At 44.5% G+C, this 465858-nt stretch overlaps 3 protein-coding genes across 3 annotated transcripts; 1 reads left to right on the forward strand and 2 right to left on the reverse strand.

Annotated features, from left to right (window-relative positions):
- Positions 1-40532: 40532 nt before the first annotated feature.
- LAMB4 (laminin subunit beta 4) lies at positions 40533-379641 on the forward strand. Its single transcript, XM_073573188.1, has 41 exons — positions 40533-40602; positions 48167-48324; positions 51112-51247; positions 69373-69446; positions 70449-70637; positions 73652-73715; positions 74591-74805; positions 80117-80237; positions 83128-83316; positions 84570-84749; positions 84852-84961; positions 87285-87364; positions 108026-108176; positions 123206-123337; positions 123429-123614; positions 123737-123858; positions 124624-124744; positions 130338-130515; positions 132206-132349; positions 132538-132769; positions 145497-145654; positions 145988-146146; positions 156242-156389; positions 186769-186926; positions 198599-198757; positions 201540-201687; positions 209063-209220; positions 209776-209997; positions 210737-210963; positions 212014-212110; positions 218732-219104; positions 219470-219633; positions 230814-231028; positions 238339-238542; positions 242930-243074; positions 255108-255167; positions 256957-257155; positions 272399-272537; positions 281008-281184; positions 310535-310688; positions 379412-379641. The coding sequence occupies exons 1-41, from the start codon at positions 40533-40535 to the stop codon at positions 379549-379551; spliced, it is 6456 nt and encodes a 2151-aa protein (XP_073429289.1). The 3' UTR covers positions 379552-379641.
- LOC141087753 (uncharacterized) lies at positions 172066-174435 on the reverse strand. Its single transcript, XM_073573545.1, has 2 exons — positions 174171-174435; positions 172066-173728 (listed from the first exon to the last, which is right to left on the reverse strand). Exon 2 carries the CDS (start codon positions 173221-173223, stop codon positions 172105-172107), a length of 1119 nt encoding a protein of 372 aa, XP_073429646.1. The 5' UTR covers positions 173224-173728; positions 174171-174435; the 3' UTR covers positions 172066-172104.
- LOC141087810 (uncharacterized) lies at positions 178525-179457 on the reverse strand. Its single transcript, XM_073573654.1, has 3 exons — positions 179071-179457; positions 178598-178968; positions 178525-178541 (listed from the first exon to the last, which is right to left on the reverse strand). The coding sequence occupies exons 1-3, from the start codon at positions 179295-179297 to the stop codon at positions 178525-178527; spliced, it is 615 nt and encodes a 204-aa protein (XP_073429755.1). The 5' UTR covers positions 179298-179457.
- Positions 379642-465858: the final 86217 nt, after the last annotated feature.

Raw genomic sequence — 465858 nt, forward strand, 5'->3', positions numbered from 1 at the left:
GGAGTCAAAATGACTCCTTTCAGTAGTTCTAGGCGGGGTCACGAGTCCAGTAGTGCTAGTGTTAATAATATGCAAGATATTGCTGGAACTTATTAATGTACCTGTGATGCAGATATTATAAAATGTCACATTTGCATTCTTGCTAAGCCACACAAAATCTGAATAGATCACCTTTCCAAAGTCTAGGTTTTGCTGGGTGCCCGAGGGGAAACTTTCTTCATTTTACAGCTAGATTCTCTGCTATGTCTTTACTTGCTATATAGACTTCAGCCAGCTAGCTTCTCAGAAAACGTATTCTATAGCGGCACAGGTGAGTGCATAGTGGTGTTTTTCCTTTTATACAAAGTTCTTTCCATGCATCATGGTATTTTCAACCTATATTATTATGTTTAATGCAGATCTAGTGTTAAAGTAAAAATGCAGAGAATCTATTTGTAGCAAAGCATGCTGTAAATGTTTCCTTTCCTATAACACAGGAAAAATAAAAATCCAGAATTAGCAGCACACTATCCCCATATAGTTACTTTGATTGTAGCAGCACCAGTAGAACTAGTATTATTTCAGGAGGGACTTTTGTTGAAGACATTTACCGGTATTTTAAATTGTTATCATAGTACAATAACACTTAACATTTTTACAGCTACCTGCACAAATATGACATTTAATTTTTCATTTGTGATATTGGAACTGCTTATTGTTTTTACTATTATTTTTATTATTACTACTATTTTACACTTTTTTTTTTGCTTAACCCCTTAAGGACCAGGGGTATTTCCATTTTTTCGTCTCCGTTTTTTGCTCCCCTTCTTCCCAGAGCCATAACTTTTTTATTTTTTGGTCAATATTCCCATGTGAGGGCTTGTTTTTTGAGGGACAAGCTGTATTTTTTAATAATATGATTGGTTTTACCTAATAGTGTACTGGAAAATGGGAAAAAATTCAAAGTGCCGTGAAATTGGAAAAAAAAAGTGCAATTCTACAATTGTTTTTTTTTTTTAACCATGTTCACTAAATGCTAAAACTGACATGCCATTATTATTCTCCAGGTCATTATGAGCGCGCAGATATCAAACATGTCTAGGTTATTTTTTTTTTTAAGTGGTGAAAAAAAATTCCAAAGTTTGTAAGAAAAAGTTACCATCTCCATTTTTCGTGATCTGGGGCTGATGGAGGGCTTATTTCTTGTGCACCGAGCTGACATTTTTATTGATAGCATTTTGGTGTAGATACAACCTTTTTATTGCATTTTAATGCAATGTTCCAACGACCAAAAAAAACGCAATTCTAGAGTTTTGATTTTTTTTTGCGTTACGCCGTTTACCAATCTGATTAATTCTTTTCATTTATTGATACATCAGGCGATTCTGAACGCAGTGATACCAAATATGTGTATTTTTTATTTTTTTATATTTTGAAAAACATATTTCAATTTTACTAGCTTCTGATCACCTGTGCCGCAGCTCTGCTCTGTGTAGCAGAAATGCTCACTTGCTATGAGTGCTGACCACTGGACGGTGCTCATAGCAATCCGGCTATGACAAGCACAGGGGTCTGCTGCAGACCCCGGGTTATTATGCTAACCCATCGGCGACCAGCGGGTAAGTGACACGGGCGCCGATGGGTGTGCGTTGCGATGCTCTTCAGGTGCGTGCATGTTAAATGGCGCTGTTAGAGATTGACAACAGCATTTAATATTTTAACAGCCGTAGGTGAATGGCGATTCCAACCTCTGCTGTTAGGGGCACATGACAGCTGATCAGATCAGCTGTCATGTGCCAGAAAAAAGTGCGGGCTCATCGCCGGAGCCTGCCCCAAACAGGGGGAGGCACCCAATGACAGACACAGCAAGTCACTGGGTGTTAAGGGGTTAACTATGAATCATTTGGATAATTATATAAATGGCCCTGTTCACACAGTATTTATGCTGTGGATTTGAGGGTTCAACTGACTTAGACACCATACCCAGCAGAGGCATAAACTACAAGAACACAAATGGAGTTCAAGTGTATTTCATTTGCCCTTTATTTCAGATGCACATAGGGATGTAGTGCCCATTTGAGAAGAAGGACATCTCTGCAAGTAAAGTACAAATGGACTCAATTTGAACTCAGTTTGTGTTCTTGTAGCTACTGACTCCTTTTGGGGCTTTGTTCTTCAAAGGTTCAGATAGTCCTAGACACACTATATAAGCTCGGTGTGAAGTGCTCACCTGTGTTTTAAGAATGCTTTATACTTTTAATAGTAAGCGCAATGACTGAATTGTCACAGAATGATCTATGATGTTTCCTTTCCTAATATGAAGTGGAAAGTATTGCTCAAAACTTGTTAAATGTTCTACTGATGTAATTCCATTAGCTGATAGGCTCCATTGCCAGCTACTACTGGGCTTACAACTGTAAGAGTATGTGCACACGTTGAGGATTTACAGTACAATGTTATTCAATAAAAAAAAAAATGCCGTGCACATGCTGCGGAAAAATCTACGCGGAAACACAGCGTTTTTTTTTCCGCAGCATGTCAATTCTTTGTGCGGATTCTGCAGCGTTTTTACACCCATTCCATTTTAGGAATCCACAGGTGTAAAATCTCAGGCCAAATCCACACAAAATCCGCAATAAATCCTCAGGAAATACGCATAAAAAATGCACAGATTTTGAACTGCTGATTTAGCCAAAAGAAGCAGATTCCGCGTGGAAAATTCCACACAACAATCTGCAACGTGTGCACATACCCTAAGGATGTGAAATTGGAATGTCTGTCTGCAGCGGTGTAGCCATTAGGGTTGAAAAGTAGAAGTCACATCCTGGGTCTGGCTTTTGCATTGCTGCACAGTATGTTTAGGTCACAACTCTAGCCTGCAGTGTCTCACTGGGTTTATGAACCCAACAGAGAAAATGATTTGGAGCGATTTTTGGGAGGGATTTTCATGATTTGGCTAAATACATGGTGACTTTGCCTCTCTATGACATAACAAGAATTGAGGTTTAAAACTACCCGATTACTGTAAAGACAGAGTAGACTAAGGCTACAGCTGTGGGAATTTTACCATCCATGAAAATACGGACCACCATTTTTTTTTAGATGCCATCTTAGTTGCATCATCTGTTTTTTTCACTAAGAGATGTATGTTCTTAAGTCAATAAAACGACAGCATGGAAGATTTTTTTTAATTCAAATTATATTGAATATAATCACTAATTAATAGCTACATGAGAGCAGAAAACAAAACAGGGGCACATTCAGATTTGCATCCGTGTGTCATGGATACCTATTTACTTCTATGGTCAAGTCTGATTTGCAGACACATCAAAACAAGATATGCTCTGAGTCTCATGAATCTCTCACTTGGACCTGTGATTTTCATTGAAATGGTTATAGATCGATGAAAGTCTTTGGTCTGTGTGCTTTCCTGGAAAAAATTAGACAGCACATGGATTTTCCCAAAGTGAACATGGCCTTAATGAGTAGAAAAAAATGGGATTGAAGATAGTACAAAAATATTTGTCTACATACCCTTGTGCCGTGAGATTGGCTCAAAAGTCTCCTTTATATGTGTACTGTCTATGTCTAGACCTTTGGAGCTGCTTATTATGTTAGAGCCTTGGCCACTGGACTTTGGTAAGCTTGTGGACCAGTGAAGGAGGGTAAGCAAACTAAACACTTTAAATAAAAATTGAATTTTTTTATATTTAAAGAATATGTAATAACAAAATTTAAAAACAAAAGCAGTGGTGCCTAACAATGTGAGGGAAGACCTGAAAAAAATGTCCACAGAGGCCAGCACAATTATGATAACAAGTATAGATTGCAAGGTAAATGTAACAATTGTTATACATAGTCTCAGTGAAAACTCACAGCATGAAAGTAGGCGAAATGCCAGTTGAAAGAGATGGTGTAGCTGTAAGCAATATAAGTCCCTGAATAGAATACAGGCATTGGCAAAAAAATAAAAAAAAATTAATAGTAATAAAGTGCAACAGTGCATAAAAGTAGCCAGAATATAAATCTAAATATAGTGACAATGCATGCAAAAGAGATAAAACACTTAGAAAACAATTACGGATAATATTACACTACCTTTAGTGTAAAGTCAAAGGCAAAAGTCAAGGGTTAATCAGGGGTTCCCTGGGACCGGCGCCCATTATGATAGCACTTTCTTCCTGAGGAAGTGCCCCACATTGTGAGGCTCCGCTGCTTTTGTTTTTAATCTTTGTTATTACATATTCTTTAAATTAAAATTGATTTTTTTTATAAAGTGTTTTTACTGAGTCTGCGCTCTGCTTCCATTCATTCTACAATAGTTTACAGTCGGGAGCGGCTGTGTTATCAGTGCTCCCGGGTTGTAAACTGATTAACCCCCGAGATGGATTACGCCGTGGGACGTGACTGAGCACCGGATAGGTAATGTATATTGCTGCTTTATTATTTTCACCTTTTTTACAGGAGATTGATGACGTCGCAATGGAATTAGCAGTGAAATAAAGATTTTAAAACTGTGTGTAGTGTATTCTTTCATTAAAATACTTTAATGTCTTATTGACACCTCTCCATTACTAATCCGGGCTTAATGTCACCTTACAATAGAAAGATGGCATTAACCCCTTATTACTAGTGTTGAGCGATACCTTCCGATATCGGGAAATATCAGATTGGATCGGAGCGATACCCCAAAAATATCGGGTATCGCCGATTCCGATACCGGAAACCCATGCATTTCAATGGGGCACAAATATCGGAATAAAAATAAACCCTTTCTTTCCTTGCACATCCAGTTCGGGAGGGGAGAAGAGTGTGGGCGGTGCGTGGGCGGACAATTTGCGTGTCTGTGTGAGCCTGCCGGGGGTCTGTGCGGGCCTGCCGGGGGTCTGTACGGGCCTGCCGGGGATCTGTGCGGGCCTTCCGGGGGTGGTGTGTGTGCAGGCATCGTCCGATGGGACTAAAAGTCCCATCGGGTTATGCCTGCTACAATGACAGTAATTGACACATTAGCCAATGATGGGACAGTAGTAGTCCCATCATCCGGCTAATGTGTTGAATGTAAAAAAAACAAAACAAAACAAAAAAACATACATACTACATACATACTACATATATACAACATTCATACAACATACATACATACTTCATATATACTACATTCATACAACATACATACTACATTCATACAACATACATACAACATATATACTACATTCATACAACATACATACATATATACTACATTCATACAACATACATACATACTACATATATACTACAGTCATACCACATACATACATACTACATACATACTACATTCATACAACATGCATACATACATACATACTACATACATACTACATATATACTACATTCATACAACATACATACTACATATATATTACATTCATACAACATACATACATACATAGTTCATAGTACATACATACTACAGACATACAACATACATACTACATACAATACATTCATACAATACATACATATAGACATACAGTACATATAACATAGAGTACATACTCACCATCACTTGTCACTTTGATCCCCGAAGCCAGTGTCATCTGTAAAAAATATTAACATAACAAACAACCGATATACTCCCTGATCCGCAGAAATCCTTGAGTGTCCCACGATGATCTCCCGTGGAGAACAGCAGCATCAGCTGATGCGACTGCTCTCTAGGGGCCACAGGAATACAATGACGGGAGGTAGGTATCCTTCCGCACTGTATTCCTCTGCCACTGTGAAAAAATAGTCCCTAGTTTCACTTTTGGCATTGCTGTGTGAGAAAGTTCTCACGCAGGTTTTGCCATAAAGTGAGACCAGTGAACTATAGTAACCTCTCAGTAATGCACTGCAGGAGATCGTCGTGGGACACTCGTGGATTTCTGCGGATCAGGGAGTATATCGGTTGTTTGTTATTTTAATATTTTTTACAGATGACACTGGCTTCGGGGATCAAAGTGACAAGTGATGGTGAGTATGTACTCTATGTTATATGTACTGTATGTCTATATGTATGTATTATATGAATGTATTGTATGTAGTATGTATGTTGTATGTATGTAGCATGTTGTGTGAATGTTGTATGTATGTAGTAAGTATGTAGTATGTATGTATGTTGTATGAATGTAGTATGTATGTTGTATGAATGTAGTATATATGTAGTATGTATGTTGTATGAATGTAGTATATATGTAGTATGTATGTTGTATGAATGTAGTATATATGTAGTATGTATGTATGTTGTATGAATGTAGTATATATGTAGTATGTATGTATATTGTATGAGTGTAGTATATATGTAGTATGTATGTATGTTGTATGAATGTAGTATATATGTAGTATGTATGTTGTATGAATGTAGTATATATGTAGTATGTATGTATGTTGTATGAATGTAGCATATATGTAGTATGTATGAATGTAGTATATACGTAGTATGTAGGTTGTATGAATGTAGTATGTATGTATGTAGTATGTAGTATGTATGAATGTAGTATGTATGTAGTATGCATGTATTATGTAGTATGTATGTTTTATGAATGTAGTATATATGTAGTATGTATGTAGTATGTATGAATGTAGTATGTATGTATGTTGTATGAATGTAGTATATATGTAGTATGTATGTATGTATATATGTTGTATGAATGTAGTATGTATGTTGTATGAATGTAGCATATATGAAGTATGTATGTAGTATGTATGCTGTATGAATGTTGTATATATGTAGTATGTATGTAGTATGTATGTTTTTTTTTTTATATTCAACACATTAGCCGGATGATGGGACTACTACTGTCCCATCACTGGCTAATGTGTCAATCACTGTCATTGTAGCAGGCATAGCCTGATGGGACTTGTAGTCCCATCGGACGATGCTTGCACACACACGACCCCCGGCAGGCCCGCACAGACCGCGCATCATGATGACATCATTTCAGCAGCCAATCACAGCCATGCTATTAGTTAACATGGCTAACACAACTGGCTCATTGCATTATGGGAACTTCCGATTCCGTATTCGATATTGTAAAAATATCGGTACTCGGTATCGGAAATCCGATACAGCGAATATCGGCCGATACCCGATATTTTCAGTATTGGAATGCTCAACACTACTTGTTACCCCACTTGCCACTACCACAAGGCAAGTGGGAAGAACCGGGCAAAACTCTAGAATAGGCGCACCTAATAGATGTGCCTTTTCTGGGCAGCTGGGGGCTGCTGTTTTTAGGCTGGGGGCCAAGATCAATGGCCCCTTATCATCCTGAGAATATCAGCTCTCAGCTGTCAGCTTTAGTCAGGCTGGTTGTCAAAAATAGGGGGGGACCCCATGCCTTTTTTTTAATTACTTATTTAAATAATTTAAAAACAGCGTGGGGACCCCTCTATTCTTGAGAACCAACCTTGATGAAGCTGACAGCTGAGGGCTGCAGCCCCCAGCTGTTTCATCTGGTTGGTTCACAAACTGAGGGGGACCCCACGTCGGCTTTTCATTCATTCTTTCTGGCCCCTTATCATCCTGAGAATATCAGCTCTCAGCTGTCAGCTTTAGTCAGGCTGGTTGTCAAAAATAGGGGGGGACCCCATGCCTTTTTTTTTAATTACTCATTTAAATAATTTAAAAACAGCGTGTGGACCCCTCTATTCTTGAGAACCAACCTTGATGAAGCTGACAGCTGAGGGCTGCAGCCCCCAGCTGTTTCATCTGGTTGGTTCACAAACTGAGGGGGACTCCACGTCGGCTTTTCATTCATTCTTTCTCTCCTGCTCGCTGTTGCCAGGAAAAGCAGGAGAGAATGACAGCAGAATTCAGCACAGAGCCACCGGGAACAGCGCTTACTGTAGCGCTTCGTCCCTGCAGCCATCTGTGTGGTCCTGATGCGGCACATGGTTTCCGCTTGTGTGCCACTCGGAGGTACCACGTATCCACACGGACACACAGACACAGATAGCTCCGTTACCATGTTTACCAGTACCGAAAATATCTGGACGTGTGAAACTGGCCTAAAACTGGCTGTGTGCTGATTCTACTGTCGACCAATATCAAAGGAGAAAAAAAGCTGCTGAAATGTTGCCGTCAGCCTAATTATGTAAGCAACCATGGGTGTCAAGATACCCACTCTGGAATACTGTTTAAAAGACCAAATTGCAGTATGGGTTTTTGAAATATTACTCTATAACATTAAGAATGTTTTTTATTAAGAATCACTAATAAATGTATACTTAAGGCATTTGTGTCAAAATGGTTGTTATGGACCACATTTATATTTGTATCACTTGAAAAGAAGGCATGACCTAGGGTCGAGCAGCACAGTTTGGCAACTAGGGGCATGGCTTAAATTCTTTGTTGAAAATTATAGCCTCCAAGACAACTAGTATTGGTGTAGGATTATACACAAGTATCATGCTCCCACGTGTCACACATGTGTTTCGTGGACCCACTGTGTCACAAACTGGGCTTGCCTAGGATGGACGTCGCTAAGTGGCTACTTGGTGTTCACTGGAGCTCCTGAAGGTGGAGTCAGGCTTGAGCTGCAGGTAGCCGCCAGGTACCACTCCTAGGTATTCCCCGGTACTGCAGTTGCTGATCTCAAGGCTCAGGTTCATAGGATGGGGATATGGGACCAAAGTCACTGCCAGGCAGGATTCAGACAATGTGGACTTCAGAGACTGGCATTTCTTCAGACACACAGGTTTCAGGAAATGGATCAGGCACCACTGACACTGTTTTAGGGTTCAGATACTGGAGAAGTGGCTTCAGGGTCACTACATACTAAACATGACTAAAGGGGTGACACTGGATAAGGGAATAACTATCATAGGCTAAGGATGGGGGACCTGTTAACATACAATTGCATGCACAATCTACCACTATGTAACTATAGGGGTTGCTGAGGCACCTCCCCATTGACTTCTGCGTCATCTACACTCTAAACAAGACTAAAGGGGTGACATTGGATAAGTGAATAACTATAATAGCTTAAGACCGGAGGACCTTGCAACAAACAATTGCACACACAAACTATCACTATGTAACTGTAGGGGTTGCTCAGGCACCTCCCTATTGAGATGGTGTCTGTTATACAAGATGCCTCCCGGCTATTGGCTGAGGGCATCTTTGCAGGTGTGCGTGCTGCCCTTTAAAAGCAGAGGAGCCCACGATTTAGGTGCACTCATGGACATGGAAGCCTGTGCTGCATGCACATGGGAAGGAGGGACCAGAGTGGTGAGTATGTGGGTGTCTCCGCATGGAGAGAGCAGTAGAACCATACAGGGGCTTCGGCAATGAACATTACAGTACCTTCTATGCACCTTTATGCCCCCTCTTCTTCAAGCCCTGCAGAGAATATAGAGTGTGAGGCAGTGACCCCTGTTACAGTTAGGGAGCACTGTATGTGCTCCTCAGGATACGCATGGAGGCGTAACGGTGACAGTGACCGGTGTCATTGTGAATGGCCAGTATGTCACAGAGGAGATCCTCTGTGCTGTAAGACAGTAATGTTGCTCCGAGACTTGTATTTCCACAACTTTTTTGTTTACTTTACCAGGGGGGCTTACAGGGTTACGCCCCGTTACACGTAACAATGTCCCAGCAATCCCACCAACGATCCGACATGATGGGATCGCTGGGACATCGTTAGGCTGATCACTGGTGAGCTGTCACAAGACAGCCCCTCCAGCGATCAGGACCAGCGACGCTGGTTTCTAATGTAAACATCGGGTATCCAGGAGCCGCGGCTCTTGGATACACGCTATTTACCTTGGAAACCGGAGTACACGCTGGTTTCCAAGGTAAACATCGGGTATCTAAGAGCCACGCGACTCCTGGATACTTGCTGTTTACCTTGGAAACCAGCGTGTACGCCGGTTTCCAAGGTAAACAGCGGGTTTCCAAGAGCTGTGGCTCCTGGATACCTGATGTTTACATTAGAAACCAGCGTCCAGCGTCGCTGATCGCTGGTCTCTCGCTGCCACACGCAGCGATGCGTGCTGGTCAGCGGGAGACCAGCGATCGAAAAATGGCCTAGGCCGATCGAGCACGATCAGCGATACCCGGCAGGTGGGGCCACTTGCTGATCCCCGTCACACACAGCAATCTCTCTGGCGAGATCGCTGTGGCGTCACAAAAACAGTGATCTCGCTAGCAAAATCACTGTGTGTGACGGGGCCTTTAGTCGGAGAGCTGGGCGAGACTGACTTACCACACATACACCACCCACCTATGGGGGTGGTTACAGCTACATAATGTTACCAGGGTTTGGGTCACATGGTCAGATTGTATGGACCTGAATGGTCTGTGTTCTAAGGTCCTGTGAGACAGGACAGGCCTGTGTGTTGGAAGGTCCAAGGAGTGGACTTCCTGAAGAGCACATGGAGAGGCCGTATGTGCAGAGTTTGTGACAACACTGCATCGGGAAAGTACCATTCTTCTGAGGGTCTGGACTGTCGGGAGTACCCTGGTCACAAGGACGGTGATCCCAGTAAGACAGCTTCCCCAGGAGAGAGGACTGACAGGAGTCAGCATGTGGAGCAGGAGCTCCAGGAAGGTAAATCCAGAAAGGGGGTTATAATAATGGCAGAGAAGTATCTGCCATTGGAACAGACTGTCGGTGGTTATTATGTTCTGTTGATGTATATAATGAACTGTTCAGCGTGCGGTCAACCACTGTAACAAGACGAAGTGAGAAGTCCGGTGTGTTTAGTGACTTTATTGACTATGTGTTAGGTCTGTGATGTGCACCATGGCTTACGGTGTGGTTTATGATGTCTGAATACACCGGATAGACTGTGTGAGAAAACCGGTCCTGTGTACTTTAATCCCGTTGCCAAGCGAATTTCCCCAACACATGCAGTAAGCACTGTCTTACAAGAGCCAGATTCTTCCTCTTCAACTCCCACAAACTCTCATCATGACCACATTTTCTCCAGTTTACTGGAAGAAAGGTTACATTTCCCACTTTCTTCTTGGTAAGGATTTTTATTACTGACTGCACATTCTTGGAGCCGAACGGAGTGGGTTTGGAAATGGAAACCTTGAATTGCTTAGTCTCTGTTAGCCCGGCAAGACTAGCTATTCCATTGGAAGAAACAAAGGTGGACCTGGATTCTTCTGCCTGATTAGTATATAAAAAACAATAAAAAACAAATCTGAACTGAGAAAAGTAAGTTAATGTGTATGCACAATGTAAGTGCATCTTAACACATGACCATTAACCAGAGAAAACAAAAAACAGAAATATCCTGAACTAAAAAGTAAAAAATATACTGCAAATAATGCATAAAGGTAATAATAATAATAATAAGGGTATTTAGTAAACATAATTTTGATCAAAATAATGTACAAGCCATCCCGCCACGTCACGGCAACCCTTGTGGGACAGAACACAAGGGTTGCCGTGACGTGGCGGGATTGCTTGTACATTATTTTGATCAAAATTATGTTTACTAAATACCCTTATTATTATTATTATTATTACCTTTATGCATTATTTGCAGTATATTTTTTACTTTTTAGTTCAGGATATTTGTGTTTTTTGTTTTCTCTGATTAGTATATAGTAGAGACTCGGATGATGCCTCCGCTTTGACGTTTTCATCTTGTGACCTCCTGGAACCAGAAGATACCTTTTCTGAGTCAGTTTTCAAATTGGTCCAACTGAAGATAAGTCCTTGAGGTGGAGGGGGTTCATGGCAAAGGAGATGGCAACACTGGTAACCGAGCTGAAAGTATAGCTACTAGCCACCTCTTGTGAAACGACTGTTCCCAACCAAGCACTTCACTTGACTTACAGTCTAGAAGGGGCTCATGAGTTCTCTGCCACGGAAAAAGAGAAGTGTATAAAATATATCAGATAGAATTTTAGAAGGCAATCTTCTCCATATGCAATGCTCCTATCTGGATCTCTACTTGTTCAGTGATGACTTGAATAACTTTGGATAGATCCTTTCCTTCGACAGATGATACTCGGAGTGTGGATTCTGGGGGCGTCGGATGGGAATCTGATACCGATCCACCACAGCTTGCTGCCGGAAATTTCCCGCCGAACCAGAGTTAAGATAGGCTGTCTCAATGAACCAGATACCTCCACAGGAGACAAACATGTTCAAAGTTAGTGGCAAAGTATTTCCATTCTCGCCTAGGGAAGCTTCATCTACTGGCCATAGGTTTTGAAGTTTTTCAGACCTCTTCTGACAGCAGTGAAGGAAATGCACTACTGAAGTCGTAGCATACTCCTTTGGCACAACCACATTCGGGCTGCTGCACTGATAGCCTTACACTATCGATCTGCATACGTTCAGAGTAGATAGCAGTCTCCAGAAACTGGGGAAAAATTGGTCTCTGGAAAGATGGAGCCAAACCTCAGGTCAATCCAGATTGCCAGGGAAATCAATTTGTCTACAGTGGCAAGAATTTCAGGACCATCCATTTCATTCTTGATCCTTCTGAATAATCCTTCCCATAAGGTGGCTGCAAACCTTCACTATGCCAACATTGTTTAGAAGACAGAGTGCAGTTCCAGGCGGTGTACTGGTTTACTGACAGATCGCCCTAACACAGTCTGAGAAGGGCAGATGCAGTGAAGACTACACGATCAAGTTTATCGAAGACCATTTTCAAGGCCACCAGGAAGGCCAGTTCATCCGTGTTTACAGGGTCCCCTCTCTCCCACAAGGGGTTCAGTTATGCTAGGGCCCCTCCTGCAAGGTGGGACATCAGGAATCCCACTTTAGACCTATCAAATGGAAACTGATCTGCGAATAGTTCATAGTGCAAGGTGCATTGGTTCAGGAGTGCACAGCACTGCTTATGGTCTCTGCTGAAATGTAAAGGAGCAGATAACTCCAGGAGCATAAGTTGCAGGCTGAATAGACCCATCCGTGGGTGCTTTAAATTGGACTGAAGCATATAAAGCAGCGGTAGTAAGGGTATCCAATTTTTTTCTTGCTGATCCCAATGACGAAAAAACTCTTGGATCAGCTCCAATGCCTGGGGGGTCTAAGGATCAGCGGAATAAATGGCTTGAGAATACTGTTGCATGTGGTGCACATGGGTTTTGGACCCACTGTGCCACACTGCCGGGCTTGCCTAGGAGGGATGTAACTAAGTGACAACCTGGTTTTCACTGGAGCTCCTGAACTTGGAGTCAGGCTTGAGCTTCAGGTAGCTGCCGGGTACCACTCCTAGTGTAACGCCGCTGTGTTTGGACCTTGATTCACGGCGTTACTCTGCATCTCTGCTTTAACCCTTCGCTCTTTTTCCCTCTAATGTGCTGGAATGCTGTTGTCAGTTATCTGTGTGGATGCTGCCCAGTGTCCGGCAACGCCGCATAGCCGTGCATGCGTGTGTGGTTCCTCTGCGCTGCATGACCACCCGTGTGTGCGGTCCCTGGCAGCCACCCGTGGGTTAATAGGTCTGCTACACATTGCGTGTCTTACCACGTGTGTTCAGGCTTCAACTTCTGCCAGGTGTCCTTTGCATTGCTGATTATGTTCTGTCTTGCTTAGGGCACGCGCGGCCACACCGCCCTTCCTTTTATCAGGAAAGGGTGTGTGCTATAATTGCTGCTCCAGCCTATGGCTGTGTGGCAGTTCCTATATAAAGGTCCCTCCCCCTTTGGGGCATTGCCAGGGCTTCGCATTGAGTTCCTGAACCTTGCCATGTGAGTCTGTGTTCTGCTCCTGCTCTGATTCTGTTCAGTTCTCTGGGAGCTGTGTCTTGTATCTTGGCCTGCTCTGGGGGCATAATACCCAGATCGCCTTTCCTGGAGGCTGCATATCCAGGCCTGTCTGAATTGTGTCTTGTTTCTCCACCTGCTCTGGGGGCAGTAATACCCAGATCGACCCTCCTGGAGGCTGCATTTCCAGGCCCCGTGTAAATTATGTGCTGTTTCCTGGATCCTGGATCTGCTCCTTTACCTGACCCTGTCTGAACTGTGCTCACTGTGTGATGTTCCGGAGGTCCTTCCATGCATTGAACCCTGTGCCCAGTGACAGAGACTCTTTGTTACCTGACTTTCCGTGATCTAACCTGGTTTCCTCTAGGAAGTAGGAGTCCAGTGTGTCCGCTGAGTTTCTGCTACTCAGTACTCAGCTGGGGATTCGGTGCAATTCCCTGCCGGCTCCTGTCCAACCCGGCAAGGTTTGCACCAGACTGCTTGGGTTCCTTTCTAGGTCACTTCCAGATGTCCGGAGCCTGATGACCGTGGTCTCTCATCCGGAGCCTGTCGTCCACAGCCTGGTGTCTGGTGTTTGATGACCCCTTCCAGATGTCCACCTGATGTTCTGATGTCCACCTGGCGACCTGATGTCCTGATGTCTACCTGATGTCCACCAGATGTCCAGATGTCCACCAGATGTCCTGATGTCTGATGTCTTCCTGATGTCCACCTGGTGCCCCGATGTCCGACCCGGTGTCCTGATGTCCACCTGGCGTCCAGTTGTCCTGATGTCCACCCGGCATCCAGATGTCCTGATGTCCACCAGATGTCCTGATGTCCACCAGATGTCCTGATGTCCACCAGATGTCCACCAGATGTCCACCAGATGTCTGATGTCTTCCTGATGTCCACCTGGTGCTCCGATGTCCGACCCGGTGCCCTGATGTCCGCTCCGTGATCCTGATGTCCGCTCCGTGATCCTGATGTCCGCTCCGTGTTCCTGATGTCCTCTCCGTGTTTCTGATGTCCGCTCTGTGTTCCTGATGTCCGCTCTGTGTTCCTGATGTCCGCTCTGTGTTCCTGATGTCCGCTCTGTGTTCCTGATGTTCCCTCTGTGCTCTTGATGTCTGCTGTGTGCTCCTGATGTCTGCTGTGTGCTCCTGATGTCCGCTCTGTGCTCCTGATGTCTGCTCTGTGCTCCTGATGTCCACTCTGTGCTCCTGATGTCCGCTCTGTGTTCCTGATGTCCGCTCTGTGTTCCTGATGTCCAACCTGAGTCCGGATGTCTCTCTGAGTTCTGATATCCAGTCCTTGGTTCTGGTGGTCCAAGTTGTGCTCTTAAGCCGGTCCCGTTCTCCTTCCTGGATGGAATCCTCCTCCATGGTTTCTCGGAGTTTCCAGCTCTGCTCCCTGGTGACGGTCCCTCCGGTGAGTCCTGGATCCGACCAGCCTATGCCCGATGCTGTAGTGCCACCACTCCTGGACCTGTGCTATCCGAGTCCTGTTCTGTTGTCCTGCCGGTTCCCTGGGGTCTTACCCGTGATGACCACTGCCATCATTCGAAGTTCGCCTGTGGTCGGCGTCTGATGTTCTCCTGCTGTGCCTGTGCTATGCTCGTTGCCGTACATACGTGCGTGGATCTGCTGCGCTGCATGACCACCCGCACGTGCGGTCCCCCTGGTAAGCCCGTGCCAGACAACCCTGGACCGCGTCAACCCATGATGACCTTCTGCTTCGCCTGTCAACCTGAGATGGGTTTCCTTCAATATGTGCATTTTCCGGAAACTGGTGTTTCTATATTTTTGCCTTATTTCAGTAAACTTTACTTTTTCTTCATACCTGAAGTTGTGCGGTGTTTTTTAGTCCTGCTTATGCCCATCTTGTCTACAAGCTCAGCTGCCACAGACCCCGGTCGCTACCCTTCCCTAGTCCGGGTAGGTCAGGGTCCCCCCTGTGGTCCAGTGGGTCCACATTCCACGACCGCCTGGGACGCATACCCCGTCGTCGTTATAGCTCGACGATACGGGAGCGTTGGCTGTAAGCCAAACTGTGTCCTCGATCGTAACACCTAGGTAGTCACCAGTACCATAGCTGCTGACCCCAAGGGTTAGGTTTGCTGCATTGGGATACAGGATTGGAGTCACTGACAAGCAGGATTCAGACAATGTATACTTTGAGAATTGGTTCTTGTTCAGAGACAAAGGTCTGGGAAAATGAATCATTCACCACCGATGCAGCTTAAGGGTTCAGGTACCATCAGAGCTACTTCAGGGTCACATACACACTAAACAAGACTAAAGGGGTGACAGTTTATAAGGGAATAGCTGTAACAGACTAAGACCGGAGGACCTGGCAACAGAGAATTGCACATACAAACTACCGCTATGTATCAATAAGGGTTACTCAGGCACCTATCTATTGGGCATGGTGTCTTTTATACAGGATGCATCCCAGCTATTGGCTGAGGGCATCTTTGCAGGTATGCATGCTGTCCCTTTAAGAGAAGGGAATCGGCGCACTAGCAGCTCCACTGGATGCCTGTGCTGCAGGCACAAGGGAAGGAGGGAAAGGAGGAGAGGATGCTTGCTGTGACTGGGGCAGCATCCTCTCCTTCTTTCCTTTTTTCCCCTGTGCATTACTGGTTGAGTATGTTGGCTTCTCTGCATGGAGAAAGCAGGAGAACCATGCAGGGGTGCCTGCAAGGGATGTTACAAAAAGGGGTTAAAAATGCAACAAACTAATCAACAGAATGAACTGCTGTGATAAATTTAGCACATTTTAAGATGGTCTAGATTAAGTTAAAATTTAGTCACAAAACTCAAGATAAAAAGCGGACGGCACCGCTGTTACCGTGTGACTTCAAATGATGTGCGGCATACAGAAGCCCAGCAGCTGGGAATCTCGGGTGCCAGACCTGGAAACAGTGAATCCTGGGAATCCATGCAAAGAGAAAAGGTCGCACTCATCGAGATAGAAGTTTCACTGATTTATTGACATCTCATAAACATGTCAAGTCGGGGGAGTGACATAAGGAGTGCAAGAAAGGCTGACAACGGACCCGTTGAAGCGCTCGAGCAGCGCGAAACGGCCGTTGTCAGCCTTTCTTGCACTCCTTATGTCACTCCCCCGACTTGACATGTTTATGATATGTCAATAAATCAGTGAAACTTAAAATTTAGTCAGTTTTAGTACATCTTTTCCACAATGTGTAGCATTTCAATGACCTAGGCTGGGTTTGCACTGGACAAAAGTGGCTGTTATACTATGGCTGTTTAGAAAGGCTAATCACATTCCCATGTGCACAGAATGATTGGTAAAACATTCTGTGCACATAGGCAGTCATTGTTCGAGGCTGGACAATGTGGTGCCAGTAACGCTTATCTTTAATCTAGCTTAAAAATAATTTAACTTGATAAATTAACAATTTGCTCTTTCGTCAGGTGATTGGCAGTGTTTTTACACTGGTATTAGGAAACAGACATCCCTATGATTGCTCATTTTCTAATCAGCCAGTGTAAATGCATAAGCAATCATTGAAGTTGTATGTCCAGGTTTCATTTTATTTCACTACTGTACAGATGGCATTAATCACAAGTTTCCAGGATTGTGCTGACAATGCAAAAGCTGAAAAAATAATTTTTGGACCAGACTTAAAGATTTGTTTTGATTTTTTTTGCTGTTTATATGGTTTTTTTTTGTCTAGGCAGCCCTGTGAGAAGGGTGGCCAGTGGGCCACATCCAACCCGCTGGCTTTTTGGCTGTTTTTGTCCAGCCCATGGACTGAGACAGCTGAAGGGCTGAACTAGTTGCCCTCAGGCGGCACCATGTCATCCCTTGCTCAACCACCCCCCCTGCTGCCGTCATCTCCGTCACTGATATTTGCATCCTCAGGATGCAGACAGCAGTGCATACATTGGTGAAGGAGGGGCCGCTGACCCCTTCTTCCACCAATAAGTGTGTGAGACAGCTGACGTGATGACTTCATTTTATTGCGTCAGCTGTGCACTGTTGAAAGTCAGTGCACTGGAGCTCCTGAAGGTGGAGACAGGTTGGGCTGCAGGTAGCCGCCAGGGACCACTTCTCGGCAGTCGCCGGTAAAGCATCTACTGACTTCAGGAGTCAGGTTCACTGATACGGCCTCAGGCTACATTCAGACTGATCTGTTTCAGAGACCAGCAGTCCAGATACACAGATAATTCGGAGGCACACATATAGATGCACGGGTTGCACAAGGTCCGAGGGAATGAAGTTCAGAGACTGGCCAAGCTAGGATCATAAACCACATATTCAGGACTGGCCGCACTAGGACCAAGGGTTCGGGTTGAGAACTGGCCATGCTAGGACCAGGGGTTCAGGTTCAGAACATTGGCCATGCAAGGACCAGAGGTTCGGATTCAAGAGACAGAATAAGAGAATAACTAACAGACTAAGGACGGGGGACCTGGCAACATACAGTTGCACACACCACACCACGAGCAAACTAACTATAGGGGTTACTCAGGCACCTCCCTATTGGGGAGGGTGCTTTTTATACAGATGCCTCCCAGTTATTGGCTGTGAACCATCTTGCAGGTGAACTCTTATACTAAATGCCTCCCAGCTGTTGGCTGGGTGCATTTTACTATATGCACGCTGCCCCTTTAAGAGCAGGGCAGCGCACACACACACACTAGGTGCACCGCCGGGAATCAGTGCACCGCCGGAAATCAGTGCAGCATGCACTGGGGAAGGAGAGAAAGAAGTGCAGGGATGTTGCCATGGCTGGAGTGGCACGTTGGCATCCCAGCTTGGAGGGAGCAGAGAGACCAGGAGGAGGCACCGGCATAGGTTGTCATAATATGGGAGGCTATGTGGGGGCTTATACTGTATATTGGAGGCTATGTGGATGCTCATACATTATATAGGAGGGCTTTGAGTGGGCTCATACAGTATATAAGGGGTTGTAAGCATACTTAATTTTGCTCAATATTAAGTGATTCAATTCATATAAAACAATTACTGTTTCTATTGAGACCACTTTGGAGCAGATACAATGTTGTGGAGTAAAAAAAATAAATAATTCTGGGATTTAGATTTTTTTCATTACGTTGTTTACCTATCAGATTAATTTATTTTATATTTTAATAGATCAGACTTTCTGAACGCAAATATACCAATTTTATTTATTTTTATTTTTTTTAATTTAAGTGGGGAAAAGGGACATGATTTGAACTTTTGTGTGTTGTTATTTTTTTCAGATTTTTTTTAAATTTTTTTTTTACTTTATTTATTATTAGTCCCATTAGAGAACTTGAAGCTGAGATCTCTTGATCACTTGTGCTATACACAGCAGCACATCAGCAGTGCTATGTGTAGCAGAAATAACGGTATCCTACAAACAGAAAGATCATAATGACTGGCATGGGGGTCATCAGCAGATCCCCAGCTGTCATGACAACCCATCAGCATCCTGTGATCCCAGGAAAGGGGCGCTGATGAGTGGGATGAATGACATTCTTCCGGACGGCATGTGTTAAACCTGCTGTCAGTGATTGACAGTGGGATTTAACTAGATAACAGGCACATGATTATTAATTAAATCAGACATTGTGCGCGGACAAAGATGAGGGCTTGGCGTGTCAGCCTGCATCGCAGTCGGGGACAAGACATATGACGTAAATGCATGTCATTTGTTGTGAAGGGGTTAAGTATTCACACTGACACCAATACCCAGATGAAATATAATCTGTGGGCCTCTTTTCTCACAGCACAATAAAGCTTTCTTTTCTCTTACGAAATCCTGCAGTGTAGCCATTTGATCTTTTTAAAAATGAAAAAATTATATATCTTTTGGTTGGTCCCAATGGCCCATGGGCATGTCGAGCGCATGCAATCATGGTCACAACCAGACTGTAGTGCTCATGGCAGTGCAGTGTAATGAGGTAGGAGGCAGCATGATATCACCAGCCTGACACTACTGTGCTATTGCTCTGCTGTGATGAATATATACTGTATGTAGACGTATTATTATAGTGCAGACGAAAAAAAGTTATTACTAGCTGTGATAGAATTTCAGGATAGTATAGGAGTCAGAACACATTGAATCTGGAGAAGAATAACCTCATGACCCAATATCAACATGGGTTTACAAGGGACCGTTTCTGTCAGACTAATCTGATAAGCTTTTATGAAGAGGTAAGTTCCAGACTGGATCAAGGAAATGCAGTGGACGTGGTGTACATGGACTTTTCAAAAGCTTCTGATACAGTGCCACACAAAAGGTTGATACATAAAATGAGAACAATGGGGATAGGGGAAAATATGTGTAAGTGGGTTAAGAGCTGGCTCAGGGATAGGAAACAAAGGCTGGTTATTAATGGAGTACACTCGGACTGGGTCACAGTTAGCAGTGGGGTACCACAGGGGTCAGTATTGGGCCCGCTTCTTTTTAACATATTTATTAATGACCTTGTAGGGGGCACAGAGAATAGAATTTCAATATTTGCAGATGACACTAAACTCTGCAGGTTAATCAATACAGAGGAGGACAATTTTATATTACAGGATGATTTATGTAAACTCAAAGCTTGGGCTGATAAATGGCAAATGACTTTAATGGGGATAAATGTAAGGTCATGCACTTGGGTTGAACGAACAAGATGTATAATTATGTGCTTAATTGTAAAACACTGGGCAAAACAGTCACTGAAAAAGACCTGGGTGTATGGGTGGACGACAAACTCACATTTAGTGGCCAGTGTCAGGCAGCTGCTGCAAAGGCAAATAAAATAATGGGATGCATTAAAAGAGACATAGATGCTCATGAGGAGAACATAACTTTACCTCTATATAAGTCACTAGTGCGACCACACTTAGAATACTGTGTACAGTTCTGGTCTCCGGTGTATAAGAAAGACATAGCTGAACTGGAGCGGGTGCAGAGAAGAGCGACCAAGGTTATTAGGGAACTGGAGGGTCTGCAATACCAAGACAGGTTATTACACTTGGGGTTATTTAGTTTGGAAAATCGAAGGCTTAGGGGTGATCTTATTACAGTGTATAAATATATGCGGGGACAATACCAAGAGCTTTCTAATGATCTTTTTACTCTTAGACCTGTGACGGGGACAAGGGGGCATCCTCTATGTCTGGAGGAAAGAAGGTTTAAGCATACTCACAGACACGGATTCTTTACTGTAAGGCCGGTTTCACACTAGCGCATTTTCAGCGCGCGCACGGCCGGGGGTAGCTCCGCCCCCGATCCGGCTCTCTGCCCGGCGTGCCCGCCCCTTCCTTGTAGCGCCGCCTCCTAGCGGACAGCGGCGCCTGCGATCGGCGCACCCTATCTTTAGCATAGGGTGCGCCGATCGTGCGCAGGCCGTGCGCTAGTTGCGCTTTGACCTGCGCTGCGCACTTTTGACGGTGCGCCGTGCGCGCCAAAATCCGAAAAGTTTGATTTTGGCGCGCACGGCGCACCATCAAAAGTGCGCAGCGCAGGTCAAAGCGCAACTAGCGCACGGCCTGCGCACGATCGGCGCACCCTATGCTAAAGATAGGGTGCGCCGATCGCAGGCGCCGCTGTCCGCTAGGAGGCGGCGCTACAAGGAAGGGGCGGGCACGCCGGGCAGAGAGCCGGATCGGGGGCGGAGCTACCCCCGGCCGTGCGCGCGCTGAAAATGCGCTAGTGTGAAACCGGCCTAAGAGCAGTGAGACTATAGAACTCTGCCATATGATGTTGTAATGAGCGATTCCCTACTAAAATTTAAGAAGGGACTGGATTCCTTTTTTGAAAAGTATATTACAGGGTATATACATTAGTTTCCTTAATATTGCGCTGATCCGGGGAGCTAGTCTGATTGCCGTATGTGGAGTCGGGAAGGAATTTTTTTCCCCAATGTAAAGCTTACTGTTTGCCACATGGGGTTTTTTTGCCTTCCTCTGGATCAACCTGTTAGGGCAAGTTAGAATAGGATATGGGTTGAACTAGATGGACTTAAAGTCTTCCTTCAACCTTAATAACTATGTTACTATGTTGTTGCATAGCTGCAGAGCAGTCTGAGTATCTGTGCTGAAGCCTGTCCAATGTAGTCACTATGGAACAGTAGAAAAATGCCGCTATCATGTGGTCAGGTGGGTGCGTGTGCATTACTTACCTGGGGAAAAATGACATCAATGTGTGCTATAGGAAGAAGGCAAGCTAATGAAAGTCACGTTCTGCTCATAAACCTTGGGTCCTGGCATTCATTTGGATGTTACTTTGATACGTGCCATCTACCTAAACATTGTTTCAGACCAAGTACACAAGTTTATTATTTACTATTGGCAATAACCTCATTTAGTGATGGATGGTTTGAGGGCCGTGACAAAGGTATGTTTTTTGCTTAAAATATATTAAAGGCTAAGTCTTATATAATTCACAATTAAACAGCACTGTGAATAACAATTATATTATTATTCAAGGCATCCTACTGGCAACTGAAATTGTTAAAGCACCAGTCCAGCGTTTTGTTTGTTTTTTTTCAGCACTGGAGTGGTGCTTTAAATGTAACCCCCCTGCCCCCGGTCATATATTCACCCTCTGGCTTCACTATTTTTTGGCACCGCTCCTGTTCCGAGGTGCCATGTTGTGAGCACAGCTTCAGACTGGCCAAAAGTCAGAAGCTACATCACAAGCTCTCAAGGCAAGTTTATGAGAGGAACAACGAGGCCCTCATGGACTTGTATTGAAAAGTGATCTCCACATCGCTCCATGAAACCCTGAAGCTGCCAACGGGTCACTTTTGGGAGTGGCGCTGGAAAATAATGAAGGCATCAGCAGGTGAGTATGAGACGGGGCAGGGGAATTACATTTAAAGGGGATAAGAGAAAGACTAGGGATGTGAAAGGTGATTATAAATGAGTTGTGCTTCAAAGTGAGTCATTTATCAATAAGGTATAGGCAATTTATATATACCTTCCATTTAATATACAGAATTTCTGAAAAATATATACCAATTACATTCTAGGTCTAACATTCAATCATTTCTCACTCATTCTCTAATATGCAATATTTCTACTCTATTTTTGGTACAGATAATGATTGTACTGGAATTGATCATTTGCATAGTAGGTAAGTACTAGTTATGCTTATTTATCCAATGTATATTGTGGCCACTGCTTGTTGTATGATTTAAATGTCATGAAAACATTTGTGTTACTTGTGTGGCAGGGCTAAGGGTCGTGTAATTGATGGGAGATATGTGCCTCATAAATGGCTTGTCTCTATAATGTAAGGCATAAGTAAAGCGTACCAGATATTATTATTGTGGTTGTTTGAAGGACCTGTGGTGAGGTCACAGTCAGGTGACCAGTCAGCTGCTGAGTTTGTGGGTGTGGCTACAGCCTTATAATGTGGCCTGCTCCTGAACCAGGGAGTTGTGTGTGGGGAGGACTAAGCCTCCCATGTGTGCTGAGACTCCTGCTCTGAGTCTACAACTACGGACATTTTGTGTTATTTTGCCTGAGCTAAAAGGCTATTTGTTTGGTGTTACATTGCCTTGTGCGTTTATGCCGTGAATAAACCGCAAGCACTGTTGAAGAACCTGTCTCATATTTGACTCCCGCTGCACCTAAGCGAGCCACATCCCCACAATTGGTGGTACACGTGCGGGCAGCGGTCCCAGCAGAGACTTGAGACAGTTGCTGCATGTCCTGGGTGAAGTTTGCAGCGGGGCAACAAGTACTGCCGGGAATCATGGAGGACCTGCTGAAACACCTGGTCCAGTCCCAGGCACTGCAGCAGGAAACCAACAAGCTGTTGTTACAGCAGATCCAGCAAGGCCAGCAGGAGCAGCGGCAGCAGTTCCAGCAGAGCCAGCAGGAACAACGGCAGCAGATGCAGCTTCTGGCAACCGCCATCCAGGAGGGCAGGACGAGCGCCACAACCCCAGGTCGGACTGATGCCACCGACGTCGAGAAGGCGGTAAGACGCGCATTACAGAAAATGACCCCTGAGGATGATGTTGAGGCCTTCCTGACGGTGTTCGAAAGGGTGGCTGAGAGGGAAAAACTTCAGCCAGAGCGGTGGGCGGAGGTACTGGCCCCATACCTAACGGAGGAGCCCCAGAAGGCGTACTTTGACCTGACGGTACAAGATGCCAGAGAGTATCCCAAATTAAAAGTGGAAATTCTCGCCCGCTTGGGGGTGACAATGACTACCAGGGCACAGAGAGTGCATCGTTGGGCCTATCACCGGGACAAACCCCCGCGCTCCCAAATGTTTGACCTGTTGCACCTGGTCCAGAAATGGCTGCAGCCAGAGTCGGCTTCCCCGGCACAGATGGTAGAGCGAGTTGTGATGGATTGGTTTGTGCATTCTCTGCCGAGACCTCTACAGACGGGTTGCCCAGGGTGATCCCCAAAATGCTGATGAACTGGTTGGGCTGGTCGAGAGATACCAGGGGATGGAAGGTTCCCTGGGGAAGCAGCCCATTCCGTATTGGGGGTCCCAGCAGGGGGCGGAGTCACAAAAAGGCGTGGTGCGTCCAAGGTCAAAAGGGGTGGGGGAGGCGGTGCCCAAGGTCCTCTCGGGTGTTATTTGCTGGAAATGTCATGAGCCAGGACATATAGCGGCCCGTTGTCCCCAGACCACCGAGCAGATGGACTGCAGCATGGGACGCCGTAGTTCATACTACGCATATCCAGCTTGCAGTGTGAACTCGCTACCTAACAAGGGGCCACAAGCGTGTCCCTTGAAGGTGAACGGTCGAGCAGCAATGGCGCTTCTGGACTCCGGGAGCTTGGTGACCCTTGTGAGGGCCAGTTTTCCTCTAAACATACTCCCGGGTAAAAAGATTGGTGTTCGGTGCATACATGGCGATGCAAAGGACTACCCTATGGCTAGGGTGAAGATTGAAATGGCGCATGGCACCGAGTCGCATGAAGTTGGTGTTGTTCGAGACTTGTTGCATCCCATAATTATTGGCCGGGATTTCTGTCTGTTTTGGGATCTGTGGGGGAGGGGTTCTGAGTGTGCTAGCAAGAGCAGGGAACCAATCCAACCCACTGAGGTATCGCCACCACCAGAGGCAGACAACTTTCCTTTATGTGTCCTTGTTGGGGATGAAGAGGAAGGGTCCCCTGTACCTGACATCCCGGAGTTAGGGGTGGCCGGGGAGAATTTTGGGACTGCCCAACATAGGGACCCCACACTAAGGGAAGCCTTTAACAATGTCACCGTCATTAATGGGGTTGCACAAGAGCCAGGAGCAGACACAAGGTTTCCCCATTTTATGTTGAGTGGGGAATTGTTGTACCGGGTCACGAAAATAAGGGAGGAGGTGGCAGAGCAGTTAATAGTACCAGGCCCCTATAGACGAAAAGTGTTGGACATGGCCCATTCACACATCTTGGGGGGACACCTGGGGGTGGAAAAAACCCAGGAACGGGTTGTACAGAGGTTCTATTGGCCTGGGTGTCACCGGGAAATAGTAAACTATTGCAGGTCCTGCCCGACATGTCAGTTAACTGCCCCCACATCTCATTTTCGGAACCCTCTTGTGCCACTGCCCATTATTGAGGTGCCATTTGAGAGAATTGCCATGGACTTGGTCGGTCCCTTAGTTAAATCAGCTCGGGGGCATCAGTATATATTAGTCATCCTGGACTATGCCACACGCTATCCTGAGGCCATTCCCCTGAGAAACTCCTCCGCGAAGAGTATAGCCCGTGAGCTGGTCCATGTGTTTTCCCGGACGGGTTTGCCGAAGGAGATCCTGACCGACCAGGGGACACCTTTTATGAGCAAAGTGATGAGAGAATTGTGCAGAGTCTTGCAAATTTCCCAGTTAAGGACTTCAGTGTACCATCCGCAGTCAGATGGCCTTGTTGAGAGGTTAACAAGACACTGAAGAGCATGCTGAGAAAAGTCATAGAGGAAGATGGTAGAGACTGGGATTGTCTTCTACCGTATTTACTGTTTTCTATCCGTGAAGTTCCCCAGGCCTCCACGGGGTTCTCCCCCTTCGAGCTTCTGTACGGCCGGCATCCACGAGGTCTCCTAGATATAGCCAAGGAAACCTGGGAAGCCGAAGTCACGCCCCACAGAAGCGTCATTGAGCATGTGGCACTGATGCAGCAGAGGGTTGCGAAGGTGATGCCCATTGTTAAAGAACATCTCCGCCAGGCACAAGAGGCTCAGGCCAGGGTCTACAACCGGTCAGCCAGAGTGAGGCAGTTCAATCCGGGAGACCGAGTTCTCGTGCTAATCCCGACGGTGGAAAGTAAGTTCTTGGCCAAGTGGCAAGGGCCATATGAGGTGGTGGAGAAGCTGGGAGACGTAAACTACAAGATCCACCAACCTGGAAGACGGAAGCCATACCAGGTTTACCATATTAACCTTATCAAGCCATGGCAAGATAGAGAGCCAGGGGTAACTCCGTGCTTGCTGGGCAACCTAGAAGGGGAGGTTGGAGCCGTTACCATAGCGGAGACTCTGTCGAAGGCCCAGAAACAGCAGTGCCGGGAGTTACTCCAGAAAAACCGCGACCTGTTCTCAGAGTTGCCGGGGAGCACGAAGGTGGTGGAGCACGAAATTCTGACCGAGCCACATGTGCGGGTGAACGTGAAACCCTATCGTATTGCTGAGGCCCGGCGAGAGGTAATCTCCAAGGAGGTGCAGCGTATGTTGAAGCTCGGGGTCATTGAGGAATCCAAGAGCGGCTGGTCGAGCCCGATTGTCCTGGTCCCAAAACCTGATGGTGAATGGAGGTTCTGCAACGATTACCGAAAGCTGAATGAGGTCTCCAAGTTCGACGCTTATCCCATGCCACGCGTTGATGAGCTCATCGAGAGACTTGGACCGGCCAGATACATAACCACTTTGGATCTGACAAAGGGATATTGGCAGATTCCCATGGCACAGGAAGCCAAGGAGAAGACGGCATTCTCCACACCAGACGGGTGCTTCCAGTATGTCCGGATGCCGTTTGGCCTACAGGGAGCTCCAGCAACCTTCCAGAGGGCGATGGATAGAATCCTTGCGCCTCATAAGCTATATGCTGCCGCATATCTAGATGATATCGTCATCTTTACCCCGGACTGGGAGACTCACCTGGAGAAGGTCCAAGCAGTGTTTGATGCTCTAAGAGAGGCGGGGTTTACAATAAACCCGAAGAAGTGTGCCTTGGGGAGAGAAGAAGCCAAGTACCTCGGATATGTAGTGGGGCGTGGCAAGATCAAACCCCAAATCAATAAAGTGGAAGCAATTCAGACATGGCCGAGACCTCTGTCAAAGAAGCAAGTTAAAGCTTTCCTGGGGATTGTGGGATATTACAGGAGGTTCATCCCAAACTTCGCCACAATGGCTGCACCTCTAACTGATCTGCTTAAGGGGACGAAGTCAGTGATGGTCAGCTGGTCCGAAGAAGCAGAGTCAGCCTTCCAAGAAATGAAGGGAGCTCTTTGCAAGCAACCCGTTTTGGTGGCCCCAGACTTTAAACGTGAATTTGTCCTCCAGACAGATGCCTCAGATGTCGGGATAGGAGCAGTCCTCTCCCAAGAGATACGTGGGGAGGAGCATCCTGTTCTCTACTTGAGTAGGAAGTTGACTCCTTGTGAGAGAAATTACTCAGTTGTAGAGAAGGAGTGTTTGGCCATAAAATGGGCAGTGGACACATTACGGTACTACCTGGTGGGACGGAAGTTTAGATTAATATCCGACCATGCCCCACTCAGGTGGATGAGGGAAACAAAGGGCAAGAATGCTAGGGTCACCCGCTGGTTCTTAGCCCTACAAGACTTCAGCTTCCATGTAGAGCATAGGGCCGGGAAGCTACATGTGAATGCCGATGCCCTCTCCAGAATCCTTTGCCTGGTAGGTGAAAGTGCCAAGCCCCATGGCTTTAGGCAGAGGGGGGAGGTATGTGGCAGGGCTAAGGGTCGTGTAATTGATGGGAGATATGTGCCTCATAAATGGCTTGTCTCTATAATGTAAGGCATAAGTAAAGCGTACCAGATATTATTATTGTGGTTGTTTGAAGGACCTGTGGTGAGGTCACAGTCAGGTGACCAGTCAGCTGCTGAGTTTGTGGGTGTGGCTACAGCCTTATAATGTGGCCTGCTCCTGAACCAGGGAGTTGTGTGTGGGGAGGACTAAGCCTCCCATGTGTGCTGAGACTCCTGCTCTGAGTCTACAACTACGGACATTTTGTGTTATTTTGCCTGAGCTAAAAGGCTATTTGTTTGGTGTTACGTTGCCTTGTGCGTTTATGTCGTGAATAAACCGCAAGCACTGTTGAAGAACCTGTCTCATATTTGTCTCCCGCTGCACCTAAGCGAGCCACATCCCCACACTTGTTATTCATTCTTTTCAGTTTAATACAATTTTTTTATCCATCATCTGTTTTCAAACCTAAAATGGAATGTTACATTTTTACGTGCTGTTTTTATCAAGTCAACGGGTTCTAGCAAATCACTGATAGCCAGTTTGTGATAGGAATGCTTTGATCAAAACATGAATGCAAGACAGGCTCACAAAGAGTAGTTGTGTTTCATCTGTCATGTATACTTTTTTTTACTGTTGCTTCCTATTGTACAATTCCTACTGTCAGGAATTTTTTAATTTTTTTTTTAACTATTAACAATTCCTAATAGTTGATAATAAAATAGTTAAATGGGATGTACTATTTTTATATATATCACTCTATAAGCTCGGAGAATGATAACAAACTGAGGCTTTACTAATTCTCATCAGGTCCATCGATGACTCTCAACTGCTGCTCAGGTCTTTATTGATCAGCTGGATTGGTGTTGTCACATTGACAGCGCTGCTACCAATCACTGGGATCAGTGGCTTATGCCATTGAAATTGGCAGGGCCACTGCACCCAGTGATTGGCTCCAGAGATTACAAGAGTTGTAGACATAACACCACTGCTGCAGCCAATCCAGAACTTTTAAAGCACTGGGGAATAGGCAATGGGGAGTAAAAGCTCAGTTTATTATATTTGTCAGCCTCTGAGCCTATGAACCAATAAAAGGTAAAACAAGACAACCCCTTTAAAATTATTTAATTAAAATTAAATATTAATTAATATTAATATTATTTGACATTAATATCAAACAAACCATTATTATGGTACAAATCATATCTTTGCTGGTGGTTTACATTTGTTTTTGTTGTTATACATGAGTGTGTAATAGCAATGTGAATAAAATGGAATGAAATCTTTTTCTGGATTGTTAAGAGATTAATATAAACAGTCAAAATTTCATGAATTTAATATGGGTCAATAATAGCAGCCCATTTGGAATCCACTGATATTTTAGCAATATATTATAAAATACTTCACTATGTAATAATTAGAACAAGTTCTGCCAAGTACAGTCTGAAATGTTATGTCAGGTCTCCAGGGCTTTAATTTAGAGCAACCATTCAAGACTTGACCTGTTTTAGAGACTAATCCCTGGAGGGAAGGTGAAAAAAGAAGTTGAAAGTATTTGACTCCAGGTGTAAAGTGGTCCTTAGCTTTTTACTGCATTGTATTGGTATGTCAGTTCAATAAATCTCATGTTTCACAAAGTGAAATTTTAACACTAGCACGTTACTTGTACACATTTGTATAACTAACTACTAGAGTTGAGCGAAACATATCTGCCAGATTCATAAGACGCTGACTTATGGCAAAGTCGAGTTTCGCCGACCGGAACCCGACCACAGCGTGAAGTCGGCCATGCGGTCGGCAAAACGAGCGCCCAAGTCCGATTTCTCAGAATGCTTGCACGTGACTTTTTTCAGCCACTGAGCAAGGACGTACAGTGTGGGCAACGAGATGACATGTGCAGTGTCCGGGGGGAGAGAGAGAATTAGGTTTCTTGTTTCAGTCGGACCTTCGACTTTTCACGATAGTCGGCCGATTTCGTTCGACTCTACTTTTGAGAAAGTCGGGTTTCGTGAAACCCAACTCGACCCTAAAAAAGGCAAAGTCGCTCATCTCTACTAACTACCCATACAAGTAACACAAGCCAATCATTTATGTAGAGATTTATTTTATACTTCCCTTCTTTGTAGAGGTATTTGATTAGCAACGTCACCATTACTGAGCTGTGACTACACCCCAAATGTAAGAACTAATATCAGACATTGTATTGGAAATGTATATAGAGTGTAACGAATGGCAGCTGAGGCAGAGATGGTGAAGTTCACATTCGTTTTTATTTTTTAAGTGGGGGGGCGTGACTAGTGAGCCCCGGGTACCCGTAGTAAAGCCCCTCAGGCAGGGCCAGAATGGAATACCCGGAGGATACAGGTGCTACCTCCAGTTAGACCCCGAACACGTGGCAGCTGTGTTAGCGGGACCAAAAGGGATAACAAAAGTTACAGCAGAGTCCGTAATGCGCTGGGTCCTGGATCCAGTTAGTTGGTAAGGAGTCGGTTTCAGTAGCCTTCACACAGTCCTTGGACTCAGATGGCTGTAGGCTCAACGGGATGGCTTAGGCCCAGATGGTTACTGATATAACCAGGTAACACAGGATACTGATATGCTGTGGAAACAGAGAGCATTAGACAATGCACAGAGACTGCAGATGCAGCGCAGACAGGTTAGCATGAGAACTGGATGTAGTAATGATAGATACTCGTTGCTCCAGTGCTCTCCCTATGGAGGAGAGGGCAGAAATAGCAGCCAGTGTGCTGCCATTGGTTGATTGCATTTTTTTAATAATGCTCGCCGCCCCTTTAAGAAGGCAAGAGAGCGGGCGGGCGGGCCCTAATAGCCTTAGTTACAGCTCCTCACAGGACGCCAGGAGGAGGAGGCAGGAGGGAGGACAGAATGCTGAGCAGCAGCATGAGAGGCTCGAGGTGAGTGCCCAGAACGGAGAGCAGCGGCAGGCCTTGACGCAGCACCAGGACGGGGGCCAGGTGTAATAGCGGCAGACCTGGGCGCAGCGCCAGGATGGGGACCGGGTGTAACAGTATCCCCCTCTTTACACCCCCTCTTCTTCTAGCCTGCGTAGAACTGTTTAAGGAGAAGAGGAGCCTGGATGTTCTCCCTAGGCTCCCAAGATCTCTCCTCAGGACCAAAACCCTTCCTGTCCACCAGGTAGTAGGTCTTACCCCTTACTTTTTTTATGGCCATGATATGTTTTATCTCAAAAACATCATCCTCCGAGACAGGGTCAGGAGTGGTACCCGGATCCTTAAAGAAGGGACTCAAAACTACTGGTTTGAGGAGAGAAACATGAAAGGAGTTAGGCACACGTAGGGAAGTGGGTAACTTCAGCTTGTATGAGACTGGATTGATCTGTCTCAAGATCTCAAATGGTCCGATGAACCGGGGACCCAATGTGTAGGATTGCATCTTTAACCGGATGTACTTAGAAGAGAGCCATACCTTGTCTCCAGGACGAAAGATAGGCGCATCCAAACATCTCTTGTCCGCATGCCTTTTCACGCGCTGGGAGGCTTTCTCCAGAGCAGTTTTGGTATCCCTCCAGACCTTAGAAAAATCTTCGGAGAAAGTAACGGCAACTGGAACGTCAGATGATCCGGAGATGGGAAGAGGTATTCCGGGTTGCAATCCGAAGACAATCTGAAAGGGAGACTTTCCAGAAGATTCACTTACTTGATTGTTGTAAGAAAATTCGGCCCAGGACAGTAAGTCTACCCAGTCGTCATGATGGGCATTGACAAAGTGAAGCAGGAATTCAGCCAGGATTTGATTTGTCCTCTCCACTTGTCCATTGGACTGGGGGTGGTACGCTGAGGAAAAATCCAGTTCAATTCTTACCAGTTTACCAACTGCTCTTCAGAATCTTGAGGTGAACTGGACTCCTCTGTCGGACACGATGTGGAGAGGGAAAACATGGAGACGGAAGATGTGCTGAATGAACAGGTCCGCCAACTCATGAGCAGTTGGAAGACCGGGTAGTGGAACGAAGTGAGCCATTTTAGAGAAGCAATCCAACACTACCCACACCACAGAACAGCCAGATGAGATCGGGAGATCTGTGATGAAGTCCATCGCGATATGCTGCCAGGGGGCAGACGGAATTGGAAGAGGCTGAAGCCTACCTGCGGGTAGATGCTTGGCCATCTTGTTACGAGCACAGGAAAGACAGACTGTGACGTACTCCAGAATGTCCTTAGCCATGGCAGGCAACCAGTAGTACCGGGAGATGAGTTGCAGAGTCTTTCTCTGGGTGACGTGACCAGCAAACTTGGACGAGTGACCCCACCGAAGGACACACGTACGCTCAGAAGCTGACACGAAAGTCTTCCCGGGAGGCAGCCGGGCAAGATCAGTAGAAGCGGCCGCGACTAACCTTGAGGGTTCAATGATGTGCTGCGGTTCTTCTTCTTGATCAGGAGGTAGAAAGGCTCTAGGAAGTGCATCTGCTTTGACATTTTTGTCTGCTGGGTGAAAATGAAGAACAAAGTTAAAACGAGCAAAAAACAAAGCCCAGCGGGCTTGACGAGGATTCAGCCTTTGTGCAGTTTGGAGGTAAGCAACGTTTTTGTGATCGGTGTATACGACTACCCGATGAAGAGCTCCTTCTAGAAGATGCCTCCACTCCTTCAGAGCCAATTTGATAGCCAACAATTCCCGATCTCCAACAGAATAATTCCTCTCTGTGGAAGTAAAAACCTTGGAAAAAACCCACAGGAATGCATTCTCCCGGAGGACGATTTCTGGGTTAGTACAGCTCCCGCACCTACTGAAGAGGCATCGACCTCAAGAAAAAATTGTTCATTGGAGTTAGGATGATGAAGAACAGGTGCGACAGCAAAGGCCTCTTTGAGAGAAACAAAGGCCTCCTCAGCCTCAGGAGGCCAATCCTTCGGATTTGTACCTTTCCGGGTTAGAGCTGAGATGGGCGCCACTCGGGTGGAGAAGTTAGGAATGAATTGCCTGTAGTAGTTGGTGAAGCCCAGGAATCGCTGTATGGCCTTCAACCCAGATGGACGAGGCCACTTGAGTACAGCCGATAACTTCTCTGGATCCATTTTTAATCCTGTGGAGGAAACAATGTAACTGAGGAAAGGCAAAGAGGATTGTTCAAAGAGGCACTTTTCAAACTTGGCGTATAGTCTGTTCTCCCTGAGCCTCTGTAAGACCAGGCGCACTTGTCTGCGATGCGAGACCAAGTCAGTAGAAAAAATCAGAATGTCGTCAAGGTAGACAACAACACAGGTGTAAAGCAGATCCCTGAAAATGTCATTGACGAACTCTTGGAAAACAGCGGGAGCATTGCTTAGACCAAACGGCATTACCAGGTACTCGTAATGGCCATCACGAGTGTTGAAGGCTGTTTTCCATTCGTCTCCATCTCTGATTTGGATCAAATTGTAAGTCCCTCTGAGATCCAGCTTGGTGAAGATCCTGGCCCCTCGGAGACGGTCAAACAGTTCTGAAATTAAAGGCAAAGGGTACCTGTTTTTTACCGTGATCTGGTTCAGTCCTCGGTAGTCGATACAGGGCCGCAGGGATCCGTCCTTTTTCTTCACGAAGAAGAAGCCTGCTCCTGCGGGTGACGATGATTTTCGGATAAACCCTCTGGCCAAGTTCTCATGGATTTAGTCCGACATAGCCTGAGTCTCTGCCTGGGAATGAGGGTAAGCTCTCCCACGGGGAGGAGATGTTCCAGGAAGAAGGTCTATTGGACAGTCATACGACCTGTGGGGAGGAAGTTTTTCAGCCTCCTTTTTCCCGAAGACATCCGAGAAGGACCAGTAAGCGGATGGTAATCCAGGCAGGGTAGCAGGTTGGACCGGGGGTGAAGCTGGTTCAATCTGGGTCAAACAACGGTCCGAGCAGGAATCTCCCCAACGTAGAATTTCGTCTGTTCTCCAATTAAGGACTGGTTCATGTTTCTGAAACCAAGGCAAACCTAGAAGCAAGGGGTGAGACAAACCAGGGTACACATAAAAACGGATTCTTTCAGAATGCATAAGACCTACCCGGAGTTCCACTGGCTCAGTAGGGAACTGGACAGGTTCAGTCAGAGGCTGGCCATCGACAGCGGTTACCCGCAACGGGTTGGGAAGAGCCTGAACTGGTAAGTGGTAGCGATCCACAAGAGTCTGCTGGATAAAGCTTCAGGCGGCTCTGGAGTCCAACAGATAGAGTCCAGAAAATGTTATTGCTCCGCTGGTCACGGAGACTGAGATCTGTAACGAAGGAGAGGAACGTTCTCTATCTAGGGTGGCCTCTCCTACTGAGCCTAGGCACAGGAGTTTTCCGACTTCTTTGGACAGGAGTGGATCGGGTGTTCGGAACTACCACAGTACAGACAGCTTCCGTTTTTGCGACGCGCCTCCTGGAGGCGGCTGGCCAGACTTACTCGATCTACCTCCATAGCTTTGGGAGAAGAGGATGAGGTAGACGTCTTGGAAGAATTAGAGTCCAGGTGGTAGGACCTCCTGTCATGGAACGCTCCTGAAAACGCAGGTCAATCCAGGTCGCCAAGGAAATCAGGTCATCCAAGATGGTAGGCCTGTCCCGTCCCGCCAGCTCATTCTTAATTTTTCCAGATAGGCCCCTCCAGAAGGTAGCCAGCAAGGCCTCATTGTTCCAAGATAACTCAGACGAGAGGGTGCGGAACTGAACAGCATACTGAGCTACCGTGAGAGTTCCTTGGCGTAAGCGAAGCAGGGCAGAAGCGGTTGACGTGACCCGGCCAGGTTCATCAAAGGTCCAGCGAAAAGTTTCTAGGAAAGATTGAAGATCATTAACCAGCGGGTCTCCTCTCTCCCATAACGGATTCAGCCAGGCGATAGCCTTTCCTGCTAGATGTGACATAATGAAGCCCACTTTGGCACGGTCAGAAGCAAACATATGCCCCAATATTTCGAAGTGTAGGGTACACTGATTGAGAAAACCCCGACACTGAGTGGGATCACCATGGAAGCGGGTAGGAGCCGCCAGGCGGGGGCCCTTGCTTGTCATGACAGCAGGTACCTGGGTGTTGCTAGGTGAATCAGGAGCAGCCGGGTTCTGCAGAGAATCCATGCGGGTGGACAGGTTACGTAGATACGCCGTGATCTTATCTTGTTGATCTCTTAAACAGGTCACCTCTTGGCACAACTCCAACGTCGGAGGCCTCTGGGGTCCAGCGGATTCCATGGCCGGAGCAATCTGTAACGAATGGAAGCTGAGATGGTGAAGTTCACATTCGTTTTTATATTTTAAGTGGGTCCACGGTCAGGGGGGCTCCGAAGGGGGTGTGACTAGTGAGCACCGGGTACCCGTAGTAAAGCCCCTCAGGCAGGGCCAGAATGGAATACCGGGAGGACACAGGTGCTACCTCCAGTTAGACCCCGAACACGTGGCAGCTGTCCCAGCGGGACCAAAAGGATAACAAAAGTTACAGCAGAGTCCGTAATGCGCTGGGTCCTGGATCCGGTTAGTTGGTAAGGAGTCGTTCCAGTGACCTTCACACGGTCCTTGGACTCGGATGGCTGTAGGCTCAACGGGATGGTTTAGGCCCAGATGGTTGCTGATATAACCAGGTAACACAGGATACTGATATGCTGTGGAAACAGAGAGCATTAGACAATACACAGAGACTGCAGATGCAGTGCAGACAGGTTAGCATGAGAACCGGATGTAGCAATGATAGCTACTCATTGCTCTGGCGCTCCCCCTATGGAGGAGAGGCCAGAAATAGCAGCCAGTGCGCTGCCATTGGTTGATTGCATTTTTTGAATAATGCACGCCGCCCCTTTAAGAAGGCAAGAGAGCGGGCGGGCGGGCCCTAATAGCCTTAGTTACAGATCTCCTCACAGGACGCCAGGAGGAGGAGGCAGGAGGGAGGACAGAATGCTGAGCAGCAGCATGAGAGGCTCGAGGTGAGTGCCCAGAACGGAGAGCAGCGGCAGGCCTAGACGCAGCGCCAGGACGAGGGCCAGGTGTAACAGCGGCAGACCTGGGCACAGCGCCAGGACGGGGACCGGGTGTAACATAGAGTATTATTCAGCATTCAAAACATGTTTAAACTCATTAATATGTAGTGCGGTGAATAATTCCAGGGTTGATTTATTACAGTGGTTTATAGACTGTTACATAGATTTTGTAGCCAGCTGAGAGTCTTTCAATTCTTGTTTGAGGGATTTTCATTCATTCTTCCTTGGAAAATTCTTCCAGTTCTGTGAGATTTCTGGATCTTCTTGTATGCACTGCTATTTTGAGGTCTAGTCAAAGAGTTTCAATGATGTTCAGATCAGGGAATGGTGGGGGCCATTGTAAAACCTTCAGCTTGTGTATTTTGAGGTAGTCTATTGGGCATTTTGACGTGTTTAGGAACATTATCCATTTGCATCCACAATCCAGCCTCTTTTCAAATTCTTCTTTTTCATAGATGGTGTTATGTTTGCATCAAGAAATTGTTGAAATTTAATTAAATCCATTTTCCCACTACATGTGAAATGTTCCCCGTACCATTAAATCATGATTGATATACCCCCATGCTTGATGGTTAGTGAGGTGATCTTTTCCTGAAATTATGTTCCCTTTTTTGCCACACATACCTTTATTCATTGTGGCCAAAGAGTTCTATTTTAACCTCACCTGTCCACGGGACTTGTTTCCAAAATGCATCAGGCTTGTTTAGATGATGTTTTGCATACTTCTGACCCAGCGTTTTATGCTTAGGATGCAGGAGATGTTTTCTTTTGATGACTCTTCCATGAAGGCCATATTAGATTATGCCCCCATATGCTGCCCCATAAGATGCTCCATAGATTATGCCCCCATATCCTGCCCCCAAATGTTGCCCCATAAGATGCTCCATAGATTATGCCCCCATATGCTGCCCCATAAGATGCTCCATAGATTATGCCCCCATATGCTGCCCCATAAAATGCTTCATAGATTATGCTCCCATATGCTGCCCCCATAAGATGCTCCATAGATTATGCCCCCAAATGCTGCTGCTGCAAATAAAAAAAAGTTACCTACTCACCTCTCCATCGCTGGGGGCCAGGTGCCGGGGCCCTGAGCAGGTGGGGAGAGGTGCGGGTGTCACCGCTGGCTCAGGGCCCTGGCACCTACGATGTTCACCTGTCCCCACTCCATCGCTGTGTGCTGCTCTCTCTCTTCCGGGTCTTCTGTCAGTGACTGTTCAGGCAGAGGGCATGGCGCGCACTAACTACGTCACCGCGCCCTCTGACCTGAACATCACAGCCAGAGGACGTGGAGGACAGAGTGATGGACCGGGGACAGGTGAATATTGCATATACTTACCCCATCCTGGCGCGGTCTCTGCAGCCCTGCTTCTCCGGTCTCAGGCTCCTTCCTTCAGCGGTCACGTGGTACTGCTCATTAAAGTCATGAATATGTGCATATTCATGACTTTAATGAGCGGTACCATGTGACCGCTGAAGGAAGGAGCCTTAGACCGGGAGAAGTGGGGGGGCTGCAGAGACATGCCAGGGGGGTAAGTATGATCTGACACCCCCGCTCCCCCTCTCCCGCCAACCCCCTGGCGTATATGACTGGTGTATAAGCCGAGAGGGGGACTTTCTGCCCCCAAAAATGAGCTGAAAATCTCAGCTTATACTCGAGTATATACGGTAATTTAGCTTTAACAAGGCAACCAAGTCTTAAAGGGAATATGTCAGCATGTTTTTGCTATGTAATCTGAAGGCAGCCTGAGGCAGATTTCATCAATACTTCTCTTATCAAGCGCCGAACAATTGCAACGATTGTTTTAGCACCAGTAGCTTATCTATGACACAAGCACATGGCTAAGTCCAGCAGACAATGCAGCATACAAATGCGACAGGATGGAAAAGGGAAGAAGAAGGCCTAAAGGTAAGGAGTAAAGGATTAGACACCTCCTGACTAGTGATGAGCGAACGTGCTCGTTACTCAAGATTTCTAAGCATGCTCGGGTGTCCTCCAAGTATTTTGGGAGTGCTCAAAAATTATGTTTGAGTCCTCGTAGCTGCATGATTTGCAGCTGCTAGACAGCATGAATACATGCAGGGATTTCCTGTTTGTTAGTGAATCTCCACATGTATTCAGGCTGTCTAGCAGCCACAAATCATGCAGCTACGGGGACTCAGACATAATTTTTGAGCACGCTCAAAATAATCGGAGAACACCCGAACATGCTCGGAAATCCTGAGTAACGAGCAAATTCACTCATCACTACTCCTGACACCAACCTGTTCCTGTCCCTAAACTTCCCTAATGTCCTATGCGGGTCCTTCCCACCGCCGCTGTCATAAGCCTAGTCCTTGATCATCTCCTCATTGTACCCTGGCTAGTCCACTGGCCAGCAAAGACGCTAGCATCACACTGTAGATGGTAAAACACAGGGGACAGACAAAGAATAAAGGAAAAAATAATCAGCTTCAGGCTCTGCTGCCAAGCTCCACAGCATCATATAAAGCGGCACTAGAAATTTGAACTCCCACAGCTGCAGAAAAACTACTAACACAGGAGAGCTCCTCACTAGAGATGAGCGACTTTGCCTTTTTAGGGTCGAGTCGGGTTTCATGAAACCCGACTTTCCCAAATGTCGAGTTGAACGAAATCGGCCGACTATCGTGAAAAGTCGAATGTCCGTCTGAAACACGAAACCTAATGCAAGTCAAAGGGGAAGCAAAGACGGCAGGGAGTGGAGGACAGTAAACACACCTACATGCCGGACAGCTTTTTTAAAGTGCGCGAAGTCTCTCTCTCTTTCTCCCCCTGGACACTGCACATGTCATCTCGTTGCCCACACTGTACATCCTTGCTCAGTGGCTGAAAAAAGTCACGTGCAAGCATTCTGAGAAATCCGACTTGGGCGCTCGTTTTGCCGACCGCATGGCCGACTTCACGCTGTGGTCAGGTTTCGGTCGGCGAAACCCGACTTTGCCATAAGTCGGTGACTTATGAATCTGGCTGACCTGTTTCGCTCAACTCTACTCCTTACTCCAAACTGGTCTGCATAGAATAAGCTGATGGCTCATGTGACTATTTAAAGGAAGGTGGGAGTGGTTACCAACCAAAATCAGCTGACCATTGTAAAAGAATTATGACAGTACTCCCCTTTCCACGAGGGGCCTCTGAACCCTTAAGATGGGACTTCATCAGAAATGACATATGGCAAGGAGCCCACTAGTTTATATAGTACCTCCATAGTCACCTGATCCTCAAGGAAAGCGCAGCCCGATTGTGCTGGTAATAACGTAGGCTCCGGAGGTGCAATAAATCTCCAGAGCGACGACCTGTGGAACACGTTATGTATATGCATCATTGGGGGTAACTCCAACTGGAAGGTCCAAGGACTGAGAATGTCCACCACCCCATATGGCCTATATGAACGTTTATTATCATGCGTACGTTTGTCACAAGATGGAATTTTCTTTGAGGGACAGACAGCAGAGGCGTCCCCCTATGTCACCAAACTCACACCCTCAGGATACTTAGAGGGAACCACCACCCTCTTCTGACCACTCTTCCCTGGAGGACACCGAGACTCAGACTTTACCTGAGGTATAGGTAGAGTCTTGCCCCTATTCACTGGTAGCAGCTTAGCTGCCTTCACTGAAGAAAAAGGGGTAGATTTAAGAAGGACGGCAAAGATTGTATCTCCCAGGCACCAATTTTTACAAAACTTGCCTCAACTGACTTTTTCTCTGGACTGCCAATCAATGACCGAATTGTGTTTTTTCAGTCAGAGAAGGCCTAAGATGAAGGGAGTAGGCATATCCTCCAAGGCCTAGAATGACATGAACTCTTCATGAAGAGATTCTATGTACAAGTCCACATTATGTACGACTTTGGTCAAACTCTTCTAGCTGAGAGGAACAGAATCAATCGCACGAATGCACAAATAGGAATGGGTCTTGCCAGCGTCGTACTGATCATACAAAGGGTCTGAGCAAAGCGATAATCTACCAAACTGACTCCAGCTCCACTATCCACAAAAACTGGAATATTCTCAGTTTTCCCATCAACCATTATTTCAACCAAAATAGTAAGCTGAGAGGCAAAAGTGGAGGAAATGTACACACCCTGGTCGTCTCCCTCCCAACATCCAGGGGAATTTGGCTTTTGTGATGGAGTACCAAAGAACCAATTTTGACACCAGATGGACAGACTTTAATATAATGATCAGTAAGATCAAAGTAAAAACATGCCTCCATTCCATGGTGAACCACAGGCAACCTAGTGTGAGAGGAGACTCCCCTCAACTGCATGAATATGTATTTCAGCACCTGTTTCCCCCTCCCTAGGAAAAACAACAGGGGGCAGAGTCAGTGTATGTCTCTCCATGAGGTGTCTATCAACCCTGATAGCAAGGGCCATGTCAGCCTCCAACGACCTAGGTAGTATATTGCACCAAAGAATCCTGAAGCCTAGGTGACAGACCATGGCAAAAATGACTCCTAAGGGCAGGGTCATTCCACTGAGTATCAGTGGTTCATCTCCAGAACTCCGAGCAGTACTCCTCAGCTAGCCGGCCCCCCTGCATGATCTTACAGAGCTTGGACTCTTCCAGGGAGACACCATCAGGAGCCCCATACACTAGCGCCAAAGCCGCAAAAAACATCCACTGACAGCAAAGATGGTGAGTTGGTCAGCAGGGAGAAGGCTTAGGACTGTGGATCACCCTTAAGAAGGGAGACTACAATCCCCACTTATTGTTTCTCACCCCCTGAGGAAGAGGGCTGAGCCTGAAATACAATTTACAGGCTTCCTTAAAAATCATAAATTTATCTCTCTCCAGAGAACCTGTTGGGGAGAGAAATCTTAGGTTCAGTTGAGCCTGGGCTTGAGCCGAGACCAAGAACCCAGACACAAGCTGAAGCTGCTGTACCACCTGAGATCGCAACTCCATAACATCATCTGTCATGGTCTGGATCAGGTGTGCTAAAGCCTCCGCTTGAGCCATAGGCTCTCCGGTAAATGGTACTAATAATGTCAAGCTCGGATATGTGTAAGTCCGGCGGACAACATGGTATGCAAATTCGACAGGATGGCCCTAAAGGTAGGGAGCAAGAGATTGGACACCTCCTGACACCAACCTGTGCCTGTCCCTAAACTCCCTATTGTCCTATTCAGGTGCTTCTCACCACTTCTGGCACGTGCCTAGTCCCTGATTGTCTCCTTAATGTAGCCTGGCTAGTGCACTGGTGCGAAGGGCGCCAACCTCACCACTGCAGATGGTGAAACACAGGGGAAGAGGCAAACATTGTATATACAAAGAAAAAGGGACAAAATACTCAGGTTCAGACTCCTCTGTCAAGCTCCACAGCATTTAAAACAGCACCAGGAATCTGAACTCCCACAGCTGCAGCAAAACCACCAACACAAGAGAGCTCCTTGCTCCAACTGGTCTGCAAAGAATAACTATTACCAACGATCATCTGATGGGTCATGTGACTGTTTAAAGAAAGATGGGCGTGGCTTCCAACCAACATAAGCTGAACATCCTAAAAGAAGCTACCACAAAGAGACTGACATTAACACTTCATGGAAAAAACATTTACATTTCAGCAGAACCAGAGGAGCCACAAATTCCATGTTAAATCATGACATTATCATTGCTGGGACAAAGCAGCTTGTGCCTCCTGGTCCGACACACCCCCTCCTGTGATAGGCAGCTTACTGTCTATGGACATTGTATATACAGAGCTTGAGGTGGGTACTTAAGGTTTCTCAGCTCTGCTTTATGCTAAATCTAAAAACTCTGATTGTGTGAGAACTGCTGCACCCTGTAATCTAAGTGATACATCGGAATCAGTTTCTTTTTGTCTACATCATGCTACTCTCATATGAGGTGGTAAAAACCTGCTGACAAAATTCCTTAAATATACATGAGTTGCAAAGCTGAAGGACAGGAGTGGCAATTAGGCTGGGGTCACACTTTCCGACGAGAAATACGGTCTGTACTATCCATGCGTAATACGGAGAAATGTCCACTAAATAGTGATCCGTATGTCATCCATAATTAACGTGTGGTCGCATATTTTGCGCATGTAAGCATCCGTGTGGCATCCGTATGCCATCCGTATGCCGACATTTTCTCGCAGGCTTGCAAAATGGACATATAATAGATCCCTATGACAGGTTAAAACTCAAAAGAAAGAATAGATATATACACATAGAATACATATATATACATATATACACATGTCATTGAGACACATAAATAGATTGTAGGGATTTCACTCGCTTAGGTGCAACGGGTGGCAATCAGGAGGCACGTTCCATGTAAAGTTCATAGGATTTATTGCTTCATAAACCAAAACAGCAGATCACCCTTTGCGGAGGAGTTTCTCAGGAGAATTGCCTCAGGATAGCGTGTCGCATAGTCCAGGATGACTAATATATACTGATGGCCCCGGGCTGATTTAACTAAGGGACCGACCAAGTCCATGGCAATTCTCTCAAATGGCACCTCAGTAATGGGCAATGGCACAAAGGGGTTCTGGAAGTGAGATGTGGGGGCAGTTAACTGACATGTTGGGCAGGACCTGCAATAGTTTCTTATCTCCCGGTGACATCCAGGCCAATAGAACCTCTGCACAACCCGTTCCTGCGTTTCTTCCACCCCCAAGTGTCCTCCCAAGATGTGTGAATGGGCCAAGTCCAACACTTTCTCTCTATAGGGGCCTGGTACTAAGAACTGTTCTACCAACTCCTCCCTTATTTTCGTGACCTGGTATAACAACTCCCCACTCATCATAAAATAGGGAAACCTTCTGTCCGCTCCCGGCTCTTGTGCAACCCCATTAATGACGGTGACATTGTTGAAAGCTTCTCTCAGTGTTGGGTCCCTATGTTGGGCAGTCCCAAAATTTTCACTGGCCACCCCTAACTCCGGAATGTCAGATACAGGAGACCCTTCCTCCTCATCCCCCACAAGGACACATAAAGGAAACCCGTCTACCTCTGATGGTGGCGATACCTTATTAGGCTTCATTGGTTACCTGCTCTTGCTAGCAATCTCAGAACCCTTACCCTACAGATCCCAAAACAGACAGAAATCCCGGCCTATAATTATAGGATGCAACAAGTCCCGAACGACGCCAACTTCATGGGACTCGGTGCCATGCGCCATTTCAATGTTCACCCTGGCCATAGGGTAGTCTTTTGCATCGCCATGTATGCACTGAATGCCAACCTTTTTTCCCGAGAGTAGGTTGAGAGGAAAACTGGCCCATACAAGGGTCACCAAGCTCCCAAAGTCTAGCAGCGCCATTATTGCTCGACCGTTCACCTTCATGGGACACGCTTGTGGCCCCTCGTTAGGTGGCGAGTTCACACTGCAAGCTGGATATGCATAGTATGAACTACGGCGTCCCATGCTGCAGTCCCTCTGCTCGGTGGTCTGGGAACAACGGGCAGCTATATGTCCTGGCCCGTGGCACTTCCAGAAAATAATATCACCCTTGGGGACCTTGGACACTGCCTCCCCCGCCCCTTTTTGACCTTGGATGCCCCACCCCTTTTTGGGACTCCACCCCCTGTTGGGACCCCCAATACGGAATGGGCTGCTTCCCCAAGGAGCCTTCCATCCCCTGGTATCTCTCGACCAGTCCGACCAGTTCATCCGCATTCTGGGGATCACCCTGGGCAACCCAAGTCTGTAGGGGTCTCGGCAGAGAATGCACCAACCGATCCATCACCACTCGCTCTACCATCTGTGCAGGGGAAGACAACTCTGGCTGCAGCCATTTCTGGACCAGGTGCAACAGTTCGAACACTTGGGAGTGCGGCGGTTTGTCCTGGTGATAGGCCCAGCGGTGAACTCACTGTGCCCTGATAGTCATTGTCACCCCCAAACATGCGAGAATTTCTGCTTTTGGTTTGGGATACTCCTTGGTGTCTTGTACAGTCAAGTCATAGTACGCCTTCTGGGGCTCCCCCTTCATGTATGGGGCCAGTACCTCTGCCCACTGCTCTGGCTGAAGTTTTTCCCTCTCAGCCACCCTCTCAAATACTGTCAGGAATGCCTCAACATCATCCTCAGGGGTCATTTTTTGTAATGCGCGTCTTACCGCCTTCCAGACGTGGGTCGCATCAGCCAGACCTGGGGTTGGGGCGCTCGTCCAGCCCTCCTGGAGGGTGGTTGCCAGAAGCTGCGTCTGCTGCCGTTGCTCCTGCTGGCTCTGCTGCCGTTGCTCCTGCTGGCTCTGCTGGATCTGCTGTAACAACAGCCTGTTAGTCTCCGGTTGCTATGCCTGGGACTGGACCAGGTGTTTCAGCAGGTCCTCCATTATTCCAGGTAGTGCTTGCTGCCTCGCTGAAAACTTTACCCAGGACATGCAGCAACTGTCTCAAGTCTCTGCTGGGAACACTGCCCACACGTCTAGCACCAATTGTAGGGATTTCACTCGCTTAGGTGCAACGGGTGGCAATTAGGAGGCACATTCCATGTAAAGTTCATAGGGTTTATTGCTTCATAAACCAAAACAGCAGATCACCAAAAGAAACATCCTTCAGCTCAAGAGGAAAAAAAAACATAAATGTCCATTCCTTCAGGCTCAGTCCTGGAGCCTCAGCACACACAGGAGGATTGTCCCTCCTCACATACAGCCCTCTGTTTCAGGAGTAGTCTATGTTATATGGGTATAGCCACACCCACGAACCCAGCAGCCATCAATATTAACCCATTAGCCACCACTACAGGGCAATGGGAATAGAGACAATAAGTGCCAGAAAAGCCGCATCTTATAGATGTGCCTTTTCTGGGGTGTCTGGGGGGCAGATTTTTGTAGCTGGGGGGGCAAAAACAATGGTCTCTCTCAAGGCTATTAAAATCTGCCCTCACTCACCTGCTTTACCTCTCTGGTTGTGATTTTGCCGCAGGAGCCCACATATTTTTTCCCCACAAATTAACCCCTTAATTTAACACCTAGACGTCCCAAATTTTACACACAAACCCTAATCTATTTATTAGTCAGGGACATATAAAAAAATACATGATTAAAATGGTTTACTGTATGTAAACCGTGTGTCATTTCATGTCGGGTTTTGGAATGATTTTACAGAAGCCAGCATTTGATTTTGCGGCTATTCTACTATGTAGAACTCTATGAAATATAAACATATATATATGTGTGTCTCAATGACATGTGTATATATATATGTATTCTATGTGTATATATCTATTCTTTCGTTTATTTATTAAACCTGTCAGTGTGATTTTACTGTATCGCGCACTGAATTGCCGGCTTTTCTATAGGACACTGGGTGCGCATTTCTCGCAAGTCACACATCTGGTCTGTGTGTAATGCATTTTTTTGCGCACCCATAGACTTGCATTGGCGTATTTCGGCCGGAATATGCTGACAATCCCAGCATGCTGCGATTGGCACGGACCGTAAAATACGCGCAAGAAATATATGACTGATGGGAGCTACCCCATAGAGAATCATTGGTCCATGTGCAATGCGTGGTTTTTACGCCTCTCACTTGTCCATATCTCTCTAGTGTGACCCCGGCCTTAGCTCATAAAACTGACCTGCATAAAAGCCTTCCTTTACTTGTGTATAAAGGGAATCTATCACCAGGTTTTTGCTACCCCAACAGAGAGCAGCATGATATAGGGGAAGAGACCCTGATTGCAGCAATGTATCACTAACTGGGCTGCTTGCTGTAGTTTTGATAAAATTACTGTTTTCTCTTCTGCAGATCTACCAGTTGTCCGGATGTTGCGCCCTGTATAACCTAACCCTCATCACTGATTGTCAGTCTAATGTGTACACTGTGCTTAGGCAAGAAGCTGTCCATCAATGGTGGGAGAGGGGTTACATAGAGCTCATGAATTAAGACTACATGTTTTCAAGCATGTTTTCTAGTCTTCTAATGATAATCTGACAGGAAGAAATAGGGATATAGGCCACTCTGTTGTACTAATAAGTGCTTAGATAGGACACCACTCCATAAGTAAAGCACAAAGTAAGGGATCTGGCACTACAAGCATGCAATGCAAAGAGTGTAGCTTTATTAGAACCTCAATCCAAACAAGTCACTGTTTTGGTCAGACAAAAAGACCTTCCTCAGACAGATAGCAGATAAATAAGTGAGATAAGCAGTAGTGCCAGATCCCTTAGGGTCCCGTTTCACATAGCGATGCACCAGCGATCCCGACAGGGATACGACCTGGTAAGGATCGCTGGTGCGTCGCTACATGGTCGCTAGTAAGCTGTCAAACACACAGATCTCTTCAGCGACGCAGCAACGATCCGGCGATCCGTATAACGACCTCGGCATTCGTTGGTACCTTGTCACACAGTAGCTTTTCTGATGACTCCCGCCTGCGTCCCTGAGTTCTGCGTCGCCAACGAGGTCGCTCATCGGCGTCAAACACAGCGATGCATGCTGGCTAGCGGGACACCAGCAATGAAAAAATGTCCCAGGACATTCGAGCACGATCAGCGATATCCAGCGGGGGGGTGGGGCCGGTCGCCGCTATGTATCACATGTAGCGAGATCGCTGGCGAGGTCGCTGTTGCATCACAAAATCGGTGACGCTTCAGTGATCTCGCTAGCGATCTCGCTATGTGTGACAGGGGCTTTACTTTGTGCTCCTGATAAGAAGGCTACATTCACTTGAGTGTATAAAAAATCATCTGAATCTCATCTAGAACAAATGGATGATTATTCTTCTGTATAATCATCCGAGCGCCATCCATTTTTATAATTCTTCAAATGTTATAATTTACAAGACCAAATGCAATTTCCTATATTAAAGAATTGCAATGTATCTGAAAAAAAAGTTGAACAGTAGTCTCCAAAATACAGACCAGTGCATGCTGAAAATTTTTTCACGTGGATACTAAGTCTGAGTGAAAAAAAATCTGCCTTACTGAATAACATAGGTCGCGTGCTGTCAAGTTTTTCATGTGACGGCACTTGGACTGAAAATACGGTTGTGAAACAAAGCCAAAAATGGTTATTTTATCAAAACTGCAGCAAGCAGCCCAGTGACACTCAAGTCTATACAATACACATCTTTCAGATTAGGTTGAAAAACCTGGTGACAGGTTCCCTTTTAGAAATAAGAGATGTATAAAGACAAATTAGTTATTTGTCCAAGCATGAGCAATAGGAAGGAATTGAAGGAGATAGTGTGCAAAGAGCAATTATTGAGTGAAGTTTACTTGTATTTCATAATATCCCGTGACGCACAGAGTAACTATTTGAAGAATGTGCTACATTTACTTTAGTGTCTTCATGTGCAATGTTTTTCCAACTGCAGCACCTCGTGTCTTTGCCTTTAGAGTGGTGTTTTATTATTTAACTATGTTTTGATAAAAATCAGGGAGGGAAATCTGCATGTAAAATATTATCATGGTTTTCAAAAACATTCATAAAAAATAACCACAAATGTGATAGTATCATTATTTTTTATATGTGGTAATGGGGCAGCTCTCTGCAGATCACTAGTGAGGCATGTACATTAGTAGGATAATATGAAGAGCATCCTGTAACAGCAGCCAGATGCATCCTGTACGTGCGGATAACTGCTACATGAATGTAGATAAATGTTCCCTGTGTTAGGCTGGGTTCACATACAGGTATATGCATTGCAGCAGACTCAACTTTTGGAGTCTGATGCAACTCAACATATCAGAACTGATTGGAAAACTGCATCGGTTGCCAAGAAGACTTCCATTTAGACCCCTGCACATGAGTGTATAAAAATCATCTGATTTCCATCTAGAAAACTCAGATGATTTTCATCTGATTCTAATCTGTGTTCCATCCTTGTGTCTGTTTTTACAGCTATATGACATCCATGTGACGCTCGGGTGCGATCCATTATTTCATACATCTACATTATAAAATAGACGATAATACAAGATAAAATTCAGTTTGCTAGCTTAAAGCAAATGTATCTGTAACAATTGGATACCACTCTAATGTTCCATGAGGGATCTGTTTTTGCTTACGCACCCATAGACTTGAATGGGCAAGTCTCATCCAAAGCTCGAAACAAAATACTTGATTTCTCTCTCAGACAAGCCAAGAGGAAAATTGATAATCTAAACAGCCCTATTCAATAACTTGGCTCAGTGTGATGAGTGATCAAAAATTAAACAGCACACGTCAGATTTATTCACTCTGAATGAACCTTTACTCCCAAGTGCTGACTTGATACTTGATCCCACAGTTACATGAAACATTGTGAGCATGCCACCAGTCCTGCACCTTTCACAAGAAAGGTGGGAATGATCCCACGGCAAACAATGGGACAAGTTCCTCCATCAGGACCAGCAATATGGGAACCCAGCCTAAGGAAAAAAGACACTTAGCATGAGAATGAAGACCCAAGGTGGCAGTAGACAATAATGGAACCAAATTGGTAACCAAAATCATTGCTATTATTATTATTTGTCTCACTGTCATGTTAATAACACTTTCACTTCACTTAATGTCTCTTTAGAAAGCCTAAATCTGATCTAGCCTCATTTATTAATACTATTGTTTTATGATGACATGGTGACAAAGACAATAAGAGTATTTTGTATTGTACTGAAATAAATAAAATCTTTCACGCAGACATCAGTTATGTTTCCTTTTCTCTTTTTTTTAATGAGAGCTTCTAAGTCTTGTCAATGGACAGCAGAGCTGTGACGATGGTTCGTGTTATCCAACGATTGGAGACCTTCTAGTAGGACGCAGCAAGCAGCTCTCAGCATCTTCAACATGTGGGCAGGAAGAGCCAGAGAGATACTGCATCATCAGCTACTTAGAGGTAACATTTGAGAAACAGTATCAATGTGGTACTATGGGAATATCTTAAAAGTATAGAACAATTTCTCACAGTAACCTGTCCTGAGCATGTTATAACAGTGTATAGTTTTTTCCACTGCTTTCTTCTCTTTATTCTTCTTGCCAGTTTTTTTTCGCTCCTTTTCTTTCTCATCTTTGTTTTTTCCTTATTATCATATCACGCTCAACTTTTTCTAAATTCTCCCTGATGCAAGACATTGCTAGTACTTGATATAACCATACAGTCATGGCCAAAAGTATTGACACCCCTGCAATTCTGTCAGATAATACTCAGTTTCTTCCTGAAAATGATTGCAAACACAAATTCTTTGGTATTATTATCTTCATTTAATTTGTCTTAAATGAAAAAACACAAAAAGAATTGTCCTAAAGCCAAATTGGATATAATTCCACACGAAACATAACAAAGAGGGTGGACAAAAGTATTGGCACTGTTCGAAAAATCATGTGATGCTTCTCTAATTTTTGTAATTAACAGCACCTGTAACTTACCTGTGGCACCTAACAGGTGTTGGCAATAACTAAATCACACTTGCAGCCAGTTGACATGGATTAAAGTTGACTCAACCTCTGTCCTGTGTCCTTGTGTGTACCACATTGAGCATGGAGAAAAGAAAGAAGACCAAAGAACTGTCTGAGGACTTGAGAAACCAAATTGTGAGGAAGCATGAGCAATCTCAAGGCTACAAGTCCATCTCCAAAGACCTGAATGTTCCTGTGTCTACCGTGCGCAGTGTCATCAAGAAGTTTAAAGCCCATGGCACTGTGGCTAACCTCCCTAGATGTGGCCGGAAAAGAAAAATTGACAAGCGATTTCAACGCAAGATTGTGCGGATGTTGGATAAAGAACCTCCACTAACATCCAAACAAGTTCAAGCTGCCCTGCAGTCCGAGGGTACAACGGTGTCAACCCGTTCTATCCGTCGGCATCTGAATGAAAAGGGACTGTATGGTAGGAGACCCAGGAAGACTCCACTTCTTACCCCGAGACATAAAAAAGCCAGGCTGGAGTTTGCCAAAACTTACCTGAAAAAGCCTAAAACATTTTGGAAGAATGTTCTTTGGTCAGATGAGACAAAAGTAGAGCTTTTAGGGCAAAAGCATCAACATAGAGTTTACAGGAGAAAAAAGAGGCATTCAAAGAAAAGTACTCGGTCCCTACAGTCAAACATGGCGGAGGTTCCCTGATGTTTTGGGGTTGCTTTGCTGCCTCTGGTACTGGACTGCTTGACCGTGTGCATGGCATTATGAAGTCAGAAGACTACCAACAAATTTTGCAGCATAATTTAGGGCCCAGTGTGAGAAAGCTGGGTCTACCTCAGAGGTCATGGGTCTTCCAGCAGGACAATAACCCAAAACATACTTCAAAAAGCACTAGAAAATGGTTTGAGAGAAAGCACTGGAGACTTCTAAGGTGGCCAGCAATGAGTCCAGACCTGAATCCCATAGAACACCTGTGGAGAGATCTAAAAATGGCAGTTTGGAGAAGGCACCCTTCAAATATCAGGGACCTGGAGTAGTTTGCCAAAGAAGAATGGTCTAAAATTCCAGCAGAGCATTGTAAGAAACTCATTGATGGTTACTGGAAGCGGTTGGTCGCAGTTATTTTGGCTAAAGGTTGTGCAACCAAGTATTAGGCTGAGGGAGCCAATACTTTTGTCCGGCCCATTTTTGGAGTTTTGTGTGAAATGATCAATGTTTTGCTTTTTGCTTCATTCTCTTTTGTGTTTTTTCATTTAAGACAAATTAAATGAAGATAATAATACCAAAGAATTTGTGATTGCAATCATTTTCAGGAAGAAACTGAATATTATCTGACAGAATTGCAGGGGTGTCAATACTTTTGGCCATGACTGTAATTCTATGTAATGCTGTATAATAGTAGCTACATTTGTCTACCACATGTAATCTACTTAAATTAACTGATATGGATTCTTATAGTTAAAGGGATTGTTCATGGATTTACCATTGATAGCCTATCCTTAGGATAGGTCATCACTCATTGGGGGTGTACACCCCCGTCGATCGGCTACTCCCTGTGACTTTGGCTGTATCTGCTCAGCACAGTTCTGTCTACTGTATGGTGGCCACGGACAAGTACTGCACACCCACTATTCAAATCAATAGGGGGTGGATGTGCAGTATCCGGCTGCGGCCACTATTCCATCGACGAAACTGTGCTGTGCAGTAATGGATGCCACCAACTCTGGGAACAGCTGATCAGTGAAAGTGTCAAATGTCGTACCCCCACGATCAGATATTAATAATCTATCCTAAGGATAGGCCACCAATGTTAAAGTCCTGGACAACCCCTTTAAAATCTGTAGTTAAATCTTGGTCTCTTATGTAAGTTTGCAATTTCTTTTTTTGTACTGGATGAATTACCTTTGGCTTAAATTCCTGAAGTCTAGCTATCTTTTAAACGCCATGTTCTAAAAATCGAAAAACTTCCAGTTTGCACATGGTTTTCAAGTAAGTCTGTAGTGTGTGTATCTGTATCTCCTCAGCTCTGCTTTAATTATTCTGCAGTTTTTACTTAACTACTATAACTTTGTTTTATTTTTCAGAAAAAATCTTCTTCACATTGTGATGAAAATCCTAATAGGATATCTAATAGAACAGATTGCATTGTTAATTTGAGATTATTTTGCAGTTAGTAGTTACATTGTTGATTTTTTGTCTCCTACAATATGCTTATCACAATAATAAGAAAATATTTTAATATCTATATATGTCATTTTTTACACAGGATGATCAGAAATGTTTCATCTGTGACTCTAGGAATCCTTATAATCAATATTATCATACCAATAGTCATCAGATTGAAAATGTAATTTCAACGTTTGATCCAGACTGGAAAAAGAAGTGGTGGCAGTCTGAAAATGGTAAGACCATGATATAGCTAAAATAGACTAATGCTAAAAATAAAGCAATAAAATACTATACATAATAAATACATATAACCAAGGATAAAAACAAAATGAGCATATACCCTACAGTAAGTAGATAGTAAAAGTACATGTAAATACCAAAGGGTACTTAGTTGTCACTATTTTGATCAAAAAGCATAAAAGTTATCCCATCACGATACGGTGTAACCAATCATGATGGTCCAAACTCTATTATTCAGTTCAGTTTATTAAAAACTTTTATGTACAAGATATGTAAATATTACCGGTAATTGTAATTTTGGAAATTTAGAAAATTCTTTTAAAAAATTGACTATTCCTCAACAGATGCTGTTATGAGAGATAACAGTTTGAATTATAATAGTCCATAAAAGGTGAAAGTGATAAGCACCGCCGTAACAATTCAGACACTAATAGGAATCCAATAACACCCAGATAGATGGAGGCAAAATAAGACTCTCGGGTGCTCACCTCAAGAAAAAAGTGCTAACAATCCATGTAAAGCAATAAAGAAAAAAAGTGGCAGTCTTTCCACTCCTCTTTCCACTCCTCTTTCCTCTTTCCACTGTCCTGCCGTGCATGTTTTAACGGACTGAAATAAACGTTTTGACTTTTATGGACGGACCGTTGAGTGCCACCTATTTTTCTTTATTGCTTTACATGGGTTGAATTATAATGCCTGACCATTTTGTTCTTCAGGAGATATGATACTGTCATAGCAATTTGGCAGCAACTTTCTCTACTCTCCCCTATAGCTGAAACTCAGATGAGTGCTCGGTTGTCACACATTGAGGAAACTTGTGTGTATCGGTAACTTTGTGGAACACACATGTCACATAGTTATAATGAACACTATGGTTATGGCCATTTTAGTATGTGAAGAGCTGCTACATACTCCAATTAATATTTCTCTCTCACCCATGACAGCACCACGGAGAGAGGGGATCTGCCCTTCAGGGACAGGAACCTACAGATAAAAAGGGCAGTACCTCTCCTCCACCTCCAGTTGAGTTCCTGTCCCTGACGGGGGACCCACAGTACGATACCTTTCGTTTGTCCAGGATCCGGGGCCTGCCTGACCGGTGATGGCAGCGGGGAGGCCCCTTCCTCGGGAAGGTGCGGTGCCCGAAGCCGCCACTGCTGGGGCCAATGCAGGCTGCCGGGTGAGCAGGCGGGAGAGACGCCGGAGCCGCCGCTCCAGAGAGGAAGTCAGGGCTCACGGGGACCAGACAAACATTCGGACGGCGCCGGGGTACAGAGGTGTACCAAGATGGCGTCTGCCCCGGAAGTAGAAGTCGGCTTCCGAGTCCCGAGAACCGGCGCATGCGCAGGAGCGCTCTACCGGGGACCGCGGTGCAGGATGGGAGTGGTGACATCAGCCGGGAAATTTAAAATGGTGGCTGCACAAGCGCTCCTGGCTGGAAGTGATCTTGAACATCGGGGATAGCGACCAGCAACAGGAGCAGCAAGCCAGGCAGCAGCTTAAGCAGCACCACCACCACCATCATCGTCAAAAGGAACGCGGTACGGATTGTTGTTCCAGAACTCACTCCACGCAGCATAGCACGTCAGCTGCAAGGAGCAAATCGCCACCAGGAGAGCAGCTTATTCAGGACCTGACTCCATCTCCCGAATCGGTACCTGCAGCCGCATACTTTTGGGTGAGTGATCTACGTGAATGTTCACCATTGTATTAAAAATCCTTTTCCCTTACTAGGGAAAGAAGAAGGGGAAAAAGAACAGGGAGTGCCCCACTTGTACTAGACTCCTACCTATTTCTTGGGAGAAAAAACTCTGTGAGTCATGTACAAAAGAAATCCTCTGTCAGGAAACTCCAGATTTCGCCTCTGACCTAAGAGCCGCAATAAAATCAGAGGTTCAGGGTGCCCTTACATCCCTTAAGCATAGGGACAAATCAAAAAAGAAAGACACAATAGTGACTTCCCAGTCGGATTCCTCGACGTCGGGAGAAATCATGTAAAAAACCTCAGATTCCGGTTCCTCATCCTCAGACAAGGAAACAGAGGGGTGTCACTGCTTCCCCTTAGACGAGATAGACAAACTAGTGAAAGCGGTAAGGTCTACCATGGGGGTGCTGGACCCTAGGGCCGATAAAACAGTCCAGGACATAATGTTCGGGGGACTGGGCCAGAAAAAGCGGAGAGTGTTCCCGCTAAATGGAAATGTGCAGGGTCTAATAAAAAAAGAATGGGATAAACCGGACAGAAAAAACACCACAGTCCCTTCCCTTAAATGGAAATATCCCTTTGAGGAAGAGGCATCTACATCTTGGGATAAAGCCCCGAAGCTCGATGTAGCTGTAGCAAATGCCTCAAAGAAATTCGCCCTCCCCTTTGAGGACATGGGCACCCTCAGGGATCCCCTAGATAAAAAGGCAGATACCTTTCTTAAAGGGGCATGTGAATCAGCTGGAGGTAACCTCAGCGGCAACATGTACTTCTTGAGCCCTAATGGTTTGAGTGGACCAACTAGAAAAGCAACTAAGAGAAGCGACGCCAAGGGATAAAATCCTAGACTCTATCCCAGTAATAAGGGGAGCGGCTGCCTTCTTAGCGGACTCATCGGCAGATTCAGTTCGGTTATCGTCCAAAGCAGCAGCACGTAGAACACTATGGCTTAAAAGCTGGCCGGGGGACCTACAGACCAGGATGAAACTGTGTTCAATCCCCTGTGAAGGAAAATTCCTTTTTGGGGAGACGTTAGATGACATCCTCCAGACAGCGAGGCAAGAAGAAAGGGTTCCCAAATTTAGGGCCTGCAGCATTTAAGAGGCCCTTTCGGAGTAGAAAGTTTCTTCAGCGGAGACCACCGAGAGAGAAAAAGTGGGATAAGAGAAGAGATAGAGGGTTCCTCTTCGGCAACTCGTCCTGAGACAAAAAGCCCTCTAGGTGACAGTTTGCTCAGGGTAGGGGGAAGGTTAAACCTTTTTCTCCCAGCCTGGGAAAGAATCTCAAACAACCCATGGATAGTAAACCTAATCCAGGAGGTCCTAAGGATAGACTTTCTCTCCCTCCCGCCTAAAAAGTATGTAATGACTCTGCTAAGATCCAGTATGCAAGAGCAGGAAGCCCTGGAAAACAAAGTCCTAAGCTTGGTAGAAAAAGGAGTCCTCCAGGAGGTTCCCCTGCAGGAAAGGGGCAGGGGGTTTTACTCCCCTCTTTTCCTGGTGACCAAGCCAGACGGCACATTTCGGACGATTATAAAATTTAAAAAAGTAAACAAATACGTCAGAAATCAAAGCTTCAAAATGGAGTCAATCAGGTCCACCACCAAAATCCTGTTCCCGAACTGCTTCATGACGGTGTTAGATCTCAGTGACGCCTATTATCACGTCCCCATTCACAAAAACTCCAGTAAATATCTCAGGCTAGCCGCCTCGATAAAGGGCGAGATAAGAAAACTCCAGTACAGAGCCTTGCCATTCGGAATATCTGTAGCTCCACGCGTATTTACCAAAATAGTGGCAGAGATGATGGCCCATATAAGGGAGAAAGACATAATAATAATCCCGTATCTGGACTATTTTTTTAATAGCAAGCAGCTTGGCTCAAAAATGCTGGGAACAGAGGGACAGGGTGATGGACACTCTGTGGGGCCTGGGCTGGCTCCTAAATCTAAAAAAATCAAGATTGTAGCCCAGCAGAGTACAGGAATTCTTGGGTCTAACATTGGACTCAAACATTCAAGAGTGCCGCCTCCCAGACCGCTAGAAGGAGAAAATCGCTCAAATTGTAACAAGAGCCATCCAAAATCCCTCCATGACATTAAGAAAAGCGATGTAAAGTATAGCGTGGCACTACTACAAGGTGCACAAGTAGGTTACCCAGACCCAAGTGAATAATAAAGTAACTTGGCACTCAACTGAATGATCTTTTTTGAAAATAAGTTTTTATTGTGGCAGTCACAAAGGACGTTTCGGCCTACAATTGGCCTTCGTCAGTCTGCTGTAATTATAACAATAATATAAAACAACATACAGAAGACAAAATAAAAATTATATCCTCAAATTGGTACCATAGAGTAACGTATGTGTTTACAATTCATATATACAGACTTAAAAAATAGTGAAACACAATAACCTGTGGAGGCATACACAGAAAACCAGGTGGGGGGAGAAAGAAAAAATAGAAAATGGCGGCCTACCCGACTGCTGCAGATGATGAAGTTAAAAGTGGAGAATTATATAAGATCCTATAGTGAAAGAAAGTGCTTTGAGATTGTGTAATTGAGTGAGCAATAGAGTGCAGTACTGGAGAAGTCATACCTATTACAAGGCAGTGATTTTGGAGGTTACTGCAATGACCAACTGTCTATAACACGTGTAGTGCTCTATCAAATATAAAGAGATGAGTGAATAATTAGTAGTAGCTCATTATGAAAGAGAGAAAGATAAAGAGATAAAAAAAATAAAAAAAGTTTTTTGAATATACACCTGGTGAATCCGGAAGAAATTGGAACAGGCAATGGAGCTTAAGTCTCTAGGGGCTTTATGCCTGTAAGAGTTTATGCCTAAAAAATGGAAATGCACCGATATAAAGTATAAGTATTAAAAGAAAAAAAAAAAAAAAAAATATATATATATATATATATACACTCACTGGCCACTTTATTAGGTACACCTGTCCAACTGTGTGTTAAGACTTAATTTCTAATCAGCCAATCACATGGCGGCAACTCAGTGCATTTAGGCATGTAGACATGGTCAAGACAATCTCCTGCAGTTCAAACCGAGCATCAGTATGGGGAAGAAAGGTGATTTGAGTGCCTTTGAACGTGGCATGATTGTTGGTGCCAGAAGGGCTGGTCTGAGTATTTCAGAAACTGCTGATCTACTGGGATTTTCACGCACAACCATCTCTAGGGTTTACAGAGAATGGTCCGAAAAAGAAAAAAAATCCAGTGAGCGGCAGTTCTGTGGCCGGAAATGCCATGTTGATGCCAGAGGTCAGAGGAGAATGGGCAGACTGGTTCGAGCTGATAGAAAGGCAACAGTGACTCAAATTGCCACCCGTTACAACCAAGGTAGGCAGAAGAGCATCTCTGAACGCACAGTGCGTCGAACTTTGAGGCAGATGGGCTACAGCAGCAGAAGACCACACTGGGTACCACTCCTCTCAGCTAAGAACAGGAAACTGAGGCTACAATTTGCACAAGCTCATCGAAATTGGACAGTAGAAGATTGGAAAAACGTTGCCTGGTCTGATGAGTCTCGATTTCTGCTGCGACAATCGGATGGTAGGGTCAGAATTTGGCGTAAACAACATGAAAGCATGGATCCATCCTGCCTTGTATCAACGGTTCAGGCTGGTGGTGGTGGTGTCATGGTGTGGGGAATTTTTTCTGGGCACTCTTTGGGCCCCTTGGTACCAATTGAGCATCGTTGCAACGCCACAGCCTACCTGAGTATTGTTGCTGACCATGTCCATCCCTTTATGACCACAATGTACCCAACATCTGATGGCTACTTTCAGCAGGATAATGCGCCATGTCATAAAGCTCGAATCATCTCAGATTGGTTTCTTGAACATGACAATGAGTTTACTGTACTCAAATGGCCTCCTCAGTCACCAGATCTCAATCCAATAGAGCATCTTTGGGATGTGGTGGAACGGGAGATTCGCATCAGGGATGTGCAGCCGACAAATCTGCGCCAACTGTGTGATGCCATCATGTCAATATGGTCCAATATCTCTGAGGAATGCTTCCAGCACCTTGTTGAATCTCTGCCACGAAGAATTGAGGCAGTTCTGAAGGCAAAAGGGGGTCCAACCCGTTACTAGCATGGTGTACCTAATAAAGTGGCCAGTGAGTGTATATATATATATATATGAGGAGATGGCACACAGACCACCGGGAGCGCTCTGCGTATATATATATATATATATATATATATACGCAGAGCGTATATATATATATATAAGAGTGTCTTATATATATATATAAGAGTGTCATATGAGAAAGGCGATGCATTTTTTCACCCACATTCAGGTGGAAAATACGCACATTAAAGGTACAAGTAGCGGCCTTTGGCGCCCTTTATAACCATGATGTGGCAGGTAATCCTTGGGTGGCAAGATTTATTAAGGCCGTATACAGATCCAGGCCGACAGCTAATCAAAGATTACCACCATGGGACCTAAATCTTGTACTATCCACACTAACAGGCCCTCCATTCGAACCTATTCCCTCAGCATCCCTAAGAATCCTGTCGTTAAAAACAGTGCATCTTTTGGCTCTAACATCAGCTCGCAGAGTGAGCGATATGCATGCTTTATCAGTAGGGCCACCTTTCACAAAGATTCTAGATGATAGGGTCATTTTAAAGCCTGACCCGGCCTATCTACCGAAAGTGTCATCACACTTCCATAGGTCCTTCGTTCTTTCTGCCCAAATCCTAAAAATAAGGGAGAAGAAAAATTCCACACCTTAGATTTGAAGAGGTGCCTAGTGCAGTATCTAGAGGCCACCAAAAAATATAGGAAGGAAGGCTCTCTCTTTGTGTGTTTTCAGGGACCTCGGAAGGGACTTAAAGCATCTAAGAGTACCCTGGCAAGGTGGATAAGGGATGCGATTGCCCTGGCATATTCATCCAGTGGAAATACCATCCTGGAAGGGTTGAGAGCCCATTCCACAAGAGCGATGGCGACCTCATGGGCTGAAAGACCTGAGGTATCGATTGAACAAATCTGTAAGGCGGCCACCTGGTCATCACCTTCAACCTTTTTCAGACACTATCGATTAGATCTAGGCTCTATGTCTGACCTGACCTTCGGGAGAAGGGTCCTTCAGGCGGTGGTCCCACCCTAAGCTACCAATCTCTGTAATTCTCTCCGTGGTGCTGTCATGGGTGAGAGAGAATAGCTTAGTTACTCACCGATAACGGTGTTTCTTGAAACGCATGACAGCACCTGCTTATTCCATTCCCCTTCACGAGTGTGGTGAGCATGTTTTTTTTTTTGCTGTAGAGTGTTTCTGTTTAGGCACGGTGCTTCTGATAATAAGCAATATTATAATGTTGTGCATGTATTTCTGTTGTCTAACCTGGAGACCCTCTGATGCTCTGTAACCAACTGGAGGTGGAGGAGAGGTACCGCCCTTTTTATCTGTAGGTTCCTGTCCCTGAAGGGCGGATCCCCTCTCTCCGTGGTGCTGTCATGGGTTCCGAGAAACACCGTCATCGGTGAGTAACTAAGCTAATTCTTAATATTGTGTATAACATCAGGTTTGTTCATGGGGTTTTGGTGATATATATTTTCTCATTGTGGTGGATATAACATTTGACTACTGACCTTTCTTGCTGTTTTATACCTGTTTATGCATTTAAAGGGTAATAGTGTTCATACCCTAGGGCTGTGGTGGAGAACCTATGGTACTCCTGCCAGAGGGGGCACGCAGAGCGCTCCCGGTGGTCTGTGTGCCATCTCCTCAGCATTATTGCTGACACTCTCTTCTGCACGTGCCCCATCCTCCTCATCACTAGAGCAGCTGCCAATCTCCTCTGCATGTGTGCCATCTCAGGCGGTGCGCATGCTGAGGAGGGTGAGGGTGGTGGCGCTAGAGCTGACGGGATGGCCCGTGTGCAGAGGAGAGTGGCAGCGGCGGAAGTGCTGAGGAGATGGTGCGTGCCCACAGGTAGGACTGTAATATATGAAGAGTCCAGAGCAGCGGGCGAATGGTCAGAGGTGATTAGTAGAGATGGGCGAACACGAACAATAAAGTTTGGGGTCCATACCGAACACCTACTATACGTATACTGACCCCTAATACGGACTTCACCAGGACGTCTGTGTTACTGTTCAGATTCAGCCCCTGGACACCAGGTGTTTCTCATGCTGTCATCTCCATGACAGCGTGAGAAACACTGGTGGCTCTGATCTTTGGTAAGATTAATACCATCAGTCAGAGAGCTGCGGCTCCCATGCTCAGATGATAGTGTGAGCCTGCAGCTGTTACCGGAGGTAAAAACTTTACCTACGGTCACAGGTGTCATCTGCTGGGACTACTACACCCATCAGCCTATGCCTGCTGCTGCTAATAACAGCGAGAGAAGGCAGCACCTGGCGCCTGCACTATAAATTTAAGAAAAAATTGCATGGATTCCCCTGTATTTTTGATAATCAGCATGGCAAAACTAACAGCTGTGGACTGCAACCCTCAGTTGTCAGCTTTATTATGGCTGGTTATCAAGAACATAAATTAAGAAATAATTAAAAAAAACGGTGTGAGTTCCTCCCTATTTCTCAGCCTGGTAAGGGGCCATCAATATTGGCCTCCCCAGACTAAAATTACAGCTGCCTCAGATAAGGTGCATCTATTTGATGTACAAATTATGGCGCTTTGTCCTGCTCTTCCCACTTGCCCTGTGGCAGTGGCAAGTGTGCTTCATGTTTGTGGGGTTGATGTCATCTTTGCATTGTCTGGTAATTACAGCTTAGTAATTGATAGAGTCTATAGGGCTATTCCTATAGTCAAAGTGTAAATAAGCACACAGCAAGAATAAAGTCCTTTATTTGAAATAATAAAACACAGTTTTACCTTTTTATTTAAAAAAAAAAAAACACACAATTATACTCATCTAACTCCCAATGAATTTTGTCTCATGCTGTAATCCATGTCTGTGATAAATAGCTTTCAACCTGGACGGTGCCAAGATGCAATCATCCAAGCTGAAAACCACTGGAGAATAAGTTGCTGTGTTGTAAAAATAAGCAACTTTGCAATTTTACTTTTGATTAAAAATCCTTTCCATTCTCAAGAACAGACCTCCACTGAAACCGGTGGCTAGTATCTTAGTGCTTACAAGCGCTTTGCTATTATAGACTTTATAGTGCACTAATGTAGGAGTTGTTTGTCTAAACTAAAACCTCAGTATTCAGGTTAAATTGCCGAGTTTGCACATTGCGATAAATAAGGAAGTTTTGGATTGCAGTTTGGGCATTCGGTCTCTAAAAGGTTCGCCATCACTGCCAAAGGGTGCATTTAGGTGCATCTAGGGTGGGACGACGACAAGTCGGGCTGCCTTTCTTTCATTGATTTCTAGGGTGCCAACCTCCAGGCCAGGCAGGAGCACTTCTATAAATTCACAGAAAGAGCACAATGAATCCCAATGACTTTGAGGTATTTTACCTATTTGTCTCACCTGTGTTCCCTAGATATATCCATTTGTGTGCAACAGTGATTGCCCAGAGCCTTTGTTGCTCGACTGTCAGCTATCATACGTGAATAAGCATAGGACCTCTATTCATCGAGATCATCAATTTTCTCTCCGGTCTTGATGAGGGGATGTGTAAGTGACCTCATACATGTTAACACGGTGTTTAATGAGACGTGTAGCTAAACCCCCTGGCTTCTTAATATAGAGGCTGTGAAGTTGTACATTAAACTCTTTATTGATAGTACATTGTGACAGGAAAGGTGGAACTATAAGATGTAATAACAGCAATATTTCATAATATACTGTATATCTGTACAGCACATAAGATACAAATAGTCTGCAATGCACAGAATAATATGGGATAAATATGCAAATTGACAATTATCTAGCTAATACAGCAAACATACTATGAAACACAGCACTGTAACATAGAAAGTGTTCTTACCGACTATGCTTGAAGCAGCCTGTTTGCCAAGAGCACAAATTACAAAATGAGTGGTAAGGTGGTTTCTCTATCAGAATTGAAGAGGAAAAAGACGACTACTGTCTTTACTTATGACAAAAATAGGACTACAAAGCACTGCAGCAGGAACTGTCCCACAATGCTCTAGGAACTTTTCCATAATACATAGCAAACTGAACTAGAGTGAATACATTAAATCACCAGCAGATGGCACTGTTACCAAACAATATGAAATAGATGAGATTCAAATACAGAAAATACAATGTCATAGCTGGTATACGCACAAATACAGAAAATACAATGTCGTAGCTGGTATACACACAAATACAGAAAATACAATGTCGTAGCTGGTATACGCACAAAGTGACTAAACTCTCTGGATAGCTGAATTCATGACTGAGGCAGAACACTCCCCGCTTGACGTCAACCGATCTCCCAATTGTGTTTATTGAATGAAAACAGCTCCCATACAGGTCTGATAATCAATTTGGTCTTACCTTGTTTCCCTATTTTTAATTCCACCTTGCACACAATTACATCCTTTTTTGGAAACGTCTTGGAAAAGAAAACTAAACGCCATTTGTTTCTCCTACTCTGGCAATCTTGCATTAATACTACATTGCCAGGCTGGAGGCTAGGCTTGCTGGTTTGCCACTGTCTCCTTGTTTGTAGAGTAGAAATGTACTGTTTTTTCCACTTGTCCCAGAAGAAGTTGGGCAAACTCTTGTCTCCATTGACTTCTGTAACGGTCTTTAACATTAAATTGTCCTGGTACACAGCAAATAAGCTGTATTCACTACTGAGGCACAAGAGTAAGAATCAAAAGCTGTTAAAGCAAACCTGTCAGCAGGATTGTGCTCAGTAAACTATCGACACTGTCAGGTTTGAGCCATTATACTGATTAAAATGATACCTGGATACCTGTTGTTTAATCTGTATTTGCAGTTTGCAGTTAATGAGATTCTCGTGTTCCTGGGCGGCCCGTGGGGGATCTTTATGTGATGCTCTGCTTACTAAGGTATCATTTTAATCAGTATACCAGCGCCAACCTGACAGTGCCTATAGTTTACTTAGCAAACTCCTGCTGACATGTTCGCTTTAATAAATCGAGTTGTGCCAAATTTTGAAATTTTCCAAAGCTTTTACAATACTTTTTGGCTTAAAAACTTTGATGAATTGGACGCTATGAGTTCAGTAAGAAGTCCTCCTAATCAAGTTAGGATGATCAATCAGTAAGTGTTAGGGCTGGTGGAACGCACCAAATAATAAAATAATAGTAAGGTGCGTTCGCAGCCCGGGGTCCACCGTGCAGGGGTGGTAAACTGCTGCTTAGTAATGCCTGAAGTATAAAGTGGTATACAAAAGGTCACACGTGGGTTAACATCACCCAGTGTGAACAGGGCGAACTCTGTTACCTAACAGAGCCGCACTACCGCAGAACATAAATGCCAGAGCCTGTTTAGCTCACAGAGCTCGGCAACGGAGTGCACAGAATGCAGTCACAGAACACTGCCCCAAGCACACGGTGTCAGAGTCCCTCTAGACCTTCTGAGTGCGCGGCGTTGCACCTGCGGATGCCACTATAGACGCTAACTATGGTGGAGTGTCAAGCACGTGCACCGTGGCGTGCAGAGCCACCGGTGGACACTGATGCCAGTCTCAGACTCTGCCTCTACCTACACCTAAACCTGGGCGCTTAACAGGCTAGGCTGCACAACACATGTGTACCAAGGGTAGGGGTTTCTTAATGAGTCATTCACCAGAGACATTCATACATGCATACAACACTCACTCCTCATAGTCTGGTAATGCAGTCTAAACTAGCGCATGGTCGAGCGGCCATGCAAATCTTTTATAGCAGCGCCCTTCTGAGACCTTCCTGACCTTCCTGATGGTCCAATCCGAGCTGGAGAAAGACCTGAGCACATGACCTCCGATCTCCAATGAGAGATCGCCCCACGGGCATGCTCAGTGGACCGAAAGGAGGAATTAGTCCCTGGAGTAGCTCGCTGCTGACCAGCATGCGTTGCTATAGCTGGACCAGAGGTGGCAGCAGCAACCAAACCCACAGAGCTGGTCTGAGCAGAGCATCGGGATCGGCAAGTCGGCTGAGCGGCCTCCTCTGTGGTCGGAGAGGAATGGGAGACTGCCGAATGCAAGGCTCGGGATTCCTGCTGAGCAGCGACAGGAACCCGACGCCTAACGTTACCCCCCTCCTAGGGCCCACTCCCTTCTGAGCCACGCTACACTCAGATTCCGCAATGAGAAGCGGAGCACGGATGTTCTCCACTGACACCCAGGTCCGAGCTTCTGGACCATGACCCTTCCAGTCCACGTACCACCCGGCATCCCACGATGGCATTAACCTCAAACTCATCTGAGGACAGGTCTGATGTTCCAGCAGATGACTCGGAGAACCGGGACATGTGGACCGGCTTAAGGAGGGACACGTGGAAGGTGTCAGAGATAGAAAAGTGTGGTGGAAGGGCCAGCTGATAGACCACAGAGCTGATCTGCTCGAGGACCTTAAAGGGACCAATGTAGCGAGGAGAGAACTTAGTGGACTCGACTCACAGCCTGATGTTACAGGCGGAGAGCCACACTAAGTCGCCAGGGGAGAAGGTTGGAGCAGGACGCCGGTGTGCGTCCGCAGAGACCCTTATTCTCTCCTTAGAGGCCCGAATAGCATCCTGGGTGCGGTCCCAAATGTCACGTGCCTCCACCGCCCAGTCTGCCACCCTGGAATCGGTGGATGGCATGGGCATGGGCACAGGGACGCGTGGACGCTGGCTGTAATTTAGGAGGAATGGGGTCTGACCGGTGGAGTCGGCCACAGCGTTGTTCAAAGCGAACTCCACCCATGGCAGCAAGGATGCCCAGTCATCCTGCTGGACTGAGACAAAATGTCATAGATATATGACCAGGGTCTGGTTGGCTCTCTCCACCAACCCATTCGTCTAGGGATGATAGGCCGAAGAGAGGTTTAGCTCAATGCTGAGCAGGCTGCAGAGCTCTCTCCAGAACCGAGACGCAAACTGGGGACCCCAGTCGCTGACAATCTTGTCCGGCATGCCGTGCAGGCGGAAAACGTGCTTAATAAGCAACACTGCCAGGCCCGTGCAGAAGGTAACCGGGAGAGAAGCACCAGATGCACCATCTTGGAGAAATGGTCAGTGACAACCCAAATGACCGTGCTGCTACTGAACTTGGGCAGCCCCACCACAAAGTCCATACCGACCATCTCCCAGGGCCTGTCCGCTACCGGCAGGGGGTAAAGTAACCCAGCGGGCCGCTGCCGAGAGGGCCTACTCTGGGCGCAAGAGACGCACACCTGAATATAGTCCCTGACGTTACGGGCCATATACGGCCACCAGTATGTCCTCGCCAGAAGCTCAGAGGTCCGTTTTATCCCAAAATGTCCACCCACCCTGGACGAATGAGCGGAGCTCCAGTCGCAGACTGACAGGGACAAATGTCTTGCCAGGAGGTACTGACTCAAGGGCGACTGGAGCCAGGGTTCTCAGGCTCTCGGATGGGATGATCAGCCGAGGCTCAGTCTCCTCCTCCGATGACACTACGGAGCGAGAGAGAGCATCGGCCCGGACCTTCTTCTCACTGGACAGAAAATGAAGGGTGAAGTGGAAACGGGAGAAGAAAAGCGACCATCTGGCCTGGCGAGAATTTAGCCGCTGGGCTGTCTGCAGGTACACCAAGGTCTTGTGGTCAGTGTATACATGGAAAGGGAAGCGAGCTCCTTCCAGGAGATATCTCCACTTCGAGAAGGCAAACTTCATTGCCAGCAACTCCTTGTCCCCAATGGAATAGATCCTCTCCGCCGGTGAAAAGGTCTTGGAGAAAAAGAAGCACGGATGCTTCCGATCTTGAGCGTCCTTCTGAAAAAGAACCGCTCCGGCACCGACGGAAGAGGCATCCACCTCCAAGATAAAAGTTTTATCCACATCGGGACGGTGGAGGATGGCAGCGCCGGCAAAATGAGTTTTGATGGAGGAGAACGCCTTGGAGACTTGTTCTGACCACAACTTGGGGTTGGCTCCATTCTTGATGAGGGCAACCAAGGGAGCTACCAAGGTGGAGAAGTTAGGAATGAAGTGGCGGTAGATTATGAACCCCAAAAAACATTGCACCGCCTTGAGGGAGTGGGGTTCCTGCCAGTCCATTACCACCTGCAGTTTGGCAGGATCCATAGCCAAACCCTGGGCCGAGATGATATAGCCCAGAAAGGCAAGGATTCCTGCTCAAACAGGCACTTCTCCCACTTGGCGTAGTGGATGTTCGCCCGTAAACGGTCCAAGACCTTGCAAACCTCTCTCCGGTGCGACTCCATATCTGGAGAGAGGATGAGGATATCATTCAGATAGACCACCACCGAAGAGGAAAGCATATCTCGGAAGATGTCGTTTACAAAGTCTTGGAAGTTGGCCGGGGCATTACAGAGGCCAAAGGGCATGACCAGATACTCATAATGGCCATCCCTGATATTAAAAGCCGTCTTCCACTCGTCTCCCTCACGTGTGCGTATCAGGTTGTAAGCTCCTCGTAGATCGAGCTTGGTAAACACTCTCGCTCCCCATAACCTATCAAACAGTTCCGATATCAGGGGCAGAGGGTATTTATTCTTAACAGTGATGGCGTTAAGACCCCTGTAATCGATACAAGGCCGTAATTCTCCCCTCTTCTTTTGAACAAAGAAGAATCCCACCCCTGCTGGTGACACCGACTTCTTAATAAATCCTCTTGCCAGATTCTCCCTGATATACTGTGACATGGCCTTCATCACCGGGAGAGACAGATGATACACCGGGCAAGAGGTCTATAGGACAGTCATAGGGGTGGTGCAGCGGAAGAGTCTCTGCCGCTCTCTTGGAGAACACGTCTGCGTACTACTGATAGTGTTTAGGGAGTGAAGAAAGATCTGCGGGAGCCACAGTGGAGGCAACCTGTATGCATTCACTCAGACATCTACCCTCACAGGACTTACTCCAACTAAGAATTCTCCCCGAGGACCACTCTATATGGGGAGAGTGGCAACGCAACCAGGGAACTCCCAAGAGAACCTGGTTGATACCCTCGGGCATTATAAGGAGGGACACTGTCTCGTGATGGGACGGAGACAGCGAGAGCCTTAGTGGAGCAGTCTGATGGGTAATCTGCGAGGGTAGTGTTGAGCCGTTCACCATTCTGATGGTGACAGGTTGAGGTAGCATGACCAAGGGGATTGCGTGCCGAAGGGCGAAGGCTGAGGACATAAAATTACCCTCCGCTCCGGAATCTAGACAAACCTCTACCGCCAGACTGGAGGAACCGAACTCTAGCGTCCCCTTGAAGGTTAGCTTGGAGGAGAATGGTGAGGGGTCTAGTAGGCCTCCTCCTATTGCCACTAGACGCGGGCATTTCTCCGAGTGCTGTGGGCACCTATTGGCTAAGTGACCAGACTGTCTGCAGTGGAAACGGGCTGTGAAAGTTCAAGCAGAGCGGTACTTAGAGCCCGTGCAAGGCACCTCCATAGCCACCGATGGCTCGGATGCTGGATCGGGTGGTTCCAGAGGTTTAGAGAAGGTTGGTGCCAACCTAAACCTCTGTCTGGACTGGGAGTGTGCCAACCCTCGCTCTAAGAAGCGGAGATTAATGCGGGTGGAGATGGTAATTAGCTCCTCCAGAGTGACGGGAACCTCCCGAGTGACCAGGGCTTCCTTAACGTGGTCAGCCAAGCCCCTCCAAAAAATTGGTATAAGGTCCTTGTCTAACCATTCCAACTCAGAGGCCAGCCTCTGAAAATGGATGGCATACTGGCTGACCGGGGACGAGCCCTGTGTCAGAGCCAACAACTGAAGTGCAGTATCTTGTGTGACCCGGGGTCCCAGAAAAACCTGCTTCAGAAAGACTAGGAACTGAGAGGCTCTCTGTACCATAGCGTCACCGTGCTCCCTCAGTGGAGTGGCCCACTCCAGAGCCCTGCCAGCCAAAAGGGAAATGATGAATCCCACCTTAGCCCACTCAGAGGCGAATCGCGCAGCCAGCAGCTCTAACTGGATAGCGCACTGGCTCACAAAGCCCCTGCAGGAGGTACTATTGCCCAAGAACTTTTCGGGCAGCGGGAGGCGGGATAACATCGGTGTAGGGATGATAGTGGGGACACGGGAGACAGCCTCCACGGCTGCCCGGACAGCGACCGCAGTAATATCTGCAGCTGAGGTTGAACGCTCGAGAGCCGCCAACCTGCCCTCCAGCCGAATGATGTACTGCAGCAGTCGCTGTTCGTCCACCATTACTAGCCAGACCCTGGCACTAGTATAATGTTAGGGCTGGCGGAATGCACCAAATAATAAAATATTAGTAAGGTGTGTTTACAGCCCGGGGTCCACCATGCTGGGGTGGTAAACTGCTGCTTAATAATGCCTGAAGTATAAAGTGGTATACAAAAGGTCACACGTGGGTTAACATCACCCAGTGTGAACAGGGCGAACTCTGTTACCTCACAGAGCCGCACTACCGCAGAACATAAATGCCAGAGCCTGTTTAGCTCACAGAGCTTGGCAACGGAGCTCACAGAATGCGGTCACAGAACTCTGCCCCAAGGACACGGGGTCAGAGTCCCTCTAGACCTTCTGAGCACACGGCGTCGCACCTGCGGACGCCACTATAGACGCTGACTATGGTGGAGTGTCGAGCATGTGCACCGTGGTGTGCAGAGCCACCGGTGGACACTGATGCCAGTCTCAGGCTCTGCCTCTACCTACACCTAAGCCTGGGCGCTTAACAGGCTAGGCTGCACAACACATGCGTACCAAGGGTAGGGGTTTCTTAATGAGTCATTCACCAGAGACATTCATACATGCATACAACACTCACTCCTCATAGTCTGGTAATGCAGTCTATACTAGCACATGGCCGAGCGCCCATGCAAACCTTTTATAGCAGCGTCCTTCCAGGACCTTCCTGACCTTCCTGATGGTCCAATCTAAGCTGGAGAAGGACCTGAGCACGTGACCTACGATCTCCAATGAGAGATCATCCCACAGGCATGCTCAGTGGACCGAAAGGAGGACTTAGTCCCTGGAGTAGCTCGCTGCTGACCAGCATGCGTTGCTATAGCTGGACAAGAGGTGGCAGCAGCAACCAAACCCACAGAGCTGGTCTGAGCAGAGCGTCGGGATCGACGAGTCAGCTGAGCAGCCTCCTCTGCGGGAGGAGAAAAATGGGAGACTGCCGAATGCAATGCTCGGGATTCCTGCTGTGCAGCGACAGAATCCCGACGCCTAACAGTAAGATGTCATTTAAGTGTGAGTTTAGATTGTCGTTTGGAAATGCTATAGGTGGGAATGGCACAATCTACTAGACATGTTAGACAGTTGTCTTTTGTTTATAACAATTTTGTATGCCATACTTTATACAAATTATTTGAACCAATATTGCTACCATTAAAAACTTTGGCACTTTTGTAGAATTTACAACTCTTGTTAGTCATGTTTCATTTTGTGGGTGCTTTAATCCCAATTCATCAAATCAATTTCACCAATTGTTTTGAACAGTTGCAAAATTTTTAGCGCAACTTGTAATTGCACAAAACTTTTGTGACTTTTGGCATTTTCATGTATCTTTCTCACAGCTCTGCCAAAAAAGGTAGATCTGTGAGGTCAGGGACACAGACTAGAGTAAGATTTGTGGTGTGTGTTCCTCTTAGTGATTCAAGAGTGTCTGACTCCAATACTCATCAAGTCTGGCCATTTTCACCACTCCGGATGAATCGGAGCCTGTATATAAAGCAAAGTACACACCATGTAGTAGTTTTTTTGTTTAGTCGTCTTTCCACTGAAGAAAGAGAGAGAATTATGCAGGAATGCACAAAATATTTAAAGAAGATTGGTCACCAGATTTCACACTATTAACTGCATATACTATTAAATGCATTTCTTAGACCTGATGTACTTACTTTGAAAATCCATGACAGAATGGTTGTGTAATCATAATAGTAACATGATAAATGATGATAATGATAATTCTAGCTCGAGCTAGAGCTGTACTCATAAATTGGTCATCTAAATATCAGGTATCAAAACTTAAAAAAAAAATTTTTTTAAAGAAATTCATAAGATGGATTATTAAAGTACACCAGGATCATTAGGTCTAAAAATATATTTAATAATGTATGCAGTTTGTATTGTGAAATCTGGTGACAGAGTTTACTAACTTCTAGCAACACAGTAAATGTTGTCCTTGTCAAGGGTGTGAGTTGTGACAGTACGGCTTTATGGCTACGAACAACTCTGTTTTAGATGTCAACATAAAGATTATAACTTTATACCCATGTACTGCATTGTTTTACCTACAGTGGGAATTTGCGACAGTCGGAACTTGATTATGCTAATACTCTATTGCAATCATGTCATTGGATGCGCACCCTAAGATAAAAAGTTTTAGCTCATGTTAACCTTTTTTCCCTAGGAGTTGACCTGGTCAGCATTAGACTTGACCTAGAAACATTGTTTCAGTTCAGCCATCTTGTGATGACCTTTAAGGTAATATGTCTTTCAAATGTATATCATTGGAAAATAATCATGAATTTAAAAGCTAACATTATATTACTTAACAACTGAATGCTAATGTGTTAAAAATGTGATATATACAACGAAATTAGCAGTTTAGTGTTTTTTTTAAACCAAATTTGAAATCTTATTTGGTGATATGTTTACCATATATTGCAGACTATAAGACGTGTCAAATTTTGGGGAAGAAAATAGGAATTTTTTTTTAAACAAAATGGGGGTGCATCTTATAGATATTTTATGGCAGCTTACGGGGAGTTGATGGTGGTGGAGCAGGGTCACAGGAGGCAGGGTCGCTACTCCAGAAGGCCGGCAGCAGTAGGCGATTTTGTAGGCCCCGAACTCCGCTGAGCACTGACATTTTAGGAATGAGCCACCGCCATCCTCCTGAAGCAGTGATCCTGCCTCCTGTGACCCTGCAGCCACCACCCCTGGTAAGCTACCTTCGGATTAAAAGATGCACCCCCATTTTCCTCCCAAATTTTGGGGGAAAAAGTGCTTCTTACAATCCAAAAAATGAAATATATATATATTGGAAAGTGCTGCGGAATATGTTGGTGCGATAGAAATAAAAATGAATATATAGGAGTAGTAAAGCCAGGAATGGCAGCTTTAGGTCACATGATTGTGTTGCTTCTCTACCATGTTACATCCACAAATTGAAGTCTTCTTGAATCTCTGGGTTCTCATCTGCAGACAGTAGTATGAGCTATCTACCATTAGAAACCATACTGTCCATTCTGCAATGGGTCAGTGAGATTTTTTTTCCCACGTAGACTTCTAGTCCATGTGGAAAATCGCTCATGTACACTACCACACTGACTTCTATTGTTCAATGTACTGTCCTTATTTAGATCATCACTCTGACTGCCTTAAAATGTTAGTGTGAATGAGGTCTAATAGTACAAAGATTCGGATGCTTTTGCTCTTTTCATTATTGTTATTATTTACTGGTTTGTTATGTTGTTTCTCTAGACATTCCGCCCTGCTGCAATGTTAGTTGAGCGATCTCGTGATTTTGGGAAGACATGGAAGGTGTTCAGATATTTTGCACAAAATTGTGATTTAGATTTTCCGCACATTTCTGAAGGTCATGCTGATGAAATAGGAGATGTTGTCTGTGATTCAAGATATTCAGACATGGAGCCTTCCTCCGAAGGAGAGGTAGTAACCCAGAGGGCTGGGTTTATATTTTGAAATATATCCTTAATCCCCAAAAGTGAATAATGCAAATGATAGATCCAACTGTATCCTAACTAAATGTTAATTTTGATGGAATTCTGTGTCAATAGACTCGTAAAATGTAATTCCATTTTCTGTGTTCTGTAACTTTTTTATTTTAATGTCAATGAGAGTGCCGTAAGCAGTGTCTAAGGCTAGGTTCACATCGCGTTAGGTGCCATCCGTTTAATGCATCCATTACTAAGCGGCACTAACGCTATGAAACGGGTGCGTTAACGCACCCATTGCCAACCATTATAGTAACGCATCCTAATGCATGTCAAAGTCGGCATGTGTTAGCTATGTTCCGTTACTTTGTGATGCACCCTCAAATGCGGTCTACCGCGTTTTCGGGTACGTTTGGTCTAACGCATAGCGAATGGATGCGTTCCCTGTGCATAGACCTCCATTAATAACGCATGCCGATGCAAGGGTATCTTGAGTTAGCGCATGCGTTAACATGATTGACTAAAAAAGTCAATTTTGCCCATCAGCATTAGCGCATCCGTTTAACGGATCCGTTAAACGGATGGCACTAACGCGATGTGAACCTAGACTAATAGGCACATGTCTGTGTAAGACCTTGTGCAGATGACCGTCAAAATCAGATGAATGTTATCCGTGGTTTTAACAGATTGCACTCGTATCCATATACAGTAGAAAGTAGAAGTTTACATATACTATATAAAAAGACATATATGCATGTTTTTCTCAATATCTGACATGAAATCAGAATAAACCTTTCCCGTTTTAGGTCAATTAGGATTACCATAATTATTGATATTTGCCAAATGCCAGAATAATGAGAGAGAATGTTTAAGGCATTTTTATTACTTATTGCAAAGTCAGACGTTTAAATACATTTCAGTAGTATTTGGTACCATTGCCCTTAAACTGAATGACTTTGGTCAAATGTTTGGGATATCCTTCCACAAGCTTCTCACAATAGTTGGTCAGAATTCCTCCTGATAAAACTGTTGTAAATGATCCAGGTTTGTAGGTCACCTTCCTCACACCAGCCTTTTCAGCTTTGACAATACAATAGGATTGAGATCAGGGCTTTGTCATGGCCACTCAAAAACATTCATTTTGTTATCCTTAAGCCACTTTGTTACCATTTTGGCAGAATGCTTCGGGTCATTGTCCATTTGGCTGTGTAGTTTGTGTTTAGAGACCTATTGCCAGTACGTGTGTAACAAGGTGGCACAGGGTGGTAGTCATGGGTGAGGTCACTAAGCCATAGTCATTGAGCACCCCGGCACTTTGTACATGAAAAGATAAAGTCCCTTTATTGCATGTGCAGCATGCACCACAGCACACTCACAGGCTCTGTCAGATTACCCTCAGCTGCACAGTGGACCTACAACAGCAGATGACATAGCTTCCCAAACCATCACTGATTGGACCTCAAGCAGCTTGGATTGTCTGTCTCTCCACTCTTCCTCCAGACTCTGGGACCTTGATTTCCAAGGTCTAGTGTGAAGTGTCCACAGTCAATGATGGTTTCAGGAGCCATGTCATTTGCTGGTGTAGGTCTACTGTGTTTTATCCAGACTAAAGTCAGCGCAGCCATCTACCCGGAAATTTTTGAGCACTTCATGCTTCCCTCTGCCGACAAGCTTTTTGGATATGGAAATTTCATTCTCCAGCAGGACTTGGCACCTGTCCACACTGCCAAAAGTTCCAATTCCTGGTTTAAAAACAACAGTATCACTATGCTTGATTGGCCAGCAAACTTGCCTGACCTTAACCCTATAGAGAATCTATGGGGTATTGTCAAGAGGAAGATGAGACACCAGACCCAACAATGCAGATGAGCTGAAGGCTGCAACCTGGGCTTCTATAACACCTCAGCAGTGCCACAGATTGATCGCCTCCATGCCACGCTGCATTGATGCTGAAATTGATGCCAAAGGAGCCCCGACCAAGTATTGAGTGCATTCACTCAACATACATTTCAGTAGGACAACATTTTGGATTTTAAAATCATTTTTTCAAGCTGGTGTTATAAATTATTCTAATTTACTGAGATAATGATTTTGGGTTTTCATTGGCTGTAAGCCATAATCATCAACATTAACAGAAATACACACTTGAAATAGATCACTCTGTAATGACTCTATATAATATGAGTTTCACTTTTTTGTATTGAAGAACTGAAATAAATGAACTTTTTGATGATATTTTAATTTTATGAGATGCACCTGTATGTGTTACTAACCTCACCATGTATCCTGGATTAATCACCATTATCTACAACAAAGTAAACAGTTATCTGTATGAGATATACAAAAGCACATCAGTGTTCATCCAAGAAAGATGAAAGATACAAGTAAATCCTAATTAGAACTAAATTAGCTTGTGACATTTAAAGTGTGTTAATTGTTTTTTTTTAAGTTTTACATTACAGTTTTCCATTAAATAATTGCTCACACCATTATAGCTCTAATAACAAAATAGCATAAATATTCATCTTTTTGATTCTGAGCTGTGCTATTATGACCTGTCACAAGATCAAAGTGACCAGTTTTTTATTCTACTTTATTCCCATTGTTTATCTGAATATTTCATTTTTTGTTTAATTTAATTCCACGATTCCATTCCAGAGATATGAGCCTTATATTCAGTACAAATTTTTATGGTCTTTACCAAGGGATGTTGCTCAAAGGGTATTAATGCAGAGTAACCTAAAGTCACGCCCCAGAGGATCCTGTGAACAGCGCCCCTTTGTTAAAGACCATAAAAAATAGTACTTTATAAGCCACCTCTGAAATGATAAGGGGGATTTTATTAAACATAAAAGAAAGAAAAGGGGAGCAGTGGGAATTAAATTAGAGTGAAATCTGGCCACTTTTGACCTGGTGAAAGGGCCTCTTTAAACAAACTATACATTTGTATAAAATGATAGATTCCTTCAGAACTTTGCTGTGTTTAAAGATAATTATGCTGTTTTTTAGGTGGTTTTGAAAGCTTTAGATCCCAGTTTTGATATTGATGATCCATATGATGCCTACATACAAGGTATGAAAATATTAAATAATTCACAGGGTAATTGATTATAAGACAAGTCATGATTAATGTAATGAACATAATCAATAGTACAGTCTTAATCAAAAAATGAGGATAAAAATGATAGAAGAAACTCCTAAAAGAGATAAATAAAGATAATTGGAGTGCTGACTTCAAAAATGAAACATGATTTTATTGATACAATGATAAGTAGCATACATAATCTTAGACACAAAAATTATTGAGGAAGGAAAAGATAGGATCCACAATAGAAGCCCTGGGAATGAGGCGATAGGGGTAAGAGGCAGTATACAGTATTGGAAGATCATGTAAACATATACTCTCCTAGTGCAAATGTAGTAATATTGCAACAATCATAAAGTGCTTGTGCTGAGAGGATCTACCATTATTTATAAACTGATAATATGGAAGCAGGGGCATAAAGTAAATGAACTGCCTGTACCCAAGTTATAAGAGTTGCATACACTTACCCATGTTGTAAAGTGCCAGGGCACAGACCGCAGAATTCCCAGAGGCTGACCCCCAGACGCACGTTTCGTGTGAGCTTTTTCAATTTGGAATCAAGGTATGAAAATACAATAATTTCAATCAACCAGAAACAGTGGCTCTTAGTTGTTTTTAGGTCAGATTATTCTCTATATGAGCTTTATCCAAAGCTACACCGATTTAGAGGGAAGCTATTTGTGCATTGCATCATAAATGCAATGTATTGTACACGTAATTTTTTTTACTGTAACCAGTAGTTATTTGGCGTAAAAATACAAGAATAGGCTGCCTAATGATTATCACAATTTATATCTTAAGTATTATGATTATAATTCTTGCTTTTTTTTCTTGTTAACAGTAAATATTATTCTTTTTTTTAGATATAATTACCATAACAAATTTAAGAATTAATTTTACAAAGCTTCACACCTTTGGAGATACATTAGGTAATGGATGGCAAAGTGAGCAGCAGGAAAAATATTACTATGCTATATATGAAATGATTGTAAGAGGAAACTGCTTTTGCAATGGTCATGCCAGTCAGTGCATCCCAGTAGACTCCATGAGAGGAGACGTTTTCAATGAACTTGGAATGGTGAGTTTGGCTTCATCCCTATGTGTGTGATCTGCTATTGTATTAGAAATATAAAGTTTTATGTTGGTCACAAGAAGGGTCAGACTGGCCTGGCGGGTATCGGTGAAATCCCCGGTGGGCCCTTGCTGAGAGAGAGGGTCATAGCGAGAGAAAGAGAGACCTCTTCAATTCCTGACAGCTCCTACAGTCAGTACAGCATCCTTCTTCAGCGTGTGGTGCTCGCAGCAGGATGTCCTGTGAGGGCAGAGCCAGTGCTGCTTCCCTCTTTGACTCCTCTTTCCATGCTGTGCATGTGGACTCTCTTAATAAAGAAGACTTTGCAGACTGCTCTGTGTTTGTGAGCAATAAGGAATCTCCAGACTCAGAGCAGCTGCACAGTGACCAGTGTGTGGCTTAAGGATGAAGAAGGGTGTTTTAACTTCTTGCAATTCATTGACATGAGGGCGGAGCCTACTGTCATTGGGGGCAGAGCTTAACATTTGGGACCCACTACTCCATGTGCAGGATACATCTTCGTGGAATGGAGACAGGATTAGATGAAGTAAGCAGCAATTTGACTTTACTGTCATGTTTTGTCTTCCTCTGGATCAACATGTTTGGCTATAGGTTGAACTCAATGGACTTAAGTCTACCTTCAACCTTAAAGTTGCAGTGATTTTTCTTTTAAGTCGGGGTCACAGGAGCATATAAAAAAATCAGTCCATTCTCATCAAGGAGAGCGGGATGATTTTTCTAACTTGTCATCAGTGTGCTGTCTGTATACAATCCGTTTTTTACTCAGCAGCTATTGATCTTTTACAGGACCATTTAAAGCTTCTCATGTCCCAGAATTGTAATGTATCTGTAAAAATCAGATGCTATAATGACGGTCCGTATGACATTCAATTTTTTTCCCGCACCCTACTGATTTCAGAGTCAGATAGCAGCATGCTGCAATTTTTTCCTCATGCTGAATACAGCTGAGAAAAAATACACAAATCTGCACGGCCTCATTGAATAACATTGGTCCAATTGGTCCTATCCCTTATTTATCGGATTGCACTCGTCTGATTTATACGGTCTTGTGAGCGAGCCCTTAGTAATATGGTAATATGCTGCATGGGAATTGCGTTGCAGCAGAGGTAATACATTGCTGGGGCTGCTCGGGGCATAATTCACATTATGCTGCTGCTACAATGCAATATAATGTATAGGAATGTGGTTGCATTGTATCTGACAAGTGTTCTGAACCACGACACACAAGTAGAAAAAAACAATGCGAGTTGTGGGCAAAGTCTTGTGTAGTCTCAGCCTAAGGGCAAATTCAAACGTCCATGAAACACAGTCCGTGTACTGATCGCGATGCACAGACTGGTGGCAGTGCTGATTTTTTTGTCCCAGTGCCTGTACATAGACCTGTGGGGCTGGGCATCCTGCGCCTCTGGGCCCTACCTCCTGATGTCTACTTTTTCCTCTCCCCTCAAATTTGACTGCTCTTGACGCGCCCCAGAGGCCGTGGGATACTCGGCACCGGGCCCGTTAACGTCAATGAGAAATGTCACAGTGGCCCGGTCTGTGGCCTCAGGCGGTCATGTAAAATTGATTAGGGATAAAGTTTATGTAGTGATTCGTGACGCCAGTTGGAGTGTTCGACTGTAGTATAGCCGGCACTGCAGATGATCCTTGGGGGAGTAGATGGTGATGGCAGTGGAGATGTTTAACCCTCTCCAACCAGGGCTAACCCCCAGAGATTTTGATGGAAGTAGAAGGTACGGAGTAATCAGGCAGGAGACAAGGAAAGTCACTTTATCATTTACTGTAGTTCAGGTGCAGTTCAGAGGAGATATTACAACTCTCATCAGGCTACAGTCTGTTCTGCAGAATGGGAGCTATCCTTCACTCTGCTTGTGACTCAGTGTATGCTTCCTGCTATTCTAATCCCTTCAGGGACCAAGGCTTCCCGGAGTTTAGAAACTTCCAATATAGCTTCTACTCACTGTGCATTTCCCCTTTGGCAACTTGCAGCTTGGGTCCTGTGTGAGGCAGATCAAGTTCCCTCTTGCACAATCCTTCACTGACCCTAATTCGCTGCAGTTTTCCCAGGGTAAACACGATGCTGTTGGTTGTATAATCCCACATAGTCTCTCAGCTTACCCCCATGCTCTGAAAGCATGGATGGCCTAGGGGCTGATTCCCTGATGCTTCTTATTAGCTTTACTCCTGGAGGGACCACATGTCATCATGGCTCCCAAGAGCATTCTTCATCTCTTCCTTCTTCTTCACACTGAAAACAACAACTCTGCTTCTCCTCCTCCCAGTTAGGGTGTGTCTGCAAAGCTCTATGCTTAACACAAGTAAGGGAGTGAGGTGAATTGTGTGTGTGTGGAGGTATCTAGCAGAGAAAGCATAACTCCCATTGCTCACAAAACACATACTAAACAGTACATATTTAACTCTTTTGTGGCGATAAAGACGCAGGGCGCCACACTCTCCCCTCAGAAAATTACAACTCCGAGCATGCCCTATCAGATTCAAACCATCAGGGCCTGGTGAGAGTTGTAATTTTGTTACTGCAGTGATGATGCGGGACAGGTGTTGCATCTGAACATGCAGTCTCAAAAGTCATTCACACTTTAAGGCTACTTTCACAGTTGTGTTGTGAAATACAGCAGGCTCTTCTGTCTGGGAAGAGCCGGATGGATTTTACAGGGTCCCGCACTTTCTAGGTACAGACAGATGCTCCCATTGACTATAATAGGAGACCAGTCGTGAACCAGCAAAACAGTTGGCCGGAAATCACACGATGTTGAGATTTGATGTCCGGTCGTTTTTGCAGCCAGATCTAGGTGGCCTCGCATTATAGAAAATGGGAGCATCTAGCTGATCAGGCAGATCCTCTGAAATCCCTCTGACTCTTCCCAGACAGAAGAGCCTGCCAGATTTCACAACTATTATGATAACAAAGACAGAAAAAAACAGATAAATGTCAAATTAAAGTGGAGCAAATATTCACCAAGGTCTCCAAATGGAAAAGTGTTTTATAGTGATTATGTTTTACACCACCACAAAGACACACATTTTAGTAAGAGAGGCTGAAAAATGAACAAGTAATAAAATCATTTATGGTAGCTATAGTGTGGACCCCTAGGGTAAATTTAATTGGTGGGCCCTAGGCACCCGAGTCCAATCCTGGTCACATAGCAAACAATACATGTAAGACATACAAAAAGATTCCTAAAGAGAATCTGTCACCAGATTTGTGCCACTTAATCTGAGAACAGCATGATATAGTGACAGAGACTCTGATTCCAGTGGTGCATCACTTACAATACTGCTTGTTGTAATTTTAATAAAATCACTGTTTTATCAAAATGAGGTTGTCACTACAGGACTAGTAAACCAGCTGCCATATAGACCTCTATGTTCTTGAGCTCTGTGTAACCCCGCCCCCACCACCAACTGGCAGCTTTCTACCTAAGATTAACATGATCTATTATGATAAGGTGCCATATAGATGAGAAGTGATAGGAGACAAAAGTACAAGTAAAAGAATATCTTTATTAAATAAGAATATTAAAAAAGCTGATTTAAAAAGACATGGCAGGAAGGGGCCTCCAAACTGTGGGAAAAATAAACAGCAAACAATGGTAAAGTGCACAGTAGAATATAATGCAAGCACCACAAGTAAAAGGACCAGGCAATAATATAACTCCTAAATTCCTAGAAAAGGCAGACAAGGAGAAGACTTAGCAAGAATGAGACAGTTGCTTGACTTTGGTAAGGTTGATTCCTCGTGAATAATTCCCTGTCCCCCCCGCCAAACAAGGACAAGCAACAACCATTTCTTGAGTATAAAACGGCCACAGCAGCCAATTTATTGATATTTTGATAACTAAAGACCCTTGGTGAGGTCCTCGAAGCTAAAAATGTCTGATGACTTTTCATTCCATGGCATTGCCCCTTCCCTCCCAGCCTTACTTCTAGCCGCGAGACCCAGAAGCACCATTAAACCGAGAGAAGAGGTTGCACTCCTGACAATGTGATCCCAACATTCCATCGCTGGGTATCACCCAACTCTTGTATCCATGTGAACCCGATGATACATCACCGGGTATCACCCAAACTCCAAATGTGACCCCGACATTCCCTCGCCGAGTGTCAGCCAACTCTCCAATTAATGTGATTCCGACATTCCATCGCCAGGTATCACCCAATCTCACCAGACCACCACCACAACACCATCCAATGAAGGGGATCCAGGTATTTCAGGAATCTCCCAAACCGATATTTAGCCAACTTCGAGGACCCACCAGCGCCACACCAAGTGCACCTTGACCCCCTCAAGTGCACGAGACCCCACCGTATGGCAATGCTGTGGCCCCTTGTAACCCATCCTGTAGCCCCAATGTCCATAAATCCATCCCCACCGCATTTAGGTGTATTCCATCTACCAGCTAAAACCCTTCCTCCATACGATCCGAATCTGCATGGCATACTGCCATTTCCACCGTGCAGATTCACAAATTTAGACACTTCTTTATTGACCTTAATGCATGCTTTATTAATCTTTTGTACCAACCGAGTCCCCCACCAAAATTTTTCTGAGTACTATGTCCGACCACACTATTTCAAACACAGGAACCGCACCCACAGCTGTCCCAAGTCTCTCTTGATGTCGCAAACCAGTTGCTTCCCAGGGCGGACTCCCAGGTCATTACTTGCTGCCCCTCCGTCAGGTCTGGAAACAAAGAGGGCCACTCGCCCCCGTCCTCTCCTTCTGTGTCCTTAACCCATCCTCCCCTATGTCAGTTCCCCTGTAGCCCTATACTACTACCTGTCGGCTCATCATTCTCCCCTCCCCCCTTCCCATTCAGCCATTTCGTCACTCCCTCCCATCGTCATGTCAGCCTCCCCTTATCACGCTGTTTCCTGTCCGGCTGATACTTTATGTATGCTAAGTTTTGCAAGGCAGTATTGATAGCTATGAAAGGAAAAGAGAAAAAGAGAGACAAAGCCCATAAATGAAAAATGGAGGGAGAAGGGTGCTTGAGATTTATATGTCATATGTTATTAGAATTAGCTTCTTTTAAGACACTTGTACCCGAAGGTCTCAATAAAAGGGCGGGTATATTAAGTGTCAAAAAAGGTTATAAAGACTCATGTGGTTAAATACCTGCTGATGAGCTGGTACAGTGAGACTGTAGTAAAGGCAGCTGCTGCTGACGATCCTCTCTCCCGACAAGCGCCGTTTGGTAAGGTTGCTTCTTCCGGGGGCGTGACTTACATTATATCTTTACAGATTTGTGTCTTATTCAGCTTTCATTGATTTTAGGTCCATGGCAAATGTGTCTGTCAACATAATACAGATGGCTTAAACTGTGAAAAATGTAAAGAATTTTATAATGATGCACCATGGAGCCCTGCAGTTGGCTTTGAGGATAATGCCTGTAAAAGTAAGCTCAGGCTAAATGTTTTTCATACTTTTATGACCTCATTACCTATTTATCGCTTTACATTGTGCTGCTACATGGTCAAGTTCTTCCCCCAACTCCCTTCATTTGCATGTAGCTTAGATTTCCTATATGGTATATTTCATCCATATGGTGTATTGTAAGACGCTAAATTAGTAATGATAGCATACAGTGCTTACTAAAACTTAATACAATATAGTGCACAATATGGCGTACACTGGTCCAATATCAGCTCCATACAAGTTGTGTAAATAACAAATAACAGGTTAGTGGTGGTTTCAAGCCTGAGGGTTTGCTCTCATCTGCATATAAATACAGCGTGTGAAATGTGATCAAAATTCGCATTGCACTCGCAACAAATGTTATTCAATGAGGCAGTGTTCTGTAAGTTTTTCCTTAACTGGAATTGGTCTGAGAAAAAGTTTGCAGCATGCTGCATGCTGTTTATGGCCACGTAAAACGTCCGAGACTTGCCAATGCAAGTCAATTCGTGCTTGAAATAAATCAGATGGCACACAGACCATCCCTATGCCATCCGATTTTTATGCACAAATCTCAAAGAAAAAAATAATAATAAAAAGCTGCTACAACAGAGTGTTTAGCCTGGTTTAACTTAATAAATGATTTAAAAAAACGATGTGGGGTTCCCTCTATTTCAGATAACCAGCAAAGGTAAAACAGGTAGCTGCAGGCTGATATTATGAGGCTGGGAGGGTCCATGGTTATTTGGTCTCTTCCTTTCCAGTCTAAAAATACCAGGCCGCAGACTATAGAAGTGGCACATCACATTAGATGCCACCCCGGCTCTTCTCAATTGCCCTGGTCCATTGGCAATCTGGATAATGATAATTAGGGTTGATGTCAGCTGTGAATTGTCCAAAAACTCAGCTGACATCAAGCTCTGATGTCAGTATTGGAGAGGTGTCTATCAGACACCTCCATTAATAACTCAGTAAGTAAAAATAAAAAAAACACACACAAATATTTCATTTTAAAAAACAAAAACACTCCCCAACTTTTTCCCTACTTTACCAAATTATTTAACAAAAAAAAGCTAAGCAGATCTGACACAGTCCAGGGAATCTGACATACCATTGTTCAGAAATGGAAATTTGAAAGCTATAAAAGAGAAAAACAAAAACAAGAGACTGTGCCTCGTTTATCAATTCATTAGAAAGCAAAGTTCACAGGTTCACAGGTCCAACATAGTCCAGCACTTCACACAACGTTCCTTGATTCGGACGATCAAAGATTATGGATCCTTGTTCTGAGACTCCACAGGCTTTGAGCAGCACTCACTCCCGCTGCACTTTGTTACTCCCAGCAACTGTGATGAGCGGTGATGTCAGTAACATTATTGATGTCACTCACTGTTCATCATAATTGCCGGGTCTCGCGGAAAGCAGAGGGAATCAGGAGTGGCTGCTGCATCTAAGCTTATGAAACCTCAGAATGAGGATCTATAATCTTTGATTGTCGGAATCAAGGAACGTCATGGGAACTGCTGGACTATGTTGGACCTGCATGGGAACTTTGCTTTCTAATAAATTGATAAACGAGGGAGAGTATCTTGTTTTCCTTTCTCTTGTTTTACATCTTGTTTTACATCTTTAAGGATTTCATTTGTGGACTACGTCAGATTCACTGGACTACGCCGGACCTGCATAGCTTTTTAAAAAAAATTAAATTGGAGAACCAGGGAAAAAGTTGGGGAGCGTTTTTTAAAACAAAACATTTTTAGTGTGAGTATTTTTTTTCTTTTTATTTACTGGGTTAGTAACGATGGTGTCTGATAGACACCTCTACATTACTAACACCAGTGATCGATACCAGCTGTGTTTTGGGACAATTCACAGTTGACCTCTACCCCAATTATCATTATCCCGGTTGCCAACAGACCAGTGCAGTTGGGAAAAGCCTGGGGGTGTCTAATGTGATGTGTCACTTCTGGGGTGTCTGCGGCCAAGGTGAAGCGCTAGAATTGGCGAATTTAATGTCATGCGCTCCTTCTGGGGCAGCTGAGTGCTGATATTTTTAGGTTGGGAAGGGTCCAATAACCATGGACCTTCCCAGACCATGTTGTTTCTTTAAATTATTTATTTATTAAGTTAAACAAGGCTAAACACCCTTTAGTGCGACCTAAAAGGCACTAAAGGGCGCAAGTGAATTATAAGTAGGGGCTTTTGTAATTGTATATCTGCAAGATATCTATCTATCTAAAGACAAAAAATGGGAAATAGCACTCCAAAAATTACATAATCAAGCACTGCTTGATAACGGCTCGTCGCCACAGCAGGAAGCCCAGCAGGAAGTGGCCGACGAGAAACGGCCCAGGACATTCTGGCGCGATCAGCGATAATCAGCGGGGAAGCCGGTCGGAGGTATCACATGTAGCGATATCGCTAGTAATATCGCTGCAGCGTCACAAAACTAGTGACGTTATAACGATATTGCTAGCGATATTGCTTAGTGTAACGGGCCCTTTGGTCATCTGTGACACCCCCCTTCAGCAATGGTAATTGATAGCTACATGCCACCCACTCATATAACTAGCCTTATCTGCAATGGGCCCTGAGTTCTATGAGGCCATCGATTCCCATATAATCTGACTAAATCACAATCAATCATAATAATTATATTATTCAGATCTTACTGTTTATTTGCTTTAAATTTCCAAACAAATCCAAGACATAAAGGGCATGATGCGGATTTGAATATGTCTTTGATTAGCATTATTATGGGACTTGCTACATTTCAAATCTGTCACATTTGTATGTGAATGTGATAAGCAGAAAAATGTAGTAAATACTGAAACTTTCTTTGTCTGTTGCAATGTATATTGCTCATTAAAAGTCTTTTATTTTATTTTTAGAGTGCAATTGTAATGATCACTCAGATAAATGTCACTATGACATGCTGGTATACCAGGCAAATAATGGTGCAAGCGGTGGTGTATGTGACGACTGCCAGCACAATACCGAAGGAAATCAGTGTGAACTGTGCAAACAATATTTCTACCATGACCCTCTCAAAGATATCACTGATCCGGACACTTGTATTCGTAAGTTCAAATTCATTTTTCTATACAGTTGATGGAACCATGTGTAGGAAAACAGGTCATTGTGTGATAGTAGGACAGGTTCCTGCCACGGTATTTCTATTGTTTGCTACTTCCCAGAAGACTAATCTGTAGTCAGTTTGTTAGTGTGGATGCTGTGATAGCAATCAAACGAAACTATTGGATTTTTCATTACACTGCATGCCAAAGAGAAGAATGAGAAGAACTGAAAGTTTCGCTTCTTTTGGTGTTCAGAAAAAAGATAGGAATAAACAAAGTAAAAAGAATAGTTAGCATGAATTAAACCCCCTCATACACATTAGTCTAACAGGGGCACCAGTCAAATAATCGTTGGGCGAGACGTAAATTGGGCATATCCAATTTCGGACTACCAATATTTTCGTTCTCCCAGAGATAAGGCACTGATAGAGATGCCTTTCGGCATCTTTTTCATAGAGAACACAGAATCGGTCAGTAGAACAAGCGCTCCTGTCTTTTAGTGTCAGATGATATGGCTGTCAGTCAAGGAATCAGCCTACAGCCAACTAATGTCTATGGCAAGCTTTAGGCTGGCTTCACACATTCACAATTTGCATAATAGACCATAATCTCTTGACCGCCCCCAGGTCTCCTGACCTGAACTCAACAGTATCATAGGCAAATATGAGGCTGTTGAGTTTGGGTGAGGAGATCGGCAGCTGATATGGAAATTATGTTCTGTACATGAATTGTAAAACTGGAACATGTGAAGATAGTGGGACTTACTGTTAAGCTAAGTTCGCATGATGAGCATTTGATGCAGTTTGATTCTGCACCAAATTGCTATTAAACATCATTTTCATTGTGCTTTTTAACATACAGAAATGCAATAAAAGCAAATATGTTATATTCATAGATTTTTCTCATCTCATTTAGGACTATGGGGAAATTCCCAAATAAAACGCATATTTACCATAAGAGAAATTGACATGTTGCAGATTTCAAAATCTCACCACACTTCAGTTTCTGCTTGATAAAAAAAACAGTCAGCATGAGGATTATCTAAATCCAATTCACTTTTCTGGACCTGTTGGATTCTGTGTTTTTTTCTGAAAACACACAGTGGAAAAAATGTACCAAATACTTATTTTGGGACCTTAGTCTTAGTCTATGCTTCTATTTTCGTTGCCCGCCAACCTTACTTTTGAGGGTGGGGGGTTTATAAAAGGTGTATATAAATTAAAATATTTTAGAATAGTTTTGTCCTTTTCTTCCAGCTTGTGATTGTGACCCAAATGGTTCAAAGGATAATGGAATATGTGAAGCTAAAACAAACCACAGACTAGGAATCATTGCTGGGACATGCTTATGCAAAGAACATGTAGAAGGAATCCGCTGTGATCAGTGTAAACCTGGCTACTTTGATTTGGATGGCAATAATCCCGAAGGATGTCAATGTACGTGGCTGAAAATATAAAACACTATATAATTTAAAAAATATGGAAATAAATAAATGCTTAACACTATAAAATACCAATGTTAGTATTTTTCTGTTTCAGACTGTGGTTGCAACCATTTTGGAACCTTGCCCTTCTCATTCTGTGATGTTATTACTGGGCAATGTCAATGTCAGAGCCTTGTAATAGGCCAGCACTGTGATGAATGTATAGTAAGTTTGGGTATTACACAGTACACGTCAACTTTTAGCCTTTTTTTATTTGATTCATTTCCTTCCCCTAAGCCATTGCCCATATTCCTAATATTTTTTTTACTGAGCATGTACAGTACAAGACTTTACAAATGTTACCAGTGTACAAGCAATAAATTGATATTTAAAAATTCTACATTGGGCTCATGTGCGGTTGTTATGACACGCAAGCCCTGCCCCCAATCAGCACTTGCATCACTGTCCCCCCCCTTCGGACCTATAAGCAATCAAGAGGAAGTGAGCGAGCAGCCACAGCTCTGACTTCCTCCTGATTACGTATACCTCTGAAGGTGAAAAATAAAGTACACCCTCTTTGAATCCTATGATTTTGCGAATCAGGACATAAAAGAAATATATATATGTCGTCCTTGAAATTATTAATATGAAGTAAATCTAACCTCATATGAGCAACAAGAGACAATTATACTGTCATATTTAAGACCGCCCATTCTTATCCGCAATACCAGTGAATCCTTACAGCATGCCCACTGCATAGTCACTGCAGACTTTATCAGAAGACCAGACAACCCCTTTAAGTTCATTGAGATTTGTGTTCATTCATTTATCTTTAAGCCCCCGTCACACATAGCGATCTCTCTAGCGAGATCGCTACTAAGTCACAAGTTTTGTGACGCAACAGCGATCTCACCAGTGAGATCGCTGTGTGTGACACTTATCAGCGACCGGCCCCCCTGCCGGGTATCTCTGATCGTCCTGGAAAGGCCAGGACTTTTTTTTGATCGCTGGTCTCCCGCTGGCCAGCACTCATCGCTGCGTGTGGCAGGCGGGAGACCAGCAATCAGCGAGCTGCCGCTGGTAACTAAGGTAAACAGCGGGTTTCTAAGGGGCAAATTCAGCAAAGCTTTTACACCAGAATTGTTTTGTACGCCAGTAATGATACTCTACTCTAGTCTCCGACGGAGGCTTCTTAATGAAATCAGTGTCTTCTACTCCAGCAAGACTTGGGTAAGAATGTGGTACATCAGTCTTGATAAATTCGCCACTTAGTATTTCTGTTGATATTTGATTAGAATAGAAGCCATGAGTAAAATAAAATCTTTCGATTATTTAAAAATGAAAGAAAAGCTTGTAAAAGAGGCATATGAGTCTTGTTACAAACTCTTTTCGCCTCCAGGTGTCAGTGTAGTTGCAAACAATTTGGAAATGGAAGTCCAAGAAAAGCAAAGATTTGTAAAAGAAATGAAGTAGAAAAACATCTTACCCCATTTTAGTTTAGTATATATTCCTAAACATTTTAAGATACTGTGCAATATATCTGTATAATATATTATAAAACATATCCACTACAACAATGGGCAAAGTATTGAAAAAAATAACCTCCTGCTAATTATAGAAAAGCATATATTTAATGTAAACAATTAATGTAAACAATTAATTTAGTTAACAAAATAAGATAAATTGCTTACATAGTAACATAGTTTTGAAGGCTGAAGGAAGACCTTATGTCCATCTAGTTCAGCCTGCTTTTAGTGCAGCTGTTCTGCATTGTTGATCCTGGGGAAGGCAAAAAACCCACAGAGTAGAAGCCAATATTCTCCATAGGGAAAAAAATTTCTTCCCCTAAGCTGGGTCAACCATCTACCTATAATATTCTGTTATTCATAACCTTCTATACTGTTACTCACAAGAAAAGCATCCATTCCTTTCTTAAATTCATTCAGTGAGTTGGCCATCACCACTTCCTCAGGAAGAGAATTCCAGAGCCTCACTGCTCTTACCGTGAAGAACCCTCTTCTATGCTGGTGCAGAAATTGTCTTTCCTCCAAACGAAGAGAATGCCCCCTTGTTCTTGTCACAGTCCTTGGTACAAACAGTTCATTGGAGAGATCTCTGTATTGCCCTCTGATATACTTGTACATATATATTAGGTCTTCCCTAAGTCTTCTCTTTTCTAGAGTAAATAGACCTAATTTTGATAACCTTTCTGGGTATTGTAGTGAACCAACTCCATTTATCATTTTAGTAGCCCGCCTTTGAACCCTTTCAAGTTCAGTAATGTCTGTCTTGAGCACCGGCGTCCAAAATTGCACACAATACTCCAAGTGTGGTCTGACGAGTGATTTGTACAGAGGGAGAATTATGTTTTCATCTCGTGTCCCCAGACCTCTTCTAATGCATCCCATGACCCTATTTACTTTGGTGGCAGCTGCCTGACACTGGGCACTCCAATTTAGCTTCTTATTGACTATAAAATATATTAAGCAATATATGTGGTCCGTCTATTTTTTACATGTGACTATTATCATTATTTTTTATAATTCAGCCTGGCTATTGGGGACTTGGAAACAGTCTGTACCCTTGTTCGGCATGCAACTGTGATATTGGAGGTGCGCGGAAGAGTGTGTAAGTAAAGTTACAGCTTTCACAGCATTTTTTTTTGTTTTTTCTTGCTACATGAAACAGGGTGATTGCTCATAGCAATATACATATATAGCATATGTAGTAGAATTCATAACTATGATACTACATATACAGTATATTACAAAAGTGAGTACACCCCTCACATTTTTATAAATATTTTTTATATCTTTTCATGGAACACCACTGAAGATATGACACTTTGACACAATGTAAAGTAGTCAGTGTACAGCTTGTATAACAGTGTAAATTTTGGGTGCCCTCTATGCAACTCAAACACAGTCATTAAAGCGAACCTGTCATCAAGACTTTTCTCAGTAAACTACAGACAATATCAGGTTGGTGCTGTTACACTGATTAAAATGATACCTGGGTTGAAGAAATCCATTTTGTGGTTGTTTCTTAATCTGTGTTTGCAGTTTTGACTTAATGAGATTCTCGTGCTTCGAGGTGGCCTGTGGGCAGGCATTGTTTTGGTGCACTGGCCTCATTGTCATCATTCTGGGTTTAAATGACAGGTCATTGAACATTCACTGACCTGCCTTCTATTTTAAATACTGCGCTTGCGCATTTAATATTCTGGTCTTAAAAAAAAAAATTTTGATTCAACAAAATCTGGGAGCGCAGGTGGTCTTCTCTTTCATCCTCCCAGTGGATGGCCATGTAACAAGGAGGTGGAATAAGATTCTGCAGGTGAACAACTGGCTATGTCGATGGTGCCGTCAGAAAGGTTTTGGATTTCTGGATCACGAAGTGAATTACCTATACGATGGACTAATTGCTAGAGATGGGGTGCACCTTACAAAGACTGGAAAACATGTATTTGGAAGTCGCCTTGCTACACTCATCAGGAGAGCTTTAAACTAGAACAATGTGGTAAGGGAAGCAAAAGACCTGAAAAAGCCATACACCTGACAAATGCTATTGAGAACTCTGCTATTAGAAGTGGAAAGGAAGAAAAAAGACAAAAAATTCTAAATAATAAAAATATTGGAGAAAGGGAAACCAATCACAAACTAAAATGTTTCTATACTAATGCACAAAGCATGGGCAGCAAACAAGGAGAATTGGAACTACTAACGCAGGAAAAGAAATATGATGTCATTGGAATCACTGAAACTTGGTGGGACAATACACATGATTGGAATACAAGACTAGAAGGATACAATTTATTTGCAAGAAACAGACTTGATAAACGAGGAGGGGGTGTCGCATTGTATGTTAGAAACGCATATATCTGCACAGAGATTGAAGCTTCAGAGACCGGGAGTTCTGTGGAAACTGTTTAGGTAAGAATACAAGGACAGAACAATGGAAAGGACACCATTGTAGGCATTTACTACAGACCGCCTGTGCAAGCTGAAGATATCGATGAACTCTTTATGCATCAAATGGCCAAGTTCTCCAAAAAATATGACATAGTTGTCATGGGAGATTTCAACTATCCAGACATTTGTTGGGAATCTCTCTCAGGCAAAACTATCAGGTCCAGGAAATTCTTATCCTCTCTTGCTGACAACTTTATCTTCCAAAAGGTAGGGGAGAAAACAAGGGGATTTGCTACCTTGGATCTAATCCTCATAAACAGGGAGGAAATGGTTGAGGAGGTAAAAGTGGCTGGGATCCTAGGAGGTAGCGACCATGCTATTTTAGAATTTTGGATAACTAGAGGAGGAAGACCTGTGAAGACTCAGACGTCAAGGTTAGATTTCAGAAAGGCAGATTTTAAGGGACTCAGAAAGATAATTGGAGGGATCCAATGGCTGGATATCCTTAAGGACAAAAATGTCCAGGAAGGATGGGAAATCTTTAAAAATGAAATTCTCAAAGCACAATTGTTAACAATTCTGAAAAGAGGGAAGAATAGGAAGCATTTAAGGAAACCAGGATGGATGAACACAAAACTTAAGCACATGCTAAAAAGGAAGAAAGAAATGTTTATAAAATGGAAAGAGGGAGGCATATCTAAAGAAGAATATAATGCTGTCTGCAGAACCCGCAGGGCACAAATCAGATTATTAAAGCCAACAATTAATTGAGGCTTGCAAGAGACATCAAAAGCAATAATAAAGGATTTTGAGGATATGTCAAAAGTAAAAGAAAAGTCAAAGATGCTATAGAATTTTTACAGGATGAAAATGATGAAATGGTAAGACGGGATGTTGAGAAGACTGAACTTTTAAATTCCTATTTTGCATCTGTTTTCTCTCAGAAAGGAAATGTAACATCAACTGTCCTTTACTGTCCTGTTAAGGGAATAGAAGAATCCAGGATATCTATAGACAGAAAGATAGTGAGGAAACACTTAGCTAAATGAATTCAAGTCTCCAGGTCCAGATGAATTACACCCCAGAGTACTGAAGGAGATAGCAGAAGAAATGTTTGAACCCCTCTCCATAATCTTTGAAAATTCTTGGAGAACAGAAGAAGTCCCAGAAGACTGAAGAAGAGCAAATGTTGTTCCTATCTTCAAAAAGGGGAAGAAGGTGGACCCAGGCAACTATAGGCCGGTGAGTCTGACTTCTATACCAGGAAAGATCTTTGAACAAATTATTAAACAACATGTTTGTCAGTACCTGGAAAAGAATGAAGTGATTAAACAGAGTCAGCATGGGTTTGTAACTAATAAGTCATGTCAGACTAACTTAATTTCCTTCTATGACAGAATCACTGATTGTGTGGATCAGGGAAATGCTGTAGATATAGTATATCTTGACTTCAGCAAAGCATTTGGCAAAGTATCTCACACCATCCTTATTGAAAAAATGACTAAGTATGGAATGGACAAAGCAACTGTTAGGTGGATTCATTTCTGGTTAAGTGATCGGACCCAAAGAGAGGTCGTAAATGGCTGCACATCCAGTTGGAAGAATGTCTCAAGTGGGGTACCACAGGGCTCTGTCCTGGACCCTGTATTGTTCAACATCTTTATCAACGATTTACATGAAGGAATTGAGGGTAAACTGATTAAATTTGCTGATGACACAAAGCAAGGAGGGATAGCTAATACTAGAGAAGAGAGATGATTCAAAAAGATATAAATAAATTGGAGCAGTGGCAGCAACTAACAGAATGGTTTTTAACAGGGAAAAATGCAAAGTAATACATCTGGGCAATAAAAATGAAAAATGCATATACAGAATGGGAGGAATAGGGCTAAGCAACAGCTCATGTGAAAAAGACTTGGGTATACTAATAGATCACAGACTGAATATGAGTCAACAGTGTGTTGCAGTAGCAAAAAAGGCAAATGCAATTCTAGGATGTATTAACAGAAGCATACAGTCTAGATCACATGAAGTCATTATTGCCCTCTATTCCTCTTTGGTCAGACCTCATCTGGAATACTGTGTCCAGTTTTGGGCGCCACATTTTAAAAAAGACATCAACAAACTGGATCAAGTTCAGAAAAGAGCGACCAGAATAGTGACCGGTCTGCAAACCCTGTCTTATGAGGAAAGGTTGCAAGATTTTGGAATATTTAGCTTGCAGAAGAGAAGTCTGAAAGGAGACTTAATAGCTGTCTACAAATATCTCAAGGGCTGTCACATTGTAGAAGGATCATCTTTATTCTCATTTGCACAGGAAAGACTAGAAGCAATGACATGAAACTGAATGGGAGGAGACACAGATTAGATATTAGAAAAAACTTTTTGACATAGCGATCAATGAGTGGAACAGGCTGCCACGAGAGGTGGTGTGTTCTCCTTCAATAGAAGTCTTCAAACAGAGGCTGGACAGACATCTGTCTATGAAGATTTAGCGAATCCTACTTTGAGCAGGGGGTTGGACTAGATGGCCCAGGAGGTCCCTTCCAACTCTACGATTCTATGATTCTATGAAAATGGCTATTGGCAAACGATGCTCTCAATCTGCACATGCACCTCCCACTGTGTTCCAAGGACCAGTGCAGGAGCGTTGCTATGCTCAGAGGCTACAATTTCTTTTCTTGTGCTGGTAGGACAAGAATATTAAAAGCAAGGGTGCAGTATTTAAACTAGGAAGCATGTCACTGAAGGTGAAGGTTCGGTGACATGTCATTTACGCCCAGAATGATGATGATGAAGCCAGTGCAGAAAAAAAAACCCGCTCTCAGGCCCACCCCAAAGCATGAGCATCTCATTAACTCAAAATTGCAAACACAGATTAAACAACAACCACAAGATGGATTTCTTCAGCCTAGGTACCATTGTAATCAGTATAAATGGTGCTTAATTGACAATGCCTGAAGTTTGGTAAAATCCTGATGACAGGTTTGCTTTAATGTCTAATCCACTGGCAACAAAAGTGAGTACACCTCTAAGCAGGGCCGGCGTTTGGGGTAGGCAAAAAAGGCAGCTGCCAGTGGCTCCCACCCACAAAGGGGGCCCCCTGTTTCTGCAGCCCCTTTATGAAGTGCCCAGAGGGTGAACAGCATTACTTACAGTGAATAATGCTGTGCATCCTCTGTGGTCCTTAATCATCTCTCCCAAACCCCCTCCAATTCCTCCTCTCTCTCTCCTGCAGTGTCAGGTTAGAAGATGAGAGTGAGGGGGGGGGCACAGCAAAGCATAGGTCAGACCTGGGGCAGGACACAATGTCTGCAGCCCTGTGTGTTTGTCCTCCTCCACATCATGGCTGCTCCTGCATCACTGTCCTGAGATCTGCACAAGTGATGTCAGGGCCTGGTAAGTATACATATATACAGTATGTATGTCTGTGTGTACATGGGTAGTATACAGTGTGTGTGTGTCTGTATATGTGTATATAGTGTGTGTGTGTGCATATATACAGTATATAGTATGATTGTGTATATCTGTGGTGCATTTATGTGTATATATATAAATTTGCATGTACATACAGTATATAGTATGTGTGTCTGTGTGTATTATATATGTATACTGCATGTGTACAGTATATTGTGAAATATATGTATAAAGTGTATATGTATGTGAGCATACTGTATATAAACTGAATGTCTCTGTGTATATATACTGTACCTTATATTTGTCCTTGTACACACTGTATGTTTCTGCATACTGTATATACAATATGTAGTGTGTATTTCTATATTTATAAAATATATATAATGATTGTACATGTATAGTGTATATCTGTGTACATGTGCTGCATATACAATTCTGTAACTCTAGTGTCACCATAATAGTGATCAGCAGCTTATGTGTAATGCCTGTGTCTTACATTAGGGCCTGTTAACGCTGTCTTTCTTTACTGCTCCCGATGCGTTCTGCCTAAAACTCCTATAGAACCATAGATTGCAATGACAGGAATGGAGTTCACATGAGTCACACATGTGATGTTTTTTTTTCTGACCGTGTCCGACTGTTCCAACAGCCACAGAAAAGTGGACACTTTTAGACGAAAAAACAGAAACAGACTCTTGAGCAGGGGTCCTCAAACTACGGCCCGCGGGCCGCATGCGGCCCTCCAAAGACTTTTTTCCGGCCCCCCGCCAGGCCGACTTTGAGCTCATGAACTGCACTGCAGTTCAGTGCCGGCAGGCTGTGTAATTGCAGGCGGGACGAGGCGCCGAGGAAAGGCGTTGCGCAGCCCTCCCGCAGCACAGTGCACAGAGACGACGTGATTGTCATCACGCCGCCTGCGCGGTCTGATGATGTCACGCCGCCTGGGCCTGTGCCGGAAGAAGACGGAGACGAGCGGGCGCCTCTTCAGAGCAGCGCGGGGACATAGGCGAGTACTTTTTTTTTTTTTTTAATGCCGGGTCCTATTGGGGACATTGTTCTGCCTAGTGGGGACCTGTGCTACCTAGTGGGGATATTTTCCTGCCTAGTGGGGACATTTTCCTGCCTAATGGGGACATTGTTCTGCCTAATGGGGACCTGTGCTACCTATTGGGGATATTTTCCTGCCTAGTGGGGACATTGTTCTGCCTAATGGGGACCTGTGCTACCTATTGGGGACATTTTCCTGCCTAATGGGGACATTTTCCTGCCTAGTGGGGACATTGTTCTGCCTAATGGGGACCTGTGCTACCTATTGGGGATATTTTTCTGCCTAGTGGGGACATTGTTCTGCCTAATGGGGACCTGTGCTACCTATTGGGGACATTTTTCTGCCTAATGGGGACATTTTTCTGCCTAGTGGGGACATTGTTCTGCCTAATGGGGACCTGTGCTACCTATTGGGGACATTTTTCTGCCTAGTGCGGACTATTTTCTGCCTAATGGGGACCTGTGCTACCTATTGGGGATATTTTCCTGCCTAGTGGGGACATTGTTCTGCCTAATGGGGACCTGTGCTACCTATTGGGGACATTTTCCTGCCTATTGGGGACATTTTTCTGCCTAGTGGGGACATTGTTCTGCCTAATGGGGACCTGTGCTACCTATTGGGGATATTTTCCTGCCTAGTGGGGACATTGTTCTGCCTAATGGGGACCTGTGCTACCTATTGGGGACATTTTTCTGCCTAATGGGGACATTTTTCTGCCTAGTGGGGACATTGTTCTGCCTAATGGGGACCTGTGCTACCTATTGGGGACATTTTTCTGCCTAGTGGGGACTATGTTCTGCCTAATGGGGACCTGTGCTACCTATTGGGGATATTTTCCTGCCTAGTGGGGACATTGTTCTGCCTAATGGGGACCTGTGCTACCTATTGGGGACATTTTCCTGCCTATTGGGGACATTTTTCTGCCTAGTGGGGACATTGTTCTGCCTAATGGGGACCTGTGCTACCTATTGGGGACATTTTTCTGCCTAGTGGGGACAATGTTCTGCCTAATGGGGACCTGTGCTACCTATTGGGGATATTTTCCTGCCTAGTGGGGACATTGTTCTGCCTAATGGGGACCTGTGCTACCTATTGGGGACATTTTCCTGCCTAATGGGGACATTTTCCTGCCTAATGGGGACCTGTGCTACCTATTGGGGACATTTTTCTGCCTAGTGGGGACATTGTTCTGCCTAGTGGGGACCTGTGCTACCTATTGGGGACATTTACCTGCCTATTGGGGACCTGTGCTGCCTATTGGGGACTACTATGCTGCCTATGGGGGACTACTATGCTGCCAATGGGGGACTACTATGCTGCCTATGGGGGATTATGCTGCCTATGGGGGACTACTATGCTGCTTATGGGGGATTATGCTGCCTATGGGGGACTACTATGCTGCCTATGGGGGACTACTATGCTGCTTATGGGGGATTATGCTGCCTATGGGGGACTACTATGCTGCCTATGGGGGACTACTATGCTGCCTATTAGGGACTACTATGCTGCCTATGGGGGATTATGCTGCCTATTGGGGACATTTACCTGTCTATTGGGGACTGGCAAGGCTGCATTGATAGGCACTGATGACATTGCAATGATGGGCAGTGCAGTCTGTATGTCTCTGTGTGAGCAATTTTATTTCTGGTGTAGTTTTTGTAGAGCTGTATATATATTGGTATTTTACTAATAGCGATTTTGAATCTCTAGGAAACAATGACATCGAGAAAGAGAAAAATTGACTCGGAGTGTAGGATATTCAAGGAACAGTGGACTTATGATTACTTTTTCATGCAGTACAAGGAAAGAGCTGTCTGTTTGATATGCCAGAATATAGTGTCTGTGTTCAAAGAATACAATTTGCGTCGACACTATCAAACTCAACATAAAGATAAATATGATTGTTTGGTCGGAGAAGTGAGAAAAGATAAAATATTAAAACTAAAAAATACATTGACAACTCAGCAAAATACGTTTGTGAAGCAGAAGCAGCTAAATATTTCATCACTGCGAGCAAGTTTTCAAGTTGCCAAGCTAATAGCGTGCACTGGCAGACCATTCGTGGAGGGAGAATTTGTTAAAGAATGCCTTCTTTCTGTAGCCAAAGAGATGTGTCCAGAGAAGGTCGATTTATTTAGTACAGTGAGCCTTTCAGGACCTACAATTACACGAAGGATTGAAGAAATGGGAGACAATTTGCATCAGCATTTGCAAAACTCCGCAAAAAAACTTTCCTATTTTTCCTTGGCACTCGACGAAAGTAATGATATTCGTGATTCTGCACAACTTCTAATTTTTATTCGTGGGACGAATGATTATTTTGAAGTCACAGAAGAGCTTGCTACACTGCAAAGCATCAAAGGAACAACTACAGGAGAGGATATCTATGAAAAGGTTTGCCAAACTGTGAATGGTTTGGAGCTGGACTGGGCTAAACTAGCCAGTGTGACAACTGATGGTGCTCCTAGCATGGTGGGGTCTAAGAAAGAAGTAATTGCTCGCATTAACCAAGAGATGGACAAGCATAACCATTCTCATCCAATAGCCATACACTGCTTAATCCACCAACAGGCGCTGTGTAGTAAATCACTGAAGTGGGACTCTGTTATGAAAATTGTGGTATCTTGTGTTAACTTCATTAGAGCTAATGCATTAAACCACAGACAATTTCAGGAATTTCTGTCTGAGCTAAATGTTGGCTATGAAGATGTTCTGTACCACACAGAAGTCCGTTGGCTGAGTCGAGGGAGAGTTTTGAAACGTTTCTATGACTTGCTTCCACAGATTACAGAATTTCTGCTTTCAAAAAACAAAGAAATACCAGAGCTCAATGATGCAGAATGGAAATGGCACCTTGCCTTTCTGACAGATGTAACAGAGTTACTTAACAGTTTAAATGTGCAACTTCAAGGAAAGGGGAAGCTCATCTGTGATATGCAATCATATGTGAAAGCATTTGAAGTAAAATTAGGCCTCCTCATCAAACAAGTGAAGGAGGAAAATTTCTGCCATCTCCCCACAACTCAAAATCTGTTAGCGCAAAAACCACTGGTTGCATTCCCAAACAAAACATGTGTGGATTCACTGGAAATCTTACTAAAGCGGTTCCAATTTAGATTTAAAGAGCTTCATCTCCATGGACAGGACATACAGCTTTTCTGTAACCCATTTTCTATTGACATTGAAAATGTTGATACAGTTTACCAAATGGAACTGGCTGAACTACAGAATTGTGACTCTCTGAAAGACGCATTCAAGTCAAGCAGCCTTCCTAATTTCTATGCATCTCTCCCCTCTGAGACATATCCTAATCTCAGGAAGCATGCACTCAAAATGGCAACCATCTTTGGCAGCACTTATGTCTGTGAACAGACTTTTTCCAGAATGAAACACCTGAAATCTCCTACCAGATCTAGACTAACTGATGAACACTTGCATCACTTGTTACGACTAGCAGTGACAAATATGGAACCGGACATTGACCATCTCATTAGCCAGAAGCAGGCCCACAGTTCCCATTGAAATATTGGTAAGTTTGTTGATTTAACACTTGTTCTTCATTTTAAAAATTGTATTTGTTCCGGTTTTGTTTCTTTTTTCTTCTGAATAAGATATGTGCAGTGTGCATAGGGCAAGCCATTGGAATTTGTTCATAGTTTTTTTTAAAAACTATATTACTGCCCTCCAATGGTTTGAGGGACCGTGAACTGGCCCCCTGTTTAAAAAGTTTGAGGACCCCTGCTCTTGAGGGTAGGTGCACAGGGTCAGTAATTGCTGCGGGTTGGATGCTGCGTACTTGTGCAGCGTCTAGATGTTACAGCATAGTGGATGTGATCTCAAGAAATCTCATGCCCACTATGTGTCCACAGACGCCCACGGCTCACCCGCAGAGATGGACATGCAGCGGGTCTTTCCTGATCGCAACATGTCTATTTATCTTGCGGAGACGCGATAAATCTCACCCGTGCAATGTATTGGACGCAGTATATCCGCATTGTTCAGTGATCACAGAGGAGTCATCTGAGTTCAATAGCAGGCAGCGAACATGTGCTGCGTCCAAAGTGCTGCCAATTCCTGATCCTGTGCACCCGGCCTAAGAAAATAAATCAGTCAGTTTCAGAAAAAAAACAAATTAATTTGACCTCTGCTTGTGTCAGTGCCGTCTGTGGCCCCGTCGTGAATCCTATTTCAGGGGGATTTAGGCAGAGACCCCGGACGCATTGCAGAAGCGCAGTGTGTGCAGGGCTCAATATACTATTGTGTGGAATAGTGCAGTCTACTATACTGTACTATTCTGTGCTGTCCCAGTGCAGCAGCCAGACACGGACACCGGCCAGAAGACATTTTTTTTCTTTTATGAATCTGTTGCTGTCGTCTTTCAGTGTTTCTGCAGCATTTTTTTCCCTATTCAAATGAATAGGACACAAAAATGCAAGTGAAAAGGCTGAATATTTCCTGAACTGTAGATCAATCCGTAGCAAAAATGGTGCGTATGAACAGACACTACAAGGGTTTTCTGATAATTTAAAAATAATTAGCATGAAATGATAAATCCCTGTGGGTCCATCACTGATGCTCCGGGGTTCTCCGCCAGTCTCAGCACTGGGCTGCAGGGGGCTTGTGGCACTGGGGGTCTCTGCCAGTCTTAGCACTGGTCTGCAATGGTCTTGTGGCTCCGAGGTTTCTGCCAGTCTTAGCACTGGGCTGCAGTGGTCTTGTGGCTCCGGGGGTATCCGTCAGTCTTAGCACTAGGCTGCAGGGTCTTGTTGCTTCACCTTATATTATAGCTGCAAAGTGAATAATAACCATCAGGGACCCCGAACCATCGGCCACGGAGCCAGAGGGGATTTAGCAGAGTAGTTTGGGTGACATGTAGGACTTTTTTTAATTGCTTTTTATTCTGATGTTTGTGAGGTAGGATGTAGAAAAAGACAGCAGTTCTGCTAATGTTTTCTATTATGTGACTGTACAGCTTCCTTCACACAACCGGGTGTCATGTTTTTCATAGATGCCACGTGTCCCCTATTTGACCTACGGTGCTGCACTATGTCCATGTTTTCCCAGCAGCACAGAAGACAAGGGCCAATACAAGTCTATGAGTCCATGTAAACATGCCATCCGTGTGCCGTACATGTGCTTTACGTGTGTCATCCGTGTTTAACATGGAAAGTATATGAGAAGCTTTGTAATTTCATTTCATTCATTTCCAAGATCCGCGAGGAACGTCACTACGATTGAAGGAAGGTGAGGGTACCCGAGCCTGAATACGGAGAGCTGAAAAAGGAGCTGAGGTGTATGGTTACGGTCGTCAGGAGGACGGCCAATAAACTCGGACCTGTTGCAACTAAAATCTGCCTCCATCTGGTGTCTGTGTCATCTGGTCTCTGTAAGCAGTGGACCACCCCCCAATCTGGGCCCTTACTACATTTGGCGTAGTCGGCAGGATCGCCGTCACCAATACTCTACCTTCAGCGGCAAGCCTGCAACAGGAGAGATCAAAAGGACTTGGATTGCTTTACCTGTGGATTACAAATTTGAGACTTTGTTCCGGATCATTGGCTGTCATCAGAGGATCCGGGGCGGTACAAAAATCGGACAAAATGGCTGTGATATTCCAGCATCAGGAAGAGGCCCAGGCGTTTGCAGCTGTACTGGACAATCTGGGGCCGTCTCAAATCTGCCCCCGGGGGAGCGGAGTACATCTGGAGACTGCCGCCCCCTCATGCTGGACCCTGGAAGATGGGTGGAGAAGCTGACCACCACCCCACCCAAGAACGGGAGTGGCCTAGGTGGGATGACCAGCTGCGGCTGTTTGGCGCCAATCGACTGCTGTACACCGGACGGGATGCGACGTTGCAGCTGCCGCGGTCTTGGACACTTGGAATGGCGGTGGCGTCTGGAGGTCAAATCTCGTCGGGAGACCTGCCCCTGGGAGCCACTGACAGCACCCCGGACATCGGTCGGAGAAGAGGAGCGACTGCGGGCCCTGCTGGAGCAGCCGCTGAAGGAATCTTCTGGGAGCATCTCCGCGGGACCGACGAGCCTGGAGGCTAGCCCTGCCGGATGGTGGGGTGAAGATCGGAGGCTGCGGGAGGAGCTGGGAGGTGGCCTGCTGGAGGCCGCGGTGCCGGGGAAGGTGAGAGGTCCCCCGGCCCAGCCGGCGGCTCCGCAACTGGCCCCCGCCACGCGACCTTCCCGCGCGGCATCCTGCTTTCCAATGGACCTGGCTGTGGAGGGCTTTGCGGCCTCCTTACCAGTGACGGCAGTCGCCTCAGCCTCATCTGCGACTCCGGTTGCGGCCTGCCCCGCGGATGCATCTGCTTCACTTCCGGAGCCAGCTGCGGCCCCCTTGTTGGGCTCTGCGGCCTACCCATCGGGACCCATGGCTGCCCCGGCCCGTCGCCCGGCCCCAGCGGCTGCTGGGCCGCTGGAATCTGTGGCCGCCTTTGCCCCGCTCTTGACCCCGGCCGTGTCCCGCCCACCGGACTCTGCGGCCTACACCGGACCCTCCGTTTGGGTTGCGGAGGTCATAGAAAAGAAGAAGGCCAGAGAGCGGGAGATCTGGGGCCTGCTTCACGAGAAAGGAGAGGCTGGTATGACGGCCTCACGGTCCACCGGGAGGCTTGTATACACCAACCTGGCGAAGGGATACGGGTTCATTCGGGACCTCGCAACCGGCCAAAAGGTATATATTAACGTGACTTCCATCCGTCGCGGCCGGGCTTTGCGGGAGGGGGACTTGGTGTCATAGTATAAGGAGTACTGTCCCCGCGGCTACTATGCGGTAGCCGTGATTGTCGAGCCCGAAGCCCCCGAGCCCCCGTAGAAGGACTCCCAGAGACACTTCAAGCACCCTGGGGACCTCACGGCTGTGGGGTTCCCCTGCTGGACTGGCGCAACATCGGCCATCAGGAGATGACCCGGACTACCGGGATTTCGGTGCACCGTTGTGCAGCCTACAGGACACTTTCACGTCCAAGATAAGAAAAAAGTTTTTTTGTTTTTTGTTTTCTCCTGACACAGTGGGGATGCATATGGGAAAGTACTCATGTTAAAGGAAGGGTGAGTACTTACATTTTGTTTTTTTGGAATGTTGTGTTTAAAGAAGGAGTTAAAGTTAAAGTTATTGGTATTAAAGCAAAGGTAACCATATATACGGTGTACCAAAAGTTGATTTAATGTGTAATATGTATAAGAGTGTGTAACAGGTCCTGGGTACAGGGTATGATAAAAACGCAGACCATCACTTTCTAACTTCAAGGAAGATAAGACGGAAGAGAGTGAACCAGACAGTGGTCCGTCAGTCAGGTCCCCGACACCACGGACACCCCCAAAAGGATAGGCAGGCGCTGACGATGACCTGGTAGGCGTAGGGCCTCGGTCAGGACATTCCGGACAGTTGAGAGTGACAGAAGGGGAGAGTAGTGGGAGGTATACGCCGTAGAGTAGTCCGGGTGGACCTAGCCCATCTTGAAAGACGTTGTCATGCGGTGTGCGCCTTGGTGAGTAGCGGTAGGCTGCTCGGAGCATGGTGCTCCCAGTTTGGTTCGGCCCCCGCATGTGGCGGGTTTGGCCCAACAACCGGTCCGACAACAGATAGTGGACAAGCTTCAGGATGACGAAGGTAGGCAATACGATTGTCGAGGACGACAATAGACAAAGGAAGGGAGAGTGTGGGGAAGGTGACTTGACGAACGGACTTGACTAAAGGTAGAAGGGACGGTTTGTGCATTGTAGGTGGATGTATGTAATGACAGAAGGGAAAGCTGGGGAAGATGGAAAAGGAGTGTAGTACCTAGATTTGACCACAAGATGGCAGGGGGGAGTGTAGTTCAGGACTTGATAGCAGCTTAAGGCTTTAGAAACCGCTTAGTCATGGGGGTGGAGAGATAGGAACCCAGGAGGGAAATTCCAGAGGAAGGGGATAAATAGGACAGGACAGGGTTCCAGGCTAGGCTAGTCCCGGGAGGAGCTCAGGAGGAGAAGACTCAGTACAGAGAACTGACAATGGTGGAGAGCTTGACCAGGGGATTGATAGGAAGAGACAGTCAGGGGGGTGGCCCTGACACAAAGAACCGCAGGACAGACGAGGCCCCGGGGGTACCGATTGAAAGATGACCTCGGACTGGTGAAGCGCTGGCGGTAGATAGGCCTAGGGCAGCCCCAGCGAAAGATCCATGAGGAACGTCACTACGACTGAAGGAAGGTGAAGGTACCCGGGCCTGAATACGGAGAGCTGTAATGGAGCTGCGGTGTATGGTTATGGTCGTCAGGAGGACGGCCAATAAACTCGGATCTGTTGCAACCAAAATCTGCCTCCGTCTGGTGTCTGTGTCGTCTGGTCGCGGTAAGCAGTGGACCACCCCCCAATCTGGGCCCTTACTACAATGACATGATGGAGCTGGTGGGTGTTGAAGATCTTGCGCTCCTCCACCTTTTGTTTGAGGATGCCCCACCAATGCTCATTAAGGTTTAGGCATGGAGACATGCTTGGCCAGTCCAGCACCTTTACCCTCAGTATCTTTAGCAGTAGTCATCTTGGAGGGGTGTTAACATATTCGAATACTGCCCTGCAGCCCAATTTCTGAAGGAAGGGGATCATACTCTGCTTCTGTATGTCACAGCACATGTTGTCATTCATGGTTCCCTGAATGAACTGTAGTTTTTCACAAATGGCAGCACTACTGGCGCTCCTAACCATGACACTCTCACCACCACGCTTGACTGCAGGCAGGACACACTCTTGTCTTTGTACTTCTCAACTGGTTGCTGCCACACACACTTGATACCATCTGAGTCAAATAGGTTTATCTTGGTCTTTTCAGACTACAAATCATGGGACCAGTAATCCATGTCCTCAGTCTGCTTATCACAGTGTTTAAGGGCTTTCTTAGGCTATGTGCACATGCTGCGGTCTTTGCTGCGGATCCGCTGCGGTTTTGGCCGCAGCGGATCTGCAGCAGTTCTGCAGACAGTGTATAGTAGCATGTAAGTCTATGTGATTTACATTCTGCTGTGCACATGCTGTGGATTTTTAACTGCAGAAAAGCTGCAGTTTTGAATCCGCAGAAAGAAATGACATGTCACTTCTTTTCTGAGGATTCTGCTGCGGTTTACCATCTCCTCCATTGTAGAGGTAATAAACCACAGGCCAATCCGCAGGTCATTTTACCTGCGGTTCTACCTGCGGTTCCGCAGACCAATCCACAGTGTGTGCACATAGCCTTATGCATTTTCTTTAGAAGATGCTGCCTTCTGGGAAAACAGTCATGCAGACCAATTTAATGCAGTGTGCGGCAATGGTCTGAGCACTGACAGGTTGACCCCCCCAACCCTTTAGCATCTACAGCAATGCAAGCACCACTCATACTTCTATTTTGAAGAAGCAACCTCTGGATATGATGCTGAGCATGTGCACTACTCATCTTATTTGGTCGACCATGGCTAGGCCTGTTGTGAGCGGACCCTATCTTGTTAAACCACTGTATGGTCTTGCCCACTGGGCTGCAGCTCAGTTTCAGGGTGTTTGCAATCTTCTTATAGTCTTGGCTATCTTTATGTAGAGCAGAAATTCTTTTTTTCAGATCATCAGAGAGTTCATTGCTATGAGGTGCCATGTTGAACTTCCAGTGACCAGTATATAAGAATGTGAGAGCGATAACACCAAATTTGACAAATGTGCTCCCCATTCACACCTGATATATTGTAACACTAAGGAGTCACATAGTCTTCTTTTCTATTTGTATCTATATATAGTATATGTAGAATTCAATCTGAAATAAGCTATAGAGATTTGCATTTCCTAAATTCACAGGTCAGAACGAATGTTATAAAATCCTAAAAAAATTTATAGACCAAAAAAAAATACAATGAATTATAAAATGAAAAAAAAAGCATAACAATGTTGTATGCATTTGTGAACAGGTTGCGGGATGCAGTGACAGACAAGAGGCAGAAAGGGTAAACAGGTTTTAATAAAACAGGGAGTTACTCTATGCAGGGAGATAGGTAAACGTGAGGTAAATAACAGGCAGTACAGGGAACACATGGCTTTGGTTGAGGGGGCAATCAACATAAGAGTAACAAGTGAAGTCGTTCTTAAAGGAGTCACTTATCAATCATACGTTTTCGTGTCAGAAGAGGTCCCGGAGCAGATGATGGTGCCAGTAGCCGTCGACACAATGTACATCCAGTGGGGTCTTGAAGAAGGCAACGATACGTGCCCGGCTGGCAACGTTGAGTCTTTGAAACGTCCTGTGGAGTCCTCAGTAAGGAGACTCCGGTGTCCGGCAAGGTATAGGCCACAGTCCTGTCAGAATTAGGCGAGGCGTGACGAATATGCATTGGGGATTCAGGAAGCAGCAGTACCCGTTCACAGTCTCTGTCACTAACTGTTACAGAGCGATTGGCACCTCGATGTCCAGGTGCCAACCTGCACACGATGGGCTTCTTGTCAGAGTCTCTGTGGTCCGACTCTCTCAAGGGCCCCGAATCAGGAGCTCTCACTCTCCTCAGCCGCGCGCTGCACCTTCCTGCCAATTCAGTCTGTTCCCGCACACAGCGCTGCCCCTGGTAATGCTTAACCATGCCCCCTCAGACAGGAGGAAGGTCCTGTCAGTCAAGCTTCCTCCCCGGGAACAGGTGACGCAGCCTCATCTGTTCCAGCCCCGGCACGCAGGTACCGGCAGTGCGGTTGTCCCTTTTACACTCCTCCTCTCCTTTAGCTCGCTATTCCGCAGTCGAAAATTCTTTGTTTTCTTCTATATCCTCCGGAGATGGAACAGATGCCCACAGTTTTCACATCTAGTTCTGCCTCTCTTGCACCACACTCTGCCAAAGGGAATTGTTCTGTACATACCGCAGGGGCGAATCACCAACATGGTCACAATGAGTATTTTGAGGCTCCTCTTTGATTTTCTCGTTAAGAGTACTCGGAACTATAGCTTGAGTGGTAGAGTCAGGTTGGGTGGTTGTAGGGGGCGGGATTACATCTGAGTTCAATTAAGCAGTCATCACTGGAGCCTGTTTCGCTTCTGGGTCAATATCTGGTGACTCAAGACATTCTTCCTCTTTGTAATCAACAGCTGCAGGAGGAAATATCTCAGGTACACTTTGCATCTCTTCCATTTGGTCAGGATCCCTTGGGCTGGCAGGCAGTAAACTATCCAGTCCAGGGAATGTAGTAAGTGGCTTTTCCTCCTCACAATCGGGAACCGTGGGAGCGGCCGTTTCAGGAACACCTGGCACTTGATCCCCTCTTTTGGGATTGTGTAACAGGCAGGAACGCGGCATACTTCGGTGGACTATTTGGATAAGCACCTCTTCTTCTCCTTCGGGTTGAGTCTCACAGATGGGACCATTGGGTCCAATTTGGCATTTCACCAGATTCGCCTCCACACGCCTGAGTACCGCATACATCTTACTGTAGGCAGATGACGCCTTTACCCTCACTTCTCGGCATCCGATATGGTGGCTCTTTCTGGCTCTGGATGTGGCTGTTCTCTTCTCGCCATACCATTTCATCCAGGGGTGTGATTCTCTCCAATTAGCAGGACCTTTGGAAGGGTGAGTGGATTTTCGCCGTCAGTTGTCTTGGGTAGGGCAACTTCTGTACAGGTGTCCCATTCTTCCACATGTCCAACACCCACTTTTGCACCTGTCTGGTGGGCTCTTTGGTCGTGATCGCCGTCCTCTATGGGAAGCATACTCCCTCTGCATTCGCTTTCCACCCCACAATTTGGGGTTAAATTCTGGAGCTGCTGCTGAAGTTTTCTTCATGCTCTGCACTTCTCTAACTTCTTTCATCTTTTGCTGTGAGTTACCTCGGGGTATGGCATTGGACTCCAACACTGTAGCAAGGGCCTCCTTTAGGCCCCCGATTTCTGACCATATTTTCCGCCAGCCCTGCCGTAATTCACGGGACCACTCCGGCTCTTCTTCGTTCGGGATAGATACTTTGCGGCTCCGGACCATCCCTGCCAAGGCTACGGTCCCCTGCTCCTGCTCCCTTTTGCTTGCTTCTGCCCCCATCTCTGCAAAAGTCATGTGTGGATTAACTCGCAGGCACTCATGCAAAGCTCACTTTAGCAGCGCATCTCTACAGCCTGTCACTAGCTGGTCTCGCAGCACTATGTCAGGGGGTCCTACGCCTGTGCCATCTCGCTTAGCAATTGCAGCGTGGATCTCCCACAGCACATTCATGTAGTGGGTCACGGTCTCCCCCTCCCTTTGGACATGCCTAAACAAGCACATGCGCAACTCTCCAACGTCTATGGGTTCAACGTGCATTTTTTCTAGAATCTGTAGCACCTTGTTAAAGGTATGACGCTCTTGGGGAGGCTGTAACATAATGGAGATCCTCGCCTCTCCGTCCAGAGCCATCAGGGCAACCTCTGCCTCCATTACAGGGGCCATGGGGTACATCCTCAACTTACCCCTGAATCACTCAGTCCAGCTCCATAGCAGAATGTTGCTTCCTGTAAACTTGGGGAGGTTACTCAATATTGTCCCCAATGGTATACGGGCCCCTGGGACACCCCTGACCGCTTGATCTGCCACCTCTGCACCCATAGACTGCGTCCTGCCAACTATGCCAAGTGTGAGCAGGTTGCGGGATGCAGTGGCAGACAGGAGGCAGATCAAGGGTTAACAGGTTTTAATAAAATAGGGAGTTACTTCATGCAGGGAGATAGGTAAACGTGAAGTAAATAATAGGGAATACAGGGCTTTGTTTGAGGAGGAATGAATCAACATAGGAGTAACGAGTGAAGCCATTCTCAAAGGAGTCACTTATCATTCAGGCGTTTTCCTGCCAGAAGAGGTCCCAGAGCAGATGATGGCACCAACAGCCGTTGGCACAACGTAGATCCGGTGGGGTCCTGAAGAAGGCGACGATACGTGCCCAGCTGGCAATGTTGAGTCTTTGAAACATCCTGTGGAGTCCTCAGTAAGGAGACTCCGGTGTCCGGCAAGGTATAGGCCACAGTCCTGTCAGAATTAGGCAAGGCTCAACGAATATGCACCGGGGATTCAGGAAGCAGCAGTACACAGTCTCTGTCAGGTGACACAGACACACATGCAGCACTGACTGTTACAGAGCGATTGGTACAAATAACTTGAATTAAAGATACATATAGGGTCTCAAAACCAATATCATATAAATCCCCTATTAAAATGATACTTTATTAGATAAAACAACCAAAAAATTGCTTCACACCAAAAAAGTGACCACACAAAAAACAAAACAAAAAACGTGCTAAAAAACATGTCGATAAAACCCTGGGGATATTCTAGAAGTCCCTGGTGTATCACCTAAGCTTACACCTTCCTGGCTCCGGAGGTTGGCACCCTAGGGGGGAACGTTGCGGTGCCTCCGCTCCATGATGGCTGCCCCTAGGGAATATACCCTTCAGCCACTAGGGAATCTCTCTACCCAATCTCTAGTGGAACCCCTACCAATAAATATAGACCGAACCTATGTCTAAGGTGACCCTAGACCCAGACAGAGATAAAAACAATGAGAAAGAACACATAAGGCAAACAGTGGCACATGTAGTAAAGATTAGAAACCTTTCACAATCCAAGCTATTAATATTGATGGATAACTGATATACCACACTGATAGCAAATTACTTGGTTGAAAGGTAGTGCTACAAAAAAACTGACCCTTAATTTTCGTGCCTCAATTTAATACCACCACACAAGGCATATCTCTGGGCGCATAGACTGGCAGCATTACGCTATATCCTTCATGGTATGCTGTAGTCACTCTCATTCCTTTTTGTATGCATTTATCTGACATTTTTCTTGTTAATATAGGCATGGCGTTGAGATTGGGTGGCACAATTTTACTGGTAAATGCTGGGTCAGTGATAAATATGTGAATTTGGATGTTCATTTGAGATACTTTCTATGAGAGTGGTAGGGGTCCCTCTAGAGCTTGGGTAGAGGGATTCCCTAGTGGCTGCAGGGTAAGGGTCCCTAGGGACAGCCATCGTGGAGCAGGGGCGCCACAACGTTCTCCCCTAGGGTGCCATCCTCTGCAGCCAGGAAGGTGTAAGCTTAGGTGATACACCAGGGAGGGACTTCTAGAACATCCCCAGGGTTTCATCTACATGGTTTTTTGAGCATGTTTTTTGTTTTCTTGTTTTTTGTGTGGTCACTTTTTTGGTGTGAACCAATTTTTGGGTTGTTTTATCTAATAAAGTATAATTCTAATAGGGGATTTATATGATATTGGTACAGAGCGATTGGCTCCTTGATGTCCGGGTGCCGACCTGCACACGACGGTCTTCGTGTCAGAGTCTCTGTGGTCCGTCTCTCTCACGGCCAGACGCGCACCTCTGCTCCTAACGGCCCCGAAGCAGAAGCTCTCACCCTCCTCAGCTGCGCGCTGCACCTTCCCACCAACCCAGTCTGTTCACGAGCACAACGCTGCCTCTGGTAACACTTAGCCACGACCCCTCGGACAGGAGGAAGGTCCTGTCGGCTCAAGCTCCCCCCGGGGAACAGGGGACGCAGCCTCATCAGTTCCGGTACCCGCGGTGCGGTCATCCCCCTTACACATTAAGACAAGTTGCCACGTTTTCTGACAGAGTCAAATAAATATTCATATAGAATGATAAATAATATGAATATAGTATGAATGCAGTATAACATGAATTTCTATAATACGAATGTAATATAGTGAGAATTATGAATGACATTTTTTTTCAGTGCAATTATAGTTGCAATTGTGCCCCATATTTATAAGGAAAAGGTTAGGTTGTGTCAAACTATATTGGTTTCTTGATTTCTACAGTGAAGGAGGTCTACTGTCAGACATTTTTAACATTTTTATGTCTTTTTGTTTGTATTATGAAAAAATGCTTCCTATTTTTTTCTTTTTTCACTTTGATTTCTCCATATTTACAGATGTTCTCAAAGCACTGGCCAGTGTGACTGTCTTCCTAACATTGTAGGACTTGAATGTAATGAACCAGCAAATGGATATTATATTGTACCACTTGATTATTATATCTACGAGGCAGAGAAAGCCCAAGCACTTCCTGGATCTGGAACTATAGTGAGTAACAACCAATGTACAACTTTCCAGCTTTGCTGTAGAAAGATGAGTTTGCATATATTATTCTTATAGTGATTTTGAGTAGCATAAATGGGTTATCTGGATGAATTACAATCTCACCCCCTTGCTTGGTGTAAATACCAAACTGAGACATGTTCAACTGCTTTCATACTTGTGGATCCAGTGCATTCCGCTCCCATTCACTTTTCACAGGACAGATGTCATCGAGATAGGCTGATTACTAGGGATGGGCAGATCTGTGGATGTTAGGGTCCATCGGGTTCATCCAAATTTTATTAAAATGTTCGGTTCAGGTACCAGAACAGTACCCGAACCCGATCCTGAACCCAGACCCCACTCAAATTAATGGGGGTCCCGAAATCCGTTTGACAGATTGGAAAACAAAGGCTCTGATTGGCAGCAACCTTAATGACTTCACCGCTGGTCACATGTAGCCGTGTTCTCACGCTCAGCTCAGTGTCATCTGGCTGTCTTGCTCAATGGTAAAATTACTGTTGTCACCACTCAGCAATGCAACCAGATGTAGTAGAGGTTGTGTTTGTCGTAGGGCATCAGCATTGTGGATTATCAGCGGACACGTGAGGATTTCTTTGATTTTTTATTTCTATGTTAATAAATGGGAAAAAGAAGGGAATTTGTCAGGGAGTGTTTTGTTCAATTAAAGGACTTTTTCTCTGTGTGTCTTTATTATTTTTTACTTACTGGGTTATTAATGGGGGTGTCTGACAAATGCCTTCCTATTACTAACCCCTGGGCTTGATATATCAGCTGATATTACAAAGCTGACATCAACCCCAAAATATTCCCCTGCTTGCTAACGCACCATCCCAAGCAGGAAGAGCTAGCAAGGTATAGAATTGATGCATCTAATGGATACACCTTTTCTAGGGCGGCTGTGGGCTGTTATTTTCAGGCTGGGGAGAGCCAAATTTCCATTGTCCTTCCTAGTTTTCGAGAATACCATCTCCCAGCTGTCTGCTTTAGTTTGGCTGGTTATCAATAATGGGCAGACCACTTGCCGTTTTTTAAAATTATTTCTTTAAATAACTTTAAAAAACAGCATGGGGATCCCTCTATTTTTTATAACAGCCAAGATAATGCTGACAACTGAGGGCTGCAGCCTGCACACATGTGTACAGTCCCGATTATGAGTCTGCCTCGGCCGGGAGGTTACTTTTTCTGTGGACACAGGAGTACACAGCGGAGCCCCAAGGAGCACTTTAAAATTCGCATGTGACGTTCCACTGGAAGTGACGTGCTGGAAGCTGACCGGAAATGAGGTAATTTCTGTAGGAGATTGTGACGGAACCATGGAGGAACTTCAGGAAATGACATGGCCATGTGAGCGGATCATGATATGTCCTGCATCAGGAGGCTTAGGTGGTGTCATGGTTAGGACATGGTTAATGTCCTGTTCTCACAGGGTTAACTTTTGCCGGCCTCTCTTTGGATCTGGGAGGCGTATTTATACTCACTCCAGACTACCATTCTCTGTCAGCTATACTGTTATTCTGGCTGTGTGTCTGACCGACCCCCCTGGTGTGCGTGTACTGCATTGCTTGTTTGATTCCCGTGTATGACCCGGCCTGTCCCCTTGCTCTGAACTCCATCTCACGTTTTAGGTATTATTGTCTTCTCTGGTTCTGACCTCCCGGCTTGGCTATTGTTACTCCGCTACCATTTGCCCCTATTGTATCATCTATTGCCCATTCTGGTTTTCTGATCTGTTGCTACGTCCTGACTATCCACTCTGTCTAACCCTTTGGTACTGTCCTGCTATCTCGTGCATTGACCCCGGCTTGATCTGGTTTCCGCCCCTGTCTATGCCCCTTGGTAACCTGTCCCGTAGTTACCTTTCTAGGAGTTTCCCTGCAGCTCCTAGCTCTGTGGAGCTTAGGCCACGCCCCCAGCAGTCATGTGCTTCAGGTCCTGATAGTTTGAAGCACACATTGTCACCACTGCTGCCCTGCTCCACAGGTATCTTTTTGTACTCAGGACATGCACACTGGCTCAGTGAGCGAGTGTAGTGCGGTGTTCCTGACATTATAGCTGACCGTTTCAGTTCTTTTTTTTTTTCTCTGAGGGAAAAAAAAAGTGTGTTATCCTCATGGATCCCATACAAGCTTTGGCTGATCAGGTCAAGCACCTGACCCAAATGTTCCATAAACTCAATGTGGAACAGCGCACGATGGCCCATACCCAGCAACAGTTGGTGGTTACTGTACAGGGGGCTGTCACTGCAGGAGCTTCTAGTTCTGGGGGTAGAGATGTGTCATTAGCGTCCCCCGAATCTCCGGTCAAATTGCCAGACCCGTTCTCAGGGGATAAAAGGGAGTTCAGGTCTTTCAGAGAAGGATGCAAGCTTTTTTATTCTCTAAGGCCCCGCTCCTCCGGGGATGAATTTCAGAGGGTGGGGGTCATTATTTCCCTACTTCAGGGGGCTCCACAGGCATGGGCTTTCTCTCTCTCTTCCTCTGCTCCTGAACGTATGTCTGTGAATTTGTTCTTTGAGCCTCTGGGGCACATTTATGATGAGCCTGATAGAGTGCGTCTGGCAGAGGATATGGTGATGAGTGTGACACAGGGGAGGCATTCTGCTGAATGGTTCTGCTCAGAGTTTAGACATTGGATGTCCGAAGTATCCTGGAACGCCGCCGCCCTGAGAGGGTTGTTTCGCAGGGGCCTGTCTGACCGTCTGCAGGACGCTCTGGCATTACATCCGCCTCCTGATACCCTGGAGGATGCCATGATGCAGGCGGTCCGTATGGACCGGAGACTCCGTGCTAGAGGAATGATGCAACAAGAGTCTCCCTTGTATCCCAAATTGTGTGACACTGCACCTGTATCTGAGCCCATGGAGGTTGGGTCAGTCTCGGTTAAGGAGAAAGAGAGAAGGCATCGTAGAGACAACCTACTATGCATTTACTGTGGAGCCTCTGGACATTGGAAAAGGAATTGCCCCTCGTGTCCTTCTTCAGAGAAACCATCAGAGAAATGACTGAGTCTGGGCAACAATCGAGGAGGTTGTCCAGACTCCCAGGTACATTTTTTCTCACGTATAAAAATGGGGCTCCAGGTTGAATTGGAGCTTGCTGGCGGTCCTGTTACGACCACCGCCTTTGTTGACTGTGGTTCCTCCATTAATCTGATTGATGCCCAAGTTGTGACTCTTAATAAGATAGGGACAGTCAGGTTAAAAGACCCTGTTAAAATTGTGGCTGTGAATTCATCCCCTCTTACCCGGGATGGAATTTGTTTTATGTCTGAAGTTTTTCTGTGAAAGTGGGTTCCACTCGTGGAAAATTTAAGTTGTTTCATTATGAATAATCTGCCTGCAGGACTGGTATTGGGAATGCCCTGGTTGCAACGCCACAATCCTCTTATTGATTGGATGAAGGGGGAGATCATTCGATGGGGATGTAATGATATTGGTCTGTGTTGTTACCCGGTTCCTTTTGTCAATCCGATAAAATCTGTATCTATGTCATCTGTAGGTCTGAAGGGTATTCTGGAGTACCTGAGAGACTTTAAAGATGTGTTTTCCGAAAGTGAGGCCAAGGCGCTCCCACCACATAGACCATATGATTGTGCTATCGATTTAGTACCTGGAGCCAAATTATCCAAGGCTTGTTTGTTTAATTTGTCCGAGCCTGAGTGCCAAGCTATGAAAGAGTACATTAAAGAAAGCCTTCGGAAGGGGCATATTCGGCCCTCGGTCTCACCCATGGCAACGGGGTTTTTCTTTGTAAAGAAAAAAGATGGTGGGTTGCGACCGTGCCTCTACTTTCGAGAACTGAACAAAATTACTGTTAAGAACACGTACCCTCTCCCGTAGATTCCTGATCTATGCAATCAACTCACGGGGGCCAAATGGTTTTCTAAGCTCGATCTACGAGGGGCTTATAACCTTATAAGGATCCGGAAGGGGGACGAATGGAAAACAGCGTTCCTGACAACTGAGGGGCTGTTTGAAAACCTGGTTATGCCCTTCGGCCTCACTAACGCTCCTGCGGTTTTTCAGAACTTTATTAATGTTGCTTTTTCTGACTTGATTGGACATCACGTAGTCATTTACCTGGATGACATCTTGATTTACTCTGAGGACAGTCAGTCACACTTGCACCATCTGCGTACGGTTCTTATGAGACTGCGGGAGAACCATTTGTATGCTAAGCTGGAGAAGTGCTCATTTTTTATGCAAGAACTATCTTTTCTGGGTGTAATTGTATCCGGGGAGGGATTCCGCATGGATCCAGGGAAGGTTCAGGCCATTACAGATTGGGTGCAGCCTCATGACCTGAAGGGGTTGCAGCGATTTCTGGGCTTCGCTAATTATTATAGGAAGTTCATTAAAGGGTTCTCGCAGGTGGTGAAACCCTTGACGGACCTCACTCTTTAAGGGGCAGATGTAAAAAATTGGTCCGTGGTCGCAAAAAATTCCTTCCTGGCATTAAAGAAGTGCTTTACTACAGCCCCTGTGTTGGTACAACCCGATTCGCAAAACCTTTTATCGTCGAGGTCGACGCTTCGGAGGTGGGGGTGGGGGCAGTATTGTCACAGGGCCCCTCTACCCTGACTAACCTCAAACCCTGTGCCTTTTTCTCTAAGAAGTTCTCTTCAGCCGAGAGTAACTATGATGTCGGTAACAGGGAATTGTTAGCAGTTAAATTGGCCTTCAAAGAATGGAGGCATTTTTTGGAGGGGGCCGCTCATCCCATTATGGTCATCACTGATCATAAAAACCTGGCCTCTATCGAGTCTGCTAAGAGATTGACCCGCAGACAGGCTCCGTGGGCACTTTTTTTTTCTCGATTTCATTTTACCATCACGTTCCGACCAGGGTCTAAAAATGTAAAGGCGGATGCCTTATCCCGAAGTTTTGATTCTGTGTCCCCTCCAGAACCTCCTTCCTCCATTCTTCAACCGGGAGTGGTTGTAGCCAAAATCTCCTCTGAGTTACAGAGAGAGATTCTGGAAGCACAAGCACAAGCTCCCAGGAATAAACCCCCAGGTAAATTGTTTGTACCCGAACAATTCCATCCCACACTCCTTTAAGAATTTCATGATTCTGTGTTAAGTGCACACCCTGGTATTGCAGCTACCCGGGGGGCAGTAGCTAGGGGTTTTTGGTGGCCCTCTATAGGTACTGATATAAAAAGGTTTGTGAATACTTGTGGGGTGTGCGCGCGCTCTAAAAGCTCTCAGGTCCGGCCGGCCGGGGAATTGGTGCCTTTGCCAATTTCGGATAAACCATGGACTCACCTGTCCATGGACTTTATCACTAATCTTCCACCTTCCAAGGGCAACTCAGTGGTATGAGTAGTGGTTGATAGATTTTAATAAGCATGCCCACTTTGTGCCATTACCTGCATTACCATCTGCTGAAACCTTGGCCCGCTTGTTTATACAGCACATTGTTCGACTGCATGGAGTGCCTGTGAACATGGTGTCGGAAAAGGGTGTGCAATTTGTGGCCAGGTTTTGGAGAGCGTTTTGTATGAAGCTGGGGGTCACGTTGTCATTCTCCTCTGCCTATCACCCGGAATGCAACAGACAAACTGAACGCACCAACCAGCCATTGGAGCAGATTCTGAGATGCCTGGCCTCCTCAAGACAGGAAGACTGGTGTGAGGTATTACCCATGGCAGAATTTGCATTCAACTGTCGGATTAATCAGTCTACCGGAAAGTCTCCCTTTCAGGTCAATTATGGGTTTGTTCCGCAGTTTGGGGAATTTTCCCGTATGGATTCGGATTGCCCTGGTGCTGAGGGGATGGTACAACAATTAAAAACCCTCTGGAAGGAGGTGCAGGGGAACATCTCCAAAGCCCAGAAGAAGTTCAAACATTTTGCTGACAGGAGGAGGGGAGTGGTTCCTGCGTTGACAGTGAGGGAAAAAGTCTGGTTGTCCACCTGTAAAATCAAACTTAAAATACCCTCTATGAAGTTGGGCCCCAAATTTATTGGCCCATACAAGATTGTAGAGGTGATCAACCCGATGGCATACAGATTACAGCTGTCCACCTCCTTCAAAATCTCTAATGTCTTCCACAGGTCCCTATTAAAACCTGTGGGGACAGTTAGATAAGATCCCTCATCTGTGGCTCCACCAGTGTTGGTAGAGGGTCAACTGTAGTACGAGGTAGGGCGCATCGTTGATTCGCGGTGGGTGCGCCGGAGACTTCATTACCTTATCCATTGGAAGGGATATTCCGTTGAGGATCGGTCGTGGGTTCCGGCCAGTTTGGTGCACGCTGATCAACTGGTGCGGGCTTTTCATGCCAGATACCCTGAGAAACCTGGGGGTCCAGTGGCCCCCCATTAAGAGGGGGGTACTGTCATGGTTAGGACATGGTTAATGTCCTGTTCTCACAGGGTTAACTTTTGCCGGCCTCTCTTTGGATCTGGGAGGGGTATTTATACTCACTCCAGACTACCATTCTCTGTCAGCTATACTGTTATTCTGGCTGTGTGTCTGACCGACCCCCCTGGTGTGCATGTACTGCATTGCTTGTTTGATTCCCGTGTATGACCCGGCCTGTCCCATTGCTCTGAACTCCATCTCACATTTTAGGTACTATTGTCTTCTCTGGTTCTGACCTCCAGGCTTGGCTATTGTTACTCCACTACCGTTTGCCCCTATTGTACCGTCGATTGCCCGTTCTGGTTTTCTTATCTATTGCTATGTCCTGACTATCCGCTCTGTCTAACCCTTTGGTACTGTCCTGCTATCTCGTGCATTGACCCCGGCTTGATCTGGTTTCCGCCCCTGTCTATGTCCCTTGGTAACCTGTCCCGTGGTTACCTTTCTAGGACTTTCCCTGCAGCTCCTAGCTCTGTGGAGCTTAGGCCACGCCCCCAGCAGTCATGTGCTTCAGGTCCTGATAGTTTGAAGCACGCATTGTCACCGCTGCTGCCCTGCTCCACAGGTATCTTTGAGCACTGTTTTTGTACTCAGGACATGTGCACTGGCTCAGTGAGCGAGTGTAGTGCGGTGTTCCTGACAGGTGGGCACTACAATGTGAGCCGGGCTGCTATAGTATCTTAATAGAATCTTTATTTCTTTCTCTCTGTTTCTTTATCTCTCTTCTTTCTTTCCCCTCTTCCTTTCTTTCCCCTCTTTCTTTCTCTCTCTAATCTTTCTTTCTTTCTCTCTCTGTTGTTCCTTTCTCTCTCTGTTCTTTCTTTCTTTCCTCTCTCTGTTCTTTCTTCCTTTCTCTCTCTCTGTTCTTTCTTTCTTTCTTTCTTTCTTTCCTCTCTCTCTGTTCTTTCTCTCTCTCTTCTTTCTTTCTTTTTCTTTCACTCTGTTCTTTCTTTCTTTCCCTTCTTTCTTTCTCTCTTTGTTCTCTTTCTTTCTTTCCCCTCTTTCTTTCTCTCTCCTTTATTTCTTTCCCTCTTTCTTTCTCTCTCTTCTTTCTTTCCCCTCTTTCTTTATTTCTTTTTTCTTTCTTTCTGTTCTTTCCCCTCTTTCTTTCTCTCTGCTCTTTTTTTCAGTCCCCTTTTTCTCTCTGTTCTTTCTTTCTCTCTCTGTTTCTTTCTTTCCCCTCTTTCCTTCCCTTTCTTTCTCTTTCTCTCTCTGTTATTTCTTTCTTTACCCTCTTTCTTTATCTTTCTCTGTTCTTTCTCTCTCTGTTCTTTCTTTCCCCTCTTTTCTTTTTTCTCTCTCTCTGTTCTTTTTTTCTGTCCCCTCTTTCTCTCTATTCTTTCTTTCTGTTTCTTTCTTTACCCTCTTTCTTTCTTTTTCTCTCTGTTCTTTCTTTCTTTCCCCTCTTTCTTTCTCTTTCTCTTTTTTCTTTCTTTCTCTGTTCTTTCTTTCCCCTCTTTCTCTCTCTAATCTTATTCTTTCTCTCTCTAATCTTTATTTCTCTCTCTGTTCTTTCTCTCTCTGTTCTTCCTTTCTTTCTCTCTGTTCTTTCTTTCCCCTCTTTCTCTCTGTTCTTTCTCTCTCTGTTCTTTCTTTCTTTCTCTCTGTTCTTTTTTTCTGTCCCCTTCTTTCTTTCTCTCTGTTTTTTCTTTTGTTCTGTTTCTTTCCCCTCTTTCTTTCTTTCTCTCTCTCTGTTCTTTCTTTCTGTTTCTTTCTTTCTTGCCTCTCTTTCTTTCTTTCTCTCTGTTCTTTCTTTCTTGCCCCTCTTTCTTTCTATCTCTAATCTTATTCTTTCTCTCTCTAATCTTTCTTTCTTTCTCTCTCTGTTCTTTCTCTCTCTGTTCTTCCTTTCTCTTTCTTTCACTCTCTCTGTTCTTTTTTTCTGTCCCCTTTTTCTTTCTCTCTCTGTTCTTTCTTTCTCTCTCTGTTTCTTTCTTTCTTTCTCTATGTTCTTTCTTTCACCTCCTTATTTCTCTTTCTCTGTTCACTCTTTCTTTCCCCTCTTTCTTTCTTTCTTTCTTTCTTTCTCTGTTCTTTCTTTTCCCCTCTTTCTTTCCCTCTCTGTTCTTTCTTTCTATCTCTGTTTTCTTTTTTCTGTCTCTGTTCTTTCTTTTCCTCGGTACCAGTCAGTGTGCAAACAGTACCTGCCACTGGGCCCATAATGCCAGCCACTGTGCCCTCAGTACCAGTCAGTGTGATAAGCAGTGCTAAATGGGTGTGGTTGGGAGCATGGACATGGGTGTGGCTAATTATGAAATAGGTGTGGTCAGGGGCATCCTTCTTTCCCTTCTTCAAAAGTTGGGAGGTATGACATTTGGTATCACAGTTATCAGGCGCTCTACACTGACCACTATCTTTTCGGTTTCCATCTAAATCTCTGAGCTACGTGGTTCAGATAAAACCCCTGATGGATCCATTCACTATAATGAGGCAGCAGAGTAACTCTGGACTCCGTCTGGCCTCTGTTCTGTGGTTTGCTTTTTTTCAGAAGTGCACAAAACTGTGGTCGACGCAGCACTTTTATGCAATCCTAAAAAAAGATGGACACCGCCGGATCACACGTCCTATGGCGCCCACAGTGCCTTTATCTGCCTCATTATAGGGAATTTTCTGCAGGGGGTTCTGTCTGAATCATATATTTCAGAAATTTACATGGAAAACCAGGCGTAAGCGCTCAGCGCAGAGCGCAGGATAAATATTTGCCGAGCCTTACTGTGATCTTTGGGAAGCAGAAAGAAAAAATCAACAGCATGTGAAGAATTGGTTTTATTTATTTTTTTCGTTGTTCCTTGTGTGATTACAGTGATATAAGATTTATATCGGATTTTTATGTTTGGCTGCTGTCACACACTAAAAGACGTTTTTTATCGTGAATTCTAGTTTTTGGGTCACCATATTTTGAGAGCTATAATTTTTTCATATTTCGGCTGACAAAGTCATGTTATGGCTTGTTTTTTGTGGGACAAGCTGACGTTTTTATTGGTACCATTTTTGGGTACATGACATTTTCTGATTGCTTTCTGTTCTGATTTTTGGGCAACAGAATGAACAAAAGCCAGCAATTACTTTTTTTTTATACCGATCCTCATGTAGTAAAATTGGTAAGGCAGCTTTACTCTTTGGGTCAGAACAATTACAGCGATACCTCAATTATATCTTTTTTATGTTTTGGCGCTTTTACACGATAAATACTATTTTATAGAAAAAATAATTTATTTTTGCATCGCTTCATTCTATAACTTATTTTTCTGCTGATGGAGCTGTATGGCAGCTTCTTTTTTTGCGGGACAAGATGTCGTTTTCAACGGTACCATTTTTATGTATATCTGTCTTTTTGATCGCGTTTTATTGCACTATTTGTGGTATGATAATAAAACATTGTTTTTGCCTTGTTTTTTATTTATTTTTTACGGTGTTCACTGAAGGGGTTAACGAGTGGGACAGTTTTATATAGCACGTTGTTACAGATGCGGCGATACCAAATATGTGTATTTTTATTTAAAAAAAATATTTTTACTCATTCTAATATTTTTTTTGACTTTATTACATTGTCCCAGGATGGGACATCACTATATAATGTCAGATTGCTGATCTGAAACATAGCACTGCTTAGTATCAGATCAGCGATCTGACAGGCAGGGAAGGAGGCTTCTCAGGTCCTACTCTCTGCAAGCGCTGACAAGCCACCTCCCTGCCAGACTCGGAAGGACCCGCAGCCATCTTGGTGCTGGGGGTCTCCATGGAGACCCTCTCGACAGCGCGATTGCATCACGTTGTTCTGAGGGAAGCGCGAAGAGAGCCCTCTCCCTGCGTGATGCTTCTCTTTGCCGCTGTCACTGCTGACAGTGGCATCAGATGGGTTAAATGCCCAAGATCGGTGCTAGCACTGATCCTGGGCGTTGCTGTGGGGTGTCAGCTGTCACATACAGCTCACACCCGCACGTGATCACCACGGCGCTCAGCCTGATGCCGCAGTGATTGCGCCGCCGTACTAGTACTGCTCTGGTTAGAAATGCAGTTCCCGCAGAGCAGTACTAGTACACTGAAGGTCATGAAGGGGTTAAATAAAGTCTGGATTTCTAAAGGAGCTATAACATTTTATCCTTTTTGCATTGCTTGCAAGGTCTCATCAGGATGTAGTTCTGAGCACCGGAGGTGGCTGTCCATGAGCTGGCTGTTTGCCCCTTTTTCTTTTTCTATGCATTGTGACCAGAATACTGACTGGCGTGTTGGAGCCTGGTACTCAACCACTGGCCTCTTTTGCTCACAAAGCCTTGCCAGAAAGTGCAGTGTGAAGTCCCAGTGTCTGGTGATGTCGCACACCAGTCGGTGGGCTGGCAATTACATGTGCTACTGCAGCACTGTCAGAGCAGCATCAGGTGTAGCCAACTTGCGGAAATGGGCACTGACATGGCATACCTTCACCAGAAGCTCTGGCAATCTGGGAATGTTTTCAAAAACTGCTGAGATGGCCTCGGCCTCAGGAGCACATGCGCTGTGCCAGGATGTGACTCGGCCCAATCCTCCACAATGTTCACCCAGTGTGCTGTCAGGGAAATGTAGCATCCCTGGCTACAAGCGCTTGCCTATGTATTGGTCGTTAAGTGGACAATGTTAGTAAGTGTGTTGGAAATAGCACTGGTGATGTTCCTTGACATATGCTGGTAGAAGGCAGGGACACCACACCAGGAGAAAAAGTGGCGACTGGGGACCGAGTACCGAGGGAAGGCTGCCGCCATGTGTCAGCGGAAATTCTCCCTGTCTACCAGCCTAAATGGCAACATTTCCAGAGCAAACATCCTGGAAATGTGCCCGTTTAGCATGCATGCCTGTGGGTAGGTGGCTGAGAACGTTCTTTTTTTTTTCAAAGGCCTTGGGTAGGGACAAGGCTTCCACTAGGAATTTTGGGGCCCCATACTGGTAAAATTTTTGGGGCCCCCTTGAAACTCCACCCAGGCTCCTCCCTAGCCTTACCTCCACCCCTCAAACCTTCCACAGTCCCACCACCCTCTCTTGGAATACTCCACTTTTGCACCACATTCTCACCATTCACACATTTACAGTTTCCATGACCAGATCACATACATAGCAGCTTTTGTTTTGGCCAAAAGATTCTTTAATCCACCACCACGATAATGGTTTATGCAGACACTTTCAGCCAAGCCCCACTCTACTGTAACTTATTAATCATTTGTTAAAATATCCAATACAATTTTAGGTATATTTTTTATTTGTTTTTCAATTTTTGTCAAAAATGGGGGGACCCCAAGCCATTTTTGTTTTTTTTTAATTATTTATTTAAATAATTAGAAAAAAAACCAGCATGTGGACCCCTCTATTCTTGATAACCAAGCTTGCTGAAAATGACAGCTGAGATTTGCAGCCACCAGCTGTGAGTTTTGCCTGTCTGGTTATAAAAATTACAGGGGAACCCAAGTCGTTTTTATTTATTTATTTATAGTTCAGACAGCTGATACCCCCATCAGCCGCTCCTGCTGTCACTGTTATTAGCAGCAGCAGGGGTAGGCTGATGGGAGTAATAGTCTGCTGTCTCTTTTATCACTTAAATGTAACTCTCATCATTCTCCCCTGCTCGCGTGATCACTGGCAGAGCAGGGGAGAATGATGAGAGCCGTGTTCAGCACCTGGCGCCGGGGAACAGCGCTTACTGTAACACTTCTTCCCCGGCACCGATGCATGTCACATGGATGATATTCATGTGTGTTATGCGTATGCATGTGTGCAGCATGTTTTGTGTCCTGTGCTGACATTAAAAAATGGACATGTCAGCGTGTTTTGCCTATGGACACACGGTCCGTGGAAGCACACTGACATGTGCACAGACCCATTCTCTTGAATAGGCAAATAGTGCTCCGTTCCTCCGAACCTCTCTGTGTGGCTCCACATATGGCCCCACATATGGGGTATTGCTATGTTCAGTACAAATTGTGGGAGAAATTTTGGTGCCATTTTTACTCACTTGTGTGAAAATGTAAAATCTTTCGCTAAAACAAAATATTGGTGGTACAAATGTAGTTATTTTGTCTTCACTGCCCAATGGTATAACATTCTGTGACACACCCATGGTGTCAATATGATCACTGCACCCCTGGATGAATTCACTGAGAGGTATAGTTTGTAAAATGGGGTCATTTATGGGCGCTCTGCTGTTCTGGCACCTCATGGGCTCTCCCAGTGGGTCAGGGGACCTGCAAACAATAACAGTAAAATCTGGCACTCCTTGCCTTCTGAGCTTTGCACTGTGCCTGAAAAATATTTCACGATTACATGTAGGGTATTGGCACACTCAGGAAAAAATGGATCTTAGTTTGTTGTAAAAAAAAAAAAATTAGCGCTTAGAAAAATTAAAAAGTTGGGGCTAAAGCAACATTTTAGTGGTACAAATGTAATTCTTTATTCTTTCTTCACCGCTCAGTGGTATAAAATTCTGTGAGGCCCATGTGGTGTTAATATGATCACTGCACCCCTAGATGAATTCATTGGGGAGTGTAGTTTGTAAAATAAGTTCACATATAGGGGGTTTCTGTTGTTCTGGCACCTCAGGGACTCTGCCAATATGACATGGCACCCTCAAACCATTCCAGCAAAATCTGAACTCCAATATGGCACCTCTTCCCTTCTGAGCTTTGCACTGTGCCTCAAAAGGATTATTCCCCTACATATGGGGTATTGGAGTACTCAAGAGAAATTGCTCAACAACTTTTGGGGTTGAATTTCTCCTGTTTCCCTTGGTAAAATAAAAAATTGGGGGAAAATATTATTTTTGTGGAAAAAAATATGATTTTTTATTTTCACGGCTCTACATTATAAACTTCTGTGAAGCACTTGGAGGTTCAAAGTGCTCACCACACATCTATAAGTTCCTTTGGGTGGTCTAGTTTCCAAAACGGTGTCACTTGTGTGGTTTCCACTATTTAGGCACCTCAGGGGCTCTCTAAACGCGACATGGCATCTGATCTCAATTCCAGCCTATTTTGCGTTGAAAAAGTCAAACAGCGCTCCTTCCCTTCCGAGCTCTGCTATGCGCCCAGTGGTTTACTCTCACTTATGGGGTATCAGTGTACTCAGGACAAATTGCACAACAACTTTTGGGGTCCAATTTCTCCTGTTACCCTTGGTAAAATAAAAAATTTTGGATCTGAATTAAAAAAATTATGTAAAAATGAAAAATCGCTATTTAACTTTTAACCCTTATAACTTCCTCACAAAAAAATTGGTTCCAAAATTGTGCTGGTGTAAAGTAGACATGTGGGAAATGTTACTTATTAAGCATTTTGCTGACATATCTCTATGATTAAAGGTAATGAAAATTCAAAGCTGGAAAATTGCAAAATTTTCAAAATTTTCACCAAATTTCTGTTTTTTTTTTCACAAATAAATGCAAGTGATATCAAAGAAATTTTACCACTATCATGAAATACAATATGTCACGAGAAAATATTCTCAGAATCACCAGGATCTATGGAAGCATTTCAGCGTTATTACCTCATAAATGTGGACAGTGGTCAGAATTGTAAAAATTGGCCCGGTCATTAACGTGCAAACCACCCTCGGGAATATATAGGTTAAAGGGGTATAGGCATGTCATAGGTGGGGTTTTTTTCACCTTAGAATCCCCATCTGTGATACAGAGCAGAGAGACCTTCTCTAGGTTACCATCATGTGGTAATATATTTTAGTTTGGTTGCAACTTTCCTCAGCAAAATCATCTGATTGCCGGGGTGCTTTATAAAAGTACTTGTCACCTAATGAGAACAAGATGCCACTCTTTATTAGTATTAGGGTGCAGTCAGATGGCCATATAAATGGGAACAAGATTGGAACTCAGTGCACGGACTGGCCGGCGGCTCTCCTGACCCAAACTTTATATATTTCTATAGGCTGTCATGCTCAGGTTGGGGGAGCAGCTATCCATTCCGTGCAATACATTTCGATCTCACTTCGATTTATACAGCCTTCTCACTGAATCCTTAGAATATTTTAGATATTATTAAAAGCTAAACTTTATTTAAGAAAACTATTTCATATTAAAAATGTATTTTAGAATTCCTTTAAATATTTTATTTCTTAAAGGGAACCTGTCACCTGTTCTAGCCCCTACAAGATGCGGCCACAGCCTTTCAGGGCTTATGTACAGCATTCTATAATGCTGTAGATAAGCCTCCGATCCAACCTGAAATATAATAGAAATAAGTTTTATTATACTCACCGGGAGGCGGTCCGGTGCGGTCCGGTCCGATTGCAGTGCACAGGCGTCAGGAAAGGTCAGAGAGGCCCAGCACCTGCGCACTGTAGTACTTTGCTCTGCCCTCAACAGGGCAGAAAAGTACACCTGCGCAGAATTGCGATGCAGGAAGCGATGAAGCAAGCAGGAGGGCGTCCTTGCAAGAAGATGGTAGGCGCCGGACCCGGACCTGCGACATTCATCAGACCGGACCGCCCCCCGGGGGCTTATCTAGAACATTATAGAATGCTGTAGGTAAGCCCTGAAAGGCTGTGGCCACATCTTATAGGAGCCAAAACAGGTGACAGGTTCCCTTTAAGAAGAATTGCTTCATGGTTGTATAAGTGCACCAGTTTGCCAAATATGTTTAGCACTAACTTCACACATATTTGCTTCCAGATCAATCCAACTCCCATGCCAAAATGCAAGGAATACTTCCTCAAGCAAGGAATAGATTTCCGATTTGAAAATGATAGGATAATACTGAAAAGTATGAAGAAAAGAAGTCTGCGAGGCAGGAGGCAGGTGCAGGTAATGTTTGATTTCAAAGTTGTAGCATTGGGACTGCTGATATTTTCTGCCTTTGGTAACCTGTAAATTGTTTTAATATATTTACACTCAGGAAATTCTTCCATATGGCACAGATGGGTTTGTGGAGCTTGTATTGCGGCAGCCAAGTCCTGAAAAGCTCATCACATGGACAGGTCCTGGATTTGCACGTGTCCTGAATGGGGCTGGACTGAGATTTACTGTGAATAACATCCCCTACTCCATGGACTTCATCGTTGCCATTCGATATGAACCGGAGGTAAAATGTTTAAATCACACAAGAACCATTGCCAACAAATTCCTATTTTCTGTCTAATACCACAAATTTTTGCTTAGTCTCTAACTTAACATTTATATGATTCCTACTTTATGTACCAATAGTCATTGGAAGACTGGACAGCAATAATTACAGTCAACCCACCACAAGAGGTAGTAAGTGAATATTGCAAAACTAGGACACCCAGGCCTGAGGGGTATACATTGAGTCTGGCTGCTACTTCCAGGTAAAATACAACAAAGTGTTCCCATGTGGGGAAGTTTTGTATATAATTGAAAATTATCATAATAACTTCTCAACATATTAATGACTAAAATCAATACATTGGTGGACAGCAAATGTTACAGATGGGAAATAAAGTGAAAACGAATATAACCATTTAACAACACTACAAAATCACTACTGCTGATTTAATTTGTTGCAAAAACTGATTTACAAGCCTCGAACCACATTTATTATGTTTTAAACACATTTTTTACAATTCAAGAAGGGATCCAAATGGAAATGGGGAAGACTTGTGAAATATACGGCATGGCGTAAACTGCGATCCTGTGAGTTGAAATTGTGGAAAATATTGTTGTAACTTTTTGGACCAAAGTAAACCAAGTAAAGGACCACACTCTACATTTGTCATCCAGTGTGAGTCATTGAGATGAATTTGTCCCATTTTAAAACTGCCAAGATTACATGGTCAAAAAATTAGTTTTAATAAACCAGACCTGAAGCAAGCCTTAGCAATATTGGATAAAAAGGTCCAAAAAGTGCAGTGGAAAATTAGCCTTTTTCATGTATTTGTCTTTGTGATGCATATAGACTTGCTATGCAGGCACAGGGCAGAACACACATAACCTATTTTTTTTCCTCTGGTTAATAGTCAAAAAGTTCCCCTAAGTACCATAAAACTAGTACTAATTCTATTTACCAAACAAAGGTGATGAAAAGTCAAATTATTATATACTATCTGTCATTAATGGCCACATATCTTCTATAGGTTAGCTATGCTGAACCCATCTGTTTGTCTGGATCCCAACACAGAATACCATATAGATGTCTATTTTTCCCAAACTTCAAACAGAAACTCTAATAGTAAATTATATATTCTAGTTGATTCGGTAAGTAGTATAACACAATGAATGCGTATATATGAAGTGAATGTTAGACACATTTTATTAAATTACTCTCCCTTATACTGTATATAATATATAACAACCCCTTTCCCTCAATTATAGGGATATGAGCAGAGGGGTTCCATAGTCATATAAGGCCCAAGGCTGCTGGTAACTTAAAAAAAGAGCATTTATTATTCTCACCTATGGCATGGTCTGGTCCAATGGGCGTCCATAGTCTTGATCCAGCTCCTCCCCTCTTCTTTTGATCACCTATCAAGCGCTTCTATCTGCATTGCAAAGGGCAGCGCAAAGTATTGTAGTGCACATGCGCCAGCGCTTTTTGCTCTTTCCTCACTCGTGCACATTATAGTACTTTGCTTTGCCCTCGGCAAGGCAGAGAGAGGTGCGTCTGTACAGGAGCGCAATGGGGGACAGACAAGTAATCCACATGAAGCAAGAATGAGGATGGCAATTGCAAGAAGGGAGGGCCAGATCAAGACCATCTTTGCCCATCGGACCGGACAGCACCATAAATAAGTATAATAAAGGCTCTTTTTTGTTTTATGCAGATCACATTGGGGACTTATATACAGCATTCTAGAATGATGTATATCAGGTCTTACAGGTGCTGACCCTACTTTATATAGTAGAAACCTGGTGAAAGGTTCTGTTTAATAGAGGGAACATCATTGACCATTGTCTGCAGCATCTGAGGTAAGTATTCTGATGTTCTGCAGCAGCACCATCACTCTGAGCACTGTTGGATAATCATATACCTGAATAATGCTTCCCTTCTTCTACAGTTTTAGTAGGAGTGAAAGACATGAAAGGAAACACAATACAAAGTTTTATAGCAAATACAGTAGCTATACTTTGGACTTTGCTGAATCTCTTCATGGTCCTAAACTATAACCATAAACAACATTGTGAAAAACAAATTGATTTTCCATTCATATGCTTTCAATTTATTCTAAATCTTTATTTCAGTACCTACTGTGCTTGACTAAAATAACCACTGCAGAGTGTAGACAGGCCACATTGATATGTGATGGTAGGCGAGGTGCTAAAATGTCAATGAGCATTCACTTACTCACCTCCGATTCATGAGGCAGAAGGATGGTGAGTAATTTAAACGGTACAGCTCCAGTCAGACAACTGCAAATCAGGAAGCCATGTCAGAGTGGGGATTCTCATTTTGGCAACCTCTTTTGTACAGCTAGTAAGATTTTGAAATATTTGTTATAGCAGAGTTACAGGGATACTTGGGGAATTTAAAAAAAAAAAAAAAGATAAGAAAGAAAATGTTGAAAAAATAAATTCCTAAATACCTCTATTAGCAAATCATGTTCATTTTGTCTAGTGAGGTAATCCTTGTAGTATGTTAAAATGGCTGCCATCCTAGCACACTGTCCTAGAGTGCTAATAAAACAAATGACAGTGAGCAACTGCATTAGGAACCTCTGCTGCATCCCTTCTCGTGTATGAAGATGTGCTCCCACTAGAGACACTGGCAATACCAGAAGTGCTGATTTCAGAAGAGTTTGGTCACGATTTGGTCCACCCTGCCTTTCTGGAGATGCTGGAGATACCAGTGGTGATGAGGAAAGAAATTGCTCCCACTGTTGTCCACCGTGTCTTTCTGATCTAGTACTTTAGATTCCAGAGGTGCTAATATAAGAAGATGCCACACACGTTGATGTTCACACTGTCTGCCTTATCTAACACTGGAGATACTAGTGGTACTGATTTAAGAAGAGGCTGCTCACACTGTTGTCCACCTGTCTTTCAAATCTAATACAGGAGATACCAAGGGTGTTGCGATAAGAAGAGAATGCTCACAGTGCTTTCCACCCAATCTGTTCTAACACTACCAGATACCAGATACCAGAAGTGCTGATTTAAGAAAAGGCTGCTCATGCTGCTGACCACCCTGTTTTTCTGATCTAATACTGGAGATATCAGGGAGGCTGAGGAAAGAAAAGGCTGCTCACACTGCTGTCCACTATTTCTTTTTAATACTGGAGATACCAGGGCTACTGAAGTAAGTTGAAGCAGCTCACAATGCTGTCCACCATGTCTTTCTGATTTCATACTGGAGATACGAAAGGTGTTTAGAAATGAAAAGGCTGCTCACACTGCTGACCACCTGTCTTTGTAATCTAATACTAGAAATACTAAAGGTGCTGAGATAAAGATGAGACTGCTCACATTGCTATCCACTCTGTCTATCTGATCAAATACTGGAGATACCAGAAATGCTGATGGAGCAATAGACTGTGCAAACTACTGACCACCCTGTCTTTCTGATCTGATACTGAAGGCGTCAGAGGGGTTGATGTAAGAAGAGGTTGTTCACACTACTCTCCAACCTGTCTTTCTAATCTAACACTGGAGATACCAGAAGTGCTGATTTAAGAAGAATCGGCTCACACTGCTGTCTACCATGTATTTTTGATCTGATTCTGGAGATATCAGGTGGACTGATGTAAGAATAATCCACTCACACTGCTGTCCACACTATCTTTCTGATCTAACACTGGAAGTACCATGAGTACTGATTTAAGAAGCGGCTCATCACTGTCTTTCTAATCTAATATTGGAGACAGCAAGGGTACTGACATAAGAAGAGACTGTTCACATTGCTGTCCACTCTGGCTATCTGATCTAACATTAGAGATACTAGAAGTGCTAATTTTAGAAGAGATACCAGCGGTACTGAGGCTTGAAGAAGCCACTCACATTGTGGTCCACCTTGTTTTTCTGAATTTATACTGGAGACACCAGAGGTTCTGAGGCTGCTCACACAGCTGTCCACACTGTCTTTATGATCTAATACTATAGATACCAGGGAAGCTGATGCATGGAGAGAACAATCACACAATTGTCCATCCTGACTATCTGATCTAACACTGGAGATACCAGAAGTGATTATTTAAGAAGAGGCTGCTCACACTGCTGACCATTCTTTCGATCTGATCAAACACTGGAGATACCAGAAGTGTTGATTTAACAAGAGACTTTTCAAACTGCTGACCACCTTGTCTCTATGATCTAATACTGAAGTCATCAGAGGGGTTGATGTAAGAAGAGGTTGTTCACACTACTCTCCACCCTGTCTTTCTGATCTGACACTGGAGATGGCAGAAGTGCTGATTTAAGAAGAATCTGCTCACACTGCAGTCTATCCTGTCTTTTTGATTTAATACTGGAGATATCAGGGGGGCTGATGTAAGAGTAATCTGTTATGAACGAGTCACCGTAGGTGGCAGACACAAAAATAGAAGCTACGTCCAGAAAACCAGAGAAGTTGGCAACTATCAGATTGCAGACCCCTGAACCTATCAACACAACTAGCAGTAGCCGTGGGGGGTTCCTACGGTGCCCTAGACCCCTCGATCACAGCCAGAGAGCTAAATAGCCTAATGACAGAAAAGGAAATCTAAACTGCCTCAGAGCAGACCCCAAAGTAAAAGGCAGCCCCCAACATATAATGACGGTGAAGCAAGATGAAAAAACACTCACACAGATAGAAAGATAGGCTGAGCAAACGATGGGGCCCAAGCTAACTACACAGGACAGGAAAGGAAGGTTGCTGTCTGCAATCTGCCAAAACCCTATCAAAGACATAAGCCAACAAGCTGATATGGAAAAAGACCCTGAAGCAGCTAGGCTTCAACAACTATATCAGCACTCAGGTATTTTCAGAAGACAGAGCTAAAGGAATTCAGCTCACCCCAGCAGGGAATGGCAGAAATCCAGAAAAACAAAGCAAAACAAAGTCAAAGCACAAATGCAAAAGGCCGAGCCGAAAACTTAGCTTTAGAAGAGCAGGAATTCAGACTGGTCTCCAAGGGTCCCACAGAGAAATCACCCGCAGGGCAGAAGGGCATTGGCAGCCTTATATCCAGTCAGAAACTCCACTCAGCCAGTCATCATCATTAGGCTCAGGTGTTTGATAATCAGGCTCACTACCTTTCTTTACCAGAAGAGAGAGTTCATCGGGCCTCAGTGGTGAAGGGGAAAATGAACTCACAACAGTAATCCACTTACACTGCTGTCCACACTGTCTGTCTGATCTAGCACTGGAAATACCACTGGTACTGATTTAAGAAGAGGCTCCTCATACTGTTGTCCACCTGTCTATCTAATCTAATATTTGAGATAATAAGTGTCCTGAAATAGGAAAAGACTGCTCACACTTTTGACCACCCTATCTTTTTGGTCTAATACTGGAGATACCAGGGGTACTGAGGTTTGAAGAAGCTACTCACATAATTGTCCACCTTGTCTTTCTGATTTCAAACTGGAGATACCAGAGGTTCTGAGCTAAGTAAATGCTGCTCACACTGCTGCCCACACTGTCTATATTATATAATACTGGAGATATCAAACGGGCTAAGGTAAGACGATGTTGCTGAGAGTGCTGATCCCCCTTTTTTGGTCCAATACTCGAGATACCAGGGATGCCAAGGTAAGAAGAAGCTGTCAATCCTGTCTTTCTGATTCAACACTGAAGATTCTAGAGGTTCTGAGCTAAGAGGAGGCTGCTCACACTGCTGTTCAAAATATCTTTACTATCTAAAACTTAAGATACCAGGATTGCTGAGAAAAGGTTGATCACACTGCTGGCCACCCCATCTTCTGAATGCTGAGCAGTTGAAGTGACCTGGAGATAACCATGCATCATGTTTTCTCAAGTAATCTTCATGTCACTGCAATTGAGCTTATTATTGCACATGATCTCAGGCACAGTCATCTATTAACATTTTAGAATATATTTCAATCAATGTACGGTAACTAGACAGAAGTTATTTTAATGTACTATTGTGACTATAGTTATAACCTTCCTAAACAAACAAGATGCTAATTAAAGGTATTTGGGAATGTATTTTAATGACATTTTCTTTCATCCATTAGTTTGTCTATTCCCAGAAAACTACTTTAAGATCTCATGGTATAAAGATCACTTTAGAAATGTTCAACTCTAATGAAAAAAAGTGAAAACAAAAGTGATTGGTCCTGGTATGTTCAATTTGCTGATGAGAACCATTTTTATCATTCTAAAAATGTACCCAGGGTTTTTAATTGAAAGATTTCATTCTTTGTGTAATGCTCCACTAGATCAGTCGGCCATATGTTAAAATGGTTTTGTTACTTACATATTGAAAATCCACTATCTGCAAAAATTAATCCAACTTCCTATGATGACATATTCTCAGTAATGAAAAGTTATGACGAGCACATCTATGATTGTTGCCAAAGTTTAGTCAATATTTGCATGGTGCTAAAAGATAGCATGATAGTGAATCCAGATTTAATTAAAGAAAGAAGGGCCATTTGTGTGTGTTGCCCTTTACAAGTTTGATCTTGCTTGCATTCCACTAGTCTCTTTGTTTGTGATGTCAGTGGAAAGATATGAAAGGTAAATTTAGATATGTGAATGTAAATCTCATGTGAGCTTTGTCTTGAGAAATCTATATTGAATACATTTATATCTATAACTGAAATGTCATTAAAGAAATACATAGACATAAAATATATTATCATTTTGTGGTTTTCTTATTGATTTTCTCCTACCATTTTATACCCCTCACAGCTTGGATTGATTCCCCAGATTGAGTCTGTAAGCAATTTATGTACTGAATTAGAATTACAAGAATACGACTATTATAACTGTATTGAAATCGCTACAGATATTGGAGTGCAAATGTTACCAGATGTGTGCGAGAAGCTTATATTTAGCATGTCTGCCCGCATACACAACGGAGCACTAAGTAAGTATCTACTCTTCTTTGATACACCTATATAAAAGTGCAGTGACGAGATTTTTCTAAACATTAGCAATTGTGTATGTAATCTTGATCTTGAAAGTATTGAGGGTAAAAAGTGCATCTTCTAGTAAATCCCAGGTTTGCATTCCCTTTGTCTGATATTCCATCATCTATACCTGAAAGGCAGAAAACCTTTCAACATTTCAGTAAAAGTACATTCCAACCTGATACTGACCCTAGAGGCAGAGATTCTCAAGAATATTATCTTGGGCACTACAAGCTAAATTACATAGGAGGCATTACCTTTTGTAATAAAAGTTAAACAATAAGTCCCAATTATTTGCTCTATAGCTAGTAAAACATTAAAACATTCCAGATTTGTAATGCCAAACTGTCTATACATTGCTACAAATGAACCTTAGCTTTGTAATGCTATGTAAAGATTTGCACTGCAGGGAGATGGTTGCTTTAGCTTATATGCAATGTATTAAAGCAATTTTTTAATCCTTTAGAAAAATAGGGTTCTTATTAGAACCCAATTAACCAACCTTTTACTCTTAAACATGTCTGTTAATGCAAAATTTGTCAAGCAGCTTTAAAGGGAATCTGTCACCCCTTTTTTGAAATATCATATAATGATATCATTCAATTGTGTGTCACATAAGGATTCTCTTAGTACTTTTGCTTCCCCCTGACCCAGCACCTTTCATGCATAAATACCTTTTTTATATAGGTTCAGATGTATGTAAACTGCCACAGTCCGGTCTGATGGGCGGGGCTTATTCACCTGCTCCCCCCTCCTTGTCTTGCTCTACACAAGAAGAAATGCGTAGAGCAAGACAGGGAGGGGGAGCAGGTGAATAAGCCCCGCCCAGCGGACCGGACAGCGGCAGTTTACATACATCTGAACCTATATAAAAAAGGTATTTATGCATGAAAGTTGCGGGGTCAGGGGGAAATAAAAGTACTAAGAGAATCCTTATGTGACACACAATTGAATGATATCATTATATGATATCTCAAAAAAGGGGTGACAGATTCCCTTTAAAATGTAGCTGTCATTTCAGGAAATTTGCAGCAGAATGTTTGTGCTTGCCTCCCTCCTTCCTCATCTCTCCATAGAGTGTTATGAGCACCGACTGTCATCCCCTGTCTCTTTATTTGCTGAAGACATATTTAACCCTTAATTATGAGATTTCACCTGTGAATGATCAGTTTTGGAGGCGACTGAAGCATATTTCTCTGATAACATATATTATAAAGTTTATTATTTTCACTTGTACAATTTACTCATAAAAAAAAAGAAATAAAATGATGTTTACTCTTTAAATTCTGCCTGACAAATCTCTGATAACATCATCACAAAAAAATCCATTGTTATCCAGTGGTAACAGTCTAAAAAAACACTGACAGATGGGATGCCTTCTGTAGACTCCCTCAAGTTATATATTTATATCCATGAAACACAAAACACTAAAATTCGTTATTCTATCACTAAGTTTATGACAAGCTTGGCATTATATATTGCACAGTGCTTTACAGGACATTTCCGATCTGTGAAATTGTTTGATAGCCATGTTGTTCATGCACAATGTCTAAAAGTATTACAACTTTTCCACTGGTATATTTTGGGAATAGCCCCAAAAATTTTTATAGTAGAAAATAACAGAAGCATTATATCTATCTCTGACAGAATGTACATGTAATCGAGATGGATCTGTAAGTTCGATTTGCAGTAAGATTGGCGGACAATGTCAATGTAAACTTAATGTCGTCGGAAGCTGCTGCGACAGGTGTGCTGTGGGAAGCTATGGATTTGGCCCTAATGGTTGTCAAGGTATGATATTCACAGGTTATTCAGTGGTACATGTTGGGGAGGAGGGAGAAACATCCTGGTTACTATAGGATTAGAAGGACAGGTAGGTTTTGTTCCCTGTAGCCATCAGACCTAGAGTTCTAATTCTCCACTGGAAAATACACAAATAAAAAGCAAAGAAATACACTATTTTCTGATTCATTTTATAGAATGTAACTGTGACAGCAAAGGGTCAATAAGCACATTATGTGATCAGGTGACTGGACAGTGTGCTTGCCGCGGAGACATACAAGGACAACGCTGTGACAGCTGCTTGCCTGGATATTATGGATTTCCCAACTGCCGACCCTGTAAATGTAATGGCAATTCAGAGACGTGTGACCCAGTAACTGGTGCTTGTAAGGGCTGCATGGGATTTACAGATGGAACCAACTGTGAACGGTAAGGACACATGATAGTGTATAAGTTGCAAGTGTGTTAACAATCTCTTGCTTTTCTAATTTAACTTTTAAAACAATTCTATTATAGCGAAAAATCTAGAATAGTCTAATATACAGTGGTTTGTGAAGGTTTTCAACCCCTTGGCATTTATTTGTGTTTTGCTACCTCACAACCTGAAATTTTACTGGTTTTTTTTTTAGGGTTTGCATCAGTTCATGTAAAGAACATGCCTACAACTGTGAACATTTGTTTTTCTTTTTTTTTTGTGAAGCAAACAACAAATAGGACAAAATAACTGAAAACTTCAGTGTGCATGACTATTCACCCCGCTAAAGTCAGTACTTTGTAGAGCCTCCATTTGTAGCAATAGCAGGTGCAAGTAGCTCTGGATAAGTCTCTTGCCATTGGTATTTTTGCCCATTCTTCAAGATAAAACTGCTCCAGTTCCTTCAAGTTAAATGGCTTCTTCTTGTGAAAACTAATCTTCAATATCACTACAGATTCTCAATTCAATTAAGGTTTGGGCTTTGATTAGGCCATTCCAAAACATTTCCATGTTTCCCCTTAACTCGATCCTCGCCGTACTAATACAGCTCTGCGGGAACTGCATTTCCAACCTTAGCAGTACTAGTATGGCGGTACGATCACTGCGGTCTCACGCTGAACGCCACGGTGATCGGGTGCGGATGTCAGCTGTATGTGACAGCTGACAACCCACAGCAATGCCCATGATTGGTGCTAGCACCGATCGTGGGCATTTAACCCCTCTTATGCCGATGTCAGAACCGACAGCGGCATAGAGAACAATCACTCTCCCACCGGAACAAGGCGATGCGATTGCATTGCTCCTGTGGTCTCCATGGAGACCCCCGGCTCCAAGATGGCTGCGGGGTCCTTCTGGGTCCTTCAGTGAGCCTCCTACACTGCCTGTCAGATTGCTGATCTGACACAGTGCTATGCAAAGTGTCAGATCAGCGATCTGACTTTCTATAGTAATGTCCCAACCTGGGACAATGTAACAAAGTAAAAAACAAAATTATATTGTGTAAAAATATTTTTTTTTTAAAAATCCCGAAAGAAAGAAGAAATTAAATACATATTTTACCAATAAATATATATGTTTATGTAAATAGAAAAAGACAATAAAAGTTCACAAATTTTGTATCGCCGCATCCATCATGACCCAACCTATAAAACTGTCCCACTAGTTAACCCCTTTAGCGAACTCCGTAAAAAAAAAAAGAGGCAAAAAAGCAATGATTTATCATCATACCGCTGAACAAAAAGTGGAATAACATGCGATCAAAAAGACAGATATAAATAAACGTGGTATCGCTGAAAACATCATCTTGTCCTGCAAAAAACAAGCTGCCACACAGCATCAGGAACGAAAAAATAAAAAAGTTATAGCTCTCAGAATAAAGTGATGAAAATATAATTTTTTTTCTATAACATAGTTTTTATTGTATAAATGCACCAAAACATAAACAAATTATATAACTGAGGAATAAAACTGCTTTATTTTACCACACGCGGAACGGTATAAACGCCCCCCCAAAAGAAATTCATGAATTGCTGGTTCTTGTTCATTCTGCCTTACAAAAATCGGAATAAAAAGCGATCTAAAAATGTCATGTGCCCAAAAATGGTACCAATAAAAACATCAACTCAAACAAGACCTCACGTGACTCTGTGGACCAAAATATAGAAAAATTATAGCTCTCAAAAAACTATTTTTTGCAATAAAAAGCATGTTTTAGTGTGTGACAGCTGCCAAACATAAAAAACCCGCTATAAAAACCCACTATAAATAGTAAATCAAATCCCCCTTTATCAACCCCTTAGTTAGGGAAAAATAATAAAATAAAAAAAGGATTTATTTCCATTTTCCCTTTAGGGTTGGGGTTACGGTTGGGGATAAAGTTAAGGTTAGGGCTAAAGTTAGGGTTAGGGTTGGGGCTAAAATTAGGGTTAGAGTTGGGGCTAAATTTAGGGTTGGGGCAAAAGATAGAGTTAGGGTTGTGATTAGTTTTAGGGTTGGGATTAGGGTTAGGTTTGTGGTTAGGGTTATGGTTGGGATTAGGGATAGGGGTGTGTTGGGGTTAGGGTTGAAGTTAGAATTGGGGGGTTTCCACTGTTTAGGCACATCAGGGGCTCTGCAAATGCGACATGGCGTCTGATCTCAATTCCAGCCAATTTTGCATTGAAAAGTCAAACAGCGCTCCTTCCCTTCCTCTGCCATGTGCCCAAACAGTGGTTTACCTGCATATATGGGGTATCAGCATGCTCAGGACAAATTGAAAAACATCTTTTGGGGTCCATTTCCTCCTGTTACCCATGGTAAAACAAATTGGATTCAAAGTAAATTTTTTGTGAGAAAAGTTAAATGTTCATTTTTTTAAACATTCCAAAAATTCCTGTGAAGCATCTGAAGGGTTAATAAACTTCTTGAATGTTGTTTTGAGTACCTTGAGGGGTGCAGTTTTTAGAATGGTGTCACTTTTGAGTGACCTCAAAGTGATTTCAAATGTGATGTGGTCTCTAATAAAAATGGTTTTGTAAAATGTGTCGAAAAAATGAGAAATCGCTGGTCAACTTTTAACCCTTATAACTTCCTAACTAAAAAAAGTTAGTCCTAAAATTGTGCTGACGTAAAGTAGACATGTGGTAAATGTTATTTATTAACTATTTTGTGCGATATGACTCTCTGATTTAAGGGCATAAATTTAAAAGTCATATCGAAGTCTAAGGGGTAAGGTTTCTCCTTGTGGAGAGTGACATACCAGCTCTGGCTTGTCAAGGTAAGGAGGCTTATTCGCTGTGCAATGCTCCTCTGGGAAATTTAATATGCAAATTGCCTCTTCAGAGTGAGAAAGAGGACTGGAACTCTATAGCGCCATCTGTTGGTAGTAGCGATCCTACAAGTCACAATCAACCCTTTAATGAGTCTTGCAATATGACTTAGGATAAAAGCCAAATCAGAATCTCAATTTGCAGACACAGTGTTTCAGGTTATTGACCCTCGTCAGCGCAAAGTATGAGAACTGATTTGGCTAAGTGAGAGACCCCCTGACTGAGGTCTAAGGGGTAAGATCTCTCCTTTTGGAGAGTTACATACCAGCTCTGGCTTGCCAAGGTAAGGAGGCTTATTCGCTGTGCAATGCTCCTCTGGGAAATTCAATATGCAAATTGCCTCTTCAGAGAGAGAAAAAGGACTTGAACTCTATAGCGCCACCTATAGCAGCCCAAAACACCGTGTTTGCAAATTGAGATTCTGATTTGGTTTTTATTCTAAGTCATATTGGAAGACTCGTTAAAGGGTCGATTGTGATTTGTAGGATCGCTACTACCAACAAGTGGTGCTGCTCCCAGCTGTGAGTTTTGCCTGCCTGGTTATCAAAAATACAGGGGAACTGAAGCAGGTTTTTTTAATTATTTATTTACAGTGCAGGAGCGGCTGATGAAGGCCGGCGTCATAATACCGTGGAATACGGGCGAGTGCTATGTGAGAAAACATCATCAGCGTTTATTTTCTCAGCCGCATTCAGCGTGCATGTAAAATCGCAGCATGCTGCGATTATCACAGAGACTCGGCCGAGACTCGACAATGGAAGCCTATGGGTGCGAGAAAAAAAATCGCACAGCACTCGGACCATGCGAGTGCTTTCTGATTTTTACGCGCCGATATCCTTTGAAAAATTGTCAATTCATGTGCCTCGTACAGTAAAATCACAGCGACAGGTTAGATCTTCATCAGCCCCCATGTGTTAGGTCTCATCAGTAGGGCTAATCTACATATACATTTTTTGCTTTCCTTGCCTTTTTTCAGAGAATATGAATGATAATAACACCAAAACTTTTTCTCCATTCATGGTTAGTGGTTGGGTGAAGCCATTTATTGTCGAACTACTTTGTTTTCTCTTTTTAAATCAAAATGACAACCCAAAACATCCGAGTGACCATGATCAAAAGTCAACATACCCCATTTCTTAATACTGTGTATTGCCCCATCTAACATCAATGACAGCTTGAAGTCTTTTGTGGTAGTTGTGGATGAGGTTCTTTATTTTTTCAGATGGTAAAGCTGCCCTCTCTTCTTGGCAAAAAAACTACAGTTCCTGTAAATTCCAGAGAGAGAGAAGAGTCTGGGAGTTAAAGCTCATGATGACCTTTGACACTTTAAATGCTGGAATGAATGTGTCGCATGGATTTATGTCTTTTTACATCAATTAAGCAATTTGCTCCTAAGACCTAGTGGGGGCATCACAACACATTAGGAGACCCCAGTCAGAGGACAATAAAACATCCAGACTCCTTATCTATGAACTGGTCCAATATTTAAGTTTCTCCCTCTCCCACAATGATAGCTCTGCTTCGCGTCACTTGTCTTATCTATTGCATTATTTCTGTGTTGTGTTGTGTATAACTATGTGATTCTTCAGATTTTGTATTAGTCAAGCCTGATGAAGAGACCTGAGTAGTCTCGAAAGCTTGCAATGTGTTACCATCTTTTCAGTTAGCCATTAAAAGGTATCAACCACTGAGGACTCTCAATTCTGAATATTTTTCTATCTACTGGCTAAAGCCCCCGTTACACACTGCGATATCACTAGCAATATCGCTGTAAAGTCACCGATTTTGTGATGTAGCAGCGATATTGCTAGCGATATTGCTACATGTGATACTTACCTCCGACCGGCTCCCCCGCTAATTATCGCTGGTCGCACAAGAAGGTCCTGGACCATTTCTCGTCGTCAGCTTCCTGCTGGCCTTCCTGTGGCGCCGACGAGCGACGCGTGGACGTGGGCGGGAGGACATCAGGATCGCCACGTCTGACAGGTAAGTAGCGACCCCCGACCCCAGCGATGTCGCTGGTGAGATCTGTCTGTGTGGCAGCTAACTAGCGACCACTTAGCGATGCACCAGTGATCCATATCGTTGTCAGGATCGCTGGTGCATCGCTAAGTGTAACGGTACCCTAACAGGGTACAAAGAAATACATCTTTCCTGTATGTAAATGCCTGGACTGTCTAGCATGAACTACATGCATGAAATCTGCCCAGAGTGGCTCAATGATATTGAGGTCAGGATACTGAGATGGCCACTCCAGAACCTTCACTTAGTTTGACAATATTTGGCTTTGCTCAGCCACTAACCATGAGGGGAGAAAAAGGTTTGGTGTTATCATTCATATTCTCTGAAAAAAGGCCAAGAAAACAAAAATTCTGCCGGGGTATGTAAACTTTTGAGCAGATAGGTAGAAGAAAAGCGAGAAATACATCTGCAGTGTACAGTACAATCACTGCAGGAGCCTACAAGATAGAGGAGATGGTTTACATACAGTAAATACAAGTAGAATAGGTAAATATACAGTCATGGCCAAAAGTATTGACACCCCTGCAATTCTGTCAGATAATACTCAGTTTCTTCCTGAAAATGATTGCAAACACAAATTCTTTGGTATTATTATCTTCATTTAATTTGTCTTAAATGAAAAAACACAAAAGAGAATGAAGCAAAAAGCAAAACATTGATCATTTCACACAAAACTCCAAAAATGGGCCGGACAAAAGTATTGGCACCCTCAGCCTAATACTTGGTTGCACAACCTTTAGCCAAAATAACTGCAACCAACTGCTTCCGGTAACCATCAATGAGTTTCTTACAATGCTCTGCTGGAATTTTAGACCATTCTTCTTTGGAAACTACTCCAGGTCCCTGATATTTGAAGGGTGCCTTCTCCAAACTGCCATTTTTAGATCTCTCCACAGGTGTTCTATGGGATTCAGGTCTGGACTCATTGCTGGCCACCTTAGAAGTCTCCAGTGCGTTCTCTCAAACCATTTTCTAGTGCTTTTTGAAGTGTGTTTTGGGTTATTGTCCTGCTGGAAGACCCATGACCTCTGAGGTAGACCCAGCTTTCTCACACTGGGCCCTATATTATGCTGCAAAATTTGTTGGTAGTCTTCAGACTTCATAATGCCAAGCACACGGTCAAGCAGTCCAGTGCCAGAGGCAGCAAAGCAACCCCAAAACATCAGGGAACCTCCGCCATGTTTGACTGGGACCGTGTACTTTTCTTTGAATGCCTCTTTTTTCTCCTGTAAACTCTATGTTGATGCTTTTGCCCTAAAAGCTCTACTTTTGTCTCATCTGACCAGAGAACATTCTTCCAAAATGTTTTAGGCTTTTTCAGGTAAGTTTTGGCAAACTCCAGCCTGGCTTTTTTATGTCTCGGGGTAAGAAGTGGAGTCTTCCTGGGTCTCCTACCATACAGTCCCTTTTCATTCAGATGCCGACGGATAGTACGGGTTGACACCGTTGTACCCTCGGACTGCAGGGCAGCTTGAATTTGTTTGGATGTTAGTCGAGGTTCTTTATCCAACATCCGCACAATCTTGCATTGAAATCTCTTGTCAATTTTTCTTTTCCGGCCACATCTAGAGAGGTTAGCCACAGTGCCATGGGCTTTAAACTTCTTGATGACACTGCACACGGTAGACACAGGAACATTCAGGTCTTTAGAGATGGACTTGTAGCCTTGATATTGCTCATGCTTCCTCACAATTTGGTTTCTCAAGTCCTCAGACAGTTCTTTGGTCTTCTTTCTTTTCTCCATGCTCAATGTGGTACACACAAGGACACAGGAGAGAGGTTGAGTCAACTTTAATCCATGTCAACTGGCTGCAAGTGTGATTTAGTTATTGCCAACACCTGTTAGGTGCCACAGGTAAGTTACAGGAGCTGTTAATTACACAAATTAGAGAAGCATCACATGATTTTTCGAACAGTGCCAATACTTTTGTCCACCCTCTTTGTTATGTTTGGTGTGGAATTATATCCAATTTGGCTTTAGGACAATTCTTTTTGTGTTTTTTCATTTAAGACAAATTGAATGAAGATAATAATACCAAAGAATTTGTGTTTGCAATCATTTTCAGGAAGAAACTGAGTATTATCTGACAGAATTGCAGGGGTGTCAATACTTTTGGCCATGACTGTACATATGTAAGGGTGGTTTCATATTAGCATTTAAGGCTGCAGCGTTGGCCTGCGCACGGCCACCACTAAGCCCCGCCCCCTGCCACGCCTCTGCCGGTAGCTCCGCCTATTGGCGCATGACGCTGCATGCGTCCTGTGTCTCCTATCTTTAGCACTGGGGACGCAGGCCATGTGCAGGTATGCATTTGGCGGCGCATGCATCCTTTTGATGGGTGTGCCGACCAGCGCCAAAGGCAACCTGTTGCAATTTGGTGCTCTCGGCGCACCGTCAAAAGGACGCATGCCCCACCAAACACATACCTGCGCATGGCCTGCATCCCCAGTGCTAAAGATAGGGGACGCAGGACACATGCAGCGTCATGCACCCATAGGCGGAGCTACCGGCGGAGGCGTGGCAGGGGCGGGGCTTAGCGGCAGCCATGCACAGGCCGATGCTGCGGCCTTAAACGCTAATGTGAAACCACCCTAAGTGACAAATACAATTAGTACAGTGTGTGCAGCTTACTCTACATGTATTTAATTAATAAAATATTATTTTTCGCAAAAAAATGGCATGGGCTCCCAAGCAATTTTTGTAACCAGCACACGGAAAGCTGATGGTCGGGGGCCTATGTTTATAGCCTGGAAAGGGGGTAATACCCATAGATCTTCCCAGGCTATTAATATCAGCTTGCAACTGTATACTTAGCCTTTACTGGCTATTAAAATGGGGACCCTAAAATAAAGATGTAAGGTCCCACTATAATTAATAACTAGCAAAGGCTAAGCAGACAGCTGCTAGGGCTGATATTAATAGCCTAGGAAGGGGCTATGGATACTGCCACCCCAAGGCTAAAAACATCAGCTCTCAGTCACCCCAGAAAAGGTGCATTTGCCCTGTAGCAGTGACAAGTGGGGTGATAGTTGGGGGGTTGATGTCACCTTTGTATTGCCAGGTAACATCAAGCCCTGAGGGTAGTTTTGGAGAGGCGTCAATAATACGCCCCCATTACTAACCCCGTATGCATATTGTAAGTAAACACAGACACCCTGAAAAATGTCCTTTAATTGAAAGAATCCCTTAATATTCTTAATTAAACCTTACTTACGACCTCGCCCATTCCCCCGATGCCCTCTTCATCTGCAAAAGAGGTAAAAAACAACAATATTCCTCACCTTTCCGCAGAGATGCTTTTATTTTAATCCATTTGTCCCACAATGGGTCTAGCTCTGCTACATCTAGATAGCAGACTGCATAGATGCATGATGAATCCATATAGCGTGTCATCCAGTAGTCACTGAGCATCATGTGCTCAGTGTCTGCCTGTTAACTGCAATTCCCTGTTTGAGGGCATCGCAAGCGTGAGAAAGTTCTCCTCCTCACAGTGTCATCTGACAGGTCCTGCGAGATCACAGCCAATGATGATCACATGCCTCCTGATGAATTTCTAAACAAAACATGCGTTGGGGCGATGGGGAGCATCCTGACTGACTTTTTTTGCCAGTAAGAACTTTAGCTGTCATAGCACCTTCATTTTTGTTTTGCAATTTGGCATTGCTTCACATTCTTTTGACTACTCTAGCTTAGATTCACTTGCTACCAGTCACTATTGTGTCTGATCTTCATCAGCCACCATGTGTTAGGTCTCATCAATAGGGCTAATCTACACATACATTGTGCGGATTCCATTATGTGCACCTAAGGGCCCGTTACACTAAGCGATATCGTTATTGACAAAAGTCCCATGTAGAATGCTAGAATGCCTATGGATGATACCAAAACAATTTGTTCACTCTAGGCACAAGCCACATCAGCTCCTACATTCATTAGAACACTGGAGAAAAAAGAAGCAAAACGATGATTGCAAAAATACCAATGATTTTTATTGTTAAATATCATACAAAAAGTGCACAAAAATTTAAATGAGGTGCCAATATAAAACACACACCCGACAAACCCCTCGTCCATCCAAGATGGAAAGTAGTATCCTCATATATGTATTCAAAACATCATGCCTAAAGAGTGAACGTCCAAATTGCTCCTGAATGGATTCCCTGAGCATAGCTCAAAGTAGGGAACAGGACGTGTGCTGTCCTAGGGTGCAATAAGTATAAGTATAGACGGGGGTGATCACAGTTAATGTCAGTACAAAATCTTACCAGAGGATGCAGGAGGAGGAGGGGAAGTGTCTGGCAGTGACCTCCGACGTGCGTTTCATGTCGCAAAAAGGCCGCTTTGTCAAGGAGATGTTAACCAGGTCTCCACAGGACCTTCAAATACCCTGTGACCGCGGTCACGTTACCGGGATCAACCAATCAGCGCGGCGTCATCGGCGCATGCGCTCTGAGGACGGCAGGCCCTGCTGCGCAGTGCAGGCGTCATGCTGAAACAGGACACCAGTCACAAGACCAAAGCACCCGTCTGCAGCATCGAGACACCCATCTGTCAGCAGCGCACATACCACCACACAGAGATGCTCGCAGCCACCTATAATTATGTCCCATATATGGAGTAAGGGGGAATCCCTAAAATCATTACAGGAAAGATCACTAATTTTGGAGGGGTCAAGGCCATACAAAAGCAATCATAATATATATATATACACATAAATGCACATCCCATATAACATGAGCAATAAACAGGCCTCCCATATTAAATATATCAGATGTATAAACTAAATATGGTCATAACACCCTCGGCTATAAAAGACGCTAATTCCAACTCACATGGATATACTTATGATATATATCATGCATGGGAAAAGCAGGGATCCCTAAGATCCATACAAACAAAAATCCATCATTTTAAGAAGGGTCATGGCCATACAAAATATCATCATATCTACATAAATGCACATCATATATGACATACACAGTAAATTAAATAAATACATCAAATGTATAAGGCAGCAATCTATGGTCATGGTTCCCACAATTATAAGAACTGCTGGATCCGGTTCACATAGGTATGGTACAGGGCGAGGGTCCATGGAGAAAAAGATCACAATATCAGTCATGTAAGGCAAACCACATAAAATCACAATGTTATCACAAGTTTAGAATCAACATATAGGTCATTAAGCTTCAGAATATTCAGAATTCTAATCCATTCAAACTCTTTAATTTTAAGCAATTTAACTCTATCACCACCCCTCACAAAGAGTTTTTTTATTTTATTCTTTTGTATTTCCATTCTACAGGGGATTTAAGTGTTTAAAATCTGGTTTAAAATTTAACTAGGTATGGACATTTGGATTGACTTGTGGTAAATGTGCTCTTACCAGGGTGCTTTTAACCATTTTGTCTCCTTTGGTCGACGGGTTACCAGCCCCAGGGGGTGTTCCTGCACCAGTGTCCCTCTAGTATTTACTTACCAGTATGAATATTAACACTGTCCCGTGTTCAGCGTTATTTGATATATGATTTTATTTTTGATGCAATTATTTTTTATTGTTTTTTGTTTGCGCTGGCTTTTTGAAAATATTGCCTTATTTACTGAACATGCAGATGCCTAAGGGGTTGTCAGCAGTGTCTGACGTGTGCACGTGGCATTAAGTTGCCATATTTTAAGATTGCATAATATGAATTCCCGTTTGCAATCTTGTAGATATACACATTAGCTATTGCTGGACGCCGGTTTTTGGTGCAATGTGTTAGGATGGGTTGAGCCATGATGTTTGACTATGCACAGCTGGTCTTGATGATCAATTATTTTACATATATATGTTTTGTATGTTATTATATATTTTTGCACGATATTTTGCGCTATGTCACTTTAGACCATTGAGCTATATTGTATTTTTGTATAACTTATGTGAAATTATTATCACAATTCTACACATTGTATTAATTGCTACTAAATACTTGTTATTTGGGTTGCCTTAAATGCTGAGCATATGCACTATTGTAACTGCTTGAGAAAGGTCTGCACTCAAGACCGAAACGTCGCCATATGGGCTATTAAATAAGACTTCTTTCTGAAATTTCATATGGTGTGCTGCCTCCATCTTTGGACTACTACCACTAATATCCCACATCATCCCATCAGAGCCACCGGACTACTACCCCTAATATCCCACATGATCCCATCAGCCAGAGCAACTGGACAACTACCACTAATATCCCACATCATCCCGTCACAGCCGCCGGTCGACTACCACTAATATCCTACATCATCCCGTCAGAGCCACGGGACTACAACCCCTAATATCCCACATCATCCCGTCAGCCAGAGCCACCGGACTATTACCCCTAATATCCCACATCATCCCATCAGACAGAGCCACCGAACTACTACCCCTAATATCCCACATCATCCCGTCAGCCAGAGCCACCGGACTATTACCCCTAATATCCCACATCATCCCATCAGACAGAGCCACCGAACTACTACCCCTAACATCCCACATCATCCTGTCAGCCTGGGGTAAGAACCAGAGCGCTGAGTGGAACGGTCCTAACTTCCATATCGCGGATCCCTTTAATAGAAGCCTGGGATGAGAATCAGAGTGCTGAGGGATTTACCCTAACTTCCATACCGGCGATCCCTTTAAGAGAGGCCTGGGGTCAGTACCAAAGTGCAGAGTGGAATTGCCCTCACTTCCATACTGGGGATCCCTTTAAGAGGCCCTGGAGCCAGAACCAAAGCGCTGAGCGGGACGGTCCTAACTTCCATACTGGGGATCTCTTTAAGAGAGACCTGGGGTCAAACCAAAGCACTGGATGGATTTGCCCTGACTTCCAAACCAATGATCCCTTTAATAGAGGCCTGGGGTCAGTACCAGAGCATTTGCAGCCAATTGCCCTGACTTCCTTACCGGGGATCTCTTTAAGAGAGCCTGGGGTCAGAACCCGAACACTGAGTGGAATTGCCCTAACTTCCATACCAGGAATCCCTTTAAGAGAGACCTGGGGTCGGTACCAAAGCGCAGAGTGGATTTGCCCTCACTTCCGTACCTGGGATCCCTTTAAGAGGAGCCTGGGGTCAGAACCAGATTGCTTGGTGGAATTGCCCTAACTTCCATACCAATGATCCCTTTAAGAGAGGCCTGGAGTCAGAAACAAAGTGCTTAGTGGAATTGCCCTAACTTCAAGACCAATGATCCCTTTGAGAGACCCTGGGGTCAGAACCACAGTGCTGAGTGGAACGGTCCAAACTTCCATACCAGGGATCCCTTTAAGAGAGGCCTGGGGTCAAACCAAAGCACTGGATGGATTTGCCCTGACTTCCATTCCAATGATCCCTTTAATAGAAGCCTGGGGTCAGAATCAGAGCGCTGAAGGATTTGCCTTAACTTCCATACTGGAGATCCCTTTAAGAGGGAACATGTGCCTATGGGATGGAGGATGTGTGATGGGTATATGGGCACGGGAGGGAGGATTCATTTCTGTCATGTGCTCTCTGATCCTTTCTGGGGGGCAGACAATGGCTGGGAACTTATGTTGCCAGGGATGCTAGATTTCTCCCACCCGGTCACTGTCTGCTGAGGTGTTGTCGTGGAGTGAGAAAACTGTTGCTCATGGCAACCAATCACAGCTCAGCTTCTTTTAAACAGCTCTGGTGAAATGAAAGATGCTTAGTGATTGGTTGCAAGGAAAACTGTTGCTCATAGCAACCAATCACACCTCAGCTTCTTTTAAACAGCTCTGGTGAAATGAAAGAGCATTCGTGATTGGTTGGTGATACACACCTACATTCAATTTTATATGTACAGATGCCATAACCAAGTGTATACTTTACTTCTAGGTGTATTTATAATTATTTTGGTAATCCATTATTGGGACAACCATGTCGCCCATGCATGTGTCCGGGGTCTCCTACAAGCAAGAAATACTTTGCAGATTCTTGTAAACAAAACAATAAGACTATGGAGGTGACCTGCAATTGTTTTGAAGGTTATACAGGTAACTCCCAATTGAATTCAATATAAGTTTTTTAATTTTTTTGCAAATGTTTGCCATTTTAATCTTCCTTTATAATACATATTAATAATGAGATATTCAGTATTGTTTTTTATGAACAGAGATCATTGATTTGTCAATTTATGTAAACTCACATGACTATTACAGAGTTGAAACTAACCTTTCTGATTTCAATGACAGCCCAGTATGTATATAAAATGCATTCTGGAATCAGTACAAAAGACAAATGATCAGTAAAGCAAATATGTGCACATTTATGCCAACTTTATATATTTGTTTCCTTTAAACTTTCTACTGTGTTCCTTATTTTCTCAGGAAAGAACTGTAATGAATGTCCTGATGGATTTTATGGAAACATAGAAGAAGGGGAAGAGTGTTTACCGTGTCAGTGCAATGACAACATTAATGTAGAAGATCCTAACTCGTGTGACAAGATTACAGGGGAGTGCTTGCTGTGTACGAAAAACACATATGGTCCTAACTGCGAATCATGTCTACCTGGTTTCTTTGGATCGGGACTTTATCACAACTGTGCAAGTAAGTTTAGGTTAGTGAGTTAGTGACTTATTTTCTAGATTATTGAAATATGTGAGGGGTGCTCTGAAGAAAAAGTCCAAGTATTAATAATACAAAAAACTTCAGCTCTCATATGATAGGTTTATTCACCAATGGTTAAACAAAAATGAGGCAAAACCCCACCACATAACAAAAAAATGGAAAAAAAGACCCTGGGATAAACAGATATTTTCTTGCAACGTTTCAGCATTTGTTGCCTTTCTCAAGCAAGATCTGTGCGGAGTAGGGTCTGAGAGTGTGGCAATAAATGCTGTATTAGACCTGTGGATTATGTAGCACAAAGAAGTGCTCCTGGTGCCTGTGGGACACGAGGCATGAGGGTTAATGGAGGCCTTCCAGGTATGGTCTCAGAGGCCTACTGCTACAGGCAACACGCATGAAGGAGACGTGAACATTGCCAAAAATAATTGGCAGACACCATCAAAGAGGTATCCATTTCACCACAGTAGAAATAGTATAATAGTGATTGATATGTCTTCCACTACACCCAATCCAGCAGATGAACACCCAAAAGGGAGTGTTCACATTTCCAAAAATTACTGGCAGACACCACAAAAGTGGCATCAATTTCTGTTAGGGACGGCGGAACGCACTAAATATTAAATAATAGAAAGTGCGTTCGCCGTCCGGGGTTCACCGTGCAGTGGGTGTTAAAACCGCTGCTAGACAATGGCAGATGTGCTATATGGCGGTATAGCGCACGCTTGTTATACGTCACCCAATGTGCGCTGGGCGTACTCTGTTGATTCACAGAGTCACCTAAGGCATGAACATAAATGCCGAGCCTGTTGACCTCACAGGACGCAGCGAAGTGCACGCACGGTATGTGGTCACAGGACTAAGCCCAAGACTCAGGGAGGTGTCTGTTTAGACCTACAGTGCGTGCGGCGTCGCTACCACGGACGCCAACTAGTGCTGCTACAGCAGCGCGGCGACTGACCCAGCCGCAATGCGACAGTGCCCAAGAGGGGCGCACTGTCAGACGCTAGCACTGTGGAGGATGTGCCGTGTGGCCAGTAACTTTGTTTTTTACAGTAATGGCGTTTACCTCTGTAGTCAATGCAGGGGCACAACTCTACACTCTTCTACTGCACGAAGAAGAACCCTGCACCAGCCTGCGACACACCGATTTTCTGATTAAACCTCTTGCCAGGTTCTCCCGGATATATCGTGACATAGCCTCCGTCTCAGGGAGAGATAGAGGATATACGCGGCCTCTAGGAGGTTACGCGCCTGGCAATAGGTCTATCGGGCAATCGCATGGACAGTACGGCGGAAGCGTCTCCGCAGACTTTTTGGAGAAAACGTCTGCGTACTGTCGGTAGTGTTTAGGAAGCGCGGAAAGATCCGCGGGCACTTCTTTGGAGGCTACTTGGACACTGCCCCTCATGCACCTTCCCTCACAGTCCTTGCTCCAACCCAGTATATTCCCCGAAGACCAATCAATATGAGGGGAATGGTAACGGAGCCAGGGAACTCCGAGAAGCACCTGGTCGATGCCATCTGGCAAAATGAACAGGGACAAGATCTCGTGGTGAGATGGTGAGATAGAGAGACCAAGAGGTGCTGTCTGGTGGGCGACCGGAGATGGTAAAGGCGCACCATTAACCACCCTGATAGTCATGGGATGGGGCAGTAGCACCAGCGGCATAGCGTGCTTTTGGGCGAAGGACGAAGACATGAAATTCCCTTCTGCCCTGGAGTCCACCGTGACCTCTACCTCCCAGGTGGAAGCACCGCTATCTAACGTCCCTCGGAATACCGGTTTGGGAGAAAAGGGTTTCATATCTGATAGACCCCCTCCTACGACCACGGGGCGTGATCGTTTTTTCGACCGCTGTGGACACGTGTTAGCCACGTGGCCAAACTGCCGGCACTGATAACAGTGTGCGGAGCTTCGCACCGGACGCGGCTTAGAGTCAGTGTGAGACATCTCCGTGGGTTCAAGAGGTACAGAGAAGGCAGGAGCCAACTTAACCCTCTGTCTGGCTTGAGCTCGCTCCAACCTGCGCTCATATAACGGAGATCAATGGAGATAGTAATCAGCTCCTCCAGAGTTACGGGAACCTCCCTGGTAGCTAAAGCATCTTTGACATGTTCCGCCAAACCCCTCCAGACAACAGGGACGAGCGCCTTATCAGGCCACTCCAACTCGGAAGCCAGTGTCAGAAAACGAACGGCGTAGTGGCTGACCGAGAGGGAGCCCTGTGTTAAAGCTAATAGCTGGAGGGAGGTGTCGTGAGTGACCCGAGGTCCCAAAAAGACCTGTTTTAGTAGGTGAGGAACTGAGCAGCGCTCAGAACCACGGGGTCACCACGCTCCTACAGCGGCGTGGCCCATTCTAACACCCTGCCCGACAAGAGGGAGACGATAAACCCCACCTTAGCCCACTCTGTAGGGAATCGCACAGCCAGTAACTCAAGCTGGATAGAGCACTGGCTCATGAAACCCCTGCAGGCGGCGCTGTCGCTAGAAAATTTATTGGGCAACGGGAGGCGGGACATTGTCGGCACTGGCGTGGGTGTGGGCACACGCGAGACAGCCTCTGCGACTGCCTGGGCAGCGGCCACTGTAGCATTCGCAGCTGAGGTGGAGCTCTCAATAGCCGCCAACCTGCTCTCCAGCTGCCGAATGTACTGCCGTAGCTGCTGCAGGTCCGCCATTACTAGCCAGACCCTGGCGCTAGTATAATGTTAGGGACGGCGGAACGCACTAAATATTAAATAATAGAAAGTGCGTTCACTGCCCGGGGTCCACCGTGCAGTGGGTGTTAAAACCGCTGCTAGACAATGGCAGAGGCGCTATATGGCGGTATAGTGCACTCGGGTTATACGTCACCCAATGTGCGCTGGGCGTATTCTGTTGATTCACAGAGTCGCCTAAGGCATGAACATAAATGCCGAGCCTGTTGACCTCACAGGACTCAGCGAAGTGCACGCACTGTATGTGGTCACAGGACTAAGCCCAAGACTCAGGGAGGTGTCCGTCTAGATTTACCGTGCGTGCGGCGTTGCTACCACGGACGCCAACTAGTGCTGCTACAGCAGCGCAGGGACTGACCCAGCCGCAATGCGACAGTGCCCAAGAGGGGCGCACTGTCGGATGCTAGCACTGTGGAGGATGTGCCGTGTGGCCAGTAACTTGCCACTGACTGGCGCTGACTCTATAACTAGATCTCTAAACGCACTCGTAATATCAGAGGGAGGGGAATCTTAATGAGTCATTTGCAGTCCATACACCCATCACCATTCACACAGTAGCAATTAGAGTCTATACTAGCACATGGCCGAGCGGCCATGCGGACCTTTTATAGCCGTGCGCTTCCGGGACCTTCCAGATCTCTGAGATGGACCAATCAGATCAGGAGAAGGACCTGAGCACGTGACTCCCGATCTCCAATGGGAGATCTTCTCATGAGCATGCCCAGTAGCGTGACGAGAGGACTTAGCCTCTGGAGTGGCTTGCCGCAGGACAGCCTGCGCTGCCATTGCTGACCAAGAGGTGGCGGCAACAACCAGTCCTACAGAGCTGGTCTGAGCAGAGCGTCTGGGATGCCGAGATTGTTGTGCAGGCTCCTGAGCGGTCGGTGGAGAATGGGAGACCGCTGGATGCAAGACTCTGGATTCCCGCTGTGTAGCTGCAGGGACCCGACGCCTAACAAATTTCACCACAGTAGAAATAGTATAATAGGGACTGACAGGTCTCCCTCTACACCCAATCTAGCAGATGGACACCCAACCAGTAGTGTTCACATTTAAACAAATGAGGGCCTTACACCACAGAAGTGGCATCAATTTCACCACAGTAGAAATAGTATAATAGGGACCAACAAACCCAATTCAGCAGATGGACACCCAGCCAGGAGTGTTCACATTTCCAAAAATTACTGGTAGACACACAAAAAGTGTAATGGAGGTTGGTGTTTGGCACATGGTGAATGTGTGTCTAGAAGTTACAGGAACTTGGCTGGACTTAGCCTGTATACAGGATTCCCGGGCTGCAGGACTATAGCAGCAAGGCTCTCAACAACCCTGGGAATGGCACCTGGTGGAGGCCGCAGGACCAGGCAGCAGCTTAGTTAAGCCTGTTCCGTGCAAGGGGTGAGTCTGGGACCAGTGGTTCTCCAAGCTGGAGTACATTTATGTTTTTCCCTTATTTTCTGTTAACCTGCTGTTTGCAAACTGACATTAAGGCCTCTTTCACACATCAGGTTTTCGCTGTCAGGCGCGATCCGGCGCTTTTGACAAAAACCGGATCCGGCGAAATGCAATGCCGGATCCGGTTTCCCCCCATTGACTTGCATTAGAGCCGGATCGAGCCGGATGGCCATGCGTTTCATCCGATTTTCGCCGGATCCGGCAATGTGACGCGATCCGGCGTCTGGAAAAAACGGCTACTGTAACGTTTTTTGTCTCCGGCGAAAAAGCCGGACACGCCGGATCCGGCTTGTCCGGCTTTTTCATACAATGAAAGCCTATGAGCGCCGCAATGCGCCGGATCCGGTTTTTTTGGTCTGAGCATGCTCAGTAGCTCTGCCCACAAGACATATATAAAAGCAAGACAGTGTGACCCTCAGCCACACCCAACATGCCACCCAAGCCAAGAACCAGGAGCAGGAGAAGGCAGCAGACATCTGCGGCAGCAGCACCATCAGCACCACCCCAAATGGAGCAGCATGCTGAACAACGGGAGGGGAGTCCAGCAGCAGATGAGAGACGGTAATTATCAAATCCCCCATTCCTCCAAACTAGGGCTATGGAATATCAAGATATTCATTGGCCCTTTGTTTCTCTTTATTCAACAGCCTCCCAATAGATGCAGCAGCAGCAGCAGCAGCAATGGCAGCAGCAGGAACACCACCCATAGCCATGGAGTTTAGCCATGAGGAAGACAGCACATCTTCTTCTGGGAGCCCTCCCTCGCATCGTCAGCGTTTGACGGTAAGTTTTTATTTCCAAAATCCATCATCTCTGGAATATATGTCTATTCATTGCCTTTTATTTCAAAACAGGAATCACAAGATGAAGAGGAGCTCCCAGAAGAAGAAGGAAGGGGTGGACAGACACTTGGAGTGGGCTCACAATTGGTAAGTTTTTTGCATCAAACGCAGAAACACAACATCACACTACACACAACACATAGAAAACAATGTTCTGCAGACCACACACAGCAAACAAATGCCTACATCCAAAGACATAACATTTTTTGTTTTCTTCTCTAGTCTTCCCAATCTGGTGCTCGGCCAAGAGGTCCTCGCAGTGCCTCCCGGGGTCGTCGGCGACAGCAACGCGGCGGTCACCAGCGTGTAAGTATAAATATTTTTGCTTTTTTTTTTTGCACTTTTTATTTCATTTCTTTTGTGGAGGCTAATTATGTTATTTTTGTCTTTTTCTTTAACAGCCTTCACAGCGTGCTCCCGACTCTGACGGTGAGGATGGAGGGATTGATGTGGACCGCCTCATCGATCTCGTCAGAGAAAGGGAGCCGCTCTGGAATATGGCTGACCGCCGCCACGCTGACCTTATCGTTACCCGACGACTCTGGGAGGAAATCTGTTCGCTCTTTGTGGACCGCTGGGAGGACCTCGAAGCTCGGGCCCAGATTAAAGAGCATAAGTATATACAGTACCGGTTGCTTGATTTAAACCAGTGTTTCCCGAACTCCAGTCCTCGTGGTCCCCACGGATCATGTGTTCAGGATTTCTATTTACTTTGGAAATCCTGAAAACATGACCCCTGGGGACCATGAGGACTGGAGTTTGGGAAACACTGATGTTGTATACTAACCACTTTGTCCTTTCTCGTTTCAGGGGAGAGAATTGTGAAGCGGTGGCGGTCTGTGAGGGATCGTTTCAAGAAGGAGTTCAATAAAGAGATGTGGGCCCCGAGTGGATCTGGAGGACGCAGGAGCAAGTACAAGTACGCACGAGCCCTGTCGTTCCTCCGGGAGACAATGCTCACCAGAAGGTAAATATTACACACCACATGTGACAAAAAAATGTTTAGATGTAACTTTTTTTTTTCAGCCAGGGCCATACCATGTCACTATTTTAATTGTTTTTTTTTCTCTTTATTCCACAGCACGGTGAGCAGCACTCGGGAGCCTGCACGATTGGACCCTTCTGAGGCGATCCCTGAGGAGACTGTCACCGAGGGACACTTCGACCGCCCCGGTACATCTGCACCTTCCCAGCCTTCCCACACATTCGACCCATCTGTCCCATCCACCAGCACAGGAGCATCGTGGCCGCCTACATTACATGAAGCTGCTGGTGAGGAGATCGCTTTCCCTTTACCCCACCCTTCTGCCCCTGCCACCTCTAGTACACCTGCGGGTACTGGGCGGCAGCGGCAGAGGGGTCAGGAAAAGACTTATGCGCCAGAGTTCTTGCATCTGAATGCATCTTTCCAGAACTGTCTAAAAGTCTTGTCAGAGCAAATCTCCGCAGGCTTTCAGCAGATCAACTCCAGCATTCTGGAGGTGAAGACACTTCTGCAAACCATGCATTTAGAAGCAAGATCTTCGCCAAACCACACCTTTTTCAGGTCTGTTGTGGAGCGCATGGCAACACTATCTCCTACCCAGCAGATGCATGTAATGCATTCGTGCCACGGTGCTCTACAGCAGGTTACCTCCCAACCTCCACCTCCCACCACTGTAGTTCCTCCACCTGCACCCCCTCCAGCCACTTTCCATCCTCCCCCTCCTATTACATCTGCACCCCCTCCAGCCACTTTCCATCCTCCCCCTCCTATTACATCTGCACCCCCTCCAGCCACTTCCCATCCTCCCCCTCCTATTACATACCAGCAACCTCCCCAGTACCAGCAACCTCCCCAGTACCAGCAACCTCCCCAGTACCAGACATCTCCCCACTTCCAGCAACCTGCCCCGTACCAAACTCCTTCCCCGTACCAAACTCCTTCCCCGTACCAAACTCCTTCCCCATACAACTTTCCATCAACATCATCTGCTCCTACAGTCCCTGCCCAACCCTCAACTCCACCGCCCACCACCTCTTCTGCCTCCCACATGTCCACCCATTCTGTAGCTTTTTCCACACCATCACCTCTAACTGTTCCTTCCCCACCACGATCCCAATCCTCTCTCCACACTCCCATTGTCGAAGTGTCCCGCAGCCCCTCCAGCAGTATTTCCACCCCACACTACACAGATTTGTAATGTGTGTTTTGTAATAAAAATGCCCAGTTTTTTTCAAACCTTTATTAAAAAAGTTTTTTTAACTTTAAAAACAGTTTACAAAAAAAAAAATTTTTAAATAAAAGTTAAATTATTGTTTACACTGGTTGTCTGTCATTTCTTTCTGTGGCGAAATATGTTTAAAAAAAAGGTTAAATACAGGGTATTTAAAAGGTAAAAAGGTATTCAAAACTAGGTATATAACTGTGGGTAAATTTTAGCTTTTTGCCACAGTTGTGTTCCTGGTTGTGTTTGAAGCAAAGTATTTCACCTAAAAAGTTGTGTTTATTGTTGGTGATTTCCTAACAATGTACACAACTTTTGTTAAAAGGTGAAATACTTTGCATAAAACACAACCAGGTACACACTTGTGGCCTAAAGCTAAAAATAGAGACCATGACAAGATAGCCAACTTTGGTTGGCAAAGGTATATACTGTTGGTACAGAAGGTACACAAGTTTGGTTGGGCACAAATCTTTCACACTCTGTCATCCTGCCAGTGTACTCTGCCTTGAGGTGACATAAAGTATAGTGCAAAATTGTCCCTCATTACTGAAACCGACACAGAACTTCTAGTGGCAATGTCATGGTAATCTTGCAAGGTGGTTTCTTCAGAGGTGTCCTCAATGGAAATGGGTTCCTTGCAGATAACAAAATTGTGGAGTACCACGCAAGCTTTGATCACCTCGTCAACAGTTTCTGTCTTGAGGTTGATCGCAGTCAATAGGACCCGCCATTTGGCTGTCAGAATACCAAAGGTACATTCAACCATTCTTCTTGCTCTTGTGAGGCGGTAATTAAAAATGCGTTTTGGTCTTGTCAATCCTCTGCTAGAGTACGGTTTCAAAAGGTGTTCTGACAGCTGGAAGGCTTCATCCCCTACACAGACAAATGGCATAGGTGGACCAGATGTTTGCGGCAGCGGTCTAGGTGGTGGGAACTGGAAGGTGTTTCCATACAGTTTACGCCCCATGGCAGACAGTTTGAAAACTTGAGAGTCATTGGAGCGGCCATAGGCCCCAATATCAACAGCAATAAATTTGTATTCCGCGTCAGCGATGGCCATGAGGACAATTGAAAAATATTTCTTGTAATTGAAATATTCCGATCCCGATCCGGCTGGCTTTACAATGTGGATATGTTTCCCGTCCACAGCGCCCAAGCAGTTGGGAAACTGACATATCTGTTGAAACTTGTCAGCAATTTCAATCCACCTCTCTGTTGTGGGCTCTGGTAAAAACTCTTCAGCTAAGGAGTCCCACAGTGCACGGCATGTGTACTTCACTATTCCAGATATGGTGGAAATCCCGAGTCTGTACTGGAAATGCAGTGACGAAAGGGATTCTCCAGTTGCAAGAAATCTGTGGGGAATTAAAAAACAATAAATTAGTTTTAAATCACAGCATTACATACCAAAACTCAGCTATAACACTTGGAGATACAAACTACCACCAACAAGATTGCAGTGAAAGTGTGCTCTGATGCGAGCATATCCAATAAATGTGGCTTACCTTAAAGTCACCATCAGACGCTCTGCGGGTGAAACAGAGAAGCGGCAATAGGTGTCCGCTTTTCTTATGAGGTGTGCAATGCGCTCCACCAAGTAATCAAAATTCTCCATTTTCATCCGAACATATCCAAAAAATTTATCCGGGTTTCGTCGAAGGTCCATGCAGAGTGTAGAATAGACCCCACGCGTCATTCTCTTGGCTGTGATGGGGTGGATCCACAAACGTCGTCTACGATGCCTGATGCGCTGCTGTCTCGCTCTCTCCTTCTCCAGGACAATCACCCTCAAACGATTCGCCTCCGCTATAAAATCCGCCAAATTCTTCAAAATATTTCCAATCACAACATCCATCTTCGCCAGTAACTTGCTCTTCTCTCCAACCTGCACTTTCTCCTCTCCAACCTGTCAAAGAAGGGCTGTAGGAACACGCTACATATAGTTTTCCAGTAGCCAATCCCGTTCGGAAGGCCACAAGGGTCAATTTTAAAAACTGGATCCGGCGTAATCCGTCGAAAAACGGATAGAAAAACGGATGAACCGGATGAGTGGGATCCGGTTTTTTCTGTCAAGAACAAGACGGATCCAGCAGAAAAACGGATCCGGCACATCAGGTTTTACAAAACATTTGCCGGATCCGGCGTTCCGGCACGACGCCGGATCGCGCCTGACGCCGAAAACCTGATGTGTGAAAGTAGCCTAAACCACTGAAATTAGACTTTAAGTCTGTGTGTTGCCTCTTTACTGCAGCCCTGCCATTACATTAAGCTATGGAATATCTGACCTGTTTCTGCATGGTCAGACACAGCCATTACACTGGGGCACATTTATAAGATTATCTCGGGACAGGAACATTTTTTTATAAAAACATCCAATTGTGAAACTTATTATTATTCCAAGATATATAGATTAAAATATACTTTTTATGGTGGCACAACCCCTTTAATATCATCAGAATCAACTGACAGGTGTGCTGTGGGCAGCGATAGATTTGGCACTAATGGTTGCCAAGGTTTGCTATTCACAGGATGTTCTGCAGATACATGTTGGGGAAGAGGGAGAAACATCCTGGTTACTATAGAATTAGAAGGACAGAAAGGTTTTGTTCTCTGTAGCCATTATCAGACCTGAAGCACTAATTTTCCACTGGAAATTACATTCATAAAAACAGATAAAACATTATTTTCTGTTTTGTTTTGTAGAATGTAACTGTGACAGCAAAGGGTCAATAAGCACATTATGTAATCAGGTGACTGGACAGTGCACTTGTCGCAGAGACATACAAGGACAGCGCTGTGACAGCTGCTTGCCTGGATATTATGGATTTCCCAACTGCCGACCCTGTAAATGTAATGGCAATTCTGAGATATGTGACCCAGTAACTGGTGCTTGTAAGGGCTGCATGGGATTTACAGATGGAACCAACTGTGAGCGGTAAGGACACATGATAGTGTATAAGTTGTGCGTGTGTTGACAATTTGTTATCTTTTTCTTTTGGATAGTAAAATGCCTAGTTTAATTTTTTATAGAATTCTACTATTATAGTGATAATAATTGAATGTGCTAATATTCATAGTGTTTCTTTACATTTTGAATAATCAAAAAAAGTAAGAAAAAAAGTAAGATTTTAATCAATATCTCACTGAAAACAAAAACAATTTTTGCAATTTTGACAAGATTGAGTTTCATAGAACATTTCTTTATCTAAAACATGAAAGTAAGTTTAATAATATTTCTTTCATTACGAAATCTTCAGTTTTCAGTTCAAAGTAGTTGATGCAAAAATGAATACACCCCACATCAAAAACAGCTACATCTAGTACTCTGTATGACCTTCATGATTTTTAAGTACATCACCAAGTCATCTAGGCATGGAGTGAATAAGCTGGCAATATATTGCAACATATTTTTTTTTCAATAGACTTCTTTTAGAGCCTGGATGTTATATGGAGAGTGATGCTCAAACTATCTCTTCAGAACTCCCAGGACATTGTGATCATAGGAACAAGGCCACCACCATATTTCACTGTAGGCACCATGTATTTAGAAAAATTAATTTAGAAAAATGCATGGTGGTGGCAATGTCCTTATGTGGGGCTGCATGAGTGCTCATGGTGTCTGGGAGCTACTCATTGCTGCTATCATGAATTCCAAGTTGTACGGCTCTCCATTGAAAGAGAAGGTGCTTCCATAACTCTGTCCCCTTGGTAGACGTGCATTTTTCAAACATGACAATGATCCAAAACACACATCTAAAGCCACTGTTGCATTTCTGAAGAACAGGGTTAAAGTGATTCAGTGGCCAAATATGTCTTCTGATCTGAACCCAGTTGGACACCTATGAGGAATTCTGATGAGACAAGTTGAGCTTCACTCTACATCCTGTATCCAGGCTCTAAAAGAGGTTGTTCTTGAAGAATGGAAAAAGATAGATGTTGCAATATGCCACCATCTTGTTCATTCCATACCTTGAAGACTTGGTGCTGTTCTTAAAAATCATGGAAGTTTTGCAAAAAAGTAGATGTTTGGATGTGGGGTGTATTTATTTTTGCATCAACTAATTTGAGTAAAATAGAAGATTTTGTAATGAAAGTTATATTATTAATAGTGATGAGCGAATGTGCATGGATAAGATGTTATCCAAGTATGTTTGGGTGCTAACCGAGTGACTTTGGCATGCTCAAAAAATATATTTGAGTCTCCACTCCTGCATGTCTTACGGCTGTTCGATGGCCGCAACACATGCAGGGATTGTCTGTTTGTCAAAAAGCCGCAAGACATGCAGGCACAGGGACTCACACATATGATTGGTGCTAGCACTGATCACGGGCATTTAACACCTCTGATGCCACTGTCAGTAGTGACAGCAATATAGAGGGATATCGCACAGTGCAATGGCGTTGTCATGATGGTTTCCATGGAGACCCCTGGCCGCAAGATGGCCACGGGGTCCTTCAGGGCCTGCATGAAAGATGACATGTCAGTGCCTGCTCAGAGCAGGACCTGAGACATCTCCTCCCTGCCTGTCAGATCCTGGTCTAATGCCCTGCAGTGCAGATGCATTGCAGAATATCAGATCAGCAATCTGATGTTATACAGTAATGTCCCATACTGGGACAATGTAAAAGAGTAAAAAAAATATTAAAAAGTGTAATAATATATTTTTTTATATCCTCAAATAAAGAAAATAAACAAATATTTTTCCAGTAAATATATTTATTTATGTAAATAAAAAAATAAACAATAAAAGTACACATATCAGGTATTGCAGCATCCGTAACTATGGAGAAAGAAGGATTTAGTTCAGCTCACCCTCATTGATGCTGCAGCAAGGTCCGAGCAAAGACACGTCTCCACTTGGACATCTTGAAATACTTCATAGAAAAAGGAAAGTCCAGCTCAAGGAGTAAAATCCAGAATTTTCTTTATTTATTTCATTAAAATACATGCATGGCTGCTATAGTCATCATTGCGGTTTTTACCCTGACATGGGATAGCCGCACAGAGAGTGCCCAGGAGGTTCTGTACGCGTTTCGAGCGGTATACGCTCTTAGACTCAGAATAACACCAAAGAGCTAACACAGCAGAATATCAAGAAAGTGCACAGGTGCACATAATTAATTATTTAAAATAGACACAGAGGAAAAAAAAAAGCAGGAAGGTATCCACAAAAGACAAAAACACAAATATAAGTGAAGTATACATAACATTAAATTAATATATCACGTCAACAATAAAACAACAAAAAACCTTTATATGAATGTGATTACCGTATATACTCGAGTATAAGATGACCCCCCTAATTTTGCCACAAAAAACTGGGAAAACTTATTGACTCTAGTATAAGCCTAGGGTGGGAAATGCTCCATAGATTATTCCCCCATATGGTGTCCCCAGAAGAAGCTCCATAGATTGTTCCCCCATATGCTGCCCCCATAAGAAGCTCCATAGATTATTCCCCCATATGGTGTCCCCAGAAGAAGCTCCATAGATTATTCCCCCATATGCTGTCCCCATAAGATGCTAAATAGATTATGCCCCCATGTGCTGCCGCTGCTGCTGCATATAAAAATAAAAAAAATGACATACTCACCTCTCCGTCACTGGGTGTCAGGTGCCGGTGTCACTGCTTGCACCAGAGATACTCACCTGTCCTGCGTCCATGGCTGCTCACCGCTATCTGCCACGTCATCGGTCAGTGACGTTCAGACTGCAGGGGGCGCGGCACGCACTTACTACGTCACAGCGCCCTTTGCTGTCTGAAGTAACTGACAGATGACAGACAGCAGCAAGCAGCCATGGACGCAGGACAGGTGAGTATCGCTATACTTACCCATCCTGACGCTGTCTCTTGAGCCCCCAGCTTCTCCGCGCTCTCTCTTCCTGTCTTCAGCGGTCATGTGATACTGCTCATTAAAACTCATGAATATGCGCATATTCATGAGTTTTAATGAGCGGTACCACGTGACCGCTGAAGGCAGGAAGAGAGAGCACGAAGAAGCTGGGGGCTCAAGAGACAGCGTCAGGACGGGTAAGTATGACCTGACTCCCCCGCCCCCCCCTCCCCCTCCAACCCCCCTCCCCCTCCGACCCCCTGGTGTATATGACTCGAATATACTGTAAGCCGAGAGGGGGACTTTCAGCCCAGAAAAATGGGCTGAAAATCTCGACTTATATTCGAGTATATACGGTAATAATAATGCATAAACTCTTTCCTCAAATTCATACCCATAGGTGTTTGTGTATCAAGAAGGTAAATCCAAAATGCCTCTCTGTCTCTTAGTAATTTTTCTCTATTTCCACCTCTGGTTCTTTTTTTAATTTGTTCTATAGCATAAATTTTAATGAAAGAAAGATCCCTATTGTGAAAAGAAACAAAATGCTTTGACACATTGGATATATATGCAAATATAGTTCATATTGTATGGAACTACAGAACTACATTGTTGCTGTCTCACAATTTCTTCTTATTCAATGAGAAATTCTATCTACAGAATAGTGGTGTGTCGATGGCGGCCAAGTTCTCCACTTCGGTCGCTAACTTGGTGATGGCATGGTGGGAGGAGCTGTTTATTTTTTACGTAAATAATCCTTTCTTGGGAAAACATTGAATGGTATATAAGATACACAGATGATCTGCTCATCATATGGAAGGGTGACGTTTGCCTCATTCCTCTTTTTATTGATTACATTAATGTTAATCAATTTAATTTGAAATTCACACATAGTTTTGATAGGTCTACAATTTGTTTTGTTTAATTGGGATACCGCAACAGTGCATTTCCTCCTCCACACATGGCAAAGAGGTTGCTGGCAATACAGTCTTGCATGCACATTCTTTCCACCCCGCTCACACAATCAAAGCGATTCCTGTGGGTGAATTAATCAGAGCGAAGAGAAATTGCAGTGAAACTTCGTCTTTTGACAGGGAATTTATTTCTATAAAAAATCGTTTAAATAAACGTGGCTATTAGTGTTGAGCATTCCGATACTGCAAATATTGGGTATCGGCCGATATTCGCTATATTGGAATTCCGATACCGAGTACCGATATTTTTTCAATATCGGATACCGGAATCGGAAGTTCCTATAATGCAATGAGCCACTGTTGTGGCTGTGATTGGCTGCTGAAATGATGTCATCATGATGCGCGGTCTGTGCGCATCATGATGCGCGGTCTGTGCCGACTGCGGGGGTCTGTACGGGCCTGAAAGGGGTCTGTTCCAGCTGTCGGGGGTCTGTGCTGGCCTGCCGGGGGCCTGTGCCGGCTGTCGGGGGTCTGTACGGGCCTGCCGGTGGTCTGTACGGGCCTGCCGGGGGTCTGTGCGGGCCTGCCGGGGGTCTGTACGGGCCTGCCGGGGGGCCTGTGCTGGCTGTCGGGGGTCTAGACGGGCCTGCAGGGGGCCTGTGCAGGCTGCCAGTAGTCTGTACGGGCCTCTCGGGGGTCTGTGCCAGCTGCTGGTGGTCTGTGCGGGCCTGCCGGGGGTCTTGTGTGTGTGCTGGTTAATGTGTTGAATGTAAAGAAAAAAAAAACATACTACATACATACTACATATATACTACATTCATACAACATACATACATACTACATACATACTACATGTATACTACATTCATACAACATCATACATGCTATATATACTACATTCATACAACATACATACATATTACATACATGCTTCATATATACTACATTCATACAACATACATACATAGTACATACTACATACATACTACATGCTACAGACATACAACATACATACATACTACATACTGCATACATACTACATACATACTACATACTGCATACATACATACATACTACATACATACTACATACATACTACATACAATACATTCATACAATACATACATAGACATACAGTACATATAACATAGAGAACATACTCACCATCACTTGTCACTTTGATCCCCGAAGCCAGTGTCATCTATGAAAAAATATGTCTATATGTATGTATTGTATGAATGTATTGTATGCAGTATGTATGTAGTATGTATGCAGTATGTAGTATGTATGTATGTTGCATGTCTGTAGCATGTAGTATGTATGTACTATGTATGTATGTTGTATGAATGTAGTATATATGAAGCATGTATGTAGTATGTATGTTGTATGAATGCAGTATACATCTAGTATGTATGTAGTATATATGTATGCTGTATGAATGTAGTATGTATGTAGTATGTATGTATGCTGTATTAGTGTAGTATATATGTAGCATGTATGTAGTATGTATGTATGTTGTATGAATGTAGTATATATGTAACATGTATGTAGTATGCATGTATGTTGTATGAATGTAGTATATATGTAGCATGTATGTAGTATGTATGTTGTATGAATGTAGTATATATGTAGCATGTATGTAGTATGTAGTATGTATGTATGCTGTATGAATGTAGTATATATGTAGTATGTATGTAGTATGTATGTATGTTGTATGAATGTAGTATATATGTAGCATGTATGTAGTATGTAGTATGTATGTATGTTGTATGAATTTAGTATGTATGTAGTGTCATGATCCAGGCTGGATCTGACAGTTTAAATGGAAAAGTGAACTTTTTTTCCTTTGGCTTGGTGCCAAAGTGTATTGTGATTGCCCCCGGTGGCCATTAGAATTATTACACGTGGTGTTTCATTCTAAGTTGCCCGATGGTGGTGAGTGGTATCGCACCTTAGTTTTAGGGTTAATGTGCACGCAATTACAAATCAGGTGTTAGGCTCTATAAAAGGGAGCCAGGTGGGTTCAATGACTGTTGGTGATATTGTGTTTCATTTTGCAAGTAAGCCTGGGGGAGGAAGGAGCTGAACATGAGTCCTGCGCAGCCCAGCCAGAGGGGACGAGTGGCAGTGGTCTGCAAGAAGGGCTGGCATGGCGTGGTGGAGTCACAGTTTATGGTGCTGGCAGGAAGTGCTTGCATGGCTTGGTGGAATGATGACTATGTAGAGAGTTGCATTCAGCATGCGGGACTTGGTTGTTGAGAGCTGGACTCAAGCATGCTGGACGTTTTGGCAGAAGCTGAACTCTGTTACTGGACAGCTGCAATTGGTGGTGGACTCTGTTCCAAGGCTGCACTATGGTGAAGGATCCAGTTATGGTGATGGATCCGGGTGGAGGAGAAGATGCACACGGGTGGTGGGCTCTGTTGCTAGGAGCGTACGCAACAGAGCAAAGCTAAGTGGTGTTTCCCCTGTTTTGTCACCTTTTTTCATGTGTGTTTTAGTGCAGTGGTGGGATTAGTTTCGGCACCGACCAATTCCCTAGTAAGGGTTTAGGTCAGGGCGAGCTAGGGGTTTTAGGTTCCTGTTGCGCGCCCGGTGCGGAACCGGCATAGGGAACGTTAGGAGTGCAGGGACACTGGCTCAGGGGAGCTCAGGAGGTCTCCACTTCCCTATTCCCTATCACAGGGCCCACCATTGTTAATGTTTCCCAGGTTTCCCTTATTATTTAAATTCGCCTTACTGGAGGCGGGGTTTCCAGATTTACGTGTAATACCTAAATTTGCCTGTTGGAGGCGGCGTATCCAGCTGCAGGTTTTATTATTTAAATTCACCCCACTGGAGGCGGTGTATCCAGGGTCACGTGTGTCATGGGTTCGCCTTGCGGTACTCGCTGCGTCCAGACACACGTGACCATGACATGTAGTATGTAAAAAAAAACAAAAAAAAAAACATTCAACACATTAGCCGGATGATGGGACTACTACTGTCCCATCATTGGCTAATGTGTCAATCACTGTCATTGTAGCAGGCATCGTCCGATGGGACCACCGGCAGCCGACACAGGCCCACGACAGTCGGCACAGACCCCCGAGAGACCCGTACAGACCACCGGCAGCCGGCACAGGCCCCCAACAGTTGGCACAGACCCCCGAGAGGCCCGCACAGACCCCGCCCGCACACACAGACACGCACAGTGTCCGCCTACGCACCGCCCACACTCTTCCCCCCTCCCGAACAGGATGTACAAGGAAAGAAAGGGTTTTTTTAATTCCGATATTTCTGTCCCATTGACTTGAATGGGACTTCCGGTATCGGAATCGGCGATGCCCAATACTTTTTGTGTATCGGGCCGATCCAATCTGATCTGATATTTCTGAATATCGGATGGTATCGCTCAACTCTAGTGGCTATCCAAATTGGACTATAAATAGAGCAGCTAATATCGTAAATAGCAAAACAAGGAAAACATTACTCAAACCAAAATGTCATAATAAAAATAGAACTCAACAGAATGATAGTCCCACACTGGTTCTTACCTACAGTCCATACTTTAAAGAAATCAGTAAAATAATTAATAACAATTTACATTTACTCCGTAATGACGACAAGCTACTAAAAAATGGGATCAGGATTGTTTCTAGGAGAGCCTCAACTTTGGGGAATTTTTTATCTCCTAGTCTATACAGTACAAATAAAAATAAAAACTGGTTATCGGTAATGGGCTACCACAGATGTGGTCAGTCTCCCTGTAAAACGTGCATCTTTTCATTCAAAACCCTGTCCTTTTTTGATTCCTCAAACAACAAAGAATATAAAATAAAAAATTTTTTGAACTGTAATTCAAACTTTGTTGTTTATATTGTGGAATGTACACATTGTAACTTAAAATATGTGGGTTCGACCATTCGTAGATTAAAGGATAGGATTCGGGAGCACCTGCATGATATTGTTCAGCCCACAACCCAAATATATCCAATGTATCGAGTCATTTTGTGTCTGTTCACAATAAGGATCTTTCTTTCATTAAAATTTATGCTATAGAACAAATTAAAAAAAGAACCAGAGGTGGAAATAGAGAAAAATTACTAAGAGACAGAGAGGCATTTTGGATTTACCTTCTTGATGCACAAACACCTATGAGTATGAATTTGAGGAAAGAGTTTATGCTTTATTATTAATCACATTCATATAAAGATTTTTTGTTGTATAATTGTTGACGTGATATATTAATTTAATGTTATGTATACTTCACTTATATTTTTTGTTTTTGCCTTTTGTGGATACATTCCTGTTTTGTTTTGTTTTTTCCTCTGTGTCTATTTTAAATAATTAATTATGTGCACCTGTGCACTTTATTGATATTCTGCTGTGTTAGCTCTTTGGGGTTATTCTGAGTCTAAGGCTGGAGTCACACTAACCTGCGCAAAATATGGTCAGTATTTTACATGCGTAAGGCTAGTTTCACACTTGCTTTTTTTTGCAGCGCGTTTTTCCCGCAAAAAAACGCATTGAAAAAATGCATACAAATGCATACAAACGCTGCGTTTTTTTCAAGCATTTTTATGCGCATGCAGGAAAAAAACGCAGCGTTTTTGTGCGTTTGTATGCGTTTTTTGTGCGTTTGCGTTTTTTTACAGGTTTTGGAAAAACCCCACAAAAAAGAAAAAACAACCATTCAACAACACACAAGACCAATGGGACTTCATTGTGGGTGTGGTATGTTAATATATAGACCCTGTCTACAGTATTCTTCACATTTGCTTGATTCTTCTCGTGACCATGGATCTGCGCTGGAAGAGTTTTCACTTCAACTTGGATTTGGACATCGCGATGGCTCAGGCGTATGCAGTTGCTTGCCATGAACAAAGGAAGAGAGAGAGGCAGCGAAGACAGCGGCGTATGTGGATACATCCGATTGTTGAACTCCGGGAGAGCCGTGGGGCATACCACACCCTCTACAGCGAGCTCCAGTCAAACCCGGAGAAATTTACAGATTATATCCGGATGTCCCACGAAAGTTTCATGGATTTGCTTGCTCGTGTCCAACAATCCATCCGGAGACAGGACCCACAGCTCCGTCGTGCGATTCCTCCTGAGGAACGGCTACTGGTGACATTACGGTATGTTTTAAAAACCAAGGGGTGCGGTCTGATGTTTTTTTTTTTAAATTTAGTATTCAAAACCTTGGGTAATTAGTTTTCGTGAATGCACTAATATTTTATTTTATAGTTTTTTAAAATAATATACATAAATATTAATTTTACTTCTTTGTCTGTTCACAGATTCCTGGCGACTGGAGAAACCCTATCTTCACTACACTTCCAGTACCGTATTGGAATCTCTACCTTGTCTGGAATTGTTGCTGACACCTGCCGGGCTCTCTGGAATGTTCTTTGTCCAGAATTTATGCCCCTGCCCACCGCTGAAAAGTGGATGGAAATTGCTGACAAATTCTGGACAGTATGCAATTTTCCCAACTGTTTGGGAGCTGTTGATGGTAAACACATACGGATCATCAAACCCCAAAGAACGGGATCTGAGTACTATAATTACAAAAAGTACTTTTCAATAGTACTCATGGCGATTGCGGATGCCGGATGTATGTTTGTAGCAGTGGACATTGGAGCATTTGGCCGTGGTAATGACTCACAGGCTTTTAAAAACTCAGACATGGGCCGGAGGTTGTATGGCAACTAGTGTTGAGCATTCCGATACCGCAAGTATCGGGTATCGGCCGATACTTGCTGTATCGGAATTCCGATACCGACTTCCGATATTTTTTCAATATCGGAATTCGGCATCGGAATCGGAAGTTCAGTTGATTGACAGCCTGACGTCATCATGATGCGCGGTGTGTGCGCATCATGATGCGCTGTCATTTCGGGCCTTCCGGGGGTCTCTGCCGGCCTGCCGGGGGGCTGTGCCGGCCTGCCGGGGGTCTGTGTGGACTGCCCGGGGGGCTGTGTGGACTGCCCGGGGTCTGTACCGGCCTGCCGGGGGGCTGTGCCGGCCTGCCGGTGGTCTGTGCACCCTGTGGGGGTCTGTACCGGCCTGCCGGGGGGCTGTGCCGGCCTGCCGGTGGTCTGTGCACCCTGTGGGGGTCTGTACCGGCCTGCCGGGGGGCTGTGCCGGCCTGCCGGGGGGCTGTGCTGATGTCCGGGGGTCTGTGCAAGCATCGTCCGATGGGACTACAAGTCCCATCTGGCGATGCCTGCTACCATGACAGTGATTGACACATTAGCCAATGATGGGACAGTAGTAGTCCCATCATCCGGCTAATGTGTTAAATGTTAAAAAAAAAAAATACTACATACATACTACATGCATGCTACATACATACTACATGCTACATACATACTACATATATACTACATACATACTACATACATGCTACATACATGCTGCATGCTACATACATACTACATGCATGCTACATGCATGCTACATACATACATGCATGCTACATACATACTACATGCATGCTACATACATGCTACATACATACTACATGCATGCTACATACATACTACATGCTACATACATACCACATACATACTACATACATACTACATACTACATATATACTACATGCATGCTACATACATACTACATGCTACATACATACCACATACATGCTACATACATACTACATGCATACTACATACATACTACATGCATGCTACATACATACTACATGCATGCTACATACATACTACATGCTACATACATACCACATACATACTACATACATACTACATACTACATATATACTACATGCATGCTACATACATACTACATGCTACATACATACCACATGCTACATACATACTACATATATACTACATACATATACATACATACTACATACATACTACATACTACATGCATACTACATACATACTACATGCATGCTACATACATACTACATGCTACATACATACCACATACATACTACATACATACTACATACATACTACATGCTACATACATACTACATATATACTACATGCATGCTACATACATACTACATGCTACATACATACCACATACATACTACATACATACTACATACATGCTACATACATACTACATATATACTACATGCATGCTACATACATACTACATATATACTACATGCATGCTACATACATACTGCATGCTACATGCATGCTACATACATACTACATACATACTACATGCTACATACATACCACATATATACTACATACATACAATACATTCATACAATACATACATAGACATACAGTACATATAACATAGAGTAACATACTTACCAATACTTGTCACATTGTTCCCCGAAGCCATTGTCTTTTCCGGAATAAATATTAACATAACAAACCACAAAAATACTCACCCACGATCCGAAGCAGTCCACGAGTGTGTCCCACGACGATCTTGGGTAGAGAACTGCAGCATCAGATGATGCTGCCGTTCTCTACGGGCTGCAGGAATCCAATGACGGAAGGTAGGTATCCTTCCGCACTGTATTCCTCCGCCACTTAAAAAAAAAAAGTCCCTAGTCTCACTTTATGCCATTGCTGTGTGGGAAATTCCCACACAGCAATGGCATAAAGTGAGACTAGGGACTTTTTTTTTTTAAGTGGCGGAGGAATACAGTGCGGAAGGATACCTACCTTCCGTCATTGGATTCCTGCAGCCCGTAGAGAACGGCAGCATCAGCTGATGCTGCAGTTCTCTACCCAAGATCGTCGTGGGACACACTCGTGGACTGCTTCGGATCGTGGGTGAGTATTTTTGTGGTTTGTTATGTTAATATTTATTCCGGAAAAGACAATGGCTTTGGGGAACAATGTGACAAGTATTGGTAAGTATGTTACTCTATGTTATATGTACTGTATGTCTATGTATGTATTGTATGAATGTATTGTATGTATGTAGTATATATGTGGTATGTATGTAGCATGTAGTATGTATGTAGTATGTATGTAGCATGCATGTAGCATGCAGTATGTATGTAGCATGCATGTAGTATATATGTAGTATGTATGTAGCATGCATGTAGTATATATGTATGAATGTATGTAGCATGTAGTATGTATGTAGTATGTATGTGGTATGTATGTAGCATGTAGTATGTATGTAGTATGTATGTAGCATGCATGTAGTATGTATGTAGTATGTATGTAGTATATATGTAGTATGTATGTAGCATGTAGTATGTATGTAGCATGCATGTAGTATATATGTAGTATATATGTAGCATGTAGCATGTATGTAGTATGTATGTGGTATGTATGTAGCATGTAGTATATATGTAGTATGTATGTAGCATGTAGTATGTATGTAGTATGTATGTAGTATATATGTAGTATGTATGTAGCATGTAGTATGTATGTAGCATGCATGTAGTATATATGTAGTATATATGTAGCATGTAGCATGTATGTAGTATGTATGTGGTATGTATGTAGCATGTAGTATGTATGTAGCATGCATGTAGTATATACGTAGTATGTATGTAGCATGTAGTATGTATGTAGCATGCATGTAGTATATATGTAGTATGTATGTAGCATGTAGTATGTATGTAGCATGCATGTAGTATATATGTAGTATGTAGCATGTAGTATGTATGTAGCATGCATGTAGTATATATGTAGTATGTAGCATGTATGTAGCATGTACTATGTATGTAGCATGCATGTAGTATATATGTGTTATGTATGTAGCATGTAGCATGCATGTAGCATGCATGTAGTATGTATGTAGTATGTATGTAGTATATATGTGGTATGTATGTAGCATGTAGTATGTATGTAGCATGTAGTATGTATGTAGCATGCAGTATGTATGTAGCATGCATGTAGTATGTATGTAGTATATATGTAGTATGTATGTTGCATGTAGTATTTATGTAGAATGAATGTAGCATGTATGTAGCATGTATGTAGTATGTAGTATGAATGTAGCATGTATGTAGTATGCATGTTGTATGTATGTAGCATGTAATTTTTTTTTTTATTTTTTTTTACATTCAACACATTAGCCGGATGATAGGACTATTACTGTCCCATCATTGGCTAATGTGTCAATCACTGTCATGGTAGCAGGCATCGCCCGATGGGACTTGTAGTCCCATCGGACGATGCCTGCACAGACCCCCGAAGCCTGCACAGACCACCGGCAGGCCGGCACAGCCCCCCGGCAGGCCGGCACAGCCCCCCGGAGCCTGCACAGACCACCGGCAGGCCGGCACAGCCCCCCGGCAGGCCGGCACAGCCCCCCGGAGCCTGCACAGCCCCCCGGCAGGCCGGCACAGCCCCCCGGCAGGCCGGCACAGCCCACCGGAGCCTGCACAGACCACCGGCAGGCCGGCACAGCCCCCCGGCAGGCCGGCACAGACCACCGGAGCCTGCACAGACCCCCTGGCAGGCCGGCACAGGCCCCCGAAAGGCCCGTACAGACCCCAGAGAGGCTGTACAAGGGCAGGAAAGGGTTTTTCTTATTCCGATACCGGAAGTCCCATAGACTTGAATGGGACTTCCGGTATCGGAATCGGCGATACCGATACTTTTTTTAAAGATCGGCCGATACCATCCGATACGATACTTTGAAGTATCGGACGGTATCGCTCAACTCTAATGGCAACCAATTTAATTTCCCTATGCCACGGCCTCTTCCTCACACCGAAGCTCCGCCACTGCCCTTTGTAATGGTTGGCGATGAGGCTTTTCAAATGTGCGGAAACTTACTGAAACCCTACTCCAGCCGGGACTTGGACCACACCAAAAAAATATTTAATTACAGGCTGACCAGGGCCAGAAGAACTGTCGAGTGTGCTTTTGGGATTCTTGTCTCCAGATGGCGAATTCTGGGCACGGCCATTAATCTTAAACTTGAAACAGTCGATGAGGTGGTGAAGGCCTGTGTGGTTCTACATAACTTTGTGATGGCTAAAGAGCACCCGACCTTTGAACTGGACGATGATGCTCCTAACCCATTGCCTGAATTCACTCAGCACACTCTCAGGTCATCCGTTGAAGTTGGCCAAATGAGGGACCAATTTGCGGCCTACTTTATTTCTGATGTAGGACGGGTGCACTGGCAAGATGAAATGGTGTAATGTTTTTGTTTGTTTATGGTAATAAAAAACCTTATTTGATACCATTACTGAGTGCACTATATTTTTTAAACTCCAATTAAATAAAAAACTTCCCATGTATAACTTAATTTTTTGATGTTCACACACCTGGGCAGGTAAATACACATATGAGTTAAAATGCAGCATTGCTAGTCTGCGTGAAATATATTGGAACGAGCAAAGCTGCAGGCCATGAATCAGGAAACCAATTTTTTTCAAGAGAAAATTGTGCAACTAGTTGAAAAAAAAGTATGTGATTTTCTCAAAACACAACCCTCAAAACCCAACCCCAATGAAAGTCCATGGGGAATACAAGTCAGCATTGAGTGGATGATTCCAACTTACAAGTTATTACACTAGGCCTTGGAATGACTATACTAGGCCGTGGTATTTCAAATATGAGTATAGTAGGCCTTGGGCCTACTAGTATAGTCATATGTGAAATACCACGGCCTAGTATAGTCATACCAAGGCCTACTCGATTTTTGCCAACTAGGATCTTGTTTCACGAAAAACAAACTGGTGAAACTTGACAAGTTTCAACAGTTTGTTTTTCATGAAACCAGATTCTAGTTGGTAAAACTAGAGTTATTACACTAGGCCTTGCAATGACTACACTAGGCCGTGGTATTTAAAATATGAGTATAGTAGGCCTTGGGGCTAGTAGTATAGTAATATGTGAAATACCACGGCCTAGTATAGTCATACCAAGGCCTACTGTAATAACTCGATTTTTAACAACTAGCATCTTGTTTCACAAAAAACAAACTGGTGAAACTTGACAAGTTTCAACAGTTTGTTTTTCATGAAACCAGATTCTAGTTGGTAAAACTAGAGTTATTACACTAGGCCTTGTAATGACTACACTAGGCCGTGGTATTTCAAATATGAGTATAGTAGGCCTTGGGCCTACTAGTATAGTCATATGTGAAATACCACGGCCTAGTATAGTCATACCAAGGCCTACTCGATTTTTGCCAACTAGGATCTTGTTTCACGAAAAACAAACTGGTGAAACTTGACAAGTTTCAACAGTTTGTTTTTCATGAAACCAGATTCAAGTTTGTAAAACTAGAGTTATTACACTAGGCTTTGGAATGACTACACTAGGCCGTGGTATTTCAAATATGAGTATAGTAGGCCTTGGGCCTACTAGTATAGTCATATGTGAAATACCACGGCCTAGTATAGTCATACCAAGGCCTACTCGATTTTTGCCAACTAGGATCTTGTTTCACGAAAAACAAACTGGTGAAACTTGACAAGTTTCAACAGTTTGTTTTTCATGAAACCAGATTCTAGTTGGTAAAACTAGAGTTATTACACTAGGCCTTGTAATGACTACACTAGGCCGTGGTATTTCAAATATGAGTATAGTAGGCCTTGGGGCTAGTAGTATAGTAATATGTGAAATACCACGGCCTAGTATAGTCATACCAAGGCCTACTGTAATAACTCGATTTTTAACAACTAGCATCTTGTTTCACAAAAAACAAACTGGTGAAACTAGAAAGAAACTTATTTTTTAGACAAGTTTCAACAGTTTGTTTTTCATGAAACCAGATCCAAGTTGGTAAAACTCGAGTTATTACACTAGGCCTTGGTATGACTATACTAGTCCGTGTTATTTCACATATGACTATACTAGGCCTTGGGTTGGTTTTTAACATGTATTTACCCATCAGTGTGTGTGAGCGGCGCAAACAACATTAATGAAACTTTGTAATGGTGAACCACAAATGTAAATTTATTTTTAATCACAAAAATAAACCAAAAAATTATTTTTTCCGGCGTTTGGGGGCAGATGGTTTCAATTTGGGGGTGTGCAGGGAATATGCAACACTTGCAGTTGAAGACGGTGTTTGAGGGGAAGGGGCAACAAAACTTGTGGGGGAAGGTAGTCCAGTTAAGGGAATTAAACTAGGAACACTTGGAGAGGAAATCTGTTCAGGTACATTAGTTGTAATGGCATGTCGCCATAGGCTTGTGTGCCTGGACCGACTTTGGCCCAATGCCCGCCTTGATAGATTTCGCCTTGAACTAGGGGCAAATATTGAGTGTAGGTCCCCCGTCTGCTGGTGTGGCTGCTGCTGCTGCTGAGGTGGCTGCTGCTGCTGCTGAGGCTGCTGCTGCTGCTGAGGTGGCTGCTGCTGCTGCTGAGGTGGCTGCTGCTGCTGCTGAGGTGGCTGCTGCTGCTGCTGAGGTGGCTGCTGCTGAGGTGGCTGCTGCTGCTGAGGTGGCTGCTGCTGCTGCTCTTCGTTGGCAGTGCTCGTCCTTGCAGGAGGACTGGTGGCGGCAGTGATGGTCCAGGTTTGCAGAGTGGTGGTGGCAGGGCTACTACATGTTGTTGTAGCGGCAGGGCTGTTCCATGTTTGCCTAGTGGTGGCTGAGCTCCACGCATGCATGGGAGTGGCGGTGGTGCTCCAGACAGGAGCAGCGCTTGCCATGGTGGTGTCGGTGAAGTGACCAGCTGCACTCAGACTTGTGGTGGTGTAACGGTGGGTGTCCTGGCTTTGAATAGAGGTGTCCGTGCAGTGGTATGCAGCACAAGTCGGTAGTGAGGTGAAGCGAGTCAATGGTGGCACAGGTGGAAATGACACCACTGACTGCTGACCGTACCGATTATGCTGCATAGCCTGCAAGAAAGCATTGTTGCAGGCCTGCAGCACATTCAGCTGTTGCTCAGGACTAAGGTGTTCCGCCATGCCCTTTTCAATCTTACTAAAAAAATGGTGTGCTGGTCTGTTGAGGTCGGCCTCCAGACGGTCAAGGCGCTGTTCTACAGAATTGAAGCGGTGTTCAAAGTGGTTTAAACCACGTTCCATGAGTGCAAAACCGCTTTCAACTCTGTCGGACAGTGACTTGAGGCTGGAATTAAAGGCCTCGCTCAAATGCATAAACTCGGGCAAGACATTCCTGTCCAAGGCCCTCTGCCGCTGGCGGGTAGTGCCCGCATAACCAGTGGCAGAGACCTGGGACAGGGGAACACCTGATGGCCCAGCTTCCTGGTCACCAGCTGTGTGTGTGGCTGACCTGCAAGGTGCTTCCTGGCTGTCGGATGGCTGGGACGGGTCAGAGGACGTCCGAGGAAGGACCGCTCCAGGGCCAGGTTGCAGGGTGCTGCTCCAGGTGCTGTGGAAGAAAGGAAAATCATTACTACCATGCCTTTACAAGAAGCATCAGCTGTGGATTAGAAAAACACAGATTAATAAAAATAAAAACCCAAAATTTATAATACTTACGATCTCGTGGCAAGGACCGGTCTTAGGAACTGCAACGCGTGATAGTGACGGTATCTAGTTCTGGTCCTTGACGCAGATCCACTGCGAACCTGGCCCTCAGCACGAACATCACTGTTGAAGCAGTCCTTGATCGAACGCCAACGTGTTCGGACTTTGTCCACTGTTAAAAAAAAAAACAGTGCCGTCAAGGACAACAGTCACTGCGGCACAATATAGCAATACAATACTCAAAGCAGTCACTGTAGACCCCGATGACACTGTTGGGTTTCCTGCTAGAATACACCTAGCACGAAACCCAACAGTGCCGTCAAGGACAACAGTCACTGCGGCACAATGTAGCAATACAATACTCAAAGCAGTCACTGTAGACCCCGATGACACTGTTGGGTTTCCTGCTAGAATACACCTAGCACGAAACCCAACAGTGCCGTCAAGGACAACAGTCACTGCGGCACAATGTAGCAATACAATACTCAAAGCAGTCACTGTAGACCCCGATGACACTGTTGGGTTTCCTGCTAGAATACACCTAGCACGAAACCCAACAGTGCCGTCAAGGACAACAGTCACTGCGGCACAATACAGAGCAGGGAAATACTCACTAAACGCCTTTTTGGAGGATGCTGTGGCGCTGTCCCAGCCATCCATCAACGCTGCGGCCACCTCATTCCATAGCCGCCGGGTCACCACAATGTCCTTGTGCAGCCGGTCACGGCTGTCCCACAACGGCGAACGCTCCTGGACCAGGCTGATGAGCTGCTCATTATCCAGGTAGACGTCTTCATCCCGTTGTGGAACCTAGACAAAACACATTCATTAGAATAATCAAATTTAAATTGAATAAAAAGTTACAAAAAAAGAAACATAAAAAAGAGTAAAAATAGAAGATAAAAAATAAAGAACATTACAAATCACCACCGGGACTTGGCTTCGCTGCTCCTGCTCTTCGCCCTCACTAGTCCCGTCCGCAGAAGAAGATGATGATGACGATGTCTTAAAAAAGTTGAAAAAAACGTAAGAGATTTGGAGAAGCAGCAGATATACTTACCAGATGCACGAAAATAATCACCTCACGGTCTGCTTGCGCCAATTCCTGCCGCGATGGGGAATACTCGGATTCTGAAGACATACTGCATGTAAAAATAATAATCATTAGTACATACATAATTTAAAAGGACAGGCATATAATGTAATATACTCACATTCTTCGCTGATAGAAGATGGGTTCCTTGTTGACTGTCTGCTCTCCAATCTGTCAGTGTAGTAGTGGCAGAGTTTTGGCAGGCACCTCCTTTATATAGACTTTTTTTTTTTGACTTTAGAAGATTATAACTAGTACAACAAGTGGACACCACCAAAAAAACGCAGTGCTAAAAAAAAACATACATGCGCATGCCAGTGCGCACGTATGCGCATCCATAGGCTATAATGGCCATTTTTAGCGCAAAACGTGCGCATACGTGCGCAAAACGTGCGCATACGTGCGCATGCGCTTTTTTGCAGGGCCAAAAAATGCAACATGCTGCGTCTGTAAAATACAAACGCACACCCCAAAAAAACGCAGCGCATGAAAATCGCAAACGTGCGCATGCCAGCGCGCAGGTATGCGCACCCATGTTAAATATAGGGGAAAAAACGCATGCGCACGTATGCGTTTTTTTACAGCGCAAAAAAACGCAAATGTGAAACCAGCCTAATACGGATCAATGACCACTAAATAGTGGTCCGTAGGTCATCCGTAAGCAAGGTGAGGTCGCGTATTTTGCGCATGTGTGTCTCCGTATGTAATCCGTATGCAATCCGTATGGCGAGATTTTCTCGCAGCCTTGCAAAATGGACATTTAACGGTTTTGAGGCCTGCAAACAATTTAAATCATTAGCCTGCACCCCATTTAGACACTCAGAAACAGGTGGCTGCCTACATTCTGTACATTTCTCACCTTGCTTTCACGAGGTGTGTTGGTGTTCTTTGTGCAGCATGGCAGAGGGTCTGACATTCAATACAACCGAGCAGGTTCTCTTTACCTGGCTTTTGTCACGGCGCTTTGGCCAACCATATCCTGTGATAGTGGATCCGCGGAGGAGGAGACGCATGTGGGTACATCCACTTTTGAGGCAACGACTCACAAGAGGGCATTTTCACCGCCTCTATTCGTCTCTGCGGGAGCATCTGGACAAATTTTACCAGTACTGTTGAATGAGCATTTCCACATTTGATCGCCTCTTGGAGACAGTGCGCCCTGGGATCACCTTTCAGGACACTAGGGTGCGCAAAGCCATATCTGCAGAGGAGCGACTTCTACTCACAATACGGTATGTACTCCACAACCACATTCTCTATGTTCATAATGTGTGTGTTAATTTATGTTTTTTGGCCTTCTTGGACAAAGTTTAATACCCTCATCTTACTCAAAATATGTTTCACCTGACACAGCAGAATGTTACATGTAATATGTACTGCATATCACTTAGTCATTGTGACACCAAATATGTGTGTGTTGTTCTCTCTCATTTCCTACCAAGTTTGGTCGGCATGTAACTGATTTTTTTTTACTTTAGCCATTCTAACCTGTACTATTTCTGTTGTTCTACAGCTTCCTGTCCACTGGCCTGTCTTATGCCGCCCTCCACCATGAGTTACTCATTGGAAAGTCCACCATTTCAGGCATAGTGAGGTCTACATGTGCAGAAATCTGGACAAGACTCCATCAGGTGGTCCTACCCGAGCCCAGGATGGAAGACTGGTTAAGGATTTCAAGGGACTTTGAGGAGGACTGCCAGTTTCCAAATTGTATTGGGGCCCTGGATGGCAAACATATCAGGGTGCGTAAGCCGCCGAACTCAGGCTCCCAATTCTTCAATTATAAGCAATACTTTTCTGTTGTATTGTTGGCTCTGGTAGACCCTCAATACAAGTTTATAATTGTTGACATTGGGGCCTATGGAAGGACGGGAGACTCTAGAGTCTTCAATACTTCCATAATGGGTCGGCGGCTACGCACCAACCAGTTGGATCTACCACCACCACGCCAGCTACCAGGCTCCCCCGAACAATCAGTCCCTTATGTCCTTGTGGCAGATGAGGCCTTTCAGTTATCACGTAATGTCATGAGGCCATATCCCCGGCGCAACCTTGACCACAGGCGCAGAATTTTTAACTTGCGCCTATCACGTGCTAGGCGACTGGTGGAGTGTTCCTTTGGGATTCTTTGTGCCAAATGGCGGGTACTCCAGTCTGCCATTCAGTTGAGTGAGCAAAATGTGAATGAAGTTGTGAAAGCCTGTGTTGTTCTGCATAACTTCACCAGGATCCATGATTGTTCCTCCTCTGATGGTGTTGTGCGTAGGCCGGACAATGTGCGCAGGGTGAGACCACCTATCATCCCTCAACGTAGACCGCTCTCTGGCCTCAAAGTGCGTGATATATTCACGAATTACTTTATCTCACCTGAGGGGGCAACGTCTTGGCAAGAGAATGCTGTGTCTATGTTATAATTTGTTTTTTTCAAAGTGTGTCTAAATATATATTACTCAAGCCTTTTTATGATTCTATGAGTGTTTCTTTGCATTGGTTGGTGTCTGTAAGTATGTTGTGATGGATAGTGAGAAATCACACAGAGACGTTAACTAGAGTAGACAAATTTTTAGTTTTGCCTTTTTTTTTTTTGTTTTGCTTAAAGGCAAACATAATTTTGCCAGAACACAAATTTGGCAATGGCCAAAATGACCCTTTGGGCCTTCTTTAACTTGGTGTAACATTAACATTACCGAAAAAAAATGCACCAAACATTATGCAATAACAACATTGCTGCATGCCTACATTAACCTTGATTAGGCAACAAAGGGTGAGCTCCATCACCTAAATAAAGTGAATAAGATAACACTCACATTTCCTCATAATGTTTTCCAATCATAGAAAGATTCCACCATGACAGGCAAGGCTACCTCACATCTTTCACACAGATATTACCTGTCTGTAGAACAGACAATATTTAAGCATGCTATACTGGAAAGGATGAAAATACAAAACTCACTTGTTAAGACATTGAGAGAGCGTGATATTGTGAATGCTGGTCGCCTCAAATTGGTTTACTAGAGAATGCTAATAACAAAGTTGACTACTTAACTAAAGGCAAGCACGCCTTTCCTATGCATTAGCAAGTGATTAGTGTATTTTCATCTTTTCAGGTAACAGTATAGCGCATTTAAATATTCTCTTTTATACACACATGTAATATCTGTGTGAAAAGCGTGAGGTAGCGTTGCCTGTTATGATGGATTGTTTCATATGTTTGGAAAACATTGTTTAAAAATGTGAGTGTTAAATTATGTTCTAAATGTTGGTGAAGGAGAACACCTGTTTTTTTGTCTAGATTAGAAGCACCAGTTACATGTAACTGGACATCTCCAAATTTTTGAGTCATAAATCCTCATATGTAGGGGAAGGGGAACGGGGAGGAACAGCCTGTGGGTGCTGCTGGACATTGTGGCCAACATCGCCCTGTGTGGGGCCATACTGTTGCCCATGATGCTGTTGTTGTCCAGCCTCCTGGGCCTGTTGGTGATACTGCCCAGAGTAATAATGATGATGGTGAGGGGCTTCTTGTTGGCTCTGGTAGGCCCGTGGCTCATACCCACCAAGATAGCCAGATCGTCCCCAACCAGGTTGGGACCAGCCTCCAACACTGGGTGGGTACAAGTGGCCATATTGGTGGGGTTGGCTTGATGAAGACATTTGGGGCTGCGGAATAGAAGGATGGGTAGGGGGAGGAAGGGGTTGAGGTGTTGGCCCACGTATTAGGGGCTGTTCAGACCCTGCTTGAGCAAGCATCTGTGTGGATGGTCTCATGCGCATTAAATTTCTTTGGTGAGAGCTGCCACCTCTCCAGAAATTCAAACACCTCATATGGGGTATTGGGTGGGGTGCTTGCATCAAGCAGGATCTGAATACACCCCCTAATACGGAGCCTGACCTCACGGGTAAGGGCACGGAGATAAAGGGTGAGGCTACGTGCATAGGCCTCCTCACCATCATCTGTAGTGACTCTGGACAAGTAATTCAGCACCCCTGTATCCACATTGGTCCTGCTCTCTTGAATGGCGACCTGGCGCCTTCTTCTTATTCGCCGTGATGCAAGAGCAGCCTGTGGGGAGGGCCTGATCTGGGCAGTTGGGCTGCTGCTCAAGTTGCCCATCTCTTCCAGGATGGGTGAGGTTGCAGCTGCAGACCGTCCTGGTGGTGTGTTGTGTCGGGCAGCCATTGTGTGTTCTGGTGATGCCTCCTCTTCAGCCATCCTTCTTGTAGGGGGAGAAGATGGGCCAGCCACCTCATCCCCTACAGGATCAATAATGGGCTCTGCCTCTGAGGCCGTTCCTCGATCCGTAAGGTTGGATTGAGTTCTGTTATGAAATAGAACAGAGGCAAAAATACATCAATATTTTTGTCCCTGTAAAGTATTTGTGTAATGTCTTTGTGTCATGTGGTGTGAGGTATGTACTTACGGTCTCAGAGCCAGAATTGGGGCGAGGAAGTTCAGCCGGTCATAGTAGATGTATTTGCGCTTGACATGGCCAGCATCCCCACTCCTGGACCGCTGCTGGCGTTCCCGGCGGTACTGGTCCCGGATGCTTCTCCACCGTTTCATCACATCTTCCACTGCAATGTGACAGGAAAGATTGTCAAAATCACATATTTGAGAGGTCACATTTTCAAACAGTAGTCTAGGCATGGGGCCTTATGGGGGTGTGCGTTCTACCCATGGTGGCATATGTAATTGGGCCGATACCCAGGGTCTCATTAGCTCCCCTGAAACTAATTTAAGTGGCTAGGAGGATGAGGAGCTTGTGGCCTAACCCCTAATTATGGCTGTGTGAAGCCACGTGTCACATCCTAATGGAACGGCCTCATGAGGCTAATAAAAGTACATGCACAGGAAGGGGGGGGCTGATTGTAGAGTCATTTTATAGCGCGCGCTAACGTTAATTATATTTTTATGGTTGCACTTACGAATTTTCTGCTGCTCATCACGTGGTCTGTCACCAAAGTCATGGTACATCTGGCGACAGATGCGCCTCCATGACGCCTCCTTTCTTGTGTGGTTCGCATAGTTTGCGTCGCGTGGGTCCCATATTTCTGGACGCTCCTGCACCAGCACAATTAGCATCTCTACATTAATATATGTGGACGCCATGCTGCTGCTGTACTCCGTGGAGGCTGACTTCCTGGATGTCTGGAGCGCTTTTTGAGCTCATTTGCATGTCTACGCTTCCTGATGATGGATTGGCCCATTTCCTGTTCACCAGCCAAAAGACCTGCGTATTGCTCGCAGGTCACACGTGTGTTCAGTGCGTAATCCGTATTTTTTGCGCACCCATAGACTTGCATTGGCGTGCTACAGGCGTAGTACGCTGACAATCGCAGCATGCTGCGAGTGGCACGGAGCGGAGGATACGGAGGAGAAATATACGCCTGGTGCGAGTGACCCCATAGAGAATCATTGGTCCGTGTCTAATGCGTGCTTTTTGCGCCTCTCACGCACCCGTATTCCTCGCCAGTGTGACTCCGGCCTTAGAGCGTATACCGCTCGAAACGCATACAGAACCTCCTGGGCACTCTCTGTGTGGCTATCCCATGTCAGGGTAAAAGCCACAATGATGACTATAGCAGCCATGCTTGTATTTTAATGAAATAAATAAAGAAAATTCTGGATTTTACTCCTTGAGCTTGTCTTTCCTTTTTCTATGAAGCATCCTTAACTACCTGCTCTATAAAACTGCCCCAAAGTTCAATAAAACGCGATCAAAAAGACAAATGTAACTAAAAATTGTACTACTGAAAACGTCATCTTGTCCCGCAAAAAAACAGAGCAGTATGATGGCTTATCAGCAGAAAAATAAAAAAATTATAGCTCTCAGAATAAAGCGATGCAAAAATAATTATTTTTTCTATTATATAGTTTTTATTGTACAAAAGCACCAAAACAAAAAAGATATAAATTGGATATCGCTGTAATCATACTGACCAGAATAATAAAGCTGCCATACCAATTTTACCACACGCAGAATGGTATAAAAAACAAAACAAAAAAGCAATTCCTGAATTGCTGGTTTTTGTACATTCTGTCTCCCAAAAATCAGAATAGAAAGCGATCAAAAAATGTCACGTGCCTGAAATGGTACCAATAAAAACGTTAACACGTCCCACAAAAAGCAAGCCATAACATGATTCTGTTGGCCGAAATATTGAAAAATTATATCTCTCAAAATATGGTGATGCAAAAGCTATTTTTTGCAATTAAAAGCGTCTTTTAGTGTGTGACAGCAGCCAAACATAAAAACCTGATATAAATCTGGTATCTCTCTAATCACAACCACCTGAAAAATAAAGTTGCCTAATCATTTATACCGCATGAGGAACGGCATAAAAAAATAAATAAAGCCAATTCTTCACATGCTGCTGATTTTTTTCATTCTGCCTCCCAAAGATCGCAGTAAGGCTTGGCCCACATTTATCCTGCGCTCTGCGCTGAGCGCTTACACCAGGGTTCTGTGTAATATGTGATTCAGAACTGATACAGCACAGAAAGAGGACTTGAAAGTCCACCAATAATATAAAACAGCAAAAAGGTTTACCCGTACAGGCCTCTGTTGTGAGTTCATTTTCCCCTTCACCGTTGATGTCTGATGAACTCCCTCTGCTGGTGAGGAGAGGTAGTGAAATTGATTGGGTTGGGAAGAACCTGTCATCTGAACAGGTGGAGCCTGATTGGACACCCGGAATCACTGAGTGGATATAAGGCAGCCGACGCCCTACAGGGTGCTGGTGATCCTTTCTGCTCTGAGCTCTTGCAAACCAGTTCAGTACCTGTCTTCTGAAAGCTAAGTTTTTGCTCTCTTATTTTTCCATGAGATTGTGTCTGTTTACTTAGTGTTTGTGTTCTGCCTGCCCTTGTTGGAACAGGCTGAGCTCCATTTTTGTCTCTAGTCAAGTTGATCTTTTGCTCAGTCTTCAGAATATACCTGAGTGCTGATATTGTGATTTTGAAGTCTAGTGACTTCAGGGCCTTTTTTCTATCAGACGTGTTGGACATTATTTTGGCAGAATTTTTGCGGATTGCAGCCAGCATCTTTTCTGTCCTTTCCTGTTTAGTTAGTTGGGCCCCATCGTTTGCTCAACCTGTCTTTCTGTCTGTGTTTGTGTTTTCATCTGCTTTTCACCGACAATACATGTTGGGGGCTGTCTATTGCTTTGGGGTCTGCTCTGGGGCAGTTTAGATTTCTTTCTTTCTTTAGGCTTATTTAGTTCTCCGGCTGTGAACGAGGGGTCTAGGGCACCGTAGGAACCCCCCCACGGTTACTGTTAGTTGTGTGAATAGGATTAGGGGTCTGCAATCCGATAGCTACCAACCTCTCCGGTTTTCTGGACTTAACTTGTATTTTTGTTTTTTCCTCCTTCGGTGACTCATTCATAACAGGCCTCCAGACAAATGCACTATCAGGGTGCAGTGGACCCATATAATTAAGATGACAACACAGGTGCAAGAATACAGATAAAACAACCGCTCGCAGCCTACCAATATATGGAGGGGGCAGTTGCCTGGTATGTTGATGCACAACAAAACACTTGTTAGTGTATTTGTCTGGAGGCCTGTACGGGTAAACCTTTTTGCTCTTTTTGCTGTTTTATAATATGTGATTCAGACAGAACCCCCAGCGGAAGATGAGGCAGATGGAGGCACAGTGGGTGCCATAGCACCTGTAATCCGGTGGTGTCTGTCTTTTTCGGATTTCATAAAAGTGTCGTCAGCCACAGTTTTGTGCACTTCTGAAAAGGACACTTCTGAACAGAGGCTAGACAGAGTCCAGAGTAACTCTGCTGCCTCATTATAGTGAATGCATCCCTCGGGGTTTCATTTGACACGTCACTCAGAGATTTAGATTGAAACCTCGATGTAAGTGCTCAGCATAGAGCGCTGGATAAATGTGATCATAAATGCTATATAAAATGTTCCCAATAAAAGCTTCAACTCAATCCACAAAAAAAGCAAGTCCCCACTTAGGTCCATCATCTGTTAATGGAAATATAGGGGCTTCCACATTACTAGTAGCACAAAGGCTCTGGAAAAGTGAAATGGCTGCTTGCTCCCCCCAAAAAATTAAGCAAATTATCTGCTCCCAAATCCAAATGCCCCCCTCTCTTCTGAGCCCCAGTGTACCTAAGCCACATTAAGTGCCCACATGTTTGGCATTTCTGTAGTGATGAACGCCCATCTAATTTACTGGTGCATGTCTCCAGAAGCATGAGCTGGGCATAATGTACTGGTCACTACAATGACAGTTTGCAATTTTTACTCAGCAACATCCACTGCTGCTTGTTTCTGGAAAACACCCATGGAGTCAAAATCATTACTACATCTGTAGATAAATTCCCAATGGGTTATCATTTCTAAAATGTGGTCACCTGAGGGGGGATTCTGCTTTTCTAGCACTTAGGGGCTCTTTATATGGAATCCGCAAACTATTCTAGGAAAATCTGAGTTCCAGGAGTCAAATAGCATTCCATCCCTCCCGAATCTCTCTGTATGGCTAAGTAGTACACTACACAGCCACGTATGGGGTATTGCCACGTTCAGTAGAAATTGTGGGACTAATTTTGGTGCCATTTTTACCCATTTCCAAGTATGAAAATGTAAAACTCGGGGCTAACACACAATCTTGGTGGTAAAAATGTAAATTATTTTATCTTCACAGCTCAATGATACAAAAGTCTGTAACACACCTGTGGTAATATAATCACTGCACCCCTAGATTAATTTATTGAGGGGTTTAGCTTATAAAATGGTGTCAGATATGGGTTTTTTTTGCTGTGTTGGCACCTCAGGGGCTCTGCCAATGTAACATGGCACCCTCAAACAAGTGCAGCAAAATTTGCACTTTAATATGGTGTTTCTTCCCTTCTGAGCTTTGCACTGTGCCTCAAAAGTAGTTTTTGATATGATATATGGGCTATCGGTGAACTCAAGAGAAATTGCACAACAAATTTTAGGGTCCATTTCCTCCCGTTACCCTTGTAAAAATACAAAATTTGTAGCTAAAAAAAGATTTTTGCGAGAAATATATGATTTTTTTTATTTTTATACGGTTTAACGTTAGAAAATTCTGTGAAGCACCTGGAGGTTAAAGGTGTTCAATGAACCTCTAGATAAGTTCCCAAAGAGGTCTAGTTTTCAAAATGGTGTCATTTGTGGGGGGGGGTTCATAGTTAAGGCACATCAGGGGCTCTCCAAACGTGACATGGCATCTGCTAATTATTCCAGCACATTTTACATTCAAAAAGTCAAATGTCGCTCCTTTCCTTCCAAGCCCTGCCGTGTGCCCAAACAGTTGTTTTCCTCCATATATTGGGTATCTGCGCACTCAGGAGAAATTTCACAACGAATTTTATGGAGCAATTTCTCCTGTTACCATTATGAAAATGCAAAATTTGGAGCTAAAAAAGATTTATCTGGGAAAATGTGTTTTTTTTTTTCTTAATTTTCATGACTTAACGTTATAAACTTCTGTGAAGCACCTGGAGTTCAAGGTGTTCAATACACATCTAGAAAAGTTTTCAAATGGGTCTAGTCTCTAAAGTGCTGTCAACTGTGGGGGGTTTCCACTGTTTAGGCACATCAGGGGCTCTCCAAATGGGTCATGGCATCCACTAATTATTCCAGTACATTTTACATTCAAAAAGTCAAATGGCGCTCCTTGCCTTCTGAGACCTGCCGTGTGCCCAAACAGTAGATTTCCCACACATGTGGGGTATCAGCATGCTCAGGAGAAATTGCACAACAAATTTTATGGTGCATTTTATACCTTTACCCTTGGGAAAGTAAAAAACAATTAGGTCTAAAGGAAAATTTTTGTGAAAGAAAAGTAAATGTTTATTTTTTCCTTCCACATTCCAAAAATTCCTGTAAAGCACCTGAAGGGCTAACAAACTTATTGAATGTGGTTTTGAGCACCTTGAGGGGTGCAGTTTTTAGAATGCTGTCACTTTTAGGTATTTTCTGTCATATAGGCCCCTCAAAGTCAGTCCAAATGTGAGGCGGTCCCTAAAAAATATGGTTTTGCAAATTTTGTTGTAAAAATTAGAAATCACTGGTGAACTTTTAATCCATATAACTTCCTAACAAAAAAAAAATATGTTTAAAAAATTGTGCTTATTTAAAGTAGAAATGTGAGAAATGTTATTTATGAACTATTTTGTGCGATATGACTCTTATTTAAGGGCATAAAAATTAAAAGTTGTAAAATTTCGCCACTATCATGAAGTACAATATGTTACGAGAAAACAGTCTCCGAAACAGTGGGATCCATTGAAACGTTCTAGCGTTATGACCTCATAAGTGACAGTGGTCAGAATTGTAAAAATTGGCCTGGTCAGGAAGGTGAAAACAGGCTTCAGGGCAAAGGGGATGAAACTCATAGCAGTACCCCTTTTTCACCCTGCTGCTGTCTGAGTCAAACTAATCATCTGTTTCTGTTACTGATCCAGCCACGGGCCTATATGTCTGGTCCATCAAGAGTCACTTTCATCTCATTAGTGCATAAAAACACTTGAAAAATCCATCTTCAGACATTTATTGCCCTAGTCTTGACATTACAGCACACTTGTGTTGTTCAGTGGTGGTCAGGTTTTAATCTTCCTAATCTTGGCCATGTCTGTGAGCACTGAATGCATTGTACTTCTTGCACTCCAGGGAGGTTGCAGTTCTGGAATATGACAGCACTAGAGGATAATGACTCCCTGGTCGCTTCACATTTAATTCTCATTAAATCTTTGGCAATTAATGTTTGTCTTTTTTCTCAACATATTTTTTGTGAAGCTGCTGACTATTTACAACAAAACTTTTGATGGGTCTGTGATCACACCTCTAAATCTTAGCAATTTCAAGACTTGCAACAATTTTTGAGTCTATTAAATCTCATTTTTGGCCCATTAAACCTAAGGAAGACAAGTTGCATAACAACTCTGCACACCTTGATAAAGGGTGTTGATATCCTTATATGGCACCCTATCTCATTAAATACACTGACAAGCAAATGGGTAACATTGTTTTGAACTTTTGACTTTTAAGGTACCGTTACACCTAGCGATGCACCAGCGATCCCGACCAGCGATATGACGCGGTTAGGATTGCTGGTGCATCGCTAAGTGGTCGCTAGTGAGCTGCCACACAGGCAGATCTCACCAGCGACATCGCAGGGGACGGGGATCGCTACTTACCTGTCAGACGCGGCGATCCTGCGTCCTCCCGCCCGCCTCCACACGTCGGCGCCACAGGAAGCGCCGCAGGAAGTGACCGACGAGGAATGGTCCAGGAGCTTCTTGCGCGATCAGCGATAACCAGCGGGGGAGCCGGTCGGAGGTAAGTATCACATGCAGCGATATCGCTAGCAATATCGCTGCAACGTCACAAAATCGGTGACTTTACAGCAATATTGCTAGCGATATCGCAGTGTGTAACGGGGGCTTTAGGCTCCATATCTTAACATCCAGTGTTGCTTCAAGCAGTTTGGCAATTATCTTGGCCAAGAGATGGCTATTGATGAGCTGGATAATGCTTTTTCTTTGTTCTTGGAAAATATTCTTCCTGGCTGCTCCTCAATTCAAACCAGTGACATTTCGCTTGGGAATCAAGCTAATAACACATTGAGCTATTAGGGAATGTGAGAACAGGTTGTAATTTGTATTATACAGAAAGAAAAAAAGATTTTTTCACAACCTGGAGCAAAACAGTAACAATGCAGTGACATGACAAGAATCTGCATAACTAATCATATGCTAAATATGTTCCAGTCAGATTTTTGTATGAAATAGATAACATGGTTGTCCATATAATTATGGTAGTCTCCCATCTCGAAGCAGTAATGGATGGTGAAATATGGAAAATAGAAGTCAAAAGTTCTAAACATTGCTACTCTTTTGCTCGTTAGTGTAAATACACATTACCTCATCTGGTTCATCCACGAGACATTCAAGTTTATGTAGCTTGGAGTTGGAAAAGCTGCTTAAAAATACTGACTGTCAAAATACTCAATAAAATACAAAATGCTAATAATTCTGCATATAATGTATAGTTTAGGATTATTATTGATGATATAATTATGTATTTATACTGCATGCCATAACAATTTCTATACTTTATATCTCAGGTGTATTGATAATTATTATGGTAATCCACTATTGGGACAACCATGTCGCCCATGCATGTGTCCGGGTTCTCCTACAAGCAAGAAATATTTTGCAGATTCTTGTAAACAAAACAATAAGACTATGGCGGTGACCTGCAATTGTTTTGAAGGCTATGCAGGTAACTTCCAACTAAATGCAATTCAAGATCAGATTATGAAACATTTTGCACAAATATTTACCATTTTATCGTCCTTTATCGTACATATCAGATAATGAGATATTCAATATGGTTTTATGTGACCAGACATCATTGATCTGTCGCTTTATGGTAGCTCACATCATTATAGTGTTGAAACTGGGCCTATAGAGCTGACAGTAGGGCTTTTTGATTTCAAGGATAACCAGCTATGTACAGTCATGGCCAAAACTGTTGGCACCCTTGAAATTGTTCTTGAAAATGAAGTATTTCTTCCAGAATATTATTGCAATTGCACATCACATGTTTTATTATGCATATGTTTATTTCCTTTTGTGTGTATTAGAACAACACAAAAAAAACTGAGGAAAAAAATGAAAACTGCAAATAATTTCACACAAAAAACCCAAAAAAGAACCAGACAAAATTGTTGGCACCTTTCCAAAATTATGGGTAAACAACTTTGTTTCAAGCATATGATGCTCGTTCAAACTCAACTGCGGCAAGTAACAGGTGGGGCTATATGAATATCACACCTGAAACCAGATAAAAAGGGGAAATGTTGACTCAATCTTTCAATTGTGTCTCTGTGTGTGTCACACTAAGCATGGAGAACAAAAAGACAGGAAGAGAACTGTTTAAAGATTTGAGAACCAAAATTGTTGAAAAAATATCAATAATCTTAAGGTTACAAATGCATCTCCAAAGATCTTGATCTTCCTTTGTCCATGTTGCGCAACATAATCAAGAAGTGTACAACCCATGGCACTGTAGCTAAAATTCCTGGATGTGGACGACAGTGAAAAATTGATGAAAGGTTGCAACACAGAATAGTCCAGATGGTTGATAAGCAGCTCCAATCAAGTTCCAAAAAAATTCAATTCAAGCGGGCCTGCAGGCTCAAGATGTATCAGTATCAGTGCAATCTATCTGTCCACATTTGAATGAAATGAAACACTATGGCAGGAGGTCCAGAAAGACCCTACTGCTGACACAGAGATGGAGCGCCCGGGCGCACGCGGCAACGTGAGAGAGCGCACGTGCGGTGCAGGATCGTGGGGTACTCAATACCAGGCCCGTCGACTTCAACGGTGGCGGCGACACGGTCTGTGGCCCTGGGGCATCCATTAAATAAAATGATGAAAGGGGAAGGGGAAAAGTTGTTGGTGATGTTGTTAGATGTGGTAGAAATGATGATAAAGTTTATAGATGATTAAATACGTGACGCCACCTGTGGTATTCTGGTCAGAGGTGACCAGCGCTGCGGTGTTGTTCCCCTGAGACTGTTGATGTAGCGCAGCTGTGGTGAAAATAGCTCTCCACAGGTAGAGCAATAGTCCCAGGGCAAAGATGTTAGATTAATAGTCAAAATGGCTGTGAACGTTGGGGTGCAGAGAAATGAGAGGAGGACACAGAGGTGCAGTTTCTTTACCATTTACTGGTAATTGGTTGCAATCTGGAGTACCACATACCGGTGATGGAATGAGTCCGGCTTGCCTGGAGGCATTCAAGGGATCCACCTTGCCAGGTGGGGATTTTGGACCTTCTTTCTGCGCTTTGTGTGTGGGTCTCCGCTGTTTATAACTATGCTGTGACCCTCAATTGCGTGATGATTTCACTAACCTGTACGGCTGTCAGCATGCGCCTATTCCACGGGTACCGTCCTTTTCACCGTCAGCCCCGGGCTCCTTATCTGCTGCCGTGCCCTCAGTTGTGCAATGTCACACAGGAATTTGCAATCCCCTGTACTTTCAGATTCGGCGATCAGGACATACAGCTCTTGACCACCAAGGACTCTGGCGCCCCTTTTCTTTCTATTAGCACTTCGCTCTGGGGTCTGCTATATGCAGTTTTTTAGCTTCCCCAGTGCCTCTCCATCTCTGCTCGTGTCCTTTCCCTCTTCATAGATCAGCTGCCCCTCACCAGCTCCTTACAGATTAGGTCTGTTATGATTGGGTCACCGAGGAGGAAAACAAAACCAAGCTAAGTCTCAGAAAACCAGAGAGGTTGGTAACTACGCGGATTGCAGACCCCTGATCCTAACCACACAACTAACAGCAGCCATGGAGCATACAAACGATGATTCTAGATGCCACGCCACAGCCGGAGGACTAAATAAGCCTAAAGCAAGAAAAGGGGAAATCTAAACTGCCTCAGAGCAGACCCCAAAGGAATAGACAGCCCCCATACATGTATTGATGGTGAAACAAGATGAAAGCACAAACACAGGTAGGAAAATAGGCTGAGCAAACAATGGGGCCCACACTAACTAGAAAGGACAGGAAAGGAAAGATACTGTCTGCAATCACGCCAAAAAACCCTGCAAAAATGTCCAAAACTTCTGATAGCAAAAAAAACCCTGAAGTCACTAGACTTCACCCACTATATCAGCACTCTGGCATATTCTGAGGACAGAGGCCAATCTAATAAGGGACAAAAAGCAAACTGGCACATACAGTGACATAAGAGTGGAAATTCAGCACAGCCCCAGCCGGGGCTGGCTGACCACACAAAAAACTGAATAGACCAAACCAAATCAAATGTGAACAATAGCAGAGACAACATAGCTTGAGATGGCAGGAACTGAGCTGGAAATTAAGACCTCAAGAGGCATGAAAAAATCACCAGCATGGGAATAGGGAGTCGGCTGTCTTAAATCCAGTCTGAGACTCCAGATTTCCACTCCTCATCCTCATTATCAGGTGGCAAGTCTCTGTTAATTAGATCAGCTTCATTACCTCCTGCCACCACCAGAGGGAGTTCGGAAAGAGAACTCACAACTCCTCTGTCAGCACAAACAGTTCCCTCACCAGAAACCAGAGGCAGACCAGAAAATGAGTTCACAACAAGCGCTCTGTCTTGAACTAATAGGATCTTCCAGAAAGATCTTTTTACCTCACGTTTTAACTGTCTTGTCATTTTCCTCACAGCTGCTCTCATTTCCATAACAACCCCCTCAGCTCACTTCTAGCTGACTCACCAACCCCCTCTGCTGACCAGAATTTATAAGGCAGCTCCCTTTTCTGATCTGCAGCAGGAATTGTGATTTAATCTATGTTACCTGGCATGGGGGTCCCTTTCTGCCTCCAAGCATGACTTCACCTCTTAGAGGGAGGTAATGTCATTGTGACAACTGGACTCTGGAGTGTCACATTCCCCCCCAGTTAAGTTCAGTGTTCCTGGACTGAGGAAACATAACAAGAATTGTTAACAACAATTAATGAAAATCTACAAAGTCTTAAAAATGTAAAAATTATCAAAAACCAGACAAGGAAAAAAAACGGATTAAAAACACACATGTGACATGCACAAATGAGAACACGTCGATCAGACAATGCTCACACCACCCACTAACTGAGATACAACAAGAAAACACAGAATGACAGATTTGCAAAAATACTCTGCAATAAAAAATGGCAGTAATCAGCAAGTGCTGGATAATAAGTCGATACTTTTTTTGTGCAAAAAAATGTACACCAAGCTGCTCCACCACGTCAAGGTAACCCCTATTGAAGCAGTCCCTATCTAATGTATTAAAAACCTGTACATGTGAACAGTGTCTAATATGAACAGGATTCAGACAGGCCGCTCCCTAGTATGGGCTTGTGGTCTGAGACAGCTCTTATGTGCACGTCACACAAGAGAGGGGTGGGGTCTCCCAAACCATGCTAAGCAAGGGAAAAAAAAGAAACAATAGCACAGTTATTGCAGCGACCAGTCCTTACACTACTGTCCACAAATTGTCTTTGTGCTTGTACCTGGAGTTTGGTTGGTGGGAACCGCCTTAACCCACTTTGTGTGTTGTCCCTGGGCATGGCTACAGGGCATTCTGTGGACGGGCCTGTTTTCAGCCACACCGGCGGCTTATTTTCAAGGCCAATTTGGAGAAACTATTTACAAATAAAAGTTCTGACCACACATAGTCCCATGGCCCAATTGTCCTTTAACGGGTTATTATGAATACTTTAAAAAGGTTCATACAGTGAGTCTCTGTAGGCTCTCATGCTTAACGGTTACAACTATACTGTACATTCTTATAACTTTATTTACATTATGTAATCTCTGTAATGGGCAGGGATCTGACCTCTAGTACTATGAGTGGATCTATGCAGTATAGGTATTTCTGATGACCTGACCTGTTCTCTGATGTCTACTGTTGGTGCATTAATCACTACGCTATAAGTAGACTTATGTAAGATAGGTATTCTAGACTGCCTTCTCGCTACTCCTAGACTCACCATGAGATTGTCAGATTCGCTGTTAGCAGGGGACAGATTTCCACATTCCACTGCAGTCTCTTCTTCATCTGGTGCAGTAGGCTGTTGAAAGGTTAGTACTGGTACTACTATTGCCTGATTTACTTGTGTCCACGTCCGAGGAAATTCTCCAAGTTTAGTTTGAATCTTTTCTTCCACCTCTACTGTAGGCTGTGGAGTGTCTTGGACTTCTTTCTTGTCCTTCAATTGATCATGGCACATCTTTAGATGATCTCTTGAGACTGCTTCTAAGGTTTCTCTTCCATCTTTATTGGTGATACATACTTTGGTGTTTATTAAAGTCTGAAGATCTTACGGTGTATGGCTCTGCCTCCCACTGGTCATCTAGTTTGTGAACACGTCTCTTTCTTTTTACTACTTGTTCACCTGGTGTCAAGGGAACTGCAGGGGCGTTTTGATTGTAGTTTCTTTCCTGCCTCTGTCTTGGTTGGGACAAACTTTTCTCCACACAGTCTTGCACTTTGCGGTATTGTTGCTGCCGCTCTGTATCCCGGTCTGCATCTGGTGATGTTGTCTCTGGTGTTAAGACTCCCATGTCTAAATCAATGGGTAACTTGCCAGGTCTTGCTCTCATCAAGTAGACCGGAGTGCAATTTGTAGAGTTTACCGGTATATGATTATATAGATCTACCAGATCTGGCAACTTCTCTGGCCACTGGTTTCGTTCTTCCAGAGGTAAGGTCTTCAATAAGTCAATTACCACCTGGTTCATCTTCTCACACATGCCATTTGTCTGTGGATGGTACGGTGTCATTCTGATTTTCTTGCAACCGTACATGTTACAGAACTCCTGGAACACTTTGCTTCAAAGGCTGGACTTTGATCGGTGAGCACTTGTTCAGGGTATCCATGTGGTCGACAAAAGTGTTGCTGATATGCCTTGGCTGCTGTCTTCGCTGTTTGGTCTTTAACAGGCACGACTACCAAGAACCTTGAGTAATGGTCACCGATGGTCAAAGCATAAGTGTAGCCATTCCTACTCAGAATTAACTTCACGTAATCCAAGGCTACCAGGTCAAGCGGCTGTTTTGTGATGATCGGCTGTAATGGGGCTCGCTGGCTGTTTCAGTCTTTTCTGCGCAGGTTGCATGGGCCACATTCTCGGCACCACTTCTCAATGGAACTCCTCATGCCATCCCAGTAGAATCTTTCATGAAGTAGGACCTCCAGCTTCTTCCAACCAAAGTGTCCTGCTCCATTGGGGTACGCCTCCAAGACCATTGCGCATCCCTCTTCGGGACTACCACCTGCTAGACCAGTTCGTGTGTGCGTGAGTTGATGTGCCTCCGAAACAGTTTACCCTCGTAGATAAACAGCTTGCCTCTCTCCTTCCATAATTGCTGTGCTTCCTGTGGGTCATCTGGACCAGGGTGTGCATCAGCTTGTGCCAGCCAGCCACTCCTTTATGAGGTGAACAGCTGGGTCACTGTCTTGTGTCTCTGCCCACTCATGATGGGGTAATGGATTCAATGTTACCTTTCGTGTGACAAAGCGCTTATTCGTCACTCCTTGAGAGCGCTGGGCTGCAACTGGATGGTGGAAGGCTGGTAACTCGATTCCTTCGAGTTCTTTTGGATCTTCTCCACCGTCTGGTGAATTGGGCATCCTGGACAATTCATCCACATTAGCGTTCTTATGTCCTGCTCGGTACTTGATGGTGAACTCCTAGTTGGACAGCAAGGCCATCCATCGCAGCTCAAGTGCCCCGAGCTTTGCCTTTTTAAGGTGGGTTAGAGGATTATTGTCCGTGTAGATGGTGAACTTTGCAGAAGCCAAGTAGTGTTTGAAGCGCTCTGTTACTGTCCAGACTATGGTGAGGAACTCCAGTTTAAAGGAACTGTAGTTGTCGGGGTTCCTCTCAGTGGGACGAAGCTTCCTGATGGCGTAGGCAATCACTCTCTCTCTGCCTTTCTGCACTTGTGATAGCACTGCTCCCAATCCCACGTTGCTGGCGTCAGTGTAAAGTACAAATGGTTGGTCGTAGTCAGGGTAGGCCAGGACCTCATCTCCTGTAAGGGCCTGTTTCAACTCGGTGAAGGACTCTTCTATCCTTTTATTCCACTCGAACGGAAGATTTTTGTTCTTGGCCTTCTTGGATTGGCCCACTAGAAGATCTTGCAGCGGTGCTGCTATCTTGGTGAAGTCCTTGATAAATCTTCGGTAGTAGCCTACTAACCCAAGAAATTGCCTCACTTCATGAATAGTGCTGGGTCTTTGCCAGTCCTGGATAACGGTGACTTTGTCAGGATCGGGTGCCACACCTTCCGCGTTCACCACATGGCCTAGGTACGGCACCTTGGGTTTCAAAAGGTGACATTTGGACTGTTTTACTTTCAGGCCAAAGTTTGACAGGGCTTCGAATACCTCGGCCAGGTGCTTCAAATGGTCTTTGTAGGTTTTGGAGAAGATGATGGTGTCATCCAGATACGGCAGAACGGTTTCAAAGTTTTTATGTCAAAGGCCGCATTCCATTAACCGCTGAAATGTTCCTGGTGCATTGCTGAGCCCGAACGGCATGTAGTTAAACTCGCAGAGGCCCATTAGTGTAAACGCTGTCTTCTCTTTTGTCTGCCTCTGCCACAGGAACCTGCCAATACCCACTGGTGAGATCTAAGGTAGAGAAATAATTAGCAGTTCTCAGTGCGACTAGTGATTCCTCAATTCTAGGCAATGGGTAAGCTTTTTTATGTGTAATGCTGTTAATCCACCTGTAGTCTACGCACATTCTCATAGTACCATCTTTCTTTTTAATGAGGACTAATGGAGCTGCCCAGGGGCTACAACTATCTCTGATTACCCCAGCCTCCTTCATCTCCCGTAACATACTCTTGGCACATTGATAGTGTGCTGGGGGTACAGGCCGGTGTCTCTCTTTAATGGGTGGATGATCTCCAGTGGGGATATGATGTTGGACCCCTTTTGCCTGCCCAAAGTCTAGAGGATGCTTGCTGAAAACCTGTTCAAATTCTCGAGCCACCAGGTAAGCTCCATGCTTTTGGTGCGAAGGGGTGGAGTCAGTGCCTACATATACTGTAGCTGCTGACACCAATCCTCCTGCTGCCCTTCAGAGCCATTCTCTTACACCTTGTCAGATGGAAGCAAGGGCTCTAGTATCTCGATTGCATTGTTACTGACAGTGAACAATTTAGCAAGGGTGGCATACCGGGGTAACTGGACCTCTCTCTCCCCACAATTTAAGATGCATATTGGTACTCTCCCCTTGCGGACATCAACTACCCCTCTGGCTGTCAGGATAGTGGGCCTACTATCAGAGTACATGGGTTCCACCCGGGCTTGGTAATCTTGACCCCTTAGGCCTATTGCTGCCCGACACCAAATTAACATTTCACTTCTGGGAGGTACTGCAATGGGAAAAGGATCACTTACTCTGACACTGCCGACTTCTCCACCAGACAGCTCTACCTGTTGTCTCTGCATCAGGGCTCTGATCTCCTTTTGCATGACCCGTTGCTGACTGGAGCTGGCGGCCTCTGCTACCTGTTGTAACAAAGCAATAATTTCTCAAAGACAATTTTCAATTACATTAGTGCCTAAAGTGATCATAGGATAGCATTCTCGTTTGTCAATATCAACTATAATCAAACCTTGCGATTGCATTTCTACTCGGCCAATCTTGATGGTCACCTCTTTATATCCCATCTGAGGCAAGGGCTGTCCATTGCTGGCAAGAATGGCAAGGTCTTTATCTGGGCTATGAGTAATGTCTGAATCAGCCCAGTATTGCTTAAAAAGAACATATGGTATCGTTGTCTCCTGGGAGCCGGTGTCCAGTAAAGCGTTCATTGGAAAACCGTCAATCACAACAGGCAGAACTGGTCGTCCTCCTACGTACTTGTCTCGCCAATTTGGTGGGCCTGGTCGTCTTACTCCTGAGGGTTGGCCCTTTGCCCCAGGGGTTGCTTGTTTAAATGACAGGATCTGGCTAGGTGTCCCGACTTGTTGCAGCGGCGACAGATGGGCTGTCCGTCCTCGTCGTAACGATCACTGTCTCTCCCGCTGGTCGGTGGGATTCTCCTCTGTTGTCACCACGGGACGTCATCTGGACTGGAGGCCAGCTGGATCTTCTTCTTTGGAGTCACTTGTAGGGACTGCACAGTTTTTGTGAGTGCAGCCACACTTTTGGTTAGTTCTTTGACGTAAGTCTGCAGCAGAATCATCATCTTGGGACGGCTTGTCAGTCTCAATAGGGGTCTTTGGAAAGGTTACTGACTCCTGCTGGTATGTAATTGCAGGATGCTTAGAGGGCTCTGTGCTGCTAGGGTTCGGTTCATGTTGCACTCGGATGGCTCTATACTTAAAGTGTGCAAAGTCCAATTCAGGTTTTTGTAGTGCCATTATACGCAGCTGTGTCCTTTGGTTGTTAGACTGGAGTCCCTCTATGAACTGCTCTATTAGTAATCTAACTTCATCTTGCACGCTCTCAGGGTCAACCTGCTTTACGGCCCATAGTGCCTCCTGAAGATTTAGGGCATAGTCCCGTATACTGTCCTGCACTCTCTGTTTGCACCCAAAGAATCTCATTTTTATCTCTGTTGCAGTTCGGGTATCCAAAGTGTTCTTCAGTCTGGCCAAGATTTGCTGGACAGTCCCTTTATCAGTGTCCGGCCAGGACTTTACTTCCCTCTGGGCCGCACCAGTTAACTGGCCAATGAGGATACTGACTTTTTGGCTTTCTGACAGGGGGTACACTTTGAACAAACTACATAGTCTTTCTTTAAAATCACTCAAGGTGTGCGACTCCCCTGAGTACTGAGGTAACCAGGCTGCTCCTGGTATATATGGCATCGATAGCGGCATTATTGAGGCTGCAGCTGCGACCGCCTCTGAATCTCCACCCGAGTTGGGCATTTTTCTTCCTGTTTTTCACTTGCTCACAATAGAGCGCAGCTCCAGCTTCAATGGCACGCCCCTCTCTGCTCGCACGCACTGTGTGACGCAGTTTTGGCGGTTACTTGAAAGCTCAGTCAAATCTTTAGCACTCAATTTAATAAAGTCTATGGCACACAGTACCCAGCTTTGCCAGGCTCCTTTACCCAGCTTTGCTAGGCTCGCTAAATCCTGTTCGTGACGCCAGTTGGAGCACCCGGGCGCACGCGGCGACGTGAGGGCGTGAGAGAGAGCGCGCGCGCGGTGCAGGACCATGGGGTACTCGGTACCGGGCCCGTCGACTTCAACGGGGGACGGTGTCAATGCGGCGGCGACACGGTCTGTGGCCCTGGGGCGTCCATTAAATAAAATGATGAAAGGGGAAAAGTTGTTGGTGATGTTGTTAGATGTGGTAGAAATGAAGATAAAGTTTATAGATGATTAAATGCGTGACGCCACCTGTGGTATTCTGGTCAGAGGTGACCAGCGCTGCAGTGTTGTTCCCCTGAGACTGTTGATGTGGCGCAGCTGTGGTGAAAATAGCTCTCCACAGGTAGAGCAATAGTCCCAGGGCAAAGATGTTAGATTAATAGTCAAAATGGCTGTGAATGTTGTGGTGCAGAGAAATGAGATGAGGACACAGAGAGGTGCAGTTTCTTTACCTTTTACTGGTAATTGGTTGCAATTCGGAGTACCACATACAAGTGATGGAATGAGTCCGGCTCGCCTGGAGGCATTCAGGGGATCCACCTTGCCAGGTGGGGATTTTGGACCTTCCTTCTGCGCTTTGTGTGTGGGTCTCTGCTGTTTATAACTATGCTGCGACCCTCAATTGCGTGATGATTTCACTAACCTGTACGGCTGTCAGCATGAGCCTATTCCACGGGTACCGTCCTTTCCACTGTCAGCCCCGGGCTCCTTATCTGCTGCCGTGCCCTCAGGTGTGCAATGTCACATGGGAATTTACAATCCCCTGTACTTTCAGATTCGGTGATCAGGACATACAGCTCCTGACCACCAAGGACTCTGGCGTCCATTTTCTCTCTATTAGCGCTTCGCTCTGGGGTCTGCTATATGCAGTTTTTTAGCTTCCCCAGTGCCTCTCTGTCTCTGCTCGTGTCCTTTCTCTCTTCATAGATCAGCTGCCCCTCACCAGCTCCTTACAGATCAGCTCCCTGTTTTGAACTGATAGGATCTTCCAGAAAGATCTTTTTACCTCACGTTTTAACTGTCTTGTTATTTTCCTCACAGCTCACACCTGCTCTCGTTTCCATGACAACCTCCTCAGCTCACTTCTAGCTGACTCACCAACCCCCTCTGCTGGCCAGAATTTATAAGGCAGCTCCCTTTTTGGACCTGAAGCAGGAATTGTGATTTAATCTATGTTACCTGGCATGGGGGTCCATTTCTGCCACCAAGCATGACTTCACCTCTTAGAGGGAGGTAATGTCATTGTGACAACCGGACTCTGGGGTGTCACAGAGACATAAAAAACCTAGACTGCCATTTGCCAAAATGTATATGAGTAAGCCAAAATCTTTCTGGGAAAGTGTTTTGTGGACAGATGAGACCAAGATAGAGCTTTTTGGTAAAGCACACAATTCTACTGCTTACAGAAAATGGAATGAGGCGTACAAAGAAATGAACATGGTACCTACAGTCAAATATAGTGGAGGTCCAAAATTTCTTTGCGGTTGTTTTTCTGCTTCTGGCACTGGGCACCTAGACTGTGTGAAATGCATCATGAAATGTGAAGATTACCAAAGGATTTTGGGTCTCAGTGTAGTGCTCATTGTCTGAAGGCTGGGTTTGGGTTCTACGTCATGGGTCTTCCAGCAGGACAATGACCCCAAGCATACTTCAAGAAGCAGACAGAAATGGATGGAAGCAAATCACTGAAGATTTCTGAAGTGGCCAACAATGAGTCTGGATTTAAATCCCATTGAACACCTGTGGCAAGATCTTAAAATTGCTGTTGGGAGAAGGCACCCTCATATATGAGAGTCCTGGAGCAGTTTGCAAAAGAAGAGTGGTCATAAATTCCAGCTGAGAGATGTAAGAAGCTTGTTGATTGGCTATAGGAAGGAACTGATTGCAGTTATTTATTCCAAAGAGTGTGCAACCAACTATTAAGTTGAGGGTGCCAACAATTTTGTCAGGCCCACTTCTTCGGCATTCTGTGTGAAATTATGCCCAATTTGCCTTTTTTTCTCTGTTTTTTGTTGTTGTTCCAATACACTCAAATGAAATAAACATGTGTATAACAGAACGTGTAATTGCAATAATTTTCTAGAAAAATATTTTCTTTTCTGGAACATTTTCAACCATGACTGTATATAAAATGCGGGATCAGTACAAAAGACAAATGATCGGTAAAGCAAACTTCGTGCACTGTTTACATGACTATTTGTTGGTGAAATGCTGCACATTTATACCAACTTTATAAATTTGTTTCCTTTAAAATTTTCACTGTGTTCCTTATTTTCTTAGGAAAGAACTGTAATGAATGTCCTGATGGCTTTTATGGAAACATAGAAGAAGGGGAAACGTGTTTACCGTGTCAGTGCAATGACAATATTAATGTAAAAGATCCTAACTCGTGTGACAAGATTACAGGGGAGTGCTTGCTGTGTATGAAAAACACATACGGTCCTAACTGTGAATCATGTCTACCTGGTTTCTCTGGATCAGGACTTCATCATAACTGTACAAGTAAGTTTAGGTTAGTGACTTATGTGCTAGATTACTCTCAGTGTTGTAACTTGAAGCACATGGGCCCTAATGCAAAAGCTCCATTGGGGCCCCCAATTATTACAAGTCTTAATATTAGTGGTCTTTTCATATAGGCCAAAAGAACTTTTTGGACCCTTTAGGCTCCAGGGTCTGAATGTGCTTGCATACCCTGCACCTATTGTAGTAGCACCCCTGTTTAAACTGATTCTATAGTGCACCGCACATTTTCCAGAGTCCTAGATAGAATACCTTGTTTAGTGTTTGCATACTAAAAATGTTCAGTCTGATGTTACATGAGAGCTTCAGACTTAATTCTTTCACAGATTCAATTTATTTTCTTTTACCATTATATTCTAATGTTCTCACCACCAACTTTGCCCAACCTTTTCTCCTTACTATGCATGCAGTGATAGAAGAATCAAATATTTATTCCGCAACTTCTGTATTATCTAATGATAGAGCAGATCAGACCACTTATAACTAAAATGATTTGAACCAATAAACCTGTGAAAATACATAGGAAAGGAGATGATCAAAGACTGGTCTCCCTACAGCCAACTTTCATGACAAAGACCACCACCTGTATCTTAAAATAAATGGTCACCGTGATGGAAATACAGTAGTAACTTTAGTAGAATTCAGGTAAAGCAACCATATAATCTAATTTCAGATTATCTTTCATTTTCACTTTGGAGAAAGACAACTTTTCTAAAACAACTTTCTATAACTTTAAGGTTTTTTTTCTGACCATTATTCCATAAGGTGGACATTAGCTGTTGTATTCAGCTGAAGATCGAATGGAGAGTAAATGTAGCCACACATGTTTGTGGCTCTGTTCCTTTAAGTAAATAGGGGATAACGTAATTGCCAAGTTTACTCTAGATATGCCAACATTTCTTTGGTATGGAAAACCCTTCACATGAAGATCATAGGAATGAATAATTATCACATCCGCGCACGGGAACGTCCAGCGGACGGCACAACTTATAGGTACAACAAGATGATAAAAGGAGAAAAAAGCCCTTATGGTAGCGAGTTAGGGATGGGACACCTCCTGACACCAACCTGTGTTTGTCACTAAGCTCCCCTAACGCCCTACGTGGGTCCTTCGCCCCAGTGCCGTCACGTGCCTAGTTTCTGGCTGTCACCTCAATGTACCCTGGCTAGTGCACTGGCCGGCAAGGAATCTAGCCTTGCCACTTCAGGTAATATACCATAGGGAAAGAGACAAGCAAGGGATAAACAGAAAGGATATAATTCAGCTCAGAATAGACTGCTATGCTCCACAGCAGCAGAGAAAATGGCAACAGGTAAATTGGACTCCAACAGCAGCAATACCACAGCCAAAGGAGAACTCCACAAAATTAGCTGGTCTGCATAGAAGTAACTCTATAACCGACGATCAGCTGAAGGGTCATGTGACTATTTAAAGGGAGGTGGGAGTGGTTACCAATCAGCCTAAAAGAAGCTGCCAGCAAGAGATTAACATTAACTCTTGCTGGACCAAAGGAAAAAACTACATTTAAATTCCAGCAGACCCAGAGCTGACACAAATCCCTTAATGATATGTGACACAAATGTTAACACAAACATGATCCTACTGCTAAATAAATCCCATAAAATCAAAATGTTCCTGAAGGCTTTGGTTATGTCTCTATTCATTCTTCTAAGACAGAGAAAATAAAGCCCCCGTTACACACTGCGATATCGCTAGCAATATCGCTGTAAAGTCACCAATCTTGTGACGTTGCAGCGATATTGCTAGCGATATCGCTGCATGTGATACTTACCTCCGACCGGTTCCCCCGCTGGTTATCGCTGATCGTGCGAGAAGCTCCTGGATCATTCCTCGTCGGTCACTTCCTGTGGCGCTTCCTGCTGTGACGATGAGCGACGCGTGGAGCCGGGCGGGAGGACGTCAGGATCGCCGCGTCTGACAGGTAAGTATCGACCTCCGACCCCAGCGATGTCGCTAGTGAGATCTGCCTGTGTGGCAGCTCACTAGTGACCACCTAGCGATGCACCAGCGATCTTGAGTCGCTAGGTGTAACGGTACCCTAACCCTAAATGGAGATTATATCTAGCACTCACAGAATGTAATCTGTAAATTCGATCTGCAGCAAGATTGGAGGACAATGTCAATGTAAACTTAATATCGTCAGAATCAGTTGTGACAGGTGTGCTGTGGTCAGATATGGATTTGGCCCTAATGATTGCTAAGCTATGAAATTCACAGGATGTTCTGAGGATGCATGTTGGGAAGGATGGAGAAACATTCTGGTTACCATAGAATTAGATTAACAGGAAGGTTTTGATCAGACCTAAAGCTCTAATTCTCCACAGTGCTTTACAGCAGGGTTCCCCAACTCCAGTCCTCAAGGCCCACCAACAGAAATCATTGCCACTGTCCCTATTGTAGTTTATCTACAATCCCTATCATTATGTCTTTGGAGTGTGGAAGGAAAAAGGAGAACAGGGACAACATACAAACTCCTTACAGATGTTGTTGATGGGGTTTGAACCCAGGACCCCAGGTTAGCAAAGTTGCACTGCTAACCACTGAGCCACTGTGATGCCCCACAGATATTGCATACTTTTCTGTTTCATTTTATAGAGTGTAACTGTGACAGCAAAGGGTCAATAAGCACATTATGTGATCAGGTGACTGGACGGTGTGTTTGTCGCAGAGACATACAAGGACAACGCTGTGACAGCTGCTTGCCTGGATATTATGGATTTCCCAACTGCCGACCCTGTAAATGTAATGGCAATTCAGAGACATGTGACCCAGTAACTGGTGCTTGTAAGGACTGCAAGGGATTTACAGATGGAACCAACTGTGAACGGTAAGGACACATGATAGTGTATAAGTTGTGCGTGTGTTGACAATTTGTTAGCTTTTTCTTTTGGATAGTAAAATGCCTAGTTTAATTTTTTAAAGATTTCTACTATTATAGCAAAAATCATTGAATGTGGCAATATTCATAGTGTATCTTTACATTTTGAAAAATCACATCCTTGTCCACAATTTCTCAAAACCACAAATCATTGTTTGGCGGTATGTAAACCAAATTTAAGATTTTAAAATTCAGTGAAGAAAAATAAAGTTGAAAATAAATGGCGGCATAATGGTAAAAAATATACAGTGCTCAGCAAAAATGAACACCCTTTTTGAAAAGTAAGATTTTAATCAATATCTCACTGAAAAGAACAATTTCCACAATTTCGACCAGACTGAGTTGTATGCAACATTTTTTTTTTACCACAACATGAAAGTGTGGTTAATAATATAACTTTCATTACAAAATCTTCAGTTTTACTCAAAGTAGTTGATGAAAAAATGAATACACACAACATCGAAAACAGCTATATCTAGTATTTTGAATAACCTCCATGACTACATGGAACACAAAGTCTTCTAGGCATGGAATGAACAAGTTGGCTATATATTGCAACATATATATATATTTTTTCATTTTGTAATAGGGATCTCTTTTAGAGCTGGGACACTGTGTGGAGAGTGATACTCAGGACATTGTGATCATAAGGACACTGCCACTAGCATATTTCACCATAGGCACCACATATTTAGAAAAATGAATTTAGAAAAATGTGTAGTAGTGTAAGGGGGTGATGTTGTTATGGACATTAAGAAACACGCTGCAACTTTAAGAGACAGCACCCCCTTGTCTGGTGTGATGGAATGATCTGCTCCCCCTGTAAAGGACTGTGTTAATGAACTGCCTGAGGCTGAGGGGAGGAGTTGAGTCTGTGAGAGCGTGTGAGCTGAAAGCTGCTGCTGAGAGTTGCTGTGCATGGAGCTGTGTAAAAAGGTCACACAGCCTGAGACTTAGTGGACTTGTGAGATTGAACAGACTGGGTGTAGCAAAGGTGGCTGTCCTGTGCTATTGTGACAAGCCATGAAGAGACCGAGAAAAGGATTTACAGTTTCCCGGAGCACCTCCAGGACCCTGAAGCAAGGAGAAGAACATGTTTCACGGATCTGCCAGACAGACGTGCGCACCACCGTTCAAGTCTGTTGGGGGCCCCCTGGACTGGACCTAAGTGCCCAACGTTACCGTGAGTTTGTTCCTGTTTGTGCACATGTTAGGGCCTAGTGTAGGCTTCAATAGACAGAACATGGCAGCTGTGTGGCCTGTTTAGTAGAGGCCAGGGAGGCTACATGTAGAGTAGCATCATTCTGTGTTCATTGTTTGGATTTGCCTGTGTGAAATATGTTGACCTGTAATAGTTGGAGCACAGTGCTATTTGACGGCCCAGCTAAATAATACAAACTCTTGTAAATGATCTTTTGCCACTGCATACCCCTGTTTGCACCTTCCCTATCCACTTCATTCCTTGCCTTCCAATAAATCTACCCTTTGTTGTTTGCGCCTCATCTGGTGTACTGCAATCTTCCTGCACTGTGGAGGTTCCCCGGCCATCGCTTCAGTAGTGGCAAACTTCTTATGCGTGGATGCATGAGTGCTCATGGTGTTGGGGAGCTACTCATTGATGGTATCATGAATTCCCAGATGTACTACTCTATGTTGAAAGAGAAGGTGCTACCTTAACTCTATGCCTTTGGTAGACTTGCACTTTTCCAACTTGACAATGATCCAGAACACACATCGAAGGCCACTGTTGCATTTCTGAAGAACAGGGTGAAAGTGATTCAGTGGCCAAATATGTCTCCTGATCTGAGCCTAATCAAACACCTATGGAGAATTCTGAAGACGCAAGTTGAGCATCACTCTTCATCCAGCATCCAGGTTCTAAAAGAGGTTGTTCTTTAAAGAATGGAAAAAGATAGATGTTACAATATGTTGGGAACTTGTTCATTTGATGCCTTGAGGGCTTGGAGCTGTCATTAAAAATCATGGAGGTTTTACAAACAAATAGATGTAGTTGTTTGTATATGGGTCATATTTATTTTTGCATCAACTAATTTGAGTTAAATAGAACATTTTGTAAAGAAAGTTATATTATTAACCTTGTTTTGCTGCTGTAGTGTTAAAAAAATGTACTATGAAACTCAGCCCTGTCAAAATTTGGAAATTGTTCTTGTATTCAGTGAGATATTGACTAAAATTTTGTTTTTCAAATGGGGTGAACTCATTTTTGCTCAACACTATAAGTAAACTGTCTAATATACTACACAGTTGCTGGTATACCTATATTGTATACACAAATTATTCTAATGGTTAAAACATAATTGGGTTGTATACTTTATTTGTACTTTAACAAATATGTGTAGCACATGATTTAAAGGCTTTTATGAATATACTCTTGACAAGGCCTGTCTGTCTGCCTCTTCCGATTAAAATTCAGCTTCTCATGGGCACTTTTTTCTATTTGAGGAGGATAATAAACAGGTCTGGCCACATGTTCCTCCATCAGCAATCACATTAAGAACTGTAGTGCTGTGTGCTACCTAGCAGCTAGAGGTTCATAGAGTAGGACAATCTCTAATACTTGCTGTTAAACTACGTGGACAACCCCTTAGTACCATATATAGCAAGTGTATATTTACTTTTAATTGCATTGTAAATGCTGTTACCATTGCATTCCCGTGCAATGAAGAGGACTGATAAAGTACCTGCTCCACTTTTATTTTCTGTTTATCTGCTGCTGGACCTTAAGGCTATGTGCCCACGTATGCAGAAAATTCCTGACTAAAAACCAGACTCCTTCCCAGGAAAAACGCATTTTTATTTTTGCGTTTTTTATGCGTTTTTTTCCGCAGCATCCACATTCTCAAAGAATATAGTTGGAAATGCGTTTTTTTCCCGCAAAATTAATGAACATACTGCGTTTTTTTCCACGATGCGTTTTTTTGTGTGGAAAACAACACATAATGTGCGTAAAAATTGCGGAATGCATTATAAGAATGGGATGCTTAATGTATGCACTTTTTAAGTGTTTTAACACGGAAAAAAACGCTAAAAAAATGCTTACGTGGGCACACAGCCTGAATGCTCTTTCAGTGGCCCACCAGAAAAACGTTATGCAGTGTGTGCACAATTATGAGACCATTTTGTTTTTTGATGGCTAATTTTATTTAACAACTACAGTGCTTTCAGTGTTCGTCAATCTAAAATTCTAACAGACTTGAATATTTTAGAAAGTAAAAGCAAGATTTTCTCTTTCTTAGAATATTGATGTGTGCAAAATTATTGAGCAACTATTATTGTGCACAATTACTACTGATCTAAATGAAAAACCTTTTTCCCATTTCAATTGTTTATTTTCATCTGTTAAAGTGATAGTAGTAACCAAACAACTCATAATGAACAAAAATACATTTCTGACATTTAAAAAAAAAAAAATCACTGACCAATATAGTTGCCCTTCTTTTCATTAACAGTCATAGGTCTTCCATCCATGGAGTCTGTCAGTTTTTTTTATCCGTTGACTATCAACTTTTTGGGCAGCACAACCCGCAGCCACCCAGACACTGTTCACAGAGGTGTATTGTTTTCCTTCATCGTAATTCTCCAATTTAAGAAAGGCCCCCAAGTTTTCAATAGGGTTCAGAACAGCTGAAGAAGGGGTCCATATAATTATTATTTCATGCTTAAAGGGAATCTTTCATCCTTTTATTTGCCCTATCAGCTGCCGCCACTGCCATCAGGGGCTAATCTACAGCATTCTGTAATGCTGTAGATAAGCCCCCCGATGTAACCAGAAAGATAAGAAAAACACATTAGATTATACTCACCGGAGGGGGCTGTCCAGTCCGATGGGTGTCGTGGTCCGGTCCGACACCTCCCATCTAAATACGATGCTGCCCTCTTCTTCCCTTCCTGTATTAGCTCTGGCGCAGGTGCACTGCTCCGCCCTGTTGAGGGCAGAGCAGAATACTGCAGTGCGCAGGCGCCGGACCTCTCTGACCTCTCCCAACGCCTGCGCACTGCAGGACTCTGCTCTGCCCTCAACAGGGCAGAGCAGTGCGCCTGCGCTGGAGCTACTACAGGAAGGGAAGAAGAGGACTGCGTCGTATGAAGATGGACCGGACCGCGACACCCATCGGACCAGACCGCCCCCTCCGGTGAGTATAATGTAATGTGTTTTTCTTATCTTTCAGGTTACATTGTGGGCTTATCTACAGCATTACAGTGTCACACTGTACTCACCAGGAGGCAGGACTTGGGTCCCGACGTCATTTCTTCTGGAGCCGCAGCCGCTCCGGGGGTCCCGTTGGGTTCGCATGCACACTAATCATACCCAGGTTTCCACCTCCTCCATGTCGTGTTTGCGCTTGTGCGCTCCTGTCAGTTCAGTCTCCAGGTCGGTCCTCTCTATGGTAAAGGAGGACCTGACCTGGAAGCTGTAGTGGTCATGTGCTATCAGGCTAGAGGACCTGACCCGGAAGCTGTAGTGGTCAGGTGCTATATCAGGCTACCTCCCCCTATGGGAGGTGCCTGATTATTGTTGTGCTTCCTGGCTTGGTCTGCTGTGTCCCTGCCTGGCTGTGCGCTGTACTCAGGTCCTGTACTCTGCCTTGCACTCTATTGTGCCTCCTGGCACACGCTCTGAATCTTCACTTTGTTTCATGCTCAGTTGTGTCTCCTGGCACACTCTCCGATCCTGAGCTCTGTCTCTTACTCAGTCGTGCCTCCTGGCACTCACTCTGTCCCTGTGCTCTGTTACACCTCCTGGCACGACTGCTTATCAATTCAGTACTCTGTCGTGCTCCTTGCACGCATCCTGCTTTGCTCACCTCCGGACGTACTACTCTCTACACGCCATACGTGCTCACGTGTACCCGTCTTGCACTATCCTGTAGTTAGTACACTTCTGTGTACACATCTGGTGTTCCCTAGTATCCTGTACCTTCCTTCGGACACACTCACCCGTGTCTCCTGTGAGCCGGCCGCCTGGTGCCAGCAGTCGTGGTACCTCATCCCCTGGGGCTTGCTCCTGACCCTACCTTTATAGGGGGTGGTCCTTACTAGGCCAGCTCGCCCTAGGAGGGTTGGTGCCACGACCCAGAGGGTCCACTCCAGAAGTCGTCACATACAGAATGCTGTAGATGAGCCCCTGATGTCAATACAGGCAGCCGATAGGGCAAAAAAAGGGTGACAGATTCCCTTTAAGGTCTTTGCTGGCTAGTCAAGCAGTAGAGTACTTCAATGCATGTGATAGAGTAGTGTCTACATTAAAAATCATGGTTTTATTGAAAGATGCAGAGTATTTCTTGTACTACTACTTGAAGAAAATGTTTACAGCCCATAGCAGTACCCCACCTTCAGCTTTCTGGAGTCTGAGTCGAAGCAAAGGTCTGTTTCTGTTACTGATCCAGCCACAGGCCCATACATCTGGTCCATCAAGAGTCACTCTCATTTCATCAGTCCATTAAAACGTTTGAAAAATCCTTTTTCAGATATTTCTTGGCCCAGTCTTGACATTACAGCTTGTGTGTCTTGTTAAATGTTTTTCGGGTTTCAGCTTTACTCTTCTTGTCCATGTCTCTGAGCAATGAATGCCTTGTACTTCTGGCTCTCCAGGGAGGTTCTGGAATATGACAGCATTGGATGATAATGTGTTCCTGTTCGCTTCATGTTTGATTTTTTTCAAATCTTTGGCAGTTAATGTTCATCTTTTTTCTCAATTTCTTTTTCAACCTATAGATTATAAGCGACAAAACTTTTGATGGTTCTGTGATCATACCCCAATGTCTTAGCAATTTCAAGAGGGCTGTTTCCCACTAAAAGACTTGTAACAATTTTTGACTTTTCGGAGTCTATTAAATCTCTTTTTTTGACCCATTTTGCCTGAGGAAAACAAGCTGCATAGAAATTCTGCATTCAGATTCATGATCGGAAATATTTGCCGGAAAATATTTGCTTTGCCACTTAAGTATTTTGAGCACTTTGGCTAAGATAATGGTGGTGTATGATGAGCGTGGGGCACATGTTTGATGAGGATAGGGGGTGGGGAGAGCTCAGTGGAGCGGCATGCTTGTAAACTGTGTGCACATTACGGCTAGCCAATCAGGGCGTAGGAAACATCCACAATGTTCTGACACAATGGCATGTGTCATTGGCTGCTGAAATCACATGTTCATCTCCATATAAAGAGCGGACATCATGTTTTACTGCCATTTTGACACTGTAGCAGTGCAGAGAGGCTGCTCCTGATGCTGGGACTGTTTGCTGCTCAATTTTAGCTACTTAGCTAGGCGGTTGTGTCTTAGTCAGATAGTTTAGCTAGCTAGCATCCTGTGTGGCTATGAAATCGATTTTCCAGCAAATTTTTTATGTGCCATTACTGAATTCCACAGATAGTCAGCATGGCACATTTTATGCAAGTGTGTTTTGCACTGCTCCTATTCTGCTCCATGCACAAGTAGACTGTTCTAAATCTTATTTTTTCACTTGCCAAATGTGATACTGCAAGGTATATATCACCTTGCAATTTAGTGATATGGTGAAATTGTTCTGTGATTTGAGCTGTTGGCCATAAAAAAATATTTTTTGCCAGTTGTTAACGTGATTCAGCATGCCATATATCACCTTATATCCATTTAGTAGTAGTGAAATTCTACTGTCTGCAGAGCTCATACAGAATGGCCCACTATATCCCACAACCCATTATACTATTTCTACTGCGGTGAAATTGGTGCCACTATGCTGGTGTTTGCCACTAATTTTTGGAAATGTGTAGACTCCTGGTTGGCTGTCCATCTGCTGGGTTGGCTTTCGTGGAAGAGATGTCGCTCCCTATTATACTATTGCTACTGTGGTAAAATTGATGCCACTTTGTTGGTGTCTGCCACTAATTTTTGTAAATGTTTAGACTCCTGGTTGGGTCTCTTTCATGCGTGTTGCCTGTAGCAGTAGGCCTCCGAGATTGGCAGGCCTCTACTACCTTTGTGTCAGCGTTCGGCTGTATTCGGCGAATATTCGATGAATAAATTGGCAAATTTTGCAATCATAATCCGAACTGAACATTGAAATAGTCACTCATCTCTAGTGTTGATATCCTTAGATGATACCCTTTGTCACTGTATAATACACATCACCTTATCTGGTTCATCCAATAAGCATTCAAGTTTATACAGCTTAGATGTGGAAAATCGGCATAAAAATCATGATATTGTCAAAATACTCACTTGCATTTAATTTATAACGGTATAATTTAGGATTATTATTGAGGATATAGGTAATTACATAAATATACTGCATGTCATAACAAATTCTATACTTTATATTTCAGGTGTATTGATAATTATTATGGTAATCCATTATTGGGACAACCATGTCGCCCATGCATGTGTCCGGGGTCTCCTACAAGCAAGAAATATTTTGCAGATTCTTGTAAACAAAACAATAAGACTATGGAGGTGACCTGCAATTGTCTTGAAGGTTATACAGGTAACTCCCAATTTAATTCAAGATCAGATTATGAAATATTTTGCACAAATATTTGCAATGTTATCGTCCTTTATCGTACATATCAGATGAGATATTCAATATGATTTTATGTGACCAGAGAGAATTGATCTGTCTCTTTACGGTAGCTCACGTAACTATTATAAGGTTAAGGGCTCATACTCACACGCGAGAAACTCGGTTGAGTCTCGCAAGTCAATACCAGGCATGTATGCTGCTGAACGCTCCGGTCCGAGGGCCGGCGGCAGTGCAGGCCAGGGTATTGACATGTGAGAATCGTCCGAGTTTCTCACGTGTGAGTATAAGCCCTAAAACTAAGCCTGTAGAACTGTACAGCTGACAGCAAACCTTTCTGATTCTAAGGGCAATCATCTATGTATCTAAAATACATAGTGGGTTCTATACAAAAGGCTAATAATTGGTAAAGCAAACTACATGCACTGTTTTCATGGCTCTTTGTTGTTGGAATGCTGCCCATTTATGCCAACTTTATATATTTGCTTCATTTAATCTTTTCACTGCATTTTTTTTTCTCAGGAAAGAACTGTAATGAATGCCCTGATGGATTTTATGGAAACATAGAAGAAGGGGAAACGTGTTTACCGTGTCAGTGCAATGACAACACTAATGTAGAAGATCCTAACTCTTGTGACAAGATTACAGGGGAGTGCTTGCTGTGTATGAAAAACACATACGGTCCTAACTGTGAATGGTGTCTACCTGGCTTCTTTGGATCAGGACTTCATCACAACTGTACAAGTAAGTTTTGGTTAGTGACTTATGTGCTAGATTAGTCTCAGTGTTGTAATTTGCAGCTCATAGGCCATAATGCAAAAGCTCCATTGGGGCCTCCAATTATTACAAGTCTTTAATAGTAGTGGACTTTTCATATAGGCCTAAGGGATTTTTTGGACCTCTTAGGCTCCAGGGTCTGGGGGCAATTACAACCCCTGCACCTATTGTAGTTACGCTCTTGATTAGACTGATTCTGTGCTGCACCGCCTGTGTTCCAGAGTCTTAGAATACCCTGTTTAGTGTTTGCTTCCTAAAAATGTTCAGTCTGATGTCACATGAGAGTTTCAGACTTCATTTTTTCACAGATTCCCAGTTTATTTTATTTCTAATGTTTTTACCTTCAAAGTTATACAATCCTTTCATTGTCCAACTTTCTGTCCTTACTATGCATGCATACTTTTACAAAAACATCTTTCTATAACATGAGGTGGCCACTGGCCTTTGTTTTTAGATGAAGATTGAATGGAGAGGTAATGTAGTGGTCCTGTTCATTCAAGTATATGGTAGTCAAATAATTGTCCAAACTTACTGATAAATCTTATGACAGATATATGATCCTACCAGAAAATAAATGCCATACAATCAAAATGTTCTAAATACTTGGTTATGTCTCTATCAATGATATCAGAGAGTTTTTTAATGCAAATATATCTATTCTATGTAAAAATTGATTATTTTAATAACATATCCCCTTTTCTCCGAGGCTGTGTTTGCAATCCAATGGGAACAATTGCTCAGAATTGCTCAGTTTACGAGGAAGCTGGAGAATTTGTCTGTGACAGGAAGACAGGGCAATGTCCATGCCTACCAAATGTGGTTGGCATTAGCTGTGATACTTGTGCTCCTGGATACTGGGGCTTCACCAGTGTAAAAGGATGTCAACCCTGTAACTGTTTCCTAAATAATTCCTATGGAAACCAATGTAATCAGGTGTGAAACATTATTTTTTTTTTTTACATACACCACACTGCATGCAATACTCTACTAATTTGTCACAGTTATTATATAGCATTCATATAGTTATTTAAAGGGTACATTTCTGGAAGAGAACATAGTAAAGGAAATGATATGAGTTTTTAGCCATTTCTGAAGAACAAAAGACAGATATTTTCATTGGCAAATGAATTAAATATGGCATTTTTCTACTAAACATTTGCTTTGCACTTGTATACCACTTTCCATAGATAATCCATAAATATCTCATCAGATGAGATTTGCCAGCTGTACACAGTGCAATACAAGTTATTTGCAGTGAATAAGTCTATTATAGGAAAACTCTATAAATGCTCTACATTTCCAGCATTCTTTAACTACTTCCGGACCAGAAATAGATGTAAAACATTCAGGCCATGCCGTTACTCTACATTGATGTTATAGATTATCATTGCAGAGCAAGCAACTGCATGAGATGGTGCAGATGCAGGAGCAAGGAGCCGGCTGTCAGAGCTGGGCAGACTCCCTATGGGGATGGCAGAGCTCTTAAATTACAAGTTTTTTATACAATAGAGAAAGTGCTAACAGCACAGCCTCCTCCAGAATTTGTGGTCATGCGGGTGCAATAAGTGAACAGGAGCTGCAGATGCCTAACAGACCTAGATCAGCTATGCTGTTCGCCCAAAAGGCTGTAATTGTCTTGTAACTGGGGCTGAAATGCCAGTCTAGTTACGGAGGAGATCACATATAAAAAATTAAAATATATTTTAGTGGTCATAAAAAATAAAAATGTGAAAAAAACAGAAATGTATTATATCTCATTTATTTTACTATAATATTGCATGATACTGGCAAAAAAATAATATTATTAAAATTACAAATTAGGTCTTACATATTATTAAAAAATATGCAAAAATTAATATCTGAATGAGTAGATTTTTTAGAACTCTTAAATACTGCATGTGCAAAAATAAAAGAAAATGGGAATGTCAGAAATTATGGAAAATGGCTGATCTTGGGATCTTGACTCGGTTACATTTTCCCTAGCTAACAGGTCAATGTGTGTGTAAACCAAAGTACACAGGAACAAAATGTAAGCAATGTGAAGAAAATCACTTTAGAAACCAAGGACATCAATGTATACGTAAGTATAAATAGAATTTATTTATAGTAAGCCTGTATACCTAGTAAAATCTTATCATGCATAGTGGTCGGTGTAAGTTATTGCTTTTTCCAATAATAACTAGCTGAAGAGCCCAGCGCTGCCCAGGCCCAGGTAACTAACTATACTTAGTTATAACAAATTATAATGATTATATCTATTCTGTCATGATCCCAGTGCAGGTTTTTGAGCTGCACGTCAGGGGTTAATGTCTGGAGCTCAGTGCAGGTTAATGATTGTGGCCTCTTTCTGGTTCTGGGAGAGCTTCTGTTTCCCGTTGTGAGTTTGCCTGTTGATTCTGTACTGTGCTATCCTCTCTGTGTATGACTCATTGCCTGTGATCTGACTACTCTCTGCTCGCCCCTCTTGTACCTTGCAGCTATCTCTGTGTATGACTCATTGGCTACGTCCTGACTATCCTCCCTGTCTATGCCCCTTGATAACTTTGTCTCGCAGTTACCCTGCTAGGAGTTCTCTTGCAGCTCCTAGCTCTCTGGAGTTTAGGCCACGCCCCTAGCAGTCACGTGCTTCAGGTCCTGCTGTTCTGACGTACGCACCTACTCTGCTGCCCGCTCCACAGGTATCTTTAAGCACAGTTCGCTTTACTCAGCACACGCGCACTGGCTCAGTGAGCAAGTTCAGTGCGGTGTTTCTGACACATACAGGTGCCCAAATCCATGCCGTGTCCTCTGGGTCAGGGGCTCAGCCAACCTCCAGGCAAGATGAAGTACTCCCTTCCAGCACTCTGCCAACATGTGCCTTTTCTGAACGTCTCCCTTCTAGCGCCTATTTGAAGTACTCACAGTACTGAGTTACACTGGAGTTCCTCCTTTCAGATGTTCTTAGAACTCTACTTGTACAGCAGACAGCTGTAGCCTGCTTCGGGGACTCCTTGCTACTAAGTCCCACCTCACTCACGTTGCTGTTGTGCCCCCAAGTCTTGTGTGGGAATAAAGTGGTGACAACTTCTATTCCTCCGGTGTCTGTCGCAGGACCATTAGTATCCATACAACCTCGGGGACCGGACCCCGGCCATGCGCTGAGAACTTGAGGAAGGACCCTTCTCTAACCCTAATCCTTAGTTCTCTTCTTCTCCTCACGTTCCGTACAAAACTATCCTTCTTATGGAGAATTAGGCTTTCTTGATATCTCTTTCCTGTTCCAGCAGACCCAGGTCACTGAGGTCTGCTGCAGCACTTCCTTCAATTCATCCCTCTCAGGGGAGCTCCTCTCACAGACTGACCTAGTCCTAATAATCTCCCGCTCTCTCGTGCAGACTAAGCTCCACCCACCTCCCAGCACTCTTCGTGTTCCAAGCAGGGAGCCACCAAAGGTGCTTTGCTACACTACTATGTTGTGTGGGATGCAGGTGTTGGAGCGTGGTCAGGTGTTTCCACCTTACCTGGATGGTGAGGTACCACACCTCAGGATGAGATGCAGTACCTCTGTGGCAACTGAACCCTCAGGGGCGCCACACTAATATCCCACATCATCCCGTCACATCCGCCGGACTACTACCCCTAATATCCCACATCATCCCATCAGAGCCACCAGACTACTACCCCTAATATCCCACATCATCCCGTCAGCCAGAGCCACTGGACTACTCCCCTTAATATCCCACATCATCTTGTCAGCCAGAGGCACCGGACAGGACCCGGACCACCCCTGGGTGAGTATAATATAACTCATTTTTCTTCTCTTTCAGGTTACATCAGGGACTTATCTAAAGCATTACAGAATGCTCTAGATAAGCCCCTGATGGTGGCGGCCGCAGCTTATAGTCGAAAAAATAGGTGACAGATTCCCTTTAAATTAGTAATCATGTAAAGAAAAATAAGTAAATAAGTAAAAGTGCTAGTGCAATTTAATAAAAAGTGTTACCATAGCAGCAAAACAATGATAGTTGACTTTGTGGAACTTTTTCCCATGTCCCTACTGCATCTGTTGAGCTCAGCCACAGTGATCTTGGGGTTCTTTTTTACCTCTCTCACCAAGGCTCTTCTCCTCATGATTGCTCAGTTTGGCTGGATGGCCTGGTCTAGGAAGACTTATAATAATAATAATAATAAATTTTATTTTTATAGCGCCGACATATTCCGCAGCACTTTACATTTCAGAGGGGATTTATACAGGCAATAGACATTACAGCATAACAATAATCACATACAGTAGATTATAACAAATACCAAGAGGAAAGAGGGCCCTGCTCGCAAGCTTACAGTCTATGAGGAAAGAGGTAGACACGAAAGGTGGGTGGTAACAGTTGCCCTGATTGTATGGACCAGCCACAATGTTAGGTGTGTGACAGTACGGACACAGAGGGCTAATGGATGCATAAAGCATGTGGGAACATGATGCGGGAAATCTGGTTATGGTAAAACTTTTGGCTGTGCCACACAGGGATAGATTAGGTTAATGTGTTGAGGCGATAGGCCAGTCTGAATAAATGCGTTGTCAGGGCACGCTTAAAATTGTGGGGATTGGGGACTAATCGTATTGACCTGGGAAGTGCATTCCAAAGAATTGGCGCGGCACGTGTAAAGTCTTGGAGACGGGAGTGGGAGGTTCTGACTATTGAGGATGCTAACCTCAGGTCATCAGCAGAACGGAGGGTGCGGGTAGGGTGGTATACTGAAACAAGGGAGGAGATGTAGGGTGGTGCTGAGCCATGGAGGGCTTTGTGGGTGAGGGTAATAAGTTTATACTGAATTCTGGAGTGGATGGGTAGCCAGTGTAATGACTGGCACAAGGTAGAGGCATCGGTGTAACGATTGGTGAGGAATATGATCCTGGCTGCAGCATTCAAGACAGATTGGAGAGGGGAGAGTTTGGTAAGAGGGAGACCGATTAGAAGAGAGTTACAATAGTCGAGACGAGAATGAATAAGAGAAACAGTAAGAGTTTTTGCAGAGTCAAAAGTAAGAAAAGGTCGAATTCTAGAAATGTTTTTGAGGTGCAGATGACAAGAGCGAGCCAGTGATCGAATGTGGGGGGCAAAGGAAAGCTCGGAATCAAGTATGACCCCAAGACAGCGGGCCTGTTGCTGGGGAGTAATAGTGGAACCACCCACAGAAGTAGCAATGTCGGGTATAGGTACATTAGTAGAGGGAGGAAACACCAGGAGTTCAGTCTTTGACAGGTTCAGTTTCAGATATAGTGAGGACATGATATTAGACACAGCGTTTAGACAATCGCCGGTGTTTTCTAGAAAGGCTGGCGTGATGTCAGGAGAAGGGTATAATTGGGTGTCATCAGCATAGAGATGGTACTGGAAACCAAATCTACTGATTGTTTGACCGATAGGGGCAGTGTACAAGGAGAAGAGGAGGGGGCCTAGAACCGATCCTTGGGGGACCCCAACAGTAAGGGGAAGGTGAGAGGAGGAGGAAACGGCAAAAGATACAGTAAAGGAGCGGTCGGAGAACCAGGAGAGAACGGTGTCCTTGAGGCCAATGGAACGGAGCATAGTGAGGAGGAGCTGATGATCCACAGTGTCGAATGCTGCAGAGAGATCCAAGAGAATTAGCATGGAGTAATGACCATTTGATTTAGCTGTTAGCAGATCATTAGAGACTTTAGTGAGGGCAGTTTCAGTGGAGTGTAAAGAGCGGAAACCGGATTGGAGAGGGACGAGAACAGAGTTTTCTCAGAGATAGCGGATAAGACGGGAGTGGACCAGGCGTTCCAGGAGTTTAGAGATGAAGGGAAGATTAGAGACAGGTCTATAGTTAGCGGCACAGTTTTGGTCGAGGGATGCTTTTTTAAGTAGTGGATGTATGATGGCATGCTTAAATGAGGAGGGAAAAATACCAGAAGAGAGAGAGAGGTTAAATATTTTAGTTAGGTGAGGGGTGACAGCAGGGGAAAGGGACTGGAGGAGATGTGACGGAAATGGGTCACTGGTGCAAGTAGTTGGGCGAGAAGATGCAAGGAGCCTGCTTACTTCTTCTTCTGTGACTGGTTCAAAATCAGAGAGTGAGCTAGATGCAGTGGGGGAGGGAGGACAGTGCATGGTATGAGGTGATTGGGAGATAATTTCCTGTCGAATCTGGTCAATTTTTCTTTGAAGTAATTGGCCAGATCGTCAGCTCGGAGCTCCGTGGTTGGGGCCTGTACTCTTGGACTGAGTAGAGAATTAAAAGTGTCAAAGAGACGTTTCGGGTTATTGGACAGTGAGGTGATGAGGGTGTTGAAATAGGTTTGTTTGGAGAGGTGAAGGGCAGTGTTGTATGTTCTAAGCATAAACTTAAAATGGATGAAATCTTCGTGTAGATTGGATTTTCTCCACAGACGTTCGGCTTCTGTTGGTCCCAAACTTCTTCCATTTAAGGATTATGGAGGCCACTGTGATCTTAGGAACCTTGAGTACTGCAGAAATTCTTTTGTAACCTTGGCAAGATATGTGCCTTGCCACAATTCTGTCTCTGAGCTCCTTGGCCAGTTCCTTTGACCTCATGATTCTCATTTGGTCTGACATGCACTGTGAGCTGTGAGGTCTTATATAGACAGGTGTGTGCCTATACAAATCAAGTCCTGTCAGTTTAATTAAACACAGCTGGACTCCAATGAAGGAGTAGAACCATCTCAAGGAGGATGAGGATCACAAGGAAATCGACAGCATGTGACTTAAATATGAGTGTCTGAGCAAAGGGTCTGAATACTTATGACCATATGATATTTCAGTTTTCCTTTTTTAATAAATTTGCAAACATTTCTACATTTGTTTTTTGCAGTCAAGATGGGGTGCAGAGTGTACATTAATGAGAAAAAAATGAACTTTTTAAAGTCTACCAAATGGCTGCAATGAAACAAAGATTGAAAAATTTAGAGGGGTCTGAATACTTTCCGTACCCATTGTATATTATTTTGTGCTCTGGAAAATCTTTAAAAAAAACTGTTATTTAATAATAAATAGTAAACATTGACTATGATCTGTAGAAGGAGGGATTTTTAATTTTAATATTTATTGACTAGGTTACTGACAACTGTTCGTGCCCATGAGAGGTGGTTTGTCTCCTAGGTAAGGAGCTCATTGCCTCCAAGCTATTTGCAATAGAACCTTTAATTGCTGCTCTGAATGTACCCAGATCCGTTTCAATACCACTGCCCTCCTCCAATGCTGAGGAGTTAGTGCTTGTCAAAGCTTGGAGAGCGCACAGTTAAGTCCAGTGGCACAAAAAAATAGACCAAATTGTCATTCAAGCAGGAGCATTCATCAAGTAGGAGATGATGTGCTTCTGGTCCTGCACCGCTCTTCTGCCTAGCTTCACGCTTTCTGGAAGAGGCTTAGGATACAGTATATATGTATGCTTCAATTAATCTATGAGTTCCTGACTATTATTGTAACGTCTAGCATTGATTTCTTACTCACTCTCTCGTTTTAGTAAATGATCTCAAGGTCAACAACAATTCTAAAGCTAAAGTTTAATCTGAGCTGCTAGTAGTAGGAAATGTGAGCTAAGCATTGCAAATACACTATATTAGGCTAGTTTCACACTAGCGTTTGGCCAAGCTGTGGAGGGCTGCAGACTTCCTGCTTGAAGCTCCGTCCACTGCGCACCTCCTCTGGTCAGCTCCGCCCAAGTCTGCATGCGGCCTGCCTACCTATCTTTAACATTGGGTACGCAGGCCATGATGATGTATGCGGATGCCTCCGCATACGCCGTTTTGACGATGCAGCGACCGCAACAAATTGAAACACGTTGAGTTCGACACAGGTCGCCACATCGTCAAAACGACGCATCCGCATAAATCCGCACGGCCTGCAAACCCAATGTTAAAGATAGGTATGCAGGCTGTATGCATACATAGGCGGAGCTGACTGGAGGATGTACGGCAGTGGGCGGAGCCTCACAGAGGAAGTCTGCAGTCCTCTGCAGCTCAGCCAAACGCTAGTGTGAAACTAGCCTTAAACACTTTATGTTTTTATTTCTTTTTTTGCAATATTTATTAGGACTATAAGTAGACTTAAACCCATGATCCCTTGCATGGTAATACACTGTTCTACTTAAGCAAAGCAGTGCATTGTCTCAGCATTATACTAACAGTCAATATATTAGATTCTGACCTTGGCAGGGTCTAATTAGTTTTGATCTTTGGAAGACCATTAGGCCACAGGTTGCCATAGCAATTTATCAGCACTCCATAACTTATTGCAGAGAGCAAATGCGATAAGAGTGGGAGCTCTTTTCCTCTGTCAAAACTCATGACATTCCATAGTCACCATGGATTACAGCATTAGAGAAGTTGTCAGAGACTCATTCTCGGCTACTTTGTCCCTGCTTGTTGCAGGGTGTGAACAGGCTGATAGTAAGGGACCCCCCCAGATCAACATGGGAAAGTCAGCACAGCCATTTGACATTTTGGAAAGTTGCAAATGCCATTAGGTAAAGACAGTTAGGTGAAGGGAGGCAATTACTGTAAGACTTTTACTCTGTTTCCTCAATATTATAAATCATAAATAATATAAAAGTTATTAATATGTAATAGCAATTATTAGTTAAAAAAAACATTTTTTATAAACCTTTGAGTCTTTATGTAGCAAAAAATAAAAATGTTTGTATACATTAGATACATATGGTATATTTTGTCTTATTTCAGCTTGTAGGTGTAACCTGGAAGGTTCTCAAAAGAACATGTGTGATCAGGATACTGGTTCATGCAACTGTAAACCTGGGATCACTGGAAGAAACTGTGACCAATGCGCTTCTAAATTCAAGCTAGACTTCCCTGCATGTCTTCAATGTCACATGTGCTTCGATCAGTATGAAACACAAGTTTCAAATCTATCAACTTCTGCCCGTGCTTTAGTAAGATTAGCTACTAATATTGTTCCAACAAAATCACCAACTGGCTGTGATATTCAAATACGTATCCTCCAAGAGAAACTTTCTGCCATTGAAAAAATCTTTCGTAGTCCAATTCTTTCACCTGAGAAGTACAATAAAGTGAAGAAATACTATGACACCATACGGTAAGCCATTTTCACTTAATGAACATATGCATGACAACCACACATTTTTAATAATTCTGATTAGCATGAGATAGTCAAGAATGAATTCTAAATCAAGGACTAGACAAATCTTAGTGCCCAATTTGCCAATGGACAGTATGCAATGCTATTTTGCCTCCATAAAGGCAATTGAAAAGCGATGAGAAGGAACCATGAAGTAAATAGTCTTAAATTAAATTTGATTTATGGAATAACATTTATGGTTTATACGGAATGAATAATACTGTATCCTTCCATATGATTCTCAAGTAACCCTATCGGTAAAACAATTTTCTGAAAGTAGTCAGTCAATTGTACTAAGCTGTTTTATTTCACATATATTACAGTCAAAAAGTAAATAGCATAAAGATTCCAGATTTGGGAAATTTCAATGAAATTGCAAAAATGAACAAATTAATTTCGGATATGGGGAAAGAAATTGATTATTTATTTACTGAACTTAACAAAATAAAGAAAAAGAAGGAAAAAGAAAATACAGTAAAGGTTAAAGGTAAGAAATAAATATCACTCTCTTAATGTTGAGAAAAGTACATATTTCAAAGCAAGAATTTTGCTCTATTCTACTACTGAGGTCCATGCTGTCAGACTCTACATCCCCTTCTCAATGCGAGTGGAGGTGGTGTATTGCCTTCCGGGCCCCTCCCATTAGTTCTTGGATCATTTTGCCATCTGGCTTCCACACTTTCTCTCCTGTGACATCCAAAGAGAAAAATCAAACAATTCATAGAGATTTGAAAAAAAGTAGGAGAACATGCAAATCCCCTTAAAAGGCATACAATTTATTACAATAATTTATTAAAAAACACCTTCCCAGTGCAAAAAGCTGGCGAATGCCAAAATAGAAAAAAGACCTGGTCTAAAGTGCTGCACAGCCCTATACTAAGGCCTAACTGATACCTTCCTAGCCGTGGAGGTTGGCACCCTAGCAGTACAATATTGGCACCCCCACTCAACGAGGACTATCCCTCACTTCCCTAATAGTCCCTGATATCGCAGGAAGGAAAACAATTTCCAAATAGTGCAGAGATGAAAAAAACAGAATGCCCTAGGACTAGTGCAGACAAAAGTATAATGATAAAAATACATATACCCATATCATGATATCATGTGACATAAATATCCTCACATGGCAAGGTACATAGTTACTCCCACTTAGGGGGGATATAGGCAATCAGATATACTACAAAAATTGGTCACTTATCATGTCTATGGAGAACCATCATGATAAAAATACATATACCCATATCATGATATCATGTGACACAAAATATCCTCACATGGTAAGGTACATGGTTACTCCCACTCAGGGGGAAATAAGTGATCAGATATACTGTAAAAATTGGTAACTTATCATGCCTATGGAGAACCCTCACTCAGGGGGATATAAGCAATCAGATATACTGTAAAAATCGGTCACTTATCATGTCTATGGAGAACCCTCAACGCGTTTCCCCGCTGTGGCGGTTCATCAGGAGGTGTAACCAATGCTTTCACCGATATTGTTGCTGCTCCATGCCTGATATCACGATGATGGAGGCATCAGAGGTCAAACCAAACAGATTTAAATAACCACCTTGATTGTACTTAGGCGCCACCCACCATCCGGTGGCTTAATCAGTGGAAAGGTGTGGATGATTAAAACCCAGGTGTGCAATCCAAAGAAAAAATGTACCTGATCATCCGGCGTTCAGCCGCTGTACTAGAGATGTAAACCGGCAAGTAATCATTAGCGTGCGCTCCACAATGGAGCACATCCAAGATGGTGCCGGAACTTCCGGTCACGTGATATCACATCCACAGCGGGCCATACATATTACCCGATCATCCGGAACTATATTAAATAGACAAAGCAGCAGGGAATCATTTCCACTCGCTCAACAATGGAGCTCACCCAAAATGACGCCGGAACTTCCGGTCGTGTGATGTCACATCCGCTTCTAGCTGTCGCCATGGAGCATCCAAGACACTTGCCGGATAATAAAAACGCGCATCAAACAAAGCGCGTTCTGATGACATATGCTGCCACTCACGCTGCATCAAAAGATATCTTAAGAATAATAAAGAAAAAAAGGGTCAGGAGCAGGACAGAACACTCAATCTTAGGTATAAATAGTCCCACAATAGTACCATAATTCCAAAATAGGTACCGGGCCAAATATCACCCCCATCCCCCAATCCTAAATGCCACAATAATTTGTATCAAGGCACACCTTCAAACACACATATTTGGGCACTAATAACACTAGCAATATAGATATATCAGTTATATCAGTGGTGTTGATCCATGGAGTGTTTTGTGGGTGAGGGTAATAAGTTTGTACTGGATTCTGGAGTGGATGGGTAACCAGTGTAATGGCTGGCGCAAGGTAGAGTCATCATTGTAACGATTGGTGAGGAATATGATCCTGGTTGCAGCATTCAAGACAGATTGGAGATGGGAGAGTTTGGTAAGAGGGAGACCGATTAGTAGAGCTTTACAATAGTCCAGACGAGAATGAATAAGGGAAACAGTAAGATCTTTTTGCAGAGTCAAAAGTAAGAAAGGGTCGAATTCTAGAAATGTTTTTGAGGTGCAGATAACAAGAGCGAGCCAGTGATCTGATGTGGGGGGTGAATGAAAGCTTGGAATCAAGTATGACCCCAAGACAGTGGGCATGTTGCTGGAGAGTAATGGTGGAACCACAAATGGAAATGGCAATGTTGGGCATATGTTTATTAGTAGAGGGAGGAAACACAAGGAGTTCAGTTTTTGACAAGTTTAGTTTCAGATAGAGGGAGGACATGATGTTAGGGACAGCGGTAAGACAATCACCTGTGTTTTTTAATTAGACAGGCGTGATATCAGGAGAATTGTATAATTGAGTGTCATCAGCATATAGATGGTAGTAGAAACTAAATCTACTGATTGTTTGACCAATAGGGGCAGTATACAAAGAGAAGAGAAAGGGGCCTAGAAGCGATTTTTGAGGAACCACAACAGTAAGGGGAAGATGAGAGGATGAGCCAGCAAAAGATACAATGAAGGAGCCGTCAGAGAGATAGGAGGAAAATCAGGAGAGAACAGTGTCCTTGAGGCTGATGGAGCAGAGCATAGTGAGGAGGAGGAGCTGATGATCCACAGTGTCGAATGCTGCAGAAAGATTCAAGCGAATTAGCATGGAGTAGTGACCATTAGCTTTAGCAGATCATTAGATACTTTTGTGAGGGCAGTTTCAGTAGAGTGTAAAGAGCGGAAACTGGATTGTAGAGGGTCGAGAAGAGTGTTGTCTGAAAGTTTGTGGATAATATGGGAGTGGACCATGCGTTCCAGGAGTTTAGAGATGAAAGGAATATTAGAGACAGGTCTATAGTTAGCGGCACAGTTTTGGTCGAGGGAAGGTTTTTTAAGTAGTGGATGTATAATGGCATGCTTAAATAAGGAGGGAAAGATACCAGAAGAGAGAGAGGTTGAATATTTTTGTTAGGTGAGAGGTGACAGCAGGGGAAAGGGACAGGAGGAGATGTGATGGAATGGGGTCAATGGTGCAAGTGGTCGGGCGAGAAGATGAAAGGAGCCTGATTACTTCTTCTTCTGTGACTGGTTCAAAGTCATAGAGTGAGCTAGATGCAGGGAGGAAGGAGGATAATGCATGGTATGAGGGGATTGGAAGATAATTTCCTGTCGGATATGGTCAACTTTTTCATTGAAATAATTGACCAGATCGTCAGCGCGGAGATCCATGATTTGGGCCTGCAATCTTGGGTTGAGTAGGGAATGAAAAGTGTCTAAGATACGTTTCGGGTTATTGGATAGTGACGTGATGAGGGTGTTGAAATAGGTTTGTTTTGAGAGGTGAGGGGCAGTGTTGTATGTTTTAAGTATAAACTTATAATGGATAAAATCTTCGGGTAGATTGGATTTTCTCCACAGACGTTCAGCGCACCTGGAGCACCGCTGCAGGGAACGTGTTTGCAGCGAGTGCCATGGTTGTTGCCGTCTGTGCCATGTTGTTCTATGTATAGGAGGTGCAGTTTCATCCAGGGCACTTTGCAGTGTTTCATTGTAATGCTTCAGTGCAGAATCAGGACATGAGATGGAGGAGAAAGTGGCCAATGATGACTGCAAGTTCTTCATAAGTTTCTGGGTGTTAAATGGCCTGTATGTTTCTATAAGTGTGTAAAGTAGGGGTGACCTGAGCGGGATGGCAGTTCTTGATAGAGAATGAAAGGAGGTTGTGGTCAGAGAACGGGAGAGGGGAGTTTGTAAAATCATCCCCTGAACAAAGCCGGAAGAAGACCAAGACGAGGGAGTTTCCCTCTTCATGCGTAGGAGAGTTAGTATGCTGCGAAAGGCCGAAAGAGGAGGTTAGAGATAAAAGGTGGGTAGAAAATGGGGAGAGGAGAAGAGCAATGGGGATGTTGAAATCACCCATGATGAGAGTGGGGAGGTCACTGGAGAACATGCAAATCCCCTTAAAAGACATACAATTTATTACAATAATTTGTTAAAAAACACCTTCCCAGTGCAAAAAGCTGGCGAATGCCAAAATAGAAAAAAGACCTGGTCTAAAGTGCTGCACAGCCCTATACTAAGGCCTAACTGATACTTTCCTAGCCGTGGAGGTTGGCATCCTATCAGTACGATATTGGCGCCCCCACTCAATGAGGACTATCCCTCACTTCCCTAATAGTCCCTGATATCGCAGGAAGGAAAACAATTTCCAAATAGTGCAGAGATGAAAAAAACAGAATGCCTAGGACTAGTGCAGACAAAAGTATAATGATAAAAATACATATACCCATATCATGATATCATGTGACATAAATATCCTCACATGGCAAGGTACATAGTTACTCCCACTTAGGGGGGATATAGGCAATCAGATATACTACAAAAATTGGTCACTTATCATGTCTATGGAGAACCCTCATGATAAAATTACATATACCCTTATCATGATATCATGTGACACAAAATATCCTCACATGGTAAGGTACATGGTTACTCCCACTCAGGGGGATATAAGTGATCAGATATACTGTAAAAATTGGTAACTTATCATGCCTATGGAGAACCCTCACTCAGGGGGATATAAGCAATCAGATATACTGTAAAAATCGGTCACTTATGTCTATGGAGAACCCTCAACGTGTTTCCCCGCCATGGCGGTTCATTAGGAGGTGTAACCAATGCTTTCACCGATATTGTTGCTGCTCCATGCCTGATATCACGATGATGGAGGCATCAGAGGTCAAACCGAGCGGATTTAACTAACCACCTTGATTGTACTTAGGCGCCACCCACCATCCGGTGGCTTAATCAGTGGAAAGGCGTGGATGATTAAAGCCCAGGTGTGCAATCCAAAGAAAACATGTACCTGATCATCCGGCGTTCAGCCGCTGTACTAGAGATGTAAACCGGCAAGTAAACATTAGCGTGCGCTCCACAATGGAGCGCATCCAAGATGGCGCCGGAACTTCCGGTCACGTGATATCACATCCACATCAGGCCATACATATTACCCGATCATCCGGAACTATATTAAATAGACAAAGCAGCGGGGAATCATTTCCACGCGATAAACAATGGAGTGCACCCAAAATGGCGCCGGAACTTCCGGTCGCTTGATGTCACATCCGCTTCTAGCTGTCACCATGGAGCAGCCAAGACGCTTGCCGGATAATAAAAACGCGCATCAAACAAAGCGCATTCTGATGACATATGCTGCCACTCACGCTGCATCAAAAGATATCTTAAGAATAATAAAGAAAAAAAGGGTCAGGAGCAGGACAGAACACTCAATCTTAGGTATAAATAATAGAGTCCCATAATAGTACCATAATTTCAAAATAGGTACCGGGCCAAATATCACCCCCATCCCCCAATCCTAAAAGCCACAATAATTTGTATCAAGGCACACCTTCAAACACACATATTTGGGCACTAATATATCTGATATTATTCTGCCCCCCGTGTCTTACATTCTGCCCCATGTCCATTCTGCCCCCTCCTGTGTCTCACGGTCACATTCTGCCCCCATGTCTCACATTCTGCCCCCATGTCTCACATTCTGCCCCATGTCTCACATTCTGCCCCCCGTGTACCACATTCTGCCCCCTCCTGTGTCTCACATTCTGCCCCCGTGTCCATTCTTCCCCGTGTCTCACATTCTGCCCCCGTGTCTCACATTCTGCCTCCATATTTATTCTGCCCCGTGTCGCACATTCTGCCCCATGTCTCACATTCTGCTCCCGCGGCAAAGCTCCCTCCACACAGCTGAAGCGCGCACTCGCCGGCGAATGACAATGACGTCAGATGCCGGCGATGTGCACGCTGCGGCTGACGTCAGCTGCCAGCCTCCGATTGGCTGGCGTCTGTTAACTATTGACGTGCGGGCCTGGGCCCGCATGTCAATAGAGTTGAACTGCCACTAGGGCCCGGTTTAGCCAGCCCTTAGGGCCCGGTGAGCAGATGAGACGGGGCCCGATGCAGGCCCCCTCTGCCCACCGGGCCCCATACACCAGTCAGGGCAGTAATGGTGTAAATGGTGTAAAAATGAGAAATTGCTGTTTAACTTTTAACCCTTATAACTTCCTAACAAAAAAAATTTGGTTCTAAAATTGTGCTGATGTAAACAGACATGTGGGAAATGTTACTTATTAAGTATTTTGTATGACATATCTCTATGATTTAAGGGCATGAAAATTCAAAATTGGAAAATTGCGAAATTTTTGCCAAATTTCCATTTGTTTTCACAAATAAACGCAAGTCATATCAAAGAAATTTTACCACTATCATGAACTACAATATGTCACAAAAAACATTCTCAGATTCACCGAGATCGATTCAAGCATTCCAAAGTTATTATTACCTCATAAAGGGACAGTGGTCAGAATTGTAAAAATTGGCCTGGTCATTAACATGGAAACCACCCTCGGGGGGAAAAGGGTTAAATTGTTTTGAAATCCTTGAATCAAAAATAGGGTCCAATATGTCCTTCCAATAGGCTTGAAAGGAGCAATTTTAAGCACCATGCTAGCATTTTCTTTTCTTTTATCTTTTTGTTAGGAATCGTGTATGTGACCAGTAGTCGTCTTCGCCTGTTTTCAGCACCCCTCCACACCACGTGACTGCAAATGCATTCTACCAAATCATAGTTGTTGTTGTGTGTAGCGGAGGTCAATTTTTAAACCTATGGGAATTCTGTAGAAGGTTCTGTAGCCACGTTATGAGTACCAGAGACTTGAACTGAGTAAAGTGATCTAAAGAACATACAGCGATGCCGTAGCTTACAAACATTATGTGGTGATGGAGCGGGGCTGAAAACAGGTGAAGGTGCTGACTGGTGTGTATTCAATTCATATATATAATCCCTAGCATAAGGATTGATAAAAAGGCTGGATCAATCAAATAATTTACTTGAGGAGCACCTACGGACAACAATAAAAAGTCAGTAGCCTGAGCCTCAAAGTCACTAAGCTGCAGGTTACTCTTGTATATTATTTACTAACTTGATGTTTTTTGAGTTTCAGCTGCAAGACCAGCTATGCTCGTGTGTGCACGACCAATATTTTCTATTAGTACTTCAAAATCCAATTTGAAATACTTTGGACAGTTTTCCCATTCACAGCCAATCTTACTTTTCAAATTCTGTTTGAACATCCCCTATCCTCTGAAATGAATTTTAATTTTTTTTATACAAATTTTATCTGTTTTCTAGCAGTTTAGGTTTGTTGGACAGCTACATGAAAATCAGTATGGTTGACATGAGAACTCCAATAGTGGCTCTAAAAAAATAAATGAGGTTGAATGAGGTTGCCTTGCAACTGCAATAAGCAAGTCAAAGGAAGTCCAACTGGAATTTTTGGGACTTTCTTGTCAGTCACAGTACCCTCAGGGTTGGACTGTATTCAGTTGTATTGCACTGCAATGTAGCAGCAATAACTAGTGAGCTTTGGTTATGTGACAAGTGTCATGGCCAAAGTTGTTGTATAGCCTAAACCTAATGTTAAAGGGGTGGTCTGGTACGTAAAATGTCCTTTCTAAATGTCTATCTTTACACCCTAACATCTTTTGTAATTAGACTTATAAAACAATACCATACAATTCTCACTATCTAATCCCTAAATGTGCTTTTTTACTGCACTTCCTGTGACATTTCTTTTGAAAGGCGTCTCAAACAGGACATCTCAGGAGGCTGGAGCTGAACTCACTTCCCTGAAGCATCTATAGCTACCCTCTGAAGAAGTCCTGGATCCATGTTGATAGAATCTGTGGAAGAGATGAGTGCAGTGCTTGCACTCTGCTTCTGTCTATGCCGCCACTGCTTATAACTGTGAAAAAAATGTTGTCAGGGGTGGAGATAGCAGCAGTGAGTGAAACCAGCACCATCCCACAGCTTTTAGCACTGCCCTCAAACTTATCGTCATCAGGGGCAGTGATATAAGCTGTGTGAGTGACACCAGCACCATCGCCTGATGATGATTAAAGGAGTTGTCCACTACTTTAAATTAACCCCCCAATATATCCCCCAGGGCCCCTAATGAATTTTGTAAATAAGTTATATATGCCTATACTGCCTGTGATCGACGCTACCCGTGGCCGCTCACAGGCAGCACGTGACCCAGAACTGACATCACGACAAGTGAGGCATGACTCAGTGCTGGTGGGTCCCCGCAGGTGGCTGCTGGGTTGTGGGCGGAGTTACCCCCCGTGTCACACCCAGCATCCACCGTGCGCTTTCTCAATGAATGGGTGCGGAGTGGAGTGTGACGCGGGGGGATAACTCCACCCACAGCCTGGCAGCCAGCACGGAAGGTGGAGGAGGGACCCCCGGCTGCTGCCAGCACTTGACGGGACGTCAGCGGAAGCAAGAGCCGGCCGCAGCCGGGGGTCAAGTGCTGCCTGTGAGCGGCCAGTGATATCGCCGCTCACAGCCAGTATAGGCAATATGAGGTATTTACAAAATTCATTAGGGGCCCCGGGGGGATACATTGGGGGGTTAATTCAAAGTAGTGGACAACCCCTTTAATTTGAGGGCAGTGCTAGAAGCTCTGGTTTGGTGCTGCTGAAACTCACTGCTTTTATCTCCACCACTTGACAATGTCTTCCTTCTCAGTTAGATAAAAGAAACTAATAAGTAACTGTAGGATCGCACCCTGATGATGTCCTGTTCCAGGAGGAATGATAGATGCTGCAGGAAGTGAATACAACCCTAGCTTCCTGTGATATCCTGTTTGAGATATCCTCTGAGACATCTTTTTTAAGCTTAGAAAGGTCAACTCTATCTCTTATATGAGAGACCTTCCAACCCTTGTAGTAATCTAGTTGCTCACCTTTAACTGGCTCTAATTTTCGAATATCCTTTTTAAAATATGGGGCCCAAAACTGGATCCTATAGTCTAGATATGGCCTTACAAGTAATTTATAGAAGGGTAACAATAAGTTGGGAGCACAGGATTTTATCTCTCTCTTTATACACCCTAATCTTGTTTGCTGCTGCTTCTGCTTGACATTGAGTACTACGGCTAAGCTTACCTGTAAACAGAGAATCCAAATCCTTCTGCTGTTCTGTACTTTAGTCCCAAGTATACTTCTATTTAATGTGAATACAGCAATGGGATTACTCAGTCTTAGGTACAATAATGACCATTGCCAACATTAAACCTGAACTGCTCAACTGCCATGTGTTTGCCCATTCAGAAATCTTATCCAACTCATTTTGTAATATTGTACTGTCAAGTTCAGTTTTTAATATCCTACATAGTTTGGTGTCAGACACTTTACTCTCAATCCCATCCACAATGTTATTCATAAAGAAATTAAAAAGAATCAGGCCTAGTACAGATCCATGCGGTACCCCAATGCTGACTATATCCCTCTTGGAGAATGTACCATTCATAATGACTGTTTGTTTCCTATCTTTTAGTCTCTGGAGCTTTAGTGTAAGGCTTTTGTGTGGAACAGTGTCAAATTACTTTGCAAAGTCCAGATAAATCATATCAGATGCATTACCAATATTTAGATTTGCACTTACCTCCTCATAGAAACCCAACATGTTGGTTAGGCACAACTTATCTTTCATGAATCCATGTTGGTTGTGAGTTATTTTATTCTCTGCAATATATTTCTGCAGGTCCTCTCTTACAAACCACTCAAAAATGTTGCACACTGCTGATGTCAGACTTACCGGACAGTAGCTGCCTGGAACCACCTTCTTACCGTTCTTAAATATCTGTGTCATGTCAGATATCCTCCAATCCTGTGGCACTGACCCTGTTACAAGAGATTCTAAGTAGATGAGATACATTGGGTCTGTAAATTACTAAGCTCAATTCTGTCGAGATCCATAGACGAATGCCATCTTGCTCGGGGTATTTCTCAGTTTTTAATATGCTTTGAAGCAGCTGTACTTCTTCTTGTGTTAATCTAGTTATATCAAGTGGTGAACTTTGATTTTTGTCTTGTTGAATGATCCCTGGACCAGTCAGTTCATTGGTAAATACAGTTGTAAAGTGCCTGTTTAATATTTCAGCCTTTTCTTTGTCCTCTATAATTACCATATTTTGTGGATTATAAGACGCACGCCAAATTTTGGGGAGAGAAATAGGAAAAAAAGGTTTGTAATAAAATTGTGGTGTGTCTTATAATCTGCTTTTACTGTAGCTTACCGGGGGTGGCAGCTGCGATGGAGCGGGGTCCAAGGAGGCAGGATCGCTGCTGCAGGAAGCTGGTGGCTGTGGTGGAGACAAGAGTGGGGCAATGCTGCAGGCCTCAGGCCGGTAAGAGGGGGTGTTTGGCGCTGTGAGGACTCTGATGACATTTTGGGAAAGCCCAGAGCCCCTGAATTTTCCATGTTTTTCAATGTGGTGGACCTTGGGAAAATGGCCTCAGGGCGGTACAGGCACAGATTGAGAACTCAGCACCAAGATGTCGTCTCACGAGATCTCGGCTCCTGAGATCTCAATCTGCTCATGGGCCACCTCTGTTAGCCATTTTCCCAAGGTTCAACTCTGAATATCCGCTACTCCCAGCTTGAGGCCTGCAGCATTGCCCCATTTCTGTCTCTGCCACAGCCGCCAGCTTCCTGCAGCAGCGATCCTGCCTCCTTGGACCCCGCTCCACTAAACACCCCCTTCTACCATCCTTAGACCTGCAGCATTGCCCCACTCAGATTCCTGCAGCAGCGACCCTGGAATCCTGCTCAACCGCAGCCACCGTAAGCTACATTCAAATTATAAGACACACCCCTTTTTTCCCCCCAAATATTGAGTCTTATAATCCAAAAAATTCGGTACAGATAACCATTTGATTTTTTTCTTTTTGGGATTAATATATGTATACAATTTGGTGGGATTTTAATTTCATTGGTGATTTGTAATTTGTTTTTCAGTAGCTAACTTTGCTAGCATGATTTATTTTTTACATTTCCTATTGAGATCTGTACAGTCCTGAAATTTCTGTATTCTTGACCTTCAAGATTTTGAATGCCCTTTGTTTTTGTCTTCTTATTACATTTTGTACTGTCTTATTTATCCATGATGGTTACTTTATATTTCTGAACATTTTTATTACCAGAGGGTATAAGTTTTTTGCACGATTCTAGAAGTATATCCCGAGACATGTCCCATTTATGTTCTGTAGTAAATTTAATCATGACAATGATGATACATGTCTCTCTCCCTAAACAGATATCCAAGAGTCTTTGGAGAAGATCACCAAACACTACAAAACATCTTTATCTGCAGTAGAGAAGGCACGCAATGCTGCTCCCATGATCAAGACAGCAGCAAAAACCAGGAAAAATATTTTAAATACATTAGACAATCTGGATGCAAAAGACAAACAAAACCTTGACAAACTAAATAAAATGAATTCACTTGAAATAAGCAAAATGAACGAGATGGTGAGTTCTTATTTTGGAATGATTCTATTCTGATATCCATGCACGTCAGATGAGAGTCTGATTATTTAAAAAAAGAGTGAGATCAAAGTTTAATTGACATGTGTATGGCTCTACATATTCTCAGGATAATTTAAATCAGTTTAATCAGTTGAAAGACATTTGGTCTTTCAATGGGAGCGCAGGTGGTCTTCTCTTCCATCCTCCCAGTGGATGGCCATGGAACAAGGAGGTGGAATAAGATTCTGCAGGTGAACAACTGGCTACGTCGATGGTGCCGTCAGCAACGATTTGGATTTCTGGATCACGGAGTGAACTACTTATACGATGGACTACTTGCTAGAGATGGGGTGCACCTTACGAAGACTGGAAAGCATGTATTTGGAAGTCGCCTTGCTACACTTGTAAGGAGAGCTTTAAACTAGAACAACATGGGAAGGGAAGCAAAAGACCAGAAAAAGCCATACACCTGACAAATGCTATTGAGAACTCTGCTATTAGAAGTGGAAAGGAAGAACAAAGACGAAAGAATCTAATTAATAAAAATATTGGAGAAAGAGAAACCAATCACAAACTAAAATGTTTCTATACTAATGCACAAAGCATGGGCAACAAACAAGGAGAATTGGAACTACTAACACAGGAAAAGAAATATGATGTCATTGGAATCACTGAAACTTGGTGGGACAATACACATGATTGGGATACAAGACTAGAAGGATACAACTTATTTGCAAGAAACAGACTTGATAAACGAGGAGGGGGTGTTGCATTGTATGTTAGAAACGCGTATATCTGCACAGAGATTGAAGCTTCAGAGACTGGGAGTTCTGTGGAAACTGTTTGGGTAAGAATACAAGGACAGAACAATGGAAAGGACACCATTGTAGGCATTTACTACAGGCCGCCTGTGCAAGCTGAAGATATGGATGAACTCTTTATGCATCAAATGGCCAAGTTCTCCAAAAAATATGACATAGTTGTCATGGGAGATTTCAACTATCCAGACATTTGTTGGGAATCTCTCTCAGGCAAAACTAACAGGTCAAGGAAATTCTTATCCTCTCTAGCTGACAACTTTATCTTCCAAAAGGTAGGGGAGAAAACAAGGGGAACTGCTACCTTGGATCTAATCCTTATAAACAGGGAGGAAATGGTTGAGGAGGTAAAAGTGGCTGGAACCCTAGGAGGTAGCGACCATGCTATTTTAGAATTTTGGATAACTAGAGGCGGAAGACCTGTGAAGACTCAGACGTCAAGGTTAGATTTCAGAAAGGCAGATTTTAAGGGATTCAGAAAGATAATTGGAGGGATCCAATGGCTGGATATCCTTAAAGACAAAAATGTCCAGGAAGGATGGGAAATCTTGAAAAATGAAATTCTCAAAGCACAGTTGTTAACAATTCCGAAAAGAGGGAAGAATAGGAAGCATTTAAGGAAACCAGGATGGGTGAACACAGAACTTAAGCACATGCTAAAAAGGAAGAAAAAAATGTTTATAAAATGGAAAGAGGGAGGCATATCTAAAGAAGAATATAATGCTGTCTGCAGAACCTGCAGGGCACAAATCAGATTAGCTAAAGCTGAAAATGAATTGAGGCTTGCAAGAGATGTCAAAAGCAATAATAAAGGATTTTGGGGATATGTCAAAAGTAAAAGAAAAGTCAAAGATACTATAGGATTTTTACAGGATGAAAATGATGAAATGGTAAGACAGGATGTTGAGAAGGCTGAACTTTTAAATTCCTATTTTGCATCTGTTTTCTCTCAGAAAGGAAATGTAACACCAACTGTTATTCACTGTCCTATTAAGGGAATAGAAGAATCCAGGATATCTATAAACAGAAAGATAGTGAGGAAACACTTAGCTAACCTAAATGAATTCAAGTCTCCAGGTCCAGATGAATTACACCCCAGAGTACTGAAGGAGATAGCAGAAGAAATTTTTGAACCCCTCTCCATAATCTTTGAAAATTCTTGGAGAACAGGAGAAGTGCCAGAAGACTGGAGAAGAGCAAATGTTGTTCCTATCTTCAAAAAGGGGAAGAAGGTGGACCCAGGCAACTATAGGCCGGTGAGTCTGACTTCTATACCAGGAAAGATCTTTGAACAAATTATTAAACAACATGTATGTCAATACCTGGATAAGAATGAAGTGATCAAACAGAGTCAGCATGGGTTTGTAACTAATAAGTCATGTCAGACTAACTTAATTTCCTTCTATGACGGTATCACTGATTGGGTGGATCAAGGAAATGCTGTAGATATAGTATATCTTGACTTCAGCAAAGCATTTGACAAAGTCTCTCATACAATCCTTATTGAAAAAATGACTAAGTATGGAATGGACAAGGCAACTGTTAGGTGGATTCATAACTGGCTTAGTGATCGGACCCAAAGAGTGGTCGTAAATGGCTGCACATCCAGTTGGAAGAATGTCTCAAGTGGGGTACCACAGGGCTCTGTCCTGGGCCCTGTATTGTTCAACATCTTTATCAACGATTTAGATGAAGGAATTGAGGGTAAACTGATTAAATTTGCTGATGACACAAAGCTAGGAGGGATAGCTAATACTAGAGAAGAGAGAGAGAGGATTCAAAAAGATTTAAATAAACTGGAGAAGTGGGCAGCAACTAACAGAATGGTTTTTAACAGGGAGAAATGCAAAGTACTACATCTGGGCAATAAAAATGAAAAAAGCATATATAGAATGGGAGGAATAGGGCTAAGTGACAGCACATGTGAAAAAGACTTGGGTATACTAATAGATCACAGACTGAATATGAGTCAACAGTGTGATGCAGCAGCAAAAAAGGCAAATGCAATTCTAGGATGTATTAACAGAAGCATACAGTCTAGATCACGTGAAGTCATTATTTCCCTCTACTCCTCTTTGGTCAGACCTCATCTGGAATATTGTGTCCAGTTTTGGGCACCACATTTTAAAAAAGACATCAACAAACTGGAGCAAGTTCAGAAAAGAGCGACCAGAATGGTGACCGGTCTGCAAACCCTGTCTTATGAGGAAAGGTTGCAGGATTTGGGAATGTTTAGTTTGCAAAAGAGAAGACTGAGAGGAGACTTAATAGCTGTCTACAAATATCTAAAGGGCTGTCACATTGTAGAAGGATCAACTTTATTCTCATTTGCACAAGGAAAGACTAGAAGCAATGGGATGAAACTGAATGGGAGGAGACACAGATTAGATATTAGAAAAAACTTTTTGACAGTTAGAGTGATCAATGAGTGGAACAGGCTGCCACGAGAAGTGGTGAGTTCTCCTTCAATGGAAGCCTTCAAACAGAGGCTGGACAGACATCTGACTGGGATGATTTAGCGAAACCTGCTTTGAGCAGGGGGTTGGACCAGATGGCCCAGGAGGTCCCTTCCAACTCTACGATTCTATGATTCTATGATTCTATGATTCTATGGTCATCCCAGATCTTGCTGACATCATTGGGATTCACCTAAAAATATTGAAAACAACTCACCCTTATATAGGGGAGACAATGAAATGCGATTGAGTATAATATGTATTACTGTATTGAGTATGAAAGGAGAGTATTTATTTGTACTGTATTGAGTATTAGAAGAGAGAGATGTCTCTTGTAACCAGAAGACCCTTCTTAAAAATGTTGAAGATCTCTTACATGTAGTTAAATTGAAACATTCTTGGATAGCAAAGATAAATGCAATCAAGATGTTGGTTGTACCCCAAATTTTATAAAGGTTCACCTGCTTGACATTTAGTCAATTTGTAAAATTATTAATTTGTTACAATTTACAAACCTTTTTAAAATATCTGTGGAAATGAGGCAGGAGAAGAGTCGCTCATGATATCTTATATCTTCCAAATTTACTTATGTACCATAAGCAGTGATGTTAGAAATTTGGCTCGATGGTGGCAAGGAGACAAGGGTAGATCATGCCCGCAATTGGATGCCCACCTTCCATTAATGTTTGTCAAATTGTAAAGGACCATACATGGGTTTTGAACAGCTTGATGAAAGGATTATTTTTAACGTCATTCCCAATTTTCTATATGAGAGATAGAAATTTAAAGGTATTAAAGCGATAGAGGGCCTCACTTGTCTTGGGTTTTCAAATTTTCCAGTATTAAAAACTGATCATAAATCAGGATTTGGATGATAAGGAACATATTCCTTATTTACAGCTAAAGAGTGTTAATAAGAATAAAATAGAAGATTGAAAAAGGATATTTTTGGACAATTCCTTCTCATTCCTCATGTTGAGCCCTGTTAAAATAAAAACACCTATACTCACTTCCGGTGCTGGCGCTGCTCCAGCTGTGTCAGCACTCGTATTTCCTGAGCTCACGTGAGGTTGTGATATCACACGAGCCCTGCCCCAATCAGCGCTGGCGTTAATGTCCCCTCCTTCGGACATATTGAACATCACCAGGAAGTTAGGGCTATGGCTGCTCTCTGACGTCCTCTCTATGTTCGATTGGTCCGAAGGTGAGGACATTAACGCCAGAGCTGATTGGGTTCAGGGCTCATGTGTCATTGCATCCTCATGTGAGCCCGGGAATGCAAGTGCCAACACCGCTAGTACGAAGACAGCACCGTAGGTGAGCATAAGTGTTTCTATTTTAATGGGGCCAAGCAACAGGTTTAGTTATCCAAACTGCAATAAAAGATTTGTAAAAAAAAAAAAAAAACAGACTGGCAGAAAAAAAGGCTTATTAGCACATTGAAGGAGAAGCTGCCATGCATGGAGAGATAAGAGCAAAGTCATGAATTATGTTGTATAAATCATAAAGAAGCAAACAGAATGGTTTTATTGTCTAATAAGTATTGCAAAATACAGCTCTGATTATCCAAGGCTGCATTGGAAATTATGCGGACAAGCAGCTGATCTTGTGCATAATTGGGGGAACTTTAATGTGATTAAATGCTTTTGGTAGGGTATTGCGACATTAACATCAGCACTTGCCCTTACTGCTTCTGCTTCTGTCACCAGGCGGTGCTCTCATTATTGATGATGAGGGGTAACAGTTCTAGTTTTGTGTTCTCTATGACTTATAGTCCCACCCATACTGGGAGACATAGAGTTAAAGTGGTTGAGCAGTTCAAGTCAATAAGTTTATGGATCCCCAAGCTCACACACTGTGCGCTGCGGGCATTCACCAGTTTCTGAGCCGGCACCGAAGGGTATTAGGAGTAATACATAGTGGGCGTGGCCTTCAACCTATACACTTGTATTGCGCAAGGCCACGACACGACTAGTGATGTGACCGTCCAGTGGGTGTGTCCAATTAGAGAGCGCAGACTTGCTCCTTACAAGTGTATGGAATGAGGCTGTGCCCACTGGACGGGCTCTGGCTGGGAATATGTATAAAGCATACTTACCCTCTGGTCTCGGCTCAGAAACCGGCAAATCCACACAGTGCATGTGCTGGGGGGATTCATAAGTCTGCAGTCACACAGAGTGAGTGCAGATTTGTCCATTTGGACCATCAACCCCTTTAAAGAGTAACTGCTGTTTTAATTTTAATTTCATAAATCAATAGTACACGTGAAAATAAGCAACTTTTGTTACATATCTTATCATAGAAATCTGCTTCTTTCTATGACACAATTAATCAGTTATGATCAAAATTATCAATTCTGAGGTAAAATCTGTATTCAGTGAAAACAGATGCTCCCATTAGTGAGATAGGAGATGACGGTTGCTATGGATACATTTCTATGTAGATAGGACTAGGGAGGAGCTAGATGCAGAGCCCCTCCCTCCTCCTTCCCCTCCTATCTAGATAGAATCTCATCAATAGAAGCTCTCATCTCCTATCTCAGGACTGCAACCTATTTAAGATCCTGAAATCCTGCTTTCTCTACTGCCAGTTAGTCTGACCTGCTTCAGTGTAACTTGCATTGCTATTCTCCCAGTGGACAGTCCTGACTTCTGATCTTGGCTTGTTTTTTTGACTATTATCATTTTTTATGATTTTGTCCCTGCACTGACCTCTTGATTCTGATTTTGATTCTAACTACCCACTTGCCTCTTGATTTTGTAAATGAAGCGACTTATCTGCTTTGTCCCTGCCTGGTGACATTTCCTGACTGTGTATGGCAGGCCTTCCATGGTAGCTTACCACTGGGTCACATTGTAAAACCAGATCCCTGTAAAGATGTGAAAGGGTATTGGGGTTTCTCTGGAATCTGCCATATGGAATGGCTTGCGCCATGTCTGTCTAAGGTAGCTTTTTTTGAGCCATCAGTATATGACAGAAGTAACAGGTAGTTTTGGTATAATAATGAGATTGTCCAATATACCGTATTTTGTGGACTATAAGATGCACCGGACCATAAGACACACCCCAAAAATATTTGGGGTGGAGAATAGTAAAAAGAAATGTTTTGAACAAAATGGCAGTGTGTCTTATAGTCTGTTTTAATAGTAACTTACATGAAGGGGCAACAGCATAGATTGTGGTCACAGGATGTAGTGCCGCTGCTTCAGGAGGCTTGCGGCAGCAGGAGTGGGGCGATGCTGTGGGCACTGGGCTTTCATAAGATGTCACCGTTGGTTAGAGGAGTTCCCTTTCCTGTAGATTTCTCTGACGTGGGCTCCGGGAAAATGGCCAACAGACGCAGCGCATACGGTGATTGAGATCTAGGAATATGGCGGAGACTAGCTTCATATTATAAGACGTACTCCCATTTTCCTCCCATATTTTGGCAAAAAAACTGTGTCTTATAATCCCAAAAATACAGTAATTATACCATTCATCCTTGAATCTGTGCTACTCAAATTAAAATTAGACACAAATTCAGCTAATATTGGGTGGGTAGTCTGTAAAATCCTATGTGCAGCTCATAGATAAATAATCTTTATATTGAAATCTACACAAACACATTTTGTAGAAGCAATGATTAGTATAGTGATTACTTATCTGCAATATGAATTCCGGGGATGGAGACTAGCAATAGGAAAGTTACAGTAATTACTAGACTAAGTGAGTGGTGTGGATGAAAGACCCAGCATCGTCTAAAAGCTATGCTATTGAGATTTAGCCGTTGCTGGTGTTAATTAACCCTTTCATAGAAAAGCTTGTGGAACGCCAAGAGAAAGACCCCCAGGCCCCCCAAGCATTATGTAGTTATAATATAGAATTGATATAAAAGCAAAAATAAATAAATAAATCAGCCTGCACTCATTTTCTCTGAATTTCACCTTATTTGTAAAAACTATGCATGTCATGATTATGAACCATGAGTTCATGTTTGAAAACAATGTTATGTCATAAAATGTATCTTAATGGAGAATCTGGATGTAATTTGCTTATATAGGTTTGTGGAACAGTCTGGGACTTTCCGTGTGATCGTGCACCATGTGGAGGAGCTTTATGCCGAGATAAATTTGGAAGTAGGAAATGTGGTGGACCGAATTGTAATGGAGCTATGCAAGTGGCCAAAGATGCAATAAATAAAGCAAATGAAACAGATACTAAGTTAAAGAGAGTTGCAATCCACTTACTTGAGGCTGAGAAACAGGTAAATACAAAAATTGAGAAAATACTAAAAAAAAAGTTTGAACTGAAGAAGGCATTAAATAGATGAAAAATAGAATGTCTGAGGGGAGAGATCAAAAATGGACTGCCTTGCATCTCATTTTTTTATATATGTACCCACGTCCTCAAGTGATGTAATGAGGCCAGACGATATAGTGCAATGTGTAAAGATAAAATACAAATCTTTATTTAGATTAGATATTAGATATTTAGATAATCTAAATAAAGATTTATATTTTATCTTTACACATTGCACTATATCGTCTGGCCTCATTACATCACCTGAGGACGTGGGTACATATGTTCTAGACATAGACATTTTTGCCTTGATAACTTTATAAGACTGTGTCAATTTTATCTCATTTTTTAGTATGATCTTTTGAAAACTCTGTGGCATGTAAAGAGCATCTGGAGGGTGTTAAACGGCCATTGTAGTTATCATAGAGAAATATACATTGGACAACCCCAAGGCTTCATCCCCTTGTTATATATAATGCTAAGGTCCCATATATGTTGTTTCCAATCAAAGATGTAACTTGTAGCTCCTAGGCCTCAGTGCCAAATCTGTAAAATATGTAGGGCCCACCACCTACCATTTCTAATGCTGTCGTTGAGCTTAGAGGCTTTAGGGTCTCTTTAGGCCCCAGGACTCAGCTGCGTCTGACTCTGCATCCACCATAATTATGCCGCTGCTTCCAATAGTAGATGTGTAAGATGCCCAAGCAAGGTAGTCGTGGGCGAGCTTCGGTCCCGACTCGCTCTGGAATGCTACAGACTTGGTGTGTCCCACTCCCTTTGTGCTGCTATGTATGTGGTGCTTCTGACTTACTTCTGGCCTGCAGGTCTCTTCTGACTCCAGGAATCCTTCTTCTGGAACCAGGGCAGTAATCAATCCAAAGGACACAAGGTTTATAAAAAAACAAACTTTTACTTTGTGAATGGCAGTATCTATTATTATTATTATTATTTATTTATGAAAAAACTGGAGAAAATAGAGTCTAAGCTAATTTACAAAAATACCAAACTTTATTAATCATAAAAATAATGACACAAATGTCATTAGAGCAACAGAGCAACATGTATAATACATATGTGAGCAGACAAAATATAAAGAGGGTACATGTAATTTAAAGTGACCTAAATACCCTAAAAGGTAGCATACACTGCCATCTCAATTGGCACATGCGGGACAAAAATAATATTTATATACTGCCACTAACAAAACAGTCTCAATAAACTGTATGATCCACAAACGTAGTAGGCGTCACACAAAACCCCAGCATCTGTAGCTCTCCCTTAGAGAATAAAGCCTAGTGGTATAAGTAGAAACAGGCAGAGCGCCAGAATGCAGCGGTATGTGAGGAGACCGTTAGGTAGTGGCCGCATACAAACATGTAACAGAAACATGTGAAAAAGTTTAAAATCAATACACAATGCATCAATAGTAAATGGTTACCCGTTATGTGTCCTGAGGAAGGTTAACACATCGAAACGTACGTCGGGGTTTGCGTTTCCTGCCCTCCCCTCTTGGACACATGACGGGTAACCATTTACTATTGATGCATTGTGTATTGATTTTAAACTTTTTCACATGTTTCTGTTACATGTTTGTATGCGGCCACTACCTAACGGTCTCCTCACATACTGCTGCATTCTGGCGCTCTGCCTGTTTCTACTTATACCACTAGGCTTTATTCTCTAAGGGAGAGCTACAGATGCTGGGGTTTTGTGTGACGCCTACTACGTTTGTGGATCATACAGTTTATTGAGACTGTTTTGTTAGTGGCAGTATATAAATATTATTTTTGTCCCGCATGTGCCAATTGAGATGGCAGTGTATGCTACCTTTTAGGGTATTTAGGTCACTTTAAATTACATGTACCCTCTTTATATTTTGTCTGCTCACATATGTATTATACATGTTGCTCTGTTGCTCTAATGACATTTGTGTCACTATTTTTATGATTAATAAAGTTTGGTATTTTTGTAAATTAGCTTAGACTCTATTTTCTCCAGTTTTTTCATGATTTATTTATGAGTCGCTGCTGTTATGCAATCTTATTCCCTTTTGTGGATATGTGGTAATTTTGCCACCATAGTAAATCAATTATGGTTTGGAGACTTGTAATATTATCTATTATTTATTTATATAGCACCATTGGTTCCATGGTGCTGCAGTATTTGTAAGCAGAAGCAGTGGATAAGGCCCAACGGGATGTCATTTTTCCCACAGGTACAACTTCAGCCCTGATTCTCGGTATAGGTGGCATTTCCCTCTCACTGGCTTTCCTAGTGCTAGGGAGTCTTCCTCACATTTAACAGTATATCTGGATTGCAATACCTTTCACCACATATAGTCTGTGTCCTTCTTTCCCTGTAGCTTCATAAGCTGAGTGTGCCTCTAGTTCCCGACGTCCATCTCGAGGTTGCTCTAGGCCATTTAGATGGAACTACAAGGACAGGTATTTGCAGCAATCCACTGCCCCAAGTATTAGGCTCACACTGTCCCTAGCAGCCTCCTAGGCCTCGTTCTTCGCTCACTGCTGTCCACACACTGACTGACCCTATCACTTCTTGAACTGGTCGCTAACACTCAGTTTCTCCTGTCAAACAGGGTTGGCTGTTAACCCTCAACTAACTCTATGTCTGTTGTGTTACTGGGAAAATGTCACCTACATTCTGGACATTGACATCTTGAGGCCATTAGTTATTACTGTAGCCCACAGGGGAATTACAATTGTTATAACAAAGAACAAAACTTTTATCACATTATACACCACAGTAGCATTGATGTCTTCAGGGGGAACATGTCAGCGGGTCCACCTCCTTACAGATAGACTTAGATGTTTAAAATTTCACAGTAATCCTGTTGGCTAAAACACTGAGGTTCCAATTCATTAAGACTGGTGTTTTGTACACCTGTCTTAAAGTGGTTTTCACATAAAGTTAACTTTAAAGTTGATTTTAATCAATACATCTTGGAATAATAATAATTTCCACAATCTGATGTGTTTAAAAAATATTCCTGTGCTGAGATAATCTTATAAATGTGCCCCTGCTGTGTACTGTGTAATGGCCGTGTCTGACCTTACAGGAACATGGTCTGATCATACCACAGCTCCTGGGCAGGGGAGGAAGTAAAAGAGAATAGACATTACAGCAGAGGATCACAGCTGATTCTTTTTGTTAGGTAAAGCATTTCCCTGCCTGTTTTTAAAAAATGTTCTAACTCAAAGAAACAATTATTTGCAATCCCATGCTGTAATCTCTGTATACTTTTTTACTTCCTCCCCTGGCCAAGAGCTGTGGTATGATCACACCATGTCCCTGCACAGTCTGATACAACCATAGCAGAGGCAAATTTATAAGAGATTATCTCAGCACAGGAACATTTTTTTTATCACAACCAATTGTTGAAATTATTATTATTCCAAGATCTATTGATTATAATGAACTTTGTTTGTGGGAAAAAACCTTTAATGAAGGGCGTGCATGAATAAGAGGCACATCTCTTAATGAATTCATAGCATCTTATCATTGGAGACACCTCCATGAACCTTGTCAGAAATGCTACTCCATGATTTTTTTTTTCTAAAAAATGTTGCAACTTTTCAAAGTGTTTTATGGTAGAAGTTTCGTATTTACTTTGAATTAGGGCCAATAAGACATGTATACATATTCAGTAATTGCATAGGAGTCTTCAAAGCCAAAATTTGTTGGTCACAGGAAAAATCACTAGGGAACATTTCCCTTACTGTTATAGACAAGTACAGAAAAGCTAAAATTGTTCTACCTTAAATTAATCTTTTAGGTGCAGATAAAGGTGTTGTTCATTTAGAACAACTAATTTTCATACATAAGGAGGAGCTCACTACGTAGGATTTTTTTTTCAAAATATGCAGTATATATAATACTCATTATGTAAACTAGGGGCAGGTCAGTGAGGGATCAGTGACCCGTCAGAAACCATACATATGAATACCTAATCAGAGCACCACATGAAGACCCCCCACAGGACACCCCGAAGCACGAGCATATAAAATAAAATAAAGATTAAACAACAACCACATGACGGATTTCATCAACCAAGATATTTTAATCAGTATAAAAGTGTTGACCTGACATTGTAGGTTACTGTGCATAATCCTACTGAGGTGCCTTTTAAAATTTGCTTAATATTGGGAGCAGCAAGTGTGGATAGGGTTGTCTAAAGCCAGTAAGCCCTTTAAATTCCAATTTGATGCATCAATATTATGGCCTAATATGCATTAGTAAACATCTGAAAGGACTGTTTCTCTAATTTAGATGCTTTTTGTTAAATGAGTATATTGAGATGCACAATTTGTAAAAGAATATCAATTTGCTTTCAGATTGCGAATATCAGGCAGTTAGCAGAAGACACAAAGCTGAAAGCTTCACGACTGAATAAAACACTAAGCAAAGCAATGAGTCGAATAGAAGCTGACAAAAATCGCTCCAAGGAACTTATAAAAAATGTTAAAGATTTTCTGTTGGGTAGGTGATATGTATAGTATCATATAGACTTAATATGATCTATTTATTTTGTTGTTATGTTTGTACTATGGTTACTCGGATATTTGAAAATATGTCATCCATCTATTTGAAACCAGGGGAAGAGTCTGGTTTATATTAAAACCAGGGGAAGAGTCTTGAGGAGATCATTTGCATATTCCCAGTGCCTTCTGGGATAAGTGAAGAGTCTCCGCGAGCTCAACGATCACTGGGTTTTGGCTGTTGCAGCTGAAAAGAGGAGATCGGAATTTTGGCTCATCTTTCATCGTTTTTAAGAAATCTCAATATGGAAGAGGCCAGGAGCCATTTGGTGAGCTGCATTTCTTGCTACATGTTCACAGACTTACCAGTGGAAAAGCCAAACTTCACATGCCACAAATGCAAGCTTGTGTCCCTGTTGGAGGAAAAGTTGCAAAATCTCGAAGAGAGGTTAGCTACGTTGAAGATCATTAAGGAAGGGGAAGAGTTCTTAGACAGAGCAGAATGATCTCTTCATGTTACAGAAAGAGAAGAAATTCAAAGTGCACCTGAAGAAACAGAGGAATGGAGACATGTGACCCAGAGAAGCAGGAGGATCAGGAGGCAGTCAGCACCCATACTGCTCAGGAACCAGTACTGGGCTCTCACGCAGGAAAACGATAAAGAAATACATCAGGATAAGACTTTGCCCACAAACAGCAACCTTGTACGCCCTCAGAGTCCTCCTGGATGGAGAAAGAAAAATGTTGTGAAGAACAAACGGAGAGTGGTGGTCATGGGGGATTCCCTGTTGAGAGGAACAGAGGCCGCTATCTGCAGACCGGATATAACTTCAAGAGAAATGTGCTGTCTTCCAGGTGCAAAAATTAAAGATGTGTCTGACAGGATATCAGGACTCTTCAGACCTACAGATGACTACCCATTCCTGTTACTACATGTGGGGACAAATGACACCGCAAGAAACGACCTGGAAACCATCTGCAGAGACTTTGAAGACTTAGGCAAGAAAGTGAAAGAACTGGGAGCGCTGGTGGTCTTCTCTTCCATCCTCCCAGTGGATGGCCATGGAACAACGTGGTGGAATAAGATTCTGCAGGTGAACAACTGGCTACGTCGATGGTGCCGTCAGCAATGATTTGGATTCATGGATCACGGAGTGAATTACCTTTACGATGGACTGCTTGCTAGAGATGGGGTGCACCTTACGAAGACTGGAAAACATGCATTTGGAAGTCGGCTTGCTACACTTGTAAGGAGAGCTTTAAACTAGAACAACATGGGAAGGGAAGCAAAAGACCAGAAAAAGCCATACACCTGACAAATGCTATTGAGAACTCTGCTATTAGAAGTGGAAAGGAAGAACAAAGACAAAAGAATCTAATTAATAAAAAAATTGGAGAAAGAGAAACCAATCACAAACTAAAATGTTTCTATACTAATGCACAAAGCATGGGCAACAAACAAGGAGAATTGGAACTACTAACACAGGAAAAGAAATATGATGTAATTGGAATCACTGAAACTTGGTGGGACGATACACATGATTGGAATACAAGACTAGAAGGATACAACTTATTTGCAAGAAAGAGACTTGATAAACGAGGAGGAGGTGTCGCATTGTATGTTAGAAACGCGTATATCTGCACAGAGATCGAAGCTTCAGAGACTGGGAGTTCTGTGGAAACTGTTTGGGTAAGAATACAAGGACAGAACAATGGAAAGGACACCATTGTAGGCATTTACTACAGGCCGCCTGTGCAAGCTGAAGATATGGATGAACTCTTTATGCATCAAATGGCCAAGTTCTCCAAAAAATATGACATAGTTGTCATGGGAGATTTCAACTATCCAGACATTTGTTGGGAATCTCTCTCAGGCAAAACTAACAGGTCAAGGAAATTCTTATCCTCTCTTGCTGACAACTTTATCTTCCAAAAGGTAGGGGAGAAAACAAGGGGAACTGCTACCTTGGATCTAATCCTTATAAACAGGGAGGAAATGGTTGAGGAGGTAAAAGTGGCTGGGACCCTAGGAGGTAGCGACCATGCTATTTTAGAATTTTGGATAACTAGAGGAGGAAGACCTGTGAAGACTCAGACGTCAAGGTTAGATTTCAGAAAGGCAGATTTTAAGGGATTCAGAAAGAGAATTGGAGGGATCCAATGGCTGGATATCCTTAAAGACAAAAATGTCCAGGAAGGATGGGAAATCTTGAAAAATGAAATTCTCAAAGCACAATTGTTAACAATTCCGAAAAGAGGGAAGAATAGGAAGCATTTAAGGAAATCAGGATGGATGAACACAGAACTTAAGCACATGCTAAAAAGGAAGAAAAAAATGTTTATAAAATGGAAAGAGGGAGGCATATCTAAAGAAGAATATAATGCTGTCTGCAGAACCTGCAGGGCACAAATCAGATTATCTAAAGCTGAAAATGAATTGAGGCTTGCAAGAGATGTCAAAAGCAATAATAAAGGATTTTGGGGATATGTCAAAAATAAAAGAAAAGTCAAAGATGCTATAGGATTTTTACAGGATGAAAATGATGAAATGGTAAGACAGGATGTTGAGAAGGCCGAACTTTTAAATTCCTATTTTGCATCTGTTTTCTCTCAGAAAGGAAACGTAACATCAACTGTTCTTCACTGTCCTATTAAGGGTATAGAATAATCCAGGATATCTATAAACAGGAAGATAGTGAGGAAACACTTAGCTAACCTAAATGAATTCAAGTCTCCAGGTCCAGATGAATTACACCCCAGAGTACTGAAGGAGATAGCAGAAGAAATTTTTGAACCCCTCTCCATAATCTTTTTAAATTCTTGGAGAACAGTAGAAATCCCAGAAGACTGGAGAAGAGCAAATGTTGTTCCTATCTTCAAAAGGGGAAGAAGGTGGACCCAGGCAACTATAGGCCGGTGAGTCTGACTTCTATACCAGGAAAGATCTTTGAACAAATTATTAAACAACATGTATGTCAGTACCTGGATAAGAATGAAGTGATTAAACAGAGTCAGCATGGGTTTGTAACTAATAAGTCATGTCAGACTAACTTAATTTCCTTCTATGACGGAATCACTGATTGGGTGGATCAAGGAAATGCTGTAGATATAGTATATCTTGACTTCAGCAAAGCATTTGACAAAGTATCTCATACAATCCTTATTGAAAAAATGACTAAGTATGGAATGGACAAGGCAACTGTTAGGTGGATTCATAACTGGCTTAGTGATCGGACCCAAAGAGTGGTCGTAAATGGCTGCACATCCAGTTGGAAGAATGTCTCAAGTGGGGTACCACAGGGCTCTGTCCTGGGCCCTGTATTGTTCAACATCTTTATCAATGATTTAGATGAAGGAATTGCGGGTAAACTGATTAAATTTGCTGATGACACAAAGCTAGGAGGGATAGCTAATACTAGAGAAGAGGGAGAGAGGATTCAAAAAGATATAAATAAACTGGAGAAGTGGGCAGCAACTAACAGAATGGTTTTTAACAGGGAAAAATGCAAAGTACTACATCTGGGCAATAAAAATGAAAAAAGCATATACAGAATGGGAGGAATAGGGCTAAGCCACAGCACATGTGAAAAAGACAGGACGGACTGGCAAAGCAGGTGCTGGCATATCTGGCTAATGTAAAGACTGACAAGGCAAATTTCGGCAAGGAGGTTAGGGATGGACAGACACTAGTGGGAACTAGCAGACTGTGACCTGAGAATTAGAAAGCATATTTAGGAACAGATTAACAAAGTTGAACAGGCACCTCCATGCAGCCATTACAGTAATAGACGATTACTGGATGGCTTTTTTCTTTTAATAATGTATTTTTTGAATCATATATATCTAATGATCAATATGATTAAATACTTATGCAAAGTTTTTTTAAATTTATTATTATTATTATTATTATTATTATTAATATTTAATTATATAGCACCATTGATTCCATGGTGCTGTACATGAGAAGGGGTTACATACAAATTACAGATATCACTTAAAGTAAACAAACTAACAATCACAGACTGATATAGAGGGGAGAGCGGACCCTGCCCTTTCGGGCTTACATTCTGCAGGATGGTGGGGAAGGAGACAGTAGGTTGGGGGGGTTGCAGCAGCTTCAGTGATGGTGAGGCGGTGGCTCCAGTAGTGGTGAGGGGGCAGCGGAGATCATTGCAGGTTGTAGGCTTTCCTGAAGAGATGGGTTTTCAGGTTCCGTCTGAAGGATCCAAGTGTGGTAGATAGCCAATAGTCCAATAGTACGTCATTACTTGCATTCAATTTTTTGGGACCAAGGCGCTTGGTGCCGCCATCTGAAAAGGAGCACATGGGAAGATAAGGAACACAGGGCAGAGAGTGCTTTCTTCTTCAAACTGATGGAAGCACTTACTGGTCAATGTCAGTATGAAATGGCCAACAAGATACAACTGTGCACAAAAAATTAGCTATTTTAAAGATGCAACATGTGAAGCGCTACTCAAACTAAATTTAAAGCTTATTTTTTTACCCGTTAACTATAAATATCAATAAGAAACAGCAAAAATGTTGTAAAATAATAGAATGCAAATGGAAGGAAAAGTGATGTCATTCAATCAAACAAAAGTTATCTAGCAGCTCTCAGTTATGAGATCCGGGAGGCAACATGTAAATCAGATTGTTGGTTGCTACTACCATAATGAGCTCACTTGGTCCATCTTAATCTAATGTTTATAGGTGGTTTTATAGGTGCAATAGCCATAATAAAGTAGGGGGTGGGAATAGGGCGCAGCTAGATGAAAGCACCCCATGACTGCGATTGGCTGGGGAGGTTTCAAACCTGGATGCAAAGGGGGAAGAAGTGATTGTTTGGGGGGAATAGGGGAGGAGTTGTTGGGGGGGGCTGGAGGGGTAGTTGGGGAAAGTGCGGGAAAATCCCCATTCCAGCCTGAGGAACCAGGACGAGAAGACTCACATCATCACCTGCCAAAAAAAAACAAAACCTTATGGATTCCATGGGGACGCTTATGGCCCGGCTTTAGGAGGTCGCACGATCCAGGAGGGGAGGATGGCTAGAAGCCCAGCTGTCCTCTCTCATCGGGGCTGCAAAGGAATCTGGTCCGAGTTACAGGGGCAGGAGGACCAGGCCCTCCAGGGACCCTGCGGACACCGAGCACGGTGGTGTGATACCTCCCCGCCGTGCCCACTCCGGCAGAAATCCGTTCAGCTGGCCTGTGGGTGCGGGACAGTGAGGACCTAACACCGCGCCGTAAGTACAGGCCGCACAGGAAGTGAGGCCTGCACTGGAAGTGCAGCTAGCATCGCGGGACCACGGCGAGTCTGTGGGGTGCAGGGACAGCAGTGCTGGCCACGGTCGGTTGGTAGTACATCAGCGGGTGACGAGTGAGGAGGCAGCAGTGGTGACATCGTTGGAGAAGGATCCAGAGGTGGCATATGTGGCAGTTTCCCTGGGCGAGGTGCCTGCCAGGGTGCCATCAAGGAGGAGTGCTAGACAGCCGGGGTCAGTGGGCAGGCAACGGCAAAGGGACAATATGCTGCCCAGTTGGATACTGGCCCAGTTGGATAAAGGGGATATGGTGAAGCTGGATGACAGGGCAAAGGGTGAGGTGTATGTGTTTTGAGGGGCCTCTGGGAGCCCATTTAAAAAAAGAGGTGAAAGAAAAGATTTGGTGAGATGAGTATGTGGAGATATTCTCCCTCCTCCCTCTGGAAAAATTTTAATTTGGATAGGAAAAAAAGATGATAGTAAGAGAGGAGGAAGGAAAACGGATGTGGAGGTTGATTCCACAGACATTTGTAAACTGGTTGCAGGCATTTGTGATTTTGGCGAGTGGCATAGGCAAAAAGTTTCCTGAGAATTGCTTGGGTTTGTTTTGCTATCTGGATGCGATAGGGGAGGCGCATCGGACATTCAGGGGTCAGACATGGCTACTGTATGATGAGCAGTTTCAGCAGAGGAAGGCGGTGCGGTCAGAGATTAAATGGGATCAGAAAGACATTGGGCTTTGGCTGAAGGTTATGGCCCCAACCAGGTATGGGCACGCCTTTCATGGGAGCCGAGGTAGCGTCATCCAGCAGGCGGGACATGGGGGCGGTAGTCAGGGGACACCAGGAACTAAGGAAAAATCGGGAACATGCTGGCAGTTTAATGACGTCCAGTGCAAATATGGAAACAGCTGTAAGTTTAAACACGTATGTTCCCATTGTAACAGGAGCTCCCATAGAGCTTCTAAATGTTTCAAAAAAGGTAAGGGAAAGCCCTCTGTGGGTGCCAGTCAAGGGGGTGAGCCCGGTGAGACTTCAAGAGCTGGCCCCCTTTCTAAGTAGGTACCCAGATCAGGCAAAGGCTAAGGTTATCAAGAATGGTTTTGCGGAATTTTGGGCCTAATTTTTTGCCGACAGCAGGGGTGTGGGCTGCGCACCATTTCATTCGCTTGAATAAGGAGCATAGGGAGGATTTGATTGTCTGGCAGCATTTTTTGGGAAGTTATAATGGTCAGTTTTTGATGCAGCATGAGATCTTGAACAACTTTGACTGTGAGATTTACACGGATGCAGCCGGCGGGCCTGGTTATGGGGCCTATTATAAGGGAAGGTTGAGTGTTGGAACTTGGCTGGAGACATGGAAGAAGATGGGCCTTACAAAAAACCCAGCTTTGTTGGAATTGTTCTCAATTGTCGTGGTCGTCTCAGTCTGGGGTAACATGTTCGCGAACCAGAGAGTTAGGTTTCATTGCGACAATATGAGTGTGGTGTCAGTGATTAACAGCTTGTCAGCTTCTTCTCCCCCGGTGATCAAGTTGGTTAGAGTATTGGTTCTCAGGTGCTTTGAGCTGAATGCTTGGATTTCGGCAGTACATGTACCAGGTATGCAAAACTCAATTGCGGATGCATTGTCTCGTTTCCAGTGGGAACATTTCCGGGAGTTGATGCCAGGAGCGGAGCTCTCGGGAGTGGAATGCCCTTCGCATCTGTGGCAGGTGTTTTTGGACCAGCATGAAGGTTGATTCGGGAGTCGGTGATGAGCCAGACTTGATCATCATATGAATCATTGTGGTGGGTATGGCAAAGCTGTGTGTCGCGGTGGGGCTTGGTTGAGTCAGAGGAGGATAAGACGTTTGCAGTGTTGTTTTTAATTGGTCATGCGGCTGAAACGGGTTGGTCAGTTTCGAAGGTGAATAAATTCATTGCCGGTTTGGCATTTGGTTTTAAGTTGCAATGTTCGGTGGATGTGACAAAGAAATTTTTGGGTAAACAGGCGTTAAGGGGTTTTAGAAGGGGCAATCGGAGTTTTGATAAGCGTAGACCAATCTCGTTCAGTGTGATGGAAAGGTTGGGCTGCATTTTAGAGGGGATTTGTTGCTCCAATTTTGAATTGACATTATTTAGGCTCGCGTTCTCTTTAGTCTTTTAGGGTGATGTGGATTGGCAAAATTGTTTCTTGCAGCAGAGACAGGGCTGGGGGCTTGCTGGCGGAAGATATGGATTTTTCGGTGGGAGGCATTGTATTTTGGATAAGGAGTTCAAAAACTGATCAATTGGGTAGAGGTATTAGTGTATTAGTGAGGGTTGAGGGGTTCATTGATGTGCCCACAAAGGTGTTTGGAAGCTTATTGGAATGTGTGGTCAGGGAGAGTGGGCCCACTGTTGTGTCATGCAGGGGGGCATTTTTGTCTTGTTTCTAGTTTATTGCGGTCTTAAAGAGGGGCTTGCAGGAGTTGGGCCTTACCCCGGGAATGTATGGGTCACATTCTTTTAGGATCGGGGCTGCTTCGGAAGCTGATAGTCTTGGTTTAAGTGCATCATTAATTAAAGTTGTAGAATGTTAGGGATTGGTTTGAAATTGATTGTTGCTATATATTTTCAGGTGGTTACCCATTGTTATCCTGGATCTTCGGACATTCGTTCGTGCATTGGGGGTGCTGCGGGCTGACGTAAGGCCAGACGGTAGGCAACTGGGTTTTAGTAGGGAGCAGGTGGTGATTCGATGGTTGGGATTTCGAGGAATGGTATGGAGTAGGGTCCTAACTGAGTTTTGCAGAGCCGCTCATTTGGATACATCACCCGACATTCTGCTTATGCATATGGGTGGGAATAATTTAGAGGCTAGGCATGTTAGGGAATCAATTAGGGACATACTGTCACGATGACCCGTCCTGTGTGACGCGACCCGCAGGCCGGTAACTGAAACTACAAGACGTGGCACGTGATACTGTCCTGTGTGACACGGCACGCAGGCCAGTAACTAAAACAACAAGACACGGGGAAAGGGGAAACAGTTACAACAGTGGGCCCTGTGATAGGGAAAGGGGACGTGGAGTCCTCCTGCACTCCCCTGAGTCAGCGTCCCTAACGTTCCCTATGCCGGTTCCGCACCGGGCGCCGATCAGGAACCTGTCGCCCTAGCACACCCTACCCCTATCCCTTGCTAGGGAGCTGGGTGGCGCAGGCACTGGCCCCACCGCTGTACTAATACACACTAAGGAAAAACACAAACAGGGAAACACCACTTAGCTTTACTCTGTTGCTCTTGCTCCTGGCACTAGAATGCAGCTCTCCTCCTGAATAGCTGCCACCAAGCTCTGTCAGACCTACAAGGAAATCCCCTCTGACTCCTTCCACACCAGGGCTAAGACAGTGCTGCAAGGAACGCTCTCCAGCTCCTTCCTCCACCAAGGATGGTTGAAATGAACACTATCACCAACACTGATTGCAACACCTGTGACTCTTTTACAGCAGAGCCAGAGCAATCACACCTGCATTGTAATCATGGGCACTAACTAAAGAAACCAGAGTGCAATGACGCTAACCACCACCGGGGGCAAATTTAGAACAAAAGACACCACAGTGCAATAATCCTAATGGCCACTGGGGGGGCAAAAACCAAACTTAACCACAGCTTAAGAAAAAAAAAAGGTTACCTGTGCTTTTTATCAGTCCTGATCCAGCATGGATCATGACACATACGTTTTGACTTGCTACGGCTGTGGGCATCTTTTCCTGGCGTGTTGATCGTGTGGTCGGATATTGTACCTAGACAAAAATGGAGGGCGGCTAGATCTTTGAAAAGGATTAATAGGGCTAGGGTGAAATTAAATAGGGCAGTATCGAGTTTTGTAACCAGGAATGGGGGTTTAAACGTCAGGCATTTTGAATTGGAATCGGGGGTTGGAAATTTCTCGTTGGAGGATGGGGTTCATTTAAACGCGATAGGTATTGATTTGTGGGCTTTGATATTGCAGGAAGGAATTGAGAGAGCATTAGTGGCGTCGGGGCACTCACGAGCCTGAGGTGGTCGGGGCTGTTTGTGGTTGGTGGGGGGTGGGGTTCTTGGAGTTGACGCTGATTGAAGGAATTGTAAGTGAATTCCAGGCAGTTTGAAATTGTGTGGGGTTGATCTGCCACTTGGGTATGGGCTCTGGACGGGGCTTTATCCCGGGAGCTTTTGGTGGTTAGTCTTCCCGGAACGGGATGTACGGTGCCCTCGAGCTGGTGATGGACAGATGAGGGTAACATGGTGGTAGAGGTTCATTTGCTTTGCCAGATATTAAGTCAGATCTTTTAGCTCCAAGAACCCTCCCCTCATATGTACATACCGATTGTATGTATATTTATGGTTATATGTTACTGTTTGTTAATAAACTTGGCCGCTGTGGCCAAAATTTATCCAAAGAAATTAAATTGTAGTGTTTTTATTTAAAAAGGGGTGGAACGTTGGTACGGTTGGGATCAGAATGGAAGTTGAAAGGAAAGAAGCAGTATTCGCCATACGCAGTCAAGATGGGGGTGGGAGTAGGGCGCAGTTAGATGAAAGCCCCCCATAACTGCGATTGGCTGGGGAAGTTTCAAACCTGAATGCAAAGGGGGAAGAAGTGTTTGGTTGGGGGGAATAGGGGAGGAGTTGTTGGGGGGGCTGGAGGGGTAGTTGGGGAAAGTGCGGGAAAATCCCCATTCCAGCCTGACGAACCAGGACGAGAAGACCCGCCCACCCTTCCCTTCTTGGGGTTTCATATTCAGCTCGGGGGCAGGGGTGGTATAAAAATAAAATTAAAAAAATACAATACGATGAGAATTTTGTTGATAGGTTTTGCATACATGTATACTTATTTGGTGTTTGTTCTCGTCACAGTGGCAAGGATGGCGGGGGGTTGCGTTCTTGGAGTTGATGCTGATTGGCCCTGGGAAGGAATTGTAAATTCCAGATAGTTTGAAATTGTGTGGGGTTGATCTGGCATTTGGGTATGGGCTCTGGTTTTACTCCGAGAGCTTTTGGTGGTTAGTCTTCCCAGAATGGGATGTACGGTGCCCTCGAGCTGGTTATGGACGTCTGAGGGTAACATGGTAGTGGAGGTTCATTTGTTTTTCCAGATATTAAGACAGATCTTTTAGCTCCAGAAACCCTTCTCTCATATTTACACACCGATTGTATGTATATTTATGGTTATATGTTACTGTTTGTTAATAAACTTGGCCGCTGTGGCCAAAATTTATCCAAAGAAATTAAATTGTAGTGCTTTTATTGAAAAGGAGGTGGAACATTGGTACGGTTGGGTTCAGAAATGGAGGTTGCAAGGTAAGAAGCCGTATTCGCCATACGCTGTCATGCTGATAGTGAGAGGGCAAAGCACGGAAAGAAATTGTACTTTTCTGGCACAATTCGATAATATTACCTTTCCATGATGAGAGTCAATAATTTTGTGGGTTGGAACTGTGTGAATCTTTAAATTGTTACTATTACAATATATAGAATAAATACATAAACTCATCATTTAATGAATAGCTTGGTAAAAAATGATAAAAACAGAAATAGACCAAGGATTGTACCATAATTTGATTAAATAAAATGAAAAGAAATGATAACAATAAGGCCATGATAAATATTTATATTGATCAGCCATAACATTGAAATACCAATCGTAATATAGTGTTGCCCTCTCCACCACGCTGACAAAAGAACTTTAAAGGCCCTTACCCCATACACATTAGACATTGGACATGCAGCTAAATGTGCCGATGTTGAAGGGTTTGGCCGACGGTTTTGTATGGCGGTGCCAGCCAATTGATGGATGGGAGAGATGTCGATCAGACATGTCAGATTTTGGACTGCTGATCACATTGTGCTCCCTGCGAAGAATGGGAGGAATAGGGCTAAGCAGCAGCACATGTGAAAAAGACTTGGGTATACTAATAGATCATAAACTAAACATGAGTCAACAGTGTGATGCAGCAGCAAAAAAGGCAAATACAATTCTGGGATGTATTAACAGAAGCATACAGTCTAGATCATGTGAAGTCATTGTGCCCCCCTACTCCTCTTTGGTCAGACCTCATCTGGAAAACTGTGTCCAGTTTTGGGCACCACATTCTAAAAAAGACATCAACAAATTGGAGCAAGTTCACAGAAGAGCGACCAGAATGGTGACCGGTCTGCAAACCCTGTCTTATGAGGAAAGGTTGCAGGATTTGTGAATGTTTAGCTTGCAAAAAAGAAGACTCAGAGGAGACTTAATAGCTGTCTACAAATATCTCAAGGGCTGTCACATTGTAGAAGGATCATCTTTATTCTCACTTGCACAAGGAAAGACTAGAAGCAATGGGATGAAACTGAATGGGAGAAGACAGATTAGATACTAAAAAAAACTTTTTTGACAGGGTGATCAATGAGTGGAACAGGCTGCCACGAGAGGTGGTGAGTTCTCCTTTAATGGAAGTGTTCAAACAGAAGCTGGACAGACATCTGTCTGGGGTGATTTAGCGAATCCTGCTTTGAGCAGAGTGTTGGACCAGATGACCCAGGAGGTCCCTTCCAACTCTACCATTCTATGATTCTATGACTGTATATGCAGAGGATGTCAAGAAGGAGCTGATATTATTGACGACTAATGTATAAGAAAAATCTTTTTAGCCAGTAAAACAAATGATCAACATACATTCCTGGTGAATACAGAGCCAGTTATGCAAACTCTATGTTAATTTCATCATTATAAAGTCATTAGTAAATATTTACTTAATTCTTGTTTCACTGGTTAATTATTTATAGACAGTGTGCCTGCCTACCAATGCCGGGGAAAGACTGGAGGCAAGACGCCAATGGAAGTTGGTAAGAATGATCTAGAACAAACACTTGACAGTTGTAAAATGCTTAAATAATCCTATAGTATTACTATGCTTCAAGGCAGTTTTATGTTAAGGCCTTATACTCGCTGCTAAATAAAAAGCCTGCTATTGGCCATATTCAACCTACAATTTTTAGATGCATATTGTGGAGGTATTTTCCTTTGCTACGGTTCTTTTAGTAACACAGACATGTAAGCATTATGTGTGCCGCTATGCCACCAACCTCATCAGGTCAGCAAAATGTGTTTAATATTGTATGAGGGTTTGAATTATGAAATCTGGGGACAGATCTGCATTCATTTCACATTTGAATTTTTACACTTTGTATATTAGATGATTTTTAAGAAGTCAATGGACCAAAAAATCAAGTGCAGTGTGCAATCCTCCTAACTCAACGACACGTTTACACTCCTTAGCAAAAACTAACTTTATATATTCCATAATTGTTAGGCAAGAAATTTAAACTAGATAAAGTATCAATGTACTTATCCATTTCTCCATAGAAGGGCATGAAAAGCTAGTAAAAGTGTATTTATTTCACTTCAGCACTAGGATGGTTACTCTGTGCACATATGCATGTAGCTAGAATAATCGGAGACTTTTTGTAGTGCAGCTGATTGATTATACTCAAGTGCGTAGGACACTGCTTCAATATTAAGCACATCCTTCAGCACAGCATTTGCAGTATGAACCAATATAAAGAATGAAGATGACATGGCACTCACAGGAGTGCCGCAGCCCCCTTGAAACAGTTCATCAATGGGTTCACATATATCCTTGAATCAAGCTCGGCTTATTTTAAAGTGATGCTTTTCATTGGATTAGAACTAATAGCAAAACTGATGCAAAAATGCATCAGTTGCCACCAAGCTTTTTCATCATTTTACTAGGGATGAGCAGACCAGTTCAAGTTCGAGTTCTGCTACCCGACCCGAACTTTATTCCAAAGTTCAGTTTGGGTACCAGAAATGTACTTGAACCAAAACCCCATTGAAAACAATGGGTAAACAGACTTTTGAGCTGGAAAAATAATCTTTCTGGTCAGTGAGTGCATGGAAAACATCAGACTGCACTCGGATACCATCTGAGTGCAGTTCAATTTCCACAGACTGACACAATGGAGAAGATGGAGACATTTTTTTTCTATTTTAGTTCATCTGAGGGATGAACTCACTCTCTGATCAAACTCTGATCAGAGTGTAATTTGCATAATCGACACGATTCACTCAGATGAGCTACAATATGGTTGTTTGACGGTAGCCTAAGCCAAAACCAGTAGTGAGTGACTCAAAAACACAGCAGAAGTGGGATTCTTTCCCTTATTTTTTCTAAATTTTGATTCCATTCGTGATTTTGGTCTACAAACATGTATGCAATATAATATCTCACCCACAGGTTGTAAATTGTAATATTATTATTCACCCAAAAGTTTGCAATAGTTTCTAGCGACTGGTAAACCTGGAGATAGATTTAATAATGTAATGATTCTGGAGGAAGTAGTCTCACATCACTAATACCATATTATCACCTTTATAGGCAAAAAAGAAAATGTCTACTTAAAAATAAAATAAAAAGCAATTGAACAAGGAATGTAAATAACAAAGAAACACTTATTGATGTGACTTATACAACGATTCAGTATATTTTTTCGATTCAGTGTATTCTTATTGAAAAAGCCTATTTAGTGAATTGTTTGATAAAGCAGAGCAGAAACAACATAGGAAGAAAATAATAAAACTCCATGACGTACTGACCTGATGTTCTCTTTTCAGATGGCACTATAGGCGCAGAAGAAATAGAGAATATAGCAAATGCGATTCTTGCTATTAAGCTTCCAGCTGCTCCTTATGATTTAATTAGCATGTTAAATAAAATTAAAAAATATTGTGATGATTACAAGGAAAACAATATAAACTTGCAGAAGCAACTGGAAGAAGTGAAAAAACTCACCCAGAGAGCAGAAGATGCGAAGTAAGATTTTGCTTGTCAAAGTTATGGTTATGATTCAGTTCGGTGGAAAAGGTCATTTAAGGGGACTTGTCACTTCCAGAAATGCTATTAACTAGAGTTGAGCGACTTTTGGTTTTTTAGGGTCGCGTTTCGTTTCGTGAAACCCGACTTTTCCAAAAGTCGGGTCGAGCAAGATCGTCCGATTATAGGGAAAAGTCGGGGTCGTCCCGAAACACGAAACCCAATGTAAGTCAATGGGGAATAAAAGTCGGCAGTGAGAGGAGGACAGGAAACACACCTACAGTGCCCATTTGAATGCCAAAAGCATCAATTCTTCTTACTTAAGCTTGTCAACCTTAATTAACTTAATAATATAAGTTACGCACTGAAAAATGGGGGTTATTTGGCTAAAGTTGTGGGGGGGAGGGCTGGCTGCAGGTTTTCATGTGCCCTGGGCGAAAGAGCGCCCCTTTAACACATACCACAACTCATCATGCTCCGATACGGCAGATAAATAGCGGTATAGTACAATGAAAAATACCTCACTTTTTACATCTCATGACGAGGCCCATCTATTTCTCCATACAGAATCATTGGTCCCATATAATGTTTGAAACAGTATATGATGAGCTCCACATAATGCTACAGTATATGTTGGTCCCCATGGATGAAGCTCCACTGTCTTATGGGCCCAAATAATGCTCCAAACATAATGGGCCCCATTTCTAATGCTCTAGTGTATAATGGGCCCTGTAAATGCTGCTCCAGTGTCTGATGTCCACCTTTGGAATGTTCCAGTGTATGGTGGGCCCCATCTATCATTCTCCAGAGTATAGTGCTCCCCAAAAATTGCTGTCCCAACATTGAAAACAATCAAATAAGTCTCCTCGCTAGGGAATCCCTGTACTTGTCTGGACAGGTGCTGTAGCTTGCTTAACAGCTCGCCAGCCGTTCTCACGCCCAGTATGGATTGCACGTGATTGCACAAAGGTTAGAAAGGGTACCGTATCCCTGGATAACATGTATGGATAGCGTACACATTCAAAACAGGCAGGCTCAGACGGTGTTAGGCCCAGTATGGATTGCACGTGATTGCACAAAGGTTAGAAAGGGTACCGTATCCCCGGATAACATGTATGGATAGCGTACACATTCAAAATATATGTCTCAGGAGGCAGGCTCAGACGGTGTTAGGCCCAGTATGGATTGCACGTGATTGCACAAAGGTTAGAAAGGGTACCATATCCCCGGATAACATGTATGGATAGCGTACACATTCAAAATATATGTCTCAGGAGGCAGGCTCAGACGGTGTTAGGCCCAGTATGGATTGCACATGATTGCACAAAGGTTAGAAAGGGTACCGTATCCCTGGATAACATGTATGGATAGCGTACACATTCAAAATATATGTCTCAGGAGGCAGGCTCAGACGGTGTTAGGCCCAGTATGGATTGCACGTGATTGCACAAAGGTTAGAAAGGGTACCGTATCCCCGGATAACATGTATGGATAGCGTACACATTCAAAATATATGTCTCAGGAGGCAGGCTCAGACGGTGTTAGGCCCAGTATGGATTGCACGTGATTGCACAAAGGTTAGAAAGGGTACCATATCCCCGGATAACATGTATGGATAGCGTACACATTCAAAATATATGTCTCAGGAGGCAGGCTCAGACGGTGTTAGGCCCAGTATGGATTGCACGTGATTGCACAAAGGTTAGAAAGGGTACCGTATCCCCGGATAACATGTATGGATAGCGTACACATTCAAAATATATGTCTCAGGAGGCAGGCTCAGACGGTGTTAGGCCCAGTATGGATTGCACGTGATTGCACAAAGGTTAGAAAGGGTACCGTATCCCCGGATAACATGTATGGATAGCGTACACATTCAAAATATATGTCTCAGGAGGCAGGCTCAGACGGTGTTAGGCCCAGCATGGATTGCACGTGATTGCACAAAGGTTAGAAAGGGTACCGTATCCCCGGATAACATGTATGGATAGCGTACACATTCAAAATATATGTCTCAGGAGGCAGGCTCAGACGGTGTTAGGCCCAGTATGGATTGCACGTGATTGCACAAAGGTTAGAAAGGGTACCGTATCCCCGGATAACATGTATGGATAGCGTACACATTCAAAATATATGTCTCAGGAGGCAGGCTCAGACGGTGTTAGGCCCAGTATGGATTGCACGTGATTGCACAAAGGTTAGAAAGGGTACCGTATCCCCGGATAACATGTATGGATAGCGTACACATTCAAAATATATGTCTCAGGAGGCAGGCTCAGACGGTGTCAGGCACAGTATGGATTTGACGGCCCAGATTACACAGCGGAGGAGCAGGGAGAGGTAAAGATTGCAAATGCTGGGGCCCTGCCCAAGCAAGGGGGGCCCACTCGTGGGCGTCGGTATTGGCACTGGGCCCCTCATAGTACAGAGGTGTGTCTGACGGCGGGTGTGCACCACCACCGTCAGAGACACTTGATTGCACTATGGGGGACCCTGTGCCAGTGCCCGCGCCCAAGAGTCGGCCTACCCACCTGTCCAGGGCAACGGCACTCGCACGGTGTCGTGCGCTAGGTGGTGACCCCGGCCATGGGGGGGGAGGCAGCACAGTTAGGGAGTTTTAGAAAGTGGCATATGTTGATGTTGGACATTCAGCTGATGCAAAAGGCGAAATAGGTGAAGTACCAGGAAGAGGTGGACCAAAGCAAGCCATTTTTCTGTCACCCTATGTGTCATCAGGGGAAGGTGGGACAAAATCCTTGGAAACCCATGCGTGGTTCATTTTAATGAAGGTTAGATCATCCACATTTTGGGTTGACAGACGGGTCCTTTTTTCTGTCAGGATTGATCCAGCTGCACTGAAGACTCTTTCCGATAGCACACTTGCAGCTGGGCAAGCGAGCTCCTGTAAGGCATATTGGGCCAATTCAGGCCAGGTGTCCAGTTTAGCGGCCCAATAGTCAAAGGGGAATGACCTGTGTGGGAGAACATCGATATGGGAGGAAAAGTAGTTTGTAACCATAGTTGACAACTGCTGTCTCCTGTCACTTTCCATCGATGCAGTATTACCAGTTGTGTGAGCGGTATTTGAAAAATCAGTCCACAACATTGTCATGAAACCCCTGTCTCCAACGCCACTTCTGCTGTGTGCACCACGAACACCTCTGCCAAGCTGCCCCCGGCCCGTACGGCTCGTGTGAGAACCATCACCGCTGCTGTGTGCTGGGAATGCCTCAAGCAACCGATTTACCAGAGTTGCTTGTTTATTAGCCAATATTAGGTCAAGGTTCTCCTGTGGCATGATGTTTTGTAATTTGCCTTTATAGCGTGGATCCAGGATGCTGGCCAACCAGTAGTCGTCATCGTTCATCATTTTGGCAATGCGGGGGTCCCTTTTTAGGATCCGCAAGGCATAATCTGACATGTGGGCCAATGTTCCCGGTGTCAATGATGCACTGCGAGTGCTGGGTGGAGGAGCACTTTCTGGCAAATCCACATCCCTCCAGTCACGCACAAACCCTGTACCAGACCTTGCCACGCCAACATTTTCACTTGCCCCACGAGATGCATCCTCCTCCCCTAAGTAATCATCCCCATCATCCTCCTCCTCCTCCTCTTCTTCCTCCACCTCGTCCAGGAGAGGTCCCTGAGCAGACAATGGCTGAATGTCATCAAGGATTCCCTCCTCCTCTTCCTCCTCATCAACATTGGCTGCAGACGCCTGCTCCTTAAGGTGCGTCAAAGTTTGCATGAGCAGACGCATAAGTGGGATGCTCATGCTTAGGATGGTGTCGTCTGCGCTTACCAGCCGTGTGCATTCCTCAAAACACTGAAGGACTTTACAAAGGTCTTTCAGCTTCGACCACTGCACGCCTGTCAACTCCATGTCTGCTCTCAAAGTGCCTTGCCGTGTATCCTCCCACAAATGCATTATGGCCTGCCTCTGCTCGCACAGCCGCTCCACCATGTGCAGGGTGGAGTTCCACCTTGTTGCAATGTCGATAATGAGGCGGTGGTTGGGAAGGTGGAGCAATCGCTGCAGCTTCTGCATACGAACGGAGTGTACAGGCGACCGGCGGATGTGCGCGCACAGTCTTCGCACCTTCTGGAGCAGGGCTGTTAACTCCGGATAATTTTTGAGGAAGCACTGCACCACCAGGTTCAAGGTGTGAGCCAAGCAAGGTATGTGGCTGAGTTTTGAAAGGGCTATGGCTGCCACAAAATTACGCCCGTTATCACTAACTACCTTGCCTGCCTCAAGATGTACACTGCCCAGCCATGACTCAGTTTGTCGCTTCAAGTACTCGGCCAGCACCTCGGCGGTGTGTCTGTCGCCCAAACACATCATCTGCAACACAGCCTGCTGACGCTTTCCACTAGCTGCTCGATAGGGGGACACATCGTGTGCAACAGTGGCAGCTGCAGATGGAGTGCTCGTACGACTGCGCTCTGTGGACGAGCTTTCGCTTCTGGAGGAGGAGGAGGAGGAGGAGGGTCGAACGCCTACAGCCAACTGTTTCCTATACCGTGGGCTAGGCAGCACTGTCCCACCACCGCTGTCCCCTGTGGACCCTGCATCCACCACATTAACCCAGTGCGCAGTGATGGACACGTAACGGTCCTGGCCATGCCGACTGGACCATGCATCAGTTGTGAGGTGCACCTTTCCGCTCACTGACTGCTTGAGTGCATGGACAATGCGGTCTTTCACATGATGGTGGAGGGCTGGGATGGCTTTGCGAGAGAAGAAGTGGCGACTGGGTAGGTCATAGCGTGGTACTGCATAGGCCATGAGTTCGCGGAAAGCTGTGCTTTCCACCAACCGAAAGGGCATCATCTCAAACGAGATTAGTTTGGCAATGTGGGCGTTCAAACCCAGTGTACGCGGATGAGAGACTGAGTACTTTCTTGACCTACTCATAGTGTCTGGGAGGGTGAGCTGGACTTGAGAGCTGCATATGGTGGAAGTAGCGGTGGACAGGGCGGACTGAGAGAGGGTTGATGATGGTGATGGAGTTGGTGTTCTTTCTGATGGCCTAGATTCAGTATTTCGTTGATATAACAGTGGGATTCCCTGACTGCTGTGGCCTTGCAACGACACCTCAACATTTGCTGCTGTGCTAACCGGTGGGCTTACAGTGGGGGAAACAATGTAGCGTTGCTGACTACCTTCGTTGTGATCAGTTGCACATGTGGCACTTGAGGTTTGGTGTTGTGTCCACGCTTGCAAGTGCATGCTGGTTAAATGTCTAAGCATGCAACTGGTATTCAAATTTTTCAGATTTTTCCCTCGGCTAAAGGTCTTTGCACACTTCTTACAGATAACCTTGGCCTGATCATGAGGATTTTGTTCAAAAAAGTGCCACACTGCACTCTTCCTACTTTGGCAGACATTTTGCGGCCTAGCACGCTGTGATCTTTTGACCCTCTGGACAAGCTGTCCAGCAACTCTTTTGATGTTTGGAACCTGTCTTTGGAGTGCTCCTGGCCTGCCAGATAACAGCTGTTGCGATGTCGATGTCTGCTGTGGATGCTCCTCATCTGAGCTATTGGAAGCAGCACCCTCTTCCCCCAATGGATGCTAATCTGGGTCAACAACTGGGTCATCCATCACCTCCTCTTCTATGTCATGTGCACCTTTCTCTGTGTCACCGTGTATGGTGGTATAGTGTGCGGGAAGGGGCACCTGAGTCTCATCAGGGTCAAAATCTGGCTCTGTACACTGCGAGGACAATGTAGTGCTCTGAGTGAATGTACCAGCAGAATCATCCATCAGCGGCTGTGCATCAGTGCACTCCATGTCAGATTCATCTTGGCCTGGGTAATTCACCATTTGACTTGATAATCCAGGCATGGTATGTGAAAACAGCTCCATGGAGTAATCAGTAGTATGGCCTGCGTCATCCTTCAATCTTGGTTGGGGTGAAGGACACAAGGAAAGGTGTGGTTCATGAACATGAGCCTCCAATGACGACTCAGTGCTTTTACTTTTTACAACTGAAGAAGAGGAGGCGATAGAGCTGGAGGCTGAGTCAGCAATGTAAGACAAAACTTTTTCCTGATGCTCTGCCTTTAAAAGCGGTTTGCCAACTCCTAGAAAACTAAGCGTTCGAGGCCTTATGTAGACAGACGATGACGCAGGGTCAGCACCTCCTGCATTCGGTCCTATTTTGCTCTTGCCACTACCATCAGATCCACCACCAACACCATCATTACCAGCTGCCAACCCCCGCCCAATTCCACGGCCTCTTCCACCAGCCTTCCTCATTTTTGGAAGAAATGTAGACAAAATCCAACAAACTATATAGTAATGTAAAACAAGGTACAAGGTGTCTATAGGACAGGGGAGATTTAGAATTTCTGCACACACTTGTGGACAGTGGACACTTTTGGATTGTGTGAGGCCCACTGATATCTGAGCGCTATGTGACACGCTCGATGGCACAGCTGCCTGTGACCAAAGTGACGAGAGGATAATGGAGATTTTGAATCTCTGCGCACACTTTTGGACACTGGACACTTGTGGATTGTGTGAGGCCCACTGATATCTGAGCGCTATGTGACACGCTCGATGGCACAGCTGCCTGTGACCAAAGTGACGAGAGGATAATGGAGATTTTGAATCTCTGCGCACACTTTTGGACACTGGACACTTGTGGATTGTGTGAGGCCCACTGATATCTGAGCGCTATGTGACACGCTCGATGGCACAGCTGCCTGTGACCAAAGTGACGAGAGGATAATGGAGATTTTGAATCTCTGCGCACACTTTTGGACACTGGACACTTGTGGATTGTGTGAGGCCCACTGATATCTGAGCGCTATGTGACACGCTCGATGGCACAGCTGCCTGTGACCAAAGTGACGAGAGGATAATGGAGATTTTGAATCTCTGCGCACACTTTTGGACACTGTACACTTGTGGATTGTGTGAGGCCCACTGATATCTGAGCGCTATGTGACACGCTCGATGGCACAGCTGCCTGTGACCAAAGTGACGAGAGGATAATGGAGATTTTGAATCTCTGCGCACACTTTTGGACACTGGACACTTGTGGATTGTGTGAGGCCCACTGATATCTGAGCGCTATGTGACAGGCTCGATGGCACAGCTGCCTGTGACCAAAGTGACGAGAGGATAATGGAGATTTTGAATCTCTGTGCACACTTTTGGACACTGGACACTTGTGGATTGTGTGAGGCCCACTGATATCTGAGCACTATGTGACACGCTCGATGGCACAGCTGCCTGTGACCAAAGTGACGAGAGGATAATGGAGATTTTGAATCTCTGCGCACACTTTTGGACACTGGACACTTGTGGATTGTGTGAGGCCCACTGATATCTGAGCGCTATGTGACACGCTCGATGGCACAGCTGCCTGTGACCAAAGTAACGAGAGGATAATGGAGATTTTGAATCTCTGCGCACACTTTTGGACACTGGACACTTGTGGATTGTGTGAGGCCCACTGATATCTGAGCGCTATGTGACACGCTCGATGGCACAGCTGCCTGTGACCAAAGTGACGAGAGGATAATGGAGATTTTGAATCTCTGCGCACACTTTTGGACACTGGACACTTGTGGATTGTGTGAGGCCCACTGATATCTGAGCGCTATGTGACACGCTCGATGGCACAGCTGCCTGTGACCAAAGTGACGAGAGGATAATGGAGATTTTGAATCTCTGCGCACACTTTTGGACACTGGACACTTGTGGATTGTGTGAGGCCCACTGATATCTGAGCGCTATGTGACAGGCTCGATGGCACAGCTGCCTGTGACCAAAGTGACGAGAGGATAATGGAGATTTTGAATCTCTGCGCACACTTTTGGACACTGGACACTTGTGGATTGTGTGAGGCCCACTGATATCTGAGCGCTATGTGACACGCTCGATGGCACAGCTGCCTGTGACCAAAGTGACGAGAGGATAAGGGAGATTTTGAATCTCTGTGCACACTTTTGGACACTGGACACTTGTGGATTGTGTGAGGCCCACTGATATCTGAGCGCTATGTGACACGCTCGATGGCACAGCTGCCTGTGACCAAAGTGACGAGAGGATAAGGGAGATTTTGAATCTCTGCGTACACTTGTGGACAGTGGACACTTGTGGATTGTGTGTGGCCCACTGATATCTGAGCGCTATGTGACACGCTCGATGGCACAGCTGCCTGTGACCAAAGTGACGAGAGGATAATGGAGATTTTGAATCTCTGCGCACACTTTTGGACACTGGACACTTGTGGATTTTGTGAGGCCCACTGATATCTGAGCGCTATGTGACACGCTCGATGGCACAGCTGCCTGTGACCAAAGTGACGAGAGGATAATGGAGATTTTGAATCTCTGCGCACACTTTTGGACACTGGACACTTGTGGATTGTGTGAGGCCCACTGATATCTGAGCACTATGTGACACGCTCGATGGCACAGCTGTGACAAAAGTGACTAGAGGATAAGGGAGATTGGATTGCTTTTAAAAAAGCAGTTTGCGGAGCAGTGGGTAAACAGCAATGCCAGCGTGTCAAGAAGCCTTAAAAGGCAGCCGAACAACCAACACCACTGATACACCACTATATAGCCTCCCCTTGCACTGCACACACAGTGACTTGTGTGTTGTGCAGGCCAAATCGCTAGCAGCAGAAGCAGTTTTTTTGTCTTCTTCCCTGCCTAACGCTCTCCCTACAGAATGAGCAGCAACCTCTCCCTATACTAAGATTGGGAGAAGTAAGATGGCGGTCGGCGTGCATGCCCTTTTATACCCCCTGTGACGCCCACCAAAGCAAGCCAATCACTTGCATGCCCTTCTGAAAGATGGTGGTGACCCGTGCCTAGGTCATCACGTTGCCCACAGTGTCCGTGGATCCTGATTGGCTGAAAAAGAGCGCAAAACAAACTTTTGAAACGCGACTTTGGCGCGTAAGTCGCCGACCTCGTGGCCGACCTCATCCTAGGGTCGGGTTTCGTTTCATGAAACCCGACTTTGCCAAAAGTCGGCGACTTTTGAATTTTTTCGACCCGTTTCGCTCAACTCTACTATTAACCTGTTGATGTAGGGTTAATCTGGAAGTAACGTTAAAATCAAGTTAGGCCTCGTTACTGGAGAGGTGGCTGCAGGAAGAAAGTAAACTTATATCCACCCTGTGCCCCCTCGCTGCCAGATATAGGAGCCGTGCAGGGAGTGATCACAATCACTCACTGTACAGTAAGCATGCTGTAATCACTCCCCCCCATTTTGATTGCCAGCCTGCTCCCCAGTGTTTATGTGCCAAGCAAGCTGTCAGTGAAAGTACAGGAGAGCAATTATGGCAGGCTCATTATATAGTGACAAATGACTAGAATTGCTCCCTGACCTGATGATTGGAAGCAAGCGGCTGCAGGGAAGATGTGAGTTCTCTTTCTCCCTAGAACTGCTTCTCCAAAAAGTAGGCTGCACGTAATTTAAACACTATTTACTTACAGATTTACCCCATATCTACAGGTAAATAGTTTTTATGGACGTGACAGGTTCCCTTTAACGCTTATGGTACTTATAATTATAAATAAAAAATCAGTGCGTCAAAGTGGTGTATATTACTTGAGCTTTGGGTTGATTTTCAACCCTTTTAGGAGTTTAGAAGGCTGTAGATTTTCTCATTCCATAGAGTCATGCCGATTATGCAAATGACACGCCTATCAAACTCTGATCAGAGTGTGAGCATAGTGTGCTCTGATACTCGAGGACGAGGAGAAGATGAAGAAAAAAACATTCTCCATCTTCTCTATTCTGTCAGTGCGTAGAAAGTAGACTGCGCTCAGATGTCATTTGAGTGTAGACCGATGTTTTCCACAGTCTCATTGACTTGCATGGCTGAGTGCGATACGATATATCAGATCACAATTGGGCATGCAGTGATTTTTTTTCCTCGGACAGACTCTGCCAGAAAAAACAATGGCCCCATAGAATAACATTTGTCCGAGTGTGATCCGATGTTGTATTTCAAATGCAGGGGCAGATAAAGAGTAGCCAGGGCCCTGGGCAGTTTAGAAGGCGTGGTGCCCCCTTCTGACAGAGATGGCTAATTTTCCTTTATGTACTGAACTATACATAACATAGCACTATACATAATAAAGCAGAGGGGGAAGATTAATTTTCCTGAGGGGCAACATGAGAGACTCTTGTGAAGGCCACACCAATAGACTGAAATTAATTCTGGCCAATCTTAACATATTAATTATAAAAAAATTTTATATTAATTGTATGACTTAATATTGAGCAGAAATAAGTACGCTGAAATCTCCCTACATAGAATATGAGCCCCCACATAACCCCCTTTCAAGAATATGAGCCCCCACATAGCCCCCTTTCAAGAATATGAGCCCCCACATAACCCCCTTCCAAGAATATAAGACCCCACATAACCCCATCAATCAACAATCAAAGCAATCAATCTATGAGGCACCTTATATATGTAAAGCATAATAAACAAAATTACTTTGTTATTTAGTTATTTTAAAAACCCAATACATAAAGACATAAATGCACACACATTTGCACATCAAATTAGCAATTTAAAAAAAGAGCAGAAATTAGGGTTAGATGAGTACTAGCTTTGTCCTTCACAATTCTCTTCCTGACAGCGGAGGTTGACACCCTAACTTGAAAAGGTATGTTGCCCCTGTTACTCGTCAACTGCCCCTATGTAGCCCTAGCACTACTCTAATTGACCAGGCATCCTAAGTATGTGATCAGATAATATGTAAAGGATGTATATAAACATATACAATATACAGGTGTTTCTCACAATATTAGAATATCATCAAAAAGTTAATTTATTTCAGTTCTTCAACACAAAAAGTGAAACTCATATATAGCGCATTACAGACAGAGTGATCTACTTCAATTGTTTATTTCGGTTAATGTTGATGATTATGGCTTACAGCCAATGAAAACCAAAAAGTCATTATCTCAGCAAATAAGAATACTTTATAACACCAGCTTGAAAAATGATTTTAAAATCCAAAAAGTTAGCCTACTGAAATGTATGTACAGTAGATGCACGAAAATACTTGGTCAGGGCTCCTTTGCATCAATTAGTGCAGCTATGTAGCGTGGCATGGAGGTGATCAGCCTGTGGCCCTGCTGAGGTGTTATGGAAGCCCAGGTTGCTTTGATAGCAGCCTTCAGCTCGTCTGCATTGTTGGGTCTGGTGTTTCTCATCTTCTTCTTGACAATACCCAATAGATTCTTTATGGGGTTAAGATCACACGAGTTTATTGGTCAATCAAGCACAGTGACCCTGTTGTTTGTAAACCAGGTATTGATACTTTTGGCAGTGTACACAGGTGCCAAGTCCTGCTGGAGAATTAAATTTACATCTTTAATAAGCTTGTCGGCAGAAGGAAGCATGAAGTGCTCAAAAATTTCCTGGTAGAGGGCTGCGCTGACTTTGGCCTTGATAAAACTCAGTGGACCTACGCCAGCAGAGGACATGGCTCTCCAAACCATCACTGATAGTGGAAACTTCACACTAGACCCTCAATCAGCTTGGATTGTGGCCTCTCCACTCTTCCTCCAGACTCTGGGACCTTGATTTCCAAATGAAATGCAAAATTTACTTTCATCTGAAAACACCTTGGACCACTGAGCAACAGTCCAGATCTTTTTCTCCTTGGCCCAGGTAAGACGCTTCTGGCGTTGTCTAATGGTCATGAGTGGCTTGACACAACGAATGCGAGACTTGTAGCCCATGTCCTTGATACGTCAGTGTGTGGTGGCTCTTGAAGCAATGACTCCAGCAGCAGTCCACTCCTTGTGAATCTCCCCCAAATTTTTGAATGGCCTTTTCTTAACAATCCTTTCAAGGCTGTGGTTATCCTGGTTGCTTGTGCACCTTTTTACACCACACTTTTTCCTTCCACTTAACCTTCCATTAATATTCTTGGATACAGCACTCTGTGAACAGCCAGCTTGTTTAGCGATGACCTTTTGTGGCTTACCCTCCTTGTGGAGTGTGTCAATGACTGCCTTCTGGAGCATCTGTCAAGTCATCAGTCTCCCCCATTATTGTGGAGCCTACGGAAACAGACTAAGGGACCTTTTTAAATGCTTAGGAAGCCTTTGCAGGTGTTTTTTGCGAATTATTCTAATTTACTGAGATAATGACTTTTGGGTTTTCATTGACTGTAAGCTATAATCATCAACATTAACATAAATAAACACTTGAAATAGATCACTCTGTCTGTTTCACTTTTTGTATTGAATAACTAAAATAAATTAACTTTTTGATGATATTCTAATTTTGTGAGAAGCACCTGTATATATCCATATTTAAATATGCATCACATATTTTCTCTACAGACTGTGTCTGAAAACTTCATAAGCCAAAAAATCTGATAAGGATGAATTCCTGCAAAACTGATAAACTGTTTTAATGTAAGAGATACATTATACTGTATATATGATTCACTTTGTTAATAAAAATCAGTGTCTTTGAAGGTAAAGTTCATCTATAAAAAGGTATCCATGATGTGATTGTAAGGGTGTCATATTTCACAAAAAAGGTGTTGGTACATGATAAACCGGGGTGGACACTGACAGCTTGGGGCCCCTGTGCAAGAAATGTGTCTGGGCCCCCCTCCTTTTATGGCGACAAAGCTATATACTGTATATAGCCACATACACACATGTATATGGCAAAATTAAGAGACCACTTCCAAATGGTCAGATTGTCTGATTTTTTTCTTTAAAGGTATATTTTTGAGTAAAATGCGCAAATTGTTCTTTTAGTATACAATCTTCTGACAACTCCAAATTTCCAAGCAATAAATTTTATATTTTTTTCTGAAAAGGAGAAATGGTCAAAATTAAAAAAAAAATAAACCCAATGCTTTCAGACCTCAAATAATGCAAAGAAAACAAGTTTATAATCATTTAGAAACAACAATACTAATGTTTTAACTCAGGAAGAGTTCAGAAATCAATATTTTCTGAAATAACCATGATTTAAAAAAAAAACTTTCATGGATCTTGGCATGCTTTCCATCAGTCTTTCACACTGCTTCTGACGTAAAAATGTAAGCAGCTCTTCTTTTTTTCATGACTTGTGACTATCTATCATCCTCTTGATTACATTCCAGAGGTTTTCAATGGGGTTCAGGTCTGGAGATTGGGTTGCCCATCACAGGGTTTTGATGTGGTGGTCTCTTAATTTTTGCTAGAGCTGTATATTATATAGTCTCCTTTATTATGTATATTGTCATCTCTTATTACACAGTGCCCCCTCTTGTTATGTACAGCACTGTCCTTTACATATTGGATTATGCAGAGCCCTGTTTTTTGTTACATACCATCCTGTCTTGTTAGCTGTATAATGCAATGATGGCTGATGGAGCATGGATAACTTCTTTTCTGATGGAGGAGCGCATGGACTGGATGTCTGGTCACCGGCTCCTCCAGCAGGAGTCATTTCATATCTAACAAGAGAGGGGACTATGTAATAAAAGAGGGAGCTGTGATTAACAAAAATAACAAGAATACACTATATAAGAGACAGCAATGTACATAGGGGAATCTATATAATAAGGGACGGCACCATATATAACTAGAGAGGATGGTATGTAATAGGGGACGGTGTTATACATAATAAAAGAGGAAACTATGTAACTAAGGATGGTGTTATACATAATAAGTGAGTACACTATATACTAAGGAACTGTGTTATACATAATAAGTAAGTACATTATATGCTAAGGGACTGTGTTAGACATAATAAGTGAGTACACTATATACTGAGGGATGGTGCTATACAGAATAAGCGAGTATACTATGAGACTGTGCTATACATAATAAGTGAGTATACTATATAATAAGGGACTGTGCTATGTATAAGTGAGTACACTATATACTAGGGACTGTGTTAGACATAATAAGCAATAATAACGTCTTCCTCCACCTCCCCCTTTCCCTAAGTCCATTATAAATCCCCCTTCCTCCCATCTCAATCCCCCACATCCCTCATTGTCCTCCTACCCACGCATCCCATTATTGTCCTCTCCCCACCCCCATCATTGTCCTTTCCACCACCATCATTGCTTTCTCCCCCCCACCCCTTCATTGCCCATTCCACCACCACCATCATGGTCCTTTCCACCCACCCCCATCATTGCCCATTCCACCACCTCCATCATTTCCTCCTCCGCCACCATCATCATTGTCCTTTCCACCACCACCATCATTGCCTTCTCCCCATCACCACCATCTTTGTCCTTTCCCCTACCTCCATCATTGCCCTTTCCATCACCTCCATCATTGTTTTCTCCCCCACCACCCCATAATTGCCCTCTCCATCACCCCATCATTGCCTTCTCCCCACACCCCATCATTGCCCTTTCCACCTCCATCATTGCCTTCTCCCCCACCATCCCCATCATTACCCTTTCCATCACCTCCATCATTGCCTTCTCCCCCACCCCATCACTGCCCATTCCACCACCACCTTCATTTCCTCCTCCCACTACCTCAGTCATTGCCCTCTCCATCACTCCCATCATTACCTTCTCCCCATCACCCCCATTATTGCCCTCTCCACCATCCACACACACACCGCACCATTCACCTCTCTGCACGTTCCCTCACAGCGCTACGCATGCACCGCACACACACTACCACTCATCTCTGCACACACACTCACATTCACGCGCGCGCACACACATTCACGTTTACACACACACTGCACAACTCACCGCTCCGCAAACTCTCTCGCAGCCACAGCATCACTGTCCCGGCAGCTTACTCTCTCTGTCACAGCCACGCTGAATGATACCGTCATCCAGCCGCGCTATGTCAGAGACAGGAAGCATGGGCAGGAAGCAGGACAGATCACTGCAGCTCCGCTCTGCTGCCATTTTCTCTTGTAGTCAGCAGAGATGCAGAGATCGGTCCCTGCCCACCGCACATGAGAGCAATCTGGCTAGGGGCCCTGGGGAGCCTCAGGACCGGATAAACAGGCCAGATTGCCCTCATTATTAGTCGCCCTGCAGGGGTCCCCTCCACCTCCGGGTCCTGGTGCAGCCGCATCAGCTGCACATGTGGTATTTCAGGCGCTGCGATACCCTCTTACGTCTACCTTATACCTATACCACATGTACTGTATATATTGGTGTCCATTTATGATTATTTTTTGGATTTACAAGTGAATTATAATGTGCTATACTCTACTTTTATACTACATTGTATTTTGTTTTCTTTTAATTTAGGAAAGCAGTAGAAAATCTACCAAATGTAGATGAAGTTCGAAATAATTTAAAACAAGCTGAAAATGCTCAGAAGACAACAAATACTTTACTGAAAACTGTGAATAAGGATATCGAAGATATCAGGAACAAACTCTCTCAGGTATTGGAATATTAATCCAGGATTATGCATTTCAATATACAGTCCTCAACACAGAACACAGAAATTGCAACACCGACATGGATAAGTCATGGAATTATGGGAATAACAGGATTAAGGCCGGGGTCACACTTGCGAGTGTGATGTGAGTAACTTGTGCGAGTCTTTCACATCAATACCCGACACTGCCGCCGGCACTCGGGACCGGAGTGTGCGGCTGCATGTATTTCTATGCAGCTGCACACTGCGGTCCCGAGTGTTGGCAGCAGTGCCAGGTATTGATGCGAGAGACTCGTGCGAGTTTCTCACATCACACTCTCAAGTGTGACCCCGGCCTATTGGACCTGTTGTTGATATGCAAAGGATAAAAAATGGAAATAAAGTTTTTAAAACATTTCCATTTTTTCAGCATCAAGTATGAACCCCACATGCAGAAGTACATATTACCTTACATGTCTTGCATGCAATTAATGAGGTTATTAATGGTTGAATGATGAATACTCTACAATGCTGAATGCATTTGAGCATGCAAATCATCAAGATCCATTTCTGGCAGCTCCTTTGCAATTGCTGACCAATAAAGGCCTTGATGCGCTTGATAAGAAACAAGATAGAGAGGTGAAAACAGGTAACACTGCATGCCATGGTAGAAGGTTTAGACCGCACAGGCTGCTCACAGTAGCACAAGCAACATGTGGTCTGTCGTGTTGCAAAATGGCTCTTAAGACACATTGTCAAAATGTATGATACCATCGCGCCTGTGATTTCCATAATTCCACAACCTTTTGCTGTTGCAATTTCATGGTTTAGGAGTGTTCATCTAATTTGTAAAAATGTTGAAATTCTGAACTAAAATTTAGATAATTATTTGAATCAACCTTTTATATACTATAGATTTATGTGAAACCTTTGCATAATAAAGGGTGTCTTTACACAAGCAATTTGAAACCAGGAAATGTCCCTTATAAAATATCTATCACCAGTCTGTGGCTGCTCTTTTTATTTAAAGGATAGTGTTCAACAGAAAGTGACCTATTATTTTGTACGTTTTTTTAAAGTTGGTAATGTTTGGGTTTTTATAAAAAAATAAAATAAAATTAGAAATCTTGCAATCTTCACATGGGTCACTGGGTCTTTTTTAAACCAAACCATTTTTCAGCCAGGTTCCATGTTACAACAGATAACACAGGATCTGACAATCACAATATGTGATGTTACCTATTGATGACCCTGCTCCTCCTCCCTTCATAATGACCTTTGCACATGTCCATTAAATGCAAAAGATAGGGTCGGAATCCAAGCTTTGTGACTAATGTATATGCATTATTTCCTGAAACAAAAGAAATTATGGGTCCAAAAAAGTCTTTTATGCCCTTTAATAAAACAATGCCAGACACAGACTGATTATTTTTCTGTTGCCTGTTATTAGGGGTGAATGAACCCGAAATGTAAAGTTCGGGGTTTGTAACGGACACCTGGTGTCCAGTACAGGACGCTGAACACTGACTTTTTACTCTACGGGTTTGGTGCCAAATAAAGTTTGTTGAAAGGCTGCAATGCAGACAATCAACAAGCTTTAAGGTTGTGGGCACTTCTGCAGCCATCACAGCCATGTCAAGTATTAGTATGGCTGAGACTGGCAGGTGCACCACGTGACCCAGCCTGTATAAATGCCGGATCACGGTTGCCTCCTCCATTCTTCTCCGATTAGTGTAGGGAGAGAATGCAGCTGTAGTGAGTGACAGTGTTAGATTCTGTGTGTACGCACTCTGCAAAATAGTGTCTGTGTGTGTACTCTACGCCCGTGTCTGTGGGACTACTGTGCCAAAAAGCCTCTATGTTTACTCTGCACCCATATATGTGGGAGTCCTGTGGCTAAAAGCTATTTTTTCTACTGTGTACATGTGTCTGTTGGAGTAGTGTGCCTTTAAGTCACTTTTTTAACTCTACACCCTTGTGTATGGGAGACTATGCATAAAAACAAATTTTTCTACTCTGTACTCATGTCTATGGGAGTAGTGTGAGTAAAAAAATATTTTTCTACCCTGTACCAATGTCTGTGGGACTAATGTGCCTTTAAGCCTTTTTTTTTTTTTACTCTGCACCCGTGTCTGTGGGAGTACTGTGAATAAAAACAAATTGCTCTACTATGCACCTGTGTCTATGGGAGTAGTGTGCCTTTAAGCCACTTTTTTTTCTCTGCACCCATGTCTGTGGGAGTACGGTGCGTGAGATCAAATTTTTCTACTCTGCACCCGTGTCTGTGGAAGGAGTGTGCCTTTAAGCGACTTTTGTTACTCTGCACCCATGTGTGGTAGGACTGCGGAAAATCAAATTTTTCTACTCTGCACCTTTGTCTGTGGGAGTACTGTGCGTAAAAACAAATTGTTCTACTCTGCACCAGTGTCTGTGGAGTAGTGTGCGTTAAAACAAATTTTTCTAATCAGCACCCATGTATGTGGGAGTAATTTACGTTAAAACTAATTTTTCTACTGTGCACCAATGTCTGTCTGAGTACTGTGCCTAACATCCACTTAAAAAAAGGAGAGCATCAAATAGTACGTAAACATGGCTGTGGTGCTTCTGGTTATGGTGGTGATGTAGCTGCTGTTGGTGGTGATGTAGCTGCTGCAGGGAGAGGACATAGTCATTCTGTGCTTGCTATGTGCCCAAATTAAACACCTTCCTCTGGTGCAAGCAGGCGACCGGACGTTCTACGTCATTTCGTATGGCCGAGTACCGTTACACGAATGGGGAGGCAAGATTATGTGAAGGCAGAGTTAGACTGGATAGTTGAGAGTGCCTCCAGTTCCTTCGCATTATCTTCCAAAGGGTCCTCTGCAGACAGTGCAGAGTTGGCACCTCAGGACCATGGTCCCCTGGGTGATGACTTTGCTGGCTAGGGTTTCATGGTCCATCCACCTGTCCCTGCCCCAGAAGTGGAAGAGACTGAGTGCATTGATGTCCAACCATTTGTTATGTTGGAGGATGGGTACGTGGAAGGGCTAGTAGACACGGTCAGTGGACCACTGCAGCACATCTTAGAGGATGACAAAACACAGTTGCCAACGAGTCTTTCTGCAGTGTGCAGACCAGCAAGGATGGCAGGGGTAAGGAGTGAGTGGAAGATGATGTGAGGGATATTGAGGTCCTAAACCCCACATGGAGTGAAGGCCATTCTAGTGATGTGTGCAGTTTGGAGGAAGAGGAGGTGGTCATGCTGCCCAGCAGCACAGCAAAAGATGAGCAGGGTGCAAAAGCACAGTCGGCAGTCCCTTGCCAGTACATCGACTACTCCTGCCCACCACACTGAGGAAATGAGCAAGCCAAAGCCAGCTCAAATGAGCTCCTTTGTGTGGCATTTCTTCAGCCAATGTGCTGACGACAAGACACGGGTGGTTTGCACTCTGTGCCATCAGGGTCTTAAGCAAGGCATAAATGTCCTGAACCTGAGCACCACCTGCATGATGAGGCATCTGACTTTTAAGTATGAGGTGTAGTGGAGTTTACACTTTAAAAAGCATGACAGATCTGAACCTCCTCCTGCTCCCTCTTCTGCTGCAGTCTTGGGTTCTTACTTCTGCTCATGATCAACAGGGCCAGCTGCCTCCCCTTCCAGAGAGGCTGTGGCAGCACAATCACCACAACCGAGCATCTCCATCTTCTCGTGGAAGTGTACAACTACCCGTCCTCCAAACCCTCAAGAGAAAGAGGAAATATCCCTACACCCACGAGCCATGGTCCTGATTGACAGCATGAAATGCTGTTATTTGGGCTTGTGGAGACAGTTTTAAAAAATTGGTATCAGTGGCTGTCTCACAATCCCAACTGCCACTACTTTTCCAGGTGGGCCATACCTGCCCTGCACATACATGTTGCAGACCAAATCAAATCAGGTGTGCACTGCACAACGCCATAAGTGGCAAGGAGCGCATAACCACTGATACGTGGACACAGCCAGAGATGTTACATCTCCCTAACTGCCCAATTATTTAATATAATAGCTGCTGGGACAGATGTGGAAGGCGTTCTAGTGCATGTATGTCCTACCACCACCGAGGATTGCTGGACGTTTCTCAGTCCAGTTTGCCTCCTCCTCCACTTCTTCCACGGCTTCCTCATCCAGTCACAAGAATAACTGCATCACCAACTTCAGCACAGCCAATGTACAGTTCTGAAACTCATCTGTTTGGAGGCCAAATCCCAGCTGTGGACATGATCCAACAAGAGACAAATGAGTGGCTGATACCTGTGAACCTTAAGCCCGGCCTGGTGGTGTGCGATAAGGGGTGAAATCTTGTAGCAGCTCTGGGCCTAGCCGGTTTGATGCACATCAATTGCCTTGCGCATGTGCTAAATTTGGTGGTGCAGAGCTTCCTTAAAATTTACCCATGTATGTCAGAGCTGCTGCTAAAAGTGCGAGCAGTGTGTGCTCACTTTCAGCTTTCTCACCCTGCTGCTGCTCGCCTGTCTCAGCTGCCACATCAATTCTGCCTTCCTGCTCATGGTCTCATATGCGACGTACCAACAAGGTGGAACACCACCTTGCATATGCTGAAGAGCCTATGCGAGTGCCAGTGGAAAATAGTGGAGTTCTAGCTGCAGCACACACGGTGAGTCACTCTACAGAACAACACTACTTCACCACCAATGTTTAATCTTCCATGTGGGATATATCTACTGTGTTGTGCTGGTTTGAATAGTCCACCAACATAGCCAGCGCTGGCTCGGAGATGAGTTCCTGTGCCAGGAGCGGCCAGGTACACAACTGTATAGCCAGGGTACAGTTTTAGAGGATGCGGAGGAGGAGAAGGAACCATGCACCCAGCATGGTGGCACTCAAAGCAGCTCACAGCCATCACTGGAGCATGGCTGGGGGTATATAGAGGACCCAGACCATCCACCTCACACTGAGGACAGCTAGTTGTTGCCTCTGGGCAGCCTAGCACACATGAGTCAATATATGCTGCTGTGCCTACACAAAGATCCCCAGGTTGTCCGTCTTGTTACTATTGCTGATTACTGGGTGGCCACCTTGCTGCATCCCCACTACAAGGACAACCTACCATCATTAGGGCCCCGTCACACATAGTGATCTCGCTAGCGAGATCGCTGCTGAGTCACAAGTTTTGTGACGTAACAGCGATCTCACCAGCGAGATCGCTGTGTGACAGCGATCAGCGATCAGCCCCCCTGCCGGTATCGCTGATCGCTGTAGGAAAGCCCTGAACCCTTTTTTTTGTCGCTGGTCTCCCGCTGGCCAGCATGCATCGCTGCGTGTGACAGGCGGGAGACCAGCGATCAGCTGGTAACTAAGGTAAACGCAGGGTTTCTAAGCACTGCGCTGTGCTTAGAAACCCTCTGTGTACATTAGTTACCAGCGCGCTGATGCAGGGAGCTGGTAACTAAGGTACACATCGGGTTTCTAAGTGACGCACGTCCCTTAGAAACCCGATGTGTACCTTATTTACCAGCTCCCTGCATCAGCGCGCTGGTAACTAATGTACACAGCGACGCCGCGCGCTCGGCGTTGCTGGTCCTGATCGCTGGTGAAGCTGTCTGTTTGACAGCTCACCAGCGATCATGTAGTGACTCACCAGCGATCCTGACACGTTGATATCGTTGTCGGGATCGCTGGTAAGTCGCTATGTGTGACAGGGCCTTTACTTGCGTCACTGGATCGGGATTACAAAATGCATGACTACAAGTGCATGCTGGTAGAGGCACTAATGACGGCGTTCCCACCTGACAGTTGGGGTTCAGTGAAAGAACAATGCAGAAGAAGAGGAAGTCGCCAACTCAGCTGGGGTACAGTCACAATCTCGGAAGGCATGGTTAGTGTGCCAAAATGTGACAACATTTTCTCAGCATGCCACAACATTCAGCACCACCATCTGATCTGGTCAATATTAACAGGAGGCAGTCTTACAACAACATGGTGGAAGAGTACATAAATCACTAGTGCGACCACACTTAGAATACTGTGTACAGTTCTGGTCTCCGGTGTATAAGAAAGACATAGCTGAACTGGAGCGGGTGCAGAGAAGAGCGCCCAAGGTTATTAGGGAACTAGGGGGTCTGCAATACCAATACAGGTTATTACACTTGGAATTAGTTTGGAAAAGTGAAGGCTTTGGGGTGATCATATTTTAATGTATAAATATATGAGGCGACAGTACAAAGACCTTTCTAATGATCTTTTTACTCACAGACCTGAGACAGAGACAAGGGGGCATCCTCTACGTCTGGAGGAAAGGTTTAAGCATACTCACAGATGCGGATTCTTTAATGTAAGAGCAGTGAGACTATGGAACTCTCTGCCATATGATGTTGTAATGAGTGATTCCCTACTAAAATTTAAGAGGGGACTGGATGCCTTTCTTGAAAAGTATATTACACGGTATATACACTAGTTTCCTTAATATTGTGTTGATCCAGGGAGCTAGTCTGATTGCCGTATGTGGAGTCGGAAAGGAATTTTTTTCCCCAATGTGAAACTTACGTGTGCCACATGGGGTTTTGTTGCCTCCCTCTGGATCAACATGTTAGGGCAGGTTAGGATAGGATATAGGTTGAACTAGATGGACTTAAAGTCTTCCTTCAACCTTAATAACTATGTTACTATGTTATTAATTGCAGGAACTTTAAATTAGTAGCACCACTCCAGCTCTGCAATAAAAAAAAAAAATCTGGAGTTTGTACCTTAAAAAGGGCAGCCCCAGACGGATGATACTAAGTTTTGTTAAAGTGTTGCTTTTATTCAGACTTTAGCTCATACCTTTGTTCCACAACCAGTAGATACTGTGTGACTAAGGCCACAACTATGCACTAAATTAATTAGGTAATTTCATACATGCAATAATAAATATGTAAAATGACTTTATACTGTGTATTGTAATTCCCAGTGTATTATGTGCAAGGAGTGATATAGAAGACATTGTGGCTTGTACTTTGGTATCAACAACTTGCTTAGGTGAGGTTCTTTAACAGGGACCTGTCATGTGACAAAACTATAAAGCCGGCAGATATAGAGTTGATCTTCAGGTTAACAGCGTTCTGAACCTGCCCGGCGCCTGCACTAAAGCCCTGCTGCCGTGTGAAAATGAACTTTATTTCTCCAGGCTGCATTTGGAATTCAGTCACAGGGGTGGTGCTAGCATGGGTTCAGCTACCGCTCTGTGTATATGTACCCGTCCATCCCCAGCACTGACTAAAAGCCAGCTCAATACTAGAGGCGGCTGTCAGTTAGTGGCTGAGGCATGGTTACAGGCGCTGCTCTCTAAACAAAGAGTGTTGACTGAAACCGTGCAGGTGCCAACCCCGTGACTAAGGCCTCTTTCACACATCCGGTTTTTGTAATCCGGCACGATGCGGTGAAATTTTTAATAACCGGATCCAGCACCGGATCCGGTTTTGTCCCATAAGCTTTCATTGTCGCCGCATCGTGCCAGATGGTTATGCGTCGTGTCCGGTTGTTGCCGGACATGGCATAAATTAGCCGTCCGGCATCTGCAAAAAACGTTCCCTGCAATGTTTTTTGTCAGCGCCGGACCGGCTTTTTCCACAGCGCATGCCCGGACTCTGTGAATGTTAACCCCACAAGTGCCCGGCGAGAGAGAGAGAGATCTCTCTCGCCGGGCACTTGTGGGGTTAACACTCACAGTGTCTGGGTGAGAGAGAGAGATCTCTCTGTGGGGTTAACCCCACAAGTGCCCGGCAAGAGAGAGAGATTCTCTCGCCTGGACACTAAGTGTTAACCCCCCATGTCTCTCTCTCTCCACCCCCCTCTCCCCTCCCCTCCCCTCTCCTATCCTCTCCTCCCCTCCCCTCACCTCCCTTTCAGCAGCTGTCTCTCATCGGCTGCCTCTGTCCACCTCGTTCTGCAGCTCCTTTAAATAATGTCCGAGCCGTATCTCTCGCCGCACACACATCCGGTGTCACGGCTGCAGGCCGGATCCGGCGGCCCGGCTTTTCACCGCACGCCGCCGGACCCCACACACCGGATGTGTGAAAGTAGCCTAATACCCAAACTCTGCCGTGACGAATAAAACTCTGGAGGCAGATTCTCATGCAGATTTGTACCCTGCCCACTTCTTAACAGCTCATTTGCATTTTAAAAAACATGGATTTCTCTGGAAGTAACACATTAGATATCAAAGTACCATTTTATTCAACTTTCTATGACCAGCATGCCCATATAGAAAGCTTAGGAGGGTTCATCTTACTGACAGAGTCCCTTTAAAGAGTCGATATTGACTTTTAAGATTGCTACATCCAATAGGTGACACTAGTGTTCCTGTCCTCTTTCTCTCTAATGAGGCTATTTGCATGGGTAAAAAAAGCGTAAAGAATAATAAACATTATCCATGTAGAAACGTAAGAAAGAGTAAAATATCATTACTATGTGGTTAACAATATATTTAATAATATAATAATATATTTTCAATATAAACTATTTTTTATGTTTATCTAGGCTCAAGCGAAAGCAGATAAAGTTGACAGCAAATTAAATTCCATAAAAGATATGCACTCACAACTGGAATCAAGAATTGCAGAACTGCAGGAAAAAATGCTAAAAAACAGAATTGTGGCTGATAAAGCACAGGAAGGGGCAAACAAAGCATTATCAGAGGCAACTGAAAGTGAAAATGTATGTAACTGTTTTCTATTTCACAATACTTTAATATCTACACCCACTTTGATAGAATTGTAGAAGTGCTTTCATTCATGTTAATACTCGCATAAGTTTTATGTATTTTCAAAAGGAGAAGAAAATTAATGAAGGTGTTAATTTTATAGAAATGACAGCGCACCAATTGCTTTTTACTAATGTGTATATTACAGGAGACTCTATCATAGGCTTTTTTTAAATTTGTGAATCTGTTACATCTCTATTGCACAATGAGAACATCCAGGGGCAGACACAGACTGCAACTATCAAATCTAAACAATAAATCCAGATTTCATATTTAACAACTGACTATAACATAAAGCAGTCACATGATTCATACGTCATATTTAGATGTGCTTTTTGTGGCCTACCAATTATCAAGCCATACAGACTCTCATTACTTTACATATTGAAGAAAATAATACTGTAGTCAGGAGTAAAGATGAGAGAACGTGTCCGGAAAACATTTGCCAATGTCAAATTCGGCACTAACATAGCAAATACGGATTCGTGTTCGGTTTCCCGAGCGTTTTCCCTCTAAGTCGGCAAAATTCGGTAAAAAATCGGTAAATGATCGCGTTTCCACTGATGCTTTTGGTTTTGACATTGTTTAGGAAAGTGGTGCTGTATGATGAGTGGGGCGGATGAGGGGAAGGGGTGTGTCTAGGTCAGAGGAGTGATTTTTTTTCTTTAACCCCTTTACTCTCAATGGTGGTTTGCACGTTAATGCCCGGACCAATTTTTACAATTCTGACCATTGTCCCTTTATGAGGTAATAACTCCGGAACGCTTCCATGGATCCCGGTGATTCTGACAGTGTTTTCTCGTGATATATTGTACTTCATGTTAGTGGTAAAATTTCATTCATATAACTTGCGTTTATTTGTAAAAAAAAAAAACGGAAATTTGGGGAAAATCTTGAAAATTTCGCAATTTTCCAAGTTTTAATTTTTATGGCCTTAAATCACAGAGATATGGCACGCAAAAAACTTAAAAAGTAACATTTCCCACATGTATACTTTACATCAGCACAATTTTGGAACCAAAATTTTTTTTTTGTTAGGAAGTTATAAGGGTTGAAAGATGACCAGCGATTTCTCATTTTTACAACACCATTTTATTTTTAGGGACCACATCACATTTGAAGTCACTTTGAGGGGTCTATATGATAGAAAATACGCAAAATTGACACCATTCTAAAAACTGCACTCCTCAAGGTGCTCAAAATCACATTCAAGAAGTTTATTAACCATTCAGGTGCTTCACAGGAATTTTTTGAATGTTTAAAAAAAACGAACATTTAACTTTTTTCACAAAAAAATTACTTCAGGTCCAATTATTTTATTTTACCAAGGGTAACAGGAGATATTGGACTGCAAAAGTTATTGTGCAATTTGTCCTGAGTATGCTGATACATGATATGTGGGGGTGGACCACTGTTACGGTGCATGGCAGAGCTCGAAAGGGAAGGAGCGCCATTTGAGTTTTTCAGCGCAAAATTGGCGGTAATTCAGATCGGATGCCATGTCGCGTTTGGAGAGCCCTTGATGTGCCTAAACAGTGGAAACGCCCCACAAATGACCCCATTTTGGAAACTAGACCCCCCCAAGGAACTTATATAGATGTTTGATGAGAACTTTCAACCCCCAAGGACTTCACAGAAGTTTATAACGTACAGCTGTACAGTTAAAAAAATGATATTTTTTCCACAAAAATGATCTTTTCACCCCCAATTTTTTTTATTCCCAAAGGAAACAGAACACCAAAAGCTATTGTGCAATTTGTCCTTAGTATGTGGGGGTAAACCACTATTTATGTGCATGGCAGAGCTTGGAAGGGAAGCAGCGCCATTTGACTTTTTTGACTGGAGTTGAGATGAGACGCCATGTTGCATTAGGAGAGCCCCTGATGTGCCCAGACAGTGGAAACCCCCCCAATTCTAACTCCAACCCTAACCCCAACACACCCCTAACCCTAATCTCAGCCCTAGACCTAACCCTTTCCCTAGCCCTAACCCTAACCCTAGCTGTTGTGAACTCATTTTCTGGTCTGCCTCTGGTTTCTGGTGAGGGAGCTGGTTGTGCTGACAGAGGAGTTGTGAGTTCTTTCCAGGCTCCCTCTGGTGGTGGCAGGAGGTAGTGAAGCTGATCTAATTAACAGAGACCTGCCACCTGATAATGAGGAAGAGGATTGGACATCTGGAGTCTCAGACTGGATTTAAGACAGCCGACTCCCTATTCCCATGGTGGTGATTTTTTCCTGCCTCCTGAGGTCTTAGTTTCCATCTCAGTTCCTGCCTTCTCAAGCTAAGTTGTCTTTGCTAATGTTCACATTTGATTTGGTTTGGTCTATTCAGTTTTTTGTGTGGTCAGCCATCCCCGGCTAGGGCTGTGCTGAATTTCCACTCTTATGTCACTGTATGTGCCAGTTTGCTTTTTGTCCCTTATTAGATTGGCCTCTTTTTGCTCTGTTCTCAGAATATGCCAGAGTGCTGATATAGTGGGAGAAGTCTAGTGACTTCAGGGTATTTTTTGCTATCAGAAGTGTTGGACATTTTTGCAGGGTTTTTTTGGTGTGATTGCAGACAGTATCCTTCCTTTCTTGTCCTTTCTAGCTAGTGTGGGCCCCATTGTTTGCTCAGCCTATTTTCCTACCTGTGTTCGTGTTTTCATCTTGTCTCACCGTCAATACATGTGTGGGGGCTGTCTATTCCTTTGGGGTCTGCTCTGGGGCAGTTTTAGATTTCCCCTTTTCTTGCTTTAGGCTTATTTAGTCCTCCAGCTGTGACGAGGCGTCTAGAATCATCGTAGGTACGCTCCACGGCTGCTGTTAGTTGTGTGGTTAGGATCAGGGGTCTGCAATGCGCATAGTTACCAACCTCTCTGGTTTTCTGTGACTTGGCTTGGTCTTGTTTTCCTCCTCGGTAACCCATTCATAACACCTAGCCCTAACCCTAACCCTAGTCCAAGCCCTAACCTAACCCTAATGGGAAAATGGAAATAAATACTTTTTTTTAATTGTATTATTTTTCCCTAACTAAGGGGGTGATAAAAGGGGGTTTGATTTACTATTTATGACGGGCTTTTATGTTTGGCAGCTGTCGTACGATAAAAGATGCTTTTTATTGTAAAAATAGTTTTTGCATCTCCACATTTTGAGAGCTATCATTTTTCCATATTTTGACCCACAGAGTTATGTGAGGTCTTATTTTTTGTGGGACAAGTTGACGTTTTTATTGGTACTGTTTTTGGGCACGTGACATTTTTTGATCGCTTTTTATTCTGATTTTTGGGACGCAGAATGAACAAAAACCAGCATTTCATAAATTTCTTTTGGGGGGCGTTTACACCGTTCTGCGTGTGGTAAAATTGATAAAGCAGTTTTATTCTTCGGGTCAGTATGGTTACAGCGATACCTCATTTATGCCTTTTTTATGTTTTGGCGCTTTTATACAATAAAACCAATTTTATATAAAAAATAATTATTTTTGCATCGCTTTATTCTGCGAGCTATAACTTTTTTATTTTTTTGCTGATGATGCTGTGTGGCGGCTCATTTCTTGCAGGACAAGAGGACGTTTTCAGTGGTCCAATGTTTATTTATATACGTCTTTTTGATCGCACGTTATTGCACTTTTTGGTCGACGGTATGATAAAGCATTGTTTTTTGCTTTGTTTTTTTTGAAGGGGTTCACTAAAGGGGTTAACTAGTGGGACAGTTTTATAGGGCTTGTTGTTACGGACGTGGCGATACTAAATATGTGTACTTTTTTTTTCTAAATGAAAAAAAAAAGAATTTATTAGGGAATATATATTTTTTAATTTATTTTGAGATTTTTTTAAAATTATTTTTGCAAGTGTTTTTTTTTTCTACTTAATTATATTGTCCCGGGGGGGACATCACTGTCTTGTGTCAGATCACCAATCTGACACTTAGAACAGCGCTGTGTCAGATCAGCGATCTGACAGGCGCTGCAGCAGGCTTCCTCATGCAGTGAGGAAGCCACCTCCCTGCAGGCCCCCGAAGGCCCCCGCAGCCATATTGGCAGGGAGGAGGACTCTCAGAGTGATGCAGCACATTGCATTGCTCCGGGGGTCGCAGGCAAGCATGAGGGAGCCCCCTCCCTGCGCGCTTCTCTCCTATTCCCCCGGTACACTGTGATCATGTTTGATTGCAGTGTGCCAGGGGTTAATGTGCTGGGGGCGGTTCGTGACCGCCCCTGACACATAGTGCTGGGTGTCAGCTATGATAATCAGCTGACACCCGGCCGCGATCAGCGGCGCTCCCCCCGTGAGCGCCGCTGATCGCGTGTGATGTAATATTCCGTCCTTGGGACTTAGGTCCCAGGTCACATGGACAGAATATTACGTCCAATGTAGGAAAGGGGTTAATAACTAAATGTGTGTACATTCCGGCAGCTAGTCAGTGCACACAAACCATCCACAACATCATGACACAAGGGCTTCTGTGATTGGCTGCCAAAGTCACATGTCCCTCTCCATATAAACAGCTGACATCTTGTCTTGCTGGAGCCATTTTCTCAGTGTAACAGCGCAGGAGTCCACATTAGCTACTCAAAATCGTTTGGGCTAAAGTTTTAACAAGTTGTAACAGTTGTGTTACAGTCCGGAATCAGTAACCCCTTTTGCTAATCCAAATCGTTTGGGCTAAAACTGTGTTGCAGTCAGGAAGCCCTGTTTGCTAATCCAAATCGTTTGGATTAAAACTGTGTTGCAGTTAGGAGGCCCCATTTGGTAAACAAAATGGTTAGGGCAAATAGTGTAGTTCAGGATCACTATCTGTCTGAGCCTAAAGTTGTGAAACAGCTGGTTTAAAGAGGGGAAGACTATATGCAACATGAGTGCAAAAAAGTGAGGTCATGGTGGAAGGGGGAATAGGCTTGGTGTTCAACGTGTTCGTGGGTTAGTTGGTAATCCTACTGAAAGCTCTACTGATTAAACACTATCTCGTCCCATAGAAAGACAACTGACAACATCTGCTACTGTACGGGCTACTCAACTCCCTTTTGTTTGGCAGCCGCACAGTGGTACGTCTTGTAGATGAGGGTCAGAAAGAGCATGTCAAGCGCTGCATCAAGTGGCTTCTCCTCATCTTCCTCCACCTTAATATCACACACAGTAAAATTCTCCGAGGTGGCAGCCCAATCCCCCTTGTTTTGTCCCGCGTCACAAATTTCCAACTGCCCAACTGACTTTAGGGAACCACTGATGGACTAGTCTGCAGAGCTGTTCACAATTTCTATTCCATGGGCATCAGAGGTCTGCTCCAAAGATTCACAGAATCCAGAGGAGGAAAGCATCTGCACTGATGACCAAAAATTTTTCATGTTGGATCCAAGGTCGGAAGAAGTAGGGTCGATCAGAATCCAGAATCTTGTCACCAGACAGTAACTCCTGGGGGTGGAGGTGATACTGATGAGACCAGATACCAGAGGCGCACACAAACTGTACTGTGCTGGCAGGGCAGGAAGAGGAGGAGGGTGTCTCTCAGGGTGAGGAGTGCGAGTACAAAGAGGATGACAGTGAGGTTGTAGATCCCACTTAGTGTCAACCCAGAGGCACGCAGCTGAGTAGCTCAGCAGAGGAGGTGAAGGAGGAGGAAGATGAGGAGGTTACGTTGTGGCTTCCCGCAGACATGGAATGCGGCAACCACGACAAGCACTACATCCTCAGCCACAACTGTGGCTGTTGCCAGCAGTGGTCGCGAGTCTGCAGTTCTCAGGGGCAGTAATGGCTGCCTAGCCTGGGCCTTTTTTGAGACCGCAAAGGATGACCCAACTTACGTTATCTGCCAACTTTGCAAAAAATGACTTAGTAGAGGCACAAATTGCAATAATTTGACTACTAAATGCATGAACAGGCATATTTGCGGTCAACATGCCATTTCTGAGAATCACGCTGCACTAAGATGCAGACTAACGGGCCTCACCAACCACCAGTCTTCCCAACAACTGTATCTGCTGCTTCTTCCTCTTCCATCACTGTGGTAACTGTTCTCAGACAGGTCTCCAGCCGCAGAACCTCCACTTGTTTACTACCTACAGTCGGGGTGCGTGATAGCCCATCAGCTGTTACGAAACTGGAGATGCCTGATGGTTTTGGTTCACCGAACACACCACATCTTTCTCAATCCACCATAACATCTCCATCTGCACTTCACTCACAGTCCAGCAGTTTATCCTGTTCACCCTCTCTCAGCACAGCAGCCAGTCCTCAGTCCTGCATTTGTGGTCACGTAAATTAATGTTTCCTCCTACACATGCCAAAACTAAGAGCTTGAACTCCACCTTCTCCTGTATGTTGTCCACAGAAATGCTGCCTTTCCGCCTGGTGGATACAGATGGTTTCTGAAAGTTGATGGCTGTCGCAGTCCATCAGTAACAGTTGCCCAGTCACCATTAGTTCTCTTAGAAAGCGATGCCTGCGCTACACCAGCATGTTGCAAACAATATCACCCATTCCCTGAAAAAAATATATGTCTGCCAGGATGCATTTCACCAATTACACCTGGACAAGAAAATATGAGCAGGTGCATTACATCTTGCTGACTGGGCACTGAGTGACTCTGGTGGCTGTGACGGCAGGTGGGCAAGAGGCGGCTGTTGCACAAATCTTGGCATCCCCAAGGCTTGTGGGACAAACCTCTGTATCTATCACTTCATCCACAGCTTCTGGCTCCTCCACCTCCTCTAGGGCCTCTGCCTGCACCCTCAACCTCTCCCTTAATGAAACACATCGTTCCTACAGTGCAGAGAGAATTCCCTCCACCTCCATACTGCGTAGCCTGGGCTCACCGCAATCAGGCAGTGCTAAATTAATATGCCTTGGAGATAGCAGTCACACAGTTCATGAGTTGTGGATGGCTATCCAGGTCGAGTTAGAGAAATGGCTGTCTCCACTGGACCTGGAGCCAGGGAAGGCCGTGTGCAATAACAATGTGAACCTGTTGGACCCGTGTGTTGGGAAACCTCACACATGTGCCTTGCATGGCTCACATCCTTAACCTGATGGTACAGCAATTTCTCCGCCACTATCTTGGCCTGGGTGTGCTGCTGCAGAAAGCATGGACACTGTGTGCTCACTTCTGCCAATAGCACCCCGCATGTCATCAACTTGCATCGCTACAGAGGTCTTTCAGCCTACCAGTTCACCATTTGATTTACAATGTGCTGACATGGCATAATTCCATTTTGTACATGTTGCAGCGACTGTGCCAGCAGTGACAAGCCCTTGTACAGTATGTCATTTTGCATATAATAAATCAATAGATACCGTATATAAGCCGAGTTTTTCAGCCCTTTTTTTCTGCTGAAAGTGCTTCCCTTGGCTTATACATGAGTCAATTGTCCCAGAAACATAGCGGGGGGAGGGGGCAGGAGCCAGCGGCTGTCCCTAAAGCCTGTGCCACTGCTAAAGAATGAATATTCATTCCTCTGTAATAGCACACAGTGATAGCCGCAGCCACCGGCTTCCAGCACACATCCTACTTACCTTCCCTGCGTTCCCTCGCTGCATCTCGTTCGTTCCAGTGCCAGCAGCTCTTCTGGCCCAGCGATCGCCTGGCCCCACTCATAAAGGTAATGAATATTCACACCTCTCCACTCCCATAGACATGGAGTGAACATTCTTTACCTTAACGAGTGGGGCCACATGAGAGTTGCTGGTGTGGGAACAAGGTGCAGCGAGAACGCTTGCAAGGTAAGTAGGATTTTTTTCTATAGGAACCATGCATACAAGGATAGGGGATAAGGAGCAATGCATATAAGGAAATGGAATAAGGAGCCGTGCATACAAGGACAGCGACGGGGGAGCCATGCATACAAGGACAGTGGCCGGGGAGCCATGCATATAAGGACAGGAATGGAGCAGCCATGCATACAAGGACAGGGACGGGGAGCCATGAATACCAGGATAGGGATGAGGGGACAATACAAACCCTGCTTATTCTCGAGTCAATAAGTTTACCCAGTTTTTTGTGGCAAAATTAGGTGCCTCGGCCTATATTTGGGTCGGCTTATACTCAAGTGTATATACGGTAATTGGTCCTCATCCGATAGAGTGCCACAATGCTAATATGTAAATCAAAAACATGTCACCTAGTAAGTCATTTACCCCAAGAAACTAGGTGAACACAATGACAACTGGAAAAAAGTATATATAAATATAATTTTTATTTGTACATAAAGAACATAGCAAACAGATTTTAAATAATAAAAATGGGTGCCTCTAGCGTGAGAGGCACAAAGACATTCTATGCAGCGCATGCAAGTAAAAACATCCTATGTGACAAGGAGTATCTCCCCACTTATATAAGAATATGGTGAAACAAATGTAGACAATTAAACAAGATGATGATATAGATGACAAATACTGATCTTAAGAGGGATTGGCCCACATATGCTGCCTTAGGCTACTTTCACACATCAGGTTTTCGGCGTCAGGCGCGATCCGGCGTCGTGCCTGAACGCCGGATCCGGCAAATGTTTTGTAAAACCTGATGTGCCGGATCCGTTTTTCTGCCGGATCCGTCTTGTTCTTGACAGAAAAAACCGGATCCGTCTCATCCGGTTCATCCGTTTTTCTATCCGTTTTTCGACGGATTACGCCGGATCCGGTTTTTAAAATTGACCCTTGTGGCCTTCCGAACGGGATTGGCTACTGGAAAACTATATATAGCGTGTTCCTACAGCCCTTCTTTGACAGGTTGGAGAGGAGAAAGTGCAGGTTGGAGAGAAGAGCAAGTTACTGGCGAAGATGGATGTTGTGATTGGAAATATTTTGAAGAATTTGGCGGATTTTATAGCGGAGGCGAATCGTTTGAGGGTGATTGTTCTGGAGAAGGAGAGAGCGAGACAGCAGCGCATCAGGCATCGTAGACGACGTTTGTGGATCCACCCCATCACAGCCAAGAGAATGACGCGTGGGGTCTATTCTACACTCTGCATGGACCTTCGACGAAACCCGGATACATTTTTTGGATATGTTCGGATGAAAATGGAGAATTTTGATTACTTGGTGGAGCGCATTGCACACCTCATAAGAAAAGCGGACACCTATTGCCGCTTCTCTGTTTCACCTGCAGAGCGTCTGATGGTGACTTTAAGGTAAGCCACATTTATTGGATATGCTCGCATCAGAGCACACTTTCACTGCAATCTTGTTGGTGGTAGTTTGTATCTCCAAGTGTTATAGCTGAGTTTTGGTATGTAATGCTGTGATTTAAAACTAATTTATTGTTTTTTAATTCCCCACAGATTTCTTGCAACTGGAGAATCCCTTTCGTCACTGCATTTCCAGTACAGACTCGGGATTTCCACCATATCTGGAATAGTGAAGTACACATGCCGTGCACTGTGGGACTCCTTAGCTGAAGAGTTTTTACCAGAGCCCACAACAGAGAGGTGGATTGAAATTGCTGACAAGTTTCAACAGATATGTCAGTTTCCCAACTGCTTGGGCGCTGTGGACGGGAAACATATCCGCATTGTAAAGCCAGCCGGATCGGGATCGGAATATTTCAATTACAAGAAATATTTTTCAATTGTCCTCATGGCCATCGCTGACGCGGAATACAAATTTATTGCTGTTGATATTGGGGCCTATGGCCGCTCCAATGACTCTCAAGTTTTCAAACTGTCTGCCATGGGGCGTAAACTGTATGGAAACACCTTCCAGTTCCCACCACCTAGACCGCTGCTGCAAACATCTGGTCCACCTATGCCATTTGTCTGTGTAGGGGATGAAGCCTTCCAGCTGTCAGAACACCTTTTGAAACCATACTCTAGCAGAGGATTGACAAGACCAAAACGCATTTTTAATTACCGCCTCACAAGAGCAAGAAGAATGGTTGAATGTACCTTTGGTATTCTGACAGCCAAATGGCGGGTCCTATTGACTGCGATCAACCTCAAGACAGAAACTGTTGACGAGGTGATCAAAGCTTGCGTGGTACTCCACAATTTTGTTATCTGCAAGGAACCCATTTCCATTGAGGACACCTCTGAAGAAACCACCTTGCAAGATTACCATGACATTACCACTAGAAGTTCTGTGTCGGTTTCAGTAATGAGGGACAATTTTGCACTATACTTTATGTCACCTCAAGGCAGAGTACACTGGCAGGATGACAGAGTGTGAAAGATTTGTGCCCAACCAAACTTGTGTACCTTCTGTACCAACAGTATATACCTTTGCCAACCAAAGTTGGCTATCTTGTCATGGTCTCTATTTTTAGCTTTAGGCCACAGGTGTGTACCTGGTTGTGTTTTATGCAAAGTATTTCACCTTTTAACAAAAGTTGTGTACATTGTTAGGAAATCATCAACAATAAACACAACTTTTTAGGTGAAATACTTTGCTTCAAACACAACCAGGAACACAACTGTGGCAAAAAGCTAAAATTTACCCACAGTTATATACCTGGTTTTGAATACCTTTTTACCTTTTAAATACCCTGTATTTAACCTTTTTTTTTAAACATATTTCGCCGCAGAAAGAAATGACAGACAACCAGTGTAAACAATTTAACTTTTATTTAAAATATTTTTTTTTTGTAAACTGTTTTTAAAGTTAAAAAAACTTTTTTAATAAAGGTTTGAAAAAAAACTGGGCATTTTTATTACAAAACACACATTACACATTAGTGTGGGGTGGAAATACTGCTGGAGGGGCTGCGGGACACTTCGACACTGGGAGTGTGGAGAGAGGACTGGGATCGTAGTGGGGAAGGAACAGTTAGAGGTGATGGTGTGGAAAAAGCTACAGAATGGGTGGACATGTGGGAGGCAGAAGAGGTGGTGGGCGGTGGAGTGGAGGGTTGGGCAGGGACTGTAGGAGCAGATGATGTTTATGGAAAGTTGTATGGGGAAGGAGTTTGGTACGGGGAAGGAGTTTGGTACGGGGAAGGAGTTTGGTACGGGGCAGGTTGCTGGAAGTGGGGAGATGTCTGGTACTGGGGAGGTTGCTGGTACTGGGGAGGTTGCTGGTATGTAATAGGAGGGGGAGGATGGAAAGTGGCTGGAGGGGGTGCAGATGTAATAGGAGGGGGAGGATGGAAAGTGGCTGGAGGGGGTGCAGATGTAATAGGAGGGGGAGGATGGAAAGTGGCTGGAGGGGGTGCAGGTGGAGGAACTACAGTGGTGGGAGGTGGAGGTTGGGAGGTAACCTGCTGTAGAGCACAGTGGCACGAATGCATTACATGCATCTGCTGGGTAGGAGATAGTGTTGCCATGCGCTCCACAACAGACCTGAAAAAGGTGTGGTTTGGCGAAGATCTTGCTTCTGAATGCATGGTTTGCAGAAGTGTCTTCACCTCCAGAATGCTGGAGTTGATCTGCTGAAAGCCTGCGGAGATTTGCTCTGACAAGACTTTTAGACAGTTCTGGAAAGATGCATTCAGATGCAAGAACTCTGGCGCATAACTCTTTTCCTGACCCCTCTGCCGCTGCCGCCCAGTACCCGCAGGTGTACTAGAGGTGGCAGGGGCAGAAGGGTGGGGTAAAGGGAAAGCGATCTCCTCACCAGCAGCTTCATGTAATGTAGGCGGCCACGATGCTCCTGTGCTGGTGGATGGGACAGATGGGTCGAATGTGTGGGAAGGCTGGGAAGGTGCAGATGTACCGGGGCGGTCGAAGTGTCCCTCGGTGCCGGTCTCCTCAGGGATCGCCTCAGAAGGGTCCAGTCGTGCAGGCTCCCGAGTGCTGCTCACCGTGCTGTGGAATAAAGAGAAAAAAAAACAATTAAAATAGTGACATGGTATGGCCCTGGCTGAAAAAAGAAAGTTACATCTAAACATTTTTTTGTCACATGTGGTGTGTAATATTTACCTTCTGGTGAGCATTGTCTCCCGGAGGAACGACAGGGCTCGTGCGTACTTGTACTTGCTCCTGCGTCCTCCAGATCCACTCGGGGCCCGCATCTCTTTATTGAACTCCTTCTTGAAACGATCCCTCACAGACCGCCACCGCTTCACAATTCTCTCCCCTGAAACGAGAAAGGACAAAGTGGTTAGTATACAACATCAGTGTTTCCCAAACTCCAGTCCTCATGGTCCCCAGGGGTCATGTTTTCAGGATTTCCAAAGTAAATTGAAATCCTGAACACATGATCCGTGGGGACCACGAGGACTGGAGTTCGGGAAACACTGGTTTAAATCAAGCAACCGGTACTGTATATACAGTGGGGAAAAAAGTATTTAGTCAGTCAGCAATAGTGCAAGTTCCACCACTTAAAAAGATGAGAGGCGTCTGTAATTTACATCATAGGTAGACCTCAACTATGGGAGACAAACTGAGAAAAAAAAATCCAGAAAATCACATTGTCTGTTTTTTTTTCATTTTATTTGCATATTATGGTGGAAAATAAGTATTTGGTCAGAAACAAAATTTCATCTCAATACTTTGTGATATATCCTTTGTTGGCAATGACAGAGGTCAAACGTTTTCTGTAAGTCTTCACAAGGTTGCCACACACTGTTGTTGGTATGTTGGCCCATTCCTCCATGCAGATCTCCTCTAGAGCAGTGATGTTTTTGGCTTTTCGCTTGGCAACACGGACTTTCAACTCCCTCCAAAGGTTTTCTATAGGGTTGAGATCTGGAGACTGGCTAGGCCACTCCAGGACCTTGAAATGCTTCTTACGAAGCCACTCCTTCGTTGCCCTGGCGGTGTGCTTTGGATCATCGTCATGTTGAAAGACCCAGCCACGTTTCATCTTCAATGCCCTTGCTGATGGAAGGAGGTTTGCACTCAAAATCTGACGATACATGGCCCCATTCATTCTTTCATGTATCCGGATCAGTCGTCCTGGCCCCTTTGCAGAGAAACAGCCCCAAAGCATGATGTTTCCACCACCATGCTTTACAGTAGGTATGGTGTTTGATGGATGCAACTCAGTATTCTTTTTCCTCCAAACACGACAAGTTGTGTTTCTACCAAACAGTTCCAGTTTGGTTTCATCAGACCATAGGACATTCTCCCAAAACTCCTCTGGATCATCCAAATGCTCTCTAGCAAACTTCAGACGGGCCCGGACATGTACAGGCTTAAGCAGTGGGACACGTCTGGCACTGCAGGATCTGAGTCCATGGTGGCGTAGTGTGTTACTTATGGTAGGCCTTGTTACATTGGTCCCAGCTCTCTGCAGTTCATTCACTAGGTCCCCCCGCGTGGTTCTGGGATTTTTGCTCACCGTTCTTGTGATCATTCTGACCCCACGGGGTGGGATTTTGCGTGGAGCACCAGATCGAGGGAGATTATCAGTGGTCTTGTATGTCTTCCATTTTCTAATTATTGCTCCCACAGTTGATTTCTTCACTCCAAGCTGGTTGGCTATTGCAGATTCAGTCTTCCAAGCCTGGTGCAGGGCTACAATTTTGTTTCTGGTGTCCTTTGACAGCTCTTTGGTCTTCACCATAGTGGAGTTTGGAGTCAGACTGTTTGAGGGTGTGCACAGGTGTCTTTTTATACTGATAACAAGTTTAAACAGGTGCCATTACTACAGGTAATGAGTGGAGGAAAGAGGAGACTCTTAAAAAAGAAGTTACAGGTCTGTGAGAGCCAGAAATCTTGATTGCTTGTTTCTGACCAAATACTTATTTTCCACCATAATATGCAAATAAAATGAAAAAAAAACAGACAATGTGATTTTCTGGATTTTTTTTTCTCAGTTTGTCTCCCATAGTTGAGGTCTACCTATCATGTAAATTACAGACGCCTCTCATCTTTTTAAGTGGTGGAACTTGCACTATTGCTGACTGACTAAATACTTTTTTTCCCCACTGTACTTACGCTATTTAATCTGGGCCCGAGCTTCGAGGTCCTCCCAGCGGTCCACAAGGAGCGAAAAGATTTCCTCCCAGAGTCGTCAGGTAACGATAAGGTCAGCGTGGCGGCGGTCAGCCATATTCCAGAGCGGCTCCCTTTCTCTGACGAGATCGATGAGGAGGTCCACATCAATCCCTCCATCCTCACCGTCAGAGTTGGGAGCACGCTGTGAAGGCTGTTAAAGAAAAAGACAAAAATAACATAATTAGCCTCCACAAAAGAAATGAGCTAAAAAGTGCAAAAAAAACAAAGCAAAAATATTTATACTTACACGCTGGTGACCGCCGCGTTGCTGTCGCCGACGACCCTGGGAGGCACTGCGAGGACCTCTTGGCCGAGCACCAGATTGTGAAGACTAGAGAAGAAAACAAAAAATGTTATGTCTTTGGATGTAGGCATTTGTTTGCTGTGTGTGGTCTGCAGAACATTGTTTTCTATGTGTTGTGTGTAGTGTGATGTTGTGTTTCTGCGTTTGATGCAAAAAACTTACCAATTGTGAGCCCACTCCAAGTGTCTGTCCACCCCTTCCTTCTTCTTCTGGGAGCTCCTCTTCATCTTGTGATTCCTGTTTTGAAATAAAAGGCAATGAATAGACATATATTCCAGAGATGATGGATTTTGGAAATAAAAACTTACCGTCAAACGCTGACGATGCGAGGGAGGGCTCCCAGAAGAAGATGTGCTGTCTTCCTCATGGCCAGACTCCATGGCTGTGGGTGGTGTTCCTGCTGCTGCCATTGCTGCTGCTGCTGCTGCTGCATCTATTGGGCGGCTGTTGAATAAAGAGAAACAAAGGGCCAATGAATATCTTGATATTCCATAGCCCTAGTTTGGAGGAATGGGGGATTTGATAATTACCGTCTCTCATCTGCTGCTGGACTCCCCTCCCGTTGTTCAGCATGCTGCTCCATTTGGGGTGGTGCTGATGGTGCTGCTGCTGCAGATGTCTGCTGCCTTCTCCTGCTCCTGGTTCTTGGCTTGGGTGGCATGTTGGGTGTGGCTGAGGGTCACACAGTCTTGCTTTTATATATGTCTTGTGGGCAGAGCTACTGAGCATGCTCAGACCAAAAAAACCGGATCCGGACACCGGATCCGGCTGTCGCCGGATCAGGCGCATTGCGGCGCTCATAGGCTTTCATTGTATGAAAAAGCCGGACACGCCGGATCCGGCGTGTCCGGCTTTTTCGCCGGAGACAAAAAACGTTACAGTAGCCGTTATTTCCAGACGCCGGATCGCGTCACATTGCCGGATCCGGCGAAAATCAGATGAAACACATGGCCATCCGGCTCGATCCGGCTCTAATGCAAGTCAATGGGGGGGAACCGGATCCGGCATTGCATTTCGCCGGATCCGGTTTTTGTCAAAAGCGCCGGATCGTGCCTGACGGCGAAAACCTGATGTGTGAAAGAGGCCTTAGGGTTCTTTCAAACGTCCTTGTCTCTGGTATGTATGGTGACAGTTTTCACAAGTACCGCAGACACTGACACATGTAATTCTCACGGTGATCTGCTGTGAAGACACTGAGCTTGAACTGCGGTGACTTCATGACTGACTTTTTCCCATGGTGCTGAGGTCACCGCAGTTCAGCCCTGATAGGAACGCAGCCTCACTGACCAGCGGTAACCACAATGATGTCACAGCCATTCACTGAGGCTACGCTCGCAGTTCATTCACCTGTGGTTTTCAGCCTGGATGGTCACATCTTTGCACTATCCAGGTTGGAATCTATTAATCCCCCCGACATGGATTACGGCTTAGGACAGAACGATGGGAGAGATGAGAGAGATTGTTGTTTTTATTTTAGTTTTATTACAGAAGATGAGGGCTTTGGTGGAATTAGGCATTAGGTGAGTATAACTGTTGTGAGGCAGTGACCCCTGTTACAGCTAGAGGGCACTGTGTTTTTTCACCATGATATGCACAGAGGCGTATTGAAGCTATGAGGATGCATTGCGGTCACAGCTGTAGCTGGGATTGCAATGGGGAACCAGTGACCGATGTCACAGGTAGGGGTCGCTGTGTGTTCTCCCCAGGATGTGCATGGAGGTGTATGAAGGTCATAAGTGGGCATGGCAGTCATGGGCTTAGCCGTGATTGCAATGCAGAATGATAATAAAAGTAAGTGTTAGTCTTGGACATGTTAGTGTCCAAGATAGAGGTAGGGAAAATCTGCTCTGGATGTTGTGTATGAAACAGATTGCAGTATGATGGTAGTTTGTGCACTCTGTTCCATTTCAGACCCAGGTTTTCCATGTGGCTGAAAGCCACAGGTTTCTGTGATAAAAACCCTGAAGGAAAGGGTTAGTGAGTGCTTAGTGGGCCTCAGGTGTGTCAGGGCCAGAGTGAGACCTGGCAACCCGCAGTGTACACAGAGATGTAAGTCGTTCATGGTGACTGGTCTCGGATGTGGACAGTCCTGTGCCCGTAGGTGAACCGGAGGTGGATGTACTGTGTCCGAAAGAAGGCGGGCGAGTGTAACGATTGAAAAACAGGTGGATACGGTGCCCGGCTGCGATCCGGAGGATATCCTGGACTGTGTACGGCTGTGTGAGTAATGAGACTGTGATGCAGCGTTGCAAGACACCCACAGGAACTAGTCAGAGGAGGACTAGCGTGTGTAGTGCCTGCAACAAGTAATGCTTTGTGAATAGAGTCTTGGATTGGTGCATAGACACCCATGGGAATTAGTCAGAGGAAGACTGGCATGTTTAGTGTCTGTAAAATGAACATTGCCATATAATATATATTCTGCAAATGGTGAAATGGATACTAGGTATATGCCCTGAAGTTATATGCACTTGTGAGGATTAGACTTTTAATGCTGTGAGGAAACACATTAAAAAAGACTTTTGTGTTTGAATTTTTTGGGTCACTGCCACCACTGCCTTACACTGTTTATTATTTTTAAATTAAAATGTTAAACTTGGTTTTGTCTTATTTCTAATAAAATACTTTATTTTGGCTGTGTCTTTATTTACCATGTAACTATAGGATTAGTAATGGAAAGGTGTCTCATAGACACCTCTCCATAACTATGCTGTGGGCTTGATGTCACCTGACAATACAAAGGTGACATCAACCTCACAAATATGAACCCCACTTACCACCACTATAATGCAAGTGGGAAGAGCCAGGTAAAGCGCCAGAATTGGCACTTCTAATAGATGTGCCTTTACTGGGCAGCTGGGGGCTGCTATTTTTAGGATGGGAGGCCTATATCAATGGCCCCTCACCAGCATGAGAATATCAGCCCCCAGCTGTCAGCTTTAACAAGGCTAGTTGTCAAAAATGGGGGGACCCCACGTCGTTTTTAGAAAACTATTTATTTAAATAATTAAAAAAACAGTGTGTGGACCCCTCTATTCTTGATAACTTATCTTGCTAAAGCTGACAGTTGAGGGTTGCAGCCCTCAGCTGTCAGTTTTGCCTGGTTGGTTATAGAAAATAGAGGGAAACCTATGCCAGGTTTTTTCATTCATTTATTTATTTATTTACAGCGCAGATGAGGGATACTCTCATCATCAGCTCCTGCTGTCACTGTTATTAGCGGCAGCAGGTGTAGGCTGATGGGAGTAATAGTCCCATCAGCTGCCGCCTGCTGTCCTTGTTATGACTTCAATGCAACTCTCGTCATTCTCCCCTGCTTGCGCTGATCGCCTGCAGAGCAGTGGAGAATTTGAGCATCTTCAGCATCCGGTACCGGGGAACAGCACTTACTGTAGCAACAGTAACAACAGCACATGTGAAAAAAACTTGGGTGTACTAATAGATCACAAACTAAACATGAGTCAACATTGTGATGCAGCTGCAAAAAAGGCAAATACAATTCTGGGATCTATTAATAGAAGCATACAGGCTAGATCACGTGAAGACATTATCCCCATCTGCTCCACTTTAGTCAGACCTCATCTGGAATACTGTGTCCAGTTTTGGGCACCACATTTTCAAAAAGATATCAACAAACTGGAGCAAGTTTAGAGAACAGCGACCAGAATGGTGACAGGTCTGCAAACCATTTCCTATGAGAAATGGTTACAGGATTTGGGAATGTTTAGCTTGCAAAAAAGAAGACAGCGGAGACTTAATAGTTGTCTACAAATATCTCAAGGGCTGTCACATTGTGGAAGGATCATCTTTATTCTCATTTGCACAAGGAAAGACTAGAAGCAGTGGGATGAAAATTAATGGGAGGAGACACAGATTAGATATTAGAAAAAACTTTTTGACAGTGAGGGTGATCAGTGAGTGGAACAGGCTGCCACGAGAGGTGGTAATTTCCCCTTCAATGGAAGTCTTCAAACAGAGGCTGGACAGACATCTGACTGGGATGATTTAGTGAATCCTGCTTTGAGCAGGAGGTTGAACCAGATGATCCAGGAGGTCCCTTACAACTCTACCATTCTATGATTCTATGTAGTGCTTCTTCTCTGGTGCCCCTCCGTGTGATACTGATGCGGCACACGGTTGCCACGCGTGTGCCGCAAGTATTAAACACATGGACACACGGACAATGTTTTCTCCGGTACCATTTTTTCCAGTACCGGAAATATAAAGATGTGTGAAACTGACCTTACACAACAATGAGATCATTAAAGTGCATAGTCCATACAAATAGCTATTAACTCAAGTGAGATAATGTTATAAGGAGTGTGGTAAGGAGATGAAAAAAGCTAGTTTGCTTACATAGAAGGAAATACAGGTAGTTCTCAAAAAATTTAAATATCATCAAAAAGTTAATTTATTTCAGTTCTTGAATGCAATAAGTGAAACTCATATATAGAGTCATTACAAACAGAGTGATGTGTTTCAAGTGTTTATTTCTGTTAATGTTGATACTAATGGCTTACAGCCATGGAAAACCCAAAAGTCATTATCTCAGTAAATTAGAATACTTTATAACACCAGTTTGAAAAATGATTTTAAAATCTGAAATGTTGAATACTGAAGTGTATGTTCATTAAATACCCTAAATAATTGGTTGGGGCACCTTTTGCATCAATTACTGCATCAATGAGATGTGGCATGGAGGCGACCAGCTTGTGGCACTGCTGAGGTGTTATGGAAGCCCAGGTTGGTTTGATAGCAGCCTTCAGCTCATCTGCATTGTTGGGTCTGGTGTCTCTCATCTTCCTCTTGACAATACCCCGAATCTATGGAGTTAAGGTTAGGTGAGTTTGCTGGCCAATCAAGCACAGTGATACTGTTGTTTTTAAACCAGGTATTGGTACTTTTGGCAGTGTGAAAAGGTGCCAAATCCTGCTGGAGAATTAAATTTCCATCTCCAAAAAGCTTGTCGGCAGAGGGAAACATGAAGTTCCCTAAAATTTCCTGGTAGATAGCTGCGCTGAATTTGGTCTTGATACAAACACAGTGAACCTACACCAGCAGATGACATGGCTCCCTTAACCATCACTGATTGTGGAAACGTCACACTAGACCTCAAGCAGCTTGGATTGTGTGCCTCTCCACTCTTCCTCCAGACTCTGGGACTTTGATTTACAAATGAAATGCAAAATTTACTTTCATCAGAAAACAACACCTGGGACCTGTCATGATCCCAATGCAGGTTTTGACCTGCACGCCAGGGGTTAATGTCTTGATCCCAGTGCAGGCTCTGACCTTTGCACCTGGGGTTAATTATTGTGGCTCTCTTTGGTTAGGGGAGAGCTTCTTATAGCCCCGGGAAGCTCCAATCCCAGTCAGTTATACTTTTGCCCTTGGCTTAGTGTGTAGACCCCTGTGTGCCAGTGCCTTGTGCCTGTGTTCTAGCTTGCTTGTATGGTTCTGACCCGGTTCTGTCCCTACTTGTGAGTTTGTCTTTTGATTCTGTACTGTGCATCTGCTTCTCTGGTATTCTGACTCCTGTTACATCCCTGACTTTTCCTGATTAGCCTGCTCCTTGTGTACCGCGTTACCTCTCTTGTTTAATGACCTCGGCTTGTCTTGGATTTCATATCCCTCTGGTGCCCCGTCCTTTCCCTGGTGTCCGGTGGCCCCCTTTCCCCTCTCCTCTGCTCCAGGGTCCCTGTAGTGTCCTGCTCTCATCTTCAGCAGCAGGACGCTAAGCCCCGCCCCCTGTGGTCACGTGCTGCAGGTCCTGTCAGTACACTCACCACCCGGCGTTCTGCTCACTCCAGCCCTTCTGTATTGCAGTCATCTTGCCCAGCTCCCGGGCGCTATAAGTACAGCTGTCACAGGTCATCAGAGGCTCCGGGCTCTCACTGTCAGGGCTGCTGAAACCGTTGGTAAGTGCCCACCTGGTGGTTTCTACTGACAGGATCACTGAGCAACAGTCCAGTTCTTTTTCTGCTTGGCCCATGTAAGACGCTTCTGGCGTTGTCTATTGGTCATGGCTTGACACAAGGAATGCAAAACTGGTAGCCCATGTCCTGGATACGTCTGTGTGTGGTGGCTTTTGAAGCAATTACTCCAGCAGCAGTGCACTCCTTGTGATTCTCCTCCAAATTTTTGTTTCCTAAACAATCCTTTCAAGGCTGCGGTTATCCCGGTTGCTTGTGCACATTTTTCTACCACATTTTTTCCTTCCACACAACTTTCCATTGATATGCTTGGATACAGCACTCTATGAACAGCCAGCTTCTTTGGCAATGAGCTTTTGTGGCTTACCCTATTTGTGGATTGTGTCAATGACTACCTTCTAGATATCTGTCGAGTCAGCAATGTTCCCCATGATTGTGGAGCTTACTGAGGCAGACTAATGGACCTTTTCAAATTCTTAGGAAGCCTTTGCAGGTGTTTTTTGCAAATTATTCTAATTTACTAAGATAATGACTTTTGGCTTTTAATTGGCTGTAAGCAATAATCATCAACATTAGCAGAAATAAACACTTGAAACAGATCACTCTGTCTGTTTCACTTTTTGTACTGAAGAACTGAAATAAATTAACTTTTTGATGATATTCTAATTTTGTGAGAAGCACCTGTATATTACATTAACAATGATATGTAACATAAGATAGGGATTAAGATGTACTAATGTCATGAATGGATGTAGTAGTCAAGTGGCTAGCCTTTTCTTAACAATCATTTTAAGGCTGCGGTTATCCCAGTTGCATGTGCACCTTTTTCTACCACACTTTTTCCTTCCACTCAACTTTCCATTGATATGCTTGGATACAGCACTCTGTGAACATCCAGCTTCTCTAGGGATTAAGATGTACTAATGTCATGAATGGATGTACTATTCAAGTGGCTAGTAATATGGGAAACGCTGTATTCAATAGAAAACAATAGAAGACAACTGTGACAGCTGTAAAGGTGAATGATTAGAAGCGGTAAAGTGCTCAGTATAAGATTGCCACTTACTAGTAAAAGTGCCTTAGGCTGGATGAGTCCTGCGTCTCTCTGCTCCGACGCACAAAATTAATGTGGGTAAGCGGGCACCACTAAAATGAAGAAGACAGGGATCTACCATGTGTATAGGAGCATAAAATGCAAAGACTAAATAGAAAAGTATACACAATGCATGAGATCAACTTGTGCAAACAAATTTATTCAAAAATCATTATTATATAATACAGTATCAATTCACACATTGACATAGACAAAACAATTAAAAACATTTAAAAAAGCCCAAAAAAACACCAAAAAAACACACACAAGCACTGACCAATAGAATTTATACCCAGGATATAAAAGCACAAAAAGCACTTTGGAAGATATAAAGTACATAGTCCTTGTCAAAATCCAGGTCACAGATCAATAATAAGTGTAAACAGATATTTAATAGGCATGTAAACATGTACCTAAAATAAAGAGCAGCAGGGAATAACACCAAAAAACCTTTAAATAATATGATTACTGACAGAACCAAGTTCCAGAAAAATGTAAACAAGGCATAGGCATAGCTAATATATAGCACCCAAATTATGCATAGAAGGTACAAGGTCCACACAAGCAGCAATAGTCACCCATGAATCCCTGCCAAAAATTGTGAGCCTGAAATGTCCAAATAGTCAAATGGACATAAGGATAAGAATGTGCTAAGTGCAGTCCCTGGGGGAGGTCAGGCTCCGACGCACGTTTCATCCAGGGAGCATGTCTTTTTGCATAGACTGGGCCAACGCAGTACGGATGTGATTCAAATTATGCTTGAAGCGTGGGCACAGATGAAGAACCTCTGCATCCTTCTGCATAGTTTTGAAATGGCTACCAAGATGATTAGCTCTAGCAGTGCCATCATCAGCATCACTATTCGGATCATCTACATGCTGGAGCACACTTTGAATAGTTTACAGGAGGAGGTGGTGGTCCCAGAGGAAGAGGTGGAAGCAGAGGAGGATGCAGAAGAGATAACAGTATCTCTAAGTTCCGGACTGTCGTTGCAAAGGCGGATGCCATGGAAGGGTGGATTACAGAAATCAAGGGGGACTGTTGTGAATTCGCTTCCTGGCCTCCCTCTGGTTATTACTGAAGGTAGTGGAGCTGATCAGATTGACAGAGGGGTTGCGAGTTCTCTTTCTGGGCTCCCACTGGTGGTTACTGGAGGTAATGGAGCTGATGTGATTGACAGAGGCTTGCCACCTGATAATGAGGATGACAATTGGAGATCTGGGGTTTCAGATTGGGATTTAAGACAGCCGACTCCCTCTATCCCTGCTGATGATTTTCTTCCTGTTCCTTCTGAGGTCTGATGTCTCCTGCTCTGTCACTGCATGTTCAGCTAAGTGGTTCATTTGCTATTCTGCTTGCATTTGATCTGGTTTTGTCTATCTCTGCTTTGTGCTGGTCAGCCAGTTCTGGCTGGGGCTGTGCTGAATCACCGCACATATGTTACTGCTTGTGCCAGTTTTGTTTTGTCCCCAGTTAAATTGGTCTCTTTTTGCTCTGCTTTCAGAGTACTGATATAGTGGGGGCGAAGTTGTGCGACTTCAGTGTTTTTGTGCATCAGACGTCTTGGACTTTTTGCAGGGTTTTTAGTGTGATTGCAGACAGTGTCTTTCCTTTCCTGTCCTGTCTAGTCAGTGTGGGCCCCATCATTTGCTCAGTCTATTTTCCTGCCTGCGTTTGTGTTTTCATCTTTTCTCACCAACAATATGTTTGGATGCAATCTATTCCTTTGGGGTCTGCTCTGGGGCAGTTTAGATTCCCCTTTCTTGCTTTAGGCTTAGTTAGCTCTCCGGCTGTGCCGAGGCATCTAGGATCATCGTAGTTATGCTCCATGGCTACTGTTAGTTGTGTGGATAGGATCAGGGGTCTACAATCCGCTTAGTTACCAACCTCTCTGGTTTTCTGTGGCTTAGCCTGGGCCTGCTCTCCTCCTCGGTGACCCATTCATAACAGGGGACTCATGGTGTGAGCCAAACTGTTAGTGAAGGTGCAGGAGCCGAGGAACAAATGGAGGAAGAGGTTATGGGTGAGCAACTGTCAGGATATGAAGATGATAATGATCCACTCTCTGTTTTCCATTGATGGTGAGAGGGGATGGAGCTTGAGTGTTACCCCTCCACCAACACACCATGGACTTGGACCTCATGGAAGTGCCCGACTCATATGTGCCTTCGTGCTGCCCTATCTTCAACATAATGCCCATTTTCTTAGGGTTAGAAATAGTGCTGACTGCTGGGTTGCCACTTTTTTTAGTTCCACGATACAAGAGTAAATTTTGCCAGATGCTTCCTCCCTGGAAAGGAACGTGTCCATGGTGGAGTATTGAAACATGCTTGTAGACAATCTTAAGAGTGGTTTTCCCCAAGACAGCAGTGAGGCACACAGTATGCATCACAGTTCTAGACTTCCTTTCCTTGAACGTCAAGGAGTCACTGCAAAAACATTAGCAGCAGCATCAGTGTAAGTAGCATAAGCAATTTATATGAGTCATTTCACACATTTTTTAAGACCAGCCCATGCATTAGCAGAACAGAGTACAAGTCTGACATGTTGTGAACGACAGGAGCAGATGGTGCAGGAGTATCTCTTGAGATCAATATTAATGCCATCGGGGGAATGTGGACCCTCTTGCATTTTGGTCTTCAAAAATGAAAGAATGGCCTGAGCTCACCTGTCACACCTTGGAGGTCTTGTCATGCCCGGAAGCCAGTGTCCTCTCAGAATCTATCTTCAGCATTGCTGGTGGTGTCCTGACGGATAAACGCATCAAAACGAACAAGTCATGGACTTCTGCACCCCAGTCGCAGACTAGGCAGAGTAGGCAATGGTGTCGGTTTTAGTGTCATGCATTGATCTCGCATTATGGCAGTCTGTGACACCTTTGTCATGGCTTCTGTACCTGTTGTTGCTACTGCTGCTGATGTTACAATTTTTTGAAATGTGGATACTCCAAGTTGAGTTGTCTGTAGTGGAAGGTGTATAAGAGGCCTATTATACTATTTCTACTGTGTGGAAATTGATGTCACTTTAGTGGGGTATGACAATAATATTTTGAAATGTGGAGACTGCAAGGTGCGTCTCCATCTGTTCGTTTGCCGGTAGTGGAAGGGGTTTCAGAGGTACATTATACTGTTTCTACTCTGTGGAAATTGACATCACTTTAGTGGTGTGTGACAATAATTTTTTGAAATGTGGAGAATCCAAGTTTGGTATCCTATATGAATGTTGCCTGCAGCAGTAGAGCTTCCAGACCAGCATGCATGCTCTTACTTTCAGTTAACTACCGGTGTTAAATTTTGTGGTCCATTTTCTACTATTAGACATTCTGAAAACTAAAATCTTTGAGCTAAAACAATACTTTAGTGAAAAATGTAATTTTTCATTTTCATGGCACAATGTTATGCAATTCTGTGAAATACCTGTGGGTTGAAAACGCTCACCACCCTGAGAAATGTAGCTTCCAAAATGGGGTAACTTGTGGGGTTTCTGCTGTTTTGGAACATTGGTGGCTCCCCAAATGTGACATGGCATCTGCAATCTATTCCAGACAACTTTTCACTACAAAAATCAATAAGTGCTCCATCCCTTCCAAGCCCTGCTATGTTCCCAAAAAAGAGTTTCTTACCACATAGGTGTATCCTTGTGGAAGTGAACAATTTGGGGCTAAAACATTTTTGGGAGAAAAAAAATTAATGTTTAATATCAGTCCAATGTTTTAAAATTCCATGAAGAATTTTTGGGTTCCTTGAGGGCTATAGTTTCCAAAATTGGGTGACTGTTTAGGCACATCAAGGGCTCTGCAAACATGATATGGCATCCACCATGTATTCCAGCAAATTTTGCGCTCTAAAAGTCAAATGGCATTCCTTCCCTGTCATGCGCCCAATCAGAAGTTTTCTCCCACATAAGGGGTATCCGTGTACTCAGTAGAAATGGAACAATAAATTGTAGAGCCAATTTTCTCTAGTTACTCTTGTGAAAATGAACAATTTGGGGCTAAAGTAACATTTTTTAGGAAAAATTTAAATTTTGACCTAAAAGATTCATATACTTATTGAATGTGGTTTTGAGCACCTTGAGCGGTGTAGTTTTTAAAATGGTGTCACTTTTGTGTATTTTTTGCCATATAGGCCCTCAAAGTCGTTTGAAATGTGATGTAGTCCCTAAAAATATTTGTTTTGTAAACTTTGTTGTAAAAATTGCTGAAAAACTTTAAAGTTTTCTAACATCTTAACAAAAAAAGTTATTATAAAAAATGATGCAAATGTAAAGTAGACATATGGGAAATGTTATTTATTAACTATTTTATGTGGTACAACTATATGATTTAAGTGCATAAAAGTTAAAAGTTTGAAAACTGCAAAATTTGCTAATTTGTCATATTTTCATAAACGCAAATCATTTCGACCAAAACTTACCACTAACATGAAGTACAACATGTCACGAAAAAACAGTCTCTATGTTGAATCATTTGAGAGTTATGACCTCATAAAGTGATGCATGGAAGGTTTTAAAAATGAGACACGGTCATTAAAGAGAATTTGTCACCCTTTTTTGAGATATCATATAATGATATCATTCAATTGTGTGTCACATAAGGATTCTCTTAGTACTTTTGCTCCCCCCTGACCCCGCACCTTTCATGCATAAATACCTTTTTTATATCGCTACAGATGTATGTAAACTGCCACCGTCCGGTCCGATAGGCGGGGCTTATTCACCTGCTCCCCCCTTCCCTGTCTTGCTCTACACAAGAAGAAATGCGTAGAGCAAGACAGGGAGGGGGAGGCAGGTGAATAAGCCCCGCCCAGCGGACCGGACAGCGGCAGTTTACATACATCTGAACCGATATAAAAAAGGTATTTATGCATGAAAGGTGCAGGGTAAGGGGGAAGCAAAAGTACTAAGAGAATCCTTATGTGTCACACAATTGAATGATATCATTATATGATATCTCAAAAAAGGGGTGACAGATTCCCTTTAATGAACAAAGTGGATCAATCCTTAAGGTTTTAAAGGGGTATTCCCACAATTACATTGACCTTTACATGTACACCTTTTTTCAGAAATGTTATCTATCTCTTTAATCAGTCTCCTAAATGACCCTTTTCCAGCCTCTGTTTTCTTTTCATTGTTACTGACGCCGTTTTTAGTAGTCTTTTACTCAGGTCGTGATGTGCAGTATAAGCACAGAGTCATGATTTTCCTGCCTTCATCTCAGGACGAACATGCACAGGTTCCTATTCGTCCTCACTCTGCATCATTGCTGGACTGCAGCACAGCATGCACAGAAGATCTTCTCTCTGTTATTGAATGCAATTGTCACCCAGATGTTGGGACCATTTGCTGCTGGATGCTTGCAGTAAAATACTGCACTAGTTACAACAGAATCTGTCAGCTACTCTTACCGGTGCTTCTTAAAGATTCTGCGCTCTGTAACTATAGAGAGAACAATCTCCCATGATACATAGTACAAAACTTATTAAAGCGACATGTAGGAGAAGATGAGTGATATTGCTGCTACATATATGGAAAAGATACAAGATGGTCACTGGTTGCATGTTATCAGAAACAGGACTGCCATTTTTAATGGGTCGCCCTCCCAGGGCCGTGGGGTACTCGGTACCGGGCCAGTATCAGCGGGACCTGTCACAGTGGCGGTGACCCAGACCGTGGCCCTGGGCGCCCAAGTAATAGGAAGATGTGAATGGTGGAATGTAGTTAAATGAATAGTTCGTGACGCCACCTGTGGTGATCGGCAAGGGAGGTGTTAAGCCGACGCTGCAGACAGATCCTCCGGGACAGATGGTGTGGTGCAGCAATGATGTTATAGCCCTCCACAGGCAGGGCTGTTGTCCTGGGGCAGTGTAGATGTGGAGACACTTAGATGGTGTAGTGTTTGGCGCAGGGGATGTAGCAGTGCCAGGCGGACGGACGCAGGAAGGAATGGAGGACACCAGGGCATGTAGTTCCAAAGCTTTACCCACAGTCTGTAGTGCCCTGTTATGATTGAGTCACCGAGGAGGAAAAAACAAAACACGAGCTCAGCCCAGAAAATCAGAGAGGTTGGAAACTAGCAGATTGCAGACCCCTAATCCTATCACACAACTAGCAGTAGCCGTGGAGTGTTCCTACGGTGATCCTAGACACCTCATCACAGCCGGAGATCTACATAAGCCTAAAGAGAGAAAAGGGAAAAACTGCCCCAGAGCAGACCCCAAAGCAATAGGCAGCCCCCAACATATAATGACGGTGAAGCAAGATGAAAACACTAACACAGATAGAAAGATAGGTTGAGCAAACAATGGGGCCCAAGCTAACTAAAAAGGATAAGACAGAAAAGCTGCTGTCTGCAATCCGTGAAAACCCTGCTAATAATATTACCAACACAACTGATAAGCAAAAAGGACCCTGAAGTCATTAGACTTCAAACCCTATATCAGCACTCAGAATATTCTGGAAGCAGAGCAAAAGAGAACACTGATCAAGGAAAAAGAATCCAGCACACCCCCGGCCGGGGATGGCTGACCTCCAAAAAACAAAGTAAACAAAACCAAAACTAATAAGTTCAATAGCAGAGCAAAAACTTATCTTTGGGAAGCAGGAATCAGACTGGTCTCCAAGAATCCAGCAGAGAAATCACCAGCGACTCAGAAGGGCGTCGGCTGCCTTATATCCAGTCTGAAGTTCCCGTTACCCAGTCACCATCAACCTGATCAGGTGTTTGGTTTCTTTCATGTAAATCAGCCTCACTACCTTCCTTCACCAGAAGAGGGAGATCCTCGGACACAAAAGATGAATGAACAGATGAGCTCACAACAGTGCCCGCTTCTGTGCCGTGTCCTCCGGGTCAGGGACTCAGTCAACCCCCATGCAAGATGGAATGCGCCCTTCCACATTCCGCCAACTTATGTGCCTTTTCTGAACGTCTCCTCTATAGCACCTTTAAGTCTGAAGATCTCCTAGTACTGAGTTACACTGGAGTTCCTCCTGACAGATGTTCTCAAGAACTCTACTTGTACGGCAGACAGCTGTAGCCTGCTTCAGGGACTCTCTACTCCTAAGTCCCAGCTCTCTATCCGTGTTGCTGTTGTGCCCTCAAGTCTTAGATGGGAGTAGTGCATTTACAGCCCACTACTCCACCGGTGTCTGCTGCAGAACCATTAGTGTCCATACAACCTCGGGGACCGGGCCCCAGCCTTGCGCTTAGAACTTCTAGGCAAGGTTCTTCCTCTAACCTATGTCCTCTGTTCCCTTTTACTCCTACGTTCCATACTTGTCTTTCTCTCCTATGGAAGCTCAGGCTTCAGTTCAATGTCTTTCTCCTTCTCTCCTTTCCCGTGCTAGCTGGCTCAGGTCACTGAGGCTGCTGCAGCACTCCTTCCTCCATCCCTCTTCCAGGGATCCCCACTCCTCTCCGAGTGGCTTCCTCTCTCCGACTGACTGACCTGTAATCCTAAACCATCCCGCTCTTTTATGTATTCTCAACTCCACCCACCTCCCAGCACGTCTAGTGTTCCAAGCAGGGAGCCACCAAACGTGCTCTGCTTCTCTCTAAGCAAGGAGCCGCAATGTGGTTTTGCTGAACTACCCTCTTATGTGGGGTGCGAGTGTTGGAGCGTGGTCAGGAGCCTCCAACTTACCTGGATGGTGGGGCACCACACCTTAGGAGAAGGTGCAGTACCTCTGTGGCGACTGAGCCTCAGGGGCGCCACATTTACCCATTGCAAAAGGCGGCACACACAAGTAAAATGAGAGTAAAATATAGTATGTTTGTTTTTGGTATGAGTCAAGCTACTAAAACTACTCATTTTGTAAAAAAAAAAATGATTCTGTAAAGGCCCATGTAAGTTATTTTCAGAAATTTTTATTTTATATCTTTTAATATACATTTATGTTTTAATCAATCACCCAGAAAACTAAACAGTAGTAAGAAAGTAGAGACATGTTTGGGATGGACAAGTCCTTTAGTTATACGTACAGTGTACTGGTATAGGTCAAGGCTTTCAACAACAGTGTATTATTTTTAAGCTTTGTTATTACCAAGCATGAGCCCGTCTTAGTTTAGATTTAATGAGAGGAAATATAAGTTTGTTAATATATTTGCCTAATACGTGTCATAATTATCTTTACAGGATTTAAATAATCTAAAAGAAAAGTATGAGCTGCTGAAGGAAAATTTAAAAAATCAGGATATCCCTCCAGAAATTTTAGAGAGGTTACAAAAGCTGAAGGAAAATGCTGAAGATCTAGTCAATGTTATAAATGAAAAGTTTGAACGTATCTCAGGTACCATAAATATTCATTGTCTTATTGACAGATCGCTGCAATTTAAAGAATGTCGTAAGGAATCAGTGCACAGCAGGAAGCCCAAGATGCCTTTCTGTTTAGTGTCTACCATGGGGACACAGATGTGCCTATCTATATCCCAAGGTTTCAGAACTTTGCGGTGATCGTATTCATATATCCCTTATATTAACCCAGAGGAGAGGTGATAATTAGCGAACACTAATGGTGCAATGGGCGTCTGAAACTGTTATAGAGGAATACTGTTACTTTTATAGGGAAACTTTATGTGGCTGGCACTGTGAGACTGACAGTATAACAGGGGGCATTGTGTGGCTGGTGTCATTTTGGAAAGAATGGTGTACTTTGCACTGTAGGAGGGAAGGTTTTAAAAAAGCTAAAAGGAGTATTTGAGGATAAAATGACTGAACCAAGCATAGCACCTTGTAGGTAAAATGCTAAGAAGGAACTCAGAGCACCTTTATTTTTGCCTTGCCAGCCATATTTCCATCTATATCGGACCTCCTCTAGGATCATATAACAGCGAAGAATCCGAAAAGCAATGTATGTTATTAATTTTATGAATAAAATTTCTATTTTAATTATTGGACGTTTGCTTTTCGGATTCTAAACTGTTATATAATTCAAATTTCCGATTGGTCCTTTTTTCCAATTCTGTCCAATTGTGCATTTGACTATTTTAGTCTATACTATGAACAATATAGGTTAATATGCACATGTGCCTTGAACTTTTGTTGTATTTAACTCCTCTAGGATCAGAAAAGTCAAAGGTGTCAACCAAGGAACAGGGGGCGCTGAACTACTTGGCCACACCAAGGGTGCAAAAGTAATCCTGGTAAATCAGCAACAAATTTGGAGTTTTAGGGCTATGTCCCCTACAAAGTCATATGCTTGGTTGGAATGGTCATTTGTACTGATAGGTAGTTGAAAAAATAAATCTATCAAGTTGCTTGCTTTAGAAATAGTAAAATCATAATCACTCAACTTCTCCTGATTTACTCCTGTTTTTTGCTGACAATGTGGTTACACCATATGTAAGGTAGTGCTTGTTATTCAGGTAGGGGACACTCGCTAGGCAGCCAAATAACCAGGTCCGGCACGGGTTTCTCATATAACTCCCAACAGTCCATTCGGTTTATTAAGTATCATAAACCATGAACAGCAACAGAAAGTTCATATCAGATCAGCATAGCGTCCATGACAGAGCTCCACTCTGTTAACCCTGTAGTTACACAGGTTATGCAATGTCCAATACGCAGGCTCTCTAGCCTCACAGTGATCTCTCCCCGTCAGGGTTACCTCATGGTTGCTTCACCACACTGCAGACGTCCATTCCCTCCTCTGGGAACTCTCAGACACGTGCAGTCCTTACACATAGGCACTTCAGGAAGGCAGACACATCTTCCAGCGAGACCTTCCAAATGGACCAACCGGGTCCAAGCATTGTGATCTACCCTGGCCACTAGAGTTGAGCGACTTTTGGTTTATTAGGGTCGCGTTTCGTTTCGTGAAACCCGACTTTTCCAAAAGTCGGGTCGAGCAAGATCGTCCGATTATAGGGAAAAGTCGGGGTTGTCCCGAAACACGAAACCCAATGTAAGTCAATGGGGAATAAAAGTCGGCAGTGAGAGGAGGACAGGAAACACACCTACAGGGCATATTTGAATGCCAAAAGCATCAATTCTTCTTACTTAAGCTTGTCAACCTTAATTAACTTCATAATACAAGTTACGCACTGAAAAATGGGGGTTATTTGGCTAAAGTTGTGGGGGGGTAGGGCTGGCTCCAGGTTTTCATGTGCCCTGGGAGAAAGAGCGCCCCTTTAACACATACCACAACTCATCATGCTCCGATACGGCAGAGAAATAGCGGTATAGTACAATGAAAAATACTTCACTTTTTACATCTCATGTAAATGAGAATGTAGTGGTCTGGGTCAATGTACCAGCAGATTCATCGAGCAGTGGCTGGGCATCAGTGCACTTGTGTCGCCCCCAGGAGTACGGTCGCCACCGTGGCATTACCTTCTTCCTAGGGAGTGTGATGTCATGCTTGGGAGCAACGAACAATCTCTCTAGCAGGTTAACTGATTGGGCGGCGTTATTCCCACGAGTCATGACCCTCCAAACAGCGTTCATGAAGGCAAAGTGTTTGTTTTACGTGGGCAGTATGGTTGCAAAGCTGAACCTTAAAGGAATGTCCAGAAGGGCACCACCAGGAGTGGAGCCTACGGTTAAATTTGACTCCACCTGGGAAACCTCAACCATGCCAGCTACAGAACAGATGCACACATTGCAAGCTTAATTCCGTTAACGAACGAGACTCCGTCATGCCCCGCGGTCCGAGTCCGGCTTACTAGAGGGACACGTGAGGCTCTGGCACATGAGATTGGCCAATAACTGGTGTGTCATGCCATTACATGTCCGTGGCTGCATGTGCGCTACACTGAAAAGGCCAGCGTTTGTCGCTTACAGGTGCAGATAACCCGCTGAACAACGTTAGTGATGGGGATCACTGATGACAATTATTACCCGCGAACAATGATTTCCCAGTAAGTGCAGGTCAACCGCAGTTCCGGAATTAGGCCTAACCGTCATTCCTGAAAAAATGAAAAACTTACGTGTGCAAACCACAGGTGCTGTAGCTTGCTTAACAGCTCGCCAGCCATTCTCACGCCCAGTATGGATTGCACGTGATTGCACAAAGGTTAGAAAGGGTACCGTATCCCCGGATAACATGTATGGATAGCGTACACATTCAAAATATATGTCTGTACATCAGGAGGCAGGCTCAGACGGTGTTAGGCCCAGTATGGATTGCACGTGATTGCACAAAGGTTAGAAAGGGTACCGTATCCACGGATAACATGTATGGATAGCGTACACATTCAAAATATATGTCTATACATCAGGAGGCAGGCTCAGACGGTGTTAGGCCCAGTATGGATTGCACGTGATTGCACAAAGGTTAGAAAGGGTACCGTATCCCCGGATAACATGTATGGATAGCGTACACATTCAAAATATATGTCTATACATCAGGAGGCAGGCTCAGACGGTGTTAGGCCCAGTATGGATTGCACGTGATTGCACAAAGGTTAGAAAGGGTACCGTATCCCCGGATAACATGTATGGATAGCGTACACATTCAAAATATATGTCTATACATCAGGAGGCAGGCTCAGACGGTGTTAGGCCCAGTATGGATTGCACGTGATTGCACAAAGGTTAGAAAGGGTACCGTATCCCCGGATAACATGTATGGATAGCGTACACATTCAAACTATATGTCTATACATCAGGAGGCAGGCTCAGACGGTGTTAGGCCCAGTATGGATTGCACGTGATTGCACAAAGGTTAGAAAGGGTACCGTATCCCCGGATAACATGTATGGATAGCGTACACATTCAAAATATATGTCTATACATCAGGAGGCAGGCTCAGACGGTGTTAGGCCCAGTATGGATTACACGTGATTGCACAAAGGTTAGAAAGGGTACCGTATCCCCGGATAACATGTATGGATAGCATACACATTCAAAATATATGTCTGTACATCAGGAGGCAGGCTCAGACGGTGTCAGGCACAGTATGGATTGCACAAAGGTTAGAAAGGGTACCGTATCCCCGGATAACATGTATGGATAGCATACACATTCAAAATATATGTCTGTACATCAGGAGGCAGGCTCAGACGGTGTCAGGCACAGTATGGATTTGACGGCCCAGATTACACAGCGGAGGAGCAGGGAGAGGTAAAGATTGCAAATGCTGGGGCCCTGCCCAAGCAAGGGGGGCCCACTCGTGGGCGTCGGTACTGGCACTGGGCCCCTCATAGTACGGCGGTGTGTCTGACGGCGGGTGTGCACCACCACCGTCAGAGACACTTGATTGCACTATGAGGGACCCTGTGCCAGTGCCCGCACCCAAGAGTCGGCCTACCCACCTGTCCAGGGCAACGGCACTCGCACGGTGTCGTGCGCTAGGTGGTGACCCCGGCCATGGGGGGGGAGGCAGCACAGTTAGGGAGTTTTAGAAAGTGGCATATGTTGATGTTGGACATTCAGCTGATACAAAAGGCGAAATAGGTGAAGTCCCAGGAAGAGGTGGACCAAAGCAAGCCATTTTTCTGTCACCCTATGTGTCATCAGGGGAAGGTGGGACAAAATCCTTGGAAACCCATGCATGGTTCATTTTAATGAAGGTTAGATCATCCACATTTTGGGTTGACAGACGGGTCCTTTTTTCTGTCAGGATTGATCCAGCTGCACTGAAGACTCTTTCCAATAGCACACTTGCAGCTGGGCAAGCGAGCTCCTGTAAGGCATATTGGGCCAATTCAGGCCAGGTGTCCAGTTTAGCGGCCCAATAGTCAAAGGGGAATGACCTGTGTGGGAGAACATCGATATGGGAGGAAAAGTAGTTTGTAACCATAGTTGACAACTGCTGTCTCCTGTCACTTTCCATCGATGCAGTATTACCAGTTGTGTGAGCGGTATTTGAAAAATCAGTCCACAACATTGTCATGAAACCCCTGTCTCCAACGCCACTTCTGCTGTGTGCACCTCGAACACCTCTGCCAAGCTGCCCCCGGCCCGTACGGCTCGTGTGAGAACCATCACCGCTGCTGTGTGCTGGGAATGCCTCAAGCAACCGATTTACCAGAGTTGCTTGTTTATTAGCCAATATTAGGTCAAGGTTCTCCTGTGGCATGATGTTTTGTAATTTGCCTTTATAGCGTGGATCCAGGATGCTGGCCAACCAGTAGTCGTCATCGTTCATCATTTTGGCAATGCGGGGGTCCCTTTTTAGGATCTGCAAGGCATAATCTGACATGTGGGCCAATGTTCCCGGTGTCAATGATGCACTGCGAGTGCTGGTTGGAGGAGCACTTTCTGGCAAATCCACATCCCTCCAGTCACGCACAAACCCAGTACCAGATCTTGCCACGCCAACATTTTCACTTGCCCCACGAGATGCATCCTCCTCCCCTAAGTAATCATCCCCATCATCCTCCTCCTCTTCTTCCTCCACCTCGTCCAGGAGAGGTCCCTGAGCAGACAATGGCTGAATGTCATCAAGGATTCCATCCTCCTCTTCCTCCTCATCAACATTGGCTGCAGACGCCTGCTCCTTAAGGTGCGTCAAAGTTTGCATGAGCAGACGCATAAGTGGGATGCTCATGCTTAGGATGGCGTCGTCTGCGCTTACCAGCCGTGTGCATTCCTCAAAACAATGAAGGACTTTACAGAGGTCTTTCAGCTTCGACCACTGCACACCTGTCAACTCCATGTCTGCTCTCAAAGTGCCTGGCCGTGTATCCTCCCACAAATGCATTATGACCTGCCTCTGCTCGCACAGCCGCTCCACCATGTGCAGGGTGGAGTTCCACCTTGTTGCAATGTCGATAATGAGGCGGTGGTTGGGAAGGTGGAGCAATCGCTGCAGCTTCTGCATACGAACGGAGTGTACAGGCGACCGGCGGATGTGCGCGCACAGTCTTCGCACCTTCTGGAGCAGGGCTGTTAACTAAGGATAATTTTTGAGGAAGCACTGCACCACCAGGTTCAAGGTGTGAGCCAAGCAAGGTATATGGCTGAGTTTTGAAAGGGCTATGGCTGCCACAAAATTACGGCCGTTATCACTAACTACCTTGCCTGCATCAAGATGTACACTGCCCAGCCATGACTCAGTTTGTCGCTTCAAGTACTCGGCCAGCACCTCGGCGGTGTGTCTGTTGCCCAAACACATCATCTGCAACACAGCCTGCTGACGCTTTCCACTAGCTGCTCGATAGGGGGACACATCGTGTGCAACAGTGGCAGCTGCAGATGGAGTGCTCGTACGACTGCGCTCTGTGGACGAGCTTTCGCTTCTGGAGGAGGAGGAGGAGGAGGGTCGAATGCCTACAGCCAACTGTTTCCTATACCATGGGCTAGGCAGCACTGTCCCACCACAGCTGTCCCCTGTGGACCCTGCATCCACCACATTAACCCAGTGCGCAGTGATGGACACGTAACGGCCCTGGCCATGCCGACTGGACCATGCATCAGTTGTGAGGTGCACCTTTCCGCTCACTGACTGCTTGAGTGCATGGACAATGCGGTCTTTCACATGATGGTGGAGGGCTGGGATGGCTTTGCGAGAGAAGAAGTGGCGACTGGGTAGGTCATAGCGTGGTACTGCATAGGCCATGAGTTCGCGGAAAGCTGTGCTTTCCACCAACCGAAAGGGCATCATCTCAAACGAGATTAGTTTGGCAATGTGGGCGTTCAAACCCAGTGTACGCGGATGAGAGACTGAGTACTTTCTTGACCTACTCATAGTGTCTGGGAGGGTGAGCTGGACTTGAGAGCTGCATATGGTGGAAGTAGCGGTGGACAGGGCGGACTGAGAGAGGGTTGATGATGGTGATGGAGTTGGTGTTCTTTCTGATGGCCTAGAATCAGTCTTTCGTTGATATAACAGTGGGATTCCCTGACTGCTGTGGCCTTGCAACGACACCTCAACATTTGCTGCTGTGCTAACTGGTGGGCTTACAGTGGGGGAAACAATGTAGCGTTGCTGACTACCTTCGTTGTGATCAGTTGCACATGTGGCACTTGAGGTTTGGTGTTGTGTCCACGCTTGCAAGTGCATGCTGGTTAAATGTCTAAGCATGCAACTGGTATTCAAATTTTTCAGATTTTTCCCTCGGCTAAAGGTCTTTGCGCACTTCTTACAGATAACCTTGGCCTGATCATGAGGATTTTGGTCAAAAAAGTGCCACACTGCACTCTTCCTACTTTGGCAGACATTTTGTGGCCTAGCACGCTGTGATCTTTTGACCCTCTGGACAAGCTGTCCAGCAACTCTTTTGATGTTTGGAACCTGTCTTTGTAGTGCTCCGGGTCTGCCAGATAACAGCTGTTGCGATGTCGATGTCTGCTGTGGATGCTCCTCATCTGAGCTATTGGAAGCAGCTCAGCTCTTCCCCCAATGGATGCCAATCTGGGTCAACAACTGGGTCATCCATCACCTCCTCTTCTATGTCATGTGCACCTTCCTCTGTGTCACCGTGTATGGTGGTATAGTGTGCGGGAAGGGGCACCTGAGTCTCATCAGGGTCAGAATCTGGCTCTCTACACTGCGAGGACAATGTAGTGCTCTGAGTGAATGTACCAGCAGAATCATCCATCAGCGGCTGTGCATCAGTGCACTCCATGTCAGATTCATCTTGGCCTGGGTAATTCACCATTTGACTTGATAATCCAGGCATGGTATGTGAAAACAGCTCCATGGAGTAATCAGTAGTATGGCCTGCGTCATCCTTCAATCTTGGTTGGGGTGAAGGACACAAGGAAAGGTGTGGTTCATGAACATGAGCCTCCAATGACGACTCAGTGCTTTTACTTTTTACAACTGAAGAAGAGGAGGCGATAGAGCTGGAGGCTGAGTCAGCAATGTAAGACAAAACTTTTTCCTGATGCTCTGGCTTTAAAAGCGGTTTGCCAACTCCTAGAAAACTAAGCGTTCGAGGCCTTATGTAGCCAGACGATGACGCAGGCTCAACACCTCCTGCATTCGGTCCTATTTTGCTCTTGCCACTACCATCAGATCCACCACCAACACCATCATTACCAGCTGCCAACCCCCGCCCAATTCCACGGCCTCTTCCACCAGCCTTCCTCATTTTTGGTAGAAATGTAGACAAAATCCAACAAACTATATAGTAATGTAAAACAAGGTACAAGGTGTCTATAGGACAGGGGAGATTTTGAATTTCTGCAGACACTTGTGGACACTGGACACTTTTGGATTGTGTGAGGCCCACTGATATCTGAGCGCTATGTGACAGGCTCGATGGCACAGCTGTGACAAAAGTGACGAGAGGATAAGGGAGATTTTGAATTTCTGCAGACACTTGTGGACACTGGACACTTTTGGATTGTGTGAGGGCCACTGATATCTGAGCGCTATGTCACAGGCTCGATGGCACAGCTGTAACAAAAGTGACGAGAGGATAAGGGAGATTTTGAATTTCTGCACACACTTGTGGACACTGGACACTTTTGGATTGTGTGAGGCCCAATGAATATCTGAGCGCTATGTGACAGGCTCGATGGCACAGCTGTGACCAAAGTAACTAGAGGATAAGGGAGATTTTGAATTTCTGCAGACACTTGTGGACACTGGACACTTTTGGATTGTGTGAGGCCCACTGATATCTGAGCGCTATGTCACAGGCTCGATGGCACAGCTGTGACAAAAGTGACGAGAGGATAAGGGAGATTTTGAATTTCTGCACACACTTGTGGACACTGGACACTTTTGGATTGTGTGAGGCCCAATGAATATCTGAGCGCTATGTGACAGGCTCGATGGCACAGCTGTGACCAAAGTGACTAGAGGATAAGGGAGATTTTGAATTTCTGCAGACACTTGTGGACACTGGACACTTTTGGATTGTGTGAGGCCCAATGAATATCTGAGCGCTATGTGACAGGCTCGATGGCACAGCTGTGACCAAAGTGACTAGAGGATAAGGGAGATTTTGAATTTCTGCAGACACTTGTGGACACTGGACACTTTTGGATTGTGTGAGGCCCACTGATATCTGAGCGCTATGTGACAGGCTCGATAGCACAGCTGTGACCAAAGTGACTAGAGGATAAGGGAGATTTTGAATTTCTGCAGACACTTGTGGACACTGGACACTTTTGGATTGTGTGAGGCCCAATGAATATCTGAGCGCTATGTGACAGGCTCGATGGCACAGCTGTGACAAAAGTGACCAGAGGATAAGGGAGATTTTGAATTTCTGCAGACACTTGTGGACACTGGACACTTTTGGATTGTGTGAGGCCCACTGATATCTGAGCGCTATGTCACAGGCTCGATGGCACAGCTGTGACAAAAGTGACGAGAGGATAAGGGAGATTTTGAATTTCTGCACAAACTTGTGGACACTGGACACTTTTGGATTGTGTGAGGCCCAATGAATATCTGAGCGCTATGTGACAGGCTCGATGGCACAGCTGTGACCAAAGTGACTAGAGGATAAGGGAGATTTTGAATTTCTGCAGACACTTGTGGACACTGGACACTTTTGGATTGTGTGAGGCCCACTGATATCTGAGCGCTATGTCACAGGCTCGATGTCACAGCTGTGATAAAAGTGACGAGAGGATAAGGGAGATTTTGAATTTCTGCACACACTTGTGGACACTGGACACTTTTGGATTGTGTGAGGCCCAATGAATATCTGAGCGCTATGTGACAGGCTCGATGGCACAGCTGTGACCAAAGTGACGAGAGGATAAGGGAGATTTTGAATTTCTGCACACACTTGTGGACACTGGACACTTTTGGATTGTGTGAGGCCCAATGAACATCTGAGCGCTATGTGACAGGCTCGATGGCACAGCTGTGACAAAAGTGACGAGAGGATAAGGGAGATTTTGAATTTCTGCAGACACTTGTGGACACTGGACACTTTTGGATTGTGTGAGGCCCACTGATATCTGAGCGCTATGTCACAGGCTCGATGGCACAGCTGTGACAAAAGTGATGAGAGGATAAGGGAGACTTTGAATTTCTGCACACACTTGTGGACACTGGACACTTTTGGATTGTGTGAGGCCCAATGAATATCTGAGCGCTATGTGACAGGCTCGATGGCACAGCTGTGACTAAAGTGACTAGAGGATAAGGGAGATTTTGAATTTCTGCACACACTTGTGGACACTGGACACTTTTGGATTGTGTGAGGCCCAATGAATATCTGAGCGCTATGTGACAGGCTCGATGGCACAGCTGTGACCAAAGTGACCAGAGGATAAGGGAGATTTTGAATTTCTGCAGACACTTGTGGACACTGGACACTTTTGGATTGTGTGAGGGCCACTGATATCTGAGCGCTATGTCACAGGCTCGATGGCACAGCTGTGACAAAAGTGATGAGAGGATAAGGGAGATTTTGAATTTCTGCAGACACTTGTGGACACTGGACACTTTTGGATTGTGTGAGGCCCACTGATATCTGAGCGCTATGTCACAGGCTCGATGGCACAGCTGTGACAAAAGTGACTAGAGGATAAGGGAGATTGGATTGCTTTTAAAAAAGCAGTTTGCAGAGCAGTGGGTAAACAGCAATGCCAGCCTGTCAGGAAGCCTTAAAAGGCAGCCCAACAACCAACACCACTGATACACCACAATATAGCCTCCCCTTGCACTGCACACACAGTGACTGGTGTGTTGTGCAGGCCAAATCGCTAGCAGCAGAAGCAGTTTTTTTTTCTTCTCAGCAGGACAAAAAAAAAAAATTGGGATTGCTTTTAAAAAAGCAGTTTGCGGAGCAGTGGGTAAACAGCAATGCAGGAATGTCAGGAAGCCTTAGAAGGAAGCCCAACAACCAACACCACTGATACACCACTATATAGCCTCCCCTTGCACTGCACACACAGTGACTGGTGTGTTGTACAGGCCAAATCGCTAGCAGCAGAAGCAGTTTTTTTTTTCTTCTCAGCAGGACAAAAAAAAAAAATTGGGATTGCTTTTAAAAAAGCAGTTTGCGGAGCAGTGGGTAAACAGCAATGCAGGAATGTCAGGAAGCCTTAGAAGGCAGCCCAACAACCAACACCACTGATACACCACTATATAGCCTCCCCTTGCACTGCACACACAGTGACTGGTGTGTTGTGCAGGCCAAATCACTAGCAGCAGAAGCAGTTTTTTTGTCTTCTTCCCTGCCTAACGCTCTCCCTACAGAATCAGCAGCAACCTCTCCCTATACTGAGATCGGCAGAAGTAAGATGGCGGTCGGCGTGCACGCCCTTTTATACCCCCTGTGACGCCCACCAAAGCAAGCCAATCACTTGCATGCCCTTCTGAAAGATGGTGGTGACCCCTGCCTATGTCATCACGTTGCCCACAGTGTCCGTGGATCCTGATTGGCTGAAAAAGAGCGCAAAACAAACTTTTGAAACGCGACTTTGGCGCGTAAGTCGCCGACCTCGTGGCCGACCTCATCCTAGGGTCGGGTTTCGTTTCATGAAACCCGACTTTGCCAAAAGTCGGCGACTTTTGAAATTTTTCGACCCGTTTCGCTCAACTATACTAGCCACCTTATATGGTCTGTAGCCACGCCCACCGGATCACATGGCTATGACCTCATCACAGGTCCTTCAATCATTCACACACATATACGTTACTATGGCATTCTAGATACCCACCACTAGGTGGGTTTGTAGGTAGCTGGTCTCGTCCATCTCACCAGCTACCTGGAAAGCTCTCCCTGACACTGTGTAACGAAAGCTCAGAAGTACCTCTGCTGATCAACACAAATATTCAAGCTTCCATCCCAAGGCCACCTACCTTGGGATACATAACGATCATTCAGCATCCTGCCACTCATCCTCTCTCCTGGGACACCAACACAGCGCCCCCTAGCGAACACAGTGGTCCCTACACCACACGTAATAGAATACACAAATCGAGCAAAATCTAGATAAACCAACAGTCCTTCTAAGGACTAATTAGAGGGTATATAGATTGCAGTGCTAGGTAGGCAGGGAGTGTATGTGCGTGTATACATATCAGTGCAAGGCATGCAGGCAATGTATGTGGGTATATTGATATCAGTAGCAGGCAAGCATTGTATGTGGCATACTTCATTGCATAAATCAAGAGGGTCCATTCCATTACTGTCTGCTGCTGCCTATTACATATATTGACCATATATATGTAGCCCCAGGTCTCAGTGAGCAGGAATTTTTTTTTGTATCTTAATCCTGATTATTTTATTCCAAAGCAAACCAGAGCCCCATTTACTTTCTCCATTTGCTTGTTGACACTGCAGAATACAGCCAGATCCTTTTCATAATACAGCATGAAAATCCAGCTATTTTAAATGAGTTTGCCAATTCCAGCCATCACTTCTGAGTGCGCAGAAATTTCTGACATTTTTTGTGGTACTGTTACATTTCTGTGGAGTGTCTTATATAATTTCTTGACACCATTTTGCTGCACAAAAAATACTTAGCTGTCAAAAAAATATTTAGCTCCAGGGCAGATATTTTACACCGGGTTTTGTCCGCCATATCTTTGCGTTCAAAATTGTGCCATTTCAGGCCTCCATAGAGTATTTTTTGCTGTGTCTTAGCCTACTTGTTGACAAAATTTAGCTGGGCAAAAAAAAAATACAGGCCAGATATTTGAAAGTGGGGTATCTCTGTAAGAATTCTCATCTATCTGTGGTCTACAAATTGTTGCTTTTCAGGCCTCCATTCCACTGTATTTGCTGTCTGTTACCCTAGTACTATACACTATTTTGTGGTAAAAAATAAAAAAATACAGGCCACATATTCAACAGTGTGGTATCTCCGTCTGACGCCTGATCTATCTGTGGGCTACAAATTGTTGCATTTCAGGCCTCCATTCCACTGTATTTGTTGTCTGTTACCCTAGTTCTATACACTATTTTGGGGTAAAAAATAAAAAAAATACAGGCCACATATTGAACAGTATGGTGTCTCCGTCAGATGCACGATCTATCTGTGGGCTACAAATTGTGTCATTTCAGGCCTCCATTCCACTGTATTGGCTGTCTGTTACCCTAGTTCTATATGCTATATTGAGGTAAAAAATAAAAAAAATACAGGCCACTTATTGAACAGTGTGACATCTCCATCAGACGTCTCATGTATCTGTGGGCTACATATTTTGTGGCATTTCTGGCCTCCATTCCACTGTATTTGGTGTCTGTTACCCTAGTTCTATACACTATTTAGGGGTAAAAAATAGAAAAAATACAGGCCACATATTGAACAGTGTGGTAGCTCTGTCAGATACCTGATCTACAGTGCGTTGTGAAAGTATTCGGCTCCCTGGAACTTTTCATCCTTTTCCCACATATCATGCTTCAAACATAAAGATACTATATGTAAATTTTTGGTGAAGAATCAACAACAAGTGGGACACAAATGTGAAGTTGAACGAAATGTATTGGTTATTTTAAATTTTTGTGGAAATTCAAAAACTGAAAAGTGGGGCGTGCAATATTATTTGGCCCCTTTACTTTCAGTACAGCAGATTCACTCTAGAAGTTCATTGTGGATCTCTCAATGATCCATTGTTGTCCTAAATGACTAATGATGATAAATATAATCCACCTGTGTGTAATCAAGCCTCCGTATAAATGGCCCTACTCTGTGATCGTCTCAGGTGTCAGGGTCCTGACAGCGCCGGCGTACAGCCTCCGCTAAGCAGGGACTCACACGCACCGTAGGGACCCCTGGGGACAAGAACAGCTGGAAAATAAAGATGCACAGGTCCTGAATGTAGAAGTTTAGCAAGCCGGCACAGGACCTACGGTCATGTGAATGGTCATGTGACTGCAAGGGGGCGGGGCATAGCGTCCTGCTTTCAAAGAAGGTAGAAAACTCAAAGTCGGGCAAAGCGGGGGTCATGCATAGTACAGGCAAGCGAGGTACAGGAGGGATAAACAGACGGGAGGTCAGACAAAGCCAAAGGTCATACACAAGATATCAGTAAAGTACCAGGGATGAGACAGAACGGATAGTCAGGGCCAAGCAGAGATCAAAACCAAACAGAAGTAGAAGGTACCAGGCAGAATCCAAAGCAAAATCCAGAGAACAGACCGAGTCGTACACAGAGAATCAAGCAATCAGAACACAGCACTAACACACTCAGGGGTCACCACACAATGCCAAGGGCGAAAGTATAACTGACGGGGGATGGGAGCTTCCTGAGGCTATAAGAAGCCTCCCTAGAACCAATGAGAGGCCACCATAATAGGTCGCAGGTGTGCAGGTGAGAGTCTGCACTGAGGTCAGAACATTAACCCCAGCAGTGCCAGTCACCCAGCACTGGTATCATGACAGTACTCCCCTCTCAACGGGGGGCCTCTGGACCCCCAGGCTTGCCCGGGTATCTAGCATGGAAAGCCCGAACCAGACGATCCGCATGCATCAACCGGGCCGGCACCCAGGACCTGTCCTCCGGCCCATACCCCTTCCAATGAACTAGGTACTGTACTTACCGCCATACCAACCTAGAATCTACGATGTGACCAATCTCATATTCCACATGTCCCTCAACCGAAACCGGAGGAGCAGCGGACTCGGATTCTCCCCGGACTGCTTCAAACGGTTTCAGTAGAGATCTATGGAAGACGTTAGGGATCTTGAAAGAGGGTGGAAGGCACAGCCTGCACGCTACTGGGTTGATTTTTTTCCACAATTTTGTATGGGCCAATGAATTTGGGGCCCAACTTGGCTGATGGAATCTTTAACTTAATGTTTTGCGTGGAGAGCCAAACTTTCTCTCCAACCTGAAACGTGGGAGCAGGTGTTCGTTTCCTGTCCGCAAAAAACTTATACCTGCCTTGAGACCTAGATATACGCCAGTGGACTTCTGCCCATGTATCTTTTAACCTCTGAACAGAGTCCTCGGCCCCGGGGCACCCCGTATCCAGACGAGAAAACACCAAAATGAGGACTGAACCCATAGTTGATCAAGAAAGGGGACATACCAGTGGATTGACTCACCCGACTATTGAAGGCAAATTCAGCCAATGGCAGTATATCACACCAGTTATTCTACCTAGCAGAAGTCAGACATCTGAGGATCTGTTCCAGAGACTGATTAGTGCGTTCCGTCTGACCATTACTCTCAGGATGATATGCAGACGAAAAAGACAGAGATATCCCTAATTTTTTGCAGAAAGCACGCCAAAACTTAGCCACAAACTGCACACCACGATCAGACACCATATTCAGGGGTACCCCATGCAAGCGGACCACATGCTGCACAAACAATCTGGATAAGGTCTCAGCAGAAGGTAATGCGGACAGGGGTACAAAATGAGCCTACTTTGAAAATTTGTCCACCACTACCCATACCACCGTATTACCCCTGGAAAAGGGAAGATTGGTAATAAAATCCATGGACAGATGGGTCCACGGTCTTTCGGGAACTTCCAGGGGCATAAGCTCCCCCGCCGGTCGGCTATGGGAGCTTTTAGAACGAGCGCAGACCCCACAACCAAAAATGAACTTCTTTATATCAGAACCAAGAGTAGGCCACCAGAAGATCCTAGCCACCGCCAGTCACGTGGCTGATATACCAGGGTGAGCACACAACTTGGATTCGTGGAACTCTTTCAAGAGTTTAAGGCGAAGTTGCTCTGGGACAAACAACTTGCCCCCTGGCTTGGCCGCAGGAGCCAGCGACTGGGCCCCCTCAATTTCCCGTTCCAATTCAGACGAGATCCCTGCTAATACAACCCCAGGGTGCAGGATGGAGGACGGTGGCTCAGGGGCAGACACAGAGTGAAAACTACAAGATAAGGCATCAGCCTTGGCATTCTTTGACCCTGGACGGAATGTAATAGTAAACTGGAAATGAGAAAAAAAAAGTGACCAACGGGCCTGTCTGGGCGTTAATCTTTTAGCAGACACAATGTATGACAAATTTTTGTGATCAGTGATCACAGTAACCGGGTGACTGGCCCCCTTCAAAAAGTGCCTCCATTCCTCAAACGCCAACTTAACCGCAAGAAGCTCTCTATTGCCTACATCATAATTTCTTTCAGCAGCAGAGAACTTCCTGGAAAAGAAAGCACATGGCCTGAGGTTGGTTAGAGTGGCAGACCCTTGGGATAACACTGCCCCCACCCCCACCTCGGAGGCATCCACCTCCACCACACATGGTTTGGAAGGATCTGGCTGTACCAAGACAGAAGCAGACATAAAACATTTTTTCAGCGTCGCAAAGGCCTCTTTTGCGAGTGAGGACCAATTTCTCACATCCGCACCTTTGCATGTTAGATCCGTGAGAGGTTTGACCACTTGCGAAAACCCCCGGATAAATTTGCGGTAATAATTGGCGAACCCCAAGAAGCACTGAAGACCCTTAAGATCTCGGGGTTGCACCCAATCCGCAATGGCCTGCACCTTCTTGGGGTCCATGCGAAAACCCTCACCGGATACAATTAATCCCAAAAAAGACAATTCTTGCACACAGAATACACATTTCTCCAATTTGGCATACAGATGATTTTCTCTCAGTCTTTGGAGAACAGTTCGTATATGTTCCAAATGAGAGTGCTTGTCTGAGGAGTATATCAAAATATCATCTAAGTAGATAACGACAAAACGACCAATGAGATCCGAGAATACCACGTTGATGAAATTCTGAAATATGGCGGGGCGTTGGTAAGATCAAACGGCATGACTAAATTTTCAAACAGTCCCTCGGTCGTGAGGAACGCGGTTTTCCATTCATCCCCCTCTCGGACCCTTATCAAATTATATGCCCCCCGAAGATCCAGTTTAGAAAACCACTTTGCCCCTGATAGTTGGTTACACAAGTCGGGAATCAATGGAAGGGGGTACGTATTCCGTACCGTAATCTGATTAAGCTCCCGAAAATCGAGACAGGGATGTAACCCGCCATCTTTTTTCTTTACAAAAAAGAAACCTGCCACCACAGGTGAGACTGAAGGACGTATGTGTCCTTTGCGCAGACTTTCAGCAATGTACTCCTTCATAGCCAAGCGCTCAGGACCGGACAAATTAAACAGACAGGCTTTAGGTAATTTAGCCCCCGGGACCAGCTCAATAGCACAGGCAAAGGGTCTATGTGGCAGTAACGTCTCAGCCTCGCTTTCGGAGAATACATCTTCGAAGTCCTTCAGGCATTCCGGAATACCTTCCAGCTCGACAGATGATACAGACACAGATTTAGCAGGTTCAACCAGCAGTGCGGATTTATCACATAACTTAAAATCATTAAACCCCCATTGGACAATCTCCCCCGTTTTCCAGTTGTAACCAGGGCATGCCCATCACCAACCCTGCAGGTAGATTGTCCAGAACAAAACAACTTAGGTTTTCCACATAAGTAGCGCCCACTCTGAGTGAAAACAAGTCCGACATAAAGAGAATTCCCTCCTTAGTGAGGGGAGAGGAGTCAATGGCCATCACCTTGATCGGAACCTTGAGCCTAACTGTCCCTATCTTACAGTGTGTGACCAATTGGGAGTCAATGAGGTTAATCGATGATCCGCAGTCCACGAAGGCTGTAGAGGAAAAAGAACTACCGTCCACAAACAGTTCCACATGCAGTAACACTTTAGAAAACGAGGAAAAGGGTACCTGAGGGTCTGAGTAGTCTCCCCGTTGACTACCCAGACCTAGTCGTTTCCCGCCGACCGGGTTGAAGATGGGCAATCAGGACACTCCCTTTTCCAATGTCCTGTTTTACCGCAGTAAAAGCATAACTGCTTGTCGTTCCGGCGTTTCCTCTCCGTATCCTTCAGGGAGAGGGCGCCTACATCCATGAGCTCAGGGGCAGTCTCTTTTCCACTGGGGAACAATGGAGTTTCCACCTGCATCACCCCTCTGGCCCGCACCCTGTGGTCCATCCAGACGGCCTGGGTCATGACGTCTTTGAGAGAGTTAGGTGGGGGATGTAACGCCAAGGCATCCTGCAGCCTCTCGGACAAGCCTCTGCGAAAGAGTCCTCGGAGTGCGGCGTCATTCCAAGAGACCTCTGTGGCCCAGCGGCGGAATTCAGCACAAAACCACTCAGCTGAGTGTTTCCCCTGACAGACGCTCATCACCATGTCCTCTGCCAATTGCACTCGGTCAGGCTCATCATAAATGTGCCCGAGGGCCTCAAAGAATGCATTCACAGACACTCTCTCAGGGGCAGAAAGCCCAAGCTTGTGGGGACCCTCTTAACAGAGACATAATGACCCCAACCTTCTGACTTTCGTCCCCAGAGGAACGTGGTCTCAAACTAAAAAAAAGTTTGCACCCCTCCATGAAGACCCTGAACTCCTTCTTGTTTCCAGAAAAAAAGTCAGGCAGTTTAACAGGTGGTTCTGGGGACACCAAAACAACATCACTCGCCTCAGCCCCCAGAGACCCAGCAGCTAAAGCTCCCCGCACTGTCTCAGAAACCTGCTGCTGAGAACGAGCCAGAGCTTGCTGCTCCATAGATAAACCCTGAAACATCTGACTCAGACTTTTCATCTGGTCAGCCAGAGACTGTATGGGACCCATAACTCTGCATAAAAAACCCCCCAAAAACTTAATGGTCAGTTATAATGTCAGGGTCCTGACAGTGTCGGCGTACAGCCTCCGCTAAGCCGGGACTCACCCGCACCGTAGGGACCCCTGGGGACAAGAACAGCTGGAAAATAAAGATGCACAGGACCTGAATGTAGAAGTTTAACAAGCCGGCACAGGACCTACGGTCATGTGACTGCAAGGGGTCGGGGCTTAGCGTCCTGCTTTCAAAGAAGGTAGAAAACTCAGTCGGGCAAAGCGGGGGTCATGCACAGTACAGGCAAGCGAGGTACAGGAGGGATAAACAGATGGGAGGTCAGACAAAGCCAAAGGTCATACACAAGATATCAGTAAAGTACCAGGGATGAGAAAGAACGGATAGTCAGGGCCAAGCAGAGATCAAAACCAAACAGAAGTAGAAGGTACCAGGCAGAATCCAAAGCAAAATCCAGAGAACAGACCGAGTCGTACACAGAGAATCAAGCAACCAGAACACAGCACTAACACACTCAGGGGTCACCACACAATGCCAAGGGCAAAAATATAACTGACGGGGATGGGAGCTTCCTGAGGCTATAAGAAGCCTCCCCAGAACCAATGAGAGGCCACCATAATATGTCCCAGGTGTGCAGGTGAGAGTCTGCACTGAGGTCAGAACATTAACCCCAGCAGTGCCGGTCACCCAGCACTGGTAACATGACATCAGGGTTCTGTTTGAGCAGAGAGCATCATGAAGACCAAGGAACACAACAGGCAGGTCTGTGATACTGTTGTTGAGAAGTTTAAAGCCAGATTTGGATACAAAATTTCCAAAACTTTAAACATCCCAAGGAGCACTGTGCAAGCGATCATATTGAAATGGAAGGAGTATCATACCACTGCAAATCTACCAAGACCCGGCTGTCCCTCTAAACGTTCATCTCAAACAAGGAGAAGACTGATCAGAGATGCAGCCAAGAGGCCCATGATCACTCTGGATGAACTGCAGAGATCTACAGCTGAGGTGGGACAGTCTGTCCATAGGACAACAATCAGTCGTACACTGCACAAATTTGGCCTTTATGGAAGAGTGGCGAGAAGAAAGCCATTTCTCAAAGATATCCATAAAAAGTGTTGTTTAAAGTTTGCAAAAAGCCACCTGGGAGATACACCAAATATGTGGAAGAAGGTGCTCTGGTCAGATGAAACCAAAATCGAACTTTTTGGCAACTATGGCAAACGATATGTTTGGCATAAAGGCAACACAGTTCATCACCCTGAACAGATCATCCCCATTGTCAAACATCATGGTGGCAGCATCATGGTTTGGGCCTGCTTTTCTTCAGCAGGGAAAGGGAAGATGGTTAAAATTGATGGGAAGGTGGATGGAGCCAAATACAGGACCATTCTTGAAGAAAACCTGTTGGAGTCTGCAAAAGACCTGAGACTGGGACAGAGATTTGTCTTCCAACAAGACAATGATCCCAAATATAAAGCATAATTTACAATGGAATGGATCACAAATAAACGTATCCAGGTGTTAGAATGGCCAAGTCAAAGTCCAGACCTGAATCCAATCGAAAATCTGTGGAAACAGTTGAAAACTGCTGTTCACAAACGATCTCCATCAAACCTCACTGAGCTCGAGCTATTTGACAAGGAAGAATGGGCAAGAATTTCAGTCTCTCGATGTACAAAACTGAGATATACCCCAAGTGACTTGCATCTGTAATCGCAGAAAAAGGTGGCGCAACAAAGTATTACGTTAAATGGGCCGAATAATATTGCACACCCCACTTTTCAGTTTTTGAATTTCCACAAAAATTTAAAATAACTAATAAATTTCATTCAATTTCACAATTGTGTCCCAGTTGTTGTTTATTCTTCACCAAAAATTTTCATTTGGTATCTTTATGTTTAAAGCATGATATGTTGGAAAAGGTTGAAAAGTTCCATGGAGCCGAATACTTTGGCAAGGCACTGTATCTGTGGGCTAAAAATTGTTGCATTTCAGGCCTCCATTCCACTGTATTTGCTGTATGTGACGCTAGTTCTATACACTATTTTTAAGGAAAAAAAATAAAAAAAATACAGGTCACATATTGAACAGTATGGTATCTCCGTCAGACGCCTGATCTATCTGTGTGCTATAAATTGTTGCATTTCAGACATCCTTTCCACTGTATTTGCTGTCTGTTACCCTAGTTCTATCCACTATTTAGAGGTAAAAAAATTGAAAAATATAGGCAACATATTGAACAGTATGGTAGCTCCGTCAGATGTCTCATCTATATGTGGGCTACAAATTACAGCATGAAAATCCAGCTATTTTAAATGAGTTTGCCAATTCCAGCCATCACTTCTGAGTGCGCAGAAATTTCTGACATTTTTTGTGGTACTGTTACATTTCTGTGGAGTATCTTATATAATTTCTTGACACCATTTTGCTGCACAAAAAATACTTAGCTGTCAAAAAAATATTTAGATCCAGGGCAGATATTTTACACTGGGTTTTGTCCGCCATATCATTGCGCTCAAAATTGTGCCATTTCAGGCCTCCATAGAGTATTTTTTGCTGTGTCTTAGCCTACTTGTTAACAAAATTTAGCTGGGCAAAAAAAAAAATACAGGCCAGATATTTGAAAGTGGGCTATCTCTGTCAGAAGTCTCATCTATCTGTGGTCTACAAATTGTTGCTTTTCAGGCCTCCATTCCACTGTATTTGCTGTCTGTTACCCTAGTACTATACACTATTTTGTGGTAAAAAATAAAAAAATACAGGCTACATATTGAAGAGTGTGGTATCTCCGTCAGATGCCTGATCTATCTGTGAGCTTCAAATTGTGGAATTTCAGGCCTCCATTCCACTGTATTTGCTGTCTGTTACCCTAGTTCTATACACAATTTTAGGGTAAAAAATAAAAAACAGGCCACATATTGAACAGTGTTGTATCTTTGTCAGACGCATTATCTATCTGGGGGCTACAAATTGTGGAATTTCAGGCCTCAAGTCCACTGTATTTGCTGTCTGTTACCCTAGTTCTATACACTATTTAGGGGTAAAAAGTAAAAAAATACAGGCCACATATTAAACAGTGTGGTATCTTCGTCAGATGCCTCATCTATCTGTGGGCTACAAATTGTGGCATTTCAGGCCTCCATTCCACTGCATTTGCTGTGTCTTACCCTAGTTATTGACACCAGTTTGATGACAAAATATCAATTTTCACCTACATTCCAGATATTTTAAAGTGTGGATTTCCCCGCACACTATTCACATACAAGTTCGCTCCCAATTCACCCATCTGTAATGAACGTGGAAAATATTGTAGTCCATTTAAAATGGGCAAGGCGCGTGGCAAGGGACGGGGAAGTGGACCTTATGGTGATGGTGATGGAGCATGCAGAGGCCGAGACTGTGGGAAAGCTGAAATTGTGCCACAACAAACACCGACATCCTCTCGCATGACCTTCCTGTCCAAATTCATAGGGAACCGCAGGACAGCACTATTGAAGCCAGAGCAGTGTCAAAAGGTTGTTGGTTCGATAGAGGATAATTTTTCCAGTCATTTTTCCACCACCACCAGCACCCTGTCTTACTTATGGTCAAGTCTGAGTAGCCGTGAATCTGGACCGCATATTCCTCACCCTGATCCTCCTCCCTCCTGCCATGCCGAGTGCCCAGAGACAACTGATCCCACACTTAGACACTCCGAAGAGCTGTTCACTTATCCATTTATAGATTCGGGCCTCTCGCCCTGTCCACTTGAAGTGGGGCTAGATGAGATCGCATGTGGCGATACCCAAATATTTGAACAGCCATGTTCACATGAAGGCAACGGTGGGAACGTGTCACTACAGATGGACGATGATGAGACACAATTGCGAGAAAGTCAGGATGAGAACCAGGGTGGGGAAGTGGAAGCCAAGGTGGTGGATGATATAGTAACTGACCCAACCTGGCAGGAGGACATGCAGAGTGAGGACAGAAGCACACATGGGGAGGGAGGTGTAGCACCGCAACATGCAGGAAGAAGCAGTGTGGTGTCCGCAGACAGAAGGTGGGCAATCGTTCCTTGTAACAGCAACACAATGGAAGTTGGCAGTACAATTGATAGGTCTTCCCGAGTCTGGTTGTTTTTTAAAGACTCTGCTGATAACCCCAAACAGGCCATTTGCACCACTTGCCATGCCCGCATCAGCAGGGGTAGCAAAACCAACAGCCTGACCACCACCAGCATGATCAGGCACATGGCAGCAAAGCACCCAACTTTGTGGGCCAAACACCAGGCTCCAGGAACAGTGTCTGTGGGTGAAAACACATCTTCTTCCACTGTTGTGCGTGCAAGCCAATCCCTTGTCCATGTTGAATGCGAAGATGCCTCCTGCCCTGCACCTGTCATTGCCCACACAACTACCACTGTCATCAAGCATGTCCACGTCCTTGTCCCAGCGCAGCCTTCAGTTGTCCATACCCCAGTCTTTGGAACGCATGTGTAAATACGCAGCCATCCCCCCACAGGCCACAGTACTAAATTCACACATTTCTCGTCTGCTTGCGCTCGAAATGTTGCCTTTTAGGCTCGAGGAGACAGACGCTTTCCACAACCTGATGGTGGCGGCCATCCCAAGGTACTCTGTCCCAAGCTGCCACTATTTCTCCTGGTGTGCCGTCCTGGCATTACAGAAGCACGTGTCCCACAACATTACCCGTGCCCTGAACAATGCTGTTTACTGGGAAAGTCCATCTAACCACGGACACGTGGCAAGTGCTTGTAGGCAGGGATGCTACATCTCGCTGACTGCACTCTGGGTTAACATAGTGGAAGCCGGGGCCCAAAGGGAACTTGCGATGGAACATGTCCACCCAACGTCGAGGATTGCGGGCTCTACGTCAATCAGGGTTGCCCCCACAGTCTACAGCTCCTGCACCTCCTCCTCCTCTTCAGCCTCCATCTCCTAGATGACAACATCAGTCACAAGCTGGAAGCACTGCAGCACTGCCTCAGCCAAGCTTCAACAGGCTGTAGTGAAGCTAATATGCTTAAGTGACAAACCGCACAATGCTGAAGAGTTGTGTACAGCTCTGAAATAGCAGGCCGATGTGTGGCTGATACCGCTGAACCTACAACCAGGCATGGTCGTGTGTGATAATGGCCGGAACCTGGTGGCAGCTCTGAGGCGAGGCGAGCTCACACACATTCCATGCCTGGCCCATGTGCTTAACCTCGTTATTCAATAGTTTATCAAAAGCTACCCGGAGCTGCCAGATCTGCTTGTCAAAGTATACCACCTGTGTGCCCATTTTAGAAAGTCAGCTCCAGCTTCCGCTGCTCTTGCCGTGCTTCAGCAGCGTTTGCAGCTTCCTGTTCACCGACTGGTGTGCGATGACCCCACGCGTTGTAGCTCAACACATCACATGTTGGAAAGGATTTTTGAGCAGAAGAGGGCAGTTGTTGACTACCAAGGCAATCTGTATTCAGTTCAGACTCTGCACATAAGACCTCAGGAGTGGACATGGATGTCAAACATATGTACCATCCTACAAAACTTTGAGGAGTCCACCAAGATGGTGAGCGGCGATGACGCCATAACTAGCGTCACCATCCCGCTTCTCTGTCTTTTGAAACACTCTCTGCTCACAATCAAAGAGGTGGCATTGCAGGCTGAACATGATGACACGGAGCAAGGAAGCATACAGGACGATTACACACAGCCCAGCCTCATGTCATCACAACTTTGATTGGTTGACAATGAGGAATAGGAGCTACTTTCATGCGCTGTAGACGGTACTACAAGCACAACTGTCATACCATATGTTCAGCGTGGATGGCCTGAGGACAGGGAGGAGGAGGAGAGCATGGTTAGTCATCCTCATGGTGAGGACACGGAAGTTTTGCCTATTAGCAGTCTGCCATGCATGGCTGACTTTCTGTTGCACTGCCTTTCCCGTGAAACTCGTATTGTCAAAATTTTGGCTGACAGTCATTACTGGTTGGTGACACTTCTAGACCCACGCTACAAGGAGAGCTTTCAATCTCTTCTTCCAGAGGCAGACAGGTGTACTAAAATGTTGCAGTACCAGAAGGCCCTTGCTGTGGAATTATTAAAAAAATTTCCATCTGAAAACACTGGCGGCAGAAGTCACAGTTCGTTGGACAACCAAGGAGTTCAGGCGAGAAAGACACAACTCCAATCCAGCAGAGGTAGGGGAACACTGGCAGAGTTCTGGGAGAGTTTTTTCAGACCCTCCCATCAAATTGACCCTGAGGCGCTGGGTACTCTCACAAGGAGTGCAAAGTTTTGGAAGATGGTGAAGGAGTACCTTTCTGACTGTACCAACATCCTCCAAGATTGCTCTGTGTCTTTTAATTGGCATGAACTGGCACTCTAAGCCTTGGAGGTCGTGGCCTAAAAGCTTGTTTCTAATATGTTTGTATGCAAAGAAAATCAATAAGATATGAGGCCAAATAAAGTTTTGCAATTAAAATAAAATCAAGGTATAAAAAAATAGATGTAAAAAGAGAAACACCACAAATGAAGCAATTGGTAAGTAGACCTGGTCTGTAAGATATAAAGAAATATATAAACATGAAGTACAGTGTGTCAAAAATAGTATCCAATAAGTGTCATTTCTCCTTGCGGAGAATGACATGCTAAGCATGCCGAGATGAGGAGACTTAAAGCAGCAATGCCCCTCTGGGAAATATGCAAATTGTCTCTTCAGAGAGGAAGAGGACTAGAACTCTAGTGCCACCTATTGGAAGTAGCAGTCCTAAAAGTCAATGTCGACTCTTTAACGAGCCTTAGTTACATGACTTAGGATAAAAATCATACTAGAATCTCAATTTGCAGACGCTGTGTTTTTCGGGGTACTGCCCCTCTTAAGTGCTACGTATAAGAACTGGTTTGGCTGTGTGAGAGGCATCTGACCGATATCCAAGAGGTATCATTTCTTCTTGCGGAGAATGACATGCTAAGCATGTCGAGATGAGGAGACTTAAAGCCGCAATGCTCCTCTGGGAAATATGCAAATTGTCTCTTCAGAGAGGAAGAGGACTAGAACTCTAGTGCCACCTATTGGAAGTAGCAATCCTAAAAGTCAATGTCGACCCTTTAACGAGCCTTAGTTACATGACTTAGGATGAAAACCAAACCAGAATCTCAATTTGCAGACACTGTGTTTCGGGGTACTGCCCCTCGTCATTGCAAAGTATGAGATCTGGTTTGGCTGTGTGAGAGGCGTCTGACCAAAAATGGTATGAATACATTATAAAATGGGTACATGTATATGTATACAGTTTGACAGCCAGTAAAGAGTGGGGGGCAGAGAACCATCCCCACTTTCTGTAATCTCTTTAGAGTGACTTGTCAGGCTAAAAATATCACTTTGGCTATTGTCTTTTGCTGTTTAATACAGTTTTGCAATCTAAAAAAATATTCTTTATTTTTTTGGAGCTTTTAAAAGTGCAGATAGTGCACATTAAATCTGTGCTCTTTACTTGGTCCTTAATTTGCTCCCCCTTTGCCTTGCACAAGTGCTTCCGGAATGCACACAATCTCCAGCCCCTGCTCATTGCCTCTGACTGCTAAGCATCATGAAAAGGGATACTGTGCTGTCCCTAATAACAATGGGGCACTGTGTGATGGGATACTGTGCTGTCCCTAATAACAATGGGACACTGTGTGATGGGATACTGTGCTATCCCTAATAACAATGGGACACTGTGTGATGGGATACTGTGCTGTCCCTAATAACAATGGGGCACTGTGTGATGGGATACTGTGCTGTCCCTAATAACAATGGGACACTGTTATGATGAGTCACTGAAGGAGGAAAAAAACAAAATACCAGCTAAGTCCAGAAAAACCAAAGAGGTTGGCAGCTATCGGATTGCAGACCCCTGAACCTATCCACAACAACTAGCAGTAGCCGTGGGGGGTTCCTACAGTGCCCTAGACCCCTCGATCACAGCCGGAGAGCTACATAGCCTAAAGACAGAAAGGGGGAAAACTGCCCCAGAGCAGACCCCAAAGCAATAGGCAGCCCCCAACATATAATGACGGTGAAGCAAGATGAAAACACTAACAAAGATAGAAAGATAGGTTGAGCAAATGATGGGGCCCAAGCTAACTACATAGGACAGGATAGGAAAGCTGCTGTCTGCCATCCGCAAAAACCCTATCAAAATGAGCCAACCGACTGATAGGAAAAACAGGCCCTGAAGTCGCTAGGCTTCAAAAGACTATATCAGCACTCAGGTATATTCTGAAGACAGAGCAAAAAATCAACAGATCAGAGACAAAAATGGAATTCAGCTCACCCCCGGCCGGGGATGGCAGAACTCCCAAAAAACAAGGCAAAACAAAAACAAAACTGAAGAGTACAAAGCAGAGCAGAAGAACTTAGTGTCAGGAACACCGCACTACACTTCCTCACTGAGCCAGTGCGCGTGTCCTGAGTGTCAGCGCCGGCGTGCAGCCTCCGCTGAGCAGTGACTCACCCGCAATGTAGTGGTACCGGGGTCAGGTACAGCCAGAAAGTACCGATGCACAGGACCTGTGGATGCTGAAGTTTAGGAAGCCAGCATAGGACCTATGGTCATGTGAATGGTCATGTGACTGCAAGGGGGCAGGGCTTAGCATCCTGCACACAGAGAAGGAAGAGAACTCAGAGTCCAAGCAAAGCAGAGGTTATGCACAGTACAGACCAGCGAGGTACAGGAGGGATAAACAGATGGGAGGTCAGACAAAGCCAAAGGTCATACACAGGATCACAGTACAGTACCAGGGAGGAGACAGAGCGGATAATCAGGGCCAAGCAGAGATCAAAACCGAACAGACATATAAGGTACCAGGCAGAATCCAAAGCGATATCCAGGGAACAGACCAAGTCATACACAGAGAATCAAGTAACCAGAACACAGCACAAACACACTCAGGGGTCACCACACAATGCCAAGGGCGAAAGTATAACTGACAGGGATGGGAGCGTCCTGAGGCTATAAGAAGCCTCCCCCAGAACCAGGGAGAGGCCACAATCATAGCCCCAGGTGTGCAGGTAAGCCTGCACCGGGATCACAACCTTTAACCCCAGAAATGCCAGTCATCAGCACTGGTTCCAAACATTAACCCCACGTGTGCGAGTCAAACCCGCACTGAGATCATGACAGTACCCCCCTCTCAACGGGGGGCCTCTGGACCCCCAGGCTTGCCCGGGTACTTAGCATGGAAAGCCCGCACCAGGCGATCAGCATGCATCAACCGGGCCGGTACCCAGGACCTGTCCTCCGGTCCATACCCCTTCCAATGAACCAGGTACTGTACCGACCGCCATACCAACCTGGAATCTACGATATGACCAACCTCGTACTCCACCTGCCCCTCGACCAAAACCGGAGGAGCAGCAGACTCGGAGTCTCCTCGTACTGCTTCAAAAGGTTTCAGTAGAGATTTGTGGAAGACGTTAGGGATCTTGAAAGAGGGTGGAAGGCACAGCCTATACGCCACTGGATTGATTTTTTCCACAATCTTGTACGGGCCAATGAATTTGGGTCCCAACTTGGCTGACGGAATCTTTAACTTAATGTTTCGCGTGGAGAGCCAAACTTTCTCTCCCACCCGAAACATGGGACCAGGTGTTCGTTTCCTGTCCGCGAAAAACTTATACCTGCCTTGAGACCTAGATATACGCCGCTGGACTTCTGCCCATGTATCTTTTAACCGCTGAACAGAATCCTCAGCCCCGGGACACCCCGAATCCAGACGAGAAAACTCACCAAAATGAGGACTGAACCCATAGTTAATCAAGAAAGGGGACCTACCAGTGGATTGACTCACCCGACTATTGAAGGCAAATTCAGCCAACGGCAGTGCATCGCACCAGTCATTCTGTCTAGCAGAGGTTAGACACCTGAGGATCTGTTCCAGGGACTGGTTAGTGCGCTCCGTCTGCCCATTGCTCTCAGGATGGTATGCAGACGAAAAGGACAGAGACATACCTAATTTTTTGCAGAAAGCACACCAAAACTTAGCCACAAACTGCACACCACGATCAGACACCACATTCAGGGGTACCCCATGCAACCGGATCACATGCTGCACAAACAACCTGGACAACGTCTCAGCTGACGGTAGTGCGGACAGGGGTACGAAATGAGCCTGCTTAGAAAACCTGTCCACCACTACCCATACCACTGTATTACCCTTAGATGGAGGGAGATTGGAAACAAAATCCATGGATAAATGAGTCCATGGCCTTTCGGGCACTGCCAAGGGTATCAGCTCCCCTGCCGGCCGGCTATGAGAGCTTTTAGAACGAGCGCAGACCCCACAACCAGCAATGAATTTTTTTATGTCCGAACCAAGGGTAGGCCACCAAAAGATCCTAGCCACCGCCAGACGTGTGGCTGAAATACCAGGGTGAGCACTCAGCTTGGATTCATGGAACTCCTGCAAGAGTTTCAGGCGAAGTTGCTCTGGGACAAACAACTTCCCCTCCGGCTTGGCCGCTGGGGCCCGCGACTGGGCCCCCAGAATCTCCCGTTCCAATTCAGATGAGACCTCTGCTATCACAACCCCAGGGTGAAGAATGGAGGACGGTGGCTCAGGGGGCGACACCGGCTGAAAACTGCGTGATAAGGCGTCAGCCTTGACATTCTTAGACCCTGGACGAAATGTAATCGTAAACTGAAAACGGGAAAAAAAAAGTGACCAACGGGCCTGTCTGGGCGTTAGTCTTTTAGCAGACTCAATGTACGACAGATTTTTGTGATCCGTGATCACCGTAACCGGGTGACTGGCCCCCTCCAAAAAGTGCCTCCATTCTTCAAACGCCAATTTGACCACAAGAAGCTCTCTATTGCCTACGTCGTAATTTCTTTCCGCAGCAGAGAACTTCTTGGAAAAGAAAGCACATGGCCTGAGGTTGGTTAGAGTGGCAGGCCCTTGGGACAACACCGCCCCCACCCCCACCTCAGAGGCGTCCACTTCCACGACGAATGGTTTGGACGGATCTGGCTGCACTAACACAGGAGCAGACATAAAACATTTTTTCAGCGTTGCAAAGGCCTCTTTTGCGAGCGAGGACCAATTTCTCACATCCGCACCTTTGCATGTTAGATCCGTGAGAGGTTTGACCACTTGCGAAAACCCCCGGATAAATTTGCGGTAATAATTGGCGAACCCCAAGAAGCACTGAAGACCCTTAAGATCTCGGGGTTGCACCCAATCCGCAATGGCCTGCACCTTCTTGGGGTCCATGCGAAAACCCTCACCGGATACAATTAACCCCAAAAAGGACAACTCTTGTACACAGAATACACATTTCTCCAATTTGGCATACAAATGATTTTCTCTAAGCCTTTGGAGCACAGTTCGTACATGTTCCAAATGAGAATACTTGTCGGGGGAATATATCAAAATATCATCTAAGTAGATAACGACAAAATGACCAATGAGATCCGAGAATACCACGTTGATGAAATTCTGAAATATGGCAGGGGCGTTGGTAAGACCAAACGGCATGACTAAATTCTCAAATAGTCCCTCAGTCGTGAGGAACGCGGTTTTCCATTCATCCCCCTCCCGGACCCTTATCAAATTATATGCCCCCCGAAGGTCAAGTTTAGAAAACCACTTTGCCCCTGATAGCTGGTTACATAAATCGGGAATCAACGGAAGGGGGTACGTATTCCGTACAGTAATTTGATTAAGCTCCCGGAAGTCGATACAGGGACGTAACCCGCCATCTTTTTTCTTTACAAAAAAGAAACCTGCCGCTACAGGTGAGACTGAAGGACGTATGTGTCCTTTGCGCAGACTTTCAGTAATGTACTCCTTCATAGCCAAACGCTCAGGACCAGACAAATTAAACAGACGGGCTTTGGGTAATTTAGCCCCCGGGACCAGCTCAATAGCACAGTCAAAGGGTCTATGTGGCGGTAACGTCTCGGCCTCGCTTTCGGAGAATACATCTTCGAAGTCCTTCAGGCATTCCGGAATACCTTCCAGCTCGACAGATGATACAGACACAGATTTAACTGGTTCAGCCAGCAGTGCGGATTTATCACATAACTCAAAATCATTAAACCCCCATTGAACAATCTCCCCTGTTTTCCAGTTAATAACTGGGTTATGGCGTTGTAACCAGGGCATGCCCAACACCAACCCTGCAGGTAGATTGTCCGGCACAAAACAACTTAGGTTTTCCACATGAGTAGTGCCCACTCTGAGCGAAAACACATCAGACATAAAGCAAATTCCCTCCTTAGTGAGGGGAGAGGAGTCAATGGCCATCACTAGAGTTGAGCGATACCGTCCGATACTTCAAAGTATCGTATCGGATGGTATCGGCCGATCTTTAAAAAAAGTATCGGTATCGCCGATTCCGATACCGGAAGTCCCATTCAAGTCTATGGGACTTCCGGTATCGGAATAAGAAAAACCCTTTCCTGCCCTTGTACAGCCTCTCTGGGGTCTGTACGGGCCTTTCGGGGGGCTGTGCCGGCCTGCCAGGGGGTCTGTGCAGGCTCCGGTGGTCTGTGCCGGCCTGCCGGTGGTCTGTGCAGGCTCCGGGGGGCTGTGCCGGCCTGCCGGGGGGCTGTGCCGGCCTGCCGGGGGGCTGTGCAGGCTCCGGGGGGCTGTGCCGGCCTGCCGGGGGGCTGTGCCGGCCTGCCGGTGGTCTGTGCAGGCTCCGGGGGTCTGTGCAGGCATCGTCCGATGGGACTACAAGTCCCATCGGGCGATGCCTGCTACCATGACAGTGATTGACACATTAGCCAATGATGGGACAGTAGTAGTCCCATCATCCGGCTAATGTGTTAAATGTAAAAAAAAAAAAAAAAATTACATGCTACATACATACAACATGCATACTACATACATGCTACATTCATACTACATACTACATACATGCTACATTCATACTACATAAATACTACATGCAACATACATACTACATATATACTACATGCATGCTACATACATACTGCATGCTACATACATACCACATATATACTACATATATACTACATGCATGCTACATGCTACATACATAACACATATATACTACATGCATGCTACATACATACTACATGCTACATACTACATATATACTACATGCATGCTACATACTACATGCTACATACATACTACATATATACTACATGCATGCTACATACATACTGCATGTTACATGCATGCTACATACATACTACATACATACTACATGCTACATACATACTACATATATACTACATACATACTACATGCATGCTACATACATACCACATACATAACACATATATACTACATGCATGCTACATACATACTACATGCTACATACATACCATATACATACTACATGCATGCTACATACATACTACATGCATGCTACATACATACTACATGCTACATACATACTACATATATACTACATGCATGCTACATACATACTACATGCTACATACATACTACATATATACTACATGCATGCTACATACTACATGCTACATACATACTACATACATACTACATGCTACATACATACCACATATATACTACATACATACAATACATTCATACAATACATACATAGACATACAGTACATATAACATAGAGTAACATACTTACCAATACTTGTCACATTGTTCCCCGAAGCCATTGTCTTTTCTGGGATAAATATTAACATAACAAACCACAAAAATACTCACCCACGATCCGAAGCAGTCCACGAGTGTGTCCCACGACGATCTTGGGTAGAGAACTGCAGCATCAGCTGTTGCTGCCGTTCTCTACGGGCTGCCGGAATCCAATGACGGAAGGTAGGTATCCTTCCGCACTGTATTCCTCCGCCACTTAAAAAAAAAAAAAGTCCCTAGTCTCACTTTATGCCATTGCTGTGTGGGAAATTCCCACGCAGCAATGGCATAAAGTGAGACTAGGGACTTTTTTTTTTTTTAAGTGGCGGAGGAATACAGTGCGGAAGGATACCTACCTTCCGTCATTGGATTCCTGCAGCCCGTAGAGAACGGCAGCATCATCTGATGCTGCAGTTCTCTACCCAAGATCGTCGTGGGACACACTCGTGGACTGCTTCGGATCGTGGGTGAGTATTTTTGTGGTTTGTTATGTTAATATTTATCCCGGAAAAGACAATGGCTTCGGGGAACAATGTGACAAGTATTGGTAAGTATGTTACTCTATGTTATATGTACTGTATGTCTATGTATGTATTGTATGAATGTATTGTATGTATGTAGTATATATGTGGTATGTATGTAGCATGTAGTATGTATGTAGTATGTATGTAGCATGCATGTAGCATGTAGTATGTATGTAGCATGCATGTAGTATATATGTAGTATGTATGTAGCATGCATGTAGTATATATGTAGCATGTATGTAGTATGTATGTGGTATGTATGTAGCATGTAGTATGTATGTAGCATGCATGTAGTATATATGTAGTATGTATGTAGCATGTAGTATGTATGTAGTATGTATGTAGTATGTATGTGGTATGTATGTAGCATGTAGTATGTATGTAGCATGCATGTAGTATATATGTAGTATGTATGTAGCATGTAGTATGTATGTAGTATGTATGTGGTATGTATGTAGCATGTAGTATGTATGTAGCATGCATGTAGTATATATGTAGTATGTATGTAGCATGTAGTATGTATGTAGTATGTATGTGGTATGTATGTAGCATGTAGTATGTATGTAGCATGCATGTAGTATATATGTAGTATGTAGTATGTATGTAGTATGTATGTGGTATGTATGTAGCATGTAGTATGTATGTAGCATGCATGTAGTATGTATGTAGTATGTATGTAGCATGCATGTAGCATGCATGTAGTATGTATGTAGCATGCATGTAGTATGTATGTAGTATGTATGTAGCATGCATGTAGTATGTATGTAGTATGTATGTAGTATGTATGTAGTATGTATGTAGTATATATGTAGTATGTATGTAGCATGTAGTATGTATGTAGCATGCATGTAGTATATATGTAGTATGTATGTAGCATGCATGTAGTATGTATGTAGTATGTATGTAGTATGTATGTAGTATGTATGTAGCATGCAGTATGTATGTAGCATGTATGTAGTATGTATGTAGCATGTAGTATGTATGTAGCATGCATGTAGCATGTATGTAGTATGTAGTATGTATGTAGCATGTAGTATGTATGTAGCATGCATGTAGTATGTATGTAGTATTTTTTTTTTTTTTTTTTTTAACATTTAACACATTAGCCGGATGATGGGACTACTACTGTCCCATCATTGGCTAATGTGTCAATCACTGTCATGGTAGCAGGCATCGCCCGATGGGACTTGTAGTCCCATCGGACGATGCTTGCACAGACCCCCGGACATCAGCACAGCCCCCCGGCAGGCCGGCACAGCCCCCCGGCAGGCCGGTACAGACCCCCACAGGGTGCACAGACCACCGGCAGGCCGGCACAGCCCCCCGGCAGGCCGGTACAGACCCCGGGCAGTCCACACAGCCCCCCGGCAGGCCGGCACAGCCCCCCGGCAGGCCGGCAGAGACCCCCGGAAGGCCCGAAATGACGGCGCATCATGATGCGCACACACCGCGCATCATGATGACGTCAGGCCGTCAATCAACTGAACTTCCGATTCCGATGCCGAATTCCGATATTGAAAAAATATCGGAAGTCGGTATCGGAATTCCGATACAGCAAGTATCGGCCGATACCCGATACTTGCGGTATCGGAATGCTCAACACTAGCCATCACCTTGATCGGAACCTTGAGCCTAACTGTCCCTATCTTGCAGTGTGTGACCAGTTGGGAGTCAATGAGGTTAATAGATGATCCGCAGTCGACGAAGGCTGTAGAGGAAAAAGAACTACCGTCCACAAACAGTTCCACAGGCAGTAACACTTTAGAAAACGAGGAAAATGGTACCTGAGGGTCTGAGCAGCCTCCCCGTTGACTACCCAGACCTAGTCGTTTCCCGCCGACCGGGTTTGAAGACGGGCAATTCGGGCACTCCCTTTTCCAATGTCCCGTTTTACCGCAGTAAAAGCATAACTGCTTGTCCTTCCGGCGTTTCCTCTCCGTATCCTTCAGGGAGAGGGCGCCTACATCCATGGGCTCAGGGGCAGTCTCTTTTCCACTGGGGAACAATGGAGTCTCCACCTGCATCACCCCTCTGGCCCGCAGCCTGCGGTCCATCCGGACGGCCTGGGTCATGGCGTCCTCGAGAGAGTTAGGTGGGGAATGTAACGCCAAGGCATCCTGCAGCCGCTCGGACAAGCCTCTGCGAAAGAGTCCTCGGAGTGCGGCGTCGCTCCAAGAGACCTCTGCCGCCCAGCGGCGGAACTCAGAACAAAACCACTCAGCTGTGTGTTTCCCCTGACAGACACTCATCAACATGTCCTCTGCCAATCGCACTCGGTCAGGTTCATCATAAATGTGCCCGAGGGCCTCAAAGAATGCGTTCACTGACATACGTTCAGGAGCAGAGGAAGACAGAGAGAAGGCCCATGCTTGCGGAGCCCCCCGAAGTAGGGAAATAATGACCCCCACCCTCTGGAACTCATCCCCGAAGGAGCGGGGCCTTAGAGAAAAAAAAAGCTTGCATCCTTCTATGAAAGACCGGAACTCCTTTTTGTCTCCTGAGAAAAAGTCTGGTAATTTGACCGGAGATTCGGGGGACGCTAATGACACATCCCTACCCCCAGAACCAGAAGCCCCTGCATCGACAGCCCCCTGCACAGTAACCACCAACTGTTGCTGGGTCTGGGCCATCGTGCGTTGTTCCACATTGAGCTTATGGAACATTTGGGTCAGGTGCTTGACCTGATCAGACAAGGCTTGTATGGGATCCATGAGGATAACACACGCTTTTTTTTTTTTTTTTTTTTTCCGAAGAAAAAAAAACTGAAATGGTCAGTTATAATGTCAGGAACACCACACTACACTTCCTCACTGAGCCAGTGCGCGTGTCCTGAGTGTCAGCGCCGGCATGCAGCCTCCGCTGAGCAGTGACTCACCCGCAATGTAGGGGTACCGGGGTCAGGTACAGCCAGAAAGTACCGATGCACAGGACCTGTGGATGCTGAAGTTTAGGAAGCCAGCATAGGACCTATGGTCATGTGAATGGTCATGTGACTGCAAGGGGGCAGGGCTTAGCGTCCTGCACACAGAGAAGGAAGAGAACTCAGAGTCCAAGCAAAGCAGAGGTTATGCACAGTACAGACCAGCGAGGTACAGGAGGGATAAACAGATGGGAGGTCAGACAAAGCCAAAGGTCATACACAGGATCACAGTACAGTACCAGGGAGGAGACAGAGCGGATAATCAGGGCCAAGCAGAGATCAAAACCGAACAGACATATAAGGTACCAGGCAGAATCCAAAGCGATATCCAGGGAACAGACCAAGTCATACACAGAGAATCAAGTAACCAGAACACAGCACAAACACACTCAGGGGTCACCACACAATGCCAAGGGCGAAAGTATAACTGACAGGGATGGGAGCGTCCTGAGGCTATAAGAAGCCTCCCCCAGAACCAGGGAGAGGCCACAATCATAGCCCCAGGTGTGCAGGTAAGCCTGCACCGGGATCACAACCTTTAACCCCAGAAATGCCAGTCATCAGCACTGGTTCCAAACATTAACCCCACGTGTGCGAGTCAAACCCGCACTGAGATCATGACACTTAGCTTTGAGATGCAGGAATCAGACTGGTCTCCAAGAATCCAGCAGGAAAATCACCAGCCAGGAAGAAGGGCGTCGGCAGCCTTATATCCAGTCCTCAATTCCAGCCACCCAGTTATCATCTAGCTGCCCAGGTGTTTGGTAATCAGTCTCACTACCTTCCTTCACCAGAGGAGGGAGTTCATCAGACCTCAATGGTGAAGGGAAAAATGAACTCACAACAGTACCTCCCCCTTGAGGAGGGGTCACCGAACCCTCATCCATGCCACCAGGGCGATCCGGGTGAACCCGATGAAAGGCACGCACCAATCTTTCGGCATGAATATCAGAGGCAGAGACCCAGGAATTATCCTCCTGACCATAACCCTTCCACTTAACCAAATACTGGAGTCTCCGTCTAGCCAGACGGGAATCCAGTATCTTCTCTACCTCATATTCCATGTTACCTTCAACCAATATAGGGTCAGGAGGTGCCACCACAGGAACTACTGGTTCAACAAACCTCTTCTACAAGGACTTATGAAACACATTATGAATTTTAAATGTGACAGGAAGAGCCAACCGAAAAGAGACCAGATTAATAATCTCCAAAATCTTGTAAGGTCCAATAAATCTAGGCTTAAACTTAGGAGAAGCCACCTTCATAGCGATATTTTTAGATGACAACCAAACCATATCACCCACCTTAAACTGGGGACTAACGGTCCTACACCGGTTGGAAAACTGCTGGGCCTTTTCCTGGGAGAGAGACAACTTATCCACTACTTGGTCCCAGATCTGGTGCATTCTCTCCACCACAGTGTCAACACCTGGGAAGGCAGAGGGCTCCACCTGCCCTGAAGAAAATCGAGGGTGAAAACCAAAGTTACAAAAAAAAAGGTGACATCAAAGTGGCAGAACTAGCTGTATTATTTAAAGCAAATTCGGCCAAGGGCAAAAATGAAACCCAATCATCCTGATCGGCAGAAATAAAACATCTCAAATACGACTCCAAAGTCTGGTTTGTTCTCTCTGTCTGCCCCTTGGTCTGAGGGTGAAACGCAGAGGAGAAGGACAACTGAATTCCCAGCTTGGAACAGAAAGTCCTCCAAAATCTAGACACAAACTGAACTCCTCTGTCAGATACAATGTTCTCAGGAATCCCGTACAAGCGAACCACCTGTTGAAAAAACAAGGGCACCAACTCAGAGGAAGATGGCAACTTAGGGAGTGGTACAAGATGGACCATCTTAGAATGGCCTCCTGGGCACCGGCAAAGGCATCAACAAGCCACTAGAGCGAGAACAAGGTTTAGACCGGGAGCAAGTCCCACAGGACTGCACAAAATTCCTGACATCATGAGACAAGGCGGGCCACCAAAAAGACCGACTCACCAGATCTCTAGTACCAAAAATACCTGGATGACCAGCCAATGCAGAGCAATGAACTTCAGACATCACTCTCTTCCTCCACTGGTCAGGAACATACAACTTTCCACTGGGACAACGCTCAGGTTTGTCCTCCTGAAACTCTTCCAGAGCACGTCTCAAATCGGGCGAGATGGCAGAAAGAACTACCCCCTCGCCTAAGATGGTAGCAGGCTTAGTCACAACAGGAGAATCAGCAAGGAAACTCCTAGAGAGGGTGTCTGCCTTGACATTCTTAGTGCCCGGAAGAAAAGAGACCACAAAATCAAAACGTGTGAAAAACAAGGCCCACCTAGCCTGTCTAGGATTCAAGCGCTTGGCCGACTCCAGGTAAATCAAATTCTTGTGGTCAGTAAGGACCACGACTTGGTGTTTGGCTCCCTCCAACCAATGTCTCCACTTCTCAAATGCCGATTTCATGGCCAACAGTTCCCGATTCCCCACATCATAGTTACGTTCGGATGGGGAGAACTTTCGGGAAAAGAAAGCACAAGGATTCATTTTAGATGTCACAGGATCTTTTTGGGACAACACCGCTCCTGCACCAATCTCAGAAGCGTCCACCTCCACCTGAAACGGGAGTGAGACATCAGGTTGCCGCAAAACCGGAGCAGAAGTGAATCTTCACTTCAGCTCCTGAAAGGAAGAAACAGCCTCCGGAGACCAATTCAGCACATCAGCACCCTTCCTTGTCAAATCCGTCAATGGCTTGGCAATACCAGAAAAATTAGCTATAAATTTCCGATAAAAATTAGCAAATCCCAAAAACTTCTGGAGGGCCTTCAAAGAAGTGGGCTGAACCTAATCATAAATGGCCTGTACCTTGGCTGGGTCCATTTCAATAGTTGACGGAGACAAAATAAATCCCAAAAATGAAACCCTCTGTACCCCAAAAAGGCATTTCGATCCCTTGACATACAGGGAATTCTCCCTCAAAATCCGGAACACAGTCCGAACATGTTCCACATGAGAGTCCCAATTCTTGGAGAAGATCAAAATATCATCCAGATAGATAATCAAAAATGTATCCACAAAGTCTCGGAATATATCGTTCATGAAGCACTGGAAGACAGAAGGGGCATTAGTGAACCCAAAAGGCATCACCAGGTACTCAAAATGTCCCTCCGGAGTATTAAACGCCGTCTTCCATTCATCCCCATGCTTAATGCGAATAAGATTATATGCCCCCCTGAGGTCAAGCTTGGTAAACCAGCAAGCACCTTTAACTCTGGAGAATAGATCAGAAATCAGGGGTAACGGATACTGATATTTAACAGTAATTTTGTTGAGGGCACGATAGTCAATACAAGGCCTTAATGAACCATCCTTTTTAGCCACGAAAAAAAAAACAGCACCTAAGGGTGTAGAGGATGGTCTAATATGACCCTTCTCCAATGCCTCCTTAATATAGGATCGCATAGCCTCGTGCTTGGGTACAGATAAATTGAAAAGCCGACCCTTGGGGAATTTACACCCCTGGTTCAGCTCAATTGCACAGTCATAACTCCTATGAGGAGGCAAAGACGCAGACTCATTCTCACTAAATACATCATAAAAGTCGGCCAAATAGTCAGGAACATCATGCGACTGGGGAGAGGTGGAGAAAACAGGAGCATCACTAAGGGCACACCGACAACCCCAACTCACCACAGACAAAGATTTCCAATCCAGAACTGGATTATGGATTTGCAACCAGGGAAACCCCAGAACAATGGTTTCATGCAAATTATGCAACACCAAAAATCTGCAATTTTCTTGATGGTCTGGGGAGACCCGCATTACCACCTGGGTCCAAAACTGAGGTTTATTCTTCACCAAAGGAGTAGCATCAATACCCCTCAAAGGGATAGGCGTCCGCAGAGGTGTCATAGGAAATCCACAACGTTTAGCAAAATCCAAGTCCATCAGGTTCAGAACTGCTCCTGAATCCACAAAAGCCTTGGCGGAAAATGTGGACAGGGAGCAGATCAGAGTAATTGCCAGAAGAAACTTAGGTTGAACACCACCCACAGAAAACGTGTGTGCACAACGTTTCTCTCGTTTAGGGCAGACAGAAATAATATGCGAGGCATCTCCACAAAAAAAACACAGCTTATTACGCCTTCTGAACTCCTGACGTTGCACCCTAGACAAAACTCTATCACATTGCATAGGTTCAGACATTTGTTCAACAGGTGGCAACATCTCTCGTGTAGTTTTGCGTTCACGTAAACGCCGATCCACCTGAATGGCTAATGACATAGAATCGTCAAGACCAGAGGGAACAGGAAATCCCACCATAGTATCTTCTACAGTTTCTGACAAACCTTTCCGAAAGAGGGCTGCCAAGGCACCATCATTCCAGGTAGTAAGGACCGCCCACTTTCGGATTTTTTGACAGTACAACTCTGCCGAATCCCGACCCTGGCTTAATGCCAACAGGGTCTTTTCAGCCTGATCAATAGCATTAGGTTCATCATACAACAACCCCAAGGCTTGAAAAAATGCGTTCACATTATTCAGAATAGGATCATCAGGTTTCAAAGAAAACGCCCAATCCTGGGGATCGCCGCGCAGCAAAGAGATGACAATTTTAACCTGCTGCGCGGAGTTCCCTGACGAGTTAGGCTTCAAGGCAAAAAATAATTTACAATTATTCTTGAAATTCAAGAATTTAGACCGATCCCCAAAAAACACATCAGGAGTAGGAATCTTTGGTTCAGCAGCATGTGAATGAGCAAGATAGGCGGAAATTCCCCACACTTCAGCAGCGAGCTGCTCCACACGATCAGACAATTGCTTCATCTCCATTGAGAGAAAAATTCCCCCTACGGCCTCAGAGATATAGAGGAAAAAATATGCAATTCTCTCCTGCTATTGAGTACCCTAGGATCTGCGGTATGGCTGGTGATTCTGTTATGATGAGTCACCGAAGGAGGGAAAAAACAAAATACCAGCTAAGTCCAGAAAAACCAAAGAGGTTGGCAGCTATCGGATTGCAGACCCCTGAACCTATCCACAACAACTAGCAGTAGCCGTGGGGGGTTCCTACAGTGCCCTAGACCCCTCGATCACAGCCGGAGAGCTACATAGCCTAAAGACAGAAAGGGGGAAAACTGCCCCAGAGCAGACCCCAAAGCAATAGGCAGCCCCCAACATATAATGACGGTGAAGCAAGATGAAAACACTAACACAGATAGAAAGATAGGTTGAGCAAATGAAAATCACCAGCCAGGAAGAAGGGCGTCGGCAGCCTTATATCCAGTCCTCAATTCCAGCCACCCAGTTATCATCTAGCTGCCCAGGTGTTTGGTAATCAGTCTCACTACCTTCCTTCACCAGAGGAGGGAGTTCATCAGACCTCAATGGTGAAGGGAAAAATGAACTCACAACAGGACACTGTATGATGGGATACTGTGCTATCCCTAATAACAATGGGACACTGTGTGATGGGATACTGTGCTGTCCCTAATAACAATGGGGCACTGTGTGATGGGATACTGTGCTGTCCCTAATAACAATGGGACACTGTGTGATGGGATACTGTGCTATCCCTAATAACAATGGGACACTGTATGATGGGATACTGTGCTATCCCTAATAATAATAGGACACTGTGTGATGCGATACTGTGCTGTCCCTAATAACAATGGGGTACTGTGTGATGGGATACTGTGCTGTTCCTAATAACAATGGGACACTGTATGATGGGATACTGTGCTATCCCTAATAACAATGGGACACTGTGTGATGGGATACTGTACAGTCCCTAATAACAATGGGACACTGTGTGATGAGATACTGTGCTGTCCCTAATAACAATGGGGCACTGTGTGATGGGATACTGTGCTGTCCCTAATAACAATGGGACACTGTGTGATGGGATATTGTGCTGTCCCTTATAACAATGGGACACTGTGTGATGGGATACTGTGCTGTCCCTAATAACAATGGGACACTGTGGCTCACATAGTGATGGGGTACCGTGGCTAGTAATGTGACTCTGTGGTTGGAAGTGTAATGGGGTTTAGTGGCTACATTAAGCAGGGAGCACTATAAATGGCAGCGTAATGGTGCACACAGTGTGGCTAGAAGATACTGACTTTCATATATTACTTTGTCTGTGGTACATCAACTAGATATCACCTACAGTATATCTACATTAAAAAATGGCTTTCCAATTTTTTGCTGCTAACTACTGCTGCATATTGTGTACCAAAGCATTTTATCACCCGAAAAGTACTGTACTTGGTAATTGTGTTAGTCATTACATTGGTGATAAGATGAGGCTAAGGTTATAGTTTTACGCATAACAGTTATTTGGCCAAGAATTTCTTATTCTGATGGAATTCTTACATTTTTATATGACTGAAAAAAAGGATTGTGATTGACATAGAAAGACCATGTTATTTCTAAATAAACTGCGCATAGATTAAATAGCATATAGCATACATTCAGCAAATATAGTAAGAGCAAAGCAGCAGACAAAATCTCAAACTGAATGTGGCCAAAGCTGAACATGATTCCATATACAGCAGCTTGGATTTTGTTGACGCTCTTTGATGACAAGCCCTAAATTTCCAATTTATGCGTTATAGCTCAGCTGTGGAATCCTGCATTTTATTACTTTTCCTGCCTGTCCATCCACTATATCTTAAATGGTCATAAGAAGAAAGTTCTTCTCCTTGACAGTTGGTTTTAAATGGTAGCTCAACAGAGACATTCAATCCTGCCAAGGCGAGAATGTAAAACTGCCAGCTTGATTTAACAATATTACTACAAACCATACAGAAGCACATGAAATTCCTAAAACAAGTAGATACGCATACTACAGAACTAAACCACAGACCCTTACGCTGGGAATTTCCCATAATATAGGATGTGTATGGTGGGTGAATGAACAATGAGAACATAATATTCGGTAGAAGGGGCTGATTATTCCAATTACATGCAGACATCTGTTTCCCATGGTGGCTTGACATATTTTGATGTGAACCAGTTTCTCATAACTAAATGCGCAACTTGGATGAGATTTAGTTTTACAAGAATTTGAGGCTCACAAGAGGGTGTATGTTTTAAGTAGTCTTTTCTTTCTGTTTCCCTCCTGCTGTTTAATTTTGTTTTACTTTCTTGACTGAAATGCAATGGAATTAAAATGGAGAGATGTCTATGGGGGTATTGTTTCTTCTTGTGGAGAGTGTCAAGTCAGCATTAGAAGACATAAGCCATGCAATGCCCCTGTTGGAATTTAAATATGCAAATAGCTGCTTCAGAGAGGAAGAGGACTGAAAAGCTTGTGCCATATATTGGATGTAGTAATCCTTCAAGTCTATACCAACCCATTAATGAGCATTGCCACTTGACTTAGGAAAAGAAGTCACACTAGAAACTACATTTGCAGATACGTGTTTGGGAGTGTTGGCCCCTCATCAGTGCAAAGCAGTAGGGTTTATTTGACTTTTAGGACTGCTATATCCAATAAGTGTAATTAGAGTTCCTTTCCTCTCTGAAGAGGCTATTTGCATATTTAAAGGAAATTAGTCACCATGATTTTGCCACCTAATCCAAGAGGAGCATAATGTAGACACAGAGACACTGATTACAGCGGTGTATCACTTTCTGGGCTCCTAAAGGCCCCATCTCACATAACGAGATCATTAGCGAGATCGCTGCAATGTCACAGATTTTGTGACGCAACAGCGACCTCGCCAGCGATCTCGCTACATGTGACACATAGCGGTGACCGGCCCCCCTGCTGGATATCATTGATCGTGCTCAAATGTCCTAGGCCATTTTTTGATCGTTGGTGTCCCGCTGGCCAGCATGCATCGCTGTGTTTGACGCTGACGTGTGACCTTGTTGGAGACGCAGAACTCAGGGACGCAGGCGCGAGTCGTCAGAATAGCTGCTGTGTGACAAGGTCCCAACGAATGCCGAGGTCGTTATACGGATCGCCGGATCGTTGCTGCGTCATTGAATGGATCTCCCTGTTTGACAGCTTACTAGCGACCATGTAGCGACGTGCCAGCGATCCTTACCAGGTCATATCGTTGTCGGGATCGCTGGAGCGTCGCTTACTGTAACGGGACCCTTAGAGTAGTTTTGATAAATCACTGTTTGATCAGCAGATTATTACCATTAGAGTTTCTAATAAACCTGCTGCCAGATAGTCAAGCATATTCATGAGCTCTGTATAACCCCATCCCTACTACTGATTGGCAGCTTTCTGTATACATTGTACATGGGCAGAAACCTGCCAATCAGTGGTGTAGGCAGGGTTTTAGAGAGCTCAAAACTCAAATACTTCTAAAACCTGCAGCAGATGAAACAGTGATTTTATAAAAATGAAATCAAGCAGCCCAGTAAATAATACATAGCAGCCATCATGATCTCTGCCCCTACTTTATGCTACTCTCAGATGGAGTAGCACAATCCAAGTGTCAGATTCCCTTTAAGCTCCCATGGCATATAAGTCTCCTTACGCCAACATGACACTTTCCAAAAGGATAAACTATCCGCCTTAAACCTATTATTAGAGACCTCAAACCCAGCCAGATCAGACCTACCTACTTTCCACTGATGGAAGGGAAACACCTGAAACATGTGTCTGTAAATTAAGTTTCTGGTTTGGCTTCCCACCTGAAGCCATATGGCAAGGCTCGATAAAGGGTCAATATTGACTTTTAGGACCGCTACATCCAATAGGTGGCCCTAGAGATATTGTCCTCTTACTATTTGCACATTGCAGAGATGCAAATATTAATAATAGCACTATTTTACACATTTCCCTGATTGTGTCATTGCAAGATAAATAACATTTCATCTGAGATAAAACAGTGATGTGAAAGAATTCCAACAATTCAGCCTCATTTACTGCTTTACTGATAATGTTCACTTTTGTGTACATATCTGGATTTATCACGGTCATTAACTACTTTAACTCTGGCAAGAGCCTTGCAATAAAACCAGACTTTCATCAATGCAGCTTTTTCTTTTATTTTACATGTTTCAGACACAGGAGCAGATATACCAATACTTGCGGACATACAGTACACTAGCGGACAGTAGCATTCGCCCTTACTTTAACACACCGCAAGACGTTTCAGGAATGTGGCGCACATTACTGAGCAATGAAATGTGCTATCTACTTTTCCTAAATTTGGAGAAATTGTTGCACTTCACAATTTCGGTTTTTGTAATTGGGGTGTGTAATCATAACTAGAAGTGACATCGGCTCCAAAGCTCATTTTTAACCCCTTCATGATGGGGTCACTTCCCATTTTTGCATTTCATTTTATTCCTCCCCTTCCTTCCAGAACCCTAAGTCTTATATTTTTCTGTCCACATAGACATATGAGGTCTTGCTTATTGCAGAATGAGTTGTACTTTTGAATGACACCATTAATTTTACCACATAGTGTCCTGCAAAATAGGAAGAAAATCCAATTGTGGTGAAATTGTGAAAAAACTGCAATTCTGACATTGTTTTTTTAATTGTTTTTACATTGTACATTTTGTGGTAAAAATGACCCATCAATATGATTCTCCTCATGAATACGTTTACCCCGATATCCAACATGGCCAGTTTTTTTTTTACTTTTACTATTATAGTAGTGAAAAAAAATCAGAAGTTTGCAAAATAATATTTTTCAGGGTCTTGTGTCGCCATTTTTCGAGACCCGTAACATTTTTATTTTTTGGCTGTTTGAGCTCTATGATGGCTTATTTTTTGCGGGGCAAGACAATATTTTTATTAATATAATTTTATTAATATCATTTTGGGATAGATTGATCCCTTGTTACAGCTTAAAAAAAATGTAATTTTGCTAATCTTGAATTTTTTTTGTTTATGGTGTTTACTGATCGGGTTAGTTGTTTTTATATTTTGGTAGATTGGACTTTTTTTAAAGCGGCGATACCACATAAGTGCATTTTTTCTTTTTTTAATATCTTTATTTTCAATAGGGGAAAGCGGACTTGAACTTTTTTAGATTTGTTCTATTTTTTTCAAGTTTTTTTAAAACGTTTTTTTTTTTACTTTACACTCTTAAGGCCCTTTTACATTTAGCGATGCACCAGCGATCCAACCAGCGATCCGACCCGGTCAGGATCGCTGGTGCATCGCTAAATGATCGCTAGTGAGCTTTCACACAGAAAGATCTCACAGCGATGCAGCAGCGACGCAGCGCACGATACTTACCATTCACACACAGCGATCCTGCGTCCTCCCGCCCGCGTCCAGCGTCGCTCGTCATCACAGCAGGAAGTCTCAGCAGGAAGCGCCCGACGAGAAATGGAGCCAGACATTCTCGCGCGATCAGCGATGGACAGCGGGGGAGCCGGTCGTTGGTAAGTATCACACATAGCGATATCGCTAGCAATATCGCTATAACGTCACAAAACCAGTGACGTTTTAGCGATATTGCTAGCGATATCGCTTAGTGTAAAACCCCCTTTATTGTTGGCTCCCTTAGGGGACTTGAAGCTGTGATTATCTGATTCATTCATTCCCTCAGTGGCTGCAAACGCTGCTCTTGTTTTTTTCTGGAAGCCCCAAAGAGAATGAATGGAGCTGCGGTCAGACATCCCACCTGCCACTGCATTTTAAAATAAGGATAAAAGTTCCCCATTCTTCCGATTGGTGCGGTTCCCAGTGACCAGACTGAAGCAATCAATAAATTGTCACCTATCCTGTGAAGCCCATGGATTGGTGTGTTTTAACCAAATTACCATAATTGTTCATCCCACTTATGGTGAGTGCACAGTAGATGTGCAGGAGTTGTTTTTACAGTCAGTGCTCCACTATAACTGGGATAACGCCTAACAGGTATTTGCATATACCTGTAGGGTGGGCCCCTAGGGTCATTTCCTCCTGTAGGCCACAGACACCCCTGTCCAATGCTGCACAGTAGTGATGCACCCTTAGTTCCCCCAACAGTAATTATGCCTCCTTAGCACCCCACACAGTAGTGATGCTTCCACTTGAAATTATGCTACTTTATTGTCTTTACAACCTGTGATGACATCTAACACCTTCTACACACTATTGATGTTTACTGCCCCTATAGAGTATGATGCCTCTTTAGTGCACACACACAGTTTTTTTGCTACCCTAATGCCTATTCAAAATCTTTGCAATATATTTTTATCTAAAAAATTGCAAATGGTATCCCTCACTGTCTATACAATGTACGTACTGGCCAATACTACATTGAACAGAGAGACTATTTGCAGAAAAAAAATACAATTATCTCTTATTTTCCAAGAATAGAAATGAAAAAATAACATCCTGATAAATGTCTTAAAACTCTAAAGGAGGGGGCTGGAAGTAAGCCCAGCTAGATGGAGGCCCCCCATGACTGCGTTGGGCAGGTCAGGGTTTTTTGAAATAGGGGTGGATTGGGAGGGGATTGGGTGAGGCAGATGATGGGAGGAGTATGGGGGAGGGACAGATGATACTGGGGTGAGGAAAGTGCGGGAAAAAACGCATTCTGGCCGGAAGAGAACGCCGAGGGAAGACCTACCAGAGGATCCTGATCCCACACTTCGCCGTCCGGTCTTGATGGAGTCGGTGGAGGCGCTCGTAGGCAGGCTGCAGGACGTGGCGAGGTCCAGGAGGGGAGGCTGGCTCCAGGCGCATCTGTCCTCGCTGCTTCGTGAGGCCGGGACCCAGGAGAGCGCGGGCAGGAGAAGGACGCGGCCCCCAGAGAGACTTTCCCCGGAGGTAGCTACGCGCGGCAGGCGCAGGCTCCGGAGCCCCTCCGGGGACCCTGCGGAGGCTGGGTGCAGCGGCGCGGCTTCTCCACACTGCCCCAGCTCCGGCAGGAATCCGCCCAGCCGGCCGGCTGGCGCTCGGAGGCGGCGGGTCACCACGGTGTGGCCTGGGCAGGAAGTGAGGGCCGCACCGGAAGTGCGGCCTGTCGCAGCGCGGCGGGCGGCGGCTCGGGCCCGCGGCGCTCCCGGGAGGAGGGAAGATTCGTCGAGGGACGGACCAGCGGCGGTGCAGGCCGGGAGGACAGCGGCGGCCGGCACAGATGGTGTCGGGGACGCCGGGAGCAGCGGCGCAGCGGGCACCCCTAGTGGAGGTCGTAGGGGGGGCCCTGCAAGGAGGACCACAAGGAGGAGGACTTCGGCGGGCGGGCAGCAGGAATGGGATGCCCTGCTGCCAGGCCCTGGCGCTCAACAGATGGCGGGGGGAGCGGCGGGCAGCAAGGACGTGCTGTCTGGCAGGGGTCGTGGATCGGACCAGGCAAACCTGCCTGGGTCTTGCTGGCGAACTCGCTCGAGATCAGGGTTGAGGTCGGGGGTGCATGGTGCTGCGGGCGCTCCGGTCCCCCCTGGTGATGAGGAGGCCAGGGGCGCGGGCCTGGGGCAGCCAAGCAGCATGGAAGATTCTGACTCCAACAGCGAGCAACGGCAGGATTCCGGATGTCCGGCTGGCGGGGACACAGCACCCGCGCAGCTTGGTGAGTATGAGTCCATGTTTTGTCTGTCGCCCATAGGGGCTGTATCTGATGTAGCGGGTGTGAGTCGGGAGTTTGAATCGGGCGTGAGGGGGATGGGGGGAGCGAATGGAGCGGAGGCGCCCGGCATGCGGGATCTTTTGCTTAGCGTGTCGCAAATGTTGGAGAGGCTGCAAAGTGGGATGGCGTGCGGGTCTGGGATGTCACCAGCGGGAGCGGGGATCTCGGGGGCGGGGCATGGCCCGGCCTTGGCGGGGGACGCATTGGGGCCTGTGGGAGGGGTGCGAGCAGCTGCAGGGGGAGTACCCGTGTCCGCGGTGTCGCCAGCGGGGGCATGGATCCCGGGGATGGGGGCAGGGGCGCACGTGGCGAGCGAGGCAAGGAGGCCGGTTGGAGGCGGCCAAATACCAGTGGCGGGTATATCTGTGTCGGTCCAGACAGAAACGGAAAAAGGGGATTCGGTGAGATTGGATGACCAAGCGAAAGGGGAGGTATATGTGTGTTTTGAGGGGCCTTTGGGCGCACATTTGAAGAAAGAAGTGAAGGAGAAGATCTGGCGGGATGAGTTTGTGGAGATTTTCTCCCTTCTTCCATTGGAAAAGTTTAATTTGGATAAGGGAAAGAAGGATGATAGTAAGAAGGAGGAGGACGAAAAGTGGAGATGGCGGTTGATCCCGCAGACATTTGTCAATTGGCTGCAGGCGTTTGCGATATTGGCGAGTGTGATTGGAGAGAGGTCTCCGGGCAATTGTTCTGGCTTGTTTTGCTATCTGGATGCGATTGGGGAGGCTCACCGTACGTATGGGGGTCAGGCATGGCTGCGATATGATGAGCAATTTAGGCAGCGGAAGGCAGTGCGGCCGGAGATTCGGTGGGACCAAAAGGATATCGGGCTTTGGTGAAAGGTGATGGCACCGGTTAGGTATGGGCAGCCCTTTCTTGGTGGCGGAGGGAGTGGCAATCAGCAGGCCACACAAGGGAGCGGCAGTCAAGGGGCGTCAGGGGGAAAAGAGAAATCAGGAGCGTGCTGGCAGTTTAACGACGGTCAATGCAAGTATGGCAGTACCTGCAAGTTTAAGCATGTTTGCTCCCATTGCAACGGTAGTTCGCATGGAGCATCCAAATGTTTTAGAAAAACAAGGGGGAAGCCAGCAGTGGCGGCCGGTCAAGGGGGAGACACCGGTGCGGCTTCAAAAGATGGCCCCCTTTCTAAGTAGGTACCCTGATCAAGAAAAGGCTGGTGTGATACGGGATGGTTTTGCGGATGGTTTTATAATCCCTTCTCCTAGCCATACGGTCCCCTTTTCGGTTAAGAATTTGAGGTCGGCTAAACTGCATTCTGAGGTGGTGAGTGCCAAAATACTGAAAGAAGTTGAATGGGTAGGATGGCAGGTCCATTTACGGAGGTTCCTGTGGAAGGAATGGTTGTTTCCCCATTGGGGGTTGTTCCCAAGAAGGAACCGAATAAATTCAGGTTGATTCAGCATCTGTCTTACCCAAAGGGGTTGTCGGTAAATGACGGCATTGATCAGGAGTTATGTTCGGTTGTTTATACCTCCTTTGACACGGCGGTGCAATGGGTTCGCAGGTACGGTAAGGGGGCCTTGTTGGCAAAAACTGACATTGAGTCTGCCTTCAGGCTGCTACTGGTACACCCGGATAGCATCCCCTTGTTGGGATGTTTTTGGAACAGAGGTTATTATTTGGATAGATGTTTGCCAATGGGTTGTGCAATTTCGTGTTCACTGTTTGAGACGTTCAGTACTTTTTTGGAATGGGCGGTTAAGGACGTTGCTGGTGTTTCGTCCGTGATTCATTATTTGGACGATTTCTTGTTCATAGGCCCACCGGATTCGGTTTTGTGTCAGAATACGTTGGCCGCAATGGAATGGGTGTCGGAGTCTTTTGGGGTACCATTGGCGAGAGATAAGACGGAGGGTCCTTGCACGGTCTTAAGTTTTTTGGGTATACTGATTGACTCTGAAAAAATGGAGTGTCGGTTACCGGAGGACAAATTGTCGTTGCTGAGGCTGGAGGTGCGGCGAATCATGAGATTGCGTAAAGTGACGTTAAAAGAGTTACAGTCACTTCTAGGCAGGTTGAACTTTGCCTGCAGGATTATGCCCATGGGCCGGATTTTTTGCCGACGGTTGTCGGGCGCGACGGCGGGAGCTCGGTCGGCGCACCACTTTATCCGGTTAAAAAAGGAGCACCGGGATGATTTGGCGGTGTGGTAGCGATTTTTGGAGACTTACAATGGTAGATCTCTGATTCAACAAGAGATATTGAATGATTTTGATTGCGAAATCTATACGGACGCAGCAGGTGGCGTTGGTTACGGGGCTTTTTGTAAGGGGCGTTGGAGCGTTGGTAGCTGGCCGGATTGGTGGCGGCAGAGAGGCTTCACGAAAAATCTGGCTTTGTTGGAGTTGTTCCCCATTGTTGTGGCGGTATTAATATGGGGTGAAATGTTTGAGAACCGCAGAGTTAGGTTTCACTGTGACAATATGAGTGTGGTGTCAGTAATCAACACTTTGTCCGCCTCTTCCCCCCCGGTTGTTAAGCTCATGAGAGAATTCGTTTTGCGGTGTCTGGCATTGAATGCGTGGATTTCGGCTGTGCATGTGCCGGGAGTGCAAAATTCTATAGCGGATGCTTTGTCTCGTTTACAGTGGGAGCGGTTTCGGGAGCTGGCACCAGACGCGGAGATTTCCGGAACGGAATGCCCTTCTCACTTGTGGCAGATTGTTACGGAGGAGCAGGAAGGTTAATTCGGGAGTCTGTTACAAGCCAGGCTTGGGCGTCGTATGAGGCTTCATGGAAAATATGGCGGAGTTGGGAGTCCCATTGGGGAGGTTTGGGGTCTGTAGAGGAGAAGACGTCGTGGGTTTTGGTTTTGGTTGGTAGGGCAGAGGAACTGCGGTGGTCTGTTTCAAGGGTTAACAAATTTATGGCTGGCCTTGCTTTCGGCTTTAAGTTGGAGGGTTCGGTGGATGTGACGAAGGATTTTCGGGTCAAGCAGGCTCTCAAAGGTTTTTGGAGGTGTAACCGGGTTTTTGATAGGCGTCGACCAATCTCTTTTAGTATTTTGGAACGATTATGTGGAGTCCTGGAGGTGGTTTGCTGTTCTACTTTTGAGTCGGCATTGTTCAAATTAGCTTTTTCTCTGGCGTTCTTTGGGGCGATGAGGTTGGGTAAACTAGTGTCACTCAGTAGGGGCAGGGCAGGTGGCCTGCTTGCGGAGGATGTTGAATTGGGGTCGTCAGGTGTTTCTTTTTGGATTCGGCGTTCGAAAACTGATCAGCTCGGGAAAGGGAAGCGTGTGGTGTTGGGGAGCGTGGGGGGTGCGTTGATGTGCCCAAAAAGCTGTTTGGAATTGTATTGGAGTTTGTGGCCGGGTCGGGTCGGCCCATTGTTGTGCCACGAAGACGGGGCGTTCTTGTCTCGTTTTCAGTTTATTGCGCTGCTAAAAAGGAGTTTGGGAGAGTTGGGCCTTCCACCAGGCATGTATGGATCACATTCCTTTAGGATTGGGGCAGCATCTGAGGCAGATAGCCTTGGAATGGGGGAGGCCGCGATTAAGCGGATTGGTCGTTGGAGTTCGGGCTGCTACTGAACATATGTACGTCATTGATTGGAGCAGCATGGCTCGGACTGGGGAGATTTAACGATGTTGTTGTGGTTATGTATTTCAGGTCGGCAACCCTACTTGGCTTGGATTCTTGGACACTCGTTCGTTCATTGGGGTGCGCTTCGGGCAGACGTGAGGCCGGATGGCAGGCAGCTTGGTTTTAACAGGGACCTGGTCGTCATTCGTTGGTTGGGTTTTCGGGGGATGGTGTGGAGCAGGGCGTTACCTGAGTTTGCCAAGTTTGCTCGTTTGGATAAAGCGCCCGACATCTTGGTGGTGCATTTGGGAGGGAATGATTTAGGCGTTAGACCTGTTAGGGAGTTGATCAGGGATATCCGGTTTGACTTCCTTCGGTTGTGGTCGTCTTTTCCTGGGGTCGTTACTGTATGGTCGGATATCGTCCCAAGGCTGACATGGAGAGCTGCCCGATCTGTGAAGGGTATCAATAGGGCTAGGGTGAAGTTGAATAGGGCTGTGTCGAGTTTTGTTTCAAGGAATGGGGGTATAAGCGTGCGACATTTCGAATTGGAAGCTGGGGTGGGTAATTTTTGGAGAAATGATGGGGTTCATTTGAATGAGATAGGGATGGATTTGTGGTCACTTGTAATGCAAGAAGGAATTGAGAGGGCTGTGGTGGTGTTGGGGCACTCACGAGCCTGAGGTGGTCAGGGCTGTTCGTGTGTGGCGGGGGGTGGGGTTCTTGGAGTTGACGCTGATTCAGCGTAAAAAGGAATTTTAGGTAAAATTCCGGACAGTTAAATTCTGTGGGTGATCTGGCATTTTGGTTACGGGCTCTGGACGGGGGTTTTACCCTGGGAGCTGTTTGGTGGTTGGCCTTCCCGGAATGGGATTTATGGTGCCCTCGAGCTGGTGGTGTACGGCTGGGGGTAACTTGGCGGTTGGAGTTATCGTTGGACAATTTTTGCCAAAATATTTTAAGCCAGATTTTATGGGCTCCAAGAACCCTCCCCTTCATGTCATTACATATGACATATTAATATTTAATATTTATTGTTAAACATGGTTATGTTTTGTTTGTTAATAAACTGGCCGCTGTGGCCAAAATTATCCAAAAATATTATTTTGTGTAGTGTTGTTATTTTAAAGGTAAATTGGTGTTGCCTACCAGTTAGGGTGGGCATAAGATGGTTTCTCGGTAAGAAAAAAAACCATATTGCCGTACGCGGTCAAGGAGGGGGCTGGAAGTAAACCCAGCTAGATGGAGGCCCCCCATGACTGCGTTGGGCAGGTCAGGGTTTTTTGAAATAGGGGTGGATTGGGAGGGGATTGGGTGAGGCAGATGAAGGGAGGAGTATGGGGGAGGGACAGATGATACTGGGGTGAGGAAAGTGCGGGAAAAACCGCATTCTGGCCGGAAGAGAACGCCGAGGGAAGACCCACCCGCCCTCCCCTTTTATTTTGGGCCCCCTCGTTTTTGCGGGATGGGGTGGGGGGTTTGTTTGAGTCGTAATGGGGTGCCTGGGCAATGTAGTCTGGGTATTTTCTGTGGGGAAAGTTACTTTGTCGCAGTGGCAGGTGGCGGGGGGTGGGGTTCTTGGAGTTGACGCTGATTCAGCGTAAAAAGGAATTTTAGGTAAAATTCCGGACAGTTAAATTCTGTGGGTGATCTGGCATTTTGGTTACGGGCTCTGGACGGGGGTTTTACCCTGGGAGCTGTTTGGTGGTTGGCCTTCACGAACGGGATTTATGGTGCCCTCGAGCTGGTGGTGTACGGCTGGGGGTAACTTGGCGGTTGGAGTTATCGTTGGACAATTTTTGCCAAAATATTTTAAGCCAGATTTTATGGGCTCCAAGAACCCTCCCCTTCATGTCATTACATATGACATATTAATATTTAATAGTTATTGTTAAACATGGTTATGTTTTGTTTGTTAATAAACTGGCCGCTGTGGCCAAAATTATCCAAAAATATTATTTTGTGTAGTGTTGTTATTTTAAAGGTAAATTGGTGTTGCCTACCAGTTAGGGTGGGCATAAGATGGTTTCTCGGTAAGAAAAAAACCCATATTGGCCGTACGCGGTCAATAGTATGCTTATTTAGATACTGACTGAGCATGTAACGTATGGAGACCAGATCTGGGCTTCATGTACATGGCAGTATTATGACTATACAATCTAAGTTGTAAGGAGCCATAATGTGGTATCCATAAAAGTTATGTGGGACATTAGTGTACGCCTCTGTACCTCTGGTGTATGCCAGAATCCTATATAAGCATTGTTTTGTCTGAGAAAGATGCCCTTGACGGCATTGCCCTGCTCTACACTGCTGAGAGGCAAGTACATTGAAAGAGCCATCTCCAGATGGGTCTTTTACGTGACTACTATCCCTATTCAAGTTGCAAGGGTCCATGAAGTTTTGGACATGAAGGGCTATCCCCAATAGACATATTTCCATACAGTTGTGGGATTGTTTTTTTTCCCTTTGGAGAGAGCCAATACGTATGCTTATATTTTCCATGGAATATTGCCAATAAGAGCCCTAATTGCAAAGTTGTGGCTGTATTTCACATGTCATGCCCATTCTTACATTTGCAAGAAAGAGTCTAATTCTAAACAATGTTATATATAATATTCCATCTGTCTATGTATATATATATATATATATATTACATTATTACATTATTTCCCAATCTCCTCCCTGCCATTGTTATGATCCAGCACTTTAAATTCTTGACACAGCTAATAGAAGAGAGGCCATTAGAGGGACTTTCGTACTTCCACATACTTTGTTTATCAGCATGTCCGGAGTGCTAGGACATATAAGTATCCTCTTACAAACAAGCTGTTGTGTGATAAGCTTCTTATTACAGACAAAATACAGAAGAAACCAATATATTTTTGAACAACTGCATCTATAAATACTTACTCGTTTCTCAATATCCCTTATAAATCACCATCAAAACAAGCATTCAAGACTCAAAAAAGGCAAAATATCTTAAAAAATGCAGTTACATTTTCATAACAAACATAAAACAAAAACCCTACACAAATTAAGTTTCCACATAAATGTAATAATATGGAAATTTCATTTAACAGGTTTAAGTATGAAACATGAACAGATATATATACAGTATATATATATATATATATATATATATATATATAGTAGGAGTGCACTCTCTCTGGTAGGCATTAGGGCTTAGGCCAGGATCACACTACTGTGTGTGATGCGAGAAACTCGCACGAGTCTCTCGCATCAACACTCGGCGCTGCCGACGGTATTCAGGAATGGAGCTGCGGCTGCACCAAAATGTTGTTGCTGTCAGTGTGTCAAGGGTGGGAGAAGAGGGTTGCATTGACAATCCAACACAATGGGCAGCACTTTGAACACATTTTGTAAGTGGTCATAAACTTGTAAATAACTCCATGAAAGAATAGTTATGTCAAAACCAAGCATACCATTGTTTTTCTTGTGAAATTCTCAATAAGTTTGATGTGTCACATGACCCTCTTCCCAATGGAAAAAATAAAGTTAGATCCAAAATGGCTGACTTCAAAATGGCCGCCATGGTCACCACCCATCTTGAAAAGTTTCCCCCCTCCCGTATACTAATGTGCCACAAATAGGAAATTGATATTACCAACCATTCCCATTTTATTTAGGTGTATCCATATAAATGGTCCATCCTGTATGTATACTGTATATATTACAAATTTATTATATATATATATATTTATTATATGGGGCTTTGCGCGTGGAGTGAGTGTGGCTATGTGAAGTGGGCGACGCTATGTGGAGTGGGCCTGTCTTGACACACACACATGCATACACTCATTTTTATATATATAGATTATTAAATTACCGGTCCCCACCGTTCTTGTGGTGTCACTTCCAGGATCCTGCACTAGTCTTTCTTCTTCCTGATTCCTCTTAATATGGACAAGTGGACCATAAAGCCAATCATTACCTGCAGCAAATACCATTTAGATTTGCACTGTAGGTCATCACTGGAGGCCAGAATTGAGAGATTAATGGTTCACACAGGATTCAGTGGCACAGAAGTGGTGAGAGTTATTAAGATGATTTTATTAGTTATTTTATAGTATTCTAAAGGGTTTTAGCAAACAATTTTAGGATGCTTGACAAGTTGACAACACCTTTAAAATTATAATTAGTCCCATCCCCTTACTACATGAACCAGAAAAGTACTAAGGAGTTGTTCACAAGTACAGTTTTGTTCACACTGCCAACAGAGGATCTATTCAGGGCTTCTGTTGGCAAATCTATTGGCATGTGACTATGTCTTCACCGCTGCTTGCTCTTAAAAATTTCTTATGCAAGCAATTACCTTCATAAGTCACATGCTCAGTGAAAGGAAGTCTACCTATGTGCAAACTAAGTGTTACATGGTCTGTCAGTATATGCACATATTTTGTGAAAGGCCACAGAGGCTATAACACCATTAAGAAAGAGGCACCACTAACCAAACAACAACATGAAGACCAAGAAGAATTACAAAGAAAGTCAGAGACAAAGTTGTTAAGTACAAATCAGGGCTGAGTTATAAAAAAAATCCTAATCTCTGGTGATCCACCAGAGCACCATCAAATCCATTATCATCAAATGGAAAGAACATGGTACCACAACAAATCTGCCAAGAGAAGACCACCCACCAAACCTTTCAGCCCAGGCAAGGAGGGCATTTATCAGACAGCCCAAGGAGAGACTGGAGTATCTGTCCATACAACCACAATAAACTCCATAGACGTGGCCTTTATGGAAGAGTGGGCAGAAAAAACCCTTTACTTACATACAAAAATTGTAAGGCTCACTTTGAGTTTGCCAAAAGATATGTGGGGAAACTCCTCAATTGTATGGAGGAAGGTGCTGTGGTCAGATGAGATCAAAATTGAACTTTTTGGCTACCAATGTAAATGCTATGCCTGGCACCAAACCAACACAGGTCATCATCCCAAGAACACCATCCCCACAATGAAACGTGGTGACAGCATCATGCTGTGGGAATATTTTTCAGCAGCAGTGACCGGGAAAATGGTTTGAGTAGACGGAAAGATGGATGGTGCAAAATACATGGATATTCTTGAGCAAAACCTGTTTCTGTCTGTCAGTGATTTGAGACTTGGACAGGGGTTCACCTCCTAACAAGACAATGACCCAACACATACTGCTAAAGCAGCACTCGCTAGGTTCAAGGGGAATGTTTTGGAGTGGCCTAGTCAAAGGCCAGACCTTAATGCAATTGAGACTCTGTGGTCAGACTTGATGACTGCTGTTTACCAGAGGAAACCATCTAAATTGAAGGAGCTAGAGCAGTTTTGCATTAAGGAATGCACAAGATGTGGAAAGCTCATAGAGACTTTTCCAGAGTGACTTGCAGCAGTAATCTCCGCAAAAGGAGGCTCTACAAAGTACTGACTTTAGGAGGGTGAGTAGTTATGTACAATGAAGTTTTCAGTTATTTTTTCCACTTTTTGTTTGCTTTACAATACAAAGAAAACAAAATGTTCACAGTGGTTGGATTTTGTTTACATCAATGCAAATCCTCAAAAAAAAAAAAACAGTGAAATTCCAAGTTGTGAGGTAGCAAAATACAAAAAAGCCAAAGCGGTGAATATTTTTGCAATCCACTGTAGGAGACACTAGAGCTGGTGGATATTCAGCACATTGGAGACACTGGGGTTGGGGAATATACATCCCATAGGAAACACTGGGGCTGGAGAGTATACATTGTCACGCCGTTCCGACATACTCACCCGGCCTCCGCTCCCATGCCGTCTCTGCTTACTCACCCATCCTTCGCTCCCACGCCGCAGCCCCTCGCCACCCGACAGCCACGCGGTCACCTCTGACAGGCCTTCCTTGTGTTTCCTAGCACACTGGGCCTCGCTTCTTCGTGTGCTCTCTGCAGTCTCACAGTCCCGTTCTCGTGTGCTCCCTGCAGCAGCCTCGCAGTCCTGCTATCCATGTCCCCTGCTGTATTCCAGTCCTGCTTCCGGTGTTCCTGTTCCATACTGCTCTAGTCCTTCAGTCCTACTCCAGTCCTGCCTTCGGTGTTCCTGTACCTCCAGTGTTCCTGTTCCATCCTGCTCCAGTCCTTCCGTCCTACTCCAGTCCTCCGGTGTTCCTGTTCCATCCTGCTCCAGTCCTTCCGTCCTACTCCAGTCCTTCCTCCGGTGTTCCTGTTCCATCTGGCTCCAGTTCTTTCCATCCTACTCCAGTCCTGCCTCCGGTGTTCCTGTTCCGTCCTGCTCCAGCCCTTCCGTCCTACTCCAGCCCTGCCTCCGGTGTACCTGTTCCATCCGGCCCCAGTCCTTCCGTCCTACTCCAGTCCTGCCTCCGATGTTCCTGTTCCAATCCTGTCTCCTGTGTTCCTGCTCCAACCGTCCCTCCACGCTCCAGTCTACAGTCTTACTCCACTCCTGCCTCCTGTGTTCCAGCTCTATCCTGTCATCTACACCTCAGTCCCACACTCCTACTCCAGTCCATCCTGAGCCGCCCCTCTCGGTACCGGCTACCGTGGTACTCGAACCCCTGGGCCTGCTCCTGTATAGGGGTCGGTCCCAACTGGCAGCTCGCCCGGGGCCCCTCGGTGCCACGGCCCAGAGGGTCCACTACTGGAGATTCCGGCTCCTGACCAGCCACACTAACATACATCACATAGGAAACACTGGTGCTGGAGCATATACATCACATGACATGAGACACTGGGAATGGAGTATTTACATCACATAGCAGACATTGTGATTGCTGTCTTCATCAGAGGGATGGAATGCAGAGCATGCTAAATCCTCCCACAAAGAATACTGGACAGTAAGGCTATGTGCACACGTTGCGGATAGGGCTGCGGATTTTTCCATGCGGATTTGGCAAAATCCGCAGGTCAAAAGACCTGCGGTTTATCTGCAGATTAGCCTGCGGTTTAGCCCTGCGGTTTCACACCTCTACAATGTTAAAGGTGTGAAACTGCTGCGGATTCCGCACAAACAATTGACATGCTGCGGATTGTAATCCACGGTAAATCCGCAGCATGTGCAAAGCGTTTTTTGTTTCTCATAAAATAAAATGGTACTGTACAACGCAGCTAATACTGCTGCGGATCCGCAGGGCCAAATCTGCTGCGGATCCGCAGCTGAATCCGCAGCGTGTGCACACACCCTAATTCTTCATTGCAGTCATCAGTGTTCAGTAGTGAACTCTGCATGCTCACAGTGTAAAGAGAAATTAAAAAGCCAGCAAAATGGGGCTGCTGGTACAAGCACTTGCAGTCTCCGGACATCTTCCAATGAGCCAGAGGAAAGGACGAGTGGTTTCCCAACCTTGGTGTAAATGACCTCAGACATTTTAAGCTGATACAATCAGATTCTTTAGACAATGGCCATTCTTTCATTGATAAATAGTTCATGACAAATACCATATTATAAGCCTGAAAAACATCAAATATGAAAAATCTAAATTTTAAAAGAATGTCTGTGGTTGACTGTGTGTATGAGGATGTCCACATAATAGCCAATATTTGTGAAAAATTTGACAAAGTTTCAGGTAGCAATTACGTAATGAAAAGATAGAAGCTGGGAGTCAATGCGCAATAGGGTCTTATCTGGTATAAAAAGGAGAGAGAAAAACATAGTATGTACTCACATAGTAGGGTTGTGATAGTACAACTCTTTTTGTTAACACATTGGCCACTGCCCACTTATATATCAGTAGCTGAGTTTATTCTTTCATCGCGGCCTACTGATATATACGTACCTCAATGAATCAGAATTATATGGTATTATATGAACAATATTAGCATCCTAGGGACTTTCCCTTAGAGTCTCAGTGATGTCTTCAGCAGATAGTCGCTGATTGTGGGCAACAATGACGTCGTTAATGTGTTAACTTATGGAGGAAGAGAGGCTGCTGCAAATCCAGCAGGCAGATAAAATGAAGAGAATGGAAAGATGGATCTGATGGCGCGCTGCCAATGTTCCGCCAAATGATGAAAGGACAACAAAGTATATTAAAAGCCATTTTTATTTTGTCAACGCGTTTCGAAGACATTTAACACTACTTCATCAGGACAAACCACTGCATAGTGTTAGTAACTATGAAGACAAAATACAAGGTGAACATCTATAAACGAACAAGTGTTCATTCAGTCCCATACCTTAGGTAAAAAATAATAATAATCTTTATATAGCGCTAACATATTCCGCAGCGCTTTACAGTTTGCACACATTACCATCTTTGTCACCGATGGGGCTCACAATCTAAATTCCCTATTAGTATGTCTTTAGAATGTGGGAGGAAACCGGAGTACCCGGAGGAAACCCATGCAAACACGGGGAGAACATACAAACTCCTTGCAGATGTTGTCCTTGGTGGGATTCGAGCCCAGGACCCCAGCGCTGCAAGGCTGCAGCGCTAACCACTGAGCCACTGTGCCGCCTTAGGTGATTATTTAAGGTTGTTAATGCATTGAACAGCTTTATTACACAGATTTAGAAATTAATTTAAATCTCGGCTTGTTTTACCACTTTGTAGAATGAGAGCTGCTTCCCAGTTTTAGCCATCTATTGCTTATGATAAATCCTGGCTACTATTATCGGTGATGGAAACAAAAATGAATCATTGTGTTTGGGCAGCACCTACTGTCACATATAAACAGTTTTCAGCCTTTACTGTATAGATGAGCAGATTACTGTAGACGTGCTACAGAATATGCTGGTGCTACAAGAATAAAGGGTATTGGAAGACATAACAGACCCTGCTTACATTTGTACATCTGAGACAAATCCTTTATGCTTTCTTCAAACAATGGAATTGCATAGTCTGCAACTCTAGTAATGCTGGCTGTAAGTGAACATTAGATTCCCTTTGAATAGTGTTAATATAAGAGATGTAAGAGATCTGTTCTCCTGTAGGAAAAGCCTAAATACTGTTTTTACTAAATTTAAATCGTCCTGAACTGTAATGTGTGAACACATCTATCCACCATATGGGATTTCTAGGAAACTACTTTGTTGCACTCCATGTCATCAGCCCTGTAACAATCTTATAAATACTATAATTACGCCTGGATTCTTGCAGGTTGCAGCAGGTTTTATCCCCTGAATGTGCCTATAACTATCTCAATCTTCCTTGCTCCATTCTTTTGACAAGGTTTGCCATCACTGAAGCGAGAATCATGCTTTGCTATAGTTTTGCTGGACAGTTTGTCAGAATAATTTGGGGACAATACTGGCATTTTCTGCGTGCATCATACTAACCCATAGGAACTACATGTGTATGAGGCGGTGCAAACATTTTTATTTTGTATATAAACTCTATCATCATGAAAAATATACAGTGCCTGGATTTGTACCATAAAAAAGGCTAGAGTTGGTGTGAGAACATTTCATATGTTGCCTTAAAATGTCTCCCATTTTCAAATCTCTGAAATTCTCAGGAAGCTGTCCCTTCCCAAACCCACTTTATCCCATTTACCGTAAAGAGAATCTATTGTTTTAGAGTAGTCCTGTGACTCCTGGAGGCCTCCTAATTCCTCTTTTCAGAGGTTTCACTTAGGAGTAAAGCCTATTTGAAGCAAATTTGCAGCTGTCCTACCTGTGCTCCATGATATAAGACTCTAAAATCTTTTTACACACTATACAAAAACTGCAATTTTTTCAAAAGACAATTTAACTATTGAGCAATGTTTGAAAAAAACTATTAAATTTGTGTTGAGGTCTACCATATATATTTACGTGCTTTTTTCATTGCTGCTTTCCTACGTTGAAATGATCATAAATGGTTATAAAATGATTCTAATGACACCACATCTACAGCATTTTGAAAAACACTGAACAAGGCAAACAAAACAACAAAGGAATTCACTTCAACATATAGACTAATGGCCCATTAACAAGAGAGTTTAGGGACTTAGTACCTGAGGCACGCCTTTTAACCACAAATGTAAGGATAAGAATATTGTAATACAACCATTCACAGGTCTGCAAAAACAAATTTTTCAAGAGCTGTTTTGGTTATTTCATGTAATCTTTATTTTTGAGTGCGCTGAATCCGAAAATGACCTCCGTTTTGTCATAGGACATCACGTTTTCGGACAGTTTAAGAAACTATGTTAAATAAGACAATACCTCAAAATAAATGAAAATAGACTCATAAAATTAATTTTTTATTACAAATGTTTCATGAAAATAATTTTTTAACTGCAATGAGCTCACTAACACACACTAAAATCGATTCTTCTTCCCTGTGAGGCTTCTCTTGGTACATTTACGCTTGTGAGTAGCATCTGTAATGTCTCTCTGAGGCGTCCAACAGTAGTCTGCCATCATTGTAATGCTCCATCTTCCCTGGTATCTTCTTTCCATCTCTTTAATGTCCTGGTGGAATCGTTCACCTTGCTCTTCACACACAGCTCCCAAATTTTCAGAAAAGTTGTCAAGGTGGGAATGGAGGAAATGCACTTTCAAACTCATCAGGCAACCTAAAGCTTGAAATGCTTTCAGCATTCATCCGACGATTTTTTTTTGTAGTCAGGGTCTTTGCTATTGCCTAAAAATTTCTCTACGACCTCTTTAAATACAATCCACCCTTCTTTTTGAGGATGCGTCATGGTATTGATAAACTCTTGATCAGCTATAAGCCTTCTAATGTCTCGTCCGACAAACACACCTTCCTTCAATTTTGCCTCCGAGAGGCCTGGAAACTTGGTGACCAAGTATTTGAAGCATTCTCCATCTTTTGGAAGTGATTTTACGAATTGCTTCATCAATCCCAATTTGATGTGGAGAGGTGGTAGAAGAACTTTATGGGAAGGAACCAAAGTTTCTTGGAGGACATTTTTTTCACCAACTGTGAGCACCCTCGGCTGCCAATTCTTCTTGGTCCAGTGATTTTGTCGGTCTCGACTGTCCCATAGACACAGAAAACAAGGGTATTTGGTATACCCAGCTTGTTGCCCGAGCAGCATGCACAAGACTTTCAAATCCCAGCACACTTGCCAACCGTTGTCTTCATATTTAAGTTTACAAAGAACCAATTCCAAGTTCTCGTAGGTTTCCTTGAGGTGTACGGAATGACCTACAGGGATGGAAGCATAAAAACCGCCGTTGTGGAGTAAAACTGCTTTGAGACTGTCACGCGGGGCTTAGTTCAACTAAGGCTGAAATACCCGGGGCCCCTGTGATGTCCCTTTAACAAGGGGAAACCCTGTCTGACCCTCAACCCAGGGTTTTTGTTGATGGTGCAAATGCCTGAGCCTCCAACCTTTCCTTATCTCCTGCTCAGCACTGCACTTAACCCTCCACCCTCCACCCAGTGAGGAGACAAACCACCAAAGCCCCCACACAAATTATGACAGACAGGGAGAACTTAAACTGCACTGCGCCGCACGCACACAGGAATATACAGTAATGTGAACAGGGCACAACTAAACACAAATATGGGAAGGAGAAAGGATAACGACGGATCATACGCCACCAGATACGAATCTCTCTCTCTTCAACACCTCCACTCCAGACCGGAACCACTTGGTATGAAACACAAGCTATAATCGGCGACGCCCATAGGCCAGCATGACTATTTAAAGACCGTGGGCGTGACTAAACATCCAACCTGGTCTCCAGCAAGATTAACCCCCGAGAGCCTGAAGATCAAGCCGGCGCCACTGAGGCTATAGTGGACGGAGGTGGAACTACCTCTGCCTGCCGGACGCTGTGGTGTGAACAGCGTCCGACATGACATTACCCCGTCTTCTACGAAGGACCCCCGGACCCTCAAGACTCATAGGACCCAGCTTGTCCGGATGACGATGGTGAAAGGAACTGACCAGCCGATTCGCATGTATGTCTGAAGCTGGAACCCAAGACCTCTCCTCCGGACCATACCCCCGCCAGTGCACCAAATACAGAAGAGTACGGCGTACTACTCGAGAGTCCACTACCTTGGTGACCTCAAACTCTAAATCGCCATCCACCATGACTGGAGGTGGCATCGGCGTCGTGTCCACAGAGCCTACCACCTTTTTCAATAAAGCCCTGTGACACACGTTGTGTATCTTGTACACCGCAGGAAGTTCCAATCGATAAGCCACTGGGTTAATGATGGCAGAAATCCTAAAAGGCCCAATAAACCTTGGACCCAGTTTTAAAGATGGAATTTTGAGTTTTATGTTCTTCGTAGCTAACCACACCCATTCACCCACACACAGGTCCGGACCTGGCACGCGTCTACTGTCAGCCACCCGTTTGTACCTAGCACTCATGCTCAACAAACGCTGTTTCACCCTCCTCCAGACCGATGACAATTGGGCTCCTAGCTGATCCTCTTCCGGGACACCCCCCGAGTCACCCTGATGTAAGGTACAAAACTGAGGATGTTGACCGTACACACAAAAGAATGGAGACTCTCCCGATGACTCTTGGCGGTGATTATTTAAGGCGAATTCGGCCAGAGGAAGGAAAGTAGACCACTCCTCCAACCACCACCAGGATGACCGTGTTCCCCGCCGAGGCTGGCAAGTCAGTGATGAAATCCATGGAGATTTCTGTCCATGGCCTATTGGGTACCCCCAGAGGCTGTAGCGTGCCAGCAGGACGGGTTCGGGGTGACTTAGCCCTAGCGCACGTGATGCAAGCTGCCACGTATGAGACCACGTCCTGCCGGACTTTAGGCCACCAGAAACAACGCAATACCAGCTCTAAGGTGCCCTTCACCCCTGGATGACTAGCCAGTACCGAGTCGTGGTGTTCCTTCAACACCTTAAGCCGAAGATGCAGGGGTACAAATGATTTGTTGGCGGGAAGTCCTGGCGGTACCTCCTCTTGGGCCTCGGCAATCTCCGCCTCTACCTCAGTCGTGAGAGCCGAGACCACTACCCCTTCCTGGAGGATGGGTACCGGCTCTTCCCGAGGTTCTCCCCCCGGAAAACACCTAGACAAGGCATCTGCCTTGGTGTTTTTAGCCCCGGGACGGTAAGTCACAAGAAAATTGAAATGAGTAAAAAACAATGCCCAGCGGGCCTGCCTAGGAGACAGACGCTTGGCCGACTGCAGATAGAGCAGATTCTTATGGTCGGTGATGACTGTGACCTGGTGAGCCGCCCCCTCCAAGAAGTGTCGCCATTCCTCAAAAGCCAATTTGATGGCCAACAACTCCCTGTTGCCGATATCATAATTCCGTTCGGCCGGCGACAGCTTCTTGGAGAAGTAGGCGCATGGATGCATCTCGCTCAAGGACGAGCCTTGAGACAGTACTGCCCCCACTCCCACCTCCGACGCATCAACCTCCACCACAAAAGGTTTAGACACGTCTGGTTGCACCAGAATGGGGGCTGAAGCAAAACTATTCTTCAGACGCTCAAATGCACGTATAGCCACCTCAGGCCAGCTCGCCAGATCGGCACCTTTTTTGGTCATGTCCGTGAGCGGTTTGGCGATAGTCGAAAAGTGTTTTATAAATTTCCTATAATAATTCGCAAACCCAAGGAACCGCTGGAGTGCTTTCAGACTATTCAGACTAAGAGACTTCTTTTTGAAGAATCTATAAAAAGACGCCATTGCGCTGAATCATATTGGATTTTGAATTGACCCATCAAATCTTCGACATCGATGCAATAAACCAACTTATCTTCCTGGTCAAAGTAAGGAACGAACTCGTCTTCACGATGTCTGATCCATGAAAGACACTCCTGGCAACAATAAATTCTTGCTTTTGAGCCTTGATCCGAGTAACTCAGCGGCATCATTGGGAAGATTCAAGTCTCTTACCAAATCATTCATCTCCTCCTGCGAAAACAATTTTGGTCTTGTATCATCTTCAAAGTCAGAACTTGATTCATCATCTGGTTCAGGTATGACTCCACCTTCATCGGAGCTAGGTATCTCTTCCAAGGTAGCAGGGGCCTTGGGTACTGGTATATCTGTGCCATGGGGGATGGGACGAGTTGCGAAGTGAATATTGGGGTATGAAATGGAATGCTTCCATTTTGAATTATACCCTTTCACATCACATGAACAAAAGTAACAATCGTCACTATGGTTCTTTTGCTCTCGCCATACCATAGGAATCCCATAACGGAAAGCTTTTTTCTTACCCTTGAACCATTTTCAGAGGTCCTCAACACAACGTTTGCACACTTTATGAGGCGCCCAAGCTTTATCTTGATCTCCAAGCTTTAGTCCAAAATATGCGAAGTATACTTTTTGTCAAGAACACCGCACTGCACTTGCTCACTGAGCCAGTGCGTGGGTCCTGAGTAAAGCGAACTGTGCTGAAAGATACCTGTGGAGCGGGCAGCAGCCAAGTAGGTGCGTACTTCAGAACAGCAGGACCTGACGCACGTGACTGCTGGGGGCGTGACCTAAACTCCAGAGAGCTAGGAGCTGCAAGAAAACTCCTAGCAGGGTAACTGCGAGACAAAGTTACCAAGGGGCATAGACAGGGAGGATAGTCAGGACGTAGCCAATGAGTCATACACAGAGATAGCTGCAAGGTACAAGAGGGGCGAGCAGAGAATAGTCAGATCGCAGGCAATGAGTCATACGCAGGGAGGGTAGCGCAGTACAGAATCAACAGGCAACTCACAACGGGGAACAGAACCGGGTCAGAACCATATAAGCAAGCTACAACAACGAACAGGCACGGGCACACAGAGGTCAACCACACTCGGCCAAAAGCAAAAGTATAACTGACAGGGATTGGAGCTTCCCAGGGGTTTAAGAAGGTCTCCCAGAACCGAAAAGAGGCCACAATCATTAACCCCAGGTGTGCAGGTCAAAACCTGCACTGAGCTCCAGACATTAACCCCTGACATGCAGCTCAAAAACCTGCACTGGGATCATGACACTTTTTTCACAAAGTCTGTAATATTCAGCTGTTGCTTCAACACTGTATATTCACCACAAATGTAACAGAAACTGTCAGGCGAATTAATACACTTCCACTGAGCCATAATGCTAATTTTGGGAAACACGATTGAATATGACGAGCTAACACGAACTGAGATTAAAAAGTGTGAACAGGCGAGAACCAAGATAAAACAATTGAAACAAGCCCAGGCATGTCAGAGCCCGCTCGTTCAGCTTGCAACATGTTGATGCTGGTTTCATTAGCTCACTCTGCAAGTTGTTTTCTTTGAAAGTTATGTTTTTTTGGCATTGTATACCTTCAATGCATTGTTGTGAATCAATTAATAGTAATTTTGACTTTTAAAACCCTAAGATAAAAAAAAAAAAAAAAAAATTGAGAAAAATTTACTAAATTTGAAGAGAATTTTGCATTTTGTGGCAAATCCTGACGTCCAGGATTTTTTTCAATATTTTTTTCGTTTTCAGCACACCAAAATACATGGTAATTAGATGAAAATAATCAAACAGCTTTTTAGTCGCAGACCTGTGATTATCTAACCATGTGATGAATAAGTAACAATAATGTGCACCACTATGTAAAGCACAGTTACAGACAAAAAAGAAACAAGTTGGTGAAAGGGAGCAAGTCATGTTGAAAATGGAATCTCATCTTCAAGCAGAGTGTTATACTTCAGGAGGAGCTGATCAGATTGAGGGAAAACTGTAAGTAAAACTTATTTTTTAATGTAAGTAAAGCTTTTTATCCATTGAAATGCTTGGTGCTTTATGCATATGAGTCCAGTGGGCGATCCTACTCAGTGATTGACAGTCTTCCTTGTATGACTGTGCATGCAGAGATAGCTGTCAATCACTGAGTAGGACCGCCCATTGGACTTATTTAAATTTAAACACCAAGGATATCGATGAATAAGGTGAAAGGTTTATTTAACCTTTTATAACAAAAATGTACATCAATCTGATCAGCTACTCCTGCTCTATAATACCCTGCCTGTAGGTCAGATACCAGTTTTAACATGACAGTTTTCTTTTAAGAAAAATAGGGAAACTTTGTGGCATCAGAGGCTCAGGGCAGGAGGCCTGCTATACATGGGTGCTTGCCTTTTTTAATGACTATTTATTTGCCCTATCAGTACAAAGCAGCAGCTTTAAACACTTAAGGCCCCTTTACATTTAGCGATGCACCAGCGATCCCGACAACGATACGACCCGTCAGGATCGCTGGTGCATCGCCAAATGGTCGCTAGTGAGCTGCCACACAGGCAGATCTCACAGCGACATAGCAGCGATACAGCAGTCGTTACTTACCTTTCAGACGCGGCGATCCTGACGTCCTCCCGTCTGCGTCGACGCGTCGCCGCCAGCAGGAAGCGCCCAACGAGAAATGGAGCAGCGCGATCTCACACGATCAATGACAGACAGCGGGGGAGCAGGAAGGAGGTATCACCAAATCGGTGATGCTTTAGCGATATTGTTAGCGATATCGCTATGTGTAAAGCCCCCTTAAGATATAAACCATCGAGAGATTGAATCTAGCACTGGCATGAAGGCAAAGTATAATGCTTTGTTGGATGCACTTGCTACCCATAAACTCCAGAAAATGTGAATGTTGTCCATTTGTGATGAACTGGATTCAGCTATCTGTAGTTCTCTTATCAGTGTTACTAATCTGTCCCAGCTCCAGCACCAAGCCTTGCTCCCTTCTATCATGGTCCACTCACTCTACACTCATCTACATCAAGTTACTCTGATAACAAGGCAAAACACCTCTGGCATCTGCACCATAGGCATTTAGGGTATGTGCACACGGTGCGGATTCTGCTGCGGATCCGCAGCGTTTCTGCAGCTGCGGGTCCGCAGCAGATTTAGATGCGTTGTACAGTACCATTGTTTTCAATGGTAAACTGGAAAACGCTGTGCACATGCTGCAGATTGTTTCGCGCGGTTTTGCTGCGGTTTACAATCCGCAGCATGTCAATTCTTTAGTGCAGAAACGCTGCAGTTTCACACCTCATCCATTATGAGGTGCAAAACCGCAGGGCAAAACCGCAGATAAACCGCAGGACTTTAATCCTGTGATTTATCTGCGGTTTTCACTACAAAATCCGCAGAGCCAAAAAACTCCGTGTGCACATAGCCTCAGAGGCTGACTCAGGCAGTTTTCAGCTACCACCTGTTTATCAGGAGTTGCTTCATTTTCCACTTGGCACAGCCCCAAACAACCTTCACTGTATATACCATTTTGCTCAGCTTCTTCTCTAATCCCTGCTATCCACAAATCGGACCCTTTACGCTACTTGTTATCAATGTGCGCGTTATTTAACCCATCTTACACAGCTTTTATTTGACATCCGGAGAATTCATTTCAAAGAGATTCTTTTCTAAGTCCTGGAGGTGGTCAGTGTCATTTAACTGCTTTACATTGCACATATTGGTTTGTTTTAAGGTAATATTGAAATATAGAATTTTTAAGAACCTTATTTTCTTTAGGATTAATTATCCCTATTATTTAAACCCCTGTAACTCCTGGCTTGTTACCATTATTTAGAAGGTATACGTGTGCTTTTAAATAACTGATATTATTATCAGCTTCACAATTCAGCCCTGACTTGTTTTTGTTACAGATTTAGAAGATAAGATTGACGATCTGAACAAAGCAAATGAAGAAAAAGCCAATGAGCTACTAGAACTGGAAAAGAAAGCCATAGAGCTTAAGGACTACATTCTTCAGGAAGAAATTAAGCAAGCTAACTGCAGAGACTAGTCGTTGCCTACTTCATTATTACATGATATTATCTTATATGACTGAAAGACGTCTTAAAATAAAGTTGCTTTACACTCAATATATACAATATTTCTTTTGCCTAGAGATTTTCTTTATTATGGATTGTAGATACTGATTTCTGTGGGGTAACAGCTGGCTGGACCCTATCAATAAGAAAAAGGTCTGAGATTCTAGTTGGTACATGTAAGTCAAAAGCTAAAATAATCTTTTTTTATTTATCATTAAAAAGACTTTGGTACCTGTGACGGATCGCACAGGGGAAGGGGGGTGTCAACTCCACTCACCTCTGGGGAGGGGAGTGAAGGACCCAGCAGGGATAGGCTCTCTGGGTCCACCACTTACTCCAGGTCAGTCAGGGAACTGCACTGAGGGCAAATGGTTGCAGAAAAGGCCTCTCTTATAGGTACGAGTTATTGAGGTGCTCCCAGTGAGGGGGATATATATCACCAGTCCAGGCTGGGGATATATATCTAATCCTCCAGGCTGTCACTGTAAGAGTTCCTCACTAACACAGTACGGTATGCTGCCACCAGTTCCTTGTTAGATACAGTATAAGCCCCGTCCGACAACAGGCTTACATCAGGTCAGAAACCAACCCCAGGGTATCTTATAATAATCAACGGACATGGTAATCCCCTAGGATGCTCCCTCCCACATGCTGCACCAACCCCTGGGCAGTGCAGCCTATCTCATCCCATATCTGAGAGTATGGTTTTCTGGCCAGAACCATGTATGCCCATAACTTTCCGCCCGAAGCTCTACTGTGTTCTGCTGGATTTTATCTGTGCAGAGAAACCAAATATGCCTACCATATATTATTCCTGGTGTCTATGCTTTATAACGCAATAACTCAATAACGCAGAGGTCTAGAGGTGGCTGCAAGGTATGGGCTTGTGGGGAAAGGAATGCAGATTCCGATTATGTGATCTGCTAGGTTCAGAGATATTGTATTCTTTTATTATAGGTCATTTTCTAAATTCAATATTTCAGAGCCTTGTGCTGCGGTGCCAATATGTCTGCATGTCAGCCTGAGTCCAATAAAGGAAGGCAGTTGGCAGGAGCTGCACAAGAGTTTACACCCCTGTGATAATTGCTGGACTAAGTGCTAGGGGATAAAGGGTCTATGCCTTTTGCCTCCCCTGGAGAGAGTTTCAAAGGCATATTTGCTTGAGATAATTAAAAAAAACATTGGTCTGCCCTGTCCAAGGAAGTGCCTTTACTGGATAATGAGAATCCAATGTTTGATGTGTATTTGTCTTCCCTTTCGGCCTGGGGGAATGCCAAGGGTGGGGGCTGAGTTTGGAACAAGTATTTTTGGGCCAAACTGTATCTAATAGGGAATTCCATCAAATATAAAAATGATATCAATTAGATATCATTTTCCCATATCTCACAGTACCAATCATACAAAAAGACGAGGGGGGATTTAAAATGACAGTGTGTTTTAGATTAACCTCCTTAATCATTGCACGAAGTCAAGTGAGAGTTCTGGTATATATCTAATTTTCCATGAACAATGATCACTTGTTCTAGTCTCCACTTCTTACAACTTCAATCAAAATAGTTTCCTAACGGATTTGAAATAACACTACATTGGGATATAGCCTCAAAATGCAAATATAAATTATATTTAATCTGACAACGTCCCGGATGAGAAGCCTCAGTGCATGCTGGGATACTCAAAAGTAATGTCAATGGAAGTAAAAAATAAATAAATAACAAATATAACTGGAAGTTAAGGTAGAGAGGGAATGGTAGGCAATTGAAGTATATTATAATAGTTATTAGATTATTACATTAAATAGGTAGAAATTTAGGTGTAACTTCACCTTTAGTTTCTATGTTTCGGACAACTCCTTTAACCCCCTTCTCGACATGCGCTGCACTAGTACTGCTCTGCGGGAATTTGGTTCCCACAAAAAGCAGTACTAGTATAGCGCACAGATTGCGCAGCCTCACGCTGAGTGCCGCGGCGATTGGGTGTGGGTGTCAGCTGTATGTGACAGCTGACACCCCACAGCAATGCCCTCGATCAGTGCTAGCACAGATCGTGGGCATTTAACCCCTCTGATGCTGCTGTCAGTAAAGACAGCAGCATAGAGAAGCGTTGTGCAGGGAGGGGGCTCACTGTGCACTTCCATCAGAACAACGAGATGAGATCACATTAGCCTGATTGTCTCCATGGAGACTCCCGCATGAAGATGTGAGCCTTCTTTCCTGCCTGTCAGATCGGTGACAGAAAGGTGATATTAACCCCTTATTACCCCACTTGGCAAAGCCGCACGCTCCAATCACAGTGCCGGCGGCAGTGCTGGGTTTTCATGCGAGAGACTCACACGAGATTCGTGCAAGTCTCTCACAAGTGAGTATGAACCCTTATGAAAATACAAAATATGGAGCTAAAAAAGATTTATTTTGAAAAAATGTGATTTTTTTTTTTTTTTATTTTCACAGCTCTACTTTATAAACTTCTGTGAAACACCTGTGGGTTCAAGGTGCTCAATACACATCTATATAAGTTCCATAAGGGTTCTAGTTTCCAAAATGGTGTCACTTGTTGGGGGTTTCTACTGTTTAGGCACATCAGGGGCTCTCCAAATGCGACATGGCATACGCTAATTATTCCAGCATATTTTACATTCAAAAAGTCAAATGGTGCTCCTTTCCTTCCAATCACTGCCGTGCACCCAAAGAGTTGTTTTCCTGCACATATCGGGTATCTGCGCACTCAGGAGAAATTGCACAATAAATTGTATGGAGCAATTTTTCTTGTTACCCTTATGAAAATGCAAAATTTGGAGCTAAAAAAGATTTATCTGGGAAAAATTTGATTTTTTTATTTTCACAGCTTAACTTTATAAACTTCTGTGAAGCACTTGGGGGTTCAAGGTGCTCAATACACATGTCACGTCGCCGTCAGAATTGGGACCTGCTGTTCTGGTCGTGGCCACTAGGAGGCGCCGGACCGCCACTTCGCCGTCAGACTCAGGGACGGCTGTTCCTGCCTCGGCCACTGGGAGGCGCAGTGGTTCTGTTACGTCGCCGTCAGACTCAGGGCCTATTTTCCCGGCTTTAGCCACTAGGAGGCGCCGGTCTGTCACGTCGCCGTTAGATTCGGGGCCTGCTGTTCCGTTCGCGGCCACTAGGAGGCGCCGGACCGCCACTTCATCGTCAGAATCAGGGACGGCTGTTCCTGCCTTGGCCACTGGGAGGCGCCGTGGTTCGCCCGTGAGTTATGGTGGTGACAGAGAAGGGGCTCCTGCGCAGGCATCTGGTGGGCGCATGCTCCGCCCCTCTGTCAGTCATCAGGGGGTTACTGCATCACCATCTGGCCTGGTCCTGGGGTCGGTCCTAATGACATCATCAGTCCAGGAACCTGTGAGGGATGACCTGATCCCTCAAATACCTTGGGACAGGTCTTGCAAGCCGCCGGATATATTCTTGGTTCTCCTGCGTGCTACTGTGTGAATTGCTATAGTTAACTTTGACCTCAGCCTGGATTTCTGACCATTCTATTGCCTGCCGTTTTTGTACTTCTGCCGCCCTCCTGGTTTATGACTCTGACCTTGGCCTGGATTTCTGACTCTGCTTCTGCCTAAGGATTTTGTACCTCTGCCGCCCTCCTGGTTTATGACTCTGACCTTGGCCTGGATTTCTGACTCTGCTTCTGCCTAATGATTTTGTACCTCTGCCGCCCTCCTGGTTGATGACTCTGACCTTGGCCCGAATCTGACTCTGCTACTGTCTGCTGTTTTTGTACCGTTGCTGCCCAAATGGTTTAGACTCAGATGCCACTACGTTTTTGGTCCCGTATTGGAACACCTCTCTGGCGACTGCCCTGCTCTGGTCCACTGCTCTTGTTCAGACAGCTACCTCCTGGGCTCTGCTATAAATCCTGATCTCTGTATAGGGGTAAAGGGTATCAGGGTTACTCGGGGTGTTGTCTTACTGCAGCCCAGACTCGCAGACGGATGTCACATTATATCCGGCCACAACATAAGCTGCTTTTGTGTATATGTCTATCATAAAAAATATTGTTATTCTCACCTTCCGACGTCCCGCGCAGCATTCCTCTCTCCACGCTCCGGTCCCAGTGATCCTTTTGCGAGAATGACCGCGAGAGTCACGGTCTCGCGGGAGTGCGAAGTCTCGCGGTCATTCATGCAAAGGATCACTGGGACCGGAGCGTGGAGAGAGGAATGCTGCGCGGGACGTCGGAAGGTGAGAATAACAATATTTTTTATTTTAATTCTATTTTTTACAGCTGATCGCTGGTCTCCCTCCTGTCACACGCAGCGATGCGTGCTGGCCAGCGGGAGACCAGCGACAAAAAATATGTCCAGAGGTTTCTTACAGCGATCAGCGATACCGGCAGGGGAGCCGCTCGCTAATCGCTGTCACACACAGCGATCTCACTGGTGAGATCGCTGTTACGTCACAAAAGTTGTGACTCAGCAGCGATATCGCTAGCGAGATTGCTGTGTGTGACTCCCGCTTAAGATGTCTAGTTTCCAAAATAGGACTGCTAATTATGCAAGCAAATTTTACATTCAAAAAGTGAAATGGCGCTCCTTGCCTTCTGAGCCCTGCCGTGTGCCCAAACAGTAGATTTCCCTCACATATGGGGTATCGGCATGCTCAGGAGAAACTGCACAACAAAATGTATAGTCCATTTTCACCTGTTACCATTGCGAAAGTTAAAAAAACATAGCTCTAAAGGAAAATTTTTGTGAAAGAAAAGTAAATGTTTATTTTTTTCTTTCACATTCCAAATATTCCTGTGAAGCACCTGAACGCTTAATAAACTTCTTGAATGTGGTTTTGAGTACGATGAGGGGTGCAGTTTTTAGAATGATGTCATTTCTGGGTATTTTCTGCCATATAGTCCCCTCAAAGTCACTTCAAATGTGAGGTGGTCCCTAAAAAAAAGGTTTTGCACATTTTGCTGTAAAAATGAGAAAGCACTGGTCAACTTTTAACCCTTCTACCTTCCTAACAAAAAAAAAGTTTCCAAAATTGTGCTGATTTAAAGTAGACATGGGAAATGTTATTTATTAACTATTTTGTGCGATATGACTCTGTGATTTAAAGGCATAAAAATTAAAAGTTTGAAATTGTGAAATTTTCAAAATTTTTGCCAAATTTCATTTTTTTTAACAAATAAACACAAGTCATTTCAAAGAAATTTTACAACTATCATAAAGTACAATATGTCACGAGAAAACTATCCCAGAATCACTGGGATCTGTTAACGCATACTAGAGTTATGACTTCATAAAGCGACAGTGGTCAGAACTGTAAAAATTGGCCTGGTCAGGAAGGTGAAAACAGGCTTCGGGGCAAAGGGGTTAAAGTTAAAACTGTTCTACAGCCAAATTGGTTCAAAGACTAAAACAGTTCAACTTAACTCATTTTGTGGTGATGAAAACAAATATGATGCTTACATTTGCCGATATCCTCTAAGTTTCAAGATCCAGAGGAGTTTGTAATTACTTATAACACTTTTCATGCAGGCTTATAGAAAATTTGTGATTTTATTCATCATCATCATTGCATTGTTAACTGCTAGTCTGTTACGTCATCTATTTAGTCTATTGAGTCTTCAGTATTCTATTATCTATTATCTTAGGGTGACCAATCAAAAAACGCCTACTCAACTCAAATGATGTAATACTAATTGCAGTTGCATCACCTAGTTTTATAAATGCTCTCTGTGTAATGTGTAAAGTTTCAGGATTTCTTAGCTTAGTTTCATAGCATATTGGCACATTACTATGTTTTTTTCAAATATGCCTTTTTCTTGCATTAACAAAGAGGATACTTTTTGCTACATGTGAGGAAAAGTCTCTTTTGTGTCACAAAGGTGAAACTTGACTACTATGATAAGGAAAGTCTACAACATCTATTTTGACGGTAGAATAGGAGATCTGGACAAGAGTTGGGCTCCACATTTATGCTGCAATAGATGTGCATCACATTTTACCCAGTGGTTGCATGGGAAGAGGCAGTTTATGTCTTTTACAGTCCCAATAATCTCGAGAGAGCCAACCGATCACGTTACCAATTGCTATTTCTGCATGGTGCTCTCCATTAGAAAAGGAATTTCAACAAAGAAGGAGTGGACTTTACAGTATCCAAATAATCCATCTGCAATACACCCAGTACCACACGCACAAGAACTGACAGTTCTAAAAGCACCAGAAACATTTTCAGATGAGTCAAGTGAGGAAGAAGAAAGCACTTGGTGTCACGACCCATACATTCTGTCAGCAACCTCAACTGAACCGCAGCTTTAACACAAAGTGAACTGAACGGTCCACCTTAACTTATCTTTCCCCTGGTTCCCTGCTCCAACAAGCAAGCCTTTCCATGGAGGCAATCCAGTTGACCCCAATTTAAGACCAGATCCCTATACAGGGGTGGAAGGGTCAGAAGCAGGATGGCAGCAAAGATACAAAATCTGCCACCAAAAAATGGTCAAGACATTGTCAGACAACAGAAACAAGGGTTCAGCGCAAGTGGATGGGTGAAACTTTTGAGTGGGCCCCTAACCAGGTGACTATGATTCCAACTACGATGGTGCCCCCTAATAGTGGTTAAAAGGAAACCACAGTAGACAACTAGGCTGTTACTGAAAATAAACACATATACAAAGACCAACACAGAAATTAATTCCATACGGTGACAATATAGTGCTACGATTAAAGATAGTGACTTACAGGTGACATTCTTTCTGATGGAGTCATTCACTATTCTCACCTTTTGATCTAGCCCAGACCAACATGACGACTTCTCCAGCCACGACTTGTCTGCAGAATTTACGACAAAGACACGTTTGACTTCTCATTATTTCTGCACAGTCCGAATCTATTCCCATCCTGCACAAACTACTGATCCTTTTAATACCACAATACAGAGCTGCTGCTGCAGTATGTGTCATTGTTACTGCACCAGCTACAGTGCTCCTCTTACTGCCCCACATAATGATGCCTACCACTGTGCCCCTTACCTAGTAAAATGCATCATTTGTGACCTCTAGATAGTAAAATTGCGACATTTAAAATGTAAATAACTTGTGCAACTGACCTAAAAACATTGGCCATATTTTGCACTCTAGAAAGACCCAGGTGAGCACTTTAGACACTGACAATACCCGGAGTGCCCCTATAACAATAAGTGCCCTAACATTTAATAATGTTCCCCGAGTGCCCCTCTGTACAGTTTCCCTATACACAATATAGTGCCCCCACAGCTCCCCTAAACATAGTATGATGGGCCCACAGCTCCATAATGTACAGTATGATGTCTTCACGGCTTCCCTATAAACAGTTTAATGCACCCACAACACCCTATATACAGTTTGATGGGCCCACAGCACCCATATACACAGTATGATGTCCCCATAGTTCCCCTATACACAGTATGGTGGACCCACAGCTCCCCTATACACAGTATAATGCCCCCAAACTGTATGATAGACCTCTTAGAATCTCCCACCCAATATGATAGCCCCCCAAAGTAGCACACCTCTATATGATGGGCCCCTTAGTAGCCCTCATTCTGTATCATGGCCCCCTTATTAGCCCCCACTCTGTATGAGGGCCCCCTTAGTAGCCTCCACTGTATTATGGCCCCCTTAAAAGCCCCCAGGCTGTATGAGGACCTTCTTATTAGCCCCCACTTTTTATAAGAGTCCCCTTAGTAGCCTCCACTTTGTATGATGGTCCTCATACAATATTACCATAAAAAATAAACATGCACTTATCTAACCCCAGTGAGTCCACTCGTAAACCGTGGACTCACTGGGGACCGACATGGTGATATCATTGTGCTGGTGCACACACAGGACATCAGAGTCCTGTCACAATGATGCAATCACGTCTTTCCATCCGTGACCTGCCTTTCTGCAGGCCTAAAGTGACCTGTGGCCTACAAAAATCGAGACCGTTAGTGCAGCGAAACCATTTCTTCCTGCTCTACCCCAGATTTTAATTGTAAAGACATGCTGTGCATGTTGCTACAATTAAGGATGGCGGGTACTCTGTGTTTGGACCCCTCCGAGTCTGGGGCTCGGGGCAATTGCCCCTTTGCCCCCTTTGGAGCTATGCTATTATATACAATAACTGATAACTTAATGATTGCTGAGGCTATGGGCTATCCATGGCAGAAAAATAGACTATGCATTTTGAAGTCCTGTAATTGGGATTGGTGGGGATCCAAGTGACCAACATAATAACTTGTGAAGTTAAAGGGGGTGTCCAATACTATGACAACCCCTTCTAGATCTAAATGTCTGACCCTGATAAAATAAAAAAGCCTATTCTCACCTCCCGTGTCAGTGTCGTTCCAGCAATGTCAGTGTAGGGATGTGGACTGTCTTACCCTGTTCCTGAACGTGAAGACAACAGACGCACTATGTAATTACTGTCGTTCGGTTTTATATGTGAAGTAACATTTGCCTAATGTAAAGTGATGTAATGCATTATGGTGATGTACAGTATATAAAGTGTTAGAGCATAAAGTGAATACAGCATAAGGATAAGCTTAGGACAGCCTAATCCTAAAGCAACAGGTTTGCATGTAGATAGGAAATGGTTAAGGTTAGGATTAGCCCAGTGGGAGGGCACTGGTAGTGATAAGAAGAGGCACATCCTGGTTAGAGGGAGTTCAGTGTCAGGCAGTGAAGTGTGGACTGGTTTCAAGTTCAGGTGGTGGTTTGCTAGGGGCAGCATAACCCAAACATTCAGGCCAGTGGGCGTTCAAATGGAGATGCCTGATGGACATTCCAAGAAAGTCTGGAGCCTAGGGCTTGAGCTAGGAAGCATGGAGCGGGCTTGGTCTTAAAACATCTCAAGGTCAGTGTACATGGAGTTACATAACGAGCAGGTGGTTGGACCCGGGTACACTATTGGAGTGGACAATGACTCCCTGGGGCTAAAGGAGTCAGCGGGCTTGGGGGTAGTCCAGAATAAACATGCGGGAGAACAGTGAAGGAGTTTTGCTAAGGAGGAAGGAACTGTGCATTGATGTGCCCTTTCTTACTAGTACCCACCTGATGAACTTGGACTGTTTAAAAACAGGTTGACTGTTTCAAAGAACCTGGTGTTACATACATTGTGTGCAGAGGCTCCTGAGGATTTTTTTTTAAAATTGTCATTATATGTAATAAAGATTTTTGTATTGTCATTTTAAACAGAGTTCTCCAGTTTTTGATAGGATGAGTTAGTAAATAGATAGGAGATACCTTATACTTTTGGCCCAACTATTGGATATTTATACTGAGGATGAAAGCCTGGAGGCAGTGGAGGCCTGCAGCCTGTATGTGAGTGTGAAGCACCCCACATCCTACAGCATACAAGGACTGGGGCACCCATTCTCTGTACAGTGCTAGAGCATAACCGGACAGCAGATTGATCGCGACTACCGCACTGCAGCACTCCAGTCCGGGGGCCCTCGTGCGGTTTTTGTGACATGTGAGCCTGGTGCCCAATCAGCACTGGTGTCACTGTCCCCATCTTCAAACAAATTTAACATGAAGAGAAAGGCAGAGATCATCCACAGCCTTGACTTCCTCTCCATGCTCAATTCATGCAAAGGCTGAGACATTGATGCCAGCACTATTTGGGTGCCAGGCTCACATGTCACAACAACCACACGACAGTCCTGAGACTGTAAGTGCCGACACCGCAGAAATGGCGCCAGCACGGAAGGTGAGTATAAGCTTTTTTATTTTATCGGGACCAAACATTTATATCAAGAAGGGGATGTCTAGTATTGCACAATCCCTTTAAAGAATTATCTTTTAAATTAGGCATAACCCATGCACAGAATGTTTTCATTGTAACAAAATGTAATTTTTAATTAAATAGCTGTTTTAGTAATCTGCAATTACGACCAGTGAAATGCCTACATTTAGTTTTGAAAAGTCTTAAAAAGATTTTAGTTAGAGAATTGCCTGTAATTAAACTGAAATATTTTCTCTTGTGTCTCCCCTGAGGCCGATATCCTTTATAAGTTTTCTCTTTTTTGAACATGACTGAAATTTATTGTAGTCTAATGTGTTGTTAATTATACAACTTCACTATAAAGTTATCTGCAAACTGAAAGGTACATGATGAAAACCTTCATTTCTAATTAAATTAATGTTTAGATTTGAATTCTGAATCCCAGCTTTGGAAGAGGACACTACTAACACAGATAGCTGCAGACATCCCATCCTAAATGTGTTTACTTATTACAATCCGTGAGAACGGAAAGAAAAAGAATACTGAATGACAGTTCATTCTAATTCTGAGCTTCTGCCCTGTTTCACCTACATAGGGACACAGACTTTAATATACAAAATTAAGTAGACCACATTTGTTGCGCTGCAGGTGAAGGCAGAGGTGTATCTAGGTTTTTCAACACCGGGCAAGAATTCAGTTTGGCACCCCTTCATCCCAAGCACATATGTGATTTGCATAATCATAGTCACATTCCAACAAGCTGCTCTTCCTATTTCTCTCAGTGTTCAGTGAAAAACAGAGAAGCAAGAAGAAAAGTTACTGTAGTTGTCACGTGACCGTAAGTATGAAAGTCGCATATGAGTGAAGTTGCCATGTGATGACTGCTGGAACCTGCAGAATCCTAACAGTTAGCATATTACACGCTGTTAGGATTAGCATGCTACAATGCTTCATTTTATAATTAAAGGGCTTGTCCAGGTTTTAGACTATGTGACTGCAGGCTTCTGAATTCTCAGAGTGCACTTTTAGGATTCTTCTTCGCCAGTGAGAAGCGTGGATGGTCATATCAGCACAAGTATGCGATTTGTATACTTCTGGCCACATTCTGACCAGACGTGTTTGGCCTAACTCAATTCATTTTCATTGAGTGAAGTCATGAATGTCTAGTCGGCACGTGACCACATGTATGCAAATCACTGGCACCAAAGAATCCTCACAGTGTCCTTACACTGTCCCCCAATAATACAACCACAACCTACTCAGTCTCTATTCTGTGCCCACTCACACTTTTCTCCCCCCATATGGTCTCCACACACTATTCCCCTAAATAGTCTCTTCACACATTTTCTCCTCCCTCCTCATTCTGTCTACTCGCACATCGCCATGCTATCCATACTTTCTCCTCATATATTTATCTCCTAGCTCTCCATACTGCCTCCTCACACATTCCCCTGTGTCACAGCCGCCGCTGAGACTTACCCGCAGGGTCCTGTGCGCACCTCCCGGCGCGCACCCGCTCCCCGGCGCGTCCCCACTGCTGACCTCCGGCCTCCCCGACGTCGCTCACACACTCCTCTGGCCGGAGCTCTGACGGTGTCATGTGACGCGGTGGCTCCGCCCCCAACCTGGCGGCGCCCATCGCCTATTTCTGCCAGGCGTCTCCCCAGGTAAGACGCCTGTGTATCGTTCCCGGGCTGCTGTCCTTCTGGCCAGCACTCTGTTCGTTCTCAGGCCTTTCTGCGCTGCATCTCCTAGCTCCGCTTACTTTAGATTCTTCTGCTGCTCTCCTCCTGGGTGCGCTCCTCTGGCTGTCCTGTTTTCCCTGCCTTCTTCCCAGTTGTGCTACCTCCCTGTGTACTCCTCGTCCGTGCCTTCTCTTACCCTCTTTCTCTTTTACAGCCTCCAGCCACTACCTGCTTCGTACCCCTCCAGGTCCCTGCGTCCTTCAGGCTCCTATCACTGTACTCCCGTTCCGCTGCTCCGCTGACTCTTCCCCATAGTTCCCTGGTGCTCACCCAGTCGTCCCTTTGGCTCCGGCTGTCGCGGTTCCATCCCTTGTGGGCCTGCCCCTAACACTCCCTGTATAGGGGGTGGCTCCACCTGGTCCAGCTCGTCCGCAGGGGGTCTGGAGCCGCGACCCAGAGGGTCCACTCCGTGTTGCCATCCGTAACACACTCCGTAACAGATACACAGGCCATGGACCCCGCTGGAGTCACGGCTACTCAGAAGGAGTTACTTTTCTTACGCGAGAATCAAACGCGCATAATGTCCTTCATGAAATCGATGGACGCGCATCTCTCCGCTCTCCAAACTGCCGATCCTGGTAATACGGCCCAGCTGGCTGGCTTACAGCAAGAGTTAGCGCAGCAGCGGGACGCACAAAGCCACATCCTCAGCTACATGGCTTCAGTGGATGGCCGCTTACTTGCGCTCCAGGCTGCCGCAGCCGCTCCTCCTCCCGTTGCTGGCCCCCATCCCCTTCCACGGTTGGCCAAACCACCCCGCTATAACGGTGACGCAAAACTATGCCAAGGCTTCCTGAATCAGTGTCGCCTCCACTTCGAGTTACAGCCTCAAGCATACCCCACGGATCGCTCTAGAGTGGCCTTCATAATCTCCCACCTCGAGGGGGATGCCTTGGCGTGGGTGAACCCCCTCTGGGAGCGTGATGACCCCCTGGTTGCCCATTTGTCAAATTTTTTGGACACGTTTCGCCGCGTATTCGACGAGCCAGGTCGTCTAGCCTCCACCACCGAATCTCTGTTCAGTTTATGTCAGGGGTCCCTATCCGTGGGGCAGTATGCCATCCAATTCCGGACACTATCGTCCGATTTGGGTTGGAACAATGAGGCTTTGGTAGGAGCCTTCTGGAGGGGACTTTCGGGTCGGATAAAGGACGAGTTGGCAGGCCGCGACACTCCCACGGCTCTTGAGGATCTAATCTCGTTGGCTACCCGAATTGATCTGCGGTTCCAGGAACGAGCTAGGGAGAGAAGACTCACGCGCCCGTTGCCACCTCCTCGCAGACCACACAGTCCTCAGTGTAGGGCTTTTCCCTCCGCGTCTGGACCCGAGCCTATGCAAGTAGATCGCTTGAGACTCTCCGAGCAACGGCGCAAGGAGAGAAGTTCTCAGGGCTTATGTTTCTACTGCGGTAGCGGGTCTCATTTGCTCCGTGCCTGCCCGGATCGTCCGGAAAACTTCTCCACCTAGGTCAGGTAAGAGAGGCCTCCCTAGGTGTGCATGATTCCTCTCAACCCCTTTCTCGATCTGTCCTATTGCATGTGGGTGACAAGCGGGTCTCCTTGGCAGCCTACGTAGATTCTGGCGCCGCTGGGAATTTTATTAGACTTGATGTAGTCTCCAAATTTTCGGTTCCTGTAAAGGCTCTCGAGAACCCCCAAGTCCTTGCATCCGTAGACGGTAATCCCTTGCTAGAGACCGTCAAGTTAGTTACACACGAGGTCGAGCTTCAGATTGGCGCCTTGCACAAGGAGAGAATCTCGTTTTTTGTTTTAGCCGGTATCTCTCATCCTATTCTCCTTGGTCTTCCCTGGTTGCGACTCCATGAACCCACTTTGGATTGGCATAATGGTAATGTTTTGTGCTGGGGGGACTCTTGTCGGTCTCGGTGTCTGCAGCCGGTGCATCCCGTAGGTGTTCCCCGTCTTCCCCCTGGTCCCTCTAGTTTGCCGCCCGCATATCGGGCCTACGCGGATGTCTTCGACAAGAAAGAGGCTGAAGTTCTTCCACCTCACCGACCGTATGACTGCCCTATCGAGCTCATTCCTGGTACCACTCCCCCCCGCGGCAGAATTTTTCCTCTTTCTTTAGCCGAGACGCAGGCTATGTCGGAGTACATCCAAGAGAACTTAGCCAAAGGCTTCATTCGAAAATCGTCCTCGCCTGCTGGTGCCGGCTTCTTTTTTGTGAAGAAGAAAGACGGGACTCTTCGTCCGTGTATTGATTATCGAGGCCTTAACCGCATCACGGTGAAAAACAAGTACCCACTTCCATTGATTCCTGAGCTCTTCGATCGCTTGAGAGGAGCACGAGTCTTCACCAAGCTGGATCTGCGAGGAGCCTTCAATCTGGTTCGTATACGGTCCGGGGATAAATGGAAGACCGCATTCAACACGCGGGACGGACATTACGAATACTTAGTGATGCCATTTGGACTCTGCAACGCTCCGGCAGTTTTCCAAGAACTCGTCAACGACATCTTTCGAGATCTCCTCTACGTTTGTGTAGTAGTCTATTTGGACGACATCTTGATCTTCTCTCCCGACTTGTCTACCCACCGCCGAGATGTCCGTCAGGTTCTACATCTTCTCAGGGAGAATTACCTGTTCGCTAAGTTGGAGAAGTGCCTTTTTGAGCAGTCCTCGCTACCGTTCCTTGGCTACATCGTTTCGAGCACTGGCTTGGAGATGGATCCTGAAAAGGTCTCAGCCGTTCTCAAGTGGCCATGTCCCCAAGGAGTGAAGGCAATCCAGCGTTTTTTGGGCTTCGCCAATTTTTACAGGCAATTCGTTCCACACTTTTCCTCCCTAGTCAAGCCTATCTCAGCTCTCACTCGCAAAGGGGTAAATCCCCACTCCTGGCCACGGGAGGCTGAAGCCGCTTTTAAAGAGTTAAAGTGAGAATTCACTAAAGCCCCAGTACTCCACCATCCAGACGCCAGTCGGCCATTTCTTCTGGAGGTTGATGCCTCGTCTGTGGGTGCAGGAGCCGTTCTTCTACAAAAAACCTCCTCTGGACGCATGGTCACTTGTGGGTTCTTCTCCAAGGTTTTGTCCCCTCCAGAACGTAATTACGCTATCGGAGACAGAGAACTACTGGCCATTAAACTCGCCCTTGAGGAGTGGCGCCACCTTCTGGAAGGAGCTGTCCATCCGTTTACCATATTCACGGATCATAAGAACTTGGCTTATGTTCAGACCGCCCAAAGGCTCAACCCGCGTCAAGCTAGATGGTCCTTGTTCTTCGGGCGCTTTGATTTCCAGCTCCACTTCCGGCCAGGAAATAGGAACGTCAAGGCTGACGCCCTGTCTCGATCTTTTTCGCCTGTGGACAGTGAAGATGACCCAGCACACATCATCAATCCAGCTAAGATTATCGCTGTGGCTCCCCTAAGCGTACTTTCTCCACCACCCGGTAAGACCTTCGTTCCGGGTAGGGACAAGGCTAGGGTCTTACACTGGGGGCACTCATCTAAATTTTCCGGACACACTGGAATAAAGAAGACTCTCTATCTCGTCTCTCGACATTATTGGTGGCCATCGCTTCGCCAAGACGTCCTGGACTTCATCGCCTCCTGTCCTTCGTGTGCCAGGAACAAGGTTCCTCGATCCCGACCTTATGTGCTCCTACACCCATTACCGATACCCACGACTCCTTGGACCCACATAGCTATGGACTTCATCACTGATCTGCCAGAGTCCTCGAGGTGTTCGGTTATCTTAGTGGTCGTGGATCGGTTTTCTAAAATGGCTCACTTTGTTCCCTTGTTTGGTCTGCCTTCTGCCCCCGAGTTGGCGAAGATTTTCTTGCTCCACGTCTTCCGTCTCCATGGCTTTCCCCAGCACATTGTCTCGGACAGAGGTGTCCAATTCACCTCTCGATTCTGGCGAGCTCTCTGCGGATTGATGGGGATTACTCTGGATTTTTCTTCGGCCTATCATCCCCAGTCCAACGGACAAGTGGAACGGGTCAATCAAGTCCTAACTTCGTACCTCCGGCATTTTTCTAATGCGCACCAAGATGACTGGGTTTCTCTTCTTCCTTGGGCCGAATTCGCGTACAATAATCACCCCAGTGAAGCCTCTACCAAGTCCCCTTTTTTTGTGGTTTTTGGTCAACATCCCGGCATTCCCCTTCCCGTTTCCCCCACCTCGGGTGTACCGGCAGCGGATGCTGTGTCGCTAGATTTCTCCCAGATTTGGAGGGACACCAGGGAGGCCCTTGAGAAGGCCGGTCGCAAAATGAAGGATTACGCCGATAAGAGACGTTTAGATGCTCCCCCGTACTCCCCTGGGGAGAGGGTCTGGCTTTCCTCACGGCATATCAGATTAAAGGTTCCTTCTTATAAGTTGGGTCCACGTTTCATCGGTCCTTTTGAGATTCTAAGGCGCGTCAATGACGTGGCCTACAAACTAAAGTTGCCTGCCTCACTAAGAATTCCCAATGTTTTTCATGTATCCCTCCTCAAGCCTGCGGTATTTAATCACTACCACTCAACCGCTTCGCAAAATTTCCAACCCAGCAGTTCTGATAATATCTTTGAGGTTAAGGATATACTCGCCACTAAGACGGTTAGAGGTCGAACTTTGTTTCTGGTCGATTGGAAGGGATTCGGTCCTGAGGAGAGATCCTGGGAACCTCGGGAAAACATTAATGCTCCTCGGATCATGAAACGTTTTCTCGACAACCTTAGGAGAGGAGGGAGTAGAGGGAGGGGTACTGTCACAGCCGCCGCTGAGACTTACCCGCAGGGTCCTGTGCGCACCTCCCGGCGCGCACCCGCTCCCCGGCGCGTCCCCGCTGCTGACCTCCGGCCTCCCCGACGTCGCTCACACACTCCTCTGGCCGGAGCTCTGACGGCGTCATGTGACGCGGTGGCTCCGCCCCCAACATGGCGGCGCCCATCGCCTATTTCTGCCAGGCGTCTCCCCAGGTAAGACGCCTGTGTATCGTTCCCGGGCTGCTGTCCTTCTGGCCAGCACTCTGTTCGTTCTCAGGCCTTTCTGCGCTGCATCTCCTAGCTCCGCTTACTTTAGGTTCTTCTGCTGCTCTCCTCCTGGGTGCGCTCCTCTGGCTGTCCTGTTTTCCCTGCCTTCTTCCCAGTTGTGCTACCTCCCTGTGTACTCCTCGTCCGTGCCTTCTCTTACCCTCTTTCTCTTTTACAGCCTCCAGCCACTACCTGCTTCGTACCCCTCCAGGTCCTTGCGTCCTTCAGGCTCCTATCACTGTACTCCCGTTCCGCTGCTCCGCTGACTCTTCCCCATAGTTCCCTGGTGCTCACCCAGTCATCCCTTTGGCTCCGGCTGTCGCGGTTCCATCCCTTGTGGGCCTGCCACTAACACTCCCTGTATAGGGGGTGGCTCCACCTGGTCCAGCTCGTCCGCAGGGGCTCTGGAGCCGCGACCCAGAGGGTCCACTCCGTGTTGCCATCCGTAACACACTCCGTAACACCCTGACTGCCCATACTGTGTCTGCACCCATCCCATCATGCTCGCTCCCTATACTGTGTCCGCATACGTTCTCTCCTTCGTTCCTCATACTGTGTAGGCGTACATTCTCACCCTCACTCCTTAACCCCTTTCCGAAAATGTAGTGTAGTAGTATGCCCATGTCACACTCCCCCTGTTTGTTTCTGGACACATGACATCTGATCTATACAGCTGACATGTGCCTACAACAGTCGCAATCCACCCGCAGCTGTTAACTAGTTAAATGTTGCTGTCAATCTCTGACAGCAGCATTTAACTCGCGCTTACAGGAAGCGCGTCACAAATCCCACCCATCGGTTACCCCATCACATGATTGCGGGTCACCGATGAGTCAGCATGACAACCAAAGGTCTGCAGCAGTCCTCTATGGCTGTCATTGCCAGATTGCGATGAGCAAGTGATCATTTCTGCTGCACACAGGCGATCTGATCATTAAAAAAAAATAAAAAAATATAAAAGTTCAAATCACCCCCCTTCGCCCCATTCAAAATAAAACAATATAAAAAAATCAAAGAGGTGGTTTTGATATTGGTTCCATTTTATTATTACTTTGATGACACAATAAAATAAAAGTACAGATCTTTGTGTTTTCTTAGCAGGCTGTCTTTGTCCCTGTCTCATCCTGCTCCCTTAAGCCTAAGGGTACCGTTACACTTAGCGATGCACCAGCGATCACGACAACGATATGGATCGCTGGTGCATCGCTAAGTGGTCGCTAGTGAGCTGCCACACAGGCAGACCTCACCAGGCAGATCTCACCAGCGACATCGCTGGGGTCGGGGGTCGCTACTTACCTGTCAGACGCGGCGATCCTGACGTCCTCCCGCCCGCGTCCACGCGTCGCTCGTCGTCACAGCAGGAAGCGCCGCAGGAAGCTGACGACGAGAAACGGTCAAGGACGTTCTCGCGCGATCAGCGATAACCAGCGGGGGAGCGGTTGTAGGTAAGTATCACACACAGAGATATTGCTATAACGTCACAAGTTATAGCGATATTGCTAGCGATATCTCTTAGGCTATGTGCACACGTACCGGAACTCTCGCGGAAATTACCGCGAGAATTCCGGAATTCCATTCCGCGGGAAAATCGCATTTTAAATTCCCGCAATTTTCCCATGGAAAAACTAGCATTTTGCAAGCGTAATTAGCTTGCAAAATGCTAGCGTTTTCCAAGCGATCTGTAGCATCGCTTGGAGAACTGATTGACAGGTTGGTCACACTCGTCAAACATAGTGTTTGACAAGTGTGACCAACTTTTTAGTACTGAGGCTGCCTATGCAGCCTCAGTAGTAAAAGATAAAAGATAAAATGTAAAAAAAAATAAAAAATGGTGTTATTCCTACCTTCCGACGTCCCGCGCAGCCGTTCCCAGCAATCCTTTGCGAAAATGCCTGCGATGACGTCCGTTTTCGCGGGATCGCGACGTCTCGCGGTAATTCACGATGACGTCGCGCGAATGACCATGAGACTTCGCAATCCCGTGAGAACGGACGACATCGCGGGCATTTTCGCAAAGGATTACTGGGAACGAGAGCGTGGAGAGAGGCGGGAAGGCTGCGCGGGACGTCGGAAGGTAACAATAACAATATTTTTTATTTTAAATTCTATTTTTTACAGGGATATGGTACCCAAAGCCCGGAGGACAGTCTCCTCTCCTCCGGACCGTGGGTACCATCCGCAACTGTTCTGCTGACTTTCCGCATGGTGTGCACAGTCACATGCGGGAAATAAGCGGAACAATGCATTCCTATGGGTGCGGGATCACCGCGATTCCGCAAAATTAATGAGCATGCTGCGGTTTATACCGCGAAGCGATTCCGCCGTGGTAAAAACCGCAGCATTAGCACAGCATTGCGGAATCCCATAGGAATGCATGGAATGCTTATTTTTTTCATTTTCGCGGCAAAATCGCGCGGTTAAAACTGCCGCGAAAACGCGAAAAAAATGCAACGTGTGAACTCAGCCTTAGGCCGGTTTCACATTAGCGCATTTTCAGCGCGTGCACGGCCGGGGGTAGCTCCGCCCCCGAGCCGGCTCTCTGCCCGGCGTGCCCGCCCCTTGCTTGTAGCGCCGCCTACTAGCGGACAGCGGCGCCTGCGATCGGCGCACCCTATCTTTAGCATAGGGTGCGCAGATCGTGCGCAGGCCGTGCGCTAGTTGCGCTTTGACCTGCGCTGCGCACTTTTGACGGTGCGCCGTGCGCGCCAAAATCCGAAAAGTTTGATTTTGGCGCGCACGGCGCACCGTCAAAAGTGCGCAGCGCAGGTCAAAGCGCAACTAGCGCACGGCCTGCGCACGATCTGCGCACCCTATGCTAAAGATAGGGTGCGCCGATCGCAGGCGCCGCTGTCCGCTAGTAGGCGGCGCTACAAGCAAGGGGCGGGCACGCCGGGCAGAGAGCCGGCTCGGGGGCGGAGCTACCCCCGGCCGTGCGCGCGCTGAAAATGCGCTAATGTGAAACCGGCCTTAGTGTGACAGGCCCTTAAGTGTATCTGAGTCAGCCCAGATGATTAAGATATTGTCAATATAAAAATAGTTGGCATGACGGATAAAGGAACTGAAAGTTAAGAAGTCCTTCCCAATCTTAGAAATAAAGAGTGATTTTTTGTGGTGCCATTTTACTTCCCACAGCTGTACTGGTCTGTTGTAAGTATATGCCGTCACCAAGGAAGTAATTATAGGAGAGGATGAATTTTATAAGTCTAGTGGCAACTCCTTTAATTTCCATGAAGACTTGTAGGGCTGTTAATTCATCTTGATGTGGTATATTACAATTTATATACAATTTATATTACAATTTATAGATTACATATCCGTTGTATAGTTACTAGGGGACATATTGTTGTCTGTATGTAATTATGTAGTTTTTTTGTAAAAAAAATTTTTTTCTATTAGTTGTCATTTCCACAATTGCTCTGTTATAACAGGTATTTGTATCACCTCGATGACTGTTTAGAAATGTACCGGCTTTCCACGAATGCAAAAGACCTTCTACTTAAGCTATAAGTTATGGTCATCTAGAATCCACATCAAAGGAGAAAAACTGTCTCATTCCTTTGAGGAATTTCTAAGTAGTAAATAAAACTCTGACTCATGCTACATCTGTCTGGGAATCGTCTCCTCCACTAGGTTCTTGTGACAACAATTTTGCCTTATTACAGGTAGAAGTCTGACCATTGGAAGACAATCTACATCTCACTGATGTAAAGTAATGGATGCTTTTATTACCTGCACCACTCTGATCTTCTGTAGACGGGACAGCCATCATATCGGACACGTTTCCGCTCAGATCCCAGTCTAGGATTTGTGCAGTGTCAAGATTTGTGATAAGTGCAGGATGTACATAGTGCGTGTGCATAAAATAGAAATGACAGTAAAGCTAGACAATACTAGAAAAACAACTGCTGTATAACTGTATGAATCACAGCACAAATATTGCGAACAAAAAAATGAAAACACATAAACAGTGACAACAATCACTATAGGCTAATATTAACCTGAACACCTAAGGGTATGTGCCAGGGCCAGTTTTAGGCAAAGTGGTGCCCTAGGCAAAGTTTAAAATGGGGCCCCAAATGCTAACATATTGCACATCACACCGAAGCACTTCGGTTGTATTTACATGCGCTGAGTTCAGGATGCTAAATGAGTGTGATCATCAATGTTGAAGTCGTTCAACACTTGTTTCCCGGCCTCTTTCCACCATCTGAGAAAGAATGATGGGGACAGAACGATCACTAATGGATCACTAACAGATCACCATACAGTATGATGTTATCAGCAGCACATCTACAGTTTACACTCCCTATAGTCCTCCATATAATATAATGTGCCCCATAGTCCTCCATATAGTATAATACACTCCTCAGTCCTCCATATATAGTATAATACATCACCATAGTCATCTATGTAGTACAATTCACTTCTCATAATATAATGCACCCCATAGTTCTTCATATAATGTATTCCCTATAGTCCTCGATACAGTATAATGCAGCCCACATATAGTATAATGCAGCCACCCCATAGAGCATAATGCAGCCACCCAACAGAGTATAATGCAGCCCTGCATACAATATAATGTAACACCCCATAGAATATAATGCAGCCCCCTTCTTATAGTATAATGCAGCCACCCCTTAGAGCATAATGCAGCTACCACATAGAGAATAATGCAGCCCCCTCATATAGTATAATGCAGCCCCTCCATAGAATATATGGCAGCCCCCTCTTAGAGTATATTGCAGCCCTCCATAGAATATAATGCAACCCCTTATATAGTATAATGTAGCCCCTCCATAGAATACAATGTAGCCCTTCTCATATAGTATAATGCAGCTCCCATAGAATATAATGTAGCCCCCTCATAAAGTATAATGAAGCCACCATACAATATACAGTTGTGGCCAAAAGTATTGACACCCCTGCAATTTTGTCAGATAATACTCAGTTTCTTCCTGAAAATGATTGCAATCACAAATTCTTTGGTATTATTATCTTCATTGAATTTGTCTTAAATGAAAAAACACAAAAGAGAATGAAGCAAAAAGCAAAACATTGATCATTTCACACAAAACTCCAAAAATGGGCCAGACAAAACTATTGGCACCCTCAGCCTAATACTTGGTTGCACAACCTTTAGCCAAAATAACTGCGACCAACCGCTTCCGGTAACCATCAATGAGTTTCTTACAATGCTCTGCTGGAATTTAGACCATTCTTCTTTGGCAAACTGCTTCAGGTCCCTGATATTAGAAGGGTGCCTTCTCCAAACTGCCATTTTTAGATCTCTCCACAGGTGTTCTATGGGATTCAGGTCTGGACTCATTGCTGGCCACCTTAGAAGTCTCCAGTGCTTTCTCTCAAACCATTTTCTAGTGCTTGTTGAAGTGTGTTTTGGGTCATTGTCCTGCTGGAAGACCCATGACCTCTGAGGGAGACCCAGCTTTCTCACACTGGGCCCTACATTATGCTGCAAAATTTGTTGGTAGTCTTTAGACTTCATAATGCCATGCACACGGTCAAGCAGTCCAGTGCCAGAGGCAGCAAAGCAACCCCAAAACATCAGGGAACCTCCGCCATGTTTGATTGTAGGGACCGTGTTTTTTTCTTTGAATGCCTCTTTTTTTCTCCTGTAAACTCTATGATGATGCCTTTGCCCAAAAAGCTCTACTTTTGTCTCATCTGACCAGTGAACATTCTTCCAAAACGTTTTAGGCTTTTTCAGGTAAGTTTTGGCAAACTCCAGCCTGGCTTTTTTATGTCTCGGGGTAAGGAGTGGGGTCTTCCTAGGTCTCCTACCATACAGTCCCTTTTCATTCAGATGCCGGCAGATAGTACGGGTTGACACTGTTGTACCCTCGGACTGCAGGGCAGCTTGAACTTGTTTGGATGTTAGTTGAGGTTCTTTATCCAACATCCTCACAATCTTGCGTTGAAATCTCTTTCAATTTTTCTTTTCCGTCCAAATCTAGGGAGGTTAGCCACAGTGCCATGGGCTTTAAACTTCTTGATGACACTGCGCACGGTAGACACAGGAACATTCTGGTCTTTAGAGATGGACTTGCAGCCTTGAGATTGCTCATGCTTCCTCACAATTTGGTTTCTCAAGTCCTCAGACAGTTCTTTGGTTTTCTTTCTTTTCTCCATGCTCAATGTGGTACACACAAGGACACAGGACAGAGGTTGAGTCAACTTTAATCCATGTCAACTGGCTGCAAGTGTGATTTAGTTATTGCCAACACCTGTTAGGTGCCACAGGTAAGTTACATGTGCTGTTAATTACACAAATTAGAGAAGGATAACATGATTTTTCAAACAGTGCCAATACTTTTGTCCACCCTCTTTTTTATGTTTGGTGTGGAATTATATCCAATTTGGCTTTAGGACAATTCTTTTTGTGTTTTTTTCATTTAAGACAAATTAAATGAAGATAATAATAACAAAGAATTTGTGTTTGCAATAATTTTCAGGAAGAAACTGAGTATTATCTGACAAAATTGCAGGGGTGTCAATACTTTTGGCCACAACTGTAATCTAGCCCCAGTAGAATATAATGCAGCCCCCCTAGAATGCAATGTAACCTCCTCACATAGTGTAAAGTAGCCACCTCATAGAGTATGATGCAATCACCCCCCATAGAATATAATAAATATAATACAGCTCCCCATAGAATATAACGTAGCCCAAATAGAATATAAAACAACCCACCTCCCCATAGAATATAATGCAGCCCCCCATATTATATATCACAGCCTCCCCCATAGAATATAATGTAAAATGTACCCCCCATGGTATATAACACTACCGCATAGTATATAGCCCAGCACCACATGGTATATAGCACAGCACCTCATGGTATATAGCACAGCACCACATGGTATATAGCGCATGGTATATAGCACAGCAACACATGACATATAGCCCAGCACCATATGGTATATAGCCCAGCACCACATGGTATATAGCCCAGCGCCACATGGTATATAGCACAGCCCACAATGGTATATAGCACTGCCTCTCATGGTATATAGCACACCCTACCATGGTATATAGCACATCCCACCATGGTATATAGCACAGCACCACATGGTATATAGCACAGCCCACCATGGTATATAGCACAGACCCACATGGTATATAGCACAGCCTCACATGGTATATAGCACAGTACCATGGTATATAGCACAGCACCACATGGTATATAGCACAGCACCACATGGTATATTGCCCAGCATCACATGGTATGTAGCACAGCCCACCATGGTATATAGCACAGCACCACATGGTTTATAGCTCAGCACCACGTGGTATATAGCCCAGCCACACTGATATGTTAAAAAAACACAATCCTCACCTTCTCCTCATGCCCACGCTGCTCCCAGCTCCTGTCTCAGCCTACTCTGCCTGGCACACAGTGAGCATTCACCCGCTGTGTCAGAGGCAGAGCAGGGAATGATGAGAGAGATAGCGCCAGCTCTCGCCTCCATCATTGCTTTGAACTGTACCAGCATCTATGATGCCGGTATAGTTTAATGCGGTGGGGGGGAGTCGGCACTGGGGGCAGGCGGGCCCCCTGCCTCACGGGCCCCATAGCGGCTGTGTGATGTGCCGCTAGCTGGTGGCCCCTGGGGGAGCGGGGACCCTAGGCTGCTGCCTGGGCTGCCTGCCCCTAACGCCAGCCCTGCCAACGATGCACAAAGTCTCTGGCTCTGCTGCGAAGAAACAAATAACACTGCCGCCCAACAGCGCCGACAAATTCAGTCCTCTTTGTCCTGGGTAGGAAGGAACATGGAAACAGTTCTTTGGGGGAATGCCTCGGAAATGGCACCGGGCACAGGTCGCAAGCATGTGTACAAGCCACAACAACCTGTGGTCCTTTGGAGTAGTCTCTGAGTGGTTGTTCCTGTATCTCAGGTGAAACCGGGGTAGTCAACGGCGCGGGTACAGACGGTAACTGAATAGCGTCAAGAGTAGTCTCGAAGTCAGAAACAGGGGAGTTGTCAATAGAAGCAGCGGAGAGGGAGTTAACCATCTCATGCAGCCTCCCCGCCAAATCTGGCCCGTTCACGCGCTCAGATCTCCTTTTGTACCCTGCGCCCCCTGCTGTCTGACTGAGTGGTCTCTCCCTCTTAGAGGAAAACTCCTCCGTCAACAGTGGTGACAGCCCCGATAGTTCCAGCCTTAAAGTCCACCGCACACCGCTGATTCCGTCTTGTCTCATCTTCCTACAACGTCAATGGTGCGCATGGGGCATTATTGCTTTGTAGGGTCAAAATGTGGAAACTGTTTTCTAGGAAACTCCATTAATATTTTCTAGGGGGCAATTTTACAATCTAGAGGGCAAAAAGGAGTTCTCCTGGTCAGTGGTGTTGGTATGATGGGTAGGTCTTAACTCCACTATGATTTTTTTTATCGGGCTATGTGCAATAGGTGCGCAATAGGTGAACAGGTACTGTCCCTTCTTATTACCCCGCTTTGACTACACATGAGGATTATATTTCCATATAATGGTTATTTAATGGTTCTGATTTTCTTACATGCCAATTTTGCCAGCCCGAAATAAGGGATTTTACTCAACTTACCCTTACGTACCATTGACCCCACTGCTCAGGGTTCTTTTTGTATCCGGTGATGGTGACATTGTTCTTTTTCTTCATCTGATTCAATAATGCCTTTACTTGTCTTGCTTCCTGTATTGTCTTGAACAAGTAAAGTTGTTATTTTTCTATGTAGCTATGGACTCCGTTCCTCCTTTTTCTCAGGGCAAAAAGGAGGCATTTTACTTTGTAAGGGGCACAGTATTGTGCATTATTATGTGGAGTATTAAGAGAAGCACTGTTACTATACTAAATGGTGGCCTGATGGTGGATTTGTGGCTTGAAATACGGTCTCTAATAGCCTGGGTAGTCTCGCCTACGTATAGTAGCCCGCACGGGCATTTGACAACGTAAACCACAAAATTTGTTTCACATATGTAATAATCCTTTATATGGAATGACTTGCCAGTGCGGGGATGAACCACCTCATTGCCCTTGATAATGTTGGAGCAACTCATGCAGTTTAGGCATGGGGAAAGTACCTGTTCTCCTTTGCCCAGTCAGAGTCCTTGACATCGTTGGTTTGTGTGACCCTAGTCTGCTTTCACTATTTTGTCCCTAATGTTTTGTGGCCATCTCATACACATTAGTGGTTGGTTCTTGATAATCTGGATGTTTGGGTAGGCCTTGTTTAAAAGGGGCCAATGTCTTCGGATAAGATTATGGATCCTACGCATTGTGGGGTGATGATTATGGACAAAGGGGAGTCTTGGAGTTTTGCAAGTGGCTATTGTGGTGTCATCAGACTCATTTAGTGCTTTAGCGGTTTCCGCATTAAGGAGTGCCTTTATAGTTACCTCATTCAAAAATTATATACAACCAGTGTGGCGTCACCTTTTGACCCTTATACACCATTCCCCCTATTGTGGTAAATATGCTTCTTTTGTTTTTTGTGTTTTCTTTTTTCTTTTTGCCCTCTCCCCCCCTAATATTTTCTCCTATCAACCATTTCTCCTGGAGACTTCACTGTTACTTACTGCTGTATATAACAAAACTATTTCTACCATTCATTACTGTGAACCTCCATTGTTTGATCTATGCTTGCTCAAAACGCTATCTCACTGTTCCTTATCACTTTCAACAGGAGTTGTCTATCTATTTCTACATCAACCGTCTCCGTTGATTGTTTGTATTGTAAACTATACATAGAACAGTGCTATTTATCTTGCGGAGGCGGAGCTTCTCTGCAAGATAAATAGACATGCTGCGGTCTATAAAGACGCGCCGCATGTGCATTCATGCGGGTGTACCGCCTGCGTCTTTGTATGCATAGTGGAGATGGGAATTCATAAAATACCATCCACTATGCTGTAACATCTGGACGCTGCGGATTGGACGCTGCGACTGTACGCAGTGTCCAATCCGCAGCAAATCCTGACTGTGGAAGTATACCCTTAGACTGAGCGTCTCCACAAGATAAATAGACATGCTGCAGTCTATAAAGACACGCAGCATGTGCGTTTATGAGGGTGTACCGCCTGCATCTTTGTAAGCCTAGTTGAGATGGGATTTCATAAAATCCCATCCACTATGCTGTAACATCTGGACGCTGCAGATTGGACGCTGCGACTGTATGTAGTGTCAAATCCGCAGCAATCCTGACCGTGGAAACATACTCTTAGACTTGTAATCAGAATTACCTGGTTAGGGGCCACTCAGATGTTTCGCCCTCCCTGAGCTGAACCCATAGCTGTACCTCTGTCTGGACACATAACAATTACCTATGGGTCTGCCACGAATTAAAACCTAAAAATCATGCGTATAGCACAGTGTATTAGGCTGCTTCTCAGTACATGGCCAGATTTAGAAGAGCATATGAAAAAACATCTGTATTTCATCCAGATAAAATGGATGATTCACATCCATATTGTATCCGTATGCAATTCATGTGTCATCCATATGCATGTATCATATCCATAAAACATCCATTTGTACACATAAGCAGTAAATATAATTCGCAACACTAAATACAGCCTCCTATTTTAATAATTGCAATGTATCTTTAAGAATTGGATGCAATACAAAGTTTCGGCTCACCCAAAGTCTCCATTGATTGAGTGTCATCCGACATACAGAAGGCACCTGTGCATGCTGCAATTTTTTTTCCACACAAAAAGCTGTATGAAAAAACTGTCACCTGAACAGCACTATTGAATAACATTGGAACATACAGCCATGGGTGCTTCAAGTGCACCTGTGGCGCCCCTGAGGCTCAGTCGCCACAGAGGTACTGCACCTTCTCCTAAGGTGTAGTGCCCCACCACCTAGGTAAGTTGAAATTAGATAGCACAGGCTAACAATAGCCGCCTGCAAAGAATACTGAGCTCAGCTTTAAATTAGTTGTATAAAAATTACAAATCAGAGGTGGAGTGGAGCCTGAGCGTCCTGAGACCCGACGCGTGTCGCCACCAGTTGTGGCTTCGCTGAGCTCAGTATTCTTTGCAGGCAGCTATTGTTAGCCTGTGCTATCTAATTTCAGCATGCCTGATTAATCGTGACAATTTGAGTTACTCTTAGGGAAGTATGCATACCCTTTTAGGATTTTGCTAATATCATTGTATTAGGGGGCTACTCAAGCCGGGTATTGTTTTTGGGCTTGTTAGCACGTTTTTTACAGGCGTATTATATTCTCTGCTACATGGTTCAAATCAATTTTATTTGTATGCACAATACATGCTGTCTTAGTGCTATTTAACAAACTTGTGACCATTTGTCATCATTTGTATTTATGGTATGTGCATTTATTTGTTCTTATGAACTAGTCTTTATACAAAGCCTTTATATTGTGGTATGCTATCTATATACACATTTGGTTCTCTATTGAGTTATTTCATATATCTAGATTCTCTGCTACATGGTTTAAATCATCTTTATCTGTATGCACAATACATGCTGTTCAACTCATTTGTGACCATTTGCGATCATTTGTATTTATGGTATGTGCATTCATTCGTTCTTATGAACTAGTCTTTATGTAAAGCCTTTATATTGTGGTATGCTATCTATATATCTATATACACACTTGGTTCTCTATTGAGTTATTTCATGTGGAATGTGGAGCCATGAGGGTTTGGCTCTATTTTGAGCCTAGATTTTCATGTCACATGTGAGACCAATTTTAATGTTTTTAACGATTGGGTGTTTTGGTTTGTGTGTCTAAATAAAGATTGTTACAATTTTTGCTAAATCCTATGTTGGGTGATCCCCAATGTGTAGGCCTATTTCTTCTCTCTTCTTTGTAAATTGGAGAGGAGAACCCTGACTTGCCCGGGAGGTTGATTAAGTCTCTACCCCAGAGGACACGGCACGGAGGCAGGCACCAGTGGGTACCACGAACTGTGAGTAAAGCTTTGAAACTGCAAGCCCTAGTGTCCTCCATTCATTCGCCGCTAACACCTTCAGCACCGCTACATCTGGGTATCAACATCCACCCCATTCCATGCCTCTACTCATCCATTGCACCTACACTGCCCTGGGGTTACAGCTTCACCTGTGGGGAGCTACACCCATCTAAGCTGCGACACACCATCAGCCCCAGAGGATCTGCACGCAGTGTTGTCTAACATCTCACTTTTTAAACACCACGGGTGGCGTCACAAACTTTACAATACAAACAAACACCACCAACATTGATTTTGGGGCCCAGGGCCACGGACCGGGTCACCGCTGCTGTGACACATCATCCCCCTGACGCCGGCCCGGTACCGAGTACCCCACAGCCCTGGGTGAAGCCAGCAAGGGCGCCCCACACCCTTGAAAATGTTCCTGAAAATTAAGTCTTTCTCCAAGAAAATTATAGCAATTACACGTTTTATTATGCATATGTTTGTTTCCTTTGTGTGTATTGGAGCAACACAAAAACTGGAAAAAGGCAAAGTGGAAATTTCACAAAAACCCCAAAAATAGGTCAGACAAAATTGTTGGCACCCTCAACTTAATATTTGGTTGCACATCCTTTGGAATAAATAACTGCAATCATTTGCTTTCTATAACCATCAACCATCTTACACCACTCAGCTTGAAATTTTGGATCACTCTTCTTTTGCACACTGCTCCAGGTCTGTTATATTTGAGAGGTGTGTTGTGAGTTCATTTTCCCCTTCACTACTGAGGCCCGAGGAACTCCCTCTTCTGGTAAAGAAAGGTAGCGAGCCTGATTATCAAACACCTGAGTCTGATGATGATGACTGGCTGAGTGGAGTTACTGACTGGATATAAGGCTGCCGACGCCCTTCTGCCCTGCGGGTGATTTCTCTGTGGGATCCTTGGAGACCAGTCTGAATTCCTGCTCTTCTAAAGCTAAGTTTTCTGCTCGGCTTTTTGCATTTGTGCTTTGACTTTGTTTTGCTTTGTTTTTCTGGATTTCTGCCATTCCCTGCTGGGGTGTGCTGAATTCCTTTAGCTCTGTCTTCTGAAAATACCTGAGTGCTGATTTAGTTTTTGAAGCCTAGCTGCTTCAGGGTCTTTTTCCATATCAGCTTGTTGGCTTATGTCTTTGATAGGGTTTTGTCAGATTGCAGACAGCATCCTTCCTTTCCTGTTCTGTTTAGTTAGCTTGGGCCCCATCGTTTGCTCAGCCTATCTTTCTATCTGTGTGAGTGTTTTTTCATCTTGCTTCACCATCATTATATGTTGGGGGCTGCCTTTTACTTTGGGGTCTGCTCTGGGGCAGTTTAGATTTCCTTTTCTGTCTTTAGGCTATTTAGCTCTCTGGCTGTGATCGAGGGGTCTAGGGCATCGTAGGAACCCCCCACGGCTACTGCTAGTTGTGTTGATAGGTTCAGGGGTCTGCAATATGATAGTTGCCAACTTCTCTGGTTTTCTGGACGTAGCTTCTATTTTTGTGTCTGCCTCCTACGGTGACTCAATCATAACAGAATCACCCGCCATACCGCAGATCCTAGGGTACTCAATAGCAGGAAAGAATTGTAAATAAAAAAAAAAAAAAAAAGTGTGTATATTTTTTCCTCTATATCTCTGAGGCCGTAGGGGGAATTTTTTTTTCTCTCAATGGAGATAAAGCAATTGTCTGATCGTGTGGAGCAGCTCGCTGCGGAAGTGCGGGGAATTTCCGCCTACCTTGCTCATTTACATGCTGCTGAACCAAAGATTCCTACACCTGATGTATTTTTTGGGGATCGGTCTAAATTTTTGAATTTCAAAAATAATTGTAAATTATTTTTTGCCTTGAAGCCTAACTCGTCAGGGAGCTCCGCGCAGCAGGTTAAAATTGTCATCTCTTTGCTGCGTGGCGATCCCCAGGATTGGGCGTTTTCTTTGAAACCAGATGATCCTATTCTGACTAATGTGAACGCATTTTTTCAGGCCTTGGGGTTGTTGTATGACGAACCTAATGCCATTGATCAGGCTGAAAAGACCCTGCTGGCATTGAACCAGGGTCGTGATTCTGCAGAATTGTACTGTCAAAAATTCCAAAAGTGGGCAGTACTTACTACCTGGAATGATAATGCCTTGGCTGCTCTCTTTCGGAAGGGATTGTCAGAAGCCGTAAAAGATACTATGGTGGGATTTCCTGTTCCCTCTGGTCTTGACGATTCTATGTCATTAGCCATTCAGGTTGATCGGCGTTTGCGCGAACGCAAAGCTGCACGAGAGGTGTTGCCACCTGTTGAACAAATGTCTGAACCTATCCAATGTGATAGAGTTTTTTCCAGAGAGCAGCGTCAGGAGTTCAGAAGGCGTAATAAGTTGTGTTTTTTCTGTGGAGATGCCTCGCATATTATTTCTGTCTGTCCTAAACGAGAGAAACGCTTTGCACACACGTTTTCTGTTGGTGGTGTTCAACCTAAGTTTCTTCTGGCTATTATTCTGATCTGCTCTCTGTCCACATTTTCCGCCAAGGCTTTTGTGGATTCGGGAGCAGCCCTAAACCTAATGGACTTGGATTTTGCTAAACGTTGTGGATTTCCGATGACACCTCTGCAGACGCCTATCCCTTTGAGGGGGATTGATGCTACTCCTTTGGCTAAAAATAAACCTCAGTTTTGGACCTAGGTGGTAATGCGGGTCGCCCCAGATCATCAGGAAAATTGCAGATTTTTGTTGTTGCATAATCTGCATGATACTATTGTTCTGGGGTTTCCCTGGTTACAAATTCATAATCCAGTTTTGGATTGGAAATCTGTGTCTGTGGTGAGTTGGGGTTGTCGGTGTGCCTTTAGTGAGGCTCCGGTGTTTTCCACCTCTCCTCAGTCGCATGATGTTCCTGATTATTTGGCGGACTTTTATGATGTATTTAGTGAGAATGAGTCTGCGTCTCTGCCTCCTCATAGGAGTTATGACTGTGCAATTGAACTGAGCCCGGGGTGTAAATTTCCCAAGGCTCGGCTCTTCAATTTATCTGTACCCGAGCACGAGGCTATGCGATCCTAGATTAAGGAGGCGTTGGAGAAGGGTCATATTAGACCATCCTCGTCACCCTTAGGTGCCGTTTTTTTTTTGTAGCCAAAAAGGATGGATCATTAAGACCTTGTATTGATTATCGTGCCCTCACCAAAATTACTGTTAAATATCAGTATCCGTTACCCCTGATTTCTGATCTATTCTCCAGAGTTAAAGGTGCTCGCTGGTTTACCAAGCTTGACCTCAGGGGGGCGTATAATCTTATTCGCATTAAGCATGGGGATGAATGGAAGACGGCGTTTAATACTCCGGAGGGACATTTTGAGTACCTGGTGATGCCTTTTGGGCTCACTAATGCCTTCTGTCTTCCAGTGCTTCATGAACGATATTTTCCGAGATTTTGTCGATAAATTTTTGATTATCTATCTGGATGATATTTTGATCTTCTCCAAGGATTGGGATTCTCATGTGGAACATATTCGGACTGTGTTCCGGATCTTGAGGGAGAATTCCCTGTATGTCAAAGGATCTAAATGCCTTTTTGGAGTACAGAGGATTTCTTTTTTGGGATTTATTTTGTCCCCGTCAATTATTGAAATAGACCCGGCCAAGGTACAGGCCATTTACGATTGGGTTCAGCCCACTTCTTTGAAGGCCCTCCAGAAGTTTTTGGGTTTTGCTAATTTTTATCGGAAATTTATAGCAAAATTTTCTAGTATTGCCAAGCCATTGACTGATTTGACTAAGAAGGGTGCTGATGTGTTAAATTGGTCTCCAAAGGCTGTTTCTTCCTTTCAGGAGCTGAAGCGAAGATTCACCTCCACCCCGGTTTTGCGGCAACCTGATGTCTCACTTACGTTCCAGGTAGAGGTGGATGCTTCTGAGATTGGTGCAGGAGCTGTTTTGTCCCAAAAGGATCCTGTAACATCTAAAATGAATCTCTGTGCTTTCTTTTCCAAAAAGTTCTCTCCATCTGAACGTAACTATGATGTGGGGAATCGGGAACTGTTGGCCATGAAATGGGCATTTGAGGAGTGGAGACATTGGTTGGAGGGAGCTAAGCATCAAGTCGTGGTCCTCACTGACCAAAAGAATTTGATTTACCTAGAGTTGGCTAAGCGCTTGAACCCTAGACAGGCTAGGTGGGCCTTGTTTTTTACACGTTTTGATTTTGTGGTTTCTTTTCTTCCTGGAACTAAGAATGTCAAGGCAGACACCCTCACTAGGAGCTTCTTTGCTGATTCTCCTGTGGTGACCAAGCCTGCTACCATCCTAGGCGAAGGGGTAGTTCTTTCTGCCATCTCGCCCGATTTGAGACGTGCTCTGGAAGAGTCCCAGGAGGACAAACCTGAGCGTTGTCCCAGTGGAAAGTTGTATGCTCCTGACCAGTGGAAGAAGAGAGTGATGTCTGAAGTTCATTGCTCTGCTTTGGCTGGTCATCCAGGTATTTTTGGTACTAGAGATCTGGTGAGTAAGTCTTTTTGGTGGCCCTCCTTGTCTCGTGATGTCAGGAATTTTGTGCAGTCCTGTGGGACGTGCTCCCGGTCTAAATCGTGTTCTCGCTCTAGTGGGTTGTTGATGCCTTTGCCTGTCCCCAAGAGGCCATGGACCCATATTTCAATGGATTTCATCTCTGATATGCCTGTCTCTCAAAGGATGACTGTTATTTGGGTGATTTGTGATAGGTTCTCTAAGATGGTTCATCTTGTACCACTCCCTAAGTTGCCGTCTTCCTCTGAGTTGGTGCCCCTGTTTTTACAACAGGTGGTTCGCTTGCACGGGATTCCTGAGAACATTGTATCTGACAGAGGAGTCCAGTTTGTGTCTAGATTTTGGAGAACTTTCTGTTCCAAGCTGGGAATTCAGTTGTCCTTCTCCTCTGCTTTTCACCCTCAGACCAATGGGCAGACAGAGAGAACAAACCAGACCTTGGAGTCATATTTGAGATGTTTTATTTCTGCTGATCAGGATGATTGGGTTTCATTTTTGCCCTTGGCCGAATTTGCTTTAAATAATAGAGCTAGTTCTGCCACTTTGATGTCACCTTTTTTTTGTAACTTTGGGTTTCATCCTCGATTTTCTTCAGGGCAGGTGGAGCCCTCTGCCTGCCCAGGTGTTGACACTGTGGTGGAGAGAATGCACCAGATCTGGGACCAAGTGGTGGATAAGTTATCTCTCTCCCAGGAAAAGGCCCAGCGGTTTTCCAACCGACATAGGACCATTGGTCCCCAGTTTAAGGTTGGTGATATGGTGTGGTTATCATCAAAAAATATTGCTATGAAGGTGGCTTCTCCTAAGTTTAAGCCTAGATTTATTGGACCTTACAAGATTTTGGAGATTATTAATCCGGTCTCTTTTCATTTGGCTCTTCCTGTCACATTTAAAATCCATAATGTGTTCCATAAATCTTTGTTGAAGAGGTTTGTTGAACCTGTTGTTCTGGGGGTGGCACCTCCAGACCCTGTATTGGTTGAAGGTAACATGGAATATGAGGTAGAGAAAGTACTGGATTCCTGTCTGGCTAGACGGAGACTCCAGTATTTGGTTAAGTGGAAGGGTTATGGTCAGGAGGATAATTCCTGGGTCTCTGCCTCTGATATTCATGCCAAAAGATTGGTGCGTGCCTTTCATCGGGCTCACCCTGATCGCCCTGGTGTCGTGGTTGAGGGTTCGGTGACCCCTCCTCAAGGGTGAGGTACTGTTGTGAGTTCATTTTCCCCTTCACTACTGAGGCCCGAGGAACTCCCTCTTCTGGTAAAGAAAGGTAGTGAGCCTGATTATCAAACACCTGAGTCTGATGATGATGACTGGCTGAGTGGAGTTACTGACTGGATATAAGGCTGCCGATGCCCTTCTGTCCTGCGGGTGATTTCTCTGTGGGATCCTTGGAGACCAGTCTGAATTCCTGCTCTTCTAAAGCTAAGTTTTCTGCTCGGCTTTTTGCATTTGTGCTTTGACTTTGTTTTGCTTTGTTTTTCTGGATTTCTGCCATTCCCTGCTGGGGTGTGCTGAATTCCTTTAGCTCTGTCTTCTGAAAATACCTGAGTGCTGATTTAGTTTTTGAAGCCTAGCTGCTTCAGGGTCTTTTTCCATATCAGCTTGTTGGCTTATGTCTTTGATAGGGTTTTGTCAGATTGCAGACAGCATCCTTCCTTTCCTGTTCTGTTTAGTTAGCTTGGGCCCCATCGTTTGCTCAGCCTATCTTTCTATCTGTGTGAGTGTTTTTTCATCTTGATTCACCATCATTATATGTTGGGGGCTGCCTTTTACTTTGGGGTCTGCTCTGGGGCAGTTTAGATTTCCTTTTCTGTCTTTAGGCTATTTAGCTCTCTGGCTGTGATCGAGGGGTCTAGGGCATCGTAGGAACCCCCCACGGCTACTGCTAGTTGTGTTGATAGGTTCAGGGGTCTGCAATATGATAGTTGCCAACTTCTCTGGTTTTCTGGACGTAGCTTCTATTTTTGTGTCTGCCTCCTACGGTGACTCCATCATAACAGAGGTGCCTTCTCACAACACCAATTTTAAGTTTTGTCAACAGGTGTTTGCCTATGTCTGCCACCCTCTAAAATACAGTCAGGAATACCTTTACGTCGTCTTCCAGAATAACCTTCTGTAAGTCCTCCCATACCATTCGTCTCACCTGGATACCTTCATTTTTGCTCTCTGTGATTCCATCTCCCTAACCCTGTCAGTTTCTCCAGGAGAGCCATCTGCTGCTAATGGTGGTGCTGTTATAACTGCTGGTGCAATTCCTACTGCTGTTGAAACTATTACTGCTGCTGAAACTGCTGCTGCAGAAGCTGCTGCTTTAACTCCTGCTGCTGCTATTGTTGATACTGCTGGACCGTAATTGGTTTCCTGCAGGGTCTTCTGCTGCTGGTGTGGGTGCTGCTGTTGCTGCACTTAACCAGGGACGGACTGGGACTGAAATTCAGCCCTGGCATTTGAAATCACAGAAGCCCATTCTATCCTCGCACCCCGAACCCCAAATGGGGGAATATTAGTAATATTACCCTGCCTGGAGGAAATCAAGATTTATTACAAGACCAATATTTCTAATAATACCAATAAAATTGCTATATAAGATTAAATAATTATAATGTCAAAATTATAATATTGCAATATTTTCAAATTGCATGCTTGAGGTAAAATGATCAAGGGCGAAACTACAGTAGGTGCAAGTGTTACAATCTCACCTGTGCTCTAGAGCCTAGGGGACCCCAAAAGTCCCTTTGGCCTATAAAAAAAGACAAATGCTATTAAAGACTTGCAATAATTGGGGGCCCCATTAAAGATATTGCTTTTTTTGCCAAGGAGAGGTGACATATCAGGACAGGGACCCAAATTTGAAGGACGCCTTGACGTGGCAGTTGGCCTCACATATATTGGCCAATCTATGCACTAAGTACCTTCTTTTTGACTGTATTTTTCATAGGAAATTTGAAGATGAATATTTCATATACAGTTGTGGCCAAAAGTATTGACACCCCTGCAATTCTGTCAGATAATACTCAGTTTCTTCCTGAAAATGATTGCAAACACAAATTCTTTGTTATTGTTATCTTCATTTAATTTGTCTTAAATGAAAAAACACAAAAAGAATTGTCCTAAAGCCAAATTGGATATAATTCCACACTAAACATAAAAAGAGGGTGGACAAAAGTATTGACACTGTGTCGAAAAATCATGTGATGCTTCTCTAATTTGTGTAATTAACAGCACCTGTAAACCTGTAACTTACCTGTGGCACCTAACAGGTGTTGGCAATAACTAAATCACATTTGCAGCCAGTTGACATGGATTAAAGTTGACTCAACCTCTGTCCTGTGTCCTTGTGTGTACCACATTGAGCATGGAGAAACGAAAGAAGACCAAAGAACTGTCTGAGGACTTGAGAAACCAAATTGTGAGGAAGCATGAGCAATCTCAAGGCTACAAAGACCTGAATGTTCCTGTGTCTACCGTGCGCAGTGTCATCAAGAAGTTTAAAGCCCATGGCACTGTGGCTAACCTCCCTAGCTGTGGACAGAAAAGAAAAATTGACAAGAGATTTCAACACAAGATTGTGCGGATGTTGGATAAAGAACCTCAACTAACATCCAAACAAGTTCAAGCTGCCCTGCAGTCCGAGGGTACAACAGTGTCAACCCGTACTATCCGCCGGCGTCTGAATGAAAAGGGACTGTATGGTAGGAAACCTAGGAAGACCCCACTTCTTACCCCGAGACATAAAAAAGCCAGGCTGGGGTTTGCCAAAACTTACCTGAAAAAGCCTAAAACATTTTGGAAGAATGTTCTCTGGTCAGATGAGACAAAAGTAGAGCTTTTAGGGCAAAGGCATCAACATAGAGTTTACAGGAGAAAAAAGAGGCATTCAAAGAAAAGAACACGGTCCCTACAGTCAAACATGGCGGAGGTTCCCTGATGTTTTGGGGTTGCTTTGCTGCCTCTGGCACTGGACTGCTTCACCGTGTGCATGGCATTATGAAGTCTAAAGACTACCAACAAATTTTGCAGCATAATGTAGGGCCCAGTGTTGGAAAGCTGGGTCTCCCTCAGAGGTCATGGGTCTTCCAGCAGGACAATGATCCAAAACACACTTCAAAAAGCACTAGAAAATGGTTTGAGAGAAAGCACTGGAGAACACCTGTGGAGAGATCTAAAAATGGCAGTTTGGAGAAGGCACCCTTCAAATATCAGGGACCTGGAGCAGTTTGCCAAAGAAGAATGGTCTAAAATTCCAGCAGAGCATTGTAAGAAACTCATTGATGGTTACCGGAAGTGGTTGGTCGCAGTTATTTTGGCTAAAGGTTGTGCAACCAAGTATTAGGCTGAGGGTGCCAATACTTTTGTCTGGTCCATTTTTGGAGCTTTGTGTGAAATGATCAATGTTTTGCTTTTCGCTTCATTCTCTTTTGTGTTTTTTCATTTAAGACAAATTAAATGAAGATAATAATACCAAAGAATTTTGTGTTTGCAATCATTTTCAGGAGGAAACTGAGTATTATCTGACAGAATTGCAGGGGTGTCAATAATTTTGGCCACAACTGTATATACAGTACTATATAGCGCTTTTTTCCCATTTTTGTTTGCAGTAATGCAGTTTCAATTTTCAAGAGTAATCATTCTTTGTAATTCATAGTGTAACATTTAGAGTTTTTCATGTTACCCTGTTTGTGCTGGCTTCGGCAGGTCACAGACAAAAGGGATGCCGTGGCCTGCTGGGGTAGGTGAGAAGCCAGCGACTTTGTGCTTTGTCACAAATGCTAACAGTGTGGTCGTCTTGAGGATGCAGATCTTGATAACAATGTAGCAGCCAAGGTGGTCCAAGACCAGACAGGCCCTTCTGGCATGTGCCAGATGGCCAGTCTGGCCTTGAGTCTTGAACTAATTGCTTAGCAAGGTTCTCCATGCTTTTCAGACTGTGTTCCCAATGCTGTAACTGCCTTTACCTAGAAAATCGATTTTTTTTTTACACTATAATTGCCTGTGCTCTTTGGAACTTCTTGCCTGCATTGTCCACTAATTGTAGGGATTCACACTCTCAGGTAGGCAATAGACCTTAGGTAGCGTTCACATGGGCAATGCAGGCTTTATTGATTTCCACAGTATTCACAGCAGCAAAATGACTTAGGATAAAACCCAAACTAGAATTTCAATTTGCAGACACTGTGTTTTGGGGTACTGCCCCTTGTCAGTGCAAAGTGTGAGATCTGGTTTTGACTTTTAGGATTGCTACTTCCAATAGGTGGCACTAGAGTTCTAGTCCTCTTCCTCTCTGAAGAGACAATTTGCATATTTCCCAGAGGAGCATCGCGGCTTTAAGTCTCCTTCGGCTCGGCATGTCAATCTCTGCAAGGAGAAACGATACTTCTTGGACACAGCAGCAAAACAAACTCATAAACACAAATTCCTAGCCTTGTCCAGGAGTTAACTAAGCATAAAAAATCTTGGCTACTCAGACATGGCTATGCTAGCCCCAGTTCAATCAAACATAACAGCTAGTGTCCATAGTAAGCAGTGATACTTGGACTCTTTGCACATGGCCTGTGGCAACTCCTCTTCTGACTAAATAAAACAGCTAGCCTAGTTATATGCAGGACTATCCAGGTGCTCTAATCAGAACCTGCAGAGCTAGGATTTAACTCTAGCCTACGTGGGTTTGCTAATATAATTTATTGACAGAATTGTGTTGTTTGTTCATCTGGCTTCAGATAATATTTAATAAAAAATTATAAAACAGTTGTATGTATCCCAAAATGGTACCAATAAAATCCACAGCTCATTAGGAAAAAAAAGCCTGCATAGAGCTCTGTGCTCAAAAAAATGAAAAAGTCATAGCACTGAGAATATAACACAAAAATAATGATTTTTTTAAAATTTTTTGTGCAAAAGAAGTAAAATAAAGAAAAAATGCTAAATTATGTAACACAATAGAATCATGGCCAAAAATGTTGAGTGAGACAAATTTTGGTTTTCAAAAGGTTGGTAATTCAGTGTTTTTAGATCTGTTAGTTGACTGTTTCTATGGATACTGAAGTAGTTATAAACATTTAATAAGTGTTTATACTTTTATTGACTAGTACACAACGCTATGCAAAGACTCAATATTTACAGTGTTGACATTATTTCTGAAGATTTCTGCATTTCACCTTAGCATGCTGGATATCAGCTTCTGGGCCAAATCCTGACTAATAACAACTAGAGATGAGCGAACCCGAACTTAAAAGTTCTGTGTTCGTACCGTACAGCTAGTGTCCGCTGCTAATCGCTGAACTTCTCCTGGAAATCCATTGCAATGTTTGGAGTTCCGGGGAAGTCTGGGAGGAGAGAGAACATTTTCCAGCTCAAAAGTTCGGGATTCCATTGTTTTCAATGGGGTTTGGGTTATGGTTCAAGTTCAGGTACAATTCTGTTACCTGAACCGATCTTTAGAATAAAGTTTGAGTTGGGTACCAGAACCCATACTTCCAGGAATCAGCTCATGGAATCATAGGCCCTATTAATCCCATTACTTACTAAATAGGCGATAAAAATATGCAAGACCAAGGTTGGCATGAAATGGCCGAGAGGCTTTTAATAGAGTTACTTATATAATTAATCCAATTTATATAATAAATTATTTAATAATTAAAATCCAAGATTTTGAAGTCCACTTTAAAAGGCCAATAAATTTAAGTATCAACTTTAAAACGACTATCTTTCCCCTTCAAGAAAAGGCTCTCGACGACGACGCTCCATCCTGTAATAAAGAATAACAAAGGGGTCGGGTGGGCGAGTAAGAGTACTGTTACACTTAGCGACGCACTAGCAATCACGACAATAATACGACCTGGTAAGGATCGCTGGTGCATCGCTAAATGGTCGCTAGTAAGCTGTCAAGCAGTCAGATTTACCCAACGACGCAGCAACGATCCAGCGATTCATATAACGACCTCGGCGGTCGTTAGGACCTTGTCACACAGCAGCGATTCTGACGACTCCCGTCTACATCCATGATTTCTGAGTCTCTAACAACGTCGCTCATCGCTATCAAAAACAGCGATGCGCTCTGGCCAGCGGGACACCAGCGATCAGAAAATGGCCCAGGACATTCGAGCACGATCAGCGACATCTCAGCAGGGGTCTGGTCACTGCTAAGTGTCACACATAACGAGATCGCTGGCGAGGTCGCTGTTGCGTCGCAAAATCGGTGATGCTTCAGCGATCTCGCTATGTGAGATGGGGCTTTAACAGTTGCTTCATCTCCTCACAGAGAACTGAGGAGAATTCCTAAGGGAGGTGCTATAAATAGAGCACCTTCCCCCACACTTTTTCCAACCAATCCAAATTAACAGCTGACAGACAGCCAGGCCAGCCAATCAAGGTGATCATCTGCTTCTGTTACATGACAACAGGGACTATTAACCCTTTACCTGATCAATCATGAGTTTACCTCAAGAGATAATTAAGGCAACCTACAGTAAAACAAAATTGCTACAGACACCATATTCCTAACAATATTCCTACTCATGATACATTTAGGGCCCCATCTCACATAGCGAGATCGCTAATGTGTCACCAATTTTGTGACGTAACAGTGATCTCGCCTGCGATCTCGCTACATGTGACACGCAGCGGCGACGCGGCCCCCCGCTGGATATCGCTGATCGTGCTCGAATGTCCTAGGCCATTTTTTGATCGTTGGTGTCCCGCTGGCCAGCATGCATCGCTGTGTTTGACGCTGACGAGTGACCTTGTTGGCGACGCAGAACTCAGGGACGCAGGCGTGAGTCGTCAGAATAGCTGCTGTGTGACAAGGTCCCAACGACCGCCAAGGTCGTTATACGGATCGCCGTATCGTTGCTGCGTCATTGAATAGATCTGCCTGTTTGACAGCTTACTAGCGACCATGTAGCGACGTGCCAGCGATCCTTACCAGATCATATCGTTGTCGGGATCGCTGGAGCGTCGCTTACTGTAACAGGACCCTTAAGGGCCTGTCACACTAAGAGATATCGCTAGCAATATCGCTATAACTAGTGACGTTATAGCGATATTGCTAGCGATATCGCTGTGTCTGATACTTACCTACGACCGGCTCCCCCGCTGGTTATCGTTGATCGCGCGAGAACAGGCTGGACTGTTTCTCGTCGTCAGCTTCCTGCTGGGCTTCCTGCTGTGGAGACGAGCGATGCGTGGAGCCGGGCGGGAGGACGTAGGATCGCCTAGTGTGACAGGTAAGTAGCGATCCCCGACCCGAGCGATGTTGCTGGTGAGATCTGCCTATGTGGCAGCTCACTAGCGACCACTTAGCGATGTACCAGCGATCCTGACTGCGTCATATCGCTGGTCGGAATCGCTGGTACATCGCTAAGTGTGACAGTACCCTTAGAGTAGTTTTGATAAATCACTGTTTGATCAGCAGATTATTACCATTAGAGTTTCTAATAAACCTGCTGCCAGATAGTCAAGCATATTCATGAGCTCTGTATAACCCCATCCCTACTACTGATTGGCAGCTTTCTGTGTACATTGTACATGGGCAGAAACCTGCCAATCAGTGGTGTAGGCAGGGTTTTAGAGAGCTCAAAACTCAAATACTTCTAAAACCTGCAGCAGATGAAACAGTGATTTTATAAAAATGAAATCAAGCAGCCCAGTAAATAATACATAGCAGCCATCATGATCTCTGCCCCTACTTTATGCTACTCTCAGATGGAGTAGCACAATCCAAGTGTCAGATTCCCTTTAAGCTCCCATGGCATATGTCTCCTTACGCCAACATGACACTTTCCAAAAGGATAAACTATTCGCCTTAAACCTATTATTAGAGACCTCAAACCCAGCCAGATCGGACCTACTACTTTCCACTGATGGAGGGGAAACACCTGAAACATGTGTCTGTAAATTAAGTTTCTGGTTTGGCTTCCCACCTGAAGCCATATGGCAAGGCTCGATAAAGGGTCAATATTGACTTTTAGGACCGCTACATCCAATAGGTGGCCCTAGAGATATTGTCCTCTTACTATTTGCACATTGCAGAGATGCAAATATTAATAATAGCACTATTTTACACATTTCCCTGATTGTGTCATTGCAAGATAAATAACATTTCTGCAGAAATGTCCTGGGCCATTTTTGTCATTGGCGTCCTGCTGGCCAGCGCGCATCGCTGTGTTTGATCGCTGGATGGTTGCTGGGTCACTGAAGAGATCTGCCTGTTTGGCAACTTACTAGCGATCATTTAGCGACGCACCAGTGATTCCTACCAGGTCGTATCGCTGTCGGGATCGCTGGTGCATCACTAAAGGGCCCTTTACACATAGTGATATTGCTAGCGATATCACTAAAGCGTCACCGGTTTTGTGACGCAGCAGCGATATCACTAGCGATATCGCTACATGTGATACTCACCTCTGATCGGCTACACCGCTGGCTATCGCTGATCGCGCGAGATCGGCCTGGTCCATTTCTCATCGTCGGCTTCCTGCTGGCGCTGACAAGCGAGCCATTAACCCAGGCAGAAGACAGTCACCCTCACCGCGTCTGACAGGTGAGTACGACTGCCGACCGCTGCTGCATCGCTAGTGAGATATGTTTGGCAGCTCACTAGCGACCATTTAGCGATGCACCAGCGATCCTGACCGGGTCATATCGTGGTCGGGATCGCTGGTGCATCGCTAAATGTAACGGGGCCTTAAGTGAAACGGGACCCTAAGTGCCACGAGCCCTTGCAGCCCCCACTCTAATTGATGTGGGGGCTTTCCATTCCTAATAACAACCCATTCTTGCCCACACAGTGCTTGTAGCTTATCACAGTTTCTGTTTTTTTGTTTATCCATCTGCTTTTTGAGGACTGACCACAGGTTCTCAATGGGGTTGATATCTGAGGAACTTATTGCCCATAGACCCAAAATTTCCATGCTTTGTTTACTTAGTCATTTGTTATCACTTTTGCCTTGCGACATGAAGCTCCATCATGCTGGAAAAAGCATTGGTAAGCTCCAAATTGCTCCTGGATCATTGGGTGAATTTGTCCTTGAAGGATGTGTTGATACCATTATTTATTGCCAGAATTGCAGTTTTTTTTATTCATCCACCCCTATAAAAGAAAAAAATTGAATGCAAGGTGATCTGTCTATGGAAAATTAAAAAAAAAGTAAGTTATGGGTCTCAGAAAATGCTGACCAAAAAATTATTATTTACTTTTAAGTGGGGTTTTTTTAAGCAAAAGTAGTAAACAGAAAAAAATTAAGTAAATTTGGTATTTTCATTAGCGTATCAACCTGCAGAAATAGTAAGTGAAGTATACTGAAAGATGAGAGATGTTTAAAAAAAATACAATTTCCAGATTTACTGCTTTTTCATGTTCTTTCCACCTTCCAAAAATTGTAACACAAAGTGATTATATAGTCATATATACCCCAAAATAATACTACATTCTGTCCCGCAAAATAAAAGTCCTACATAGCTCCAATGCCGGCGGTAAGATGTTAAACGTATTACTTACATTAAGGCGACACAAAAACAAATAATTTATTTTCATAGTATTTATTGTACACAAATTATAAAATACAATAAAAACTACATGTTTGGTATTTTTTGTCTAATTCTTCCAATAAAGAGTTAATAAAAATTGGGTGTTAGGTTGTATGTAATGATAGGGCTCATTCAGATGAACGTATAGTTGGTCTGTATGCTGTCCTTCTGTGCCATGGCTTCACACAGCCACATTATAACCAGTGTGCCAGTGCACATGGCCCAGTTTCCACAATGGTCAACGGTCTACAAGAAAAAAATTGCAGGATGCGCTACTTTGGTCCATGTTACTGACCAGAATAATACATGCAAACTAAAGGCAGCTCTAGCACCTTCAAAATGCAGATGTGCAAGCAGAGCTGTAAAGGGGATCAGTCATGGGTGCAATTCGTGAATACAACTGGCCCGATTTAAGTTTGGCCTCAAAGGGAACCTGTCACCAAAAAAAAAACTATTAACCTGCAGATATGGGGTTAATCTGAAGGTTAATAGTGTTATTAACCTGCCCGACACCTGCACTTAGTCGAACGCTGTGGAGAGAAAATAAACCTTATTCTCCCTGGCAGCATTGGGTTTCAGTCATGGGGGCGGCGTCAGAAACTATTCAGTCACCGCTAAGTATACAGAGCGGCGGCTGTAACCGCGCCCCATGCATTGGGGCCAGCTGTCAGTCAGGGTCAGGGGTGCAGTTACTATCCACCACTCTGTATTCTCAGAGCAACACCTGAACCATCCCCGGTGCCAACCCCGTGACTGAAACCTGATCGTTGCTGGGGAGAATAAAGTTCATTTTCTCCATGAAGCATTTGGCAAGGTGCAGGCGCCGGGCAGGTTAATAGCGCTATTTACCTGCAGATTAGACCATATCTGCAGGTTAGGCCTCCTTTACACGTCAGTGTTTCCGATACTTGTGATGACAGTTTTCACACGTACCAGAGACACTTACACATGTAGACCCATTCAAGTGAGTCTGTGCACATGTCAGTATGTTTCCACGGAGTGTGTCCGTGGACAAAATACGCTGACGTTAACAGTAACACAGGCCACAAAACATCCCGCATATGTGCACACTGATGACACACAGATGACATCCGTGTGTCATCAGTGTGACATGTATCGGTGCCTGGGAAGCAGCGGTACTGTTAATGCTGTTCCCAGCGCCGGGTGCTGAAGACTGCTTTCATCACTCTCCCTTGCTCTGCCGGCAATCAGCTCTAGCATGGGAGAATGTTGAGAGAATGTTGAGATCACTACTCCCATAAGGCTACACCTGCTGCCGCTAACAACAGTAAGAGCAGACGGTGGCTGATGGGAGTATTCAACAGCCGGTGCCTGCACTGTAAATAAATAAATAAAAAATCCAGTGTTTCCCTGTATTTTTGATAACCAGCCTTGAAAAACTGACAGCTGGAGGCTGCAACCCTCTGCTGTCAGCTTCAGCAAGGCTAGTTATCAAGAATAGAGTGATCCACACACTGTTTTTTAAAGTATTTAAATATTTTTTAAAAATGGCATTTTTGACAACCAGTCTTGCATGAACAGACAGCTGGTAGCTGGTATTCTCAGGCTGGTAAGGGGCAACAGATATTGTTTCCTCAGCCTAAAAATAGCAGCCCAGACATGGCACATCTATCAGATGCACCAGTTCAGACACTTTGCCCGGCTCTTTCACTTGCCCTGTAGTGGTGGCAAGTGGGGTTCCTATTTGTGAAGGTGATGTCACCTTTGTATTGTCTGGTGACATTAAGCCCACGGCTAAGTAACGGAGAGGCGTCTATAATATACCTATCCATTACTAATCCTTTAGCTGTATGGTAAATAAACACACAGCAAGTATAAATTATTTTATTTGAAATAAAAGCAAAACACACTTTTCCATTTTTATTTAAAAATAACAAACACATTTATACTCACCAAACGCCCATTCCATTGAAGCCCTCATTTCCTGTAAAAAAAAAACATATCCCTCACCTGTCTGATGTTCTGTCCCACTCTGTAATCCATGTCTGGGGATAAATAGTTTTAACAGTACTGCTTCTTCCCTGGCGCCGGTACGTGTGGTACTGATGACACACGGATGTCATCCGTGTGTCATCATTGTGCACGTGTGCAGGACATTTTGCGGCCCATGCTGCTGTAAAAAAAAGTCAGCATATTTTGCCCACTGACACACTCAATGGAAACACAATGACATGTGCACAGACCCATTCACTTGAATGGGTCTACATGTGTAAGAAAACTGTCAACACGCACCAGACACACTAACGTGTGAAAGAGGCCTAATAGAGGTTTTCTGGTGACCGGTTCCCTTTAAGCAGAATAGACATATCAGTTTCTTTATATTTTTTAAACCACTTGTCATCCATTTCTTTGTATAAAAAAAGTAACTTGGGAAAACGTATGTAGGTTTCCCAAGTATCTCTTGGCACCTAATCAGATAGCATAAGGATGTAACTCAGATGGCATTAGTCTGCTGTCCATTTTTTATGGATCCATTCAATTGATTCATCCATAACTCAGACCAAAATAGGATTTGTTCATTTTATTTTTATAGACCATATGGCAGCAAAAAAATAGACATATGAATTGTCCATATATTAAATTGTATCATACTGCCATCACTAAAAAACATTGTACGCATACAACAAACACTGACGTGTGAATGAGGAGTTAGCATGTAGATTTAAAAGTAATGCGAATAATAATGATAATTTTTATTAATATAGCACCAAGGTTTTCCGCACCATTTTAAATGTACCCACAAAATCAGACATACAGAATATGGCTGGGTTCATATGAGCATATGACAAATTGTCCATTTTATGTCCAGAAAAAAATACAATTTTTCAAATATATTGTCATCCATATCCAGTGTGTCCAACGTAAATCAATAAGATATAATAATAAATAAATTAGATTAGTTTCCTATCTTTAGAATTGTAATTTATCCATGAAAAATGCATGACATGACAAATGGTCAGTGCCAGATTACCAATTAAACATAGTAAGTACCAGTCTTTTGGGGGACCAGTGCAACAGATGAAAAATAATATTGATTTGATACTGAAAGACAATCAATCAGTGTGCCGCCGGCTGATAGTGGATGCAAGCTGGACCATCGGAGCTCCGATGTGATTACAGTAAATGGCAGTAAAATGATCTTTCTGATATCGTAGGGTATATTCAAGAATTCATGAGGAGCAGAGGAGGGTTATCTATGCCATCGGTCATGGCAGCTGTGTGACTGTCCAGAAAGAGGAGTGGAGGAGAAGTGACCACAAGTTCTCGCTGTCTGTAGTTCATAATATAACATTCATAAGTAGAAACTTTGGGAATACAGACAAGAATATATAGGTCGGCATTCGAAGTCTACGTGTGTTAAGGAAGTTTGAATAACTTAGTTTTGTTGCTAGTAAATTTAAAAACATATGAAGAAATAATTTGTTGAAGAGGACTGAAGATTTGTATAGGGGCCTCCACAGGGTTCAATCTGGCACTGCGGATTTATGACACCCATTGACCTATAATGGGCAAGTGTGATCCAGAACACAGATCAAACAAGTGCATCCTGCCAATTTTTACACGCAGACCATCGATCCATGTGTAAAAACATTAATGTGAACCATGGCTGCCACTATGAATTTCAGGGCCCCATACTGGCAAAATTTTCAGGCCTCCTTGAGACTCCGCCCAGGCTCCACCCCAGCTCCACCTCCACCCCTTGAACCTTCCACAGTCCCACTGCCTATTCTTGGAAAAACTCCTCTTCTGCACCACATCCTCACCAATCACTAATTAACATTTCCCATTAAACACCAGTTCACATACATAGCCACCAGCCAGCAGCCACCACAGCAAGGTAGACTCTTTTGGCAGCACCCTACTCTACCTTTTCTTTAAGAGAATGAGTCACAACCATACGCTTTTTTTAATGAGCAATAATACCTCGTACAAGGGACAAATACTGTCACACTGTGACCAGACCACATATTACCACCACATATTTACCAAATAATACCACATAGAAGAGACAAATACTGCCGCACCATGACCAGATCACATATTACCATCGCATATTAACCGAATACTACAATACTGAACATTAATTAAAAAAACACAATACTATGTGCCATTATACACAGGAGCTCTGTATATTCTGTCAGTGTACAGGTAATTTAGTGATCACCAGTGACATTATACCCTGGAGTTTTGTATATAGTGACAGTGTGCAGGTAATACTCTGACTCACCAGTGACATGATTATTATTATTATTATTTATGATACATAAGAGCTCTGTATATAGTGTCAGTGTACACGTAATACAGTGATCACTGGTGACATTATACACAGAAGCTCTGCATATTATGTCACTGTACACATAATACAGTGATCACCAGTGAAATTATACACAGGAGCTCTGGATATATTATACAGCATATAGTGTACAGGTAATAAAGTGATCACTGGTGACATTATACACAGAAGCTCTGCATATTATGTCAATGTACACATAATACAGTGATCACCAGTGAAATAATACACAGGAGCTCTGTATATAGTATACAGCATACAGTGTACAGGTAATAAAGTGATCACTGGTGACATTATACACAGGATCTCTGTATATAGTGTACAGATAATACAAGGATCACTGGTGACATTATACACTGGAGCTCAGTGTATAATGTTGTTGTACAAGTAATACAGTGATCACCAGTAACATTACACATAGGAGCTCTATATATAGTTTATAGTGTACAGGTAATACAGTGATCACCAGTGATATTATGCATAAAATCTCTGTATATAGTGTCAGTGTACAAGTAATACAGTGATTACCAGTAACATTATACACTGTAATTCTGTAAATAAAAAAGGGGAGAAGCCAGCACTGCTTGTGGTCAGAACGCAATACATAAAGTGCATATGCACATATTAATTTCTAACTGTATTCAAAATGAGATATTTGGCAAAAAATTGATCAACCATTTTGTCATGATCCCAGTGCAGGTTTTTAAGCTGCACATCAGGGGTTAATGTCTGGAGCTCAGTGCAGGTTTTGACCTGCACACCTGGGGTTAATGATTGTGGCCTCTTTTTGGTTCTGGGAGAGCTTCTTAAACCCCTGGGAAGCTCCAATCCCTTTCAGTTATACTTTTGCCTTTGGCCGAGTGTGGTTGACCTCTGTGTGCCTGTGCCTGTTCGTTGTTATAGCTTGTTTATATGGTTCTGACCTGGTTCTGTTCCCCGTTGTGAGTTGCCTGTTGATTCTGTACTGCGCTACCCTCCCTGTGTATGACTCATTGCCTGTGATCTGACTACTCTCTGCTTGCCCCTCTTGTACCTTGCAGCTATCTCTGTGTATGACTCATTGGCTACGTCCTGACTATCCTCCCTGTCTATGCCCCTTGGTAACTTTGTCTCGCAGTTACCCTGCTAGGAGTTTTCTTGCAGCTCCTAGCTCTCTGGAGTTTAGGCCACGCCCCCAGCAGTCACGTGCTTCAGGTCCTGCTTGTCATGATCCCAGTGCAGGTTTTTGAGCTGCACACCTGGGGTTAATGTCTGGAGCTCGGTGCAGGTTTTGACCTGCACACCTGGGGTTAATGATTGTAGCCTCTTTCTGGTTCTGGGAGAGCTTCTTAAACCCCTGGGAAGCTTCAATCCCTGCCAGTTATACTTTTGCCTTTGGCCTAGTGTGCTGACCCCTGTGTGCCTGTTTGTTGCTATAGCTTGTTTATATGGTTCTGACCCGGTTCTGTTTCCCGTTGTGAGTTTGCCTGTTAATTTTGCACTGCGTTATTATCTCTGTGTATGACTCATTGCCTGTGACCTGACTACTCTCTGCTCGCCCCTCTTGTACCTTTGCAGCTATCTCTGTGTGTGACTCATTAGCTACATCTTGACTATTCTCCCTGTCTATGCCCCCTGGTAACTTTGTCTCGCAGTTACCCTGCTAGGAGTTATCTTGCAGCTCCTAGCTCTGTGGAGTTTAGGCCACGCCCCTAGCAGTCACGTGCTTCAGGTCCTGCGGCTCTGAAGTACGCATCTACTCAGCTGCTGCCCGCTCCACAGGTATCTTTGAGCACTGTTCGCTTTACTCAGGACACGCGCAGTGGCTCAGTGAGCAAGTTCAGTGCGGTGTTCCTGACACTGCTATTCTGAAGTACGCACCTACTCGACTGCTGCCCGCTCCACAGGTATCTTTGAGCACAGTTTGCTTTACTCAGGACACGCGCACTGGCTCTGTGAGCAAGTGCAGTGCGGTGTTCCTGACACATTTGAGCCATCATTTGCAGTCACTGACCCTCAACCTCATTTCATCATTTGCAGTCTGCTGTCCCCCTACATCAGTTAATGTTTTACAGTCCCCCACCCTCAATTCATCATTTCTAGGAACATTCGGTCAAGTCGATATTTCCAGTCTACAGGGGTGTCAAAATAAATAGCTTTCCTTTGTCTAGATGACTTATGCAGCAAGAGACACTGATATCCATGTTCCTTATTCATTAGTAGGGTCGATGCTTGTGTACTAATCATGCTTTATCAGTTCCTCAAGTGCAGCGATGGTTGCCCCATCTCCCTCTCCTCACTTCATCATTTTTCAGTTCCCCCACCTCATGTGCAGTCCCTCTGCCCCACTCACTTCATCATTTGCAGTCCCCTCCCTTCATTATTTGCAGCGCCCCTCCCCCCCTTACTTCATCTTGTGCAGTCCCCTTCCCCCCTCACTTTATCATTTACAGTCCCCCTCCCCCCACTCACTTCATCATGTGCAGTTGTAACAAGGTGGCACGGGGTGGTAGTCATGGGCGAGTCCGCTTGGTCACAGAAAGTGAGCACCCCGGCCCCTTGCACATGAAAAGACAGTTCAAGTCCCAGCCCCATGGCACAGTTGGTTACCTCTGACACACGGTTGCTCTCCATACTGGAACGACACTCTCTGGATGCACCACATGTCACTATTGTTGAGCATTCCGATACTGCAAATATCGGGTATCGGTCGATATTCGCGGTATTGGAATTCCAATACTGAGTTCCGATACTTTTTGCATATCGAATACCGGAATCGGAAGTTCCCATAATGCAATGAGCCAGTTTGATTTTATTCAGCCAATGACGAATCCTAAGAAGTGTGGGCACATCCTGTTATGCATGTTAGGCATGTTAACTAATGGTATGGCTGTGATTGGCTGCCAGCAGACCACCCAGCTGCTATTCCCCCAGACACACGCTGAACAGTGATCTATGGAAAGTGAAACTAGTGAGGGAGGAGGAAACGACCAGTTCTGATTTCAATGCCAGAACACACCCCCCTGGACGTTTATCTTAGAAGCAAGAGATGATATCTTGGAAACCGTGAAGACTAGCCACAGAAGGTAAATTACTTATTGTCAGCATTCTGCAGCCTACATATGCACTGAGATTATGTGAAAAGCCCAGAAAACCTGCTCTGTTATGTATTTCCACCAAGTGGGATCACCCGCCAGGGCTGGTGGGGTACTCGGTACTGGGCTCGTTTGTTTCAATGGGAGATGTCACGGTAGCTGTGACCCGGTCCGTGGCCCTGGACATCCATTGTAAAAGGGGAAGATGTTGAACGTGTGGATGATGATTAAAGTTTATGAGTGAATGATTCGTGACGCCACCTGTGGTGTTCGGCAATGAAGATGTTAAGCCGACGCTGCAGACAGATCCTCTGGGACAGATGGTGTGGTGCAGCAATGATGTTGTGGCCCTCCACAGGTAGGGCTGTAGTCCCAGGGCAGTGTAGATGGAGAGGTAGTGAAGAGACGTAGATGGTGCAGTGCCAGGCACGGAGATGTAGCAGTGCTGAGTGTGTTGGTGCAGGAATAACTGGAGGACACCACGGCATGTAGTTCCAAAGCTTTGCTCACAGTCTGTTGTGCATACAGGTGCCCGCATCCGTGCCGTGTCCTCCGGGTCAGGGGCTCAGTCAACCTCCAAGCTAGATGAAGTACTCCGTCCCAACACTCCGCCAACATGTGCCTTTTCTGAATGTGTCCCTCTATTGCTACACAACCCCTTTAACATAGTCAATATCTTTGTAAATCCGAACGTCTTAAAAAAAATTAATTCCTGCTATTCCATTTGATTGGGCCAAATCTCTATGCCTTTAATGTCTCCTCCACCTCCACCAATACATTCTACATTATTCTTAGTTGTTTTCCTTCGTGTAGAATTAACCTACAAGGAAAGTAAGGGTTTATTTTCATTCCGATATTTGTGTCCCATTGACTTGCATTCGTTTCCGGTATCGGAATCGTCGATATCCGATATTTTTGGGGTATCAGTCCGATCCAATCCGATATTTCCCGATATCGGAAGGTATCGCTCAACACTACACGTCACACGTTGGTTCCAACAGTGGCAAAGCTTTAATAAAGATAAAATAGATAAGATAATGTTTCCTGCACTGTCCCTATCCATAGATATTCTGTCTCAACAGCTCCCGTCCGGTTTTGAGGAGCAGAAAGTCCTTTACGGGGCACTCACACAGTCCTAGTGCCTGTTCCAGCTGCCCAGCAGTCCTTTAGCACCACTTTCTCCCCTCCGGGGGTATGTTATGCTCCCATCACTGGAGCATGTCCTACCACGAGCAAGCCTGCCCGGGTTCTGCTCACGGACCAGGAGCTTCCTGCTTTTTCCAGGCTGCTAATCCAGCCTCCTTGGGTTAACCTGTTCTAACCCTAAACTAATTACATACAGGTTGTATAATACAGTACACTCACAATAGTACAATATCAGACATACAGACACGTTAATAAAATAGTGATACACAAGGTTAATTCATTAACTGATAGCCAAACCGTCAGGGCACCCCATGGGGCACACGTGCCCGGCATATAGGAGAGAGGAGGCAACTGATGGTCCCCGCCACCTCCTTACACAGTCACCCTCACCCCACTCACTTCATCATGTGCAGTCCCCTTCCCCAAACTCACATCATCATGTGCAGTCCCTTCCCCACTCACTTCATCATTTGCAGAGCCCCTCCCCTCCCTCACTTCATTATTTGCAGTCCCCTTCCCCCTCACTTCATTTGCAGTCCTTCCTCACTCACTTCATCATTGGCAGTGCCCCTCCCCAACTTCATAATTTGCAGCCCCCCATCCCCTCTCTATCACTTGCAGTCTTCCTTCACCTCCACCCCTTAAACATTTAATTCATTTTATAAAGAAAATAAAAGAAAAAAATATTTTCATACTTACCTTACTGACAATCCCCTGAAGGCGCAACTCTGCTTCTGATGTCCTTGTACAGGATGGTGTGTACGCAATGACGTCATTGTGTACATGCCGTCACCTGATCGGAAGTCCAGAGGGCGGAGGGAGCGGGAGCTGCACATCCACCCAGGTTAGATGGCTGTGAAGCCCGAAAAAAACGGCAAGGTGTGCTCCGCGCACAGGACTTCATGATGGACAATGGTGAGAAGCACAAGAGGGGGGCCCAGTCCAGGCCCCAGCTCTGTACTGCTGCTCACAATGCCCCATATAGTGGTAAGGGCAGTAATGCCCTGATGGCAGCACTGATATAAACTACCACATGGACTTGCATTCATTAGTATTCTGTCTGTATTCTCTCTCAGTTTTTAATACAGACAGCACATGGACGTCTAATATGTCCACCCTAATGCTGTATGAGCCATTCATCACCTAGTATTTGTGTTTGACCGGATATGAACTGCTACTGAGCACATGAAGTATGTGGGAGATGAGGAAAAATGTTGGAAGGGAGAACTGAGAAGTTAGACTAGTAAGAACAAGCTAGTTTAATGTCTTGTTTCACTTTAGAAATCCATTTTTGTTGACTAGCACTGACTCGTGTATTTTGTGCAATGTGAAGAGAATCTTAACAGAAATTAAAGATACTGTACAATGATTGAAATGCTCTATTACAAATGGAGTCATAGTTGATAAGATATGCAGCACATTCCTAGAGATCAGTGGTTCTTTGAGTTGCATTCCAGGCGCTTAATCACATAAGAGCTTGGAATAAATGGCAGGGTGTAGGAAACGCTTCTTGTTAGTTAATAAAAAGACCTTACAATCTACCATAGTAGTATCACAGTCTGTGTTTCCTGTAAAAAAAAAAAAGATGCATTTTTAAATGTTTTATGTTTTTTTTTTTTTTAGGGATGAGCGAGTGTTATGAATGGGCACCAAGGAGGATAGCAGGCCCAAGCTAAGCCACAGAAAACCAGAGAGGTTGGTAACTAAGCGGATGCAGACCCCTGATCCTGTCCACACAACTAGCAGTAGCCGTGGAGCGTGCCTACGTTGATCCTAGATGCCTCGGCACTGCCGGAGAGCTAACTAAACCGAAAGCAAGAAAGGGGAAATCTAAACTGCCCCGGAGCAGACCCCAAAGGAATAGATAGCCCCCAAACATATATTGTTCGTGAGTCAAGATGAAAACTCAAACGCAGGTAGAAAAATAGACTGAGCAAACGATGGGGCCCACACTGACTAGACAGGACAGGAAAGGAAAGACACTCTCTGCAATCACACAAAAAAACCTTCAAAAAGTCCAACGCGTCTGATGCACAAAAACACTGAAGTCGCACGACTTTGCCCCCACTATATCAGCACTCTGGTATATCCTGAAAGCAAAGCAAAAAGAGACCAATATAACAGGGGACAAAGCAAACTGGAACATGCAGTAACATACGGGTGGTGATTCAGCAGAGCCCCAGCCGGAGCTGGCTGACCCGCACAAAGCAGAGATAAACAAAACCAGATCAAATGCAAACAGAATAGCAAATAAACCACTTAGCTGAACATGCAGGGAAAGAGCAGGAGACATCAGACCTCAGAAGGAACAGGAAGAAAATCGCCAGCAGGGATAGAGGGAGTCAATTGTCTTAAATCCCAATCAGAAACCCCAGATCTCCAATCGTCTTCCTCATTATCAGGTGGCAAGCCTCTGTCAATCAGATCAGCTCCACTACCTCCAGTAACCACCAGAGGGAGTCCAGAAAGAGAACTCGCAACCCCTCTGTCAATTTGACCAGCTCCACTACCTTCAGTAATCACCAGAGGGAAGCCAGAGAGAGAATTCACAACAAGTGAGTATACTCGTTAGGATTCTGTACTCGGCGAGTAATGCGGTACTCGCGGTACTCGAATCCTAGCGAGTATTTCTCTACTCGCCTCGCAATATTTGGCACAGCCCGCACAGTCCCTGCACAGCCAAGCACAGTCCCCGCACAGTCCCCGCACAGCCCAGCACAGTCCCGCACAGCCTGGCACAGTCCCCTCACAGTCCCCGCACAGCCCAGCACAGTCCCGCATAGGCCAGCACAGTCCCACACAGCCCGGCATAGTCCCCACACAGTACCTGCAAAGCCCAGCACAGTCCCGCACAGCCTGGCATAGTCCCCGCACAGTGCCTGCACAGCCCAGCACAGTCCCGCACAGGCCAGCACAGTCCCACACTGCTCGGCATAGTCCCCACACAGTACGTGCAAAGCCCAGCACAGTCCCGCACAGCCCGGCATAGTCCCGGTACAGTACCTGCACAGCCCAGCACAGTGCTGCACAGGGCAGCACAGACCACACAGCCCTGCATAGTCCCCGCACAGTACCTGCAAAGCCCAGCACAGTTCCACACAGCCTGGCATAGTCCTCGCACAGTGCCTGCAAAGCCTAGCACAGTCTCGCACAGCCCGGCACAGTCTTCTCACAGGCGAGCACAGTCCCGCACAGCCCGACACAGTCTTCTCACAGGCCAGCACAGTCCCGCACAGCCCGGCACAGTCTTCTCACAGGCCAGCACAGTCCTGCACAGCCTGGCACAATCTTCTCACAGGCCAGCACAGTCCCGCACAGCGCGGCACAGTCTTCTCACAGTCCCCGCCCAGCCCAGCACACACACACAGCCCATTTCTCACCTTTCCCATTGACTTATATTGGACTCGCTACTCATTACAAGTACCCGAGTATTAGGAGGTACTCGTAATGAGTACAGTGAGTCCGAATACTTCAGTACTCGCTCATCCCTATTTTTTTATTTTTAGTGATGAGAAAGTTTACAGCCAAATTCATAGGAATTACCAAACACGGTGCATTTTTTTATGTTCCTAACACGTTTGGTGTGTTTTTGGTTCCTTGCCGTTTTTGTTTTCCATGCACAGAATGCTCTATATATAGCTTTTTTATGTTTTTCCAAAGGCTTCTTTATAGGAATAAAAAGTATAAAGATACATATACAGTATATATGAAAAAACATGCCCCAAAAAAGACAGGAAAATCCTTCAGGTCATGTCCAATTAATTATGGAACAATCTGTCAGCTCCCAAATTTAGTAAGTACTGACATCTAATGTTGGAGTCCAACTTCATGATAAGATATTTATTTGCGTGAAGGTCGGGTTTACACCAGCCAACTGGCATTCGTATGAGCATCTCATGCTTGAAACAAAGTGGTTTACCCACAATTTTAGAAAGGTGCCAACAATTTTGTCCCAACCATTTTTAAGGTTTTGTGTAAAATTTTGTCCAACTTCCTTTTTTTTTCTCTTTTTTTTTTAGTTTCTGCGCTACACACAAGATAAACATGTGTATAACAAAACATGTGTAACTGCAATAATTTTCTGGGAGAAACACTTAATTTTCTGAAACAATTTCAAGGGTCTCAACACTTTCGGTTATGACTGTATGCCAATCTGTGGTCATTTAACAGTCTATTTAGACATACTGACAGCACTTCAGATGTGCACAAAATTATCTGCAATAAATTATTGTATTCACACAGGTTTCCAACATTCTCGGCAGCACTGGTACTGCCAACAATGGTGAGCGAAACAAAAGATCATTTCACCCACCAAATGAACATTTTGCTTATTTAGTCAGGTGATCGGTAGCCTGTTTGTACTGCACAAATAGGAATGTTTAGGAATAGAAATTGTCAAGGTTCCCAGTCAGCCTGAACTTCGGTGACCTCAGGACAATGGGAAAAAGTCAGTGATGAGTTCACCGCAGTTCAGGCCGGCTGGGAACCTCGATGATGTCACCGCAGCTCATTCACCAGTGGTTCTCAGCCGGGACGGTCGCATCTTGGCACCATCCACGTTGAAAACTATTTAGCCTCCAGACATGGATTACGGCGTGGGACAGAACGACGGACAGTTATGGTATTTTGTTGTTTTTTTATTTTATTTTCATTACAGGAGATCAAGGCAAGGTTGAAAATATGGTTTAATTGAGAATATTAAAGGAGTCCGTGTCATTTTTTCAATTAAAGGACTTTATTCTGGGTGCCTGTGTTTTCTTACAATGTGACTATGGGGTTAGTAATGGGGGCGTCTTATTAACGCTTCTCCATTACTAACCTCGGGGCTTGATGTCACCTGACAATACAAAGGTGACATCAACCCCACCGCTACAGGGCAAGTGGGAAGAGCTGGGCAAAGCACCAGAATTGGAACATCTAATAGATGTGCCTTTTTTGGGCAGCTGTGGGCTGCTGTTTTTAGGCTGGTGGGGTCCTATATCCATAGCCCCTTACCAGCCTGAGATTACCAGCCCCCAGCTGTGAGCTTTACCAAGGCTGGTTGTTAAAAATGAGGGAGAACCCTACACCATTTTTTTAAATTATTTATTTAAATAATTTAAAAAACAGCATGGGGACCCCTCTATTGTTGATAACCATCCTTGCTGAAGCTGACAGCTGAGGGTTGCAGCCCCCAGCTGTGAGTTTTGCCTGGTTGGTTAAAGAAAATAGGGGGAACCCATGACGGGTTTTTCATTCATTTATTTAGGTATATCGCAGGCGGCGGGGGAGGAATACTAGAGAGAAATACGGACAAGTGCTATGTGAGAAAAAAATCGCATAGCATTCGTCCCAATGTTAATCTATGGGGCAGCTCCCATCATCCATTTTTTTCCTCGCTCGTATTATACGTGAGAGAGAAATCGCAGCATGCTGCGATTTGCACCATATTACGCCCGAGACTCGCCAATGCAAGTCTATGGGGGCGAGAAAAAACAGATTACACACGGACCATGCGTGTGATTTGTGAGAAATACGCACTGGTGTCCTTTAGAAAAGCAGGCAATTCAGTGCTTTATACTGTAAAATCACACTGACAGGTTAAAATAGAATAGATAGACTACATGTATACACATAGTATAGGTATATATATATATATATATATATATACACTGCTCAAAAAATAAAGGGAACACTTAAACAACAGAATATAACTCCAAGTAAATCAAACTTCTGTGAAATCAAACTATCCACTTTGGAAGCAACACTGATTTACAATCAATTTCACATGCTGTTGTGCAAATGGATTAGACAACAGATGGATGTTATTGGCAATTATCAAGATCCTCAATAAAGGAGTGGTTCTGCAGGTGTGGACCACAGACCACATCTCAGTACCAATGCTTTCTGGCTGATGTTTTGGTCACTTTTGAATGTTGATTGTGCTTTCACACTCATGGTAGCAGGAGACGGATTCTACAACCCACACAAATGGCTCAGGTAGTGCAGCTCATCCAGGATGGCACATCAATGCGAACTGCGGCAAGAAGGTTTGCTGTGTCTGTCAGTGTAGTGTCCAGAGGCTGGAGGCGCTACCAGGAGACAGGCCAGTACACCAGGAGACATGGAGGGGGCCGTCACTCCCAATCCATTCAAAGCAAGCTTTCTCCAATAAAAAATCCAAAATAAAAAAGCAACAATATCTCATACCTGTCCGCTGTATAGCCAAGTCCCACGCTGCAATCCATCTGAAGGGGTTAAATAGTTTACAACTGGAACCAATGCTAATGCGACTGGCCCGGCTGTAAACCACGGAGGAATGACAGAGAAGCTGCCTGCGCAGCCTCCCCGCCTGACCGGAGATGAACTGATTAGCGTGGGGAAGTTTCTGAACATTTTTCCACGCTGGTGAGTTCACCTCAGGTCAGGCGGGGAGTCTACGCAGCCTCACTGACATCAGCAGTAGTCACTGAGGCTGCGCAGACTCCCCGCCTGATATTAGTGAGGGACATATAAAAATATAACGGATATGCAATGGTTTACTGTATGTAAACCATGTCTCATATCCTGTCAGGTTCTGTAATGATTTTACAGAAGCCGACAATTGAATTATCGGCTATTCTGCTATCTATCTCTCTATGAAATATAAATATTAGTGATGAGAGAGTATAACAGTTGCTCTGGTTTTCCCGAGCATGCTCGGGTGTCCTTTGAGTACTGTATATACTCGTGTATAAGCCGACCTGCGTATAAGCCGACCCCCCTAATTTTGCCACAAAAAGCTGGGAAAACTTATTGACTCATGTATAAGCCTAGGGTTAATGGTGGTCCAAGAAGATGCTCCATAAATACCCCCCATATGCTGCTGCACAAGGGTTAATGCTGCTCCATAAGATGCTCCATAAATACCCCCATAATATGCTGCTGCACAAGGGTTAATGCTGCCCCATAAGATGCTCCATAAATACCCCCATAATGTGCTGCTGCACAAAGGGTTAATGCTGCCCCATAAGATGCTCCATAAATACCCCCCATAATATGCTGCTGCACAAGGGTTAATGCTGCCCCGTCAGATGCTCCACAAATACCCCCCATATGCTGCTGCACAAGGGTTAATGCTGCCCTATAAGATGCTCCATAAATACCCCTTATTTGCTGCTGCTGCAAATAAAAAAAATGACATACTCACCTCTCCGTCGCTGGGGGCCAGGTGCCGGTGTCCTGAGCCCCCAGCACTGGCGATATTTACCGGTCCCTGTTTCATGCCGTCCACCGCTGTGTCTCCCAGGTCTCTGCAGTGACGTTCATCAGAGGGCACGCACTATGTCATCTTATGGCTGCCTTTCCGGGGAAGATAACTGTGGCTTGTAGCTAAGGTCCCTAAATGTGCCTCAACCTTCGGCTTGCCAGCTGAGTCCATTGTTCACTCCACTACGCTACAAAATGAGAGAGATAGGGTGCACTACACAGTATATTTAAGTAAATCAGGGTAGGGTGCTACAATACGCATGGAAAGAATGAGTAGGGAGAAGACATAGTACTGTGGATGCCGGAAAGTATAAGACTGAACGGCCATAAATTGTGATCAATAATATATATTATATATCATGATCCACATAATAGGACAATCCAATAAAGAGGACACTGCACATTCAATAGAAGCTACCCAAGAAGAAAAAGCAGTCAAAAATCCATAAAACATAATTTTTATTAAATAATGTAAAATATTATATAAGGACATACGGTGTGTGGTGGGGAAAACAGAAATAAAGAGCATAATGGTCAACAACGGAGACCAGCCACACTGCAAACATCGCTCCAAGAATGACCGTATTATAATAAACAAAATAGCAAAAGTCAGACAGGGAAAAATTGGCACATATTGTTATGGCAAGGAGTGTATTAAAACATCACCATATAGCCAAAGGATGGTATCCTATTCCATGGCACACTACCCTGCCCATAAAAGACACATGACATCCATAACTGATGCTATGTAAAGCATCAGAAACAAGAGCAAAAGTAACTAGTTATACCTGGAAGCAGTGGTGGCAGTGGGGTCGGTCCAGTCCCCGACGCGCGTTTCGGAGCCAAGAGACTCCTTCCTCAGGGGGCGTTAGGGAAGGTAAGGCCACCCAGGTTTAAATAGCGCGCGCCTAACCAGAGACCATCTGTGCACACAAGGGGCCCGCCCCGCGCCGACCGGATCCATGCCATGACGTCACCGGAAACACGCGGGCCCACGTGATCCAGCGCGTCAGGCAGAGAGCCAGGGCGGACGCGCGACGGACACCGCGCATGCGCACAGGCAGCGTCAGGCAGGAGCCGCCATATGTAAAGAGGGCAAAGCGAATGGGCAGACAAAAATGTGTAAGGGGAGGGAAAAAGTAATTGTGCATACATGGATACATCATGCCACCGATATGCTGCATAGTACTAGTGCAAAAAGGGGTATAACAGCAAGGCCCATGGCATAGAATATAAGATTAAAGCAATAGGTCACATGACAATAGAGACACGCACAGGATGCATACATATACACACAGAGAGATAATCAAAGGATGTAAAATCTCACCAGCATACAACGTATCATTAAAAAGCGCAGAATTGCCTAAATCGCTATGTGTATAGATGCAACCCAGAAAGTGCATGCGAAATAAAGTGACCTTGTATTGCAAATGCTCATGGACAAATACCCCATGGATGTATGCACAAATATACACAATGCATAAACAGTCACATACGTGATGTGTGCAGAAAATGCACGCATATGAGTGACACACAATGTAGGAATATGCTGAATGCACGTGAAAGACGAATAACCATATATGTGCAGATGGGATATATATAATAATACAAACAATGAATAGAGAAATGACAAAATGCAAAATACGAAAAAATTATATATGCAGAAAATAATAATGCACACAAAATATACATACAATATATACACACAAAAGCATATAGAAGATAATGCACATGAGAGATAAATATGCAAAAGATGAATAAAAACCAGCCCATCGAGTTAAACTAAATAGTTAAACCCATGTGATGTGGGTATAGACACATCAGAGATCCCAGAGTCTTCATCATAAATGAATCCATCAGACAACTTCCATGGTTCACAGGGACCTCAAAACCTTCCTAATTCCAAAGGAAATATGTCATTCAGAACACTAGAAAATAAATGAAACATAAAAAACGTAAGTAAAAACACAAGACCAAAGAGCTCAGAAATGGGATAAGTTGGATGAATTACAAGTATGGGGCATATGAAATGTTTTCATTTAGACCGCGTGGATGGATGGTGCCTAGTGTCCAGATCCATCTAGTTTCGGACCTAGCCAGCCTATTGGATAATTTACCACCCCTTATATTGATGTTAAGGGCATCAATGCCCCTTATTCGTAGGAGTGTGGCATTGCAACGGTGAAATTCCTTGAAATGCCTGGGTAACGTCTTCAGGCTTGAATCGTCGGTGCAATTGGCAGCCGCCAAAATGCCCAAGACATGTTCCCTAGTGCGTACCTTCAATTGTCGCGTGGTCATGCCCACATAAATGAGCCCACACGGACATGTAGCATAGTATATCACGTACCGAGTGGTACATGATATACGTTGCTTGATGGAAAACGTCCTAGTACCATCTGAATTAGTAAATGAAGTACTGCGTTCAATGTTGGGGCAGGCTATACACCTGCCACAAGGGAAGCAGCCATGTCTAATTGGATGATCATCCAAGAAAGTGTGAGCTGGATGGTCAACATAATGACTAGCCACCAATTGGTCACGTAAATTCCTAGCCCTTCTATAGGAAATAGATGGATACTCTGGGAGAAGCTTGTTCAAAATAGGGTCCACCTTGAGAATGGGCCAGGCCCTTTTCAATACATCCCGCATGATTCCATGTTGGGGATGGAAAGAAGTAACAAATCTCACAACCTCACTACCCTTAGATTTATTAAAGTCCCTGTAGAGTAGCTCATTACGAGTTGAACATCTGGCACGTTGATAGGCCTTTTTTATACTCCGTTTACTGTACCCACGTGCTATGAATCGAGCTCTTAATTCATTAGCCCGATTTTCAAAATCGATATTAGTGGAACAGATGCGGCGGAGACGTAAGAACTGTCCCACAGGGATAGCTTTAATAAGATGATGGGGGTGACAGGATGAGGCGTGGAGTAGAGAATTGGTGGATGTCTCCTTACGATAAATATCAGTTTGAATGATCCCTTGTGAATCCTTTTTGACAGAGACATCCAAAAAATTAATTTTCACGGGATCCCACGTCAATGTCAATCTGATGTTCAGATCGTTGTCATTCAAATTAGACGTCAATTGCAGAAGGTCGATGGAGCTGCCCTGAAAGATAAAGAAGATATCGTCGATGTAGCGTGCCCAAAACGGGACACGCTCAATCAACCCCTGTTTATCAGACAGAAAGAGATCCCTCTCCCACAGCCCCAGGAAGAGGTTGGCATAAGACGGCGCAAAGGCCGCACCCATGGCAGTCCCCTGGAGCTGCAAGAAGAAGGACCCCTTAAACACAAAAAAATTGTGTGTGAGAGTGAACTCTAAAAGCTCCAGGATGAGGTCCCTAAGTCCCATAGAGATGGTGGAGGTGGATAAATAAAATCGCACGGCACGTAGGCCGTCGATATGCTTGATGTTAGTATATAGGGACTCAACATCAACCGAAGCAAGAAGAGAATCACTCTCCAAGCAGAGTCCATCGACCTTCCGCAAAAGATCCCCAGTGTCCTTGAGGAAGGAGGGCAGATTAGATACTAACGGCTGAAGATGATGGTCAATCCATTTATTGATGTGCTCAAGGAAATTCCCACGACCAGATATAATAGGTCTGCCAGGTGGTGATCTGATATCCTTATGGATTTTGGGTAAGAGGTATAGAGTGGATATAGTAGGTTCTTTTACAGTAAGTGCCGAAGCCAGTTCTTTGGTGACAATGCCATTGATGACGGCCCTGTTAATGATCAGATCCAATTTGGCAGAAAAAGCTGAGAGAGGATTATAAGTTAATTTTTTATAGCATACCGGATTATTTAATTGCCGGAATGCCTCTCTCTCATACATTATTATTGGCCAAATCACCACATTGCCACCTTTGTCAGCTGGCTTCAGCACTACATCAGGAAGATTTTTAAGATACCTTAACCTCACCCTTTCTTCCTTGGTCAGATTGTCACACCGACCATATTTAGGAATCTTCCTAAACTCATCCGTCACCACACGCACGAAAAGATCTATGCTAGGGCATGATGTAAATGGAGGGAATTTGACCGATCTGGGACGGATGGACGGGGGAATCTTACCTCCCTCACCATCATGTTCAGCCGCCAGCACCTCCAAAGTTCTTATTGCCTCCTGCTCCTCTTCTGTGGGAAAAAGACACTGGAGATCATTATTAAAGAAGTATCTTTTGAAGAGCAGCGACCTGGCAAACAGGTTGAGATCCTTCACCGCTGTGAAAGTATCAAAATCAGATGTAGGTGAAAAAGTAAAGCCCCTTTCCAATAATGACAGATCAACCCTTGTGAGGACATGTTGACTCAGATTAATCACCTTATTATCCTTCTGATATAGCTCAGGTTGATTCCTAAAGTGTCTTTTGTAAGGATGAAACGAGTGGTCTCGTAATTTGCGGGACCCACCAATATCATGGGATGAGGCCGAAGCTTGAGACACATCAGATTGCCCACTTATAGAGGTGACTGAAGTATTAGAAACAGAGCGTTGCAATTTGGAATTATTGCCATTTCTCCATAAATAGACTTTTTTCATCTGATAATCTTTAACGTCCCTGTTAAATTTGTTCGATTGGTTTTGCTGGATTTTTTTAACCACCATGTCCATAGATTTCTCTAAATCAGTTTCAAACAATTGAATTTTATCAGGAGAACAACCCCTACGGATCTCCTCTTGACATGAATCAATGGATTTATCAAGCGTCTCTATATTACCAGAGTAAAGATTCACCAAAAGTTGCAAGAAGGTTTGAGAACACAAATTAGATGCTTCTTCCCATTTCATGATGAAAGTGTCATCCTCGATAGGGAATGTGGGGATGACTTTAACTCTCAAACCTCTGGGAATCATTTGGTTGGCTATATATTTCTCTAGGAATAACCTATTCCACCATAGTCTGGAACGTTTGAGAAGTAATGTTTTCATATGTAGAAGTTTAACATCCCAACTTGAATCAACCATCTGTGGGGTACTGCTCCCCCCAGAACCAAACACCTGGTCCACTTGATCGAGCCAGACTTTGTCTCTTGCCCGATAGTCCATCGCGTCCGCAACCAAAATACCTGTGCATAACACAGCGAGAATGTAATAGAATGAGTAGGGAGAAGACATAGTACTGTGGATGCCGGAAAGTATAAGACTGAACGGCCATAAATTGTGATCAATAATATATATTATATATCATGATCCACATAATAGGACAATCCAATAAAGAGGACACTGCACATTCAATAGAAGCTACCCAAGAAGAAAAAGCAGTCAAAAATCCATAAAACATAATTTTTATTAAATAATGTAAAATATTATATAAAGACATACGGTGTGTGGTGGGGAAAACAGAAATAAAGAGCATAATGGTCAACAACGGAGACCAGCCACACTGCAAACATCGCTCCAAGAATGACCGTATTATAATAAACAAAATAGCAAAAGTCAGACAGGGAAAAATTGGCACATATTGTTATGGCAAGGAGTGTATTAAAACATCACCATATAGCCAAAGGTATAAAGGTGTATATTTGTGCATACATCCATGGGGTATTTGTCCATGAGCATTTGCAATACAAGGTCACTTTATTTCGCATGCACTTTCTGGGTTGCATCTATACACATAGCGATTTAGGCAATTCTGCGCTTTTTAATGATACGTTCTATGCTGGTGAGATTTTACATCCTTTGATTATCTCTCTGTGTGTATATGTATGCATCCTGTGCGTGTCTCTATTGTCATGTGACCTATTGCTTTAATCTTATATTCTATGCCATGGGCCTTGCTGTTATACCCCTTTTTGCACTAGTACTATGCAGCATATCGGTGGCATGATGTATCCATGTATGCACAATTACTTTTTCCCTCCCCTTACACATTTTTGTCTGCCCATTCGCTTTGCCCTCTTTACATATGGCGGCTCCTGCCTGACGCTGCCTGTGCGCATGCGCGGTGTCCGTCGCGCGTCCGCCCTGGCTCTCTGCCTGACGCGCTGGATCACGTGGGCCCGCGTGTTTCCGGTGACGTCATGGCATGGATCCGGTCGGCGCGGGGCGGGCCCCTTGTGTGCACAGATGGTCTCTGGTTAGGCGCGCGCTATTTAAACCTGGGTGGCCTTACCTTCCCTAACGCCCCCTGAGGAAGGAGTCTCTTGGCTCCGAAACGCGCGTCGGGGACTGGACCGACCCCACTGCCACCACTGCTTCCAGGTATAACTAGTTACTTTTGCTCTTGTTTCTGATGCTTTACATAGCATCAGTTATGGATGTCATGTGTCTTTTATGGGCAGGGTAGTGTGCCATGGAATAGGATACCATCCTTTGGCTATATGGTGATGTTTTAATACACTCCTTGCCATAACAATATGTGCCAATTTTTCCCTGTCTGACTTTTGCTATTTTGTTTATTATAATACGGTCATTCTTGGAGCGATGTTTGCAGTGTGGCTGGTCTCCGTTGTTGACCATTATGCTCTTTATTTCTGTTTTCCCCACCACACACCGTATGTCCTTATATAATATTTTACATTATTTAATAAAAATTATGTTTTATGGAGTTTTGACTGCTTTTTCTTCTTGGGTAGCTTCTATTGAATGTGCAGTGTCCTCTTTATTGGATTGTCCTATTATGTGGATCATGATATATAATATATATTATTGATCACAATTTATGGCCGTTCAGTCTTATACTTTCTGGCATCCACAGTACTATGTCTTCTCCCTACTCATTCTATTACATTCTCGCTGTGTTATGCACAGGTATTTTGGTTGCGGACGCGATGGACTATCGGGCAAGAGACAAAGTCTGGCTCGATCAAGTGGACCAGGTGTTTGGTTCTGGGGGGAGCAGTACCCCACAGATGGTTGATTCAAGTTGGGATGTTAAACTTCTACATATGAAAACATTACTTCTCAAACGTTCCAGACTATGGTGGAATAGGTTATTCCTAGAGAAATATATAGCCAACCAAATGATTCCCAGAGGTTTGAGAGTTAAAGTCATCCCCACATTCCCTATCGAGGATGACACTTTCATCATGAAATGGGAAGAAGCATCTAATTTGTGTTCTCAAACCTTCTTGCAACTTTTGGTGAATCTTTACTCTGGTAATATAGAGACGCTTGATAAATCCATTGATTCATGTCAAGAGGAGATCCGTAGGGGTTGTTCTCCTGATAAAATTCAATTGTTTGAAACTGATTTAGAGAAATCTATGGACATGGTGGTTAAAAAAATCCAGCAAAACCAATCGAACAAATTTAACAGGGACGTTAAAGATTATCAGATGAAAAAAGTCTATTTATGGAGAAATGGCAATAATTCCAAATTGCAACGCTCTGTTTCTAATACTTCAGTCACCTCTATAAGTGGGCAATCTGATGTGTCTCAAGCTTCGGCCTCATCCCATGATATTGGTGGGTCCCGCAAATTACGAGACCACTCGTTTCATCCTTACAAAAGACACTTTAGGAATCAACCTGAGCTATATCAGAAGGATAATAAGGTGATTAATCTGAGTCAACATGTCCTCACAAGGGTTGATCTGTCATTATTGGAAAGGGGCTTTACTTTTTCACCTACATCTGATTTTGATACTTTCACAGCGGTGAAGGATCTCAACCTGTTTGCCAGGTCGCTGCTCTTCAAAAGATACTTCTTTAATAATGATCTCCAGTGTCTTTTTCCCACAGAAGAGGAGCAGGAGGCAATAAGAACTTTGGAGGTGCTGGCGGCTGAACATGATGGTGAGGGAGGTAAGATTCCCCCGTCCATCCGTCCCAGATCGGTCAAATTCCCTCCATTTACATCATGCCCTAGCATAGATCTTTTCGTGCGTGTGGTGACGGATGAGTTTAGGAAGATTCCTAAATATGGTCGGTGTGACAATCTGACCAAGGAAGAAAGGGTGAGGTTAAGGTATCTTAAAAATCTTCCTGATGTAGTGCTGAAGCCAGCTGACAAAGGTGGCAATGTGGTGATTTGGCCAATAATAATGTATGAGAGAGAGGCATTCCGGCAATTAAATAATCCGGTATGCTATAAAAAATTAACTTATAATCCTCTCTCAGCTTTTTCTGCCAAATTGGATCTGATCATTAACAGGGCCGTCATCAATGGCATTGTCACCAAAGAACTGGCTTCGGCACTTACTGTAAAAGAACCTACTATATCCACTCTATACCTCTTACCCAAAATCCATAAGGATATCAGATCACCACCTGGCAGACCTATTATATCTGGTCGTGGGAATTTCCTTGAGCACATCAATAAATGGATTGACCATCATCTTCAGCCGTTAGTATCTAATCTGCCCTCCTTCCTCAAGGACACTGGGGATCTTTTGCGGAAGGTCGATGGACTCTGCTTGGAGAGTGATTCTCTTCTTGCTTCGGTTGATGTTGAGTCCCTATATACTAACATCAAGCATATCGACGGCCTACGTGCCGTGCGATTTTATTTATCCACCTCCACCATCTCTATGGGACTTAGGGACCTCATCCTGGAGCTTTTAGAGTTCACTCTCACACACAATTTTTTTGTGTTTAAGGGGTCCTTCTTCTTGCAGCTCCAGGGGACTGCCATGGGTGCGGCCTTTGCGCCGTCTTATGCCAACCTCTTCCTGGGGCTGTGGGAGAGGGATCTCTTTCTGTCTGATAAACAGGGGTTGATTGAGCGTGTCCCGTTTTGGGCACGCTACATCGACGATATCTTCTTTATCTTTCAGGGCAGCTCCATCGACCTTCTGCAATTGACGTCTAATTTGAATGACAACGATCTGAACATCAGATTGACATTGACGTGGGATCCCGTGAAAATTAATTTTTTGGATGTCTCTGTCAAAAAGGATTCACAAGGGATCATTCAAACTGATATTTATCGTAAGGAGACATCCACCAATTCTCTACTCCACGCCTCATCCTGTCACCCCCATCATCTTATTAAAGCTATCCCTGTGGGACAGTTCTTACGTCTCCGCCGCATCTGTTCCACTAATATCGATTTTGAAAATCGGGCTAATGAATTAAGAGCTCGATTCATAGCACGTGGGTACAGTAAACGGAGTATAAAAAAGGCCTATCAACGTGCCAGATGTTCAACTCGTAATGAGCTACTCTACAGGGACTTTAATAAATCTAAGGGTAGTGAGGTTGTGAGATTTGTTACTTCTTTCCATCCCCAACATGGAATCATGCGGGATGTATTGAAAAGGGCCTGGCCCATTCTCAAGGTGGACCCTATTTTGAACAAGCTTCTCCCAGAGTATCCATCTATTTCCTATAGAAGGGCTAGGAATTTACGTGACCAATTGGTGGCTAGTCATTATGTTGACCATCCAGCTCACACTTTCTTGGATGATCATCCAATTAGACATGGCTGCTTCCCTTGTGGCAGGTGTATAGCCTGCCCCAACATTGAACGCAGTACTTCATTTACTAATTCAGATGGTACTAGGACGTTTTCCATCAAGCAACGTATATCATGTACCACTCGGTACGTGATATACTATGCTACATGTCCGTGTGGGCTCATTTATGTGGGCATGACCACGCGACAATTGAAGGTACGCACTAGGGAACATGTCTTGGGCATTTTGGCGGCTGCCAATTGCACCGACGATTCAAGCCTGAAGACGTTACCCAGGCATTTCAAGGAATTTCACCGTTGCAATGCCACACTCCTACGAATAAGGGGCATTGATGCCCTTAACATCAATATAAGGGGTGGTAAATTATCCAATAGGCTGGCTAGGTCCGAAACTAGATGGATCTGGACACTAGGCACCATCCATCCACGCGGTCTAAATGAAAACATTTCATATGCCCCATACTTGTAATTCATCCAACTTATCCCATTTCTGAGCTCTTTGGTCTTGTGTTTTTACTTACGTTTTTTATGTTTCATTTATTTTCTAGTGTTCTGAATGACATATTTCCTTTGGAATTAGGAAGGTTTTGAGGTCCCTGTGAACCATGGAAGTTGTCTGATGGATTCATTTATGATGAAGACTCTGGGATCTCTGATGTGTCTATACCCACATCACATGGGTTTAACTATTTAGTTTAACTCGATGGGCTGGTTTTTATTCATCTTTTGCATATTTATCTCTCATGTGCATTATCTTCTATATGCTTTTGTGTGTATATATTGTATGTATATTTTGTGTGCATTATTTTCTGCATATATAATTTTTTCGTATTTTGCATTTTGTCATTTCTCTATTCATTGTTTGTATTATTATATATATCCCATCTGCACATATATGGTTATTCGTCTTTCACGTGCATTCAGCATATTCCTACATTGTGTGTCACTCATATGCGTGCATTTTCTGCACACATCACGTATGTGACTGTTTATGCATTGTGTATATTTGTGCATACATCCATGGGGTATTTGTCCATGAGCATTTGCAATACAAGGTCACTTTATTTCGCATGCACTTTCTGGGTTGCATCTATACACATAGCGATTTAGGCAATTCTGCGCTTTTTAATGATACGTTCTATGCTGGTGAGATTTTACATCCTTTGATTATCTCTCTGTGTGTATATGTATGCATCCTGTGCGTGTCTCTATTGTCATGTGACCTATTGCTTTAATCTTATATTCTATGCCATGGGCCTTGCTGTTATACCCCTTTTTGCACTAGTACTATGCAGCATATCGGTGGCATGATGTATCCATGTATGCACAATTACTTTTTCCCTCCCCTTACACATTTTTGTCTGCCCATTCGCTTTGCCCTCTTTACATATGGCGGCTCCTGCCTGACGCTGCCTGTGCGCATGCGCGGTGTCCGTCGCGCGTCCGCCCTGGCTCTCTGCCTGACGCGCTGGATCACGTGGGCCCGCGTGTTTCCGGTGACGTCATGGCATGGATCCGGTCGGCGCGGGGCGGGCCCCTTGTGTGCACAGATGGTCTCTGGTTAGGCGCGCGCTATTTAAACCTGGGTGGCCTTACCTTCCCTAACGCCCCCTGAGGAAGGAGTCTCTTGGCTCCGAAACGCGCGTCGGGGACTGGACCGACCCCACTGCCACCACTGCTTCCAGGTATAACTAGTTACTTTTGCTCTTGTTTCTGATGCTTTACATAGCATCAGTTATGGATGTCATGTGTCTTTTATGGGCAGGGTAGTGTGCCATGGAATAGGATACCATCCTTTGGCTATATGGTGATGTTTTAATACACTCCTTGCCATAACAATATGTGCCAATTTTTCCCTGTCTGACTTTTGCTATTTTGTTTATTATAATACGGTCATTCTTGGAGCGATGTTTGCAGTGTGGCTGGTCTCCGTTGTTGACCATTATGCTCTTTATTTCTGTTTTCCCCACCACACACCGTATGTCCTTATATAATATTTTACATTATTTAATAAAAATTATGTTTTATGGATTTTTGACTGCTTTTTCTTCTTGGGTACCTTTAATACGCATGGAAAGAATAACAACTGGAAATCATAGAAAAAGGCATGCCTATATATATACACTGGCTTATGAAAGTATTCGGCCCCCTGGAACTTTTCAACCTTTTCCCACATATCATGCTTCAAACATAAAGAATCAACAACAAGTGGGACACAATTGTAAAGTTGAACGAAATTTATTGGTTACTTTTAGAGTTGAGTGAAACGGGTCGGTCAAATTGATAAGTTGCCGACTTTCCCTAAAGTCGGGTTTCGCCAATCGAAACCCGACCATAGCGTGAGGTCGGCCATGAGGTCGCTGACCCGCACGCCAAAGTCACGCTTCCCATAATGCTTCCAGCGCCTTTTCTCAGCCAATCATCAAGGACGCACACTGTGGGCAACGCGATGACATCGGCAGCGGCCACCACCATCTTAGAGAAGGGCATTCGTGTGATTGGCTTGCTTTGTGTGGTGTCACAGTGGCTATAAAAGCCCTGACTGCCGACCGCCATTTTACTTCTGCCGATCTTAGCATAGGGAGAGGTTGCTGCCGCTGATTCTCAATAGGGAGAGCGTTAGGCAACAAAGAAAAAAAAACTGTGCTTCTTCTGATAGCGATTTCAACTGTACAGTTAGTGTGCAGTTACAGGAGAGGATTTTTGTGTGTGAAGCAGCGCTGGTGGTTATTAGGCTGCCTTTTAAGGCTACCTGATAGCTGCATTGCTGTGTGCACACTGCTGTGCAGACTGCTTTTTTAAAAGCAAAAAACTTTTATTCTGATTTTCTGCACAGTTACAGAGCGTTCATTTTTTCACACACCGTATAGAGGTGTGCGCTCCTCACACAGTACCGTGTACCGGCTGGTATCATGGACATATACATGCTATCTGTGTGTGACTCCGTAAAAAAATAGACGGAGATTTTAAATTTTCCATACATACATCGTATAGAGCTGTCTGCTTCTCAAACAGTATCGTATATCTGGCGTTTGTCTTACGGTCAAATCTATACAGAGACAGCGTCTGTGTGTGACTCCGCAAAAAAATAGATGGAGATTTAAAATTTTCCATACATACACTGTATTGAGCTGTACGCTCCTCACACACTACCGTGTACTGGCTGGTATCACGGACAAATACATGCTATCTGAGTGTGACTCCGTAAAAAAATAGACGGAGATTTTCATTTTTCCATACATACACCGTATAGAGCTGTCCGCTTCTGATACAGTACCGTATATCTGCTGGTTGGATTACGTCAAATACATACTGGGAGAGCGTCTGTGACTAAGTTAATATATAAGGAGATTTAAATTTTTACCTACACCTTATACAGCTGTATGCTCCTCATACAGTACCATATATCTGTGGGTATTTTTGTTACATTTTCACAAACATGAGGAAGCATGGTGGAAGAGGCCGCGAACGTGGGTGGGGGGGCAGCTGGTACTGATGGTGGTGGTGCATCTGCTGGTTATGCTAAAAGCACAATAGCAGCTAAGGCAGGAGGTGTTGAGCCTGCGTCATCGTCTGGCACAAGTAGGCCTGTAAGGTTCCCTTTTCTGGGAGTAGGAAAATCGCTTTTAAAGCCGGAGCATCAGGAACAGGTTTTGGCTTACATTGCCGAAACAGCCACCAGCTCTATTGCCTCCTCTTCTGAACTTTCAAAACCTGCAAGCACTGAGTCGTCAGTGCAGGGTTCTGGTCAGGAAAAACACCTTTCCTTGTGTCCTTCACCCACCAAAAGTGAAGGATGCGGGAGCCCACACTTCAGATTACTCCATGGAGCTCTTTTCACATACCATGCCTGGGTTATCCAGTCAAATCCTGAATTCCCCAGTCCAAGATAAATCTGACATGGAGTGCACTGATGCACAGCCACTGCTAGATGATTCTGCTGGTACATTGACCCTCAGCACTACATTGTCCTCGCAGTCTAGTGAGCCAGAATCTGACCCTGATGAAATTCAGGTGCTCCTTCCCGCATACTATACCACCTTACACGGTGATACAGAGGAAGGTGCACATGAAATTGAAGAGGAGGTGATGGATGACCCAGTTGTTGACCCGGATTGGCATCCATTGGGGGAAGAGGGTGCCGCTGGCAATAGCTCAGATGAGGAGAAGGATCCGCAGCAGGCATCGACATCACAGCAGCGGTTATCTGGCAGGCCCGTAGCTGTCCAAAAACGTGGAACAAAAACCAAAAGAGGTGCAGAATAGCTTGGCCACACGGTCAAATTAGCACAGCATGCAAGCCCTGAAAATTTATACCATAGTAGGAAGAGTGCAGTGTGGCACTTCTTTGTCCAAAATCCTACTGATGAGGCAAAGGTTATCTGTAAGAAGTGCGGAAGGACCTTTAGCCGAGGGAAAAATCTCAGAAATTTGAATACCAGTTGCATGCTTAGACATTTAACCACCATGCACTTGCAAGCGTGGACGGACTACAAAACCTCAGGTACCACATGTGCTCCTGCTCCGACTGAAGGTAGCCAGCAATGCTCCATCGCTTCCCCCACTGTAAGACTACCGCCACTGGTAAGCACACCACCAGCAATAAATGTTGAGGTGTCGTTGCAAGGCCAAAGCAGTCAGGGAATCACAATGGTTTTGCAGCGAAACACTGAATCTAGGCCATCACCACCAACACCATCACCATCCCCAATCCCCTCTCTGTCCGTCCGGTCCACCGCTAGTTCCCCAATATCCAGCTCTCAAGTCCAGCTCACCCTAGCAGACACTCTGAGTAGGACAAGAAAGTACTCATCCTCTCATCCGCGTACACTGGCTTTGAATGCCTACCTTGCCAAACTGATCTCATTAGAGATGTTGCCCTTCCGTTTGGTTGAAAGCGAAGCTTTCCGAGAGCTCATGGCCTACGCTGTCCCACGCTATGACCTACCCAGTCGGCACTTCTTTTCTTGAAAAGCCATCCCTGCCCTCCAACTGCATTTGAAAGACCGCATTGTCCATGCATTCAAACATTCAGTGAGTGGAAAGGTGCACCTCACAACAGATGCATGGTCCAGTAGGCATGGCCAGGGCCGTTACGTGTCCATCACTGCGCACTGGGTTAATGTGGTGGATGCAGGCTCAACAGGGGACAGCGGCGGTGGAGCAGTGCTGCCTAGCCCATGGTATAGGAAACAGTTGGCCGTAGGCGTTCGACCCTCCTCCTCCTCCTCCAGAAGTGAAAGCTCATCGACAGAGCGCAGTCGCACGAGCACTCCATCCGCAGCTGACAGTGTAAAACATGAGGTGTCCCACTATCGAACAGCTAGTGGTAAGCGGCAGCAGGCTGTTTTAAAAATTATGTCTTTGGGCGACAACAGACACAGCGCGGAGGTACTGGCCGACTAATTGCAGCGACAAACTAAGTCATGGCTGGGTAGTCTACATCTTGAGGCAGGCAAGGTAATCAGTTATATCGGCCGGAATTTTGTGGCAGCCATTGCCCTTGCAAAACTCACACACATACCTTGCCTGGCTCACACTTTGAACCTGGTGGTGCAGTGCTTCCTAAATAATTATCCAGAGTTAACAGCCCTGCTCCATAAGGTGCTAAGACTGTGCTCGCACATCCGTTGCTCGCCCATACACTCCAGTTGTATGCAGAAGCTGCAGTGATTGCTCCACTTCCCCAAGCACCGCCTAATCATAGACGTTGCAACAAAGTGGGACTCCACCCTGCACATGGTTGAGAGGCTGCGCGAACAGGGGCAGGCTGTAATGCATTTGTGCGAGGATACACGGGCAGGCAGTCTGAGGGCAGACATGGAGTTGTCGGGTGTGTGCAGTGGTCAAAGCTGAAAGACCTCTGTAAAGTCCTTCAGTGGTTTGAGGAATGCACACGGCTGCACATGGCATAAGCATGAGCATCCCACTTATGCATCTGCTCATGCAAAGTTTGACGCACATTAAGGAACAGGCGTCTGCAGCGGAGGAGGAACAGGAGGAGGAGGGGGAGGGAAGCCTTGATGACAGTCAGCCATTGTCTGGTCAGGGAACTGTCCTGGACGAAGTGGAGGAAGAAGAGGAGGAGGAGGATGAGGGGGATGATTATTTTGGGGAGGAGGATGCTTCTCAGGGGGCAAGAGATAATGTTGGTGTGGCATGGTCAGGTACAGGGTTTGTGCGTGACAGGAGGGATGTGGATTTGCCAGAAAGTGCTCCTCCACCCACCACTGCCAGTGCATCATTGACACCTGGAACATTGGCCCACATGTCTGATTATGCCTTGCAGATCCTAAAAAGGGACCCCCGCATTGCCAAAATGATGAAGGATGACGACTACTGGTTGGCCAGCATCCTCGATCCACGCTATAAAGGCATATTACACAACATCATGCCACAGGAGAACCTAGAGATAATATTGACTAACAAGCAACTCTGGTAAACCGCTTGTTTGAGGCATTCCCAGCACACAGCAGCGGTGCTGGTTCTCCCACGAGCCGTAGTGGGCAAAATGGAAGAGGTGTTCGTGGTGCACACAGCCGAAGTGGCATTGGAGACAGGGGTTTCATGACCATGTTGTGGACTGACTTCTGAAATACCGCTCACACGACTGGTAATACTGCATCAATTGAAAGTGAATGGAGACAGCAGTTGTCAACTATGGTTACAAACTACTTCTCCTCCCATATCGATGTTCCCTCACAGGTCATTCCCCTTTGACTATTGGGCCTGTAAACTGGACACCTGGCCTGAATTGGCACAATATGCCTTACAGGAGCTCGCTTGCCCTGCTAGTAGTGTGCAATCTGAAAGAGTCTTCAGTGCTGCTGGATCAATCCTGACAGAAAAAAGGTTCCGTCTGTCGACCCAAAATGTTGATGATCTAACCTTCATTAAAATGAACCATGCATGCAAAGGATTTTTTCCCACCTTCCCCTGATGACACATATGTTGCAAGAAAATTGGCTCCCTTTTGTCCTCCTCTTCCTCGGACTTGTCCAATTCCTCCATTTGCAGCTGCTGAATGTACAGCCTACACATCAACATATGCCATTTTTTAAACCTCCCTAACTGGGCTGCACCCCCCAAGGGCTTGCGCACCCGGGCAAGTGCCATTGCTCTGAACGGATGGGTGGGCCCACTATTGGCCGACGGCACTTGCACAGGGCCCCTCATAGTACAACACAGTGTCTCTGATGGTGGGGGGTCCCACTCGCCGTCAGGCACACCGGCGTACTATGAGGGGCCCTGTGCCAGTACCGTCGCCCACGAGTGGGCCCCCCCTGCTTGCTCATGGCCACAGCACTTGCTAGTTGCAATACTTACCTCTCCCTGCTCCATCGCTGTGTTGTCTGGGCAGTTAAAGCCTTCACAGGGACAGCCACTACAAGTTTGGTGTACTGATCGATGATGGTAAAGATGTAGCTATGGCCTGTCCTGCTGGCCTCTACCTTCAGATGATCAATGGCTACCATTTGTAATGGACGTCAACTCACAATCGGATGCAGTGGTGCTTTATGATCAGCTTTCACAGTTTTCCTAGTCACAGACGTGTGGCATTCCTGCCACCATTTTTCAATGTCTCCTCTCATGCCAATCCAATAGAATCGCCTACGGCCTGTGGCTTCTGTCTTTTGCACTCCAAAATGACCAGACACATCATGATAGGCAGTGAGGACCATGTCTACATCTCTCCCTGTGATCACAATTTGATGGAGACAAGTAACGGTGATGGGGTCCATGCTACTGCGATACAGCAATCCTTTCTTCACAAATAACCATTTTTTGCTGTCTCCACAGACAAAGTAATTAAGGGTTTTCCCGTGACTAGTAATTCCCAAATTTCAGCAAGCACTTGACTTTCCGTCTGTACTTGTATACATCTAGTTTCCAGTAGCGGAGAGTCTGGACTGGCTTACTGAGACTGAAATATATAAGAAGATTTAAAAGTACCCCAACAATGTATACCGGTGAACACTTCGAATACATTTTCCTTTTTCAACTTTTTATATTCTGGTTTAATCCATACTGAGCCTGTGAGTGTCTGTGTCTGACTCCGGAAATATAGACGGAAATTTACACTTACCCCTAGACTGGATACACCTGGTATCTGCTGATACAGTACCTTTGTTCTAAATTTTTTATTACGGTATAATCCATAATGAGTGAGCGTGTGTGGTTTGCTCCTTCTATATATACGGAGATAAAAATTTTACCCTATACTATATACAGCTTCTATCTTGTTATACAGTACCTTTGTTCGACATTTAGTATTACGGTCAAATCCATACTGAGTGAGCATCTGAGGGTGACTATGGGAATATCTATACGGAGATTTAAATTGTACCCTATAATATATATACTTGCTATCTTGTTATCCAGTACCTTTTTTTCATCATTTTGTATTATGGTCAAATCCAGACTGAGTGAGCGTCTGAGGGTGACTCCGGAAATATACACCGAGATTTCAAATTTGACCAACACTGTATACAGCTCTATGCTTCTGATACAGTACCCTTTTTTGCTATTTAGATTCTGGTGTAATCCATAATGAGCCTGTGAATGTCTGTCTGTTACTCCAGAAATATATTTGGAGATTTAAGATTACCCCAACACTGTATACAGCTGTACGCTTGTGATACATTACCCATTTACTGCTTTTTATATTCTGGTATAATCCATACTGAGGCAGTGAGAGTCTGTTTCTGCCTATGGAAATATATATGGAGATTTACAATGCCCCCTATACTGTATACAGCTGTACGCTTCTGATCCATTACCCTTTTACTGCTTTTTATATTGTGGTGTAATCCATACTGGGCCTGAGAGCATCTGTGTCTGCCTCCTCAAATATATACTGAGATTTAGAATGTTTAAACTATACTATATATACCTATTATCTGCTGATACTGTACCCTTTGTCAAATTTCTATATTCTTGTTGAATCCATACTGGGCCTGAGAGCTTCTGTGTTTGCCTCCTGAAATACATATGGATATTTTTTCTACTTTCACTAAACTATATATACCTTGTATCTGATACATTACCCTTTGAGCCAGAAAGTCCTCCTCCACCCACCACTCTAAGTGCATCATTGACACCTGTAACATTGGCCCACATGTGTGATTATATCTTGCGGATCTTTTTATATTATGGTGTGATCCATACTGAGCCTGTGAGAGTCTTTGTGTTAGATTTAAAAATTACGCCAACACTGTATACAGCTGTACGCTTGTGATACATTACCCATTTACAGCTTTTTATATTCTTGTCTAATCCATACTGGGCCTGAGAGCATTTGTGTCTGCCTCCTGAAATATATAGGAAGATTCAGAATGTTTAAACTGTACTATATATACTTGTATCTGATGATACTGTACCCCTTTTCAACTTTTTAGATTATTGTGTAATCCATACTGAGCCTGTGAGCGTCTGTGTATGACTGAAATATATACAGAGATTTACAATTATCCCTAGACTTTATAGAGCTGTACACTTCTGATACAGTACCATATATCTGCTGTTATTTTGGGTACATTGTCACAAAAATTAGTAAGTATGGTGGAAGAGGCTGCGGACATGGGCGTGGGGGGCCAGCTGGTACTGATGGTGATGGTGGTGCATCTGCTGGTAGTGCCAAAAGCATAATAGCAGCAAAGGCAGGAGGTGTTGAGCCTACATCATGGTCTGGCTCTGGAAGGCCTGTAAGGTTCCCTTTTCTGGGAGTAGGTAAACTGCTTTTAAAGCCGGAGCATCAGGAACTGGTTTTGGCTTACATTGCTGAAATAGCCTCCAACTCTATCACCTCCTCTTCTGAAGTTTCAAAAAATGCAAGCACTGAGTCATCAGTGCAGGCTTTTGGTCAGGAGCAACCCTTTTCCTTGGGTCCTTCACCCACACAAAAAGTGAAGGATGCGGCAGCCCACACTTCAGATTACTCCATGGAGCTCTTTTCACATACCATGCCTGGGTTCATTCTAAATGGGGCACATTATTTATGGAGCATTATTTGGGCCCATAAGACACTGGAGCATCATTCATGGGGCCCATCATATGCTGGAGCATTGTAAATGGGGAAGATTATATATGGAGCATTATTTGGGCCCATAAGACACTGGAGCATTATCCATGGGGCCCATCATATACTGGAGCATTCCAAATGGGGGACATCAGACACTGGAGCAGCATTTATGGGGCCCATTATACACTGGAGCATTAGAAATGTGAAGAAATACCACATACCTGAAAGTGCTTCAGTGCAGGAATGCCCGGTGTACACTCCAACACCGACAGCGCCATTTCGCTAAGGTATAAGCGCACTTTATTGCTGCTAATCTCTTTTTTGCCAGATATCTGTTTTAATTATAATTTTTTCATTATGTGAGATTTAATATTTTTTCACTGTTTAAATGATTTTTTTGCACTATGCACTTTAATATGTGGATAATATGTGTATTTAACAATTTCATGTATCAAAAAAAACATTTTTCTAAAAAAAACTTTGATTTTCTGGTCTGAACTACAGGTGTGCATCTTTGCCATTACTCATTTGCATGATTCATTCCGGTGTTTTGCACTCTTTTGAGTTCCGGAAGCTTGATTAGCATTTACATTTAATATTTTATTTTTTAACTATATTTCATCAATAAAGTACAGTGCATAGCAGTATAGTATTAGATCCTATATATATACAATGTATAGCAGTTTAGTATTAGATCCTATATATGTACAGTGTACAGTAGTATAGTGTTAGTTCCTATATGTGTTCAGTCAGTATAGCTTTAGATCCTATATATGTACAGTGTATAGCAGTATAGCATTAGATCCAATTTATGTACAGTATACAGTAGTATAGTGTTAGTTCCTATATGTACAGTGTATAGCATTAGTTCCTATATATGTAGTGTATAGCAGTATAGCATTAGATCCTATATATGTATGTACAGTGTATGGCAGTGTAGTAGTAGATCCTATATATGTACAGTATACAGTAGTATAGTATTAGTTCCTATATATGTACAGTCTTTAGCAGTATAGTATTAGTTCCTATATGTACAGTGTATAGCAGTATAGTATTAGATCCTATATATGTACAGTAGTATAGTATTAGTTCCTATATATGTACAGTGTATAGCAGTATAGCATTAGATCCTATATAAAGTATGTACAGTGTATAGCAGTATAGCATTAGATATTATATATGTACAGTGTATAGCATTAGATCCAATATATGTATGTACAGTGTATAGCAGTATAGTATTAGATCCTATATATGTACACTATACAGTAGTATAGTATTAGTTCCTATATATGTACAGTGTATAGCAGTATAGCATTAGATCCAATTTATGTACAGTATACAGTAGTATAGTGTTAGTTCCTATATGTACAGTGTATAGCATTAGTTCCTATATATGTACAGTGTATAGCAGTATAGCATTAGATCCTATATATGTATGTACAGTGTATGGCAGTGTAGTAGTAGATCCTATATATGTACAGTATACAGTAGTATAGTATTAGTTCCTATATATGTACAGTCTTTAGCAGTATAGTATTAGTTCCTATATGTACAGTGTATAGCAGTATAGTATTAGATCCTATATATGTACAGTAGTATAGTATTAGTTCCTATATATGTACAGTGTATAGCAGTATAGCATTAGATCCTATATAAAGTATGTACAGTGTATAGCAGTATAGCATTAGATATTATATATGTACAGTGTATAGCATTAGATCCAATATATGTATGTACAGTGTATAGCAGTATAGTATTAGATCCTATATATGTACAGTATACAGTAGTATAGTATTAGTTCCTATATGTACAGTGTATAGCAATATAGTATTAGATTCTATATATGTACAGTATACAATAGTATAGTATTAGTTCCTATATATGTACAATGTATAGCATTGCAATGTCAGCAAGCAGTTAATCCTGAATGCTATATATGTGTTTTCAACTATGCAAGCTTATATCTGGTAACCAGCTCTTTCAATCTCTGCTCTGAATCAACTCCTGTGTGTCTCCACTCCATTCAATGTCAGCAAGCAGTTAATCCTGAATGCTATATATGTGTTTTCAACTACGCAAGATTATACCTGGTAACCAGCTCTTTCAATCTCTGCTATTTTGTGGGGAGGTTGAGCTGGGTACAGTTCTGTCTGTGATAGGAGACAGAGAGATTGACAGCAGGTGTCATGTGGCAGTCTGCCCATCAGAGGTCACTGGAGAGCACTGATGGCAGTGATTATGTAACTGTCATTTGAGTGTTACATAACTGCCAGAGGTCAAGATGACTCTGATTGGGCAGAGGTGACTGTCAGGAGACAGAGGGTGGGACTACCGGGTCGGACTGGATAAATACTGAGGTAAGCTTCCAGAAGCTTCAGTCAGCCAGGGGAGCTCACAGGTTAGGAGAGTCTGTCACACAAAGGAGACCCCTCAGAGACTTTGGACAGTGGAAATGGTCACGGGGGGTGACCCTATAAGACATTGGTCACAGGCAGAGACGGCCTGTGAGGACCTGGATTATTGGTGGACTTTGTAAGGTGAAACGCCGTGGTGGATTGGCCTAGGGCAGCCACGGCGGATAGAGCCACGAAGTACGACTGACGGAATAAAAGTGTACAAGTGAAGGTACCCAGGCCTGTCTGCAGGAGGAAAACAGTGTGAAACATCTGTCGTGTCCTGTTCTGGTCGTCGTGAGGGCGGCCAATAAAAGTAAACCTGTTGAATACAATTCCTGCCTCTGTCTCGTGCCTGTCGACATCAAGAAGCTGGTCACCCCCCATTTCTGTGAGTACAGCACACCTCCGCCACCTATCTGCACTAACACCAGCAGCACCACCACCCAATTGCCATTCCTCCCTCGCCACTGACCCCTACACTATATATGTGTTTTCAACTATGCAAGTTTATATCTGGTAACCAGCTTTCAATCTCTGCTCTGAATCAACTCCAGTGTGTCTCCACTCCATTCAATGTCAGCAAGTAGTTAATCCTGAATGCTATACATGTGTTTTCAACTATGCAAGCTTATATCTGGTATATAGTTGTTTCAACTTACTCTGCTTGTCCCCTTATGTTGTGAGGTCAAGAAACTTTTCAAAGTGCTTTATGATCCATGTAGTGCTGGACATTTGTTTAGCTGACCACAACATTTATTGGGTCCTGCTGTATCAATTTAGTTTAATTGATTAACGAGAAGAGAGAAAGCAAAAAAAAGAAGGAGATCTAAGCCTTATCCTCCTATATATTCAGACATAGCTTGGGGAAGGCATTTATGCAGGGGGCATTTATGTACTGTACATTTAATCGAAGTATGAGGCAGTTATAACATGGCAGTTGGGCAGGAGACAGGTAAGACATTTAAAGACATCTATTTCCTGTACATTTGGATTACAACAAATATATACCATATGCATTTGTGTAATTTATATCTTGGCCGCTGCATTCACACACATCCACCACCCTGGCATTAACTCTCTACACTCCATCCATATTAGCCCCTCACTCCTTTCTTCTCCTATGTATAGCACTCACGCTCTTTTCACATTACTAAGGCTAGTTTCACACTTGCTTTTTTTTGCAGCGCGTTTTTCCCGCAAAAAAACGCATTAAAAAAACGCATACAAATGCATACAAACGCTGCGTTTTTTTCAAGCATTTTTGTGCGCATGCAGGAAAAAAACGCAGCGTTTTTGCGCGTTTGTATGCGTTTTTAGCGCGTTTTTACCGCGTTTGCGTTTTTTTCCAACATTTTTAGGTGGCCCCTCACACTACCCAAACCATGACTTTACTAACCCTAACCCTGACCCTAACCCTAACCCTAACCCTGACCCTAACCCTAACCCTGACCCTAACCCTTAACCAAATCATACTTAACCCTAACCCAAACCCTAAACCCTAACTAACCCTAACCCTAACCCTAACCCTGACCCTAACCCTAACCCTAACCCTGACCCTAACCCTAACCCTAACCCTTACCCTGACCCTAACCCTAACCCTAACCCTGACCCTAACCCTTAACAAAACCATACTTAACCCTAACCCTGACCCTAACCCTAACCCTAACCCTGACCCTAACCCTTAACCAAACCATACTTAACCCTAATCCTGACCCTAACCCTGACCCTAACCCTAACCCTAACCCTGACCCTAACCCTTAACAAAACCATACTTAACCCTAATCCTGACCCTAACCCTGACCCTAATCCTTAACAAAACCATACTTAACCCTAACCCTGACCCTAACCCTAACCCTGACCCTAACCCTAACCCTAACCCTGACCCTAACCCTAACCCTAACCCTGACCCTAACCCTTAACAAAACCATACTTAACCCTAATCCTGACCCTAACCCTGACCCTAATCCTTAACAAAACCATACTTAACCCTAATCCTGACCCTAACCCTGACCCTAACCCTAACCCTAACCCTAACCCTGACCCTAACCCTAACCCTAACCCTTAACAAAACCATACTTAACCCTAATCCTGACCCTAACCATGACCCTAATCCTTAACAAAACCATACTTAACCCTAACCCTGACCCAAACCCCAACCCTAACCCTGACCCTGACCATAACCCTAACCCTAAACCCCCTTAACTAACCCTAACTCTAACCCAAACCCCTAAATTCCATGGTTTAAAAAAAAAACGCATATGCAAAAAAACGCATACATGAGCATGCCAGTGCGCACATATGCGCATCCATAGGCTATAATGGCCATTTTTAGCGCAAAACGTGCGCATATGTGCGCATGCGCTTTTTTGCAGGGCCAAAAAATGCAACATGCTGCGTCTGGAAAATCCCAACGCACACCCCAAAAAAACGCAGCGCATGAAAATCGCATACATGCGCTTACCAGCGCGCAGGTATGCGCACCCATGTTAAATATAGGGGAAAAAACGCATGCGCAGGTGTGCGTTTTTTTCCAGCGCTAAAAAACGCAAATGTGAAACCAGCCTAAATTGCACAGATCCATTCAGTCCCACCATTCAACATCAGAGATGCTCTCATAAATCACTTAACCATCTGCTCACTCTTTCTATCCTCCTTCTCCTAGTCGCAGGAGACATTGCTCCCAACCCTGGTCCCCCATGATATAGAAAGTCAAACCCCCCAACTGCTACACTCAGAAACCCCTCTAATCTTATTAAAATTCCCTGCATGCCATCTGTCTCTATTAATTGTGCCCTTTAGAATTCTCGCTCAGTGTGTAACAAACTCTCATTCATTCATGACTTTTTCCTTTCTAATTCTCTTAACCTTCTGGCTCTTACTGAAACCTGGATCCAGCAGTCAGACACTACCGCTGTTGCTGCTCTTTAATATGGTGGACTACACTTCTCTCATACCCCAAGATCAGACAATAGAGCAGGTGGAGGCGTTGGTCTGCTCCTATCACCAAAATGTACCTTTCAGGTTATCCCTCAAGTACCCTCACTTGTCTTCCCTTCTTTTGAGGTCCATGCCGTCAGACTCTACACTTCCTTCTCCATGCGAGTGGCGGTGGTGTATAGTCCTCCCGGCCCCTCCCATCAGTTCCTGGATCATTTTGCCACTTGGCTTCCACATTTTCTCTCCTGTGACATCCCTACCCTCATCATGGGTGATTTCAACATCCCCATTATTCTTCCCCTCTCCCCATCTGCTACTCACCTTTTATCTCTAACCTCCTCGTTTGGCCTTTCACAGCTTACTAATTCTCCAACGCATAAAGACGGAAACTCTCTCGACTTGGTCTTCTCTCGGCTTTGTACAGTGGATGATTTTGCAAACTCCCCTCTCCCGCTCTCTGACCACAACCTTCTTTCATTCTCTATCAAGAACTGCCAGGCTGCTCAGGTCACCCCCACTGTCCATACTTATAGAAACATACAGACCATTAACACCCAGAAACTTATGAAGAACTTGCAGTCTTCATTGGCCCCTATCTCCTCCCTCTCATGTCCTGATTCTGCATTGAAGCATTACAATGAAACACTTCAAAGTGCCCTGGATGAATTTGCACCTCCTATAAACAGAACACCACAATGCAGATGGCGACAACCCTGGCACACCCTGCAAGCACGTTTCCTGCAGCGGTGCTCCAGGTGCGCCGAACGTGGGTGGAGAAAAACCAATCTACATGAAGATTTCATTTATTGTAAGTTTATGCTTAGAACATACAACACTGCCCTTCACCTCTCAAAACAAACCTATTTCAACACCCTCATCACCTCACTGTCCAATAACCCTAAATGTTTCTTTGACACTTTTCATTCTCTACTCAACCCAAGAGTACAGGCCCCAACCACGGAGCTTCGAGCTGACGGTCTGGCCAATTACTTCAAAGAAAAAATTGACCAGATCCGACAGGAAATTATCTCCCAATCACCTCATACCATGCACTGTCCTCCCTCCCCCACTGCATCTAGCTCACTCTCTGATTTTGAACCAGTCACAGAAAAAGAAGTATGTAGGCTCCTTGCATCTTCTCGCCCAACCACTTTCACCAGTGTTCCATTTCCATCACATCTCCTCTAGTCCCTCTCCCCTGCTGTCACCCCTCACCTAACTAAAATATTTAACCTCTCTCTCTCTTCTGGTATCTTTCCCTCCTCATTTACGCATGCCATCATACATCCACTACTTAAAAAGCCATCCCTCGACCAAAACTATGCCGCTAACTATAGACCTGTCTCTAATCTTCCCTTCATCTCTAAACTCGTGGAACGCCTTATCCACTACCGTCTTATCCGCTATCTCTTTGATAACTCTCTTCTCGACCCTCTCCAATCTGGTTTCCACTCTTTACACTCTACTGAAACTGCCCTCACTAAACTCTCTAATGATCTACTAACAGCTAAATCAAATGGTCATTACTCCATGCTAATTTTCTTGAATCTCTCTGCAGCATTCGACACTGTGGATCATCAGCTCCTGCTCACTATGCTCCGTTCCATTGGCCTCAAGGACACCATTCTCTCCTGGTTCTACTCCTATCTCTCTGACTGCTCCTTTACTGTATCTTTTGCTGGTTCCTCCTCCTCTCATCTTCCCCTTACTGTTGGGGTTCCTCAAGGATCAGTCCTAGGTCCCCTCCTCTTCTCTTTGTACACTGCCCCTTTTGGTCAAACAATCAGTAGATTTGGTTTCCAGTACCATCTCTATGCTGATGACACCCAATTATACGCTTCTTCTCCTGACATCATGCCTACCTTTCTAGAAAACACCGCTACTAATGTACTTATACCCGACATTGCCATTTCTGTGTGTGGTTCCACTATTACTCCCCAGCAACATGCCCGCTGTCTTGGGGTCATACTTGTCTTTGAGCTTTCCTTTGCACCCCACATCCGATCACTGGCTCGCTCTTGTTATCTGCACCTCAAAAACATTTCTAGAATTCGACCTTTTCTTACTTTTGACTCCGCAAAAACTCTTACTGTTTCTCTTATTCATTCTCGTCTCGACTATTGTAACTCTCTTCTAATCGGTCTCCCTCTTACCAAACTCTCCCCCCTCCAATCTGTCTTGAATGCTGCATCCAGGATCATATTCCTCGCCAACCGTTATACCGATGCCTCTACCTTGTGCCAGTCATTACACTGGCTACCCATCCACTCCAGAATCCAGTACAAACTTATTTCCCTCACCCACAAAGCTCTTCATGGCTCAGCATCACCCTACATCTCCTCCCTTGTTTCAGTATAC

Source organism: Dendrobates tinctorius, unplaced genomic scaffold (assembly GCF_039654945.1).
Source record: "Dendrobates tinctorius isolate UK_male_01 unplaced genomic scaffold, ASM3965494v1 ptg000035l, whole genome shotgun sequence".
In the NCBI taxonomy this organism is placed as follows: Eukaryota; Metazoa; Chordata; class Amphibia; order Anura; family Dendrobatidae; genus Dendrobates; species Dendrobates tinctorius.

Excerpts from the sequence above, each read along its gene's own strand:
- LAMB4 (XM_073573188.1), top strand. The coding sequence starts at position 40,533 with ATGTCAAGCTCGGATATGTGTAAGTCCGGCGGACAACATGGTATGCAA. Across the intron at positions 40,603-48,166 it reads TCGACAGGATGGCCCTAAAG|AGCTTCTAAGTCTTGTCAAT; the intron begins GTAGGGAGCAAG and ends TTTTTTAATGAG. Across the intron at positions 210,964-212,013 it reads ATGGAAACCAATGTAATCAG|CTAACAGGTCAATGTGTGTG; the intron begins GTGTGAAACATT and ends CATTTTCCCTAG.
- LOC141087753 (XM_073573545.1), bottom strand. The coding sequence starts at position 173,223 with ATGCATTTGAGCGAGGCCTTTAATTCCAGCCTCAAGTCACTGTCCGAC.
- LOC141087810 (XM_073573654.1), bottom strand. The coding sequence starts at position 179,297 with ATGCCTAGACTACTGTTTGAAAATGTGACCTCTCAAATATGTGATTTT. Across the intron at positions 178,969-179,070 it reads CCAATTCTGGCTCTGAGACC|AACTCAATCCAACCTTACGG; the intron begins GTAAGTACATAC and ends ATTTCATAACAG.